Raw genomic sequence first — 442,747 nt, forward strand, 5'->3', positions numbered from 1 at the left:
GGTCAGCTGGCCTCAGAGCCTGTCTCGGAATCATTAACCCACATCTCGGGTTTGCAGGTATGCTCCCCGTCCCCTGTCATAACACAGGGATGAGCTGTCCCCTAGCACCCTTCTGGAATCCTAGAACCAGAACATCCAGGAGCAAGATGATCTGGGTTTACACCGTGAAGTTTGCTATATGGTAATAATGACCCAAGCGGACTGGGTGTGGCCTTCAGTCAGATTCAAGAGCCCCTTGAGAAGGTGGCCACCAGCCCTGGGCACTCACCCAGACCCCTGCCATGCCCTGTGACCTGGTTCCTGTGGGAGCAACCCTCCCTGGGGGCCCAGTGCAGGGACAGAGCTGGGCTGGCCCTGGGTGGACATAGGAGAGGGCAGCTATTTGCATCTCCCTTCTTCCTCCCTGGGGGGAGCCCAGGGTGAGCAAACCTGCCAGGGCCTCTGCAGGCAATACCCCCGAAAAATACACAGAACTCCTCAACCAGGGGACAGGGCCAAACTCAGCTCCCTGTGGCATTTGACACAGTCTCCCGAGAGGGAGGAGGGCACCAACGGGGACCACCTTCAGGGTTCAGCTGGGGGACAGAGGAGAGACTCCCTCCTGCAGCCATCCCTGTGTGGACAGCCCCCACCTGAAACTCTCATAGATTCCATTTCACAGATGAGGACGCCACAGCCCAGGGAGGTTTGTGATGTGCCAGGGTCACTTGGCTGGAAATGAGGAGCTGGAATCATGGCCCTGGTCTGACAGAGCCCTGAGCCGGGCTCTCTGTCCCACCCCTCCCGACCTTGGCCTCTGGTAACACCACAAATGCACTTGAAAAAGGAGCCGGCCATCTGTGCGACTGGACCCAGCCTCAGCCCTCCTCCACACCCTTGCCTCCCAGCCCCTTCCTCCCTGCCCCCATTCATTATCTTCGCAGCTGCTATGCCCACTGCACGGCTCTCTCCCTGTAGCCTGCAAAACATGTCTTTCAACACCCAGCCCAGGTGTCCCCTCCTCCAGGGAGCCTTCTTGGCTCTGTTGCCCGAGCCAGGTGCTTCCTCCAGGGTCCCCCAGACCTGGGCTTCTTTCTTTTACAGCAAGGATCCCCCTCTGAATTCTAATTATTTGTATACACGTGTGTCTCCCCCAACCCTACCACCCTGGGAGTTCCTTGAGGGCAGGCATAGAACTTTGTGTTCACCTCTGTGTCCTCAGCCCAGCCTGGAGCTTGGTACAGAGCAGACAACAGAAAGAATGAGTCAGAGGTCCCAGTGGACCACTGGCCAGATGCTGCCTGCAGGCCTTAGCAGAAATGAAGCCCCATCGCAGATGTAGATTGTAGGACCTCCAGAGGCGTAATTAAGATTTTAGAGTGAGACAGAAACACAGGGACTTCTCTGGTGTCATTAATCAATGTAAATGATGCCACTAACACGCAAAGGATGGTGACAGAATGTCAAGGTCAGGTATTGGTCAAAGGAGCTGTGGGCAGAGGGTGGGGCAGGCAGGAGCTGGGGACCTGGGTTCCGTGGGGATGCAGGGAAGAACCTAGATGGACCCCTCCAGGCCAGGGAGGGGTGGCCTGCCAGTTGCCTGCCAGCCTGGGCCCAAGCGCAAGCTCATGTCCCCCAGGTCCATGCCTTGCTCCCCAACCCTCCCTTCACCGCGGGATCAGTGAGAGCACTGTGTCGGGCTCCAGGACACTCAGAGCAGTGGCCCGGGGACATCTACTCCTCTCCGCACACAGGCAACACGCTGGGCCTGCCCGTGGCAGGGAGTGAGTTCAGAGGCCACCCTCACTGCCCTTCTAAGAAGTGTGCCTTTCATCTCATGAGATCGCCCCCAGGCCAGTTTCAGCCTAGGCATTGGATGTGGGGTCAGGAAAGAGGAGAAGCCTGTGAGGTATTTGTCCCCACCTCATCCAGAAGCCAGTCCACTACAGGAAAAGTGCTATCGGGTGAGGGCCCAGAGGCCCCAGGGGCCAGACGGGAGGCCAGTCTGCAGGTCCCTCACCCACAAGGAGGTGGCCCTCCCTAACCTAGCGAGCGTCCCGGGAGCCAAGTCCGGCCAGGTGGCTCTGACAGTTTAGGAGAAACCAGAAATCAGGATTCTTATGTGAAATACACAGATGTTCAAATGTTACCCCAGAAATGAGAGACAAAACGTGTGGGAGGGGACAACAATGCCGGGCCTACAGTGGTGGCTCGGGAAAATGGGATGCGCAGGAGTGGGGGGCTCCCAGGGCACACACAGCAGCAGTGACCCCTCCCAGGAGAGGTGGACTCCAGGCCGGGAGGGCACAGGCCCAGGCGGCTGCATGGCAGGGTGCCGAACAACCTCTAATCCGAACAACCTCTCTCTGGGGTGAGTGCACCAGGTCCCATTTCATAGTGAGGAAACTAAGGCACAAGGAGCTGAAGTCACTGGCACAGAGGCACACAGTGGCCTTGGTGAAGCCAGGCTTGAACCCCAGATCCCAGGGACAGGACGCCTAGCAAATTTTCCTAAATACAGTAGTTCCCCCTCATCTGGCTAGCACCAAACCCCACATCCACTACGCATACATTTCGTTTCTGAATTAGGCACAGTAAGAGATGAATAACAACAGCCAATAATAAAATAGATCAATCCTGACAATATTGCATAATCATGTCAATGTAGCCTCTCTCTCTCCAAATATCTTCTTGAACTACCCTCACCTATTTTTGGATGGTGGTTGGCCACGGGTAACTGAAACTGTGGATAAGGAGGAACCACCCCCCGTTATGTGGCTCGGGCATAACAGAAAAACAGTGTTTTGTGGTGGATTTTTTTGCACTATGGAATTGCTATCTTCCAAGCCCCCGTCAGAGACTTACTTCCCGTTTAAAAGGACTCATCGGCGCAGGCAAGGAGAAGTCCCAGAAAACTCCTGGCAGACTCTTGGGTCACTGTGAGACCCTCAGCCTCTCTTCCTTGGGATTCATGTGACACTAGGGAGGGAGACCCCAAAAATGCCTGAAATGGGATTTTCCTTCTACCTCTGGCCAAGCCTGATGACATTTGGTTTGTTGAACTGTGCCATGTGTCTGTCCAGTCCTATGGCACGGCCCATGCACTGTGCTTCACTGTCACAGCACCGCAGGAGGAGAGGCTTTGTCATCGTTCCCTCTGCAGCTGAGGGAATCCCGGCCCAGAGGCTCGCTCCAGGCCCAGGGTCCTCGCAGGGGCTGAGCCAGGGCGGAAGGAGTGGCCCCCGCGGTCACATGCACACCAAAAGGGGAGAGATGGGGCCAGGACCACAGTCAGGGCAGGCGAGGGTGCAGTGGTCGGAAGGACACAGAAACACAGACCTTACACCAGGAAGGCTGTGGAAGGCCCAGGCCAGCCGCAAGGGTGGTGCGACCTGCCAGGATTGTGGCGGATACAATTTGCCTAGCCTCAGCCCTTGTACCAAAACATAGAATTTTGCAGGGAAGTGGATACAAAAGTAACTCATAGTCAACACAGGAAATCGGAAAAGTGCAGGAAAAAATGCAAAAGAAAATTTAAATTGTTCATAACAATACTAACCAGAAACACACTGTATATGGTTTGGAATATTTCCCACCAACGTGTTTGGGGGTTTTTTTGTGCAATCAAGATAATACTGTGTATACAACTATCTAACAGGCTTTATTGCAGTAAACTCAGTAGCAGCTTCCCCATTATGATAATAATTGTGAACACCCACTTGTAATAAGCTCATGGTGTCCCAGCCTGGGGCCACCGTGCGGGATTTACTCAGCCTTCCCTTTTACACGGACAGCTATGTTGTCTCATTTTTCACATTCACAAACAACTCACAACAAGAAGAACATAATTGTGAAAAAAGATTTTTTCTTTTTTACTGTCTTTTGCATTAAAAAAATTTGGAACATGGAAACAATTCAAAGACTACAAAAGGATATGTAGAAAAAGTGAGTTTCTCTCGTTCATTCCCACTGCCTTTGCATCCTGAGGCAGCAGCTGGTCCTGGGCACTGTGTCTCCTCTAAGAGGCTTTCCACACACATCTAAACACACATACTCCAACACTCGCTCCATTTTCTCCATAATCTGCAGCACGTAGCCTGCTGTGTCTACCTCACATACACACTGAACCTTGTCTTCACTGGGATGTCCAGATGAGTGAGTGGCTACAGAATAGCATGGTGGGTGTGTGTCTCGTGAGCTGACAAACCAGCTTTCCAGAAAAATGCAGAGCTCTGAGTTGTAGCCATTGCTGATGCCCATGGTGTAAATATTGCACCGTGTCGGGGCCAAGCTACCAACAGTCTAACAACTGGCTGGTGAATTGTCCAGAATACTTAACACTCATCTCTCAAGAGCTAGAATGAGCTGGCTCTAGCCCAGAAGGTTAATAGCCTTTTGTATGGAGGAGTGGGATAAGAAAATGATTGCCTAAATAAATAAATAAATAAAAAGAAAATGATTGCCTTAGGATTAATCCCCAGATGTGGAAATTCTAGATTCAAGGATATAAACATTTTTATTTTTATTTTATGAGGGTTTTATTTTATGATTTATTTTTATTTTATTTTTTGAGACAGGGTCTCACTCTGTCACTCGGACTGGAGTTAAGTGGCTTGATCATGGCTCACTGCAGCCTTGACCTCCTAGGCTCAAGCAATCCTCCCGCCTCAGCCTCCTGAAGCTGGGACTACAAATGTGCACCACCATACCCAGCCTTAACGTTTTTAAGGCATTGGTAGATTAACCAAATTACCACCAGAAAGGCTGGGCCAATTCACATGCCCACCTGCCAAGGCCAAGCATGCCCATCTGAATACACCTTCACTCATGTTGGGTGCTCTCAGGTTTTTAATCTTTACTAAAGAATGGGAAATATCAGTGTCATCTCGTGACTTTAATTTGCATCAAGGCAGAAAATGATGCAACTGTATTCTTAAAATCAAACATTTTTTATATTCCATTGGTTGTAACTATTCAATATATTATTTTGATTTTAAAAATTCAAAACTTGCCATATATAGGTGGATAGTATTCAGTTATGAAATCATTAGGATTCCCCTCTCCACCTATGGTTGTTAGCAAAATAATGCCCAAGTCTGTTTTAAAAGCCTACTGAAAAAAAAATTAATGAAATAACAGCAAAGAGGAATTGTGATTTCTCTTTCTATAAAATGTAAATATTAAAATTCCCAAATACCTCTATGACAGCAATATTCAGGAAATAATATTTTATAGTAAACATTTTTAATAAACAGCAGCATAAAATAATCAGTGTTTAATATCATCTCTGGTGTGTGAAATACAAATGCATATATCCTTAATATAAAATAGCCTTTTTGTCATTACAATTCAATGTTTGTCTATTTGAAATGCCCATAATAACAAATCAAACATTAAGTAATACAGTGATTAAATGCATGCAGTGAAAATAAGGAAAGATATGGTAGGGTGAGATATCTGAAAATTGCCGTTATATATTTGAAGAAAATCTATATCAAGTTAAAAACAAAGGAAACAAGAAAAACAGACCAGATATAAAAATGCAAAGATATATTTTCACTTCTGTGACACAAACCATAAGCATAGTTTTGTGCAAAAAAAGAGAAAAAGATCTGAAAACAAAGTCATCTTACAAAACACTGTCAGCAAAGGAAAAGATATTTTTCAGTTTGTGAAAAAAATACTATTTTAATACAAAAGAGACTGTGTTATATAGTATCACAGTGCGATTATAAAATACATTATTACAAGTGGTTTTGAAATTTCATTTGCTCACTTTAATGTTTTCAGTTATTATAAAATGTTTACAATAAATGTTATAGTTCTTTATAAAAAACTAACTTGAATTTACTTTTTAACCATAATAATGTTTTACCAGAGTAGGTATTTTACTGGCTCATGGAATGCTAATTTCCCTTTAAGGGACTTCTAGAAAAACTCAGATTCACTGAAATTGTGTACTTAAAATAATAAATATTCTTGGAAAACAATTGATTGTCATATGATATACAAAATTGTGGTTTGAAGCTTCATCATTAAACAGTTGCATAGCAACAAAAGGATACAAATATTCTCCTCTACCTAAAGTTAAGAAACGTAACTTCTGAATCAGCTTATTTATGCCACAAAAATAGGTCTTAATTTATCTCCCAGAAATCTGGATATAGCCAATTCTTCGAGTTCACAGTACCTGTAAGTTCATGTTTGTTATTTGAAGACTCAGGTTTGGGAAAATTGCAATGCATTTTGGTAAACATATTTTCTTGATTTCTCATGCAAGTTGTATTTTGTAAAAATGAAAACATCAATGTGTTTTTAATTCTCTTATATTCTCCTCATCAAATATCATTTCCGGGAATTACTTTTATATCCTGTCTCTTTACAAGTCTCTTATACCTTTAAAGTAAAAATGAGACTTTGAGACACTGTTCTTAGAACAAAGGAGGGTTTTTTTAACAAGAAAAAAATCAAAAGTAAAATTACTTTCTATACAGAACTTGAAACGCGTAAGAATTCTAAACTTGGCAAAAGATGGTTGGCAGGTAAATGCCACAAGCTGCACATCTGAAACCTCCCACTAAGGCAAAAATGGTCATGTTGCTTCTGTTTGCTAGTTTAAAGAATTCAGTTCTTGGTAACTTTTGAAATGAGAACTCAGTACTTGTTTTTTAGGAAGACCATCATATTTTGCAAAATAGAATTAATTACCTTTGGATTCCAACTAACTGTATGAATAAATTGTTGTAATTCTTGGGGCGGGAATCAAATCTGTGATCATTACCAGCACAGAAAAAAAGGGAGAGAAACTTAAAAATTACTAGACATTGGTATCATGATGGAGTTTCCTACTTCCCTAGAGTCCATTGACCATAAGCACCCCAATGCCTCAGACAACTTGTAAACAGGGAGTTGCAAGGGGTGGGTGTGCTCATCTGTAGCCACACACTTATTTTTCAGTGTTACTGGTTCCAGAAAACTCCTTTGGGGGCTGTCCCCATGGGAACTCTTTTTCCTTTCCCACAGAAACTGATCTAGGCTGTGGGGCCATTTTCCTGGCTGTGCTTCCTTTGGCGCCTCATTCCTAATCCAGCAAAGTGAACTATCAACCAACAATCAATTCTAGCACCCACATCTAGCCTTTTTATGGTCTGATGCCCTGTGTTATTCCAAGGGCAGTGTAAGCACACTGTGAGAAAATCTGGGAAAGACCCTCATGATCAGAGGAGGATTCACAAAAAGGCACACTCTACACCTTCTCAAAGAAGCCCAACGACATAGAAGGCTTCAGGGCTTGTTATACTTGTCTTATGGCTCATTTCCCTCCAGGGTTTCAAATTTGGCCTGAAGTTTCTTCATTGATTCTGAACATCATTTCCATAAGAACATGCGCAGAGTCTAAACCGAATCAATATAATTCCTGAACATCTGTCCTGAAGAAAAGACAGCAGGTAGACAAATGCTATGGCATATATACATCTGGGGGAGAGACCAGTCATGGTGACTGAAGGCTAAAACACAAAGCACCATTTGACTTTTGGTTTTATATTTAATCACAAGGTTCTTTTTCTCTTCACTGGTGTGCAGTTTTCAGTACTTGAAACCACATGTTCCAATCCCAATGCCATGTCATGCACTCCAATGGAGTGTACATCCCACAATGTTTTTTTTTTTTTCTGGCCTAGTGTCTGTCCTGCTTGGTAAGACACAGTCAAACTTCACAGAAGATACCTGTTGCGATGTCTGCTAAATGAGAACCTTACTTTAATAGAAACATTTGAATATAAATCTTTTCTGCGGCCGTCTAGTTTGTCCTGTATACCACATTTACAAAAGTTGTGCATTTTACAGTTCTGCAGAAATCATAGATTCGGTGTGTCCATGAATATTGGCATCTCCTAGCAAAGATGCTTGCTTTGCATCAATTTTGTACGGTTTTTGAGATTTGTTGCCAAAAACGGTGATACCCATTCCACCAGGATGATTTGGAATTGACATGTGTGGTAGTAAAGGAATATTTGCTTCCTGATTGGATCCTGATGAGGGCAAGCTAGTCACATGGCCAGTGCTAGTCGACCCACTGGCACTGCTTGGGGACCGACTCTTGGGAGGCGGGCAGTGCTGAATCACTCTGGGAGGACCTGTTGGCTGGTAGTGGGCAGCTGGAAACGCTGCATATCCAGGAGGTATTGGGTATCCATTGATGGGAATGAATCGCTGGTTCTGAGGTATTGGCGGGCCAATGAAACCAGCAATCTGGCCCTGTGGTGTAATACCCTGGCTCGGGAATATGTAATTAGGATATCTGGGGTTACTGAGATTACTCACTGGGCTGGCACTGAGGGAGGTTGTCTGTGTGGTGGCATTTCCCCCCGAAGGAGTAGTAGAGCTGGTGTGACTTGACAGTCCCTCCCAGGACCGAAGCCGGACGTGAATATCTTTAAATCTTGGTCTCCTGGAAGGAATCTCATTCCAGCACTCTGTCATGAGGCTGTACATTCTGGGTGGGCAGTCTTCAGAGCATGGTAAGAGCTGCCGTTTTCTCACCATCTCAATCACTTCCTGGTTACTGAATCCATAATATGGCTGGAGTCCAAAACTGAAAATCTCCCACAGGACAACCCCAAAGGACCAGATATCTGAATCGGAAGAGAATTTGCCATACATGATGGCTTCAGGCGGCATCCAGCGAATGGGCAGCAAGGACTTACTCTGGACCCTGTAGTAATCAGCGGAGTAAATTTCTCTGGAAAGCCCCAAGTCTGAAATTTTTACATGAAGTTGCTCTCCGATTAAAATATTGCGAGCTGCAAGATCCTTGTGGACAAAGAAGTGACTAGACAGGTATTCCATGCCGGCTGCAATCTGAATTGCAATGTGCAGAAAATCTCCATGGTCCAGGCTGGATTTCACAGTCCCATCTTCATCACTACTGCAGCCAACGTCAGAGTGTGGGGATCGCATGATGAGGAACTCATGGAGATCCCCCTGATTCATATACTCAAAAAGCATGCACACAGGTTGTTCCTGAGTGACGGCACCTAGCAGGCAGACAATATTGGGGTGGTGCAGTTCTGCCATTAGGGAGGCTTCCTGTTGAAATTCTGTCCATTGCTGGGGATTGTTATAATCTTTCAAGGTCTTGATAGCAACCAGCTGAGCATGGTCCATGCCTGGGAGATAGAGATGGCCTTTATAGATTTTTCCAAAGGCACATTCACCCAATTCTTCCATAAAGCGTACAGCAGAAAGAGGCAGCTCTTTAGCCTTGCTCTGTATGAAAGAGAGGAAAAAGGTGGTTTAAAACATTTCTTCAGGCAAGACAGCTTTGCATCCGAAAGGAGGGATGGGGCATATAGAAAAAGGTTCTATAAACAAATTAAATAAAATATTGTAGGTCTGTATATCTTTCAAATTGTTGGCTGCAACTCAGGGGAGGTGCCACAGGCAACTTTCCATCACTACCCTATCCCCTTCCCTCAACCCAGCCCCGAAATGGTTTCTTGCTGTTGTCTAGAGTCTTGGCACTCAAACTGTGGTCTGGGGACCAGCAGCATCAGCATCACCCAAACTTACTGCAAATGCAGACTCTTGGGCCCACCTCAGACCTACTGAATCAGCAAGACCCCAGTGGTTTCTGTGAAGATTAGGGTGTCAGAAACACTACCGCAGAGGCTACGGCCTGGTACTCAAGAGCATTTGTAATCTGGTCCTAACTCACTTTCCTGACATGATCCCTTGCTACTTCTTTAGTTAAACAGGTTTTCTCAATGTCCACCCCTGAAACCATTTACATTGTTGCGTAATACTTTTGTTTCTCCAATGTTCTGCCATTCTTAGAATATTTATTGTGCTAAAAGAGAAACCAAAACAAAAGATTGTCCTTCTGAAGTACTCACAATAGAGATGGGAAGGTCTGAAATGTGGTCCTCTCCATTGATTAAATCTTTTCTTTTCTAAAAATTCTGTTTCAGGCCCCACTTCCTACAAAACCTTCCCTGACCACTATGGTCATTTCTTTGCTAGAATCTTTTGCCTTTACTGTGAATGCCACCACACACATAAAGCAGTGTGGTGGCTGGTTACACACGTGGCCTCCATAGCCAGACAGTCTGAGTCGGAATCCTGCCTTCTCTACTTACCAGCTGTGTGACCCCGGATACAACGTTTAACTTCGTGCCTCAATTCCTTCATCTATAAAATGGGATGATAATAATTGTACTTACCATGTTATTGCAAACTTTTAATGAGTTAATGTTTGTAAAGCACTCAGACCTATGAGTTAATGTTTGTAAAATACTCAGACCCATGTCTGGCCCATGATAAGTACTATTTAACCTTTTGTTATTATCATCAACTTGATGTTTCTGTTCTTTTTATGCACATATTTTGTCCTCACAACCAGATTTCAAGGGAAATCTTACTGGAAGCACTGCCCTTCATACCAACGTATATCCCTAGGGCTTCTCAAGTGGGTTCTTTGTTAATTGACCTTAAGACAGACAGGTGAAGGCATCTAGCTCACAATGAAAATAAGTATTGAATCATGACATTTGATCTTGGCAAGTAAATGTCTATAATGTCATATGTTTTTACTATTTTAAAATATACCTCAAATTTAGTCTGATGTTTCATTTAATTTGTTAGAAAAGAAAGTAATAAAAACAATGCATTTTACATACAACTGATTTTCAAATAATCCCCATCCTTGAAATCCTTATTTTTTTTAAAAAGAATACTACCCTGAAAATTCTAATTGAAACTGACAATGTTGAAATACATATGAAATCCAGAGCTCTCTGCACAGAGTTTAAAACAACAGTTTAGAAAATTTGGTTAAAAAATTCTCTTATCCAAACTCTGCTAATTCAGAATTCATGGTAATTAGATTTGTTCTAGGCTGATATTTTCCAGGGCAAAATGCCCACTAACCTAATTGTAAGTGTAAATAAACTTGCAGCAAAATACCCACTTAAAAGGACAAATTGGGATTGGGGATTTTAGAACATTAATTATTCTATGCAAATAATCTGTCTCATTATAAATTGGTCTCATTTGTTCATCAAAGCAGACTTTGTGAGGTTTATATTTGGAAATGAGTTTTAGAAAGTTTACTTGTACAGAAAGTAATGGTAATGTGTTGCTTTAAACTTTCAGCAAATTAAAGCTTATTGATCTAGTTCTATTCAATATAGTATTGTTTGTAACAGCAAAATATTACAAATGACCTCCCTGTCCCCATAGAGAACACATTAAATCAATTACGGTGGAGCTAGTAAATAGAATATTCTACATTTGTAAAAAAAGAATGAGGACGTTTCCTATGTACTGGTATGGAAAGGTCTACAAAATCCTTTGCTCAGCTAAAAATAAAAAGCAACAGAACAGTTAATGCTGGGTGCTGCTTTTGTGTAAGAGAGAAGGAGAAAAATAACACATGAAATAGATTTCTTTGTATAAGCATAAAGAAACTATAAAAGGATACTTGGGAAATAGATAGCAGTGATTATTGGGGGTATGGAAGTAGGAACTAGAAAAAGGGGGCAGAAGTAAGAGATTTTTCACTTCATGCTTTTTTATGCTTTGAAATTTTTCAACCAGGTGAAAATATTAACAATGCTCAAAATTAATTAATTTTTTTAAAAAACCAGGGAAATCTTCCCATCTTACTGAACTAGGAAATATCTTTTGCAATTACAAGTCCATCCACCATTTTTCCTTTTGCTTTTAGGGTCTGTATTCTTGTGGGAGCTCGTGGAATTCCTTTGAGAGAGCAAGGTGTGGGTAATGAGAAAGGTAACCAGTCGAGCCAACCCTACTTTTTTGTCTTGTAGCGCTCAGAAGATTTTACTTTTGCTGGCAAGAGTAACCCAAAGTGAATTTTTCCTGCATGATGTTAAGATTGGAGATTTCCATCAGAACTTTTCCTAATGATGTAAATAAATCCAGTTTAGGTGAAGGTCCCCTGAATGGCACAGTAGATATCACTTACTTTTTGACAAAAATAAGATCTCTAGGCTTTTGGAGATAGAGAAATTTAAGGGACTGAGTACTGAAACTTCTTTGTGGAAAATGGGAATTAGGAAGTAAACTCATGGAATATTAGACTGGTATAATGAGGAGTTAGAAACCCAATACCCTCTCCTCCTTCACTGCTTGAAACAAATCCATAGGCAGTATGGTATAATTCAAACCAAGTGAGCTTTGGACTCCTACAAATTTGGGTTTGCGTCTTGAATCTGCTGCTTTCTATTAATAATAGTTAATACTTACATAGCACTTACTTTGTGCCAGTTACTGTTCTAAGCACTTAGCAAATATTAACTTATTTAACACCATGATCCTGTGGCATAGGCCCTATAATATTAATCACTGACCTTGGGTAAATTTCTTAACTTTTCTGAACCTCTGTTTCCATATCTATGAAATAATGTACTATCTAGCTTGCGCAGTTGCAGTAGAAATTAAATACAACGATGTATGAACGTAATTGCCACCTAATAAGTGCTCTTTAAATCATTCTTATTGTCCTTATTAGGAAAGTCATCCATGAAGTAAAGTAATGCAAACAATTTAGATCCATTTAAGCCTTAAGTAGTTCCAGAGTATTTAAATTTCTTCCTGTTAATCTTTCTCTGTTCTCCTGCAGTTGTTAGTTAAAAAAAAAAAAAAAAGCTTTAAAAATGACAGAGAATTTGTTTTGGAGCTTGAGGGTAGGTGAGAAGTTGAGTGGCCTGTGGCTGGCTCCTCTGAGATGTGAATGAAGGTGAAGGCAACAAGAATTCATGTAGAAAAGTGGATGGTAGCAGATGGGAAAAGGAAGTAAGCCAGTCAAACTTCTGGAGGTGGGAAAAGAGGAAGAGGTGGACAGGACCTTGGCACCAGCCCTACACATGGCCTTGGGGCTTCGTGGCTAAGACCAGCTGCATTCCCCTCCACTGAGGTAAGCACATTTGTTCTCATATATTTGCCTTTGGAAAAAGAACGCTTAATTTTGCCATTTTACAGATGGAGAAAGGGGCTAAAGAAAGTATCAAGAATTTTCAGGAGAGCCGAAACAGCCACACTTGCAACTCCAAGGCTCTCTGTTTTGGGCCACAGCATTCTGTTTGAAACCAGAGAAGCCTGCTGGCCAGCAATCCCAGATTGAAGCCGAATGTCTCTGGAGGCTCAGCCTGAGGCCTGCCACCTTGCAGGGCTAGGAGGTTGGCCTTCAGTATGTGGTCACTCTATGGAATTATAATTGTTCTTTCTCCCTGTTCAGACACATGAAAGAAAGTAGATTTTACCCCGAAGTATATCTTGTCCTATCTCACCAATATCCAGTGGGCCATATAGCATATAATCCCAAGTCTTCTCCAAGGAGTCATTTACTAGAGCTACTGAAAACTAAATTTGGGGGGGTTGCTTTGCAAAGAGGCATGGAAATCTTCTAAAATGGCAGAGTCCACAAAATCTTCCCTTCGAACACCTGTGCAGCTGCCAGCAAAGAAGTGCCCAGAAAAAAAAATGCTCCTAGCTTGGTTTCAGGGGAACAATTTCCACAGTGATTTGCATTTTTAAGGTGCTCAAGTTACCTGGTACAAATGAGTCCTAACTATAGACTCATTTTCAAATTTTACATAAATCCTGAACTAGTTAAAAAATCATAAAAACTCTTAAAGAAGCAGTCAGTAGACTGTACGGTGACGGCAGGAAATTAGCTGTATTGTTGAGGAACAGATGGTTTACATTATACAAACCCTTTAGGCTAAACTTGTTTAGGTCTGGCATATTGTAAATTATATTTTAGTAATGAAAGTGAAATGACCTCTGCTTGACCTCAAGTGGGGTTTGTCTGTTTGAACCAATGTAGTGGAAAACTATGAAAGAAAATGAAGTCATAAAGTTTTGGCAGTTCAATTTTGGCTCATTTCAAGTTAAGGGGTTATAAATCTGTTTAGTTTTTGTTTGACAAGTATTTGTCATACAGGGATGTACAAAATGTAAAGAAGTGTAAAATACACATAAGGCATGGTGCCAAAGTAAACCAAGTACAAAGGAAAACTGGAATGAATAGGGTCCCGGGCTCCTATCTCTTTATCACTCCCTCCATTAGTTGAAGGACAAGATGGCCTCGGTTTATTATATGCTGTAAGGCAATTAAGTACCTTAAAACTGAAACAGGCTTTCAGTTTCAATGTTAACATTTTTATTTCTCAAAGTAAACACACATCTGCCTTTAAAAAATTATATAAAATTATTATATAAAATAAAAGTTGATGCAGAAGTTAATACATTGTTCCAAGATGCTTCTTTCTTTAGAAATTTTTGAAAAGCAACAGTATCAGAGTTTAAATGAGCTCTTTACAGAAGGAAAATGAAGGAAAAACATTTTAGATGCGGGTCATTTAGATGTGAGTCAGATGGGAAAATTGTAGTACTTTCTAAACTGCTGATAAAAGAGACCAGGCTGATACTGGTGGCTTTTTTCACCTTAGTGATGACTACTAAGTGGGGATGTGGGAGAACTTTTAGATCTCTTAACTTTAGATATGAAAGCAATGAATTATGAGTAGAGTTTTTAAAAACTGTAATTACCTTGGTGGCTGTAGACGGATTAAGAGGGCTGACTCAGTGGCTTTATCTCTTTCCATCTTTGGAAGTTATACCTTAGGTGACAATACATTTGAAATGACTCCTGGTGAAGCAGCCTACTACTAACCTATTTCCTGCTTACTTTACGGAAGTGATTACCATAGGATATGAGGTGAGGATTTTGTGATGGCCACCAACATTTGTATGCAACACGAAGCCTGCTCTGTCACTTTTTGCCTTGAACATAATGTCATATGATTGTTCTACTTTTGAGTTCAACTTGAAGTAGACACACAGATAAAAAACCGAGCTACATTAGGGTGGAGGGAATCGAGCCCAGGATGGTTCTCTGGGACAGAAAGGGGGCTTTAACAATAGTAGGTGCTGAAACAGGACCCATATTCATAAGTCAGCTCCAAACCTCCCACTGTGGTCCCTTTCACTCAAGGCCAGTTCATTACCCATGTTCTAATGTCCCAAGACTGACTGCTACCCTTTTTCAAATCTATGCTATTCTTTTGAAGCTGATTCTAGCTGGACACAAGTGTCTACAGAAGAATAGCAGATTTACATGGCATTTGTGCTTGCCTCATGATATGGTTTGTCTGTGTCCCCAGTCACATCTCATTTTGAATTCCCACATGTTGTGGGAGGGACCTGGTGGGAGGTAATTGAGTCATGGGGGCAGAGCTTTCCCATGCCGTTCTTGTGATAGTGAATAAGTCTCATGAGATCTGATGGTTCTATAAGGGGGAGTTTCCCTGCACAAGCTCTCTCTTTGCCTGCTGCCATCCATGTAAGATGTGACTTGGTCCCCCTTGCCTTCTGCCATGATTGTGAGGCCTCCCCAGCCATGTGGAACTGTAAGTCCATTAAGTCTCTTTTTCTTCCCAGTCTCAGGTGTGTCTTTATCAGCAGTGTGAAAATGGACTAATATAATAAATTGGTACCAGTAGACTGGGGCGCTGCTGAAAAGACACCTGAAAATGTGGAAGTGACTTTGAAACTGGGTAACAGGCAGAGGTTGGAACAGTTTGGAGGACTTAGCAGAAGACAGGAAAATGTGGGAAAGTTTGGAACTCCCTGGAGACTTGTTGAATGGCTTTGACCAAAATGCTGATAATGATAAGCACAATGAAATCCAGGCAGAGGTGGTCTCAGATGGAGATGAGGAACTTGTTGAAGCAAAGGTGACTCTTGTTATGTTTTAGCAAAGAGACTGGCGGCATTTTTCCCCTGCCCTAGAAATCTGTGGAACTTTGAACTTGAGAGAGATGATTTAGGGTACCTGGTGGAAGAAATTTCTAAGCAGCAAAGCATTCAAGAGGTGATTTGGGTGCTGTTAAAGGCATTCAGTTTTAAAAGGAAAACAGAGCACAAAAGCTTGGAATATTTGCAGCCTGACAATGCGATAGAAAATAAAATCCCATTTTCTGAAGAGAAATTCAAGCTGGCTGCCGAAATTTGCATAGGTAATGAGGAGCCAAATGTTAATCACCAAGACAATGGGGAAAATGTCTCCAGGGTATGTCAGAGGTCTTCACGGCAGCCCCTCCCATCACCCAGAGGTTTAGGAGGAGAAAATCATTTTGTGGGCTAGGCCCAGGGTCCCTCTGCTGTTTGCAGTCTAGGTACTTAGTGCCCTGTGTCCCAGCCACTCCAGCTGTGACTAAAAGGGGTCAAGGTACAGCTTGTGCTGTGGCTTCAGAGGGTGGAAATCCCAAGGCTTGAAAGCTTCCATGAGGTGTTGAGCCTGCGGGTGCACAGAAGTCAAGAATTGAGGTTTGGGAATCTCCACCTAGATTTCAGAGGATGTATGGAAATGCCTGGATGCCCAGGCAGAAGTTTGCTGCAGGGGTGAGGCCCTCATGGAGAACCTCTGCTAGGGCAGTGTAGAAGAGAAATGTGGGGTCGAAGCCCCCATACCAAGTCCCTACTGGGGCACTGCCTAGTGGACCTGTGAGAAGAGGGCCACTGTCCTCCAGACCCCAGAATGGTAGACCCACCAACAGCTTGCACCGTGGGCCTGGAAAAGTCTCAGACACTCAACACCAGCCCATGAAAGCAGCCAGGAGGGGGACTATACTCTGCAAAGCCACAGGGGCAGAGGTGTCTGATGCACTGCTTGCATCAGAGTGACCTGGATGTGAGATATGGAGTCAAAGGAGATCATTTTGGAGCTTTGAGATTTGACTGCCATGCTGGATTTTGGAATTGCATGGGGCCTGTAGCCCCTTTGTTTTGGCCAATTTCTCCCATTTGGAATGGCTGTATTTACCCAATGCCTGTACCCCCATTGTATCTGGGAAGTAACTAACTTGCTTTTGATTTTACAGGCTCATAGGCAGAAGGGACTTGCCTTGTTTGGATGAGACTTCAGACTGTGGACTTTTGAGTTAATGCTGAAATGAGTTGAGACTTTGGGGGACTTTTGGGAGGGCATGATTGGTTTTGAAATATAAGGAAATGAGATTTGAAAGGGACCAGGAGTCGAATGATATGGTTTGGCAGTGTCCCCACCCAAATCTCATCTTGAATTCCCATATGTTGTGGGAGGGACCCAGTGGGAGGTTATTGAATCATGGGGGCAGGTCTTTCCCATGCTGTTCTTGTGATAGTGAGCAAGTCATGAGATCTGATGGTTATATAACAGGGAGTTTCCCTGAACAAGCTCTCTCTTTGCCTGCTGCCATCCACATAAAATGTGACTTGGTCCTCCTTGCCTTCTGCCATGATTGTGAGGCCTCCCCAGCCATGTGGAACTGTAAGTCCATTAAACCTCTTTTTCTTTCCATTCTCAGGTATGTCTGCATCAGCAGTGTGAAAACAGACTAATATACCCCATCAGAGGAATGATGAGCAGACCCTGGCCCTGCTGAAATTAGAGGAGTATTTTTGGTAATAGGAGAGCTATCCCAGGTCCTTTTTCTCTTTGGAAGCACAGTTTTCTCTGAGATTATATGTCAAGGTTTTGAAATATAAGTCTTTCTATAGCTTGGACCATATCACCAGTTTCCTTTAGTTTCAATTTAGAGCCAATCATTTAGGATATATTTTAACAGCTGGTTGCCTCAGTCAGTCAACTGATACTGTATATACAATATACTGAAGAGTGTACATACAGACTACTATATGAGGGACCATGAAAGAACCATGAATAGAGAAGACACAGCTCCTATCCTAGATATCTGTAATCTGAATTTAACAATACCTACCACGTATTAAGTATCTGCCATGTGTGAGACACTGAGATCCTAATAATGGCTATGATTTTTTGAATGCTTATATGTTAGGCTATAAGTACTTTAGACATATTAGCTCCTTTCATCCTCACACTAACCCCATGAGATTGGCAACTATGACTCATACCTGTTTTACAGATGGAAAAACCAAAGAACAGGTCAGTTAAGTGGTCTCACAGCTGGTAGGTGGTCAAATCAGACACCAGAGCCTGCCTTGCTAATGACCACACTACACTCCCTTCTCTGCTCTCTGACATAAAGTGCTTAATGCATCAACCCATTTAATCCTCGTCACAATCCTGTGAGATTCATATTATGACTGCCCCCATTTTATGGATAAAGACATTATGGCATTCAGTGGTTAAGTAGCTTGCCTAAAGAAGCACAACTATTAAGTGGTGATGCCAAGATTCAAATCCAGGTATGTCTGACACCAAAGTTGCAGAGCTTTCTGGGAAGAGGAGGCAGTTTCCATCGGATCCTCAAAGGACTCTACATTTTAAAAGTATGAGGACCATTGATGCAAAAGTGAAATGCTCAAGGTGTAAGAGCTCTCTGGTTTTTGAGTTAGACCTCACTCTGTTGATGCTCAGTTGTCTCTACTAGTTGACTGGGATAGATGAACAAAACCTGTCCGTGGCAACCTTCACCTGAATTGGGCTTGAGAGCCCTGGAGAGTATATAAATGTAAGATTTCTTAGAATCTGGACTTGGCTGTTGATATGGATCTGCTGGACTCCAAAACCTATTTTCCTTTCTTGTGCATTTTACTGGTTCTTAGGTAAACAGTGCTAGAATTATAAAACAATTGACTCTACTCATAAATGGAAATGATTACATTTTAAAAGCTTAGAGGCCACAGCCATTTTGTTTTGGGAGGTTATGGACATTTTCAAAGACTACAGCTGAATTAAGTGCCTTCTGGCTTATGCAATCAAATCCTAGAGGCAGTTTCAACCAATATTTTGCCACAGTTGCTCGGAGTTCTGCTACCCTTCTCTGGAAATGATTTAACTTCAGAAGCATTTCTTTTCTCTATAACGTAACTTTCTGATAGTTAGCTTGAATGTTTGGTGGTGAGCAGGGTTGATTCTGTGGTGGAGTTACTTTATAATGCCAATGGGAGAGGTTCTGTTCTGCCTGGAAATAGAACAGATGCCAGTAATTTTAATGTCAGCTTGAGCCATCACGTGCTCATAACTTGGGCTCATATATTTCAGTCAGCCTGAAAATCAAGGCAGTAGAGGGAAATAGTAGAGTAGAGCACTGGGCTCTGCACCTGAGCAGACCTGGGTTCAAGTTTTGGCTCTGTCACTTAGTAATTGTGTGACTTTGGGCCAACTCTGAGTCTGCCTCAGTTTTCTCACCCTAAAAATCAGACTTAAATTAGTACCTACTTCATAGGATTATTATAAAGATTCTATTGAGATAATGAAGTACTTTAGTCCATTTATGATGCCAATTTATAATATATTCATTTATAGGACTTGTTTTTCCCAGAAGTAGAGTTTCTATAGACATTGGTTTAAGCTGAGGTTATGTACTGGGCAGCCTTCTAGCCCTCGCTATCAGACCTTCTCCACCCTGATGGATTTTATCTAGGGCAGGAGAATGTATGCTAACAGGATGGACACAAGGAATACAAGAACTGTCGAAAGAGCTACCTCTATAATCTTTGCTGGGATTCTCTTGCCTGTGTCCTCACCCCAGTTAAGGCTGTGCATTGCTGGATCCTATAGCTTCCTCCCCAACCCACAGTATCCTATGTATGCACAGCATTTGCTTCATTAAAAGATCTGTAGTCAAAACACTGCTCAAAGAAATCAGAGATGACACAAACAAATGAAAAAACATTCCGTGCTCATAGATAGGAAAAATCAGTATCATTAAAATACAATACCATACTGCCCAAAGCATTAGATTAAATGCTATTCCTATTCAACTATCATTGATATTCTTCACAGAACTAGAGAAAACTATTTTAAAATTGATCTTGAACCAAAAATCCCAAATAGCCAAGGCAATCCTAAGAAAAAAGAACAAAGCTTGAGGCATCATACTGCCTGACTTCAAACTATACTACAGGGCTACAGTAACCAAAAGAGCATGGTACTGGTGGAGAAACAGACACATAGGCCAAGGGAACATAATAGAGAACTCAGAAATAAGATTGCACACCTCAACCACCTGATCTTTGACAAAGCAAGCAATGGGGAAAGGATTCCCTAGTAAAATAAATGGTGCTGGGATAACTGGCTAGCTATATGCAGAAGATTGAAACTGGACCCTTTCCTTACACTATGCACAAAAATTAATTCAAGATGGATTAAAGACCTAAATATAAAACCCTAGTGGCTCATGCCTGTAATCCCAGCACTTTGGGAGGCCAAGGCAGGTCAACCACTTGAGGTCAGGAGTTTGAGACCAGCCTGGGCAATATGGTGAAACCTCATCTCTGCAAAGAAAGACAAAAATTAGCCAGGAGTGGTGGTGCATGCCTGTAGTCCCAGCTACTCAGGAGGCTGAGGCATGAGAATTGCTTAAATCCAGGAGGTGGAGGTTGCAGTGAGCTGAGATCACACCACTTCACTTCAGCCTGGGTGACAAAGTGAGACTCCATCTTAAAAAAAAAAAAAAAAAAAAAAAAAAGAAAGAAAGAAAGAAAAGTAAAACCTGAAATTATAAAAATCCTGGAAGACAACGTAGGCAATACCATTCAGGATATAGGCACAGGCAAGGATTTCATGATGCAGATACCAAAAGCAATCACAACAAGAGCAAAAATTGACAAATGGGATCTAATTAAAGAATTTCTGTACAGCAAAAGAAACTATCAACAGAGTAACAGACAGCTTACAGAATGGGAGAAAAATTTTGCAAACTATGCATCCAACAAAAGTCTAATATCCAGCATTTCTAAGGAACTTAAAGAAATTTATAAGAAAAAACAACTGCATAAAAAGGACATGAACAGACACTTTTCAAAAGAAGACATATGAGTGGCCAACAAACATATGAAAAAAAGATCACGCTCACTGATTATTAGAGAAATGCAAATCAAAACCACAGTGAGGTACCATCTCACACCAGTCAGAATGGCCATTATTAAAAGGTCAAAAAACAACAGATGCTGGCGAGGTTGCAGAGCAAAAGGAATGCTTATATACTGTTGATGGGAGTGTAAATTAGTTCAGCCATTGTGGGAGAAATAAAAGACCTAAAGACAGAAATACCATCTGATCTAGCAATTTAAATCCTGGGTATATACCCAAAGGAATATAAATCATTCTGTTATAAGGACACATGCACATGTATGTTCACTGCAGCACTATTCACAACAGCAAAGACATGGAATTAACCTAAATGCCCATCAATGATAGCCTGGAGAAAGAAAATGTGGTACATATAATATACTCCATGGAATACTACATCGACACAAAAAAGAATGAGATCATGTCCTTTGCAGGGACATGAATGGAGCTGGAGACCATTATCCTTACTAAAGTAACACAGGAACAGAAAACCAAGTACCGCATGTTCTCACTTTTAAGTGAGGGCTAAATGTTGTTCTCTTAGACACACAGAAGGGAACAACACACCCTGGGGCCTTTAAGAGGGTGGAGCTTGGGAGGAGGAGAGGATCAGGAAAAATAACTAATGAGCACTGGGCTTAATACCTGGGTGATGAAATAATCTGACAACAAACCCCCATGACACAAGCTTACCTAGGTAACAAACCTGCACTTGTACCCCTGAACTTAAAATAAAAGTTAAAAAAAAGATCTGTACTCATCAGTTATAACAACAATAATAGTAATTTCTAACTATTAAGTACCTGTGAGGTGCCAGACACTCTATCTCGAAGTGTAAAAAATATCCCTTTAAGTACTATTCGTATCCTTGATTTATGGATGAGAAAATAAAAGGTTCAGAGAAGTTATTTGCTTAAGATCTTGTGGCCAGTTGACAGCGGAGCCAAGATTTGTCATCATATTTCCTTATCTCTACACTCTTGCTCTTTGAAGTGTATCCGACTGCTTTCCAGAAATAAACTAAGAGAAAAGCGTGGCTGGAAAGGTAACTTAGGCCCTGATAGTATGGACTTTTGGGTGGCAGGATTTTGGTGGCAAGAATTTTAAACTTGAAATTGCGCCTTCCAGGTTGGGAAATCATTACACTCAAGGGGGAGCTAGAGCAACACCGGAGGATGAAATCAGCACAAGAGAATGAGAGAGGAAAAGAATGTCCGAGGATGCTCCCATTAAGGGAATTAAAAGAACTAGTGAAGGAAGCGTGGGAAGGAGATATGAGGAAAGCCAAGGAGAAAGAAAAAATATTTCAGGATGGTGGTTAAGAATATCAAAGGCTCCCAGAGAAATTAAAGGGGGTGAAGACTTGGCAAAGGTCACTGGATTAAATAACATCACTGGTGATTCCCAAGAGGCCCATGTTAATAGAATGGTGAGCTCAGAAGTGTTGGGAGACAATGGCTTTAAGGAGTGAGTGGAAAAGTTATTGAGGATATTTTAGCATGAATTGTGGTGATATTTGGTAAGAACAGGGAATTAAAAAGGGTAGCCAGACTCCAGCAGGGCTTTTAGATGGAAGCGTGTTGCTGGCAAAAGGGACAGGGCCAGAGAATGTAATCAAATTTCAATATATTCAGCAACTACTTTGGCTGGAAAGGAGAACGGAGAGATGAATTGTCTGGAAGTGAAAAAGCAGAGAAGCTGGCAAGAGATGAGGGTAAATTGAGAAGTAAAACACAGCCATCAGCTTTGGAAAGCTGGGCCAGTCCTGCTTTCTTTCCCCTGCAATGTTCCTTACATCAGCCAGGAGCTCCAGGAGTTTGACTCATGGGGGTTGTCCAGGCTTGGCTGCATCTCACACCCCTGGCCTGCCTTGACTCTTCCTTGCCCCTATTCTCAGACTCCTCCATCTTTTTTTTCTTTTTTTGACATGAGTCTCACTCTGTTGTCTAGGCTGGAGTGCAGTGGCATGATCTCAGCTCACTGCAGCCTCAACTTCCCAGGCTCAAGTAATCCTCCCACCTGAGCCTCCCGAGTAGCTCCATGTACAGGGGTGCACCATTACGCCTGGCTAATTGTGCGTGTGTGCGTGTGTGTGTGTGTGTGTGCATTTGTAGAGATGGGATTTCCCCATGTTGCCCAGGCTGGTCTTGAACTCCTGGGCTCAAGCAATCTGTCCACCTTGGTCTCCTCAAATGCTGAGGTTACAGGTGTGAGCAACTGTGCCCACCACTCCCCCACCAGACTCCTCCATCTTTTAACCTCTCTGCCTGCCTAATCTTCATGTAGGTGAGAAGCCAGGAGGCCTGGGCTGAATGGGGCCCATCCTGTTCTTGAAGGGGAGACTCTGCCCCCTCCCTGTTCCCACAGTAGCACATACCACAGCTTCTCTCCCTTACCCAAGCAAGCTTACAGAATGCTGTTTTCGAGTCATACCTGGCAGAGGATGTAGGGGCCAGGGAAGGAGAAGCAAAGGAAAAGAAACAGAGAAGGGAATTTAGAGTTTCCAGGCTCCTCTGAGAAGGTTCAGTTTCTGCAGTGCTAAAAGAAGAAAAAGTAACCTCACTCAGATTGTAAAATTTGTAATGCAATATAGAACAATCCTGCTTAGTTTCGGCATCACTACAGTACTCATTAGAGGACTGAATGGCTTCAAATCTTTGGCTAAACAAAATAACAGGAAAATAAACAGTCTTCTCCTTGAGCTCAGTCTACTTCTTCCTCTGAACAGCTGAGAAAATTGAACTGCAAAAGGCTAGATGGCTTCTCAGAGTCACAGAGCAGCTGGCGGGGGATCCAGGGCATCTCCATCTTCCTGACTCTTCGGCGTTAAGGTGCCTCTCTGGTCCACTGGCTTCCTTTGCCCACAGATCAGAAGGAAACTCATGGCTCATCAAAAGCTTTTACTTCAAACTGCATCGTCCTACCTCTCTGGGGACCCAAGCTGGGCCTCGTCAGCCAGTCTCTCGGCAGCTCCCTATTGTCCTCTCTCGAGGGTATTGGTTTCTAATCTCCCACAGGAGCACACTCAGGAGAATTTTAGCAGCTCAGCAAGTGAAGAGAGATGGAAGCAGAGAGTCTGAACCCTGAAGGGCATATTCATTTGGATAAATAAGAACCCTAGAGTCTCTGACTTTTGAATTGGCCAAGGGGAAAAAAGAATAAGGCTAGGGAAGACTGGCTTCTATCCTTCATTCCTTTTTCATCCTCACCTCCAAAGATTCTTTTGATTGTGCTCTGGTGGAGTGTTTGTTTTCAGGACTTTTTTTTCTTTCTTTCTTATGTGTGTCCTTTCCTTTTAGATTTTATAGGTACATGTAATATTTATGTGTCAGTGACCTTGCAAAGCAGTTTTAGAGATTTTCTGTTTACATTTAGGAATTTTCTTTAAGGTCTACAAAGTCCTTTGTGCTTTTTCCAGGAAAGGCACTCAGTAAGAACCAAAACAAACAATTGAATAACTCAAATTTGATCGGGGCCAAGTCCCTTAGAAGGGTCAGAAAAAAAAATTAGCATTTGTTTTTGTTGTTTCCTTTCCCCTCCCCAACCCATTCAAATATTTAAGCCATTTCTACTTCTCTGGTTCAGGAGTGTTTGTGAACAGTTGAAGGCTAAGCTCTAAGCCTCATATTGGACAAATCTTGACACTGGGAGATTTAGCAAGGCACACCTCAGAAATGATCCAGAAACTATGAAAACAATGTTTACCTCACCTAGTCTCTGGGAAAACTCATGCCAGTATATTTTACATTTGTCTCTTTGACCATGAAGGATGGGGAACTATTATTGCTCTAGCCAAATTGTACATGTCCCTGGAAGGGCTAGGACTACATCATTCAGTGACTGCCATGCAGGCCCCTTAAAGATTTGTCAGAAGCCAGGAGAATGCCTGTGGTTACTCTGCAGCACAAACTGACCAAATGGGATCACATTCAGTTGCTTTCCTAACCCTCTCTCCTCCTTCCCCACTTGATCTGTTCTGTGAAAAAGTTATCACAGATTCTGCAAGAGCAAGGGCCGGCTCTATTTAGAAAAGGTGAAAAATCCTGTATTCACATTTTATTGCCTCTAATAACTAGCTCTTGGACCTTGCCAAGTTACTTAGTCTGTTTGTGTCTCAACTACTCTGGTTGTAGAATAGTAATAATAATACCTGCCTTATATAATAGCTGTGAGGATTAATTGTGATAATGGATGTAAAAGCTCCTGGTATTGTTTTTGACAGTTTGTATTCATCAATATATATATTAGCTTTTTTTCTATTTATGCCACAAAGCTTTCTGGGATCTCTGTTGGACACCATGTGATATAAAACAAAGCTCCACTAAAAATAGAATTAAATTGCAGATTACGGCTAACCCACAAAATTGATAATTTCTAAAAATGAAAATGATTCTTCCAGGGTTCCTGCCCTGGCAATGAGGAGTACATCTTTCCAGGATGGTGGCTACTGCACCAAACTGCTGTCTGCTGTAGCCAAACTGATCTAGGTCTCTCCCCCACCCACAGTTCTGGTGTTTCTAAGACTTCTCCACATTTACCAACAGAAATGAAAGGGAAAGAGTCTCATGGAACAATTACTCTTGCACTAGAAGCTTGAAGTCATGAGTTAGGTAAAAGTATCTGCCAGGTCAACTAGGTGAATGTGCAGCAATATTAACCCCTGTCCATTTGCTTCCACTACTTTTATAGTAGCACTAAGTAGTAAGGATTAAATGTGATATTATATAAAATGCTATAATATATGTAAATCAGTTAGCTAGAAAGTGGGATGTCAAAAGAGTTGAATCCCCACCTCTGCCCATCCTCCGGGCTACTGTGTGAACTCTATGGTCTTCAGGATCTGTAGATTTTTTTTTAATGATAAAAATTCACACTCAGCAAGAGAACAGTGGTTTTGCTGAATACAGAATATAGACACTGAATATTTAGCATGTAAGGAATTCCAAATCCTATCAATAAATATTACTTTATAATAGCAAAAATATTTTCAAGACTTTTTAAGTAAAAAAAATCTAAACAGTAAAGCAAAAAAAAAAAAAAAAAAAAGAGGGCTCTGTGTCAGCCCAATTATGCTACTCCATTTATTAGATAAGAGGATTAGTTAATTTGAGTGTGAAGACTTTTTTTTTCCTAAAATTTTATTAAAAGTGATGCTTCTCCTTTTTATGAGGGTCAAAAGAATAATACGGTTACTAGTCCACAGGGAAGATAAATATTTGTTGAATGGATGAATGAATGTTCTTATGGAATTGGAATAATTAGAAAAAAAACCAGGCTTTTAGATGCAAGAGTCTTAAATTATTTAAATGAAATCTTTTTGCTGAGAGGCCTGGGGTTATGGTGCTGGCTTTCCTGAAAGAAAGACTCTGTTGTGTTTTAGTTCCAAGATGCAGTGCAGGGGCTCCATTTAGGGTAAGGGCCAGTGACCCTGGGTTCCTTGCCAGGACCTTGAGCAACTCAAACGTTGAAAGATGTAGATGAAAAGCAAAAGGGAAGGGGTTGATTTAGCTCAAAGTGGAGAAGGCTAAGGTTAGTTGTCATAAAACAGCATTCAAAGACTATTGGAAGGACAACATTTCTCTTAACATACACTTAAGCCAAAGAAAAAGGGATGCAAGGCATACAAAGGATTTTTTTTTAATTGTGGTAAAAAACACAACAAAATTTACTGTCTTAATAATTTTTAAGTATATAGTATAGTGGTTTTAACTATTTGCACATTATGCAACAAAAAGGATTTCTTGACAGTGAAGTTTGTCTGAGTCCTGACGGGCTGGCCAGGATGATTTCTTAGGGATCACCTCTAGCCCAACAACTCTATGACAAGGTAGTGATATGGCTGGCCCAACACTGAAGTAGACATACTGATGAAAGCGTCTTGGGAAAAGATAGAGGGAGATAGTTCATCTTTGCATTTGGTTAAATGAACCTTAGCACTTATAAAACTCTGATTCCATATCATTCGATTTCTAAGCTTGGGAGGGTTATAAAATATTGTTTTAACTTGAAACCCATGGAACAAATGCAGCTCTGTACTGCTAACATTACCTTGGGTTTATATGCATTCAGCATTGACATCTCTACATTTTGACCTCTGACGTGTTTTGGTTGCCTCTGGACTGGTGGTGATGATGACTTCTGGTTATTGCGACAGACACAAATGAAGAAGAAGAGTAAAGCAATGGCCAGGGGAATGGCAACACTTGGCACGAGTATGTACAAGATTTCCATTTTATTCTTCTCCTTGGAATCCTTTGAATCTGGGTGCAGAAATGAAAAAGAGCCAAAGTTATACTCTTTAAAGTAACATGTATAATATTACATTGCAAAGTTTAAAATGAACCACCTCTTCTATTCTTCTATACACACAAATCCACTGTGAGAAAAAAGGAATCCATTGCTTATTACCATTTGTTTCCATCAAACCTTCAACATAATTTATTGAAGTTTAAAAGTTTAAGGTTCAAATGTTTAAGAACTGCAGAGGGACATTATGAAGACTTTGTATGTGTGTGGGTGCCCCTCTGATGTTGCCTCTCTTTAGTGGCAGACCCGCATTTCTCTAGCACCTTAAAAGTTAAACGCCATGTGAATGGACTGTATACATCCAAGAGCCTTAATGTGGACCACAGGACTCTTCTTCCACTGGCTGCCAGCCCAGATCAGCCCCCACAAGATGGTGTTCTAGAAATCATGACCTTGTCTTGGCTGGTTTGGACTTATGGGGCCAATCCTGCATCTTCCAGAATCAACATTACTAAGGATTCCTAGTCTCAGTGTCCAAAAAGCCACTGGCCTGAGAATATGGGGGCCTGAAGTCAGGGTCAGTTTGATCTTTGATCAGCTGTGTGACCTTAAACAAAACATTCACGTCTCTGGGCCTCTTTTTTTACCTCTGCAAAAGTGAAGTGTCTGTTTTGGTTGGTGTCTATAATTCCTTCCAGCATGGCAGCACTGTATAACCTGACACTTTATTGAAACCCCAGAATTCTTAAATGGTTTCATATGAGCCCAATAATTATGAGAGCTAACACTTTGAAGTATATTTTTGAAATCTTATATCCCATTGCTTGGAAAAGAATATAATATGTGTAGAACATGAGACATACTTTTCTTTTTATCAGTTTGAGCCTGATCATTGAAACCAAATACTTAGGCATATATTGTGGTTAATGAATTATTTGACTGGTAAAACAAACACAGAATTATGGGATAGTAATTAGAGGGGTTACATAATGCCATGCCCTGATAACCAAGATCAGCTATCTTTAAGAAAACTCAAAGTGTGACAACTCAAATTGACGCAAAATTCAGAGATTATTATTTACCTTACAAAAGAATTAACCATGCATTCATTCAATTATCCTTCCACTCATTCAGTAAGTCAATAAACAAAAGCTACCGCATGCCAGGCACTATTGTAGGTACTAGGAATATAAAATTAAGTATGACATGTCCTCTGCCCTTAAGGAGCTCATCGTCTGGTAAGAAAAATAGAAGAAAGATAATTACATGTCCTGAAAATGCTAAACTGGAAGTATAAAAAGAGTGATGAAAAGGCCCCAAAATTCCTTTAAATGATGAGTTACCCTGGTACATGTAAATGAGAATAAACCATATGTAGTTTTTACTCGTACACGCCTTGTTTGGGAACTGTTTGGCAGGTGAGATATGGCATATCAGTTATTTGAAAGGAATACCAAAACCTGGTGTTGAGACTGTGCCCTGTGAGTTAGCTCTCAGAAGAGACTCGAGAGGGGTTAAATCTGGTTACAGAGTAGAATAAAAATAATAAGAATTTTAGGCTGGGTACAGTGGGTCATGCCTGTAATTCCAGCACTTTGGGAGGCCAAGGCAGGCAGATTGCTTGAGCCTAGGAATTGGAGACCAGCCTAGGCACCATGGAGAAACCCCGCCTCTACAAAAAATTTCAAAAATTAGCCAGGCATGGTGGTGAGTGTCTGTAGTCCTGGCTACTTGAGAGGCTGAGGCGGAAGGATTACCTGAGCCCAGAAGGTTGAGGCTGCAGTGAGCTGTGATTGCACCACTGCACTCCAGCCTGAGTGACAGGGTGAGACCGTCTCAAAAAACAAACAAACAAACAAACAAAAACCCAATTTTAATATTTATCAAATATTTTCTACTGGTGCAAAATCATATTAGCTATTATTACTATGGACCAGGTGCTTTTCATAAACTCAATTTATGTCATAGTCAACTCTATAAAGTAGATGACATCCTTATCCTCATTTTTATAGGTGAAGATGCTGGAAGACAGAGTGGTTAAGTAAGTTAGTTGCCCAAGGACATGCAGCTAGTAAGTCAAAAGCTGGGGTTCCATCGTAGGTCTTGCTTTTTGCCCACCATTCTAACTACTACACTTCACTGCCAATAATTGGAGAATTTTGCCCCTATTTTCTCCTAGTATAGTTCCTCTTGTTTCATGGAGGTAGGAAGGGTGAGGGTGATCTGAAAGGAAGAGAATAACACTGAAGCTTTGCCAAATGTGATACTTTTGAAATCCTGCTTTTTTTTTTTTTTTTTTTTTTTGAGACGGAGTCTTGCTCTGTCCCAAGGCTGGAGTGCAGTGGCACGATCTCGGCTCACTGCAACCTCTGCCTCCCAGGTTCAAGCAATTCACTTGCCTTTCTCCTGCCTCAGCCCCCTGAGTAGCTGGGACTCCAGGCACGCACCACCATGCCCAGTTAATTTTTGTATTTTTAGTAGAGATGGGGTTTCACCATGTTGGCCAGGATGGTCTCTATCTCTTGACCTCGTGATCCGCCTGCCACGGCCTCCCAAAGTGCTGGGATTACAGAAAATCCCTGCTTTATACACTGTTATAGGCAAATACGTATCCCAGGCATCACTGGAGGCCATTCTAGTCAGTGCTAGGTGCACCAGTAATGATTGTGTCTACATGCCTATAGATAGAAAGGAATCATTTGAGTAGAAGACTGTCTGCCACAGGGTACGGAGACAGAAACCTCTGAATAAAGCCTTTTTCATTATCTACGTGACCTTCAGTAGGCCCTTAACCACTCCAAGCAAACTCATCTGTAAAATGGGAGTAATACCTACTTCACAGAATTGCTGTAGGCAACAAATCTATTCTAGTACCAGTTACCACTCAATGTTTACCCTTTACCCTTAGACTAGAGGGGGATTCACAGATAAAAGTTTTGTGCTGGAAGTCTTGGGCTAAATAATCTTAAACAAGAAACAACCTCTCTGATCTCCATTTCCTCATTTATTCAATGGAATGAATAAGATTGGGAGTCAAGAATAACCGTATCTGCTCTACCAATCTTATTTGGTTCACGTGAGAATAAAATGAGATAATGTTCATGAAAGAACCTTGGATCATTGAAAATTGCCATAAATTGTTGGATGTTATGGCTATTATTAACATTATAAACCATTTTCAAATTTCTCAGTACCCTAAGGGAGTAAAGTCTCCGTTGTTATTCTTGGTTTCTCAGTGAAATCATTTTGAGGGTAATGATTGCAAAAGCAATGAGGCTAATTTAGTACTAATGCAATGCTAGTCATTTTTCCAGGCCAGATTTTTAGCAACAAGAGAAAGTAGGGCCTCACCTGTCTGGCAAATAAAGGAGTCTATTCTGTTTTCATGCCCTATCAGATTATTCACGGAAGGTCTTCTATTGTAAATGGAAGGTCTTCTATTGTAAACGGGGACCTGGGACAAATCCCCCTGTAGGTCTGCAGGAGAACAAACTTCAAGAAGCTGAATCCTTTAAACAGTCAAGCTTGGCTGCTTCTGATTACACTGAGGATATGCTAACAAGCAGAGGGGCCAAATGTCTTTTTGCCAAGTGAAATAATTAAGGAGAACAATACATGGTCATGTTGGAAGCGACAGAAACACATTCGGGCCCATTGTAAGTCTTCCATACAAAGTACTTCCTTCCCTATGCAGCTCACTGCATTTGGCCAGAAGGTGATTCAGTCTCTGCTGGCTCTGAAAACCTTATATAAAAATATTCTGCAGAACAATGATCCTTCCAAATGAAAAATTAGAAAACTAATATCTGCCTAGGTCCTTTTTGATGTCCTAGCATTTGTATTCCTCATTTTAACCTGGCAGGCATGTTGGTGTTATCTTGATTTTACACATAGAGAAATTAAGACTGAGAAAGGAAAAATAACTTGTCAAAGCTACAAAGTAGCAGAGTCTGGGTTGGAATGCAAGCCTGTCTACCTTCAGTGCTTCTAGTAAATTATATTACTAATCAAAATTACCCTAAACCATTATACGTAATTGTTTTTCATTATTCTCCTTAAGAGTCCGAAGTTTTCTTTCAATGAAGACTAATATCTGGTGGGGATCATACTATTTTAAGAAAATCACTTTGGAACAATGGACATTATTCTTACTAGGTCATTTTAAAGGGTAACGGACACCTCCAATGCATTGCAGAGAAAATTGACTGAAAATTAGAATGTTGAAGATTTTTAATACTTCGGAATAACTGTTTAAAAATTAAATGCACATATTAGTTACATCAAGTTAAATACTTGAGATTTTTGAAACCAACGACTTAGGGCAGATCACATGATTAATTTCCTTTTAAAAATCAACAATTTGGTATCACAGTTCACATCTGACATTCCTATTTTATTTTTACAATGATGTTCAATACTTTGATTAGTAATTAAATATAATGGAGAAAATACTCCTTTCTTATCCTGAAGCTTAAAGCAAAGTAATCATGATTTCTTATTAAAGAGGTACTTTTAATAAAGTGAAACATCATCTGGGATATTACTTTGAATTAAAACAAGAAAAGGCTCTGGTTTTAAACATGGCAAAACTGGGAAGAAATCTTACAGAACCTTAGAATTCAAGGGAAATTAAACAAGTTTAAAATACAACCTTGACTGAAAAAAATTTAAAAACATAGAAAACAAACAGGAATCACTACCGATTTATTATTTGAAAACTATAAAATAAGCAGGTTGGTAGCAGATAGGGGCCTGCACCGGTGATTTAGGCATATATGCCTGGAAGCCGAGAGAGAGAGGTAATTAGGCCTTCAGTTGGCAGGTTGGGCCCAAGCATTCACTCTCTTGACTTGATGATGGAAATACTAAGTAGATGATCTATTGCCTTATGTATTCTCAAATGAATTCTTAAAAAAAAAATGCTGAATAGGCCATATACATTGATTAAAATTTTCCCCTGCAGAAAAGGTTTTAACTACAATAAGTTAGGGAGAGTAACTCATTTGTGAGCATTTGGGAAAAATCTTAGTAACTGGTATCCACACAAGTTCACTAAAATTTCTATAAACTCTCAGGGCCTCAGTTTCCTCCTCTATAAAAGAATTGGGGGGGGGGCTAATCTTTTTTGATAATTAAAAAATGTTTAATTGTAAAAAAAAACCCATAAAATTTACCATCTTAACCATTTTTAATTTTACATTTCAGTAATGTTAAGTATATTCTTGTTGTGCAACCAATCTCCAGAAATTTTTCATGCTGCAAAACTAAAACTCTATGCTCATTGAATAACTCCCCATTTCCCCTCTTCCCCCAGCCCTGACAACCACCATGGTACTTTCTGTTTCTATGATTTTGACTATTTTAGGTACCGCATATAAGTGAATCACGCAGTATCTATCTTTCTGTAACTGGTGTATTTTACTTAGCCTAATGTCCTCTAGGTTCATGATGCTGTAACATGCGACAGGATTTCATTCTTTTTATGACTGAACAATATTCCATTGTATGCATATACCATGTTTTCTTTATCCATTCCTCCACTGATGGACATTGGGGTTGCTTCCGCCTTGTGGCTATCATGAATAATGCTGCAGTGAACATGGGTGAACAAATATTTTGAGACCCCGACTCCAATTCTTTTGGATTAAGTACTCAGAAATGGGATTGCTGGATCAGATGATAATTCTATTTTTAATGTATTTAGGAACCTCCACACTGTTTTCCGTAGCAGCTGCACCATTTTACATTCCTACCAACCAATCACACCAGTTCCAATTTCTTCACACTTGCTATTTTTTTTAATAGTGGCATTTTATTGGGTGTGAAATGGTATCTCACTGGGGTTTTGATTTGCATTTCTCTAATTATTAGTGATATTGAACATCTTTTCAAACGCTTATTGGCCATTTGTATATCTTCTTTGGAGGAATGTCTATTCCAGTCCTTTGCCTACTTTTTAATCCGGCCAATCTTTAAGTGACAAAATTCTATAGGTTGTATAAAATTAAATCTTTTTCATTTTGATGAGATTATTAGTAATAGACCAAGCACATTTAAACTTTAGCAAAACATTTGATGAAATGACTTGAGTGACTCATGACATTCTTATGGACCAGATGAAGGGTTGAATAATAATATCATGAGATGGATTTGTAATTTATCATCTGCCTTTATTTAATAATGTTAATCAGTCAATCAACATCAAATTGTAAAGGGCTCTGCTTGAGGAATCCTGCCTACTAAACATTATCGTTGATGATATGTTTATCAAACTTGAAATGGTTAGAATCTAGGAACGATACCTAATGGTTTAATTGTGGAATAAAATTTTAGAGGATCATACTCAACAGGCTAATATAATGAATCCAAACCAGAAGTGGAAATTTTAAAAATAAATATTATAAGTTGCTTTTAGGTTAAAGATCTTGTTTATAAAATCCATGATTAGACTAATCTACTAAACAATTGTTGATGTAACCAAACCCCCCTAACAAACAAAAGATTACTAATAAGTTTTACTGAAGATTTAAAGGCTCAGATGAACCCAGCAACAGCATGATACAATTGCTCAAAAAATTTCATATATGGCACTTATAAGCAACTTAATAGTATTCATTGGCAATACTGGGTAATAATCAAGAACGTCGTGGTCCTCTTCTACCTGCTCTGGTTAAAAAGCACTGAAAGGTGTCTTCTCAGAGCCACATTTTAAAGAAGGGCTCTAAAGGAGCAGGAAACACCTAGAGGAGAAGAATGGGGAAGGAAATGTAGGAAGATCCATGTGATCTTTAGGCCAAAGAGAAAATCAAATGAAGGATGTTATATATGTCTTCAAATTTGTGTAAGAAATTATCCAGAAGTTAAAATTTGAATCTAGTCCATAGACTTGTTCTTTATTAGGTTTTTAAAAAAAATTGAATCAGTGGCCAACATCTTTAAAAAAATCAGATTTTGTATACGAGTTTTGGTTTCTAACTTACAAAGGCAGAACTTTTGAGCAGTTGGAATCATTCCATAATCACTTTGGAGTGGAAGGATTTCTCTGTCTCTGGAGATGTCTGGCAATGTTCAAGTAGAGGCTAGATGATTTCTATGGTTGCTCCCAAGGTTTTCTGACTTTATAAATTGAGTTGAACTTATTTAGGCCCTTACTGAACTTTTTTTTTTTTTTTTTTTTTTGAGACGGAGTCTCGCTCTGTTGCCCAGGCTGGAGTGCAGTGGTGTGATCTCAGCTTGCTGAAACCTCCCCTCCCGGGTTCAAGCAATTCTTCTGCCTCAGCCTCCCGAGTAGCTGGGATTACAGGCACCCGCCACCAAGCCCAGCTAATTTTTTTTTTTTTTTTTTGTATTTTTAGGAGAGACGGGGTTTCACCATGTTGGCCAGGCTGGTTTTGAACTCCTGACCTCAAATGATCTGCCCACCTCGGCCTCCCAAAGTGCTAGGATTACAGGCATGAGCCACCAAGCCCAAGCCCATTTCTTTCTTAAAACAATTCATTTAAAGCTGATTCTTATGAAGTGACTTAAAGTCAATGATGACATTTCCCCTCAGTATCCTCAGCCCATCAGATCCAGTCTCAGTCCTTTCTGACCAGCTCCTTGCTGAGGCCAACCTCTACTGATAGTATCAATGGATACCCTTGATCTGTGGCTTCTAGTTAGGTTGAATCTATGGGAGTCATTTGCAGGAGATGAAAGGCAGGAGAAGAGTATGTGTTGAAACCCTTGTTCCTCTGGCTTCCCCCTTGCTGGGTTGCTGAGTTTTGACTGTATCCCTCTACCAAAGACCACAGTGTGTGCTGGACAGCCCTCTCTTCAGCCTCAGCTATATTCTACAAGGTAAGGTAACTGATCTAGGATGGTAATACCTCCCATTCCTGTTAGCCCCAGGTCTCGCACCTTTCCTTGTTGGTTTCTCCTAATTCTGCCTTACTTCCTAAATAATTACATTATAACATTCCCCTTAGTTAGTCTGTTGGCTTGTGCCATATGTTTTCTGCCAGAAGCTTAACCAAAAAACACTTTGTTACAAAGCCAGTGGCAACAATCATTGTGGTGTTATATCAGATTTCTGTCACCAAAGGTTAAGATACCAACAAGCACTTCTTACTGGCATAGTGGTGAGCCCAAAGAGTTCAGAGGTTTCAGAAGCTTATTGCTAGAGCAGCTTACACACTGGGTAAATGACTCAATATATACTAGGAACAACAACAAAAAAACCTTTGAGAGAAAATTATTTTATGGTTAAAAATGTTCATGGAACATGACTTAGCTATAAGTTTTGGGTCACTATTGTTCTTTACTTTGTTGTTGAAAACGTATAGAGACTGGAAATGAAAGCACATCTTGAAAATCTCTGTAGTATAAAAATAACTCTTCCGGAAAGCTTCAAACTATATAAAACAGTGCTGTACTTCTTCCTCCTTTACCCCTCTCCACCATCCCACTCACTGTAATGTTCAATTTTATTTTGAAGAAATGGCTGAAAGACAAATTGCCTTACAACAGGTCTTCTATGAAATATGGGAGAAGGCTGCTGACAGAGCAAGTTAGAAACGGCAGCGTTCACAATCTGGAAAACATCTGCCTTGCCCCAAACTGTAAACCACCACGTTGCAGAATACGTTCTGTGACAAAGTGGAGCCCAGGGTGGGTGTTTGTAAGGTTATGGGACAAGTCAAGGCTATTCAGGCACAAAACTGGGCAATGCGCCCTTTGGCACATTGTTGCAAGCCAATGACTTAAAAGGAAATACAAAAGCAATAGGCCAGGTATGAAAACTCCAAATGGAGCCAAATGGTTCACCAGTTTTCTTATCATGGGTACTCTTCGGTGAAGCTGGTTTAGGAGTGAAAACAATACTGCTGCTTGGAAGTTCTATTTGGTAGAGGGAGAAACCTTTACTTAGAGGAGAAACAGACATGCTGCCATGGCTAGGGGAAGAAATGTGGCCTCAGGATTTGATTAAGGGTAAAATAAAGGGCCACGGTTTAAATATAAAAACACCAATACAATCGAGAGTCTGCCTTCCCATGCAAATCGAGAAAGAAACAAATAGTGGATTAAATGAGAGAGAGAGAGAGAGAGAGAGAGAGACATAAGTCTTGTGGTATTAATAAAATACAACCAAAGTAAAATGGACAGATTGTTGCAAAAGGAGTTCTCAGAGGTATTGAGAGTTTCCACAGTTGCGCCCCCAGAGCTGCACAGAAAAGCAATGATAAAGGGCTACAGTGAAATGGTGAACCTAGGCAGTGTGCCTAGATGCCAGTTAGAAAGAACTTAGGCAAAACGCTTCTTTTTCAATTTAGTTTACACCCAACCCAAGATATTTGACTTGGAAAGTGACCACAACACAAGGTAAAAGCATAGTGAATGAAGCTTTGCAGGCAGAGAAGAAGGCCAACTCTGAGGACTGGAGGAGACAAGGGGCTTCCAGAAAGAGAGGAGATGGTACTTAACGGGAGATGGTACCTGTGAGGTGTGGGTGGAGCTGCTGGGGAGCTAGTCTATATTAGGGCTGCATCTAAGAGGAGCACAGTAGGGTCTCTCAGAGTAGATGTCTTTGTGACTGGGGGCTCCATTCCTATATCCCTGGAGCTGCAAATAAGAAAATCAATGGACAGCATCCCAAAGACCCAGAGAGATCATAATGATCAAAGGGAAAGGGAAAATGAAGGAATGTGTGTTCCTCTGAAATAATCAGGACTCTATTGTTTAAACAGCTATGGCATGGTAGATGGATGAATGGATCTGAAGTTCTATGGAACCAGTTTGAATCTTGGCTTCAGTAAAACCAACATTGTCTGTTTTTCCTTTAGGAAAATGGAGATGATACCTTTATCTTGTGTTTACTGTGAGGATTAAACCAATTAATTCAACACATTTTATTGAGCACCAACTACGTCCTAGGCTAGATGCCGGCACAGATATCTTAGCATAGTATTCAACAAGCAGCACTCATCATTAAAATGGCATTTTAAAATGTCAATCATAAAAAGCAGACATAAAATTGGGAACTATATGACAATACTTAATGTGATTCACATGTTTTTTTTTTTTTCCACCTGATTCCTTCATTAGATTGTAGGCTACACAAGGGCATGGTCTGATTTAGCTTGTTCACAGGGTCTGAGACATAGTAGAAGCTCAACATATATTGGTTTCTGTGAGTGAATGAATAAATAATTAGTAATTCTAATTGTTAGATGCCTGGGACATGAAAGAAAAGACATGGAGGATGAGAAGCCAGGTCTTGCCCAAACTATCTTTTTTCTTTTTTTTTTTTCACTTTCTCTAAGCACTGTCTGGGCATATGCATATAATCCTAGCCAAGCCAATTCCCAGAATTTACAACAGCCATATTTGGTTGTACTTAATTTTATATTCTGCTCTGGAGTGAAAGTTCACAGATAAAACAATCTGCAGCAGACTGTTCTCAAGCGCCTTTATTAGAGAAAGTACAACAAACGTTCACATTTTCTATTTAATTAGACCTATGCTTCTTTTAGCTTTACTTAGTTGAAACTAAAACAAAAGTTATCAGTAGGAAAATGAGAAACCCCATGGAGATTCTGAAATCTCCTTAACTTTGAGTTAGCTAAAGAATGCAGGAATTTTCCTATGAGACTCTGTCTCATTTGGGATAGAGGAGAAAAAGGGATCATTTCAAATCTGCCCCATTAGCATACAACTCACTGTAAAATGAAGTTATTCTCAAGTTTTATCTCTTTGCGCACACACACACACAGACACACACACACAACATACATGCATAAACTACAGTTTAAAAGGCTGGCTACAGATGTGAGTCCTGGGTCCACTTCTTATTAACCATGTGACCTCAGACACATGTTACTTAACCTCTCCAAGTCTCAGTTTTCTTTGTTGGGTATAATAAAACCCTACTCTTAGGGGGATAGAACTATTTAAACATGAGATAATGCCTAAAAGTATCAGCATAGTTTTCAGCTCATTGTAAGCACACAATAAATGGAAATTACTATTGAATATTATTATTCTATAGTTTACAATTGTACAGTGTAGAAAAGAGTTCCTCAACCCCAACATTCAACATTTTGGGCTAGATGATTCATTGTGTGGGCTGTTCTGGGTATTGTAGGGTGTTTAGCAACATCCCTGACCTCTACACAACAGATGCCAGTAGCATCCCCCAACCCCACCCACTTGTGATGGCCAAAATCTCTCCAGAAATTGCCAAATGTTCCCTGGAAGACAAAATTGCCTCTGGTTGAGGATCACTGGTGTCGAACAAGGAGCAGTGGTCCTAGAGGTAGGAGACCTGGTTTCCATGAATTCATTTGTGATCTTAGGTAAGTATTCTCACTTCTCTGGGCCTTGATTTTCTCATACGGTAAAACAGGGCTGGAAATTCCTACTTGATCCTTCATGGTTTTGTGACAATGAAATGAGAAAAACAAATCAAATGCTCCAAAGGAGTTATAAAAGTAGGATTCCATGATGACCAGTTTGTTAGAGGTGGGCTGCTGAGGGCGACTGGGAGAAGCCACGCAAACCCCTGAGCACAGCTGACGCTGACCTGCTGTCTTCAAGGGATTCCCCCTTGGGAGCTACTGGCCCTCTAGCAGCTTATCGATCATATGTCAAGGCTTCCCTGTTCCTTTAATGGATGTATTTGTGGTTTGGCTTGAAGAATTCAAGAGGAACTGCTTTGTTTTAAAATAAAATGAAAACGTTCTTTAAAAAAAAATTCTAAGTGGTGAAAACTGCCTTGTCTTCTCTACATTTAACTTTCATCTAAATTCCTCTCCCATGTGACTAGTATTAACCAGTCCTCAGAATTTTCACTGTGTCCTCCGCACATATATCCGGGAAAGAAATATTCCAAGGGTTTTCAACATCGCTATACTGATTAATACTCAGATACTAACACACTGAGTAATACTATGATAGATAGCTTCATCAGCGTGGGAAGCTTTTTGATGTCATATTATATAATGGAAATCAGCATGGTGGAATCCAGAGGTGGAACCTATTGTCATGCTTGTATTTATTTCAGAAAAATCTTTAAATGAGAGATAGCAGAGTGTCTGGTAAAAGAGCATGAGCTTTGAGTTTGGTCAGAGCTCTGTGTAGACAGTGGTTGGCTGTGTGATTTAGATAAGTCCTATAGCCCCTTTTAACCTCAGTGAAATATGTTAATCACACCTACCGCACAGCATGGGTGTGAGTTTTAAATGGAGATGAATATATAAAGCACCAGGCACCACGCAGGCACATAGTAGGTATCTTGTAGATGTAAGTGATCTCCCTCTTTCTACTCAGTCTCAAAGACCGTTCGAAGGTTTCTTTCATTCCTCCTAGCATGTGCTTGATCTGGATGCTGCAGGAAGGGCATTGAAATGAAAACGAGTACTTTTTGGGTATAATTTGTAGTCTTTGCTTAAACTAATTGTAATAGAGCTTGAGTCCTTGAATCAGAATATCAATGTCTTCCAGCTCCTGGGCAAACTACTTCCCTACCTCTGATGGGCATTAGTTGGAAATTAAGGGTCAGAAGTCACCCAAAGAAAAATAGTGTTTACCCAGAGTGGAATGAATAATGCTTTTCTTTTCTTTCTTTCTTTTTTTTTTTTTTTCTCTTGAGACTGAGTCTCGCTCTATCGCCCAGGCTGGAGTGCAGTGGTGCGATCTCGGCTCACTGCAACCTCTGCCTCCCAAGTTCAAGCAATTCTCATGCCTCAGCCTCCTGAGTAGCTGGGATTACAGGCATGTGCCACCATGCCTGGCTAATTTTTGTATTTTTGGTACAGAGGGGGTTTCACCATGTTGGCCAGGCTGGTCTTGAACTCCTGACCTCAAGTGATCTGTCTGCCTTGGCCTCCCAAAGTGCTGAGATTACAGGCATGAGCCACCAAGCCCGGCCCATTTCTTTCTTAAAACAATTCATTTAAAGCTGGGCACGGTGGTGCATGTCTGTAGCACCAGCTACTCAGGAGGCTGAGGCAGAAACATTTATTGGGCCCAGGAGTTAGAGACCAGCCTGGCCAACATAGCAAGATCCCGTCTCAAAAAACAAAGAAACAAAACAAACCAATTCATTTGGTTTCCTTCGTACATCAACCGGTAACCTGAAGTAGCACAGTAGAGTAGCAAGAAGATGAGCTTGGAATCAGACAGATCTTCCATTTACTAGCTGGATGACCCTGGGGCTTTCTCAGCCTCAGCTTCTATGTCAGCAAAAATAGGGTTAATAATACCTGTCAGAGTATGAGGATGAGGATAAAGAAAGCATGTGAAAACCCTAGCACTGTGCCTGGTGCATGGAAGGTGCTTAGTAAGTACTGCTTTTATCCTAGACTCTCTTGCAGACTCTCATACCTTACCTGGTTTAGGAGAAGGAATGGGGTAACTAAGTAAATCTATGTCTTGTTTTTATTCCTTTCTCATCACTGTGAAAGTAACGTGGATAATGTCATAAATGATGTGTAAACCATTTAAAAATACAGAATAATTTTCCTTGAAATGATCAACAATGGCTCTGCAAGAGGTTACTTTGTAGTATGTATGAAGGTATATTAAAGCCCATATGAAGGTGTATGAAAGCCCAGCAACAAAAAGGGAATGTGGTGATCTTTCTAAAATTTGGTGTGTTCAACTATCTGTAAAAGCATTTTGCAAGTAAAGTCACTATAATAACAAGTAACAGGTAGGAACAAAATTATAGAATAAGAGTTTCTCAAATTTTCATCATTAGGGTTCTTTTCAATATTTTTAATAATTTTTCTTATGGATTTCTTTAGTATTTTTTTAAGCCCTTCCTCTTCTTTGTTCTATAACATTTGTGCTAACTTCTATTGTATCATACATACTGCATTGGAAGTGACATACCTCAAAAGCATGAATCATTTTATTCCTCTTATAACCTCCCCACTCCATAGTGGGCTCTCAAACAATATTTGCGGAGCTGAGAGCAAGAATTTCTTTACATATGTTGACTATGTGATAATTCAAATAGATTTATCTTTATATATTGACTACATAATAATAGATAAGATGTATTGAACATTTTCTATGTTCAGATATCATAGAGTTTTTCAGTTAACAACTAATTTATTCTCACAATAAATCCTAAGTGTATATCATTATTTTCTCATTTTACTGATAAGAAAAATGAGATTAGGAGGGGCTAAGAGCACACAGCTATTTCATTGAAGACCTGGGATTAAAACCCAGGCACTTAAGCATGAGAACCCAAGTCCTTACCTATTACAATAAACTGCTTTTACTACAAACTATGTATTTGTTGTTTACCTGTTATTGTTGCCATTAAGCAGATTCATTTTGCTTTCTCTAGAGAGAGTATGCTTAGTGGAAAGAGCCAACAGGTTTGGGAATCAGGCTGACCTGAGTTAAAATCATGATTCAGTCACCGAAAGCTGAGTGTCTTTGAGCAAACCTCTTACTTCTTACTGAGTGTCAGTTTTCTTATCCATAAAATGGGGATGATAGAAGCTGGATATGAAGATTGAATGAGGTGACAGAGGAAAGGTGTCTCGCATAGGATCTGGCACAAGGTAGCCACTCAGTTAGGTCATTATTACATTCGGAACTGAGGCTACTGCCCCTTACCAGAGTCTAAAGCCAGCTTTTGTTGTCTTGCACTGACATTTCCTTTTCTCTTGTTAAATAGATATGCTCCTCTTTCCTTCAGGTGTCATGGCCTTACAAGCCATCTGTATGCCAACACTTCCTTTGTATCCATCTCATCCCAGACCCTGACTTGAACTTCAGTCTGTGATATCCAACTGCCTCCTCAGTATTTCTTTTTGGATTTCTAAAAGGCATCTCGAACTCAGCATGAACAAAAACTCCTGATTCCAGTTCCCACTAAATTTACTCCTCCTATACTTTTCTCCATCTCAGCAAAAGGCAATTCCATGGAGAAGCTCCATAGTCACTCTTGATTCCTTCCATCATTTATATCCCACATCTGATCCATCAGTGACTCCTCTTTTCTCCAATTTCAACACATATCCAGAATCTGCCCACATGTCCCTCCATCTTCCACTCCTCCTCCCGCCAAGTCCACTTTATCTCTCCCCTGCATTCCTGCAGTAGCTTCCCAACTGATCTCCTTGCCTTTGCTCTTGCATCCTTCCCACAGGCTAGTCTCAACCCAGCAGCCCAGGTGAGCCTTCAAACATGTAAGTCAGGTCATGTCACCCTTCCGCTCAAAACCCTCTCACGCTTTCCCAACTCATTCAGGGTCAAAGCTTAAGTCCTCCAATGGCCTACAGAGCCTTACATGATTGGGTCCTGTTACCTTCCCGACCTAATCTTCTGCTACTCTCCCTCTTGCTTGTTCTGCCTCCATGACTTCTTGCTCCTTTGTGGATGTGCTATGCCTACTTCCTCTTTAGGGTCCCTGGCGTCTCCCCATGCCCGGATGAGTAAGTACTTGGCACATAGTAGGTGCTCAACAAATATTCTAAATGAATGGCTTGAATAATCATCTGGTTAAACACTGAGCTCACTTTGTATTGTGTGTCCCATGACTATGGCTCTTGCTTGCCCACCCCTCTACCTGTCGCTTTTGCTTTTCTAGCAGTGACATCCTGACTTTCCCACTATGCCTGGGAAACTTGGCGTTATCTACGATATCTACGAGAACTAGGATCAGGAAGATGAATCAGTTCCAAAGTAGTTCCTAACTCCAGGTTTCACCAACACTTTCATTTTTTTTTTTTGGTAGAGATGGAGTCTTGCTATGTTGCCTGGGCTGGTCTTGAACCCCAGGGCTCAAATGATCCTCCTGCCTCAGCCTTCCCAAAGTGTTGGGATTACAGGCGTAAGCCACCATGCTTGGCCTATTTTCATTATTTTCTCCAAACATTTTCTAGAAAAAGGAACAGTTAACTGACTCAGGAATTCCATTTTCTTACTAGACACCTATATACTTCTTTTGCAGTATTAACAGATGTAACGAAGGACACAGTTTATTCACAGATTCTCTGGATGACCGAGTAATGGTTGTAGATTCATCCTGCCTTGTGGTGTTCTTAAGGCATACAGAAAACAATTTTCTTTCTGCTTCCAATATTCCTTTTTTGCTAAAAAGGTCTACTTGGACACAGACCATTATGGGTAACATCTTTTTCTACAAAAACCAGTGTGATAAACTGTCTCAACTGTGCCTCTGGAGGGCTGGGTCCCTGTTACATCCCCTGGTGCAATGGCTGCAGGTATAAAGGCAATTGAGTTCTTGAGAACGTGTTTTGGTACCTTACAAGGTGTTTTATGTAGAAACAGCAGGGTTTACCCTAAAAACAATTTGAGATCAAGCAAATACTATCCGTTTCCTTTGCCCCCCTTATAGGATTCTCCTAAATGAAGAGGGGTAGGATAGAGATCTTTAAAGGTGATTGAATACATTAGGGGCAATGACTTCTATTTACCGCAAGCTGGGATGTCACACAGATCAGACTTAAAGTTTTCATCCAAGGTGAAGCACCAGGGAGCTTCCTTCTGATTCCCTGGGTTGCGGCAGTAGGAATGGCCTCCATTCAGCTCTGGGAAACGAAGTGCGGTGAAGGTGTGTGTGTGTGGATACTGGGAATTCCACGGCTGGCACTGGCGCCCTGATTTGGTCACGCTGACGGTTCCCCGGTAGTCCACACCTGTGCTGTTATAACACTTGTGATCTGAAAAACACACAAAAGCCCAAACAATTAGAAAGAAACACAGGAAATGCTAGAGCTCTCCTCTAGCCAGCAGTTTCTGGAGGGGAGGGCAGGTAATTAACCTGTGGCCACAGCTTCCTTGCTGGTCAGGGGCCATGCAAGGGCAATCTCCCTGCTTTGCTGGGCTTGGACCCAGGGCCTGCCTTGCAGTTACATTCCTGGGAGGATTTAAAGCTTTTGCTTCAGTAATAAAATCAGTATTCTAAAAGTATTTTTAACATTGAACACAGAAGAAATCGGAACTGGGGTAGGACCTAGGGGCACAGAAGTAATTTCCTAGTGAATGGTTCAAGGAAGGTTCAAGCCAAACTTTTCCTTCCATTCTGATTGACAGCTTTAGACATGAATCATGTAATAAGGAATCTAGTTGGTATTGTAATTCACAGAACATGCTTATTAGAGGCTGTGCATTCTGGGTTTCTAACAAAAGTTAGGGCTATCTCTGTGCTGATGGGGTCAGCACCCTTGAGAAGCAGATCCCATTAAGTAGCCCTCCCAGGTGGCCATAGGGACTTAAAGCACTGCAGAATCTGTACAGTTGAACTAAATTGGAGTTTGGAGAAGTAATGACAATGACAATAATGATGCTACTGAGCCCTTACCATGTGTTAAGCATTTTAGATGCATTCATTTACTTAACTCATAAAATAGCATTAATGACCAAATGGAAACTAAAAACTTGCCACTGAGATTAATTCTAGATGAAAGGGAAATGTACACTGAAATAGTCTTTTGCTTGGTGGTGTTGAGTGGGTAGGGGATGGAGGCAAACCCATCTATATCTTTAAAATAGTGGTATGATATGGTTTGGGTCTGTGTCCCCACCAAATCTCCCTAATCCCCAGTGTTGGAGGTGGGGCCTGGTGGGAGGTGATTGGATCATGGGAGCAGGTTTCTTGTGAATGGTTTAACACCAACCCCCCTTGGTACTGTCCTTGGGATAGTGAGTAAGTTCTCATTCTCATGGCCGTTTAAAAGCATGTGGCACCTCCCTACTCACTCTCTCTTTCTCCTGCTCCTGCCATGTAAGAAGCTTGCTCTCCCTTCACCTTCTGCCATGATTAGAAGCTTCCTGAGGACTCCTCAGAAGCAGAAGTTGCTATACTCCCTGTACAGCCTGCAGAACCACACGTGAATCAATTAAACTTCCTTTCTTTATAAATTACCCAGTTTCAGGTATTTCATTATAGCAATGCAAGAATGTGCTGATACTTGCTATAATACACTTACCATGACGTGTACCATTAGTGCATTTATTTAGTACATTCACAATATTGTACAACCATCACCACTATAGGTTCTAGAATACTTATAGTACCCTAAAAGGAAACCCCATATCTATTAAACAGTCACTCTCCACTACCCCTAGCCTGGCCCCTGGTAACTACTAATCTGAATTCCGTCTATATGGATTTATCGATTCTGGAAATTTCATGTAAATGGATCATACAATGGTGTCTGGCTTCCTTTACTTAGTATAATGTTTTCCAGATTCACCCAGGTTTGTAGCATGTATCTGTATTTCATTTCTTTTTGTGGATAAATAATGTTTCACTGTGTGGATATACCACAATTTGTTTAACCGCTCCTCTACTGATGGACATTTGGGTCGTTTCCACCCTTTGGCTACTGTAAATAGTGTTGTTATAAACATTCTCATATGAGTTTTTGTTTGAACATCTGTTTTCAGTTCTTTTGATTACATACTCAGGAGTAGAATCGCTAGGTCATATGGTAATTCTGTTTAAGTTATTGAGAAACCAGCTCCCATATTTTAAAATTATTGTCTTCATGAAGCTTCTTGTAGATAACTATGTCTAATCCACCACTGAATGCTCAGGCACAGTACTCAGCCCATTGGAAAATAATTTGATTAACAGTATGAAAATCACTATGGGTTAAGGTCCAGCTTTCCCTGTGCCATGAGGTTGCTGACCCTTAGAACAGCACAGAAGGTCAGGGGCTACCACTTACTTTTATTTATAGGGTCTGCCATGGGAATTCCAATCCGGATACAGTTTGCAGCTTCTGGGCTCTCTGGCTGGGGGAGATCTTCACAGTTTGGCAGTTTCAGCCTCATCAGAATCATGGGATTTGATCTTGCAAAAATGTACTCTGTTTGACACAGGACATTTTCCAGGATTTCACATTCATCGCGACACAAGTCACGGGGCTTTGGGACGGATGAAGTTTCATCACAGTACGGGAAGGCATAGTGGCACAGGGAAGGAATGGCGAACTGAGAACACTTATCAGATAAGTGACTGGAAGTGCCAATCATAGTGAAGGCAGCTGGAAAACAAACACAATTATTAACTCCCAGAGGCCAGGGTTTATCTTCTTTGGTTATCTCGTCAACAGATATCAGATATAAATACACATTGCGAGGAATCCGCTGTGCTGAAACAGACAAGGCCCAGAGAAGGAGATTCATTTCAGATGTCTAAGCAGCTTACTTTCACTGGCTTGAAAAAAACCATTTTGACTACAAAGTTGAAAAAACAGGATTAAATTACATATGTACCGTTTCCTAATACAAAAATTAATTAGGTTAAAGTACAATATATTTTTCACTTTTTTACTACAAAGCAATCGAACTTTGTGTTTCATCTGGTGCTTTTTATTGGTTTTGTGAGGCTTCTAAAACATCTGACAGCTGTAGGGACAGAACTTGTTTCTGCAGTGGCTGAGCCTGAGCACAGGATCCAGTTCTGTGTCTTGCTGGATGGCAAGAGTTGCTGGATGACTTAGGGTAACTTGCTTAATTTCTATGTGGCTTAAATACTTTCTACTACTGAAAATGAGGCAACTTACTTGGAAGTTCTCAAAGAGCACAGTGCAATTGTTCCAAGGCGTATCATCGAATATTAGTGGTTCCTTAGCTTAATCTCCTACCAGTAGGGTAAGATGCACAAAAAGCACACCAGCCTACCTTTGAATACCGCTATTGACAAGGAGCTTACACCTTACAAGGCAATCTATGAGGTTGTTGATACATTATTTCCCCAAGTATGTTGCTCAGAACATTAATTGTGTGAAATAGAATAGTGCTTGAGAAATAAGCCAACAAGTTTGGGAAACGCTGGGATAAAAAAAGGTAAATGAATTTTTTAAAAAACTGTGATACTTTCCACCAGGCTGATACCCGTTAGAAATCTCCAAGAGAGGATTTTTATAAATAGGTTACCAATTATTTACATCAAAACTTCCACTTTTTTTTTTTTTTTGAGACAGTGTCACTCTGTCACCCAGGCTGGAATGCAGGGTTACGCTCTTGGCTCAGTGCAACTTCTGCCTCCCAGGTTCAAGGGATTCTTGTACCTCAGCCTCCCGAGTAGCTGGGACTACAGGCACGTACCACCAGACCCAGCTAATTTTTATATTGTTTTTTAGTAGAGATGGGGTTTTGCTATGTGGGCCAGGCTGGTCTTGAACTCCTGGCCTCAAATGATCCACCCGCCTCAGCCTCCCAAAGTGCTGGGATTACAGGAGTGAGCCACTGTGCCTGGCCCAAAATGTCTACTTGTTTTTGTGGATATTCAGTTAAAAGTACGTTAAGGCATTCTTACATTAGGTTGAAATGGGTGTTTAACAGCACCTCTCTGTCAGTCCTACTGCTCTTTGAAATTTCAGAGTTTTCTTCCTGCTGAAATGAGGGCTTCAGAAAATGGCAACTACCTATTCCTATAGTTGCTTCTTTTGGTTGGTTAAAGAGTCCTCTGGGTTGCTGAGGCAGGAGAATGGCGTGAACCTGGGAAGCGGAGCTTGCAGTGAGCCGAGATCGCGCCACTGCACTCCAGCCTGGGTGACAGAGCAAGACTCCGTCTCAAAAAAAAAAAAAAAAAAAAAAATCCTCCCCCGTCTTCCCCCTGGCCTCCTCTCAGTTCCTTCACATTCCTCATAGCACATAGCTTCCACATAGCTTCTGGATCTTTTGCTGTTCTATGTTTCTGCCTTGGGTTTGTTCTTACCTCTCCTAGGGTTGCCAGATAAAGAACAAGACAATGGTTACATTTCCATTTCAGATAAATGTTTATGACATACTTATACTAAGTATTTGTTGTTTATCTGAAATTCAAATGTAACTGGGTATCCTGAATTTTTATTTGCTAGATATGGCAACCTCATTAGAATCTCACGAAGGCAATGTGAACGGATTGCAAAGGGTACGTGACACAGAGGCATCGTAACTACACTAATGGAAGGGGACAAAGCGGCTGTAAGCACCAGAATGATGCATGCAAAATCCTACAAGGTAGCCTATGCTACTTTAACTCATGTGTGCTAGCAAGTGCTTCGCTACTAGATTTCCATCAAAAGGATACTTTCAATTAAGAAAAACGAAGGGTGAAATACTGAAAGCTAGAGCAAGAAGAGAGGGATGGTCATCTTGCCTCATCACTCACTTCACAGATGAAGAAGGGGACTTTTTGGGAAAGTAATCCATTTCCCCAAAGTTCACTATCATAATAGTTCCGGGATGAGCGTCCAGAATTCTAAACTCTAAATTCATCCCCTCTCAGTCGACATCATGTTGCTTCTAAACAGTAAGCTCTGTGAGGGCAGAGATGTACCTGGCTTATTTACACACCATCATCTCTCCCATTCAGGTTCAGTCCTGGTACACTGAAAGCACTTAATAATATTTATTGAGTGTTTGAATGAATGTGAGATTTTGCAAAGCTTCCTTTTCCTCTAAGAGCAACCTTCAATAAATTACTTTAATGTAAATTCCAGAGCACAGAGATCATGTCTCATGCTTTTTTATGGTCCTGCTCCCAACCCCCATGCCGAGCTTAATCCTTTGTCAAGAGAGGAGCTCAATAAAACTTTTGGTGAGAAAAATAGTTATTCAAGGGACAAATATAATTTCACTGGTGCTACTTACCTGTGATCTGATTTTCTATTTCCCCTTGCATGTGCAAAGACTCCATGTAGACGGTGCGGTTGCCAATAAATCTTGCACATGCAATCCCTCTGTATGGCTGACAGAATCCATCTTCTTCATACTCATCTCTGAAAGAAAGCACAGACAGACATCAGCTGATGCACCACATACATACAGGGCACGGCAAGCTCTGACTGCATGATACCCTAAATAGTCACTAGGGGGCACAGTTGGGTACAATATACAAAAGACTGGGCTAAGGAATTGGGGGCTTTTGCTCAGTTCTTAAAACATCTGTTGGTCATATTGGTCAAGTTTCCTACACCCCCAGAAAGTCGTCCTGAAGCACAAAATCATCCTTAAATATGGGAGAAAATGCTTTTATTTTCGCAGCTGGTGGTGGACTGGAAGATGATGTCGTTATAGGAGTCAAGAGGAAATGAGTTGGAAATCTGGGCACATGTTCTGCAGTTTTTTGTTTTTTAAGCACAGATTATTTCTGCTTCATTTGCTACAAAGGCGTGGGCGAATTAGCCACCAGATCCACTCCAACTGACATGTCAATTAGGGGGATCCATGGGGTGAGAAGCTGGGGGCAGCTGGGAAGAAACCTGACGGCAGCTCAGTTAGGTGGCTCTTCACTGCTTAACCTCCATTATCTCTACCCTGCCCAAAGAGGCCAGGGCAAACCATGGCCTGGAGAGTTTGAATTGAGGCACTAAATCCAAGGAAATCTAGAGAAAATGTCCATGGAAATTTTGCTTTCATGCTTCCCTAAAATTTTAAAAAATAGTCTTACTACAATTTTGTGGCCTCAAAATTATAATAGTTTTTTAAAAGAAGGGGTGGTAGATTTCATCTTGAAGACAGAGGGACACCAGAAATGACATGATTCATGTGCCAGGTAAAAGGACTGGAGATCTAAAACTGGAGATGAGGACCCAAGATGGTAGGCTCAACCTGAAAGGGCAGAGGCTACCATCTCCCACGAGGGCCTACGAGGAGCACAAGATCCCCCCAGTGCAGAACATCCAGCTGTTTCTCAAAGGCAGACCATAGCCAAACCAAAGTCTGCCTGCCACGTGTATGGGTTGACTTCAACCCTGGATGCTCCTCCTCAATATATCATTTCAAAAAAAAAAAAAAAAAAAATACCGTTTTTCCTCTTTGGTTTCTTCTAAGTAAAAATCCCTCAGAGCAAAGTCAGGAGAACAAAATTCTCTTCCTGAGTTTAACATTTGGGTGCCCTTAGGCAAGCTGTCTGAGCCCTCTGAGCCACAATTTTCTCATCTACAAGTTGGACACAGTAACTGACTTCTCTGCCCTACAAAGGAAAGTCATGACGATCCCATCAGATAATGTAAAAGCTTTTTTAAATTGTAGAGATAACATATGGCTGTTCTTAAAGTATTTACAATGACCAAAGAAGACATTTATTTAAAAGACAGTTATTTACTAAGCTCCTACATCGTAAGAGGGACTGTGGTTAGTGCTGTGGTGCTGCACTTCCCACTTGAAGGTCTAGTGCAGGAGTCTAGCAAGTCAAAGGATAGCAGCAAACCAAGTGGAAAAATCACCTGATAGGACACTAATTTCTGCTTCTCTCTACTCCCATTCATTAAAAGAATCATTTTAAAGGTGAAGGTGGGGGAAGTATCTTCAGTTTAGTCCTGAAAATAGTTTGTATTGCAAAGCTCTTAAAAACTTAACCTTTAAATACACATACAAATGAATATATCATATACCTGACATAAAGACATTGAAATTTTACTGTTGCACAATCCTGCAAGCACTCCACATGTTTACTTTCATAAATCCTAGAGTAATGCTGAAGGCTTTTTGGCTTAAATTTTACTTGGGTTGTAAAATTAACCCAACTTTTATTGGGTAACTAATACCATAAACCTATGGGGAGAAAGAAGGTTCTTGATGACCTACACTTGGATCTTGGAAACCTAAGTACAGAGACCAGAATACACCCCCATGCCACCCCCTGCTATTACAGATGACGCTTTTCTATCCCTAGGCATTAGCAGAGCCCTGGATTTTTAAGGTGTCATTATGAGAACACTTCTTTCTCCCCCACATTAAACTCTCAAGGCTTCAATTTATATCTCTCGGGAGGACAAAACCCTGGAATTACCCCCACATATAAATCCCCAACCTACTGGGAGTTCCCATATTTTATGTGTGAGGCTTAGGCTAAACTTCTTACCACCTTTCCAGTTCATGACTCTTAAAAAGACTCTGAATGCTTTTTTTTTTTTTTTCAGAATAAAATGGAATGCAATTCCTTGGCTGCACATTTCTTATCAAGGGCTTAGAGCTGCAGGTGTATTAAATTTTTGACTATTCCCAGAATTCCTCCTATCCTGTTCAGTCTCCTGGGGGACAGATTTTTTAAAAAGAAAACAAAAAAACCCAAAACCGGTATGTACTGTTATCTGCTGGGGAGTGGCTCTGTCTCGGCTCCTTGTGAGAATCGCCTTGGCAGCACATTGGGAGGCCGAGGCAGGTGGATTATCTGAGGTCAGGAGTTCAAGACCAGCCTAGTCAACATGGTGAAACCCCATCTCTACTAAAAATACAAAAATTAGTTGGGTGTGGTGGCAGGTGCCTGTAATCCCAGCTACTCAGGAGGCTGAGGTAGGAGAACCCAGGAGGCGGAGGTTGCAGTGAGCCAAGATCATGCCACTGCACTCCAGCCTGGGTGACAGAGTGAGACTATCTCAAAAAAAAAAAAAAAAAAAGAAAAAATCTCCTTGAGAAGCTTTAGGAAATACCAATGCCCAGGTCCCACCTTAGACCTATTAAATCATAGTCTCTGGGGATGAGGCTTAGGTACCCATGCTTAAAGAAACCTACCAGGTGATTTGAATGTGGTTGAGAACCACAACACTAAAAAAAAAACCAAACATGTATTGAGTGTCTGCTGCTCTGGGCTGGGTACTGTGTTAGGTACTTTCCTTAAAGCAGCCCCTGATGAGCTATTGTCCTTATTTTATGAGGGAGAAACTCAAAGTTATTTAAACTCAAAGTTAAGTAACTTGCTCAAATTCACAAAGCCAGTCAGTGGTGGAGCTAGGATTTAAACTGAAACTCAAGATGAGGCCACTATCCCATGTTGTTAGGTCTGTAACTATGTTCTGCTTTTCAATACTACTCTTAGTTAAATCAGCCTAATCGAGAAGGAGACTTATAATGAGTCTTGATTCTGTACCATATACTACTAAGTTTCATATACTTCTAAAACAGATACTAAGTCATTTAATCCCAACAACAATCTTATGAAGAAGGTAAAGATGTAATTATTCCCATTTTACAGATGAGAAAAGTGAGAGTCAGAAAGCATAGAGAACTTACCCAAAGTTACACAGCAAGTAGTAGAGCTAGATTTGCCCTAAACAGTGTTTCTAACCACACTCTATAGCTTCTTTCCAAGTAGTTTGGTGATGGAGCTTTTGCAATGCTTACAGGGGCTTTCTGCTGTGGAGAAGCTTTGGGGTATGCTGGGTGGTAAAAGGTTTTCTTTTAAACATAAAGTCAAAATCACTTTTCATTCTTTTCCATTTTTCCCCACTGGCTTTGGCTGGAGGGGAACAAATGCTCCTCCAGCATTAATCAGCTTTATGCTTTTTTCCGGCTCACACTTCTTTCATCATTGATGTCTTCCTGCCTCCCTCCACACTCAGCAAATTAAAAATGTGAAGCAAGTGGCAAGGCAGCAAAAGTGCAAGAGCACTTGCCATGAGTGTGCCCAAGGCTGCATGCAATGGAGAAGAAAAGTGCATTGGGAAAGGGCAAATGGAATTTGGCCATTCATCACAGTGGCTGGCACCAGCGTGCACCGGCTGCCTCACCGTGATGTCAAGCTGCAGGGGTGCTTTGTGATGGGAACTCATGTTTCTCATAAAGGTAACTAAGTAACCATGTTGCCAGCCTCTACAACCTGCCACATTCTCTGCCATGGGATTGGGAAACGCAAATGGGGTCTGCACTCCACCTCCAGGGTCTCCTCCTTCTCCAGGGCAAGGAGCTTATGAAGGATACTTGAAGAATGCTAAAAGGGATTGTGGAACACTGCGGCAGCAAAAGGAGTGCACATCTAGGAATGACTGCAGAGCAAGGGAAGGAAATGCTGTTCTGCAGACACTTTATAATCTAGTTCTTGTCAGCTTTTCCAGCTTCCTTCCCTACCAGACAAGCCTACGAGCCTGATGATACTAGTCATATGGATGATCTTGCTAGTCTCAAACCACAGGATGCACTTCGATGCTGATGTGTTGTGGCCCATGCTCATCCTGAGGGCTGGCATGCCCTCCACCCTCTCATTCACCTTGTGAATGTTCTCATCTTTAAGATCCAAATGCCCCCACCTTCTCTGGAAAGTTAGTTACTCACTAACCCCACCCATTCCCAGTACTTTCATCAAACCATTCCACAGATTTCCAGTTTCATATACTATTTAATCTGTTTAGCGCCCATCTTACCACTGACTGACCAACAGAACTAGAAGAGATGAGGAGACTGTCCCAGGCTAGCCCACCAACGTGGACCCTTCTCCATACCAGGAGTATCCTCTAAATTGGAAGCCATTTTCTCCCTCATCAGAATATACAGGGTATGGGCAGACATAGCTGAACTGATTGGTACTGACAAATTTGGTCTTAAAATGTTCTTTTTGGGGATAATTTCAGTTAAAATGCCTACCTCTCCTTTTCTTTTCTTTTCTTTTTTTTTTTTTGAGAAGGAGTCTCGCTCCCATTGCACAGGCTGGAGTGCAGTGGCACAATCTCAGCTCACTGCAACCACCACCTCCCAGGTTCAAGCAATTCTCCTTCCTCAGCCTCCTGAGTAGCTGGGATTACAGGCATGTGCCACCACGCCTGGCTAATTTTTGTATTTTTAGTAGAGACAGGTTTTCACCATGTTGGCCAGGCTGATCTCGAACTCCTGACCTCAGATGATCCACCTGCCTCAGCCTCCCAAAGTGCTAGGATTACAGGCATGAGCCACCATGCCCAGCCTTCTACCTCTTCTTAATGAGAAGAGAATGGATGCAGAGGGACTTTCCTGACTGTAAAATCTCACTTAAACCAAATAATTGAAAACAGGTACTCAAACACATACACTTGTACACAAATGTGCAGAGCAGCACTATTCACAATAGTCCAAAGGTGGGAACAGCTCAGGCGTTCATCGACAGATGAATGGATAGAAAAAAGGTGGTAGATACATACAATAGACTGTATTATTCAGCCATGAAAAGTGAATGAGGTACTGAAACAGGTTATGATGTGGGAGAGCCTCAAAAACATGCTAAGGAAATAAACCGAACAAAAAGGGCACATATTGTATAATCCCATTTATATGAAATATTTAAAATAGATAAGTCTTCGGAGAAAAGCAGATTGGTGGTTGCTAGGGGCTGGGGAACAGGGAGGAATGAGAAGCAGCTGCTTAGTGGGCATGGAATTTTATTTTGAGATGATGAAAATGTTTTGGAACTAGACAGATGTGGTGGTTACACAACTTTATGAATATACTAACTACTATTGACTTATTCTTTTTAATATGGTTAATTCTGGCTGGGTGCAGTGGCTCACACCTATAATCCCAGCACTTTAGGAGATCAAGGTGGGAGGATCGATTGAGGCCTGGAGTTCAAGACCAGCCTGGGCAACATAGTGAGGCTCTGTCTCTACAAAAATAAAAATAAAAAAATTAGCAGGGCATGGTGGCACACACACATAGGCCTATCTACTCAGGGGGCTGAGGCAGGAGGATTGCTTGGGTCCAGGAGTCCGAGGCTGCAGTTAGCCATGATCGTACCACTGCACTCCAGCCTGGGTGACAAAGCAAGACCATCTCTTTAAAAAAATAACGATAATAAAATAAAATGGTGAACTCTACATTATGTGAATTTCACTGTAATTTAAAAAAATATCATTTACACAAGGGCCAAGGTAGAGGGAGCTTGGAAGAGGGCCAATGGTTGCAAATTCAAGCCTCGAGATGGGGGAGGTTGTGGGGTAGCTTTGTAAGTCACTTCCAAGCAGACTAATCTGATATAAGCATGAGCAGTTCACTCAGTATAGCAGGTTCCTTTGTTCTGATTCTCACGGCTCTTCAAATGGAATGCCAGGGACAGTGGCTCAGCAATCCCACAGCATGGCAGCTTCGCAGGGACAGAGTGCAGTGAATTAATAACCCAACATCTCTTACTTCTGAATTTATCCCCCCAGCCCCTTTCATAGACGCTGTTTTGAGCCATGGAGAGGAAATCACATCAAGATGGCTGCCCCTAAAACCCCTGAAGGAAAGTCATCACACAGCTCAAAGAGATGCAGGGTCCACAGGTTTGCTCAGTGGGCAGTTTACTAAAGTGGGAATTACTTTCTGTCATGTGGATAGTAATTTCTCTTTACCCAAGCAAACACAACTTACTCATGCTTTCCCAAAAGACCATCACGGCCATGAATAAATGGAAAATACCCCTTTTTAAAACTTGTGAATCAGGCCATCTATTAGCAGATCTGGTTAAAAGCATGACCACATAACGGCTCTAGTAACCTCGAGCTGAGTGTGAAGCTTCCCACTTCAGAGGCAGGGTTCTTCTCCCTTGGGAGGGGCAAACAGATCTCTTAAGGTAAAAATAGTCCTGGCTTTTAATAAAATGGGGCTACATTATAAAACTAAGGATCCAAGTAAAAGATGCAGAATTATTCCAATGTAGATAGAAGATCAGAGACACAGACACTTTTAAGAACAGATTATAATTGGAGGTGGTCTGAAAAGTTACCTCCTATCCCAACCTACCTCCTTCCTCTTTCTGAGGAGACTTCAAGCCGGGAAGCAACCTTGGTTAACAGCTAACCAGGAGGAGGGGGCATCATTTAAATCTTATCAGCTCTAGCTGCACACACCTTGAAATGATGGCCCTGGGAGAGGCAGCATCTGGACAGGTGTAGGCAGAGACATGGAAAGGGAAGGCTGGGGAGGGTGAGCATCCAGGAAGGGGAGCTGTCGGGAGCACCAAAAGCAGACTTCGCCTCAGGCTGGCTGTGGTCAAGAGATTACAGGTTAAATATGTGATCCTGAAGTTATCTCACAAACTCTCCTTTCTAAAGACCAGTCTGAAAATGGGCATCAAAAAGTACGTGTTAACATACTTGACCTTTAAGGTCAATTTTCAAAGGGAGCCAATCGAGGCATGTCAACCCAGAGGGCCAACGACTCACAGAGAAACCTTAAATCTATAGGGTTGAGAATTCAGCTAACCCTTACCTCCCTTTTTCTTTTATTGGAATGCCTTTGTAAGCATAAGCAATTTTGAGGTGACTGTATTGAATATCACATGTAGGTTCCCACACCTGGTCAGTGACAATTTGGTTAACATTTATTCGCTTAGCTAAAGAGTCCCTCGCCCTGTTTCATACCACCTTTTTTCTTTAAAAAATTAAATCAAATTTTTGAAGTTTTTTTCCCTTGGCTATGAACCATTAAAACAAACAGATGAATAACGTTCTGTCATAGTTTCCAGAGCAGCACATAAGAGTTACTTGTGTCCAACTCAGAAAAGAGAAGGCATTGGCTTTGCTTCATAGTGATGTTTGGAAACACAAGGGTTTGCATTTCACTTGGAGCAGCAGCAGAATTACCCAGGCTTGTATCTCACAAACGTAATTTGAGGGAAAATTACATGTGTACTATATTTTATTCCTATTTAAACACACATTTGAAATGATAGGACTGCACTAGTACGGTATTTGCAAGAATACAGAAGATTGCTAATCAAAAGAATGAGTGATTTTTACTGTCTTCAATTTACTGAGGTTTTCAGGGTAGGGGCGGCCTTGCACCTTCTAAGAATGCTTTGGATGTTTTTACTTTTCCTCTGTTAAGGGCCTGCTTTGCCCCCAAGGTTAGGCTGAAGCTGGAAATGCATAGGTGACACTTTGAGTCCCCGAGTTCAGGGCCCCCGAGTTCTTATTAGAGACCCTTTGGATGTGCTTTGGCAGTTCTCCAAATATTAGACATTCAAACCACCCCCTAAAATTGCCTATTGAGAATAATGGGACTTTAGAATAATATGAAATTCACACATACCAATCTGGGCAGATTTTCTACCACAGATGTTACTGGAATTGCTTTGATTTTTTTTTTTTTTCTTTCCTTTTATGCCTTTGGCCATGGATTGAAAAAAGAGAAGGTTTGTGGAAAGAGTGGTAAATGGAATTTAGGGACATCTTAGGAGGGTTTTAATTTCATCTTACTACTCAGAAGTGGGGTGAAACCCAATCCCCAATTCTTGCTTTTCTGTTTCATCTCAGCTTTGTTTCCCATTCCTTCTGCTGATGGTGGTTACAAAAGACTACTGGCCTCCGTAAAAAGCAGTGGTGAGTTTAATGCCTCTCTGTACCCTCAACTCCAACACCCACCCAAAAGCAGTACAGAGATGCCCATGTCACAGGTACAATCTTACAAATTTTTATAATTTCAGAAGCAGCAATTCACATTAAAATAATGATTAATTTGTAATGCACAGATTTGTCCTGTTCCTCTGTTTCAATCCTCCTAAAGGCTTCCCTTGTCATGCTAAGTAAAACTGGCATCTTTACATTGTCCTTACATCATCTTCTCCTGCCCCACCTCGCCTCTCTGACCTCATGCCCTGCCACTGCCCCCTGCCCCTTACTTGATTATTACCTATTGTATTAATATTTAGTCTCATCGGGCATACTCTATATTGATATATTCAATTGTTTATTGTTTAAAAACAAACTTCATGGGAATAGGAACTTTGTTTTGGTCACTGCTATGTCCCTAATGGCCAGAATAGTGCCTATTAAGTATCAACTTGTTGATAAATGTTTAATAAGTGAATTAAATCTCTCCCACTTTTTAATTTCTGTGTGGTGGCAGCAAAGAGGGATCCTCTAGCAATCTGAAATGTGTAGTCAATCTCTCTACTTCCCCACCCCAGCCACCCAACTCCCCATGCATTTTTCTTTATTTTTTGAGACAGGATCTCACTCTGTCACCTAGGCTGGACTGCGGTGGTGAGATCACGGCTCACTGCAGCCTCAAACTTCCAGGCTTAAGTGATCTTCCTGCCTCAGCCTCCTGAGTAGCTGGAACTACAGGCTTGCACCACCATGCCTGGCTAGTTTTTTCACTTTTTCTTTTTTGGAGACACAGGGTCTTGCTATGTTTCCCAGGCTGGTCTTCAACTCCTGAACTCAAGCAATCCTCCTACCTTGACCTTCCTAAGTGCTGAGATTACAGGCATGAACCACCATACCTGGCCTCCCCATTCATTTAGTTTTGCTAAATGGAAGAAATAATGAGAAGAGGAAGAGGGGCAGCTTCTAAGAGTAGCAACCTTGAAAACTAAATTTGCTTCCAAAGAAATTCTTGAATTTGACCACTTTCTTCCCTCCTGGTTCAGGTCCCCACCACCTCTCAACTGCCCCTCACTGAGAGCCCTGCCTCCAGTCTTCCACTCTTCCAATCCATCCTCCAAAGGCTGCAAAAGGCCATTTAAGGTAGAAATCTGTGTCACTGCTGAGGCTGATGTTCTTCACAAGCCATCTGGCCATTCTTGGGTCCACAGTAAGTGAATACTTGTTATTAGAATGCCTGTATGAGATTGGGAGCTCACAAGAATCTCAGCTAATTTGGTTTTCAAGTTAAGATGGTTTCTTCTCTTTCTCTTCTTCATTTCTTCTTCCTACCATTATGCATTATCGAGATTTTATTCTATGCTCAACAGTATTCTAGGTCTTGAGGTAGACATCAGAAAAATTACCTTTGACTTTCAGCTATGGATATAATTTGTGATCATACATATTTATGAAAATACTACATTGCCCCAAACCAGAAGCAAGCGAGAGAGACAGAGAGGAGACAGCGAAAGAGACAGACACACACAGAGGAAAGAGAAAGAGAGAAAGGAGAGAGAGAGAGAGAGATGAAAGTTACTATACACCTGCCTTGTACCAGGAACCCCTCAAGGTAGGTAGTAGTATCTCCATTTTATAGTTGAGGAAACTAGGTCCAGAGATTAAGTCTCTTTCCCAAAACCTTAGGTCTTGCTCCAAATTTCTTGCAGTGTCCATCATAAGAAATATATAATAAAGTCAACAGCTTTGAAATGTGTACATATATGATTTAGTGAAAAAGAGACAACACAGAAGAGTACTTGCCCAAATAACACTGCCATATAAAGTGCTGATATGTATAAGAAAGGAGCTTAGATGGAAACAGTTTGATTTTATTGAATTATTCATCCTCACAGTTGCCCAAGTGCTTAACAATGATACAATAGTTAGGTTAAAATACTGAGGAAACAAGCTCGAGGAAAGGTGCTAGGCTTTGTTTTACACTGCCTAGACTCAGCAGAAGGGAGAGAATTTGTAAGCAATGGCTAAAGAAGGATTTTTAGAGGGAAGAAGAAGGTGGAAGATGTGGGAGGTACCTAAAGCCAGAAAGACAATGAACAGAAAAGATCCCTCCCAGGCAGCCTGGCCGGATTCAGGGTACCTCCATCCAACAAGGATTGTTCTCACTTCCTAGATATGGCCAGGAAAAATGCTAGCCAAGTACATGTCAAGTTTCTCTAGGGCATTGCCTAACTCAAGCATGATGCTGGGACTGAACTTGGAATTGCTGAGCGGAAAAGTCACTGGACTGGAAATGAGAAGACCAAGGTCTTGGTCCCACTTTGGCTGCCAAAAAAGTTATTTCCATACAACCTTGGATAGGTCACTTACCCTCTTTGTCCTCACTTACTCCATTTGTATAATATGGAAGTTGAACGCTATAATATGTTCTTTCCAATTCTAACCTTTTACAGTTACTCTAGTGTAAGCTCTCAATATATCCCACCAAGATGGCTGCAGGAGTCCCCTAACTGGTCTCTCTACCTCCATTCTTGGCCTGTAAATTGATCTTTCCCGTTGCCGTAGAATGATGAGCTAATAGGTAGATCACATTATCTGTTTCTTACAAATGTTCAGTGACTCTCTACTGTATAAAGTCCACTGGCAGCAGTCCTAACACATTAACAGCAATCACAAGGTCCCTACATAACTGCCCCATGGACATCTTCAGCCCCATCTCCTGCACTGCCCTTCTTGGTCCTCAGGTCCTGGTATTAAAGAACACCTTATAGTTTCTGAACATATCACACTGGCACTGATGTTCGTGCCTTGGCTATTTCCCTTCCAGGAAATCCATTCTCATCTTTCTTCACCTGACTCTCTCTCCCTCATCCTTCCAGTTTCGGTCCAGTTTCATCTCCTTTAAGATACTTTACTGAAAGTTTCAGATTAGTTAATGAGAAAATATGTGCTCTCTAGCATCCTTCATTGTATAATTATTATCTGTTGAGAAGTCTTTCCTCTACCAGGCAGAACGTTCCTGAAATACACAACTGTTCTTACTTTTCCATGCAGTCGTAATGCAACCCCAATCTCACTCCCAGCAGAGTCTAGAACGTATAACCTGGTTTGTAGAAGCCACCAAATAAATGTTTATAAAAGTGCACTCTATGTTTCTCTGCTATGGCTATACAGACCTCCTCCAGATTCCAACACCATCAGCCTTTAGCAAGCCCTCATTTGAATACAATCCCAAAGGTGGAACAGGCAAGTTCCATCCCTATTTCTTAAGTGCACTAGGCGAGCTCCCCATAAGCCCTGCAACTTTAAGTCTTTTAGTTTAGGAGCTAGCGGGTCAAAGGCAGGCTCAGGGCTCCCCACCCCTCCCACTGATTTCTCTAACCAGAAATGGAAAGGCTTCAGAATCCCTGGGCGCAGGTTGCTGTTGTGTGGGGCTCGTAGTACAGAATCGTATCTGACTCCATGGGAGTATTTGAAGCATTACTAAACACCCCTAACCTATCAACTCCCGGCTTTGTAGTCATTTCCAGTTGGAATGTTTTTAGGCTGAAAAAAGACAGGTTTGTGAAAAGACATAAACATCTTTGGTGAGAGGTGACATATGTTTTCTCCTAGTGAAAGCAAGGCACTCCTGTAGATTCTGCAGTTTTTGGATACTGCATAAAACACATCTCTTAGGCAATTAATCTCCTGGCAGGCTTTGAGTGAAGCAATTACCCCATGTTTTCCTTTGTCATTGTTCGAAAGTTTAACAGTGCATCTATCTACTTTATTTGAGTCTGGAAAGCCAAAGCCCGCCTTGAAACCTCTGCAGCAAACATATGTAAAAACGTTTAGTGTTCACACGTTTGATTTAAATATTGACAAATTTTTTCATTAGAACATTAAACCCTTCTCTTTATTCATCTTAAATGCTTTCCAGGAGAGTGACTTCCCCCATTAGAATGACTCCTAGTAACTCAATACAAACTTTGCAAGCAAGAGACCATGGAACATGGTAGGCTATTGTGCTCACATTCTGTGGTGAGGCAGCTGTAACTGGTTATGAACCAGTGCTGGAAATAGTATTTGGAGCTTTCTTGGCAGATTTCTTACATCGTTATTCAATATGAACTGCAAATCATATGCTCATAGTTATGAAAATGTCAGGAAACTCCTAGTGTTCATGCTTTGTTTGACAAAGCTATTTTTGAATAGTGTTGGAAGGCACAGGCGTCCAGCACTTGGGATGCAGAAGAAATGAACACCCTCCTACCCCTGGCAGTTTTTGAGAAGTTGGTAATTTGCTCCTATATGACAAGAGCTCAACTCTGAACTGATGGACGTATGTTTCACACAGTCTTGATTAATCCAGGATGTGTGTCAGGGCTACTAGAGGTCTGGAAGGAAATGCAAGAAACTTGTTCACTTCTTGCTCAGTTTGGATCAACTGAGCTTCAGACCAAGGTCAGCAAACTGTTTGACTCTGAATCTCAGGGGCAGCTGAGCAACGCTCCCCAGGGACAGGAGCAGGAGAAAACTGGGCCGAGAAGGAAAGGAGAGAGCAGACAGTGAAGAAAAGAAAAAGGGGCAGATGGAGACAGAGAGGGAAGGAGAAAGGGAAAAAGGGAGAAAAAGAAAGGCAAAGCTTGAGATCAGTCTAATATCTAACAATAATACAATAAATGTGCATGATGTAATTTATAATTTAAATTTAGACTTTCATCACATTCTTATAAGATACCCCAGGGCATTCTCAGTCCACCCTTTTAAAAATAATAATTGTTGTGGCAATTTTGAAGAATAGAAGCACAAAGAAGGGAATGAAAATCATCTATATCCACAAACCACAGATAATTAAGGTTAATATGTAGCATATATTCTGTATGCATACATATAACACAAATTATTTTTGCAAACTGGAATTACACTAGACATAGTTTTTTCTTTTTAATGTAGTATGTATTTTCTACATTAAGTATTCTTCTAAAATATTACTTTCAGTGACCACAATTACACAGTTACCATTATATTCAACTTATCATTTATAAAAATGTTGAGATAAACATCCTTGTAGATAGATCCTTATATACCTCTATGATTATTTTTCTAGGCTCATAACAATAAGTGGAATTATTTTGGGGTAAAAAGTATGCACTTTTTCAGGGCTTTTACATGTATTTATAAATGTCTTTTAAGAAAATTGTTATAACTTATATTTCTACCATCAATGTGGGAGAGTATTTTCTGCACTCAGTGCCTGCAAGTGCCTGTTAAAGTATCTACTAGGTATAATCACTTTTTAAGATTATACCTTATTTTTTATCCTTAGTAAAGTGAAACATCTTTTTCATATGTTCACATTTGTAAAACTTTTGTACTAGTTATTACATAAACTGTTTGTACATTTTTAGCACTTTTTCTGTCCATTCTATGTTTATATTAGTATTCTTTATTAGATGAAAACACTGAGGTTTTATGAGATTAGCCAACTCTCCCATGATCACACAGCTAGTTAAGTGGCAAAAATGGGATTCAAATTTGAGTTTTCTAAGTTGGCTTCATGTCATACCAGGCACAGTGTTCTTTTCTAAATTCCAAGAATAATAATGTCCTTAAATCCAACATGTCAAAGACAAATCCACTGAATGCCAAAATGAATGAAACCCAGGGAATTTACAATAGTATACCAAGACATGGTGTCCCTCCACCAGGATCAGACAGCATTTTGGTCTTTGATTATACTCACCAAACTATGCTTGGAATATTTGCAGAGACATAGAGGTAGCCTGTTAACCACTTCTATAACATGTTTTATTTAAATGATCTCTATTGTCCCTTCCAGAGTGGCAGGCTTAAAGCAAAGCTGGAGGGGGAGACCATGTCAGGAGAGAAGCTGAGGAAGGGGAGGCTTGCCGTTGTAAATCAAGAGGGTGCATTAGTTGGTAGTATATTCTACTGCATCAGTGAGGGAATGTAGCTATCAAAAAAGCTGAGTGACATTAGGGGCACTTGTGACTAGGATGTATTCTCTGAAATGAGGGAGGAGCCATTCTTTCTTCCCTCTTACTGGTCAAACTTCAACTTCACCTGGAGCATCAGGTACCACTGTGGACACCAGATATCATCAGGGCTATACATCAGTGATCATTCATCAAAAGCAAAGAGGCTAGGTTGGGGAAGAGAACTAAAATGATGTCACAAGAGGAATCATTGAAGGAGCTAGAGATGTGAGCCTGGAGAGAAGACTTCAGGGAAATGAGAACATCGTTCAAATGCTTGAAGGACAGCTCTGTGTCCTCTACCAGACACATGTGTTCTTTAAGGGCCTTTTCCAGTTCCTCATCTCCAGTATCCTAGCATATGGGGGTCAGCCAGAACACAGATATCTATTGGTGGCCTACTGACAGTCCACTCCTCCCACTCTTGGGGCTACAGCGGTGGACAAGGCAGAACCCCTGCCTTACAGAGCATGCATCCTAGGGGTTTCCAGTACATGACTGCTGAAGGATGGATGAATACATAAGTGGATGTCTCAAAGATTAAATATCAAAATGGGGAACCATGGAGGAACATTTGGATTGAGAGAGTAAACCAATGATACCCTCAGAAGTGGTGGATGAACAGTGGAAATGCCAGTTCCCAGAAAGCTGAAGTCAAGAGGTTTGAGGAGAAAAGGCCAATTAGTTCCTTCTTCCCCATCCTCACATCACTAAGTTACATTTTAATGAAAGTTCCACCTGGTTAAACTGCACTGATGACTCCTGCTGTTTTTAGGATGAAGTGCAAATTCCTTAACCTAACTCATAAGCTAGCTCACAAACTGGAGCTCGACTATATTTCCTGCCTCAACGTCTTGGGTTCAGACAAAACAAGGAGAATCAGATAGAAAATTCCTGCTTGGAGTCAACTAAATGCAGGCGAAGCAAGGCTAAGAGGAGCAGCCTTCAATGAACTTTACCGTTCCTTCAGCTAGCACTAATTGAGCACCTGGTCGGTGCCAGGTTGTGGCAGCTGGTGCAGGTTCTGGTGCTCAAAGAGTTCACAGTTTAAAGAGAAGGAAGTAGCTAACCATAATGAAATGCCATAAGGGCTACTACCTGGTGAGGGCTGTCTCTCCAAGGGTAGAAGTCAGGAAGAAATGGCAGGAAAAGATGCAGAGGTAGATCTATTGGTTCATTCTGCAGATATTGAGTGCTTGCTACGACTAGCCACTACTTTAGGTGCCAGGGCACAGTGGTGTACCAAGGGCTGGGCAACAGACCAGTCTGCTCTGGTGCAGCCAATATGGGGTGCAGACTCTGTGGATAATTTAAAAACAATAACGACACCAATTATAAGTTAGTCCACTTTTATTACCATTATGCACCGGCAATTCAAACAATGTTTAAAACACTCTTCCCTGCCAGGGTGGATGTTCCCACTGCCCACCCCTTGGTACGCCACTGCTGGGTCTACTGCATTGAACAAAAACATCCCTAAATCCCTGCCCTCATGGCCGTTTACATTCCGGGGGAGGGACAGTGGTGGAGACTTCTAGTTGTCCATCAAGATCTGCTCTTCTCTCCTAGTTTTAATAGAACTCCTTACATTGACTGACCACCAGCTGGAGACCACAGCTAGATATGGTCATGTGACTACATTCTGATCAAGGAGGTGTTTACCTTCTGATCAAGGTGTACCACCTCTGGGTCATGTCCTTACCAAAATAAAGAAGAAACAGGAGGAATGAAAGAAGGAAGGAAGGGAGGAAGGGAGGAAGGGAGGAAACGAGGAAAGCAGGAAAGAAGGGAGGGAGTGAGGTAGGAGGGAGGGAGGAAGAAATGAAGGGAGGAAGGGAGGGACAGGGAAAGAAAGAGAGGAGACAGGAAGGAAGGGAAGGGAAAGAAGAAATGAAAGAAGATAGGGCCAAGCTCTAAAAAAAAAAATAAGAAAGAAAGAAAGAAAGAAAAAAAAAAGGTATCCCCGTGACTGGAGTGTGGCCATGAAGAGAAGTGCTGAAGAAGCCATCCAGAACAAGGTAAACACTACAGGTTGAGGCTGGCAGAGGAATAAGAGAGACTGAGCCTAGATGTTACGGTGAACACTGGGAACAGAGATACCCTTCCAGCTATAGAGAGCCTCCTCTAGACTGGAGGGAAATGGATTTCTACCTTGATTAAGCCATTCTCCATCCATCCATCCACCCATCCATCCTTTTATTACACCAACTTAGACAAACCCTAAATAATACTGGGAGGTAGACTATAAACAAATAAAGGAAATATATAATCTGGCAGGTGTTAAGTGGATGCAGGAAAATAAAGTGGGGTGGAGGAGAGTGAGTGTTGCCGGGTCAAGGAGACTGCAGTGCCATTGTTACTATTAGACCTGCATGGTCCAGGATGGTAGCAACTAGCCACCCGTGCCTGCTTTTGAACATTTGAATGTGGTGAGCTCAAATTGAGATGTGTGGTAAGTGTAAAATACACTCTGGATTTCAAAGATGTAGTACCAAAAAAAAAAGAGTAAAATATCTCATTCATATTTTTATATTCATTACATGTTAAAATGAAAATATTTTGGATCTTTGGGTTAAAAATAGATCATTAAAATTACTTTCATTCATTTTTACTTTTTAAAATGTAGCTCTTAAAAACTGAAGATGATGTATGTGGTTCCACTGGACAATGCTGCTTTAGGCTCCCCATAGTAATTCCTCACTGTGCCCCCACACAGTGCTCTCCACGAACCTACCTTTGTATTGTTGACTCCCTAGGCCTCCCCCAACTCCAACCTGTCCATGGTCCTGTTCATGGGAAAGAATCCTGCTCTCTGGATATTAGAGTTTATTGATAATAATCATCATCACCCAGTAAGTTCCTTTAAAGACTCAACAAAGGGAGCTCCCTACGTGGAGGCCCAGTGCACATTGCCTCTTTGGAGAACAGTTGAGAAGCACCAAAATGTTTTGCTTCTCAAAAATAATATAGCATTTCCTGACTGGACTGCCACAATACACACATTTCCACCATTGGAAGTTGCCTTTTCTTAAAAGTTTTTATTTCTAGAAGACGCCTTTTTAAGAAAGTGGCATTTGAAAAACTCTAAGTCACAGTATCCCAGAGCAAGGGCTTTGGAATCAAATAAACCAGAGTTCAAATCCTAGCTCTGCCCTTTCTTAGCCATGTGGCCTTAAATAACTACTTAGCCATTTAAGCATCCATTTCTTCATTTCCAAAGTGAGGATATTATCACCTACACCTTACATGGCTGTCCTGACCTACTGTGGTTCTACCTTTAACACATGTGCCATGGATACAGGTCAGCTCAGATTACAGACTACAGGCCCCCAGCCATCACTTTTTTTTTTTTTTTTTTTTTTTTTTTGAGACAGAGCCTCACTCTGTTGCCCAGACTGGAGTGCAATGGCACGGTCTGGGCTCAGTGCAACCTCTGCCTCCTGGGTTCAAGCGATTCTCCTGCCTCAGCCTCCCGAGTAGCTGAGATTACAGACGCCCACCACCATGTCTGGCTAATTTTCATATTTTTAGTAGAGACGGGGTTTCACCATGTTGGCGAGGCTGGTCTCGAACTGCTGACCTCGTGATCTGTCCGCCTCGGCCTCCCAAAGTGCTGGGATTACAGGCGTGAGCCACCGTGCCTGGCTGCCAGCCATCACTTTTAAAAAGCTGTTTAGAATCATGAATAAGGATAAAAAAATATGACTACGGGGGTATATACTTTCCCTTCCACTGCCTCTCAGAAAAATTCTACCAGAGGGAGAGGGCTGAAAAAGGCAGTAAAAGGGGGACCACATTACCCCAGGGGACAAACAATAAACGCCAAAATTCCCGTTGTGCACGTGTATAGCATTCTACTGGGAGGCCAAGGACTCAGGAATATGTGTGAAAAAAATAAGTTGAAATAGCTCTTTAAGAAGCAAGAAAAACAAGGCAACCCCACCGTGTCCTCAGTGGAATGTCCTTTTCACATTGGCCCTCGGGTTACGCCAGCCAGAGATGACCTGTCAAGGTGAGGCTGGCTGACACACGATGAAGTGTTTCATTAATACCGTCAAACCATGACAACATTTACGGTCCACGTGCTGGACCTTCACGAGTCACCTAGACATGAATCTTTTTAACTTTACATAGCCCAGAACAGTTGAAATACCAACAGCTTTTATCCAAGAGTCACATGGGGGAGTAAGTGCCATATATGCATTATCTCATTTCACTCTCACTGCAACACTGGGATTGTTAACTAGGTATTGTTAACTCTGATTTACCAACGCCTAAAAAGCTTCCTCATTTTCCCCTTGATCCAAGCATCAGAACGAGGGTTAGAATCAGGTCCATCTAATTCTGTTTTTGTTTTTTTTTGTTTTTTTTTTTTTGAGAAGGAGTCTCGCTCTGTAGCTCAGGCTGGAGTGTAGTGGCACGATCTCAGCTCACTGCAACCTCTGCCTCCCGAGTCCTGGTTCAAGCCGTTCTCCTGCTTCAGCCTCCGAAGTAGCTGGGATTACAGGCATGCGCCACCATGCCCAGCTAAGTTTTGTATTTTCAGTAGAGATGGGGTTTCACCGTGTTGGCCAGGCTGGTCTTGAACTCCTGACCTCATGATCTGCCTGCCTCGGCCTCCCAAAGTGCTGGGATTACAGGCATGAGCCACCACACCTGGCCAGGTCGATCTAATTCTTAACCATTTTGCTATACTGCTAAATACAGAAAGGCCAGGCTTATAATGTTTACATTTATTATGAATTATTAATGACTTATAAACTGAATGGGATCTTGCTTGAATGTTTTTATTATTGTTATTATTATTTTGAGACAGGGTCTCATGCTGTCACCCAGGCAGGAGTGCAGTGGCACAATCACGGCTCACTGTAGCCTTGACCTCCTGGGCTCAGGTGATCCTCCCGCCTTAGCTTCCCAGGTAGCTGGGACCATTAGTGCCCACCACTACACCCAGCTGATTTTTGTGTGTTTTTTCTGTAGAGAAAAGGTTTCACCATGTTGCCCAGGCTGGTCTCAAACCCCTGGGCTCAAGTGATCTCCCCACCTTGAACTCCCAAAGTGTTGAGATTACAGGCATGAGCCAAAGGTACCCAGCTCCTGTTTTAATTTTTTATGAAGACAACATGCTAGTGAACTGATCTCCTTAATTAGGAAATAGATGGTGAACATGTTTGTGATTGAGTGAGAATGTGTTGTGGGAGCTGCCTAATATTAGTACAGGAGAACCAGTGTGGTGTTGTGGAAAGAGGACAAGGCTAGAGGGAGGCAGGCACTGTCAGCCGGACAGGGTGATGTTGGGGCATTTTTAAAGCCTCTGTGAGTTTCAGTTTGCTCATCAATGAAAGGGGAATACTTACTTCACCAGTGCCTGTATCACAGGGTTTTCGTATGATAATGCATGTGAAAATGCTTCTGTGAGCTACAAAATCCTACATGAACACAACAGACAAATCAGGTGTGTGGCATGCAGCAGGTGATTTAAGAAAAAGGCAAATACTGGCAGATCTAACTTCTTACACGAGCTAGAGTAATTTTAGAAAACGGATTTTTATCATTCTTCCCCCCCCCCCATTGGTTTGAGAGGAAAAAAATAATACTTTTTTTCTTAACCCAAGCCAAATTGAAAATTGAAGCAATGAATAACATTACAAAGTGGTCTCCTGCATACAAAGCATTTTCCATGCATTATCTCTATTGCATCCTCAAAATCATGCTAAGAGGCAGATATTTCAAAGATGAGGAAAATGAGGTCAAAGAGATCAAATAGGCTTTATTTGATAACTTGGTGATTAATTGGCCAGATGGGGACTCAATACCAGGTCTGTTATGTCCTTTCCTCTTTACTAAGTTTCCTCTGAGTTGAACCCCCATTCTTCCACACCCCTCTATCCCCTGCCCCAAAAATCTTTAGCTGAAGACAATGTAACATCATTGACCAACCACTGGTTTCCTTAGTCAATCAGGCCTTGGTTGAGGACGTATTTATTTTCCAGCACTACCCAGAGGGTTCGAAAGGCAGGTTAGACTTGATTTCTTCCCTCAAGGAGCATGTAATCTTTCTGGAGAGACAAGATATAAAATGTTGAAATAACTAGAGAGGCAATGTGTTAAATCCTATACCATGGAATCTAAGCATAATAGATTCAGTGCAGGAAAATCCACCATAGGTGGGGGTGGTCAGGGAGAACTTCCCGGAAAAGGCAGAACTTGAGTTTCCTCCCAAAGTCATGGCAGAATGGAAGCCAGGGCCAGATCCTGAGTCCCAGTCAAGTGTTGTCTCACTACACAGATTGGTGCCAAAGGGAAGAGTAGATTATACATTAAAATGTCCTTTTCCTTTAAATACACCCAGCTCTTTGAGCTGCTGGATGTAATTCCCAGCAAGCAGAGGCAATCTGTCAATGTTTGTTATCTAATAGATTCCTTCTTATGTTAGTTGAAATAACCATCACAATATCAGTAAAATCATCAAGGACAAGGCTTCAGAACAACATATTCCTTTCGTAAAAGAGCTATACTTTCTGAGGTAATACTCATTTAAAAAGGGGTATTCTTTTATGTGGCTTTCTCAAGAATGCAGCCTGGCAATTTAAAAGTCCAAGTAGTAAAGCTTCCCCTTTGGAAACCTCCTTTATATCTACCATGTGCACATTCGCCAGGCATAATGTTAAAAATATTGTGACACAAAATTACCGCCCCATCCTTTCAAGTTTGATGCAGCCAGTTTAACGTTCAATATCGCTGTTTGCAGAAATGCTTTTTGATCTGAGGAGATGTGAGACACAGCCATCCCACAGCTGGAATGTAAGGATTCTACAGAAGAGCATGGATTAACTTGAAAGTGCGGTGGAACGGGATGGTCTCATCTCATTAGTGACCAAGAGTTCACAAGAAACTCCCTATTTGTTTCAACACATTGTAAATCTGTGTCCCCAGTGCCAAACTCTGTATCTGGCATAAAGTAAGTACTCAAGAAATAAATACTGAATCAATGAAGAGCTACGATCTTTCATGATCCAGCACTTTATAATGCTTTTAGAATCCGTATTCTAACCATAATCATGTTGATCATTTGTTGTGAGGTGTGTATTAAGCACTTTGTAAATATGATCTTACTTGTTCCATACAAGAATCACGTAGAGGCAGGTATTACTCCTCCCATTTAATAGATGAGGAAACTGAGGTTTAGAGAATGAAGCAATTTCCCCAAGTTCACACCCAGTTCCACACAATGCCTAAGCTCATGCTGCCACCCTCTGTTTACAATGCTGCTCAACCTTCAGGTGCATCAGGCAGGAATAGAGATAGAGCAAAAGCAGATGATAATAGCGGTATTAATAAAATATAAAAATATATTTAGTGCTTATTCTTTTTAAGTGATATATATATATATATATATATACACTTTATCTCATTTATTTATCATTACAACCATAAGAGGTAAGTTCCATTTACCTTCTTACACAGATGAGTAAACTGAGGCATATATAAGAATTTAAGAAATGCACTTTGGGAGGCTAGAGTGGGAGAATTGCTTAAAGCCAGCAATTCAAGACCAGCCTGGGCAATAAGGCAAGCCTGCCTCTACAAAAAAAAATAATAAATAAATAATAAAAAATTAGCCAGGCATGGTGGCATGTGGCTTGTAGCCCCAGCTCTTCAGGAGGCTGAGGCAAGAGGATCCCTTGAGCTCAGGAGTTTAAGGCTGCAGTGAGCTATGATTGCGCCACTGCACTCCATCCTGGGCAACAGAGCAAGTTTTTTTTTTTTTTTTTCCAAAAAAAAGCCTGGTGACAGAGTGAGACCCTGTCTCAAAAACAAACAAACAAACAAACAAAAAACAACCACCTTATTTTTACCTATTGTACCTCTACTTAACCAAAATTGGACTATAAAGGTATAAAAGGCAAACAAGTCTTGTTAACTGACTATTCCAGTTAATGGATTTATCACACATCTGATGATGTCTTGAGCCTTGGCTTACCTCCCTGTGTAAAGAGGAGGTGGGACAAGATAAGGCTGATTCATGGTCCCTGCCAGGAATGCACCTGGATGGCCCTATGATTCCCCTCATCGCTCATCACTTCTCGGTGGTACTGAAAGGCAGTTGATACCTGTTTGAATTGTGTCAATCAGAAAAGGCAATGTGCCGAGTTTGTTAATGCCAACCTAAACAACTTCTCAGTTGCTCTGTCAGTGCTGTCAGTACCCTGGGCCTTGTTGTGGAGCAGAAAAAAAAAAATGCTTAAGCATGTCTCCCCGACCCTTTCTTTAAAGGTGCTGCAGGGCTGTGGAGCTGGGGTTCTTTCAGTATTAGCTGTCTCAGGAAGCCAGCTTTGTTGTTCACACCTGTCCTGGGCACCTTTGCATAGTCAACAACTGAGTCTCTCTCCCATCAGTCACTCCTTTGGAAACTGCTCTTTCTCCTCTAAAATTAAGCCTTTGAGCTTTTGCTTCTCAACATTTCATACTGATAGTATCAAAAGGGCATTAACTTTCTCAGAAGTGACATATTAAGCTGAAGAATTCCGATGGTGTGATTTCAATGACCTAACTGCATGTCAGTCACGTTGCACGTTGAGATGGCCTCAAGCGGCTCCAACAGGGCAGCAATTGTGCAAGAAGCTGACACTTCCCAGCTTCAGTCATCAGCTTGGGCTTTCTACTCTCTCCCCCGGTAGGTGAGTCTCATCTTGGCCCCAAATTCACTGGTCGTGGTCCCACATATAGAAGGAGTTAAAGGCAGAGGCACAATTCAGGGGCAGAGGGAGAAAATGGACTGAGTTCCCATGCCAGGAGTCATGCCAAGCACTTTAAAATTTCTCCTTTTAATCTACATATGTCACCACGAGTAAGAGTGTTTTTATCTTCGTTTTATAGATGGGGGCAGGGAGGCGACTATTAAATGTTAAAGCTGGGCCTCCAACCCAGATCTGTCAGATTCCAAAAGAAAAATCCTTGGATCTTTTTAAGCTTGATGCTTTCTTATTTTTTTTAGGACGAAACACTGGAACTCTCCAGAATAAATTGGTACCCGGGTCTCTTCCGAAGTGAGTTGCTCTTAGGAGCTTCAAATGAGGGTCTTTGAAGCCACATGAAAATTGATGAGTGGTTGTAATATCCAAGGTACCAAATCAGACACACTTGTAATTGTTCCCAATGCGAGTTTTCACCCCAAAGTTCTCTTCTCTCTCTCCTTCATTTTTCCTGAGTACATGGGGGAGAAAGTCATGATGAGGGGATGATCTGCCTTCCAGTTTAAAATCATAAGAATGGCTTGGAGACTTAAGAGCAGTGAGATTCTGGACCATTAACAACCACACTAACTTGCAGCTTCCTCATCTGTTCAATGGGGCTAATGACTCAACGGCTGTCTCTTCAGCCTACTGCAGAATATAGGGATGGTACCTGTGAAGCCCTTTGTAAACTGCAGAGTGCTATGTCTGCTTTTACTGATTCACTCTTTCCATAGATATGGTGTACCTCTTTGTGAAATGTATGGTGTTAGGCTATTTAGTGAAAACCAATGAAGAAAATACAATCTCTTGCCTTAATGAATGTATGCACATTCTTGAATAGAGAAGACATTTACAGAAATAACTGTAAAAGAGTGTAGAAGAGAAGAAAACAGGCACCAGAACAAAGAGAAACACAAGATGCAGGTTGAGGGGGACCTGAGAGTTAAGTGAGGGGATTCAGAAAAATGGAAGAAACTAGCTTAGTTAAGAGTGGTCTGGAAGATTAAATCTATGGAAGGTGGCAACTATTTAATTAAATTACGCATTCTTTCATCTACTACCAATTTATCGCATGCTTATTATGTACTGGCTACTGTGCAAATTAGTGCGCCAATGTGGAGAGGTGAAATAGGGAATGCTGGCAGGCTGTCCATAGGGCAATGTCCAATGGGAGGCTGGAAATGCAAATCTTGCGTTCAGGAAGAGTCAGGGTTGGCCGATAAATTTCAGTCATGCTTATAGAACTGCCTGTTGAACCTATAGGAGCTGATGAGCACACCAGGTATGCAGGTGAGATTAGATGGTGAGGGAAGGAGGAGGGACAGGGACAGAAACTTGTGGGGCAATCCATAAATATGAGGTTGAAAGAGGAAGAGAAGTCAGCAAAGCACACTAAAAAGAGTCTCAGAGAGGTGGGATAAAAGGGTGAAAGTTGCTATGAAAAGGTAACCAGCTGCATCCCATTCTACAAAGTTCACTGGTGACTGAGAAGAAACCACTGGGTTTATCAATTAAGACATTGTTGGGGCTCTATGAGTCAACATACAGCTCTCCCAAGTCCAGGACAAGTTACTATAATCATCTGATTCGTGGCCACTAGTAATCATGATAGAATGCCTGGGTTGGAATTCTAGGCCTGCCACTTACTAGCTATGTGACTTGGACAACTTAACCTTTTTTTTCTGTGCGCCAGTTGGAGACTTACTACTACTTACTACTCATAATAACCATATGAAGTACCGTTACTACTTCATATGGTTATTATGAGGATCTGATAAACATCACAATAGCACTTACCCAATAGTACACACACAATAGCACTCACCCACAATGGAACTTAGAACAATTATTGATATATGATCAGCACTCAATATGTGTAAACTATGACATGCAGGCCAATCCACCTAGAAAGGCATATTTTCAAAAGCTCATGGCCTCTGAATTGAGGAAGCACAGATCAGATCAGCCTCTTCAACCCCCGATGAGGCTCCCACTCATGTAAGGCACCCAAGGCTTTGTAATGGCACCCAACGCTATGGGCTGGCATGAAAATTGTGTGACTCACGTCATGTGCATCCCCAAGAAGGTGAGGCTATTGCTGCAAAGCTGACCAGTTTGTGGAATGTAAGGACTTTTCATTGATTAGCTTTGGGGAATCCACCGTAACAAGTCTTAAACATCATCACATTTGACTGGTTTGTAAGTTGTGGCAAGTGAACCCAGGTCTAACACTTAGGAACAAGGAAGAAAACAGGAAGATTTTGTTACTTGTAATCACAGCTTTTTACTCCACAGATTTTCTGTGAGTTAGGTTCAAAACATTTAATTCCACTTTTTCCTTCTATGTGGCACCTCATTTGTTACCAGGGTTTTACAGATGGAGACACATAAATGTGAAATGAATAGTCCAAGGCTATCTTCTCCCACTACTCCCAGCCCTACCCTGCAGTGTGTAATTGTGGAGCCATGGACAATGTACCAAGGCAGCAAACATCACTGGCTTGAAGATGACTAGTAGCTGTGGTCAGCTTGCTGGGGACCCAAGCTCCTGAGGGTGCTTAAGAAGTGTGGGAGGACTCCTAAAGCTGTTGTTGAAATCTGTTTAGATTATGGGACTAGGAACCTGAGGAAGCTAAATTTACTTTACAAGTCAACTGGATTAGCACTAAAGTAATTTTCCTTGTGTAAACCCAATTTTAGGTAATGCATGAGCTAAATTTGGAGCAGGGGGCTGAGACACAGATTTCCTGTACTGTCGAGCTCTTGCAGATCTCAGCAGATAACAAAGCTATTATCCTGGCAGAAATGGAAGCATCCTCAAATCCTGTCAGATGGCAGCATGGACAAAAATTACAACCAAATGCATTTTTAAGCTGATGCACTTTCTTAAGTCTGGCTCCTAAAAGCAAAACATGCTCTTCTAGGAGAAGTTTTAGTGAAAACATAAGAATGCTGCTGGTAAGGAAATCTCTAGGTGATGCCAGGGACTGACAACAGAGGATTTCTGAGATAAGAAAGAGACAAGGATTTGGACTAAGTTTCTGAATGGAATCATTGTCCTTTTTGTTTTTCCCTTCTGTCTCCCTGCTTCACCCCCACACCTCTAGAGTTTCTTAGCAGGCATTTTGGAGGAAAAGATTGGATCAGAAATTCAGAAATTACCTGGGCTCACAAAAATATGGTATGAAAGTATTTTTTAAATGGTTTGAAGTTAAAGGTCTTTACTCCACTGCTCCTAACATAGTCTCTTAATTCCCTACCTACTCTCAGCCCCTCCAGCACCATCCTGCCTTCTGCTTCCAAGATACATGAGCTTTCTGAAGAGCTGGTGAGAATGTTGAAACTTCCTGGCCTTGGTTTTCCATCTGGTAAAATGAGGAAGACCAAAGCTTAACCCTCACAAGGAATATGTAGGCAATGAGCACTGTATGATTTAAGAGACCCTTGTGATAAATTGAGTACTAACTTTGAAATTACAAACAGAAACAACCCTCCTTAGTTATCCTGTTTTTCAGGCAGGAAGCGAGCAGAAGAAAGATGAGGATGGGAATTCAAAGACTTGCGTTTTAATCTCAGCTGTGATACTTGCCAGCTGCCTGTCCTCAGGGCTCAATGTTCAACTGACCTGAAAGCAAAACCCAGCTCTATACCTGATAGGCTGTGTGACCTTAGAAAAGTTACTTGCTGCCTCTTACCTTCAGATTCCTTATCATCAAATGGAGAAGGAAGTACTTGCCTCTAATGGTCTTCCTTCCCACTTTACAATACATTTATGCACATAAGATCTAGTTTAAAAAGACAATATGAATAAAAGAATAATTTGATTTTAGAATAGGCAAAGGAGAAAAGTGAGTTGCCTTCATTGCTTTGGATATCAGAAGGATTTACCCACCGATTCTAATTGCACTTGTTCATTAACTCCACGAATATTTGATTAAAAGTTATGTTCCTATTGTACATATGGAGAATACCTGGCCTCATGGAACAGATAGTGCTATGTGGTATGGACAAAGACCAGGAGACTGAGTATGCGGAGGAGGTCACGTGACCTTTTACTGGAGGGATATAGCAAAGGCTTCCTAGAGGAAGTGATGTCTAAACTGACAGGGTTAGCTCTGGTCTGAGTTGTATCTGTTGGTAGGGCTAAGTAATAGGACATTTGGAAATCAGAAGCCCCCAAAAGACAACATATTCCTGCCCATCCCACCCTACCATATAATAAAAGGAAGGGAGGAGGGCCTGAATGAGGTAACTCACACCTATAATCCCAGCACTTTGGGAGGCAGAGGTGGGAGGATTGCTTGAGCCCATGAGTTTGAGACCAGCCTGGGCAACAAAGTGAGACCCTGTTCTCTACAAAAAATACATAAATTAGCTGGCATGCTGGTGTGTATCTGTAGTCCAAGCCATTTGGGAGGCTGATGCACGAGGATTGATTGAGCCTGGGAGGTTGAGATTGCAGTGAGCTGAGATTGTGATTTTTCAGAAAGGATAAGTAACTTTGCCTACAGGGCTCTTCTATAGCACAAGGAAGATTCTATGTGTGAAGGTGCTATCTAGGCACTGTGCACCAAATTGTAAGTGCAGGAACGGAGCTCAGGGCTTGAGTCAAAAAATGTGATTTGAGCCCAAACTCTGCCACCTGCTCAGATTGCTCAGAAAATACCTTGGAGAAGTTACTTATCCTTTCTAAACCTCATTTTCTTCATTTATAATTCCAGCTACAGCAGCCTCACAAGACTGTGAAGATTAAAATAAATAAGAAATGTATAATTTTTAAGTAAACTTTAATATAAGCTGTTTTCATGCCAATCTTGTGCATTGGAGCTAATCAATAAGGTGTAGAAGATTTGGCTGCCTCTGCTCTGATAAAACTCAGAACAATAGTTGATGCCATGTCTCTCAAACTGGGGTATCTGTAAGACACACCTAGAGGTTGGACTAAAGATGCAGATTGCCAGGAACCACCCCCAGAGATCAGAAGTATCTGTGGAGGTTCTTTTGCATTCTAATTCCTGGCCCAAGCTCTAGAGATTGTGATTCAGTAGTTCTAGGGTCGGTCTAAGATACCTGTGGTCCTTTAAATAAATCAATTTCCCTGGGTTTTCTGGAGATTTGGATTTGGGAGGACCAGGATAGGGTCCTAAACATTATTTTCAACAATCCCCCAAGGGATGCTTATGACCCTGTAAGGGTGACCCATATAACAGAAGCTTGTTGAAACTTGTTGCCAAATGACTTTCTTCTGTACCTCTCTACACAATCTCCAGAACACAGAATGCCCCTTTGAGACCTCATCTCTCTGACTTTTCCATTTAAGACTGTCTTTGCTGAACACTCTTTTGCTCACTGGTTGTTTTAGAATGTTGTATTGGGGGGTGTGTGTGTGTGCGTGTGGTGTGACGGGTGGACTGGCGGCTCACTCAACCTGACTTGCCTAGGCATTGGGAGCCCCATAGTGATTCCCACGGCCAGCTCCGCCCTTGTCACTTAACTCTTCCTGCCAGAAGTAGAGTGCTGAATACACCCAGCCATTTGAATGTTCTGGCTAATTGAGATTTTTAAAGACTACAGTGACTTCACATTTTGTTTCCTACCACTTAAAGCTAAACAGTGACTTTTTTTTTTTTTTTTAGATGGAGTCTCGCTCTGTCACCCATGCTGGAGTGCGGTGGTGTGACCTCGGCTCACTGCAACCTCTGCCTCCCAGGTTCAAGCAATTCTCCTGCCTCAGCCTCCCTAGTAGCTGGGATTACAGGCATGCACCACCATGCCTGGCTAATTTTTGTATTTTTAGTAGAGACAGGGTTTCACCATGTTGGTCAGGCTGGTCTTGAACTCCTGACCTCAGACCATCCACCCGCCTCAGCTTCCCAAAGTGCTGAGATTACAGGCATGAACCACCATGCCCGGCCTAAACAGTGATTTAAAAACAAAACAAACAAACAAACAACACAAGTGAACAAAAAAACCCAGATGTTAAAAATATGATGCCCAAATCAAAACCAAAATTCATACAACCATATAAAATAATTAAACATGTCATTTATTCACCAGTAAAATGATTATGATTTAACGCAGAGCCAAACTCTGACCACCGATGCTGAATATTTATGACTGGCTCCCTCAGAACACAGAGGTAGCTGCAGAAATATGCTCTTATTCTACCCTACCTCCACGTGATGAATGATTATTTTACTTAGTAATAGAGTGAGTGAGACCGAATTTGAAAATACGTCAGAGGTGAGGCCCAGTAAAAGTATATTTATAAATAGGGGTTATTGTAATCAGCTCTAAGTGGGCTTAAAATAGAAATTTAAAAAGTAAATTGTTAAAAAAAAAACCCAATACAATCTTTACTAATCAAGAAAAGCACTCAATTTGCTGGCACTTTAAAGTGCATTCTGAAAATCTATTAACAACGCCAGACTTTTAAAAAAAGACCCCTAGCTCCCTTATTTAAACTTGTGAAAAGAAGGAAAAAAACACAAAGGTGAAACATAATAGGCACTGCATAATGATCACAAGGATGGAACAGCAAAGAAAATGAAAAAGGAATTTATGATGATTACCCCGTGAAAACTCTCTGAAGCACATAAAGCTTTTTAATCACCTAAACTAGCTATCATTGTTCATAATCATTCTCACGTTTGTATAGCACGTGACAGAGGGCTTTGTGGTTAAGAGAGTCTGAGACTTAGAGCCAGACATCCTAAGTTCAAATGCTGGCTCTGCTACTTACTGACCACCTGCACTCAAGTAAATTACACAACCTCTTAGTGCCTCACTTTTCTCATCTGCAAAATTGGGGCACCAACTACTGAAAAGGTTATTCTAAAAATTAAATGAGATAATACGTGTAGAGCACTTAATATAATGCCTAGTACATAACACACACAGTAAGTGGTACCTCTGACTATTATTATTATTCTATGATCATTTCAACAACCATATGAGGAAAGTGTTACCATCCTTGTTTTACAGATGAGGAAACTGAAGCTCTTGGGGTAACATGACTTGTGAAACTGCATGCTTCTCCTCAGTGGCAGGGCGGGGACTCTGGATGGAGGAACTGTCAAGACCTTCTAGATCTCTGACATGCATAAACTGGCACGTTTAGAGAATAACGAGGAAAACAAAGTAAAACAAAAGACGGTACCTGTGTGCTAAGAATTTATTACCCCCACATCAAAAAACTTATCCACCACGATCAAGTCGGCTTCATCCCTGGGATGCAAGGCTGGCTCAGCATATGCAAATCAATAAATGTAATCCATCACATAAACAGAACCAGAGACAAAAACCAAATGGTTATCTCAATAGATGCAGAAAAGGCCTTTGATAAAATTCAACATCCCTTCATGTTAAAAACTCAATAAACTAGATATTGATGGAACATATCTCAAAATAAAAGAGCTATTTATGACAAACCCACAGCCAATATCATATTGAATGGGCAAAAGCTGGAAGCATTCCCTTTGAATACTAGTACAAGATAAGGATGCCCTCTTCTCACCACTCTATTCAACCTAGTATTGAAGTTCTGGCCAGCGCAATCAGGTAAGAGAAAGAAAAAAAAGCATATTCTAATAGGAAGAGAGGGAGTCAAATTGTCTCTGTTTGCAGACAACATGATTGTGTATTTAGAAAACCCCATCGTCTCACCCCAAAAAATCCTTAAGCTAGTGAGAAACTTCAGCAAAGTCTCAGGGTACGAAATCAATGTGCAAAAATCACAAGCATTCCTTTACATCAACAATAGACAAGCAGGGAGCCAAATCATGAATAAACTCCCATTCACAATTGCTAGAAAGAGAGTAAAATACCTAGGAATACAGCTAACAAGGGATGTGAAGGACCTTTTCAAGGAGAACTACAAACTACTGCTCAAGGAAATAAGAGAGGACACAAACAAATGGAAAAACATTCCATCCTCATGGATAGGAAGAATCAATATCATGAAAATGGCCATACTGTCCAATGTAATTTATACATTCAATGCTATCTCCATCAAGCTACCATTGACATTCTTTACAGAATTAGAAAAAAACTACTTTAAATTTCCTATGGAATCAAAGAAGACCCTGTATAGCTAAGAAAAGTCTAAGGAAAAAGAACAAAGTTAGAGGCATCAAACTACCTGACTTCAAATTATACTACAGGCTACAGTAACCAAAACAGCATGGTACTGGTACCAAAACAAACATATAGACCAATGGAACAGAACAGAGACCTCAGAAATAACACCACACATCTACAACCATCTGATCTTTGATAAACCTGACAAAAACAAGCAATAGGGAAAGGATCTCCTATTCATTAAATGTTGCTGGGAAAACTGTCTAGCCATATGCAGAAAACTGAAACTGGATCACCTTTCCTTATACCTTACACAAAAATTAACTCAGGATGAATTAAAGACTTAAATGTAAAACCCCAAACCATAAAAACCCTAGAAGAAAACCTAGGCAATAGCATTCAGGACATAGGCATGGGCAAAGACTTCATGATGAAAACGCCAAAAGCAATTGCAACAAAAGCCATAAGTGACAAATGGGATCTAATTAAACTAAAGAGTTTCTGCACAGCAAAACAAGCTATCAGTAGAGTGAACAGGCAGCCTACAGAATGGGAGAAAAATTTTGCGATCTATCCATCCGACAAAGGCCTAATATCCAGCATCTATAAGGAACTTAAACAAATTGACTAGAAAAAAATAACCCCATCAAAAGTGGGCAAAAAATATGAATAGACACGTCTCAAAAGAAGACATTTACATGGCCAAGAAACATGAAAAAAAGCTCAATATCACTGATCATTAGAGAAATGCAAATCAAAATCACAATAAGATACCATCTCACACCAGTCAGAATGGCGATTATTAAAAAGTCAAGAAACAATAGATGCTAGTGAGGCTGTGGAGAAATAGGAACACTTTTACACTGTTAGTGGGAATGCAAATTAGCTCCCACTAATTAAATGTAAAACTGGAACCAGAGACAAAAACCACATGGTTATCTCAATAGATGCAGAAAAAGGCCTTTGATAAAATTCAACATCATTTCATGTTAAAAACTCAGAATTTGTGCCTGTTTCTTTCACTGTCATATCCTTCGTTCTTAGAACAGGAGCTGGCTCACAGTAGGTGCTCAGTAAATATTTGTGGACTGAAGGAAAATCTCAGGGCCCTTCTTGGTCAGGAGCTTGTACCATTAAGTCTCTACCTCCTCCCAACCCACCACGTGTGATGGGTTATTTAGTGCATTAGTTAATCCCTCCTCTCTTAATCAATTCCACATGTCCATATCTGCCTATTAATAAATTCCACATGTCCATATCTGCCATATCTGTACTGCTGGAAGACAGTACAGCAATTCCTTAAAGACCTAGAACCAGAAATAACATTTGACCCAGCAGCCCCATTACTGGGTATATATCCAAAGGAATATAAAACATTCTACTCTAAAGACACATGCACACATATGTTTATTGCAGCACTATTTACAATAGCAAAGACATGGAACCAACACAAATGCCCATCAATGATAGACTGGATAAAGAAAATGTGGTACATATACACCATGGAATACTATGCAGCCATAAAAAAGGATAAGTTCATGTCCTTTGCAGAGTCATGGATGAAGCTGGAAACTATCATTCTCAGCAAACTATCACAAGAACAGAAAACCAAACACCGCATGTTCTCACTCATAGGTGGGAAGCTGAACAATGAGAACACATGGACACAGGGAGGGGAACAGCACACACCAGGGCCTGTTGAAGGGTGGGGGTGAGGGGAGGGAACTTTGAGGACGGGTCAATAGGTGCAGCAAACCACCATGGTACACGTATACCTGTGTAACAAACCTGCATGTTCTATATATGTATCCCAGAACTTAAAGTAAAATAAAATAAATAATAATAAAAAAAGAATTTATTACCCATGAAGGGATAGGATGTATATTATTACTTCATGCTATATTGCTTAGTAGAGGACTGGGTACACTTGTGACTTTTCCTTTGGACTCATCAGCATCCTCCTTGCAAAGTCCTGTCACACATGGCTTTAAGTAAAAATAATAATGATAAATAAAAAACCACCTACAAGAGGACAGCTCAGTGTGGTAGAGAGAGCTGCCCACAGCACGTAGGGTGTGGATATGAACCCTGACTCTTCCATGTACTAGTTTTAGGATCTTGAACAAGTTGCTTCACCCCTCTAAGCCTGAGTTTCTTCATCTATAATAGGGGATTAATAATAGTAAGGATGTTTTAAGAAATATCCTAAGGGTGATATAAGATAACACAGATACATAGCCTAGTGCAGAGTTTCTCAGTCTCAGCGCTATTGATGTTTGGGGCTGGAGAGTTGTTTGTTGGAGCAAGCTGGCCTGTGCACTGTAGGATATTTAGCAGCATCTCTGGCCTTAACCCACTAGATGCTCATATAATACCTTTCCAGTTGTGATAACCAAAAATGTTTGTAGACATTGCAAAGTGTCCCCTGGAGGGCAAAATCACCCTTGGTAGAGAACTGCTGACCTTGCCCAAAGCCTGGCACAAATGGGTGGTCAATAAATGTTCATTCTTTCCCTCCTTTTAGATAGAAACTTTTTTTAAAGTGAAGTGAGACACGACTAATTTAGAATCATGTTAATTCAGACAATGGGAGAACTGAAATCTGTATTTTCAGTAACATGAAAAAATTAAGTGTCCACAGTTATTTAGAGAACACTGTGTATTCACTTATGAAAACATACTATTTATAAGGACTTATGTGAAAGTCATTTACATTCAGTTAATATACTAAGTTCTCAAAGCCTCAGAAAACACATTTAAATCACCAACCATTTCAGGCAAATTTTAACTGATAATTGTAGTTAAATATATTGAAATGGCAATTACATATTTTTAAAGAAACAAATAAACTCTTTCTGACTTTGTCCTCTTACTGCAGATTAACTTTCCTTTAAATAAGCAGCTTAATGAAGTTTTGTTTCACTCACATATCTAAAGTAGAAGATATTTTATAAATGTTGCATTGAGATTTTCTAGTTTCTTACAAACTTTTTAAGCAGGAAATTATTTTCCATAGCGAACCTAATGTCTCCCTGCTGCTTTTTTAGCCTGTTTCCTATTGTTCAAGCTTCATGGAAAATGAGACCAGATGTTCATAAGAAGAGCCTCATTGCCTCATTCTTGTGTACCTGGAGATTGTAAGTAACACCAGGCCTGGCCTGGGACTTCCTCATCTGGACCAATGATTCTCAACAGGGGGGTGATTGTCATCCCAGGGGACACCTGGCACTGTCTGGAGACACTTTTGGTTGTTGAAACTGGGGAGAGAAGGGTTGCTGGCATCCAGTGCGTGGAGGCCAGGGAATGCTGCTAAGCGTCCTGTAACACACAGGGCAGCCCCTGTAACCAGAAATTATTATCCAGGTTCAGGTGTCAAGGTTAAAAAATCCTGCTCTAGACCATGGCTCTGAGATGAATTGGGCAGCTGAACATTGAATTAACTGTTTAAAAAAAGTGAAGTCAATCAAACCCTACTTGTCTGGCTTTGAGATAGACACCTGTTGCATTCTTCAGGAAGTTTCTTCTAAGCTGACCTTTGTGCATATTCCCATCACAGCACTTGTATCACCAGCACAATGCTGGCGCACCGTGGACATGTAATAAAAGGCAGGTGAATAAAAGTACAACTATGAGACCCAACAATGAATCTCCAGGGTTCCCTTAACCTCCCTCTCTGGACACATCAATGTAAGCTCTGACGGACTGAGAGGGACTTCTCTTTGTGAGAAGAAAGGAAGTGTGTGTGAAGGAGCTGGGTTTGCTTGTCTCACCCTTCCGCTGTCTACACCAGGAGTTGAAGTTTATTTTCCTTCTTTGCCTCACACTGACAGGGATAGAGGCAATAGATTTGGTTTCATTTACCATTTCACTTAGTCGCCTGAAATGTAAAAACCACACAAACAGATCTGATTCCATACTTTCCACACTCCTTCTTGTGGTGCTGCTAAGTGGAGCTGTTAAAACAAACAGGAGAAATGTGGAGGTCAGGGTTCTGCTACCTACTTGTAGTCTACTTAGCTGTTGGTGCCTCTGTCTCCCATTCTCTCCAGACCTCTCCCCATTCCTACTTGCACCTCTTGAGAGCAGGACCTTCTTTTCCTCATCGCCTGAATACAGGAAGTGTTACAATTATTAATGGGGACCAGCTCTTAATGTTTGGCCAATAACTATATAGCATACACCTAAAAGCAGGGGTCTGTAACAAGTTGAAAGGAGATGACAATTAATCGTAAAGCATTACCCAAGCAATTTCTAGGATGCCTTTTTACTCCTCGATTCTGCCAAACATGCTTCTGTCACAAAGCTTTTAGATTAGCCGTCCCGTTTGCCTGGAATTATCTGTCTCTCTTTCTCAGATAAACTCATGGCTCATTCTCTCACTTCATTCAAGCCTTTGCCCAAATGTCACCTTATCAGAGAGGCCCCCCTTAATCAACCCATGTAAAGTAGCAACCCTCTACCACATCACTCTCTTTCTTCTCATTGTGATTTCTGTTTCTTCTTAAGCAATTGTTCTTTCCTGGCATCCTTGAGTTCCCGCTCAAGAATGTAAGCTCCAAAGCAATAGAGCAGAATTTGTGCCTGTTTCTTTCACTGTCATATCCTTCGTTCTTAGAACAGGAGCTGGCTCAAAGTAGGTGCTCAGTAAATATTTGTGGACTGAAGGAAAATCTCAGGGCCCTTGTTGGTCAGGAGCTTGTACCATTAAGTCTCTACCTCCTCCCCAACCCATCATGTGTGATGGGTTATTTAGTGCATTAGTTAATCCCTCCTCTCTTAATCAATCCCACATGTCCATATCTGCTTATTACTTAGTGTTTATCAAAACAGCTTAACTATGGGCTCCCAAAGACTCCTTAGGAATGAGACAGCACCACGGTGAACAGAGACTCCCCTGCTCTGTACCCTGTGGCACTATTAGACTCTCCATGGCCTCAGGCATGGAGTCCCTTGATGTCCCAGTTTAAGGTTTTTACTCTACTGAGGGCATAAAACTCTTCCCTGTTTACTTTCTGCACAGAGCAGCCGAATGGTTTTTTCAGAACCATTGTAGAAGGTAAAAGTAAAAATTTCTACCCATAAAACTGTGTATAATACCCTCATGATTTCATCTGTGACCCTGAACCTTTCCTTTTCTCCAAATCCCTTTTATTTTTGTAAAAGAATGCACTACGCGCCAGCATCTGGCTTGTAAAAATAAATATAGTGACTGGCTTTCCCAAATAACTTGGCCTAATCATCGAGTGCTCCTGAAAAGACCCGTCTCCTGAGATGCAGCAATCTTATGAACGATCTATTCCATGGTCCAGGCACAGAGGGGGCACTTGCATAGGTTGAATTACATACCCCAGAGTATCTGCATTTAGAATGAGGACTAACTCTTGACTCCATAGAATTAGATGTTTTCCTGTTGTGGGTGGATTGCTAATGCTTGATATTCCCTTAAAACACATTTGTTATGACTCAGCTATGTGTCGGCTTGATCATTTGAGGGCAGGCACTAGCAGGGGGTTTGATATATTCCCAGATGAATTTTATGCCTTTTACTTAAAAGCAAAATGAAGGCTTGGAGTATTTATCAGAATTAAGTGATGCTGATATAAAGTACATAGATATCACTATCTTTAAATCAGGGTATCAATTATTAACATTTGAGGATATTACTGATAGGCTCATTTTGTTTGTTTCCTGAGACAAGGTCTTTCTCAGACACCCAGGCTGGAGTGCAGTGGTGTGATTACAGCTCACTGCAGCCTCGACCTCCTGGGCTCAAGTGATCCTCCCACCTGTGCTTCCTGAGTAGCTGGGACTATATGAATGCACTGCTATACCTAACTAATTTTTTATGTTTTATAAATAAAATTAAAAAAAATTTATTTTTTATAAATAAAATAAAAAAGGAGATAACAGTGAAAGAAACAGGCACAAATTCTGCTCTATTGCTTGTGGAGCTTACATTCTTGAGCGGGAACCCAAGGATGCCAGGAAAGAACAATTGCTTAAGAAGAAACAGTAGAGATGAGGTCTTGCCATGTTGCCCAGGCTGGTCTCAAACTCCTGGTCTCAAGCTATCCTCCCAACTCAACTTTCCAAAGTGCTGGGATTACAGACATGAGCCACCATACATGGCCAACTTTTTTTTTTTTTTTTTTAATTACCAAATCAAAAAAAAGCCAACTGAACTGAATTTAACTCAACATCTATTGTGTATGATTTGTAATATTTTTAAATTTTTCCAAAAATTTAAAATAGCCAGTTAGCTGAACAATAAACTCAACCTTTTTTTTTTTTTTTTTTCCTGAGACGGAGTCTCACTCTGTTGCCCAGGCTGGACTGTGGTGGTACGATCTTGGCTCACTGCAACCTCCACCTCCTGGGTTCAAGTGATTCTCCTGCCTCAGCCTCCTGAGTAGCTGGGACTACAGGCGTGTGCCACCACGTCCAGCTAATTTTTGTATTTTTTAGTAGAGATGGGGTTTCACCATATTGGCCAGCTGGTCTCAAACTCTTGACCTCATGATCTGCCTGCCTCGACCTCCCAAAGAGCTGGGATTACAGGCGTGAGCAACTGCATGCAGACTATTTGATCTTTATTTTCAACAATAAACCCACAAACTTAGTTAAGCAAAATGAGCATGTGTTGCTTGAAATTTTAATTATTTTACAAATAACTGTTAACTAAATTTACTGTTGGAAAAAGATATTACTCAATCTGTAAGCTTTAAAGCATTAGGTCAGGCAACTAATTTATTTTTATCATTATTTCTTTATTTACAGCCAACTAGAAAATATAAACGTTTTATTTTTCTTTTATAATTTCCAGTTGGAATGCAAATGCTCCGGCACAGAATGTTCCTCTGGCGGCCTCTGATGAGTTCAGATGCTCAAATGACTTTTGTCATCCCTCTCACGCCACCGTGACAAGTATAATAGCAGGTGGCATTGACTGAGCACTTAGCAGCTATTCATATTTACTGAGGGCTTCCTATGGACCAGGCACCGTGCTTTGCAACAAACCGGCATACTGGAAGGATCACCAGAACTGAACACAGATTTAACATATCAATCTGTGGGGCTTTGGCAAGATTCTTCACCACTCTGAGGCTCAGTTGCCTGATCCCTGACATGGAGGTAGTAACAGCAGTCTTGCCTGCCTCAGGGAGTTGTTTGTGATGACATGCACTGTGAGCAGGATATGGCTCCATGGTGGGAGTATACACTAATGTGTAAGATTACAGGTTCACTCTTCAGCAGCCTCACTTTATAATCCCAGAAGAAGGCCTGCGAGAGCACAATCTCTGCTTCGCTTCCTGGTGTATCTATAGCACTGGGGCCCGCTAGTAAACATTTCCTGATGACATGAATAACATGTGTGAAAGTGCTTTATGAACTGTAAAACAGGGCAAAATTCCATTATATTATTGATAACATTAAATTTCCTTCAGCAACTTATTTCACCCATAGCCCTGATATTTATGTTTCATCATTGTTGGGGCAACGATTTATTCAGTACTGAGAAAATTATTTCAGGCTGATGAAGTCCTGAAGTCTAAAAGGATCTACTTTGGGTCTGTATCAATATCACAAAGCTGATTCTGCCCCACAGTCATCTGGGATGAAAGAAGAGGTCTGTAGTACCTTGGAGAACAGTGATCCCCTCTGGCTGGACTATGCAGGACTGATCCTGAAGAATCCCAAAGCCCTGGAACCACTATAAACAGGGAGGGGTGACTGAAAACTGTGACAAAATGGAACAAATTACACAGACTCATGCCAAATCCAGGCGTGCACCTAGCAAAGTGCTTTAAGTTCTGGGCTGCACTGGAGCCCTAGTTTGTGCTTGAGCTTAGTTTGCCTGAAAATTCTGGTATGTGGAGGGGCAGCAGAAGTGAGCCAGTGAGAGTCTTAAGAGAGACTGCGGAACCTCCAAGACCAGACCTCACACTAGGGGCCAAGTCAGAAACATGCTTTTCTATTTGCTGCAAGCACAAGTAAAGAACTTGTGGTGCTTGAACTGAACTGCACAGCCAGGCCTCTTCTTCCCCATTTCAGAGGGGGTTGGGGACTGAGTTGGCAGGGAGCCTACCTCTGGGTGGGGACTCAGTGCATCTAAAAGCACAAATACTTGTGATACGGGTCTTTCACCCTCACTACTCACTCACAGCACAAGCCTCCAGATCCAGTAAATCAGAGGCTTTCACTTTATTTCATCACCGCCCTGGAGTCTCCCCAAATTACCTGGAACAAATTTGAAAGGGCTGAAGTTCCTGTAGAGTGGGAGAAATATTGATTTGTGACAAGCACATCATCCAGGCTGAGGATTAAATATAGGAGAGTGTGAGGCAGATGCTAAGTCTTACAGATGAGTAGCAATTGTGTGTAAATTGATGGAGAATGCAGCCTTTTGCATTAATTTGTCCATGGACTAGCACTTCCTATATGGCAACTGCCAATCCTTCATCTCTCAAATCCTTCAACCTCTGAAACAAAACCCACCTAAATTCTCAAACTATCCACCACAGCTCACCTTCCAGAGGTTCTGGAGCTTGAGGAACAGGACAGTTGGGTTTAGGAAAATTGCTTTTCACTGAATGAGAACACTGGGTTTGGAAATCTGGCTTCCAGTCCCAACTCTGCCATAATCAGTTCAAGAAATGTAGGCAATTTGCTTCACCTTATTCTTTTCTTTTTTTTCCCTTGGTAAAATGGAAATAATTATACCTAGAACCAAATAACTTTGTTCTAGGTAAAGCATTGTCTCAAGGCTTTTTTTATATATATATATTCATATGTATGTTTTTATATATATTTAAACATATATGTTTATATATATATTTAAAAAATGCATAAATACAATGTTGTCTGTGATAAACAGAATAAAGGCCCTTAAAAATGTGAATGTCCTAATCCCCAGAGCATTTGAATATGTTACATGGCAAGTGAGAATTAAGGCTGCAGATGGCATTAAGCTCAGTAATCAGCTGACCTCAAAATGAGGAGATTCTCCTGAATTTTCTGGGTGGGTCCAGTGGAATATAAGCATCCTTTGAATATGGAGGAAAGAGGCAGAAAGTCAGAATGTTACGATGAGGCAGTGTTCAGAAGGATTCCACTGTCTGTTGCTGACTGAATTTGGAAGAGGGCCACTAGCCAAGAAATGCAGGCCACCTCTAAAGCCTGGAAATGACGAAGAAATGGATTCTCCCCTTGAGCCTCCAAAAGGAACTTTAATTTTAGGCTAGTGAGGCCCACTTTGGACTTCTGACTTTCAAAACTGTAAGATAGTCAACAAGTTTGTGCTACTTTGTTAGAGTAGCCATTAGAAACTAATTTAGCAAATTAGGAAACACCACTCATAAGACTGTACCATTGTCATCATTGTTTACATTGTCATAATCCCTGACATCATCATCATTATCATCATCAAGACTTTATTTCACGGCTATTATTTAAAGACAAAAAAAAAGATGCTGGTGAGGTTGTGGAGAAAAAAGGAATACTTATACATTGTTGGTGGGAGTGTAAATAGTTACACATTGTGGAAGACAGTATGGTGATTCCTCAAAGATGTAAAGACAGAAATACCATTCGACTCAGCAATCCCATTACTAGGTATATACCCAAGGGAATATAAATCATTCTATTATAAAGACACGTGCATGAGTATGTTCATTGTAGCACTATTCACAATAGCAAAGACATGGAATCATCCCAAATACCCATCAATGATAGACTGGAAAAAGAAAATGTGGTATGTATAATATAATCCATGGAATACTATGCAGCCATAAAAAAGAATGAGATCATGTCCTTTGCAGGGCCATGGATGGAGCTGGAGGCCATTATCCTTAGCAAACTAATGCAGGAACAGAAAAGCAGATGCCACATGTTCTCACTGATAAGTAGGAGCTAAATGATGAGAACCACATGGATACATGGAGGGGAACAACACACAGTGGGGCCTATTGGAGGGTGGAGAGTGGGAGCACACAGAGGATCAGGAAAAATAACTAATGGATACTAGGCTTAATATCTGGCTGATGAAATAATCTGTACAACAAACCCCATGACACACATTTATCTGTGTAAAAACCCTGCACATCCTGCACAAGTAGCCCTGAAATTAAAGTTTAAAAAAAAAAAAAAAAAAGACTTTATTTCAAATACAGCCTGGGAATGAGATTTCAAGCAATGTATAACTTTGCCAAAATTTTCAGAAACCAAATCAGATGGTATCTCATGGAGTGAGTGACAAAGGGATTTTATCTTTAAGAATGATATCATATTGTTTCTATGCAAACACTGATGGTATTGTTCACATTATTTATTTATTTTACAAACCCTTTGTTCCTAGTACAAAAGTATACTTCAGAGCAAATTATTTTAGAATAGTATTAAGAGGTTTATTTAGAATATCTTTGTTAACATAGCTAAAAGATCTAAGGACTAATCTTGGCTCTACCAATTATAAACTTCATAATTTATAGCCTATCACTTTACTTCTTTGGCCCTGGTCTCTCTTTCTGTAAAACATTTCATGTTTGAACTAGATACTCTTTCTTAGATCACTTCCAGTTTTAAGAATGTTGAGTTTAATTTCTTGTTTTGTGTAATGGGAGAGCATGACCTAGAGGAAGTAAGTTTTATGTCTAATTTCTAATAATTCAGATATTTTTGGGGTAAGCTTTTACAATTGAAGTATAATATACACAAATAATTGTGCACAAATGATAAATATAGAATTCAATTAATTTTTGCAAAGTGAACATAGCTCTGTAACTACCACCTAAATAAAGGTATCAAATGTTATGGCACCCAGGAACCTCCCCTGTGACTTTCCTGGGCATTCCCTTCATGAGGTAACTATTATTTTGATTTCTATCACAAGGGGGAATTAACATGGCATTCAATCATGTTGCTGCCTGTAACTGTAATTGATGACTTTTTGTTGCTGTATATTATTTTGCTGTATGAATATATAGTACCATAATTATCTATCTTATTGCTAGTAGAAATTTTGGCTATTGCCATTTGGAGACCATAATAACGTAGATTTCTCTTCTCAAGTTAATGTTTGTAAAATATAAAGCATTTTGTTCTATGTAATTGAACTTAGTATCCCTGGCTTATTTATTTTGAACATTCCTATTTTACATTTTCTGTCCAGCAGGGAGAAGTCTAAGAGACAAAATCAATAAGGTTAGAGCAGATTGGCTTTCTCTGGATACTGTACCTTATCTGTGTGAACAGGAGATTTTATAGTGACTTGTTTCAGTATAAACAAAGAGGACTGGAATAACTGATTGCTGAGGACTCCAGTCACGGCAGCACTGTATGATGTGAATGTAAAATAAGCATGACTGCAACAGGAAGGCAGCCTGAACCTATCTGAGGAATCCTCAGGCCATCCGATTTGATAATACAGTCAGTAGGACTGTTTGGTTTACAAGTAACATAAATTCAAAGCTTCAGGAAGGAGACTGGGCACAGTGGCTCATGCCTGTAATCCCAGCACTTTGGGAGGCCAAGGCAAGTGGATCACTTGAGGTCAGCAGTTCTAGACCAGCCTGGCCAATATGGTGAAACCCTGTCTCTACTAAAAATACACACACACACACACACACACACAATCAGCGGGGCATGGTGGCTCATGCTTATAATCCCATCTACTCAGGAGGCTGAGGCATAAGAATCGCTTGAACCCAAGAGTTGGAGGTTGCAGTGAGCCAAGATCGTGCTACTGTACTCCAGCCTGGGCGACAGAGCAAGACTGTCTCCAACAAAACAAAACAAAACAAAACAAAACAACAACAACACACACACACAGAGACACACACACACACACCCCAAAGCTTCAGGAAAAAAAGGCAGACTAAATTATATGGTAAGTAGTCTGTTTCATTGAACTGAAAGGCAAAAGTAAACCAGAGATGTAAGTTGTCACAAGATCTCTCTTCATTTCTTTGGTTCTCTTTCCACTGTTCAATCCATACAGTGAGTAAAATTTTACATCTTAACTCTCTCCTGGTCCTCATTCCTAGCTTGGCCCACTCAAGACCTGACTTGAATTAAACATCAAAATCATGGTTTCTAGAGCCCCAATTTCTGGATGGGATAGGGTAGAGGAGTGACAGGGAATGATTCCTACAGAAAGGGGTGTTGTTTGTTAAAGGGAAAACGTGCTTGCAATAGTCATAGAAAACTTTGGAGAGGGACAGTCTATGGAAGAGTTACTTAGTATTTCATGAATTATGAGTCAGGCTTTTCCAGTCAGACTTGTCATGTTAAGAGAGGGTTTCATTTATGACAAGCAATAGTTGGCATTTTTTAATCCTGTAGTATAATAGAAAGAACAGCTTTGAAATTAGATAGGCCTAGCTTTCAATTTGAGTTGTGCCATTTCTGGCTGAGTTTCACTGGACAAGTGATTTAACCTTTCTGTAAAATGGGTATAATACTAATGCCCACCTTGTAAAGTTGCTTTGAGAATTAAAGACAGATGTACAAGAATCGAGCATGCTGGTACATAATTTTTTCTTCCTGCTCTTTTCCAGTGTTCAAAGGTGAAGTGGCACAATAAATTAGAGAGGGGTGGAGTGGAAGATTAAACCACATTTAGAAGTGTTGCAGTCTGGCACTGAGATCTCTAGCTGTGGGGTCTTAGGCAAGTTACTGTATCTCACTGTTTTTCAGTTTCCTGACAAACAAACAAAAAAAGAGGTTCAGGACCAGGGGGTATCTATTGCTTTTGGGAGGCCAAGGGTTCCCTAGAAGTGCTTAGGTATTGCTGAGTGTGTGCGTGTGTGGTAGGAGGCACTATGCGGGGGAGGAAAAATAGCAAGGAAAGTACCATTTGGTAGAATTTCTTCTACCTCCCACCCTTCTTTTAAATATCTGTTTTATAAATTGAGGTTTTGCATCAGATTTGTATTGGGAAAAAAAAGTCTTGCTGTGTAAAAAATTAAAAAGCATCTTGAAAAATACCAGATGAGATGCTCTCTCAAGTCTTCCTTGCTCTAAAACATGAGGCTCTGCTAAATGCCTTCCATTGTTAAGGCCGAGCTACCCCCAGAGCCAGAGGCAGCCTGGACATTTTCAGCAACCCATTAAGTCGTCTATTCTGGGACAGCAGGAAAAACAAACCCTACAAAGGGCCGTGGCTAAAACAGAAAGAGAGAGACTCTTCCAGCTTGTCCAGAAAACAAATCCAACACATCCTCTCAAGATGCATCCTTAATATAATATAGGAAATGTCATCAGGACCATAAAATTGTCTCTTTCAAAGTGGATGAACAACCCGGCGTTGCTTAGATGACAGCTTAGGGTTTCCCGGCTTCAACAGAGGACAGCTCAAGAGCCCAAAGCTGTCCTAAGTGGTCACCCTTACGAAAACAGTTGGCCCTGTGTGGTAACTGTGAAAACATCTATGTCTGCCATAGGCCCCACCGATGATGGACGAGTCTAAACAGAAGATATTCACAGGGGAATAAGGGATCTAGCTTGGGCATTTTGTACTCTGCTGAGCTAGGTAGGAAGCAGAATGAAAAGCAGATTATTCTCTTGATAAGAAATGTGTTCTTAGAGCAACAACCACACAAGGAAAAGAAAGGCTCCATTATTTCTGTAAAGGAAGATCACACACAGATAATTTATATATTGAAGTCAGGTGTGCTGGAAGGCACCTTAAAGATAATCTAGTCTGGTAGTTTTCAAACTTTTTTGGAGTTGGTTTTCTAGCAGAAAGCTTAAAAATGGGATACATTCAAAAAGTTTAACCAGAACATTAATTCAGGTTGAAGTAGGAATGAGGGAATCAGCCCTGCCTGATCTATGCAACCACCTCCTTCTCTACCACAACATCCCTTGTAGGACAGACTCTCAGGACACCTCCATGTATCTTTGAGGCCCAGGAACAGTTTAAAAATCACTCATTAGTCCTACCTTCCCTATTTACAGATGACAAAACTAAGCACAGAGAGGCCAAGTGATCTGCCCAGAATTCTGGGCATACTGAAAAGGGAGACCAAAGCTAAAGCCAGGCCTCCTAATGTTGAGCTCAGTGTTCTCATTATTATACAACATTGGGTCATTCCCAGAAGACTTTTGAAACCACCTGAGGTCACCTCTTGGGAGTCACACAGTCGGATATAAACTGCTTAAAGTCTCCGTGAAGTTTCTTTCTTTGCTTGTCTAAAGAATATCTGGAAGGAAGGGAGGAAGGGAGGGAGGGATGCAGGGAGAAAGGGAGGGAGGGAGGGATGCAGGGAGGGAGGGAGGAAAGGAGGGAGGGAGGGAAGAATTACATCTCAGCTTCAAAAGCATGGGCTACTACCCCTGCCCACAATAAAGCCATACCCAAAATTGTAATAAGTAATTTGAAAGGGGAAAAGAGATGATATCAAATGGCTATTTGTTCACTAAATTCAGTGACTTCAACAAGTCTTGAAAGAAACACATGGTCAAAAGCCCCATCCATACATTGATCTGTCCATCCAACTAGTAGACACTGCTCATACCCATCACTTCCTGCAGAGATATGGAGGCGAATGATTCTGGACTTTGAGAAACTCAGTTTTGAGGAGAAAAGCCATGGCTTCATGCTAAGTCTTATGTTGGGAACAGAGTAGGAGAAGAGACATGGAGAAGAAAGGAAGGAAGGGCAGGGAAGGGGAGAAGAGGGAAGAAGAGAATATAATTGTGGCTGTGGTTAGTTGGGGAGTGTGGTGTGGAGTGAGAAGGAAGAATACCAGGTGGGCATTATGCGTGGGAGGGTAGGACATGAGAAGGAGTATTTCCATGGCTCAGAATGGGACACATGCCCAGGAACACCAAAGACCAGACTGACTACCAGCAGGCTAAGGATGATTTTCAGGGTCCCAGGGTACAACAGTATCAAAGATTGTCATTTCTTTTTCCTCTATATCAGCAACCTCACTTATAACGTGTGATTACAAATATACTGAATCTTTGATAAATTGAAAAGGGTTTCTTAGGCTCCTCATGGTACATAATCCTAGGATTACAGTATTTCATCAGCTGTTTAGGTTTGTTAATGTGAAATGTGAAAGAAACATGTTTCTGTTTTGAGGCTGAGCACAATCTGTATTTCTACTCTAGTCAGACCTATCCCACACTTATCCCATGATACTAAAGTGTGACTAGCTAGGGTATGGAGGAAACACTACCAGCTCATGCTGAATAATTTTTTTTAAAAAAAGCATTTATGGGTTAGACGCACTTGCACATGTGGGAATGGACTACATGTTGCAGTGGGTTTAGGGATTAAGAGATGGGCTTCAGATCCAGACAGATGGGTATTTGAATCCTAGCTGCCTCTAACCATCTACAGGGATCTTTAGAAAAGTATTTAACTTTTCCGATTCTCAAGAGAGGCTGATAACAATAAAGGTACCAAACTGTTAGGGCTGCTTTGAGGATTACTTGAATTATACATAAAAAAATGGCCATGAATGCAATAGGCCCATGTGAGTGTGGGAAGCAGATATTAGGGTCCCTAGACAGAACTGAGCTCTCTAAGCTGTGAAATCAGAAAAAGGAAATCCACCAGGGAAAAAAGGGCAACTTTAGTGATATTGGTAGACTAAATAGCTTCCCTCCCCATATCTCACCTTTCTCTAGGCCTGGGAATAAGACATCACATTGATTTTCACTGAGGAAAACCATCCCAGCCATTTGGGTCTCACCAGGACAACTTATTTTTTTGTTTCTTCCTCTGTGTAATCAAGTGCAAACAAAATCCAGATTCTAGTCTGTAACAATGGCCACATGGGGTAGGAACTAATTTCCTCTTGGAAACATTGAGCTTTTGGGTCATTTCCCTGTACTCTGATGACAGCATATCCCAATTTGTTTATTTGTTCATCTTTAATTGTTGCTCTATGTACACGTGACAGCAGTTGAAGGTGCTTACGTACTGACTAAGCAGAGCATCAGAGTTTTTACAAGTAAGGCAGCTTAGAATTCATGGGATATTTGACATAATTAATGTTTCAATGCATCAACTGAAGTTCATCCAAATCTGACTTTTGAGATCCTCTGCTCTTCTTACTAATATTTATGAACATAATTATGTTTTTTTCCCAAGGTCTGTCATATGACCCACTGTCAGTGTTCCTTGAATGAACCATGAGACACCCCAGACTTGGAATAAATGCAATTGATCTGGACGTTGAGAAGACAACAGGTTTTTTTCTCTTCAATATGCAGAAGTCTTCTGTATTAGTATGTTTTCGTGCTGCTAATAAAGACATATCCGAGAGTGGGTAATTTATAAAGAAAAAGAGGTTCAATGGACTCACAGTTCCACGTGGCTGGGGAGGTCTCATAATTATGGTGGAAGGTGAAAGGCAAGTCTTACATGGAGGCAGGCAAGAGGGAATGCGAACCAAGTGTCTTACATGGTGGCAGGCAAAAGGGAATGAGAACCTTATAAAACCATCAGATTTCATGAGACTTTTTCATTGCGACGAGAACAGTATGGGGGAAACTGCCCCCACGATTCAATTATCTCCCACCAGGTCTCTCCCACAACACGTGAGAATTATGGGAGCTATAATTCAGGATGAGATTTGGGTGGGGAAACAGCCAAACCATATCATCTTCTTATATTTCCCTTGTTCCACTGTGAATAACAAATATTTTCCTGCATTCAAAAACTTTAAGTTTTGGCCAAATTTTCACATATTCTTTCCTCACTTATGAAAAGTATAGATATAGACACAGAGATGTACCCCAGTTATTATTAACATTTTCAGAGAAGATGAAAAATGAGTTCAATATGTCCATTCCAGCCACTTTATTCCCCAGTTAATGTCCCTCAACAGAGCTTATTTACACCAACAGTTCTTAATGTACTGCTCTGAGGCCTGGCATGGTGGCTCACCCTTATAAAGCCAGCAACTTGGGAGGCTAAGGTGGGTGTTTTACTTGAGCCCAGGAGTTCAAGGCCAGTCTGGGCAACATGGCAAAACCCTGACTCTACCAAAAATACAAAAAATTAGCTGGGCGTGGTGGCATGTGCCTGTAGTTCCAGCTACTGGGGAGGCTGAGGTGGGAGGATCATCTGAGCCTGGGAAGTTGAGGCTGCAGTGAGCCATGATTATGCCACTACACTCCAGCCTGAGACACAGAGTGAGACCATGTCTCAAACAAACAAACAAACAAACAAAACAAAAAAAAACCTGGTTTGATTATTTTACTATTATGGTCAAATCTTGCTAAAATGATAATCATTAGCTGAGAAAATAAAATAGCATTCTGAAGGTGAAACACATTACAATTTTGTATATAATAATGTCTCATCACCTTTGGAGTAATGCTCCTAAAAAATACCAATAAAAGTATTATAATAATATTTAATAACAATGAAAATGTATTTTTACTATTTAAAGCATAGTAAAAAACATTCCAAAAAAAATCACTGTGTCCAGAACAAACTAGATTTGTCACGTTAAAGCCCTGCTCTGGCAGGTAGGTGATACTTTTTCAGTTCTGCAGAAAACATTGTGGAGACTGATTCTCCCACAAGAATTACATTCTGCAGTCCGTATTGCTTTCTAAGGATTTCAAAGCAACCCTTGATGTCTTGAGGTATACTGTCTTTTGCATAAGAATCATTTTTATGTCATTTAATTTGTGGTTTGTATACTTCTCCTAATTGTCAGATACTAAGGGTCGTATTTCTCGGGACCTGATTTAATTATTTATATCACTCAGGACACTTGGTTACAAATGGTAGAATCAGAACTTGAGCTAGTTTAAGCAATAAAAGAATATTTATTGGCTCGCTAGCCAATGCATGGGAAAAGTGGAGCTGGCTCAGGGAAGACTAGATCCAAAGAATCAGATAATGCTATCTTTGATTTCAGCTGCTTGGTTTTATGGCCATGGGCATTTCCAGGTTTACATTACAATTGTATACCTAAAAAACACAGGAGAGCAATGTTGGTGCTCTATATTAGAAAACATTCATGGAAGAATTAGAATTTGCCTGGCTTTGTCATCTGCCTATCCTTAGACCAATCTCTGTGGCAAGAATGTGAAGCACTGTGGTTGGCACCCAGTAAGACTCTAACAGTTGGAGAGAAGTCTCTCTTCAAAAGTAAGAAGAGCTGTTCTGGACATACATAGCAATAATATCCATGATCCCTTTATGAGAAGGTGTACACTTACAGATCCTCCTTTTTGGATTATTCTTTAGATCGTCTCATGCTCAATAGTATTGAAAAGCAATAACTGCTGTCAAATTCTTTTGAGCAAAGAGACTGAACTAAAATGTACCTATAGGAAAAAGATCATGAATTTCAATTTTGGCATACACATTTTAAGCCTTGTTATCTCAAAACCACAACTGGCAGAAATGTAGCTTGGCATGTGTCACTCTTCCAGCAATTCCCAACCAAAGCAGGAGCCTTGTATCAAATAAACACAAGCTTTCACAGGCCACCCAGTCTACTGGCCTTTCTCTGATGGTACTCACCAGTTGAGTCATTATCCACATAGAGCAACCCAGCAAAAGCCTAGTTATACATGTAACTCATTTGTTATCCAAATCTTCACATTCAGAAATTATCAGTTCCTTGTTGACAGACTGATTGATAAAAGTTCCAAAGGGATTAGGATTTGCTTTCTTTAACATTTTTTTGGTTTTCATTTTCAAAAACTCTTGTCATACTGCAGGGCTCCCCTCCCTACATTTTTGTTTCTTTTTGCCCAGACCTTGGAAACTGCCTGCAGTTTCAGGGAGCACTGCTTTATATTAACATTACTGCTTATCACAAGACAATAATAAATACACTTCTGTGTAGATTGCAGAATGTAAATGAAGATTAAGCCCACATTACTTAAAGTGGAAACTATGCCATCAACGCGGAAATAAATGGTTCAGCTCCACCTAGTTTCCAGGGTCCCTGGTGGCTCCAGTGTGGTTCTGATTTTCAGCAACTGGGCCATGCTCTGGCCTTGGTCTGCCATCTTTTCTCAGAATGAATGCCAACCGCATTGGCAGAACACAATCACCATCCATTGTGTTCGTACTTATGTTTTGAATAAGCCAGTTATTACAAACAGGTGTGAACCTTCCACTACCCTCCTCATGCTAGTCAATCTTTGATTTGTCACCTTTCTAGGAACACAGGGATTCCTTTGAAAATTATTCTATTGAAAAAAGAGAGCATTTTAAGAAGACCACAAAATAGAGGGTGGGGCAGGAGCCAAGATGCAGCATGAACTTTACTGTGAAGGTCTGAGTGATTGGAGTGATTGGATGAATCAATGGCTGGTATTAAATTCACCTTATTTATCACGTATATCATATCATAGGGTCTTTTGATATTCTCTATATGTTTCAGGTGGGCAAAGATTCCCTCACTGCTCAGGCTCAAGTACGTGGTATACAGAAATTGGGCTTTTGAATTCAGCCACTGGCAGAATCCCAGCTTTTCTTCTTACTGACTCTAAGAACTAGGGCAAGTTTCTCAGCCGCCATAAGCCACAATTTCTTCAACTATAAAATGGGCCTTATAGTTGGGTGGTGTCAGCACTAATGAGACAATATAAGCATAACATTTGACAAAGTGCTCAATAACAGAAGCTGCAATAGCTAAGCTCTAAATAAAACCCCAAATGATCTTAAGATCACAGTAATAATAAAGGATGTTCTACAGGAGAAAAAAAAAGCACTTATTTAATGGGTTGTGCTGCGTAGACTGTGAAAAAGAGAAATATTAGACAATAGCCCTGCCTTCACCGGGCTCATCACCCAGCTGGGGGAGCCAAAGGTAACACACAATACTCAACCGCAAAATAAAATATCAAATTACAGATGCTGACTGTGCATGTGAAAGCAGGTTAGAAGAGAGGATGGTTATCGGAAGTTAGACTAGTGCTTCCTAAAACATAGGCCTTGTGATGGCAGGAATATTGTCAGTTGTATCCAGGGCTCTATCCTCAACAACTAGACCAGCACCTGGCTCTTACTGCATGGCCAATAACTATCTATTGAGTTATAATGAGTGATAGATGAATGAGTGAATTATTTGAACAACTAGTTCAAAAGACCTGGACTTGGAATATAAAGACTGGGGTTTGAAACTCTGCTTCATATCTCTGTCACCATAGATAACTTTCTTAACTTCTCTGAACCTCAGTTGCTTTGTCTGTAAAATGGTTGTATCATCCTTGCCCACTCCATTAGGTTGTCATACAAACAGACAACACATTTTGTGTGAAAGGAACCGATCCACAGCAGGCACTTGAAAAATGGCAGTAAAACTGTAGTTGCCAGGTGGAACTGGAAGCTTCAGAATGGGTAGAAATTTGGACAGGTGGAAAGGAGCAAATTTAAGACTGCATTTACTCCATTTACCCATATGTCCCTTAACTTGAATTCCAAGACTAATAACGGCATCCAGGGAATAAGGGATGGACGGCTGTTTTTCTTTCCCGCCATGATAACCAATGGCACATGCCCCGTTGCTGTTAACAAGATCAGTAAACTTGCCACATTCAGAAATCGACAATTAACCCCTTTTACAACACTTAAAGTCACAGGCCTTTCTGTTTTATATGGCCAAGCAGGCTGCTGAGCACATGGTTTTTATTATTGCCCTCCCCCAACTTAAAAAAAAAAAAAACTAATAATAATTTAGCACCTTATAGAACTTGTCCCTTTCTTAATGATTTTGCGGGGAAGCTCTGTGCACTGCAGCTGTCTTTGTAAGGGCCACCTCCAGGTCTGCCCTCCATGCTGCTTGGGGGAACCATATTATCTTTAGTCCTGCTTACCTTTCTAAATGTTTTATGGTTTACAGCTGTGGTGAAAAGCATTTTGGGGTCGGCAGAGATTTATTCCCCTTTTTAATGTTTTTACTAGGCTGAATAAACACATTCTCAAAGAATGAAACCTCTGGCCATGTTGGGAATATGGAAAGCTGGGCAACACTCAGTAACGGCAGCTCTCTCGTGACTGACACTTGCTTATAACAACGAATGCCATTGTTGGCTCTGCTTGGGACTGTGGTCAGAAGCCCCTCAGTGGGTTCCATAGCACCCAACCCACGAGCCACTCTGTCACAATCCTACCTAAAACCACCTTCCTCTTTGCAGGATCCCATTAACACCTGTAGGAAAACGCTGCCTTTTAATGGCTCTGGAAAGTCTGGAAGGTTGAGAATGCATAATTGATGCTATTGCTTTGGCATTTTTACATCCAGCATGTGCTCATTTAAATATTTTTGGCAAATGAGTTCAGATAAAGTGAGTCTTTCTCCCAAATTCAAACCAACCCTTACTTTTTATGAGGTTTGTAAAACTTCAGCAAAATGATTTCTTAAAAAGGAAAAAGAAAATTATTTCCTTAAGCATGCTCACTCCGTTGATTTTGGCCAAGACTGCTCGTAGAATTACTAGTATGCTATGAGAAAGATTATTCATAAAGTGATTTGAAACTGGGTGGAATCAGAAAGTATTATAAATCTCTTCTCATGACATTCCTGCAAACTCTGCCAGGGCTGGAATAAAATAGCCCTGGAAGCCAGCAGCTAACACGCACCTGCACAGTCCACTGCAAGGCAAAAGCTGGCCTGTCGGGTTGACCTTCTCAAGGCATCCCCAAGTTACACTTCAAAGTCAGCAGAATAAACAGCTTTGTCTTGTTGAAGGAGTTTGGGGGGTAATTAACAGGCATAAGTCATATTTGTAGACATAGACATATCAACTGGCAGCTTTGAAGAAACTGATGTGGCTGGCTCATTCCTTCCCAGTTTCAGTGCATTTCTCTTCACAAGACCAGGGTGAGTCCTCTCCATAAAGAGCCACGTCTGGCTAAGACTAATGAGAAATGCCATGGATTTTGTTAGTCAGCTGCTTTCAGGCTACTGCCCTTTGATCTGCTCTAACTGTATAGCTGCATACCCAAGATAGTGCAAGGTTGAATATATTATATTAATGAAACAATAATTTCAATGGGAAAAGTACTTAAGAGCTTACAGACTTGCAGTAACCGTGATTTTTTCTGTAGAATATCAATAATAAAGTTTCCTTGGTAGCTGTAAGTGTTGAGGGGCCTGGATAGAGTTATAATGACTAAAGACCACTGTATGAGTCCAGTTTTTGAGTATCCAGAACTTTTGCTTCAGAGAGCATTTCTTCTCCAGTCAACCTAGCTCTGACATAGAGCCTGGTGGTTCTTGGATATTTTTATCATCTTTATCACCCATTGTTATGATAAAGTACAGTACCATTCAAACAAAGCAAACAAGTAGCTGTATACTAGTTCCTTTTTTATGACTGTTGATAATTACAAAAGTGGACTGCATAAAACCAATTTGTTTCTCTGAACACTTGAGTTATAGTTGAACTAGGAAAATTCAAAATGTAAGAGAAATGCCAGGACCTTATTAGTCCTTTCTTACCAATCAGAGTCATAGTCCTTTGGACCAGGACTTGACAGAGATCCAACTTCATGCATTTAAGGCAAGATTTTCCTTTGCCCCATCACGTTTCTTAGGGGATAACAGTATGCTCACCAGTCAGTCCTGATCATCTCTACTGTCTTTACACATTTTCCCCATCTCATTCTCTTACTCTCAGAGGTTGGTCTTGTTACTTTTGTACCAGGAACACATTCTAAGTGTGAGGTTCTTCATTCTCACCCCTTATATCTCTGTCATTTCTGCCATCTTCTTGTTGCCATGTTCCAGAAAAGAGGTTTCTCTCTTCCGTTTAAAATCTAAGCCCTATCTGGCCTTAGTAGCTTTTCTCTTCCCACTGCCTTCAGCATTTTAATTCCACAATTTTTTTTCCCCTCTCTCTAGCACCTTTAAAGCTCTCTTCTGGAAATGGTTAGGTGCTCTTAAAGACAGACAGACAGACACACACACACACACACACACACTCCGTCTTGGAAATTATTACTCCGGTTAGCTCAATTTCCCTCCTCCCATTCACGGACAAACATTTTCAATGTGAGGTCTACTGTCATTACCTCCAGCTATTTCCCACTACGTTCCTTCTTCATTCCTATAAACTTGGCACCTATTCTCATTCTTTCCCTGAAATGATCACTTGATGGCTAGCCAGCCACAGTGTCAGTCTCTAAATGTAAGACCTCAGTCCCTACTCAGATTTTCTTTGATGACATCTGAGCTGATTATCACCTGTTCCTAAAAAGCTCTCTCTCTCTTTCATGTTCTACGATCCTACACTTTCCAGGGTTTCCTTCTACTCTTTCAATAACTTCCCCCCACCATCCTGAATTCTCTTTCCAATTACAAGACTAACTGTACTCTTTCCCAATTATGACTGTAACCTAAGGTTCAAACCTTGTCCTCCACTCCTCCCTCTAATTATGCTATTAGGGAGACTCTTGAGATTCAGTTATCCCTCAATCCTGATTGCTTTCAAGAACTGTACTATTTTCCTTCCACAATAATTTCTTTTGGATATGTAACCATCACTTGTGTTGGTTCTGGTCCTCTGGAAAGCAAATGTGAAGATGGAATTAAAAGTGCAAGAGATTAACTGGGGGCAGTGTTTGTGGAAGAGAAAGAGGGAGAGAGAGAAGAGCAGGCAGGGAGAGCATTCAGACTATAATACAGACTTGATATCTGAGAAAGGAGAGGCGGAAGAAGGGAGATTGAATGGGAAGGGCTTAAACCAAGGTCAGCCCTTAGAATCTGGGCCAGCCTAGTGGGGAGCCCATGTGCAAGGACTGCCTACTTACTAGAGGAGGCTCGCATGGGCAGAGAGGATCAGTTCTAATGCTGCTTCTAAGCTTAGTCATGGCTGAGAGCTGCCTGGGCAGAGGGTGACCTCAGCTTGCATGATATGGCTGATCCCCAAGGGGTTGCAGCTGGGCACTTTCAGCTAACTGCACTTCTTAGGGCAGTTATTTTCTTGAAGGGAGATCTCAAACCCAACTCATACAAGACTAAGCCTAACCTCTTCCCCACTCCTACCATATATGCATCCCTTTCAATGATCCCATCGCTTTCCTTGACATCAGCATTCTTCCATATTCCAAGCTAGAGAGGTTCAAGTAATATTTGGCTTTTCCATCACCGTCATCTCGCACATGTAATTTACAACCTTAATTTATTTTAAAATGCCTATCAGCTTTATTATTCCCTTGCATGTCCCAATGCCACCATGCTAATCCATATAGGTTATTATCTCATACGGATCACTGCCACTAGTTTATTCACCCTCTGGCTTGTCTTCTTCATCCATTCCCTAAATTCTTTGTTGAGAGGGGCTGTCCTGTGCGCTGGAGGGCTTTGAGCAGCATCCCTGCCCTCTGCCCACCAGATGCCAGCAGCATCCCTCTCCAGTCATGACAATCAAAAATATCTCTGGACATTGTCAAATACCCTCTGAGGGTCAAAATCGTCCTCAGTTGAGAACCACTGAAATAGTCTCATAGGTTCCAAAAAAGAAAGCAACCAATCCCAAACGCAGGGTGCAAATGAAAAGAAAGGTACAGGGTATGAAAGATGTGCAAACACCTATGAGAAGAGGACTGCAAATCAGGTAAGAACAGAGGCTCCTCCTTTAGTCATCCCAGCTAAGGGTCCTCTCCAGATCCACAATGAGAAGGGATGGGCATTCTGCCTTAATTATAGAAAGAAGCCCTCTCCATAGTGAGTATTATATATGCGTCATGCCTGTTAACTCAATAATACCATGTGGATTGTTCTTAAACTAGAGCATGGCTTCTGCCAATCTTAACAAAAATCCTCCTGGAATTAAAAAAAAAAATTCCAAGATTGTTTCCACAGTTCTTGAACTGCATAAATCTTACTGAAAATTCCAATCAAGGCCAGGCACGGTGGCTCATGCTTGTAATCCCAGCACTTTGGGAGGCCGAAGCAGGCAGATCACTTGAGGTCAGGAGTTCGAGACCAGCCTGGCCAACATGGTGAAACCCCGTTTCTACCAAAAATACAAAAACTAGCTGGGTATGATGGCAGGTGCCTGTAATCCCAGCTACTTGGAAGGCTGAGGTGGGAGAATTACTTGAACCGGGAGGTGGAGGTTGCAGTAAACCGAGATCGTGCCACTGTACTCCAGCCTGGCAACAGAGCGAGACTCTATCTCAAAAAAAAAAAAAAAAAAAATTCCAATCAAGATTCTCTTGCTCAGACAGTGGGACAACCTGCAAGAATGCCAAAACTGCTTCTATTTATTTCAATGCTCCATGTATTAAGTATCTATGATATATTAGTATTAAAAAACATAGAAGAAGTCATCTAATTAAGCATACCAAATTTCCAGCACAACATCCTTGGCAAATGATTGAAATCCTTCAAGAGGCACATTATTCCATTGCTGGGTAGTGCTACTTACTTACACGTTTTAATGTTTAATGTACACTTACTACATGTTTTAATGTGTACTGTTTGAGGGTAGAGAATCTGTCTCCTAGGAATGATCACTTGTTGGACCTCGTTCTATCCCCTGAAGCTACACGGAATAAGTCCATGCCCTCATTCAGATGTCTGAAGGTAGAACCTGAAATCACCTATTAAGTCTTCCCTTCATCACTTTTCACCACTCTAATCAAACCATTCTCAGCACACTCAACTGTTTTCACATGCCATCCATCACCTTTCTCTCTAGCAGTCATTTTCCTCTTCCTCCTTTGAACACTCCTTCCTCGAAATCAACAGTTTGTGTCATCAGCACCTCATCATCGTACTCAACAATGACTCCAAACTTTTACCCCTTTCATCAAGGCCCCTGTAATACTCTGTCACCTCTCATTCTCCTTGTTGGACTTGCCTTTAACCTCAGAGGCATCAGGCATCATGCAGGTACAACTCTTAAGATCATATCTTTTCCTTCTGCCCCCTCTTACTTGTGTTCTGCCTCCCAACACCTATTCTTAGAATGTATCTATGTCTTTGGTTCTCTTCTTATCTTTCCTCCAATCAGAGGAGGGTGAGGTCCTATCTCCACCAGTCATTCTCTCTGTCCAGCGTTTTTAGTTTCTCCCTCTCATTGTTCCCTTTTCATAGCCTACCCTATGAGTAGGCTCTGCATCTCAAAAGTGAACCAACAAACGTGGCCATGCCTCCTTCTAACTGAAGCACTATCCTACTGCGTCTCCTTCCTCCACATCTTAGCTCTGCTTAGAGTCTTCCACATTTGAAGACTCATCCCACTTATTTCTCACTTCACTGCAATCACTATTCTCATACCAGGCCCTGCACGTTCCCTTTGCTCCATGCGTACCAAAAGATATGTTCTCCAAACAGACCATTTTGTTTCCTGCGCCTGCAATGATCTCCCCTGCTTGTCTAGTTGGCAAACTCCTATTCTTTTTTCAAGACCCTCAGATGCCATTTTCTTTGCATGGCCTTTCCTAGAGAGATAGGAAGAGAATGAAACCACTATTATAACTGTGTTTTAAGTATTAAATGAGATAATATACACTAAGAGCTTAGCACAGTGAGTGAACACAGCAAATGCTTGATCAATTGTAGTGATGGTTATTATGGCCCCTTAGGTAGACTCTATTTCTACTTCTCTAAGTATTTGTTAAAGGGTCCAGATATTATGTTCTATTTATCTTGGCAGGCGACAGTTTATTTGCCAGTACACCAGATAGTTAAGGGCAGGGACATCTTCTTTTCACCTCCATGTCCCTCACATTGAGCATCACATTGAGCACATAGTAGGAACTCAATTAATAGCTGATGAATGAGCAAATGACTGCATCAACACAAGGCAATGATTGTGTATTGTAATTAGCAAGGACACACCGGTTCTATGCTGACGGCTCTGACCTTTTCAGCAGGGATACCACATTTCAAACCTCTGACTTATCTTCATGAAATTAGAAATGGTTTAGAATGCCAAAGGGAGAGAGAATGTTCCCTGAGGCTGTCTCCCCAGTGGGGAGAACCACTGTGCTGGATCTTGGGGTCTTGAGTGAACCCTTGGCTGGGCTTGGTGCTGTCTGTCCTTTGTGGGCCAGGGTTGCCCTGAGCAGCCAGCCTTTTTGGGTTCAGCTGTGGGCCAGACACTGAAGGTGGAACAAAAGCGGCATTGATGCCCCACTCACAAAGCAGGCCCTTGGACAAGGATCAGAGGACTGTGACTGTTTCTCTCTTCCCAGACACAGAGCTCAGCTCCACCTCCGCCTTTAGGGCCTGGGGTAAAGTCAGCCACTGAGGTTCAGGTGGAAAGGATATGTAAGGGTGTGAAACTCCTCAAATGAATGTTGCTTGGTAGTTAAGAAATGGAGATGAATCAGTGGACATTTCATTCTGATGACAGAGTCGATCATTGTTTTAAGGATCCAATGGAGTGGTCACAGTCAAAGAGCTGTGCTCCAATCTTTTTATCAAAGACCCTTTAAAAACCATACGTCTCCCTGCCCTCAAGAACTTACACTTGAAATGTTTTTTGTCTCATATATAAATTTGCAGCTTCTATGGGAAAATTATTTCTCTATCGAACCGCACTGTGTGCCGGAGACTTTGCCTCCGTACTGTGTGCTTGGCATATTGTGTCTTTTTCCCCTTATAACAGCCCTATGAGGAGGGTATGTTTTTTCTATATGAGGAAACTGAGGATCAGGCAGTTTAAATAACTTATTTTAGACCAAACATCTTATAAATAACTGTATTAGTTAATCAGTTTCCCAATGTCACATAGCTTTTAAAATAATCTCAATAATAGCTAAGTGAAAAAGTAACTGTTCCTCTTATTGTTATTAAAATAAAAAATACTGCTGTAAGATATGTTAACCCAAATTTGTTAAAATTAGCATATAAATATATCAAAATATAATTGCCAAAGAAAGCTTCTAACTCGCATGATAATAAATTTTATTTTTACTTAATTGATGTAATTTGAGACAGAAACAAAGAAATGTGTTACTCTGGTTATCCCGTGCTGCTGTTTAAAAACAGTAAGACATTTGAAATATGGTAGTTTGTGGACTTCCACTACACCCTCCAAAGCCTGTGAGGTCTGAGACTTCCAGAATGGTACTACTATTTGTAAGTTGATTTTTAATGCACCGCACAAATGGCTGCATGCCAATTTTGTTCTTGGTGGCATTCTCTAAATTGAGGCAAGTTTCTTTCTATCAGGAAGGCATGCAGAGGTCTTTTCTTTGACCTGGATGCTTATCTGGAGAAAACACAATTTTAGGATTTCCTCAAGCTGTTTGCATAATCCCTGAAGGTGCAGATCATAAAGATTTCAAAGGCATTGTAGGACCTGAAGAAGAAATGAAAAGATCACCTTTGCCCTTAGCTTTGTGTGTCCATCAACCAGGGAATCTATGGGCCAGGCTTACTGGTGACTCCAGGTGTGTACAGAAGGGTCCAATTTCAAAGTACCTGGGGAACTCTTACTCTGAGACCCAAATAAGAGGTTGGGGCTTTGATTTGCAACAGAAAGACAGCCTCAAATTGTTTTGCAGATTCCTTGCTACTCCAAGAAATAAGATTCAGCAAGACCAGAGAATAACTTCCAGCTAAAAGGTAGTGGGATTCTTCTTGCTCTGTCAGCAAGAAGGGTGGGAGAACTGAACTGATAGGAAGACCCACAGTAACACCTCCTGATAGGTGAGGTGCAGAATATCACACTGGAGGGAACCCACTGCTGGAAAAGTGACAGTCATACTTTCCTGTGGTCACTTATCAAGCCAGCATAATCTGCAATTTGTCAAAGGCCTTTACTGACTTGGGTGTCATTTATTCTCACCACATTCTAAAAAGGTGTGGGCAGAACCATAATTTGAACTCAAAGAGATAGTGCACTAAAATGTGAACTCTTAGAGCCATTAAGTGTAAAGGTGTGGAGTGCAGCATTATTTATACATGTTTTTAAAAGATGAAGCAAGGGCAAGTTGATACACTTAAAGTGATTTTAGGAGAATATACACATTAGGAATATGATAGGGAAATCTTATTACTTATAAAGATATCTAAGATACAGTGTTAAGTGAAAAAAGAAGGATGCAACTGTATATACACAGTTATTGCAATCATAGGGAAAATGTATAGGACAGTGACTGAAAGGCATTCATAGGAGCTAACACTGATGGTGTACTATGTGCCAGATGCTCCATACAGCATGAATTATCACTCTTAAACCTTGCCAAAAAACAAAACAGAACAAAAACAACAACAAAAAAAAAACCTCTATGAAGAAGCTTCTAGAAACATCATATAAGGACAGATGAGGAAACTAAGGCTGAGAGAAGATAAAGTAACTTGCCCCAAATCACACTGTGGTGATCTGGTGGGCCTAAAAGCAGGTAACCTTAACCCCCTCTATATTAGAAAAACATGGTTCTGTTGTGGTTAGTGCAGTTATATGTACATTTTTTTTACTCTATTCTCTAGAGGCTCTGAAGTGTAATTTTATTAAATTTAAAACATTTTAGGGTGTGTATTAAGAAATTAGAATATTCAGATTATATACTCAGATCTCATTGGACAGTGAATGTCTGATAAGCTTATTGTTTTATCAAGCACAGGAATGGCAAGGTTACCCCAGATCAGATTCAGCCAACATTTTAAAAGCACTGGCTAGTGGGAAGATTAAATGAGATAAGTTATGTCAGGAGCTTAGCACAGTGCCTCGGGAACACTAATAAGCACTCAAGAGATATTATTTACTATTATTACCATGTGCCAGGTACTATCCTAAGGGCTCCCACATAGGTTACCTCATTTTATCCTCACAAACACGAGTGTCCCATTATTATTTATCTTCATTTTGCAGATGGAAAAACATTTGAGATTTGGAGGTTAAGTAACTCCCTCATTGCTGCTCAGTTATTAAGTGTCAAAGCCAAGGTTGGTGCCCTGCCCGCACCTGTGCCAGTCTCTAACACAGGTAAGGCATAGAGTCATATACTTGCTCAAACTGGTAGCACAATCTGGTATGGATTTTCCCTATCTGTGTATAAGTCCACACTGGAGAACCATCCAGGTAAGTTCAAACTTCTCATCCTGGGATTCCAAGTCCTCTGGCATCTTCCCTGCCTCTATCTGTCAAAACCCACTTTTCATTTCTTGTCCACAGATCTTCATTTTAACTGAGTTCTCCTGGTGCCTTGCACAGAGTTCTGCATTCTCTTGGTCTCACCTAATCCTCTCCAACCTTTAGGACCAGTTCAAGTTCAGTCTCTGCCAGGAAGCCCAACCACCCACATCAACCTCTCCCTCTTTTGACTTCCCACAGAATTTAGTTTCTATCTAATTATACTCCATGCCATTTAATCCCTTAAATAGTTAATGTAGCTACTCCACCTGGCAGAAGCTGAAAAAGAAAAGTGAGGGTTGAGGGGTAAAGGTGTTCATAGGCTTATGTAACTGACAAGTCCAGTGACTTTGGGGCACGATTGATGCCCAAATACACCAACTGGACCGGCTTGGTCATGTGGCCACTCTGATTTCGGTAAGGGTCACATGGTATTAAAATGCTGTGTCAGTTAGGTAAGGGTCAGCTCCACCCAGACAGAATGGGCATGAGGTGCTTTTCCGCAAAGGAAAAGCAAGCAGTTCTTGTCAAAAGAAGAATAAATGGACATTGGGCAAGCAAGCACAAGAGATGTCCCTTACCTTATTGAATTAAATTCCTCAGCACTTTAATAATAACTGTCCTTCACTGGTCAGGCACCAGACTGTAACCCCGTTAAGAACTGCCAAGCAGCGACAGGGCTCTTATTAACCTCAGCTCCACTGAAGTGAGCCAGGCCCCAGGGCAGAGCTACAAAGGGGAGCTTACAAATCTCTGACACAGCATTTTAATGCCACAGGGGATTTTTTTTTTCCTTTCCCACACATTGTGTTAACCCTTCGGGAACAGGGAGGAAACCCAGTGTAGAGCTCATTAGTGGCTTTCCTTCAGAGCTCTTCAAAGAGGCCCCGTCATTTGCCAACATGATTTTTCTTAATATTGTGCAGACGGCAGGCTAATCCATCTTCAAATGATCTAATTGCATCTAACTTTCTCTGAAGAAACACTGCATGGAGTTGCAATGTCTTAATTGTGGGGTGTATGCAGAGTGTCTCCAAGATTACAGACCCAAGCACTCAAACCAAAGCTGGGGAATTTCTAGTGGAGACTCTCAGGGGAAGAAAACAGAAGGTGACGATTGGCACACTGGTAAGCTTCATCATGTCCAGTTCTTAGGGACCAGTCTTCATAAAATTGAAGTCATGCTTTCACTTACTGGCTAGGAATTTCTACTCAGGGCTTGTAGCGGCTCCCCTGTGCCTTCAAAACCTTACTAGTGCATTTACCACGGAGAAAAATGGGTAAAATAAAGGAGCACATGGAGCAGGAAGGGGCACAAAGAGGAGTAGTTGGATATTCTGACTGCGCAAGAATAAGGACACCCAATTGGCTAGTATTTTCTCAGGGGCTCACTGACCTTCCACTCTCTTAGCCCAGATACCTTCATACACTTTACAAGAGGCCTAATTAAAGAAAACAAATTTATATAGAGGAGGGAAGCTAAGCAAAGTAGAGGTTCAGGGTGGTGAGACTGGAGATGAAGCCTGGAATTTCAATGCTTCTGCCTAGGTGAGAGAGGAGCACACGGAAGTGGGTGAGGTTGCCACGAATACCAAAGGCTCTCTTGCAGTTAGCATGTCCTTTAAATCTTGTCTATTTTATTTATCTTGCTTTTTCATCACAACTACTCTAGGGGGTGTTGAATTCTTATCTGAATTTACATTTGGGAAAAAACCAGGCTCTCAGATGAGGTCTCTGCTACAAGCTGGTGTCTAGCAGAGGTGGAATCCAGACACTGGGATCTGTGTGTTTGGAACTCAGAGGAGGACACCATCCACACCATCCATGAAGCCCTCCCTCGGACATGCCATGGAGCTAGTTGGAAGCTGAGTCAGGGTCATATACCAGTTGCCAGCACCCCTGAGGTTCCTGGCATGTGTGGGTACAGATAACCGCGGCTCTCCCATTCCCTGGCAGGCCTGTGGGAACTATTATTTTTACTAGGATGACGTCATGTATTAAACACTAACGTGGTTTTTGTCAACAACAGGCCTTGAGGTCTTTGTTCTCCTCTCCCCACAAACATATTTATATTGGCCCCAGTAAACAATATCCTACTTTTCATTTGCCTTCACAATCCCTTATGTCTCATCTGGTACACAATACACGGGAAATCAGGCTATCAGGGAACTGGCAGTAAACCTAAGGCACTTTATTAATTCCACCGTCAAGTCCCTACTGACAGTGAGAACCGATAGAGCTTATTTGGGTCCCTGCACCAGAGTCCTTCTTTCCTGGAGATTGGCCATATATATTTCCCTCTTAATCCAGAGCCCTCAAAGAGGCTCCGAGGGCCATTTACACACGACTCTTAAAGAAGCCATAGGAAGCAGGGCCCTAGTAATAGCAAACTTCTATCAAGGACTTGTCATATGCCAGGCATCACGCAAAGTGGATGACACAAATTATCTCCCATGATCCTTACAATTCTTCGAATAGATGCTATTGTTATTCCTATCTTTATAAAAGAAAACACTTCACAGGTTATTCTGCAACCTCAGAAGTTTCTCATCTCTAAGACAAGAAGTACTGGTGTTTTCCATTGCTCATTCTGTGTTTAGATATTAATCAAGGCCCTCTTCGTGCCAGGTGTAGTTTACAAAGATGAGTGGTCCTGCCTGGAGAACTAAACCATGGATCACAACATCGTGTAACATAAGGAAGCACCACAGTGGCGCGAGAGCAGAGAAAGGGAATCCCTTTCAGGCTGAGCTCTGGCAACTGAGAGAGAGGAGAGAACACCCTCCTTATTGGCTCTTCCCTCCTCTCCTAGAACACGGCTAATTGCTTCATCCCACGGAAGCCCTCTTCTCCATCATTGCTGAAGGCTATGGCTATTCTAAGAGACCAAGATTATAGAGGAATAGAAAATGGTAGACTTATTCTGTCTTCATGCTGTGAAAATCAGAGACACATCCACATCCCTCTCCCTGCAGTTGCCACTCATTGCTGATGATGGGAAAATCCAGATGAGGATGAAACCCATAAATACTTCTTCTAAGAGCCACCAAGTTTTATGGGTGTGTGTGTGGGAGGGTGGACCAGAACGGGACATGAGTTGATCACCACCTCTGTTCTAAGCAGTTAGGCATTTTGGATGCATTTTCTGATTTGATTCCATTTATCCTGTTTATTTATTTAATTTAACCCTTCACACCTGCCTCCTCTTCAAGCCATCTCAAATCCTCTTACTTTACAACTCACCTACCCCCACCTGGTCCACCTCATCAAACCACCTATTTTCACATCTAGACTAGTGCAAAAACTTCCTTATTGCTCTTCCAGTTCCTGCTCATACTCTTGTCCACCCTCTGCACAGATGCCAGACTGCTCTTGCTATTGTAAATGAGGACACATCACCCCTTTAGCTGAAACCCTCCCAAGGCTTCCATGGCTCTTGGCATGAAGACAGAATAAGTCTACCATGGCTTGCACAGCTCAGTAAGGCATAGCTCCTGCTCGCCTTTCTAACCTGAAGTCATACTTTCCACTACTCGCTCATCCAATTTCGGCCACACTGGCCTTCTTTCTGTTCCATGATCATGACAAAACCATTTCCCATGTCATGGACTTTGTTCTTGCTGTTATTTTGACTAGAATAGTCTTTCTTCCCCCGCTCTCTGCAAGCCTGGCTCATTCTGTTCCTCAGAGGTCAGCTCAAATGTCAGCCCCTTGGCAGAAAACCTTTACTCACCAAGCTGTCAAAGTTGCCCCTTTCCTACTCTCAGACATTACTCTCTGACACATTAGACTTTCTTCTTCCTATTTATCAGTCTCCATGTCTATTGTCCATTTCTCCAGATAGAACAAAGTTCTATGGGGACAAAGAGCTTGCCTCGTATTGTTCACCACCATATCCCTGAAGCCTTGGCTGGCACACATTGGCTGCTCCATCACTATTTTTTGAATGAGCAAATGAACCCCCACAAGGGTTCCTGAGATGAATATCATTTCCATTTTGCAGATGAAAAAACTGAAGCATAGGCCAGGTGTGGTGGCTCACACCTGTAATCCCAGCACTTTGGGAGACTGAGGTGTGAGGATGGCTTGAGGTGAGGAATTCAAGACAGTGGGATCCCATCTCTACAAAAAAATTTTAAAAAAAATTAACTGGGTGTGGTGGCACACACCTGTAGACCCAGCTACCTGGGACAATTACTTGAGCCCAGGAGGGTCAGGCTGCAATGAGTCATGATTGCACCACTGTACTCCAGCCTAGGTGACAGAATGAGACCCTCTCTCAAAAAACAAAATAAAAAAACTGAAGCTTAAAGGCGGGACAAGATTCAAATCCAGGTAGGCATGGCTTCAATACCAGGCCTCTCATTGCTATGACAGGAAGTCTCTCAAGGTCATCAAAACACAAGGAAGACACAGGTCACAACACGGATGAACCCTGAACACATTATGCTAAGTGAAAGAAGCCAAACACAAAAGGCCACATACTGTGTATGATTCCATTTATAAGAATTGTCATTTGGACCCTGGACATAGGCAGGATCATTTGCCTATATGAAATGTCCAGAGTAGACAAAACCATAGAGACAGAAAATAGATTAGTGGTTGCTAGGGGCTGGGAAAAGATGGGGAGTGACCACTTAACGGGTACAGGTTTTCTTTTTGGAGTAATAAAATTGTTCTACAACTAGACAGTGGTAAGGATCATATAACACTGTGAATGTACCAAGTGCCACTGAATATGCACTTTAAAACGGCTAAAATTGGGCCGGGCACGGTGGCTCACGCCTGAAATCCCAGCACTTTGGGAAGTCAAGGCGGGAGGATCACGAGATCAGGAGATCAAGACCATCCTGGCTAACATGGTGAAACCCCATCTCTACTAAAAATACAAAAAACTAGCCGGGCAAGGTGGCGGGCACCTGTAGTCCCAGCTACTCGGGAGGCTGAGGCAGGAGAATGGCGTTAACCTGGGAGGCGGAGCTTGCAGTGAGCTGAGACCGCACCACTGCACTCCAGCCTGGGCAACAGAGTGAGACTCCGTCTCAAAAAAAAAAAAAAAGACTAAAATTGTATATTTTATGTCATGTATAGTTTACCACAATAATAATAATAAAAAGAAAGGGAGATTTCCCAGGAAAGCCAGGTACCCACACCTACTTGGAGACTGGGCCAGGAACTGTGGCCTCCCTGGCTCCTCTGCAGCACTGGCTGCCTTCTCCCATTGTCATGAACCTCTGCAGGATCTGCCTGCTAGAGTGGTGGGCTGTTTCAAAATTAACCCTAATCTAAAAGAATAACATTTTACTTTGCAACTTCGTGGTGTTTCTTTTTGCAATTTACCCTTTCTCTTTAATCACGATGATCACCCAAACAATAACACACATGAACACGTGCACACACACACACACACACACAATTTAACCCAAGAGGAAATGTAACCTCCTGAATGCTGCTTTGAAATCCTATCAGACTGCTGCTCCTATTTTCTGAATTTCTATTTTTAGCCCTAAACAGAAAACTGATTCAAACATGTACTATTGTGGAGAAGTTATGAGTTCTGTAGTGTTTTAGGCAAGGAAAGTCTCTCTGAAACAGAAAAGTAATGGAAAAAAGAGATGGGAAGAAGATATGCCACAAATTTCATAATGGATCACATAACAGTTTGTTGTGCAAAAAGAATTTTAAACATAATAAAGTGGACAATAACAAAGAGATCCTTTTCAGCAAATACACAGTGATTTTGGTTTCTTTTAAAAGTCCCCTCCCCAGTTAAAAAAAATTGATGAAATTGGCCACCTGAAACTGAATTAAATAAATCTCCTACAAAAAAATGTCTACACAATTTTAACAGAATCTGTGCTTGAGACTTTGGACAGCTATAAAACCACTTTCAGATACAGAGATGGTAAAAGAAATAATTATTTTAGCTATTATTTAGTTTATAGAATATAAAAACAAAATCAACTGACTAAACTTTTGAAAAATTGCGAAACTTTTCTTCAGTTTTTGATGAGGATGAGATACAAGAGAAACTTGAAAATATATATTTTGGGTATGTTTACTTTAAAGGACTTCCAAATTCATAAAGAAATGTCAGTTTGCAGCCTGTAAAACAGAACTTGTGGAGTACTTTATAATCTTTATCTATCAAAGAATTTCATTTAGGTATGAAAAAAATAGTTTCTATCACAATGGATGGTACTCTAGCCATTAGGTCAAAAAACTAGACTTAGTGGAATTGTAAAACAATACTGATGGTTCCTTTATTGCTTTGTTGTACTTTGTGAAACAAACTGAAAATATATGTGCTCAGTTTTCTGAGACAGACTTTATAAATTAAGGTATTGTGGATACAGTTGTTAAAATCATTTCATATATATGTGCAAACAGAATCATTGACAGTTTGCAAAGATGTTGAAAAAAAACAAAGGCAATGGATTTAATGATCTTATATTCTTTGCCAGTGCTTGCTGATTGACTGTAGAAGAGTTTTACAAAGATTTACTGCACCGCTAACTCCACCTCAAGACTTTCTTGAAATGGAAGGATGGTTGCCAAATAATAATCAAAGTAAAAAAGATGGCAATATGATTTACATTTTTGTACTGATACTATGTTGTGTGTGAACAAACTTAACATGCAGCTCCAGCAAAAGGAAAAGCTTATTGTAACCTAGCTAGACAGGTATAAAGAATGTGTGTTGGAACTGAGGCTTTTCACAATACAAATCAACAATCATGATGTTTTTAGACATTTAACACAAATCAATATGCTGAAGATTTTAATTGTAATTGACATCATTTTGTAAATTGCCTGCATAAACTACAAGAAGAATTTAAATGTTTTGTTGACATTGATAAATTTAGTGTTGCTTTTTAATTTATGCAATATCCCTTTGAATTTGATGTAAATAATACTGAGTTGATACAAGATTTAGTGAATTTATTTAACTTGGATAGAAATAGTTTGAAAAATGATACACTGTGCTTCAAAGTCAATTCAATTATTCTAAAAATGATGAACCAGCTTTATCAACATGGATGCAAAAATGAAAGAAAAATAGTGTTTCGGTATTTGATGCAGTTACTAGAAAATTGAGTATATTTGAAATAACTTGGGAATGTAAACCTCTATTTTTAATTATTCATTTTATAAAATATAAGCACAGATCAAGTATGACTTTTTTTTTTTTTTTTTTTTTTTTTGAGATGGAGTCTCCCTCTGTCATCCAGGCTGGAGTGCAGTGGTGTGATCTCAGCTCACTGCAAGCTCTGCCTCCCGGGTTCATGCCATTCTCCTGCCTCAGCCTCCCAAGTAGCTGGGACTACAGGTGCCCAGCTAATTTTTTGTATTTTTAGTAGAGACGGGGTTTCACCATGTTAGCCAGGATGGTCTTGATCTCCTGACCTCATGATCCACCCGCCTTACCTCCCAAAATGCTGGGATTACAGGTGTGAGCCATCGCGATCGGCCTTCTTTTTTGTGTGTGTATGTGTGAAACAGGGTCTCCCTCTGTTTCCCAGGCTGAAGTAAGTATAGTAGTGCAATTTTGGCTCACTGGAACCTCTGCCTCCTGGGCTCATGATCCTCCCACATCAGCCTCCCAAGCAGATGCGACTACAGGCATGTGCCACCATGCCAGGCTAATTTTTGTATTTTTATTAGAGACAAGGTTTCACCACATTGCCCAGGCTGGTCTCCAACTCCTGGGCTCCTGTGAGTCACCCACTGCGGGCTCCCAAAGTGCTGAGATAATAGGCGTGAGCCACTGTGCCTGGCCTCAAGTATTTCCGACGAAAATTTAGCATCTGAATTAAGATGTCCTGTAAATATAAACTACAGGTACTCATTGGATTTTGAAGACTTAGAAAAAAAGAATATGAGCTATCCCATTATAATAATTATAATACAATGTATATGTATATCAAAAGATTACATTGTATACCTTAATTATATATAATTGTTACTTGTCAATTATATCTGAATAAAGCTGGGTAATAATTTTATATTGATTTCATGTTGAAATGATAATATTTTGGATATGTTGGGTTAAATAAAATATATATTAAAATTAATTTTATGTGTTTCTTTCAACTTTTTAAAATTTATCTTAAGACTAGTCCAAGTGCCGTCATGTTTACAACTGATTGATCACAAGCAATCGCAAATTTCGTTGTTCCTTCTCCACTCTCACTGCTTCATTTGACTAGCCTTTAAAAATGTAGCTTAAAAGTGAGTTTAGGCTGGGCGCTGTGGCTCACGCCTGTAATCCCAGCACTTTTTGGCAGGCCAAGGTGGGCGGATCACAAGGTCAGGAGATCGAGACCATCCTGGTCAATATGGTGAAACCCCATCTCTGCTAAAAATAAAAAATTAGCTGGGTGTGGTGGTGGGCACCTGTAATCCCAGCTACTTGGGAGGCTGAGGGAGAAGAACGGCGTGAACCTGGGAGGCGGAGCTTGCAGTGAGCCGAGATCTCGCCACTGCACTCCTGCCTGGGTGACAGAGCGAGACTCCATCTCAAAAAAAAAAAAAAAAAGTCAGTTTAAAATTACATATGTGGCCTGTAAGATGTTTCTAGTGGACAGCAATGCGCTAGAGACACAGATAAATATCACAGCCCTCATCATGTTATATTTTAATGGCCTTGAGAGAAAGTCGGGGTTTCATGTAAGCACATAGGACAGCTGTTCAGCCAGTCTTAGAATAATGAGTAGAAGACAAGGACATCAGAAGCTGGCCACAAAAATATCAGGCCATCCACTGAAGTAATAGGCATTTGTAATGACTGAACCATGATAACTTTTCTATTATCTATGGAATACGTCCCATCCCAGTGGCAAGTATTTATACCTGGATGACTTTACCATTGTTCAAGTTCTAGAATTGGGTTCCTGAATTACATACTAAGCAAGGCCAAGAGGGCTGAAAAGCACAGGGTGATCCCAGCTGGACTGAATTGACCCCAGACTAATCTTCAGAACCACTAACGATCGGCAATCACTATGAAACGTATTTACTAAAGGTAAGTGATGCTCTGAAACTATGAGTCTTCAAGTTGTTTGGGGCAGGATGTATCAGTCAGTTAGCATTATTTAGTAATAATAATTGGATGTACGATTTGCACCTGGTTTCAGTGGAGTCTTGGGGTGTATGTCACACAGCTGGAATGTGCCCATGTGATCAGCTCACTATAAGTGACCTCCACTACTGGACTTCTTGGAACCAAGGTTCTGCACGTTTGCCAGTAAACCTTCAAGACCTGGAGATACAGTGCCCTATGCAACCCAGTTTTAGGAGGATAAAGAAGCCTGTGTCTGATATCTCTGGGACCCCTGCATTACCTATCTGTCTTCTGCTGTTGCTGTGCTGTTTCCCTTGTCTGTAATAAAACTGCCCCATGAGGATAAACTATTTGAGTGTTGTGAGTCCTTTCAGCAATCAAACACTTAAGGTGACTAAATGTGCAATTCAGGTAAGAGTTCATCAACTGATCATCTCCCCACAATAAGGACAGGCAGTATAGCAGACTGGCCAAAGTCTGAGCTCTGGAGTCCACCTGCATGGGCTCAGATCAAAGCTTCATCCTTTGCTGAATCTCTTTGAGTAAGTAAATGGGGAACCAATGGTCTATTAGTTCTTGTGCAAAGTTTTATAAAAATGCCTGGCACAGAGTAGCACTTAGTAAGTGTTTGCCACAGTTAGCAAATTCTGTCTTTGGAGGCCCAAGAAGCAAATATCTAGAAGTTTACTGTCTCTGTTTTTAGCCTTCAAAAGTTCATTAATATTGAGGTCTAGATCAGAGCAGCCCTCTACACAATTAAAAATTACTTGTTATGATAAAGGGCAAGGGTATGATGATTTATCAACTTTTTTATTTTGCTAGATAGAAAATGAAAATACCAAGGTATCTAGTCAAAGCTATCAGATGGCTGTAAGATCAAAGGAGAAAAGAAAAAATATTCTGAAAATCAGACAGTACTATAAATATAAGAGGTCTGCTTATTCTTGTTCCTTTTTAGTTTCTCTTGGGGAGTTTTACTCCCTTCAAAGCTTTGTTCACCAACTTAGCCAAATGTACCATGTCTGCCCCCTCAGCCCTGACCTTTGCTCCAGGCCTCAGTTCCACAATCCAAACTGTCCACTGAATGTTCTACCTGAAGGTTGGGCAGGAATTGAAGCTTTGAATGCTTTATCTTCTCCCCAGCCTGTTTCTTCAAGGCTGTCTCCAGGCTCAGCTATCTAGTTGCATGGAAATCAATCTGGGGTATGAGTGCTATTGCTGGGCCTGTTTGTCTTCAGATCCGTTCCTTGCCCATTTCCTGCTTGGGTCAGCATCTGCAAGGCAGATGACCTCTGCAGGCTATGATTCTCAGGCTCCCTGTGTCATAGAGTTTCTTGCAGCATTCCCCTAATGGGAGAAACTGGCTGGCATTTGAAAGTGGGAAGGAAGAGAGCAGCCAAGTTGTTTCTCCCATTTCTTTTTGCCTTGGGTGATAACCCCAGCAGTGGAAGCATCTTCTGATGACTCCAGTGCCCACAGAACAGACATGCCACCATTCCAGCCTCCAAAGATGACCTGAAACCTAGGCTCTGGTAATATTACCCCTTCTATTTTTTCCTCCAACCTAAGTGTAGCTGGGGCTTCTGTCTGCTGCTGATGCTGCATCACAATTCCTTGTTTGTTTTTTTTTTTTTGGCAAACTTCATCACCTGTGTAACAAGTTCCCTACGTTAAATTCCCTGTGTTAAACAGTCCAGAATTTGTTCTGCTTTCCTGATTGGATCCTGATGATGCTGTAGGCATGTTGCCATCCACACACAGTTTCTGCTGCTGCAACACCTTTGGTGTCTACAATATGGCATTGGGGCAGAGAGAGGGAGAGGTAGAGCTGGGCTAATGCAAGTTCCTTTCAGGTGAGAAGGGGGATTGGAGAGGGTCCTATCTGGTTGCATGGACATGACATCACTTGGGGTGATCTGATAAAATATCATGACTGGGCACCACTCTGAGAGATTCTGATTTATCTTATCTAGGATGTAGCCCAGGTATAGGTAATTTATAAAGCTCCCTGGGTGAGTCTAAGGTCGAGATGGAGTTGAGAAGCACTGCCCTAGATAATGAGACCCCAGCGGTTGTTGCTTTTGGAGCATGTGTGACTGTGTGAATGAGTGTGTTTGTGTGTGTATGGGAGAGAGACAGACAGAGAAAGAGACATACAGAGGACAGCAACAGATGACAAACTATCCATAAAAATTTTTTAAAATAATTTTTAAAAAAGAGGAGAGCAATTAGATAAAATTGTCAACACTGACACTGACAAAAGCCAGAGGCTTAACAAAGAAAGAAGAACCTTGCACATTCCACTGAAGAAGTTGGAGAGGATTAGAATATGCCATCCCACATTATGCTTCACTGGCATATTCACTATTTTGGGCTGAAGGCAACTGAGAAACAAAAGATTCAGGAAGGGCTGTCTTCCCCCTTTCTATCAAAAGTCAAGGCATACATTTCCTGTGAGAAAGATCTCCTCCCTAAACCACGAAGAAGAAAACATTCATGCTACAGAAGATAATGAGCTGACGATGAGAGGAATCTGTACAAACAAACCTTGCTAACATAACACTTCTTTTCCATTAGTTTCTTCCATGCATTTTCTAGTCACTTTCCCACAATTTACCACCCTATCCCAAACCTCTTTTTCCTTTGCCTTATCATGTCTTCACAATTTATCATTCTTGATTACAATGGTATACGAGCCCCTGGGTCTAACCATATCTTTGGGGTTCCACTTTTTTCTAAGAAACCCCCTGTGTCATGTAAAAATATTAACATCAAATAAAATTTGTATGTTTTTTCTTTTGTTAATCTGTCTTTTCAAAATTCATTTCAAAGGCTCCAGCCACAGAACCTAAGAGGGTAGGGGAGTGTCTTTCCTACCCTACAAAGTCGAAGGCTAATTACATACAACATTTATGCAAAGAACTTATCATTATGCTTAGCCACCCTTTAACATCATCAAGATTATTCATAACATTTCATTAGCTGTGTTTGTTGTGAGATTCAGTTGTTTCCTTCAAAAAGCTCTATGAGTGTATAAGATGTGATGAATCAATAATGAACCTGCATTCACAAGTCACACATGCAAAGCTAGAAATCTTGTTTTCTTATCAGCCTTCTGGGCCTACCAGTCAGGCAAAAAGGTCAGTGTTTTAAAAACACCCACATGGGCCAGGAGCAGTGGCTCTCACCTGTAATCCCAGCACTTTGAGAGGCTGAGGGGGGCAGATTATGAGGGCAGGAGTTCACGACCATCCTGGCTAACACGGTGAAACCCTGTCTCTACTAAAAATACAAAAAATTAGCCGGGTGTGGTGGCGGGCGCCTGTAGTCCCAGCTACTCAGGAGGCTGAGGCAGGAGAATGGCATGAATTCGGGAGGTGGAGCTTGCAGTGAGCCAAGATGGCGCCACTGCACTCCAGCCTGGGCGACAGAACAAGACTCCATCTAAAACAACAACAATAACAACAACAAACACCCACATGAAGACATTAAGAGGCTGAATCCACCACCACACTGCCTCCTGCTATAATCCTTTCGTTCAATTTAAAACATAGGCAGTCACCCAACATGGAAGGGGCCTAGTGAAGAAATACGGCAAGAAAATTCTGTTCTATTTAACAGAAGGCAAGCAGAGCCTGCTACTGACCAGCAAAAGGAGCAGTAATTCCCTCTGCACCCAGGAGGGCACAATACCACAGTCACTTCAGAATTTGAGGGAGAGTTTCCAGGTGAGAGTTCCCTGGAAAAATCGTTCACACTGTTTGAAACTACCTACATAAGATCTTGTTTAGAATGGACAGGATAGAAGTTCCTGACAGATAAAAGAGGGTCATTAACACCTCAGGGTACAGAAAGAGAATCTAGGAGCAAATTGCATGAAATTCAGAGCAATGGAAAGATCTTACTATAATAGAGGAAATATTGAGTTTCAGTTAGTCATCAAATGCAGATAGAAAAAAAATCATAAAAGACATTGAGCCCAAGTGCTTCACTTTGCAAAGAAACAAACTTGGGGCCCAGAGAAAGTAAGCAAATTTGCCCAGGGTCACTGGCTAGTGAACTAGTGAGTTACATAGAAAGAACTAGCATCTGGCCAGGCACCTCTTCTCTAAACTGCTTCTCTAAGTGTGTGAACCAGCAGCACCAGCACCCCCTGGGAGAGTGTAAGAAATGCAGTCCCAGGCCCCTCCCAGACGTGCTCTTTCAGAATTTGCATTTTAACAACCACCCCAGGTGATCTATATGTACATTACAACTTCAGAAGCACTGCTTTAAAGTACACTTTGATTTCTCTGGGGTTTTTGGTTCGCCTACAGCCAAGGTTGGAATAGACATTTTCTCCATTCCTTGAGCACTACTTTTTCTGCAACCGATTGTAGAAGCTGATATTAAAACTTATAAATGTAGGAAGGGAAAGTGTAAATGACGTAGAATGAAGACTTTTGACTGGTTTTGTTGCTGACACCCATTTCTGTGACTTAAAAACAGCTAATCAAAGATCTGGAACACAGAAAAAAGCTTGGTAAAGATGTGTTGAACAAATAAAAAACCTTGTCGTATGTGAAGAAAAGCTTTCAGGACACAGACTTCCAACGTTCAATTTAACACACATTTGTTAAGCATCTACTATGTGCTAGCTGCTGTGTAAGTGGGAGATACATTCGTTACTAACAGACTGAGAAACAGATAGACTGAGAAACTCACAGCCTGGTGAACAAGCTCTCAAAAAGTTGTACGCCTAGAAGGCAAGGAGGTATCTTCACCCTTCTCCCTTTAAATGTGCCCTGCACACAAAGATACCACTTGCCAATATTCACAAGTAATATTTTAATAGGAAAGTTTCCAGGCTTTATTCATACAGTGGGGATTGTTGAGTGATGGGGGTGGATTGGGACATAAGAGCTTGGCTTCTCAACCTTCTGTACTTTTACTTACTCCCCCACTGGACTGGCAAATCCTTCTTATCTAATCTGTCCACACATTCCCTCCATCTGCTCCTTCTCTGCAGAGTGCTGAGTCTAGGATGGTTTGATGAAGAGATGGAGGTTCACTGCTTGACTGAAGGAATGGCGCTCTGTGTCCTGGCCCAGCTGCCAAGTGACTTCCTGGTCTCCTCTCTATAAGACGTCTCACCCCTGAACTGCTTGAGTAGCTGTGTTGAAAGTTATCCTTGAGTTTATCTTGGGTTGCATACTACATTATCACTTCTTGAGTTGGGCTAGCACCCAGCCATGCTTCTTCACTATGGCTAACACTTGGAAATGGATAAAAGAGGAAAATAGTTCATCGAAAGCTGGTCACTTTGTTCTCTGCAGAAAGGGACTTTAGCCAAAGGCCAATCAGAGAAAAGGAAATAAAGGCTTCAAGGTCTCTGGTTGGGGTTCACAGCTGGAAATATTATCCAATAGAAGAACTCTGGCTGGAAAGAAGGAATAGCCTCTTTGCTGAGATAGCATTGATGATGATAATGTTAGTAATATTATCAAGCTCCTAATATGTGTTAGGTACAGTGCTAGCTACTGTATATGCATCATTTTATTATGTCATTTAATCTTCTCAACAACCCTATGAGATAGATATTTTTTTAACCATGCCCTTTTTATAGACTGATTCTGCAGGAGACTGCAGAAGACAAAAGAAAACTTAAATTCATTCAAAGCTAATTATACACCAAGTCCCATGTTAGGATTTCTCATATGTCATAAGATAGGTGAGAGAATGGATGGATAGGAAAAAAAACTAACGCTTGTTAAGAATGGAATTTTATGGCATTTTAATTTGCCCTATTCTCATTTTCCTTTCTCAAGTTCTGAGGTAACCGTGAAAACTAGCACCCCAGCTGTCACTAGAGGAGGCAGGATGAATCTGGAGCTCCTCAGTTAACCTAGTGATCAGTTAACAATTGGACAGAGATTTCCTTAAGCCTCTTGGCAAAAGGTAGGAGACTTACTGGTTTAAGGAAATTTCTGTCCAATTATTAACTAGTTACTAGGCTGAATGGAGACATGTTTTTTTTTTTTTTGTTTGTTTGTTTTTTTTTTAAGATGGAGTCTCACTCTGTCACCCAGGCTGGAGTGCAGTGGCATGATCTCAGTTCACTGCAACCTCCCGCTCTCAGGTTCAAGATATTCTCCTGCCTCAGCCTCCTGAGTAGCTGGGATTACAGGCCCATGCCACCATGGCTGGCTAATTTTTGTATTTTTAGTAGAGATGGGGTTTCACCATGTTGGTCAGGCTGGTCTCGAGCTCCTGACCTCAGGATCTGCCCTCCTCGACTTCCCAAAGTGCTGGGATTATAGGTGTGAGCCACTGCGCCTGGCAGAGACTCCTCTCTTTAAAGGGAGTACATGACAGAAAATACAGACTGTACAGAATTAATTCAGGAAATTCACTAAACAAATGGCAAAAACAGCACACAGCAACATCAGAAGAGAGGCAATCTGATTTCCACAGTTGTCACAATACACCATTTCAATATCCAGTTTTCAGCAAAAGTTAGTTCTTTGCCAACAAAGTTGCCAAATCTTTAGTTAGACTAGCTAGTCTGACCAAGGGAAAAAAACGAAGACACCAATTATTAAAATTAGGAATAAAAAAGGGACTATTATTACTGATGTTACAGAAATTTAAAAAATGATAAAAGAATAAAATAACTTAGATAATCTCAATGAAATGGAAAAATTTCTAGAAAGACATAAACTACCAAAACTGACTCAAGAAATGGAAAAATTTAAATAGACCTATAACAAGTAAGAAAGTTGAATTAGTAATTTTAAAACTTCCCACAATGAAAAATTCAGGCCCAGATTACTTTTCTGGTGATTATACCAAACATTTAAATAATAAACAAAAATCCTTTACAAACTCTTCTTAAAAACTGGAAGACAAAGGAACACTTCCAGTATATTCTGAGGCCAATGTTATCCTACATCAGAACTAGACAAAGCCATCACAAGAAATGCAAAGCACAGACCAGTATCTTTTATAAACATGGACTCAAAAATCCTCAACAAAATACCAGAAAGCTGAATCCAGCAAAAGATAAAAAGAAAGTATATACCATGGCTAAGTAGAAATTATTCTAACACAAGCTTGGTTTAATGTGCAAAAATCAATTAATGTGATATATCACATTAATATAATGAAGGACAAAAAAAAAAAAAAAAAAAAAAAAACCACCATGATCATCTAAATGGACACACAAAGAGGATTTGACAAAATCCAATAGCTTTTCGTAGTAAAATAAACACAGAAGAAAATAGGAATAATAGGGAATTTTTCAATCTGATAAATGGTATCTATAGAAAAACTGAGCTAACATCATATTCAATGGTGAAAGACTGCAATTTTTTCACTTACGACAAGGAAAAAAACCAGGACGTCCACTCTCACCACTTATATTCAACATTGTACTGATGGTTCTAGCCAGGGGCAATAGAGCAAGAAAAATAAGTAAATGGCATCCAAATTGAAAAGAAAAAAGTAAAACAATCTCTTTTTGCAGATGACACAAGCTTGTAGATAGAAAATCCTCAAGAATTCACAAAAAAGTGCAAGAACTAAGAAACAAGTTAGCAAGGGTATAGTATATAAGATTAATATACAAAAATAATTGTATCCTCTATGTAGTAGCAATGAATAATCTGAAATGATATTAAGAAAAAAGTTCCATTTCCAATAGCATGAAAGAGAATTAAATACTTAAGAATAAATTTAAGAAAAGAGAGCAAGACTTGCACACAAAAATCTACAAAACATCATTTAGAGAAGTTAAATAAATGGAAAGACATCCATGCTCATGGATTAGATGACTTAATACGGTTGAGACAGCAGTACTCCCCAAATTAATCTACAGATTTAATGCCATCCTTATCAATATTCCAGCTGACTTTTTGGCATAAATTAATAAACTGACCCTAAAATTCATATGGAAATGCAAAGCACTCAGAATAACAACAAAAAAAAGTCATGAAGAACAATATAGAAAGACATAATGACCAGTTTTACGTCTCAACTGTCAAGGCACAGTCCCAAGTTATTCAAATACTAGTCTAGGTGTTGCTGTGAAAGTACTTTATAAATTTTATTAACATCTACAATCAACTGACTGGTTGTAGGAGGTCATCCTCAATAGTTGAGGCGGGCCTGATCCAATCAGATGAAAGGCCTTAAGAGGTTTCTCTGAGGAAGAAGAAATTCTACCTGTGGACTATGGCATGAGTAACTTCTCCAGACTTCCTAGCCTGTGCCTCCTGGCTCCCTGCCCTAAAGATTTTAGCAAATTCTTTGTAACACATCTCTTTTTATATGTATACATACACAAATTTTACGGGTTTTGTTTCTCCAGTGGAATACTAATACAGAGTACTCATATTTCCTGATTTCAAAACTTACTACAAACCTATAGTAATCAAGACTTTGTAGAACTGAATAGGGATAGACATATAGACACATGATTAATTAGTTTTAACAGAGTGTCAAGACAATTCAATGGGTAAACAGTGGTCTTTTCATCAAATGATATTGGGACAACAGGGTATCCACATGCAAAAGAATGACCCTGGACTCCCACCTCACACTGTATACAAAAATTAATTCAAAATGGGCCAAAAACCAAAATGTAAGAGCTAAAACTGTAAATAAAAACTTTTAGGAAAAAAATAGAGGGGGAAATCTTTGTAAGCTTGCATTAGGCGATGATTTTCAAAATCACAACCAACCAAAGCATGGGTAATAAATTGGATGTCATCAAAATGAAAAACTTCTGTGTTTCAAAGAACACTATCAAGAAAATGAAAAGAAAATCTACACAATGAAAGTATTTGCAAATCATATATCTAATAAGGGTATATACCCAAAATAAGTGACTCTTACATCTCAAGAATAAAAAGACAATTAATTCAATTTAAAAAGTGGGTAAAAAGTTTGAACAAACATTTCCCCAAAGAAAACAGACAAATGGGTCGGGTGCGGTGGCTCAAGCCTGTAATCCTAGCACTTTGGGAGGCCGAGACGGGCGGATCACGAGGTCAGGAGATCGAGACCATCCTGACTAACACCGTGAAACCCCATCTCTACTAAAAAATACAGAAAACTAGCCAGGCGAGGTGGCGGGCACCTATAGTCCCAGCTACTCGGGAGGCTGAGGCAGGAGAATGGCGTAAACCCGGGAGGCGGAGCTTGCAGTGAGCTGAGATCCGGCCACTGCACTCCAGCCTGGGCGACAGAGCAAGACTCCATCTCAAAAAAAAAAAAAAAAAAGAAAAGAAAAAGAAAACATACAAATGGCCAATATGCACATGAAAAGATGTTCAACATCATGAGTCATTAGGAAAATGCAAATCAAAACCACAATGAGATACCATTTCACACTCACAAGGATGGCTATAATAATTTTTTTTTTTTTTTAGATAGAGTCTTGCTCTGTTGCCCAGGCTGGAGTGCAATGGCGTGATCTCGGCTCATTGCAACTTCTGCCTCCTGAGTTCAAGTGATTCTCCTGCCTCAGCCTCCTGAGTAGCTGGGATTACAGATGCCTGCCACCACACCTGGCTAATTTTTTGTATTTTTAGTAGAGATGGGGGTTTCACCACATTGGCCAGGCTGATCTCGAACTCCAGACCTCAGGTGATCCACCTACCTCGGCCTCCCAAAGTGCTAGGATTACAGGCATGAGCCACTGCACCCAGCTGGCTATAATAAATTTTAAATAAATAAATAAATAAACAAACAAATAATTTTTAAATAAGGAAAATAAGTGTTGGAGAGCACGTGGAGAAATTAGAACCCATATACTATCCTTCTGCAAAGACAAAATACTGCAACCCCTTTGGAAAACAGTTTTGCAGTTCCTCAAAAAGTTAAATGTAGAATTACCATATACCCCGGGAATTCTATTTCTAGGTATATACCCAAGAGAATTCAAAACACATACTCCCCAGTGCACATGAACGGTCATGGCAGCATTATTCAGAATAAGCAAAAAGTAGAAGAAACCCAAATGTCCATCAACAGAAGAATGGATAAACAAAATGTGGTATAGCCCTGCAATGGACTGTTATTCAGCTATAAAAAGGATGAAGCACCAATGCATGCTATAATTTATATGAACCTCAACATCCTTATGCTAAGTGAAAGAAGGCAGACACAAAAGGACATATATTGTCGGATTCTACTTATATGAAATGTCTAGAATAGGCAAATTCATAGGGATAGGAAGTAAATTAGAAGCTACTATAGCTGGGAGAAGTTTCTTTTTGAGATGATGGAAATGTTCTAAAATAAGATAGTAGTGAGAGTTGCAAAATTTTGTGAATATAGTAAAAAGACTGAGTTGCAGACTTCAAAACAGTGAATTTTATGGTTAACTGTATCTTAATAAAACTGTTATTAAAAAAAGAAAGGTCCCTGCCCTGGGCCTACATACAAAAAATACACGGGAATATATGTAATGAGAGTAAAGAGTACGCATGGAACCCTTCGCCTCTTGGGATCTGGCAATGAGTGCTCGCACAATGTAACCAAAACCTTAGACATCCACTGCTGTGACCAGCACTGTTCTGGCCCAGGGAACATTTCTCTACATGTATTGCCCTCTGTCCTTGGAATAGAAGGTGACCACAATTGCATACAGTCAAAGTTTTGTGTATTGTGACACTGCCAATGGAGGAGATGGACACTTCTTAGAGCCTAGGAGAAACTACGGTGGCAGAGCCACTTCAGCAGGAGAAAAGATCAGTTAACCAATGTGTCAAATTCTTCCTCTCAGTTTAATGCAAAAGATTCTTGCACAACAAACTATCATTCCCAATATTACCAAACATCTACTTTCATTATATTCCAACCAGTGCTTCTGAAAGCTCTCACAGATTAGAATAATATTTGCAAGAATTTTGCAGGGCTGAGAAAAACTTTGCAATATCAAGTGTTATGGGTTGAACCATGTCCTCCCCAAATATGTATCTTGAAGTCCTAATTTCCAAGCACCTCCGAATGTGACCTTATTTGGAAATAGGTCTTTCCAGAGGTCATCAAGTTAAAATGAGGCCATCACGGTGGATCCCAATACAATATGACTGGTGTCCTGATAAAAAGGGGAAATTGAGGGCTGCACATGTAGGAAGACTACCATGTGAACACCAAGGCAGAGGCTGGGGAGATGCATCTATAAGCCAATGAATACGGAAAAATTCTGACACACTTCTAGAAAAGAGAAATCTTTCCTCATAGCCATAAGAAGGAACCAACCCCATGAACACATTGATCTCATACTTCTAGCCTCCAGAACTATGAGATACTAAATTTCTATTGTTTTTGCCATGCAGCTTGTGATACTTTCCAGCAGCCCAAGAAAATTAACACATTAAACAATTCAGATTATTCTTAAATTTGTATAAACCTAGGATAATGTATGAAGTATGATATTGATTTATATGATTAAATTATAATATTATGTAATATATTCTACAATAATGATTGTCATATATGATCCCATTTCCGTGTTTGAACATGACATGTATGATTCTTAGTTCATTTCCAAATTTAAGTATCACTTTAGGAGTTTTATTGATAACTACAGTTGCCACTGGCTCTGGGGAGTGAAGTTTCTCCAAATTAAAATTAGTTTTACAACGTAGGAGTTACAGCTGGGCATGGTGGCTAGCACCTGTAGTCCCAGCTACTCGGGAGGCTGAGGTGGGAGGACTGCTTGAATGCAGAGGCAGGGGTTGCAGTGAGCCAAGGTCATGCCACTGCACTCCAGCCTGGATGACAGAAAGAGATCCTGTCAAAAAAAAAAAAAAGGAAGAACGACAACAACTTACGAAATTTGTTCAAGCCGGGTGCAGTACTTCACGCCTGTAATCCCAGCACTTTGGGAGGCCAAGGGAGGTAGGTTGCTTGAGGCCAGGAGTTCGAGACCAGCCCGGCCAACATGGAGAAACCCCATCTTTGTAAAACATACAAAAATGTGCCAGGCACGGAAGTGCGTGCCTGTGGTCACAGCTACTCAGAAGGCTGAGGTGAGAGGATGGCTTGAGCCCAGTAGGCAGAGGTTGTGGTGGCCCAAGATCATACGCCACTGCGCTTCAGCCTGGGTGATACAGCCAGACCTTGTCAAAAACAAAAAGGAAAAGAAAAAGAAAAATAAATTTGTCTAATTTAGCAGTTATCAATAGAATATACACTGTAAAAATCTTGCATAAAACTACTTAGGTAGTCATTTACCTGAAAGGAAGGCAAACAAATTTTTATGGAACTAATATATAACAATCTATGAATTATATATACTATCTTTGGCCCATGAACAAGACATCCAGACACGTATAATAATGATTAAAATAGCCATTTTTGGTAGTTCCTGGCTCTTAATCATTTAAAACACCCCATAACTTTCTATGTATTTTAAAATTGTATCGTTAAAAAGGTATATTTGACACTGTGGGAGGATAGGACATATTTTATTCAACAATTTTGCTAGCTTGATTTGTAACTTTTAAATATTTAGGTATATGGTGTGTGAACTTCCACTTGTACTCAGGCCCCAGGTCCTATAATTGTTAGGGGTAGGCCAGGACCCAGCAATGACAGAAGAAATGAAGCCTAAATCTATGAATGGAAACCAAACTAAAATATTAAACTTCTTCCTACTATAAACTAAAATATCATTCTGAAAGCTTCATGTGGAAGCCTGATGCAGTCCCTCAGAGCAAGTGACAAGCACCTTCCTGGGCCATAGTCCCAAGGGTCCCTACAAGCCCTTCCCAGGCAGGAGTTGTGTAGTTCTGTTGCCTCAGAGGACCTCAGCTCTCACCAGGTTTCATATGCCTAATGCATTTCACAGTCCTTACGTTCTGAATGTTAGAATTGGGTCATAGATGCTCCTTTTATTTCTTTTGCAGTAACTCTGTGCCACTTTCAAATAAACAGAGCAATTTACAATGGTATTTCACTCCTCTTTTGGAAATAGTAGTGTACAATTTGACAAACAACCTTCAGAGGGACCTCAATGTTGTGATATTCCCTATGGCTATCATTTTGTTATCTTCTGCCTGTCCCCTTGGAGAGAGGGTTGGCTGCCTATTGAGGGCTACTCCGAGGCTAGGGATGGGAACCAGCATTCTTTTTGGGAGTTAGTCTCAGGAAGTGAAGAACTCCTAGAGACAGGGGAAGTGGTGGCAATTAAGAGAAGAGATAAAGAGCAGGATGCATCACTGGGAAAGAAAAAAAAAAAAAGGTACCAAAATGCCAACTAGGAATGCCAAAAACAGAATGGAAATGTAACTGCAAAAGGTCCCATGGAATTTCTAATTTGAATTGCATTTTATTGTAACTCCCTGCAAGCAAACATGGTAACTGTACATTTCACACTATTACTGACTAATGTAATAGATAATCTGACAGCCAATATAAAACATGGATGCCTGACATCAAAGGATACTTTTAGCTGTGGTTGAGCATCTTTAAGGAACTTCAATACCCTCTCCCTAGATATCGGTTCACAACAGCGGTATAAAATCTTTGTATAAAATTAAAAACCACGAGAGACCTAGACTGGGTTCATCAGAAAGACAGCAGTGAAGAATGAAAACTTCAAGAAGAACATAGAAGGGTATAATCATAATTTTGATAATAAAAAGAACTCTAATGTAAATACAACAGGCTGAAAGTCAACAACACAGTACTTAATAGTAAAGGCAGATTAGTGAACTACATTAATCAGCCTGGGATATAGATTATCAGCCACATTTGAAACACAGATTAACAGGAACAAATAAGGTACCAGGGTGGGAGACATTTTTACAAGTAACAAAAGTTTTAATCTTTGTTTAACTAAGACTTCAAAAGGATTCCACATATAACCAATGGTGAGACCATTAAAAAAAACCAAACAAACAGATTAGCATCAAGAAATGCAAGGCAGAGTGGCCAAATTTCTGACCTGTTTTAAGATCAATCAGCATTTTCTACCTGGGCAAGTAGAATGCAATTAGCACTTGAGTGATTTTAAAGACTCTTTTACAGTTGCCTTTAACTAGCTGATGAAATAGCAGAACCGTGTGGCTGAAGGCCAATGTTTATTTTTACCCATTACCTATTTCATTAATGGGATTGTGGGCCACTGGCCCTCCAGGCACACATGAATGTATTAAAATACTCCACACTGTAATTAAGTGGCACAGAGGGGATTGGAGCAAATTAAGTGGCTGTTATATTTCCACGGGTGTAGTCTAGATCAGACATTTGGATGCTCTTGTGGCAGAGCCACAAAAATTGTATTTCAAAAGTCTTCAAAAGTCTACAGGGTATTGAGGATATTTTTTTGTAGAGTAAGAGTTTTAATAAGTGAGTCCTTCCCCCAAAATAAAAATATAGATAAAGAAAAGTGCCCTAAGTAGATACTCTTAAAGTGAAAGATGAGAATCCTTTAACTAGAACAAGGACAAATGCATCAACAATAGCATCGGTGAAAGAAATTGGACCTTTAGACTCCATTAACAAGGGACTCAAAATGAATCAAACTTTCATGCAACTCTCAATCCAAGCTTGGGACTTTCCTTCCCAGTATAAGTTAGAACTTCTGTATTTTTTATCTTATCTTATCTATTTATTTTGAGACAGTCTCGCTCTGTCGCCCAGGCTGGAGTGCAGTGGCGCGATCTCGGCTCACTGCAAGCTCCTCCTCCCGGGTTCACTTCATTCTCCTGCTTCAGCCTCTCGAGTAGCTGGGACTACAGGTGCCTGCCACCACGCCCGGCTAATTTTTTGTATTTTTAGTAGAGACAGGGTTTCACCATGTTAGCCAGGATGGTCTTAGTCTCCTGACCTCGTGATCTGCCCGCCTTGGCCTCCCAAAGTGCTGGGATTACAGGTGTGAGCCACTGTGCCCGGCCAGAACTTCTGCTTTTGAGTTTTTTTAAAGGGAATAAAAAATAAAGTGATTACCTAATTGCTGCCCCGATCAACAATGAATGCATCAAAAATGCTTGCAGAAACAAAGACCGCGAGAGTAAAGGTTCCTATGCCAGCACAATATCATTTTTTTGTTTGATTTTTACCAAATCAATCCATTGTTGCCACTAAATGTTAGATTCCTTCTAAAATAGTAAATGGAAGATTTTTGCTTTGATCATTCAAAATCAACATTACTACACTTGAGAATTCTGCCAATGGTGGTCTCCTGTGAATCTTTAGAGCAGAGAACAAGCAAAATGGAATGAGGGCAGGGCAAAATGGAATGACATCTGGAAACACAGTGTTTTGGCTCAAGAAGAGGACAACATTGCCTTTGCCCTAGAAAACCATGGAGAAATACTTGGAAAGGACAAGAAAGGAGATAAAAGTACTTACGAGTATCCTGGACTTGCAGTGGGAGGGGGGCCTGAAGAAATGAAAGAAAAACAAAAGAAACAGTCAGTCTGGGTTATTGGAGGGTGAGTATGGATACAGTCAATCATTACAAATTAAAGTTCTAAACCACCCAGTGGTAGTATTTATTTTTCTGAAATTTATTGTTTTGCTATATTCCCCCAACCATCTCTATGAAAAAAAAAAAAACAACAACCAAACCAAACCAAACCAAACAAAAAAACATACCAGTGAGAACGTGTCTACATCTCACAATTCAGGGCCTGAAAATGCTGAGACAAGTGCTCAAAAGTGAGTGAATCGAGTAAGCATCCTCAAACTATGCAGGAAGTTTCCAATGGGCTGAGTGGTTGCATGAAGGCATTGATTGCAACAATGAGTGGGGCTTCCTTCTAGTTCTTGATGGCAGGAAAAGGACTATGTACGCTGCAAACATTTCCAACTTCTTGGACAAGGAGTATCCTTGTTGAAAAGAGCTCAATGGCACGATGGTTTCAAGTAGGGGCTGTGAGGTCAGAAAGATCTGGACCTCCTTCCTGCTCTGCTGTTTATTAGCTGGGTAACATGGTAATTGGGTAACATGGTAACTAACTGCTGGGCCTTGGTTTACTTATGTGTAAAATGGGTACAACTGTACCAGGTTCAGGGTTGTGGGCACAGAGTACATTCTCACTAAGTGTGCATTCCTTCCTTCCTGTCCCTGTGGACTCTAGCCATCCTATCACATTGGGCTGAGGGCCAAAGTCCATCCCCAGTAGGGGTCTGCTTACCAAACTTGACAAACAAGACTCCAGTGGAAGAAACCACCTCCTTGCCGTTTGTTGCCACGCACTGGAAGTAGCCCGTGTCTGTGGTGTCGAGGTTTCTAATCCGCAGCCGAGAGCCATAGATGGTGGATCGAAAGGAGAGCCTCCGGGGCTCCTGGACCACAGGAGCATCATTTTTGAACCAGCGGATGGTGGGAGGTGGATTCCCAGAGACTTTGCAGTGCAGTTCTGCTGTCTGGCCCAGGGATGTGGTGATGTTATTCATTGGTTCATCAAGGGTCAGGTAAGAATCTGTGAACACAGAGAGGAGGCAGGTGAGACAGACAAGGAAAGAAACAATCACACTGACGAAGACCACAGGACTGCTAAATAACCACCCATAGAGCCCACTGCTTGGAAGAAAATTTGTCACTAATCAGAGTATAAAACTCAAAGTCTCCAAATGATTACATGGATGAGCTTTTGTGCTTCAGATCATAAAAATCATATACATTCCTTGTTCCAAATTTCAACATAGCAAAAGAGAGAGAAAATAAAGTTCATCTCAAATCTCCCCACCCAAAAATAACACCATTTTAAACATCCTGGCAAATATCCTTCCAGTTCGCTCACTTTTGATAAGAAAGAAAGCATCAAAAATTGGAAAAGTAGGAGCAACATATTCATATCCACATGGCACACGATCAGAAAGGATGCCTGAAACTTTCATGTTACTGACAACATAAGGTTATGAAGGCCAGGTCAGAGGCAGACAGAGCAATAAAGCAATGGACATTTCCATAATATTACTCATATCAACCATAACATGTTACAATATGTAATTCTTTCAATCACATATATATAGATTAATTCATATATAATACTGTGCAATATACAGATCTTAGTTATACAGTTCCATGAGTACAGGCAAATGCATACACCCATGTAACAAATGTCCCTATCAAGATAGAACATCAACACCCCCAGAAAGTACCCCCACAATCTTTTGTAGTTGGTCCCTGCTCCCAACCACTCCCTCCCACCCCACCTCAAAGCAACTAAGGTTCTAATTTCTATTACCATAGGTTAATTTTGCCTGTTTCAGAACTTCATATAAATGGAATCATGCTGCACGTACATTTTGCATTTGGCTCCTCTTAAGATTCATTGCATTACAAATTTTAATAACAAAATCAGTTTTATTTAAGCTTATTCTTCAATAAAGTATTTAAACATCAATATTAATATTAGTTGTAGAAATCAGTTGCAGAGAAAATAATGTATTTCTTTTTTTTTTTTTTTTTTTTTGAGACGGAGTCTTGCTCCGTCGCCCACGCTGGAGTGCAGTGGCTGGATCTCAGTTCACTGCAAGCTCCGCCTCCCAGGTTTACGCCATTCTCCTGCCTCAGCCTCCCGAGTAGCTGGGACTACAGGCACCCACCACCTCGCCCGGCTAGTTTTTTGTATTTTTTAGTAGAGACGGGGTTTCACTGTGTTAGTCAGGATGGTCTCGATCTCCTGACCTCGTGATCCACCTGTCTTCGGCCTCCCAAAGTGCTGGGACTACAGTATTTCTTTTTAATTAAGTTTGATTTCTTTTAAAAACTTGCTCTGTTATTCATGTGTAGGGAGCTTTCTTTGGTTTCATTTTTCCTAGGCACCCCTTCTTGGGTAGATCTCCTACCATACCTTCTCATTGTCCTATGTCCTTCCCTAGGTCCAAATCTGAGGTGACTTGTTCAGCAGCTGTCTTCACTGCAGGGCTATGAGCCCCATAAGGGCAGGGAAGGGAATGTTCTGGTCATCACTGCATCCTCAATGTATACTACTGTCTAGCAGCAATATCCACCAGAACTTTCTGTGATGACGGAAATGTTCTATAATCTGCACTGATTGATAGCCACTGGTCACACAGGGCTTACTGAATGCACGAAATATGGCTGGAGCAACTGAAAACTGAATTTTTAAATTTAAATAACCACATGTGGCTAGTGGCTACTGTACTGGACAGCACAGGTAGAACACGGCAAATTTGATAAATTTAATGGAAGTTTATTGAAAAGTAACATTTTTCTGAGCTATTTAACTGGGTAATTTAATTGCCCAAATGTCTGTAAAATGAGTTCATAAATGCTAAATATAATTGATTCATTATTTGCTCTAATTTTTCCCCCCAAATTCAGAAGAAACATTGTTAATGTCTGGGCTGCCTCACAGGGGTGTGTCTCACATATGAATGGCATTTATCACGTGTGCAGTAGGAAAGAGATTAAGTATGATGACTGCATTACCATAATGACACTTTCCATCTCACTTAAGCCAATGAATAATTATCCTTCACAACAGATTCATGAGCCCATAAATGATCTTGCTAATGCTTTCCTTCCTAACATTTATATTTTGATCTCTATCTCTGGGTATGTTTCTCTAATCTATACACATCTATACTCAATCCACGAATGTGTTTGCTCATGGATATAAGCACATATGTTCCTAAGATGTTTGAGGTATGCCCAGAAAGGAGGGAGACTAATTAGCAGATGGCTCTATGGAGCCATTATCATGCCTTTATAGCCCCATATCATTCATTGAGAATAGATAACTATGTACCCTCTGTGGAGAGAAGCTTAGAGATAGCAATCACATAACAATGCCACTATAAGCATAGCGATTAATATTCCATTGGACAGGTTCTGGAATTTGATTGGCTGGGTTTGAATTCAGGTCAGCCCCTTGCCTATCTGTGTGACTTTGGGCAAGTTACTTAACCTCGTTGTACTTCAGTTCAACCAACTGAAAAACCAAAACAATAAACAGGGCTCCATCTGAGGGAACTGTTAGAATAGGATTAAAATGAAAGTGGGTGACATCTGGGAAGCACTTCAACCAGTGTTTGGTAAAAAATAAGCACTCAAAAACGTTAATTAATGTTATTACTATTGTTTTTATAACAATAATTTCTATATACTGCTTTTCACATTACAAAATGTTTTCACAGCCTCTGTCTCCTGTTATCCTCTAACAATCTAGAGAAGTAAGAAAGGCACATTAATTACTATGATTTCCAGTGCAGATGAGGAAGTCATGTCTCAGAGATTAGCAGACTTGCCCCATGGTTACACAGGAAACTGCCCAAAGCTTCCGTCACTAATGGCCTTTAATCCTCAGGCTCAGCCAAGCACCTAAAGAGAGTCCATTTGAGGCAGCTGGCCAGTTCTGGACCAATAATGGACTATTTTGAAATCCTACTATATGCTAGGGCTTTACTTTAATATTCACCTGTATGCTAACCTTGCAAGGGAGAAGTCATTATCACTGTTTTATAATGAGGAAAGCTAGGATCAGAGAGGTTTAGTGACTTGCCGGAGGCCTTGTAGCAGAACTGGGGTCCAATTTGCATCTCTGTGGCTGCCAAGCCCAACTCTTTTCACTCCACCGGACTGCTTTGGTACCATGAGACCCATTGAGGGCTGGGATGTGGTGCCACGAGACCCTTTGAGTGTTGGAATATCTCCCTAAACCTAGGTGGGCCGTGGACATGCATATACCCACAGGGCTGTGCTCTTCCCCTAACTGCAGCCAAGCCTGTCTGGTTAATGGGCCTAAGCTTTAGCCATGGGTGCTAGCTGATGTTCTTTCTGGTTTCCTTCCAGAGGCCAGGCACCTCACCTGATCTGCTCTATAAAATATCTATCTAAAAACAAACATGAGGGTTGCAGGGCACCTTGAAATCAGTGTAGTAGATGACCCAAGCAGTGTGTTTCCAGAGAGAACAAAAGAAATGTAAATAGATCTTTGTGTTTACTGAACAAAGGAGCCTTACCACAAACAGGGAATTTGGTTTTAACTTTTCACTGACAAAGAAGAAGGTTCAAATTTGTCGGCCATCTGTAGCTGCTTACTTAGTAAGCAGAACTAACAGATAGTCTGGTCCTCAGTTTGGCAAAGACCAGAAGCATCAGAACAGTCTTTTGCCTAAAGAACACAAAAGCATTCTGCGACTGAAATAAAATCAAACAAAAATGCGTTTCTGTTACTGACTGCTATTTTTCCTGTTGTGAACAAGCCTCTGGCCATGATCCATTTTCTTCCCAGAACCAGCTGGGTCCTTCTGTGGTAGCCTCATGGACCATGTTAGGGGACCCATTCTCTCTCTACACCCAAAGCTTGAGGTGACCACTGTTGGTTTCTGGACTAGTCATTCCCTTCAGAGAACACCTGGGCATCCCAGCAAAGGTGTCCGGTCCAGAGGGAATACACACTGGACTCATGTAGCAGTTCTGCCACTCACTAGCGATGTGTGTCAGGCCATCACTTTGCCTCCCTGGGCTTTGGAATCACAATCTAGGCCTTTGGGATTGGGTCTGCTTCTTCTGAGACAGTTTGTGTTTCTATATGGGCAGCTGCAGAACAACTGGATGATAGGCAGCAGGTGTCCAGTGAGCTTGAATGCCAGACAAAGCAATCTGGCTTCTATGTATAAACCTGGCTGTTTGTACCTTTTTCAGTGATTTGATTCAGTAGCTCTGATGATATGTGCTTGAGCTATGGAAGATTTCTCACCCTTTTTTCCCTTCGTCCCTAGACTGCAAATGTCGATATGGCAGATGGTAAGTGGGAGGTAGGGTATAGTCTGGCTTAAGGGAAAAGTTCAAGTCCCACTGAATCCACCTCTAGCTCTGTGTCCCTGAGCAAATGATATCTCCCAGTGCTAATACTGGTAATAATGATGATGATGACACTGACAACAATAATGATATCATAATGATGGTGATAATACCTAACATCTAAATGGTATTTATCATCGTGACAGGTATTGTTATGAACATTTTACACATGGAAAACACAGAGGGTAGGGCACAGAGAGGCTAAGAAAGTTGTCCAAGATCACATAGACAGTAAGTAGAAGTGAGATTTCAAACAAATTATTTTGGCCCCAGAGTCCACACTATAGGATAGAAGTTCTCAAATTTTTTGGTCCCAGGACTCCTAGATAATCTTTAAAATATTGATGCCACTGAGGCGAGAATGTTTTAAAATATTTGTTTATTAACTTATTTAAAAATAAAAACAATCCCATTGCTTAATATATTTTAATAAAAATATTTTGTGAAAAATATTTTCCACATGAATATACCAAAAACAGCGAGAAAAGTGGCACCTTTTTTTATTATTGAATATCTATTATTTGCCTTAAAATCAGACAGCTGAAGCCTCCTGTTTCAGCATTCAATCTGTTGAGGTATGTTGTTGTAGTTGAAGAAAATCTGGCTTCACACAGTTGGAAAAGGGAAGGGTTTTTAACAGTCTTTCAGATAATTTAGGATATTCTTCTTTGATACTACACCAAAATTCGATAGGTGGTAGTTTCTTAAAGGTTGGTTGCAAAGTGAAATCTGAAATCACATCAATAAACTTTTCATAATCTATTACATTATAATGGATTGATCTATCTTGTACTGTAAATGGTTATTTTACCTACATATGACTTTGTAACATCATGCGTTGCCCATTTAGAAAACATTGGTTTACTGAGTTATGCTCATTTTCAAAATGCGGACACCCTCACTTATCTAATATAGAAAACTCCAATGCATTAATATCACCACCAGTGTCATCAGTTATGATTGGGAAGAAGCTGTCAAGCTCGTGATGGTGGCTAACAGTTTTTCAAAATTCTAAGTTTTTCTGAAAAGTTCAAATTTTATTATTGGCAACTAATACTATTGTTTCCTTCAAGTGGCAGGTTCATTTTGCTCATTTCAAAGAATATCCAAGAATAACCATAATTTTTCTGTTGGTCATTCTTTAAAGTAAAAGTGGCTATCAGAACTCAAATGCTTTTCTTTGAGACAAGTCATAGTATTCGGCAGGAGTATTTTACGTATACTGCCCATCTGCCATATGAAATATTAAAAATATGTGTATTCAAGGGTCAAGATTTAATACAATTAATAATTTTTACTGCTTCATGGAAGACATTCTTAAGTGCAATTGGTTTTTTTTTTTTTTTCAATTGCAAGTATATGGCAGTGGAATGTACAGTGACCACTAGTTTGGTACAGTTGGTGCCACTGTCTGAATTTGTTTGAGCAGTTTCACCCACCATTGCTTTTGCACAATTAGGATGGGTAAACCACAGTTCAGAGGACTTAAAGGCCTATCTCAGAGTTCCCAGCTAATAAAAGGCAAAGCCAGGATTTGGACACCAAGCCCAGTGCTGTTTCCATCACACTCCATAGCTGCCCTTTCCCAGCCCTCAGGGTCCTAGAGTGGTGTAAGGCTTTTAGAACAAAATGGGTTAGCTCAGGCCCAGAGCAGTATGAGTCAGAGAGCAGAGTGGCTTGGATGGCATGTTTTCTATTTCTGAACAAGCAGTTTGGGGCTTTGGGGCAATCCCAAGCGATTGTGTCAGATCTGGGCAAAAGTTTAGGACTCTGAATTAAAAAGGATTTGTTATTTTTACAATGTAGGAAAATGAAACGCCAGTATCCTTTTAGTGCCACCATTTTCTCCCATTAACAATAGAAAGTGATGATCGTAGTTAACATTTTTCTGAGCATTTACAAAATGCCAGGCGCTATTCTGAGCATCTTATGCACTTTAACTTAAACTTGACAACAATCCTATGACGTAGACTCTAAAATTAACCTCATTTTAGAGATAAGAAAACTGAGACACAGAGAAGTTAAGGAATTTCCCAAAGTCACACAGCCAGAAAGTGGCAGAGCCAGGACCCAAACCCAGGCCTTTGAACAGCAGAGACCATATTATGATCTGATGCAATCAGATCCCCAATCAATCCAACCTGTAGTCTTTCATTGTCCTTTGCACCACTCATAACCTGGACTAAAAAATATTCTTGCCTTTTTATGAGTCCATCAAGCACGTGACAATACCCACTGGTACTGAAAACAACTAAATCACCACAAGTTGCTTATGACGTAACCGGAAGTCATCATTGAGAATGAGCTTTCTAAATACAGCGCAGGCATGGTCTGTACTGAGGCTTAATGAACCAGAAAAAGCGAACTGCAAGAAAAAAGTTAGTTTATGAACTCTCCGGGAATTGAGACTCTATTTCCTCCTTTTTTCATTTTTTGTATTCCCCTCAGCACTTCATGTGTTATTGTGAACTTCATAGGCATTTAATAAACGTTGGTTGATGAAGTAAATGGAAGGCTCAAGTGAATTTTAGGCAAATTAGCTTTGGAGACACCCCATTTATTATTTACCCATTTGACAAGATGTCACATCCACAAATCCACAAATCCTTCCCAACATTTATTACTTAATTTTCAAAGTGCCCCCATCTCTCCTCAGGGAGGGAGGTGGGGCCAAGAGTTATATTCCCATTTTGACAGGTGAGAGAAACTGAGATATAAAGAGTTGAGCAGTCCTTTGCCATGGCAACCCAGCCAGTCAGCCGAGGAGCCAGTCACAATTAGGCTTAGGGCCTGGGTCTCGGCATCAAAAGAGGCACATGCCAAAATTCTAGCCTCCCACATGACTGATGCTTTTCAGAAGAGGGAGGAGGTTCCCAACATGAAATAAAATGCTTAGCTAAACATAAAGGAAGGCTGCCAAACACAGTTAGGTCATCGCATTTGACTTGGAGAGAACATTCTGTTCACGCTATCAACCTGCATTCACTTTCAGCACACTTCACCATAAATACTTCTGACTCACTATCTCGGGAAATATTTTTTATCTTAATAAACTCAATGCGAAGCATAATCTAAATCAGCTTGCACATTCTTGAGTCGAAACCACAAGCTGAGTTTAATAAAATCAGCCGAAAATAGCAGGGGACTTCTGAATAACCACAGTTCGTTATCTGGCACAGGGCTGCTGGGAAGTCCCAAACACACAGGGCTAAAGGTAAAAGCAGAAGGTGGGTAACCTGAAGGTATGAAGGGACTCAAGGCCATCGGATGAACACACCTGCTGGATCTCAGTTCTTACTGGACATCATTGGAGACGCTGCTTATAATAATAGACTGTGTCACACCAACCAAGAGCATGGGCTCTGGAGCTAGACTGTTTGGCTTCATATCTGAGGACCACCTCTTACTTGCTGTGACTTTACCTCTATAAGCCTTAGTTTATTCAAATGTGAAATGGGCTCACAATGATACCTACCCATTAGGGACGCTGTGGGGGTTAAAGGATATAATCCATCTCTGGAATATCAAAAGCATTCCAGAAAAAAATACTGATATCTGGGTCCCACCCCTAGAGATTCTAATCTAATTGTTCGAGGATGGAATCCAGGCATGAGCATTTTTAAAAGCCCTTCTCCAAATGATTCTCCTGTGCAGTGAGTAAGAGAACACTTGGCTACAGTAACTATCACTACCATTTCCTGACCCTGATTCTTGCCTGGCTTCCTGCTAAACCCTGTAATTAATTTATTCCTCAAAAATCCTCAGGAGTATTCTCCACTACAATCCCTTGTTTAGAAGAAGAAACCAATGCTGAGACATTAAGGGTGTTGCCTAGAGTCACATTACTGATAAAGAGTGAAACCGTATCTCCAACCCAACCCTTTGTCTTGCACTCTCCAGTATCCAAACCTCTGCCCCAGGTTAAGTACTGAGGTGGCACAATGAAGATAAACATTTTCTGGCAGAATGAACCTGCTGGAAACCAGGGGATATGATGATTAAAAGTGAAAAGAAAAGAAGTGCTGTGCTGGGCTGGGTGCTGGCCAAACACATTTTCTTGAAAACACAAGCTGAGCTTGGGCTATTGACTACAGAGTAGTAAGAGTGGGGTTAAAGAGTATCCACTGGACCAAAGACAACAAATGGCCAATAATGTGCCTCCTTTTGGGGCAGAGAACACACATACATTAGGAATGGCTCTGCAAACATGCACTTAGAGCAAAACCCTCTATAAATCAGGGTTAATGGGGAAAGACAGCCACCTTTATAGATCTTTCCTTAAGAAGCCCAGTGAGCACATGGAGCAACTCAAAGGAGTTTAAGAAAACTTCAATTTTGCTACTTAGAGGCTTATTTTAATAAATAGGTCTTTTTTACAAATAGGCCAATTGTATGTAAATGCACTCTTAAGACCTCAGGGAAACTACTTTTTCCTTTTAAGAAAAGATCTATACCAAATGAGAGTGGCTGGTCTCCAGCATTTAGATTGCTTTATGTCTCAGGTATAATTAATAAAGGTGGGAGGAGAAGGGAACAACATGTGCTGGGCACTGATTCTATCAGGTATTTTACATGTATTATTGCATTTTGTCCTCACCAGAACCCTGTGTGTGTGTGTGTGTGTGTGTGTGTGTGTGTGTGTGTGTGTGTGTATATATATATGTATATATATAGGATTTTCCAGCTCCCTTTTAAGGAAGATACCAAGGTTTATATAGGTCTTAGCATAACTAGACTCTACACAGGTAGGACTGGAACTCAGTTCCATTGACACTATTCTTCTGTCCCTACTCCCAATCTGCATTTTATAACATACTGTCATTAATAACCTTTCTCACAATTAATTGACCTGAGATCATCCAGAAAAAACCTCCTTCCCACACCAAAGGTGCGATGATTTTTACCAGTCTTTATTTTTACCCCAGGAGCAGGTTATTTAATGGGATCCTTCGTAACCACCAATTAGGTTACTCTAAGAGACCTTTTCCTGACTATAAGCTTTTGTGGATATATGGTCTGAATGTTTGTGGCCTCCTAAAATGTATATGTTGAATGCTCAGGGTGATGAGGTAGGGCCCTGGGAAGTGATTAGGTCGTGAGGGTGGTACCTTCACGAATGGGATTAGTCCCCTTATAAAATAGACCCCAGGGACATCCCCTGCCTCTCCTACCATGTGAGGACACAACAAGAAGACGGCTGTCTGAGAACCAGGAAGTGAGCCCTCACCAGGGAGAACTTGACCATGCTGGTGTCCTGATCTTGAACTTCCAGCCTCCAGAACTGTAAGAAATAAGTTTCTGTTGCGTTATAAGCCACCCAGTCTATGGTAGTTTATTATAGCAGCTGAACAGACATAGAAAGTGAATTTTTGTGGCTTAAATATCTATTTTACCTCAAATTTTCAAGTATTTTTATTATGAGAGGGTATCATTTTGTTACTTTATATCTATCACATGTGTTTTTTCCACTTAAATTTTTAAGTGGGAATACTTAGAATTCATGAGCAGAACCACACTTAACCATCAGGCCAATGACTTGATTTTTATATAATATGACCAAAGTCTTTTAACTGAAATTTTGAATACAAAGTTTCTGGCTTGAGAATTGGTCCTTGAGTTTTGGTGAAATATTCCCAATCATGTTTCTAACTCTCTCAGCCTCATCCATCCCAATTTTAAAATGGTAAATTTTTAAAAACGAAACCCCCATCTTTAGCTGAAGGCTAGGATGATAAGTAAATCTACAGGCCTAACAGCTCTTTAGGTTAAGGGTACATCTACATTCCAAGAAGTCACTTGCAGCTTTTCCCATCCCTGTAAAACCAAACCTAATAATAATAACAAAACCACCAGCTATTACTTTGCTTTACTGTAACTTAGTAAGGGCCTAACTTAAAAACAACAACAAAAAAGCAAAGTTTCTGGCTCCGGGGCTTAAGCTTTACAGGTCACATTGCAACCTAAGGACTGCATTCTCCTTTGTGGTTGAATTATAAACCTTTGAAAAATGCTGACAGACCTTAACTATAGCAGGACAGGATGAGTGGGTCCACATAATGAACTTTTAAATGACTGGAGATAGAATCTAGAAAGCCAAGCCTGAAATACATCTCTGGTTTGGGCTTCGGGCCAACACAAACAGAACACATCATAAGTCATCTCTGTGATTTCAGTACCATGCGCAGGAGATGCCTCAGCATCACCATGACACATGATCCTCGCTATGGAAGCTTTTGGCTGCTTCTACGTCATGCAAATGCAACAGTTGTGCTTTCAGCCCTGGTAGAGAGCCCCGTGCTAGGAAGAACTAGGCCACATTCAGGTCCTTCAAAGACAAAGTCCATGTGTATTTTCACTACCCTGGTCTGACTCTTAGGCAGTGGCTTGCCCAGTCATAATAAATTCTCAAGCATTTGATGGCTCTAAGTGGAACCTAGGTGGCTTTCAAAATAAAAGTGTGTCGTTCTGGCCCATGAATTCCTATTCCTTTGGGGATCACACAGTCATACAATCTCAGTGTTCTAAAGTCACGTCTTGATTAAACACAACCAGAATCCTTTGTGTGTCAGTCAGCATTCCAACTCAGTTCCACCAAGGTTGACATTCCAGTTTCATGTTTTCCCAGAATGTAAACTTCAGGGAGCACAAAAGGGCACACAAGCCATTCTTTCCCCCTTTCTCCATTCATTGTGAAAGATCTGTATTTCAAAATTTGAAAGAATCTGCTGACTTGACCACAAGTCAAGATCTCTTGTTAGTAGGGCAGTGCGATGGTGAAGGCCCTGTCACTTGAATATTCTCTCTCATGAATGGTGCGGTTTTGTCTTCAAATTTTGAACCAGATTCCTCAACAATTGGAAATCATCTGCTCTACTGCTTTTCAAGAAAACAGAAAAGCACTGAGAAATTTGGAGATGAAGACTGAAGGATGTACTATTTTTTTCATAGCAAGAGACAAAAATCAATTCAACACACAAGGATGTGAACTTTGAGGATGGGACCACGCCTTTTTCATTTGCCATGGCTCCTTAAAACTGATCACAGGCTTGCTAAAGATAGATGTGTAAAATGCTAGATGAAGAGATGAACAGATCTATTTTTATTTTATTATCTATTATGAATAGATAAACAAATACGTAAGAGTCTGTACTCAAAGATCGCTTATCCTAGCTACAGAGTCATGCAGGTAAAGAGATAATCATGATAAAGTGTGATCTCGGTATGTTCAGGGTGGCAAAGAACCCTAGAATGGGGAAACTTAACCCATTTTCCAGGCCAGAGGTGTCAGAGAAGGGTTTCCAAAGGAGGTAACACCTTGCAATCGGTGGAAGTTTTTAAAAAAGAGGCGATGTGGCCTCTGTCGTTCAGGAGCCCCTTAAGATCTGGAAGGAAAGTGGAGCTATTCTAGGGATCTAATTTGAAAGTACAAGTCAGAGTGAGAGCAAAAGCCAAGTGTGTGGTCAAGATGTTGAGTGTTGAAGGCATTCACAAGAGAGAGTGGAGAGAGGGAGGCTGAGATCAAAACAGGCTGGCCAAGGTTACTGAGGTGGTGGCAGAGAGGCCAGATGGTTCCCTGACTTTTATCAGGCAGAGTGGGCAAGACCCAGTGTGGAGTGGAGAGGGAGAGAAACCCCAGACTTCCTGTCCTCTTGCTGGAATGTGCAGGCCTTTAGGGGAGGCGAGGAGTAGACAGGAGAGGGGAAACAGAAGATAAATAAGCAAATACTTATCAAATGCTTGTGCGAACATGGAGGGGGGACCTGTCCCATCTCTCCTTGGCCTCACAAAATAGTGATAGAAAAGAAATTTATGAAAATAATCAGAACAAGGAAAGAGGTAAGAAAAAGGCTGTTTTATGCTCAGGAGGGGGGTGAACCTGTCCGGCTCTAGAAATCAGGGAAGGTGTGAAAGAGTGGGGCATGCTTGCATGGGGCCTTGACGGAGAGCAAGGGTGCAGAGGGGAGAGGAAGGGCAGAAGCAGAGCAGTTGTTGGGGAGAATGTGGCACGCAAACCAGATGCCATCCTTGGTGACATGTACCATGCGCGTCTGCTGAGGACTCCACAGTGCACTTCTCACAGCTTCCTCACTTTACTGTGTTTCTGACATTAGGTCAGAAATTACTAGCATTTTAGGTAGAGAAGTTCCTTCTCCAGCAGGATTGCTTGCACATGGTAGGGTGTTTAACATCCTAAACCCCTATTCAATAAATGTCAACTGCACACCCTCATGATGGTGACAACTAAAAACAGAACCACTCATATATGACTACATTGAGGAGCCCTGAGGCATCTTTTCATCATGGTCTTATTAACCATAGAGCATAGCCAGTTCCCAGCACACAAGAATTGCATGATAAAATGAGTCCCTGTCCACCTTCCCTGCCCATACTAACTCCTAGGCCACTAAAGTCCATAATTAACAAATTCTGTGAGTAACTGCAGCTAGGGCTAGCAAACTAGTTGCAATGGATGTAGCTGTTAGTGAAGCCAGAAACTATCAGTTGTCTGAAAATCATGGCTTCCAGCTGAAATGAAAGCTCCTTGAAAAGTGTTCATTTTTTCATATTTCTCATGCAGGAAGACGTATAAAGCAGAGCTGTAGAAACATATCTGCAAATTGTTCGATGCTCCTTCCATGAGAAGGTGGAGTCTGTGTGCCCTTTCTTTGCACCTGGCAGGACCTCTGTGATCACGTCTTTCTTGCATGTGGCAGGACCTCTGAGAACAGAATGTTGCAGAAGTGACACTGTGAGAGACTTCAGAGTCAGGTTTAAAAAAAACTTGAGGCAATCCCTCTGGGAGCCTTCAGTCACCAGTTACCCTGAGGCCACCACATGGAGAGTACTTGGAGAGAACAAAGAGATGCTCTTGGACATCTCTTGTGCAGACAACACTTGTGTGTGGAACAGCCCCAGCTGTTCCAGACTCCAGCTGTTTGTGTCCTCTCAGCCCAGACACCAGACATGTGAATGATGAAGTCTTTAAGATGACCCTAGACCCAGCCACCATCTGACTGCAACCACATGAGGGACCCTGTGCAAGAATCATCTAGCTGATTCCAGTCAACTCTCAGAACCAGGAGAGAGAATAATAATACATGATTGTTGCTGGAAGCGACTATGTTTGTTGTGGTTTGTTACCTAGCAGGAGCTAACTGATACACAGCTCTCACTTGAGATTCTAAGGAGTGAAATAAATTCTCTAGAAGAGCAGACACTTATTGGAGAAGTACCTTGTGACAGATTCTGTGCTAGGAAGTAAAAGCAATGACTTACACACAGTCCCTGGTTTCAAGGATCTCCCAGGGGAGATTCAATATGAACATGGATTATCACAAATATTAGGAAAGAGTAGACACAAAAGGCACAAAGAATATATGATGGGAGTATATTCTGGGAGATTCTTGGATGAACTCGCTTTGATCGTGGGCTAGCAAAGTTAGCAAAGTGCCCTCCAGATGGGGAACCCCACGGAATGAAGTAAAAATAAACATAAAGAACTTTGGTTCTTCCACACTGTGAGTTTGTTAAGGACAGAAAACATGTATCCCAGTACCAGTCATGTAGCAGAATCTTGCTCAGTTTATATTTACAGAATGGATCAGTGGGTGGATGGATGGATGGTACTAGGGAGCCAGCCTAGAAAGAACATTGGCTGGCCTGAGGACCAGAAGGCTAGGGATCAAGTCCTAGCTGTGTGACCCAGGATAAATCACTTATTTTACTTGTCTATACTCTTCAATTTCCATGTCTGTCTAATGTGAGGATAAGGCTAGGAGATCTCTGAGGTTTGTTCCAAACTCAAACCTTCTAGGGTACCAAAGGGCGAGTATGAACATTCATCTATGTGTTTACTTGGCCATCTCTATAATCAAACACACACACACCAGAGAGGTGTCAATCTGTCTTTGTTAAGACTCGTTGATTACCTGCAACAGGAACTAACTGAAGCCTGTGTAAGAGGGTGAGGAAAAGCAGATGAGGTGGATGGGGAATTTAACATAGGATGCAAAGGTTTCTTGTGAAACTCTGGCAAGATGTCTGGCCAGGTTTTGGGAGGAATGGGAACCAAGAACTGGAAAGCTGCTGGGAACCGGATCGGGAATCTCCCTTCACTCCCAGACTCTAATTCTCTTTTTGAATCTGCTTAAATCTCTCTTTGAAAACCAGCTTTATTGGCTTTTCTATGCACAGAGTAGAAGATCAACACTATATGGCCCCCAGATTGATCTCCTGGCACTAACAGCAACTGACAAACATTAGCAGGCTACCTCTGAGTTCCAATTGCAAATTCCCGGGAAAGAGACTCTGGCGTAACCTGGGCCAGGTGTCCTCTCCCTGGTCCAACCAACTCTTACCAGAAGGACAGGGTTATAAATTCAAACATGGCTGCTGAAGGACCCTCATGATGGGTCGTGAAAGCAGTTATCAGACAACAGAGGGTTATTATGAGGTAGGCAGCCTCCCTGAAAGGTATGTCATATAAAGTCCAAGAAAAAGAAATAAGCAATTTTAAAATTTATTCTTTATTTATTTATTTCTATTTATTTTTTAATTTTTATCATTATTATACTTTAAGTTCTAGGGTACATGTGCACAACATTCATGTTTGTTACATATGTATACATGTGCCATGTTGGTGTGCTGCACCCATTAACTCATCATTTACATTAGGTATATCTCCCAATGCTATCCCTCCCCCCTACCCCCTCCCCGCAATAGGCCCCGGTGTGTGATGTTCCCCTTCCTGTGTCCAAGTGATCTCATTTTTCAGTTCCCACCTGTGAGTGAGAACATGCGGTGTTTGGTTTTCTGTTCTTGTGATAGTTTGCTCAGAATGATGGTTGCCAGTTGCATCCATATCTCTACAAAGGACACGAACTCATCCTTTTTGATGGCTGCATAGTATTCCATGGTGTATATGTGCCACATTTTCTTAATCTAGTCTGTCACTGATGGACACTTGGGTTGATTCCAAGTCTTTGCTATTGTGAATAGTGCTGCAATAAATATACGTGTGCATGTGTCTTTATAGCAGCATGATTTATAATCCTTTGGGTATATACCCAGTAATGAGATGGCTGGGTCAAATGGTATTTCTAGTTCTAGATCCTTGAGGAATCACCACACTGTCTTCCACAACAGTTGAACTAGTTTACAGTCCCACCAACAGTGTAAAAGTATTCCTATTTCTCCACATTCTCTCCAGCACCTGTTGTTTCCTGACCTTTTAATGACTGCCACTCTAACTGGTGTGAGATGGTATCTCATTGTGGTTTTGATTTGCATTTCTCTGATGGCCAGTGATGATGAGCATTTTTTCATGTGTCTGTTGGCTGTATGAATGTCTTCTTTTGAGAAGGGTCTGTTCATATCCTTTGCCCACTTTTTGATGGGGTTGTTTTTTCTTGTAAATTTGTTTGAGTTCTTTGTAGGTTCTGGATATTAGCCCTTTGTCAGATGAGTAGATTGCAAAAATTTTCTCCCATTCTGTAGGCTGCCTGTTCACTCTGATGGTAGTTTCTTTTGCTGTGTAGAAGCTCTTTAGTTTAATTAGATCCCATTTGTCAATTTTAGCTTTTGTTGCCACTGCTTTTGGTGTTTTAGACATGAAGTCCTTGCCCATGCCTATGTCCTGAATAGTATTGCCTAGGTTTTATTCTAGGGTTTTTATGGTTTTAGGTCTAACATTTAAGTCTCTAATCCATCTTGAATTAATTTTTGTATAAGGAGTAAGGAAAGGATCCAGTTTCAGCTTTCTACTTATGGCTAGCCACTTTTCCCAGCATCATTTATTAAATAGGGAATCCTTTCCCCATTTCTTGTTTTTGTCAGGTTTGTCAAAGATCAGATGGCTGTAGATATGTGGTATTATTTCTGAGGGCTCTGTTCTGTTCCATTGGTCTATATCTCTGTTTTGGTACCAGCACCATGCTGTTGTGGTTACTGTAGCCTTGTAGTATAGTTTGAAGTCAGGTAGTGTGATGCCTCCAGCTTTGTTCTTTTGGCTTAGGATTGTCTTGGCAATGCAGGGTCTTTTTTGGTTCCATATGAACTTTAAAGCAGTTTTTTCCAATTCTGTGAAGAAACTCATTGGTAGCTTGATGGGGATGTCACTGAATCTATAAATTACCTTGGGCAGTATGGCCATTTTCACAATATTGATTCTTCCTATCCATGAGCATGGTATGTTCTTCCATTTGTTTGTGTCCTCTTTTATTTCACTGAGCAGTGGTTTGTAGTTCTCCTTGAAGAGGTCCTTTACATCCCTGGCAAGTTACATTCCTAGGTATTTTATTCTCTTTGAAGCTATTGTGAATGGGAGTTCATTCATGATTTGGCTCTCTGTTTGTCTGTTACTGGTGTGTAAGAATGCTTGTGATTTTTGCACATTGATTTTGTATCCTGAGACTTTGCTGAAGTTGCTTATCAGCTTAAGGAGATTTGGGGCTGAAAAGATGGGGTTTTCTAAATATATAATCATGTCATCTGCAAACAGGGACAATTTGACTTCTTTTCCTAACTGAATACCCTTTATTTCTTTCTCTTGCCTAATTGCCCTAGCCAGAACTTCCAACACTATGTTGAATAGGAGTGGTGAGAGAGGGCATCCTGTCTTGTGTCAGTTTTCAAAGGGAATGCTTCCAGTTTTTGCCCATTCAGTATGATATTGGCTGTGGGTTTGTCATAAATAGCTCTTATTATTTTAAGATACATTCCAGCAATACCGAATTTATTGAGAGTTTTTAGCATAAAGCGTTGTTGAATTTTGTCAAAGGCCTTTTCTGCATCTATTGAGATAATCATGTGGTTTTTGTCTTTGGTTCTGTTTATATGCTGAATTACATTTATTGATTTGCATATGTTGAACCAGCCTTGCATCCCAGGGATGAAGCCCACTTGATCACGGTGGATAAGCTTTTTGATGTGCTGCTGGATTCGGTTTGCCAGTATTTTACTGAGGATTTTTACATCAATGTTTATCAGTTATATTGGTCTAAAATTCTCTTTTTTTTGTTGTATCTCTGCCAGGCTTTGGTATCAGGATGATGTTGGCCTCGTAAAATGAGTTAGGGAGGATTCCCTCTTTTTCTATTGATTGGAATGGTTTCAGAAAGAATGGTACCAGCTCCTCCTTGTACCTCTGGTAGAATTCGGCTGTGAATCCATCTGGTCCTGGACTTTTTAAAATTATTGCCTCAATTTCAGAGCCTGCTATTAGTCTATTCAGGGATTCAACTTCTTCCTGGTTTAGTCTTGGGAGAGTGTAAGTGTCCAGGAAATTATCCATTTCTTCTGGGTTTCCTAGTTTATTTGCATAGAGGTGTATATAGAATTCTCTGATGGTAGTTTGTATTTCTGTGGGGTCGGTGGTGATATCCCCTTTATCATTTTTTATTGCGTCTATTTGATTCTTCTCTCTTTTCTTCTTTATTAGTCTTGCTAGCGGTCTACCAATTTTGTTGATCTTTTCAAAAAACCAGCTCCTGGATTCATTGATTTTTTGGAGGGTTTTTTGTGTCTCTATCTCCTTCAGTTCTGCTCTGATCTTAGTTATTTCTTGCCTTCTGCTAGCTTTTGAATGTGTTTGCTCTTGCTTCTCTAGTTCTTTTAATTGTGATGTTAGGGTGTCAATTTTAGATCTTTCCTGCTTTTTCTTGTGGGCATTTAGTGCTATAAATTTCCCTCTACACACTGCTTTAAATGTGTCCCAGAGATTCTGGTATGTTGTATCTTTGTTCTCATTGGTTTCAAAGAGCATCTTTATTTCTGCCTTCATTTCGTTATGTACCCAGTAGTCATTCAGGAGCAGGTTGTTCAGTTTCCATGTAGTTGAGCGGTTTTGATTGAGTTTCTTAGTCTTGAGTTCTAGTTTGATTGCACTGTGGTCTGAGAGACAGTTTGTTATAATTTCTGTTCTTTTACATTTGCTGAGCAGTGCTTACTTCCAACTATGTGGTCAATTTTGGAATAAGTGCGATGTGGTGCTGAGAAGAATGTATATTCTGTTGATTTAGGGTGGAGAGTTCTGTAGATGTCTATTAGGTCTGCTTGGTGCAGAGTTGAGTTCAATTCTTGGATATCCTTTTTAACTTTCTGTCTCATTGATCTGTCTAATGTTGACAGTGGGGTGTTGAAGTCTCCCATTATTATTGTATGGGAGTCTAAGTCTCTTTGTAAGTCTCTAAGGACTTGCTTTATGCATCTGGGTGCTCCTGTATTGGGTGCATATATATTTAGGATAGTTAGCTCTTCCTGATGAATTGATCCCTTTACCATTATGTAATGGCCTTCTTTGTCTCTTTTGATCTTTGATGGTTTAAAGTCTGTTTTATCAGAGACTAGGATTGCAACCCCTGCTTTTTTTGTTTTCCATTTGCTTGACAGATCTTCCTCCATCCCTTTATTTTAAGCCTGTGTGTGTCACTGCATGTGAGACGGGTCTCCTGAATACAGCAAAGTGATGCGTCTTGACTCTTTATCCAATTTGCTAGTCTGTGTCTTTTAATTGGACCATTTAGTCCATTTACATATAAGGTTAATATTGTTATGTGTGAACTTGATCCTGTCATTATGATATTAGCTGGTTATTTTGCTCATTAGTTGATGCAGTTTCTTCCTAGCATTGATGGACTTTACATTTTGGCATGTTTTTGCAATGGCTGGTACCAGTTGTTCCTTTCCATGTTTAGTGCTTCCTTCAGGAGCTCCTGTAGGGCAGGGTTGGTGGTGACAAAATCTCTAAGCATTTGCTTGTCTGTAAAGGATTTTATTTCTCCTTTACTTATGAAAATTAGTTTGGCTGGACATGAAATTCTGGGTTGAAAATTCTTTTCTTTAAGAATGTTGAATATTGCCCCTCACTCTCTTCTGGCTTGTAGAGTTTCTGCCAAGAGATCTTCTGTTAGCCTGATGGGCTTCCCTTTGTGGGAAACCCGACCTTTCTCTCTGGCTGCCCTTAACATTTTTTCCTTCATTTCAACTTTGGTGAATCTGGCAATTATGTGTCTTGGAGTTGCTCTTCTCGAGGAGTATCTTTGTGGTGTTCTCTGTATTTCCTGAATTTGAATGTTGGCCTGCTTTACTAGGTTGGGGAAGTTCTCCTGGATGATATCCTGCAGAGTGTTTTCAAACTTGGTTCCATTTTCCCCGTCACTTTCAGGCACACCAATCAGACGTAGATTTTGTCTTTTCATGTAATCCCATATTTCTTGGAGGCTTTGTTCATTTCTTTTTACTCTTTTTTCTCTAAACTTCTCTTCTCACTTCATTTCATTCATTTGATCTTCAATCATTGATACTCTTTCTTCCAGTTGATCGAGTCAGTTACTGAAGCTTGTGCATTTGTCACATAGTTCTCGTGTCACGGTTTTCATCTTTATCAGTTCTTTTATGGTTTTCTCTGCATTGATTATTCTAGTTATCCATTTATCTATTCTTTCTTCAAGGTTTTTATTTTCTTTGCACTGGGTACGTAGTTCCTCCTTTAGCTCTGAGAAGTTTGATAGACTGAAGCCTTCTTCTCTCAACTCGTCAAAGTCATTCTCCGTCCAGCTTTGTTCCATTGCTGGCAATGAGCTGCGTTCCTTTGGAGGGGGAGATGCGCTCTGATTTTTTGAATTTCCAGCTTTTCTGCACTGCTTTTTCCCCATCTTTGTGGTTTTATCTGCCTTTGGTCTTTGATGATGGTGATGTACTAATGGGGTTTTGGTGTGGGTGTCCCGTTTGTTAGTTTTCCTTCTAACAGTCAGGACCCTCAGCTGCAGGTCTGTTGGAGTTTGCTTGAGGTCCACTCCAGACCCTGTTTGCCTGGGTATCAGCAGCAGAAGCTGCAGAAGATAGAATATTGCTGAACAGCGAGTGTTGCTGTCTGATTCTTGCTCTGGAAGCTTCGTCTCAGAGGTGTACCCAGCCGTGTGAGGTGTGAGGTGTTGGTCTGCACCTGGTGGGGGATGTCTCCCAGTTAGGCTACTCAGGGGTCAGGGACCCACTTGAGCAGGCAGTCTGTCCGTTCTCAGATCTCAACCTCCATGCTGGGAGAACCACTGCTCTCTTCAAAGCTGTCAGACAGGGACATTTACAAAAAGCAGAGGTTTCTGCTGCTTTTTGTTTAACTATGCCCTGTCCCCAGAGGTGGAGTCTACAGAGGCAGGCAGGCCTCCTTCAGCTGCTGTGGGCTCCACCCAATTCGAGCTTCCTGGCGGCTTTGTTTACCTACTTAAGCCTCAGCAATGGCAGGCACCCCTCCTCCAGCCTTGCTGCCACCTTGCAGTTAGATCTCAGACTGCTGTGTTAGCAATGAGGGAGGCTTCATGGGCGTAGGACTCTCCGGGCCAGGTATGGGATATAATCTCCCAATGTGCCGTTTGCTAAGACTCTTGGTAAAGCGCAGTATTAGGGTGGGAGTTACCCGATTTTCCAGGTGTTGTGTGTCTCAGTTTCCCTTGGCTAGGAAAAGGAATTCCCTTCCCCCTTATGCTTCCCAGGTGAGGCAATGCCTCGCCCTGCTTCAGCTCTCGCTGATCGGGCTGCACCCGCTGACCAGTACCAACTGTCTGGCATGCCCCAGTGAGATGAACCTGGTACCTCAGTTGAAAATGCAGAAATCACCCATCTTCCGTGTCACTCACGCTGGGAGCTGAAGGTTGGAGCTGTTCTTATTTGGCCATCTTGGGCGCCCCCCAATAAACATTTTTTGTATGGATTATTGATAAGGACAAAAATTCTCTAACTTAAGCTTCCTCTTTATATGCACTGGAACCCTTTCCAAAGCCACTTTAGAAACTGTGACAAACTGGAGGAAAGTCAGTTAATTTTCAAATTCATCTAGGTTGCACACAAGCATCACTGTTTTCTAGCACCTTTAGGATGATCCACAAACATTATGACAATGCAGACTCATGAGGAGGCCTTGTGCTCTGGACTGCTAGTGTGTGCCACAGCCTCCTTTCTCATTACTTTACCAAAAGATGTGATTTGAAAAACATATGCAAATGTCTCCACTGAACTCCCACACCAATTCCTGAGAGCTAGTAAGGATTTTGGTGTCACTTTAGAAGTCACTCTATTTGTGAATAGCCCAGCAAGAAAATCAGGTCAAGCTATTAGGGAGATTCTATGGGAAGGTAGGTATCTACCTCAAGATTAATGACATTAAATAAAGGAAAAGCAGTTATTTTTGACATCTTGACCATCACTTTAGAGTCTGGTTCTTATTAGTTCCATTTCTTCCTTTTAAAAGGCTTATTTATTTGTATATTTTTAACAAAAAATGTCAGGAAATTTGGAACAGAAACTTGCAGTAAAACATGTCCCCCTGACCCTCTGATCTATCAATCTTTCAAATAAACAAGAATACTTAGAGAAGCCTGGAAGAAGGCATTTCATGGTAGTTACCTGATGTTAGCCACCGTAATGGTCATTATCTAGCAATTGTTTTTTGGGAAATGGAGTAGAATGGAGAGAATAGGAAGGAAAGAGAATGCAGATGAGTGAGTGAGAGAGAGTATGAGAGAGAAAGAGGGGGACTCAATAATTCATTTTTGCTATAAATGCTTTAAAATCTTACAGGTGTCAAACAAGACACCCTCGTTCATATTTTTTCTCCAATCATTCCATTTTGGAAGCTACATTATTCACAAATGAGACATTCAAGAAACACAAATTCTGAAATAAAAATGGGCACACCACCAGTGGAAAAGCAAACAAAAGCAGCTAATGTACTGTGGCTAAAAAAATTTTCAAACAAAGTGGCAGTAATTTACTGCCCTTACTCTTAGCTAGACCCCATGAACATAATCAGAACCCCCAGGACTGATGGGAAAGTGTGATTTACAGTAAGTCTCAGGATAATAAAAAAAAAAAATGAAAAAGCAAATTGTGCATGAACATGAAAGCTGTATTTCTTCCGTTTTCAGCAATGGAGTCAAATTTCCAGTCAGAATTTCAGGGTAAAACTTAGAAGTCTTCAAGAAGTAAACTATGAGCCAATCAGCATCCCTACTTGGACATTGCTCCAGCTGCCTGAATGACGTAAGTAACATTTAGAGATGACAGTGATTAGAAAGACCCACATGACACCATCTGAATCATAGGAAAGAGATGGGTGGACCTGGGTTTGAGTCCTGGCTATGTCACTTGTTTTCGTGTATCCTTGAGCAAATTATTTCACATCTTCAAGCTCTAGTAATACCTGTTGCTTCAGACTGTTATATGGATTAAATGAGATAAAGTATATAAAGCACTTAGGAAAGTGTTTGGCACATGCAAGTCTCAATAAATTTCGTTATACATTTTAAATACAAATAGTACATTTTGATAAATGAGAGTATACTTAAGGCACTTAGAACAGTACGTGGTGCACAGTGAAGTTCTATATAGGGTTTGTCATTATTATTACTATATAGTAAAACCTCCATTAATCAGAATATCTAGACAATGAGGTAACTAAGTTAACTTATTTTCATGCTCAAAACCTCTAAACCACTTCAAGTTTTTGAAAATCTTTTTGAAATGTATTAGTCTCTTTTCCAAGATTAGTAAGTATAATATGAAGTATCAACTTAAAACTTTTACACGGGATCATGCATGGCTTCAGGAATACATATCAGAAGTCCTGGATTCTAGTACCACTCTGTTACTTGTCAGCAGTGTAACTTTGAGCCTCAGTTTACTCATCTGTGAAATAAAAGATCTGTTAAGCTTTTCTCCCAGTTTTGGTGACTATCAGATGCAACCATGTATATGCAATTATTTTGAAAACAACAAAATTAAGGTGAATTAAAAATAGCATACATTTGTTATTATCATTCTTTAGAATATGATATCCTGTTTCTGGGGATGCATGTGCATGGGGGTATGGAGATTACAGATTATACCAAGGATATTGCGCTTTTTGAAAACTGTGGTAAAATACACATGACAACATGTACAATTTTAATTATTTTTAAGTGTCTAGCTCAGTGGCATTAAATACAATCACATTGTTATGCAACCATCACCACCATCCATCCCAAAACTTATTTCACCTTCTTAAACTGAAACCTCATGCCCACTAAAGACTCACTTTCCATTCTCCTTTCCGCCCAATCCCTGGCAACCACCATCTTACCTTCTGTCTATAAATTTCACTACTCTAGGTACCTCATATAAGTGGTGTCATACAGAATATTGCTTTTTTAAAAAAGCCCCTTGTTTATTTTCTTACCTTTTCCATCTTTGACTTTAAAAGTTGAGTACAAAAAGCAATGGAAATTGAGAATTTCCTTTTGTGGGTCCTAAATCCTTGAGGCTTACAATAGGACTGTGATTAAGAAGAAACAAACACACACTTCCCTGACAGCATCCTTCAAGCTCTGATGGGGCTGACTGCTTGGTCTGATCTCCATTGCAATCTTAGGATACTTCTGAGAAGCTATGATGTTCTAAGACTGTGCAGTGAGGACCGGGGATGGAGTCTGGTCCCACCTCTGCCACAAAGTACTCTTGATATTGTGTGACCCATTCTTTTCTTTGGGTCATGTCTGTTAAGTTTCAGGCACACTGGGCTACATTATTCCAAAGTAGTGTCAACTTGATATTCAAGTGTTTTGATGGCATTTATTCCTTGCAAGACACTGCAAAATATAATTCTCTTCCTCCCTCAATCTCCATCCAGGAACAACATATTTTATATAATGAAAATGGAAGAGGAGGAAGATACCTGTGATATTTTTCCTAGGAAAAGAAATCAGGGGTCAATATTGAACTGGTTTTGGATGTTATTGGCAGTCGATTCATTGTTGTCATCTTTCTTCTGACCAGAAAAAAAAAAAAAAAAGAGTTTCATAGCACGTGCCAAAATGTTATACTGCATGCGCACGCACACACACAAACACACACACACACACAAGCAAAAACTGTGTTCGAATTCAAGGCTATGACTTCAAAAGAAATAATGCATTAAACCATTTGAATTTAGAAGACAGAGATACATGATCATTTTTAAGTTATCTCTGAAGTCACATCAAAATGTACACCAGCTCCAGGATTCTAAGATCCAATTCTGTTTAGTAGAAAAAGCAATATAGTCAAATATAACATGCCATAGACAGAAAGGGTTATGTATTTGGAATGAACAACTATCCTTAACATTCATAAACTTCCCAACTGGGATCCATTTGTATGAAGAGACTCTTCTGGTCTGATAAGAGCCTGGCTTCGGGAAAAAGAACAAGATGACCCAAATTCTTTTGGGGTAGACACTTTCACACATGAATCATCCAAGAAAAATGGCAGCTACATCAGAACATTGGCTGCCTGCCCCAGAAGCTGACTGTGGGGGCACTCAGGCTGCTGGGACCCACCTTCAGCATGGAATGTACTCAGGACAGCAAAGCTAAGTACCTCATCCATCTGACTTCTACAGTTGTGGACAACTCATGCATATCACCATTTTCTTCCCCAGACAGTGTAGCCCTCAGTTGAAAAATATAGCCTCTACTGGTCAGAACCAAGTCAATTTTGTTAGTTTGGATATTTCCAAGCTCTGTCCTCCAAACAGCTTCATAAAGACTAACTGATAGAAGCTGGACATGGTGGCTTATGCCTATAATCCCAGCATTTTGGGAGGCAGAGGTGGGCGGGGGAGGGGGTTGCTTGCGCCCAGGAGTTCAAGACCAGTCTGGGAAACATGACAAAACTCTGTCTTTACAAAAATTAGCCAGGCATGGTTGTGTGTGCCTGGAATCCCAGCTACTCAGGAGGCTGAAGTGAGAAGATCAATTGAGTCCAGGTAGTTGAGGCTGCAGTGAGCTGTGACCATGTCACTGCACTCCAGCCTGGGCGAAGAGTGAGATCTTCTCACACATACACACACACACACACACACACACCCCTAATTCACTGGACCAACATATATGAAACAATGTAAAAATAATTTGTAATAATCTTAATACAAGTTTTCTAATATATATTACCTACAAAGGGATAGGAGAAGTTAGGTTTTATAGGTCTATTTCCATTAAATCCATGTCAGGGATGGAGAATTCCTGAGTCAGAAGACTTTAGAGATGAAAGAAAACTAAAATATTAGTTATACCAACACCCCAACCTCCATAGGTTTTGGGGGAACATGTGGTATTTGGTTACATGACTAAGTGCTTTAGTGGTGATTTGGGATATTTTGGTGCACCCATAACCTGAGCAGTAAACATTGAACCCAATTTGTAGTATTTTATCCCTCACCCTCCTCCCACCCTTTCCCCCAAGTCTCCAAAGTCCATTGTATCATTCTCATGCCTTTGCATCCTCATAGCTTAGCTTCCACTTATGAGTGAGAACATACGATGCTTAGTTTTCCATTCCTGAGTTACTTCACTTCGAATAACAGTCCCCAGTTTCATCCAGGTTGCTTCAAATGCCATCAATTCATTCCTTTTTATGGCTGAGAAGTATTCCATTATATATATATACACTTATATATACACACATATATATACACATATGTGTATATATGTATATATGTGTATATATATGCATATATATATGTGTGTGTGTGTGTGTGTATATATATATCACAATTTCTTTATCCACTCATTGATTGATGGGCATTTGGGCTGGTTTCACATATTTTGCCATAGCAAATTGTGCCGCTATACACATGTGTGTGTAAGTATCTTTTTCGTATAATGACTTCTTTTCCTCTGGGCAATGGGATTGCTGGATTAAATGGTAGTTCTACTTTTAGTTCTTTAAGGAATCTCCATGCGGTTTTTTCCATAGTGGTTGTACTAGTTTATATTCCTACCATTAGTATAGAAGTGAGGAACCACCACTTACGAGGCTTCTGGAAGACGGGAATCACATATCAGCCAGGAGCCCACATTATATGACTTCTAGAGGTCATTCAACTTGGAGATTCCCTGAGTCTAGGTCATGGAGAAAAGTTGTCTCTGGCACCAGACTAATCTGCTGCCCTTTCTAGGGCTGGGAATATTGCTCAATTTGATTCAGACTGAAAAGGAAGTGATTACTTATAACACCTTCAAGAAAATATAAGTGACTGTTTTGATCATCTTGGAGAATGGAAGACTTTTCTAAGCATGACACCAAAGTCAAGGATTGATAGATTCAATTTCATAAAAATAAATTTTTCCATGTTAAAATACACATGCAAACAAAATTAAAAGTTAAACTAGAAAAAATGCAGATTTCAAATAAAAGACAAGTATCTTAATAGTAGAATGAGAAAAAGAAATGAATGTTAGAGAAAAACTGACTACTAAACATAAAAAATTCAACCTTAGTTATCAAAGAAATGAAATTTAAAATAACAATGACATACCATTTTTTGCTGTTGAAATTGACAATGACCAAGAAAATGACAATATTTACTTTGAGTGAAGGTAAATAGTAGAATAGGATATTCTCCTGCACTGCTGTTAGGATGTAAATATGCAAAGAGATTTAAGAGAACACTGTGTAGTAGGTACCTTCACGAGGCCAGGTACTGTCCTGGACCCTTTAAGGCATTTTTCATCACCCTACTATTTATAATAACACAAAGCTAGAATAATTCTAACTTTTCAACAATAGGTGATAATAGGTTTCAATAAATCAATGGAACACATTTGTGTGTTTTTTTTTTTTTTTCTGATGGAGTCTTGCTCTGTCCCCCAGGCTGGAGTGCAGTGGTGCAATCTTGGTTCACTGCAACCTCCGTCTCCCAGGTTCCAGCGATTCTCCTGCCTCAGCCTCCCAAATAGCTGGGATTACAGGTGTGTGCCACCATGCCCGACTAATTTTTGTACTTTTAGTAGAGACGGGGTTTCACCAAGTTGGCCAGGTTGGTCTTGAAATCCTGACCTTAGGCGATCCATTTGTCTCAGCCTCTCAAAGTGCTGGGATTAAAGGCATGAGCCACTGCGCCCAGCCCACATTTGTATTAGTTCATTTTCACGCTGTTATAAAGAACTACCTAAGACTGGGTAATTTATAAAGAAAAGAGATTTAATTGACTCACAGTTCCACATGGCTGGGGAAACCTCAGGAAACTTAGAATCATGGCAGAAGGTGAAGGAGAAGCAAGCACTTTCTTTACAAGAGGAAGACAGAGAGGAACTGCCACACACTTTTAAACCAACAGATCTCATGAGAACTCACTCACTATCACAAGAACAGCATGGGGAAAACCGCACCCATGATCCAATCACCTCCCACCAGGTCCCTCCCTTGACATGTGTGGATTACAATTTGGATTACAATTCAAGATAAGATTTGGGTGGGGACATAGAACCAAAGCATATCAACATTTAATATGGCCAATAAAAATGATGTTAAAATATTTAATGACACAGAAAGATGTTTGTGAAATTGTTTCTGAGGGACAAATGTTGTTTACAAAAGAGAATGGCTCAATATGATTCCATTTCAGTAAACATATCTGTAAACATATATGCATTAAAAAGACTAAAAGAGTATCTGTCAGCAGTAACATAATTTTGGCTTCATTTTATTTTCTAGGTTTTCTACAATAAACAAATATGTTTAGATATTGTAAGAGCTAGTTTTTTGTTTTGTTTTGTTTTTAAAGGAAGAAAATGATTTAAGGATAAGGGCAATAAACGGTACAGGTGACACATCAGGCCCACCTTACCTTAAAAGAGCTGGGCTGCTGGGAGCCATCTATCTTCCTGCTAGAAGTCTCCTGCCTCAACTGACCCTGGGAAAGAGGACCCAAGCTGTTTAGCTGGATTCTGAGGTGGTCTTTCAAGGTTTCCCCAGGTCTTCTCCAAAATCCTCTCACAGCAGGATGAGGGCTGCTGAGAGGTAAGAAGGCACTGTCTAGCTAGTCTGGGTGGACTGGAAGGATGGGTTATGGTGAGCTCCTCTGACTCAATGCAGGATGCTAGCATCCTTCTGTTACTTAGCACCATTGCAAGGGTAGTATCCTCAAGGTCTACCCAGGATTTACCTGAGATCCAAAACAAAAGTCTGATTCTACTATCATCAGCAGTATTTGATTCCTATTGGGAATCCTTAGCAGAAAAATGCCTGTCACCAGCAGAAAGGCTTTCCCTGAGCGCATGTCTTCAATGGATGATCGCACTGTTAGAATTTTCCATTACCTCAACATTTCTCCTAGCCCCAGCCCAAATATTCCTTTTTACATGAATAAACTTTATTATAAAGTAAAAACAAAACCCAAACACCCACAAACAAAAAACAGCAATGTCAACATTAACAGAAAGCATGGCCTCTAAATAGACACTTTACCAAGATTTCACCCCTTATGCTCACAGTTCTTTTAACACAGATGCTTGGTAAGCAGAGATAATTTCAGATCACCTACTGTTTCTTGATGTAAAAATAAAGAAACACATATTCAAGTCAATTTACATTTTACAAAGCACAACATTATCATATTAGGATCTGGGAATGACTTCAGTGAACATTTTTACCCTGTGTGACAACTGAGGACATGGAAGTGCAGAGAGGTTTAGTGAATGGCCTAGGGTTACCTTGTTAGTGGACATGCCAGGGCTCTTACTCAGAATTGGGACTGTAACACTAAGTAAAAACAGTTAGCATTGCAATGTTAAATTCATTTTTGTAGCCCTCAGAGACCCGGCAGTACAGAAGAATAGCAAGACCAAAGCTTCGATGTGACTGTTTTGTTCATTTAGAGTTTTCTTATTTTTGTTTTATTTTGGCAAAATTCACTTAACATAAAATTAACTGTTTTAAAGTGAATAATTTAGTGGCATTTAGTATATTGACAGTGTTGTACAACCACCATTTCTATCTAACTGGAAAACAGATCTGGCAGCCCAAAAGGAAAGTGTGTACCTATAAAGTGATTGCTCCCTTTTCCCACTCTAGCCAGCCCCTGGCAACCAATTCAACTTCTGCCTCTATGCATTTACCTCTTCTGAATATCTCACATGAATGAAATCATACACGTGACCTTTTAGGTCTGGCTTCTTTCACTCAGCATAGTGTTTTTGAGATTTATCCATGTTATGGCATGTATCAGAACTTCATTCCTTTTAATGGCCAAATAATATTCCATTGTATGTCTGTACCACTCTTTGTTTACCAGTCATCCCACTAATGGACATTTAGGCTGCTTCCATCTTTTGGCTATTGTGAGTAATACAGCTATGAATATGTGCGTACCTGCATTTTTTTGAATACCTGTTTCCAGCTCTTTGGGGGGCATATATTAGTTTTACAATTTTTATGTCTTTTACTTATATTTTATCTGACTATAAGAGTATAGGATATTTATTAAAGAAAATGTAAAAATCAAAGAAAAAATACAAATAAGAAAACCCACCTATGGGTAATCAAGAATATCCCCTTCCAGAAGGGATATCCTACCAGCAAAAAGCCTTCCAAGCCCGTTCCTTCTTTCCTCCCTATACATACAGATTATTATTTTGGAAATAAATAGTCATTGAGAACATGGACCTGGTAGCCAGGAAAGCCTGGATTTGAATTCTGACTCTGCCATACACTAGCTGCATTCCTTTACCTTGAACTTGTTTTCCTGCCTGTGAAATGGACATAATAGTATCTACCTTGCAGCATTTTTATGGCACATTAAATGGTGCTCAGGAAGTGTCAGGTATAATAGTACTTCCCACACAGGGATTTACTAACTCCACCAGAAAGTGAGGTTCACGAGAGAGAAATTTTGTATTTTCACCTCTGTATCAGCACAGTGCCTGCCACACAGCTGGCACTCAATGAATACCTGTTGAACGAATAAGTGAATGTAACTTTTTTGGTTTGTTTGTTTTTTGAGACGGAGTCTCTCTCTGTCACCCAGGCTGGAGTGCAGTGGCGCGGCCTCGGCTCACTGCAAGCTCCACCTCCCGAGTTCATGTCATTCTCCTGCCTCAGCCTCCTGAGTAGCTGGGACTACAGGGGCCTGCCACCTTGCCCAGCTAATTCTTTTGTATTTTTAGTAGAGACGGGGTTTCACCTTGTTAGCCAAGATGGTTTCGATCTCCTGACTTTGTGATCCGCCCACCTCAGCCTCCCAAAGTGTTGAGATTACAGGCGTGAGTCACCGTGCCTGGCTGTGAATGTAACTATTGAGGACGTTGGGGTTGAAATTAGAGTCCTAGGAAGGATCTTTGGGAAGAATTCAGGTCTCTGAGTTCAGAAGACAAGTAAAGACCATGCATAGAAAAATCTTGTAGGTCAGTTTTAATTCTATACAACCACAGTCCAATGGCCAGAGTTCATTAGGTCTGACTTTGGGCCCACAGATAATGAAATCATTTGCTGAAAATGGTCAGAAAATAAGTTATTTGCAGCAATTGGGGCAGAGACTAGGAGGTCTCTGAGGTATGTGGGGATTTGAACTTCCTAAGCTGCTAGACCAGCTAAGGCTTGGGGCATTTTTTTTTTTTTTTTTTTTTTACTTTTCTTAAAGCAAATAAGCATTTGACAGAATAAACCCAGACAAAGAGATACTTAAGCATGAAGCCTTGACACAAACTTCCCTGAAGTAATATAGCTTGGAATCTAAAGAGATGATTAGTGAGCTTCTCATGACCCTACAGGAAATCTTGCTTGGTACAGGAACGCAACATTTTCAAACTTTGTCTAAAAGAAGTTTCCACACACTCCACTGCCTCATAATAATGTTTGAAATGGGTTGCAGAGCTCGCTCTCTGCTGAATTCTTTACTGTCTTTCTTCTTTTGTGGGTCTTTATCCCCAAATAATCTGTTGGGACCAACTTCTGCAAGCTCAGGAGGGCTAAAGTGGAGCTGTAAGCCCTCAAACCCTCAGTAAACAGGCCAGAGGGAATGAAGAGCTGACCTCTACCTCAGCCATTAGCTGGGCCTACCTAGGATGGATCTGATCTTATATTCCAGGATAAGTCTTATTTTTTTCATTTGTCTCCTTTGCAGCACCCATCACTGCTGGAATTCAATGATTTTCAGTATTTCTGTGTATGTGAAAATACTTGTTTAAAGTTTTTCTCTTCCACTAAATTGTAGAGTATCCAAAGGGAAGAATGTTTCTGCCTTTTTCATTATTGTATCTTCAGCCAGTACAGGCCTTATCCATGGTAGGCACTGAATAAACATTGGTTGAAACAATGAATCCAAGACATTTTATTACAAAGTTCAATTCAGCTTAGAGGCAATATAATATTGGTGAAGAACATGGGTTTGAATTTTGGGTTCACTGCTTTGTGACTTAGGGCAAGTTGCTTAAATCTCTCTTAGTTTCCTGATGTTACTTTAACAAATTATCACAAATTTAGTGGCTTAAAGCAACAGAAATGTATTCTTTCACATTTCTGGAGGCTAGAAGTACAAAATCCAGCAGAGCCACACTCTTTCTGAGGGCCCTGGAATGGAATTCATTCCTTGTCTCTTAGTTTCTGAGGGCTACCCTGGCATTCTTGAGCTTGTGGCTTCATCACTGTGATCTCTGCTTTCATTTTCACATTGCTTTCTCCTCTGTGGGTCTGTCTAAAATCTCCCTCTGTCTCTGTCTTAAAAGGACACTTGTAGGCATTTAGGTTTCTGGGGATAATGCCGGATGATCTCATCTCAAGATCCTTAATTTAATTACACGTGCGAAACCCCTTTTCCAAATAAAGAAAAATTCACAGGTTCCAGGGTTTAGGGCATGGACACATCTTTGCAGGAAGGAGGTCACTATTCAAAATATGACTTTTCTCTAAGGCTCAGTTGTTCATCTGTAAATCTGTCACAGTATCTCAGAATTATGAGGATTAAATGTGACAATCCATGTAAATCACTTAACATGGTTCTTGGCATATCATAAGCCCTCAGTAGATGGTATCTATTAATAATTGGTATTATTTCATGAGAAAGGGAGGTGTTACTCCCGATGTCCACAAGGAAAAAGTGATGAAGTTATGCCAACACATTCAGATATTTTAAAAATATATCAACGTCACTATCAATCTACCCTTCTCTGTATTTATTTTATGAGTGCTGGGGCTTGTGCTCAGCTGTCTCACATATGTCATTACATTCTGTACTTACAACAACCTTTGGAGGCTGGTATTCTCCCCATTTTACAGATGGGGGAAAAAATCCAGATCTTAATATTCAAGAATCTGGAGTTAGCCACAGAGCTTAAATATAAACCAAGGACTTCTCACTCCAAGTCCAGGTCTTTTCTACATTACCTCAGAAAATTGAGGACAGAAATTGACAAAGTGCCAGGCACCTATACTTGTATTAATCACTTGTCAGAATATTATGAAGAGTCAAACTACAGGGCAGGTTAGCCTAGAAGAACTGTAAAGCAGTGGTTCTCAAATTTTGTTGCATACTAGAGTTACCTGGAGACCTTTTAAACCTCTCAAATCACAGGCTACACACAAGACCAATAAAATAAGAATGCGGGAAGGAGGAGAACAGACCCTGGCATTAGTAATTTTTAAAATTTCCCAGGTGATACCAATTACAGCTGAGGTTAAGAATTACTGCTCTATCAATGGTCCTCTTTAGTGGTCATCAGAGTCACCTGGAAGATGGTAAAAATGGAGGGGATAGGGTCTAGCCTGATTCAAGGAACCTGGGTCTCTCCAAGTGATTCTAACTCCCACCAAAGCTTGAGGACAGCTACTCTAAAGTACCTTTCAGCTCCCATATTCTGATTTTCAACAGTCATTCATTTCTCTCTTTATTCAAACAACTGTACTAGATGCTGGAGAGATAAGGATGCATAAAGAAGACATGACTTCTGACCTCAAGAAGTTCACAGCTTGACACGCTGTCCTTTTCTCTCTCAAAGCCCTCTCCACACTGCTTTTCCTGGTCAACCTCTGTTTGAATTGGAGACACATGAGGGCCTTGCTTGAAATGATGAAGATCTTCAATAATATTTCTTGCATGAAGAAAGAAGAAGAATGGGGAGAAGAAGAGGAAGAACATACTTGCAAATAAGCATCACCTGGCGTGGGGAGGAACAAGGTGTGATCACCAGTGGGAGAAGGTGGAGTCAGGAAAGCCTTCTTGGAAGTGGTAAAGTCTGAGCTGGGTCTTTAACAATGACGAAAGGTTGGGGGAGGGTGTTCTCATCAGACCAAATGGTAAGGTTTGTGCAGATGCTTGAAATAGGATAAGGAACAATGAACAGCTTGGTTTTAGAGCACAACAAGCAAAGGTGGAGAAGGAGAAGCAGGAAACTGAGGGAGGAGCCCCATGGTAAAGCACTTTGTATGATCTCCCTTTCCCCTCCCTTTAGCCAAGCAGACACTTAAGTCCAAAAGTCCCAGCAAGTCTTTAGATAAGGTTAACCAAAGCTGTGGGCCCAGGGCTAGAAAAGACTTCCATGATCCCTGTGAGCAGGACACCAGTCCATGGGTTTCTGGAAGTACCTTGAGGCCAAACTCTAAAGCCATTTTTGAAGTGGGTGCAACAGGAGGAGACAGTCTTAAATCCAAACTAAAAGACACACAGGCAAGGAAAAGACAGCCTGGGAAAAAGCCAGACACCCTTTCTTTGTGACTGCCTTATTATTTATGAGTCCAAAAATGTGCCTTGTCTTAGTCAGGAATCACTAAAAATAGTACCAAGGGAGTAAGGAATCTGAGACCCAAGATAGAAGGTAGATAAGCTCTCTCCTCATTCTAAATGGTAAAAACAGGAGCACAAACACTTCCAAGCTTGATCGGTTGCTCACCTGCCGGGGCTGGGGCAGCGGTTGCTGGGAGGATGGAGGTGGGGTTCTGTGCTGCTCACGCAGCCATCTGCGGAGCACCCCCAGGGCCTCGTTCCTCTAGGCTGAATGCCCCACTAACAGCGCAGATGGGGAGATGAGGAATGATGGGAGGGCTTAGGTGCCAAGACCTGGAATAACTGGCTGGAAAGACCCCTGCATGGTGAAGAAGACCCTTCTGCTCCATTGATGACTGGATGACAGAGGAGGCTGATGGCAAATCTCTCCCCTTTGAGCAGGTTTTGAAGAATCAAGATGGACCATCAAGGGTCATTTTCCTTCTATTTCCGGATAGAATTCCATATCCCTCATCTGGCCGGTGCCTTTCCCTAACATGAATAGACTTGTCAAGTAAAGAGGATTAATACCGGTCCGAGAGAGAGAGAGCTCCTTGGTTGAAGGGGAACTGATTTCCATGTCGCATACTTCTATGCTTGGTGTAAGCAAAGGGAATAAGAGCTGGTTGCCAGCAAAGGGATACAGGAGATATACAGCAGGCAAGAAGCTCCCCACATATATCCAAATCCCTGCTCTCCTATCAGGAAGGTGTTCCTGGCTGAGTGTGGTGGCTCATGCTTATAATCCCAGCACTTTGGGCGGCCAAGGGGGTAGATTGCTCGAGCCTAAAAGTTCGAGACAAGCCTGGGAAACATGGTGAGACCCCGTCTCTAAATACAAAAATTAGCTGGACATGGTGAGGTGCACCTGTGGGCCCAACGACTTGGGAGGCTGAAGTGGGAGGATTGCTTGAGACTGAGAGATGGAGGCTGCAGTGAGCCATCATCACATCACTGGACTCCAGCCTGGGTGACAGAATGATCTTGTCTCAAAAGAAAAAAAAAATCCCTATGTGTTTTTTGGCTTTTAACCCACAATATTTTTCTCCACAGATGAGAAATGACTCCAGATATTGCTTGTCTCTAATCCCATTAGTGGTCAATTTGTAATCTAGTTATAATAGTGATCAGACTATAATAAGGAATGATAATCCCTCTCACATAAAATCTTTATATATTTTAAGGCATTATATATACACACACAAACAAAATCAGTGTTTAGAAACATTTCTTTTAATAAAAAGCAGTTCCTAGAATTTTAAACCTGGAATGGATATGAGAGCATTTCTTTATGCTGCAAGGAGGAAGCACAGGTTACATTTACCTAAGGTTCCAGCGATTGTTTCCTGAGAGCAGCATTATCTAATAGAAATATATTGTAAACCAAAAATGTGAGATGTGTAATTTTAAACTGTCCAGTAGCCACATTAAAAAGGATCAGGTACTACAAATTAATTTTAATGTATTTTACTAACTCAATATATGAAAATACCATTTCAACATGTAATCAATGTAAAAATTATTAGTAAGATATTTTCTTTTTTATATTAAGGCCTTGAGATCCAGTGTGTTTTACACTGATGCTACCCCTCACTTTGGACTGGCCACATTTCACATTCTCAATAGACACAGGTGGGTAGTGGCTACTATACTGGGTCACGCAGCATTGGAGTCTCATAATGGGTAATGCAGCCAGAACAAGGATTGATGCCTCCCTTTCAACAGGTGAAACCCCCAGGCCCAGAGCTTAAATAGGTCATTGACCTGGTGATGGAGCTGAGCTGGAAGTAGAACCCAGCTTCCTTGTTAAGTGCTCTTTCCTGAAATCATACTGCCCTCCCCTTGGGAAAGACAAGGGAGTAGGTGGGGAGGGGGCGGTCAAGAGAACTACCAGTAGTGAGCACCTATATATGCCAGAGACTGTGATGGGATTTATACTTTATCTAATTCATATACCAGCTCTTTCAAGTCCATACCAATCATTCCTCTATTTTCCATATGAGGTTAGAGAGGCTCTAAGTGTTTTAGTAGTTGATAATGGCAAGGTGACAACCTTTAAAGAAAATGGTGCTATCAATATTAGAAAGATGTTGCTTACGACCCCAACCAACTACCAGTTTTGAAGATGGAACACAAGGATGGATAAGCGCTCAGACAACCCAGTCCTGGGAAGACTGTTCATCAGCTTGCCACATGTCAAGAGCCAAGGCAAGATCCAGTCTATCCTTACATTACCACCTTCAACCTATAGCTCCAAATATATACAACTAGAAGCACAAGAAAATGACTCAGCCACCTCATTCTGACTAGCTAAGCTTCACGCTCTAAGCTATAGGCCAGTCAATACCATTTAAATAGATCATGTGCCAAGGACAAATCAAGTAATGGAGTGGGGACAAGAGGGAGCAACCACTCCTGAGCTAGAGAACCTGGTCATAGGCCTTGATGGTGAAGCTTTGAAGGAAGAGGCAGGCCAGGGGGCTGAATCTAGGACGTATCTGTCTGTTGCGACCAAGCAAGCAGCTATCCTATCACAACATGGGCATGAAACCCACAGACATGCTAGTTGGCTAGGAAAACCACCTTAGGTAATTGATATGGTTTGACTGTGTCCCCACCCAAATCTCATCTTGAATTGTATCTCCCACAATTCCTATGTGTCGTGGGAGGAACCTGGTGGGAGGTGATTGAATTATGGGGGCAGGCGTTTCTTGCGTTGTTCTCATGATAGTGAATGAGTCTCACGAGATCTGATGGTTTTAAAAATGGGAGTTTCTCTGCACAAGCTTTCTCTTTGCCTGCCACCATTCATGTATGACTTGATTTGTTCCTCCTTGCCTTCCGCCATGATTGTGAGGCCTCCTCAGTCATGTGGAAATGTAAGTCCATTAAACTTCTTTTTCTTCCCAGTCTCTGGTACGTCTTTATCTGTAGCATGAAAATGGACTAATACAGTAATAGATACTTATACCTCTATCCACAGGTGAGCAAATGGAAGCTCAGAGTCATAGTAACTTTAGAGCCCATGTTTATAAGCCCCACACTGCACACTTCCCTACTAAAGCTCCAACCTGGTAGAGAAAGCCATTTGAAAAGGCAAACCAGGACAAAATATACATATATACACACACACACACACACACATATACACACACATATATATACATATATATACATATATACACATATATATACACACATATATATACACACACACACATATATATAGTCTGTCAGCACAGAGAACTATTTGCAGCTGGAAACAGGCCTCAGTATTTTTTTTTTTAAATAGTAGGTTCCCTCCCTTTCTGCTGCCTATGGGAGCAATTTCCAGCCCCTTCTCCAAAAGAAACATTTAGCTTTCTATAGAGAACCTCTGAGACCTCTTGTGACTGAATATGGTAGAAGGGGAAAGAGGCCCTCATCACACCCACCCCAACACTCTTATGGGGAAGCTGAGGTTGAGCCCCTGTAGATCCATTTATTTTAGGCGGTATTTGGTTCTGAAGCAGTTGTTTCAGAAATTACCCCCATGAGCCATCAATAGTAGCGTTCAGCGGCTCTTCCAGGGTGGCCTTGTCTCTTTTAAATTTCATTTCCTGTTGGAAAGGATAGACAGGTAACTGGTTAATGCCAGTGACTGGACTCATTTAACGGAACACTAGGAACTGAGTGTGGCTGGGGAGCTGCAGTGGAACTGATGGGTGGACCAGAGCAGCTGGGTGAAGAGGAAGGCATTAAAGCCCACCAAGAGATGGATTGTATTTTACTGCTTTTCCACGTGAGGGAACTTGCCCCACAAGAGGAGGGGATATGAATGCACTCAGTTGTCACAATGGACATGGTCCTTGGACCTGGCCCTGAGGTCTTGGTGGGAATCCTGGCACTTCCCCTCCATCAAACCCTTTAGCCCAAATGAGCCTCAATTGCCTATCTGTTCTATTGCAAAGGGTGGTGTGAATTCAAATGATGCGTGCAACCTGCTTAGCAAGTGCCTCACACCTGGTAGGCATTTACGCACCATAACTGGGATTTGAACCCAAATAATTTAATGCCATGTTTCCTACTACATGTTGCCTACTGCAGGTGTTATGCAATAGATAAGGCAAACCTTGACTTTAAAGAGGCAGCATGAAATAGATAATTTCAATACAGCAAGGTAAGGATTCTGATCAAGATAGACATAGGCTAATATGGTACCCCATAATTTGGAGCACTGTTGATGGCATGGTCAAAGGGGTTGATGGAAGGATTTGTTAATCATCTGTCTCTTCCTCCAGGAGGTCCACCAAGGAAGGAATACTGCCTGTGTTATTCAGAAGTATGTCCATTAGGGATACTGTAGAGAAATGGGGAGGGAGGGAATGTTAAAGGTGTGCTTAAGTAAAAGAGGAGTTAGCCAAGTGAAGAACAAACCCAGTCAGAGGAAGCTGCATGAACAAAGGTACAGAGGCTGGAAAGAGAATGGTATGTTTAAGGAATTGGACGCAGGTTATTGAAATAAATTGAATATTGAGTATAGGGACTGGAGGTAAGGTAAGAAGAATCAGTAGGGGTAAGACCATGGAGAATCTTGTGTTGCCAGGCTAAGAAGTATGTCACTTGTATGAATGAACACTCAAGTGTGGAAGGCCAGAATGGGATGATTTATCAGAATCTAAGGTATCTACCCCAACCCTAAAATATGCCTGCCTTACCAGACTGTCGAAGTACCCATGGTATTTTAATATCAAGCTCAAAGTAATAACCATATTAACCCAGAACAGCTATCACTTCTTACTCTCCAATGAATTTATCAGATTTGCTGGCCAGGTGAATTTTCACAACAGCTCTATGCAGTAGGTGCTTTTCTTACCTCATCTTACAAATGAGAAGACCAAAGCACAGACAGGTTGAGAGGTTTGCCAAAAGTCACACAGGAAACACACAGTGGAGTCAAGATTCAAACCTAGTCAGTCACCCTGGCTCAAGTCCATTTTCTAAACCACCATATTATCTCAAACCTATCTCCCAGACCACTATTATTCTTGACCTGAGTGTATCACTTTAAGCCCGTTTGATAAACTTCTAATTTCCATAGCTCTATTCTTCAATCATATAATTTTAATTTAGTTCTTTTGAAATATGCCTTTTTTGTCATATTATCTTGCACTTGCCCCAGGGTTTCTACTTTTTCACCATGGAACGTTTTAAACATATATACTCTCTCAAATTGGTCCACTGTTTTTAGTTTCTAAGGTTATGAACTTTTCCATGTGTTTTGTCTGCTGACCCTTACTAATGGTGGCTTTCTTCCCCTCTCTTATAGGCATTATAATTTTTTAAAGTAAGCTCAACATCAGCAGGAGTTTGCCATTGTTTTTTTGTGGTTTTCATTTTTAAAGTTTTGTCTTTGGTGGAAAACCCTCATGCATGAGGATGTTGAGACATTTTTAAGAGCTGGTTTTAGGTTTGCTGCTGTCAGTGTCTCCTAGTATAATCAATTCCAGGCCAAGTTTTTATGTTACCTTCTTGGTTTGTGGCTTGTGCAATACCTGAGTAGAACCCCAACCCCATTCCCACATGTAGTACAGGCTGAGGTTTTGATTTCTCATGGGTGATCCCAATGGCCCAAGGTGCTTGATAGATTTCTGTAATCACATCCTCAGCAGAATTTTCCTTATTTCATACTTAGGCCAGTCATTCTTCATTCATATCCTAATGCAGGAAGTTTATTTCCTGTGGCTCCAATTCTTATCCCCATGGGATACCGAAACTCCAGGCCCCAGGGAGTACGCATAGTTTCCAAATTATCATGGACTCTTTTGCTTAATTCCTCCTCACAGATCATTGCTCTAATATTGAACTTGTTCTTCATTTCTGGAGCCTAGGGATTTCACCTCTTTGTGCACCAGCCTGGCAATGGATAATTTTCTTCATTGTGTATTTCACTAGTATCTCTGTGACTGGAAGAAGTGTCTCTTGAAAGCTCAATCTATCAAATTGACCAGAAGGCTTTGATTACGCATTTAGCGATCAGTCTTTCCAAATAGTCTCTGAGTTCATGGAGGACAGGGGCCTTTGTCTAGTTTGTCTTTATATCCTAATTTTCATAGAGTTCCTAGACCAGAGCAGAGGAATCAATAAGGTTTTGATTAACAAATGATCTTCCTCTCTCATTCAAAATGGAAATTAAAGAATATACACTAATTACCTTCTAGAGAAAGATGATGCCAAGCATCCTCACACCTCCAGAAAGCCATCCACACTCTCTGAAAGTCTGTGTTGAACAAACAAAGGAGTTTGGGGCCTGCCTTTATCTTTCCCTTCAGCCAGCAGGTTCATACTATTGACACACTTCTTTCTTGATGGGCAACTACTACTAATTACAGTGCTGGTCTGGTAGACATTCCAAGTCTGGCAGGCTGGGTTCTAGACTGCTGACTCTGCTGCCTTTCTTAGCACACACTGATGCTTTTCTATTGCCATCTGATCACTAACATGCAGTGTGCAATGATATAATTTTTCTGTTGGCACCATAAGGAACTTGCAGAATAAGTTCACATGAAAGCACCCAGCACAGTGCCTGGCACAGAGCAGGTACTAAGTTAATGTTCAGGGTCTTTTATTTCTTCTTTTCCATTAAACATATTCTATAAATATTCGTTGAAAATCTTCTGCTTTCTAGGCATTATGGTTGGTGCTGGAGGTGGAGAGGAATAACATGTAGTGCCTGATTTAATACTTAATAGAAAAATAATGTCAGGTCAAATTTCACAATAGAAAAAAATATTCTAAATGTCCTTTGATTTAAGGTGAAAAGACATCTCACTTCATTCCACCATCCTAAAGTGCCTAGTAAAGTATAACCAGCAAAATAACTTCACCCATTGCTGTTTTATAAAATAAACTTATCTCTTCTCAGAGAGGAAATACAACTTACAGTGAATGTATTAGTGGGTGTATTAGTTTGTTCTCATGCTGCCATAAAGAACTGCCCAAGACTGGGTAATTTATAAAGGAAAGAGGTTTAATTGACTCACAGTTCTGATTGGCTGGGAAGGCCTCAGGAAACTTACAATCACGGCAGAAGGTACCTCTCACAGGGTGGCAGGGGAGAGAATGAGTGCCCAGCGAAGGAGGAAGCTCCTTATGAAACCATCAGATCTCATGAGAACTAACTCATTATTATGAGAACAGAATAGGGGAAACCACCCTCATGATTCAATTATCTCCGCCTGATCCCTCTCGCAACACGTGGGGATTATGGGAACTACAATTCAAGATGAGATTTGGGTGGGGACACAACCAAACCATATCAGTAGGCAATAGAGAGCTGATCATAAAAGACCATTTATGACAATGATTTTTGAGCTCCTTTTACTACTGTAATCTCAGAACTTTGAATCATGCCTGAACTAAAGTAGAAACTCAGTAAGTTTGCTGAATGTATGTGCACACATATGTATGGCTATGGCTTCTCACCAGGTAAGATGTGACTCATCATTCCACACACATTTATTGAGAATTTCCTACAAATAAGAGTTTGTACTAGATTTTGTGATGGAGACCAAAAAAAAAAAAAAAACCCCTACCTACAAGGAACTTCTAAGCTTAAGGGTGAGAGAGGTGAGGTGGCTGGGCACGGTGGCTCACGCCTGAAATTCCAGCACTTTGGGAGGCCAAGGCGGGTGGATCACGAGGTTAGGAGATCGAGACCATCCTGGCTAAGATGGTGAAACCCCATCTCTACTAAAAATATAAAAAATTAGCCAGGTGCGGTGGCAGGCACCTGTAGTCCCAGCTACTCGGGAGGCTGAGGCAGGAGAATGGCGTAAACCTGGGAGGCGGAGCTTGCAGTGAGCAGAGATAGCGCCACTGCGGTCTGGCCTGGGCGAAAGAGCCATACTCCGTCTCAAAAATAAAAAAGTGGCGGGGGGGGAGGTGAGATAGGTATAGAAATCATCATAATATCATGTAGAAAATGTGAAAAGAAGAACAGAGAAGGGAGTTACGGAAGTTTCAAAGAGGGAAAGGCCACTTTCAGCTGGAGGGGATTAGACAAGACCGGATAATGTAAATTTTATGCTTGGTCTTGAAGGAGAAGTAATTTGTTGCGTTGCAAAAGCGGGAAAATGGGTATTGGCAAAGAAGGAAAGGCAATCCAGGTGAAAAGATGAAAGCAGAGAGGCAGAAAAGCACAGGACATATAAGAAATCGAAACTTGGCTGGAAATGCATAAAGGGGAATAAAGATAACTAAGGCTAGAAAGGCAGATTGAGCCAGACTGCAGGGGTTTTGAATGTGTCCTGGTATACCACTCCAGGATATAGGGTCTTCATAAAATACCCAGTGCTTAACATATGGTGGGGCTTAATTAATGCTAAACAACAATCTCCTAGCAGAAACCTGTTCCCCACGTGCACAAAGGAAGCTGCCGTCCTTATGCACAGGCAATTACAAACATTCCAGATACTCGGTCCTGAACCCTGCAAGCACATCAAATGCTCATCATGAAAGGTCACCGAGCAAACAGCTCTGATCAATCCTGGCTTGGGCTGAATCAAATCGTCTAAATAAGATCCACTAGAGGTAGTGTCAGAAAGGTCAGAAACGACCCTATTTCACATCTTGAAGCATTTTTGCCATGTGGAACACTTTAGAGGAAGAAGAGAAAGGAACGAGGGGGGAAAGAAACTCTCCAGAAATAATAGAATCCCAAGTAATTCAATGTTAAGTGATCACAAAGTAAGCTGGGGATTTATTTTGGCCCCCACCTCCTTGCAGTGATCTGAAAAACAGTTGATTTCAAAGAAGGTCATGCCACAATTAAAAACAGAGTTTCCCACCTCTTTCCTCACCTCCCCTGTGTGCCCCCACCGTGTACCTTTGTTGAGTTCACTTGAAATGTTCCATGATGAGGTAGGCACTAATTCAGCACTGACTGACAGCTCTGTTTCTGAAAAGAAAAAGAAGGGAAGGGAGAAAGACAAGGGCAATATTAAATATAGTAACTTATGGGCTGTTCGAAGCATTACAGGAGATTTCCAAAGGACCTGCCTTTGGAGAGAGACCACGGCAATCCCATAGCTTATTAGACTGGAATGGAGGTTCTAGCTGACAGTAGAGGTGCCTGCATTTTAGAAGCCATCCAAATGAACAATCTATGGACCAGATTTGAAGATTTTTACTTCAAAACACTGGCTTGAAAATTAAAATGTAAAATATTACATTAACCCTCTCAACATCACTTACCATCAGAGAAATGCAAATCATAACCACAATGAGATGCCATCTCATACCAGTCAGAATGGCTGTTTTTAAAAAGTCAGGCCGGGTGCAGTGGTTCATGCCTGTAAACCCAGCACTTTGAGAGGCTGAGGCAGGTGGATCACAAGGTCAGGAGTTCGAGACCAGCCTGACCAACATGGCGAAACCCCGTCTCTACTAGAAGTACAAAAATTAGCCCTGTATGGTGGCATTTGCCTGTCATCCCAGCTACTCAGGAGGCTGAGGCAGAAGAATTGCTGGAACCCGGGAGGTGGAGGTTGCAGTGAGCTGAGAAGGTGCCACTGCAATCCAGCCTGGCTGACAGAGCAAGACTCCATCTCAAAAAACAAAAAACAAAACAAAAGTCCAAAAATAACAGATGCTGGCAAGGATGCAGAGAAAACGGAATGCTAATACACTGTTGGGGGAATGTAAATTAGTTCCGCCACTGTGGAAAGCAGTTTGGAGATTTCTCAATGAGCTAAAAATAGAACTAACATTCAACCCAGCAATCACATTACAAGGTATATACCCAAAGGAAAATAAATTATTCTACCAAAAAGATACCTGCACTCGTCTGTTCATCACAGCACTATTCATAATACCAAAGACATGGAATCAACCTAGGTGCCCATCAACAGGGGACTGGATAAAGAGAATGTGGTACATATATACCATGGAATACTATGTAGCCATAAAAATAATGAAATCATGTCCTTTGTAGCAGCATGGATGCAGATGGAGGCCATTAGCCTAAGCTAATTAACACAAAAGCATAAAACCAAATATCATGTGTTCTCACTTATAAGTGGGAGCAAAATCTTGGGTACCATGGATATAAAGATAGGAACAATAGGCACTGGAATTACAAAAGGATAGAGGGAGTGGGGCAAGGGTTGGAAAACTACCTATTGGGTAGTATGTTCACTATCTGGGTGACGGGATCAGTGGAAGCCCAAACCTCAAGATCATGCAATATAATCTTGTAACAAGCCTGCACATGTACCCTCTGAATCTAAAATAGAAATGAAACTTGCAAAAAAAAAAAAAAAAAAAGAACAAGGGCAAAATACACCTTGCCCCTAAAATACTGCATTAACAAGAAAACAAATCTGCAGAAATGACCACACATAATCAAACATAAGCTCCTTTTCTTGTTGAAAGACCAGTCTTAGACTAATAAATTTAATAGCCTTCTTATGGAAGAACAACATTGCTCCTGTAACTAACTTCACGGGTCGTGTTTGGAATTGGTAGCATTTCTGTGAACAGAGAAATTCATTTCTCTACATTGGAACTTTAGGTCAAGACAAATGATAGCTAAGTATTTGAATATAGAGAATCATTTGCGGTAAATAACTTAAAATATAATTTTCAAAGCCATCATGAATTAAAGCAAACACACAAATCAATAATCTAAAGGACATAATACATTATGAAGTACTTACGGACTGTTAGAAGTACTTACCGGCTGTTAAAACTCTTAAATAATAGACTGTAATATACAAATAATGTTTGTTGTTCTTTTTTTTTTTTTTTTTGAAAATTTAAGCTATGCTATTAATATATTGTAATGGGGTTATACTAACTTTCCCTTAGGCTATGTCTACACACACACACACGCACACACACACACACACTCAGAAGAGAATATTAGGACTGGACAGGACCTTGGAGGACCCAGGGTCATTAGATATAAGGCATACAAGTTGTCAATCCCTCCCGCTTCAATCCAGTGTAGGCATCTTTAATCAATCATGGCTCTGTTCGCCTGTTAAGCCTGGGATCTGTCATAGAGTGCTTTAAGCACAGTGCTCTAGGTAGCCACTAAAAATGGATCTGAGACAGAATGCAGGATGAACTTTATTAAGTGGAAGAATTGCAATTCAAACCCAGGTCTCTTTGACTCTAGCACTCCACACCTTCTGGCAGCCCATGCTGACAAGTAGTCAAGCCTGTGAAACCTGGCTTTTTTTTTCACCTTACCTCTGGCCTCACCTTTTCACAGAGATAAGCACATTTTTTGTATTTCCATATTTACTGATGGTGACTGTCCGCCAAATGGCCACATGTCATCGTCATTGACTAAGCTTGAACAAGAACAGGATGTTGACCCACTGAGACCTTGCAAAGGTGTACTTCTAGTTTATCTCCCTGCCACAGCAGAGACAAAAGGATTGTTTGGTTTGTGCAGACCTCCTTGGCTTACCTCTTTCCCAGTCCTAGAAGCAGGTGGGAAAGAAGTAGACGAACCACACATACCCTCCCCACCTACAATGGCCCTGGTTTCCTCCAACGTCCTGAGCCAAAAATAGCATAGACTCTTTTAAGGAGACCAGAAGTCAGATAGGCAGTATGGCAGGGATCTTAATTCCAAAATATGAAAACAAAAAGAAATTTTTACCCAAGTAGGAGAAATGCTTAATACAAAGCCACAATGGAAAGCAGTGCTTCTGTTATCAACCCCTTGTTTGGGGAATGGGTATTTCGTGCAGGTGATTTCCCCAGGAAGAGCTAATTGTCTACATTTCAGGGCCTTCCACATATGACTCCAACCCCAGCTCCACTCTGAGCCCCATGCTGCTGCCACCCACTTTGGCTCTTTCAATAATGACAGCCCTTGTTTGCAGTATTATGGACTGCTGTGGTTCACCTATGAAAAGGCTCATCAAACACTCCAACACCCAGACTTCGGGGAGCTTGGGAATAGAAGGTTGGCAGTCAAGGCGGCATTTCAGGGAAGGAAGCATAGGTTGGAAAGTGGTGGGATTAAGAGGAACCTTGACAGCATTTACATGCAATATTTTCATAGCTTCATCTTACTGCTGCTCACAGTGAAACTGCCAGAAATCTAGGTTTCATTTTACAGTGTTAATTTTATAGACAGTTAGCTATATGTCACTTGGTTTTTCCAAGCTGAGTTGAATTGCTGATTGAATATAATTTGGGACCGATGACAAATGAATAGATTCTTGGCACCGCTAACAGTGAAATTGTTCCCCACGTGTCCCTGGACACTAATTACCACTCAGTTCTTGGGCTGTAGCAAAGATAATTTCAGTTCACAAGATCATTAAGTGATTGTGCTGATTCTGGGGAATTTTGTTTGCTGCCTCAAGATCCATTCCTTTAGATAACCACGTGTTCAGCTTCTCAGATAAAATGATAATAAAAACAGATAAAATAGTTTAAAATATGAATAACTTCCCTGAAAAATATTATCTTCCAAGGCCATATTTTTAAAAAATAAAGGCTGATTATTTTATATAGAAAGTTGAATATTAACAATCTCCCCTCACAAAGTGATGTTTAATAAGCTTTTTTTCTTCACTGAAAGGAAAACTGAAGTTTGAGAAAAATCAAGCACATGTCAGCTTGAACTCCATCAATTCCATGGCCACCAGTGGCTTCAGAGAGACATGGCTGCAAGTTTTGGCCCTGTAGGAACCTCACTGATGGATTCCTATTCGCCTCACCATTGGCAAAAGCATGAGACATTTCCAAGTATATTTACCACCAGCCTGGCAGCCTCTCTTCACCAAAAGCATCATGGTAATAGCAAATGTGTATGTGCCATTTAGAAGACAGTAGAATATTTAATGGAAATATACACCTAGATCTTAATACTACTGTCTGACACTTATTAATTTTGTGATCATGAGAAAGTTACTGAACATCATTTAACTTCTATTTTCTCATCCATAAAATGGGAGCAATAAAAGCCATCTCAAAGGACTGAGGTAATGATTAAATAAAGGACCAAAAGGCTCCAGTACAGTGTCCAGCATAGAGACTCCAGGGCTTTCATACCTCTCCTTTGTCTAGTAAGGCAGATAGTGGCCATCCTCTGCATGGATGTACTTGGTTAACTAATAACTCACTGTCTGTATTTGAAACAACACATTTACCATGCTCTTAGAAAGACACTGCATTTCACATGCCTCACTAATCCAAGCCAATCTTTTCATTTCATGAGGTTTTCCTGAATTGGTCACCAGTTCTCTAAGAACATAAGTGTTTTTATATGGTTTTATCCAATTTGAGCAAACCAAGCATGTTTAAGAAAACTCCAGCCCTTATCTTTCTCGACCTCTTTTAGGAGGGCAAACCTCAAAAGCTATTCTCCTCCCGATTTGATCAATAGGAGCTATTATCTTTGCAGTTTCTCGGAGGATTGACTTTTTGGCACTGATTCTGCAAACCATAAGGTTTTGGTATTTAAGCCTCAACAGTGGGAGTGTTATTTGGAAGGAAGGAAAAAATAAGCCTTGAATCCTCCTCATTGATAAAAGCCTGTGCTCTCTGAAAGGATTACTGGTTCATCTCAGCAGTTGGCAGGTAGAGACCCAACGTTCACAGGATGTGGAAGCCCTTCCAAGAAGCTCCCAGCCATGCCACATCCTGTATCCCCGATTCAGTGATGCGTGAGGTTACACAGGCATGCACAAACTCACAAAACCAGCGGCCAGTCCAGTAGCTGCAAAGGCTGAATGCAAGAGAAGCAAGTGGCTACCCCAGTGCCTTTCTTGACCACTCACTGAGTCTTAGAATGTTATAACTGGGTGGGCCCTCAAGGCCCAGGACATATTTATCAAATTATATTCTTTGGAGCCACAGGATTTTTTGGAGCTATTTATAGAGGAACATAAGAGGATCTGGGGTTCCAGAGGACAAGAATACAGGCTCTAGATCCTCCTTCAAAACGAACAACTCTACTTTTATCTATTTTATATATTGTTGTGTTCACAGGTACTGTGGAAAATGCTCCAATGTTTTAAATTTTTAAAAAACATTATGTCATACAATCTCCTCATTTTTCAGATGAAGCAAGTGAGGCCCCTGGTAGGGAAGTGGCTTTGCCAAAATCACGGAAGTTCTAAGATAGAGCCAGACTTTAGAGGCTCAAAAGGAAATACGTGCTGACTTCTCACTGAGCTGCATGTTCTGCTGTGTATAGCCATAAGATGTGGTATGTATCCTCAGAGGCCAACTTTTGAAAGACACTCAAGGAATTTCCAAGCAGCCAGGGTCAGTCACATAGAAGGGGCACACTTTCTTCCTATGCAAAAGAAGGCCTCCACGTGTGATCATTTGGAGGGTGGCGGGAAAAGAATCAAAGATGCTGATGGCTTTGAGACTGTTGGTTCTCAGTGTTACTTTAGACATTGTTTGGTGAAGGCTGTTAGCCCTGTTTCTTTCCTCTCCATAGTGCCTCAGTGGAGAAGCCCATAGCCAGTTAAATTGCCTTAACCAAAGGCGCCTATTGGAAAAGTAAGAGTCTGCTGTAACTTAAAAGGACAGGCAGGCTACATTCCCCAGTCGTGCAAGGAGGTCAGTCAGCCTGAGCCATGCTCTAGCCCTACGCTCACAATTGCCCCACATCTGGGGTCCTGAAGGAGGGGGCCTCTCCACGCTAGGGATTCAGCTGACTTACTGAGGAGAGAGAAAATTTGGAGTTTTCTTCATTCTTTACGGGATAGTCAGGACTGGAAGGTACTATGCTCAATGTCTACAAGGATCTTCTAGTCCTCAGTGACCTCAAATTTGGATTTCTGATGTAATCTCTAAATAAAATTATCAATATAATCACAAAGAAAGAAGATGGCACAATCCTGCAACCTTAAACCCCTGCTCAATTACAGTCACATTACCTATATTGCAGTATGAAATCATTTTTTAGCCATGTAATTACTTTGTAATCAGCATAATTATTATATATGTGATGAATCCAGTACTTTGTTGAAGAAAAATTCATAATATAGCAACATTTGTGCTATTATTTGTGTTTTTATATGGTGAGATCTGCAGGGGAAAAAAAGAAAAAAAAAGGAAGGAAAAGGTGCCTAGGTTTTGTCAAAGTCCAAAAGACCCTGCTTGTGCTCAGAGATCTTCTCAACCTTCAACAGTCTAAAAGGTAGGTACCTTTATTACCTTCATTTCATGATTGATGAACCTGAGGCAGAGATATGAAGGCAGCTGCCCTATCAGCTTGTCGGGGTAGGGAGGGGGATCGTCATCAAATCCAGGAAGACTGAGAGCAGAGTCAGAGTATCTTCAACTGTGCCATATGGGGGATGGGGGAAGGAGCTGAAAGACATAACCACTTGCTCCCTGGCTTAAACCCCCTTCAGCCCCAGAGGTCCCCTGTGGAACTCTAAGCTCTGCAGTACGTAGCTGGAAAACCAATACCAGAGGGCAAGCTCCTCAACAATCAATGCTTGTTTCACCAATTCTAAAACCCCCAAAGGATGGCAGAGCACATAAAGGGAGGAGATGAAATATTTCTTGAATTACAATTAAATGCCTTTTTAATTTTCTCTTTGGAGATACTGTTCTCCTTTCTAAATCTGTTAAATTCATCTTATAGATCACATGCAGTTCTTGTATGTAAAGAAACTATGCTACAAAAAGCACCACAATGACACACATCTTGAAAGTGAATAAAAATAGTCTGTATTCTTGAAAACTATCTCACTTTAAAACTATCATACTTGGGCTCTCTTCCACAGAACTATAGAGATTCACTCGTTCATTCATTATATATGCATATGTATTGGCACTTTCTATGTGTAAGAACTCGGATGAAAAAGCTCGAACCAAGCCAGGCGCGATGGCTCACGCCTGTAATCCCAGCACCTTAGGAGGCTAGGATCACGAGGTCAAGAGATCAAAATCATCCTGGCCAACATGGTGAAACCCCGTCTCTACTAAAAATACAAAAATGAGCTGGGTGTGGTGGCACATGCCTGTAATCCCAGCTACTCCAGAGGCTGAAGCAGAAGAATTGCTTGAACCAGGGAGTCAGAGGTTGCAGTGAGCCAAGATCGTGCCACTGCACTCCAGCCTGGTGACAGAGCAGGACTCCGTCTCAAAAAAAAAAAAAAAAAAAAGGTTGAACTGGTCCCTAACACCTTCTAAAACCTTACAGTCTGGTGGGAGATGAGTACATGACCACAAACAGGCAATTATAAACAGTGTGATGGGGTTACCAATAAGACCTGACAGAAACAGCCTCCCCATCCCCTAGCCACCCCCCTACCACAACGAGGCTAAAAACATGAAGAGTACTGAATAAAATGTCACAAGGAAATATATGATGCATAGCTGAGATGGAAAGAAAAGGAAATTCTCGGTGCCAAAAAGGATCATAGGAAGTGGAAGCCGATGCTGAAGGTGCCTATGAATATGGGCCCTCCGGTCTAGGGGCTGCAGTTTTTTTTTTTTTTTTTTTTTTGAGACAGAGTCTGGCTCTGCTGCCCAGGCTGGAGTGCAGTGGCCGGATCTCAGCTCACTGCAAGCTCCGCCTCCCGGGTTTACGCCATTCTCCTGCCTCAGCCTCCTGAGTAGCTGGGACTACAGGCGCCCGCCACCTCGCCCGGCTAGTTTTTTGTATTTTTTTAGCAGAGACGGGGTTTCACCGTGTTAGCCAGGATGGTCTCGCTGCAGTTTTAATGTTCATTTAATAATCCAAGATGTAGCCCTAGGCCAGAGCGAAATCTGAGCTTCCTGCCTAAAGCCTTTACTAGAGCCTGGGAGATCGGCCTTACCTGTGGGAAGGGCCTAGAAATACTTCTCCTAACAGTCCAGAGAAGCTGCTAGGACTCTTGAAAGTCCACTCAGGACTTGGGTGGGGTTGGGGGAAACGTCTCCATAAGACGTCAAAACGCTGTGTAAAGACCACAGAGATTCTGCATACCCTTCACCCAATTTCTCCCAATAGTTAACAGCTCACAGAATTATGGTATAATGTCAAAGCCAGGAATTTGACATTGTTAAAATATGTGTATATAGTTCTGCCATTTCATTGCAAGTGTAGATTCGAGTAACCACTACCACAGTCAAGATAAAACAACTTTGTCACCACAAAGATTTCCCGCATGCAACCCCTTTGCAGTCCTACCCATCCCCCTCCTCCCAACCATTCCTGACACTGGCAACCACTAATCTGTTCTCCATTGCTGTAATTCTGTTGTTTCAGGAATGTTGTATAAACAGACTCATTTAGTATGTGACCTTTTAAAAACTGGCTTCTTTCACTCAGCATAATGCCCTTTAGATTCATCTACTTTGTTGCATGTATCAATCATTTGTTTGTTCTTATTGCTGTGTGGTATGGACATGCCACACTTTGTTTAACCATTCGCTGCAAACATTTGGTGGTTTCCATTTTCTGGCTGTTACAAATAAAGCTGTCATGAACCCATGCATAGACTTCCATGCTACATTATTTATTCCTGTAAAAAGGAAACTGCATTTAGAAGGAAGGAGATGTATGTAAGAAGCAATAATAAGCAAATATACTGGGAAATGTGTTTAATTTTTTAAATAAGGCTTGGCTCTAAAAGTAAATATGTGATAAGAGCTACAACAGAGGTAGGCACAGGGTTCTAAGACATCACTTAGGAAGAGTACATATTCCCGTTTGGGGAGGAGGAATCCCAAAGGACAGGAGGGTGGTCCTTTGAAAGATTGTTCTGGGTTAAGAGGAGACCTAGGTATTAGAAAGACCATGGCACATTGGAGGAAGTGCAAATAACTCAATAATGGTCTCACTCCACCACAGCCAAGGCAACTTTCTCCAATCCAGGGCCTTCTAGTTCTTTTGTTGTTATTTGCTTGTTTGTTTGTTAAAGACAAGAAACATCCCAACTAGTTACTAAGGAGGCAGGATCTCCTCAGGGATAATGGAAAGTCCTAAAGGAAATTTTAAAATGGTTCATATCTTGCTCTTCCGCAAGGAGAAGTTCAAATGAGTGAACCCAAAGTTAACACTCCCTCATTCATCCATGGTGCCACTGGGGATTCAATGGATGCTTAGTACAATAAAAGAATTGGTTTATTTCTGGCCTCAGAAGAAGCTGGCAAAGACAGAGTATAAAAGGGAGGAAGCATACTGAAGAATGGTTCCCTCAGAAACTGGTCTCAGCTCCCTACAGAGGTTCCATTTCCTTTCCTTTCAGTAGCTGTGGACACCTCAGGTTTCTAATGACATCAACAAACGTTATTCTTTTTTTTCCTATTTCCACTTGAATGCCATTCCTTACACATGCTTCCCCTGAAAAGTGCCTCCAGGCAATTTTTTCTTCTTATTCAACCTTCTGTGTCATCTATCTTTGTCTTATGGAGTTTGCCATTTCATTTTCCCCTTTGTATGGCCCACGTACATTTTCATTTCATATTCTATAATCCATTTTATAATAAAAGTCTATTACCTACTAATTGCCTCTGGCCAATTCGAAGTCACATGCCACTCAAAAGAAACAACGGACACAAGGAAAATGCTTTCACAGCTGCAATTCCATGACAGCCTGAGAGTTTGTTCTTGACTCTTGAAAAACAAAGGAAGTCTTGGTTAAGTCCTATACACAATGGGAATGAAGTTATACTGGGTGTTTCCTAAAGCCATAGTGTATTAGCAAACAGTTTGGAAAACTATATGGCCACAAGGAGCTACACAACTCCTTATGTTCATTTGGAGTTTAATGATATTAAATTCATTCGTTTGTTCATTGATTTATCCATCCATCCATCCGTCCATCCACCCATCTAACAAATATTTATTGAGCACCTATTCCATTCCAGATTACCTAAGTGCTAGTCAGGTGCTGGGATATAATGGTGAACAAAATTGAGACAGTTTTTTACTTCATGGAGCTTATTTTCTGGTAGGAACACAGAGAAGTAAACAAAAACTTAAAGTATATTATGACAAATGCTGTGATAGGGACCTGGGAAGGACAAAGGGCTTAGCACAGTCCTGGAGGATCTTGTCCTGACCAAAGATTTTGGTGATGAGCCTTACGTGGCTTATGGCAAACCAGATATTTAGATAGACATGAGATCCTGGATAATCTAATTTCCTCCTTTGAATAAAACAGAATTTTCCACCACAAGTAAACAGTGAGCTGAGACCTGGTGAGGATATCACCTCCCCAAGAAAGACTCCGATCTTCATAGAAAAGATGGTCTACAGTGGGTACATCTTCACCTGTGATAATCACATACCTGTCTTTGCCTGCAAACTTGGATACTCAAAGGAGCCTTCTATTGGAAACAGGGAATGTCTCCCTCAGTTTTAGTGATTTGGCCCTGGCCATATATACATCTGTATTTCTGTATTAGTCTGTTTTCATGCTGCTGATAAAGACATACCCGAGACTGGGAAGAAAAATAAGTTTAATGGACTCACAATTCCACATGACTGGGGAGGCCTCACAATTATGGAGGAAGGCAAAAGGTACTTCTTACATGGCGTTGGCAAGAGAGGCTGAGAGAGAAGCAAAAGCAGAAATCCCTTATAAAACCATCAGCTCTCGTGAGACTTAGTCACTACCACAAGAACAGTACAGTGGGGAACCATCCCCACTGGGTCCCTCAACACACAGGAATTATAAGAGTACAATTCAAGATGAGATTTGGGTGGGGACACAGAGTCAAACCATATCAACCTCCTAAATTGACTCTTCAATCAAAACTGAGTCTTTTTTGCTTTTATCTCCTTAGCAACATAAATATCTGCTGGGAATGGAGGGTTAGCCTAACATACTTGTCTAAGACGTTCTAAACTTTCGGTTCCTTTTGTCTTTCTAATTTACACTTAGCCCCTGCAAAAGATAAAATAATTGTCCATTCAACGTGGTACTAGGTACAGGTTAAATTATTTCTGCTCCAACCTGTGTGATTAGAGGCGAATGACAAAATAGAATATGTAAAACAGAATATGTTGATGCACAAATTCCATCTCCTCGAAAGATTATAACACTAATATCAATAAAAATATTTTTCATGTCGGGATCTCAAACAGAAGGATGCTTCTGATTCACACTATGCTCAAATCACAGCAAAACAACCATGTAATTTAACAGGAAAGAAAATAAACCTCCTAATTCAATGATACTCAGTTTACTATTGAAAAGACGAAAAAAAAAAAAAAAACCCTAGAATTACCCTAATTTTCTACTTTACAATTTTTCACTTAATTTTATGTTCCTTTGGGCACCAGTGAGTATGTTCTTCCTTTCATTCTTCTTAGAGAGTAACCTTCTTGAGAGGGAGGGTCACGTCTCATGCTTTCATTGTGTCCTGCCTGACTACTAAGTGATCCCAGAATAGGTTAGATGGGAGGCAGTTCAGCACAAGGATGAAAGATGTCAACTTTGTGTTGTTCAAACACAAATCCCAGCTCTGTTACACACCAGCTTAAAATTACTTCACACCTCTAAACCTCAGTTCCTCATTCATAAAATGGGCATAATAATAATGACCTTGCAGGACTGTTATGAGGCTTAACTAGGATAATACTTGGAGATGACTTCAGTATCCAGCAAATGGTAAACTTTTAGCAAAGTAGCAGCTCTCACAATTGGGTCAAGACTTTTTTTTAAAAAAAACTAATCATAGATACAGAAACTAACCATAGATACAGCCTGAAGGGTGTTTAATGCAGTGATTCCCAAACTCAGCTGGGGAGCATGTTAAAAAAATGCTGATTTTTGAACCCCTGTCTCTAAACTATTGAATCTCCCTAGGTGAGTCTTATATAACCTGCAGCCTAGCACTGATCCTCTGCAAATCACCAGGGTAGGGAAACCCAGATAATATGTCTGTAAAAATAACTGAAAAACACAAAAAGCTTTAAATGAACTGAGAACTTTAATGTAATTTAAGAGTCTAGGGGAAAAGGAGTTAGCCAACTAAAATGTTACTTTTCTTTTTATCATAAAATTTCAATATGGGCAGCAACCTCAACATTGAGACAGCTCAATGAATATTAACCAGCAACAAAACTGGTACCTCTTGAACGTCTTTCAAAGCCAAATATTTATGTCTAACTTGAAGGTTCTCTTAATTAGTTGACTACTGAATTAGACAACTATACTTTTACATAGAAAATTATTTTCCTGCAAAAAGCAGTGTAGTATTGTCTTAGCCATTCTCTATTTTACATAGGATTTCAATGGCTGTGATGTCTGTGGAGCCCTCCATTAAATGGGCAAATTGGGCAAGCCCTAAAAATGTGCAGCCATCCTACTCTAGGCATAGATGGGGAGAGAAACAAACCCCTTTTCAGCCCTGATTCTTAATCACTTAAAGCATTTACAAAGAGAAGCCCACTTTGGCTGCAGTTGAGAAAGCTATTAAGATTCCAAGTACCTTAGAGTAATACAAGTACCTTGTATTTAGGTAGCACTTTTCCTTTCAAGAAAGTCCGTACACAGAACAGACATTAGCTCATGACTCCACATGCAAAGGATCAAGGCCTGAGATAATCATACCCTGGGCTGGACTTGAAGAAACCCAGACTCGAGCAGAGAACTTGCCTAAGGTCCCCTGACATGTCACCAACTGCCAGAACATAGCCATGATCTCTCCTCAGCCAATCCTGGCTCCATTCAGGTTCTCTACTGCACTGCTGGTAAAGTCCCTTTCCCAGTTTTTGTTTTTGTCTAACCCCCTCTAGCACACTGTTAATTCAATTATTTCAAAGCTCCAAACTGTGAGGCGTGAAAGGGGGAAAAAAAGAACTATTTTCAGAAAAGTATATTGAAAGCATAATTTGTACCTTCTGGCTGTCCCTGGAAATCAAGTATTTAAGTTAATGGGATTGAGGGACTCCTGGATTAGTGGAAATTATCTCAATCAGAGAGATAAATTTAGGAGGATTACTACTATCCTGCAAGATAGTAAGATGGTTTTGCTCCAGCCATATTAGCTTGAGCGTATAGCATCTGGATGGCTGGCAATGTTCAAATACTTAATTCGCCTAAAATTGTACCAGTTTAAAATGTTTTGCCCGTCTGGACTGGGTTTCCTGCACCATGTCATTACTGATAGCCTGGGGAGATCAAGAATTAAAGTTAAATTGAGGAAAACGTTAGCAGAGCATAAGTTGGGACCAGAGTCTCTTCCCAGAGCCTCTTAGTTTAATTTATCCCTCTTCTGAAACCCCACGGTATTTTATCCGTTCCACTCTTAAGAGACTTTGCACTTTGTAATGTGACCTACAATTTCTTTGGGGGCACATCTTTTTAATAAGATTGTATGCTTCTTGAGGCTGGGGATGAGATTTTACTTTCTTCTACATTACTAACAGTATCAATGTTGCACCGAACTCATAGTAGGTATTCAATAGACGTTTTCTGAATGCATAGGTGATACGATAGCTGCATGTTCCCTATGTCATCACATTTATTCCTATAAGGTAGTGTAGTAGACTGTAAAATGCCCACAATTCATTCCTCCCTGTAACCACATCTTTTTGTATCTCCTCCAATGAAGAGATGGAGTATATTTCTGTACCATTGAATCTAGACTTGCTTTGGCTAATACGATGTGCTGAGATCACCTTGGCTCAGTCCAGATCAGAGAACTGCCTAACTAATCTTTTTTGATAATAGCTATAATGACAAATAATAGCTCATTTATTCTTGAGCTAAATAAATGCTCATTGTTTTAAGACACTGCATTTTGGGGTAATTTGCTATACAGAATTATTTGTGGATAATACATGTCCATTTACAGATGAGAACTCTAAGGCTCAATGAGGTTAAGAACTAATCTAAAGCCATAGATTAACAAAGCCAGGATTTGAAATCCAGTCTTCCTGATTGCAAAGCCCATAGTCTTCCACTAAATAAACTGACCCCAGACTTCAAAAATCCGTATGCATTCAGAAATAAGCTTGAGAAACTAAAGGCAAAAGACAAATGGAGTGAGGAACTTACTTTCATTGCTGTGAAGCGCTACGGAGAACTGCCTGCTAGAGTGAGTCATCTTAGTCTGACAGGGTCCTGTGTTGGCAGCTCATTTAATTAAAGTTGAGAGAGGCAAAAGTACAGGAGGTCTCTTTCAAACAATGATCTGGGAAGAATGATATTCTCACATCCAAAAGTACAGAGTTCAGCTAATAACAACTGCTATTGAAGCTTGGTGATTCAAGTCATTCCCTAATCCAATACGTATTTTTTCATTCTCTTATTAGAAAAAAATAATTTTCCATGTAATTAATTTTGCAACTCCTTTTCATTAGCCATCAATCTGCCAAGACTGTTTTGGCTTTTAGATCTGATGGAAACAGTTCGACTTGGTTGCCAGGTGTCGATATCTACATCCAAAATGAAATGGCGTTCCACCTGCAGCTTTTACAAACAACCTAGGCATGGGAACTTTCACAAAAATGCAAGACCCTCCTTTGGATTTGCCAAAGATCTGCTCATATGTGGAAAGGGAGGGCTCTCCCTCCTCCCAGAGCTATCAGTATTTCAAGAGGCCTTTCCAGTCAACTGCAATGAACAGGAACGACCAAAGCTACTGTGCACTTGATGGATGAGGCATCCTGTCTGCTCCTGTGTATCCTCTTCTGAGATGGGCAACTTGATCTCTGGCTGCTAAGAGGATGTTCAGAGGTGGTGTATACTTTCCCCATATGGAATGTGGTCATCCATTTTCAGTCAGGGATGACCGAGGTATTTGGGGGAATTTGCTGTGGCTGGTGGAAGCACTTGGGAGAGAGAAGCAATGCAATGAGTTTCATTTTACTACCTCTCCCTTGAGTTCATAGCTCTCCCACACTGTGAGCTATTCCACTAGGAGGACCCCTCTTCTTTGGGCCTTTCCCCACAAGCCTTCTCCATTGTCTCCATTTTTTTCTGACCTGCTGCTTCAAGGTCCTTGTAGTGTAAAGACCTTTTCAAAGTTTGACACAAAATCAAAAAGCCTTTAAAAAGGTAATAAATTTGACCGTATTAACCATTTATGCCTCATGTTCCATTATTGTAAGCTAAGCACGTGAGAATTATTGATATCCTACTGCTCAAAGTCCTCGCCAAGGTCTGATTGCAAAAATTCAAAAAATTGCCACTTAGGCATAAATGGGTTATTAATATCAAAAGACATATGTCAAACTAGGGAGACAAAATTATTGCAGGTCAAAAGGCAAAGGGCTACAATATAGTAAGCAAAATTTCCTACCAATCAGTAAGAAAAAGAATCCAAGGAGGAAATAGATAAGTGGACAAAGGATATGAGTGCACAATTTACAGATACGGAAATATAAGTAGTCTTTAAACATATGAAACGTGATAACGTCGCTGATAATATAAAAATGTTATTTAAAACTTCAATGAGATGTTATTTCTCCCCAATCAGATTGGAAATATGAAGAGTTTGATTAACTCACTATATTGAAAGGGATATGAACAGTCAGGAACCCTTATATCAAAAGCAGCACAAATTGGTACAACTTGACAATATCTATGAAAATTTAAAATGTTAATAACTGTGTGAACGCCAGTTCCACTTCTAGGAATTTAATCTGACAGGTGCCCTCAAACATATATGGAATGATATTGTTAAAACATTTTCATGGCAGTATTGTCTATAATATAAAAAGATTGGAAACAATCTATTTGTCCAGCAATAGCAGACTACCTAAATGAATTATGGCTATTCAAAATTCACAATGAAATACAATGCAGCTGTTATAAAACACAAGGAAACTGTACGCACTGTATTTGGAACAATCACCAAAATAAATCATTAGGTTTAAAAATAAAAGCAAAGTACTCATAGTGTGTATACCACAATATAATTTATGCAAAAACAAAAACGTGCTTGTGTGTTCTTATACACAGATATACATGGAATGTATAATATGAATTATGTATGCTGTGTATGCATATTCTTACACGTATAAATATACATCTTTATAAAATATCTATAAAAGAGATGCCCCAAAATTGGGAACAGTGTTTACACCAGAAAAGGGGAACTGGTGGTTGCAAGTCAGGGGCAAGAAGGATGTTTTACTGTACATCCTTTTGCACTCTTAAAATTTTATACCACGTGCAAAATGGAAGAATTTTTATTAAAAAGAGTTCAGTTCTCAAAGATTCCTCTTTCAAATGACAAGTGTTTCTTATGAGGTATGCCGGGGTTTTATGGAACTCCACAGAAAGAGCACCTCATAAGAGCAGGTAGGAGGGTAACAAATGAACATCTAAGGTTGCCAAGGGATACTGACCTTTGAGTTGAGTTTTAAGGATGAGTAGACATTAGCTACGTAGACAAAAGGTTTTTCTGCCCCAGGGAGCCATATTAATTTGGGGAACTATAAACAGTCCCTTAGGTATCACTGCATGTCCATATTTGTATATTTTGAATACTGATCTTTATATACTTCATGTTGGGCACTTACTAGGTATCTAGTATTTGCTGACTTTGACTGGCAGGCAGAAAAAGACCTGAGTTAAGAGATGCAGAATCTACCCCTAATGGCTCACAAATTCATAAAGGGTAGTTGTGACGGTAATGAGCAGGAAGAAGAGGCAGGAAGAGGAGGAGGAGAACTTCAGCAAAGTCTACACTCGTTAGCAGAGCAGTCATACTAACAACATGTTATCTATCCATGATAGTTTGCAAAGAACATTTATACATTTTCACAAACATTTGCTGATGTGTTATTATCTCCATTTTAGTGATGACAAAACCAAGGATTAGAGGGTGATGTGCCAAATGTCACCCTAAAAAGATGCCAAATTAAATTTGAACCAATAGTTCTTCCCCTGTTCATCAGTGGCTTCTGTTTAAACTACCAGTAACCCAAGCCTTTTACTACAATGTGTCTATACAGTCCATCTCTTTAAACACAAATACCCTGAGCAGAAGTCTGCATTAAATAATTAACCTGGCCTGACACAGTGGCTCACACCTGTAATCACAGCACTTTGAGAGGCCTAGGCGGGCAGATCACGAGGTCAAGAGTTCAAGACCATCCTGGCAACAAGGTGAAACTCCATCTCTACTAAAAATACAAAAATTAACTGGGCGTGGTGGCATGCACCTGTAATCCCAGCTACTCGGGAGGCTGAGGCAGGAGAATCGTTTGAACCAGGGAGTCGGAGGTTGCAGTGAGCCAAGATTGCACCACTGCACTCCAGCCTGGCGACAGAGCAAGACTCTGTCTCAAATAAATAAGTAAATAAATAAATAAATAAAATAATAATAATTAACCTATTCCACAGATATTTGTTCCATTCTCTGCTATTTAATGTATCACACAGCACTAACAGACTCTGACATATACAAGGGTTGTGGGTTGTTTTTAAGTTCATAAAATAGAAACACGTATCAAAAGAAATTCTTCCCAAAAGTTACAGTGTTAAAATATAAGGTCAGGGATTTTGGTCACACTAGACAGACACTACTACAGGTGTTTACATTCTCCTTTCCTATCGTCACATCATGTTCTCCGCACTGAATCATGAAATGTGAGTGGTAGAGTTAGCCAAGCGAGACAGGTGACAGAAAAGAGAAGGGTCATTGCATTTCATGACAACCATATTAGTGATGGTATACTGGCTTCTACAACACCCTTAAAGGTTAATAGCTACCTTCTTTGTTGCAAAGACACCTCGAGGCCTTACTTTCTTCTCCTTAAAGAAACTCAACAGCATTAACTCCTGATGTTTTCCAACTTCCCCAGGTGGCAGATCACAAACAATTAATGTAAGAAGAGTGAAGTCTGCCACACAGATAAACCAAACACAGCCCACGTTAGACCTGGAAGACAATGGGCCCATATGGGTGAAGAAGACCTGCCTCTTTCTGTCTTTCCCTGGAAATTGGTTATTTTTCTATACCACCAAGTAATGCCTTTGTTGGGGCCTCACCAGCCAGTGTGACATCATTCCAAATGCATATATGGCAAACAGGCAAACTAAGAAGGGACCACTTTGCCTTGACTTTGCAAAATAAGATCTGCATATCAGCACTCTGGCAACCCCCAAATATCTGAAAAATGGCTGTGATCTATAATATTTTTACAGCTTGTCATGTTCTGAGTGGTTAATATAGAAGTCACAAAACTTAAAGCTCATGCATGTGCATCGTAAGTAAATCTACCAGTCTTTTACTAAAGATAGGGCTTTTAGGCTGGGCGCAGTGGCTCAGTCTGTAATCCTAGAACTTTGGGAAGGCCAAGTCAGGAGGATCTTTTGGGGCCAGGAGTTCAAGACCAGCTTAGACAGCATAGTAAGACCCTGACTCTACAAAAAAGCAAACAAAACAAAACAAAACAAATCAAATCAAAAACAAACCCTGGCATGGTGGCATGCACCTGTGGTCCAAGCTATTCAGGAGCCTGAGGCAGGAGGATCACTTGAACCCAGGAGTTCAAGGTTATAGTGAGCTGTTATTGCACCACTGCACTCCAATCTAATAAATAAATGATTTTAAAAAGACAGGGTTTTTCATTTACACATAGTTTTAGTATGCCTTTCAACTATAAGAGTGCCTTATATTAGGAGGATTCTGGGTACTGTATTAAAACGCCAAGAAATGAGTTACTCCTCCCTCTCCTTCACTTTTTTTTTCTATTTTTAAAGAAAGGAAGAGAATCTGGCTTTTACCTTTTTTAATGTAAACACATAACATGTGCCTGGGAGGATAATACATGAGGAACTAGGTTTTCAAACACACAGTGGAGGAGCTGGGACAGAGCACCATTCAAATATTTTATCTTTGACAAAATTACAACTTCCCTTCTCAGGAATAGAGGTTTGGGATTTTTGTTTTTAAAGGTAAAAAGGTTCATAATAAAACTGAAAAGTCTTCTTGGATGTCAACGAGCTCATAAAGAAAAGACATTTAGATGAGTTAGGCATGTAAATCAGAAACATCCAGAATTCTTTCAACTGCTTGGGAACTTTCAGAAACAGCACTGGTATTTCCAAGGCACTCTATTCACCCTCCTATGGGCAAATTTAGAAACTGATAATTTTGCTTGGCATTGAAGAGTCAATGAATTACAGGACAGGGTGGGGTGGAGTGAAGCCCTCCCTACACTTTCATGTCTGAGGACCCAAGTTCAAAGTGCTCCTTGGCGTTCCAGCCAAAATACTCTCCCACTCTAGCTTTCTCTTCCTGGGCAAGTCTAGGTATTCACTTCAACAACAGAAAAGGCTCATACTCTAGCCAATGTCCTCTGTGGTTTTTGTGATTGTGTCAGAAGACACAGCTCCATGTCTCAGAGTGAAACTGAGTTTTATTTCAAAAGTACAGCTTTCATGCCTGCTGAGTGCTAGTAGGACCATGAGGAAGGTATATGGGAACAGGTAGTCCCTGGTCTCTATTAAGGAGCTAACAGGAGAGAAAAAAACAAAATGGAGAAAATTTGAAATTATTATTGATCCTAAACTCAATGAAAGCAAGTGCTTCAGACATCAAGCACTCTGAGCAATGAGGAAGGAGAGAGGTTGAGTAAGGGATGGAAGCATAGCCAAGGGCTCAATGTGTTGAACTGATTGAGAGACCCATATCAATGCATCTGATCTTTCATGTGGCCATCACTGTTTGGCAGGAAAGCCAAAAGAAGGGGAGAGATGGTGTGATTTCCAGTTATCCTATTCTACTAGACTGCAGTCCAGAATTGATTGATATACATGATGAGAGATCTAGAAACCACATCATTTAAGAAACAGTTGAAGGAAACCAGAGTGTTTGACCAAAGCAAGAGAAGACTAGTGAATAACTGATAGCTGCCTTCAAATATCAGACAGGTGACATGCGGAAGGGGGATATTATTTATCATGTGACATTGTAAAGAGCAGAGTCAGGACTGATGAATTAAAGGCAACTGTTACACAAGCCACAGGAGTTACACCAAAGTAGGTTTTAATTCAAAATGAAGAAGTCAGTCTAACATCAGAGTAGCCCTACATTTAATGGACTAATCAATGACCACCAAAAAAACAAGAGCAAATATTCACTGATAGCCTCCTATTTTCAGACACTGAACTAAGTATTTTTACATGAATTTTTCTCATTTCATCTTCATAATTTTATAAAATTAATATTATCCATTACCCATATTTTACAAAACCAAACAAAAAAACAAACCTCAGACTCAGAGAGAATAAATAATTTGTTCAAATTCCCACACCTAGTATGTGGTTGAGCCAGGTTTCAAAGCCAAAGTCCATGCCCTTTACAACTGTATTATACTGTTTAATAAGGAGTTAAAAAACAAAACAAAACAAAAAACCAGAAAGTGACAAGTGTTGGCAAAAATGTGGAGAAACTGGAATGCAGTTTGCATTGCTCGTAGGAATGCAAAATGGTACGGCCACTGTGGAAAACAATATGGCAGTTCCACAAAAAATTGAAAATAAAATTACCATGCAATACAGGAACTCCACGTCTGGAATTGCTTTTGGGTATACATACACAAAAGAATTGAAAGTAGGGACTCAAATATGCACACCCATGCTCATGGCAGCATTTACAACAGCCAAAAGATAGAAGCAACCCAAATGTATATTGACAGATGAATGGATAAACAAAATGTGCATGTGTATACTATGTAACATTATTCAACTTTAAAAATGAAGAAAATTCTAGCACATGCTCCAACATGGATGAATCTTGACAACATTATGATAACTGAAATAGGCCAGTCACAAAGGACAAATACTATATGATTCCACTTAAATGTGGTACGTAGAGTAGTCAAAATCATATGGACAGAAAGTAGAATGACGGTTGCCAGGGGGCAGAGGCAGGGGTGGGGTGGAATCAAGAGTTAGTGTTTCATGGGTCAGAGTTCTAGTTGGAGGAGATGAAAAATTTCTGGCATTGGATGGTGGTAATGATTATGCAACAATGCAAAATGTACTTAATGCAACTGAACTGCACACATAAAATGGTTAAACACTAATTTTATGTTACGTATGTTTAACCACAATTTTTTTGAAAAAGGAGCGAGTTGCCCATGGCTAAAAGTGTTCAAGAAGAGACTAGATGTCCACATGTCAGAGATACTGCGGAAGAAGTTATTTTCCAAGAAAGGGCTGGATTAAATGAATTCTGAGATCTCTTCCAACTTTAAAATTGTATGACAAGATAAGCACTTCATCAGTTACAGAAGTAAAAAATTGTTTTATTTTTCCATAAAAATACAGACTACCTTTTATCCTGGAGCTTCCCAGCCTGGACCCTGAGACAGCTGGGTCCTGGAGTTGATTTACAATCAGATTCTCTCATTGTTTGTAAAGCACATTACCAGAAAACCATTTCCAGTTCCATTTTAATGAGGAACAATTTGTTATTTTTTTGGAACCCCCTGACTTCCATTGCTATAGAAAAGATACAAGCAAAGAAAATCTAGGTCTTGCAGTTCAAGAATTAATGAAGGCCCTGAAACAATTATGCCTTAAATATACAGAGGTCTTCTTAATGTAAATAGACTGTATTTCACAGCAAATCTTCTTAGAACAAGGAATCCATTTCAGCATGACAGAGTGGGCAATGCAGCAGGGCTATAGTCTGTACTCAATTTGCTATTTTACTTCCGTTGACGTTGACTAATGTACAAATAGCCTGGCTTAAAGGATCTGGGAAACACTAGGTCACAGTGTGAAATATATGCTAATATAGCACAATTTATATAAAAATAGAGGAATGTAAATAGCTAACTGAAGCCAGAGGTAGTTGCTCCAGCCAACTGGGGACTGAGGAACATTGATAATGCGAGGAGAATGTTGTTCTCGTTAAAACTTCTGGGAACACTACCCTCAGGTTTTCTTCCAGCTTCAATGCGATGATAAATTAAAACTGAATTTTTGCTGCTCTCTGAAAGCATGCGTGTGTCTCTGCATTACGATTAGAATGACATGCTTAAATAATCTAACTTAAAAGTCACTATGATACAAAGATTAACATTCCCAGACCCCACAGCGGAGGAGCTAACAGTTCAGTGAAGATAAGCTGAGAGCCCATATACCTTGAAAAAAGACCAAGTGCGTTAAGTTGGCAGGCAGTGTGACAGAGTGGAATAAGCATGGGTTAACAACAATTGCTGTTTATTTAGTACTTATGGGGCGGGCATGAAAATTTCACACTCTTTATCTCATTTAATCCTCATGATATGGGTTAAGTACCAGTACACAACATGGAATGTAATTCAGGCCTTAATAAATTCCACTAACATAATTCTGCAGCAAAACTATGGCTGAGCCATCTATTAGCCCATTCCTGGGGTCAGGCAGCCTCTACTGGTTTCTGTAGGCTCTGATTTCCTGTATCTGTGTGACAGCATTCAAAGGAAAAAAGCAGAGGCAGAAACAACAGAAAAGCCATTGATGGATTCTGGGTAACTGAGGCAAAAACCCCAAAATTTAAGACCTAAAGCTGAAGTCGAAAAGTACATGTCATTTATTAGATGTTGTAGGTTTGGTTCTCTGCTGCTGCCCACCTTCCATGCCACAATCCCCCATCATATGGTCACACTTCTTTTCTTTTTTCTTTTTTTTTTTTTTTTTTTTGAGACAGTGTCTCACTCTGTCACCCAGGCTGGAGTGAGTCAAATACGGCTTATTGCAGCTATGACCTCCTGGGCTCAAGTGATCCTCCTGCCTTAGCCTCCAGAGTAATTGGGACCACAGGTACACACCACCAAGTCTAGCTAACTAAAAAAATTTTTTCTGGATAGAGAGGGTCTCCACCATGTTGCCCAGGCTGATCTTGAACTCCTAGGCTCAAGGGATCCTCTCACTTCTACCTCCCAAAGTGTTGGGATTACAGGTGTGAGCCACCATGCCCAGCCTGGTGACACTTTTCTAAGAATCCCTTGGTTAGAACCTTCGCTGGGCAACTCCTGCACATATAATAAAGTTTGAAGTCCTCAGCAGAGCATGCTTTAAAACCTCGTTTCCCATAATTCCAGCCATGCTAAATTACAGCTCACCATTCCAAACATACCTGCCCTTTCAATCCGTGATTCTCCTTCTCAGGATGCCCATTTTCATTCCTCTTCCCTTCCTCTCTATTCGTCCTTTATGTCAAAGTGAGAACAGGAATTATATCTGCTTTATACGCTATTGCAGTCTCCGTGAAAGGAATATAGTTTGTATTGAGTAAGTGTTTATTGACTACAGGAATGAGATAAATACAGAAAGACGTAAATGAATTTTTAAAGGGAAGTAGAGAGAGGGCAAATTGTCTCCTCTTGCTTATGGTCTTTGATTCTTCTAAGCAGACATCATTCCCTTCTTTGTGCTCTGCGGAACCTAGTCACGCACCCCTCTCTACTGTTTTTCAAGTTTATCTGCATATTTCTAAATTTTTTTCGACCTAGACTTTCAGCAACCCAAGAGCAAGAACTATGTCTATCTAGTCAGCCAATGCTTTGCTCAGTGCCTGGCAGTGAACAAGAAATGATTGAACAGACCTTTCTGAAGGCCTTGTAACATCCCACTTAAAGTCAGCACTTGGATAGTCCAGGTTGAGTATCCCTTATCCAAAAATCTTGCAATTAGAAGTTCTTTAGATTTTGGATTTTTTCAGATTTTAGAATTTGCATACAAATGATGAGATATCTTGGCGATGGGACCTAAATCTAAATACAAAATTTATTTATGTTTCATATACACATTATACACGTAGTCTGAAGGTAATTTTATTTTCTCTAAATATAATAATAATTTTTTTTTTTTTTTAAGAGACAGGGTCTTTCTATGTTGCCCAGGCTGGTCTCAAACTCCTGGACTCAAGTGATTCTCCTGTCTCGGCCTCCCAAAGTGCTGGGATTACATACATGTGTGAACCACCATGCCTGGCCCCTATATTTTTAATAATTTTGTGCATGTAACAAAGTTTTGACTCCAACCCATCACATGAGGTCAGATGTGGAATTTTCCACCTGTAGTGTCATATTGGTGCTCAAATGTTTTAGGTTTTGGAGCATTTAGAATTTTTTGATTAGGGATGGGCAATCTGTGGTGATTTGGAAATCCCAATTAACATTTGGATTAGGTTCCTGCAACTCAAATTTGGCAGGATAGGTAAACAAATATCTGACAAAATAATGTCTGAGGCAGAATGCTTTCTGTTGTGGAGAACCAGCGCAGTTTGTTGCACTGAAGCTCTTACTCCTTAGAAAAGCTCAAGAGGTTTTCACTCAGAAGCTGTTTATACGTACTTTTCACAAGCTTCGTTATCAGATTTCCTAGTCCGGAGTTGACTAGACACAACAAATTGAGATCAGGAAAGGAGATGGAGGCAGATAAACTAGAAACTACTCAGGAGAAAGTACGGAGACCCAGGGACGCAAAAAATTTAACAGCTTAGGGCAATTAGTCCAGAGTTCAACACACCCCAGATATGTCGTACTATATATGACAGCACCATTCAAAAACTCACAATGAAGTCCAAGCAGTATTGTGAAAAGACAGCCCTCCTTCGGAAGACAGAGGTGCGTGGGTAATCCATTAGGAAAGATTTCCATTAAACAACAAACCATTTGGCATTGAATGAGAAATGCTTCGATTAGTTGGAAAATTCACTTGGGTGGAACAGTTAATGAGCTGACAATGCCAGATAAATAATGTGTTACTATGGAAACCAAAGAGACTTCATATTGTATATCTGTCCACGTTCAGCTATCCAACACATGGAATAAGACCAAAAGAAACACCAGAATGAAAATACACATTGAGTCAGGATCCTAAATGCAATTCCAGGAGTCTGTATTCCCAGGCATCCCCAAATCAACTTCCAAAGGCTGCACGAGCCCTTAAATGGCACTCCGCAAAGAACTCTTTTGAGAGCTTGTGTTTGGAACAAAGAAAGTCAACATAAAGTTAATAGTAGCAGCTAGCTTGCACACCCTAATAACATTTACAGGACTAGTATCCAATGTGAAATTAGCCAGGGACAATTCCCTGCCTGAGCCACAAAGCCATCACTATGCACTTAATATAATCCTATTCCACGTGGCACCCTCCCAAGGATGGACAAACCACAAGCTTTAAATGTGAATGGCTGTGGTCTGGCTTGTGGGGTGGAGGAGACAAATATTTTATTGAGGGAAGGCAGTATACAAGCACCAGTGCTCTGTTTCTCCTTGACCAGACCCCTTCCACTGCACAGTCCCCCTTATAAGCTTTCTTAAATTCGAGGTTCCCAGAGAAGTCTGGGTACCCTTCAGGAGAAAATATTACTAACAGTCCTAGCTCCTACCACTCAGCCACCTTCATTCATTCCTACTCATTTAGAGCCCATTTTGTCCCAGGCAGTAAGCTAGGTAATTCCACATAGATTATCTCATTTCTGTGGCAAAACTAGGAAAGGCATGTTTCAACTTGGTCTTCATGAACTATCATGTACATATTTAAAAAGTACAGTATGTTAATAAATAGATCGAGGTGTGTTTAGAAAGGGTTATGTGTGCCTTGCTAAGAGAAAGGAAGGGAACTAATGTTTAGTAAGTACTCACTGTGAGCCACACCGGGTGTGGGGTACTTTGCATCCCTTTGCATCTTATTTGATCTGGCAAGGAAGGATTATTTAGTAGATAAGGAAACTGTGGCTCTGAGAAATATACCTTATCTTAAAATCATTCAGCTCATTGATGACAGAGCCAAGATTCAGATCTGGGTCTGTTAGGTTGTGAAGTCAAAACTTACTCCACTCAACCACAATATTAAAGAATGAGGACATTGTCCTTTTGGACAATGAGGAGCTAAAGGCAGTTGCAATGCTGTGAACTGATGTGATGTCATCCTAAATCAACCCAGTTAGAAACCAGACCATTCTGGAGGGATTGCAGGGTATCAGCCACACTCCTGCCTTACCGAATGTTTCTAAAACCTTAAAATCCGGTTCAAAGCAGCTTCAAGAATAGCTCTAAGTGGGCTGAGTAACACTGACTTACTCCAGAACCCTGAAAAGGTGTGGAAAGCCCAGCCTCAACTGTTTCAGCCATCACTTCTAGAGGGGTCCCGCTTCCCCTATTGCCCATCTCTCGGCAATGTAGGCACAGTTGGAATACTAGACAGTCCTCCCCGTTCTCAAGACCAATTAGATCCGGGGCAGAGGAGTCGCTGTTAGCTGCCAGGTTTCAGCAGCTTGGGAAAGTAGTAAATAAAAAAATCCTAAAGAGCAATTCAGATGATCACACCACGTCCTCTGGACTTACGTTTCCATATCTGTAAAATGAGAGGGGAGAGAGTGAGAAAATCTCTCCCTGACAGTTGTTATGATGATTAAAGAGATAATGTATATAAAGTATGGAGCACCATACCTGGCACATTGGAGGACCTTAGTTATTACAGCTGAATTCAGTTTCTTTGCCATTTTATTCGCATGTTGTTTGTGAATATTTTGTGTGCTTAAGAAAGCGTAATAATAGCATGAGGTAACATTTACAGAGTATACACTACACATGGTAGGTGCAGTTCCAATTGCTCATTTAATCATCACAACAGCCTTTACAAAGTCAGTGCTATTACTACTCCCATTTTACTGATAAGAAAACTAAGGCACAGAGAGATTAAATTACATTCCAGGTTATATATCTAGTAGACCAGGAGTCTGGTTGGATAGCCAGCGTTCTTCATACTACTCCACTTGGTTAAAATTACTGCTATTATTTTCTGTTATTATTATTACGTCTCCCTTTAGTACCAAAGGGATTCCCATTCAACTCCTTGAAAGCAGCTCTTAGGAATATTCTAATGCATTGAAAACATATATCCTAAACTCCCAGAGTCTGTAAGGGCATTTAATTATTTGACACTTAATGTGGTCTCTTTAATTTAACTTGACTATTTAAAGACCACTTGAGCTTGCTCCAAGTTTGCTGAGCCTACCCAGAAAACAAAACCTTCCTAATGGCTTTGGTTTTGTGGACTTCATAAACATTCTTGGAATGACGAAAGGATCACATATGGTGTTATCTTATTGAATAATGATTTGGTGTGTCTTCTCTTAAATGAAATGTTTGAGCAGTGTTTTTGTAGGCCCGTGATACATTAGAATAATACCATATATTTACATAGCGCTTTGCAATTTTCAAAGTGCTTTCCCAATTACTGTCGTATTTGATCCTCACCGCAGGCTTGCAAAGCAAGCAGGGCAACTGTTATTACCATCCCCATTTTATAGGCAATGTGGTCAAGTAGAGAGTAACTCAGGCTTTGAAGGAAAACAGAATAGCATTCTGTTCCCTGCTCCTCAGTGTTCTAGCTGGGCGACCTTGAACTTGTTTCTCAACCTTTCCAAGCTTCAGTTTCTTCATCTGCCAGTTGGGGATAATAATTTATAAGGTTCTGCAGAGGATCAAATGAGATCATCTACCTAAAGCAACTAGAATGGTGCTTGTAGCCAATTAGTAGTAGTAGTATTTTATTATTTATTTTATTTTTTGTATCATTTGTTACTAGGACAAAACATCCTTAAAAAGAGAAAACAAAAAGGGAGGCAAGCGAGAGCAACAAGCATTAACAACAAATTGGGCTGAGTGGGCTTGACTCACTTTTGAGCACTGCTTGCAAAAGGAAGAAGGAAGAATGTGACTCCAGTTGGATGGACTTTGAAGAGTATCGGAGTAAGGGAAACTAATATGGACTCACTGTGACAGCCCAGGAATCCCTTTTTCTATGACAGGACTTCTGCTATCTAGGAGCAAACCTAAACCCCTAGGCCAGGCCATCCTTCTCCTGTCTTCCCTACACATCCTCCTATCCATGTGGACCAGCTGAACCTTCTAGCCCAGCCAAAGGATCCCAGGACACCAGCTCTCAAGACATCATGAAGCGGCCTTGCCTCACTGCAGTCTGGCAGGATTCACATCCTGATATATAATAGAATGCACTCCCTTCTTACCTGAGGGGACATTTCAGAAGATAACACAGGCTCTCTCTCCAGGTGAGAAGAGAGAACAACCTCAACAAGAAAACCCTGCCCTTAAAATGGGCACCAATCTGGACCTTGGGGACATTCCACTTAGCCACACCTGGGAAGCTTCAGCCTTCCTGAGCTTCCACCCCAACGCCACCCTGTCTCAGGACACACTTGGCTACTGGAGTTGGGATGGAACCACTGTGAGGACAGGGCAGGAGCTGAGGAGGCTGTTGGACTGGGTCATTTTCTGGCTCTGTTCTTGGCTAAGTTGCTTAACCTGTTTGACTTTGGTCTCTCTGCCAGCAAAATGCAAGGTTTTGTGAAAATGGAATGAGATCATGGATGCCAACCTTCAAGCACTCTTCCTCCTACAGAGTAGGTAAACAAATGGTGGGGACAGATTTTGTTATTACTATTACTACCATTGTTGTTATGAATAACACCAAACTGATTCAGGTTTCTCCAATCTGGCAGCATGAGTGATTCAGACAAATGTATATTTTTTCTTCCAGTAATTCCCAGAATCAAAAGTCTTATCCGTGCTCCTTGCACAATGTGCTAACAGGATCACAACAGCTTTATGGAGCTTTTCCGTCTGTGCTGTCTCCTGAAAACCTAGCCTGCGGAGCTATGTAATGGAGAGGATTAGGTTTGTGGCAAGTACAGCCCCAGAGACAAGTGTCCTTGGAAGAGTAAGTGCTCCTTGGCCCTCTTACAAAGGCCCAGTGTGACTAGGGCCATCCCTATCACCTTCCCTTCCAGAGCCATGTGGCTGAGGCCATCTTTCATCCCCTCTGGCTAAACCCAAGCCCCATTTTCTAAGGTTAACATAAACCAACTGAGATGCCTGTAGACAGATGGAAAAGAAGGAGACTGAAAGCACTTTGGAGATAACAGATGAGGTATATGTCTACCCAGACCTGACCTGACAATTACCTTGCTCCCAAAATGATGCCGTTTACAGAAGGTTTAGCTAATGATAGGTATAAGGTCAATGGTAGTACTTTTCTAAAGTAAGTCCTCAAACTCAGAAAGCAGGATGTTTGTATTTGGAGAATTTCTTCCCTGGTCCCAGGCAAGAACACAAAAATGAACAGCAGTAATTTACATTCACACAGGCCTTAAATCACTGTATTGTGTGGATCAAATGTCTCAATGAGGTGGGGTCATGGCAATGTCACTGAAGAGAAGAATCTACATCAAGAATATGCATGGCGTCTCATTTCCTCAAGAGATCACCCACTACCTTCATAACTCTGGGCTAGTTCCTTGAACCCCTCAGGCCTCGGATTCCTCCAATCTGGCAGCATGAGTTATATGGATGAGGTGCCTCAACCATATAACAGAAAAATTAATACCATATATATATATATGTTATATATGTTTTATAAATATATATTTTTTTCTCATGAAGTTGGATCCTTAGTGCAGGGAGTTGACTTAATCACTCTCTTCTGTTCATAGCACATTATCATCATTGGTCCATGAAAGACCTCTCTCTCCTTCTCATTTATTCTTCTATTTATTCCCTTTAATCCACATTACTTTCCTCTACCACATGCAGCTATTCCACAGTGTTTGATGTGTATGCTTTTGTTCCTAAATAATCTGGCAGACGTGCATTGTTGTTTTGTGCATATGTATTTTACTTTCATAACTAGAATTGTGTTTTAGATCTTTCTATTTCTTACCTTTGTCAACAAGCACTAGGTTTGCAGACTCATCCATGTGGCTTTGAGCATATCTACTTCATCATTTCTAACTGCTGTGTACTATTTATGATAGCCTTTCATTATGTGCCCTTTCCAGGCCACTGAGTCATTCCTTGCCCAGCTCTGTGCCCCTAAGGCCCCTACAGACACATCACCCAGAGCCCCATGCCCAATGGCTTCTGGTTGTGTTTGACCAATGAGGGACACCCAAAGAAGACTGAAGGCCAGAAGAAAGAGGTCAAGTTTACAGGCTACCACCCTGGCCCCTCACCTATCCCTCCCTCTCTGCCTTATTGAGCATTTGGCAGTAGGTCTATTCCTTTGTGGCCACAGCTTCTAGCAGGATGGCCCTCTTCTATGGCTCCAGTCTCACTGGATTCCAATTGCATCATTCTCTCCCCTTACCCTTCAGGCCTAGTTCCTAGTCCCTGGGTGCCTGTCTCTGCTGATTCCTTAACTTTGTTCACCATCGTAAGCAGCACCTTCATTAAATTATTTTCAGTTGAACTCTTTTGAGCATACTATCTCTTTCTTCTTTGGAAGTTTATTTGATACAGTATCTCAGAGTCAGCAGCCATTAAATTTTACCTATATAATTTCACAGGGATGGTGCGATGGTTAGTTTTATGCATCAACTTGGCTGGGCCCAGATATGTGGTCAAACAATATTCTTGATGTTTCTATGAGAGTGCTTTAGGATGAGATTAAAATGTAAATGGGTAGGTTCTGAATAAAGAAGATTGCTCTCCATAATGTGGGTGGTCCTCATCTAATCAGTTAAAGGCCTAAATAGAACAAAAGGCTGACCTCCCCAGAGCAAGAGGGAATTACTCCAGCAGATGGCCTTCAGACTTGAACTACAACATTCACTCTTTCCCAGCTCTTCAGCCTGACAATCTTTGACTTGAAACTACAGCATCGGCCCTTCCCTGGTCTCCAGCCTGCCGGCCCACCCCACAGACTTCAGACTTTCCAGGCTCCATAAATGCATGAGCCAATTCCTGGTAATAGATCTCTTTATGTATATTGGTTCTGTTTCTCTGGAGAACCTTGACTAATACAGATGTGTGTTCAGATTGTCTCTAATTCCCAGCTATCACCAACAATGCTGTGATGAACATACTTATACATGTTGCCTTATAGAACCAAATGAGGATTCCTTTGATTTATATAACCAGAAGTGAAATTTCTGGATCATAGAAGCATATACCTACTTTTAGTGTTACAAAGAATAAAGCTATAACAAAATTACAACATGTTACAATTATTTACAAAGTGTTTACCATGTGCCACCCGCTATATTTGGGAACTGCAGACAGAATAATCTACAAAATAAATGTGATCCCAGCCCATACTGAATTTTCAGCAGAAAAGAATATAAATGATCTGTCACACAGGAAGTGCCCAATAAAATTATAATTACTGTCAAAACCAAAATTATCCACACCACATAGCTTCTGAATACATTAATATGACTATCTTAATGACCATGACTTTACTCTTACAAAAGATTATTAGCTAGGAAGATAAAACTTGTAAACAATCTCCTGAAACAAATCATCTAATAAACATGAAACTGATCAACTTTTCCATAGATAACATGAATTTCCTGTTTACTTTCCTCTTCTCCTTCCCGGATGCAGAAATAAAAGAGGTCATTTGAGATTAAATCAAAATTCCTGGGTTCTAATCTTAGTTAGGCTACTAACCAGATAACCTCTAGTGTGCACCTGCCATGGATGGAAAAATAACCTCCCAGACCTGTGTTCTCATGGATGAAAGGAGTGGGCTATTGTTGATGGTCCCCAAGGCACTCCCAACACTGAATAGTATGAAAATCTGTGCAGACAATCACCATCAACAAAACTGGCAGTTTCTTGGGAGGTTGAACTTAAGCACTCTTATAAATATCTAAGATATGGAATAGAAGATATAAATATTTTCCTTCTACAAAAAAGGTAAAAAATTTTGGTATAGATGTGCAAGCTACAACTATTCAGCCTGAGGGGATGATGTGGATCATATAAGTCAAATTGTGTCTTTCTGGCTCTCTGCATTTCCTGGAGTAATATCAGAATTTTGATTCTTAAAGTTGGCCACTTTTCTCCCTCTGTAAAGTGAAACAGGGACAAGCAAGGCACAATCACATGGTAATGATAAGGCACCACAGAGGAAGATGCTTAAGAACGCCATAGCATTTGCCGTGTGCCTGGCACTGTTCTAAGCTGCATGAGTTTCTCTGATTTTTAGAATAATCCTACAAGGTCAGTACTAAAATCATTTCCATTTTACTGATGAGGACATTCAGTGCAGACAGGTAATTTTCCAGAGCTGCCGAGTGACAGTCAACTCACTACAGGTTGAGCATCCCTAACCCAAAAATCCAAAATCCAAAATGCTCCAAAACCCAAAACATTTTGAGCGCTAACATGAAACCACGGGTGAAAAATTCCACACCTGACTTCACATGATGGGTCACAGTCAAAATGCAGTCAAAATCTTGTTTCATGCACAAAATTATTTAAAAATACTGGATTTCGGAATATTTGCATATATACAACGAGATATCTAGGACACGGGACACGGGTCTAAACACGAAACTCATTTATGTTTCATATACACTTGTCTTAGTCCATTCTCACACTGCTAATAAAGACACATCCCAGACTGGGTAATTCATAAAGAAAAGATGTTTAATTATTCAAATATTATTCAAATAAATATTCAAGCTATGTGTGTAAGGTGTTGAAATGGTTTGGCTGTGTCCTCACCCAAATCTCATCTTGAACTGTAGTTCCCATAATTCCCATGTGTCATGGGAGGGACCCAGTGGGAGGTAATTGAATCACGGGGGCAATCGCCTCCATGCTGTTCTTGTGATAGCGAGTGAGTTCCCACGAGATCTGATGGTTTTATAAGGGGCTTTTCCCCCACTTCACTCTCATTCTTCTCCTTGCTGCCACTATGTGAAGAAGAACATATTTGCTTTACCTTCTGCCATGATTCTAAGTTTCCTGAGGCTTCCTCAGACATGTGGAACTGTGAGTCAATAAAACCTCTTTTCTTTATAAGTTACTCACTTTGGGTATGTCTTTATGAGCAGTGTGAGAATGGACTAAGACAGGTGTATATGAAACATAAATGAATTTTGCGTTTAGACCCATGTCCCATGTCCTAGGTATCTCATTATATATATGCAAATATTCCAAAATCCAAAAAATTCTGAACTCCAAAACACTTCTGGTCCCAAGATTTTTGGATAAGGGATACTCAACCTGTAGTTTCATTTTCCTATCTCTGTTTGAAGGTGCTAATGAGCAATATGACCAAGTGACTGACAAAAGGTGGAAGAAAAAAGATGACACCGACAAACCAGGGATCTAGATTCTCCCTATGCTAGAAATTTCTCCAAAATCATGGAAAGTTGATTATGGTTTTACAGTACATAATAGTGTATATCTAGTTAATGAATGATGTTGGCACTGGACTAGAAAGATGTGGACCATATTAAGTCAAATTATGTTTCTCTGGCATTACCTGGAGTAATATTGGAATTTTGATTCCTAAAGTTGGCCACTTTTCTCCCTCTGAGCATCAACAGTTTTCCGAAATCACCACTTTCATGCTTAAACATACAGAGAGATGGCTGTCGGGTAGCAGAAAGCAGAGCACAAAAAGCATTAGGAGATCTGCATTCAAGCCTAAATGCAATCCTTTCCTGGCTGTGCTTCCTCAGGTCGGCCTTTCCTACCTCTCTGTGCTTCAGTTTCTTCATTGGGAACATAAGAGAATTAGACAAGATTACACAACCAGAACTCACACTCCATGACATTACCTTTTGTTAGCTTTACCACTAGTGCATCACAGGGGTATCTAGTTTTTGTGTGTGCTGTTAGTTAACTTACAAATACATGTCTTGGCTCTCTAAAGGACTGTAAATTCCTTGAGGGCAAAAGCTCTACCATAGACTTTATTTTTGAAACCATATAAAATACATTTTTTCAAATTCCCCACAGTACTATTAGCCCAGTGAATGATCAAAAATACTTTCCAAATGAATGAATGTACCCACGAAAGTCGTGATTTACTCTTCAGCCAACAAATGCCATCTGTGTTAGCAATCCCCAGCATGAATTTTGGAAAATGGCAGGGTGCTGGATGTAGACTGAACTGATGGGAGCCTCTCTCCCCTCTCCCAATCACAGGTCTCTAATATTGACAAGATGTCACCTGCCAAAGAAGTGCCTGAAGGAGCTCAGCTCTAGCAGATTGTACAGCATTAACCTCAGACAGGATCATGGGAGCTCAAAGCCAGGGAGAAATTACATAATGCTCAGAAATTTGCTTTGGCACAGGGTGAGGAGACTGTGGCACCGCTTCATGTGTGTTCAGCAATTTCAGCATCCCATGATTTTTCTGTTTGATACTTCCAGGCATGAAAAAGAAAGATTTCCACATAACTGCTTAACTGGGAGACAGCTGACCCAAAGAAAAGTTGATTTCTGAGAGCTCACCCAGGCAGCTAATTATACCATTTCAGTTATTAACTCATTTTTTAAAGATTGAAGAGCTCCCACATTAAAAAAAAAATCCAGATTACACTGCTATTTCTAAGGCAGAAAGAAATAGACACAACTTAAGCATGAATCTCTCTAGTCCAGTGCTAGCATGATTCTATTAACAAGATATATCATACCATCAAACTATAGTACTATAAAAACATAATCAACTTTTATTCATTGGGGAGATATTTTGAGTTTGAAGAGAATCCAGATTCATTGCTCCAGTATCTTCCTTTTTCCTCTTCCTTCTGCCAGCCATTTGGTTTTACTGCTCATTAGCACCTCCAAAGAACGTGAGAAGATGAAACCTTTGTAAGTTGGGCCACTGTAGAGCAGTTCTGGCCAATTGCCTACTGGGCAAAAGTGATATTTAATCTATGCTCTGACTGTTCTCAATTTATTATAGATAATAAAGGAATAGCTCCAATACAAAGGGGTTGGGAGAAAACCTGTAAGTCTTTGAGTGCAACCCCCCTTTACAGATTATAAAACTGAGGCACAGTGAGGCAAAATGTCCTGTCAGAGATCACATCGATAGCTAAAGGCAGAGGTGGAACCCAAGTTCAGCACTCTCCCCCTCATATCACTCAGTAAATATAGTGAAAACATAACTCAGAGAAAAATATGAGAAATAAGAGTTGGTAGCTGGTGACGACAGTGTACACCTATATAGTTCTAGGTACTCAGGAGGCTGAGGCAGGAGGATTGCTTGAGCCCAGGAGTGTGCGGTTACAGTGGGTTACGATCATACCACTGCACTCCAGCCTGGGCAACAGCACAAGATCCTGTCTCTAAAAACAATAAAAAAGAAAAAAAAAAGGGTTTATATTTCTAACAAGTTTTAAAGGAGATTCAAGTAATGTCCACATTAAAAACTCATATTGGAGTCTGAGGCAGGAGAATCGCTTGAACCTGGGAGGCGGAGGTTGCACTGAGCTGAGATCGCGCCACTGCACTCCAGTCTGGGCGACAGAGAAGGACTCTGTCTCAAAACAACAACAGCAACAACAAAAAAAAACACCTCATATTGAATTAATACTTTAGAAAGATTAGAGTAATATTTATATTCAATAATATTTCTTGACCAGCTATTAAGTGTTCTTTTATTTTTTTTTCTCATATGCTCTTCACCACAGCCTAGCTGAGTTTGTTTTAGTATTTCCATTTTGCTGAGAATGAAGCTAAAACTCAGAGAGACAAAGAGATTTGCTCAAGGCCACACAGCTATTAAGAATTTAATTCAAGATTTAGACCCAAATTCTTTGACTCGCTACGGAGGTTTTCCATTCATCTCAATGCTTTGCAAACTTGAATTTTTCTCATTCTATCTTCACAATATTTGTTACCAGAATTAGTATTTATTTAATATTTCCATTTAAATTGATTCACTATTTTTATTTAAATATATTTAGCCTTAAGCAATAACATTGATGAAATTGTGAGTTTAGTGGATTTATTACACATATGAGTTTTATATGTAAGTTAAACACATAACTTTGAAATTAAAAAAAAAAATGTCTCCATGTGGCACCCAAAATAATTGCAAACAGTGATATCTACTCCATACTTAGAAAAACTGTTGTCTTACAGGCATGTTGTAAGAAATAAATATATAGCACTTAGAATACTTAGGGCTCTGTGTTCATTATTATCATTAGTCACAGGTTTCTAATCTTCACATACATTAGAATCTGCTGAGATCCTTGTTAAGATGCATATTCCCAGACCCCTAAATATGGGATGCAGTTCAGGTTTTGGGTTTTTTAACAAACACCAGCAAGTCTGTTCCTGATGCCCCTAAAATCGTATTTTGAGCCACCATGTATCCCAATATTGGGGCCTCTATGACTAGTCCCTGAAGCAGGAGTCACTTAGCACAACTATCTCCAGTCATATTTTAAATGAGTGTTCTATTAATTTATAGTCACCAAATCACAAAGCTGAAGAGAAAATTCCAAACAGGTTGTCATGGATTCTGCTTTCTGAGGTCTTCTTTACAAACCTCTATCTTCCCACTGGAACTGGGGAGAGGTATGGAGAGGGTAGATAAGTTCACTCTCGGCAGGCACCACATTATCGTGGGTGGAACCTCCCAAAGCAGCAGTCATAAATATGCTCTGGGCAGCCCAGGGGGAGCGTTTGATCTTCTGCCCAGGGATCTCTGATTGTCATTTGCTCAACGTCATTCATCACGATAAAGACAAGGAGCTAAATTAGAGAGTGAGATCCAGTGTCGAGGATCTCTGTGAAGGAGACGGGACAGTCACCACCCCTGACAGCCGGGAAAGAAAGGGAGACAAGCCAGGAGGGCAGGGACAAGGAGGTGGAGTATTGCGGCAAAGCCAGGACAGGCCTGCAGGTGGGTGAGACTCCCATAGGGGCGAACAAGGCGGAGAAGGAGAGAAGAAGCAGACTGCCCTTCCTCAGCACTGGCTCCATGCCTCCAAAGCATGGGCACCACTGGCTGCATGATTGGCTTAATCCTCAGCATTTCAAGGAGGTTAGTGGTAACCACGAGCCATGTATTGTTTAGCTGTTCAATTTAAAAATAAAAACAAATTAGTTGGCAACACTGACTATAAAGAAACTGTACAGTAAGTCTGGACTTCCAGCTGTTCTTGAAAAAATGGAAAATCTCGAAACACGAGGCCCATATTCCAGCATAGGGCAATGATTGACTGGAATTAAGTTGTGGTCGCTTCCATTAGATAGTGTTGATGTCCAGTTAGCAAAAGTCCCCATTACTCTTCAATGGATCATGCCCAACCTTCTTAACTCATTTTTACCTGCCCTGGTTGGCATTTGAGCTTATGAATCGTATGCAACTCACCTTACTAAGTAAAACAAAAATGCCCACATCACCTTCTTTCCTTCTTTTCTTCCACAAATATATATGTTTGCTTAGTTAATGCTAGTACCCAAGACCTAACTAACACCTCATAGGTACAATAAATGTAAGTTGAATAAATAAAAAAAAAAATTACTGAGCCTAAAGCTGTGCTAGGCACTGCAGGGAGATACAAACTTGAGCAAGACATGACATATGAATTCAAGGAGGGAGCCTGGGGCAGAGAAAAAATGCACCAAAGTTGGAGTCTGACTTGGCTTTGTGTTTTAGGCAAACCACGTAACCTCTCTGAGCCTTGGGTTCCTCATTGGAAAAGTGAGAATGAAAACGCTACATTCCTCACAGGGCTGTTTTAAGGGCTAAATAAAAGAATGGATGTGAAAATTTTAAGTATTTGACAGCCCACGCTAGATGGAAAATTCCTATAAGTACAACAAAGATAGAAAGGGAAAACAGGCACGAGACGTAGGCATGGTGCAAAGAAGGAGAAGAACACAGCCAGTGAGTGCTGAGAAAAAAGCATCAGGAATGAAATTGCTTTTAATCTGGGCCTTAAGATACACATAAGATTAGGTCTTACTGAGATAGGGTGAGAAAATTCTAGGCAGAAGAAAGGGTAAGTGTGGAAGGGTATACAGTGGAAAGATGGGTTTGATCAAGGCTGGAGCATAGCCCATGAATGCCAGGCTAGGGTCCGAGAACCTGGTAACACACAATATACTGCTCTCCAACTGCTGGCATGAGCAAGCTGAGGACAAGGGCTTTATCATCTGCTGACTTTCCTGCAGCCTGAGCCAACTCCTCCTACTCATATCCATCAGGTAGATAAAAGGCCGTGATTCCGGTGACCACACACACCGCCAGACAGACCATTCCAGATCCTCCCTTTATAAGTATCCCCATTAGATTGTAGACAATGAAAGGCTTTAAACCAATCTAGGCAGCAATCTTTAAATTTGGCCCAACTTTTACAAGATTTATGAAAACCTTTCAAGTGGGGTTTTGCAGATGATTTATTTTTATCTTTCTGGGTAATATACATATTTTAAAGTCCATAATGAGATGAAAGAACTGGTAGATATCTACCACATATCTACAGTTCAATCAGTAGTTGAGCTAACGTGGTACTTCATCAAAGCACTCTAACACCAGCTTGAGTAAATATTAACAAGATTATTTTAAACTACAAAAATATTAATCAAAAAGTGGACTAAGCACACTTAGTGCTTATTATGGGCCAAGCCTTGTTCTAAGTGTGTTACACATATATTAACTCCTTTAATCCTTATAATAGCTTATGGGTTAAGTAATGTTATTAATATCTTCCTTGTACAGATGGGGAAAGTGAGGCCTAAGGGGGTTAAATAATTTGCCCAAGGTCATATACCTAATGAGTTAAAGACTTGTGGTTTACACTCAGGTAGTCAGAATTCAGAGTCCACTTTTTAGTCACTGCACTACACTGTCTCTCACGAACAATATGAACATCTATCTAGGAAATAAGGATGTGATCACACAGGGCTTAGAGAGGACTGACGCCCATCTGCATTGGCTGCATCCTCCGGCAACCAGGGATAGTGTCTGAGTGACAGGAAGCTCTGCAATTGCAAATGCCTTATTGGCCAGACCCGCTTTTGCTTTTGACAACTAGAGAAACATAGGAGGTTAGAGCTAAAGATTCTTTAGAGTTCATAGAGGGAGGCAGCAAGGGTGGTGACCATGGAATCAGACTGCCGCATTGGTTCCATCACTTCTGCTCTGTGCCCTGAAGCTGGTTGCTTAACTTCTCTGGATCTCAGCTTTCTTATCTGTACAATGGAAATAATTATACTTTGCTCATAGCGTTGTTGGGAGGATCAAAATAACTCACGTAAAGCAGTTAGAAGGTGCCTGGCAGAAAAGGCTCTCAGTGAATGTTAACTATTATTCTTATTTAGGCATTTTTTTCCCCTTTCTAATCACAGCAGCCCATGTATGATTCTTTTTATTCCAATGTATTTTTTTAAAGTGTGGTTGATCTTAGGATTCAGTGGTGTGAATTACATGATGTGAGTTTGCAAGAGAGGTTGAAGAGCTTCCTAAAGGAAGCAAAAGTTATAACCAGGGTTTGGTCCAAGGAAGGACCAAGAGAACAAAACAATTGGTGGGTTATTATTACTGTGTAACCTTACTTTTATGTCCAGACTAATGGCATCTGGAGAAACAAAAATTTATCTTTTAATCAATGTGTATTAAGTACCTACAATTACATATTACTGGCCTAGATTCTAGAAACACAAAAAGTGGTGGCCTCTGCCCTCACCAAGCCCATGGTCTTCTAGTGAGAGCAAACAGACCAACCAGTGTCTTAATGGTGATGACAGAGGAGGTACAGTGTCTGTGGGAACAGGAAGTAGAGGTGTCCAACCTAGACTTGAAAATTTGATAAAGATTTCCTGGAGGAAGTAGTGTCTGATTCAATATCTAAAGAATGAAATGGGTTGGTTCAGAGAAACGAGGGAAGGAGTCAGGGAGGAAGATGCAAGGGTGAGAACATTCTAGACAGAGGTAACAGCATGCATGAAGATATAAAGGTCATAAGGTAAAATGATTACAATATGGATAAAAGAAAGTAATGATATATGACTAAAGTCTTAAGATTTGAGGACAAAGAGGGCAGATAATGAGACTGGAGAACTCAGGAGAGCCATGTTACAGAGAAAGGGCAGTGGGCAGCCAGGCAGGAGACATTGTGCAGAGGAATCATGTGATCAGAGTTACATAGGAGAGAGATTCATCTATCTGGAATGTGAAAGGGAGAAAGACAGGTGGCAGGGAAACCTGAAGAGGGGTAGCAGTTAGATTAAAAAGAAGGGGACTGAAATGAATGAGATCAATACAGGAGGGGGAATCCACAGAACTGGATGGTTCATCACACATGGAGGGGAGGAAAACACATGGAAGAGCAGAGATTTCTGGTTCAGACACGGGATGGACAATGGGGCCATTTATGGAGACAGGAAACACAGGAGAAGCCAGTTTGCGGGGAAGAGAAGTGGAGATGACACCAAACTCAGTTTTGAGCAAGCCAACTTTTACACAGTTGTTAGACTCACAAGGGGAACTATCCAGCTGACTACCAGTGCTATGAGTCCATAGCTCAAGAGGGCACCCCAGCCTAGACTTAGAGATGACCAGTCCTTCCTCAATAAGCAGTATTTGCAAGGATGGGAGAGACTGAAACTCTCAAGTGAGATTGCACAATGTAAGAGAAGGCCTGAGACCAAACTGGGAGAAACCAAAGAATTCAAGGAAAAGACAAAGAAAACAAGAGTTGCAAAGAAGTGAAGAATCTTATCTGCATCTCCTTCCAACCCCAATGGGCATTAATCTTTATGACAGCAAGTCCTCCATCTTCATTCTTTTATTCCCAGCACCTGGCACAAAAAGCAGCAACTCAGTAAATATTTTGTGAGTGAATGAGTAAACTGTCCAAGGTCACACAATCAGAAACTGGCATAACCACAGTAGTCTGGATGATTTCAGATAGGATTTCTTCTCCCTCACCCCCCGCAGGCTGACAGAATCCAGGATTTGGAGTAAAGTGATATGGAGGGTTTGCTGCATTAATAGCATTCCAAGGAAGCTCCTATTTAATGCTCTCCATCACAAAACACTTAGTGGGAAATGAAATTCATTCATTTTATTATTTCCTGGGTCTGTGCTCCCTTCTATAAACATTGAACTCTGTGTTGAACAAATTCCTGCACACTTAGACATATGCTGGCTGTGCTGCTGTGGTCATTGGCAGAAAAGTTTACAGGGTGACCTTTTCTTTCTGCCTGTAACCGCAGTGCCATGGACATGGAGCCCAGCCAGGCAGTCCAACAGATGCTATAGTTAGGACGTTTCAAAGAAGGTCCTGATGCTAAGCATGAAACTAGTGGGTGTATACAATAAATTCGGGGGCAGAAGAGTTTGATCCATCTCACTGTTTTCTGTCAAGGTATTTCCCACACAGTGAAGAAACCTGCATTGACATTTTTGGTGTTTGTTACCAGGATTATCTATATTTTAGATAAGGTTTGAAATTTGAAATATAATTTTTTCATAAGAAAAATAATTCTCATTGTAAAAAAAAATAGAAAAGTGTTAATAAGAGAATAAAAATATTTCATAATCCACTACCCAGTAACAACCATTATCATATGGGGTTATTCCCTCTACTTTTTGTATCTACTGTTTTAAATAGCTGAGATGGAACAAAATACCTTTATATATGGTTCTTTAGTATAAATATTCTTATTTATGTATATATCAAGTTTATATAATCATTCTCCTATTGCTGAGCACTTTATTTTGTATTCTGCTTGTCAGTACTATAAATAAAATTGTTGTAATTACTTTATCCATAAATTGTTATCTACATTCTAGGCTATTTTGCTAGAACAGATTCCTAAAAGTGGATGACTAGCTTCGGATACAACTATTTAACATTCTTGGATCTGACAGAACAAATTCTTACCATCTATCTGTAAATTATAAACAGATGCAGAAGTATGCACAGGCATACGCATACAGACAACCCCACCAATTTCTATAGGTCTTAAAGAGAACAAAATGTAAGAAGGAATTTATGTATCTATTGTAAGAAGAACTTCCTAAACTAATTTCACTTTCCAGGATAAAAAATGTGTGTAAAACTATACTTCACCTTCACGTGACTGTTTATGCATAAAGTGTTCCAGCACAACACCAGTCAACAGAAACCCAAATGCCCCAAGGTGACATTAAGTTTCAGGGCCAGGAGGAACTCGGGAGATCCTAGAATCCAAGCTCCCCCTCCAATTCTATGACTGAGGAAGCTGGGGCCCTGAGGGCAAAATCTGATTTTATCACCAACTTTAGTGAAAAAGTCACACAAATAGTCCATGCAGAATTGGAATTGGGGCAGGTCACTTTAGAGCAGTTCAGTGCCAACTGAACATCTTCTAAATGCCAGTTACTGTATTAGATGCTGGAAATAGAGGTGAACACAACAGGGTTGATGATGGTGGTAGGGATAGAGGAGGAGAACTCCTAAGATGAGTGGAAGCCAGGGGTGGTGGCACGCACCTGTAGTCCCAGCTACTCAGAAGGCTGAGACAGGAGGACTGATGGAGCCTAGGAGTTCAAAGGCCAGCCTGGGCATCATAGCGAGAATCCATTTCCAAATTTTAAAAAGTAAGAGGAGCCATTAAAGGAAACTATGAATTTTTTTTATGTTATAGGATAGTATCTTTAATATGTCACCCTTCACCTTGTATGAAGGAATTTTTTTTCTTAGTCTGGGTTCTCATGTCATTTCTCCAGAAGGAATGAAAAATTCTTATACTTATTCCCACAATTGGACAGAATCTATCCAACAAGTTGCATAAAATGACAGAATAATAACCACCAACACCACAATTGCTAGCATTTATTGAGTGCTTATTATGTGCCAAGCACCATTCTAAATCTTTTACTTATAGTAATCCCTTTCATTTGAGCTTCTCCTAAATCATATCACGTCCTCTTAAGAACTAATTTTAGAAAATCCCAAACCTGGTGGGGCCAAATAACTAAATTTGATCGAGTTTAAGAATCCAGTCTGATGAGGCACCACCTAACCAAAGTAGAATGCAAGCATATAAGCAGAGGAAATAAGGATCATTGAAAAACAAGACGTGAAGGACTCCTAGTAAGGTGATATCATTTGGTACAGAAAATTGATCTGAAGTAAGAACTTTTCAAGCAATTGGTTCAATGCTTGGTCATTTTCCAGTAAAGAAGATGAGCCTCACCATATGCAATGCCAGTTCCCTCAGTTGAAAGGAAAGCTAAAACTTGACAATCCTGAAACAATATTTTCAGAGGCAGCCAAACAAACAGAAAAAGTAATTACAAAAAGACAAAACACAGAAACAAGAGGCTCTAAGTTAGGACTGCTTAGTTGAGATGGGACAGAACTGTTGCTTAGCATCCTGAATGAGAGTTGAGGGTAAAACATTTGGGCATAATTCCATTAAGAGACCCATTCAGCCTTTCCTTAACTTCTTCTGTTGCAAAAACTCACCTTAGACTAGGTAACGTTTTGTGGTTTCCAGATAGATCATACTTCTAGTACCAGATTACCCAGCAGGAAATTATACAAACCTTGCCATCTGTTTATCTCTGTGCAAAACTCGAAAGCGACAGTCTACAATGAATGGTTCTCATTAAAAGCCACAGTGGTGACTATGTCGACATGCGGAGCTGGGGTGCGCCCTGCCATCTGTGAGGAATTCACGTGGGAGACCCAGGAGGCACAGCCTGGACACGCACAGCCGACGCTCCAGGAAGGGGATTCTGGCTGTCGCTTTGACAGCTCTGCATAACTGAACCAAGAGAGCGGCATCTCCAATTGCTCAGCATATTATGCCTATCTCCTTGTTTGACAACTTCCAAGGAAACTAACTGGTTTCAACCACATTGGCGAAATTACATGATAGAACATGAAGATAAGAATGATAACGAACCATGAGTGGCAGATGTTCAGCGTTTGCCCCGTGTCAGGCACTGCACCCAAGCTCTAACATCGGGTTTAATCCCCATAACAATCCTACAAGGGGTTACTATCAGTAACAGTCCTATCCCCACTTTAAAGAGGAATAAACTGAGGCTTAGAGAGGTTTAGTGACTTGTACAAGATCACACAGTTAGTGAGTAGAGGAGCCAGGTTTACCTGACTCCACAGCCCTTGCGGTATTCATTGCTAGCACCACTGCCTCCCGTGATGTTTAGTTCAAGATCACTCCAAGCTTGTCCATTACTTTGTCAACTAATCTGAAACCCGATAGTCTCCAAAAAAGGGCTATCCTCTTTAATAAGCAATAAATCTCATCAAAACTGAGTCCCTAGACCAGGAAGTAAAACTGTAGAATTATACTGATTGAGGTGATAACAGCACAATAGAATAAAATAATGCTCTAAACACTTTTAATTCTCAGAGGTGACAACATGCAACTATGCAAGTCCCTGGTGGAAAGAGTCCTTTCACTGCCTTTATGGGCTTTCGGAAACTCAGGGTTTAATTTTTCTTCCTTTAAAGAAAATACTACAAATTGTGGTCAGTTTGCTAAGATAGGTTTAACAAGTTGGTTTTTTTCCTAAGCAAATGTAATGTCTGGGGAGATGTTAAATGCAGAAACACTATTACTAAAGTTTCCAACGACAACACTCTTCATGGTGGTAACCAGCTAGTACTGGCGACTGTTGCGATGAGCAAGTGCCAAGAAGCCAGGTGGTCTCACTCTTCTGGTCCAGCCTCAATGAGGATGGATTGTAAGTACACACATCTAAAATTACCGAAGAAGGCGGGCCAGTTTAGTGCGGAGCTTTGGAGTCATACAGAGCTGGATTTGAGCTCTGCCACTTACCATCTGTGTTAAAGTTGGGCAAATTTCTTAACTTCTCTGAATCTCAGTTTTTTAATCTGTTAAATACAGATGATGATACTTCGTGGAGTTATTAGAATGAAATAATTGACAGTATGTAAAGTGCATGGCATATTTAAAAGTGTTCAACAAACAATAATAATACTAGAACTTTCTTTTTATTTCCTTGTACCTGTTGAGAGATAAGGCCATAAGGAAAGTTGAACACAAACTTCACACCTAAGCAAACTCTTAACACACCCCTTGCCTAGGTTTTCTACTGCTAAGCATCTTAAGGCCCAGCGTAGAAACTCATCCTCAGTTCTCAAAAAGTTGGTGAAGCTTCAGGGCATGCCTCTGGCCCACATAACCAGGTGCTCAGACACGGTAGGTGAAATGTGACAGCACGCATTCAGAAACCAAGAATCACAACCTAAATCAGACCACCACGTGTTCATATCAGCACATGGTGTGCCATCAAAACTACCCCACTGCTGAGGGTATGGGCTTTCTTTGAAAAGCCCAACTAATTTCATACAAACTGATAAAGTGGCATATTAATCTATTATCACCTCAGAATTAGGAAGGCAAATAAATTCGTCAAAACCCTCGAAGATCAACTGTAAGCTCCGAGTGGGGCAGGGAATGTGATTTATTTATTTTTGTTTATTTTTGTTTTCACTACTCCTGGCACAGTTCTAGACATACAATAAGATTTTTACAAATATTTTATGAAGAATTGGTGGAATGGATAAGTTGAATTCAGATTGCTATGTCAGTTTTTACATAAACACACACATATATATACGTAGGTATATGTATGAAGAAAGAGGATAGAATTGATTTTATTTATCCCAGGGAAGCCAACAAGACACTGAATTCCATTTAATAAGCATTTGCTGAATCGGGCGAATTCCATTTAATAAGCATTTGCTGTGTGCCTCCTAAGGAAAGTGGGATCTGGTAGCAAAGAGCTGTGAACTCTGTCAGAAGACTTAGGTGGATATATGCCCCTAAAGAAATCAAATAATGCCTCTGAGTCTCAGTTTCCTCACCTGTCAAATAAGAATGATATCTTACAGGGTAGCTGTTAAAGTCAAAAGAGATTATATACCTGAACACTTCATAAGTGTCCCAGTTAGAACTAGGCTCAGCTACATGTATCTGAAAAGTCAAAATTAAAGTAAGTAGTTTAAATGGAAGTGTGTTTTCTGCTCAAAAAAATATATAAGACTGATATAGTAGCTTCATGGTCAGAAAAGGCCAAATTTCTTCTATCTTACTGCTCTGCCGTCCTTAGAAAGACGGATGCTGGTACCCCAGGCAGTGCGTCTGCATTCTAGACAGCAGGAAGAAGGGAGAGGAGAGCAGAGGGGAGGAGCCGAAGGTGCTTCCTCTTCACCTTTTAGGAGCCTTTCTTGGGGTTCCAGAAAACACTTTTACTTGGATCTCCTTGGTGAGGACTTAGTCATGTGTCTGTAAAGGAGCCTGGGAAATGCAGCTTTTCTTCCACTGGAAGGCAATGTACTCAGCTACAAATCAGAATTCTTTTTCTTCTTTCTTTCTTTTTTTTTGAGACAGAGTCTTGCTCTGTCACCCAGGCTGGAGTGCAATGGTGGGATATTAGCTCACTAAAACCTCCACCTCCCAGGTTCAAGCAATTCTCTTGCTTTAGCCTCCCAAGTAGTTGGAATTACAGGTGTGCACCACCATGCCTGGCTCATTTTTGTATTTTTTAGTAGAGATGGGGTTTCACCATGTTGGCCAGGCTGGTATCGAACTCCTGACCTCAGGTGATCCGCCCACCTTGGCCTCCCAAAGTGTTGGGATTAAACACATGAGCCACTGCACCCAGCCCAGGATTATTTTTCTAAAAGAGAAATAGATATTAGGAGAAAAAAAAAAAAAAAAACTAGCACTCTGACACATATTGCACATTAAGTTACTATCATGAAATAATTCATTAAAGCACTTATTAAGAAAACAGTATTAAAATTCAAACTTTATTAGGTGTAAAATACCGATCTGGAGATTAAGGGTATAAAGATAACAGATGTCATCTATAATTGAGAAACCCACTGTCTATCTATCGTCTATCTAGTCAACCAACCTGAGCAAGCAGGAAGTCCTAATACTTCTCAAATCTGTCCCTTCTTCTCCAACCTCTACCCTATATGTCCAAGTTCCAGCCTTCACCTGGTCTTGAGAACCATCTTGCCTGGCCTACTGAACAGCTCCTGAATTTTCTCTTTCCCCTCAGAAGTGCCCATCACGCAGCTACCAGTTGGCCTCCTGCTTAAAATCCACAGGTGTATCCCATCACGTCCAGATGGAACCCACATTCCTTCACTTGCTATACACTGAGTGGCCCCCCTGACCTCTCCTAGCATCATGTCCCATCACACCCACCTTTGATTTTCCCACAGGTAGCACAGAGACAGTTTGGGCTCAGCCTACATTGTGACACTCTCAACTCCAGGCCTCTGCTCACACTTGGCCCTGCCTGAGGCACTCTCCCCACTCCCTCATCTGATGGATGTCTGATCATTATTTGAGGTGCAGTTAAATCATCACCAACTCCAGGGAGGTTTTCTTAGTCCCCTACTCCTCCTTCTGCAGTTAGGGACAGATGCCTACCCTCTCCCACTCCCTTAGCAGTTCTGTACTTACATCTCCAGGTACTTAACATCTCCAGGTTGCAGTGAACTGTTTGTCATTTTTCTATTCTAGCTTATGTCTTTCATCTCTGTATTCTCAGTGCTTGGCACACCGTAATAACATTCATTACTTTGCTCACTTATTCAAGAGGACCTCTGTTAACAAGTTAGATCCATCTCCTATTCTTACAGACCTTATGTAAAAGGTCTTTTACATATCATTTTATTTCATTTTTTTAAATGAAAAATCATTTTTTTAAAAAAATGATTTTATTTCATTTTTAAAAAATAATTTTATTTCATCTTTTTTTGAGACATTCTCACTCTGTCACCCAAGCTGGAGTCCAGTGGTGCAATCTCAGCTCACAGCAACCTCTGCCTTCTGGGCTCAAGTGATCCTTGCACCTCAGCCTCCCGAGTAGCTGGGACTATAGGTGCACCCTAATATGCCCAGATAACTTTTGGGTTTTTAGTAGAGATGGGGTTTTGCCATGTTGCCCAGGCTGGTCTTGAACTCCTGGGCTCAAGGGATCCTCCTGCCTGGGCCTCTCAAAAGTGCTGGGTAATTTTATTTTTTAAATTTTTAAATGACACATAATAGTTGTACATATTTATGAGATAAATGTCCTCTTTCAATATATGTACACAATGCGTAGTGATCAAATCAGGGTAGTTGGAATATCCATCGTCTTAAACATTTGTCATTTATTTGAGTTTGGAACATTCAGTTTCTCTCTTCTGGTTATTTTGAAATTTACACTAAGCTGTTCTTAACTATGATCACCCTACTGTGCTGTCGAAAACTAGAACTTATTCCTCCTATCTAACCGTAATTTCATATCCATTAAACAACCTCTCCCTCTCCCACTCTCCCCTACCCTTCCCAGCCTCTGGTAACAACGATTCTACTTCTACATCTAAGAAATCAACTTTTCTTTAGCTCCCACATATGAATGAGAACATGCGGTATTTGTCTTTCTGTGGTTGGCTTATTCCACTCAATATAATGTCCTCCAGGCTCATCGTGTTGCCACAAATGACAAGATTTGATAATATTTATGGCTGAGTAATATTCCATTGTGTATATATACCACATTTTCGTTATTCATCCATCCATTGATGGACACTTAGGTTGATTCCATATTGTGACTATTGTGCATACTGCCACAATAAACATAGGAATGCAGACATCTCTTTAACATACTGATGTCCTTTCCTTTGGACATATACCCAGTAACAGGATTATTGGATCATATGGAAGTTCTAGTTTTAGTTTTTTGAGGAATCTCCATACTGTTTTCCATAATGGCTGTACTAATTTACATTCCCACCTACAGTGTATGGGTTCCCCATTTTCCATATCCTTGCCAGTATTTGTTATTTTTTGTTCCAGACCTTATAATATTAAAGGAGCTTAATAGGAGTTTAAAAAAAAGAGGGAATGGCAAAAAGGAGGAAAGGATGAATGGAGGGGAGAAGGAAGGGGAAAAAGAGACAGAAACAAAGAGAAAGAGGAAAGGTAAGAAAGAAAAGAAAATGCTAGTTCAGCCATCTGGTACATCAAATTACTTATCCTCATGACTGTCCCTAAAATATCTGAAAGCTGCCATCACAGTCATGTTAATTCTCCTCTTTCTTAATTTAAAAAAATATTTTCAGACTCCTCCTCAACACATTCTCTAATACCACCTCTACACTTACTCTCTTCATTTCGAAATTACCTTACTTTCCAAGGTTGGTTCTCCTAATAATAAACATTTCTCCTGGAAAACCTAATCCTTTTTGTATTTTTTTAGAAAAATGAAACTTAAGCATATCAGTAATTGGCAATGAATGGAAAGGTTGGGAGTTCAAAGGTTTAAACCAGCCTGTTGAGGGACTCTATAACACAGGACCCTTTTAAGGAGCCTTGACAGGAATGTTAATTACTTAAGCAAAGTCCAGCATGACACACACTTACACAAGTATCTGGTCAAACTTGAACAACAAATGTAACCTGAGGTCTCCGGCTCATCTTTCTGCTAAACAGAGCTCCAGGATTCAAACAGGATTAGTGCCAAGGACCTGTTCCTATTCAAAAATAAACCATTACAGAAAGCCCAGCATTTTATTCAAGTGGCTGATGATGTCTCATGAGTCCCTTCAGCTGCACAAACTAAGACGACTTTCTCCCCTGACGGTCTTGACCACAGAGCTGCTGTTGGCAAGTTTAATATAACAGCAATTCCAAGCATGCTCGTGCTTTGACGAAGTAGGGAGATACCTTCATCACAACATGGCTGTGGGAAGGTCTCCCATTCCCAAAAGATCTCCCCACCAGAGGGGAAATTATTTTATTCCCTCTGTAGATCTAAGTACTGAAAGTTGTCATTCATTCTCCTTCATTCTTTCATTCAACAATGGGTGACAACGTTTCTTTTAGATGTAAGAGGTTGTGTGGTAAATTTACTGTCCTGCCCTGAAAGAGTGCAGGGTCTACCTGGGGGAAATGGGCTTGTGCATTAACTCCAATGACCCAGTGTGATAAACGCTGTCACAGCAGTGCATGTGGGGGACTCTGTGATGTCGAAAGAGGATAGTGATGCTAAGGGATTAGAGAAGACTTCTCATGGGAGACGATGCTTGAAGTGGGTCATTTAAAATGAGCACAGAATGCTAGTGATGGGCTTGCAGAAGAAGTGAAGGGATGAGGAGGACACTCCAGGTCGAAGGGGCTGCTGGTGCAAGTGTCCGGACTTATTGAAGGACATGAAGAATCCAAGGAAGGGGATTCAGCATAGCTGGAGGGTAAGAACTTGGAAGGGTAAGGAGAGCAATGGGAACTGGAGCTGGAATGGGAAGCCAGTGAATCCTAGCTCCTTAACTCATGTTGATTTGGGTAGCAAGCCAGCTGCCTTACTGTGCCCAGCAAAGATGGTGCACATACCAGGTAAGTTTTGAAGAGAAGGTTGAGAAAAAGAAACTTTAAACATGTGATATGCTTCTACATTATGGCCAAATACTACACTGGGGTTCCCTGATCATTCAGGAGGCAAAAATCCTTAGAAGGAAGGAGGAGGAAACCCAGATGATGGGGGAGGGTGAAGAAATCAACTGAAGCCATTGCACATCTCTGCTCTGAGTAGCAACTATTATCCCACATGTCAGCACCTGGTGACATGAGAAATCCAAACCATGGATCAAATCACAAGAGATAGTTACTGCTAGCTGTCTACCCAGTATCATCTTGATATGGTTTGGCTGTGTCCCCACCCAAATCTTATCTTGTAGTTCCCTTAATCCCCATGTGTCATGGGAAGGACCTAGTGGGAGGTGATTGAATCACGAGGGTGGTTACCCTCATGCTCTTCTCGTGATAGCGAGTGAGTTCTCACAAGATCTGATGGTTTCATAAGGGGCTTTTCCCCCTTTCACTCTTTCTTCTTCTCCTTGCTGCCACCATGTGAAGAAGGACATGTGTGCTTCCCCTTCAGTCATGACTGTACGTTTCCTGAGGCCTCCTGAGCCATGCTGAACTGTGAGTCAATTAAACCTCTTTCCTTTATAAATTACCCAGTCTCGGTATGTCTTTATTAGCAGTGTGAGAACAGACTAATATACAACTCTTCCCTTATTCTTTACTAACAGATATCTAGTTTTATTCAGGATGGCACTGTGCCTAAGTACAGGTAGGTGTGGGCATGTGACCAAGTTCTGTTCAGTGAGATGTAAAGAGAAGTGCTATGTGGGATGCTGTGAAAGCTCCTAAAAAGGCAGACAGATAGCTGACATATGCATCATTTTTCCTTTACCCTTTTGTGTTTCCCTATCTGGAATGTTGATGTGATGGATGGAGTGCCAGCAGCTATTTTGTGGTCCTAAGGGTAAAAACTACATACTATGGACATAGGTGTAGCAGAAGGATATGATTTCATAGATCCACTATATGAGAATTGGACTGCCACCTACATCCAGACCTCTTTTATGTAAGAGGATAAAACTTTAAATTGTGGAAGCTACCATATTCAGGATTTATCCTAACTGATCAACCACATAATTTGACCCTCCTTCCCTTTCTCTTTAATTTACAATTCTTTCTAAATGTGTTCTTCTCTCACTTGGGACTCAGAGTATGCACTTAAGGAAGAAATATGCACCTGGGGATCTGAAAATTTAACTACCATTATTGCTGCTTCTTTCCCTGAAACCATAATCCTATGTTCCTATTGTCAAATTGTTAAGCAAAGGATTACAGGTGTACAGGAGGCATGGGCAGTATCTGGGGGACTCACAAAAAAAGAATAAGTTAACTGTCATACTATTGATTATACACTAGGTGACAAGTAAGGAAATTTGCAAAGGAAGAGGAAAGAAAACACAGGCAGAGGGCATAAAGTATTTTTCAGACATACTTGCATAACCATAAATAATTCATGTTGCTAAGAAAATTAGTAAATAAAATTTGATATAGTTATATGACAAAATTCTATACAGCTGTTAGAAGGAATGAGGAACTCCAGTAAGTGCCGCAATGGAAAGGTCACTAAGAGTTATTGAGGCAGGGTGCAGTGGTTCATGCCTGTAGTGCCAGCACTTTGGGAGGCCGAGGCAGGCGGATCATGAGGTCAGAAGTTTGAGACCAACCTGGCCAACATGGTGAAACCCCATCTCTACTAAAGATACAAAAAATTAGCTGGGCATGGTGGCGTGGGCCTGTAATCCCAGCTACTTGGGAGGCTGAGGCAGGAGAATCATTTGAACCCCAGAGGCAGAGGTTGCAGTGAGCCTAGATCGTGCCATTGCACTCCAGCCTGGGTGACAGGATGAGACTCTGTCTCCAAAAAAAAAAAGAGTTATGAGTTGGTGAAAGAGCAAGTTACAAAACACTATGTAGAGAAACGTTAGATGAACTGACAGATGACTGACAGACTTCATGCAGTGGAGATAATGTTCTGAAGGTATGCAACCCATGAAATTTCCATTTCCTTCCCAGCAGCCACTCCCCTACCCTCTCAGGGAAGGCGGGAGAATGAGGGCAGGAGGAGAATAGGATGCAAGAGGGTCCTCATGCTCTGTTGTTGGGGCAACAGAAGAAGGAAAAAGAAGAGGTGTGCTCGTTGGCATCATGGATTCGCATCTCCCACAGGGACTGAAATTCCAGAAAGATGAAGAGGGTCAGAGTTATGTTTGTTAAGAGTAAGCTGCTTGGAGCTACTTCCCACTAGGAACTCCTCGGGGACAGAGGGACTTCCATACCCAAAGATCCTGCAGTTGCATGAAATTACAACAACACAGTAACACTGGCAGTTGAGCACATTCAGGCTGCAGGAGGGTAGTACCCCAAAGCTACCACTGCTCTCAGGAAAATGCAGAAGGAGCCAATGGTGACAGTAGATGTTTGCTACATTTGTCATTGCACATAATCTCCACCAGCAGAAGTGTCTACAAGTTCACCAGACATAGACTTCCTTAATAGACACCAGCCCAAGACGCTGAGCCAGACCTGAAGCAGAGGATGTCAAGAGTCCAGACGCCAGGACTTAAATTCGACTCTATTACCCACTTTTATTGGCCCTCCCAAACTAGGAAGGAGGCAGCACTCAGGAAAAGTAGTTAATTAATAAAATAGGTGCTACATTTTCTTGGCATATCTGCAAGGTAGTGTTTTCAACTCCATTATATTTGCACATGCATTTGGTTAAAGTTTCAGAAGGATACCCAAGTAACCATTTTGATGTTTAAGAAATGGGACTGAGAATTAGGGGAAAAGTGGGAGAAGACTTACTTCTTTATACTCTTCAGTTAGGTTCGAATTCTTTCACTACAGCCATCTGTTACCTTCAAAATATTTAAAATTGTAAGTTTTAAAAATGTCTTTCTCAACAGAGTTGGTTCCACAAGCTTTTTCCACAAGGCACCACAATGTTTGTGAGTGATTCACAAAGTAAATCAATGCCAGTATTAAGGACCCTTCAGATACACTGAATTAGCAGGAATTAAGGGAATTTGGGCCACTGCCTTGGGCCCGGCTGATAATAAATAACAGCCAATGTTTCTTAAATGCTTACGATGTATTAGGTACTACGTCAAGCCCTTCACCTGCGTTAACTCACTCACTCCTCAACAACCCTATGAGTTAGCTTCCAGAGCTTGGGTAAGAATCTGGGGCTGTTGCTCTTGGGCCCCTGGTTTCATCCACTTTTCCTCTTCAGCTTCCTGAGGGCTGAGCTCTGCTGATCAGTGACTCCCTGGCCTCTTTAGAAATGAGCTCTGCTGGAACTGATCAGCTGAGGAGGACCAGCCACCCAGCTAGAGTAATACAGAAGAGATGTATTTGGGGACTCATTGTGGGACTCAGACTAGTTGCCCACTCCATGCCTGTGAAACATTGGTGACAGTTCCTTTTGCTAAGATTCAGTGAGTGTGTAAGCTCAGAGGCCTCAAACCCATCTCATCTGATCTCCAGACTGCGCATCCCCATGGGCTGAGGCCAGCAGAGTGAGTCACCAGGTGCAGGGAGTGCTGCAGCTGCCCTTCTGCCTTCTCTTCCCAAATAAGTACTCAATGGACACATCTTTGCAGAGATAATTATGGGTCACGCACAAAGGCCTAGGACTCAGATGGCCTTCAAAACCAGGCTCAGAGGCCTTCTAGCCGAGAGGGCCCCTGAGTCACACTTCCTTACTTATGTACTTGGGATAACAGTAAAAATGGAAACTGCTATGGTGGGGGTGCGGGGGGCAGGAAGCTAGAGGGTGGAAGGAAGGATCCTGGAAGTCTATGCCATTCCCGGTTTCATTCCAGGTCTATTAAGGATGTGAGCTGTGCTAAGTTCTCTTCTGGTCCTGAGGGATAGATGAAACTTTGGCATTTTTAGTTTCCCTTCAAAAGAAGAAGAAGAAGAAAAGAAACACAAAAACAGGAAGCAGCTGGATTTATATCTCCAACTTTGATTTACGCCCCCTTTCAGCTCACAATCATTATTTTTAAATTAATAATTTAACTGTCTCTCCTGAGAAAAAGGAGGGATAACTTATCTGTTCTTAAAAAGAAAATAAGTCCAAAGGGCAAAGAATCTGCCCCCTTTGAAATAATTCTCTCCAGAAAAGCTATAAATAAGATTTCTGATTCAAAATTGAGATAAGGTTATCTGAGGGAGATGGAGAAAAAAACTGCCAAAGAAAAAATTTATGCTCATATTAGCAAACTCCCCAAAAGGATTAGGTCCTTGTAGTTAAGAGGATTTTTTTTAAAGCTTCTTCCTAATTAGGAAAAAAAGTAAACTTAATATCTGTAAACCCCTTCAGACATTTGAACTTAATTTCACATAACCTGGCTGGCCCCTGGAGTTTCCAAGGTCCTTGTGTTTGCTAAACTCTCTAGCCTAATCCACATCCACTGCCTCTAATTGTCTGTGCCTTAACCTCTGCAGTCCAGACTTTGCTTGTCCCCACCCAATATGTTACTAATCACCAAATGGAATTCTCTTGCATTCTGCAGGATCAGACACAGCTAACCACTGCTCCACCCCACAACCGACACCATCCCATTTTGCCTACTTGTCTGTCTTCCATGTTTTTCGTTGACTTCTTAGGTCTTTCTCCATTGCCATAATGGAATCCAACTAATTACAGTTGTCCCTTGGTATTTGCGGGGGATTGGTTCCAGGACCCCCAACAGATACCAAAGTCCAAGGATGCTCAAGTCCCTGACATAAAATGGCATACTATTTGGACATCACCTATGGACATGCTCCCATATACTTTAAGTCATCTCCAGATTACTTATAATACCTAATACAATGTTAATGCAATGTAAATAGCTGTTATGCTGTATTAAAATGCCTGTACAGGTTGAGAACAGATGCAATGTTGTTTCCAATAATTTTGATCCCAGGTTGGTTGAATCCATGGATGCAGAACCCATGGATACTGAGGGTGGACCATACTTCTGTTACACTCTTTTTCTCCATGTTCTCATCCAACCTCAGGTCTTTATTTAACACTGCTTATGGCAGAGATTGCTAGCTGCCCTGAATATCTGTTCTTCACCTCTTCCAAAATAATAGAACTGTAGCTAAGAATCAGGCCTCTTGGAAGAACGTATACATTGTCCAGCCTCCCTTGCAGCTGGGTGTGACCATATGACAAAATCTGGCCTGTGGAATGTGAGAAGTTGGGTTTGCAATACGTAGGTTGTGCCCTCAAATGAGCTGGGTGTGCCCTCACTTTTTCCCATCTCCCCCTCCCTGGGAGCGGAATGTAGGCACACTGCTGTGCCACCTTGGCTCATTCAAATGAGGGCTACCAATTAGGAAAAGTGGAGCAACAGGACAAGGATCAAAGCCCTGCATGGATTACTCTGACATCTCTCTTACATAAGTCACTGTTATCTGGGAGTCTTTGTTATAGCAGCCAAGTTTATATCCTGACTAGTATGCCATCACAGTGATATTAAAATCGATGTGTCTGTTTAGCCCAGGTCTCACTCCTGCAAACCACCGTATCCTCCAAATCTAGAGACTCTCTCTACTTGGCTGCTGCCCCAGCCCCAGATTCAACCTAAAGTGTGACTCCTTCCCCAGTCTACTTTCTTCCCAATTGTCCTCCTTGTTTGGGCATCTAGTTCCACATTTTCTGTGCTGAAGACCTTCATATTATCTTCATATTATCATCTTATCCTTCAGGCCCCAAGTCCTATTCGAGATGTTCTTCCAAGCCTCTCAAAACGATCTCCTGCCCTACACACTTTACCCTCACCCTAATGAAGTCCCTCATTGTGGGAAATCTGTGCTGCCACAGTAATGGCTTTCTGCCTACAGTACTCTCCATCTACTGCAACTCAGTAGCTCCACCATTTATTGAGCACCTACTAGGTGCCAAGCACTGGGCTGGGCACTGTATGCACATTCTCTCTAATCACAAGCACCACGAGGGTAGGCATGTTACAGTGTCCCCCTTTATCCACAGTTTCACTTTCTACTGTTTCCGTTACATGTGGTATAGTATAACAATATTTTGAGAGAGAGGGATCATGACTGTATTCACATGACTTTTATTAAAGGACATTGATATAATTGTCAATGTCCTTTAGTTATTATTGTTATCATAGGTACACGTGTGTAGGAAACATAGTAAATAGGTGGCTCAGTGTTATCCCTGGTTTTTGGCATCCACTGGGCATCTTGGAACATATCCTTCACAGATAAGAGGGGACTGCTGGTATTATTATTCTATAGATAAGGAAACCGAGGTTGTAAGAGATTAAATAAAACCTGCCCAAGGTGACACAAGTGGTAAGTGGTAGGAACAGAGTGTGAACACAGGAATATACAAGTTCCATTCTGCCTCTTGGCACAGTGGAGTATTCATAAACAATTGCTAAGTGGATGAATGGATGAATGAGTGAATGCCTCCCCACACTCACTCTTGTCCACTTTTCTAAATCACACCTTTCATTATGTAATTTTCATTCTCCCAGGACAGAGCCAAGGATCAATGCCCCCATAATTTTCATTGATCCCCATCCCTTTAGTAACCCCAAATAGAATACCATCCAAGTAAAAACAGTGTGTTTGCTATGCAGTGTAACTTTAGGGCAAGACCTCAAACCTTTACCACTGGCCCTTCACAAAACCACCCTCAAGTAAATACACAACCTAGGTAAAATCTTTTGCTTGCTAGCTCTGAGACAAATCCTCTATCCCTTCCATCACCCCTACCCTCCACCTGAGAGCTATCCTCAAATTGCTCCTAGACAGAAATTTTGGAGTCCCCACTATTCTCAGGATACTCAGGTATGCACATTAGTAAATATCAAATTCCCCTGGCCTGGTTTCAAGGCTCTGCATGCTTCAGGCAAAGGTACCTTTGCAACCTCATCCCCAGCACTTTCCCCCAGAGAACTCCAGCTCCAGGCAGCACTGGTCTGTCAATGGCCCTCAGACAGGTCACCTTTCCTAGCTCCACGCCTGGGGCCCTGCAGTGGCTGCTGCTGGCCTTCTTTCTATGCTGAACTCTGCCCACTGGATCCTTCCAGACCCAACTTGAAGTCAGCTGTGAGGCCTCTGATGCCCTGTGCTCTCTCCTTCCCTAGACTTCTAGAGTACTGGCTGTCCAAAGGCTGCTCACAGCTCTTAGAATGAAATCCAAATTCCTTACCTAGGTCCTCCATCACCCAGTTCTGCTTTCCTCAATTTCTAGGACCTTCCTCAAAAAGGTCCAGCATGTTCCTGTTTGGGGGCCTTTCTATTTGCTATTCCACCGCCTGGAGTATTCTTCCCCCATATGGCCCACTCTCTCACCTCCTCCAGATCTCAGCTCAGACCAGAACTACGAGAGCCCTTCCTTTCCCATCCCTTATAAAACAGCAAAACTTTCCCACTCCATCATACCCTGACCCTATATCCCCCCTTGGCCTATTTCATTTTTCACCATTGTCACCTGGGATGTTATATAGGTATTTGTTTATTTTCTGTTTCTCTTTACTAGAATGGACACTCTACTAGGACAGGGACCTTATTTTTTTCATAGTAGTGCCTGGCACTCAGTAAATTGATATTTAATAAATGAACCAATGAATGAATGAATCTACTATCAAACTCCATCTTAAGCACAGCTCTGTCTACACCAATTTTTTTTTTCTTAGGGATCTTAGACTACACCAAGCTTGTCGCCTACTTCAACGTCTTTGTACTTGCGGTTCTCAGGGGCAGATCCAGGTTTTATGGGGCCTAAAGCTTCTATAACTAGATGTGGGTAGGTGTGGGGGGGTGTCTTTAAGAGAAATTACAAATGCAAAATAGCTAAGGCCCCTCCTAGGCCCCTGGAGAGGCATATAGGGTAGAACCCAGAACATCACCTTCATGGCTCCCTGGGAAATCCTCCCACACACATTCCTATTTCCTTTGCCTCTCTGTAAGAGACCATTCTCTCTCAGGTCTCCTGATGGCACCTGCTGTGCCAGCCAGGCCTCCATTCAAAGTTGTCCCCTCCTCAGAGACGAGTTCTCCGTAGCCCCCCTCTTTTACCCTATTTTCCTCATATCGCTTTCATTGACTGACATGATCTGTATTAGTATTTCATTTAGTTGTTTATTATCTGTCTTTACCACAAGAATGTCAGCTCTTAAGGGACTTTGTCTGGTGCAACAGTGCAGGGTGCCTGGAACAATGTCTGCTTCATAGTCATGCTCTAAAAAGCTTTGCTGCAAAAGAAAACAAGCCCAACAGCCACCTCCCATGTTCTCTGAAACCCCAAATGATAAATTAGATCCTGGTAAAGAAATTAACTGTCCTCTTTACCTCCCTTCTCTGTGACCTCTGAGGTGAGCCATGGTCATTCTTTTGCTAATGATCACAATGAACCACTTACTGGCTCTGCAGCGCTTCTTCTACTTTAGCCAGTCCCCAAAGAGAACGTCTTGCTCCTAAAGGATGGAAAGTTCAGGGCTTTATTTCACATGTTATTTTTGGAGATGCTAGGATTTTCTAGTAAATGTAGTAAAGATTATTGTTTGATGAAGGTTTTTGGTTGTATTTTCATTATCTTTTCCCATGATGAGTGGTAATCTCACCTGTGTAGGTATATAGCTTTGATGAAATTTCAATGTCATTTTCTGCTTCCTTCACTGTGGTTTCAAATAGTTTAATTCCTGCAGTGAATCTCTCATGTATTCCCCTTAAAAGTGTTTGATAGCTCACTGGCTCCCAAATCTGGCTGCCCTTGCATTCACCTGTGGTGCTTGCTAAAAACAAATATTTGGAGAACTTGCCCTAGGTCTGTCAGAGGCCTTGGAACCAGAGTGACTCCATCTTGAATAGGCATTGGGTAAAATGAGGCTGAAACCTCCTGGCCTGTATTCCCAAGGAGGTTAAGCATTCATAGTCACAGGATGACATAGAAGGTTGGCACAAAATAGGGGTCACAAAGACCCTGCTGCTAAAACTGGATGCAGTAAAGAAGGCGGCCAAAACCAAGATGGTGATTAAAGTGACCTCTGGTCATCCTCACTGGTCACTACATGTGAATTATAATGCATTACCATACTTAAAGACACTCCCACCAGCACCATAGCAGTTTATAAATGCCACGGCAACATCCGGAAGTTACCCTATATGGTCTAAAAGGAAGAATTCCCAGAAAACTCACGAATAATCCACCCCTAATTTATCATATGATAAAGTAATAACCGTTAAAAACAGTCAAACAGCAGCCCTCGGGCTGCTCTGCCTATGGAGTGGTCATTCTTTTATTCCTTGAATTTCTTAACCAACTTAATTTGACTTTACTCTGTGGACTCGACTCAAGTTCTGTCTTGCGCAAAATCCAAGAATCCTCTCATGGGGGCTGGATTGGGACTGCTTTCTGGTAACAGGTCCACTTAATCAGAATCTCCAGAGGCTGTCAGGACATTCCCTGTGTTTAACAAGCACCTCAGGTGATTCAGATGTTTAGCCAAATTTGGAAACTGCAGCGATTCCAAGAGATTTGGATAAGAAAGGAATCTTTAAGATACTTACAAAACAAAGGTCAAGACAACTGGACCAACCCAGAAAAAACAAGTATGTTTACAAATGTCGTCGAATGAAAAATGAAAACATTCACCCCACCTCCATCCCACACAAAGCATTTTCCTTGATTTGTACAAGTTAGGGCACTGGCTGGACAGGGGCATTCAAGAAGGAAAAACTACTAAAGTCTCAAGTTCCCAGGCTACCCCCTTTGAGAAATTTAAGCATGTCTGAAAACAGCGTGAAACCTTTTCAATTTTGAGACAACCAAGCAGGAGACTGAAGGAGTGAATGAAAGCCCTTTGCATCTGGAGGAATGATGGCACTTTCCAGACACATTCTGTCAATGTGGTCCAGCTCCTGGAGGAGTGAAGCAGAAAGAAAATAGCACCCGAAAACAGGAGACCCTCCAAGTAAGCTTAAGCAAGTTGCTGGAACACTCTAAGCCTCTGTTTCTTAATTCATAAAATGGGCAGAAAACCAGGCTATCTCACAGAATGAAACAAGTTCAGGTTTCTACAGAAACATTCAAATGTGGCTGTTCTCCTGCCTATCCAAAGCCAGGTTCAAATCTTCCCCCTTAATGGAAGCTTACCCCATTACCTCCACTCAGGCAAAAACCTTTCCTTCTGGGGGCGGGGAATGGAGTGGGAAAAAAGAAAGTCATTGGTAAGAAGGTAAGGAGCAATAGGTAATCAGGAAAAATCACCTTATGCAATTGAATTTGGACCTGATTTCATCTATTTTAGCCTTTCCTTTTCCCTTTTCCATGTCCCTGACTTGCCCTAACCCCTTTCATTGAGAGCGCTCACTCCTGCCTCCATTATATCAAATGGTTCAGATGCCTGACTGGGGCTTGAGGAAAGTACACCTGGCTCACTGCAGTTCTTCACAGCACACTGAAGCACATGTAGGGCAGCTCATTCAGCATAGTGCACAATGTCACAGAACATACCGTGAGTTATAATGTCATAGCAATAGACAATATACTGTGTGTCTTAGTTCAGGCTGGCATAACAGAATATCATAGACAGGGTGGCTTATACACAACAGAAACTTAAATCTCACAGTTCTGGAGCCTGGGAAGTCTAAGATCAAGGCACCAGCAGAGGCAGATTCAGAGTCCGGTAAGGCCTCGCTTCCTGGTTCATACAGGGCTGTCTTTTTGCTGTAAATCTCATATGGCAGAAAGAATAAGGGAACTCTCTGGGCCTTCTTTTATAAGGGCACTAATCCAATTCAGAAGGGCTTTGTCCTCATGACCTAATCACCTTCCAAAGGCCCCATCTCCTAATACCATCACATTGGGGGTTAGGGTTTCAATACAAGAATCTGTGGCATCAGGGAGTGGACACAAACATTCAGTCAGCATTATGTATGTTCACTGGTTTAAACTTTATGGTCATCATCTTTATTGAATGTCTACTAGGCATTAGGCTTGGTACTGGGACTATGGTGATGAGCAAATGAGACAAAAATATCTGGCTCATATCCTCTGGAAGTATCAGATTTCCCATAATATTATCAGGAAATGAAACTCTCTTCTTTCCATTGAACTTTGTAGTTAAGTACAGCAATCTCCAAATCTGTTTGTAAATTAGTAAAACAAACAAAAAAATGGACCACAAACCTCCATTATATATGTATGTTTATTTATTCAGGACTTACATACAAGAAGTTCTGTACTATTGTACAGTATCTATTGTAAAACATCTACATAAAATAGAAATGTGTAAAGGATAAGATAATTTCTTTGTTTGTTTGTTTTGTTATTTCAGGGGATCAACTTGTACAGGTCTAGAACAGTGTGGAATGGCTAAATCAATTTAAAATTCCAGGTCAGTCACTCACTACCTGTGTGACCTTAGCCAAGTTATCTAACGATTCTGTACTGCAGTTTTCTCTGTAAAATGGAGAAAATAGCAGTACCCAATGCAGTGTTATTGACAGGGTAAAAATGAGATAATTTAGGTAAAGTATTTATTCCTGGCAATATTATAAACACTCATAATGACAGCAACTATTAGCAATATAATATTATTATTACTAAGTGGTATCTGTTCACCAGCGTGATTTTAGAAGACGGATTGTGTGTCTCCTAATATGAAATCCTAAAGGGTGGAGGATATGCTTCATTGGTATCGGGTATCAGGAGGGCTAAGGGTTCAAGACCCAACTGGGGATCATATTCTCCACTGTAACAGATGCAGGCAGGACATTATGGCATATGGTATCTGTTCCCATTATAAATCTTCTTGCTTTAGCCCCCAGGAAGGTCTTCTAGCTGACACCAGCTCACACAGGTCTCAACTATCACCTGCCAGCCACCCTACCTCCTTCACAGTAAGCCCTCTTGGTTGGTGGGGAGCCTGCAGTAGAGTTGGCTGGTACATACATTACAGGTTATTAAAGGGCATGGAAAAATGCTCGGGCTTCAATGCAGATCCAAGAGCAGTTTTCAAATTTCCCTGTTTGGATGGGAATGCTTTAACACTGAAGTATGTTTTCCTTGGCAGAGGTACCCTCCATTAGATGCAATTTCTTCCTGACATTTCAAGAATTGTTTTATGTCTGTGTTCTCTATAAGGAGTGTCCATAGAGGTCAGAACGGAAATTATAGTTCTAAGAATGCCATATTAGCATAGACGGTAATGCATAAGCCCCAAGCTAAATATCCCCATTCTGGCTAGCCTGCCAGAGCAATGATTAACAAGTTGGGCTGCTGCACAGGGGACTCTACTGGGCGCGCTCCCGGACTGCTGCTCCTGGGCCAACATGGGCAACGTGTGTTTAGTCTATCAGAGTATTTACTCAGGATGCCTATCACCGTGGAACCGAGACAGCCGTCTGAGAGAGGACTCCCTGAATCCCCTGGAGAGCATGGGTCAGGAGAAGTAGATCTATTTTTTCACAAGATTCCCTTCCCAGCCTAATTCAGCCGCCACTGCCAGGAAAGATTTGGTATGTTGGTGAATCATGGTAGCGTCAGGCAAACCTGACTGTGAAAGGTATGGCTTCAGAAGGGTCAGAGGTCTGGTGAAGGCTTATTCCCCCTGTTAGGAGCCAGGCATATGGTGGTATCCACCACCTCAACCCTTGACAAGATCATGCCCGGCATTAGGGTATCCTTTGTACCAGTTTTTCTGTCTTGGATCCAATATGCCTTAAGGAAGCAAGGATGACCTGTGCCTGTCACAGATATACAGAGCCTGGATGTAGAAGAAAGAGGCCATGATTTAGAATCTAAAGACCTGAATTCAAATCCTACCTCTGACGTTTAATAGTCTCACCTCTGACGTTTAAATCGTCTCACCTCTCTGAGCCTCTGTTACTTCCTTTATATAGTGGAAATTATAATATCATTCTTCAAAGATTGCCTTAAAAAGTACATGACAAAAAGAAAAGTTGAGGTATATGCTCAATTAGTATATGCTGAAAATTGATTTAGCCATTCCACACTGTCCCTATATATCAAAACATCATGTTGTACACCACAGAAACATTTTTTTAACTTGAATATATTTGATTCCGTGCCACTGTCAAACAAAGTTAGAGGCAATATAGCATAAATTAAGCAGACATAAAACTGATTAAACAGACATTCGGGAAAAAAGCTGGGGGAAGTTTTCAGAGATAGTTATACCTGGAAGATGTTCTCTTCCTGCCCAAATTTATACCTAAACCTTCTAGTCTCCTTGGCAGTAAAGCAGAGAGAAGGAACCAATAGCTATTTGATTAGGTTGAATATTACAGTGTGTGTCCTGAGAGAGAACGATGAGCCTCAAGCACCTGCCCAGAGCCACACACCAGCCAACAGAAGCAGTATCAAGCCAGGGATAAAGAAATGTCACAGAGGATGTGTCTGAGCTATGACAGCCAAACTTTAATGAGTGCAAGAGAGAAGCTGGGAATTCTCTATAGCTGAAACAAACTTACTTCTAATAGCACAATTGCCTAGGAGGACCAGGAAGCATGGAAGAAAAGATCTGGGCAGAACAAGAGGGAGATGATTCCTCTACGATCTGGCCTGGGGGCTCCCCAGTTCTGCAAAGTGCAGGGACCAAAATTATCACTAGCATCATGTTGCAGCTAGCGCAACCTATGAACTGCACCTTCTTGTATTTTTGCTAAGAATCTATTTAGTAAACTATATGTAATTCAATTGACAACATGTCTTGAATTTGTTTCACAAATCTCATGTGAGGAATAAAGTATAATGTTTAAGGTCTATCACTTCAGCGATTAGAATGTGGAAGAGAAGGCAAGGCTGTAAGTCACCCTATTAAGGGCCGAATAAGTGTAGAACCAGGACAACCCTGCTGGGTATGTTTGATGTAGCAAGTAAAGGTATAAAAGGGAGGGAGAGTGGGAAAGTCGACCCAGGCAACAGTAGACTGATTCTGGAACTAGAAGGAATCAACATTAAACAATGGGTGAGCCTGCTCCCCAGAAATAGGCCATCTCTTCATCAGTGTTTTTCAGACTATAGGTCAGGGGACTGTACAACAGATCATTAAATCAATTCCATGGCTCTGCACCTGCATACAATGAAAGAAATGAAATGGACTAGTTTAAACTGCAATGAAATAGAAAATAAGAAAAAATATTAGAGTGAATCACACACAGAAAGTCTTGTTCCGTGAAAGCTGTATTTACATGGGACTGAGTGTATTTACATGTTATTGCATGTGTATAACGAGATATGTTTTTTTTTTAGTTTAACAGTCAAAAAAGTTTGAAGTCCACTGCCTTATAGACCCTTAACAAGTCTTCAAGTGACATCATTCGAAAACTACAGAGGACCATACTCATGTGGGTCGTTTTAATCTTTTCTCATAATTTACATTCTCAGGCCTTCCAGTGTATTATCTCCTTGATGTTCGATGATTTTCAACCCTTCTTCCACAATATAATCTCCTGGGATAGAAAAAAAATTATCAAAGCCCAGGATTCTAATTGGTCTGGGTGGGGCCTAACAAAAGGTATTTTTTTTAACACCTCCCCAGGTAATTTTTATATGTAAGAGAGGTTGAGAGACACTGAGTTAGGTCATTTTATCCTTATAACACCCCTGTGGGAAAAGCAGAGAAGAGATGATTATCCCAACTTTTCAGACAAGGAAATTAAGGCCCACGGCAATTAGGAGATTTGGCCAAGGCTGTATCCATGATGTCAGCATCAGAACTGGGTGAGAAGCCAGGTCTCCTGACTCTGTATCCAGAGCACCCTCATCCCATGAACCACGCTCACCATTTTATCTAACGTCTTTCCATTTAAAACAAGGCAACCACTGAGAGGACAGAAGAAAAATGGTTAGAATCTCAGCCTTTCTTTGCACAAGCATTCTCAGAAATGCATCAACAAATACAAGTTCCTCCTTACTGGAATAACGAAATAGACCACTTAAGTAAATCAAACCATTTGACGTAGGCTAAGAGAGCTATTGATACTAGATTGCCTGTCTCCAAGGGACAAAATACTGAAAGGCAAGGGCTTAAAATGAATGAAAATGTATCCAATGCACAATCAAATGAAAATGTTGTGGGCCCATGGCCAGGGATTATCTGCCAATTGGATCTCTTTCAGCGCCCTAAATTTAACCAGCTGGGATTCTTTTTTTTTCTTCCTCCCTTTTTTGTAAGTATCATCTTTTTCAACCTTCTGAAAGGAAGAGATTTTTCTTTTAATGGAAAATCTGTATTTCATCATAAAGATGGAATACAACGTGCTTGGTTCAGCCAATCTCCTGGGAAGTAGGTTCTTTGTGTATTAAATGCTTGGCATAAAAGGCTCACATTCCAGCAAGTTTATTTCAGGCATGAGAGACTAGAAGTATATATCTGTGGAATTTAAGGTATAATCTCACCTCCATTCCCAACATGTTAATAATACTTTATATTCCTTGATCATTCAACTGCTTTCACAAATCAATATCATCTCTAAATTTCCAAGGAATGAATGAAGTTTCCAAAATGCAATGAGTAAATGAAGGTGATGCTATGTTGTGTATGTGTGTATATGTGTGTGTGCCTGTGTGCATGGGGGGAAAAGAGAGACTGAAAGAATAAACTCTGGTGTTTACAGTGATTATGTCTGAGCTGCATTACTGGTTTCTTTCTTTTCTTTTTGTTTGCATTATCATAACTTTTCTATAATAAATACTTAGTACTTTGCTATCTTAGAAGAAAATTATTTTAATGGAAAAAGAACAATAATAAATCACAAGTGAAAAGCAGGAATGCCTCTACCTATAATCAAATGACAAAGTCAAGGTTCTTTCTGCAAATGTGAGCAGCCAGCTTGGGGGTGGGAGCAGTAAACCACGTGGCTCCACCTCCAGCCTGCAGAGACAGAGCTTTCACTGGGTATCTGCTCTGGTAATGCCAGCAGTTACCAAATTAGCTTTTTTCCCTTCCTGGGCCTGGGGAGAGTGGCTCTCCAGGAAGGACTTGGAGACCACACTGGTGAGGGACCAGTGGAGCCGGATGCCTCTACGGACTTCTTAAAGACCAAGGCTGTCAAGGCTTGTCCTGAGCTGTATCCAAGCTGAGACCAATTGCTCTAACCTGGGAAGGGTAATTTGAGTTTGGGTGTCAGTGCCTGGGCTGAGGTTTAGCCCTCTCTTGGGCTTCGCTCAAAGATTACTACAGAGGAGCAACCATTCCCACGGTTCAACAAGCAGCCTCGGTATCATCTCTCTGGCTGAGTGAGTTGTGGCACAATGGGAGTCTGAAGTCTGAACAGATAAAAGAATCCAGGAAGGAGGTGTCAACTGTGTACCTATTCATTCATTCAACGTGTCCTGAGTAGCTCATAGGCATGGATGCTGCACTTAATCTTTTTTTTTTTTTTTTTTTAAAGACAGGATCTTGCTCTGTTGCTCAGGCTGGAGTGCAGTGGTGTAATCCCAGCTTGCTGCAGTCTCTACCTCCTGGGCTCAAGTGATCCTCCCACTTCAGCCTCCTGAGTAGCTGGGACAATTGTCACGCTCCACCATGCCTGGTTAATTTTATTATTTTTTGTAGAGATAGAGTCTCACTGTATTGCCCAAGCTGCTCTCGAACTCCTGGATCTCATATCCAGATCTTCTGGCCTCAGCTTCCCAATGTGCTGGAATTGCAGGCATGAGCCACCATGCCAAGCCCACTTAATCGTTTATTTTGTAGATTACACAAAATGCCCAGCGGTGGGGAAGAGTAGGAGGTAGAATATAGCTTCACTTGCCAAGCTGTGCCTCCTAACAGAGAAATGTGACCCTCCAAGGACAGGGTGCCTTTTCTTGACATACAGGTGTCTGCTGACCAGTTCTCCTCCCTGCAAAGCTTTTTCTAAAAGGAATTGCCTTTCTCTAAATTTCACCAAAGTGAGAGATGGGCTAGCAATGGCTCTGCTCCTAAGGCCATGCATCATAGAGAGCAATAAGGACACAAAGATGAAAATGGCGTGGCTCTTGTCCTCAAGAAAATCTAAATGGAGGCACTTAAGTAAAATAAGTCATCACAAGTATGAAAAAAAAATGGTACATAAAAATCATAATAGACACAAGAGAGGAGAAACACCTGGTTAAAACTAGTATTAACATTATATACAAGGAAATGTTCAGAAGGAAAGATAAGGACAAAAAGATAAAGGAGAAGGAGAAGAAGAATCATGACCATTTGTTGAATACCTCTTCTCTGCCAAGATTGTTCTTATCAAACATGGGAACCAAGGCTCAGAAAAGCTGAATGTAGAGACTGAAGAAAGAGTGAAGATTCTAGGTCAGGTCCTTCTAGTTGCAGAGCCCTTACACTTTCTAAACACTCTTTCCCACCATTCATTCTATAGGCATTTATCAGGTCTGCACCAGACCGTGCCAGGCAGGGTGCTGGGAACAGGAGATAAAGGTTTCACTGGAGGGCTCTGGTTGAGAGTATAAACTGAGAGTAGAATGCCTGAATTTGAAACTTCACTCTGCCTCCTCTTCCTGCCACAGTTTCCTCCTCTGTAAAATGGAGATAATTTTGTAAGGGTTAAATGAGATAATGCATGTAAAGTACTTAGAACAGTGTCTGGCACCCAGAAGCTCATAAGTATTATTCAAGCTGGAGTACTATGTAAGTGTTAGATATGATTATTATTTTTTAAAGCTAGCCAGGATGTTATTATTAATGGTACCGGTAGTAGTAGTATCATTTCCTCATGGTTTATAAACATGTGTCTAATATATAGAAGGAAACAAAGCCTTATGATCAATACAAAGCCCTGGAGGTATGGAAGGGTTTAGATGAAAATGTCACAACTATGTATATACATCTTTGCAGTTAGAAAGCCTGTCGTGCACACAACCCTGTAATGCAAAAAGAACTGGTATTATGTTGTCCCCACTTGAAAGACAAGGAAACTGAGGATTATCAAGGCTCAGTGACTTGTCCAAAGTAAGACAGCTAAGTGGTGGCAGACAGCTGGGTTCCACTTATTTACTATACTCCAATACTTAAAAAACCTTTTACTTTGAAATTATTTCAAATTTAGAGAACAATCCAGACAACTCCAGAGTAATCCAGACAGCTCCTATATACCCTTTATCTACCCAGACTTGTCAATTTCAACATTTCAGCACAGCTATATCATTCTGTGTGTATATTTATTTTTTCTGAACTACTAAAGAATAAGTTGCATATACCATATCCCTTTGCCCCTTAATATTTCAGTAGGTATTTTTAAATATATGTGTATAATATTTATATATATCTAATCCAGAGGCCATATCCCAGTTTTTTCAATTGTTTCAATAATGTACTTCAGAGCATTTTTTTGTCTACCCTCCAGCACAAAACCCAGTCCAGGGTGACCTATTGCATTTAGTGACCATGTCTCTTTAGTCTCCTTTAACTTGGAACAGTTCCTCAGCCTTTGCTTTTCATGACACTGGCCTATGACAAATACAGGACAGTTATTATGAGGAATGTTCTTCACTCAGTTTGCTTGATATTTCCTCCTGATTAAATTCAGGTTATGTGATGTTGGTCAGAATACTACACAAATGATGCTGTGCCCTTCCCAGTGCATCACGAACCTGCATCTGGACACGTGGATGCCTCATGATGTCCATCTGCTTCTGATTCGTGTTATTAACCTGATCATCTGGCTGAGATGTTGTCCATTTTCTCCACTGGATAGTTACCATTTGCCCAGTCTTAGCCAATAAGCAATATGTGGGGAGATACTTTAACCCATGCAAATATCCTGTTCCTTATCAACCTCTCTCTCTCTCGATTTAACATCCATTGATGATTTTTGCCCAACAATTCTAGGGTTGCAAAATGATGACTTTACAAATTCACTACTTCCTCCACATATATCACATGTCACATATGTCAGTTGGCATTACACTGTAAGGAAGAGCCCTTTCCTTTCCTCCACATTATCTATCTATCTATCTATCTATCTATCTATCTATCTATCTATCTATCTACATACTTACCTACCTGTCACAGAATAGACTTGTGGCTTCATATTTTATTCAATGGCTTATAATCCATTGCTGTCCTTATTGATTCCATTACTCAAATTGTCCCAGATATGGCCAGCAGAAGATCTTTAAGCTGGTTTCTCTCTGTCTTCTTGACATCACTGATCATGTTTGCATACTTTCTGGTACAACAAAGTGCTCCAGGTTTAATTTATACCTTCCCTGCCCAAACCGTGGAATTAGCCTTTTTACTTAAGGACCCCTGGTTCTTTAGAGTGAAAAATGGTATAACCTGATACTTCTTGGTCTGGCATGTAGTTGTTGATCAAATGACTGAATGAATAAAAACCTGCCTTCCCTGTCATGAGTCACTACAGAGCCAGAAAATCATCATCCAACTCTTCCTAAAAGATGGACAGATCACAACAGTGCAATTTCAGACACTCCTGTATGCAGGATACTCAGGTCCAACTCCTAACTTCCTCCCTTCCCACTCATGTTTCTTCCTTTACAAGAAAATGAGTGTAGAAACCCACTGCATGAATCATCCTTGGGAACTGAGAAAGTACTTGGCGAAGTCAATCTCTCTAAACTTCAGAGATCCTTGTAGCAGACTTGTCTGTGGTGACAGGTTTAGGAAAGAAAGCTGAATGCATTAACTCAAAACATGCAGGAAACAGAAGGAGAAATGGAGCCAACATTAAGAATAAGATCCTCCAAGGACATCCTTTCTAATCTTTATAATACCCCTCCATGATAGGTGGTTTCATCCCTATTTTTGCATGTTTCAGAGAGGTATAATGTTCCCTATTCAAGGTAACACAGCTGGTGAACTGTAAAATCAGAATGCAAATCCAAAGCACATACTTTGAACTATACTGTAGAAGCCCATTAGGTAGATACTTTCCTTGCATTTGTATTCCTTTTAACTCCATTGTTTTTTTGTGAATAACATTGTTTCTGACATGCCTGGAAATTTTTTCATTAAAATAGAATGTAGAATGTGTTCTCCAAAAGTATTTAACTTTTGTTCCTCTAGATTTCAGGAAAATAAGCAAAGTTTTTACTACTTAGGGGCTGTATACCTGGCATACCACCCTCTTGAAAAAATAATCCATACTCCTGTATTCCTTAACTTTGCTGCACATTAAGATCACCTAGGATCCTCAAAATATGCTCTCGTCCCCATATATCTGATTTCACTGGTTTAAAGCTGACCTGGGCATGGGGATTTTTAAAAGATGCCTACATGATTCTAATGTGCAGCAAAGGTTGGAAACCACTGCCAGCCGCAATAAAAGAATCTGGCAAAGACAACTGCTTCTCAATTGGTTCAGAAATTTAAGGAGTGATTTGGGCATTCTGGAAATCAACCTGACCCTTCTTCCTTCAGACAATGACCCAGGGTATTATATGAAATGAATTTAAAGCAGAAATTTGCTCCTTAGTAAAATTCCAATTTTTATGTTTATTTATTTATTTATTGAGACAGGGTCTCCCTCAGTCACCCAAGCTGCAGTGCAGTGGCACGATCACTGCTCACGTCAGCCTCCACCTCCTGGGCCCCAGCAATCCTCTCACCTCAGCCTCCCGAGCAGCTGGGGCTACAGGCATGTGCCACCCCACCTGACTATTTGTTTTATTTTGTTTTGTTGTAGAGACAGGGTCTCCCTATGTTGTTCAGGGTGGTGTCGACCTCCAGGGCTGAAGCGATCCTCCTGCCTTGGCCTCCCAAAGTGCTAGGTTTATGGGCATGAGCCACTGCACCCAGGCTAAATTCCAATTTTTAAAAATTAAAACAAAATAATTACAAGGACAAACAAAAATTTGAAACCTACCTTAGTGAAAGATGTGATTAATATTATGAGCTTCATGGAGATTTCATTGAACAGCAATCCAGTCAGTCTTTATGAAGCAGCTCCCTCTGCAAGGCACTGGGAATACAGTGGGGAGTAAGTGGGTACACTCAGGCCTCAAGGAGCCTTGAGTAAAAAGGTAATGACCATAAATGGTGCTCAGTGTGGGGAAAGCCACTAAGGGGAGGTGCAGGGAGCTCTGGTACACCAAGCCAGATACAGTCATCCTTCAGTATCTTGGGAGATTAGTTCCAGGATCCCCTCAGATATCAAAATCTATGGATGCTCAAGACCCTGATATAAAATGGCTTAGTATATGCAATATAACCTATGCATATCCTCCTGTATACTTTAAATCATCTCTAGATTACTCATAATACCTAATAAAATGTAAGTGCTGTGTAAATAGATGCTATACTGTATTGTCTAGGGAATAACAAGAAGAAAAAATTCTGCTCATGTAAAGCACAGACACATTTTTTTTCTGATATTTTCCATTTGATGTTGGTTGAATACGTGGATCCAGAACCCATGGATATGGGGGGCCAACTATATATTCTCTGGGGGTATCAAGGAAGGCTTCTCTGAGGATGTAAAATCTCAGCTGAGACTAGAAACAGAAGAGGGAGCCAGGATTTGGAAGGAGGGCTAGGGAGAATCTGGTGGTATTTAGGCAGAAGAGCACTGTAGTAGACCAACTGTGAACCTTCTGAATGTGTGATCAAGTCTAAATGCCTGTCTACATGGGCTCTACAGCAACAGGAACTATATAAACACTGGAACAAGTAACTAATCAACATTTACAGACTCAGTAGGCTCCTCCTTTGCAATCCATGTCACATGGACACTAAAAACACACGAATGAAATTATTAACTTCCTTCTGTGACATATTTCTTGCCTCTAGGTTCAGATAACCCTCATTCCCCAAAAGCACCTTCAGGCTCTGATTTACAACTGTACTGCCAGTGTGGCTCCTTCCTTTCTCTATTCAATGTTAGGACCACTCACTTCTCTGAGCCAGCCACGCCCAAGATGGCTATCCAGAGCAGCTTGCACTAGAAGATGAGATGTGGTCACCACACATGTGTAAATGATTCAGCCATATAATTACAAAAAAAAAAAAAAACTTCAATGACATCTGCAGAAGTTAGAAGGATGTCTGCGCTCTAAAGTGGGCAACAGACATTATGCAATGAACTCACCGCAGAATGTAGAAGGGTCCTTCTCGCAGTGTAGGTACCTGGTAGGGTATTCCTAGAATGGAGGAAGAGCAAGTCCACAAACCTGCTGAAGTTCAGATCTCATTTCAGAACAGGGAGTGGCAATGGGTCTGGGATGGCAGTAAAAGGACGGCCCAGGGCCACTGAACATTCCATCCAGAAGCACTGCCTGCTCACTGAGAAGTGCAAAACATTGTGCTAAGCTCAGTCACTAAGAGATAGAAAGATGAATGAGACATGACCCCTGGCCTGGAGGAGCATATAGTCAAGTGAAGGAAGCAGAAAATTAATAACATCTTGGCCCATTTCCTTGGCCAATTATCAGACATCTCCTAATTGAGAAACCATATCACTGGCTTCTAGCTCTAAAAACTATCAAAGCTCCAGACAGGAAACACACTGGACACATAATAAAACTGGGATATTGATGAGATAAAGTTGTCTACTGGCTGATTGCCTCATTGAGTCAACAAACGGCCCTGTGTTTGGTAATGGCAATATGAAGAGGCCTAAATCAGAGACGGCCCCTGCCCTCAGGGAATTTATATTCACCACGGTACATCTGCTCAGTACTTTGCAAATGTTCAGAGGACTCTTATACACAGAACTTCATTTGTTCCTGATAGCAACCTTACAAGGAGCTAAGAAAAGTGCTCAGAAGGGTAACATCACCTGCCCCAGATCTCTAGCTAAAAATGGCATCGGCAGGATGTGTTATTCCAAGGCCAGTTCCCAGATCACTACATCATGTGGTGTGTGACTTGAATGTAGACAAGGAAGGAAAGAAGGAAGAAGAAAAGTATCTAATGGTAATCCCAGCACTTTGGAAGGCCGAGGTGGGTGGATCATGAGGTCAGGAGATCGAGACCATCCTGGCTAACACGGTGAAACCCCGTCTCTATTAAAAATACAAAAAAATTAGCCGGCCGTTGTGGTGGGCGCCTGCCATCCCAGCTACTTGGGAGGCTGAGGCAGGAGAATGGCGTGAACCCGGGAGGCGAAGCTTATAGTGAGCCGAGATCGCGCCACTGCACTCCAGCCTGGGTGACAGAGCAAGACTCCGTCTCAAAAAATAAAATAAAATAAAATACATTTCTTTCTCTCCAATTAACTTCAACTTTCATGCATTAAAACATAATTCTTAACTTAGTCATATATTCTTTAAATGCTGGAAAGTTAGCATTCCAGCAAAACCTTCAAGCATTTCAGGTAAGGGTGTTTTAGAAAAGTCATTATTCCCCCCAAAGCATGCATTTTATTATTAAATACCACAATGACTGTTCTGTAGCAGAAGAGGAGAGACCTCAGAAAGCAGCTGAATCTGAGGTCTCTACCTTTTCACTTCAGAGCATCCCTTTCCTAGCTTTGATAAACCAAGGCAGAAAATGAATAGATTACAAGTGCTCTGCAATAATGTGTTTGGAACCAATAGATCTTTTTCACTTATTTCTGGACAATACCAGGTCAGCTGGAAAGCACCAGTAGTACAGTTCTTCATAGCAACTCATGACATAAAAGACAACTAATGGGAAGGCTGAAGGCATTAATCCTTTCTCCATAATGGTCTTTCAATCAGCAGGTAATGCCACTGGGATGCCAGTGTGTACTTAAATGGACTTTCCCATTTTATTCCTGTCTAATCTCCCTTTCACCCTCTCAGAAAGGCCAGCAGCATCCAACTTGGGATTGTTACCAAAGCTTTCATAATTTACAGGACTTTTTTTCTCCTTTACATTGGAAACCACAGCTACCTCATAAATAACTCCTTTTATCACAAGTGTGGATGTTCCGGTAATGCTACCTGCAATATGTCAAACATTTCAAAAGTTATCTAATGTGCTAGACAGAAACTGCTTTTGACCTCTGGGTTAACCAAAGTTAACCAACAAATGTGACTGCTTTAAAGGCTCCTTCCTGCTCCAGCTGCTGTTTCAAGCTATAAATTACTGCCACTCAGGATAGTGACAAGACAGGGTAGCAGGACTTTTTCTGACACTGTACAGTTTGTGATTAAATATAGTCTTGGTTTCCTTTCTCAGTAATCAAGTATGTGGACATTATATATAATCCTAAGAGGCCTTCTTGGTAAACTAACCACAGAATTTAAAAACCATGTGGTAAATGATTAGAGGGAGGTTGTGTTTTAACCACTTTTGGGGGTTTCCATTAGAGAAATTTGATTTTACTTAGTTCAGCACACCTAGGCCTGATCTGTGCCACCCTCTACAATTAACCTGACCACTTCACCCTGTCTCTGACTTCCCATTAGCTGTACCTTGGCACAGGCTGTGCCCTCTGCTGGCAAATCCTTCACTCCCCTTCCTCACTAGTGGAAACTCCTGCTCACTCGCCCCCCAGGCCCAACGTTAAGTGGAACCTCCTCTAGGAGACCCTGCCCAGCATTGCAGTCAAAGGTGAGCCCTTGGACACCATTGTTTTAACGTACATGACACTATATTCTAGTGATTTCCTTCCATATTGCTTTATTCACTGGACAGTACTATAGCATCAGGGTTTCGAGCACAGTCTTTGAAAGTGCAGATCTGCATCTGAATTCATGCTTATCTACTCACTTCTCCGTAGACTTGGGCAAAATGCTTAATATCAGAGACCTTTCCCTACCATATTTATTAAATGAGGCTTTAAAAATCTACTTCAAACAGGTATTTGCTGTTATGATGATTAAATAAGGTACAGAAAGTTACTGGCATAAATGCTGCATACATGGCAATTACTCCTACTCCTCTTCCATCATCATCACCAATAGTACAAAATTGTAATCATTATCATCATTATCAATGTAAGTAAGTTCTAATCACCATCCTCATCCTCATCAATATTATAAAGTTCTAATCATCATCATCCTCATCAATATTATTAAGTTCTATGCCCCCTTCAGGAACACTTCTATTCCTCGTTGTATTTTGAGAGTATAGCATTTTCAACTGTTCAACTGTTTGTGCTAAATTTTGAAGACAAATGTATTTGTCAACAGGACCTGGTCTTCAGCAGCTGCAGAACTGCATCTTAGCTCATCTGATGCTGACCAATGATCTCCTGGGCTTGCAGAACTAAGTTATAAGCATAAAGTTCATGAAGTTCCCTCCATTCTGTTTTCCTAACCAAAGGCTGAAAATTAACTCTTGCTGTCCAGGAACATGGACATTAGTTTTTGTTTCTTTGGTGGTGGTGATGGTAGGGGAGGGAGGCTGGGCAATGAATTACTGAACCATATTTTACACTGCACCGAAAAACCAACAGGCTACTTTTCAACATTTGGTTTATAATCATTCTCCCTTCTACCAAAAAAAAAAAAAAAAATTCTCCCAAATCAAACAAAGCTGGAGATGGATGGCAGATTGCTAAATTCTTGCCGAGTCAAAATGTAAAAGAAGCATGATAAATTGTTTCTTGGCTCCCTCATCCTTCCTTTGAAAAAATAATTTACAGTGTGGGATGGGTTAACTCCCCTTCACATCGTCTAAATCCTCAGAAAATCTATGGCAGGCTCAGTCTGAAAGGCCAATTTGACCCCATAGACCTGTCTCTTACAGGATCTTTTCAGGCCAACATTAGACATAGGCTGTCTGTCCCTCAGGACCCTGATATCTCAAAAGCCAAAATTGTAAAATATACTTTTTTTAAAAAAGGGAAACCCTGCCAAAGCCAACCCAAGTGTTTTCTTTCTGTTACATTTAAATAAGTATTAAATTAGATTCTGCCTAGCAGTCCTTGCAAGTCTAAGTTAGGAGGTAAGAATTTGGTAAACACTTTTATCTGTCAGAACCATCCCATAGGATCCATTTAGGAAATAAGTGAAGTTGAGGGTAAAATGTGGCCTTTTTGTCAATGATAGCACCTAACATTTGTCATACACTTACTACAGCAGCCAGGTGCTATGCTGAAGATTGTATAGGCCTGACACCATTTTGATCCACACAGCAAGTCCATGAGGCTGGTGTCACCAGCATCATGCCCACCTAACAGATGAGCAAACTTAATGAGTGTAAGTAAGCCTTAATGAGTGTAAGTCTCTGTCCAAAGTCACACAGAGGGTGAGTGGTATGACTCAGTTCCAAACCAGGGGAGTCTAGCTCAGAGTCAGGCCCTCATTGGGAAGCTCAAGGCCTCTTGCTCCATGCCGGCCACCCAAGTCCATACCAGTGGAGTTCACCCACAGGATCTTGACCTCATTCTTATCATCGAATCCCTTATGTTCACCATAGGGGATTTACCATGAGGGATGTTTATCACTGCTTTATTGCTCTCCTTCATATAGCTCCTCACCACCACCCAGAACCCAAACTGAATCCTGCACCTGCAAAGCAGCAGCTAGCTGGAGGCTGAGGCTGAGACACAGTCCAGCTCCCGAGCCTTGGGGCTCCCATCAGCCCTCACCCTGCTTCTCTGTACTTCCTCATTCACCGTGGCTCATTGTGCAGAAGCTGTACTGACCCCACATCCAGACACAAAGGTGTGGAACTTGCTCTGGCTCTTGCATGTTCAGTCCAGGCAGAGGGCATGTCTCACCTGGGATGTGTATGTTCAACACTGCATGGCATTTGCTGGTGGGAACACAGGCTTTATAGTCACAGCTCTGCCTACAGATCCCAACTCCACCAATTAGCTGGGTGACCTTGCTTTTCTCACTGAACCTCTCAATGCCCTAATTTCTTCATTTAAAATACAGGCATAGTAAAGTTTTTCAGAATTCTTGTAATTAAATGAAACATATAAAGCAGTTGGTGTTTAATAAATGTTAGTATCTCTGCCCATGAAAAGCCAAGATCCTAATGGTCTCTTAACTCTTCTGTGATGGAGTTGGAAAACTTATGAAAGAGAGCAGAGCAATCACGCTTATTCATTCAGCAAATACTTATTGAGCACCTATTACATGCCAGACATTTGAGTGACGGTTTGATACTCCTACTGGGCTATTTAAGCCCACTTCTGGGGATGTAAAGGGACACTGATTAAGCTCCTGCCTAGTACCATGCAAGTAACATGGAGAATCTCAGTGACTGTCACAACCATTTGAGGCCAGTATTATTAGTCCTGTTTTACATATAAGAAAATGAAATGCACTGTGAAAGGTCCAGAAGCTTGGCCAAGGCCCCACAGCTATAAGATGCAGCAGGTACCACCACTATGCTGCCCTGCCTCTTAAGTTCCATCAGATGCCAGATGGATAATCCTTTCTCAGGACTCTTGGTCATTTTCCATCATTTGATCCTTCCACAGTGTTTAATTTAGGGAAAATTAAAAAGAGGGTCAGTTCTTATAATTTTCAACACAAGTCAATTAAGGCTGGCAAGATCCCTGGGCTCAATCTCAGGCCTTGCAACTGGGAAGGGAAGAGGCATCTTTCAGGTCTCCTGGCAATTATTACAGAGATAAAGGGCTGTCAGACAGGTGGGCAAAGAAGGCTCAGAACTGTCACCACTCACTCTACCAGCTCTGGCCCTACACCTGCCATTCCACCACCCAGTTCCAGCCTTCGAGCTCCAGGTAAAAACCAATGGAACGAATACCGAGCAAGCTGGGAGAACACCCATACGCTGCCTCTCCTCTACAGCAAGAGCAACAGGATCGGCTGGATGCAGGTTCAAATCCTGCCTCTGCTACTTACTGGCTAAAGGAGTCACCTACCTCCTCTGGGACTGTTTTCCCTTCTATAAAGCACGGAAAATAATGATAGATCATGATAACATCACTTGAGGACATCTGAGAACCAGACAAGGTAATGTGTGTAAACTGCAGTTTCTTCTAAATGGGAAGAACCATCAGGGGCATCATTCTTCCTTGGCTTTGGGGGCAGTAGAAATGCTATCGACCAAGCCAGGATGGTAGAGAATTTACATGACGATGACTCTCATCGGTAGGCCTCACCTCTCATACAGCACCCAACAGCCTTTTTCCAGTTCAGAAGATGGGTTGAAGGAAGGGAGGCTGGGCTATTCTTGCCAAGACCTGAGTGCTGCCTTTTTTAAACCTCATTTTCCACCCAAGCAGAGGTCCCCTCTTTCTGCACATAATGTGACTCCATCAACCCACTTCCTCTCCATTCCCACTCAGTTGGGGCCCCCAGAGGCCAGCCAAGAATCCTATCTACCAACCCTCCACCTTTTCCACCTCTTCCTCCCATGCCAGGTAGCCTCCCCTTTGCTCATTCTCCTCGGGTCTACTGATCTTGCTACAGGCCAGGAACTGAGGTTAATAATATTGGCTTTATATATTGGATGGCTCAGAGCCAGCCCCTGAGCTAGGTGCTTTGTAAATATTACCTAATTTAATCCTCACTGCAAGCACGTAAGGTAGGCATTATTATGAGTAGATAATATGAGTATAGCAGTTTCCCTTCATCCAAAGGAGGGGTACGTTCCTAGACCCCAGTGGATGCCTGAAATCGTGGATAGTACAGAACCCTATATATACTATTTTTCCCTATACACACATACCTGTGATAAAGTATAATTTATAAATTAGGAACAGTAAGAGATTAACAATAATAATAATAAAACAGAACATAGTAATATGCCAGCATCACTACTCTTGCACTTTGAGGCCATTATTAAATAAAATAAGAGTTACTCAAACACAAGCACTGTGACACCAAGACAAGTATACACTGTGAGGATCTATCTGATAACCCAGATGGCTATGAAGTGACTAACAGGCCCTAGGAATTGTAGACAGCTTAGATACACAGGACAAAGGGAGGATGCAGGTTCCAGGCAGAGCTGAGCAGGAAGGTGTAAGATTTCACCATACGACTTGGAACAGCACGTAATTTAAACCTAGAAGTTGTTTATTTCTGGAATCTTTCATTTAATATTTTCGGACCACGGTTGACTGAGGGTAACTGAAACCTTGGAAAGCAAAACCTTGGAGAAAGGAAGACTACTGTACTCGAGGTTCTGAGATGCGGTCACTGGCCCACTGCCACAGAGACGCTGGGATTTGAACCCATTCTGTCTGATTTCTGTCTGACCTTAGAGCTATGCCTCTTTCCACTGTTCCACACAACCTCTGAGCACCTCTGTTATATTGTCTGTAATTTACTTTATGTTTTGAGACAGAGTCTCACTCTGTCACCCAGGTTGGAGTGTGGTAGTGCCATCTCGGCTCATTGCAACCTCCACCTCCCAGGTTCAAGCGATTCTCGTGCCTCAGCCTCCAGAGTAGCTGGGATTACAGGCACCCACCACCATGCCCAGCTAATTTTTTTGTCTTTTTAGTAGAGATGGGGTTTTGCTACGTTGACCAGGCTGGTCTCAAACGCCTGACCTCAACTGATCCACCTGTCTTGGCCTCCCAAGGTATTGGGATTACAGGCATAAGCTGAGCCACTATGCCCAGCCTTCTGTGATTTACTTTAAAGCTCCTGAGTACTGATAGTGAGATGAACATGCGTGTTTCTAAGTTAAATTTAATCTACCTCTGAGGGTTGGACAGTTAACGTTTGTGTAGCCTAAATAGGGACCTATATCCCTGGCATGGTTATTCACATTTCTAGTACCCTAATTAGGAATTCACACATGTGAAAAGAAGTTGGTACAAATATAAAGGAGGAAACCATAAGCACTTCATATATTGCTATCTAAATCTGCATTTGAGGTGTCATTAATGAGCATCGATTAATATGGGGCATTAGAAATAATTTTTCATTCATAAAGTGAGTGATGGTCAGGAAGTGTGATGGGCTTACAACGTCGCATGGGCATCTCCACTCTAGCACGAACAAGAGGAGTCCTACCTAGGTCCAAAATTCTGTAAGGTTCTGTGTGTCCCACTCAGTAAGTCTATCACCTGATGCAGCTGGAAGACTGGCCAACCCTGATATCAGAATATTATGCTTGTCTTATCCTGAATTTTTTATGCAAGAATGGTGCATGGGCCTCAAAGATAGAAAGAAGGAATTATTTGGAGCCTAAAGAAAAGAGATTTACGATGATTTTTATGCTTGCTGGCTAATAAATGCTTATACTTGTGAAGAATTTAGCCTATGACTTGCTTTCACTGTAACTTGGGTTGTTGGGGAGGAAATGTGGTTCCCAAACCCACTAGAAAGAACCTGACCACTGTTGAACAGATAAAGACTTTGGTCAGTTCACAGCAGAGTCCAATAAGCCAGAATCCCTGCCTTTAAAGTAAGAGAGAGGAGACCCCATTACACAATGAGAACACATGAACACAGGGAGGGGAACATCACACACCGGGGCCTGTCAGGGGGTGGGGGGCTAGAGCAGGGATGGCATTAGGAGAAATACCTAATGTAGATGATGGGTTCATGGGTGCAGCAAACAACCACGGCATGTGTACACCTATGTAACAAACCTGCAAGTTCTGCACATGTACCCCAGAACTTAAAGTATAATAATAATTTTTTTTTAAGTCCTAAAACTGTCTACAGACTCACAGTGAGAGACAGATCCATGTAGTTGTTTAGAGACTAGGTTCTGGGCCAGATTGCTGGATCCGAATACTAGCAGGAATTATCCAAAATTTCCACGTGCCTCTTGTCTCTCCATTTATAATCTGTTAACTATACTTCCTCCTAAGGCAGGATGATCACATGACCTACTGAAGGAAAAAGCACACGGAACAAAAGAAAGCCTTTAGTAAATGTTGGTTGCCATTATAGCAGAGAAGGAATAAGAACTGCTTTTCAAGAGGTACTCAGTGTTAGCTATTATTTTATTATTTACCATTTACATGTATTTACCATTTTGACCAATAAGCATACACTGTATCCCCAAGGACTAGAGGCTATGGAGATAAATAAGAACACTATACCATCCCCCTAGGCTGCTTTTCCATGGTCTCTGCCCTCAAGGGGCTCCTAATCTAACACGTAAGTCAGACAAGCAGATTATCACATCTTCAATAAGGTAAAAGGCAAAGTTTTATGAAAGCAACACAGAGAGAGAGAGAGAGAGAGAGAGAACTGAAACTGTGCTAGGAGAACTCTGGGAAAGCTTCCTAGGGGAGGTGATATTTGAGATGGGATTGAAAGAATAAATGGAATTTGGCCAGGGTAAACGTGCTCACACATAAGTGTATATTTCCCAGTTTGCTTGTAACATTGCAAAGTTCCCCAAGGTCAGGAATCATGACTTTCCCTTATCACACCAGCAATCCCAGTCCTCTACAGGATAGATGTCCAATATTCAGTGCTTACTGATGAGCAAAGGAAGCAAACATCATATTAAACAAGAAAAGGGAAGAAAGAGAAAACACACAGCAAAGCGGGTTGTAAGTCTGGAAAGGGTAGAAGCCCCATATCCCTGAGGCAGGAAGTGTCAATCTGCCTATTTGTGTGTTTGCTAGTATAAACTGTAACGGCTCTTTAAATACTAATCCTTTTCATCTGGGATGCCCCAGCTGGGTTAAATTTCCAAACCTCTCCCTCTGACTTTTATGAGCTTCAGCTTGTAACAGGGTCTGATGGAGGGCACACTGTGTCCTTTCATTGTTAGGATGAGGTAAAGAGCAGTCGGCAGCACAGCCCAGATCTTGGCCTCTCGGAGGGTTATCCCAAGGACTCACTGAGCACTAAGTGCCAGACACTGTTCTAAGAGCTTTACTTGTATTAACCCATTTATGCCTTGAAACAATTCTAGTAGGTAGATGCCATTAACATCCTTACTTTACAGATGAGAATAGGGAAGTCAGTCTTGTGATGACAAAGTCCCACAGCTGGTAATGGCAGAATTAGGATTCAAACATCACAGCACATGACCTAGGAGAGACTGAGAGCAGGTTTTTCAGGATGCAAGCCTATAAGCTAAGACTTACCACATTAGTGAAAGGTGTGCTATGCTTATAATTTGGGACTTTTGTGGGATACTGGGCATATCTGCTCCTCTTACCCTAATAACCACATTAGCGTCTTGCGTCTGCATGGGAGGCACTTCTGCCACGCCTGCTGTAAAATGACTAAGTTGCTAATAAAAGTAATGCTTCTCACTGTGACTGGTGCCAACCCCAGTCTCTGAGTGCCAATGGCCTCTTGGCTTTTCCCACCAACTTTTCTGGATGGCTCTAAGCAGACAAACCACCCAGACTGCTGCAAATGTTACTTGGAGAAGAGCACATGCCAGGAGCAACAGGAAAAGGGCCCACCCTCATTGCAGTTGGAGCTTTCCTAAGTAAATCCATCCTCCAAAATAAGTTAATTACTCCTACCCGGGATGCTTATGGAGCCTGCAATTGCCAAGTGCTTCAAGATCAATTTCATGAGCATTTCCCCGACTCCCTGCATAAGATGGTATTGGCCATTTGACAAACGGTTTTGGTGACTTGCATGAGGACAAGGATGCAGGTACTCAGAGCAGCCTCATGGTTCAAAACCACGCACTTGCCAGCATGCCAAATCATTAGGCTGGCTGGCAGAAAAAAAAAAAAAAAGGGACCCCCTTACATCTTGGTTTCTCACTTGCCAGGGGATGTCAAAGGACTATAGAGAGTGAGACGTTTTGTTAGGATTGAAAAGAGCATCAGCCAACTTTTTAACTCCTAAAAATCCACAACAGGTCTAGTAGTTGAGGAAACAAAAGCAAGATGGAATGTCCTGAAACTTAAATTCCTCATGATTGCAATGGAGTGGGTGCACCTCTAGTTGTCTGAAAAGCGATGGAGCTTTCAGTCATGGAGACATGAGCCTAACCCACCAATTACTAGTGGTGTGAATGAGCCACAGCTTCCTCGTCTACAATGAGGATATCAACATCCCCCCAGGATTGCTGCTAGTCCAGATAGGCTACTCTATTTTTTTTTTTTTTTAAAGAAAAAGGTGCCATTTGGGTGGAGGAATTCCAAAAAAAAAAAGTATCCCCTTTGCTGGTCCAGTCCGCAAAACCCTCCACCCTCCTCAAGTGCTGATGAGAAAATGTGGACAGAGTCAGGCGTTCTCCAGATTCAGATTAGATGTCACTCCTCTAGAGATGCCTCCCCGATCCTCCAGAACAGGGCCTTCTACAAAATGCTCCCAGGCCCTCCTGTGCTGCTCTCTTGTTAAATACTTGTTTCAGTGGAAAATTTTTGCCCTCAGTGCCAGTCTTCACTGTCAAACTATAAGCTCGGTAAAGGCAGAGCCAGGTCTCTCATGGTTAGTTGCTATGAGCTCAGAGTTCAGCACACAGAGCAGCACACAGCGAGCTCTTGTCAAATAACCGAACAAGTGAATCAAAGTATCAGGAGGCGGTAGGCTGTATGAGATGGTCTCTCACCATACCTCAGTGCTCTGAAGATGAGTGATTCCTCCACCCACCCCTTCCCATCAGGCCTGTCCACAGCCACTGGATCCCAAACCTCAGCTTGAACACAGACATTGAAAGACTTCCCTCTTATTTTTAAAAACTCATTTCTACTTATTTTTAATATATAATACAAAACATGTATTCATTCAATCAATCAATATTTGCTGAGTGCCTCTTATACGGCAGACACTGCTTGGAACTAGTGCTGTAACCCTGGCCAGAGTATACCTTCTAGTGGGTGCAGAAAAACTGTTAACAAGTACATGAGAAAACTTCAAGTACTACTGAGTACATGAAGAAAATTAAAACACTGTAATGTGTTAGAAAGTCACTGGGGGAGAGAATGTGGTGAGTTTCTACGGAGGCGTCAGGTGGTTCTCTAAATGACAACCTAAACCCGTGCTATCTACACCTGGAATAACCTGCACAAAGTGAACTGTTAATCAGATACCAGAGGTTGCTAACTTTATAGTCTTATGAAAATGAAAGAACCACGTGTTTAGAGCTACAAACTTCCCAGCTATGCAAAGATCTTGGAGAACAGCATGCCAGGCGAAGGGGACAAACAGCACGTACACAGGTCCTCAGGCCACTGGTTTTGGTGCATCCAAGGAAGAAAAAGGTCATCATGACTGAGGCACAGTGAGCTGGGGAGCAAGGGGCATTCAGTGGAGGTGGGGAAGTGGGCAGGGACCACAGCAGGTGGCAGCTTGCAGGGTAAGGGGTACAGATTGATTTAAAGTGCAATTGGAAACCACTGAAGAGTTTTACAAAAGTGAATGAATGATCTGGTTTGTATTTTAATAAGATCACTCTAGATGCTCTGTCAAGCAGGAGTACAAGCAGAAGACCAGGTAAGAAGCTAGTATAGTAATCTAGGCTAGAGGTGAAGCTGATTTAGACTAAGGTAGTAATAGCCTAATATAGATAGGCTTAAGGCATAATTTAGAAGTGTCAGAATTCATGATGACTTCTGAGAGGAGAGGTGTCCGGAGCTGCACGCCCCGGCCATAGCGAATAATAATTAAAGATTAAACGCCTGAGCTATATTCATTTCCACTCCACACCTTCTCCCTAGATTTACCTTCTTCCCTGTATTAATACCGCCATTAAAAGATGGCGCTCTTCCTGTTTCTTCTTCATTCATTTTTCCCGCGCCCGTGAAAAGACTACCTGACAGCGCAGGCGCAACATGACATCCGACCGGAGAAACCGAAGCCTATCTGGCCACACCTTCCGCAATGAGGTCATTTCCGCCTTAGCCCAACCCCTTCCCCTCCAAATGTATATAAGGCATTGCATTACCACCATTAAACGAGACTTGATCAGAGCACTGTCTTGTCTCCATTTCTCGTGTCTCTTGTTCCCCAAATTCCCACCCCCTCCTCCAGGACCTACACTGACTATCCCGCGGGCCGGGATAGAGAGGGAAAGAGAAAAATTAAGGATGATGTAATCCAGAAGAAAGTAAGCTACAATGATCCTCTTTGCCTGAGTACCTACTGTGGATCTGGCACCACTGGCTCAATTAATCCTCACAACTCAAAGAACGGAGTACTATCCTTATTCCCACTTCCAGGTGAAAAACTGAGACTCAGAGACATTGAGTAACCAGCCCAAACCAACAGGACCTTGTGTCTCTAATGTCATTCAACTTTTCAAGATTCCACACAGCCTGGGATCCTGTTCCAGAGTTACACTGTCTGCAGGAGGTTTCTCGGGGGAACCCAGCACTCTGCGGGTATATTAAATGCTCTTTGAGCCAAGAGGGGCTGAAGCGCCACGCTGGGAAGCCCAAGGGCAGGTGTCACATGCAATCTGTTTTACATTAGTCGCCCAGGGTTATTTCGGCCCCGTGATCTCACATGCCCCGTGACATGATGGGATGTGACAGGACCAACCCAGGAGGCCCTACCAACAGCAGAGGAAGCTGGCAGTTGTTTTCATTATTATTATCATTAGAATCAAGTAGCTCTTTTCCACTGAGAGCCACTGCTAATTTCTTAGCCGGATGGTCACTAACACTGCTTAATCCATGTGATACAGGGGAATATGGAAACAAGCCTCAGAGTTGGAGCTGGAATAACCAGGACTAAAGTCCACTTAGTCCTAAATGCTTGGGAGTACTGAGGCTCTGTATAAGTCTCTTAACTCTCTAAGTCTCCAGTTTCCTCTTCTCTAAAATATGGGTAACAAAACCATCAACATCACAGGACTACACGAGGATTACCTGGATAATCTGTGTTAAAGCCCATCATCATCATCATCATCATCATCATCATCAATACTAAAAAGAAAAAGCCTGCTGTCTTCAGTTGCTGCTCTCCTCTATTTCTAGGGAAAGTGAGCTGTAGAACTCTTTATGAGATTCTGCAAACTAAGAATTCAAAGAATTCTGAAACAATACTCCAATTCCGTTGCAAAGAGATGGGTGTTTGGCACAAAATTTTTGGCTTAGACCTAAACCCATGCTATCTACCTCTGGAATAACCTGCACAAAGTGAACTGTTAAGCAGATACCAGAGGTTGCTAACTTTATAGTCTTATGAAAAGGAAAGAATCGTGTGTTTTGAGCTACTAAATTGAAAAGACTTACCTTTCTTTTTTTTTTTGAGACAGAGTCTGGCTCTGTCGCCCAGGCTGGAGTGCAGTGGCCGGATCTCAGCTCACCACAAGCTCCGCCTACCGGGTTCACGCCATTCTCCTGCCTCAGCCTCCCGAGTAGCTGGGACTACAGGTGCCCGCCACGTCGCCTGGCTAGTTTTTTGTATTTTTTTTTTTTAGTAGAGACGGGGTTTGGACGTGTTAGCCAGGATGGTCTCGATCTCCTGACCTCGTATCCGCCCATCTCGGCCTCCCAAAGTGCTGGGATTACAGGCTTGAGCCACCGCGCCCGGCCTAAGACTTACCTTTTACAAAGAGAAACAAAACCAAACCCCAGGCAAGTGAGCCTGTCTGAGCTTTAGGTGCCTCATCCATGAAACTGGAACAATTTCATAATTCAAACTACCTTCCTCCTAGGAGTGTTGTGAAGGTTAAGTAAAATAACTCGGCCGGGTGCGGTGGCTCAAGCCTGTAATCCCAGCACTTTGGGAAGCCAAGACGGGCGGATCATGAGGTCAGGAGATTGAGACCATCCTGGCTAACACGGTGAAACCCCGTCTCTACTAAAAAATACAAAAAACTAGCCGGACGAGATGGCGGGCGCCTGTAGTCCCAGCTACTCCGGAGGCTGAGGCAGGAGAATGGCGTAAACCCGGGAGGCGGAGCTTGCAGTGAGCTGAGACCCGGCCACTGCACCCCAGCCTGGGCGACAGAGCAAGACTCCGTCTCAAAAAAAAAAAAAAAAAAGAAAAGAAAAAAAGTAAAATAACTCACATAAAATACTCAGTAAATGTTACGTCCCTCCCTTCCACTCCCCAGCCCAGAGACTTCCTTTATTCTTAATGGGTTCAGTGCAAGAAGGACAAGCTGTGATAGTCTAGGGTTTCTATTGGTGAAGAAGAGGCTGAAGTGGGCTGCTCTGAAATAGCACGAAGCCAGTTCCCCCCGAAGCTCTATGAATCTCCTGAATACAGAATAGGCTGAGAAGCATAACAAGCCCTCAGAGAGACATAAACCAAAGTGGGAGCTCCTGAGATACCCCGTTATCTGCCTACTGCTGAAGACTCTGTATTTTTAATTATAAAAATGCACATTTGCAGTGCTTCTTTGGTTTTTCCATAAGCTTTTGTGCATCCTCTCTCACTTCTGCAGTCCTGGGTGGGCAGAGCAGATGTTACCTGTCTGTTTTGCAGATGAGGATATTGGGACACTGAAAGGCTCTGTGATTAAACTAGGTCACATAGCAAGTCTGTAAATGAACCCTGATGAGAACACAGGTTTCCTGACTTCTAGCCCCCCACCCCACCCGCCCCACCCCGCTTTCTCTGTTGCACCTTATCTGTCATGTTCCTAGGAGAGCGTACATGCTTCCTTTAACTTTAAGGTGTGTTAGCGTAGTAAACTGTGCCATTGGGCCTTGAGGTTCCAAGCTCTTAGATTCCTTTGGTGCATGTGGTAGCGACAACAATCATAATGATTATGTTGAACTGGGGCCTGGGGCCAAATCCAGGCCTGCTGCCTCTTCTGGTGTGAAAGTGACAATATGTTCCTGTCTTATCCTGCTTGTATTTCCTCTGCCATTTACTTGGTTCTCTAAGATCTTGCTACTTCAAGAGGTCACCTGGACATGCAGCGTTGCCACCCCCTACGAGCTTGTTAGAAATGCAAACTCGCAGGCTCCACTACAGCACTTTCAAATCAGAATCTGCATTTTAACATGATCCCCAGGTGATCCAAATGCACACTGAATTTCATAAGCACTGCCCTGAAAAACTAAAAATGTGTTCAATAAACCATCAACACAGAACATGGAAGGTGATAAAACACCCATACTGGCAGTTCAGAGGTGATTCCTGAGTTACTTCGATTGTCCTTTAATCACGGTGTCTGGCACGCAGTAAGCACTACATAAACATTTTTAGAACTAATTGCTGGTTCCTTATTTAAGAAGTTAGTCCGTTTGTAGGGTCTGTTCATCACCCTTCTCTCCTACTGCTCCCTCTTCTGGAGAGTTAAATGAATTTGGACATGTAAAGCACTGGGAACAGTGTCTCGCACAGAGTAAATGCCCAACAAGTGTCCAACATCCTTACTAACAGGCCATGAAGGTAGCTGCCTTCCTAATTGACCACTTTGGCTGTGAGAAGGAATGTGTAACACGGGCCACCTTGGGGCTTTGTGGGAATGCCACTTGGCTGAAGGAATGCAAACTTATCTTAAGAAACAGACACTCTGAAGCATACTTTGTAATGCATAAAAAAATTATTCCAGTGGATTCCAGGGAAATGATTAAGTGTCCAGGAGAGGTGGGCTGACAGATTATCAGTGTTGGTATGTAAACTATGTTTGGCAGAGTAGCGAAAAGCAAAGCACTTCCTCATATCTGTATCTGCCTCTCGTCTTGCTTTTGATTTGAAGATAAGAGACTCTGGAGTAATGAATCATGGTGGTGGAGAATGGCGTGATGGACAGGCCTCCTGAATCCAGTCAGACAGACACTTCTGGTTCAAAGGTAGCCTTAAGCGTTAATGAGCCTTCACTTGCTAACCACTCCACCCTCCTGCCTTGTTCTTTGCCACTACACTGACTTCGCTCTTGCCATTAAACCATACCTATGAGAGGCTTTCCTGCTATTCTTTCCTTACCCATCCTTTGAAGAACCAGCTCAAATAAATCCCTATTACCAGTGCTTCAGCCCGAGGTCTTTCCTTCCTCACTTATTTGGCAGATAGGTGCTATTTTGTTGTTTAATTTTTTTCCATTTAATTTGCCAAATTACACAAAAATTCCACCAAAGCAGGGATTGCATCTGATATTTCTTTGAACTCCCCATCTCGCCCAACAATGTTCCTCACACTGAAGAGGGTCTCGGCATTTATGGGTTTACTGAGCTATTTTTACAAACAGATAAAAGAAAGACAGGAGATTTCAGATGGATTTCCCATCACTTTTAATAAAAATAACTGCATTTCTATAATGTGAGAAACAAAAGCAGCTTTTAGCATTTTCAGCTGCATTTAAGCTACATTTATTTTGCCTCTGCTAAGCGGATATTTGGTAGTTTTCCTGGATAGTTGAACCACCTTATTTTCTGCTGATTCCTATTAGTATCAGATCATAAGAAGTTTCATATTCCGAGACGAAGTTTTAAGTTATAGATCACCGTGCATCACTAATATTTAGTCAATACTCAATAAGTGCTGACAGCTGTGCTAAATGCTTTAGGCGCATTAATCATTACAGCATGATGACGGCGGCACTATTATGATCCCCAATTGAACGAAGAAACGGGCTCTAGAAGAGTAATTTACTCAAGGACAGAGAGATAGGAAGTAGCGAGGCCAATGGAACCCAATATCTCATCTTCCAAAAGAACCAAGATGCTTACCCATTATGCTCTGCTGTCTCTCTGTAAGTTTCCTCTATCTTGCTGAAAAAATAAAAAGATTATCTAATAAATTAATATAGTTATCTAGTGCAAAAAAAGCCAATTCAATGAACACTGCTCATAGGAAAACTCTACCTTTAGGGCAGTTCAGCCCAGGCTATAAAACACATTCTCTAGGCTGATTTTTGGCATAAAATGTCAAGGACAAAATAAATTTTTTGCTGATTAAAAGAAAAACCTCTCGGTGGCGGCTATTAAATTTTACAGCTGAAGAAAGAGGGCATTCATTGGCATTGGCTCTTTTTGGTCCTTAATCATAATGCCTAAGCTCCTACTAGTTTTAGAAAAACAAAAAGGAATTTTTTTCTCAATGTGTCAATATAATGCACTCCTTCCCAAAACAATGTTAAATAAAAATGAGGCATTTTTAAAAAATGTTTGAAGAGAACCAGTCCTACCCTTTGACCCTGTGCATTGAACCATCATTTCAAAGATGTTTCAAAGCATTTTGGTCCTGTTATTTACCCTCTAGATATTCCTGTCTTTTGTAAGACTTGTCAGTTTTTTAAAAAATCATCAAGATATGCATTAGCATTCATTAATACTGAACTTTCAAGGCTAACTGGTTTTATTTGCTTAGCAAACTTATCTTTTTAAAAAGATAAATGGTTAAAGATATTTCCTCACGCTGGTCATTGTCTCCCAGACACAACACTGCCCACTGATTTTGAGACCCAGATGAGGTCTCAGGACACTCCTCAGAGCCTAGGGCTAGCTATGGAACTGTTCCACACACTCAGCCTCATGCCTCACTACTTGTGTGGGCAGCATTTGGCCCTCTCTCTATTTACACAAACTCCCTAACGGTCTCTGGCACCACTGACGTCTCAGAGGGAGGCACAGTACATAGAGTGTTTCACAAGAAAATCTTTAAACAAAAGGAATTAAAGAAAAGCCCTGTTTAATAGTAAGTTTTTACCAAGCTCCTAAATTCTCGGGAGCATGTGAAATATTAACTTTCCCCAAATGGGAGCACAGAGCTTGCCTTGTTTCAATTCACAGTGTTGGGTCACAAACGCTCTAGAGAGTATCACACCCCATTCTTAAGAACCTACTGAGATTCTTCATAAAGAGTGGTTTAAAAAGCAAAGCATCTGGGCTCAGACAGACCTGCGTTCAAATTCTGGTTTTGACGCTTTCCAAGTCTCATGTACTTCATCTATAAGGTGGAGATCATAGTGGTAACTACCTCATTGCTTTGTTGTGAGATTCCTGTCATATGATGTGCTACTCATAACAAGCATTCAGTGAGTGGTGTGCGTGGAATACAGTCGGCCTTCCACTATTCTGACTCAGGGAGGGATGCTTTGGCAGAAAGTACAACATGGTGAATCTCTAACGTAAATTCCTAAAACTTCTTCCTGTTCCAGGCACCCAAACGCAATCTGGGTCTAGCTTGGTTTACAGCAGGTGCCAGGGCACCCGAGTCAGGGCTAACAACAAGGATGGCCTCAAGGGGGCACTAGACAAGAGTCTGCGAGATGGCAGGTGGTGGTGACGCCTCACTTTGGAACAACAGTTGTCTCCCCAGAGCTGGCTTTCTCATCCTCTCTCCCCATCACTAGGATGGGAGAGCAGCATTAAGAAATTGATCACCACCCTACTGCCTTCAGAAGCTCCCAGATAATCAATCCCAAGGCAGCCATTTTGCTCACCCACATCACTGAGCCTGCAGAGGCCCTGCCATTATGCCATGTGCTTTCCACAAAACAACGTTTGCCTCCACCAGGGTCAGGTGGCAACTCCTCAACTGCCCCACACTTTCCCCTCTACCAACCACAGCCATTTCCTGGGACCAGGGCTCTCCCCATGTGGTCTGCAGCTCCATCCGCCACATCTCCATTTTCCTGGACAGTCACTCTTGATTTCTCATCATATACTCCTTTTGGATAAAGTAAAATGCTGATTGAGATGCAAAAACGATTTAATTTTTAAATTTTGCGTCAATGTCCATGAAACAATAGATCATACAATCTGATTTGAGTCTAGCAACAGGGGATTGGTTGAATAAAATCATGGCAAATTAAATTTAGTGGATGCCTAATCCTGTTTACCATACAATTAAGGGAAAATCGTATTATTTTATAGAATAGAAAAAAAAAATTTAAGAAGTATATGCCCAAAAATGAAAAGTAGTTTTTCTTCGGTTGTAGAATTGCAATTGCTTTTTTTCTTCCTGTTTGCTTATTTGCATCATCTGATGTATCTGTGATAAATTTAATAATTAATTTCTTAAACAAATACCTGTTGAGTACCCGCCAGGTGTCAGGCTTAGACTGAGGCCAAAATTACCCTCATGGAACTCACAGTCCAGTGGAAGAGGAGACATTCATCAGGTAATCACACGAATGTATAATTATAAACTGGGAGAGGAGCCACAGGGAAAGTATGGTGCACAATGACCAATGTAAGAGGTCATCTGATGTCTTCTGCTGTGAGGCTGGGTTCAGGCAAAGCGTCCCTAAAGAAATAATATGTAATGTCGACTTTAACGAAAGAAGAATTGAAAGCTGAAGGGGAAGGGAGAAGGGCTCACACACAGAGAACAGCAAAGGCCCTGAGGCTGGACCCTGCACAGTAACAGCATAGGAACTGAAAGCAGGCCTGAGCAACTGCAGAGAAAGATAGTGAGACTTGAGCAAAAGTAGGCTGGGGCTTTATAGGAGAAATTGAGGGTTTTGCTCTTTACCCTTAATGCAGTGGGTAACTTCAAGGCAGGAGAGTAAAATGATCCACTTTGGCCATGAGATCACTGGCACCCTGGGCCACTGCCTCCCTTCCCCCTACTCTGTCAATGGCCAAGGAGTTTCAGATGCAGGCCAGGTGGAAGCAGAGGTCTCACATCAGGAGGTGAGACCTTTGAGCTGATCAGAGCACTGTTTTGTCTCTAGGGACTGTTCAGGAACAAAGTGTACAGTCTATGCCTGGGCAAAGGCAAATTACACTGGCACAATGTTCAAAACTCTATTTTATCTCAAAACCTGTAACCAGTGCTTCAGAGAACAAATGGCAGGTGTATTTACATTAAACATGAAACCCATTCAATCTTGTATTTGTGAAGCATGGGGCTCTTTTATTCCTGGTTTCACAGGGGTTTTGTAGTCTGTTATCTCCTATTACCATGTTATTAGGCTTTTCCTCAATCCCTACCACTCCCTTAACCCCTCCTCCTTTCAAACTTTCTCCACAAGTATGTGCCACTTGGTTTTCCACCTTGATGAGCCCTTCTTGAGAAGGCGCCTGGCCCAATGAATGCTCTTTTTATCCTCTTCCCTTCCACAACGGTAGCCAGATCAGATGGATCATTTTGCAGTGATTGTTCATGCTAAGAGGAAGCTTGCAAAAATCTGCAAGGGCTGCCTATTCCTTAAATGACCTCAGAGCCAGAGGATATTTCAAGGGAAGAAAAATAGGGTAGAAATGTTTGTTTTCAGTTATAAGCTTTGGGAGTAGCATAAATAGCAGGTTCTGAAGGTCAAGTATGTATAGGGATAAAACAACTGAACCATTCTAGAGTGTTTAGAGAGGTGCCAGGAACAGATTCATGTTTCCCAGAGGGACACTGCAGTGGCCCAGGGGAAAGTTTACATGTATACTTGTAGATGGGGGATCCCACACAGGAGATGCTGGTCTCCGGAGTGGAAGAATTATTCCCTGGCAGGACTGACGCATCCATTACAATATATTTAGTATATTTGGCTCAGGGAGCACCAAGTGCCAATTGTAGCACACCACCCTGGCTTCACACGCATCCACCCCACCTGACCCCCTGTCAATTTTTGTGGCAAAATCAAACATGCTTCCAAACCCAGGGAAGCCGTACTACTCCATGTGAGAACCTCTGTATAAGCATAGCTATCCCTACATGCAGGCTAGCAACTGTCTCCCATCATAGAAGACCAAGGATGGGGGGCAGAGGGTGGGAGATGTTATGGGCTCTAAGTCCTTGGTAACAGTCCTGTAACTAAGAGAGCCTTAGTCTCATACCCTTCTCTCTGCTGCAGTCTTCTTGCACCCCCCTAAGCCTTTATTCATGTAGTTTCTGCCATTCCCTATTCTCTAAGTCTGCTATAAAAACCCTGCCCACTCCTCAAGGTGCAGGGAAGGAAAGCTGTCTCCACAAAGCCTCTTTATTGCTCTCCAAACACTTTCTATGTGCACCCTTCTTAGAGCCTGTATCCCACCTTAGGCTGTACACCAGCTGGCAGTGACTTACCTCCAGCCCGGATTAGAAGCTTTGACAGCAAAGACCATGTCTCCCTCACATCTGCATTGCCCACAGGCCCAGCAAAATGGTGACATGGGTTGAGATGGTGGAGTCAGAACTCGGTTTAATGTAACTTTGCCACTTACTATTTAATGTGGCCACGGGCAGCCCACTTCTTAACCTCTTAGAGACTCAGTTTTCGTATCTTTAAAAGGAAGACAACTATAATACCTACCTTCAAATGGTTTTTGTGAGGATTTGATGAGAACATACCAAGCACAACGATGTATTCAATAAAGGGTAGCTATGAACACACTGGTACAGTGCTTTGCAATTAACAAATGACTTTCACACTTGTTGTCTTGTACGATCCTGTGCCAGTGAACTCAGGAGCCTCTCCCAGACCCCATCTGCTCCCCCAAGCTGTGAGCGTCAATTCTAACAGCGTCCATCGGCCAAGTCACATGGAAGCAACAGAGAAGAGAGACTGATTCTGCCTTGGGGAGAGATGAAGCAGAAATAGGGGTGGAGGGGTACAGATTTAAACCAATGTTTTTAAATGGCTGATTACACTGATCACTTCTGAACTGGTTCTTGAAGGAGGGTTTAGAGTTTGCCAAACAGAGAAGAGGATTCCAAGGGTCATGTGTACACAAAAGATTTGGTGTTTGGCCAGGTTAATAGAATGATCTGGAAAGATAAATTGGGATCAGACTTTAGAAAGCCCAAGAGTCATCCAAAGGGATTTGAACTGTCTTCTTCCTACCTCGACTTACAGGTTCTCAGATTTGTGTAACAGCTCCCGCCTCTTCTTTCTGGAGGTCTTCTGATTGCTGGCATGAGCTGAAATACTGGGGACGGCCACAGCCTGAACTCAGCAGCACCCTGCAGCATGCTACTTTCTCTGTCCTTCTGCCTCCCTCTCCACTAGGAAGTGAAGCCACACCACAAACCAGGCACGCAGGGTTCCCATCCCTTCACTTTCCTAGGCTGGGCCACACTTGATCATTCTTGAAGTCATCACAGCCCTGCGGGTCTGTACTTGAAATTTCACATATAATTTGTCACAGCTAGAAAGCCTGTTTCTAATAAAACATTTTCCTCTGTGCTTCACCTTCCTGAATACTCAAGTTCAGCTCAGGGTTCTGGTTATTCAGCCGGTGCTGAAAAGGAGAAAGCAAGAGCTAGTGAAGTCTAACAATTTTTTTTTTATCTTAAAACTTAAAAAAAAAAAAAAAAAACACTAATGCAGCGTCCCAAACTTAGCCATCTCTTTTACACACCTAACCTAGAGCTCCTGACATAGGCACAGGAACTTCTGATATTTGTTCACAGAAGAAACAACCAGAACCTCCCTGAATTTGAGGCTGCACTGCTAGGGAAGGCTCCCCAGGAGAGGCTGGCATTCACAGAGCCACCGTGTGAGGACAGCCTTTTAAACTGCAGACAATAAGGTGCTCATCGTGTGTAAAAAGCCATTAAAAACCTCCAGTGCGAATCACCTTGGTCATGCCATCCTCCCGAGTTTATTATTGTCTCTCCCCTGCTCTTATCCAAACAGCCTGGACAGCTTGTTTACGGAGGGCTCTAGAGCAGCCTCGTAGCAAGGGAGGTGATGACAGAATCACAGGGTGCTGTGGCCACACTGAGCGCAGCTAAGAAAATCTCAGGGGGAGGCCGTGGGACAAGCAAGGGAATGCCTTTCAGTCCAAAATAAGTCTGTCCAGAAAGGTACAGCTGGTTGATGAGTAGTTACTCAGTAAATACGTGTAGAATGAATAATGAAAGAACCATCTGAATCTACGGCAACTAGTGAAAGGTTTGAGCAAGAAATAAGCCAAATTCTTCCCAAAATATACAGCATATCCCCAATTTTATCCCCCCTCCTCCCAAGAAATCTGTTTTTGTTTCCAAGGTTGAGTACAGAGATCACACTCACCGAGAACTTTTGTTTAAAATATTTAAGATTTATTTTTCTCCCAGAAAAAACATGTGAGAAATATAGAAGAAAAACTTGCAACCCAAAGGGCAATGTATATTACACATGTCTATTCTACATTAATATATGCATATTTTGTGTTTCTTTAATAAAATTTGAGATCTTGTTAGAGATAGTTTTGTATCCTACATTTATACACTATACCCTTTATCAAGCATAGAAAAATCAAGAAGCTACATTTTCTTCACCTACCAGAAGTAAAACCACACTGCATTCCTAAAGGTAGAGGCTTTTTTTTTTTTCCTAGAGATACAACAGCTTTTAAAGAGAGGGGGAAAATAAAAATAAATGGCCCCCAAGTAAAGATAGGGAAGATGTAGTGTCACTATCAGCAACCCCCCCCCCCCCCCCCCCCCCGCCAAGTTTGCCCATTTCTTATCTGAAGTGCTTCTCCTCACACCCAAAGTTAATTTGTTTTGTTAATCTCAACTAAGATAAAGGATATCTATGTCTCCCATGACTGCTGGAAGATTTCTCCTCCTCTGCCCTTCCATGGCCACAGTCCAACTCAAAAGAACAGGGAGAAGAGAAGCACAAGTATCAGATGAGAACAGCCCGTATCATTCCCTCCCTTTAAAAGGTCCACAGCTTTCCTCAAACTAAAACAAGGCAACCCAGCCTCTTAGCCCAACAGTGTCAAGGATACAACTCCGGCTGAATGTTCTGCTTAACTCTGTCTCCCCAGCCCTATAATGTAAGATGCCAGTCACAGCCAACATCATACCATTGTATTTTTGCATTGTTTTGCCTTTGTACATGTTATCTATCCTTCCTACCCCTCCTGAAGAACTCCTACTCATCCTTCAAGACCCGATCCAAATGGCAATAGCTCTGCCTTTCTCCACTTCCCTCAAACAGACCCCTGTGCTCTCATAGCGTTTTGTAAATGCTGCATTTAGAGCGGTTTCTCCTTGCATTATAATAAACTTTATCTTCCCTCAATGGAGTATATGAAACTCTGAGAGTAGAGATCAGGGACCATGTCTTTTTTTTTTTGGAGACAAGGTGTCACTCTGTTGAACAGGCTGGAGTGCAATGGTACCATCATGACTTGCTGCAGCCTTGAGTTTCTGGGTTCAAGTGATCTTCCCACCTCAGCCCCCAGAGTAGCTGGGACTACAGACACGTGCCACCATGCTCAGCTAACTAGTCTTATTATTATTATTATTATTATTATTTGTAAAGATGGGGGTCTCACTATGTTTCTCAGGTTAGTCTCAAACTTCTGGGCTCAAGTAAGCCTTCCACCTTGGTCTTCCAAAGCGCTGGAATTACAGGTGGCAGCCACTGTCCCTGACCCAGGACCACATTTTAATTCGTCTTTGTACACCCACACAGCACCCCCACACATGTGGCATGGGATGGGGCTTCCAGAAATGTTTGCTGAATGAGTAGAAAATCCAGTGTCATCTTCATGGCCAAAGCCTGACACATACAGCTTGAGCAGGAAGGAATTCCTTCCCTATGCCCCTCAGCATATCTCTTGTACAGGTCCAAGTGTTCCTGTTAATGCTTTACGGCTTAAACTTTTTATTCCTTCAGTTTTTTGTTTCTTCTTTTCCCTGGAACAAGAGTCTTAGTGATTTCACTAGTACAAATAACATAATGACACAATACTACAACTAACAGTATCTCCTATCTACAGCTGTCCTCAACCTTTTTGGCACCGAGGACCAATTTCATGAAAGACAGCTTTTCTGTAGACCAGGGTTGCGGGTGGCGGGGATGGTTTCGGGATCTATTCTACCTCAGATCATCAGGCACTAGTTAGATTCTCATAAGGATCACACAACTTAGGTCCCTGGTATGCCCAGTTCACAATAGGGTTTGCGCTTCTGTGATAATCTAATGCTGATCTGACAGGAGGCAGAGCTCAGGTAATAACGCTCGCTCACCTGCCACTCACCTTCTGCTGTGAGGCTTGGTTCCTAACTAGCTCTGGACAGATGTTGGGGTTGGGGACCCCTGTACTAACAGATAGAGTATCATTCTAATGCCCAGAACAACACCTGTAAGAGGCAGTCATTGTTATGTCCATGTCACAGATGAGAACACTGAGACATAAGGAGATAAAGCCACACCACAGAAATGAGTAACAGTCAAGGTTCAAACCTAGCCCTGTTTAACTCCAGAGGTTATCTTTCAAGGCTCCTCATTAAAGAATTGAGGCCACAGTTTATTGTCCAAGCATCATGGCGAAGGAGAGGTTCAAAGTGTCTATCATTTGATTCCTGTTCCATCAGATACCTGAAGGCCAGGCAATGAGCAAAGAATCTTCCTGCAGTTCTCAAGTTGGAGAGAGAGGGAGTCAATAACAATGACTCACACAAAAATCATTTATTTTTCTCTGACACAAAAAAACAAAACTGTTACATAGAATGCAGCCCAGGGCTGCTGAGAAGGGATGTGGCCACATCTTTTTTCAGGGCGTCACTCTTCAACCCACTGCACTACAAAGGCTGGACGCATGTCCCTGTCATGCTGAACCTCTGGCTTGGACATTCGTGCAGTGGCCTGAGTGCAAGGCAGTCTGGGAGTCATATGGATGAACCAGAAAGAGCCCAGACCTCACAGACATGACTTAGTATCTAGAGGACGGTATCAGGAAGAACACAAATGGTCATGCAGGAGCACACCAGGATAAAGGTCCCAACACGGGGCTATGGGGTCATAGGAGGTTAGTTAACTGGTTCAGGGATCAGGAAAAGCTTTCTGGAGGGGACAGGCCTCAAAAGTGACACTAGATTTCAAGAGGCAAAGACTGGAACTCAGAACTCTCAGTCCTTAGGTCCACTGTCTCATCCCCTTTCATCCCTGTAAGGCACTGGACACAGCCTTGCTTCACCAGTCCGGCCTTCATTGACCCCTCTCTTCTTGGTTTCTGTTTAAACCAGCCAGTGAGCCCTTTCTGTGAATACAGGCCATGAGCTCTGCCTGAACAATGTCCATTGTACAAACAAGGACATTGTCTTGGTCAGTAATTTGTCCATATATAAATTGTGTTTCCAGCATTTGTTCTTTGTTACATGGGCATCTTGTGCAACCCACCATAATTGACTCAGCTAGCTGAAAAGTTCACCAACCACCTCATCATTCAAAGAGTTCAGCCAGTACCTGCTAAATGTAGCACTGTTAGAGAGTGCAGAGATGTACAAGACAGCATCCCCAGCCTTGAGAAACAAAAGGAAACCCTGTGAATACGGCTTCATAGATGAAGTGCACTGAATTATATAATATATTAAGTGCCTTGTTAAGAGAATGTTAATCAGCACGAGAGGTCCCGTCCCTTGAGACTAGTTTCTCCCTGTTTTCCTCACTCTCCCACACACTTCCAGGCCAGGAAGCACAGTGTAAAATTCCTTCATATTAGAGAACAGACCATATTTTTTTTGCAGCACGCCAAACAACTCAAAGATTGTTCAAACCCTTTGAATGCTTTAAAATAAGCCCAGGAAGTGAGACTGAGGCGAATAAACAACTGCAGATCACTTTCTAGCATTTCCAACATATTTATTTCATTTTCTCTGTGGTCTCATGTAGCAGTTACTCACACTGATTGACTTTATATATTTTAAAAAAAGAAAACTGGAATAAAGCTGACCCAGATGTGTACACTGCCTCACCCTGAGAAAATGTGTGCAGACTTCAAAACTTCACGCACTTGAAAGGCAGCTGGAGGAAGAGACTGGATGGACTGAGGTTTCTATCTGAGAGTCTTCAACTACAGCACAAAGGTCAAGTTGAGGGTAAAATAGCTATGATGACCTGTATCTCACCTAAACAAGCCGACTGTGTCTTCTTCTTGAGGACACGCAGGTAGAGAGAGGCACAGAGTGGCTTCAAGGAATCCTTTAATTCACCTATCACCAAATGGCATCTGAAGATAACCTCAATATACTACTTTTCTTCAAGTGCATACAGATTCTGTTGTAATTAATAAAATCCACATTCACTAAAAGCTATTGAATTTTTGTTTGTACGTACTTACTGAACAGAGATACTATAAATGTAATGACCATCAGCTCAGTTTCCTAAGTTTAAAAAGGAAAAAAAAGAAGCTGAAGAAAAGTATTTGTGCTCAAGCTTTATCAGGGCAGGGGTGGGGATCCCAGGGTGGAAAGCAGGTGGGCAGGGGGCAGGGGGAGGTGAGGTAGGAATCGAAAGAGAGCAAATATAGAGTTGTGCGTTAGTTACTAAGCTGTCACAACTTCACAGGAAAGTGCCGGTTTGCTGGATCGCCAAGACAAAGGCTTTATGGAAACCACATATGGGTCAGAGCAGTCTCCTGCGCTTCTATCTCCCCTTGGCCAAGGCTCACCTGTGGGCCTTAACTCCCTGCACTTCCGCATTGTATCAGTAGCTCTGGAGAGCCACTGGAGACACCACTTCCTACTCCCTGGCATATTCTTCATCTGAGTCCTGGCGTGGTGGGAGAAGTCAGGGCTTTCATGGTAGGAGCCGGATCACGCCTGGCTGCTGGCACTGCTGGGCTCTGCCGCACCAGGAGTTATGCAGACTGAGCTGCAGTTTTCCCCTGGGGAATGAGGTAGTACAAGGTGGCAGGAACAACTTTCTAGCAAAATTCAGCAAGAGGCAGGCAGGATAAGCCTATCTGGGGAGAAATCTAGGTCCCATACAACTCTCTGTGGGCAATCCATCATGTTTTGTTAGTAAAGATGGGTTCTCAACAGTATGTGCAAATTAAGAACATTCTGGTGAATACACATTCAAATACATATAAAGACATAAATGGGGGAGTGAAGAGGTTAAGACACCAAAATGTTAACACTGATAATCACCAGCATATGAACATATTTCTCTTTTGCACATCTGTATTTTGCCTGTATAATAAAATAATAAACTTCTGTTTACCAAAGAAAAATAGGCCCTCATATAAAAAGATGTTGGGAATCACAGATCTGAGCTTGTGGGTCACGAAGGAACCAGCATTTCTGTATCCTGTTTCCAGCTGTGACCTCATCTTTTGCTTTGCCACTCCTCATTCATAAACAAAATGCTCTGGCACTGCAGAGGGAGCTTGCTTCAGGGGGAGACATGTGTGTTTTGCAGGGAAAGACGTGAGTATGTAACCCATATCTGACAACTCTTGGCTATATGACCTCAGCAAATCCAGCCTTCAGTTTCCTTATCTGTGAATTGGGGGTGATAACAGACCTGCCGCATGGAATTGTTCTGAGGAGCAAGTGAGTGTAATTATATAAATCGAAGTGCTCTGGAAGCAACCGTGCATTATCTCTGCATTAGATCATATTATTATAAAGGACTAAGGAAGATCAGAAAAGTTTCAGATGCAGAATAATAAGATTTTGGATATGAAAGGATTTTTGGATTCATAAATAAGACTGAGGAGCAATAAAGCAGATTTCTTTCTCTAGCTTTGGTATCAGGACAAAGAGAACTGCCTGAGACCTAAGATTTCAGTAACTCACCTGGGCCCTGGGATAAGTCACTGCCCAGGACTCGAACACATGTTTTCACCTTTCAAATGACTAATTACATTGAAATCCATGGCCAAGAAGTATTTCAAGTTCTAGTAACCTCCTACTAAGAATTTAATCTAAACTTTAGCAACTCTGCACGCTGCTAGGCACAGAAACTATTCTTCCAGTAAACTAAGGCTTAAGACGGGATTCAAAGGCTCAGTGGATTTTAGAAGTAGAAGGGACTATAGCTCTAAATTTCACATTTTATACAGGAGAAAACCAAAGCCCAGTCACCTACACGGCATGACCTACTCAATGTCACATATCTGGTTTGTGGAAAAGCTATCTTTTTAAATAATAAAATAACAGCTACCACTTAAGTGGAATGTGCCTGGCAAGCACTGAACACTTAGCACAGTTGGCTTCATTTCATCTTTAAAATAATCCCAGGGGGTGGGAATCAATGGCCCCTTTACAGAGAAGGAAACTGAGGCTCAGAAAGCTTAAGCAATTTGCCTGGGGTCACACAACAGAATCGCCAGCTGGCTGCCCAAGCCCCATGCTCATTATTTGCCAGACTCTACCTGCAAGAACATCACCAAGTCCCTGTCCAATGTGCTGCTCCCACACCATACTCCTGGGCAAAATACTGTAACAACCACTCTCAGCCTAGAATGTCCTAGCCTCTGAGACATGACAGATGTTCCAGCATCATGAGACCCAGAGTATGTGGGGGCAAAAGCTATGGAGAGAGCTGCCCATAATCTGAGCAGTTTAATGTTTTGCCTTTTAAACCACTTTACCTTCTCTTCTCCCAAATCCAGCCAACGAACAACAGTTAAATAAATATTCATTTCTGGGGAGATCATTTTGTTTTCCTCCTGGTCTTTCCTGAATTGATTTTCACAACTTTTCTCTCCTGCCTTGGCTCTGGATAAAGTAATATTGAAGCATTCACTTTGCTTTGTATTTGGCAAACTTAGGACTTTTCTTTTGACAAAAAAAAAATAAAGTTTCACGTGTAACAAAAGAGGATCTTCGGATTTGTACATATGCCTCAGTGGTGAGCAAAATGGAGAATGGTATTTCAGAACCTTAAAATAAAACTAAAGCACATATGTTCTGTAAAAAGCATTGTTTGACAAGATCAAATTACCCCAAGAGAGGGAACTGATTTCACTAACTGCCTCTCTTGCACATCTGAATCTCCCCCATGAATCTGGCGGAGAGGGTGGGGGTGAAAGGGGTTAAACCCCACCCAGATGCACCTGGGTAATTACCCTCTGGACACTTACTAAGGAGCAGACTGCAGCGCTTAACCTTGAGCAGGCACAGGAGGGGTTACAGGAACTGACACAGCTGGATTTGCATTGAAGAAAAATCCATGGAACAGGCCTGAATAGCCACAAGCTGTGCAAGATTCTTGGAAAGGTCATTCGCAGGCGTACATAAAATGTCTTTTACAAACACACACATACACACACACAAATCTTGATAGCACGTGTGCTTCTGAGGTAAAACCAGATGTTTACAAAATGATCCTTGCTTTCTACAAAAGAGGACACAGGAGGAGAGAGCACTGCTGTAATCAATACAAAAGCATAGGACTTCGGGTTATCAGGACCCGTATCTATGAGGCTGAGGGCGTGTAAGAACAGGCAGTTGACTCTGAAACGTTCACAGAGGTGGATGATTTTTCATCTAGTTTGTTTTGGTTAGTGCCTTGGAGCAAGGCCTCAAAACAATCCCATTTTCCAAGATCTGTTCTTCCCCATATTATAAGCATGTTGTATTTCACCTTTGCTTATAAAATGTCTATAGGAAATAACAAGAATACAGATTACCTAAAAACTTTCTAAATGGAACAATTTGATCACATTTAGCTAATTATCAGTAATAATTATAATATTCCCTGATCTATGAAGTCCCAATAACCTCAAGTACATTATTTTATGTTGATTATTATCAAGTTAAGTAACTAAAAATTCCTGTTACTTGAAGAATTGAGCTATAAATCACAGCAAAATTTTCTCATTTTTCTTATGAGACTATTTGGTTGTTTATGATTTTTAAATTCAGTTCCTTTTTTCTAATTTTAAGTTAGACTCTTATCTGCACCTTCTTTTTCCTAAGGTCCAGCCAGAACATCAACAGGATGAGCTTTTCCATGATGGTGCATGTCTATTACCATGTATGCTTTGCCATGACCCAAACAACAGATTATAGATACCTTGTGACAGCTTTTTCCATCCTCAACTTGACTAGTGTTTTCACATTTTGTTATCTTAAAAACTACATCCGTTTCCACATGCTATATGCCAATTAATACAAACTTGTATACCCTTTGTTTCATTGCCATCTGCATTAGAAAGTTGATTAGTTTTCTTCACATAAAGAGGAACTTAAAGCATAAGGAAGAAAATTAAAACTCATAATCCCATCACCTGATTTTTAAAACTTGTTAATATCCCGGGTATATTAAGGTTTATAGTGAGGCAAAATATTTGAGAATATTAAAAAAGCTAAAAAGCATAATTTTAAAAAAATACCTTTAAATCCCATGGCTTCAGAGATTCCTAGTTCAACTGCACTATTGAATCCAGAAGGTTAGGCGATTTATTTTCTTCGCCAGTGAGTGGCTCCATCAGTCTCCCAATCTGCCCTCCATGTTCTCTGCACTAAGACAAACTCCCCTCCACTACTCTCTTGCCTCTGAAGCAGTATGGCTGAGTGAGTGGGTGACATAGGATAGGGCCCAGAGAAGACTCTTAACAACGGGAAGGATGAGGAGCTGTAACAACCAGGAGCTAAGATATCAGCCTGGGTGTACGATCCAACGAGGAGCCAGTTAAAATGCAGGTTAAGGCATAGGCTGATATGCTAGGGCTGCTATAACCAAGTGCCATAGACTCAAACAACAGGAATTTGTCTCACAATTCTGGAAGCTAGGAGTCTGAGATGTCAGCAGGGTGGATTCCTCTGAAGTTTCTCTCCTTGGCTTGCAGATGGCTGTCTTCTGTCTTCTCCTTGCATCTTCACATGGTCTTTCTTCTGTGGGGATGAGTTTCCTAATCTCCTCTTCTTACAAGGACAACAGTCAAATAGGATTAGGGCTCACCCTAATGACTTCATCTTAACTTAATCTGTTTAACCGCCCCATCTTAAAATACAGTCTCTTCCTAAGGAATTGGGCTTAGGCCTTCAATATACAAATTTAAAGAGAAGGAGGAAGGGACACACCTCAATTCATAACAGGCTGGTTTAAAGTTGCTGTTAGTCTGGTTAGATTTGGAGGCTTGGGACTAAATGAATTGAGAAGTCCAGACACAAGCGGGCAAAGGAAAAACTGCCAGGTCTGTGAAGCACAGGGGCCACCTTACATCCTGGGGAAATCCTGAGGAAAAGAGCATGGGACTGTGAGTCAAGCGATGACTATTCCAACTCTGCCAACATCTGGCTGTGAGACCTTGAGCAAGACCCTTGTTTATCTGGGCCTCAGTTTCCTCCTCTATAACATAGGCGCACAATGTCAGTTTAAAACGAATCACTAGATGATGTCTACATTCTCTAGAAACCCCGTAATCCACAAAAAGCACACAACACTCAGATTTTACTTCCTGTATCATCGCAATCTTGTCACACTCTTCCCTAGAAACTTGCATTCTTCAGCTCCACCATGGGGGTCCCCTGAACTGATGCCCCTGACCTGGCCCCACTTCCCTACCATTCCCTGACTGTTCTCCCCTTCTATCAATGTCTAGAAAAATCTTTCCCTTCCCTGCCATATCCCCCATTCTCAAGACTCTGCTCAAATTCAGCCTCCTTCATAAAACCTTTCCTAAGCAGAGGTGTCTCCCTTGTATTGTTTGTTTTTATCTTTTACTGGAGACCTGTCTTTCTCCCTAGTCTCACGATTATTTTGTTTCTTATAACTATCTACATAGATTCTTGAGTAAAATAGAGTATCTCAAGTATGCTACCTGTTGCGTAAGAAAAAAAGGGAATGAGAAAATATATCTATATATAAAAATGTATATCTATATATTATATAAGTATATAGATATATATAGTTATGTTTATATGTGTTTATATATCTATATAGTTATATAATCTGTGCACATTTTGCAAAAGCAAACATAGGAAAGTTAAACCAGAAACAAATGAGACTGAGCACCTATGGGCATGGGGTGAGCAGGAATGAGGTAGAATGATGGGAGGGTGGAAAGGAGCAGAAGGAAGATGAGAGGGACGTGTCTTTGAGTATTTCCTTCTGTATTGTTCTGGCTTCTAAAACATATGAATGTTCCACATATAAGCAGACAAACACATAAATAAAATCAGTGAAGTGGGTAAGAAATAAACCTAAAATGGAAGACAAACTAAATGAACCCAACTATATTTCAAATGAATGACATCATCAAGAGGGAGTGGAAGGGAGAAATATTCCTAGCACTCCAACCTGAACTTCAACTAAAGAAAATACACTTTAATCTGAACCTGGGTCTGTGAAGATTTAATGAAGAAAAGGCAGGGAGGGTGCATTCAAAAAAGTTAACTAACTGCTGATTAAGTTTATTTCTCAGCTGATAGGACAGAGATTAGTAGACTCCTACCTGATATCCAGCCCCCGCTTTTCCCCTGTCTTAACAGAACCCTGATTTTATTGGGGCAGCAATGTGCTCAGCTAAAAGACTTTTTCCAGCCTCCCTTGCAGCTGAGAGTGGTCATGTGACATGGTTTTGGCATGTGAGATGGACTGGGAAGTGACTAGGTAGGGTTTCTGAGCAAGCTTTTGAAAGAGGGCTGATTCCGCTGGTCCCTACACTTTGCCCGCCTCATTCTTCTAACAAAAACATGGACGTGAGGCAAAAGGAGGATCAGCAACCTTATGACTACAGATGAGAAGCACACACTAAGGATGATTGGGGGAAAGAGAAAAGGTGTCTGGGTCCCAGAAGACATTATGGGATGGAAATGTCCATTTCCATGGAAATGTCTACTGCCTATCTCCTCCTTTTATTACATGAGAAAATTAAAGAATGAGTTTTAGGAACTCTCCATAACTTATTATGCCAATACTTTTCAGGTGTCTGAACTCACAGCTGAATGCAGATTGTAACACAGCTGTGGCTAGTGATGGAGCTAGATTTACAATCCACATCTTTTGGCCAGGCAATGGTGGCTCATGCCTGCAATCTCAGCACTTTGGGAGGCTGAGGCAGGAGGACTGCTGAAGCCAGGAGTTTGAGACCAGCCTTGGAAGCCTGGTGGGTCCTTGTCTCTACAATAAGTAAATTTTTTTAAAAAAAAATAGCTGGGCATGATGGCATGTGTCTATGGTCCCAACTATTCAGGAGGCTGAGGTGGGAGGATTGCTCAAGCTTGGGAGGTCGAGGCTACAGTATGTCATGATTGAGTTACTGCCCTCCTGCCTGGGCAACAGAGCAAGACTCTCTCAAAAAAAAAAAAAAAGTCTGTTATTTTCTACTAGGGTCTGATCAAATTAAGGTTCAGAAGTTTCCCTGGTTACTGATAATTCCACTAATTCACATGAAACTATGAATTACATTTAAAATGTTGCATATGACAATTCTTCCTTCTTTTCTTTTTTTTTTTTTTTTAGAAACTGATGTTTATTTTCTATCAACCATTTTTCCATGTTGCTTAAGAGCCCGTGCAAGAACAGCTTAAGACCATTCAGTGGTTGCTCCTACCCATTCAGTGGCCTGAGCAGTGGGAGCTGCAGACCAGTCTTCCGTGGCAGGCTGAGCACTCCAGTCTTCAGTAGGGAACTGCTGAATAGGCACAGAGGGCACCTGCACACCTTCAGACCAGTCTGCAACCTCAGGCTGAGTAGCAGTGAACTCAGGAGCTGGAGCAGTCCATTCACCCTGAAATTCCTCCTTGGTCACTGCCTTTTCAGCAGCAGCCTGCTCTTCTTTTTCAATCTCTTCAGGATCTCTGTAGAAGTCGAGATCAGGCATGACCTCCCACGGGTGTTCACGGGAAATGGTGCCACGCATGCGCAGAACTTCCCGAGCCAGCATCCACCACATCAAACCCACTGAGTGAGCTCCCTTGTTGTTGCATGGGATGGCAATGTCCACATAGCGCAGAGGAGAATCTGTGTTACACAGAGCAATGGTAGGTAGGTTAACATAAGATGCCTCCGTGAGAGGCTGGTGGTCAGCCCTGGGGTCAGTAACCACGAGAAGCCGTGGCTCCCGGAAGGCTGCCTGGATCTGGTTAGTGAAGGTTCCAGGAGTGAAGCGGCCAGCAATTGGAGTGGCTCCAGTGGCAGCAGCAAACTTCAGCACGGCCCTCTGGCCAGTATTCCTGGAGGATATAACACTGACAACAGCAGGGTTTTCAATGGCAACAATGGCACGAGCCGCCAGCAGAAGCTTCTCCCAGGTCCTCTTCAGATTTATGATGTAGATGCCATCACTTTTCCTTTTATAGATGTACTGTTCCATCTGGAAGTCAAGATTGGTGCCACCTAAGTGGGTTCCTGCTGCAAGGAACTTAAGGACATCCTCCTCCTTCATTTGCAGGACATCAAGGGCTCCGGACATTGTGAAAGTTTCCCTTTAAGTTACGACGGGAATCCAGAACAACGCCGTATGGACCCCTCTGTAGGTAGCGCGGAAAAAGCCCTTCTTTTCTATTTAATGGCTATGAACAAAGAATTTCTTAAAGCTAAGGATAAGCTCTTTTCCTATTATCTGCAGACTTAGACTGAATATCTTCAAAAAAGCCTTGAAGTTCAACCATCGAAAATATAACTTAAATATATCATGGTTTGGATGTTCCAATAACATCACCATAAAAAAAGATATTTCCTTATTCCCAAGTTCATACGCAACCTTCCTCCACTATACTGTATTGCAGTATTTAGAGTCCTGCATCCTTTGTTTACTCTTTATCCATATGTCTTAGGATAAATAAAGAAACAGAACATAGTATCTTTGTTTATTTATCTTTCTCACTAGCTTGCTAGCTTCTTGAGGTCAGGGCCTATCTAGTTTGTACACTAGCTAGCACAATCTCCATCTAAAGGGAGTTGTATTCATTAATATACGATGGAAGGAAGTATGTATAACCTGTACAGAATAGGTTATGCTGGACCCCAGAAAAGCAAAAGACACAATTAAAAGGGCTAATGTTGTGTCCTTTAAGAAAAAAAAATTAATAAAGAGAGGTTTTATTCTACAAACAGGAAAGTATGTATCTGGGTGTTTGGTGTTTTTTTTTTTTTTTTTTTTTTTCCAAATTAAATTTACTCAGAATCAAATTCTGTTCACTGATTTAGGACAAAATCTCTAAAGATATCATTAGAATCTGAAAAGTGAGATTAACTTACACTGAGTTCATTTGGCTAGAAATCCCAAAACACATCAAGGAACACTCCAGGCCCTTGAGCACAGTGCTATTACACTGCTATTACAGTTCCAGGCATGGAATCCTGACTTAGCGAAAGTGTATAAACTGGGGATAGTGGGGAACCAGACAACAACTCCCAAGGCCAAGTGTAAAACTGCTGTGGCATAACCTCTGCACACCTGTAGGTGATTGGTGGTTCAGAAACATTGTCAGGACAGAGCTCTGCTGGCCGTAGAACCTCCAGGAAATAAACACATGTCAAGTGTGAATCAGCACCATTCCCCAAACCAGGAAGACCCTGTTCTCATGCACTATGTAAGTCTTCTAAACACCAGTACTCATTCAGCACATATGTCTGCTAGCTTACAGTGGGCCAGGCCAGGTCCCAGGAGACAGAGAAGTCAAACAAAATGGGTGACCATTCTGGCTCTGCCACTTCCTAACTGCATGACCCTGCAGGTTCCGTAACCCCTCTGGGCCTCAGCATCCTCACCTGTAACATGAGGGTAATAATGCTACCACCTCAGAAGCTCATTATGAGGATACATGAGTTACTGTTTGTAATATGCATAGGAGAATGCCTGGCCCACAAAGCCATGTTAAGTGTTAGTGATTATCGTTTGTTGAATAAATGAAGAATGAAACCATAATATGAGGCATGTTCATGATATATTTAGATTTTTTAAAAATTACATTTCAAAACAGATACATACAGTAAGATGTTAATATATAATGCACACAAATAGAAAATAGAAGAGTGGTAAATAAAAATATTAATGAGTCTTTCTCTTAGACATGGAATTGCAGATCATCTGCTTCACCTCACATGCTTCACCTTCTGATACATGGTTACCAGATGCCCAGCTAAAGAAAATTAAATCATTAACTTTTCCCTTTTTTTTTTTTTTTTTTTTGAGATGGAGTCTCACTCTCTTGTCCAGGCTGGAGTGCAATGGCACCATCTTGGCTCACTGCAACCTCCACCTCCCAGGCTCAAGTGATTCTCCTGCCTCAGCCTCCCAAGCAGCTGGGACTACAGGCGCCTGCCACCATACCCAACTAATTTTTGTATTTTTAGTAGAGACAAGGTTTCACTATGTTGGCCAGGCTAATCTCGAACTCCTGATCTCAGGTGATCTGCCCTCCTTGGCCTCCCAAAGTGCTGAGATTACAAGCATGAGCCACCGCGCCCGGCCATCTATAATGTTAAGAATAGATTCTTAGAAATAGCTTTCTTCAAACTAATCAGAGTCAGTGGTAAGCATGAAAATTAGTATAAAAAGTAAACGGACTTGTCTTACAAAGCTGATTCAGCAACACTAGTCTCACTAAATCCTAAATCCCTCTATAGTAACTGGAATCTAGAGAGAGAAATAACACACTGTTTTTAAGGGGGGAAAGGGGAGTAAAAAGCCTCCCATATGGTGTCTGTTAGGATATTTAAGTGATTTTTCCCTTCTGTAACATTAAGAAGTTCCTCCCTCCCTTTTACCTGGTTTGATATTTAAAACCAAGAGTAACAGTCTATGGTTTTAGCAATTTTACCAAAACTGCATTGTCCAATCGCACAGAAAAATGAGAAGAACTTTGTAAAACCCAAGCAAGCAGAAGAGGAATCTATACAGAGAGCAAAGAACATTTTCTTTTCTCCTTTGGTGTTGAATTCACTTAGAATTTGGTCATGGAAATGCTGCTTAGGTTTCCTGGTGCCAATGTAACTATATGCCTGAGTGCTGTTTTGAATTCACAAGTACATCTTTGACAGCAGGGCTGCAGCACTGTTGAAAAGAGACTTGGGCTTAAGTCTTGGAGCAATGAAGACTGATGCCAGGCAGCATAAACAAGACACTGAAACTTTCTGAGCCTCAGATCCCTCATCTATGAAATGGGCATATCAATATTGCTTTGAAGAATTGTTACAAAGTATGCAAATTTAGGAGATACAAAGGGGAAAATGTTAAAGGCACAAAAGGAAAGAAAAGGCAGGCCGGGCGCGGTGGCTCAAGCCTGTAATCCCAGCACTTTGGGAGGCCGAGACAGGCGGATCACGAGGTCAGGAGATCGAGACCATCCTGGCTAACACGGTGAAACCCCGTCTCTACTAAAAAATACAAAAAACTAGCCGGGTGAGGTGGCGGGCGCCTGTAGTCCCAGCTACTCGGGAGGCTGAGGCAGGAGAATGGCGTAAACCTGGGAGGCGGAGCTTGCAGTGAGCTGAGATCCGGCCACTGCACTCCAGCCTGGGCGACAGAGTGAGACTCTGTCTCAAAAAAAAAAAAAAAAAAAAGAAAAGGCAAAAGATTCCACTGTGTATATGGCAAGGATGCAACTATCAACGTGCTGGGTTTGTGGTCGGGGGACTCTGGCAGGCATCTGGGTACAGTATACTCATGCCTGCATATGCGGCTACAGTCAGTCAAATTACTGAAAATCTTCTGAATGCAGATTTTGTGGAGAAATTCAGTGAGTTAGGAATGAAAGAGACTGATGAGGAAGGCAAAGTAAACAGTGTTCTTAGGACCTCTGGCAGCACCTGGTCCACACCCTAGATCTGAACAACTGTGTCTGGGCTGCACAGAACCTGGCCTGAGAAACTGTAGGCTTGAAGAAGCAGGTCCTGTGTGATGGAGAGCTTTGCCTGTCCCAGTGCTTCTTGGTGGGTGGCAGGAGTACTTTATGTACTGTTTCCATGGAGAAGCACAAACCTTCCAGGAGATTTATTAACTTCATTTCCCCATCATACAACAGGGAGATATTTTTGTCCTCTATTGGGGTGGGCAGATCATAAAGTTGCAGAAATTAGGCCAGAAGGACCAAGAAAAGTGGAAGCCAAAGAGCAAGGTCTCTCTGGGAAGCCTTCCCTGACCTGCCAGGCAGGGGGAAAACTCCCTCTGCAGTGAGTACGGCGTCATACAGCTTACCTCTCAGGAACCTCCTGTGTTCTCGTTCTCTCTCTTCCCTCCTTTCTCTCCCTCTCTCACTCCATTCCCTGTTCTTTCTCTTGTTTAGCTTATCTTCCCCCCCTCTTTTCCTGTGTCTCCTTTCCACTTTTCCTCTCTTCTTTCCTTTTTATTTTTTTCTCTTTCCTTCCTTCTTTCTTTCCCTCCTCCTTTGTCTTATCTTTCATTCTCTTTCTCTTCTTTGTCTTTCACCTTTTTTCACTCTGTGTTTCTTGAACACCTACCATCCTGGAACCTGGTACCATGCTTTGCAGACCTTTATTATAGCAAATGGTGTCTTCTTCTTCCTTTACTCTTTTTTTTTTTTAACTCCTTTATCCAAAAAAAAAAAAGGTAAGCATCTATTATGGTGCCCGACATCCAACAGAAAAACTATTTTTTTAATTTCAATTCAGAAAACATCTATTCACCTGCTGTACTATACTGGAAACTAGGGATAACAGAATTGAATAATATATAGCCCTTGGCCCCAAGGAGCTCACAGGTCATGAAAGACCCATAAGTGAACAGAAAACAAATGACATTTTGTCCATAAGGCAGAAATAGCCAGGTGTTCAAAGATTTGCACACTCCTTTCAAGATGCAAAATCATTGCTGGGATGAGACCAGCAAGGATCTACATTTCTTGCCACAACCCCTCCAGTTGTCTAAATGTAGTTGGCAACAGAATGAGCTCTGACCAAAAAGGCCCTTTTGGAAACCTCCAAGCCTTCCCTCTCCTCTGTCTCCTGGCTGGAGATTGACAGTAAGTTAAACAAAGAAGACACAGGTTGAAGATGGCAGAACCTCTGTCAGGCTGGGTCCCTGAATGACTATATGGAGCAGAGTCGCTCAATCTACTTCGATTTGGGCTTTACATGAGCAAGAAATGTACTTTTATTTTATTAAGCTGAGTTACCAAGGATTATCAGTTATGACAGCTAGTATTATCTTAACTAATACAATGTGACAGTTCATTTGATAAATATCAATTAAGCACTTCTATATAGCAGATATTGTCTAGGGATAGATCAGTGAACAAAAGAGACAAATATCTCTGCCCTTCTGCTGCTGACCTCCTGTTGGGTACCTAGCTCCAGAGTAGGTGTTCAAAAAATATTTATGGAAGACATAGCTTAAAGACTCATTGAGCTTACATTTTAGGAAAAAGAATGAAGGAACCGGGAAACAAGGAAACTTTACATGGAAAACAGTAAATACTTTTGGAACATAGCCTCAATTTCACTGAGTGGAAAAGCCTCTTTTCCCTTTTTCCTGTTTATTGAATATGAACACTGCCCTCTGCACCCAATCTCAGATAGGGAGATGTCTCATGGCAAGGGTTGTCTTATTTGTCTGGGTATCCCCAGGACCTGGCACAATGTCAAGCATTTCATAGATGCTCAATAAATGTTGACTAAAACAGTCTTATGCTTTAAAATGTATGTATGTTATGCATATCCTTTTATTTTATCGAAGGTTACATTTTAAAAAAATAGTACAAAATGAAAAATGTGAAAGACATAAACCTGCTAGAGAGAAAATTTCTATCCAGGGGAAGGGTTGACCAGCATCACAGATGAATACGTGAAACGGCCAAAGGGCGGTACCAATAGTGAATAAGAGAAATGCAAAATCCTGAGAGCTGGAATGGCCATGAAAAATTTACAGAAAATACTGTTAATAATAACAGCTTGACTTTTTATGACTTTGTAGAGTTTACAAAGCATTCCCATACCTATTACTTCATTTGACACATTTAATAGCTCTCTGGGGTAGTTATTATTAACCTCAAAGAGATTAAGGGATTTACCCAAGCTCAATGGCTAATAATTAATAGAGAGTCAGAACTCGAACTCTGGTCTTTTTATTCTGCATCTGAAATAAGGCTCCAAGGTGAGGTGTGGGTGTGCAAGGCATATTTAAGGGGCTTTCCAGAAAACAGCTCCCCAACACCCCCCAAATCAGAGGGTTAAATGTGTTCACACACGAGTCTATATTTTCAGTGACCTGCTCCCCTCTGCTTATAAACAAGTTCAGGCTGTCTTCTAAGGAAACTGTAGACTAGTCAGTTTTTCCCCAGTGTCCTGCCAGTCATTTCTGGTGCTTTGCCAACATCATCATCTTACCCTGATTACATTACTGGGAAACAGAATCCAGCTCCTTGATCAGATGAGAAAGGAACTGTTAAGTCCAACAAGTCAGTTTATAATGAAGGAGAAGGTGGAGGAAGCATTCTTTAGTGCCTACCAAGTATCATGGAAATCTTTCAGAGTAAAGGAGGGACCCAGCACATACTTTGGAGAAGGCTTCAGATGGCATGGAGATCAAGTTATTGAACACTGATTCGAGAACACTGGAGGGGTCATTAGTCACATTTCAGAAATGCCACCAGAATCCGAGCAAAGTTCTGACAATCTGGGCACCAAAGACATCTTGTAACAATTCCACCTGCTATCAAAGGAGCCATCAAAACAACCCCAGAAAGGGTACATGTGTTATTTATTTGTATTTTTTTAACAATCTGATAGAAGTCTGATAGAAGAATAAATACGATACAATATGAAATCTAATATGTAATAATGGGAGTGGCTGTTTTGGTTAAGGAAGAAGCACATTGTGAATGAAAGACTCAAGCAGGGGGTAGCCACTCATCTAGGGCACTGTAGGTGGAAGCATTCATCTTAGAGGCGGTTGGCTATCAGGACCTTCAAGTCCACGTAGCGACCTGTGAGCCCGTTTACTGAGCAGAGGATATCCAGAACTTAGAGGGGTCATGTCATAGTTCTAATCTCACAGGTGCCAACTCCAAGACACCACTGGTTATTAACTTCTGAGCACAAAACACTCAGTATCAAATCAAATAAAAATGGCAAGACAAAATAGAAAGAAAATCATAGGGCATCTAGAATCAAGATGAAAAGAAAAAATTCTAAAATTTTTCAACAATTATCGAAGAACAGGTCTATTTAATAGCCGGTAAATGTTCAGGGTCAATGATTTCAACTCTGAGACTTGGTTCCTTCATGGGAAAAATGAGAGGGAGAAGAGATTGACAGAGCACCTCAAAATTCACTATCAGTCCAAACAGTCTGTGATTCGATGACTTCAAGAAAGACTAATGATATTCCAGGTACCTAATCGAGATGTGTGAATATCAATTCTTGGTCTTCATCTTTTCTATCTGGGAGACTAAACCTGCCAAAACCTCACCCTGACTTCACACTACCTCTACTTCAAATTCCACCTTGGCCAACAGAGCTCATCCTTTCTCGGATCTAACCATCTTCTTCATGAGACCAAGATACATGGCTTATTTTCTTAAGTGAGTGATAGCCTTTACCCAGAGTTTCAAGTCCAGCAATGTAGCCAAACTAAAGACAATACTATATCCCACTGTCTAACAGAGACAATGAAGAAAAATGCAGTTAACTATTATTTGTATTTCTAAATCTGAGTAATAGTCCTGTGTTCAAAGAAGAACAAGAATATATTACAAGAATGCAACATTCTATTAAATTGTCCAATGACCTTTATCAGCTATCATGCCATTAAATGCCATCTCTATCTTGAGAGATTATAAGACTATATCTAAAAAGCTTGATAAACTTTCCTAAGCCCTGATCAAATCACATACTTACATAAAACACAAGCATGCCATAAGACTTTGTCTGTGTCATGTGTCATCCAAATATGTTTTTTAAAGAGCATTCTAAGATCTAAAAGCTCCTGTAATCCACGTGCAGGAGTTTTTCTAGACTGAGAGAAAATATGCACTGTAGGATTTCCCACACCTCTGTCAAAGATTTGAAGGTCTTTAGTCTGCTTGGCAAAAAAAAAAAAAAAAAAAAAAAAAAAAAAAAAGTACGCTTAAGATACATCACTCTTGCCAAAGAAAGGGTTTTGACCTTTTGGCCAAGCAGATTCCAACCTAATGGCCAACTCAAATGAAAACCAGTGTTTATTCTAACAATTTGTAGAATATTCGTAACTACCATTTCCGTCTTTCTCATTTTGCCAACTCACTACCCAGTGCCCAGAAGGAGGGATTATGCATAGGGCAGTGGTTTTGGTGTATAAACAATAAAGAATCAAATCCTTTTTGCTCTTCCAGAATTCCTTATATTTCTCTTACCCACCTATCCCAAAAACCTCCCCTGTGCTACAGGAGCCCCATCCTGAACATGATTAGTATAAACATCAGCTTCACAAAAATCAAGTGCCTAAATGTAAGGTGTGTGTTGTGTGTGAAGATGATGGGAGGCTATATGTATGTAGGGATGCATTAATGAATGGGAGGGGTTTTTGCAGAGATCAGTGCAATGGCATTTGATATCACCATCAAACTGCTTTCTCTTATAAACTTTTAGAATATAGTAGTCTCCCCCTTTATCTGTAGTTTTGGTTTCTATGGTTTCAGTTACCCAAGGTACCATGGTCTGAAAATGTGAAATGGAAAATTCCAGAAATAAACAATTCATAAGTTTTAAATTATACAGCATTCTCAGTAGCATAATGAAATCTTGGGCCACCCTGCTCCATCCTGTCCAGAATGTGAGTCACCCCTTTGTCCAGCGTATTCCCACTGTCTATGCTACCTGCCCATGAGTCACTTAGTAGCTGCCTTGGTGATCAGATCAACTGCCATAATATCACGTACTTTTGTTCAAGTAACCTTTATTGTGCTTACTAATAGTCCAAAAGCACAAGAGTAGTGATGCTGGCATTTGAATTTATCAATAAACCATAAAGTGAAAAGGTAAAAGACTGAAGTGAAAAGGTGAAAAAGATCTTGACTTAATGAGGAAAGAAAAAAATCGTATGCTGAGGTTGCTAAGATCTACAGTAAAAACGAATCTTCTATGCACGAAATTGTAAAAAAGGAAAAAGAAATTCATGCTTAGTATATACAGGATTTGGTACTACCTGCAGTTTAGGCATCTACCAAGAGTCCTGAAACATATTCCCAGTACACAGATAAGGGGGGACCATTGTACATCTCTTGACCCACTTTGTATAGCACCATCCAGAGATTACCAATACTTTTGATACCATTAATTGATGAAAAGACGGCTGCTTCCTTTGTTTCTTAGAAACACGGAAGCCTGTAAATGTAGCAAAGGCAACCAGGAAAAAAAAAAAAAAAAAAACAAGAGTCCATATGTCCATGTCCAGTCAGTAAACAACAAAATTAAGAAACCCACAAAAACCTTTTAATCTGGACATCATGAAGGATACACTTGAAATGATATCATCAAAAATCAGCCTCTTTTCCATTCATCTGGCATATTAGCAAGCACAGCAAACAAGTAAATAACTGTCTTCATGGCCAGATCTGATGAATTCCTTTTTACCCCCCTTTCATCCCAGTCTCTATCTCTGCCCTTCCAGGAGCTAGGTTTTCTCATGGCTGCTGCTCCTCTCCCACACGGTCTAAGCAGAGCTGGAGAAACAGGGCCTTGAGCTGGGGACTCTGAGCAGCAAGCCTCTGACATCATTGGGTAGCAGGAAGTACCACAGAAGTCTGAGGTTTCACGCCTCACTGCCCTCTCAATACAAAAATCCTCCCAGTGACACTGTGCCCAGAAGATGTTTACTGCCTAAGCGCACAGTCAATCTCCCCTCAAAGAAACATGCTTCCCACTGTAGACTGTGTCCACCACTCTAGAGACAGGGAAACCATACCCTCTGCAGCTGACACCATATAAATGAACTCATCTTTAAAGCTGCCGTGCTGCTTTTTGCTTTCTTCTGCCAGCTGGTCCTTGGCAAAGTTACTTGATAAATCCAAACACATCAGTTTCACTGGCCGCTGAAGGGCCTGTGCTTTTGGGAAACCAGGCTTGCCATAAAGCTAGTCTTTGTGACGGCAGCTTCTGGTCTCTCCTGTCATCCCTATTGCCCTTTGCTGTTCTGTCTCTAGAAATCGGACTGCATAGCTAGAAGGGCCTCAAGTTCTACTCTCGCTATTCTGCAGATGAGAAAGTCTAAGTTTAGAGAAGTTTGGCAACTTGTCCAAGTTTACAGGACTCATTAGTGGTGGCAGAGCTTAGCCAAACCCAGGACTGCTATCCAATATGGACTTCTATAAGCATGGGTTTTACAGCAAGAAAAAAAATACTGGGTTTCAGTCCTAGAGTGGCTAATCACTGGTTGGTGACCTAGGGCAAGTAGCATTTATCTATCTGCCTTCTCAGGCTTCACATCTGTAAAATAGGCAATAAATATACAAAAACATCCACGCAGCTATAGCTCACTACGTGGATGTGAAACTGTGATACTTTCAAGTGTTTACAGGAATATGATTTGTGCTTTTTGTACAAATCATACTTTATAAACCACACTCAAGTCTCCTTAATGTGCTTAAAGACCCATGAAACCGGGTCAGACAGATTCTTACTCATCTTTTCAGATCCAATTCGCTATTATCTCCTTCAAAACCTCCCCTGCCTTCCCAGATGCAGTGAGTGCCCAGCTCCCCAACACACATCTATCTTTGCACCATAATATAACCGTTCCTTGTACCTTTTCCCCTATTCAATTGTGAGAGTCAAGGAAATGAACTGTGCCTTAATCATAGTCCATTCATCTTTGCATTTCCAGCACCTAGCACTATTCATGGTCCATTAGAAGTGAATTAATGAATGCTTACTGAATTAACGTAGAAGTGAATAAAATCACTAAGTGATAGAGACAAACTAAAGGTGAATATACTTTCCTTCTTTGACTTGCTGTATTAGAGTTCTCCAGTGAAACAGAACCAAGAAGATATATATATATATATATATATATATATATATATATATATATATATATATGTAGAAATGTATTATGAGGGTTGGGTCATATAATCATGGAGGCTGAGCAGTCCCACAATATGCCACCTCTAAAAGCCAAGTGAGAGAAACAGAAAAGTCAGTGGTATAACGCAGCCTGAGTCCAAAGGTCTGAGAACCAGGAGTAGGGAAGCACTGGTGTAAGTCCCAGAATCCAAAGGCCCAAGAACTAGGACCTTTGATGTCCATGGACAGAAGAAGATAAGTGTCCTGGGTCAAGGTGACATCAAATTCATCTTCCGTCCTTCTGCTCTACTGGGCCCTCAGCAGATTGGATGATGCCTACCTGAGGCATGAATATCTGAGGGCAGATATTCTGTACTCAGTCTACTGAATAAAATGCTAATTTCTTCCGGAAACCCTCACAGGCACACCCAGAAATAATGTTTTACCAGTTATCTGGGCTTCCTTTAGCCCAGTCAAGTTGACACCTAAAATTAACATCACACTTAACCAATCCTGAAATGACATTCCTAGGCAACCACTCACACCTGCAAGTCTTCCCATGAGGTGCATTTCCAGGCAACACACCTCCATCAGCTCTAAGTGCCTCAGACAAAGGCATCCTCACCACCACCCTGTAGTCACAAGCCATGAAAAAATATTTCTAAAATATTTTCACATCCCTCTTTGACAGTCTCTAGGGTATTTCCAATTTACCACAACAAAAAGAGAAAGACTTTTATTTTGCTGTTTCTTGTAACAGGGCCCTAATGATGCAAAGAGATGGAAACAATAATATAACCAATCAGGCAGAATTTCTTACCAAACTGGAACTTATGACTGCTGAAAACCTCAAGAACTGTGAGGGAATCAGCATTTCATGTATTTGATTAGCAAAAGTAGTTTGACATGCAACGTTCCCACACTTGACTCATGGTGAGCCCATGTGACATGTCCCATATATGTCCCCAAGGGTCATGATGAACACCAGGCAGAAAAATGTAGTTTTAAAATATTATTAGTCATGGCAATGAGAATAAGAAGAACTGACCATTTTTGAGCTCCTTGTCACACACTATATTTTGGGTGATAAATGATACAACATTTGACTTGGAACAGTCCTGGAAAAATGTTCTTGTTGCTGAGACTATGGAAGGTAGAGAAACAAACATAAATTATGGCCCAATTTCTTGTTCCAAAATGGATCAGGCTGTCTCTCACTTTTATGCCATTGTGATTGATTTCTTCTACCTGAAATTCCTCCATCACCACCCCAAACTTTCCTTTTCCTTCCTTGCTTCTTCTTTTAGCAAACTCCCCCTCATCCTTCTAGATCCATCATCACCCCTGAGAAATCTTTCAGTACTTCCTAACCAGAGTAAATTACTCTCTCCTGCATGACTCCTGACAAATCAAAGATTACCTTGAGTTGTAACCATCTTTCTGTTTGTTGAATCTCCCATTGGACTATGAGTTCCCTGAGGGCAGGAAATTAGTCTTTTTCATCTTTTTCCCTCTAATATCTAGTATGTAATTTTATACCTATTATTTCTAGCACAGGACAGGTATAAAATAAGTGTTAAATCAATGAATGAATAGAATGAATAACAAATTCCCTTAACCTAGGCAGGACAGATGAGCAAATTAATAAGAAAAAAGGAATTGGTCAACAGGACTAGAAAGGTGATATTTCTCTGTTTCTATAAAATAGTCTAAGATCTTCAAAGAAAAGGATCTTGAGAAGTATGTGTAACTTTGATTATTTGCTTGGTATGGACATTAAAAAGCAGATAGATGTTTACATTTTTAATAGGCCAGCTAGAGACCATATAATCTTCCTGAATTCTTTCCCTAAAATGAAATTCCCTTAAGTAGGTCATGACAGGAAGACATATCTCAGTGGTCAGTTCCTCCTGCAGTGGAGGCAACTCAAAAAATGCCCTTTTCTGGATGTGGTAAGCCAGGGTGGCTTGGGATGGTCTGGGAAAACACCATCTATACACCAACCACCTAGAATATTAAACACAATTAGACTTTCACATGGTTTATTAGTATCCCCGTTGGATCTCAAAATATTTTTAAATAAGATTGAATTCCACATTTACCCTAGAAGGGAAAAACAAAATCTTCCCTTCAGGGTAGTTTCATTCACCCACAATTGCAATACTACTGGTATATTCCACTACCTGAATGTGTATTTAAAAGCCAATGATAAATTACCAAGTGATATAGGAAGATATAAGCAGAAGTCCCTTAAATACTGAACTTCCACCATGCATCTTAAATGAATTGAATCTGCAAATTTTTGGTTTATGCTCAGCTCTTCAGGGACATACTAACTATATCAGGATAGGTATCTGCGAGCAAAGAGCCATCTGGGGGCACCCTCAGAAACATGCTAGAATACCCAAGGCCAGGGCTGCATGCACTTCATTCTTCCAGGACTCTCTGCACTGGGCATTCATTCTGGAAAGCACACAGGCAGTACAGTTCACCAGATCAGTGTTCAAATTCCAGCCTGCTCACTTCCTGGGTAGATGACTTTGGGAACTTATGGAACCTCTCTGAGCACGCATTTCTCAGCAGTAAAATGGGGCTAATAAAGACTTTGGTAACCAGCCTTCAAGATAGCCCCAGTGTTTCCACCTCCTGGCTTTCACATCCTTGTGTATTTCCCTCCCGTATTTATCATGGTCAAACTCTATGACGAATAGTATATGATAGAAGTGATGGCATGTCACTTTTGTAAATTAGGTTATAAAAGACTGTGACTTCCATCTTGGGCTCTCTCTCTCCCCCTCTGTCATATCACTCACTGGGAATGCCATGTCTTAAACAGACTCATGGATTCCTTGCTGATATGTCAAGGAATTTTCCTGCCAACAGTCACTGAGTGAGCCTGGAAGCAGAACTTCCAGCCCGGCTCAGGCCTTCAGAGACTGCAGATGCAGCTGACAGCCTCACGGCAATCTCATGAACCACTCAGCCGAGCTGCACATGGATTCTTGATCCTGAGAAACTATATGAGATAATGAACTTTTATTGGTTTAACCTGCTAAATTTTGGGGTTGTTGGTTATACAGCAATAGATAACTAACACAATGCCTCTTGTGCATCACATGTTGAAATAATATATGTCAAATGCTAAGTATATGCTTGGCACATATTAGGAACTCAAATGACAGCTATAAAAATTTATATCACTAATAATTATATATCAATTAATATTTAGTTTTATTGTTATTTATATTTATAAATAATATTTATAGATCCATCATAATGCTTTTCTGTGGGAAAGAAACTAGTAGAAGGAGCATCAGTCTGTTTTTGTTTTCTTGGAGACATGATCTTGCCCTGTCACCCACGCTAGAGTGCAGTGGTGCAATTATAGTTCACTGTAGTCTTGATCTCCTGGGCTCAAGTGATCCTCCTGTCTCAGCCTCCCAAGTAGCTGGGACCACAGGCACATGCCACCCTGCCCAGCTAATTTTTAAAGTATTTTTTTAGAGATGGGATCTCCCTATGTTGCGCAGGCTGGTCTCAAACTCCTGATCTCAAGCAGTCCTCCCACCGCATCTTCCCGAAGTGCTAGGATTATAGGTGTGAACCACCATGCCCAGGTGGCATCAGTCTTAATGACAGACTTTTTCATGTTTCCTGTTGGTAGCACAAGGTTTAAACTTAGTACCCACAGTTCTAATTTGCAGATACCCACTGATGTCAAGCATTCCGAAAACTAGATTTTTTTCTATGTAAATATTTAAAAGGTAATGAAATAGAAAAAAAGGAAGACTGTGCTCTCTAACCAATAGATACTGCTTTTAAAATAATAATGACCTCTGCTTAGCTGCTACCTCAGTTCACAAGAGTCCATCTCTCATAGACCTGCTCTAGGTTAAAGCCCTGGACACAAAGCCTCCTGATTTGAATTGTGACTGACTGCTCTGTGGCCCTAAGCAAGTTACTTCCCCTCCGAAAGCTTTGGTTTCACCATGTGTTAAAATAGGAAAAATGGTACACATCTCAAGGTGTCATTCTGAAGATTAAATAAGATAATGAAGTAAAATGTTCAGAAGAGTGAAGTGATCAATAAAGTTATACAGCTATTATTATCATTTTCTGCTACGTGGTAGGAGTTATTATTATAATTGTTTTAGAGATCAGGTCACTTAGGCCCATTATCATCAAAGATTTGCTCAAGGTACAGGAGAAAGCAGCTCCTAGCTCCAGCCTTCTGATTTTTTAAAAACAGTCCCAAATGAACGGTAACCCTTTTTGGATTTACACAGGTTGCAGTGAATACATGCTTTTTAAAATTACCCTGTGTATAAACTATAGTGATAGAAGCCAGAACATGATTGCCTCTGGGTAGAGGTGTGGGAGTAGGGATGGGAGGCGGGGGAGTACAATTGACTAGAAAGGGGCACAAGGGAACTTTCTGAAGTGACACAAATGTCCTATAACTTGCTTTAGGTAGTGGTTTCATGAGAGGACATGACTGTTAAGACGGATGGAATCAAACACATAATTCATCTATGTGAATTATACCTCAACAAAAAGAATAAAGTAAACAAAAACCCAAAAAATTGCCTCATGTATTCAAAATAAGCATTGGCCCCTGTCATAATTTCAAGCCCACCCTCTTCTTTCTTCAGACATTGTTATGGGAAGAAAGGACAGCAACTCAGGCTGAACAGGCATGGTCTATACATCCCCGAATCCCCCATCCCAAAACTCAAAATAAAACAGGAAATTGTAGGGCAAAGGAAGGTCCTCAGACAACTGCCCCTCTCTCCCTCAAAGGTGGTCTGTGCCCACTTCCCACAGACACGTTCCAATCCACCTACACAGGCCACGGTCTGACCTGCCCAGGTGGAGATACGAGGTCTCCTGGGCTGTCAATCCTGAACCTTGAACAAACAGGAAATTCATTTGGGAGGAGGACAGAGTGTGGAAGAGTGAGGATCCTTCCAGCCCACTTTATACAGAACAGAAAAACATCGTATATCTAGTTAACTGCAGTAATTCAAAAGTTGCTCAAACTTCAACTCCCATTCCCATCCCACTTGCTGGGCAGAAAAGTCCACAGCCCAACTCAGGGTGAGCTGAGGGTTCTGATTTAGGCTGGATTTGTGCCAGTGTGGAGGTGGGTGGTTGAATATGGAGGGTTTTCTCTCCTAATAGTTTAAATAAAAGCCTCTATGGAAGAAGAGAGAAATATGAGCTCTAGTAGAAAAACTTTTCTTCTCTAAATCTAAGGGAAGATGATGTAGCAGCCAACCTTCAACATTCTGAAGGAGAAGACGCAGAGACCTTTGCAACCTCAGTTAGTAAGTGCCAGGAACTGAGTGTGGAGATTGGGTGATCAGCTAGGTTGACTCACCAGCCATGTGACTCCTTCTGGCCAAATCCTCGTCTCAGCAGAATTATAAATTACCGGGTGCCACAGGCCTTCCCAGATCCCTGGCAAGTAGCAAAAACCATGTGTGTAAAATCCATAATACCAGGGCCCAAGAACAAGAATGTTTGTGCTAAGAAGGGACCTTAGGAACCATGCACTTCAACTACCTCATTTTCCAAAAAAGAATGCAGCCCATATGAAATGGTCTAATACAGGGGTCCCCAACTCCCAGGGCCACAGACTAGTACTAGTCCATGGCCTGTTAGGAACTGGGTTGCACAGCAGGAGGTCAGCAGTGGGAGAGTAAGGGAAGCTTCATCCATATTTACAGCCACTCTTCATTGCTTGCATCACCGCCCAAGCTCCACTTCCCGTCAGATCAGCCAGCGATGGCATTAGATTCTCATAGGAGTGTGTGAACTCTATTGTGAACTGCACATGCGAGGGATCTAGGTTGCATGCTCCTTATGAGAATCTAATGTCTGATGATCTGACACTGTCTCCCATCACTCCAGATGGGATCACCTAGTTGTGGGAAAACAAGCTCAGGGCTCCCACTGATTCTACATTATGGTGAGTTGTATAATTATTTCATTATATATTACAATGTAATAATAATGGAAAGTGCAAAATAAATGTAATGTGCTTGGATCATTCCAAAACCATCCCTCTACCACTGTCTGTGGAAGAACTGCCTTCCATGAAACTGGTCCCTGGTGCCAAAAAGGTTGGGGATCACTGATCTAACAACACATATGAGGGTTCACGTTCGAAGGAATCAGTCTGCTCGGTTGCACTGATCCTATACCCAAGGGCATCTCTGGGCACCAACTCTTGGGAGAAGAATGCTTTCAGGAAGCAAATAATTAGGTAAGAGACGCTAAAGAGGCGAGGAGAGAAAACTGGAACCAGATGACAACATCCTAAGATACTGGTCTCTCTCCTCTTTCCCAAAAGAGAAACCTCGTTGTTGCACCTCTTCAGGGCACAGGCATCTGTGGGCACATGTCCCCACTTCTGGAAGGAAGCTCCTTCAGAACAAAAGCCAAAACCAGAAACCATCACTGGTCCCCCAAAGCCCCAGACACTGCCATATCCCCCTGTTCGTTCAACAGAACAATACTTACCCCTCTGTAGCCCCAAGTTAGACAAACCCATGAGGGAAAAAAGAAATACTAGCCTTCAGGCTTTCTTCTTCCCCAAATCCCTTCTCACCCACTGCTTCCAGACTGTACCTGTCCATTCCCACCCACATGCCTGGTTTCCCTAGGAGGAGCCGCAAGCAAAACCGGCATCTTTCACTGGCAACTATGCTAACATTTCTAAATCTTTGGTCGCCATTGAAACATAGGCATCTGTCTCATTACTCAGTATACTATTCAAATACAGCTTTTGAAAATAATAATAATAATAGTAGCTATTATGTTTTTTTCCATATGCCAATACACTTTTAAAGTATTTTCCATGTATTAACCCACTGAACTCCTACAACAAATCTAGGAGACAAGTATTATCAATTTTCCCACATTTTTAGAGTGGAAATCAGAGGCACAAAGAGATTAAGCAACTTGCTCAGCGTTACTCAGCAGGTGAGCAGCAGAGCTTGGATTCACATGAAGGCAGTCTGGTTCCAGAGCCATTTCCTGGGTCACTATGCTATTTTATGTCTCCAGGTTACCTTGGTGCCTTTTCTGACTCTCCTAAAAACAAAAACAAAAACAAAAACACGAGTCAGGCACTTTCCCTGGAGAAGGAAAAGAATAGCTTTCTCTTTATACCTCCATTTACCAGCACTTTCCACATTGAGTTAATTTGTATAATTTCCTGTCTCCTCCCCTGGTCTATGAGTTGTTTGCTTTATTCATCTCTGTCACAGTTCAATAAGTATTTGCTGAATTTCTGAATAAATAAATATATTCATTTAAAAAAGGGCAATGCTTTAACCTAGGAGAGAAAAAGGATCCCTGATTTGTGAATCAAAAGGCCGAGGCTGCAATCCCTGTCACCAACTAGCTGGGTGACCTTGAGCAACTTCCTTCACCTCTTTGGACCTCAGTTTCCTCATTGCCAAAATGAAGGGGTTGGGCTTGATGACCTTTGAGTTTCCTTTCAGCTGTGGTATCCTAAGATCATGGCACTGGGGCAGGCCAGTGAGAGAAGAGACTACAGGCAAACTGGTCTCCATGTGTCCCTCACATCACACCCACAGGTGGAGGCGCCATCAGTCTGACTTTACCAAGAGTCACCAGGAACAGCAGGCGGGAACGTTAACTGGGAAGGTGGGGTGGCAGACTGCAACCAAGCCCAGTGGCACCATCCTCCACATGGGAACCACCCGAGAGGGGACATCAAAAGGGTACAAAGAGTCCAACAGCTTTCTGGGGGCTGCTGGCCATTGGTGTGAAAAGAATGAGACCAGCCACTCTGTCTGCACCAAAGCCACTGAAATGCCTATAAATCAGGAAGGGATTACTGCACTTGAGTAAAACCTGTGATGTTCCTTTCACTGCTTTCCCCCCTACTATCATTACCTAGTCAAGCATGCTTGGCAATGTAAACAGGTGATTAACAGGCAGGTTTTGGAAGAAACCAGGAGTAGGAGCTGGATCTCTGCTCAGCACATGCACTGTGTTCTTCCTCACCTCCTCTCCTCTGAGCAGGAACCCATTCAGTCACACGGCTGCCCATCCCTCTGGAGGAAGATTTCTCCTAGCCCATCCCTCTGGAGGAAGATTTCTCCTAGGGGCGGGGGAAGGAGTATCATGATGGTGGGAACCTCCTTTATTCAGCAATAACAAGATGAAGCTGGCATGAGAAATCAGACTCAGAACTCAAGCTGGCAAAACATCTGACGGGGTGCTGGCGGCCAGAGACAACAACATGGGTTATGGAGAGTCACAAATGGCAGAGGATGCCAATCAGCCAAAGGATTCCCTGTGTTTTCTGGCCTTTTCTCTGAGGCCAGCTCATTTCACCCAGTCATAACACAGGTTTTAACAAAAGCTCAGAGCTGGGAAATGAGGCTTTTGTGTCTTGTCCTCCAGGTTATAGGTATTTTTATTGGAAGGTGCCTTCTTTCCTGGGCAAATATTTTATGGAGTGTTTTTGAGTGAATGGCCCAGAAAACAAAGGAAAGAGATGTTAAAAAAAAAAAAAAAAAAAAAAAAAAAAACTAAAAAGACAGAGAGAGAGAGGACTTTTAAGAATACAACAAGTAAAGTCCAGATGAGGGACAGAAAGGCTCCACTGTCATCATAGCAAGTCAAGAAACCTGCCCCAACAAGAGACACAACTTAAAGGTTGGGCTCAAATTTATAGGTGTTCTTTTTCTGGCTTCAAAGACAGTACAGTGTAGGGATATTTTTTTTCTCTAGAATGAAAAAAAGTCTCACTGTTGGAAGGGCTTTGAGTCCAAACAATATCTAATACATAAATCTCTTCTACAATCTTTCCAACAAGTGTTAACCCATTCTCTGCATCCTCACTTCTGGGACAGAAAACTTATTATTTGCCCTTTCCACTTCAAAGAAGCTCCCATCATTGGAGGCTTTATCGAGAACCTGAGCTGAAGTTTCTTTCTAGAAATGTCTACCCATTTTTCAGCACTCCAAACAACATAAGCCTAAGTGCTAGGCTACTGATTTTCTTCAAAATATTTGAAGATTGTCCTTAATTTTCTCTTTCTGGGTTTAGTAATCCTAAAATCATCAACCAAAATATCTCCTCAGCCTAGATGTTTTCCTCTGGACTCATGCCACCTAATTTTTATCTTAACATCTTTACCAAAATGAACACTCCTTTTGTAGTTGGCCCATGACAGAAGGGGACAGGATGATTAGAACTCTTTTAGAACTCTTCATGCTTATCATTACTATTTTCTCAATGTGGACATGTCACATTGTGGACTGATGACATTTGTAAACAAAATCTGACTCTTGTCACACATACTATTGCCAGGCTAAATATTCCTCCATTCTGCTCTTGTACAATTGGTTGTTTCAACCAGAGTACAGAATTTATATTTTCCCTAGTAAATATCCTCTGGTTTGGAATTATTCAATCTGTTTGAGACATCTGGTTTCAGATTAAGTCATCCAGAGGTTCACAAACCTTCCAAACATTGTGTCTTCTATTAATTTGATCAACATGCATATCATCTGTGTCTAACCAAGCCACCAGTATAGAGGTTGAACAGAACAGGTCAGAGGCCAGAGCTCTAAAGGGTGCCTGCCATCAGTGCCTTCTTTTCAGATTAATATTTTTCAAGGATCAGTACTTTTTAGTGTTGTCTCACAGTCCTCTAAGGCTCCTGGGCCTAACATTCAAATCCTTCAGTGAGATCTGGTCTTGGCATAGTTTCCTGGTACAAATAACAATTTGCCTTTCCCAACACATCCTACTATTCCTTGCTTCCATGTCCAACTTTGCTTCTTTGCCTAAAATGCACTTCTCTTGTTTATTCACTGGGAGAATCTCCTACTAATTTTCAGGTCTCAGCTCGAAGTTTCAACTGCCTGTGGTGCTACATCTGCTTCATGTGCCGAGTTAGGTGTTCCCAGAGTATCCTGTATGATCCTCTCCTATAGTACCTACCATATGTAGCTGCAAGTGCCTGCCGGTCTCTCAGAAGACTAGGTACAGAAAATGGGTGGTACATCTGCCATTATTATCCCCTTTCTATCCTCAAGGAAGATTGTTCTAATCAATCACTGTGTCCAGACAAAGTCTCAGAATTCTCCCCAACACAATCCTCCAGGCAGCCACTACCAATTAATAGATTGGATCTGACACTTAAGTTGAAACTCTATACGATTTTATATTTGCTTAGGGGCAATGCCATGCCTCATTCACCTTTGTATCCCTAGGCCTAGCAAAGTGTCTGTCATAAAATTAACTCAATAAATATCTGGTGAATGAGAGACCTTGTTTACCAGAGAGCTAGCATTTAAAAAATAAATTTTCCCATGCTCATTTAAGATCTCTATATATAAAATAATTCTAGTGGGGCAAGAGGTAGTCTTTTGCACTAATTATGATTAATATTCAAGAATAATAATTGACTACTGCTTAAGAACATTCTCCACCTGATTCTGAGCAGAGCTTCCAGAAAAGCCTGGCCTGATTGGTCTTGGTGTCCATAGCCTTCATGTGATACTTATGCATGCAGGGCCTTAGTGGCCTGGAAGCAATTTGACCGCCTTCCCAGCTTTCTGTATCCTAAATCTCTATTAGCTGATAGCAATTTTAGGAGATCTGAATGCCAGGGTTGAAAATGGGTCTGCCAAAGTTTTATCTGTAAAAAAAATGTATATCATGAAGATTGTTTTCCCATGGAACACTCTTCAGAGACAATGCCTGAACCAAAAAGAAAAATTCCCTAAAGAAACTCATTTATTATCACACTCTAATGTTGATAAAGATAGCCCCTGGGATGAGTCCAGAGGCAGCTGTGCTTATGTAAAGGTCAAATAAGGGCCAGCAGCATCACTGACCATTATTAATTATTTAGTAATTAGCCATTCTTTACCTATCTCTGCCTATGGACAGGATATTTTAGGTCTTAGATTTAATCTAGTCTCCAACATTACTCTTACAAAGTCACAGTGTACACAGAACAGAACTTATAAATTAGGAGGATAAGAAAATCTAGGAAAGTCTCCTTCATTTTCATAAGTAACTTTCAGAGGTCTAAAGAATTCTAGTGCTATATTCAAACCACATTTAGGGGCTTTGTGAGGACGCTTCATAAATTGGAAGTGGTTAGTAGTACTTCATTGATAAATATTTACTGGATGGATGGATGGATGGATGGATGGATGGATGGATGGATATGCAATTAATGTATGAAGCAACTAGAAAATCAGACATTCTATCTCTTGATTCAACTGCTTAGAAACCAAAAAGAACCTGGCATAATCAACAAACAGAGCCAACACCTCAAACAGAGCTCAAATTAAATCACGAGTAAATTTACTAGATTCAGATTCTTTTACAGGCAAAGAGCCTTTTAAAGAAATAATTTAAAAGATTATAAAGAAGACTTTGGGCTCAGCCATCAGGGCTACCTATGATTATTGATTTGGATGTACTTGCATACAGCATGACTTCCACAGCAGGACTGGAGGAACACACAGTGTGGTTCTCTCTCCTTGTATGACGCCTCGGGTTTTTCTCCAGCTGGGAAACTATTACCCCATCAGCTTCTAAACATATTATCATTTGCCTCAAGCTGGAAAAGGCCCCATGAGAAGAATATTTTGGCTAATAGACATTTCTAGATTTTGTTCTGAGTAAAGGGCTCCAATCTTTCCACGCTTATTAATTCTTTGGCATTCTTTAATCAGCAATGCTAATAGCTAACATTTATTAAGCTCTTACTTTGAACCAGGCACTGTTCTCAGCATTATACATGCGTCATCACATTTAATTCTTAGAAGAGCTCTTGTAGTCATTACTATTGTTACCCACATTTCACAGATGAGGAAGGAGGCACTGTGGTGGTAGGCGATTTCTTATGTCATCCAGCTAAAACATGGTAGACCCTGAGTTCACACCCAGCAACCTGCCCTCCTAACCACCAAAACCCTCCATTAAATGACTCTGGTCCATACCATTTTCATAAAGGGAAGATCCTGACTCCCTTCATCCTTACTTTTTGGGGACCCCCCACTCCAACCACTACTATAATAAAACACAAAAAAAATTCTATTTCAGCTTAGATCATTCTATTTCTATTTCAAAGTAGAAATGCTTCTACAAAGATAATTGAGTTTCTCTACCTTGATCTCATGCTGGTACTTCTTGCTCTCTCCAACTCCTAAATTAGCATTACTTAGGTCTGTTCTGAGGGAAGTTCTAGGATTATGTTTTCTGAGGTCAAATAAGCTTGAAAAATGGTGGATTAAACAGCTAGACATCTCTTCCCTGTAAGACTCTCACTTGTCAGGGTCTTTATTTACTGATGTGCATTATACATCGTCAAGGGTGGGCCAGGATATCATATGCAGTGTCTTGCAAACCTATCTGACTACAGCGCTCTTTTGTCACAGAATACCTTGAAGGCCCCCCCGGAATACACACAAGAAAATGCTGCCAGAAAGGAAGGGGTCCCCACGTCTGTGGCACTGGCCTCATCTCAGACCACAGGCTGTCTTCCTAGTTTGCCTCAAGTTCTCTCTAAATTATATACCGGCTTTCATTTCCACCCCACCTCAACTCACTCCTCTCGCAAACCCTGTTCCTTTGACAAACTACAATAGAAGACATCATCCATAATGGGAGCAGGAGGGCATTTTTTATTCATTATGGATTCATTTTATAATTTTCAGGTCCAATTTACTGCCAGGAAAAAGTCATCACTCCAGATGAGCTTCCTCTCAGCAGATAGTAGGAACCAAGTCATCTGCTTGGGTTTCCTTTTTCTGCCTTCCTTATGAGACTGCTGTTTAAATAAATAAAGCTTTCCTCAAAGATTGTGTTCCTGCTCAGCTGTAAGATCTGACTCATTCCAAGTTTCTGGGGCTTCTATCTCTCCCTCCTCTAACAGTTTATTTTCCTTTAAATTGTCCTTTCAATAGGAGCCTTAATATTGGGGTTTCCAAACCCTTTAGAGGAAATTAATTAATTGGTTAATTAATTAATGAAATTATTCAACAAATGGAAGCTCAGGACCTGGAATGCAACAGGCTTCATATAACATGGGGACTGAACAGGCTGTGGTCTGCACTCTCGTGAAGTTTGCAGCCTTGTGAGGGAGACTGGCAAGAAATAAGTACATAACTATGCAGCAGTAACAAATTGTGAAAAGGCCTCACAGTACTTACAAAAAGAGAATGAATGCCCTGGATGAGAGTAACCAGGGCAGCAGGTGGAGTAGAGAGGACTCCACCTTTAGGTTTTCTGGAAAAAGGAAGGATGAAAGATGAATAGGTTGGTGCTGAGGAGCAAAGTCAGCAGAGGCCAGACCCACAGAGTCCTGTAAGCCAAGCCACGCGAGGATTTCAGTCCTTAGCTTGTAAGCAAATGGCAGCCGTGAAGGAGTTTAAACCAAGAAGGCTCATGATCAAATTTCTGCTTTAAAAAAAAAAAAAATCCCTCCAGCTATAATGTGGTGAATAGATTAGAAGGGGACAGAGAAAATGTACAGAGACCATCAGGAGACTGCTGCAAGTTGCAGGTCTTGAAACTGTTAAGCAAATAACAATTAGGTTTATTTCTGATCAGTTCCTCATCGCCAAGGAATGGTAATGGTGTTGTCTAAGCAACATGGAAATAAAGGGATGTAAAAAGGCTTGCAAATGCTCAGGGATATTCGGAAATAAAGCATTCACAAGCATTCCGCATGAGTCCTGTAAGGCCCTTCACCTCCCTGGTTCTCCACTGGCAGACCCTGTTGTACACTCCATGCTGCTGAAGGCCTTTCTGGAGTGCCCAAGTCCACATCATCTGCCCACACTTAGCTGGGTGCCAAAGTGGGGCAAGGAAGCAGACTTAAAAGAGAAAAAGATGGCATGCGATTGAGCCAGATGCCAGAGAGGTCCTTGAAGGAAAGCACTCCAGAAGCACTACTTACTCAGGAGGGATGTTTCTGTGGTCAGAATCCAGGCTTGAGGTTAAGGAAAGCTTTCCCTCACCCACAAGCAGCCTGCAAAGGCTCCCCTGCGCACATTAACAAGGAGCCTCTTTGTCTTGTTTGATATGTTCCTACTAATTCATCAGATCGTTTATAAACTTTGACAGCATACATCAAATGGGACCAGTCTCATTCATTCACTGTTTTCCCCCCAAAATGTCTAATAAATTGTTTCTTGTGAATATAGGAGCTGATAAATTTTCCTCTTTAAAATTGAAATATAAATCTTCCCTTAAAAAGTCAATATCCCTTAAATTTTCTCTGATAAAGAAAAATATAGAGGTCTCCTCTGGCCTGCTGTAAGAAGCAATGCTATTTACTTACTGACTCTTCAGCCATCCTACACATTACTATTGTCCTCCCTGTACCCTTGTGCTACCTTCCTGAAAACGCCACCTCACCCTACTCCCTCCAGAGCCAATCCCTTTACCACAGTTTTACAAATGAAGAGTAAAAAGTATAGGCTAAAATGCAATTTACTCTTGCCAAGTGCCAGATCTTACATGAGTGCCTTATACACATTGTTGTGCGATTATTATAACGTCAGGTGATGTGCATTATGATCCCCATCAGACAGATGAGGAAACTGAGACTTGGGTTCAGCAATTTGCCCTAGTCACATGTTAAGCAGCAGAGGCACATCTGAATCTATGTTGACCTGGCTCTGAAGCCTAAGTTTTTAACCACTATGGCCTTCTACACCGGGAGGAATTTAACTCTGTACCCAGAGGAATTTTTCTTTCAACTTCGGGCAAAGTTATCAACTGTTTGGGTCTTGGTAGCTGAATATGAACAAAACTGAAAGCCGGGCCCTTTGCATTACACCAAGCATGTAAGGGGAAATAACTCTGCCTCACTAGAAAATCTTAAGTTGGACACGTGAAAGAGAAAGTTAGCACTAATCATTGTGTGCCCTCGTTTTCTAAGAAAGGAAAAATAATGCACAGAGTTTTTTAATACGTTCTTTTCATTGCAGAAAAGTTATTGCTTTCTAAGACAAAGCTATTTATTTTTTTCTGGCAACTCAATGACAAATAAGAGTATAATACATGAGATTCTCACTGGATAAGCTAAGCAGTCTTCTACTTGCTGTATTTTGGCTTTAGGGGATGAGGCTGTGCAGTGCAACCTCATTTCTGTACAACCAACCTAAAATATAGCCTTGAAATGACAAAAAGAAGAGGAAGGAAGAGAACGAATGAAAGAACTGACCTAAACACATGTTCACACACACAGACACACACGCACACACACACACCCCTTTCGTGGAAACATATGCATACCTACTCTCTTTTATGGAAACAGCTTCCAATTTGTTTCATAATTGCATTGAGTCATCTGGGCTAACATTCAGACCATTTCTCAAATTCACCATGCTCCTAATAGACATAAAAATTAGGTACTTAAGGAAATTTCCCTCCTCCCCATCTAATATCTTTCTCTTTAGGTAGTTGGATGGAGGTGGTTGGGGGAGGAGGGAGCAGAAGTTTTGGAAATCAGAGTTGATGAATTGCAAACGTGTGCAAGTGATGCACAGGGTGGGAGGAAGTAAAAAATGAAATTCTTCTGTGAAAATAATGCACATGTCCCAGGAAAATCAGCCACACATTTTTTATGAATCAATAGACCAGGGCTTTCTTTATATGTGCGCCAAGCAGCATTCCTGGGTAACGGTTCCATGTCTCATGAGGTGTAAGCCACTTCACTCCATCTTATTAGAAACATTCAAAACAAGGCAAAGATTTTGAAACCCATAAAATTTATGAAATCCTAAGCACACCAAAGACAGAAGGAACGAGGGACTCCTCTATTTAACTGGTTTCAACTTATATTCACTTTAGCAGTTTAACCCACCTTTAAAATCCCTCCAAGATTTGAAAACATTAATAACTATAAACCATTTTTAAAAATAGTCTTCCACTTTCTCAACAACCTTAAAACTCACTTGCTTAAAACTTCAAGGACACAAAAATAAATTCCAGAGTGCCAGGAAAATTGACTATAACCTTTGTCACTCACCTGATTGCTTACCCACCTCACAGGCCATTTGCAAGATTAGTAGGCAACGTAGCTACCAGCCTATGTATTCTCTCTAAATTCCAGACAGTAGTTAATGTGGAGAGAAGTGATCAAGGAAGCCTATTTATTCTGAAGCCCAGTTCATGGTGGCAAGCAGAATACATTCTTCAGAACAACCAATTAAAACACCACCATAAACTTGAGCGTGCACAGTTTTAAGTAACATAGAAGTATTTCATTTTTCTAGTACAAGGTAGACTGAAGGGAAAACTCGGTTTAAATATTTACTATTTTAATTTAGCAGTGATTATAAACATGGCATACCAGGTAAAGTTAAGAAAGAAAAAAAAAAAAAAAAAGCAAGTGTAAAGCATGGCTCTGCCCTCAAGGATCTTAATTAGGGTTCAGAAATTCAACTGATTTTATTCTTTTATGCCCTTTTCGCAGATGAGGAAACAGAAGCTTAGAAAGGCAAAGTAATTTGCCACAAAACACACAGCAGAGCTAAGATTTAAACATAGCCCTGTCTAATTCTAAAGGCTTGTTGAAAAAATTAACTGCACTTCAGATAGTAAGACCTGGATGTTTTTCACTGTAAATTCAATAAAAGCTAACACAGAGTGCTTATTTCACTCCAGGCATTGTTGTAGGCACTTAGCACAAACTAATTTATTTACTCCTTATAATAACTTTATTAATAAGTACTATGATTACCCCCGACTTTACAAATGAGGACAAGTTTACAGAGAGGTGAAACAACTTGCCTGGGGTCAAACATTTCATAAATGGTAAGTCTGAATTCAAACCAAGACAGCTGGCTTCAGGCTGTTCTCTATGCCATTCCATTATCTACCTGTCTAAGGCATGGTGGCCCCAAAAGGTCCAGCAAATGCTGGTTCCATTAGTAGGATAATAACAATGCCCAGAACCTTAGGAGAAATGCTCCGCCATACTCTATGCTCATCAGACTATACCTGGCCTACTTCATTCAGATATCCTTACAGTATTTTACAAAAAAAAACATTGACAAAATGAAACTTGCTCTGTGGAGAGCAAGAAGGAGAGAAAATATGGAAGCAATGTCCAAAGATCATGGAGAAATTGGGGCTCTTTGGCCTGGACAAGGAAACTTCAAGGACACACATTTATCATCCTCCAAAAATGTCAAGAGGGCCTTAACCACTCTAAGAAGAAGTAGGAAGCAGCCCCGGGACCTTACTCATTCATCATTCATTTGCTCTTTTACTGAATGGCCTGTAGGTGTCAAATGGCGGAAATGCTCCCTAGCTTAATAACTTTTGTATTTTAGAAATGGAAGTACAGCTTACTCATCAATGAAATTCTTTTCCCAGAATGTATCCAGCAGAAGTGGGAAGAACAGATAACAGAGACCAACCATTTCAGCACCTGGTGGAAAGCTGGACAAGTGATCTATGAGACCTTGCTAATAAGCAGATGGTATGATTCATGTATCCTGTCCTCCACTACCACTGCCAAAAAATGCCATCAAAATCCTCACAAATTACAGCTCTTAATTATCTTTAAGAGGCCAAAAGAAGCAACCTTCAAAAAAGCAGGAAAAAAATGTTTTAAATGGCTTTTACATTGAGAATTTAACAAGTTTGAACAAAAGTGAAACATACCACACTTTGAAAATATGCCAAAGGACTACTTGTGTTCTAAAACAAGCAAGTAATTATGCAGGGAAAATGCAATTTCTCTCCTCCATTTCCTTTATCTCATGTTCCTCTCCCATTAATGTATTCATGAACATATCTCAATAATAACTATCTTGTACTTAGAGAGTGTCTTGCCCATTTTTAAATGTTTTTACATAAACAAGAAACTGGCATCAGCGTCATGGTTCTCCCTGAGCAACAAGACCAGCTCCTAACAGGTTAGCCCTCAGCAACATACAGCAGTAGCGGTCTCTCACCACTGGCTACTCTAGCAAAACATTTTACAATTTCTGAGTCAGGAGAAGTATCTGAGGTCAACATCTATAAACACATTCCAGAATATGAGCACTTCCAAATAAAAAAACCAATCAAACCCACTGCAATGGTTTTAAATTCAAGGCAGATGATACTTCCCACAGACTACTGCAATCTTTGTTAAAATTAAGGTTCATGCTTATTTTAGTTTTGCTATTAGCGAGGCTTTTTAAAATTTCTTTTTTCTTGAACCATGTATTCCTTGGGGGAAAAAAAAAAGTAATAAAAATCTTCTACTATTTTGAGACATCCTTCTAGATAGGATAATGAATTTTCCATAGATAAAGAATATTCTACCTGAACCAATCCTGTGAGTTTTTAGTGATACTTTTTCTTTTGACTTGATCAATGGACTGAGAGATTGCATGAATCAGTCAAAACAATTTAAATGAGTCTTCGAAGAGATGGTAACAGGATCCTACCATGTCGGGAGAAGACTCCAGCCTAGGCCTGCTCACTCCTTCTGGGTGTTGCTTCAGTGCAAGTTTTTGTTAGTTTTTTTTTGTCGTTGTTGTTGTTTTAACAATGGGTTGGAGGCGTGGGGTGGGAGGTAATACACTAAGAAGAAAAACAAACTCTTCCAACAACAACAACAAAATTCTTACTCTATAGCTTACAATACTATTGGAAACAGAAACACCATTTAGCTGTAGCCAGAATCACTCAAACAGGCACTCAGCCCTGAATCAAGGAGCAAACATATCAGTGGAAGGTACATGTCTCCATGTAGCCTTGATGACTCCAGAACTAAGTACAAAGAGAATTCGTAGCAGGATCTGGTAACAGCAGTTCACAGTAGGTCTCTCACATCACTTACAACCTTGATTTGGGGGGAGGAGAGAGAAGAGAAAAAAGAGAAGAGAAGACAGAATACCTCTCTATTGGAACACTGTCTCCAAAAAAATACAATCATAAATATATCTGAAAATCCTGAGAATGTAAATACCCTCTCAAATCGTCTCCCACCTTCTCACTGTCCTTCTTTGGGTCTGGGGAACCAACAGAGATTATAAAAACCACAACATATTCTTGCTATTGTGGGGTTTGAAGAAACAAAGAGATGGTGACTAACAAAGTCTATGAAGATAATTGTGTTTCCATTAGCACCACTAATGAAGAGAAGTGAAAGATAAATAATGGACAATCCAAAAACCATTTGTATTTGATCCTACAGTAAGATAGATGAGTTCTCTTACATTAGGCTAGGCTTCCTAAATATTTCCCCACTTTCTGAGCCAACGATAAAATCAGACTGCCTTCAGGAACACACACTAACCAATCTTGGGAGAAAAGGCCAAGAAAGGCTGGGTGGCCTTGGACAAATCTGAGAGGAATTCAACTTTGTGGTGTGCATATCTTTCAATCTATCCTTTAGGGAACACCAACTATATGTCAGGAGCTACGTTCACTACTTACATTATCATCTCTAATAAGTGTTTGGATAGCACTGCCCTATAAGTACTACCACCCCCATGTTGCAGGGAGGAAAAAAATATATAGGCAAAAGGAGGTTAAAGAACTTACCTGGTCACCAACTGGGAGCTGGGCTCAGGCCTAAATATGTGTGTCACCAACGCCTATATTATTTCTACTATGCCTTGCTGCTTCCCATTTTTAAGAGACAATTCTCATAATGGAGAATTCACAGGCAGATCATCAAAAGAGGCTGTGTACAGCATTTCACAACAGACACGTAAGTATTCGAATTTACCAGGGAAGGGTGATATTTAAGTGTTTACTAATGGGACCTACTGTAGACCACCCTGGTATAAAACATGAATTTCTTCATAGATGTGTATGTTAACAGATTCTGCTGAAAGCAGGCAGTTTGTTTGTTGCTATTTCTCCGCCAAGTATATTTAATAGACTATTTTGCAAAACTATACTTCAGGTTAGCTCTTACACTTTGACAAACGCAGTATAAGATTGATATTTAATCTCAACAGTATCTCGTTAGTGTAAATTAGTGACTCAATATTTAGAACTAGAAAACAAGTGGTTAAGAGACCCCAGCTAAGATAAGTTTCGTTAAAACAATAATGACTTAATACACACTATGCCCAGTTTCAGAGAGCTTCAAGCTCCCTAATCATTTTCTGGATGGTTTCCATTCTAACCAGCTTCCATGTTGGTGTAAACCCATCAGTATCCAGTAGGGATGAGCAAGGGAAAATGAACATAGTGTTAAGTCTACAGAGACCTTGTTGCAATGTTATGTCAGTTTAAATTACAGCTTTACAAAAAAGGCACTGTCAAGGCAAATGTCTCCTGGAGCCTGTCTGGTTGCCTGGAGCAAATGTTCCACCAAGTTGGGTAGAGAAACCGGTTTCCATTTGTCTGGCAGTTTTCTCACTGCTTCCAAGGTGCTTGGCAGTGATAACACACTCTACAATCTGGTAAACATGACAGAGCAACTGGGTACTCCAGAGTGCATCAACTTCTGATGCTCCACAGGGGAACAATCCCTCATAGCAACCAATCAAGTTCTTTGCTCATGACATCCCTCTCTTTACTCCCATTATTACTGGAAATCCACAAGCTTTCACTGAAGCACTTGCTAACTTCCTCAGCTCGAGGCCTCAACTTTTCAACATAAAGGACCCCTTCTGGATTCTTCCCTGTGGGTACCATGTTTCAGAGATTCCGTCTGTCATGTACTTATTATGGTGACCAGAACTGTCTCCTTTTCATAGGTTTTGAAATACTGAAAATAGCTCACAGACTCCACTATTACCTAAGTCCAGAGACACCACTCTGGAAAGCAATAAAATTATAATGTGAAGCAGGAAATAACAACAATAACATTTCACATTTATTGAGTGCTTATTATTTATGCCAGGCATTGTGCTAAGTGCATTATTTACATTATCCAGTTTAATACTGACCACAACCAAGTGAGGTGGGCAATGTAATTATCTTCCTCATGGAAAGATTCAGAAACATTAAGTAAATATGTCCAAGGCCACCAAGCTAGTGCCAGAGCAAAGTTTTGAACTCTTGCTTTGTGACTTCAAGCCGCTACTATTCTCTACTCCACTGGTTCCCCTGCCTCTCACTCCCAGTGGCACTTCCAGATCCTTCTTCTCCTTTTGAAGAATTTCATATGCATTGTACACACTTTGGGGACTCTTGGAAAGCTTTGAGTTGTCATTTTTCACCCCCCAAAACTTCCATCCTCAGTCTGGGAAGGGGTACTACTCACCCTCAGAGGCGAATGGCAGGTAGATGACAGACAGAGACAGCAAGAACACCTAGAGCATCAGACGCATTCAGCCCAAGTCAAGAGCATTCCAGAATACACCAAATTGCTTGGTGTTTTAGTTGCTATTAATATATACCCACACCTAACTTGGTCTACTAAAAGTAATAATGTTGGAACCTTTCTCCTGGGCATCTTAGAGTCCTTCAAATATTTCCTTCTAAATTCTCTTCTTTCAATGAGAAAGGTAAAGAGGCTTTAATAGGCAATGCCTCTAGATTTCTGACGAAAATACTAACACAGCCTTGGACAATGAAGTCTGGGCACTCTTGCTACTGTCCCTAATTCCTATTCTCACCACAAGGAGAAAAGAAAGTACCTAAGTGGGCTGGGGGCAGTAGCTTCCTCTAGATGCTCAGAGTTCAAATTATGGGCTAAGGATAGCTAAATGTCTGCATGCAGACATGATTAAACTTTAGAGCATACATGAATAATATGATGGTGTATGTGGAGAGGAGAATGGGGAGAACAGAACACCCAATGGTATCTACAGTATGATTTCCACTGTGTGCAAAAGTTATGAATTCATGGATAAGGACTATGAGTGAATGCACAAATATATTTAAAGTTTTACTTGTACAAATGGTGAGCCCACACACATTTTTCCTTGTGTTTTGAGTTCAGTTTCTGTTGTAATATTAGTGCAATAAATAATAATTTCAAAAGCATATTATGTAGAGAGTGTATAATTATGTGGCACAACTATAAACAAATTAGCTTTATAATATGCCAGTCAAGCATTAGCATTTGGAAAATAAGAGTTAGTATACTTATCTGGGGTTACTTACTTACCTCTGTCTCTGTCTAAAAAAACTATGTCCAGTTGCGAGATTCCTTTTGATCATTCTTTGTGCCATCAGGCACAAATCTGGTGGACAGCACTCTGCCTCTACTAGGAGCTCAACAAGTGTTCTAGAATAATTGAATGAGGCCTTCCATGAGTGTTGTTTTGCAACTCAGACAAAGACTAGCAAGATTACAACTAGAGTGGATACAGTTGGGTTCCTTAATAACCCAGCACCACAAAGCTAAGTCCTATACTGGGGAAAAAATGTGTATGGAGGAGAGGATGATTCAGATTGGAAAGTGCAAGGAGGACAGAGTACTGTGAATCGGGTTTGTGGTGAGGGCTTCCTATTGGTCCTTGATCTGCAGGACACAAGCCCCCTTCTTAACAGGCCCGACAAACAATAGTAAGGTGCACGGCATCTCAAGGACTTGGCAGGTTGGCATAGAACCCAGGCACAAAGGCTAAAGTTGGCCCAGTCACAATGAGCTGCAGACCAGTGTGGAAGGACACTGGGCTGATACCAGTATACTCAGACTCACTGAGGAGCAGTGTGTCTTTGATCAATTTAAATTCTGGATTATTTGAAGTTACAAATAATCAATAATAGTAACAACTGCCATAATCATTGTCAAGGGCTTGCCATGCACATTAGGGACATCCTGCTATAACATCTCTAGGTTTTCATGGTTCCAAGAAACAACAGAGAATTTGGGAACCAGATACCTTCTCTAAAACACATCTGATCCTAACAAGGAATTGGAAGGGTGTCCCCACTAATGTAGAGATTCCAACACAGCCAAGTCATGAGTCTCTGCAATCACTTAATAAATGCTGTTTAGAGAAGGCTGTGGGGGACAACAAAAGAAAGCAGAAAAAAGAAATACACAACTGTTGGCACTGGGATTCATGCTAAGGCTTAAGTAATCTCACAATTTGATTCACATACTGCAAATAAAAATGATGCCAAATAAGTGCCTATTTGCTAAAAACAAAACAAAATGTGTAAAAACCTATGTCTTGAATATAGTTTCTTCTCTATTCTCCTTCACTACATTCCCTAATCCTACTCATCCTCCCAAGTTCAGTGCAGATGCATGTGCCCCATGAAACTCCTGATCCCCCGGCTGATCCTCTCACTCCTGTCCAGGGGGTGGAGACTGCCTCCCCTGAACTCACATGGCTATCAGTACCTCTCCAGAGATAATGAAATAATAAGAGCAGCCATTTGTCAAGTGCTGACTCTAGGCCAGGCCCTTTTCACAGCTTATTTCAAATCCTAAACAACCCTTCCAGGATGCTGTGTATTATGTACAATTCAAAGATTTAGAAACTGAAGTTCAAGATTAAGTAAATTGCCCAAAGCCAAATGTGCTCATAAGTGGTAAAGCCTGAATTTGATCCCAGGTCTATCAGACTCTGGAGCTCTTTGCTCTGCATCCTGCCATATCCTATGGACCAGCCTCCCTCTTCCTCATATTTCTCTCTCTCTTACTAGGTGACAAGATCCTTGAGGACCCGACTCATTCCTGAGTCATCGCACATTCATTGATGCTTTAAGTAATCCCTGAAGTATGGTCAGCAGCACACAGGTAAACAGCACCCAGAAAGTAGAGATTTAATAAACACTGTTTAACGAGTGATAAAATGACAGAAAACCCATGGGAACAGGTAGAAAGAGCAACTGTCATAACGTTGGCAAAAACAAAACAACAACAAGAAACACGCTAGTATTTCTCTGAACTTTCAATTACAGAATGTCTTCCTTTTTGCTTGATTCGTCCTGACCTGCCATGGCTGCTTTTTCATTAGCAGCTTCACTCCAGCCACGCCTGGGATCTCTTCAGTGTGGTGCCAAGGCGTGTGGCCCTCCAGGCAGGGAGAGCAACAGCTTGTTTCCAAAGAGAACTAACGACATGACCATGCTCGACAGTAACCCTCACGCCATAAGCTTCAGCATCCCCCAGACAGCCGGAATCAGGAAAAGAGAAGCAGACCAAGGAAGGTGGGATATTTGGTCCCTGCCCACCATTTCCATGGTCCAACAGTAATCTATGGATCTTATCCTAGATTTATTTTTTCTTTTAAAGGATAAAGGACAAGTGGTCAGGGGCAGGCCCATAAATTTGCTCTGACTTTTATTAGATGGGGAATATTTTCGTCGGCGAGGTCAGCATAACTTGGAAGAAAAGACAGAAAACTCTCCACAAGTGAACCACCTCGTTACCCCTGACATAACACAGGCCTGCTGCCTACCGACAAGGGAGTCGCCTGCTATCATGCACAGTTAGAACTCCTTAAAAGTCATCAAAATAGGTTAATTTTTTCCCATTCAACATTATCTTTTCATGGATTTCACGTCTCATACGCAGATTCTAGGGGGAAAGGAACGCGACTGGGACTATTAAGTAATGGAGCTGAATCCTTTCATGATGAAAGAAAACTGGACTCGCCATCTCCACCATCTCGTAGACAGGAAACAGAGCATAGACACAAGCTAAGGAAAAAGTCGAAGACATAGGAGGAAGGCCAATAAACCTCCGTGAGCGCTTTGTTTTGTGAAACCACCTGGTCTAACACTCAAGTTTTGTACAAGTGTCTTATTCATTTGTTCATTTTTTAAAAGTATTAATTATGGGTCTATTATAGTGGAATGCAGTAGGAATACTCTGATGAACAAGGCTTTGTCTCTGTTCTCCAGGAGTTTACAGTCCAGCAGGAATGAGATTGTCCAAGAAAGAGGTCAGCATAAAGTGTAAGTACAGGAAGCAAACAGTGTAGCAGCTACTACATGGCAGCCTTCAGCTGCATAGCTGGCTGTACAAACACTGTAGCTAGATTAATTAAAATAATGGTTTTCACTATGCTTACCCAGTGATTTCACCTATGTTATCTGATTTCATCCTCAATTAATCTATCACAAGAACATATTCTTCTTAGGGAAAAAAAAACCTGAACTGACTATCAAATCCTTTCAAGTCTATGTAAAAGAACACCTGGAATTTCACAGAAAATAACTTTCTGTATAGAAAGGAAACAATTTATGACAAACTCAGATATTTCATGAGATAAACCAAAGCTTCTCCATAAAGCCTTCTTAATAAAATCGTTTCCAGCCACTGAGCAGGCCTAGTCTAAAACAATAGATCCACAACTATATCTAATGAAAGACACTTTTTTTATTTCAGAAGGAAATGTATAAGGAAAGCAGAATGAAACAAAACAAAACAAAACAAAACAAAATGTAGGTCCCTAGAACTTCAAGGGAAGGAGGAAAGCTTTCTTCTCCTAAATTTGACTGACAAGAGGAAATTCAGCCAATTCTCATCTACACTTGATGTAGGAAAAGTAGATCTCTTGTTTTCAAAAGAAACCACTTATTCAAGATGATCAAGTGGAAGTAACATTCCAAGTCATTTGGGGAGATGTCGTAGACACCTTGGTGGGTTTTGCATTGAGCAGCCACATTTGCCTTGCCCATATTTCTTAATGTTTGATACTTGGATTACCCCAGCAGGAAACGAGCAGTCTTTGAATGGAGGGTTTTGTTCAGAATTCTAATAGCTTCCAGCATTTGCCCCAGACCACAAGAAGTACACCAAATTTACTTAGACATCCAGGCCAGACGTGAAGAATTTCTCTGTCAGATCTAGTAAGCTCCACCAATTTAACATTTTGGCTTCTCTGGGGCAAAGAGAAGACCGCCAAACAGCACTGGTGCTGGGGGGGCACCACTAGTGACATGTGGCAGCTCTTGAAAGAAAATTAATGAACATGACCAGTAACCTTTCTGCCCTTCTCTACTCCTCATTCCAGGGAGAGAAGGAAAATTTCAGCAATTGGGGTGACTAGGCAACTGCTACTCCTTAAAACAGCTTCAAGGTTGTTGCGTTTTTTCTCCACCAGACTTGCCACATTTCATCATTTGCATTCAAAACCACCTAACTGTGAAATTTGTTGACTTAAAGGTAGAGCCATCATTTGTTCTGTTCGACAATTTCCTCCTTGTTAATCTACTGAGCAAAAAGCTACCCCCAGCAACCTCTGATTCAGTCACAAGCACTAACTATGTACAGTCAAATCCAATAAAATATTTGTTTAGTGCCTACTATGTGCCAAGCACTGTACTTAGCATATTACACATATTAATGATGACAATCAACAATACAAGTATCATTTATCAAGTGCTTACTCTGCAAAAGGCCAGAGTGAAACATATAAACATGCCTGACCTCACTCCTCATAACCCTTTGAGCAACATATAATTATTGTTTTCCCCTTGTGTAGGAAAAAAAGGACTCCGCAAAATTAAATAAACTTGCCCAAGGTCATATGGTTTGTAAGTAACAGAGCTGAGACTTGAACTTAAGCCTGTCAAGGGCAATGCCTGAACTGCAATTGAAATAATACCAGAAGTTTGTTGCAGTATATAAAGATTAGATAGATGGCAAAAGTTTTCCAGATTACAGCAAAAATGACATTGGACATGCTAGTTGTATTACTCATTTAGACCAAAAGCACGACAAAACTACTTTGTAATAGAATTTTATCATCTCTCTAATACTGGGACCAGCATGATATGTGTGACCTATTTTCAGTTCTAAAAAGACTTACCTAGAGTAATCAACTATAAAGACTAGGACCAAAGAGGTAATACAAATAACAAAACTACCAATAACATTAAAAAAAAAAATCCCTTGCCAATGCACTCAATTTCTATGAAGCTAAATTGCCTAGGGAAAAATGTATATGTATGTTTGTGTTTCCATTTGGATTTTCTAGTTTTAACACTTCATTTTTATGTTTGCATATAGTGAAACATTCTTTACAGGGGTTTGAAAGGACCCATCTTAACAAAGAAAACATTCATAAAAGTTAAATTGGAAACTGAACTCACAGATTGGATGAGTAATAAAAAACCTATTGATGTCTGATTTCTGAACAAAGCCAGAAAGGAAAAGGTAAAACAAAAGGAAAAAAAAAAAAAAAAAAAAAAAAAACCTTGAAATTCTGAGGTTCCAAAATTTGGAGGCAAAAAAAAAAAAAAAAAAAAAAGATTGAAAAATTTGGAAAGCTTCAAAGAGAGAAAAGGGCGTTGTACAACTGCTCCACAGCAGCAGAGCTCCGGGGGAGGGAGGACATTTGGAAAGCCCGGTTCTTCCAGGGTCCTATAGCCACTCACTTGTTCAACGGGTAGCTATATCCTAACTCCCAGCCCAGAATCCTGATTTAGATTTGGGCTGACAAAGGCCTGCACAGCTAGGATCCTGCCAGTGACAGAGTAGAGGCTCCTCTGATACTGTGCAGAAAACCATCAAGCTGCCTACCCCCAGTCATACCAACACAACACACATGGACACATAAATGCATTTGGCACACAATTTCCAAGGGTTCATGAATCACCTGAGACATGAATCCAGACTGAGAACACCTGTGCATAGTAAGAATCCTCAGACGTGAGGATCTGGCCAAGTTTAGAGCCACAAGTAAACTGATACAACTGCTTTCTTAGCCTGTGGCCTCATAACAAGGCCAGTTTCTCCAGGTTCTCAATAGGCTGAGAGTGAGCAGCTTTCATTTAGGCGATGGTCCAGCCATGAAACATGAGGCTGCCTGAGGCTGACTGCCTGAGTTTGAATCCTGCCTCCATCTCTTAATAGCTGTGTCATCTTCAATAAGTTTTACTTAATTTCTTATACCTCGGTTGTCTTATCTCTAAAATAGGGATGATAATAATGCCTACTTCAAAATGTTGTAAAGATTACATGAGTTTTTATATGGGAAGCACTTAAAACAACACATACCTATCACACAGGAAAACACTAAATAAATTCTAGCTGCTATTATTCTATGGTCCTTTTCAGGAAAAAAGGAAGGTGGCTTAATATAAAGGTTTCTATCAGGAAAACACTGCAGAAAGGCCAAAAATAGTAGTTAATGCTAGCATTGATTTTTGTGCCCTGTATTAAATCATCATGAGATGTCCGCTTCTGCTATTTTTGCAAAGTTGACCATTTGGTTAACTGAACAAGTATCGCCATCTATGTTCCAATACAATACAATACAATACAATACAATACAATACAATACAATACAATACAATACAATACAATACAATACAATGGCAGTGATGAATGTTGGAAAATGTAGTCTGTGAAATTTATCACAAATAAAGAAAAATACACCATCACATTAATAGCTTTCCTTCAATTCAGTTTGTGAAATGAATTAATCACTTTCCTTCATTTCAGTTTCAGTTGGCAAGCACACAGCTTTGAATTATCACAGACCCATAGATGGAGACAAATTAGAAGGGACCTCAGTGATCATGATCATTCTGTACATCTAGTCCAGGACCTCAACGTGCAGCTGGGAAACCTGAGTCCAAAGACAGGCATGACTTGCCCAGATAGACCCTGTGTGTAAGGACCAGCACCAGAAACTCAGACACCCAAGGGTCTATCTGTTTACTCATTTACCTCCTTTCACTAGACTTGACAGCCCCTTAGAGGCCAGAATCTATCATACTTGTCACCTTCATACCAACTCAGCATGCCTAGACACAGAAGGCAACAGCAAATGAAGGTTGAAAAGAACTAAAGTGATAGCGTTCTTTGCTTCTACTAAGGTATCATTTTAACCCAAGAAAGAAGAGATAGTTACCTCCTTCACTAAAAGATGACCCAAGTGGTAAAGCAAAGCAGAAATCACAACTAAGCATTCTGCTGGTGTGGGAGTCAGGAGACCAGGGCGTTTGCCCTACCTCTACCCTAACGTGCTTTGTGACATTGAACAAGCACCTAACTTTTCTAAAAAAAAAAAAAAAACTGGCCGGGCGCGGTGGCTCAAGCCTGTAATCCCAGCACTTTGGGAGGCCGAGACAGGCAGATCACGAGGTCAGGAGATCAAGACCATCCTGGCTAACACGGTGAAACTCCGTCTCTACTAAAAAATACAAAAAAACTAGCCGGTCGAGGTGGCGGGCGCCTGTAGTCCCAGCTACTTGGGAGGCTGAGGCAGGAGAATGGCGTGAACCCGGGAGGCGGAGCTTGCAGTGAGCTGAGATCCGGCCATTGCACTCCAGCCCAGGCGACAGAGCGAGAATCCGTCTCAAAAAAAATGACTAGGCAAGATGCTGTCCTTGATAGAGCTGAAAGGAATCAAATTTTATGAGGTCACAAAGTGAAATTCAATAATAAAGACTATAATTCATTGTATGTCACTTTATGCTTATACTATATTTAATTCTTAAAAGTCTTCTTTGTATGTTATAACTTAATCCTCACAGTAACCTTAAGTGGGTCAGGAAATACCTTATAGCCCCATTTTACAGACAATGACACTGAAGCGCAGAGTGTTCCCCTGTTTATGTCAGAGTTAAATTAACAAATACCACCTATACTGAGAGACAAAATTCACACCAAGAAAGAAAAAGATATGCTCAGCATAGATCAAGGGCCCAAGAAAAGGCAGTACATGGCTTGAAGCTGAAATTAACAAGGAGCCATGGAACCTGGTCATCTCTCCCTAACTTCCAGGTTTCTTTACTCAAAATTCTACTTTCAAAGATATACTTCTTTCCCAGCTACATGAAGATCAGACGGGTTATGGGAAATACAAAGCCAAGATATTTGGCCGATAGATCAGATAGAGAAGGTGAAGTAAGCCTCTTGAAATGTATCCTGTCTGCAATAAAGCAAAATGTATTTCTTTTTTTTCTTTCTTTTTTTTTTTTTTTTTTTTGAGACAGTCTCACTGTGTCTCTCAGGGTGGATTACAGTGGTATGATCTTGGCTCACTACAACCTCTGCCTCCTGGGTTCAAGCAATTCTCCTGCCTCGGCCTCCCGAGTTGCTGGGATTACAGGCATGTGCCACCATACCCGGCTAATTCTGTGTATTTTTAGTAGAGACAGGGTTTCGCCATGTTGGCCAGGCTGGTCTCGAACTCCTGAGCTCAAGTGATCCACCTGCCTAAGTCTCCCAAAGTGCTGGGATTACAGGTATGAGCCACTGCGCCTGGCCAGCAAAATGTATTTCTAAGCATTTTATTGAAATTTCACAGTAAGAAAGACCCTGAAATAAGGTAAATAATAATAAATAAAAATTATGTAATAACCATTATTTATTGCTTAAGCTTAATTAAAATACCATTAATATTCTTTTTCCTTATAGAATATGTCATTTTTATTTCAATAAATCTTAGCAAACACATAAAATCAACCCCAGACTTGTCAGGAAAGGCCTCTCCACTCTAAGGTCTTATATTATCACAGAAACCCTAAGAAGACTGACCTACTGGCTTAATCGGAATGGGCATTTTTCTTCCAAGATTTCCTAAAATCTTTTGAACCCCTTCTTAACATCCTGATATTGTAGTTTCCCACTGCATTGATGAGTACCATTATTTCAAAGTAGAATCCCCAAAAACTGTATTTCCTACATTTCCAGCAGCAAGGCAATCTTATGCCCCTCTGCAAATCACGGATGCAGAAAGACAGACCTTCCAGTAAGCCTACTACTGGTGAACTATCTCATTCCTGAGCACAGTCAGTTCAATGTGCTGGGCTGCAATGGCAGTGGTATTTCCCACAGACCCGTCTTGTGGCAAAACCAGGCGCTGCTACACAATGTTTTTGGCTATGTAACATCCAAACCTGGTGTTCTGGCCTTCCTAGAGACACAATACTCATGCAGGCTATGACAGAGCAATGCCCTAAAGGAGACAGAAATAAATAAAATCCAAGGGAAAACCAAAGGAATGACTATTGGCAAAACGGAAAATGTTACTCCCAATTTTTACGTTTGCAACATTTAATTATTTCTCCCCAAACTCAAGAGAACCATAAAAATAAAAGTTCTGGCAGCCACGTCTCAGTGTGTAGCTTTGTTTCATCACAGACTTTAATAACACTCTTCTTCTGCTGGTGAAACACTGGGGAAAGGGTGGAGAAGGAGCAGAGTTTCTGGACTCAACAGTCCCGGATTCCTCCTGGACAGCTGTGTTCTTCCCTGGAGTAAAGCCTCTTTCCAAAGAGAGAAAACCTTTTTATTTTCTGGCCCAGCTATTTTCAAGACAAGCTAACTTAATTCACTCAAAACTCCATTGGGCAAAGCAGAATCTTGGCCATTACCAACCGTGTGTCAAGAGAAGGGAAGGATGTCAGAAGGACAAATTTGTTTCTAAACTTTAAAGATTGCACACCCTCCTATCTGTTCATCACTGTTATAAGGGATGGCCACATAACTGATTCGTCATGTCTATTTCTTTTAGTCAAAAACACTATTTGCTAGCCAGAATATTTTCAAATGTTGTCTACCACCAGATTGTACCCTTCCATACTTCTTTTTTTTTTCCAAGACAGAGTCTTGCTCTGTTGCCCAGGCTGGAGTGCAATGGCATGATCTCTGCTCACTGCAACCTCCACCTTCTAGGTCCAAGCGATTCTCCTGCCTCACCCTCCTGAGTAGCTGGGATTACAGGCTCATGCCACCACACCTGGCTATTTTGAGTGTGCGTGTGTGTGTGTGTGTGTGTGTGTGTGTGTGTGTGTGTATTTTTAGTAGAGATGGGGTTTCACCATGTTGGCCAGGCTGGACTCGAACTCCTGATCTTGTGATCTGCCCACCTTGGTCTCCCAAAGTGCTCGGATTATAGGTGTGAGCCACTGCACCCGGCCCCTGTTCTTCTTATTAAAAACTTCTTTCCAGCTTTCCAGTACAGACTCTCATAAACTGATTTGCCTCTCTGGTTGTTATTTTATATTTTCGTAACTTCCCCCATTTTAAGATATTCTATTGAGCATTTCTCCTTACAGATAGGAAAGTTAACCACCTTCCCGCACATAAAATTCATAACCAATTAAATCCAATAAAGTTTTATTGAACAGCTACAATATATATTACTCAGTGTCAGTGTGGTGAAGAAAGGCCTGAATTTTAGAACAATAATAGTAATAATAATAGCTACTATTTGCTCTGATCCTGTGTGCCAGGGATTATAACATGTCTGGACAGATAACATAGCATGACATTGCATAACAGTGAAGAATGTGGCCTCTGCTCTCTAACAGGCCTGGGTTCAGTGAAAAGCTCTACCACTTAGGCCAGTTTCTTCACCCTTCTGTGCCTCAGGCTCCTCATCTATAAAATACAGATATTAACAAGATACATCTCATAGGGCTATTTGAGGATTTCATAAAATCACAAGAGTAAAGAACTTAGCCCAGGGCCTAGTTAACAATGACACATTGCAACTACCCTAGTATTCCCATTTTAAGAGGAAGAGACTGAAGCTCAGAGCTAGCCCACAACATAGCTTGGATTCAAGTCCACACTCATCCAACACTGAAGCCTTTGCACTTTCTAGTGCCACTCCTTGACCAGGTATACAGTAAGGGAGGGCACATTAGAAGTCTAGAGTCTGGCAACTGGGAGGGCCTTATAGTCAGATGTCCACCCTCCAAACATGGCATCTCTCCAGTGAACTGGCAGGCGATCAACCCTGCTGCTTATACACAAACTCCAAGATTTACCCATGTCTGTATCCCAGATCTGGAGAAAAGCCTACAGAGGGGATGTTTGCTTATTGAATGAATGATTAAGGCAATTTAAATAAAGCAATAATTATAGCTAAGTATTGAGCAGAAACTATGTGTTAGGCACTAGAATCAACATGTACTAACATATTTACTATTAAATTTTAAAAACTCAAACAAGCTTTGTAGAATGTAGTAAGGGAGGTACATATTTTCATTAAATCAAACTTTGGAGAGACAGAGAAAAGCATCACAAAAGTGACCCCAAAATGGAATAGGGGATCTTCATCTTCACAGGGCCTGCACTTCAAGAAAACATTAAGTAGGATAAGGTGACTGTCTTCCTTAAAAGCACTCAACACCAAAACCCCCAGCCAGCCAGAAAATGAAAGTCAGAGGGTCTTTATACAACTGTGTTGGCTGTACCCTGCACAGGGGTGTCCAACCCAGGGAGCAAGTGAGGACAGAAACACACCAGGAGTCCTCTAGTCATGCTGAGCATCATGACATGGGTCAGCACACACAACAGAAGGGGCGGCTTGTACAAAGGTACCATAAGAACTTTGACTAGCTTAACACACACAGGCTAATTTCTTATTCAATTATCCCATCTCACATCCCAAGACAGAACACATTTAAATCAGTAACTATACAAATATATTGATTTATTCACCATACATTCACATACTCACACATTTATGTGCAGAGTATTGCACTTAGTATAGCAGGAGATAACAGAGATTACCATCTAATAGACATAATTACAAGTATCATAAACAATAGGGCCAAAGAGAATAAATACCTTAATTAGCATTCTGGACAGCATCAACAAACTTGCTGCCTAGGTCACTGAGGCACTAGGGGTCAGGGAAATGAAGAAAATACCCTCATCTAAACAAGACAAAAGGAAAAACAACACTATCATCAGATTTAAATACAAAGTACACTTGAAAGTTAAATTCAACTAGTAGTTTTAGAAGCAACACAGTTTACTCCTTAAGCAAAAAGTCAGATTTTTTAAAGTGGTAGGGTCTAATCTTGGTTTAGCCACAGAATCACTGTGTCATTCTAGGAAAATATGCGAAATACACCCAGTCTTAATTTGTGCATCAGGGAGAGGTTTCATCAATATCTGAGAGGTAGAATGAGAAATTCCACTCTACTTAACTAATGCAGAGTGGTGGTGTTAGTTAAAGCCACCCCCAGTCTGGGCCATAGATTTGAAAGGGGGAAGGATAGGGAAGGATAGAGATGTCTTTAAACAACTGGATCACCAGGCAAGAGCAGTGAAAAAAGAACAAAAAAGCAAAGATTGTGCTTTAAGTCAAGAAGACCCCTTTCAGGAAAATAAGCATGTGGCCTAAAAGCAAAGGAACACACATTAAACCTTCAAGGAAAAGCTGATAAGCGAAAGATACAGATACAATAACGCCATATGTCTTTAATGTTAGTAACCACTCAGCACAATTCAACTTCACAGGCTGATGGCTATCTTTTCAATTAAGTTTGGGGGAGGTGGGAGAGGGTTCCCATGTGCCTGAAACTGTAGGCAACTACCATTTATTACTTCATTTATTCCTCATAGCAACCTGACAAATTACATCTTATCCTACTTACATCCTACTGCACAGATGAAAACACTGAATCTAAAAGAACAAGAACCTCAAGCCATTTCCATCAGGCCAGCTGTGCAGGATGGGGACTTGGAGGTGGGGCTCCAGAGTCACCTTTGGTAACCAAGAGCTGCTGAGGAAATGGAGCAAGATAGTCTTAAGAGGCTTACCAAATATGGTTCATTCTACCGACTCTTAAGATCCAAATATAGTATGAACTTGCACTTGACCATAACTCTAGTGGCACATATCCACTGTCAATTGTCTCCAGTTGGTAAGAATGCACCGACTCATAGCTATTTATTCCCCATGACAGAGAAAACACTCTCCTATGTGCTCTCCCCATTGCCTGGGGAACAATGAGGTTTTCCAATACCAAATCCATAGAGCTACTGGCAAACCATCTGAGTCTACCTGGATAAAAGGCATCCAAGTACGTCCAACAAGGAAAAGGCACTTCAGATAAGAACAATCTCCTTACAGACTTGCGATATACCACACCTGAGGGTCAATCATAAAATAGATACCTAAAAGTTAGCCTTCATTTTGTTTATTTATAGAATATGGCTATTCTGTTCTTGGTCCCTTTACTTCCACATGTTATTTGAAGCATCAACAAGGTGGCTTTTATTAACACCTTCTAATGAGAGGCTACAAAAAGTAAATAGGTAAAAACCATGTCCAAGCCATCAACAAAAACTGATTATCTAGAAATTTAAGAGAGATTTCAATTGCATATATGAAGATGCATATCTAATCTCATTTCTGTAAAAAAAAAAAAAAAAAAAAAAAAAACTTCTGAAAGTTGTTCAACAACAGATACTTTGAAAATTGAATCCTATTTGTTCATTCATTCATTCATTCAACAAGTACTTATTGAGCAACTCTTACACACCTGAGTCTATGTTAGGTGTTAGAAATCCCGAGATTAAAGACATTCCCTGTCCTCATGGAAATAAAATCTAATGAGGAAAGGGAGGGTAAAAAAAATGCAAGAACAATGCAGGGAGAGGAGTGCTGCACTAAGTTACTGTAAGCAGAGGTATGATGGGAGACCAGAGAAAGGGCTCCTAACCCAGTCACATGGAGTCAAGGATGGCAGTTTTTAAACATTAGGGATGGAGGATTATTTCAGACAGAAAGAATAAAATGTATCACTTCCATTTCTGGCGAAGTTGGAGTAACAGAATAATTGTCAATACTGGGATAACAGTCAATGAAGGGCAGTGATCCCTGGAAGAAGGAAGGCAAATGAAACAAATCCTATGAGTCCTCCAGCTTACTGCCTGAGAGAGTTTCCAGCTCAAGATGTCTGGAGGAAAGGGAAAACTCAGGCAGAGCTCAGTGAACTGCCTGCATTGAATGAATTGAGCTAACAGTCCAGGGAGACCAAGGCAACTAGAGTTTGCAAGGCCAAGTATCAGAGAAAAGAGAGGTGCAGAAAGAGCCACAGAGAATCCTCCCCAAGTATTCAGCAGAGGGCTGATCAATGCATATATGTGTGGCAACTACCCAAAACTGGGGAAAGAAATATCAGAAAAAAATATTTCCAGACTGGAAAACCTCATGATTCCCCAGGTAACGAGGAGAGCACATAGAGGAGTGTTTTCTCTGTCCTGGAGATTAGTTCTAGACTAAGTACAACTATTTCAGTCCTCCAAATCTTCAAAGCAAGACTTTCCAAAAGGATCAAACTGCTTCCAAACAACTTAACCACATCCCAGAACAAAGTTCAAAAATATTTACAAGAATACAAAAATAGCCAGTATCCAACAAGGAAAATTCACAATGTCTGGCATCTAATCAAAAATTACCAGGCACATATAAAGCAAGGAAATATAACCCCTGATGAGGAGGAAAAAAAAAATCAATCAAAACTGACACGGATGTTAGAATTAGCAGACAGAACATTAAAATGACTATTATAATTATATTTCCTAAGTTCAAAAATTCAGTGGAGACACTTGAAGATATGAAAAAGAGCTACATTGGCCAGGCGTGGTAGCTCACGCCTGTAATCCCAGCACTTTGGGAGGCCAAGGTGGGCAGATCACGAGGTCAAGAGATGAAGACCATCCTGGCCAACATGGTGAAATCCCGTCTCTACTAAAAATACAAAAAAAAAAAAAAAAAACTAGCACGGTGTGGTGGTGCGTGCCTGTAGTCCAAGCTATTTGGGAGGCTGAGGCAGGAGAATTGCTTGAACCCAGGAGGCAGAGGTTGCAGTGAGCCAAGATCATACCACTGCATTCCAGCCTGATGACAGAGCGAAACTGCATCTCAAAAAAAAAAAAAAAAAAAAAAAAGAGCTACATCAAACTTCTAGAGGTGAAATCTGCAATGTATGCAATGAAAAATACACTGGATGGGATTAAAATCAGATTAGACATTGCAGAGGATAAATATTAGTAAACTTGAAAACACAAAAATCAAATTCTGTTTATTTTTTTAATTCCATTTTTCCCTCTGTATCCAATGAGATACATTGAGATCCAATGAGATATAAAAAAATAAATAGAATCAGTGAGTTGAGGAACAACTTCAACTGGCCTAATATACATGTAACTGGAGCCCCCAAAGGAGAGGAGAGAATTAAATACCAAATATAGTATTTAACAATTGTCCTTGCCTCCAAGAATTGACAATCTTGATGGGAAAACAAATTGTAATAAAAAACAAGGTCATAAGGTATTTGAAAATCAAAAAGTATTATAAGAACAGAAAAAAATGTCATAAGTCAGTACATAATTAATTACCAAACATATAGTACACATAACTGTTTAGAGGAGAGGAACAGATTACTTCAAGTTGGGAGGTCGGGTTAAGAATAGTCAAAGAGGAAACATTTGAATTGTCCATTTCATAAATGGGCATTTTCATATAATCAAAAGTAGTGTTCATTAGTATATATAGTCAGCCCTCCATATCCTCAGGTTCCACACCCATGGATTCAATCAACCGCAGATCAAAAGTAAATAAATAATACAAATTTAAAAATACAGTATAACAACTATTTACGTAGCACTTATATTAGGTATTATAAGTAACCTAGAGATAATTTAAAGTATACAGGAGAATGCATGTAGGTTAGATGCAAACACTATGCCATTTTATATCAGAGACTTGAGCATCCAAGGATTTTGGCATCCATCAGGGTCCTGCAATGAATATGCCACAGATACCAACAGACGACTGTAGTTTTTCTTCTTTCATCACTTTTTCTTCTTTATTCATTCATTCACCATTAATTGAGCAACCTGTATGTGCCAGATACTATCTAAGCACAGACATGTTCCATCTCTACCTATGATGGGTTTCAAATCAGGAAGAGGTAAAAGAGAGAAATGGCTATTTCTCACACTGCTACATACTCTGTGATGCAAGTATGTTCAGATTGTTGCAGAAAGGAGGCAGTTAACTCCACTAGGGAAAGGAAATAAAAGAAATTCATGAGACAAACAACTGTCACCTATTTCTAAAACCTCCATCCTGCCCTGTTTCCAGACTTGGCTGTCAAAAAGAACTGCTGGAAAATATGGAGAAAAGTCTACGTACCAAGAAAGGAAGCAGAAAGCCAAGTAGTTTTTCCCTTTGTTTCAATTCATTAATACACAAGAGGAAGAAAATGCAGGAACCTCCTCCTGCCAAGCAATCAGCCACGCCTAAGTGGTGCTAAGATTTAGATAAGCTCTGACAAGTCTATTGAAGAATGCCTTAAATAGAGGGGCAGCAGAGCAGTAATACGTCATATATTTTTCTATGACATAAAGCCTCAGTGAATAAAAAAAATTCACTGGCATCAGGTTGGTGATCTGATATTTCCACTGAAAACATTTTATTTTTCCTAAAGCTAGCAGTAATGCACTATGCAATATACAAAGCTAGAAGGAACATTCATTATCACAGAGGCCAATGCTCACATTCTAGAGATGGGACGACTGAGATCCAGAGAGAGTAAGAGGCTAGGCCACATTCACAGCAAGGTTAGTGGTAGCATTAGTTAAAATTCCCATCATCCTAGTTCTGGGAAGCTGGTGATCTTTACATGAAACCATATAGTCTTTATCCATCTCTTAGAGTGAACAAATTTGTGCTGTGATTTTAATAGAGAATTATGCTGATACAGGAGAGGTATATTTGGATGTGGAATGGATCCTTTATCATAAGCCTTGGTTCAACAGTTTTCCTAAAAAGGAGTGTTTCACTAAGGAAAGCTCATATTTGGAAACTTTTCATTCATCCCCACTGCACTGTTTAATGTTCAATTTATAGTCTATTTTGCTGAAGAAAGAAACAAGATATAACAGCAAAGCATGAGCTAGACTCTCACTCTGCTATATACAAGATATAGGTTGAGTATCCCTTATCCAAAATGCTTGAGATCAGAAATGTTTCAGATGTATTCCAGATCCTGGAATATATGCATTTATAGGAGCTGAACATTCCTAATCCAAAAACCCAAAATCCAAAATGATCCAAGGAGCACCTTTGAGCATCACGTTGGCATGCCAAAACGTTTCAGATTTTGGCGCATTTTGGGTTTTGGATTCTCAGATTAGGGATACCCAACCTATATATGATCTTGGGCAGAATACTTAACCTCTCAGTTTTTTCATCTATAAAACGAGGCTAACAACAGTACTTACTATGGTATATGTAGTGCGTTCTCAAGTTTTGAAAATGAGCTAGCTGATATAAAGTACGTCACCAGGCATACCACAGGAGTCCAAAAAACATTAGCAGCAGCTGTTGCCGCAGTTGATGACTATGATGCTGGGAGCAGGGGACGGGTGTAATCATTATTAATGTCTTGAGGTTAAATCATCTTAGACATCTTTTCCATTATGATTCTCAAAGAGAACTCAGATACATATATTTATGCCAGGTACTGATAATGACACAACATCTTAGTCTTAGAACTCTCCTGAAAGAGTATGTACTTGTCCGTAAGTTTAAATCTTACTTATAATAATAATAGTTACTCTTCCAAATCTGAGTGGAACTAAATTATTTGCCACCTTATGCTGTAAACCCTGGGCCACAGAACTTGGTAATAAAATGTAAGAGTATCATACTTACTTCATCTGTATGAAGTCCTTACAGAAAAGCAGGACTCTATTACAAATGTCACCCTGGGTTTCCCATGGTTAATGCATGTGGTAAGACTGAACTGTCATGCAACAGATTTGTCCTAAAAGTAGAATGTGAATTCAACAACTACACTCTCACAGTGAAAATGATCTGTTTCATTTTTAGTTCCATCAATATTTCATTTTTAGCTCCATCAATACTCAAAGGAACTGGTTTGCATTAGTGAATGTCTACAAAGGTTTCTTCCTCTTCTGGGCAATTAATTTATATCATATAAGACAAATATTGGCACATCTGGACAAACTCAGCATGAGTCTAAAAACCATGAAATTTCTCAAGGCATCTGTGAATAAAAACACCTCTCTGAGCTTTTCCAAGATGACAGACCGAGAGGGGAGAAGTGGAAAAATGGACACGATAGCCCTCTTTGAAGATCGGAAGGGCTGTTGTGTGAAAGAGGGAGCAGACTTCTAAGGATGGGTGCTCAGGAGTGCAGGATGAGAATAAATATATAGGAAAGTTGCGGGAGGCTGCTTTTATCTCTACAAAAGGAAGAGTTTGCCAGGGCAAGGGTACACATACATGTATGCCCCAGCAGAGTGAAACAGATGGCAGCTGAGTCCAGGCAGCATCACTGATGAGCTGTGCACATGGGGCAAGTTTCTTAACCTATCTGATCTCTCCCCTGTCAGTCAGTACAGTTATTCCCACATTCACAGCTATTCCAGAATTGAAAAATATATGTATATTTAATGCTTAATATATGGTAGGCATTATGATTACTTCCACTCTTATGGATTTGTCATATGCCTTTGGAATAGGAATATCTACATGACCTAATGAATAAAATCTCTTTAGTTCTGCTTTCTACCTTTTCTTTTTTCTTTTTTTATTATTATACTTTAAGTTCTAGGGTACATGTGCACAACATGCAGGTTTGTTACATATGTATACATGTGCCATGTTGGTGTGCTGCATCCATTAACTTGTCATTTACATTAGGTATATCTCCTAATGCTACCCACCCCCCCGCCCCTTACAATAGGACCTGGTGTGTGATGTTCCCCTTCCTGTGTCCAAGTGATCTCATTGTTCAATTCCCACCTATGAGTGAGAACACGTGGTATTTGGTTTTCTGTTCTTGCTATAGTTTGCTGAGAATGATGGTTTCCAGCTGCATCCATGTCCCTACAGAGGACACAAACTCATCCTTTTTTATGGCTGCAGAGTATTCCATGGTGTATATGTGCCACATTTTCTTAATCCAGTCTGTCACTGATGGACATTTGGGTTGATTCCAAGTCTTTGTGAATAGTGCCACAATAAACATACATGTGCATGTGTCTTTATAGCAGCATGACTTATAATCCTTTGGGTATATCCCCAGTAATGGGATGGCTGGGTCAAATGGTATTTCTAGTTCTACATCCTTGAGGAATCGCCACACTGTTTTCCACTATGGTTGAACTAGTTTACAGTCCCACCAACAGTGTAAAAGTGTTCCTATTTCTCCACATCCTCTCCAGCACCTGTTGTTTCCTGATTTTTTAATGATTGCCATTCTAACTGGTGTGAGATGGTATCTCATTGTGGTTTTGATTTGCATTTCCCTGATGGTGAGTGATGATGAGCATTTTTTCATGTGTCTGTTGGCTGTATGAATGTCTTCTTTTGAGAAGTGTCTGTTCATATCCTTTGCCCACTTTTTGATGGGGTTGTTTGTTTTTTTCTTGTAAATTTGATTGAGTTTTTTATAGGTTCTGGATATTAGCCCTTTGTCAGATGAGTAGATTGCAAAAATTTTCTCCCATTCTGTAGGTTGCCTGTTTACTCTGATGGTAGTTTCTTTTGCTGTGCAGAAGCTCTTTAGTTTAATTAGATCCCATTTGTCAATTTTAGCTTTTGTTGCCACTGCTTTTGGTGTTTTAGACATGAAGTCCTTGCCCATGCCTATGTCCTGAATGGTATTGCCTAGGTTTTCTTCTAGGGTTTTTATGTTTTTAGGTCTAACATTTAAGTCTCTAATCCATCTTGAATTAATTTTCATATAAGGAGTAAGGAAAGGATCCAGTTTCAGCTTTCTACTTATGGCTAGCCAATTTTCCCAGCATCATTTATTAAATAGGGAATCCTTTCCCCATTTCTTGTTTTTGTCAGGTTTGTCAAAGATCAGATGGCTGTAGATATGTGGTATTATTTCTGAGGGCTCTGTTCTGTTCCATTGGTCTATATCTCTGTTTTGGTACCAGCACCATGCTGTTTTGGTTACTGTAGCCTTGTAGTATAGTTTGAAGTCAGGTAGTGTGATGCCTCCAACTTTGTTCTTTTGGCTTAGGATTGTCTTGGCAATGCGGGGTGTTTTTTGGTTCCATATGAACTTTAAAGCAGTTTTTTCCAATTCTGTGAAGAAAGTCATTGGTAGCTTAATGGGGATGGCATTGAATCTATAAATTACCTTGGGCAGTATGGCCATTTTCACAATATTGATTCTTCCTATCCATGAGCATGGTATGTTCTTCCATTTGTTTGTGTCCTCTTTTATTTCACTGAGCAGTGGTTTATAGTTCTCCTTGAAGAGGTCCTTTACATTCCTCGTAAGTTGGATTCCTAGGTATTTTATTCTCTTTGAAGCAATTGTGAATGGGAATTCATTCATGGTTTGGCTCTCTGTTTGTCTGTTATTGGTGTATAAGAATGCTTGTGATTTTTGCACATTGCTTTTGTATCCTGAGACTTTGCTGAAGTTGCTTATCAGCTTAAGGAGATTTTGGGCTGAGATGATGGGGTTTTCTAAATATACAATCATGTCATCTGCAAACAGGGACAATTTGACTTCTTCTTTTCCTAACCGAATACCCTGTATTTCTTTCTCTTGCCTGATTGCCCTAGCCAGAACTTCCAACACTACGTTGAATAGGAGTGGTGAGAGAGGGCATCCCTGTCTTGTGCCAGTTTTCAAAGGGAATGCTTCCAGTTTTTGCCCATTCAGTATGATACTGGCTGTGGGTTTGTCATAAATAGCTCTTATTATTTTCAGATACATTCCATCTTTGGTCTTAAAACCCAATGAGAGAAGCTCAAATTGTTCTACCACCTGCTATGCCACTGCTTTTAGGTAAGATGCCAGTCTAGTTGTCTTCCATCTTCCCTGGATATTTCCAACAGCAAAACCTAAAGAAAAACACTTATCATCCACCAACCTTAACCCAAGGAAGGATTATAGGATTATTTACAAAATCATTACAAATCATTTTTCATATACAGGTGTTCTCTCCTTTGCCCAGCACATGTTTTGTGTAAATCACTTTCTTATTTTCCTACCAAATGAGCTTATAATTGTTTGCATATGCTTATTATTTTCTTCCAAGAATATTACTCTATGACCATTAAAAAAACTTTGGAAAACAGAAAAGTACAGCAATGAGGGGAATAATCACCTACAGTCTATTCATTGTTATTTTTCCCTGTCATCTTTATACATGAGTGATGGTGGTCTTTTTTTACATAATTTTAATTAGATTAGAATTTTGAAGGTAACTTCTTAACATTTTTAACTGCTCTTCACTTAGTGGTGGCTCCTGCATTAAATTCTTCTGTTCTCAATACCAATTAAGTATTAGTGATTTTAAAGACTTTTTAAAGTAACAAGGGTCAACGCCACTTAGAAGCATGGAATTTTGAAAGCAGAAAAGAAAATCTGCACTTGAAGAAGGAATGACTAATGCAATCTCTCATTTTATGGACATTAAAACCCAACAAGCAACTGGGCACGGTGGCTCACGCCTGTAATCTCAGTACTTTGGGAGACTGAGGCTAGCAGATCACAAGGTCAAGAAATTGAGACCATCCTGGCCAACATGGTGAAACCCCGTCTCTACTTAAAATTCAAAAATTAGCTGGGCATGGTGGCATGCGCCTATAGTCCCAACTACTTGGGAGGCTGAGGCAGGACAATCGCTTGAACCCGGGAGATGGAAGTTGCAGTGAGCCTAGATCATGCCACTGCACTCCAGCTTGGAGACAGAGTGAGACTCCATCTCAAAACAAACAAACAAATAAACAAATAAACAAACAAACCAAACACCCAAAGAGCCACCCAGGCAGCAATCTCTGCTGGTATAGAGAGCAAGGTCCCTGAATTCACTGGCCAGTGCAATGAACCCACTGTAAATTGGGCCCCAGTATCTCCTGCTATGCACCCCCAACATAGGTTCTATAAGTTTGGACTTTGTCTCTTCAGTTCCTTAGAAAAGTACATAATGTGTTCTGTGTACAATGGATGTATAGCAAACTAATTAGGGCCAAAGTAGGCTTTGATGAAGATAATTCTACTCAAGCAGAAACTCAAATCTGCCCTATAATATAGCTAGAACGATATAGCTAGAACAGGAGGAAAAGGAAAAAAAAAATCTCGTCTTAGCTCTAACATCTTTACTCAACTTGACATATCTTTATACATCCAAACTGTGATAGTTTCTCTCATACATGTTGAATAAGCAAAATCTAAAAATACTTCCAATACCAAGAGTTAGAAAGGGTAAAGAGCAACGGGAACTTGTATCCTGTAGGAAGGAGCTCACACTGGCATAAGGCTGTTGGAGAGCAATTCCGCAGCACCTAGGGAAGCCAAAGACATGCATACTCTATTCTATTCCTAGGTATTTGGCCTAGAAAAAGTTCGCCCATTTTTACAGAAAGACAAGTCAAAGTTTTCATGGCAGCATTGTTTATAATACACAAAAAATGAAGACAGGTGAATGGGTACATTAATTGTGATTTAGTTGCTGTGCATACTTACTGCACAACACTAAAATAACTTCTTAGATCAACATGCAATTCCTAAATTAACAAAGTTAATATCAAAAACATAACATTGAGCAAAAATAGCAAGATGTATGACAGGTACAGTAAGTTCCCATTTATACACAATTTAAAAATAGGCAAAGCACTATTTTTAGTAGCCCTATTAGTGCATTTATGCACAGAGAGCAAAAATATAAAAACATGCCTGGGAATGAAAAGACATCACATTTAGAAGAGAGATTATCTCTGGAGAAGAAAAGAGACAGGATTTAGGAGGGGTACACCAGGAGCTTTTGTTGTATCTATAATGTTTTCTTTCTTTTAAAAATCTGAAACAAATAAAAAATATTTTTATCTAAAATGGGTTTTGTTTGCTTTTCTGTGTACTTAAAATATATCAGAGGTTGAAAAAGAAAACAAAGCATGATGGCTTAGTCATGGATTGTTCTAGATATCCAGGAATCTGAGATGGGAGGAAAAACAAAAATCCATCTACTGTTTTGGAGCATTTTAGTTATTTTTATTCATTTATTTATTTTGAGACAGGGTCTCACTCTGTCATGCAGGCTGGAGTGTGGGGTACCATCACTGCTTACTGCAACCTTGACCTCCTGGGCTCAAGTGATCTTCTTATCTCAGCCTCTGGAGTAGCTGGGACCACAGGTACACACCACCACACCCGGCTAACTTTTTAAATTTTCGTAGAGATGAGGTGTCACTATGTTGCCAAGGATGGTCTCAAACTACTGAGCTCAAGTGATCCTCCGGCCTCGGCCTCCAAAAATGCTGGGATTACAGGTGTTAGCCACTGCTCCTGACCCTATTTTAGGCATTTTAAACAAGCCTGATGGCCATCACAAACTCTTGGCATGGTGTCAAGCCAAAAGTAAATACAGGCTAAATATTGAAGAATAAACAAACAAAAAAAAACAATAAACTAATGAACTGAATGGGTTGCTATACATGCCTTTGGTTAATGTAAATAGAAAACAATAATTATCATTGATAATTTGAAATTCAAACCACTTCTAAATGTGGGTCCATGGACAGCTCTGAAAGACATCATTAATTAAAAAAAGATTGAAAACAAGTGGGCAAAGAAACCCTTGAATACTTTAAGATCCTTAACATTCCATGTTTTTTCTTTATTTCAGAGCCAGGCATAGCACACTCATCCCATTCTTGTCACCTAAGGACCAGGAGGAGTTCATTGCCATAACAGACCCCAGGACGCTGCCCACAGCCTGACATATCAATAAGTCTTTAGGTATCTAAGTGAATTAAAGAGCTCTTCTGAGCCTATGTGAAGAATTCGCAGCATTTTTCTGCTCTGTTCACTTGGTTGACTGGGTACATTAAGATTCTAAATCATTCTGTCTTCACGAATGTAGGTTTGTCCCTTTGGGGACAAAAAATTTCCAGGATGATAACCATGATTTCAAACTCCTGATCATTACAGGGGAATATACAGGCTTGATGAACTCAAGCAGAAATCCACTGCCAGACGTTTTTGCCATTATTGATTTTTTTTTAATTCCAAATGAATTTTAAAATAACCAAAATAAGATACATGGCACATTCATCTAAGCCTAGTAATTAAATCCAAAAAAGCAGTTCATAGTGGTTTAAGCAAAAAGAATAATTTTAGAAAGTACCACAGGCCTCCACTATTTGAAATCAATTAGTTTTTTAGTTTCCTTATGTTATTAAAATATTAATTGACTTTTAAATATAATCCTGAAGCTTCCTTCGAAATACCTTCTTCAAGGAAAGGGGCATATATTTATAGTGTTCTTTTAAAGTTTAACAAAAGAAGGATTCAAACTGAGTTACCTCCACTCTGCAAAGTCTTTTTTCAAATGTGTAACAGGATCTTACTGCAGTCACTCGGTCTGCTCTCCACACAAAGAAAGACTGGAAAGCATTTGTGTTATGCTTCTGGAGTTAAAAATGAAGACGCCTTTTTGTTTCCATCAGTTCTTTTTTATTAATAAGGTGGCCACACCAAGTCAGAAATTATAACCATCTGCTTTAGCCATTAAATACAGATTCAAAGGCCTAATGATAAAGTGACCTCTTTATTAATAACAGAAAGCGACAAGTAGCCATTTTCCCAGAGTGTTCACGGAAATAAATCAATCTGTAGGTCCAGGTATCGGCTGCATCGGTTTTCTCTTCGATTTGGCCTTTATTGTTTTAAATCACTCAGGAAACAAAAAGGGAGGTCAGGAAGTACCTTTTCCATGAGTTTTGTTTTTACCTCTGCTCTTGATGAGATGCCACTTAGCCCACCTCACATAACTTGAAGACACGATCTTTGATTCTCCACATCACAGAAGAATCATCCCCACGCACCATCTAACGAGTGAGTAGACACACGGGACTTATCAGCCGCAGGGAGCATATCTGAATCAAAGCCTCAAACAAAGGTGTAGGAAAACCACAGCTCCGTCAAAGGAAACAATAGTGGAATCACTGCAGCTGTATTTTAAAATGGTAGGAACACAGCCCCTTGTTTTCTTTAATTCACATATTAGAATTTTAATTATCAAGTTGCTAAAGTGCGGTGGCTTTCAATTGAAGTGGGTTTTATCGACCCAGCCTCACGGGGCAGACAGAAGTCCTTTGTTGCGCTGCCAGATGCACAGAGACGCCAGCATGGCACCATCCACGTCCTCTGCCTCAGATCCTTCTGGCAGGAAGCCTCTACCACCACCTAGAGCACAGGAGTCTCTGGGAGATGAATCTCCCTGGCCCTTGTCCAAGGGGCTTTATTACTGGAAGGACCAGAAAGATCTCTTTACAAACCTGATCTTTCTCCTTGCCCAATCTATAGGCTGGTACCAGAAGAAACAGCAGAAGACTGAACTGCTATGGTGGAAGTCGGCCGTGAAGGATGAGTAGTTCTTGCGGGGAATACTTTGTGAAGGCTGTGAACACTGCTGTCCCACCACAGGGAGAATGTCCCCCCAAGTTCTGTCTTTACTACACAGTTGAAACCCTCTAGAAACACACAACACCAAGGCACGGAGCCAGCATGTACAGCCCCAACACCGCTTGCTCCTCTCCCTGGCTTCCTGTTTCCCAATTTCCCCTTGCTGTTTCCCTCACTCCCACCACTCTGGAGAAGGCAGTCACCATCTTTCAGGGGGAAGAAGACCTCCACAGGGCTGTGGGGACAGAGGCAAGAACACCGGACTGATAGTTCAACAGAGGCCCATGGAAGCCAGCCTGGAGGAGACAGTCGGGGAGTTCTCGTAACCAGCCAAATCCTACAGATCCCCCTTAGCGACTTCACCTCCAGGGCCCATGTCCTGTAGTCAGTAGAGTCCTTGCTCTGCAGTAACATGCTGTGCCTCATTAGGAGTGTTAGTGAGCTTCTCGAGGCCTCACTATTCTTCCTCATAAAATAAGAGCGCAGAGTCAGGTCATGTCAAAAGTCCCTTGAAGGCTTAGGATTCTATAACGTTACATCACTTCCTTTATCTATTGCCTCAGTTCCCTCAAGTATCGAGCCATGCAGTTGCAGATGATTTTAAGTCCCTTTCCAACACAGAGGCTCTATGATTCCGTTGATGAAGCCAGATCACAAGCAAGGATCATGCTCTTAATCTCAGTGGCTCTTTCTTTGCCAAATAATGATAGGAATGTACTTCAGCTGAATGCCCGCATCTCAGCTACCAGTACATCTGGTTGGGAAACCTACAGCTACTTCTATCTGCCCACTTGCCAACACGGAAATCTTCAAACAAAGAAAGGATGATTCATGGCATCTTTAATAGGGCCCCCACCTTGACATTAAATCTTGAGCTGAGGTTATCGAAAACAGCAAGTATACAAAGAACTTACAGCCTGAGAGCAAGCCAGAGACTGTGCAGGTGGCTGGAGAGAAAATTGACAAGAGTTACAAAGAAAAGGTGCATTGAGTTAATAGAAAATAACTCTGGTATTGAGGAACAGGGGCTGAAAACAGATGTGAGGGGCAGGCCTCATCACGAGGAGTGAAAGCAAGAACAACAGCTGATTTCTCAAACACACACACACACACACACATACACACACACACACACACACACACATTGTCTCTCTCTCTCGCAAACAAAAAATATAAAAATATATAAAATTCACTATGCTGGCCCCAGGGTGTGGGTTGCAGTGCCCTTCAAGGAATATTGTAGAGCTGAAAACTGATTAGACATGGCACCCAAAAACTAGTATTCCAGAAGAAGTTTGAAGCTAAAGATGGCAGTTTCACATACTAGAGGAGGTGCTGAGTATAAAAACACAAGTTCAGGCTCCATCTAAGCTTCATGATCTTTTATAAATTACTAAATCTCTACACCAAATTCCTCATCTGTGGATGGAGACTACAAATATCCAGTCTATCCAAAAATAGATATTTAAAGCAGGTAAAATACATACAAGTATCTGGGGCACAGCAGACACTTCCAAAAGTTGGAAGTTACTATGAAGATGCATGCAGGTATCAGAGATCAGAACACAATAGTGGGTCAATCCAGAGAGACAAACAGAAATCAAAAAAAGGCAGGCAGTGGCAAAAAAAAAAGGCAAAACAGTGGGTTATGGGTTGAAACAGGAACCTAAAAGAAATTCTCCAGCATCATCACTTTTAATAAATATCTACTGATGTTACTGATGTTAAGGAGAAGAAAGCAGATTGCCAGATGAGTGATAAAAGATGACCTCACTCATTGAAAGAGAAAGAGAAGCAAAAACATGAAGCCAAGGAAGACAGATTATAGAGACATACTCCAAATACTATTATAATAGTAGTTATCACAACTACTAGTAGGGTTACTTCAGGTTTTTTTGTTTGTTCATTTATCAATATTTTCCAAATACTTGTTTTGATTTCAAAGTTAATAAAAAATGGCACCTTAAACATTTAATAATAGGCCCTGAGTAGCTGTTCTTTCAGGGAAGCTGAAGCCCTGGAGAAGATCATTGGCATTCTGAAATCAAGGCTGTGCTCTAATTATTTGAAAGTTCTTAACATATGTATGGAGAAACTCACCCAGTCTATAAATATATGTAGAAGGCCTTCTTAATTCAAAAGTATGACATTAGACATTTCAGGGAAAAAAAAACATAAACTCCCAAAGAGTCTCCATCTCATTAGAGAATTAGATATGCTCACATTAAATTATAACTCACAATGCAGGGTGCACTAATGTAACAATGAATTCAAGGAGAGTGATTTGAGCCAGGCTGAGGACAACTGGAAGACTTCAAAAGGCGGGAAAAAGTCACTTTCTGTTGCAGAGACAATTTAATTAAAAAGAAGCTCCTTTCTACCCCCTCCTCCAGGTAATAGAGAATTCATTGTATTCCGAGGAACTGAAGATCTTACAAGAAGGCAGATTGCATGACCTTCCAATTGCAATAGATTCTTTCAGGAAAGGGAGTAATTAAGATTGCCTAGAAGGGGCTGCTTTATTTCATTGAGGAGGTAACTTTAAACAGGCTGCCTCACCACATGCACCACACTCAACAAGCAAACTCCCTACACTGGACTCCTATAGGGCCTAATTCTCACCTCAGCCCCAACTTTACCCAGATTCTCTCACCTGTTATTATTAAGCTACTTAGCTGCCTTCCACCCTTCATCCCTAGACCCCAAATACCCTAGCAGACTGTGAATTCCTTTTGTTCTTTCGTGTACTCATCCACCATTTTCTTCAACACATGCTATGTGCTAGCAACACAAAGACAAATAAAACAACCCCCATCCCCATAAAGTTAATAGTCTAGCAGCAGTAACTGACTTATTAGTAGATATTTATAGCTCAATGGCCGACATGTGCATGGAGCATCCAAGAGAAGGAAGAGGATGTGCCTAACCAGCGTGAAGCCTGGCAATAGGGTTTGGAGGACATTGCAAGAAGAGTGGGTGGCAGGAATAAAGGCACTAACCATGGTGAAAAGGGACACAGAGTGAGCAGAAAACCATGTAGCCTGATCTTAAAGTGTGAGGCAGAGAGTGGAAAAACACAACCATACCAGCCAACATTTACTGAGGGCTAACCCTGTGTGAGCTGATTAATTCTCACCAACCCATGAGGTAGGTTTTATCATCCTAATGTTAGCAATGAGGAAACGAGGCTACAAAGGTTAAGCCACTGGGGCAGTAAAGGAGATAATCACTCTGATATGCTGCCCTCCTAAGTCTAGACGGATCAGCAAGGGCTGGTCTGAAAATCCCTTTGGTATCATGCTAAGGAGCTTGGGCCTTTCCTATAGACAACAGGCAGGCAGTAAATGGCTTTAAGCAGGAAAGAGTCAGATCTGTGTCTCAGGAGGCTACTTCAGCAAGGTGTGGAGGACTGATATGAAGAGGGACCCACCCAGACTTAGGGAAATCAGCTAAAAAGTTGTTGCAGTCTTCCTATGAGCAATGTCCATCTAATGGTGCAAAGAAGGAGCAGAGGGCAGTCGGGTCCCGGCAGCGGCTGCAGAGCTCTCATCTTCTGCGGCTCTCCGAGCCCTCTCCTTTTCGCTTCCGGAAACATGGCCTCCGGTGTGGCTGTGTGATGGTGTCATGAACATGTTCAACGGCATGAAGGTGCGTAAGTCTTCAATGCCAGAGGAGGTGAAGAAGCACAAGAAGGCAGTGCTCTTCTGCCTTGGTGAGGACAAGAAGAACGTCATCAAGAAGATCCTGGTGGGCAATGTAGGCCAGACTATCGACAACCCCTGTGCCACCTTTGTCAGGATGCTGCCAGATAAGGACTGCCACTACGCCCTCTATGACACAGCCTACAGGACCAAGGAGAGCAAGAAGGAGGACCTGGTGTTTATCTTCTGGGTCCCTGAGTCTGCGCCCCTTAACAGCAAAATGACCTATTCCAGCTCCAAGGACGCCATCAAGAAGAACCTGACAGGGGTCAAGCATGAATTACACGCAAACTGCTATGAGGAGGTCAAGGACCGCTGCACCCTGGCAGAGAAGCTGGGGGGCAGTGCGGTCATCTCCCTGGAGGACAAGCCTTTGTGAGCCCCTTCTGGTCCCCTGCCTGGAGCATCTGGCAGCCCCACATCTACTGTTGGGGGTTGCAGGCTGTTCCCTTCCTCTCAAACCTGAAGGGCTGGGGAGGATCCCAGCAGAGGGAGTGCAATCCCTTCACCCCAGTTGCCAAACAGACCCCCCACCCCCTGGATTTTCCTCCTCCCTCCATCCCTGATGGTTCTGGTCTTCCCAAACTGCTTTTGATCTTCTGATTCCTCTTGGGTGGAAGCAAACCAAATTCTCCCCAGGCACCCCAGTTGTGGCGTGGCCTGTATTTTTTTTAACAACACCCCCACTCCCCACCTGTTCCTCCCCCTTCCTATGCTGCCAACTTCTAACCGCAGTAGTGACTCTGTGTTTGTCTGTTTAGTTCTGTGTATAAATGGAATGTTGTGGAGATGACCCCTCCCTGTGACAGCTGGTTCCTCTCCCTTTTCCCCTGGTCACTGCTACTCACAGAAGCAGGAGCAGTAAGGGACCTTCGATTAAAAAAAAAAAAAAAAAAGAAGAAGGAGCAGAGGGAACAGATGCAAGAAGTATTTGTTGGGAGACATTCTCCATGAGTCCCTTCGGTTTCTGCACATCTCGTGAGCAAAGCACAGGCTGCCCTTGGTTCCAACTAACTTTTCAAAGATGTTTATATGGAGAACAGCCTTGGAAGAAATGATCTCCCTCTGGAGCAAAGGTGAAGCATCTTTGTTACCCAATATAAAAGATTTGGTTTCCTTAAGTTCAGAATTCCTCTCCTGTAACACAATGCACTGCATGTCACCTGGCCGTCTTCATGACATCCTATGGGAGTTGGGTCTTGGAGAAACACTCTGGCTATTGCTATTGCTATGACTAATAAAGTTCTTTGTCTTTAACCCAGGAATCCTTAGTCTTTTGCCAGCATCCATGTAACTGTGGCAGGCAAGTTCATTTGCAAGTAAGATAAAGTCTCAAATCCTTCACAGTTCTTGATGATATTTAGGGGGAAAAAGTCAGCAGGATTGGTGAATGGCCAAATGTAAAACGTTAGGGAGAAAATGGAATCAAAGATTACTTGTGGTTTTTTTGTTTGTTTGAAGGTTGAAGTTTGGACAGTGGTGTGAATGGTTACTTTAGACAGTGGTTCACCAACAGAGGTGGAATATATAACAGGTACAAGAATGTAATATGTAGTGAGGCATCGTGGGTGCTGAGGATGAGATAATAATTCAGTCTGGAGACCTATGAGACATCCATGTGGAAGTATCCAACACAGAGATGAATAATGAAGACAAAAGGGTAAGGGCTGGGGTTAAAGATATATGGGGGTCATTAGCATCAGGGTGTAGCTAAACCCATGATATTGGATAAAATCCTCTTACATATAGAAACCATCATATTCATCCTTAAATCCTTAGTCCCCTGCAGAGAGCTTTGCACAATGTATATGCTCAATAAAAGTGTGTCAATGAAATAGCTAAAAACAGATCCAGAATTAGTTGTATCCTTTATTTAAATTAAAATTGCTTCAGTGGTTATCGAAGTAATGCTAATTCAGGTTTTCTCAAATCAGAGTCTCAAATACAGGGTCTGTACATTTTTTTCACATGAAATACAACCAGTTTCATACACAAATAATTACAAATTCATCATTCTCATAGATGTAATATGGAAGCAGAACAAAATTCTAAGACTCATAATTTCATTGATTAAAAAGCAGTATTGTTGGTTATCTTACTGGAGAAAAAAATTCTACTATCCACAGGATCACTTCTACCTTCATTCATTTAAAAACACAAAAAACTGGCTGGGCGCAGTGGCTCACATCTGTAATCCCAGCACTTTGGGAGGCTGAGGCTAGCGGATCATGAGGTCAAGTGATCAAGACCATCCTGGCCAATATGGTAAAACCCCGTCTCTACCAAAAATACAAAAACTAGTCGGGCATGGTGGTGTGCACCTGTAGTCCCAGCTACTTGGGAAGTTGAGGCAGGAGAATTGCTTGAACCCGGGAGGCAGAGGTTGCACTGAGTTGAGATTGTGCCACTACACTCCAGCCTGGCGACAGAGCAAGACTTCATCTCAAATTTAAAAAAAAAAAAAACAAAAAAAACACCTTACTGAGGACCTACTCTGTTCATGGAACTGTGCTGAAATCTGTAAGGGATCTAAAAAGCATAAAAGTCCCTTCCTTAAAGGAAATTACAAAAGCAGGGTGGTGACACATACACCAGACTAGAATTTAGTTCCAAGTTCCAGATTTAGCAATTTTATGACCTTGAGCAAGTTACTTAACCTCTACAACCTGTAGTTACTAAACTTCTAAAAAGAAAATAGTGAAAACGCATACCTCATAAAAGGCAATGAGATTTACATTTTGTAATACATGTAGAGTGTGTATTATAATACTCCATCAAAAGTGGTGGCCAGTATGATTACCATCATCATAAACTGATTGGGGAAGAAATACTCATAGAAATACTCACAGAAAAACCACTCAGTGAAGGATAGTCCAGAACATTATAAATGCCATTGAAGTGCTAAAGCGCTAGAAACGCAGACCCTTAAGAACCTGTTGAGAACAGTAGTAGTTACCACTGTGTTTTAACTTATTTAAACCAGCCCAATAAACCTATGAGTGAATAGTATTATTCCCATTTTCTAGATGAGAAAATTGACACCCAGGCAAGTCAAGTAACATACCCAAGTTCACCCAGCCGAAAGTGGTGGAGCAGGAAATAAACCCAGGCTGTCCGGCTCCAGAGTCTGATGCCTAGCTGGCTCCTCAGGAAGAATCATGCATTTTTATAACTTACATTTTGAAAAGAAAAGAACTGAACTCTTTGAAAGTATTTGCCTTCAACTCAAAACTATTATACAAATACTATTCTACTCAGAATTGAAAGATTGTTTTAAAATATCTAAACAGGGCCAGGTGCGGTGGCTCACACCTGTAATCCCAACACTTTGGGAGGCCAAGGTGGGTGGATCACCTGAGGTCAAGAGTTCGAGACCAGCCTGGTCAACATGGTGAAACCCCATCTCTACTAAAAATACAAAAAAATTAGCCAGGCGTGGTGGCCCGCACCTGCAGTCCCAGCTACTGGGGAGGCTCAGGCAGGAGAATCGCTCAAACCTGGGAGGCAGAGGTTGCAGTGAGCCCAGATCACGCCATTGCCCTCCAACCTGGGTGACAAGAGGGAAACTCCATCTAAAAAAAAAAAAAAAAAAAATCTAAACAGACAAGCAGAGAGACTTTTCTAGGTTTGCTCAGGTCCTATTCCACAGATTCTGATAACTGTGAAGGAAGAAAGATTTAATGCATCGCACTGAACACTGTATAAGACAAAATCACGGTGCATCATAGACAGATGCACAAAATCCAAAGTGACTCAAAGTATAGGGGTTTGGGCTTAAAGCTCTAAGGCACCTTTATGAAATAAAATGACTCCATTTACCAACTCTCATTTTCTACTGTTCATAAGCACTTCCTTAAGCTTAATTTAATATATACCCCTCTCAGATGCAGAGTTTTAGGGGGTTGTTTTTCCCTTTACATGTGAATAATGTAACAGACTGATGGGATATATTCAGCCACTGTGTAGGGCCACCTTGGACTTTCATCAAATTTTGTTTTATTTAATTTTCAAAGACAATAATGATGAAATACCCTAAATATCCAACCACTGAGTGATGGCTAAATAAACCATGTAGGCTGTGCTCACTCAGTGTTATATCACACAAAACACTAAAGATAATATTTCGCCAAGCAAGGCTGCATGCGCCTGAAGTCCCAGCTTCTCAGGAGGCTGAGGCAGGAGGATCACCTGAGCCCAGGAGTTCAAGTACAGCCTGGGCAACATAGAAAGACCCAATCTCAAGGAAATAAAAAAGAAAAACAATAGCTATAAAGACTTGAAAAAATAGTATATATATTAAGTGAAAGAAAAAACTTGCTACAAAATAGCATCGACAAGATGATTACATTTATGGATGAAAATGTATGCATAGGGCAAAAAAGCCTGAAGGAAATGTACCAAAATATTAAAAGTGATTTTTTGTGTTAATAATATGAGCCTGGGGAGATTTAATAGTCTTTCACTTTCTCAATGTTTCTTTATTTTCTGAATTTTCTTTGATACATATATTAGTTTTTAATTGCAGTAAACCAATATAGAAACAAAAAAGTTCAGTGTGCTATGCATTGCACTACAGAGCCTTCTTACATGTTTTAAGTGTTCAGAATATTTGTATTACAGACAGATTAGTGAATAGATGCCAAATTAGATAGATAGATAGATAGATAGATAGATAGATAGATAGATAGATAGATAGACATTCTTTTACCAAAACATTACAGAATAACTCCTCTTAGAAATACAGTCAAAATCTGGCTTCCCCATCCAATTCAGCTGTTTCTTTCTTTAAACCAATGAACCATCTATTTCTTTAAGGTAAATGTTACTTAAAAGCATCTTAGATGGATAGATCTGACTTTTTAAGCCCTAAATAGAGGGTACAGGTAACCAATTAATGCATGAATTACAGCCATGCGTCACTTAACAACATATGTTCTGAGAAAAGCATCCTTAGTTGATATGCTTGCTGTCATGTGAACATCACAGAGCGTACTTACACAAACTTAGATGGTGTAGCCTACTCCACCCCTAGGCTTTATGATATGGCCTATCGCTCCGAGGTTACAAACCTGTACAGCACATTACCACACTGAATACTGTAGGCCACTGTCACACAATGGTATCTGTATAGCTAAACATACCTAAACATATAAAAGATGCAGTAAAAATACAGTATAAAAGATTAAAAATGTTATACCTGTAGAGACCACTTACCATGAATGGAGCTTGCAGGAATTAGAAGTTGCTCTGGGTGAATCGGTGTGAGTGAAAGTGAAAGCATAGGACATTACTATACACTACTGAAGACTTTATAAACACTGTACACCTAGGCCACACTAAATTTATAAAGTATTTTTGTTTCTTCAATAATAAATTAGACTTAGCTTACTGTAACTTTTTTACTTTATAAACTTTTTATTTTTTAACTTTGGACTTTTTCATAATGCTTAGCTTAAAACATAAACACATTTTACAGCTGTAAAAAAATATTTTCTTTATATCCTTGTTCCATAAGCTTTTTTCTATTTAAACGTTTTTAAGTTAAAAATTAAGACATAAACAGGTCAGGATCATCAATATCACTGTCTTCCACCTCCATGTATTGTCCCCTAGAAGCTCTTCAAGGGGCAATAACAATGCCTTCTTCTGAAATACCTCCTGAAGAACCTGCCTGAGGCTGTTTTACAGGTAATGTTTTGTTTTAGAAGCAAAAGCAGTACACTCTCAAATAATAATAATAAAAAGTATAGTAAATACACAAACCAGTAACATAGTTGTTTATTACTATTATCAAGTATCAAGTATACTATTATCAGTATACAATTAGGTATATGTATATAACTGGCAGTGCTATAGTTATACAGGACTGGCAGGGCAGGTTTATTTACACCAGCATCACCACAAACACATGAGTAATGCACTGTACTACAACATTACAACAACTACAGCCTCTCTAGGAGTTTTTCAGCTCCATTATAACCCTATTGGACCACCATCTTATATGCAGTTCTAACGTTGACAGAAAGATGATTATGCAGTGCCTGACTGTAGCTACCACACAAATGTGACAGGAAGAGTAACTTAGCTCATACACAATTACATGCATACTTACTTTTTAAGAGACAGAATCTCGTTTCTGTCACCCAGGCTAAAGTGCAGTGGCAGGATCACGGTTCACTGCAGCCTCGATCTCCTGGACTCAATTGATCCTCCCACCCCAGCCTCCCAAGTAGCTGGGACTTCAGGCACACGCCACTGTGCCCAGCTAATTTTTGTATTTTTTGTAGAAACAAGGTCTCACTATGTTGGCCAGGCTGGTCTGGAACTCCTGGCCTCAAGCAAAGATACACACTTTCTTTTGGCAGCCACAAACAATTAATTACCAATATAAATGTCAATATGACACATTGAAACTGCTTCTCAGAAAAGGTTATCCAAGCTTAATTTTGTCAAAGAAAAAAACCTACTCTACTGGCCAGAAAGTACTGAGTTCAGTCCAACGAAATGACTAGAATAGCTACACAAACTACATAGTGAACTTTGGAGGCTGTTTCCATCTGGAAATGTGCATCATGTACACATTGCCCCATATGCCACCAGTAATGCTTTAACCACTTTCAAAACACCAGCCATAACACAATCCGAAAAAGAATAATAGTATGCATATTTTTAAAAAAAGAATACAATTATTGGAAGAGCTTTGGGAAATTAACGCAGCCCTACTGTGGAGGTCAAATTCATACGCAGTATAAAATGAAAACAAATCTGACATACTGAACACTTGTCATGTGGCTCTTACAGGGTAAGCACAATTTTCAACGCTGGATAGAAACTGGAGTCCAGTGGAAAGTACAGATGATTGACTACCCTTCTTTACAGGGAACAGAAACATTCTCTTAGACCCCTGCTGCTTTGGCCAAGTTAAGCTCAGCCTCATCATGCCATTCATCCAAGACAGGGCACCAATGTCTTGATGCTGGTTAACAGATAATTCAAACAGGCACACACACTTCATCACTGTAAGAGGCACCTCTATGTGGTTGTCAGCCTTTAGCGATATCAACTCAACAGGCCCACAAGCTTTTTACAAAATAAACACAAATTAATTGGGAGACAAAGATGGAGGGATAGGAGGGGACATTTTTAAAAAGACAGAAAGTCAATTGCATTAGTGGTCACAAAAGAACCAGGGGTGTTTTTGTTTGGTAGTGGATCAGCTACATGCAGAATGTTCACCTCTTTAAATAAGGCATTGGTGATTTTAAGAAATTAACTTTAGGTCTGATTAGTGCCAAGTGTAGAATTTCTGCAAGAAGATGTCATGGAGTAGAGAAAAATCTACAGTGTCTGTTCCTCTTTCTGTTTATAACCTCTGGACTTTAGTATCGTCTCTTGGGCTATCTGCAGAGGCCTTTTCATACTCATCCACTCAGAATTCCCCCCTGCTAATTATGAAATCTTAAGAAACTGGCTATAGGAAAACAACTTTTGGTCATAAATTTTTGTTCCTATTTATTAATATATCCTAACTCACTTGGCATTCCACATCTATAGATGCTATTTATGGTTCATAAATTTAGTTTTCCCACTGGTTCAGATAAGCAGGTCCTAAAAATGATATAAGAAGTGCTTTTTTCTACAAAGTCTCAAAAGCCATCAGATACTACAATGAGAGTGAATCATGGACGGACTATGGGGTTGAGGCTTAGGGCCTGGACTCTGGAATCAGGCAAACCTGGATTCAAATCCTGACTTCGTATATCAAGTTGCGTAACCTTGAGCAAGTTCTTTAAGTTCAAAATGGTCCTGACCCCAGCGGGGCTATTGGGAGGATGGAATGCAATAGTTGACAAAAAGCAAGCAGCAGATCTGAAATTCTACCTCTTGGGGCTACCTAAGGAACAATGTTTTCAAATTATAAAATCTCTGCTGGGAGACAACAGAATCAAGAAGAGAGTGTTTTCACTTTAGTCACTACACAAATTAAAGTTGCTGTGAGGCTAGTGTCAGCTTTACTTTTACCTAAATGTGTGACATATTAATCACTCCCAAGCTCCATTTCCTCAGCTTTAAAAGAAGAGGGTGGTCTCAATGAAGCTCTATCAAGATCTGAGTACTTGCAAAAATGAAATCCACATTTCTGTGTGCAGCCTATATTGTCCAACAACACAAGTGCCTTTTAACAATGAAATCATACTCTCTTTCCACCTACTTTTCCCATACTTTAGAGTATTTTACTGCACTATGAGCTTCTCAAAAGGAAAGACAATGTCTTGCCTCTTGTTTCTACCCATAGTGCTTCTAAGAATATCTGGCACACTACAGATGACCGAGGAATAAATGAGCGACTGAATCATCTCAATATCCTCCCTAAAGGCACATAAATTTTGCACACAGTAGGTATCAAAATACATTTGTTGGAAAAATGGATTTGAGCAAAACTGGGAGTGCCTTTACAGGTAGGGACTTCCTCTTACTCATCTCTGTAGCCACTGGGCCTGGGCAGAGCCTGGCACAAAGAAAGGAGGATCAACTAATCTTTTGGCTCTGGAGACATGCTAGCAATTGACCTACTCAAAAAGTAATTGGCAAGATGTGTGTGGATTCCAGTTCCAGAAGGCCTTCTCTGTGCCTGGCATTGTACAAGATGGTTTGCATGATGTTTTCTCAACAGCTCTGATAGGGATGAGTGACATCATTTTAAAATGAGTGAGCAAGGGTTCAGAGAGATTAAGTCACTTGTCCAAAATCACAAAGCTGATAAATAACAGAGCTGGGATTTAAAACCAGGCTTCTGGAACCTGTGCTTTTTCCTTTATGGGAGATTAAGAAAGAAGGGAAAGCACCAAAATAGATGAGACCACCTTATTTGAAGCTGTGTGACTTTAGGGGAGGATGGAGGAGGCAGCAACAGGTAGATAGGGTTCAAGGAGGGAAGCTGACCAGTGGGGCCAACCACCCCAGCCAATTATTGATCCACGGGCCTGCCACCTGCAGCCATGAACAGCAGGTCTTGAAGAATGTTGATTAGAGCCATTTCCCAAGCAGAATTGACCAGGTAGTGGCTGGCGGTAATGGCAGTCCAGACCAATTCCTTCTGGTCATTATATACAAGTCCAGGCGAGCCCATCAGAATGCCTTGGGCCCAGATCTTGGAACAGTAGTCCACTTGCCATCTTGGAGCCAACGCACAAAGCACAAGAACTCCCACATGGAAAGACTAACCACATTTTCTAGACTAGTGCTAGAAGAGGAGGAGGCCTGAATACTTTGTCTCAGAGGAAGAAATTTAATGACTCTTGGTTTTGGAAAAATCAATTTTAAGAGTAAGGCTAAGTCCCATGTGCTCATCATAGAAACAAAAAGAGATAACATTCATTGTCAAAGCATCAGAGCAGGAGAGCTGCCATTTTTTAAAAATGCTGTTTTATAGTTTTGTTAAGATTCAGCATGTAAACAGCAGTACCCCTCCTATGACTACAGGGTAAACTAATTTAATAAAATCAAATATGTTTGAAACACATTCTGTTCTTAACAGTAACACCAGCTAGAAACATGGAATCTTATATATCTGTATACAGGCATGATAAAACACTCAGTATAATTACTTTTTAATTCATCTAGGGGTACAAAAGTAATTCTTCTAGAGACACCACATAGACCCTCTAGTTTGCAGGCTCAGAGTAACCCACTTTAAATATCTGAAGGAGACCCTGCCAACCCTCGGCTCAAATGCCCCATGCTTCCTGAGGCGTCTCCATCTCAGCTCCACCAAGAGGGTCTAAGCTCAGGGTAACATCTTTCTTACTACAAGAACTTAACAGCCTGCTTAGATGGAGAGGACAAAAGCTACACAGGATGTTAGAGAGAAAGCAATGCCAGGTCAGTAACTAATTGAGCTTTCTCCCTGAGTTGGAAAAAAAAACCCAAAAAAAAGAAGAAAAGTCAAATAAAAGCCCTTGGGACAGAAAGCATTGATGTAATTTCACTATTCCTAAGCATGCCAGAAGCCATAAATATTTGTAAAGCATAATCTTTATATTTGCGGCCGGGCGCGGTGGCTCAAGCCTGTAATCCCAGCACTTTGGGAGGCCGAGACGGGCAGATCACGAGGTCAGCAGATCGAGACCATCCTGGCTAACACGGTGAAACCCCGTCTCTACTAAAAAATACAAAAAACTAGCCGGGCGCGGTGGCGGGCGCCTGTAGTCCCAACTACTCGGGAAGCTGAGGCAGGAGAATGGCGTGAACCCGGGAGGCGGAGCTTGCAGTGAGCTGAGATCCGGCCACTGCACTCCAGCCTGGGCGGCAGAGCGAGACTCCGTCTCAAAAAAAAAAAAAAAAAAAAAAAAAAAAAAAAAAAAAAAAAAAAAAAATCTTTATACTTGCAACGTTCAAGGGCATAACTAGAAAAAAAATCTATGTGTAAATATGCACATGTGCTAACTATTCTCTTAGATAGATCACTCAGAAAGAAAGAAAGAGAGAGAGAGAGAGAGAAAAGAAAGAAAGAAAGAAAGAAAGAAAGAAAGAAAGAAAGAAAGAAAGAAAGAAAGAAAGAGAAAGAAAGAAAGAAAGAAAGAGAAAGAAAGAAAGAAAAAAAAATGCAAGCAAGCAGGCAACCGGAAGTCCAAATATTGCTGGAAAAGTTTGGGTTGTTTCTGTCTGAAATTTACTCTGATCAGCCCTGCAGAATCTGTCCTTGCACACTACCTCAAAGGAAAAAGAAGAAGAAAGAAAGAAAAGGAACTTTATAGATAGAATCTCCAAACCCATGCTTGACTCCTCGCTCTCCTCTCCCCTCCCAGAGCAGCCAGTCAGAGCTTGGAGAACACATCACCCCCAGAGATCATTCTGAGGCTCTGTCCCTAAGCTGGCCAGGACCCTGGGCCCTGGGAGCTTCCCCTTGTCACCCTGAAGCCCAACAAAACAAAGCAATCCTTCTCCAAGATGGCCATCTAACTATTTAAAGATCATTCTCATGTCTTCTCCTTTTCTGGCTTGCTCTTTTCTGGACATACCTGGTTTGTCACTGTTCATACCCCAAGGGTGGTCTGACCAGCACACACTTAGAAAAGATAAAAGCACTGAAACCTTTCCACTCAGGCAGTCCATTTCACTTAACACTCACAATCCAAGCAACTCAACATTGTAACTAGTGATCCCTGCCCCAACCCACAATTGTACTTGAGTGGATTAATATTAATAATAAAACAGCTACCTGTTACTGAGTGTCTGCTGTCTGCCAGGAATTGTGTTACACAGAGTCAGTTCTGCTATAACACAACATATGAGTTCTGAGAAATCACCATACTATACAAAATTATGCAGTAAAAACAGCAGAGTTTATGGAAAAACAGGATTGGGACACACTACCACTTTCTTGTGGAAATGGGCATTGTAAGGGTTACAGCTTATGGGTTACTGTGAAGTGGTAGATGGGGGGCTGGTTATCAGAAAATGGACAGAAAGTTGTAATGGCAAACGTGGACGAGTGTAACTTGAGTGTAACTCCACACATCTGGTGAACTGAGGGAGCTGGTAGATGTTTCAGGTGTGTGTGTCTATATATTACCATGCAGCTCACTTTAGCTGAGTGCCATCTTCTGAGTCCACCTAGTGCTTTTTATGGATACAACTGACTATGTAAGTAAACATAAAATTTGCATTATTCTCAAATTTTTCTGAATATATCAATCAGCTTTGAAAAAAATGTGTGTGTTTTCAAAACAACTGTTATAGCAGCACTGACTAGAAAAATAAATCAGTGCATAAATATGCACATGTGCTAACTATTCTCTTAGATCAATCAGAAAGAAAGAGAAAGAAAGAAAAAGAAAGAAAGAAAGAAAGAAAGAAAGAAAGAAAGAAAGAAAGAAAGAAAGAAAGAAAGAAAGAAAAGAAAGAAAGAAAGAGAGAGAAAGAAAGAAAGAAAAAATGCAAGCAGGCATTTTTTATCTCATTAAATCCTAGCAACACTGAAAAATAGGTAGTACTAATTCCATGTTCCAGAAAAGGAAACAGAGGCTCAGGGAAGCTAAATGATTCCCAAAGCCACATCACTGGTTGATATGGTTTGGCTCTGTGTCCCCACCCAAATCTCATCTCGAATTGTAATCCCCACATGTCAAGAGAGGAGATTGCTTCTCCTTTACCTTTCGCCATAATTGTAAGTTTCCTGAGGCCTCCCTACCCATGTGAAACTGTGAGTCAATTAAACCTTTTTTGCTTATACATTACCCAGTCTCAGGCAGTTCTTTACAACAGTGTGAAAACAGACTAATACAGAAAATTGGTCCTGAAAGAAGTGGAGCGTTGTTATAGAGATATCTGAAAATGTGGAAGTGATTTAGGAACTGGGTAATGGGCAGAGAATAAAAAAGTATGAAGGGCTCAGAAGAAGACAGGAAGATGTGGGAAAGTTTGGAACCTCCTAGAGACTGTTGAATGGTTTTTACCAAAATGTTCATTGTGATATGGACGATGAAGTCCAGTATGAGGTGGTCTCAGATGGAAATGAGGAACTTATTGTGAACTGGAGCAAAGGTCACTCTTCCTATGCTTTGGCAAAGAGACTGGTGGCATTTTGCCCCTGCTCTAGAGATCTATGTAACTTTAAACTCGAGAGAGATGGTTTGGGTATCTGGTAGAAGAAATTTCCAAGCAGCAAAGCATTCAAGATGTGACCTGCCTTTTTCTGAAAGCATACAGTCATAGGCATTCACAGAGAGATGGTCTGAAATTGGGATTTATGTTTAAAAGGGAAGCAGAGCATAAAAGTTTAGAACATTTGTATCCTGACCATGTTGTAGAAAAGAAAAACCCATTTTCTGGGGAGAAATTCAAGCTACCAGCTGCAGAAATTTGCATAAGTAAAGAGAAGCTAAATGTTGATACCCAAGACAATGGGGAAAATGTCTCCAGGGCAATTCAGAGATCTTCATGGAAACCCCTCCCATCACAGGCCCAGAGGCCTAGAAGGGAAAACTGGTTTTGTGGGCCAGGGGTCCCTCCTGCCCTCCCTGTTCTGTACAGCCTTAGGACATGGCACCTTGAGTCTCAGCCACTCCAGTTCCAGCCATGGCTAAAAGGGGCCAAGGCACAGCTCAGGCATTGCTTCAGAGTGTGGGAACCCCAAGCTTTGGCAGCTTCCGCCTGGTGTTGGGCCTGCGAGTGCACAGAAGATAAGAGTTGAACTTCAGAAGCCTTTGCCTAGATTTCAGAGGATATATGGAAATGTCTGAATGTCCAGGCAGACGCCTGCTGCAGGAGTGGAGCCCTCATGGAGACCCTCTACTAGGGCAGGCAGAGGGAAAAAATGGAGTTGGAGTCCCCACACAGAGTCCCCACTGGGGAACTGCCTAGTACAGCTGTGAGAAGACGGCCACCAGCCTCTAGATTCCAGAATGGTAGATCCACTGGCAGCTTGCCCTGTGTACCTGGAAAAGGTACAGGCACTCAATGCCAGCCCATGAAAGCAGCTGTTTGTCAGGGGGGCTGTATCTGCAGAGCCACAGGGGCAGAGCTTCCCAAGGCCTTGAGAGCCCACCACCTCTTGCATCAGCATGCCCTGGATATGAGACATGTAGTCAAAAGAGATTATTTTGGAGCTTTAAGATTTAATGGCTGCCCGGCTGCGTTTTGGACTTGGCGCAGGGCCTGCAGCCCCTTTGTTTTGACCAATTTCTCCTATTTGGAATGGGAACATTTACCAAATTCCTGTACCCCCATCATGTCTTGGAAGTAATTAACTTGCTTTTGATTTTACAGGCTCATAGGCAGAAAGAACTTGCCTTGTCTCAGATGAGACTTTGGACTTGGACTTTTGCGTTAATGCTGCAATGAGTTAAGACTTTGGGGGACTGTTGGGAAGGCATGATTGGCTTTTAAATGTGAAAAAGACATGAGCTTTGAAAGGCGTCAGGAGTGAAATGATATGGTGTGTCTCTGTGTCCCCACCCAAATCTCATCTCAAATTGTAATCCCCACGCATCAAGTGAGGGACCTGGTGGGAGGTGATTGGATCATGGGGGTGGTTTCCCCCATGCTGTTCTCATGATAGTGGTTCTTTTAAACCAACAAGATCTGATGGTTTAAAAGTGGCACTTCTCTCTTAGCACTCTCTCTCCTGCTCTGCCATGTAAGACATGCCTCACTTCCCCTTCACCTTCTACCATGATTTTAAGTTTCCTGAGACCCCCCCAGCCATGCAGAACTCTGGGTCAATTAAACTTCTTTTGTTTATAAATTACCCAGTCTCAGGTAGTTCTTTATAGCAGTGTAGAAATGAATTAAAACACTGGCAATAAGTAAGATGCAAAGCAAGGATACAGCCAAGGTCTACCCAGCCTCTTCTCCACTACCTTATGCCCTATTGTTGCCACTTTCTTTTACTTTGGCAACCAGTGCTGGACAGGAGGTACTGTGACACTTTCTGTGCCTTAAAAGCAGATTCAAAACTGCTCTGACTCCTCCACCCCTGCTTTAACTGTCTGCCCCATAGTGGCGTAAAAGTTAATGCAAATATATATGTCTGTAGCATTACCGTGTCCCTTCCCTCAAGTATGAGCTATGGCCTCAAAGATAATTAAGCTTTTTATGAAATTTTTTTTTTTGGCCTCATTGCTATGATACTCACCAGTCAGATTCAACAGAATTGCAGCAGATTTCATGGAGCTTAAGGATTTACTTTCTGGAAGGCCCTTTCACTGTTTTCACAACCTCCCTTCCTGGGAGCTTGTGTTCAAGTTCCTTGGCGAGGAAATAAGCTGTCTTACTCCATTAAATGACTGTTGAAAATGAAAGTCAGACCAAGTCACTCCTTTCTTGGAAGACTTCCATGGCTCCACACTGTCCTTAGGATCAAATCCAAGCTCCCCAGCATGGCCTGCAAAGTGCTCCTTGATCTGTCCCCAGACTATATCACAAGCCACATCCCTATCCACTTATCTGCCCCCACACTGGATGTTCCAGAAAGACTGAATTACTTTCAGTTCCACCAGTACTCTATGGTTCTGCACTTCCAGACTCTGTATATTATTCCTCCTACCTGCAATAATCTCCATGCCATCAATTACATCACACTCCCTTCGCCTGTTGAATGCCCATTCCATCTCCAGATCTCAGCTTCTATGCTCCTTCCTCCCGGAAGCCTTTCAGGGTCCTGTCCCCACATCTGAATTAGGAATCCCTCGTGGGGGTGCTCCCATAGCAGGCTGCACATTCCCTATCACACTATTCCTGTCACCTGCTACCCCACTTTGGTGAAATTACTTATTTGTCCAATTATTAAGCTCTGTGAAGGCAGGAACTGCATCTGGTTGATTAAATGAATAAATGAATGAATACACTGCATAACACATAGCATAAAAGAGCTTTCATGTGCAACATCTCATCTGACCCACATATGCCATATGAAACAAATGGGGACTCAAACAAAGGATCCAAGAGAGCAAATGCATTAGGTATTACCACACAGCCAGTATGTGGTGGAACATCCATTTACTCAATTCATCCAAGTAAATTATAGTAACTATGTTCTAGGCACTGGGTATACAGCAATAACCAAATCAGACAGAAACACTTGTCCTGGTGTTGCTCACGTTCCCAAATAAGTAAGTCAATATATCAGTACATCAATATATCAGTTTATCAGATGGCAATGATATGACGTAAAAAAAAAATAAAGGAAGGAGATAGTTAGGGCCTCACTGAGATGGTATAATCTGAACAAAGACCCAGAAGAGGAAAGGGAGTGATCCCTGCTGGTCTGTGGTCTCCAAAGTGCTGAAGCAGGAGTAGCCTGGCAAGTTCAAGGAGGAGCAGCAAGGACCATACAGCTGGAGAGGAGTAGCTGCATCTTGGAGAGGAGAATGGTAGTTAATATTTCCTGAGCACCTACTATGTGCCAGGGGAATAGAGTAAAAAACCAGAAAGACAAATTCTCTGTCTTTACAGACCTTACAATCTAGTTGCTTAGGTTTAAACATGCTGGAATCAAATCACATGCTTTGAAATACACCATGCATGTAAAGGTCAGTTCACTCCTTAGCCTATCAGGAGGATGCTGATCAACTGAAAACTGCTTTGCAAACCTTCTACTAAATGGAAAAACAGGTAGTGAAAGTTGCCCCCATCAGTAATTTTTGTGCTGGCCTCCCAGGGATGAAAAAGAAGTCATCTTCTGTATATAAACAGTGCCAGCTGCCACATCACAGGGGTTTATGAACTGTGGCTTTCTGATCAAATGTATGAAATTAACAGAAAAATGTTTTAAAATGTATTATTGCTAGGGAAATTACATAATAAAGACAAAAGCCCTATTACTTAAAGTAATGAAAAAAAAATAAGGATTTATAAGCTTCCCAGCTCTGACCTAAATTTGCTGTGCATTATTTTTCTACATCTCTTTCTACTTTAGAAAAACCACTACTAATTGCATTCACTTACACAGTATCAACCAAACCTGGATTTGGGTTTCCTCCAAGACCACCAACAGGCTCAAGTTACAGCAAGTTTATTAAGTGGATTTTTTTTTCTCTTTTGTACAAAAACTAGAATGCTGTTACCTTTGGGGTGGCTTAGCAGATAAATGCTTGATGTGTAACATTTTAAGAAAATCCTGAACATATAAATAAGGGGAATATGCACATTTTCTTAACTTGCAAAATAATACAGGATTTTTTAAAACCTACAGTTTATTGGTGGCTGCGAGCCCGAAGCTAATGAAAAAAACATTTACAAGTTTGGTTTCCACAGTTTTATTCTGTGTTCCCTGGCTACAGATGCTCCTGGCTGTACTCTAGGAAAACCTGGAACTTGGCTGGAAATGGAGAACACAAGGAATTGGAAACCAGTTCAGTTTCACCAAGTTTAAATTTCCCTACAGTGAATAGAGTACCAGCTCCCCACTCAGAAGCCAAACATTAAAATGTATTATTTTCATGGCAATATCCAGCCTTGGTCTTCCTTTAATAGGCTCTCCTCTCATACTTCAGAACAAGAAACCTAGATAGTTTCCTGGTGATTAAATCATCCAAACTGTGCGTCATCAATGCCTTGGCAAGTGTTGAGGCCAAGCAGAATGCTTCCAGTTTACAGAACAAATTCCATCCAACCCCTTGTCAGCATTGCCATCTCCCCTGAGTCCCCTCCAATTTCTTATCTTCTCCTTTGTATTGATTACCTCAGAACCCCACCCACAGTTCTTACTGACTTCCCACCAGCAAAAGAAAGGGAGTGGGGTGAGATTGGGACAGGAGTGTAAATAAACAGCACCTGTAGGAAAAGGTTTCATGACAAAGACACCAAAAGTAATTGCAACAAAGCAAAAACTGACAAATGGGGTCTAATTAAACTAAAGAGCTTCTGTGCAGCAAAAGAAACTACTGACAGAGTAACAGACTACCTAGAGAATGGGAGAAAATTTTTGCAAACGATGCACCCAGCAAAGGTCTAATATCCAACATCTATAAATAACTTAAATTTACAAGAAAAAAACAACCAACCCCATTAAAAAGTGGGCAAAGGACACGAACAGACACTTCTCAAAAGACATACATGCAGCCAGCAGTCATATGAAAAAAGGATAATGGCTTCCAGCTCCATCCATGTCCCTGCAAAGGACATGACCTCATTCCTTGTTATGGCTGCATAGTGTTCCATGGTGTATATGTACCACATTTTTTTTTATCCAGTCTATCATGTGGGCAATAAACATATGAAAAAAAGTTCAACATCACTGATCATTAGAAAAATGCAAGTCAAAACCACAGTGAGATACCATCTCACACCAGTCAGAATGGCTATTACTAAAAAGTCAAAAAATAACAGATGCTGGTGAGGCTGTGGAGAAAAAGGAATGTTTATGTACCATTGGTGGGAGTGTAAATTAGTTCAACCATTGTGAAAGACAGGGTGGTTACTCCTCAAAGACATAAAAATGGACTTACCATTCAACCCAGCAATCCCATTACTGGGTATATACCCAAAGGAATAGAAATCATTCTATTATAAAGACAAATGCATGCATATATTCATTGCAACACTATTCACAATAGCAAAAACATGGAATCAACCCAAATACCCATCAACGATAGACTAGATAAAGAAAATATGGTATATATACACCATGGAATACTATGCAGCCATAAAAAAGAATGAGATCATGTCCTTTGCAAGTACATGGATGGAGTGGGAGGCCATTATCCTTAGCCAACTAATGCAGGAATAGAAAACCAAATATGTCCTCACTTGTAAGTGGGAGACAAATGATGTGAACACATAAACACATACAGGGGAACAACTCACTGGGGCATATAGGAAGGTGGAGGGTAGGAGGAAGGAGAGGATCAGGAAAAATAACTAATGAGTACTAGGCTTAATACTCAGGTGATGCAATAATCTGTAAAACAAACCCCCATAACACAAGTTTACCTATGTAACAAACCTGCACGTGTACCTCTGAACTTAAAAGCTAAAAAATAAAAATAAAAATAATCAGTGCCTGGCCTCCTACTTTTAGGGCAATCAGTCTTATTCATTACAGCCACTACTATGTTTTCTATTTCTAATCCTCTATTCCCTGGAGTCCAGTATTTCCTTGTGCTTATTTTTGTTCTAGATCTTACAGATGAGGGAACTGAGGTCCACCCAGCTGCAGGCAGGATTGAGACCACGCTAAGTCTCTTGAAAACTGGATTGGGATTCATTCCTCTGAATCATTCTTGTTTAAGTCCAATGGCTCAAATCGAACCTACTGAATATGGATTTTGGCTTAAAAGGAAATAAACACTGAATATTTCTCCCAAGTCACACAGGATAAAGAAATAAAACATTTACATGATGGAATAATATGACACTATTAAAAATTCAGCTTTCAAAGAATATTTTTACCAGTTATATTGAGGTATAACTCACATAACATTGACCCCATTTCGTGTACAGTTCAATGATTTTAGTAAATATATACAGTCGTGCAATCACCACATTTGACTTTTAGAATATTTCCATCATCCCCAAAAGTTCTGCTGCTCCTGGAAATGGCTGCTAACCATTCCCACTTTGCCCAAGGCAAACGTTGATCTGCTTTCTGTCTCTAGTTTTTTGCCTTTTCTAGAAATGTAACGTACATGAGTCACACGATATGTGGTCTTTTGTGCTTGACTTCTTTCACTTAGCATAATGTTTTTGAGGTTTATCCATGTTGTAGCCTATCTGTATTTTGCTCCTTTTAATTACTAAATAGTATTCTATTGTATAGATACACCACATTTTGTTTATCCATTCACCAGTTGATGAACATTTGGTTTGTTTCTAATTTTTGGCTATTATAAATAATGCTGCTTTGAATATCTGCATACATATCTTTGTGTGGGCATGTGTTTTCATTTCTTTTGGATAAATACCCAGGACTGGAGCTCCTAGGTCATATGCTAAGTTTAATTTTTAAAGAAACTGCCAAGTTGTTGTCCAAAGTGGCTGCGCCATTTTAGATTCCTGCCAGAAATGGTTGAGGATTTCAGTTTCTCTACATCCTTACCAATGCTTACTATGGTTAGTTGTTTTTTAATCATAGCCGTTCTGTGGGTATGTAGTGGTATGTTATTGTGGTTTGAGTTTATATTTGAATATTCAACAACACTGACAAATATTTACTACATATTACTAAGAGAAAGCAGGATTCAACATAGTCTGTAAAGAAAGACCTTATACATATGCGAGCCCTATACGTATAGGAAGACTGAAAAAAGACACGTCAAAATATTGACAAAGGATAGGAAAGCATTTTTTTCTTTGCTCATAACTGTAAAATTTTTATGAGTAAATATATAATAAAAGTATTTTTAGAAGTTTAAAATATTACTAAAACACTAAGAATGCATTGCCAGTCATTAAGAGGTAGGATACATATCCAAGCCTCAGCTAAACTGAATTCTATTATTCATTTATGAATCATCCATTCTGGGGTTGTTTGTAGCAAATGTGTAAAACCAGATTAGCTTCTCACTGCCTCAAAGCATGCTTCTGAGACCCTACCCCAGGGATCAGCAAAATGCAAACCCCAGGCCAACTCTAGCTCACTGTCTATTTTTGTATGGCCTACAAACTTCAGAATGGTTTTTAAATTTTTAAATGACTGGGGGAAAAAAACAAAAGACAAACTGACAAATGAAAGCTGTATGAAATTCAAATTTTATTTCTATATATAAGTTTTTATTGGAACATAGCCATGCTCATTTGTTTACAAATTATCTATGGCTGCTTTCCTGCTGCTCTGAGTGGAATAGTTGCAACAGAGTCTATATGGCCTGCAAAGCCTGAAATCCTTACTATCCAGACTTTTACAGAAAACGTTTGTTGATTTCTGTCTACCCAACCCTGATGGGTGCACAGAAAAGACCAGATCAATTCTATTATCCAAAGGAAAACTCATTAGGAGAAAAAAAAAATCTTTTTGGATCAGTTGCTCATTGTATTAATTCATATTAACATGTCTTTTCTTAAACGGTAAGATTTACAGCCAGGCACAGTAGCTCACGCCCAATACTTTGGGAGGCCTAGGTGAGCGGATCACCTGAGGAGTTCAAGACCAGTCCAGCCAACATGGTGAAACTCCATCTCTACTAAAAATACAAAAATGAGCCGGAGTGGTGGCACATGCCTGTAATCACAGCTACTAGGGAGGCTGAGACAGGAGAATGGCTTGAACCCGGGAGGCAGAGGTTGCAGTAAGCCAGGACTGTGCCACTGTACTTCACCCTGGGCAATAGATCGAGACTTCGTCTTGGGAAAAAAAAAAAAGGTAAGATTTGGACTGGGTGTGGGGGCTCATGCCTGTAATTCGAACACTTTGGGAGCTGAGGTGAGAGGATTGCTTGAAACCAGGAGTTCAGGAACAGCCTGCGCAACACAGCAAGACTCCCCCATCTCCACAAAAAATAATTAGCTGAGTGTGGTGGCACGCATTCCTATCCCTGCTACTAAGGAAGCTGAGGCAGGAAGATCACTTGGGCCCAGATTGAGGTTACAGTGAGCTATGATAGCACCACTGCAATCCAGCCTGGGTGACAGAGTGAGACCCTATCTCAAAAAAACAAAACAAAAAAGTAATATTTGCAGTTAACTGCAGCAATATCAAAAAATTTTCAAAGCACTATCTTAAATTATAAACCTTGGATCTATTAGGTCTTCAGTACTCACTGAATGAATCAACATATAAATCGATGGATGGATGGGTGAGTGGGTAGATAAATGAGTGGGTGGATGGGAGGATTCAACATTTACTGGGGCTGTGGACTAAACGCCATAGCAAGTCCCGTCATGGATTGGGAGGGACCAAGGAAAGAAGAGCTGTCCTCCAGTCTCTGAGGAAGAAAATGGATATAAACCAGTAACTTGCAAAGGAAGAAATACAAATGACAAAAAATATTTTAAAGGATTTTTAACATCACCAGTAATCAAAAGTATATTAACTTAAATAACAATAATATTCTCCTTTTTAACCCAGAAAGTTAAGTATTTTTTTAAATGACAATACATGGCGTCAGTAACGTGTAAAGAAAAAAACTGGCCGGGCACAGTGGCTCAAGCCTGTAATCCCAGCACTTTGGGAGGCCGAGGTGGGCGGATCACGAGGTCAGGAGATCGAGACCATCCTGGCTAACGCAGTGAAACCCCGTCTCTACTAAAAAGTACAAAAAACTAGCAGGGCAAGGTGGCGGGCGCCTGTAGTCCCAGCTACTCGGGAGGCTGAGGCAGGAGAATGGCGTAAACCCGGGAGGCGGAGCTTGCAGTGAGCTGAGATCCAGCCACTGCACTCCAGCCTGGGCGACAGAGCGAGACTCTGTCTCAATAAAAAAAAAAAAAAAAAAAAAGAAAGAAAAAAACCACTTTATTTCCGTAGAACACAGAGAGGGGGATGCATTTCTGTAACCTTTATGGTAGCCACAATGATTGTGTAGATCAAAAGACTTTTACCTTTGACTCAGTAATTCCACTTCTAAGGGTTATTGCCAAGAAAATAATCACGGATATGCACAAAAATTAACAGATAATCGCAGCATTGTTTATACTAACGAAACAGAGAGAGGAGTAATGCCCAGCAATTCAACAGTAGGGATTAAGAAAACTATGATGCAATCACACACAATGCTAAATTGTGTGATGATTAAAAATTGATGATTTGAGAACAGTGTATTTTGATACGGAAAGCTGTTCACAATAACACTGATAAGTGGGAGGAAAGCAAATTATAAAATCAACTTGCAAGGGAAGTAAACTCATTTTTTAAAATCAGATATTTACATGGAAAAAGTTTCTAATGGTATAAGCTTAAATGAAAATAATTATTGTCTCAATTATTTTTCTTTTTACATCTTTGCTCTTTTCTCATTTTCTACAACAAACACATCACGTCTACCTTTTTAAATAATAAAAAGAATTAAAGATATCCTAACAAAATTGAGGGCTTCAAGGATGCTCATACAAGTAGAATAAAGGAATAAAATCATTCATTAATTAATAGTTGATTAATTAAGGCAAGCAAACTAGGTTGCAAGCTCTTATGAGCTTTTTCAACAAATATCTATTTCGCATCCACTATGTGCCAGACACTGTTACATATACTACAGTTTCATCAGCAAACAAAATGGACAAATCGCTGCCTTCATGGAGATTCTAGTGTTTCGCATGTCTCATAATCTCTGAACCCCACATCAGCAAGCATAGTGCTGGGCACGTGGGACAGTCCTACATTCGAAATTAATGTTGGTTAATTTCTTAACAAAAGGATTCATCATGGCAAGCTTCCCAGTACATTTACTAAATGCTTTTATCATCACAAGAAAACGTCTGCACCAAATACAGCTTTTCATGAAGCTGTCCAGTGTGCAAAGTAGAGTAAACCTGGAATACCAAAATCCCATATGAGAACACAGGTTTCTGGGGCAATTCTGACTCAGTCCCCAGCCACTTGAGGAGAGGGGGGAGCTGTCAGATAATATTTCATGAATAGCTGGGCTTAAGTTACTTGAACCAGCTGGGACTTTTCTTAAGCTACATTTTCCTCTGGCCAAAATATCCTCATGGCTGAAGCCGCCTGTTCAGTATCATGCCACAGAGAAATGGGTCTTTCTGTTTTCCTCATAACTGCAGATGCTGCTTCATTTTCAGGCTAGGGAAACCCACGGACCTGGTATTCAGCTTATGTAATAACTGGCTCCCTGCTGAGGTAAGCCACTTAGAGACCTGCACTCAATTTCAGAAGACAGATTTTTCTCCTTTTGGGCCAAAGTCATTCATAAAGTATTGACTTAAAATAAGTACACACGGGTGCTCTCAGTTTCCCAGAAGTCCTGAATCACTAACACGTCAACCCACTATGGTTTTCTTCCAAATGCAGCAGTGAAAAGTGTTGGCAGTTTCCAATGGATACCAAATGCTATCAACCATCAACAATTGTAAGGGTCTTTGAAATTAAAACCACAAATGCCATCACCACAGGACTGTCAGGGAGAAGTCATTGAAAACCGAAGAGGGAGGCAAGATGGTGGACTTCTTCTGTGTTCAAATCTCCTCATCAGAACTTCCTCTCTGGGTGGAACCTGGGGTCAAGGAACTTGACTTTCTGAAGCTCATCAATGAAATAAGGATAATGATAGTATGGTTAAATGTGAGAATTATGCAGAGCACCTTGCTTTAATCTAGGTACAATGTGAATACTTCATTCACAGTAGTTCTAGTGCTTCCTCCCCCCAGCATAATCTTGAGAATAGAAAGGGCTGTGTGGATGGAAAGTGAACACAAAAAATCTTTCCCTTTTCCTTGCTCCCAGAGGCTCCTTATGGAGCACTAACAAGCACAGCTTGTTACAAGAGAAGCCTGTAACAGAGATAGCATATTCCACAATTGCTGGAAGGGTTTACGTGTCAGAGATTTGAATTCAAGTCCCATCTCTGCCACCTCCTAGCTGTACCACCTCACATGGGTTATTGAACTTCTCCATTCCTCATCTGTTTCTCCATCTGCACAATAGCAATAAAAGCAATACTTATCTCTAAGGCTTGTTATAAGGATGATACGAGAAAAAGACTTATAAAGTCCTAACACTATCACTACACAACCACTCCAGGCAGGAGATGCATGCAGAACTTTACCTGACCTTTGAATTTTACTGTCAACCCTTGGTATATTCATTCTTGTATCCACATCTTCCCTAAGGCCATAAAAGAACTAATTCTAGCTAAACTCAAAATTCACATCAAACCTGAATCTGCATACAGCAGAAATGACTGCAAGGTAGCAGAGAAAAAAGAGAAGGCAAAATTCACTCTTTTCAGGTACTGGATTAGGATTTCAGTTCTACTGGGGCATTTTCCTTCTCCTAATCTCCCAGTAGTCCTCCATAAACTAAAAGCAAAACAAAACAAACAATGAAAGCCTTCTACAGTGCAATCACAACTTTGGTTTCCAAAATCCACCTTACTAAACACTGCTCTTTGCAGTACAGGGGGGTAGATTTCATGAAACAACCAAACCAGGGTGTAGAAAATGCAGCCAGACTGCAGGGGTTGCAAGGGGACAGGGAGAGCCACTAACCTCATGACGCGCCTCGTGGACATCACTAAAACATTACAATGGCTTCAAACGTGTCACCCAGCTTAGCAATTCCACCCTTGGTCCCCACCAACTTGAGCTTCAACCAAAATGATATCCGATATTTTGATATCTTATCAGTGACATTTTACTGAACAATTTGGACCTTTTGGCTTCACAAGTTAACCACCTTTGCCTTATTAAAAGAAAGAAGAGTTTTGGGTTTCAACCATGCTTCTTGATGCCTGCATAGTGTTCCATGGTGATACCTGTAAAATACTTTCAGAACTGGACCATTTCACGCATTCGGATCCTACTCAGGCTTCAAGGTGTACCTCAGTTTCCCCATTTCCTACTTCTAAGAGATATCTTTTATTGCCAAGTACCAAGAACTATCATATTAGGAGATTTACATACATTATGTAAACTTTATCCTTACAATAAGACTATGATGTAGGTATTAATAATCCCACTTTATGATGAAACTTGATGACCAAAGAGGCTAATTTGTATAGCTACTGATTGGCAGTGCTGGTATTCGAAGGTAACTGTAAGTTCCATGCATTTTTTATTCCTCCAATCAACTATTTCAATCAACAGGTATTTTTTTCTGTCTACTGCCTTTCTCTAGCAATTCCTATCTATGCCACGTCCTCAGTTTTCAGCAGCATCCTCTTCATGGGCTCCTGAAGAATATTACATTTTCTAATGGAAAGAACTCTATCCATACCTTTTTTCCATCTCCCTCACAACAATAACTGCTGCAGGGATGCCAAGAGTTTAAGAAGCTTATGTGACTTGCTCAAGATCACACTTAACAAGGAAGCAGGTTCAAGCATAAATACGCCGAAAAGCACCCACTATTTTTCAAGTTTCCTCCCTTACAAAAGGTATGTACCTGCCCTCGTAAGTCAGTGCCTACAGAAACCATCTTCTTCCCCAGAAAGAAAAGATGTCATTTGTATAGGTCTAAGGAGGCCATAGATGATCCTACCATAACAAGAAAACAACATTAACCAACTGATGACCCAAAGGTAAGTGTTTGGATTTTCTTCTGAGCTGGAGAAGAAGATGTTAATCAGTCATCAGAAACTCCAAAAGCCACAGAAACTTTCTGTGACACTCTGGGGAGAGCAGAACGTCTCCCCATCCCCTGGAGACTGTCTGACAAGAATCCTCAGAGGAATGAGGTCTAGTCCCAGAGAATCTTTACAAGGTTCTGGTAGCCTTCAATTTCTGGGGCTTTAGCAATTTTTCCTTATTAGTAGTAACATTCTAGGGCTTCCCACTGAGACCCTGGAACAGAAATATAAGGAAGCATAATTTGAAACGCAGAGAAATCACACCATAGTCTCTACACACCAGTCTCAAATCCCAGTTCAGAAAGTCAACCTCTCTAGGCTGTTTGCTCATCTGTAAATTGGGAATGTTGAAAGCATCAATGAGAAAAGGTTACTAAAGCAGTCAGCATCATGCCTGGTGCCTAGAAGACAGTAATAATAGGTTATACCTTATGTATTCACCATCAGCCTCATCATAATTATTTCTGTCACATCCTTTATATGACAGACCTAAGGAGGGGGAAAATGCCCATTTGGGGCTCTACCTAAACATAAGAACAATTTTCTCTTTTTCCTAAAAAAAAGATTGTTGTAAGCATGGTACTTTCCCTCTGGTTTTATGAATTACTTCCCATCAGGCCATTGCCATCAATCAAAGGAACAGAAGGGCAGAGAGAAAAGATGTTCTAACAAATATAAATAGATCTTGGAGGTTAGATGGAGAAACAAGTGATAAAGTAAATAGAATAAAACAGCAATAGTAGAATCTAGGTGGTGTTCAACTTTTCAGTCTGTCTGACATTTTTCATGATACAATATAATCTGTAGCAAAAAAAAAATACATTTCTATACTCATTCTACCAAAGAGCCAACACCGAAGGGCCTCTGCTAAAGAAAAACAGAGGTAATCTGGTAAGAAGCGCCTAGAAATAATTCCCCAAGATTCATGTTAGGCAAATTTTCAAACTTCTTTGAAAACTCAGATCCTTCCCTTCCCCAGGCCCTTATTAGGGTATATAAGAAGAGTAAGAATCTTTCCAAGGAACAGAACTGTGTTCTAACCCCAGCTCAGATACTCACTGGCTGTAGATACTTTAATCTTTTTGCATCTCAGTAATCTCATCCTCAAAATAGCAATAATAATACTTATCTCACAGGGGTACTGTAAAGGCTGAACATGCACATGTAAAGTGCCTCACTGATAACAGAGCCTCTGTAAATGCCCACCATTATAACATTTCAGTTACTACAGTGGGCTCCGTAGAGACACTCTGCATTTCTCTATGGGATTCGGAGGTGGGCTTCTCCCATGAGCCATACTGCCAAGAGGGAGGAAGGCAGAAGAAACATGAGGTCTCAGACCAGGGCATCCCACAAACCAGCCAGCCCTGGCCTCCAAAACTCTCCCAGAGTCTAGAGCAAAATAACCCAAACAAATGAAATTGAGACAAGAAATCGGAATTCTGCCCTCCCTCTAACCCTTCTCTTGAGTGAGTCCCAGTAACTGCACTTTGATTTTGATTAGAAAGCTCTGTTGTGCTTCCCTGCACCCTTGCAGCCCCCAAAGCCCCATCCTAAACAGGGATGGCCTCTTATTAAAGACAATTGTGCTTTAATCTATGTACCAGAGCATGCTAATGATACTGTACTGAGTTTTGGTCTTTTGCCAAAGAGCAAACAGTGCCAACATTTTGTAGACTTCCAACAGGAAATTAAATAACTGCCCTGCTGGAAATATGAACCAATTTATGGTGGTCAAACTTGAATCTCCCAAAACACTGGCGTGGTTTATGCATATCAAGCACTAGGAACAAACGTTTGAGGAAGGAGATGGGGAAAATTTTAAGTTAAAGCTCAACAAAGTCTTCAAGAGAGGCTTTGAAAATAGTCCTTTCTCTCCCTCTGCCCTGGCTATACCCTTCTGGTAGATAAGAGACCACAGGGCATTGACATCATGCTGCCCTGGGAAATATTAACTGCTGAAACCTCAGGCAGGGCAGCATTATAGCCACAAATTCAAAAGTACAAGCAGGCAGGAAATGCAAAACTTCAGTTTCCTCCCAGAAGACACATTCCATATTCTACCCACTGTGTTATAAAATACATATTTAGAAGGCATCCTATAACATTAAAGCTTTCCTCTTATATATACAGAGAAGGGTAATGCTTTGAAAACTTTCTCTTAGAGCCTTCTCTTTGTTAAGCTCAGTGAGGTCAGGAACCATGCCTATCTTTCCCCTCTGTTATAGTCCAGTGTCCAGCACAGTGCCTGGCACACAGTAAGCACTCAATAAAGAGAGCTCCTTCCATTGTCATTATCACCACCATTTGCTGTGCAATTACCAGGGGTGCAGGGCATTAGGCTTTAGAACATTCCAGGATGACAGCTGAAAAAACACACCCCTGCCATCCACACAGACCTATGGTACAAAGTAGCAAGGAAAATACCTAACATGGATTGAGCGTCTGCAAGGTACTATGCAGGGTGCAAGGGGTTTTTCTTACATTAGCACACGCAATCCTTACAAAAAGCCCATAAAATGGGTGCTCTTATTCTCATCTTGCAAATGAAGACATGGCTGCTCAAGGAGGCTTCATAAGGTTAGTAAGACAAAGGCAGCGCTTGAGCCTGTCTCTTCTCCCTCAACAACCTCGAGGTGTGTACCATACTGCAGACAAAGAAACTGAGGCTAAAGAAACCCATGCTGGTGAAACTTGTTAAATCACTCTATTAGTCCATTTTCATGCTGCTGATAAAGACACACCTGAGACTGGGAAGAAAAAGAGGTTTAATGGACTCACAGTTCCAAATGGCTGGAGAGGACTCACAATTATGGTGGAAGGCAAAGAGGAGCAAGTCACATCTTACATGGATGGCAGCAGGCAAAGAGAGAGAGAGCCTGTGCAGGGAAACTTCCATTTTTAAAACCATCACATCTCACGAGACTTACTGTCATGAGAACAGCATGGGAAAGACCCACCCCTATGATTCAGTTATCTCCCACTGGATCTCTCCCACAATACGTGGGAGTTGTGGGAGCTACCAGATGAGATTTGGGTGGGGACACAGAGCCAAACCATACCAATCACTCTCCTCAGACCACACCTCCTGAATCCAGTTGAAGGCCCACTCTCCAAGGGGCCAGTAACACATTTCTCTGGTGATGGAACCAGTTGAAATGACTACATGAGCTAAAGGGTGGGAAGACTGTCCAGCGGCCACCAGCAAGCACACAGCAAATGTTTGGTTGCTGTTAAAATAATGAATAAAGTGCAGCCTGTGGCAAGCTTCCAAAAGGGACTGCCACTGTGCGTTCTGCATGATCCCAAGATGGGTCATCAGTCTCCTTGCATTCTGGTCACAGATGATGTGGCAGCCCCCACTACCTCAGGCAGGTGACTGCAATGCATTTCCCAATCCTCAGAGGGTCCAGCTGAGGAAGTCCCAGGAAGTTTTCCAAGTGGGCAGGTCCCCCACCCCAGAACTGTGTCAGTAGGACCGGGGTATGTGTAATGCACAGCGGTTCCCCACATGATTCCATACTCACCCTTGAACAAGAACCACTGGGATGGGGTCTTTCAAATTCACCCACACAATCAGAAAAGCTCCCTCAGATCCATCATCACCACAGGGGATAGCCCTGAAATCAGCTTGCCAACTGATAGAGTAAGTTCATAAAAGGAGTTGTTCTGAAAGGTTAAAGCATTTCACCACTGAAGGTGGTATTAATATTATTATTGGTTTTATCTTCATACACAAGGAAGTATATTATTAGACCCAAACATTCTCCTGGTTTCCTTTCATGAGTACTCAAAAAGAAAAAAAAATCCAGTCCTGTGTTCCACAGCAAGTTAATACATAAGGGCAGGCATTCTTTCCTTAATACAAAATTATAGTCCACCACCCAGAAACAAAAAGACAACCAAACTTCAAAAACAACAGAATTGCTTATCCAAAAATGTGTATTTGAAGACTTAATGCTCTCAGATTAGCATAATTACTGGTATCCCTCTGGTTCTGCTCTTCTCCATATCCAAAAAGTCTTCATCGCTTGGAAGACTCTCACCAACATTAATTAAAGAAATGGGCAAAACCATAAAATGACCTGGTGGAATTAGGGCTGCTGAGGGTCAGGTAGTCTCAGGCTAGCCAAAAGACCAACCACAAATCATAGTGCATTTGCAAAAACAAACAAAGGCAGTAATAATACTCCAGTGCTCTTTTTTCCAAAGAGATCAAAGCTATAGGCAAAAAGTGAAGGCAATTCAGTGAAAGGAAAAGGGCTGGCAGGAGAGAACTGGGCAAAGCAGTTTCAAACTCCTAGGGGAATAGGAGGGAACTGAGGGGAAAAGAGACATTCCACCAGAAGTACTAAGAGGCTATGAAAAGCACTGGCCACTATCCTCGTCCCTCAGACCAGGGTCCCCTACTGGTCCACGGCCTGTCAGGAACCTGGCTGCACAGCAGGAGGTGAGCTGCGGGCAAGTGAGCAACGTTTCATCTGTATTTACAGCTCCTCCCCATCACTTGCATTACCACCTGAGCTCCACCTCCTGTCAGATCAGTGGTGGCGTTAGATTCTCATAGGAGCGAACCCTATTGTGAACTGCATATGCGAGGGATCTAAGCTGCGTGCTCCGTATGAGCGTCTAATGCCTGATGACCTGGCACTGTCTCCCGTCACCCCCAGATGGGACCACCTACTTGCAGGAAAACAAGCTTAGGGCTACCACTGAGTCTACATTATGGCGAGTTATATAATTATTTCATTATATATTACAATGTAATAACAACAGAAATAAAGTGCACAATAAATGCAATGTGCTTGAATCATCTCCAAACCACCACCACCACCCCTGTCTGTGGAAGAACTGTCTTCCACAAAACTGGTCGCTAGTGCTAAAAAGGATGGGGACCACTGCCTTAAGCAGCCTGAATAGCTGCATTAAAAGAGGTGCCTGAAATGATATGCAACAAATCAAGAAAGGAGTATGTGCAAGAACTGGGGAAGCTTTTTAAGGGGTTGCTCCAGTCTGAGATTTTGATGAATGAGTTTGCTTTTCTGGTTGCCAGAGGGCGCAGAAGGTGCCCATGTCTCTCTAGAGTTCCAGGCCAACTTCTTCCACGGAAACAAAAGCAGAAGGGCATTTCTGCCCCTGGCCTGATTCAAGCAGGCCCCAGAGCAGCTGCCTGACTCCTAAAAGCTAAAATGTTCACAGAAACTATTTGGATGTTGCTACCTTAGTAATCCAAAACAGCATGCAAAATAATAGGTCAGATGTAAAACACAAAGGAGATAAACAACGAATTGGCAACAGAAGAAGCAGATACGGGAAAAAATTATGATTCAGAGCCACATGGACTGTGAAGGTTTCACTGAAAAGCTAAGCATGTGAGCTTATATCAACCCACAGACTGGCAACTAAGTAGGAAGAAAAAATAGCTCATGACCTTATGTGACTATGTCTTCCAGAGTGAAACAAATATGACTTCTATTTAAAGTAATAAATATGTTTTTCTTTGTCTTTGTTGGACTTTTCAACCCTCAATATAAATGTGGGTCTAAATCAATGCACTTAGACAGAGAAAAGTCCATGTGATCATCATGCTAGGTTATTTATTTATTTATTATTTATTTATTTATGTATTTATTTTGAGATGGAGTCTCGCTCTGTCCCCCTGGCTGGAGTGCAGTGGCGCGATCTCAGCTCACTGCAAGCTCCGCCTCCCAGGTTCACGCCATTCTCCTGCCTCAGCCTCCCAAGTAGCTGGGACTACAGGTGCCCACCACCACGCCTGGCTACTTTTTTTTTTTTTTTTATACTTTTAGTAGAGACGGGGTTTCACTGTGTTAACCAGGATGGTCTCCATATCCTGACCTCATGATCTGCCTGCCTCGGCCTCTCAAAATGCTGGGATTACAGGCGTGAGCCACCATGCCTGGCCTCATCATGCTAGTTTTTAATGGGCCATTCACTTGGCCACAAAGCTTTGGGGGCCACAGACTGTCCATCAGCATAATTCCACAAACGTTTATTGAGCACCTACTCAGTGCCAGCCCCTGTGCTAGGTAGGCACCACGGGGGGTACAAATAAGTGGGCAGGACACCAGTGTCCTTCTAGTGCTTACACTATAATAGGTAAGGGCACACATACATGTAAAACCAACTATACTGAAGGCAGTATGTATGAAATGCTAGAGGGCACTCATTCATTCTATTCATTCATTCAATCAATATTTATTGAATGTCTGCTACGTGCTGGGTAGCCAGTTGTGAGCAATGTGCGGAATTGGCGGAAGGTTTCTGGGAGAAGGGAGCATTTAAATGTCTATTACCACTACATACACCATTGCTAAACAAATGAAAATTCTCCAACTCCCTAAAACTTACCATTTTGTTTTTCGCAAATAAAACATGCTCCCCTATTTAGCTTTTTCCATGAAGCACACTGAGCTGAACCTTAAGGAAGAGAATTTTTTAAAGTGCACTTCTAATGATGAGTACCTTCAGTTTTCTAAATCACATAAACGGCTTAAAAGGTTTGATAACCAACTTTTTTTTTCTTTTGCCATTTGTTTCTATCTTGAAGATCCCTCTCCAAAATTGATATCTGTCTCTTTTATTTTAAAAAGTGGTGGGAAGCACCTAACAGCACTCAGAAGCAATGGGGCACGGTGGGAAGGCTTTAGAACCAGACACCCTGGAGTTGGACCCTGTGCTCAATGCCTTACCAGCTCTGTGACCTCAGCAAATAACTTAGCCTCTCTGGGCTCAGCTCCTTCATCTATAAACTAGGATCAATAATTCCTCCCTCACAGTGGGTGGTTTTGAGGACTGAAGGAGGTAATAAAAATAAAGCTCTTAATAAAGTGCTCAACACATATAAAGCTTCATAGATGGTAGTTATATTTTTAATAGCATTTTAAACACTCAAGTTGTATTATGGGAAATAATCCTCTTAAGTACTGCCTGTTTCATAGGTAGCACTGTTCTTATTTTATTTATAGGGAAACTGGAACCTGAAGTATGTCATAAAAAGTTTGCTGTCAAATTACATATTCAACAAATTCCAATTTCCTGCCCATTCATTCATTCATCCATCCATTCATTCATTCAAAACTTACTGAACACTTTCAACGTCCCCAGCCCTCCTGGAGTTTATGATCTAGGACAGGGGTTAGTTAGCAAAATGCTTCTATAAAGGGCTAGCTAGTAAATATTTTCACCTTTGCAGGCCACATGATCCCTGTTACAACTACTCAACTCTAACATGATAACATGGAAGCAGTCACAGACGACGTATAAATGCATGTGGGTGAATGTGTTCCAACAAAACTTTATTTGTAAAAACAGGCCCCAGGCCAAATTTGGCCTGCAGGCCTTAGTTAGCCAACTCCAGCACTTTGGGAGGTCGAGGTGGATGGATCAAGAGGTCAGGAGTTCAAGACCAGCCTGGCCAATGTGGTGACCGAGGAGGGTGGATCAAGAGGTCAGGAGTTCAAGACCAGCCTGGCCAGCATGGTGAAACCCCATCTCTACTAAAGATACAAAAAAAGTAGCCGGGCGTGGTGGCGCATGCCTGTAATCCCAGCTACTGGAGAGGCTGAGGCAGGAGAATCGCTTGAACCCGGGAGGCAGAGGTTGCAGTGAGCCGAGATCGCACCATTGCACTGCAGCCTGGGGGACAGGGCAAGACTCCGTCTCAAAAAAAACCCAAAAAACAAAACAACAACAAAAAACCTCTGGTTTTATTATTTCCCAAAAGCCTTTTTTAGCTTATTGGACTTGATTCCAATCTGGACCTAAGGACATAGAGCCCAAGGTGAGGTAGCTTTTCTTCTCATACCCACCTCCTGAGCCACCCAGACCTTTCTAGATCATATGCACTCATTGAGTATACAGGGAAAACTCAAAACAGGCCAGAAAGGGGAGTGGAAACTTAGCTTATCAGTGTCATAAGAAACACTGAGTCTCTGAATGTTTTTACCGCATAGATGAGGAGACAGAAAAAAGAAGTGGCATTCCATGTTCACCAAGGAACTAGCAGAACTATACTTCCAGCTAACCACACCTCCAGTCCCAAAGGCCAGGGTCCTTCCTGCTACATCTCAGTGTTGGAAGGAGAAAAAAAAAGATGGAGTGAGGAGTTTCCCTATAAGGTCTACCAAAATCAGCTGCCCACAGAAGCTTGTAACATTTGGGCACAAGGACAGGCTACTAGTCTCTCCTTCACCAAGTGGGATTTGTGACAACTCACTCCCCTGACAAAACACAAAATTTTGATCTCAAAAGTAACCTAAACAGCTGGCCCAATTTCTCATAATCAGCTGCCTATGTGACAATTTTAGGGAAACTGATCATTAACTCCTCTCCAATCAGGGGCTGTCCAGCACAGGCAGCTCAGCTCCTGGAAGCTCCGACATCTGACTTTTCAGGCACTGCCCCAAACTGTGTGAAAAATGTTTCTTTCTCTGTGTGTGCAGCCCACTTTAAAGGAAAAGGTGCTTAGAGCATACAACTATAAACAGATGAGTATGAACTTAACGTTTTGCCACTCTCCCTATTCCATATTCACCCAAGTTAAAGCAAATTATATATTAACCTCAATCCCACAGCTTTCTACAGTTGGTTGGGTCTGTATCCTCTCAGTACTTCCTGTCTCTCTTAGGGCCAGTTTCCAGGCAAAATTCAGGTCTTTGATGTCCCTGCAGAACCTGGGGGAGACCAGATAGTCCATGTGAGTTCCTGGGTTCCACATTCAGGAGTTCTGGCCTTTTTGACAAGCCTGTCTTTCTTTATCATTTGTAGTTATTTTCCTGCAGAGATGTTATTTACTTCCTAAAAGATTAAGTTTAGATCTGCAGAAGAGCAAGCGTATCAGGCCATTTGTGATCCAGTATTATTTCCCAAAATAGCCTCCATGGGCCTCCCAAAACCCTTGTTCCAGCTAAATGAGCCATCCCCTAGAGGCATCATGTTTCACACCTCCATGCCTTTGCATACGTGGATACCTCCATCTGGTCTACCCTTTCCTCCCTTATTCCTGGCAATCACCTTCAAGATCCTTCAGTATCCAGCTCAAATACCATCTTTTCTGTGAAGGCTTCTCTGATGTCCTCAGGACAGTTAATCTGTTCCTCTTTTCCAAAACCACAAGCCTTTACACCACTTATGGCATTACATTACATTATTTAGATTATATGTGTGTTTCCCCCTCCTGCCTAGCAGTTCATTAAAGGCTGAAGTGTGTCTATTCATCTCCAGAACTCAACACTAGTTCTGGACACACAGTTAAGTAAAGAAATGATGCGTGCTTTCTACCGCTATGTAATTCCCCAATGCACATAAGAGATTCAGGGCTAGACAACTTGGAAGCCATCAACAAAAAAGAGGAAAGAGAACACCTTACAATGTTCCCAAAAATATCTTTTTCCTCTTCTGGCTGTTTCCCAAGAAGCAACATTCCTCCCCCAAATCAACCCAAAGGCTTTGTGACCAAATCCATTCATTTGCCGATAATTTCCCAACACACCTATAAAATGAACATATGCACTAAATTCTCAAAATGGGTTTCTCGTTTCTTATTGGAATACACTTTTCCTGAGCAGGACAATGTTTTTCCCTCCCCTACACAAACACCTGGCCTTTAAACTGCATTGAACCTGGGCACGCTGCCTGCATCCAGCCTGCTCGTTGTGTTGGAATCCAAGGGCTGGTGACTTAAACCACTGATAAGTTTACTTTGTTTTATGAAATTTCTCTGGTAAAATGAGTTCCACAGAATTGAATTCCATGTATCTTCTTTGCCAACCTGTCAGTGCACCTCCTTTGATCTTCTTGTGCGCCTTGCTTTAAGAAAATCCAAAATCTAAAATGTTAAATGTCCAACGTATTCTTGACTTTGGAAAGGTGTGGAAGATCATTTTTGTTTGCAAAGATTTTCTGACACAGATATTTTCAGGATCCCATATCCACTGCCTGAAGTGACATATATTCATGAGCAACTTTCTTTAATCAAAAGGAGAAACACTCAATTCTTAAAACTTGGCCTTTTCATGTTCTCTCTGCTTAGATGCCACACTGGAAGTAGACTCACGTTTGCTTAAGCGTCTTCCCTAGACAGAGATAAGGACAATGCTTCAACTCTAGACTTCTTTGAAACTCTCCATTCCCCATAGTAACAAGTACAATGTATATGTGATACACAAGGTGCTAATTTAAACCGAATTTGGACGCAGACTATGTATTTCAGACCCACTGTTTTGGAATCTCCTTAGCAATTAAATATAGAGGCTCCAGGTATCTCCTATTGCTCTTCCAGGGAAACTTTCTGTCTTGTTCTCCCGCTTTGCTCCCAATACTCACCACAGACGTTCTATATGGCATTCATTACTCTGTTGGTCACTCATCAGTTTATCTCTTCATCTCCCTCTTGATGGCAGAGAGCTCATTTATGGGATTCCCTGGCACCGAGCATCGCTGGTGCACAGAAGTACTTAAGTATTTGCTGAGGGTTTCTGACTGCCCTAACACTACCTTTTCCACATCACCTACAGACTATGGGATTGCCATGCCTTGCCTGGAATTGGCTGTGGCCCCAAAGAAAGCATTTAAGACACTGAAGCACCAGGTGGCCTCAGCATCAACATCCATCCCATTGTAGACAGTTCCAAATGGCCATGAATCAAGTTGTGTGACAAGATGACTACATCTAGCCCCAAAGTCCACACTGATAACTATCTGTTCTTTTGAAAACATGTTGTCTTCCCAAAATCTGGTTCAACCAGGATAAGAAGTACATCTCTTCTTGGCAATACTCAAATTCGGTGGCTTATATTCTTTAAAAAAAAAATAAATCAAAACTAATTTTCCTATATGTGACTGCTGACAGGTACTATAGATTGGTTCACTCATTCCTCCTTTTTCCTACCCCTTTTCTGCCTTCTTCATCTGCAGTGATTGGAAAATAAAACTCACATCCACAGCCTCCTTGCAGCCAGAGAGACCCACATAACACATTTCTGGCCAATGAAATACGGTGAAAGTCACTTGGGAAACCTCCTTTCTCAATATAAATGTATGCACTGACCACTACTAAAGCTGCGCAATAATAAAGGAAGGCAGAAATTCATTCATCCATTTAACAGACATTTACCAATACCTCCTGAATTGAACAGAATACAGACTAGGCAGCTATAACAAGTGCCTTTTGTACCCAAAGGTAGAAGAGTTTAAACAAGATAGAAGTATATTTGTCTCTCATGTAAATGTTACTTCACAAATAAAAACAGTTCAGTTATTCGGTCTAGGGTCATGGCGACAGCTCAGCAAGGACGAGGACCCAGGCTCCTTCGACTTTGTTGCTCTGCCATCCCAAAAGTGTGACCTTTATTCATATGGTCAAAGATGGCTCACCTGTGCTCCAGCCCAACAGGAGAAAAAGGAGATGGCCCACTGCTTTCCTTTGAAAGCACAAGTTGGAAGTTACAATTATCACCTCTGTTTATGTCTCTTTCACTTGAATCTCACATGACCATATTCTGCTGCAAGGAAGACTGGCAAACATGCCAGCCTATTACTATAGGAGGAGGAGGAGGAAGAGGAAGAAAGAGAGGAAGAGTAGGAGTTGGAGGAAGAGGAAGAAAAAGAGGAAGGGGAAAACTACTATTAATACTATTACTACAACTACCACTAATAATAATAATATTGGGAAGAACAAGTAGCAGCCTCTGCTACACTTCAATATGCCAGGTACAGTGCTGGATAGACATGAATAAATTTCAGTCCCTCCCCTCAAGAAGCTCAGTTATTACTATGAGCTGAAAAGTGTCCATGCATCTTTGTATCTCCAGAGACCAGCACAGATCCCTGCACTCTATTTACCAAATACTGATGCCAATCAGCAGCAACAATAAATATTCCACCCCCCCACCCCAGGACCAATATGCACCTGGTACTGAACTGTAACTTGAGAAACGACCATGCATAGGGCATCATCCCTGCCTTCAGGAGTGCCCAGTCTACACAAGGAGACAAGATGGTACCTACACATGGAAAGATGACATAACACAAAATTGCAAAGCCCTGTGCCAAGTGAGGGAAATCTCTCTAAAGCCTGGGACAGCCAGAAATGGCTCTGGATGAGGAAGAATGTCATCACTTGGCTCATGTCAGCAGGACAGGTCTCAGATGAGATGCTGGGGTATGTGAAGGCAGGGTAATGAAAAGAGAGAGGCTAGCACATACTCAGCACATGTGAGAGTCCTGCTTTGCCCACCTGAGTGGAAGAAGGCATTGTCCCCTTCTCTCATCAGACAGAAACGGTCCTAGGTAATCCTGGCTCACAGCGGCTGCTCTCCCCAAGGAGACAGGCACTGAACCTTGATTTCCCAAGCACAAACCAGCCACCCCCAACTTGCCCATCATTAGTGATTTCATGCTCCCAGTTAAAACAGCATTTCCGTAAAGCAATTTTCCCAGAAGTGGCAGAAGGGCAGAGATTAGCTGCAGGTTGCCATGGAGAGTCTCAGAAGACCATCTGTCCTGGCTGGTTTAGACTTTCATCTCCCTCGAGGTTATTTCTTAGGGTCAGATGCTCTCAAAAGTCCCTTCCAGTTGTAAGACTCTGAGAAACTAAATTAGAACCATGGGATCTAAAACCTCCTAGGACAAAACTGAGGAACACCTTGATCACATTAAGGAAGAAATCATTTATGCAAAGAACCCAGTACCATGCCCGAAAAATGATAGGCCCTCAAAAAAGTTGTTATTGTAATTTTATTAGTTTGTTTTTGTTTCTTAATTATATTCATAGCCCATCTCAATCCAGGGAGATTCTGAAATGGCTTATGATACAACAAACAGTATAGTAACAAGAAATTTTAAGTCAGGGCCTGTGAATCTGTCAAGACAAGGAAAGAAAACTTGAAAAACAGTACAAAGATACAAAGGTCACAACACTCTAAAATGTAAACTAACCCTGAGGTACAAATTTTCCTTGAGTTTCCCCGAGGCCAAAGCAAAAACAAAAACAAAACACTAAATTATTTACAAAAATTAAATAGTCTGGTCCGGGCGCTGTGACTCACGCCTGTAATCCCAGCACTTTGGGAGGCCGGGGCGGGCAGATCACGAGGTCGGGAGATGGAGACCATCCTGGCTAACACGGTGAAACCCTGTCTCTACTAAAAATACAAAAAATTAGCCGGGCGTGGTGGCAGGCGCCTGTAGTCCCAGCTACTTGGGAGGCTGAGGCAGAAGAATTGTGTGAACCCTGGAGGCGGAGCCTGCAGCGAGCCAAGATCGCACCACTGCACTCCAGCCTGGGCGACAGGGCGAGACTCCATCTCAAAAACAAAAATAGTCTGACAGGCACACACAAGCTAACAACAAAACCCCAGGAACTCAGTTCAGAATTCTGCAGAGCAGTACCCTTGTTCCAGGGAACCTGACCAGGCTATGTATCAAGTTAGGAGGAAGTCACAGAGCACAGGAGAGGGGTCCATGGATAATAAACTAAGGAGTTACTGAACTAAACAAAGTAAAACAGATTTCTTTGTTGCAGGATTTTTCCAAAACTTTAATGTGCTCATTATAAATCTCTAAAAGGGCAATAAAATATGTCTTATACAGCCAAGGAGCATTTTTATTTTTTGAGACAGGGTCTTGCTTTGTTACCCAGGCTTTAGTGCAGTAGTGTAATCATAGTGCACTGAAGCCTCGAACTCCTGGGCTCAAGCAGTCCTCCCACCTCAGCCTTCCTAGTAGCTGGGACTACAGGTGCATTCCACCGCACCAGGCAAATTTTAAAAATATATTTTATAGAGACAGGATCTTGCTATGTTGCCCAGGCTGGTCATGAACTCCTGGCCTTAAAAGATCCTCCTGCTTCCACCTCCCAAAGTGGCTGGGATTACAGGCATGAGCTACCATACCCGGCCTGTAATGAAGCATCTTATACTTTAGAATGCTTGGATCCCAAGTGGACAAATGGACAGTCACCACTAAAATTCTATTCTTATCACAACTAGACATGTCAAACTTCTACTCTTTACCAAGACATCATCTTTTTGTGCTTTTTTAAAAAGATACAAGAACAGAGATCTGCATCTTCCCCTCTTTCCTCTCTTACTCTGGCTAGTTTCACTCCAGGTGATGCATTATGAGCAATCATTTAAAAACTGCATTATACTTTCTTACAGTGCATTTTATACTTTCATAGATTTGCCCCCATCTTCTTTCTGTTGTCTACACGTTTCGGGAGGTAGGAAGGATCTATATTACCATCTCCATTTTAAAAGGATGAGAAAACAAATCCCACAGAGGCTGAGCTCCAAGGTCACACTGAGCCAGTGGCTGAGCTGGTCCTGGGCCACGGGCTTCCTGACTCCGGGCTACACCTGTGGCCAAGCCTGTCCCTCTCCCTCCTGGTTCCGTCCCCTCCCGGATCAGGTGCTGCTTTTATCTTATTGTGTGTCTGCAGGTGGGTGGCAATGCTGCTGACTCTCTTTTGGCTCCATTTGGGCCCTTTTCTTTCATCCACTAATTAAATCATGCACTTTTCTTATAGGGGAGCAGAATCTTCAAAAGAGGAAAAGGAACCCTCCCTTTCAGCACATTCAGGGATTAAAGTTCATCTGGCTATGAAATACTCGCCAGGGACTAAATGCATTACTGAGAGGCAACTACTGAAAGCCAGTGACACATTAATATGAAAATGTGAAGAGCAAATGACAAGATCTCAGGCTCTAGCATTCCCAGGGTGGAGTCAAACAGCCCAATGGCACCTCAGGGGACATTCTGATTCAGTAGCCTAGAGATAGCATCCTCTGCTGCAGTGACCTTAACAAGAAACTGGAACAAGAATTGGGTCCCTTCTTACTTAGGGGAGAGTTTGCAGCTAGGCCACAACCATTCCCCTCTGTACTGAGGTAGGCCCAGCCCCAAGCTTGTAGAAAAAGCAGCCCTGCACATGTGCACCTATGCAACAAACCTGCACATTCTGCACATGTATCCCAGAACTTGAAGTATAATTAAAAATAAAGAAAGAATGGTAAAAATAAAATAAAATAAAAAGCGTCCCTGAAGAGATGTCCATGCTCATCCTCATTCATACATCTTCACTGGGGTTCTTCACTGTAGAGTTCTAGGAAGGAGGCTTTACAAATAATAGAACATCCGTTCAAGCACCAGGCTTTGATTTAATTTGAAATAATTATAGATTCAGAGGGAGTTGTGAAAATAGCACAGAGAGGTCTCACGTACCCGTCATCCAGTTTTGTCCTCTGGTAACACCTTCTATAACACTGATACAACAGAAAAATCAGGAAATCAGCATTGGTACATCCATAGGCCTTACTGAGATTGGACCAGTTTGACATGCACTCACGTGTATTTGTGTGTGTGTGTATGTGTGTGTGTGTGCGTGTGTGTTCTGTGCAATTTTATCACACGTAGGTTCATGTAACCACCATTACAATTACAATACAGGACTGTTCCACCACCAGAGTTGTCTCATGATCCTCCTTCACAGCCACAGCCATCCGCCTCCCAGGACGCCCCCCTCCTGAGTCCCTAACCCTGGCAACCATTAATCTGTTCTCTATTTCTTTAATTTTGTGATTTTGGGAATGTTCTATAAATATAACCTTTAGAGATTACTCAGCATAATCTCAAAAGCATACATTTTTTAATGTCTCATTATTTTTTACCCAGTAAAACATTATTTTCACTGAGTTTTGCTGAGTCTTTGTTCACTCAGCACAGTTCCCTTTGGACCCGTCCAGCTCGTTGAGTGCATCAATAGTTCACTTCTTTTTATTGTGAAGTAGTATTCCATGGCATGGATGCAGCACAGTTTGTTCATTCATTCACCCACTGAAGGGCATTTGGTTTGTTTCTAGATTTTGGCTATTACAAACAAGGCTGCCATGAACAATCCTGCACAGGCTTTTGTGTGAACATAAGTTTTCATTTCTCTGGGACAAATGTCCAGGAGTACAATGGCTGGGTCATATGTGAAACCTTTTGTAAAAATATTTTTGAGCCGGGCATGGTGGCTCACGCCTGTAATCCCCACACTTTGGGAGGCCAAGGCAGGTAGATCACGAGGTCAGGAGTGTAAGACCAGCCTTGCCAGCATGGTGAAACCCCATCTCTACTAAAAATACAAAAAATTAGGTGGGCCTGGTGGCGTACACACCTGTAGTCCCAGCTACTCAGGACACTGAGGCAGGAGAATTGCTTGAACCCAGCAGGCGGAGGTTGCAATGAGCCAATATTGCGCCATTGCACTACAGCCTGGGCGACAGAGCGAGACTCCATCTCAAAAAAAAAAAAAAAATTTGACGGAGAGTTTTCTAAATACATATTTCATACCATATGTGGCTCTCTTAAATACAATGTAGATAACTGAATCTTATTTTTAATGATTTGGAGTCATTATTAGAGCCACTGAAATCTGTAAAACTATTTGTCTCGAAATTAAATGATTAAATGGCCCCAAAGTATTAGAGGCTTGGATGTCGAAGTGTTCACATGCCTGGATTTGTTACAATATTCTCCTCAAAGTTCAGAAGTGTGTTGTTCAATATATGTGGTGAGTAAGCACCTGAAATATGGCTAGTCTGAGATAAACTGTGCTGTAAAGTAATATATACACCTAATTTTAAAGACTTAGTAAGAAGAGTGTAAAATATCACAATAAGAATTTTTATGAGGATTGCATGTTGAAATGATGATATTTTGGACTCATTGAGTTAAAGAAAATATATAATGCCATTATAATCAATTCACAAACAAGTGGTCATTTCATAGGTAACAGCAAAATCACCTTAAAGGGGTTGACATTGTCATCAGAATATCTTAAGGAATTAACACTCTTCATTCACATTTTCAACATCCATGAGGAGAAACATTAAAGCAAAATGGACCCACGGTAACCCTGGGACTCAGTCCTCCTAAGTCCAACCTTCTCATCTGTCTATGAAGCATCCCCATCTTTGAGCCTGGTTGCCTGCCCATCTCCTGAGCTGAAGAAAGGAAAATATTCACAAGCCTGCCTTTATTACTAGGGGAAATGTTAGCTCCTGCTTTTAATTAAGCATTTTATACTGATTTTCTTCTTTGACCATAAAAGATAACCAACTGCATATTTTCTAAATGATCCATACAGATCTAATAAACAATGTTTCTCCAGTAAAAAGGCAGCTCCCACTGTCTCCCTTGTCCGCCATAAAAACTTGAGCTTTCCAATATTCATCGATTTGACAAATATTTAACGAGTGTCTCTCTGATTTGTGCCAGGCTCGATGTGCTGGACATTGAAGATACACACGAGAATTAAACACCATTCCTCCTCACCCAGATCTCACAGTCCAGAGAGAGAGACAAACATATAAACGAATAATCCCAAAAGTGACAGTAGCTGTTTAAAAATAAAACAAACAAACAAAAAAAAACAGGAGAGGAAAAATGGGTGTTTTTTTCCTCCTCCTGAATCAAATGCAAAACCATAATCCATTTCCAATTTGAAGGAACTAAGGGCTATAAACAAATGGGAAAAAAAAGCAGAATTGCACAATATTCCTGAAATACACTGTGGTTAGCAATCAGCCATACAGACACTGTGACAGGCACGCTCCTAGGTGACAACATGGACTTCTATCACCAAGGAGGTTCCAGTGGCCTGGGGAACAAGACACAGCTAACATTGGAGAATTTTTTAAACACTGGTAAGAGAAGCCAGACAACGTAGACGATGGCTAGGTCATGACGAGCTTTGATCCACCATGGCCACGGCAATGGGGAGCCACTGAAGATTTTTTTGAGGAAGGGAAATAACACAATGAAAGCTGTTTGTATGTCAACTTTATAATAAGAAAAGTGACTCGAACACCTACTATGTGCCAGTCACTACTATTCCAGGGGCTTTACATGTATTATCTCTAGTTTTCCTAACAGCCTTTCAAGGTAGACATGATCGTCCCTTCTTTACGGATGAGGCAACTGAGACTCAGAAACATTAAGCAAAAGTATCTAAGGTTACGTGGCTAATAAATGATGATGCTGGGGAAGTTAATCCAGCTGTTGAATCAATAAAAGAAAGAGGTTTCTAGCAGGGGAATTAACGTTAAGGCCCCTGAATAGCCAAGATATGAACCAAAGATGGTTCATCTCTGGACTACTTTAGAGCAGCAATAAAGTAAATAGCCACAATGTATTAAGTGATTACTATGTGCTGGGTACTATGTGTGATCAAAGCTGGGGATGCAAAGGAAACATGCAGAGCAGTTAGTGACTTATCTGTACTCACAGGGCAAAGTGATGGATGGGCAAGTCACCAACCACCCTGCTTACCTCCTCTCTGTGGCAGCAGACCGCATGCTGCCTGGCTCAAGCCCATGTATAATACTAGAACCCATCACAAGGGGTCAGGTCTGTGGCCTCCTCCTCCCCCAAAAACTGCAAGCCCCACTGACTTGTTCCTCAGAGGCTCTTGGTCCTGCTCTAGATTATTCTAACCAAGAGTACCTACATAAGTTGATGGGCCCAATGCAAAATAAAAAAGTGGGGCCTCTTATTGAAAATAATATTAAGAACTCCGATTTCCCCGCAGAGCGTTAAATCAACCAGGGGCTCCAATGTGGATGGTCTGTGCAGTTGCACAGGTTGCAAACCTATGAAGTTGGCTCTGATTCTAAACCAGTCCCTAGTTCTCTAAATTGGTAACAATTGTATGCAGAGTGGAAAGATGCCTGACTGATTCTCAGAAAATGTCTGTTCCATTGAATCTTCAGGATCAGGAGACCTACTGCCAAAAAGATAGCTTCTTGGCTCAATGAGAGCCGGCGTGGCATGGGCTCATCAGATGAAGAACACAGCCTCTCAAAGGGCCAACTTTCTCCCTTCCCAGTACATGGCTTCCAATGATTATGTGGTGCAGTATTCAGTGAAAAGGAATTTGGTGGTCTGTCCTCTCAAAGGTTATCCTGAAGATAGAGAACATGGGAAAAAAAAGACAAGACTACAATCAGTCCTGCTTTAAAAAACAACAACAACAAAAGTGTCCCTAAATTTAACAGGTGAAGCTTAGTAAAAATGATAACAATAATAAACATTATTTGAATGTTTATCAATTACCAGTGACTATGCTGAATCCTTTTTAAAGATAGATATAGTCCTCACAGCAACCTGAGATGCAATATTCAAAACCATGTTCATTTGCTTTCATAGAAGAGCTTGTTTCACTTGTTCAAATAGAGCTGAATTTCAGGTAGAGGGAGACCAGAACAAATAAACCCTACTAATTGTTTGACCTTGGGCAAGCTCCCTTCCCTTGCTGGGCTGGATGTGCTTACCTGTAAATGGAGCTTGTGGCCTGCATGCTTTTGAAGTCCTCTGGACTCTGATAGTCTGTGATTCCCAGAGGAGGAACTCGGGAAAATTCGTGACCCTCCATTCAGCCTTCCCACACATGCTACTTCAGAGCACCAGACAAACCACAAAATCAGGCACAGCAGAAAAAAGCTGGCCCCGCAGCCAGGACACTGGGTTTCTAGCCCTGGATCCACCAATTACTCATAGGATGACTCGGAGAAAGTCACTTCACCGCTCCTAGCCTCAGTTTCCTTATCCATAAATTAATTAACAGATGCCTAAAGTCTTTCCTTGCAAGGTGCAGTGCCTGGCATCTAGAAAGTTCTCGGCATGTGTTAGTTGTTATCATCATCATTATTAATTATTATGCCCTCTTCCAATAGTTCCCACAAACTTCAAGTAAGAAAGACCCCTTTTAATGCAAAAATGAACTAGAGTCCTCTTCCCATCTAATAGGTTTACATTTACAATCAATTAATTAGAAAAATACAGAACATCAAAAAATCACTATGAATTGTTATTCAATTAACCAAAGCACTTTCACATATGCTTGAAAAAATGTGAAACATTTTTCTCATCACTGATGATGCTGGATTCTCAAAACCCTTGCAATGTTTCTGAGGAGCTGGGCTGAGGCTGACTGCTCTCTGGACCACCTGCCAGCTCAGGGCTCAGTGCATTGCCATTTTCACCTTCAGTCAACTGGACTCTGCAACTCCTCCTCTCCTCTCTCCACCACTGCCCTTACCACACTGTCAAGGCCCGAAACACAAAGGAGGCAAACGGAAGAAATATGTATATCTAGCACTGGAACTGAATGTATGATTGCTTGTGCCTGTTTCTGCCTTTAAACCCTTTTTTCTCACAAAGTACAAACTTTTGAAGGGTAAGAGATGATACACTCATTTTATGTAGAATGTTTGATGCAGTCTTGGATAAATTCTTCATAACCATATTTTAATATGCATTTGGAAAAAACACAAAATAATACACTACTAGAGGAGGAATGGTTCTTTAAAGCCATGGTTCTTTAATTTGCATATAAATCACCTGGGATCATGTTAAAATACAGCTTCTGATCCAGTAGTTCTGGAGAGGAGCCTGAGACGCTGCATTTCTAACAAGCTCCCAGGTGATGTTGACGCTGCCAGTACACAGGGCTTGGTCCAACCTTATTGCTTTGCAGATGAGAACTTGAGGATCAGAGAAGGCAAGTGTTTTGTCTGGGGCCACACAGCTGGAGGTAGGGCTAGGAGATAAACTCAAGTTTATTGACTCTCAGTCCAGAGCCCTTTCTGCTATGCCCTGATGTCATCCTTTGTAGAAGGGAAAAATGCTTCTGAAAAAAAATCCCATTGTCCTTTCCCATGTAAGACAATACTAAACACATATAAATGTGCACATACATCGAGGACAAAAGCTAAACTCTCTCTCTCCCAGTTTCCATCACAGAATGTTGCAAACAAAAGGTACTCAAAATACTATGTGTCCATGGATTAATCTGATGGGGGTTTTAATGAAATGTTCTGAGTAGAGTAATGCTTTTACCTTTGTCATCTCTTTAAAGGCTCCCTTCTGAGCAGCCACCCCCTATCTCCAAAACTTTCTGTACTTACATACTAAGTTCCCCCAACAGCATTTTCTAAATTAAAATTTAATTTATGGGGAGAAAGTTCAAAACAAGCTATTGTCCTAAATCAATATTGAGGCAGAAGATAAGGGGCCTTTATTCCAGTAGCGGCAGGATATTTTATGTTCCTGCATATCCTTTGCACCAGACCATCCAAGGCACGTGAAGTGTTTGAAGAGTCGCACTTAGCAGTCTAAGTGTTCAAACAGCATTCAAAGCCTCTCTGCCCTCCCACCATTCAGAATCACTCCAAAGGGCTTCTGTGGCTTGGAACTGTATTTTCACGATCTTAAGAGTTCAAGAGAGCTAACTCCATGAGCTTGCTCAGCTCAGGCCCGAGCACACGGCAGGTCCACAATATGTCCCTGACCCACTGTCATATCCAGCACCTAGAGTCACAAGTTTTCAAGGTTTCGACAGGATCTTCCTTAAAAGGTCAGAAAACATACCCTCAAAGGGAAGCAAAAATGGCTGTTTAGACTTCTAATTCTATTCTACCACTGGTTGAAATTAACAAATTCAGTGCAAATACTTTGGATTTGAATCTTGCCACACTAGGAAACGGAGAGGACAGGAGAATAACACTTAAAGGCACAGCCAAGTTTTCCCCTTGCAAGAGAGAACCTCGGCATAGCTCCAAAGCCACAAGAGCCCTCTCAGCGGGGCTTCTGATGATTTCTAACTCGAAAAATGTAATCCATCAGCCCCCTGGAGCACTAGCCTGGCCGCCAACCCTCCCATCAGAATCTTCCTGAACCTGCCCTCTCAACCACGAAGTCCCCTTCCCTGAATGCAGGGTTCCGACCTCCCTTCACTGAATGGCATTCGAGGCTCTGCACACACAGGCAGCCTCGCCTGAGGTCCACAAGTCACTGTGCAGATCTCTCTTAAGGCACGTACCAAAGCAAATTCTAATTCCTCCGGTTATTATGTCTCTCCACCCACCCCATATGCCTGCACCCCACCACTACCACCAGTTTCATGACTGCAGGAGCCCCTAGAAAATGGATAATGTTCTGGACCCTATATATCCCAGCACAATCCCGGGCATGCAGTCAGGACTTACAAAATGAGAGCTATTATTCTTACATCATATTAATATGCTCCCTCCACTGCTCCCTTCTTGCTCGCTGCTTCCTCAGTGGGCTTCCTAAAACAATTTTAGGGCTGGAAGGGGCAGTCAAGCCACCGCATTTTACAGATGAGGAAATTGAAGAAGATCTTCAGGTGATTCCATCACTGTGATCCTGCTAGCAGTTTGGCCACCCTCTGGCCTCTGATGACTGGTCCTGAGTTCCTCCTCATTCTTTCTCTCTGGACCCAGCCAGCAGGGCACAGCAGGCCACCACCAGTGAGAGAAAGAAGCTGGTTTCTTCGTGGCCTAGTGCTGGAGGCCGGGGAAGCCAGTTTCGACACCAGAGTCAGGTACTGAGGAATTCAGGGTGGTTATTTCTGATCAAGGCCAGGGTGGGCCTCGGGTTCCTTGCCTGGAACATGGTCATCTGAGCTCTTGTTGATGGACGGCTCACCAAGCACACTCAGGACATGCCAGTGTCCAACAGTATTATCTGATTTTGCCCTCACCAAAAGGTAATGAGGTAGATATGATTAGTACCCCAGTTTTTACAGATGGGGAAACCGAGACTTTGAGGTTTGCCTAAAATCACAGTTAGTTGAATGGGTTTGGCTGACTCTCAGAGCCAGTATTTTAACCGTGGTCACATTAGCTTTGTCAGAGGCCCCTTTGGCCCTAGAAAGCAGTGACAGTGAGGCTGTCCTTCACTGAGAGCAGATGGGAGGCTCACCCAGCGCTTCCTGGTTCCCCAGCAACCAGAGCCCTTGCCTTTACCTAACTGCATTAGCAGCAGTTCTACCTAATCCTAGGTGCACACAATGGAGACAGAAGTCTTTCCCTGGGGGCTCTGCTTCTTCTGAGATTAGCCACAGTCCCCAGGAGGCTGTTATCCCAACCCCAGTGGGGAGGGCAGCACAGCCAAGATGGAGCTTACTGCAGAAAGCCACTGCTGCTCTGGGGAAAACAAAGCTCAGACTGGATGGCTCGGCTGTGATCACAGGCACCAGATGTGCCGGCTACATGGGTACACGCCTGTCAGTCATCAGCAAGTGACCGCTGAAGCAACCACCACTTCTTTCTGGAGGTCCTGGGAAGGACATCAGCAAGCATTCCAAATAAAAAAACATACCCTGAGCTTCTCCTAAGGGCATTCCCTAGAGCAAGCACCCAGGTCCCTGTCTCAGTCACCATTGTATTCCCAGCACCCAGCATTGTGCCTGGCACATAGTAGGTGTTCATCGATCATTTGGTTAACTTTTTGTATTGACACATAATAGATGTACATATTTTCAGAGCCCATGTGATATTTTGGTACATTCATAGAATGCGTAAAGATCAAATCAGGGTAACTGGGATAGCCATAATGTTATGCTAAGAACATTCTAATTATTCTCTTCTAGCTATTTTGAAATATACAACAGATTATTGTTAACTATCATCACCCTACTGCCAATTGATCATTTGATTGACAAATGAGCTTACCATCGCCATCGTGGTATAAGCCAATGATGCCTCACCAGATTTGAGAATGAGTATCCAGGCTCACCATCAATTATGAAGTTTGGGATAACTTCCTTCACCTGAGTTTTTCCATTCTGTAGCCCCAAATAATAATACCCATCTCACCTAATCCACTAGGATTTAGCCATTCAGCCCACAAGACTCTGGGACAGATGCATAGAATAATTTTAAAGGGTAGCACTATTTGAGGCCACTTACATTTTTGCATAGATAATCTACACAATGTGAAATCAGAGAAAGCTGTCATAAGATTCTGGGTCTGGGACATGCACACGTATGTTTACTGCAGCACTATTCACAATAGCAAAGACTTGGAACCAACCCAAATGTCCATCAATGATAGACTGGATTAAGAAAATGTGGCACATATACACCATGGAATACTATGCAGCCATAAAAAAGGATGAGTTCATGTCCTTTGTAGGGGCACGGATGCAGCTGGGAACCATCATTCTAGCAAACTATCACAAGAACAGAAAACCAAACACTGCATGTTCTCACTCATAGGTGGGAATTGAACAATGAGAACACTTGGACACAGGAAGGGGAACATCACACACCGGGGCCTGTTGTGGGGTGGGGGAAGTGGGGAAGGATAGCATTAGGAGATCCTAATGTAAATGACGAGTTAATGGGTGCAGCACACCAACATGGTACATGTATACACATGTAACAAACCTGCACGTTGTGCACATGTACCCTAGAACTTAAAGTATAATTAAAAATATATATATATTCTGGGTCTGGGGATTACAGGTTTCTGGTATTGTGGAAGAGTGGACTGGGAGTTCTAGCACCTCAAGTGGTTCCTTTAGAAATCTGAGAATCCTCGGCACCAACTTTATCTCACAGTCCCTTCATCTTTCAGCAAAATACTTAATTCAACTGGATACTCTAGTTAATTCACTCCCAGAGACATTAGTAGAAAATAAGTTTTCAGGAAAAGAACCAAGGAAGTTAAGTAAGTTGCAAGTTTCCATTTTTCTCTCATTCTCTCTCTTTGCAAGAGGCAAGGAATGAGAATTGGTGTAATAAGAAGAATAAAGTGATATTCTCATGGTGCCCTGCAGTTTGCAACACTCTTTTACTTGGATCTCTCGCTTAATATACATAATAATCCTCTGAGATTAAGAGGATTATTTATAAAATGGGCTAATAAAATGTGTAGCAGGCCAGGCCCAAACTGAGATTTTTTTTCTCTCCAAACCATACACTCTTCCCTCTGTGTAGGGCTGTGACTTATACACTCCTCATGTAAATGAGAACCGCTCCCTCTTCGTATTATCTGGATGCTCGGTTGGTTCTAAGAATGCCTCATCTGTGACATGGGGGAAGGATAAAAATAGGACCTACCGAATAGGGTTGTCGAGGTGCCTGAATACTGCCTGGCACACAGTATAGACTCTATAAATATTACCAGTGGTAGTAGAAGCAATTGCTGGTTGTATTGTAAACTGATAACACTCCCATTTCAAGGCGTTTGCTTTGAATGCCTCTGCACTCACTGCTCCTTCCTCAGACAGTCTCCGGGTCACCCCTTCCCTTCACACAGGTCTCTCTGCTCAAATCCCTTAAGCCTAGAGGCCTCTCAGACTGCCCCATGCAACAGCACCCACCCCACCTCCATCACAAGCTCTTTACTCTGCATCATTTTTCTTAGCCCTTCCTGTTATCTGCTGTCATGCATATTTCTGTATTTCCTGACTCCTCCATGACTGGGGTCTTTGTTTTGTTCACAGCTTTACCCTCAGTATCAAGAATGATGCCTGCCACGTAAATATCTGTTGAGTGAATAAAAAAAGGCCTCATGGATCCATTCATCAAGAAATGAAGACAAAATGGTGCTTGCTGTCTAAACTCTCGATCTCAGATAGGACTTTAGGTTTACAAGGTGAGTTTAATCTCCTATAATCTTCCCTAATTTTCAGGGAATGGGTTATAATTCCCATTACAGAGATAAAGAAACTAAGACATCTGGTCCCCAGAAAGGGCAGAGCAACATTCTGGGAAGACAGATGCTAGGTAAGGTCCTGAATCCTACCCCTATGCCCACATGCCATGCCCATCGATTAGCAATGAGGCATGGGGGTCTCGGCCTCCTTTTGAGTTGCTTTGGCCCTGGTGGAGCAGCTGAGGTTCAAGGGGATGGTGGGGATGGCTTACAGAAAGGGGCCTGGGAAGTGAGTTTCATCGCTCAGTCGAGAATCAACATTACAGACAGCACAATTTTGTGAACTCATTTGTCCAAATAAACCCATACATTATTACTAATATCATTTTAAAACACATAATGGGCTCTTGTTTTCGTGCCTCCCAGACACATTTTTTCCAGTGAAGCCTCCCCTGAGTCACCTTTCCTGATTCTGCCTCCAGCATTCTAACAGGAGCCTGCATCAGCTGCTCCCTCTCCACACCTTCCAGGACCTGTGTCCAAACGCTCACTGTGTCACCATCATTGTTTTCATGCTGCCCACCAGACCAGCCTTTGAGGTCCTAGCAGATAATCCTGTAGCCCCAACACCTGCCCAGTGCCTGGCACCCAACGGGCCTCCATGTGCCTGCTGACCAAGGACCATTCCTGACTCACAGCAGGTGCAAGAAATAAAACAGCCCAGGCTTCTCTCCTCCCCACCACTGCCTCAGGCCCCAAGAAACCCGAGCAAAATTTTATTAAGTTCCCCTTTCTCCTGCATGAAGGAAAGATGTCCCAGCCTGAAGCAGATGGCCCTGGGAGGCTAAGGCAGAGTTGCTATAGGAAATCCAAAGACACGGGGGCCTTTCTGGACATCTTTGCATCCAGATGGCTTGCAGGTTCAAAACGGAGAACACTTTCCCCTCTACTCATTGGGAGAAAGAAGAGAGAAAGGAAGAGCTACCCAGGGGATATTTCCCTAGTAATGAGACCTCTTTCAAAATTCCTGAGAAAAGAAAGGGAAGGGCAGAGCAACATGGAGGGAGAAAGAAGATGCTGAGGGCCAGCAGCCAGCACTCACCACCTCTATTCCCAGCCTGCAGGTGCACCGTCCCTGCGGCACAGTGCCAGGATTTTCCACACCTTCTCTCAAACACAGTCCACATGAAAAAGGAGAAAGAGGAGGACTATAAGGGACACTCTGAATTGGCTGCCAATTAAGAGCAGGGTGGCCCTAATTTATAGCAGCAAAACCCAGTTATCACAGACTCCATGTGGGAAAACAGTCCAGCTCTGGAGCTGCCCACTGCTCTCCTGCAAACAGAACACACAGCAGGTATCATTTAGTCTGATTGACTTTTTCCAGGGCTAGATGCCTCAACTGTTGGAAGAGATAGCCTGGAGATTTTCAGTTGTTCAAAGATGCATTTTTAAATTCCTAGATAGTTGCACCAAGGTAAGTTGGAGTTATCTCGGCCTCTAGGAAGGAAGAACAAAGCTTAGTAAAAGTAGAATCCATTCAACAGGCCCAGGCTCAGGAGATCCAGAACCAGACCCTACCATAAGGAGCGTCCAACCCAGTGATAGAGAAGATCCCAAAAAATAGTCATTACACAAATAAATACTCAACGACAAATTATAATGAAGGTTATTTAAGAATACAAAGTGCTAGGAGAGCACGGGAGTGGAAATCCAGTCTCACCTGTTGAGTCAGGGATGTAACATCTGTGCCAGGATAGAAGGACTGTAGCTGACGGGTAGGGGAAAAGTGCTCCTGAGGGAGGGAACAGCCCATGAAAAGCCACCATGTGCATAGGTGCCCTATGAGACTAGAGAGGGGGTTGTAGCCTGCCTGAAAGTCACGTCAGTGGATCCTTGCTTTGAAAAATATTTAGGCCGGGCACGGTGGCTCAAGCCTGTAATCCCAGCACTTTGGGAGGCCGAGACGGGCGGATCACGAGGTCAGGAGATCGACACCATCCTGGCTAACCCGGTGAAACCCCGTCTCTACTAAAAAATACAAAAAAAAACTAGCCGGGCGAGGTGGTGGGCGCCTGTAGTCCCGGCTACTTGGGAGGCTGAGGCAAGAGAATGGCTTAAACCCAGGAGGTGGAGCTTGCAGTGAGCTGAGATCCGACCACTGCACTCCAGCCTGGGCGATAGAGCAAGACTCCATCTCAAAAAAAAAAAAAAAAAAAAAAAAGAAAAATATTTAATGCGTGTCTCTTTGATTTGTGCCAGGCTCAATGTGCTGAACACTGAAGATATGTATGAGAATTAAACACCATTCCTCCTCACCCAGATCTCACAGTGCAGAGGGAGAGACAAACATATAAACAAGTAATCCCAAAAGAGAGTGAAGAGAGTGACAGTGCCTGTTTAAAGACAAAAAAAAAAAAAACCAGAGAGGAAGGATGGGTGGTTCTTCCCTCCTCCTGATTCAAATGCAAAACCACAGTCCACTGTTGTGCCCCCACCCTCCTACTCCTCCACTCTGTTTCTTTAGGTCTTAATTTCCTGGCACCCTGTTAACCTGCCAGCTTCCTTCTAGATACCATATGTCTCTTCCTCCGTCCCTCTTTGCCATGTTCACACTGACTTATTTGCACTTTAATTTTCACATTTCAGAAAAGCTCAAAACTAATCATCGTCTTAGGTAGCACCCAGTCTCGACAGCAGGCAGTGCTCAGGTGGCCCCACTCACTGGCTTCGCCCACTCAGAAGCCACTCAATGGGAGGAATCAAGTCAGTATTAGATCACTCGCCTTTCACTGCTATGGCCACAGCCATGAATATGCTCAGGCTTCAGAAGAGGCTTGCCTTTAGGGTCCTCCACTGTGGCAAGAAGAAGGTCTGGTTGAACCCCAATGAGACCAATGAAATTGCCAAGGCCAACTCCCATCAGCAGATCCGGAAGCTGATCAAAGACGGGCTGATCATCCACAAGCCAATGACTGTCCATTCCCGGGCTCGATGCCAGGAAAACACCTTGGCCTATCGGAAGGGCAGGCACATGGGCATAGGTAAGTGAAAGGGTACAGCCAATGCCCGGATGCCAGAGAAGGTCACATGGATGAGGAGAACGAGGATTCTGCACCGGCTGCTCAAAAAATATCACGAATCTAAGAAGATTGATCGCCACACGTATCACAGCCTGTACCTGAAGGTGAAGCGGGATGTGCTCAAAAATAAGCGATTCTCATGGAACACAGCCACAAGCTGAAGGCAGACAAGGCCCTCAAGAAGCTCCTGGCTGACCAGGTTGAGGCCCAAAGGTCTAAGACCAAGGAAGCCTGCAAGCGCCGTAAAGAGTGCCTCCAGGCCAAGAAGGAGGAAATCATCGAGACCTTGTCCAAGGAGGAAGAGACTAGGAAATAAAAGCTCCCACTTTGTCTGTACATACTGGCCTCTGTGATTATACAGATCAGCCATTAAAATAAAACAAGCCTTAAAATATATATAGATATATAAATATATAGCATATATATGATATATAAATATATAGCGCATATATATGCTATATCATATATAGCATATATATGATATATAAATATATATCATATATCATATATATCATGTGATATGTAGATATATATCATATATCATATATCATGATATATATGTATCATGATATATATCATGATATATATCATATATCATATAATATGATGATATATTATATTATATATATATATATATATAAAAGATCACTCTGTCAAGCCCCACCTCCTTCAGAAAACCCTCCCAGTAATTCCAATCAGTGCCGGCCTCTCTCCTCCTTGATCCACAAAACCCACTGCCTGTAACTCCCTGTGGCACTTAATTACATTGAATTTAACAGACAGTCAACATGTTTTAGTGATTTGCACTGGTTTTGACCCTAGAGGAATTACTTAACATCTCTGAGCTTCAGTTTTCTTTTGGGAATAAAAGCATAACCTCCTTTTATAAATCCACGTGTATAAACAACACAATCAGAAGTTATCTCTGAATGGTAGGATAATGGGTGAAATGTGTTTTCATTATATATTTCTGAATTTGCTTTTAATAGAAAGAAATGTTCTCATCAGAAAAAGCAATAAAACTGCTTCCTCTTAGGTTTAAAAAAAAAGATAACATCCACTTCATTTTGTTATGAGGATTAGTGAGGTGAGGCTGTGTGCATTGTAGGGACACAATAACCTCATGAAAGCAGCGTCTACTGGCTCAGATAAGGAAACCCGAGGGAGGTGGAAAAGAGATTGGAAGGCTGTCAGACCTCTTCCGCCTCTCAGCAATGCCTGCTCTGGATATTAAGTCATTCTCTCCTACACACTAGCTTCTTTCCTGGGCTCAGACACGACCAAGGGCATCTCTCAGCTTCCCTACCCCAGAAGAGCTGCCCCTAAATCCCAAGGAAAGACTATGATTAGTGTGGGCCAGAGTAGTTCCTTTTTGGAACTGATGAAGGGTCATTTCCCAGAAGGAGGGAGTGACGGATGAGGGATCAAAATCAGGGCAATAGGCCGGGCGCAGTGGCTCACGCCTGTAATCCCAACATTTTAGGAGGCCAAGATGGGTGGATCACTTGAGGTCAGGATTTTGAGACCAGCCTGGCCAACATGGTGAAACCCATCTCTACTAAATATACAAAAATTAGGTAGGTGTGATGGCAGGTGCCTGTAATTCCAGCTACTCGGGAGGCTGAGGCTGGAGAATCGTTTGAACCCGGGAGGCAGAGGTTGCAGTGAGCTGAGATCGCACCATTGCACTCCAGCTTGGGAAACAAGAGTGAAACTCCATCAAAAAAGAAAAAAAAAAAAAAAAAAGAAGAGAAGGAAGCAAAGGAAGAAAGGAAGGAAGGGAGGGAGGGAGGGAGGGAAGGAGGGAAGGAAGGAAGGAAGGAAGGAAGGAAGGAAGGAAGGAAGGAAGGAGGGAAAGAAGGAAGGAAGGGCAATAGTTCTACAGGGAGAAAATAATATGATTCCACTACAAAATACAAAATGCCTTGCCAGGTGCTCAGTCCACAGTCAATGCTTAATACTTGACAGTAACAATTATCGCAAAGTTGTTGAGTTAAATCAGAATAAGCAGTGTGATTTAGATGGACTATGTGAGAATACTGGTGGAAGGTAGGACCACAAAAGAAGGACTGACAGAGGCTGAAACAGGCCAGGGTGCCTTCCCGGATGTGGATGCAATACAGGCTGAAGAACAAATAAGAACAGCAAGAAGAAATGAAAAGAGGAAAGAGTCTGAACTGGATATGCCAGGGAGGTAGGCCGGTGTGAGGGTAGAAATTCCTGGAAGCTTCAAGATAGGCAAAGGGCCCTAAACCAAGGGCAGGACACTGACATCGGGATCAATTCATTATTCCCATACCATTTAGGGTGTATCAGTCTTGCCTCCCCAATAAAAACAGTAAACTTCTTACAGGAGAGGATATTGCCATATTTCTCCCGCATCCCTTTCAGTTGCTAAATCAGTATTTAACCAAATGGAAGCACCAGTGACTTCTTGTTAGTTTACACAGCATGTCTCCCTTGGGCAGGTGCAGCTATGCCTCTTGGACCCCTCCTTTCCTTCCCTCCCATCCACCAGCACTCAGATCAATTGCTCTGTGTATTTGATGAGCCTGGGGGAAACCACTTTCACCCACATCCTGGGATGGCTAAGAAACTTTCTAAACCTAAGCCCTCGGGCAAAGATGTGAGAGGATTATTTGTAAAAGGTTTTGACCACCTTATCTATATAGTTTTAACCCCAATACAACCATCAAATCTGACAATTGCTCCTTAAAAAAAAAAAAAAAAAATCAAGTTGTAGCCAGCATAAGGGGGAAAATGCTTTATTCCCTGTGCCTGGTGCTTTCTTTCTGGGGAGGGAGACTAATCAGTGTTAAATCCTGGACTTTCCCTGCACCTTTACGAACTTCTCCTTGCAGGGGCCTGGAGCACAGTCCTAGGCAGCAACTTATGGATGAGCTGGGTGGCACAGACTGGGCATGCTCAGTTCAGCTCCTCCCTTCCTCAGCAGGGAAAAAGGACATTAGTTATCAAGTGTCCCCTGGGAGGCCCTGACAGCAGACTCTAACCCACTGAAGACTATCTGGTCACAGGCAAAGTTTTCAACACTTTGACTTAGGGACACCAGATGTGAGTGAGCAAAGCGCTATGAGCTGCACAGAGAAAAAGAGGGTAAATCACTAAAAAAGAGGGTAAATAAATTAAGAAATTAAATTCTTAATTTTCGAGATTAAGAACATCGTCAAAAATTGTTGCTGCTTAGGCCGGGCGCAGTGGCTCATGCCTGTAATCCCAGCACTTTGAGAGGCCGAACCAGGCAGATTACTTGAGGTCAGGAGTTCAAGATCAGCCTGGCCAACATGGTGAAACCCTGTCTCTATTAAAAATACAAAAATTAGCCAGGCATAGTGGCAGGCGCCTGTAATCCAAGCTGCTCGGGAGGCTGAGCCAGCAGAATCGCTTAAAAAACCCAGGAAGCAGAAGTTGCAGTGAGCTGAGATCGCGCCACTACACTCCAGCTTGGGCCACAGAGTGAGACTCCGTCTCAAAAAAAAGAATTCTTGCTGCTTGTTTTCAGTGGTCTACACACCACTGGTCTCCAACAGGCAATATCTTGGGACTGAAAATCCCTATACAACACACAACAGTTCTCTGAAGGGAGGAGATAAAACAGTCAGACTGGGTTACTTCTTTAAGGTAGGCATATGAAAGGCTAATACAGTCCATCACCACACTGAAAGTTCGGGTAGAAAAAAGAAAAACAGTCAGTAATCTCCAGGGGGTGTGAAAATATGTTAAAACTTTGAAATACCCCGTTGGAGTGAAATCCTAGAGGCGAGGCTATAATCTCTCTTACGGAGAGAAAGTAGAATAAGTTGCTTTCATGTACATTGTCTAAACCCATCCGGAAATGCTGTCAATTTCCCATGAAGAACAGATAAAAGCCTTTCAAAGATATCTAGGATTTCAGGCAGCATGTTCTATTTTTACCTTATGATGTTTAACCTTCACAGAGCATAAGAAAGTCCCTGCCCTTGAGAAACATTAATATAATTATAACCTAAGACTTTCAGGTGCTAAGAAAGTCCACGTCAGAGATAACTGTACTATAAAATCATGCCTAACAAGGTGCTGAGAACTAGCAATTTTGCCCTATCCCATCTGTGAAAAATCTTAAAGGAAGAATTGCTGCTCTCCATTCAATTCAGAGGTGTAGCTTCGATCACACACCAACCACCAACTGTGGCCCAGGCACTGTGCCAAACACTGCCCATGGTCCTTCCTCCTCTGTCAAGGCAGGCGCCATTATGGCTCCCATTTTACAGGTGCGGAAAGCCAGTCTCAGGGGTTACATAGTTTGCTGACCTGGCGGAGCAGTCGTGATCCTAGTCCATCTGATGCCAAAGTCCTTCTCTTTCTGGCTCCTCTCCCTGCCACAATCACCAACCACTTAGGAAAATCCTATTTTTAAGTAACTTCTCTGTCTTTTTGCAAGTAAATTTTCTTAGGTTGCAGAAATCCCAGAGCCAGGTCCCATCTACCAATGTCTTTCTTTTTTTTTTTTTTTTTTTTTTTTTTTTTTTTGAGACGGAGTCTCGCTGTGTCTCCCAGGCTGGAGTGCAGTGGCGCGATCTCGGCTCACTGCAAGCTCCGCCCCCCGGGTTCACGCCATTCTCCCGCCTCAGCCTCCCAAGTAGCTGGGACTACAGGCGCCCGCTACCACGCCCGGCTAGTTTTTTTTTTTTTTGTATTTTTAGTAGAGACGGGGTTTCACCATGTTAGCCAGGATAGTCTCGATCTCCTGACCTCGTGATCCACCCGCCTCGGCCTCCCAAAGTGCTGGGATTACAGGCTTGAGCCACCGCGCCCGGCCCTACCAATGTCTTTCAACTGTTTCTAAAGACAACGGCTATTTGAAGATTTTATGGATGAAAAAAAGTGAAAATCAGGCAAATTCACCTGCTGGTGAAACAGTAGTGAAAATTGTCATATATCAGTATATTAGAGGCACAAATTCCAAACAAATGTAGTCTTTTAGAGCAGAAAGTTCAATGGGCCCTAAGTCAAAGGGGCTGGGTTTTAGACGGGCTCTGACAGCTACAGAATGACCTTGTGTGAGCTGCCAAACTCACACAAGGGAGAGAGAAATAAATCCTATTTAACTGTATTTTTTGGAAAATTAAAGGTAATACTGTATATAAAATGATTTTGTAAGCTGCAAAGCCCTATACAAATGGAGGATTTAATTATAATTATTTTGACTCAGCTATTTGGCTGGGATCTTACAGAGAATTTTAATCATCAGACAGAGTTTAAAAAAAAAAAAAAAAACTACAATGCAGTTTGGCATAATAATGATTAGGAACAAAACCCAAGCCTTAGGATATGTAGGTTCAAATCCTAGTTTTCCCATTTAACTCTCTGTGTGGTCTTGGGCAGGTTACTTACCTTCTCTGTGCTTCAGTTTCCTTATCTGGAAAATGGGGATATCATGGAACACACTGAGCACCCTGCCACATGCATTGTGAGTGTTCAAGGCAGCCAGTGAGAGGCCTGGTCAGGATTAATCTGCTTCTAAAGCCCACATACTCTTGCTCTGCTGTGCACCTTTTCAACAGACATGTGGCCATTGGAAGAGTAAGTAGTTGTGTAGTTACCAAATGGAAGGGAAGACACCAAGACAGTTGCTCTTGTATCTTCTCCCATTTGCCCTTATCCTGGCTTTTAGACTGGATTCTGCTTTGGGCATGGTAGAGGATTCACAGAGGTGTGGAGCTGGAGAGAATCAAGATGCCGAATAGTGAACTATAATGCTCCTAGAACTCTGGCTTACCTCATAGGGTTGCCCTGAAGACTATGCAAGTTAAAACACTTAAAGAACTTAGAATAGTACTTGGCCCACAGTATGCTCAGTGTGTTAATTATTAGTATACTATTATTATTTTCACCAAGCAGACAAGAGGGGGCAATAGAATTAAGTAGCCTGCACTATAAGACAAAACAGCTGCATTAGAGAGAATAAGACACAATCATATACCTTTGACAAGCAGCCCTGAAAAGCACCACATTTTTAACTCCCTGGGACACCCTTTGGGAAGAAAGAGAAGTCTTCAGGCTCCCACTGAAACTGCTTCCTTCTCTCTCCTCCTCCACCCTTCATATGCTAAAAACACAACAGGCTTCATTCAACACTGTCTTTCTTTTCTTCACTCTCCTATCCCCTGGAGATCAGCTTCATTCCACAGTGAAGGCCTGGTTTAAGAACCCAGGATAGTCTCAGCAAGTCCCTGGAGACCTCAGAGCAGCTGCAGACTGCTATGGAACTCCAGCCCTTTTCCAGGAGTGGAATGTCTAACTCCTCTTCTCCTCTCCCATCCTTCAATCCCACACCCTCTCAATCCTTCCTACAAGGCTCACATCATATCCCACTTCCTCCCGAAAGACCTCTCCCTTCTCGGGATTCTGCATACATAATTGCCCACTCTGTACTCACTGGCTGTATTAAGTGCCTATTTTGTTGCCCCTAAAAGGTAAACTCCCCAATGGATGGAGCCCCAGGCTCTGCGTGAAGTGGTCAGACACAAACCTGGTTTCCTATTTTATTCCATCTAAAAATGCTGGCCCTAACCCACTAAGTTGATCTCACCATACAATATGATTTACAACCTCATGTTAGTTAACATTAGCAGCTGTAACAAAACAAACAAACAAACAAAAAAAACAACAACAACAAAAAACACCTCAAAATCTCAGCCTTAACAATAGACATTTGTTTTTGGTTCACGTAAGACCTAAACAAGTGTGGGTTCCACCATACAGTGATTAAGGGAGAGTCTGAGGCTCTTTCCATGTTGTGACACTTTCAACACATGACTTCTAAGGTTGCCAACCCACCGAAGAAGGATCAGAGCGATTCTGCCTGGGGAGTTTTTTATGGGTCAAGCCTACAAGTGACAAAAATTACCTCCAACTTCATTTCATTGGCTAGTATTTAGTCACATGGCTTCACTTAACTGTGAGAAAGCTGAGAAATGTTGTCTAGTCATGTGACCAGAAGAGATGGAAACATATTTGGTGATCAGCTAGCAATCTCTGCCATAAATCTGCCGTTTGAAAAACCCTCCAAGGCAACGGAATAAACCTATTCAACTTTACATCTCCAGTAAGACTATCAGAATATTTGGTTCACTGTAAGTGCATAGAAAATGTATGATCAATGAACGAATGAGGGCAGGTGGTAAATCCTGGCCAGAGTTCTAGGAGCCCTGTAGTTCATGATGAGACATCTTGATTCTCTCCAACCCCATGCCTATCGAAATCCCCTTCCGTACCCAAAGCAGAGTCCAGTCCTAAAAGCCAGGATTAGGGCAGGTGGCTAATATACCAGAGCAACTGTATTGGTGTTTTCCCTTTCATTTGGTGACTGCACAGTTACTTACTCTTCCAACAACCACATGTCTGTTAAAAAAGTGCACAGGGGAGCAAGAGTACATGGGTTTTAGAGGCAGATAAATCCTGATCAGGCCTGTCACTGGCTACAGAACTATAGCAGAGCACTCACTGAGCACTCACTCAGCACAGTCTGAGTGTGTTCCATGAATTATTTCATTGACTCTTCACAATAAGTCTGTGAAGGAGGCACTCATGTTCTTCCTCTGACCCTCTAATCCCCTGAGAATTAATGTATTCTTCCCCATGTTCCCACAGCATTTTTTCCACAACCCTTTCCTGTAATTCACTTGTGGGAGAGATAGTTGCGTGTGGAGGTAACATATCTGCTCATTGGTGTCTCCCCAATCACCCCTTAAGGATAACAAAAAGAGCATACACCTGAGAGTCAAAATACCTAGATTCAAATCCCAAATCCCAACTTAATAATTGTATGAATTTGGCTGAGATACTTACCTTCCTGAGCCTCGATTTTCTTATCTGTAAAATAGGATCAGAAGTCCAAACTCCAAGGAATGCTGAGAAGCGTAAATTTAATAGCTTTTAAAAAATGATACCTGGCATATAGCAGGTGCTGAAAAACGTGAGAATTGTTCTCCTTCTCTCTCCTTGAGGGCAAAGGTAATATTTTATTCCTGGACACGAATACTGTATCTTTCATGTGATAAATATATAATAAATGTTAGTTGAAATATACTGAGTGATAAGCTTCACTGTTGAAAAATAAAATAACAAACCCAATCTCTGCTTTGTCTTTAGAAGTCCTCTTTATCACCCCTCCCCCTTCCCACACACTTCATTACTCTTCTCTCTTTGGGTAACATGAACTTTTTTTCTTCTACACAGAAAATTTAAATGGCAAACAGAGCACCTCAGGATCCTTTCCTCCGGCCATTATCCTTCTCTTTCAAGTTGTGCTCAGCAAGATTATTTGGATATTGGAGCTAAAAACGGTCAGATTACAAGTGGAGGTCCCTGAAATGTAACATTCCCCATTGTAGGATTCTGGAATTACACCGAGCACCCGCACCCGGGAGGGGTTGCTCTTCCCCCAAAGAGCTTGCTGTTCTGAAAAAAGCCTTTGTTTTAAGGCTTTGCAAAACTGCACTGTGGAATCCCCTCCATCCAGGTCCCCAGCACTGGCCTGGGTACTGCTCAGATCTAGAGCGTCTGCAAGCTCCCTATAAAACAAAACACTCTGGAGTCCTAAAACCTTGTAAAAGTTGCTATTCTCTGAGCTTTGGTGCTACCTTGCAGCAGGACCATCGTTTTGAAGCCAAATTTTCAGATTTCTCCAATAAGCCCTTGATAATGATGGTGGGAATGGGTGAAGCCAGGGAATGGGTGAAGCCAGGCTAAGGCCCTTCTGTTTAAGAAAGAGGCCTTGAAGACTTGAGTGTTTCTCAACTGGGGCCAGATTTGCCAGGGTCTGGTCCTCACTGGGACCTTGAGTGGCTGTCCCACTACACAGCACTCTAATAAATCCCCGCCTCCTCAGCCTACAACCACAGTTGTCCACCAAGATGCAAGATAACATACTTCATGTTCACTAAGTCCATGGTGCTGTGTTAGGTGCTATAGGTTCATAACATTCTTTTATTCTCACAAAACGCCCCAGTAAGCCACATATTATTGCTAGTCCCATTTTACAGATAAGAAAACAGAGGCTCGAAAGGTTAGGTAACTTTGCCCAAGAAGGCAACAAAGCCCCAATTCAAACTCCCATTCCCTATCAGGCTCAAATCCCATTCTATTTCCGTTACTCCATGCCACCTCTTTAAACAGCTATCAAAGGAAGTCCATCCTATATAGAAATACTTAAAAAAAGAAAAAGTTTGGACTGTTGATCTTTTAGCCCCCTTCTTTCTCTTAAAAAAAAAAATCTATGATTCTATGGAGAGAAGGGGGAAAAGGAAATGTAAGGAGGCCAAACATTATGAGGCTTGGCTTATCAGTATTTCTTAACAGCTTTTGGATCAAGACTCTACAAAACCTTATTTATGGACAGACAGTTACTGTTAAGCAGAGCCTTTTTATACAACCTTTTCATCTGAGGATGTTGTAGCCTTCTGCTGCCTTTCTATTAGTGAGAGATGAGGTGTGAAATTTGCTGGCCCTGCCAAGATTATCCCATTAAATTATCTGCCCTCTTCCAATGTAATTCACTAAGGGGCAACTGTTTGAGACTCAGGCGCTATGGATGTCCATGCCTGGGTGTTCTGGGAGGTGCGGCTGGGGACGGGGGGATGAAGGAAAAAGTTCAGGTGGTGGTAGCATCCCAATGACATAACACTAATCCACGTTTCACTGCCTTACCAAAATAAAGTGGATGCCACAATTATCCCATTCCTAAACAAACTGAAAACCCCAACCAAGCTTACTGCAACAAAGAGAGAGCCTTTTTACTGCTGTTTATTTTTATTTTGTATTCGTTAGCTTTTTAGATATTCCTGGCATGCAAGTCAGTCTCCGTGTAACAAGCAGCTGCATTTAGTTAAGGATTTTCGAAGAGTTGCCCCCATCCCCTCCCCCTTCAACTCCAGAGAACTTTCTCAGACTCTCCTTTCTCTTCGAGTGTCTACAGAACAGTCTCTACTGTCACACCCCAGGGAATGGGTGAAGCCAGGCTAAGGCCCTTCTGTTTGAGGAAGAGGCCTTGAAGACTTGAGTGTTTCTCAGGTGGGGCTGGATTTGCCAGAGTCTGGTCCTCACGGGGACCTTGAGCTGGCAAGCCAGCTGTCCCACTAGACAGCACTCTAATAAATCCCTGCCTCCTCAGCTTACAACCACAGTTGTCCACCAAGATGCAAATACAAAGGCACTTCATCACAATATACCTCATTGATAGATGGAAAAAACTGGCAAGCACACTTCTCTAACCACATCGAAGTTGAAGCTCACTACAAAACTATAATTCTTCCAGAACCAGAGATCCAGGCCATCCAACAAGGTGCTTCCAGTCTGTCTCTGAGTTTCAGCAAGACCGTCTTAGGGAACTCCAGCACCGGAAGGAAAATTGAAATTGGCTGTCTTCAATAATTTCTTATAACCTCTAGATTATGGCTAAGCAAGCTTCCCTTTGCTGCTGTTGGAAAACCTTGGGAAATACCACCTTTGTTCCATACATTAAAAGAATATAAATTGTAAGAATTAAACAAGGAGAGAATGTCTAGGGCAGCCATTAAGGTAAGAGCATGAACTGTTAGCGCTTATAAGCCCAGCAATGCCACTTTTTAGCAGCGTAAGAAAGTAACTTAACCTCTGTGTGCCTAAGTTTACCCGTCCGTAAAATGAGCTATGCCATCTCCCTTACGGGGTTGTTGTGAGGATTCAGTGAGTTAACACTTGCAAAAGGCTTAGAAGAGTGATTGGCCCATTGTAAGGATTAAATAAGTGTTTGTTAACTAAACTGTACAAATTGCATCTCAGAATGCTTGGATTCAGAGACATATTTTCTTCCTTGAGGTCACAAGGACTTGGCACCATTCTTCAGCTTTTCTCAGGCCCAGTTAACAGCCTGCCTGGTGGAAGGGAAACTGGGGAGGTGAGAAGTAGAGGCTCCATGGAGTGTGCTAACCTGGGATAAGGCCTAGAACTGGCCACCAACACTCAACCCCTTTCAACCTCCCCAGAAAGGCAACCCATTGCCTCAGGCATCAAACACTCCAAGTCAGCAGTTCCTATTTTTCAAGGGTTGACATTTTTCTTGGAAAATATAGCTATAGCTATAAATACAGAACGGTAAAAATGCACATAAAGGCCGGGCGCAGTGGCTCAAGCCTGTAATCCCAGCACTTTGGGAGGTCGAGACCGGTGGATCACGAGGTCAGGAGATCGAGACCATCCTGGCTAACACGGTGAAACCCCGTCTCTACTAAAAAAATACAAAAAACTAGCCGGGCGAGGTGGCGGGCGCCTGTAGTCCCAGCTACTCGGGAGGCTGAGGCAGGAGAATGGCGTGAACGCGGGAGGCGGAGCTTGCAGTGAGCTGAGATCTGGCCACTGCACTCCAGCCTGGGCGACAGAGCAAGACTCCGTCTCAAAAAAAAAGAAAAAAAAATGCACATAAAATTGTGAATATTATTTCTGGGAGTTCACATATCCTTCATTTCATGTACCCCAAGTTAATTTCATGCACTCACCTCTAGGCTGGGTGCTCTTCTCCAGTACTTTACATGCATGACCTCACTTCAATCTCATAACACTCTTGTAAGGCTCAGGAAAACTAATTGACATACCCATTATACAACAGAGAAAAGATTCAAATCCAGGTCTGTTAAATGCCAAAGCCTGTGCTTGTAACCATTTAGCTTTACTGTCAAGTTCTGCTATACTACACTTCTTTCATACTAGAAGATGGGACAAGAAAAGGAAAAATCCTTGAAAATATGCTATGTTGCATTTTTACTAAGCAAAGCATATATCAGAATTTTGCATACAACCAGAAAAGTTATTCTCCATTCATTCAACAAAGATCTATGGACCACTTACTATGTATGTGTATATATACATATGCTGTCTATCTGTACATACACATTTACATCAAAGTACATATAGCTTACAAAGTGTTCCATTCTCCATAGGATGCTGTGTAAAATTTTCAGAAATATTTGAAATGGGGTAGATGTTCACCATCAAACCACCGGCCAAACCTGATACTAATTTCAGAGCAAGTGACACTTTCAGAAACTTTCCAAAAGTCTAACAGGGAGCCTATGCTCACGATACAGAAGAAAAAGGATGCTATGGGGCAAAGCTGACCCTTCACTAATTATCAGGCAGATAATCTCAGGCATCAGAGTAGCAAAACAGCCTACCATGCACGCTGAATCTATATTGGAAATTAAATATTTCCAAAACTGAAGGAGGCAATTTGACTACACCCTTTGCCCATCCCACCTTGGTGAGGCTCCCCCAAGTCAGCCAGGGAGGATTTTCAGGCATCTCTAATAAAGTTGGGACTAGGGGACTTGGGCTGTCAGTGTTTTCACCGGAAAATCTCATAGTCTTAATGCCCTCGAGAGACTTCTATTCTAAAAGTACAAACAAACGCCTATTTAAATGGCAACGGAAGGTTTACAAAATGATAGCAAACACAGTAGCAGGCCACTTCCCTCTGGCTCCGAGCAGCCAAATCACAGAATCTACAAGATTCTGAGAAAGGCCAGTTACGTTCCTAGTGCCCTGGGCTTGGGTGCAGTTATAAGGTAAGCTTCAGGTTCCTAAAGAAATTGAGCTTTGCCTAGGGAGGGGGTAGATGAGAAATCAACAATGGACAGACCAGAAAAAAATAAATTTAAAGGTTTTCTTCTGGCTAACAAAATAGAAGAATGATGGGAGAAATGTTTTGTATCTTTTTAAATAAATACATGAAACATATCTCCCCTTAAGCTGATTTCCTGAGCCACTGGCTGGGCTACCTTAGGAATCTTGAGTCCAAGAGGAGAAAGTGAATGTGAGTTCTAGCAGAAGTGTTGACCCCAGAGAGAAGATCAGACATTCACAGAAATGCAAAGGGATGCATAAAACAACAAATAAGACAATAATAACAGATTTGAGCTCATTACTAAAGAGTATGGAATAGGCAATACCTTTTTTAAACAACTCTAAAAGGCTGTAAACAGTTAAAGGAGACAGAATTGGGGTGGCTGCTGATAACAAGGGTGTCTTACAGTGAGCAAAATCAATGCAGGGACATTTATTTAAAGGCAAGTGACCCCCACCCCCACAAGGGGCCATGATCTAAAAGCAACCATTGTTGAAAGGTGAAGTACAAAGTAAAGGAGTCCACAGAGGAAATAACTGAATTAATCAAAGCCCCAAGCCAGGAGTCCCACCTTAGTTAAAATCACCCTGCTTATCTCCACCTCAATTTGCTGGGCAACCCAACTTGAGAAGGATGTTTACATTACGTAGGCAGCATGGCCCATTTTTACTTTTCACCCAGGTGTTGTGGCGCAGGGCCAGATGTTTGGCATCACCAAGCAAAACATCTATGTGACCAAGCTGTTTACATTTCATTAGGATTTTTCATCAGGAAGGTGCATTCCCTGCTGATGTACATCTTAATTACAATTAGGAGCTCTATTTACCCCCAGGAGCTTCCAGATTAGCACGACCACATTATAGGATCCGTTTCAGAAATCATCCTCAGAAAATGCTACTCTAGCTTCCAAAAACCATCTCCAAGAAATCAAAATTTACACACAACTTCCTTCCAGAGCGTGTTTTCTACCAAGAAAGTCAGCTAACTTTTAGTAAAAACTAATTCTGTATTCGTAGTCTATGTAGTGAATACATCTTTTTCCTCTCAACTGCTAAGTAGCGCAGAGCCTTTTCTTTTCCTAAACAGTGCTAACTTAAAAATGAAAGATGCATGATAAAAGAGCAGAGACCTAGTTATCCGCTCAGGTTTGGGGCTGGGAGTGGGGGAGGGCAAAATCCAAAGGCTCCTCACCCCCTCAAGTGATGCATGTTAAAAGTGAGGCCCGAGACCCCGGAGACTTTAATCAACTTTCCCCCTCCAACCTCCAAAGAATGAATCAGTTGTCTCCACAGGCTCAGCCGGGCTCTTCCCTCTTATTGTGTACCGGCCCAGACGCAGCAAGGACCCCAGCTTCCCGCAGCGAACTAAGACGCTCGGGCTTGCGGTGAAGTCTTTCTCTAACCGTTGCGATTGTCTTTGGAGATTACCAAAATCAAGTATGCATTAGATGGCTTTTCCCCCTCTTGTTTGTAACACGCACACACACGCGCGAGCGCGCGCGCGTGCACACCCAAAGCACTTTGGAGCCGCAGGCCGCCTCTGACAGCACACTTTGCACAAAGTGGCAGCGGCTGCAGCGGCGCACAAGTTTTGGCCTCTATGGTGACCCTCGGGAGGGCCGGAGGGCCGGGGGCTGTGGCGATGCGAGGCCGCCTGAGCCCCAGGAGGACAGGGCTTTTGTTTGCGTCGATCCGAGAGCCGCCTGTGCTCTGGCGGGCACCACTGAAAATCCGAACTCCCTCCTGGACCGCGCCTTCAGGGCCGGCTCGCAACTTGAGGGCAGGATAGACTTGCCTCAACACCGGCTGGGTCGCGCTAGGGGTTCGGGGAGACAAGGGGGGACGCCATGCACAGAAGTGCCCCGATCACCCCCAGCACCCCCAAACCCCTCCACGCTTCCTGACAGCGCTGACAAACGCTGCTGCGCGCCGAGGAACGAGTCCCTGGGCGCGCCCCGGCCCGCCGCAGGGATCTGGGGCAAACCCTGGCCTGGCGGCGCCGGCGAGCCCCGTGGCGGGTGGCCGGACGCGCCCCGGGGCCAGCGCGGCGCTTCCTGCGTGTCCCGCGCCCGGCTGGCCGACGGAAGGGTGGCCAAGGGTCAGGGGGTGGGGGCGGGAGGGGACCGGCGGGCGCCTCTTACCTTGGGCAGCAGCCCCGCGTGCGGCCAGCAGAAGCGCGGCCAGCAGCGCCAGGAGCGGCGGGCGCGTCCCGCGGCGGCGCGGCCGGTGCATTCCTCCTCTCGCGGCGGCGGCGGCGGCGGCGACGGCTCCCAGGCCGCGCGCAGAACATCCACGGGCTCTCTCCCGGCTCCCGGCCGCCTCTTCCCGGCCGCTGGCGCTCGCAGGACGCCGGGGGCGTCTGCAAAGCTCTTTGTGCCTCTAACCTGCTCCCTCGCCTCCGCCCGGCCGCCTCTGGATGCCGCGAGCGCGATCCCTCCCCAGCCCTGTGGCTGCAACCTCGCCTGGGCCGGCGGGTCAGTCCCAGGCTGTCCGGGTCGCACCAGTGGGCGTTGAGTCGCCCCGGCTCGGACTCCGAGAAGAGAGCACCCTGCGCCCAGGGGCTGCCGTCCCGGGGCTCCCTAGGCGGCGGCGGTGGCGGCTGCTCCCGCTCTCCACGCTCCCTCTCTCGCTCAACTTGTCACTTTCCACCAACTCTCCAGCCCAGCGCCCCAGCCCCGACCAATGGGAGACGCGGCCCAGGCCGGCGACCCAGCGCCCTCTGCTGCCGCCTCTCAACGCCCGCACCCTCCCCGACTTCGCAGAAAGCGGTCGCGGCTCCCGCGTCAAGGGCACGCTCCCTCCCTTCCCCCACACGCCTCAAACTCGCCACCGAGTTTGGGGGACCTTCGAGGCTACTTGACAGAAGGGGAAACCGAGGCTCAGAGACTCTTATCCGGGATCTCAAGCCAGTTCGTGGCTGGACGACAGGAGACCCAGGTTCTAGCGGCGTCAGCTCTGTCACTGTTAGCTGTGTGACTCCGGGTAATGGAACATTTATTGCTATCATACAATTTCCCTTTTGATTTCTTCTTGGACCCAAGAGTTGAGAGAGTTCTTACACAAGTAATTTATACTTCGCCTTTTTGTGTTTAATTTGTAGTTTCACTGAATTCAATGTCATCCGTACCGCCTCCTGGCAAGATTTATTGAGGATTATCTGTGGTTATTTTTGTCAATGTCCCATGGTTTCTTGAAAGAAGGTGTTTCTGTCTTCCGAATGTGAAGATAGAATATTGTATCGATTTTATCTTCTTTATATTTATATTCATTATTTTTTCAGGCCTTCTGAATCTTTGCATGTTTGTGTGTGTGTGTGTGTGTGTGTGTGTGTGTGTGTGTGTGTGTGTGTCTAACTGCTCTGCCATGAGCCAAGGGATCATTAAAGACCTCTACAATGAGTGTGTTTTTGTCCATTTCTCCTGGTTTAACTTTATGGATTTTGTAATTCATAAATACCCATAATGATTTGACTTTCCCTGTCGAGACTGCCTTTGATCATAAAAAGTGGTGAGCGCCTGCTGTTTTCAGCGCTCTGCTCTAGGCTCTGAAGATGCAAGGGTAATAGGACACCTGTCAGTCTTGCTCTGGAGGAACAGGAAGAAGCCCATAGTCTATCAATAATCACATGGCCACTTACTAAATACCTCCTGTTTGCCTTGTGTTTTATATGCATTTGCTCACAAATCCTCCACTGACACTAAAAAGAGTCACTAAAAGTATATACTTCTTAGCTGTTTTACATATATTATCCCCATATTACAGTTTTAGAAATTGAAACTCAAAGGGAAAGTAAATGACTTGCCCACAGTCACACAGACATGGGGCAGCCAAGCCAGCACTCAGGCTGTTTCCACTGAGAGAGCTAAAAGCCTGTAACCAGAGCCTGGCACATGATAAGCACTCACTCGGGGGTTGTTGCTGTTGCAGTAGCCTCTAAGAACCCAGCTTTAGGGTTTTAAAAGGAACAGTCACTTCGTGGAGGGCAAGGACTCTGTCTCAATCATCTAGGTATCTTACTGGCCTCTAACAGTACCTGGAATGCAATAGGAGCTCAATTAATGAGCAAAGGTTAGGTCACCATTTGGAAAATATTAATTTTTCATCATATTTGTTTTGTAGGGGTGCACAGAGGAGGGACAAAATTTCATCTATACTCCTTGGCACCAGGAAAAGCAGATCCCTGAGAGCTGAGACATTAGAAGGGGGGAAAAAATGCAGCCCAAAGTATGTCCCAGCAGGTCATGGACTCCAGACTCCCAGCCCTTTGCCTTCAGGCAGGTGAATGACTAACCCATGCAGGACAAACAGTCACTTATTCTCCTCCAGGACTTCATGGCAGGAGCTGTGTTGGTAGCTTTCCTCCTTTCTATCGCTCTGACCCAAGGTCAAAAAATGATAGACAGAGAGGCCTTGGGTCAACCAGTTCATCACCTACATTGATCTGTCCCCCAAATTTCTCTGCCTGAGATCTATTCAATCCTGTCCCAATTATCTCGCTTCTTGCCTGAGGAACTTACTGCACAAGATTCTCTTGTTGGGAAACAGTCTTTGATGGTCAGTCTTAGTATATCACAGCCCAGAAATCAGAGGATACTCAGTCACACTGCACAGTGCTGGGCAGTCCTCTGTTGTCTACAGTCAATACACACAGTTGTCAGGCAAGGAGCCTTTCTCATCTACCCACCCTGCCCCCAGCCCCCACCCTGTAACTCCTAGGCCCAGGTATCTTAGGTAACAGATGGCTGCCAGTGCTGAGTATACAGAACTTAATGGCACTTTTATCAGTACTTAACCTTCCAGGAACTTAATCACAGAATCATAGACATAAGGAATGTGAGACCTGGAAAGGGCTTTGGAAATTAACTAGTACACCCCCCTGAACATTTTATACAGGAGAAATGTGGAACTCAGGAGGGTGAAACCGCCTTGCCCAAGGTCACAAAGCTGGCCAGAGCCAAAACTAGGACCCAGACCTGCCAGTCCAGACCCGGGTAGGGACCATCATTAAGTCATCCCAGATTCCTTCAGTTTAGCTATAGCACACACGTTTCCAAAGAAAAGGTTAGAAGTGGCCTGGTGTGGTGGCTCACGCCTGTAATCCCAACACTTTGGGAGGCCAAGGTGGGTTAATTGCTTCAGATCGGGAGTTCAAGACTGTCCTGGCCAACATAGTGAAACCCCATCTCTACAAAAAAATATAAAATATTAACCGGGCATGGTGGTGCACCTGTAATCCCTGCTACTTGGGAGGCTGAGGCATGAGAATTACTTGAGGCTGAGGTGGAGGTTGCAGTGAGCAGATATAGTGTCACTGCACTCTAGCCTAGACAACAGAGCAAGACTCAATCTCAAAAAAAAAAAAAAAAAAAAACTGGGGTGGGGGGTGTTAGAAAAGGCTTTTCCTGTTTAAAAAAGTAAAAGGGGTAAAATATATATGTGTAAAATATATGTGTGTGTGTGTATATATGTATATAAATACCTCCTGTTTGCCTTGTGTTTTATATGCATTTGCTCACAAATCCTCCACTGACACTAAAAGGAGTCATTAAAAGTATATACTACTTAGCTGTTTTACATATATTATCCCCATATTACAGTTTTAGAAATTGAAACTCAAACGGAAAGTAAATGACTTGCTCACAGTCACACAGACATGGGGCAGCCAAGCCAGCACTCAGGCTATATATATATGCAAGTTCAGTAAATGCCAATGTTTAAGAGCACAGGCTGGGGAGTTGGGCTGCTTGGTCTCATGCTTCAGCTTCTTTGGTTGCTGCTGAGTGACTATGGACAAATATCTTAGCTCCCTATACTTTTGTTTCTCACCTGTAAAATGATGATGATAATAATAGCACCTATTTCATGCTGTGGTTAGTGTTAACTGAGTTAACTCACAGCAAGTGCTTTTATGAGTATCTGGCACAGAAAGGCACCTAATAAATGGCAGATATTCTCTTTATTATTTACTACATGAACCTATTTATATCATCAAAGTAAGGTTGATCCTAGCCCATTTTTTACAAATGGGCTAAGTGAAATGAGTTTTTAAAACTTGCCCAAAGTCAAAAAATTAAAGCAAAAAGGCAGGACTCTATCCCAAGTCAAATATCTCTCTACACTATATACCGCTGTCTCACCCCAGTGGGCTATGAAAAAAGCTCCAAACAATCTAAATGTTCCTCTCGCAAGCCTCTTTTGGCCCTGCCCTCTCTTTCAGGAAGCCAGCAATTGACACAAATGGATTAGAGAATCCAGGTGAAACTATTCATTTCCCAGGGGCCTGGCTCAAGCTGAGGTACTGGCTGAGGTTCCTGCTACTTACGGAGGCACTCATCTCCCCTGGCCTCTTGCACTGGCAGACACGGTTCTGTTTATTATCACTATGAGGCATAGTGGGAAAATGGAACAAGAGCAGGACAATAGCAAATCAGTGGGGTCAGGTGCCAAGGGAAGCATTAAATAGAAAACTATCTTTCGTTTCAAAAAGTTATTGGAAGGAGAGACTCATTTGTGCCATCCACTTGATTTACCCAAAAAATACAACCATTAATTATTCTTGGAGAAACGGTGTAGTGTGATGCTTACCAGGAAGGGCTCAGGAGCCAGATTGCATGGATTCAAATCCTGCTCTGCTCTTTAACAGTTGTGAGACCTTGGGTCCCTGTATTTTAGTCTCTTCATCTGTAAAGAGGCATAATAATAATACCTACCTGTAGCTTTGTTCTGAAGATTAAATTAGTTAATACCTGTAAAGAATTTAACACACTGAGATCCGGCCACTGCACTCCAGCCCGGGCGACAGAGCCAGACTCCGTCTCAAACAAAAAAAAAAAAAAAAAAAAAAGAATTTAACACAGTACCTGTCACACAGTAAGCAGCCAATATTTATTAGCTATTATTGTTAGTGATTAAGAGAATAGACTCTAACATTAAATGGAGCTGGCTAGATGATCTGAACAAGTTGTTTAATTTCTTTAAGATACAACATTCTCACCTGCTAAAAGGAGAGACAGATAATAGAACCAATCATATAAAGTCATTTTTAGTATAAAATAATGTATTTTATACTTTGAATACAAAAGTCACAAAACAGTGTTTGGGGAGCTGGGCATGGTGGCTTGTTTCTATAATCCCAGCTACTAGGGAGACTAAGGTGAGAGGCTCTCTTGAGCCTAGGAGTTTGAGACCAGCCTGGGCAATATAGCAAGACCCCCATTTCTGTAGAAATATACATATTTTTTAAAACAGTGTTTAGCATGTTACTCAAAAAATTATTATTGTTTTTTCTCTAAAACTACATTATCAGATAGGAGAGAAGCATAAATTTGGTGATCATACAACCTGAATTTCTAGCACAATCTTGATTTCATATATTTTGTTCCATTAGCCTCTTAAGTCTATTTGTACATGAGTAGAAAACGAGATTAAAAATAATATGTGTAGTGTCATCAGAAATTCATAAACAAGAAACTTAAGAATAAGGGATTGCTAGTGAAGCTATTACAAGACATTATAGACTATAATTATAGACATTATAGACTGAAAGAAAGCATTGGAGAAAATCTTAGGAAATCTTGGATTTGGAAAAGATTTATTGATGTCACAAAAACGATGAAGTATAAAAGAAAAACTTGATAAGGCTAAGCACGGTGGCTCATGCCTGTAATCCCAGCACTTTGGGAGGCCGAGGTAGGCAGATTGCTTGAGCTCAAGAGTTTGAGACCAGCCTGAGCAACATGCCGAAACCCTGTCTCTACAAAAACACACAAAAATTAGCTGGGTGTGGTGGTGGGCACCTGTAGTTCCAGCTACTCAAAAGGCTGAGGTTGGAGAATCACTTGAGCCCAGGAGGTAGAGGTTGTTGTAGTTCCAGCTGTAGTTCCAGCTACTCAAAAGGCTGAGGTGGGAGAATCACTTGAGCTTAGGAGGTAGAGGCTGCAGGGAGCCAAGATGGTGCCAGACAGAGTGAGACAAAGAAGAAGGGAAGGAAGGAAGGAAGGAAGGAAGGGAGGGAGGGAGGGAGGGAGGGAGGGAGGAAGGAGAAAGACTTGATAAATTGGACTTCTTCAAAATTAAAATCTTTTGCTTTTCAAAAGACGTTGTTTGAGAACACATGGATACAGGGAGGGGAACATCATACAACGGGGCCCTTCGGGGGTGGGGGGAAAGGGGAGGGAGAGCATTAGGACAAATACCTAATGCATGCAGGGCTTAAAACCTAGATGATGGGTTGATAGGTGCAGCAAACCACCATGGCACATGTATACCTATGTAACAAATCTGTATATCTAGCACATGTATCCCAGAACTTAAAGTAAAATTAAAAAAAAAAAGACATTGTTATGAAAATAAAAAGGTAAGCCATGGATTAGGGGAAAATATTTGAAAAACTTATGTCTGACTAAGAACTTACATTGGCAATATACAAAGAACTCTTAACAACTCAATGATAGGAGGACTAACGACCTGACATTTAAAAATGGGCAACATAATTGAAGAGACACTTCATCAATGAAGATATATGAATGGCAAAAAAAAAAAAAAAAATTCATTAAAAGATGCTGAACAACATTAATGATCAGGGAAATGCAAATTAAAATCACAGTCAGAAACTACTATATACCTAATACAGTGACTAAAATTAAAAAGATAAACCATATCAAGTTTTGGCAAGGATGTGGAGCAACTGGATCTTTCATGTATTGCTAGTGAGAATATAAAATGGTACAGACACTTTGGGAAACAGTTTTGCAGTTAAAAGCTAAATCTATATCTACTATATAATCCAGCCATTCCACTCCTAGGTATTTTACCCAAGGGAAATGAAAGCACTTACACATGAAAATACACAGTAATTACATGTATAATGGCTAAAAATTGGAAACAACCCAAATGTTCATCAACAAGTGAGTGGAAAAACTCTGGTATAGAATATAATAAAACTCAGCAAACACAAGAAATAAATTATAATGTATGTAATAGTAGGGATGAAAAACAAAATAATTATGCTGAGTGAAAAAAGAGTTTTAAAAGAATATATACTACATATTTTCATTTACATAAAATTCTAGAAAATGCAAACTAATCTACAGTGACCAAAAAATACATCATTGTTTACCTGGGGTCAGAGAAATGGAAGGATGAATGACAGATGGGCATAGAGACATTCATTTATGGGGGTGATGGATTTGTTCATTATCTTGATTGTGATGATGTTTCACAGGTATATACCTATGTCAAAATTTACTGTAGCAATCTGGGTCCAATCAAAACATAGAAACCACACAGTAGATTAAGCAGAAGTTTAACAGAAAGAAAGAAATATTAACTATGATATAAAGAATCATCATAAAATATAAAGCAACTATCTATGGTACCCTAAGGGAGATTACCTAATGAATTACAAACTTGGAAAGTGTTCAGACCTCATTGGAGAAGGCATGGTCAACCACTGGACAGTAGAGGAGTTTGCTGGTATCGCCAGAGTAAGGCAAATGATAGGCCACCCTCAGGAGAAATGCAAAGGGAATTTCCTAAATTTCTAGTGGGGGAGCAGCAACTAATGGTATGGACATGCAGTGAAAGTCTGGTGTGGGCAGGAGACCTTCAAAACATGTGGGCAATGTGGAGCTTGCAAAGCAGCAGCAGCTTCTGTGTGCACTCTTCCCACCCTGCGGTGCAGGTGGGCTCTAGGGACTTACAGAAGGAGCAGCTTCTCAGTGTGTGACCCCCTCAACCACTGATGACTGCATGCAAGCCACACTGAGGCTCTGATTCTTTCTTTCTTTTTCTTTCTCTTTCTTTCTTTCTTTTTCTTTCTTTCTTTCTCTCTCTCTTTCTCCCTTTCTTTTTCTTTCTGTCTGTCTGTCTGTCTTTCTGTCTTTCTTTCTTTTTTTTTTTTTTTTCTGTGAGACAGAGTCTCTCTCTGTTGCCCAGGCTGGAGTGCAATGGCGCGATATAGGCTTACTGCAACCTCTGCCTCCTGGGTTCAAGCGATTCTCTTGCCTTAGCCTCCCAAGTAGCTGGGATTACAGGTGCACAATTAGCCACCACACCTGGCTATTTTTTTTTTTTTTTTTTTTTTGTATTTTTAGTAGAGAGGAGGTTTCACGACGTTGGCCAGACTGGTCTCCAACTCATGACCTCAGGTAATCCGCCCGCCTGGGCCTCCCAGAGTGCTGGGATTACAGGCGTGAGCCACTGCGCCGAGCAAAGCTCTGGTTTTCATGTCAAGAAGGCTGTGAGAAATATTATCATCAGGCCAAGGCTAGAAGATTGCAGAGCAAGTGGGTTCTGGGCCTGAAGCCGAGGCAGCCTCCATCAAATATTCTCACACTCACACCACTTGGCCCATGCTGGAAACTGCAAGAAGGCTTTTCCTCTTGCAATATCCCTCTAGAGTCCTCTATTTTAAAAGCTCACTTTAAAGGAGAAATGCTTAAAGAAATTCCATTGTTTATCATAGAGCATACATTAAAGGGTGGGCTTGGAGCTGAGAAAAATATCTATCTTCAAAATGAGCAATGTAGCATCTTCAACTCTCTCTGCTTCCATCTTCACAATGCCTTCACTCTTATAAGGACCCTTCAAATTACCATAGGATGCACTTGGATGATCCAGGATAATATCACCATCACAAGATTTTTACCTTAATCACATCTGCAAGCTCTCTTTTGCTACATAAGATAACATATTAATAAGTTTCGAGGATTCAGATATGAAGATCTCAGCCTACCATACACCCTTTCTAAAGACACTAACAGAGAATAAACTCTAGCCACTCAAGAAAGCAACACTTACCCCTACCCCCCCCCCAAAAAAGAAAACCCATGAAATCTAGGAAAAAGAGAAGTGAAGGAAATTCCTAAAGTGATAAGAAGGAAGGGAGGTTCCAGGAGGAAACCCAAATAACTGATTAGAGACAATTAGCCAAGATTGGAACAGGTCTAAGGCTCTGGGAGAGAAGTTACCATAGAATAGACTACTAGATGGATTTAGGCCTGAAAGAGACTTTCACTTTTGAGGAAGAGTTTTGGAATGAAGTAGTGATGAGCATATAGAAATCACTAAATAAACACAAAAATAAGACAATTATTAGTTCCATGGAACGCAAGAAATTATACAAAAAAGACAAATGTAAACATTGTATATTACATGGCTTAGCTGTCAATAGAGATTGCATAGACATACTATTATAAACACTGAATCTAACCAAAATTATGATCTAATTATGGTGGGAGCACAGAAGGATGGGAAGTGTATGGTGGTGGTGGTGGTGGTTGTAAAAGAGAGGTCATATTTCATAGTGGAAAGTCAATAGGTAGTACCTGCCACTGAAATATTAAGATGTAGCTATATGTTATTTAAGGTGATGAAGCTAAATACTGAAAGCATTGAAATCACGAAATAGATGTGGAAAAGGGGACTGGATTATGGGAGGACACTGGCATCACTGAGAAGCTCAGTAGTGGCTCTCCTCTGTAGGCCAGGCCAGAGCTGAAGGTAAGAAATGCTGTTATGAAACTGGGATTGCTAAGAGTAATAAAGATGATAATATCCCAAAATAAAGGCCAGGTGAAAGCAGCAGGGACACAATCAATGTGATGAGCAGTGATATTGGAAAGGCTGCCAGGGTAGTCTGGAGATGGTTATAGAACACAGTATTCCTAGGGGCAAGATATATAGATGTGTAGGCAGCCAACAAGGGCATTGTTCAAACCATTTGGCTACAAGAAATCAAGGAGGTGAAAGACAGCTTCCCTGTTAAAATATCACAGTAGTTTATCAGTTCTAGGCCAGGACCAGTTTTCTGACCCAGAATACACTGAGTAAATGAAAGGTCAGACCCTCAGAAGACGTTCCCTATGACACAGTGAGTGCATTAAAGAAAAAGCTCTTCTGCAGAACCAAGCCATGGTACGAATTGTTGTCCAACTTGTTGCTGCTTTGGCCCATTTAAGCCAGGAGCCCCTATGTTATTGGAGGGTGTCTGCAGTGGGGAAAGGTGTTATATGAAATTAATGGCAATTCATTCCATCAGTCAGAGAATCACAGGATAGATGGTTAAAGGTTCTGTGTGGCCATGCCATGTGTAGCAAAGGATTACTGTCCAAAAAACAGCATCCCCTTGCCGATGATTGGGGTAATTACTCTTGCCAGGATGGTAATTCCTTTATTCAATGATGGGTCTCTTGGTATGAGGAATCTGAAGTAACTGGATAGACTACAGCTATAGCTTTCACATTTGATGAGGTCTTGTTGTGAGCTTCATGGAAGGGTTCTTTCAATGGGAGCAGAGTCCAAGGTTACTGGGAGGGGAAGTGCAGCACTCAAGAGATAATACAGTTTAAATATAAAGACATAGGCTGAAAGCAAAAGCATAAAAAAAGATGTACCATACAAACAGTTATCATTTTAAAAACTATCGTGTCTCTACTATCATCAGAGAGAACAATATATCACATGGTATTGCATCATCACTATGTACCCCATAAACTGTACAACTATTATGTGTCAACTTAGAATTTTTAAAATAAAATTAAAAAGAGACACTGTTAAAAACACAAAAAGAAAGAAGACAAATAGTTAAAAATCAATTCATTAAGATCACATAAAAATCCTAAATTTTCGTGTGTTTGTATGTATGTTCCTAAAAATAGAGCTTAAAAAGCAAAAATTGACAAAAGTAAAGGGAGAATAGAAAATGAACAATCATAGTTGGAGACTCGAGTACTTCTCTCTCAGTAAATGACAGAACAAGAATATAGAAAATCAGTAAGTATATAAGCGATGGGAACACTATCAATTAACTTGATTTAGTAGGTATTTATGAAATGCTACATCCAACAACTAAAGAACACATTTTTTTAAGCATTTACATAACGTTTATCAAGATAGACCATCTGCTAAGCAATAAAATGTCTCAATAAATTTCAAAAGATTGAAATAATAGACTATATTCTCTAGCCACAAGTCAAGTAAATTAGAAATCAATAGCAAAAAGATACGTAGAAAATCCATTTACTTTTAAAAATTAATCAACAATTTAATAACTCTGGAACCAAAGAATAATTGACAAGAAAAATTAGAAAATATGTAAACTAAATAAGGAAACATAGCCTATTGAAATTTGAGAGATGCAGCTAAAGTGGTATGAAGGGGAAAATTCATGATTTTAAATATTTATATTAGAAAACATGAAAGAGCTAAAATCATGATTTAAGCATCCATATTAGAAAGCTTAAAAAGGAAGAGCAAAGTAAATCCAAAGTGAGCAGAAGAAAGTAATGAGGATAAGAAGAAAATTTAATGAAATAGAAAACAAGTAAATAATAAAAATCAAGAAAGATAAAAGTCTTTTCTTTGAAAATATTAGTACAATTGGGAAACTCCTAGTGATATCAAAGAAAATAAGAGGAGAAAAAGCCTACAAATTACCAACATAGGGCATGAGAGAGAGAGACTATAACCACAGGTTCTACAGACAATAGAGGACAACAAGGGACTACTATGAATAACTGTATACCAACACATAAAGTTGTAGATGAAATGGACAAATTCCTTGAAAAACACAACTCACCACAATGGATAGATAGAAGAATAAATAAAATACCTAAATAGCTATGTATCTACAAAAGACAATTCAAATCTTAAATTAAAACATTTTCCTCTAGGGTTTTTATGGTGTTAGGTCTAACATTTAAGTCTTTAATCCATCTTGAATTAATTTTCATATAAGGAGTAAGGAAAGGATCCAGTTTCAGCTTTCTAACCTAGGTAGTACCATTCAGGACATAGGCATGGGCAAAGACTTCGTGTCTAAAACACCAAAAGCAACGGCAGCAAAAGCCAAAATTGACAAATGGGATCTAATTAAACTAAAGAGCTTCTACACAGCAAAAGAAACTACCATCAGAGTGAACAGGCAACCTACAGAATGGGAGAAAATTTTTGCAATCTACTCATCTGACAAAGGGCTAATATCCAGAACCTACAAAGAACTCAAACAAATTTACAAGAAAAAAAGCAAACAACCCCATCAAAAAGTGGGCAAAGGATATGAACAGACATTTCTCAAAAGAAGACATTCATACAGCCAACAGACACATGAAAAGATGCTCATCATCACTGGCCATCAGAGAAATGCAAATCAAAACCACAATGAGATACCATCTCACACCAGTTAGAATGGCAATCATTAAAAAGTCAGGAAACAACAGGTGCTGGAGAGGATGTGGAGAAATAGGAACACTTTTACACTGTTGGTGGGACTGTAAACTAGTTCAACCATTATGGAAAACAGTATGGCGATTCCTCAAGGATCTAGAACTAGATGTACCATATAACCCAGCCATCCCATTACTGGGTATATACCCAAAGGATTATAAATCATGCTGCTATAAAGACACATGCACACGGATGTTTATTGCGGCACTATTCACAATAGCAAAGACTTGGAATCAACCCAAATGTCCATCAGTGACAGACTGGATTAAGAAAATGTGGCACATATACACCATGGAATACTATGCAGCCATAAAAAAGGATGAGTTTGTGTCCTTTGTAGGGACATGGATGCGGCTGGAAACCACCATTCTTAGCAAACTATCACAAGAACAGAAAACCAAACACCGCATGTTCTCACTCATAGGTGGGAACTGAACAATGAGATCACTTGGACTCGGGAAGGGGAACATCACACACCGGGGCCTATCATGGGGAGGGGGGAGGGGGGAGGGATTGCACTGGGAGTTATACCTGATGTAAATGACGAGTTGATGGGTGCTGACGAGTTGATGGGTGCAGCACAGCAACATGGCACAAGTATACATATGTAACAAACCTGCACGTTATGCACATGTACCCTAGAACTTAAAGTATAATAATAATAATAATAATAATAATAATAAAAACATTTTCACAAAGAAAAAGGACCCTAGCCCAGATGACTTTACAGGCGAATTCTATCAAGTAGTTTAGGAAGAAATAATTCCAATATTCAGCAAACTCATTCACAAAAGAGAGAAGGAGGGAACAATTCCTAATTCACTGTATAAGCTTCTATGTCCCAAACACCAAGACATTATGATAAAAGACGTTTCAAGAAAAGAAAATCACCCAATGATGACTGCAAAATAGCACTTGAAAAAGAATCCAGTACCCATTTATATATTTTAAAATAGTTCCCATAAAACCAGAAATGCAAGAGAACCTCTGAAAAATCTGATTAAAGGGGTCAAGCACAGTGGCTCACGCCTGTAATCCCAGCACTTTGGGAGGCTGAGGCAGGTGGATCACTTGGGACCAGGAGTTCGAGACCAGCCTGGCCAACATGGTGAAACCCTGTCTCTACTAAAAATACAAAAATTAGCCAGGCGTGGTGGTGCATGCCTGTAATCCCAACTACTTGGGAGGCTGAGGCACAAGAATTGCTTGAACCCAGGAGGTGGAGATTGCAGTGAGCCAAGATCACTGCACTCCAGCCTGGGTGATGGAGTGAGGCTGCCTTAAAAAAAAAAAAAAAAAAAAAAGAGGCTTCTAAGGGAAACCTAGAGTTAACATCATAATTGATGGTGAAATGTTAAAAATGGTCCATATAATGTAAGGGACAATGCAAAGGATGTAAACTTTCACCATTTATATTTAATATCACACTGGAGGTATTCGCCATGTCATGCATGTCTTGCATAAAGCAAGAAAGAGAAATAAAAGGCAAAAATACTGAGAAAGTAGTAAAATTCTATTTTTTGGTAGGTAATGACAGTGGACACAGAAAATTCAAAAGAATCAACACAACAACATTTTGGGGTTTTGGTGTTTGTGTGTGTGTGTGTGTGTGTGTGTGTTCTTTTTGAGACAGGGTTTTGCTGTGTCACACAGGCTGTAGTACAGTAGTGTGACCATAGCTCACTGCAGCTCAAACTCCTGGGCTCAAGGGGTTCTCCCACCTCAGCCTCCCAAGTAGCTGAGACTCCAAGCACAGGCCACACTGCACCTGGCTAAATTGTTTTAAATTTTTAGTAGAGAAGGGGTATTGCTTTGCTGCCCAAGCTGGTCTTGAACTCTTGGCAACAAGTGATCCTCCTGCCTTGGCCTCCCAAAATGCCGGAATTAGGTGTGACCCACCTCACATGGCCTAACACAACAACAATTTTAAAACCCTACTACTTAATTGATAAGTGAATTTAGCAGGGCCTCAGGATACTTGTTCAATATACAAAATTCACTGTATGTCTATATATTAGCAATAAACAATTGGAAATAAAATTTTAAAATAAATTTTATTTACAATAGCACCAAAAACTATAAAGAACCTACAAATAAAGTTTAAGAAAGAATTAAAAAGACCCCTACACTGAAAAATCTACAAAATACTATTGACAGACATGAAAGAAGACCTAAATAAGGGGAGAGCTATATACACCTTAAAAGATTCGATACTATAAATATGCCATAAAGGCAGAAAAGTGTACCCATGGAACAGAATACAGAATACAGAAATAGGATCACACATATTTAGACAATGATTTTTCTGCGAAGGCACCAATGTAATTCAATGAAAACATAAAAGTCTAACAAATTATGCTGAACCAACTGGGGAAAACATGAACCTTAATCTGTACTCCATTGCATAAAGAAAAATTAACTTGAGATAAATTAAAGCATAAATGTAAAAGCTAAAACTATGAAGCTCAAAGAATAATTAAAAAACAAACAACACAATAAAAATAAGCGAAAGACTTAGATACATCTCCAAAGAAGATATACAGATGGCAAATAAACACATGAAAAGATGCTCAACATCATGAATTATTAAGGAACTTCAAATTAAAATCATAATAAGGTACCACTGCTTACATATTAGAATGGAAAAAAAGACTGTGCATCCAAGTGTTGACAAGAATGGGGAGAAACTGGAACTCTTCTTACACTGCTGGTGGGAAAGTAAGATGGTAGAACTTTGAAAAATATTTTGGCAGTTTCTTACAAGTTTAAATACACACCTACAGTAGGACCCAGCCAAATCACTCCTAGGCTTTTTTGCCAGAGTAATGAAAGATATATGTTCATATAAAGATGTATGTACAAATGGTCATAGCAGTTATATTTTTAATAGCCCCAACCTGGAACAACCCAAATGTTCATCAACAAGTGAGTGAATAAACAAACTATGGTACATTCATATAGTGGAATACTACTCAGCAATCAAAAGAAATGAACCAATAATGATATACACCATAGCATGGATAGCAAAATATTTAAGCTTATTGAAAGAAGCCAGATGTAAAGAAAATCACATTCTATATGATCCCATTTGTATAAAACAAACAAATGTATAGCAAAAGAAAACAGATCCATGGTGACCTGGGGCAAGGTGTGGAGAGACACAAATGGATCACAGAAGGTCATAAGGAAGCTTTTGGGGGTGATAGATATGTTCATTATCCTGATTGTGGTGATAGTTTTATGGGTGTGTTCATGTGATGACATTTATCAAAGTGTACACTTAAAATATGTTGCTTTATATTATGTCAGTTATATGTAAATAACCTGCTTTTTAAAAAAATGCATTTCGGCCCAACCAAACACTACTAAGCTAAATACAGACCTCAAAATGCAAATTTGCTCAAGTTTTGCTCCTGCCATTTAAGAGTTAAGAAAATTGAGACCTAGAGAGATACAGTAAATTGACCTGGTCAGATTCTGTTTATAAAGTCAGTATTAAGAGGCTGGATAAGAAAAGGCCAAAATAATGTTGTTGTTGTTCTTGTTGTTGTAGCTGTTGATGATGACAGTGATGATTTAAATGGATTTTAGCTTTTTATCTATTTTAAGAATTGCTTTTGCAATGGAAAGCAGAACTAAAAATCAGAAGGTCTGGTCTGAATTTCCACTCCATCACCAATTAGCTCTATGACCTTGAGCAATTTCCTTAGTTTGCAGAATCTGTTTCTTTATCTCTACACACATGTTAGAAATATCTACCTCATAAAGACTTCTTGAGGATTAAATAAAATAGGATATGCTCAAGTACATTTTCAATAAATATCAGTTGGGTGAATTTAATCTGTGAGATAGTAATGAAATATATATTATGAATTGATAGATTTATAAAGCCAAGGATGTAAGAAATTAAGGGCTTGCCCTGGGTCATGCAGTTAGGAAATGGAGAGTTGGCATATCCAGTCTCCCAAATCCTAGTCCAGTGTTCTGTTATAAAAAAGAGGTTCTGTTATAAACCACTGAGGTTTCTGGGGACGGGAGGGGGAAGCTAAAAAGCCTCTAAGTGGGAAGTCAGGAGGTTTTTTTCTTCTCAAAGAATCGCCTAATTCAGGGGTCTCAAAATGGCAGCCAGTGGCCATATGTGGCCTTCTGAAGTCTTTAGACTCTGAGTGCATGGTGTTTTTAAGAAATTCAAGCCAACATTTAGAGTTTGAGAGATTTCAAATAAAAGTCTGAATTTCCTGCTTGTTTTGCAAAAAATTAACAGATCAGACAACATGGAGCCCTCATGGAGGAAGGGCAGGGGAGAGCCAGAGCTAAGGAGCAGGTGCCCCTTCAGATGAGGCGGGCCCCCTCCGATCCTCACAGTCCCCACCATTTCCTCACGCCCTGACACCAGGCCCACCTCACTCATTATCACAGGAACCTAGCCCCTGAAGGCATTGATTTTTGCAACCCACGTTTTACACCATTCTGCCCCATGCAGTTAACCTTCATTTCTAGGGGACCAACCGTGTTTATGATTTGTTATCTAGAAATGACAATTAGCTGTGTTGACACTCGGCCAACCACTCAACAGAAATCACTCCCTTTAGGCTGCATATGTAAGCAGTTTATACACACACCAATTGAAGTGGAGATCTGGCAACCTTCCGGCATGTTACAGCAACGTAGATGTGCAGTCAGGATTTTTTTTTTTTTTTTTTTTTACACCAAAGTGGATCTATTTTGGAGGTCCTGACTCTCAAATAATCCAACGTGACATTCCAACTTAATCAAATTTACCTGGCAACTGCCCTGTTTCCACGGACCTGTGCTCCAGCAGTGGAATTTAAGAGCCACATTAAATTTCCTAAGGAAACTTATGAGTGTAAAAACCAGTGCAGCCTAGGACGTGAGATAGCTCCACATTCAACCTTAAATAAGCCCATGAAGTAAACACACAAAACATAGGAAGAGAGAGGGGAAACCCAACAGCAGTAACACATCAAACATTATTTTTATATGCAAAACCCACCAAACCACCTACAATTAGTGAATACAGATCACTTTTCGGCTCTGAGATAGTCCGTCACAGCATACAAATGTAAGTTAAAACGTGTGCTTGAGACCTTGGAGTACATCTGCTCTTGATTCTCTGTCAGTACAAAATATTTTTCCTCTTTCAACGTAAACATTGAATCAGGAAGCCTGTAATGAAACTATATAGTACTATCCAATCTAAAAATATGTTTGGAAACCAAATTCTAGAAACAGATACATATTCCCATTTGTCAGTCCTCATAACTACAAAACACAAAGAATAACCTAAAGTTTTAAGTATTCTGATTATATTGGATTTTGCCACTATTAAATAGGTTACTGTGAGAATAATTGCCCTAGACGGTTATATATAGCTACTGAAGAGCCACCCATGGGAGGAGAATCAGCTGATTATTTGTGTGTCTACAATTTTTGTTTTGTTAAACAGTAAAATGTTTGTGGTCAATATTTTTCTGGATTTCATTTCCCCAGAGAAAATGTACTATATACAAAACCCATTTTCTATTATTACTTTTTAGTAATAGGGTTAAAGATCTATTGTCTGGTGTGATTTGTAAACACTATCAAGCCAGAAAGGGACTTCAAAATCCAATGACCATTTTAAGGATACATGCTATAAATTTTAAATAATGAACCCAGGTACCACTAGACCCAAGGCAGAAGTTGGTATCAGGGTACAGAAATGTTTCTATTTTCCTTTTCTTGTCTTACTCAGAGTCCACTATTTACTCCAGATTTCCCTATCTCTCTAATAAATGCCAGATTTTATTGACACACTTCTTTTGCTTTTCACCATAGACACCAAAAAACTCTGGAATGTGGGGATATCTTTTCCAGCTACCATCATCTCCACACATTTTCAGAGAGATCACTATTATCATTCTCCAGGGCTCTTGACTTTGTTTTTAAAACATAGTCCCATTATGTTTTTAAAACATAGTCCCATTACACACACAGTACATCTGTTTTCCTCTCAGAAGAGAAGCATTCTTGATTACTCTGCCTTTTCCCCTCAGAGAAATGTACTACACACAGATGACACAAATCTTTTGATCAACAAGCTTCCAAAGAGATACAGATTTGTTCTCCACAATGAGCAAGAAAGCTGTGCTCATTTTTTTTTCTTTATTACAAAAAAAAAAAAGGAGAGATGTGTGTCGGGAATCCAAAAAAAAAAAAAAAAACTGAGAGGACTGCCTCTAAGGAAAAGATTAGAAAAACATTAACAAGATCACCCTAGGAACTTGCACAGAAATTGACTCCCCACATTTATGCACAAACCACAACAGCTTGAGCAGTACCTCTTGGATGCTGTATCTTTTTTTTTTTTTTTTTTTTTTAATTTCATGGAACTCTGAGCTATAGATTCACAGCAACACTAGGCATGCATTGTCACTACAGGGTTTTTCATCTCTCTGTAACTTTACAGACCAGCTCAAAGAATCCCTGGGCTAATCCAAAGAATTATTTGGATTCCTGTTTACAGCTGAAGAAACTGAAGAAGAGAAGCAGAGAGTTTCCCACTGAGATACAGAGAAAGTCTCTTTGAGGGACTCAGTCTCCAGGGCTTCAGAGTTCAAACACCCCCTCAGAGCACTACAACAGGGGAACAGGCAGCCTTCTAAATCTAGCATGAAATGCCAGATTTTGTTATTCTCTCTATATAATGCCATAGAGCGTATTTGCGTGGGCAGGCACAGCAAGAACAGAAAAATGTGGTCAGAGGGTAGCTAGATCCAAAATAGCCTTTATTATACATAACTGAATATGATATAAGAAATACAGTCATTCTCTCCTGCCATAAACATTAGTTAAACCCTTGGTGCCAGAATCATCTAAATCCTTCCATCTTATAGTGTACTTGATAGCAGCTTGTTCTCACCATCTAAAAAAGAAATCATTTGGGTATAGCTCAGCTATAGACTAAATTCCTCTTGGAAGGTGAGGCTTTTAGTATGGACAGCAAAACCTTTTTGTTCACTACACTTTTTTGGGCGGGGGGGCATATAAGTTTACAAAAATTTCCAATTATAATATGATATCTTTCTTTCACATACAGAAAATTCCCATAATGATGATTTATTAACCCTACCAGAGGCCACCAAGGGTAATAGAAAGAGAGTTAGCTGGATGGCTAGGATAACCTGCTTCTAGTCCTGGTAAGTAATAATAATAGTCATGGTATCTATAATCTAGTGAGCACTTTATATGCATTTTCTGAACGAATCCATACAACAATTCTTTGAGTTCAGTATTATTCCCTCTATTTTACAGATGAGAAAATTTAAGATTGGAGGGGCAAAGTAACTAACTCGTGATTACATTTAGTGCCAGTGTGGTTAACAAGTAGTATTCTGGAATCAGGGAGACTTGGGAATCTGAAAACATTGACCCATTGTAAGTGACCGATCATCCTGACTTGCTCAGGACTCAGGAGTTGCCTGGGAGGGGGGAATTTCAGTGCAAATTAGGATGGGTAGTCACTCTAGGAGTAGAGTAACCTCAGAAAAGTACCTCCCCTCTCTGGACCAAGAGGAATTTGGACCAGAATGACAGCTAAGATTCTGTGAAGAGTGCGGAAGTCTGGTTTTGCTCTCTAGAAAATGACACAGGGTCAACTAATAATAACTTAAGGACTCTGTAGTATCATTTTTGCTCTTCCTTTTTGTTTTTTTGTTTGTTTGTTTGTTTGTTTTTTTGAGATAGAGTTTCACTCTGTCGCCCAAGCTGGAGTGCAATGGTGCAGTCTCGGCTCACTGCAACCTCCGCCTCCCAGGTTCAAGTGATTCTCCTGCCTCAGCCTCCCGAGTAGCTGGGATTACAGGTGCCTGCCACCACGCCCAGCTAAGTTTTGTATTTTTAGTAGAGATGGGGTTTCACCATTTTGGCCAGGCTGGTCTCGAACTCCTGACCTCAGGTGATACACCTGCCTCAGCCTCCCAAAGTGCTGGGATTACAGGAATGAGCCACTGTGCCCGGCCCACTCTTCCTTTTTTATGACAGCACAGTTATAACAGAGTGAGCCTGGTTTATTCTGGCAAGTACCTCTGACTGAATTTACACAGAATCGGAACTCGTACAACACAGCTGTCTAGGGAACAGGCCTGAGCGTGACAACCCCCATGTCCATCCGTCTCAACATGCTAATGGGCGCTTCACACTGATCACATGCACTCAGTCCCCCTCGACCTGTTTCCCCATCAAGATGAGGATAACAAATAACGGCATCCCCCAAGTTTGTGGGAGTCAAGCGAGACCAAAGATATGAAAGTGCTTTTGTAAACTGCAGAGAAATATTTTTTAGAAGTTTTTCTTATGATTATATTTTGTCTTCAAAACAACACTGGGAGGCAAGCAGAGCCTGCATTTCTAGGCCCGTTTTCTAGATGAGGAGGTGAAGGTTTAGGGAGCTGAAGAGATGGGCTTGAAGTCACACAGCTATTAAAGAAAAGTCCACTTGTCCTTTTATGTACTCATTCACTCCTTCATTCATTCAACACATAGTTTATGAGCACGTAACACGTATCAAACACTTGTGCCAAGTACTGGGGATGCAACGGGTGAGCAAAAGTGCAGTCCTAGTTTTGGGAAACTAGCAGACTAAAGGTCAGAAAGGGACTAGATGTGACAGAGACGGCTGGGTGCCCCCTAAAATCAGCTCTTTCTTTCTTCCATCCACGGTAATAGTTTCTGACTGGAATGTGGCTGCCCAGACCTCTTTGCGTCTAGTGTGGCCTTGTGACCAAGTTCTCTCCAAGTGAGGTCTGCCTCTTCCACGGCCTTCTAAAACTCCCCACTTCCTGGTAGCTGTCATAGCACAACCAGGGCTGCCTGCTAAATGCAATTAGCAGTCTTGGAAGTCACTCACTGAAGGTGGTCAAGCTACCATTAGCCTAGTTCTCTGAATAATTATGGAGTGGAACCACTTGCTGGCCTGAAACACTCACTGCAGAATGTTACAAGAGAAACAGCATCAATATTCTTTAAGTCATTCTTTATTGCAGTCTCTTTGCAAGAGCAGCTACTGTTACCCCAACTAACACAAATTATACTGTTGTGGAGACAGAACATTACTCGTGCAACCAACAAAAAGTTAGTTAGAAAAACCTTTGCTGCTCAATATGAAGAATGAAGATACCATCTACACTGCCTGGATTAGTTTCCTATTGCTGCTGTAACAAATTTGGTGGCTTACAACAGCACCAATCTGTTATTTTACAGTTCTGGAGGTCCGAACTCTAAAATGGGTGATCAGAGCTGTGTTCCTTCTGGAGGATCTAGAAGAGAATGCTTCATTGCCTTTCCAGCTTCTAGAAGCTGCCTGCATTCCCTACCTCCCTCTTATAAAGACCCTTGTGATGACATTGGGCCCACCTACTGAATAATCTGCCCATCCCAACATCCTTAATTTAATCACATCTGCAAAGTCCCTTTTGCCACATAAAGTAGCATATGTATAGGTTTCAGGGATAAGAATGTAGACATCCTTGGGGGGTCTTTATTATAACTACCTGATATGGTTTGGCTGTGTCCTCATCCAAATATCATCTTAAATTGTAGCTCCTATAATTCCTAAGTGTCGTGGGAAGGAGCTGGTGGGAGGTAATTGAATCATGGGGGCAGTTACCCCCATGCTGTTCTCATGATACCGAGTGAGTTCTCACGAGATCTAATGTTTTTATGAGGGACCTTTCCCCCTTTGCTTGGCACTTCTCTCTCCTGCTGCCCTGTGAAGAATGATGTGTTTACTTCTGGTTCTGCTATGATTATAAGTTTCCTGAGGCCTCCCCAGCCATGCAGAACTGTGAGTCAATTAAACGTCTTTCCTTTATAAATTACCCAGTCTCGGGCAGTTCTTTATAGCAGTGTGACAATGGACTAATACACTACCAGAGTGCCCATGAACCCCATGGTACTGACTTTCTTCAGTGCTTCTGGCCTGTACTAGTTACACACTTCATTTTTCATGGATCTAGAAAAACAGTTCCAGGACGAACAAAGTTCCGGTGAACAGACTGTATGACACACTAATAATAACCATCTCTAAATGCTGGGTAATTCAGCGGCAGCTGAGTCTTTCTTTAATAAAATAACAATGTTTTAAAACTTCTGTCATGTAGAGTGTGACAGCACTTTGCTTTGTTCTTTATATACATTATTTCATTTCATTCTTACCACCATCCTATGACTCCGTTTTTGCAAATGAGACAACAGAGGATACATAAATTCTACTACTGCACAGCGGGGAAAGAATTTGGCACCAGGCTGCTTTACCCCATAGCCTGTGCTCCTAAAATCCATATTCTAGTGAATTCTGGACCCATTCTTCCTTTTGTATTTTCACTTCCACTCCCTAATTCAGATACCCTCGCATTCCTGCCAGAATTACTGTAATCCGCTCCTCACGATTTTGTTTCTGTCTCCCTTCCTCTGTCCATACTTTGCACTGACACCTGACTACACTTCCTCCCTAGCCATGACCATGACTCTCGCACTCAGAACCCTTAGCAGTTCACCACTGCATCCTGAACTCCTCCTGGCCTCGAAGGCCTCCACCAATCTGGCTCCACCACGCCCCATGTTAACATTATGCATCAGCTGCACAAGGCCTTTGGCCACCCTCTTGAAGATACTTAGAGTATTTTTGTCTCTGCTTATGTGCCCATGCCATATCCTCCACCTGGGATGCCCTCTCTGACAATGGAAATATTGACAGTCATTGAAGGCCTACCTCAAATTCCATCCATCCCCTCTGGAAAGTTGCTCTGACCACTCTCGCAGTAATACAGCATCTTCCCAGAACTCCCAGGGTGCTGTTATTCATTTATGCAGGCGTATATTAACACTTAAGAAATATTTACTTAATACCTACTAGATCCAGGGTACAGTTTTAGAAACTGATGATACAGAGATCAAACACACTCATGCACAGTCCAGCTCTCAGAGAGCCCAAACTTTATTTACATCATTTCTGAAACGTGTCCTGTGCTGCCTCTTCTCAGAGTGCACATATATAGTTCCCCAGCCCACCGGCACCGAGCCCAGGGACTATGTCTACCTCCACATGCTTGTCTTACACAGCACTTAACCTAGTATAGGTTGTTGAAGGTAGAATTTTATATTCAAAATTACAAATCTCTTCTTATTTTGGCCACAATTCCAGATGTTTCCTAGCCATCAGGAAACAGGAAACTTGTTCTATGCATCAAAGTTGGAGATGGAAATTTAGAAGAATAAGGCATGAGAATCACTCAGACTGGGGAATAATATGAGCAAATTAGTTAAAATATTTAGATGAGAAAAAAAAAGACACTAATCCCTTATGGTGTTCAATTATCTAATCTTCTACACGGGCAAAGTTGTTCATACCTTGTGTAATTCCTAGAGGTATTTTGAGGATCAAATGAGACATGGATGGGAAGGGCCTTGATGGGAAGGGCCTTTCAAAAGCAGGCAAAGGAGCTGGGCATGGTGGCTCATGTTGGTGATGCCAGTTCTTTGGGAGGCTGAGGCAGGAAGATCTCTAGAGATCAGGAGTTCAAGACCAGCCTGGGCAACATAGTGAGACCCCATCCCCACAAAATTAAAAAATAAAAATAAAAATTAGCTGGGCATAGTGGCACACACCTGTAATCCCAGGTATTCAGGAGGCTGAGGTGGGGGAATCACTTGAGCCTGGGAGATCAAGACTGAAGAGAGCTGTGACTGTGCCACTGCATTCCAGCCCAGGCAACAAAGTGAGACTCTGTCTCAAAATAAATAAAAACAAAAGCAGCCAAAGGACTCTACAAATTGAAGGGCTAGGTATACTCATGATCATGAATATAAATGACACAAATATATTTCATCTAGTCCAAATGAGAAAATGAGGAGCCAGACAGAGTTAGTGGCTTGCCCAAAAGCACATGGTCAGGAAGCAAGATGAAAACTTAAATCCCTTGACATTCAGTCCAGTGCTCATGAATCATAGGGATTGCCTTACTTTGGGGTTCCACAGAAGTGGACTCCAAGGCAAAGATTCAAATGCAAGTGGCTTATTTGAGAAGTTATTCCAGGGAACACTGGTTGAGCAGAGGAAGCAAGTCAGGCAAGAGAAGAACACAATGAAACAAGTTTCCACCAACTGGAGCTTCATCCTGCTGGGAACTCTGGGAAACAACATAGATCATGCACCCCAGAGTTATCCCACAAGGGGCAAGAGGGTCAGGGCATTTATCCCATCAGTCATTCCATGTCAACTGCTGGGGGAAGTGATTACTCCCTGGTCACTTATAGTATGCAAGTGGCTGGGCTCCAATGACCACAGAATCCCGTAGGCAAAGATTCATAGGATTTGGCAGTTGAGGCTGGTTCAGCACACCCAGCGGAGGTGCAAGCTAGGGGGACACTGCCTGATACTGACAGCATCTCCTATGTTGAAAGATGCTCAGGATGAGTTAAGGAAGCTGCGTCCTTGGTTGAATAGCCTCTAATAGAAAGCTCTTCCGGACACCAACTTCCTGTTTTCCTACCATGGATCAAGTTTCTCTGGGATCAAAAAGGAATGAATCTATTTTCCTGGACCTAACAGTTCTTCATATATTTTTTTGGATAGCTATTGTTACACTTGGTTTCCATAGCTGCCCTCTCATGACATGGTTTTTAGATGTTGTACTATCCTAGTAGTGGGAAGGACATGCATTTAGGAGTCAGCCCTTTCACTTTCAGTGGGAGCAATCTTAGGCAACTTTCTTATTTTAAAAAAAAAAAAAAAAGACAAAACTCTTTTTTTTTTTTTTTTTTTTTTAAGAATAATAAAGGATTTCAGTGTTGATGTGAAGATTAACTGAGACCATATAGGTAAAACCCTAGTTCGGTGTCTAGTACATGATGGAAAGCCCCACAAAGGTGAATTCTTTCCAGTGCTGAGTCCGAAGCCTCTGGTTATGCTCCAGCTTGTCAATACAACGTTAAAATATGACGTTCAGAAAGAAGCCTTTCTATGCATCTGTCTTAAGTACAGAACACAGAGGGACTATACCATTCCTCATTTTGAGGGCTTTAAAACACTGGCTTGAGTTCCTCAGCCAGTTTGTGAAAGGATCAGGACTACAGAGTAACTATTTATTTATTTATTTATTTATTTATTTTTTTCGAGACAGAGTCTTGCTCTGTTGCCCAGGCTGGAATGCAGGGGCACAATCTCGGTTCACTGCAACCTCCATCTCCCAGGTTCAAGTGATTATCCAGCCTCAGCCTCCCAAGTAGCTGGTCTGTTGGCCAGGGGTTTCACCATGTTGGTCAAGCTGGTCTCAAACTCCTGACCTCAGGTTATCAGCCTGCCTTGGCCTCCCAAAGTTCAGGGATTACAGGTGTAGCCAACGTGTCAGTCTGGGACTAAAAAGTAACTCTTAACTCACTCTGTATAAGTCAGAGTTTTCCAGGGAAACAGAACCAATAGGATATATATAGATATATAAGAGGGGATTTATTATGGGAATTGGCTCACACAATTATGGAAGCCAAGAAATCTCATCATAGGCTGTCTGCAAGTTGGAGAAGCAGGAAAGCCAGTAGTATAATTCCGTCTAAGTCCAAAGGCATGGGAACCTGGAAGGAGAGGTGCCATTGATATAAGTCGCAGAGTTTGAAGACCCAAAACCAGGATTTCTGATGTTCAAGGGCAGGGGAAGATGGCTGTCCCAGCTCAAGAAGAGAGAAAGTGAATTCATCCTTCCTCCACCTTTCTGTTCTAGTTGGGCCTTCACTGGATTGGATGATGCCCACTCATATTGGTGAGGTGGAATGTCTGTGCTCAGACTACAGATTCAAAGACTAATCTCTTCTGGAAACACACTCACAGACACACCCAGAAGTCATGTTTTGCAAACTATCTGGGCATTCCTAGTCTAGTCAAGTTGACATAAAATATTAGCCACCACACACTTTCAGAATACAATTGATTTTTAGATAAATCCATAGCAATATTATTTCTTACTGAGCTTATACAACTAAAACCTCAAGGTCATTTATGTGTGAATGATTCTACTTACCCTGCATTGGGGTACAGTTGATGTTTTGAACCTAACTGTGGGACTTTCCATTGATCCTTATTGATTTCTTCCTTAGTAATTCCCTCTCCCTACAACACCAAATCTGCCTACGACACCAAACCTGCCACTAGACCAGACAAGATCACCTGGGAGAGCTCTATGCTGCCTTCCTTGTTTTTCTGCTCACATCACCATTTGGTGGCACGTCCTTTAAAGACGAACAAGAGACAGAGAGATGGAGAGCTGTCTACCAATTTTATGAGTTTTTAGCTGCTCTTTTTT

General features: G+C 41.3%; 1 protein-coding gene, 1 long non-coding RNA gene and 3 pseudogenes across 4 annotated transcripts; 3 read left to right on the forward strand and 2 right to left on the reverse strand.

The window, feature by feature from the left end:
- Nucleotides 1-5,206: 5,206 nt before the first annotated feature.
- Nucleotides 5,207-417,562, reverse strand: ROR1 (receptor tyrosine kinase like orphan receptor 1). The gene is made up of 9 exons (XM_015141249.3): nt 416,309-417,562; nt 178,167-178,238; nt 135,116-135,403; nt 134,328-134,358; nt 48,686-48,813; nt 45,772-46,089; nt 43,513-43,758; nt 26,876-27,087; nt 5,207-9,249 (listed from the first exon to the last, which is right to left on the reverse strand). Exons 1-9 carry the CDS (start codon nt 416,397-416,399, stop codon nt 7,822-7,824), a joined length of 2,814 nt encoding a protein of 937 aa, XP_014996735.1. The 5' UTR covers nt 416,400-417,562; the 3' UTR covers nt 5,207-7,821.
- Nucleotides 73,676-91,836, forward strand: LOC144332972 (uncharacterized). The gene is made up of 6 exons (XR_013401256.1): nt 73,676-73,933; nt 74,510-74,767; nt 74,917-74,990; nt 75,080-75,223; nt 77,446-77,519; nt 91,056-91,836. It is a non-coding gene; the product is annotated as an uncharacterized LOC144332972 (long non-coding RNA).
- On the reverse strand, nt 285,003-286,056 carry LOC697065 (small ribosomal subunit protein uS2 pseudogene; annotated as a pseudogene). Its single transcript, XR_013401255.1, has one exon. The product of XR_013401255.1 is annotated as a small ribosomal subunit protein uS2 pseudogene (transcript).
- LOC106999001 (cofilin-1 pseudogene) lies at nt 347,168-348,168 on the forward strand (annotated as a pseudogene). The gene has a single exon (XR_001445616.3). The product of XR_001445616.3 is annotated as a cofilin-1 pseudogene (transcript).
- LOC697181 (large ribosomal subunit protein eL19 pseudogene) lies at nt 401,237-401,826 on the forward strand (annotated as a pseudogene).
- Nucleotides 417,563-442,747: the final 25,185 nt, after the last annotated feature.

This window comes from Macaca mulatta, chromosome 1 (assembly GCF_049350105.2).
Source record: "Macaca mulatta isolate MMU2019108-1 chromosome 1, T2T-MMU8v2.0, whole genome shotgun sequence".
Taxonomy (NCBI): domain Eukaryota; kingdom Metazoa; phylum Chordata; class Mammalia; order Primates; family Cercopithecidae; genus Macaca; species Macaca mulatta.

Bases quoted from the DNA above. Each gene is read 5' to 3' on its own strand.
- ROR1 (XM_015141249.3), bottom strand. From the start codon at position 416,399: ATGCACCGGCCGCGCCGCCGCGGGACGCGCCCGCCGCTCCTGGCGCTG. The intron at 178,239-416,308 runs GTAAGAGGCGCC...TTTTCTTTTCAG, and splicing joins ACGCGGGGCTGCTGCCCAAG to AAACAGAGCTGTCAGTCAGT. The intron at 27,088-43,512 runs GTAAATAGAAGT...TTCTGCACCCAG, and splicing joins GTGTGACATCCCAGCTTGCG to ATTCAAAGGATTCCAAGGAG.